The sequence below is a fragment of the Melozone crissalis genome, unplaced genomic scaffold (genome assembly GCF_028551555.1).
Source record: "Melozone crissalis strain CALT ecotype California unplaced genomic scaffold, PUWL_Pcris_2 ptg000066l_1, whole genome shotgun sequence".
Taxonomy (NCBI): Eukaryota; Metazoa; Chordata; class Aves; order Passeriformes; family Passerellidae; genus Melozone; species Melozone crissalis.
The window spans coordinates 7462583-8034747 of record NW_026535844.1 but is presented as its reverse complement, the minus strand read 5'-3'; the positions used below and the strand labels follow the sequence as shown (position 1 = coordinate 8034747).

The 572165-nt window shown below is 52.2% G+C and overlaps 3 protein-coding genes and 6 pseudogenes across 3 annotated transcripts; 4 read left to right on the top strand and 5 right to left on the bottom strand.

Moving 5' to 3' along the window:
* Positions 1 to 11537: 11537 nt before the first annotated feature.
* LOC128945571 (zinc finger protein 883-like) lies at positions 11538 to 83436 on the top strand. Its single transcript, XM_054289306.1, has 5 exons — positions 11538 to 11555; positions 13481 to 14072; positions 71448 to 72115; positions 80431 to 80492; positions 82941 to 83436. The coding sequence occupies exons 1-5, from the start codon at positions 11538 to 11540 to the stop codon at positions 83434 to 83436; spliced, it is 1836 nt and encodes a 611-aa protein (XP_054145281.1).
* Positions 18738 to 21187, bottom strand: LOC128945520 (class II histocompatibility antigen, B-L beta chain-like; annotated as a pseudogene).
* A 3884-nt stretch (positions 83437 to 87320) lies between the features above and the next one.
* Positions 87321 to 110151, top strand: LOC128945570 (SLA class II histocompatibility antigen, DQ haplotype C beta chain-like; annotated as a pseudogene).
* Positions 110152 to 133172: 23021 nt separating this feature from the next.
* LOC128945530 (class II histocompatibility antigen, B-L beta chain-like) lies at positions 133173 to 135488 on the bottom strand (the record flags this gene model as incomplete). Its single annotated transcript, XM_054289289.1, has 4 exons — positions 135344 to 135488; positions 134604 to 134873; positions 133612 to 133896; positions 133173 to 133273 (listed from the first exon to the last, which is right to left on the bottom strand). Coding segments are annotated over exons 1-4 (741 nt in total), but the record flags the coding sequence as incomplete, so codon positions are not given.
* A 132498-nt stretch (positions 135489 to 267986) lies between these two features.
* On the top strand, positions 267987 to 562547 carry LOC128945472 (zinc finger protein 208-like; annotated as a pseudogene).
* Positions 412102 to 414577, bottom strand: LOC128945531 (class II histocompatibility antigen, B-L beta chain-like; the record flags this gene model as incomplete). The annotated part of the gene is made up of 5 exons (XM_054289290.1): positions 414478 to 414577; positions 413732 to 414001; positions 413354 to 413363; positions 412777 to 413051; positions 412102 to 412202 (listed from the first exon to the last, which is right to left on the bottom strand). Coding segments are annotated over exons 1-5 (741 nt in total), but the record flags the coding sequence as incomplete, so codon positions are not given.
* On the top strand, positions 448630 to 505291 carry LOC128945543 (serine/threonine-protein kinase PAK 3-like; annotated as a pseudogene).
* LOC128945544 (zinc finger protein OZF-like) lies at positions 463848 to 470264 on the bottom strand (annotated as a pseudogene).
* A 4684-nt stretch (positions 562548 to 567231) lies between the features above and the next one.
* On the bottom strand, positions 567232 to 569389 carry LOC128945519 (class II histocompatibility antigen, B-L beta chain-like; annotated as a pseudogene).
* Between the last annotated feature and the right edge of the window lie 2776 nt (positions 569390 to 572165).

The window sequence follows — 572165 nt, the reverse complement described above, 5'->3', positions numbered from 1 at the left end:
ATAGCGCATTAGCAAAAAAAACCAAACAGCGAGGGGTACGGAGTGCAGGGCCCTTGGACCCCTGCTACCTCACGTAGGAGCTTGCCAAGGGAAAATTCCCCCTTTTGTGCCATGGGTCAATGCCATCTCCTCCCATTTTAGATTCATCGCACTTCTACCTCCGCCCTCATCACCACCTTTACCGCGCATGCTCCACCACTCGGTTTGGTGGTCATACCCGTCTTTGGGGGTCATCACTGATGAAGGCCTCTCCTCTTCCTCGATGTCCTTTCATTCACCCTTGGGTTACACATGCACACCAAGCCAGTAAAATGTAAGCCAAAACGAACATAATATTATATTTAAGCATCAAAGCAATAAATCTCTTATAACTAGCATTTTCCTGGGACACAACCAGATTTTCCTTTCTTTCTGTTAATTTTTAGTAACAGTTATCTCTTGCTTTTTTCTACCTTGAACATCTGCAGGAAAGTGGGGGGGAATGAAACCCCTCCTCCCCTTTCTTTCTTGGCATTACACCTTTTAACTGTTTTATTATTGCCAAATATTAATTACTGTATAAATATTGATTGCTGTTTCAATTTTGTCAGTATGAATCATACCTATTTAGCACACTTCTCATTATCATGCTCTGAGATTTTGGAGTTTTCTGTCAGAAATCTCTCCCCTCCCCCACTCATCCACAGAGGTTTGGGGCGGTTTTCCCTTTTTGGGGAAAATCAAAGCGATGCCCTGGTGCTCCTAATTAGGGGTGGGAGAAGTGAGGTTCCAGGGCTTCCCGCTGAGCCGGAGCCACCGGAGCCGCAGTGCCGGGAAAGCCGTGGCGGGAGATGCGGAGAAGTTTGTTTGTGTTTTCAGCTCAATCCCCTCGGGCCCGGGCCCGTTCCAGGGCTGTTCCTCAGCTCCGGCTCTGCCCTCACGCAGCCCGGGGGACCCTGAGAGCGCGGGGCGGGGCTGTGCCGTGTGCAGAGCCCGCCCCTGGCTGGGATTGGGCGATGGTGCCGTCAGTCGTGGTTGTGGCGCGCTGATTGGTGGGAGCGGGGCGGAGCAGGGGCCCCGGTGGCGGGCTGAGGGCGGCCGTGGCTCGGCAGCGGCGCCATTGTCGTAGCGTGTGTGCGGTCCCGCGAGCGGCGGCAGCGGCCGGAGCGCGGTGAGGCGGCGGCGGAGCTCGGAGGCGGTCGCAGCGCAGGTGGGAGCCGCGCTGGGTTGTGCGGGGGCTCGGGGCTGGCTGCGGGCCTCGGGGGCGGCCGGGGGCTCGGGCGGGTTCGTTGTGCCGTGTCCGGCCCGTGTTGCCGCTGGCGTGAGGGCGCTGCGGGAGCGGCTGCCCGCGGTCTCCTTGCGGCCGCTGCCTCGGCAGGAGCCGCTGCCGGAGCAGCGCTGGCTCGGCCCGGTTGCTGTGGCTGGGACAGAGGGGGCTGCCCCGTGCCCGGGGCTGTGCGGGGAATTCCCGTGGCCGGAGGTTTCTGTGCGCAGAGGAGACAGAGGAGTCCTGTAAAAGTGACTTTATTGCTGAGCAGAGGGAGAGGCCGTGGGGCATTTGCCGCGCGCTCTCTGCCGTTGTTGTAGTTCGCAGCCTCCTTTTTATCCTCATTTTCCCGGCTTCATTTCCCTCTCCCTTTGCCCACTGGCTGACGTGCTTGAAAGGTTCAGAGCTCCCGGTCCGGTAACTGCATGTCCGTGTTAATGTGCACCCCCAGTTTTGTATAACAGCCGATATTCACGGCTCTGTAAAGGCTTTGTTCTTCAGGAAGTTCCGGAATTCAGCGGGACTTTGAGGAACTTTCTGTGTCAGTTTCTAACATTTTCTAAAACTGGTGTTTTCTCCCATTACTTCCTTATCTGCAAGTCCCTGGCCCTATCTCCAGGCAGACTCACTCATTGACTCTGTTTTTTCTTCCTTGGTCCTCTTTGGATTTGGGATTATTCCTAGTGCCCTCATTCCCTGTCCTTCTGTTGCCGTTTCTGGATCAGGAGGCCTGGCTGCCACCTGCATCCCCTCCCTCAGATGTCGAACGAGCTGCACTCTCAAGGTGTGGAGCATGGCAAAAAGATAAGAGTTGCTGTAGCACATCCGAGGAGAAACAGCATTCGTTTAACCCATGGTCTGCCAGGGAGCCACAAAACCGTGTCCCATTCCCATTCTGTTTGAGCTGGAACATGAGGTGCTTTCTTACTTCCTTTGTTATCTGTTTCACCACTTTTCCTTTGTCATCTCTTTGCCAACAGCAGTTTGAGCCATTTAATTTTCCACAAACTCCCCTTTTTTTCTGCTAAAAGGTAATATGATCCCATCCCATGGTGAAGTGTTGTGTTCCTCATTTCAGTGGATTGGTCGCCAGGAAGGTCAGGAGCTGGAGCTGTCTGGTTGGTTATTATTCCGAGCAGAGCTTGTAATCTAATGATGCCATTGAAATGAGAAATGGGTTCTGTGGCTCCTGATATGAATTGGTTCGGGTTCGCAGGGGCTGGTCCATGGTGTTGTAGGATTTGTTCTGGTGGCCGTTCATCTTTTCCCCAATTTTGGCCACTCTTTCCAGCCAGGGCTGCAGCAATTGACTGCTTTTGTCTAATTAAATCATCAAATACTTGGATACCCAACTGATTTCCCTGAATTTTGTTAGCAAAAAACCCCCAGTGCTCTAAATTGGAGTGGGCAGAGGGATGATTGCCCCCAATTTTTTATAGTGAAGTTTTCCCAACATTCTCCATTTGCTGTTTCCCTTTGCAGCTTCACTCGTTTGTGTTGCAGGGTCAGATATCCTCCCCCTGGGCTCTGCCTTGAGCTGTGCAAATTCCATCAGTGCAAGCAGGCAGAGCTTGGGGTGAGGGGCAGAGGGAATCAGCTCAATTCCTGCCCCAGGCAAGAGACCCAGGTGCATTGTCCACCCTTTGCCCAGCAGTGTTCATTTGCATTTCTAAAGCTGCTCTGCAGGCTGCCTGGAATGAAGCTTCTCTTCCTGCTGCTGGGCAATGTTGATGTTTTGTTGCTGGTCGTTGTCTCTGTGGGTGTCTTTTGGGCTATTCTCAGTCTGTTCAGGTGTTAAACTCATCTCCGTTGAGTGGTGTAACTTCCCCTTAAAAAAAACCTTTAAAATTCCTTTCCCCAAGGCAAAGACAAACCAAGCCTGAGCAGAGAAATAAGATTTAAAAGAACCAAAATCGGTACATTTTGCAGCAGTACAGTGGCAGGCAGGCCAGAGTGTGGGTGTCAGTGAGCCCCAGAGTGGAATTGTGCCGTGGTGTTCCCCAGCAGCTGTGGCAGTGCAGGCCCAGCCAGCGCTGAAGCTGCAGCAGTGGCAGCAAGGCTTGGCCGCAGGGGCTGGAGATGGCAGAGGAGGGTGGCCAGGATTGCAGAGGATTCCAGGCGAGGATCTGTGGGCAGGCGCAGGGGCTTGGCCCGCTGTGGAGCCCTGGCTGCTGCTGCGTTGCCTTCAGGGCAGGCTCAGGGGCGGCCTCCCATCCTCCTGCTGCAGGCGGGAAGTGCAAATCTGCGGGGCTTCAGAGCCCTTGAGGCCAGGCTGAGACCTCCCCCTGTGTTGAGCTGTGCTGGGGGCAGTTTGTGGCCTCAGGGACACTTGGCATGGGCCCCTTGGCCACCAGTGGTGCTGCTTTGCACTCCTTAGGCAGGAGCCGATGTCCTGGCTGGGTGTTGGCAGCAGCAAAGTGCCAGGGCAGGCTCTGTGCCAGCCCAGCTTCCTGTGGGAGAATATCCCTTGATATCTGATCCAGCGGTTGCTGAAGCAGTGAGTATTGCTTTTGCCCCCCTGTTCGGTGCCATGGTGTCAGCAGAAGATGTTGAAGCCTTCCTGCTCAGGGCATTTCAGTACCAGGCTCTCACAAGCAGCCACAGCTGCGCGGGTTGAGCTGAGCATGGGGCGGTGACCTGCGCTGTGTCTGATTCCCCTTCCTTAATAACAGCCTGTCTTGTAGCTCTTTTCCCTTCTGCTGCCCTTGCAGACCCATCCATAAACACATTTTCTCCCTCAGGCCAGGGAATGTCCCCTCATCAATCTGTCCCAGGCTGGGTCTGGAGCTCTGTCCCTTGAGTGCAGTCCTGGGTTCCTTGCCAGCCCCTCTGCAGGCTGTTCAAACAGGAGGCTGGGTTACACCCTTGCCCTGTCCTCAGTTCTAAATCCTCCTGTGCCATTGAACAAGTTTCATACTGTAATAACCGAGCCCTGCTCATCCATTTAGAGGCTCTTTTGGTTGTCAGATCTTTAACTTGATGCCAGACTTGAACTGTAGGAGATCCTATGTAGAGTTAAATATTTTAGCTCAAGAATTCCTTAGGCAAGACCCTCTTTAATATCCACCTCTAATTCAAATTCTTTTTCCCTGTCTGGAAGGCCCAGGCCAGCCGCCTCAGTTAATCTTCATTTTAACACTTGCAAATTCTGTGTTTCCTCCTCCTGTCCATCCATCCAGTTTGTTGGCTGGCAGGATAGGAGCGTTGTAGGGAGGCATCCTTGGATCCAAAAGCCCTGCCTTTAACAGGGACTCAATCCCAGGCTGTGAGCCCTTCCTTCCTTCTCTTGGAACAGGGTATTGCTTGTCCTGGTTGCTTTAAAGTAATTTGTAGAGGCTCCATATCTAATTTTCCCTCTTTCCCTGGGGCTGCCCACACTTCTGGGTTCACTTCAGCATAGGCCTTGCATGACATTTGGCACAGAGGTACAACAGAAATGGCCTCTGTATCACTTTTTATAATATTAATTTGCATTACGAGTTTAGCGATCAAATGCCTTCCCAGTAAATCATGATAACAATTAGGAGCAAATACAACTTCATGCATTTCAGACCCATCTCCCACTTCTGCTAACAGTGGTTGAATAAAACCACACATCCTTCTCACTTATCCCTTGAATAATCAGAGACATTTTTGGCATTTCCCCCCCATTAGGTCTAAGATTCAGAGTGGATTGCGAGGCCCCTGTGTCCATCAGGACATGCCTCCTCTCAATGCAGACCCACCCTGAATGTTCTCAAGGGCTGCAGTGTGGAGGGTCCCTGGTGTGATGGGGGCTGTGACAGCCCTGCCAATCCATGTCCATCAAGGGGTGGACTTGCTGGTCCTGAGGGTGCTGCTGTCTGTGCTTGCAGTGTCGTTGTGCCCTGCAGCTGGAGCCCTGGTTCCTTGCCAGGGGCTGTTTGGGTGGGCTCTCCCCTGGTGAGGAGGGCAATGCCTCTGCCGGGTGCTTGTGGCCGAGCCGTGCCCTGGGTGCTGGGGCCCCCTTGGGCCCTGGGGTTGATCCCTCAGGGGCTGTAGGAACTGTGCCCTGGCCTTTGCCTTCAGCTTGGCCTTTTGCTGCTCCCTTCTTGCATTCACCTGCTGTGCCTTTGTGCCCAAGTGCTGCAGGGCCTCCTTGTGCCCCTCCTGCAGCCCCCCTCAGTGCCTGTGGGTGCTTGTCTTGCTTTACAAGAGAGGTGTCTGCTCGGGAAGGCAGAAAAAGCCTCTCTTGGAATGAAGAATGCAAACCCCCTCCCTCTTAATTTTTAGAATAGTGAAATCAAGGGACTCTCAGGCAAAGATATGGGAATAGGAATACTAGTTCTTTACTAGTGTGTGTAATAAAGCAAACAAACACCAACAGCTGCGGCACTGACAGCAAACAGAGCCCGGACCCAGTCCAGGCCTTTGGGCTGCGGCGCTTTGCCCTTGGGTGCAGTTCCAGGCATGGCCGGCAGGGGCGCTGGTGGCTCCCGCGGGGCGGGGCAGCGCATCCCTCCCATGGGAACCTCTCTGAACAGAAATAGAGCAATCCCTTCATCTAACTCTTTCACTTTTTTACCTTCTCTAGCCTTTCTCCCGTGTTTTGGGAAAGAATTTGGAGAGGGCTGCCTTTTAACTGAGCTCCTAGTGTTTCGATAAGGTGCTTCCTGTGGAGAGAGAGAGTTTCCCTGAACATCCGGAGCTGTGGTTACCAAAGGGATGTAACTCAGAGCAGGACGGGGTCAGGGGAGGATATCCCGCTGAGGCTCGGTTGGAGTGTGAGCAGGGTCTGCAGCCGGAATCGGCAGAGGGGCATCTTCCCGTGGAGCCCGAGGTGGAGCGTGGGTAGCCCCCACATGGCTGATGGCGGCTGATCCGGCAGCTCCCGGCAGAGCAAAGGCAGGTGGGAGAGCCCGGCAGTAGCGGCGGTGCCCAGCGCAGGTTGCACGGGCAGGGCAGCCGGGGATGGGATGGCTGGGACCCCCCCTGGGTGCGGTGGGCGCGGTGACCTCGGAGCAGGCGGCGGGACAGAGCAACCCCGATCTTGCTCAGCATGGGCGGCAGAGCGGCCGCGGGCCAGGCAGTGGGAGCAGGGCACACAAATTGAGCGACAGCGCCGGGGCAGGTGGAGCTGCCCTGGGCAGTGAGGCCGCACCTGGGATGGAAACCGGGGCAGGCGGAGCTGAGGCGGGCAGCGAGCCGGGACCCGGGACAGGCGCCTGGGCCGTGAACGGAGGGGGCAAGACCTGCAGAGGATCCCACTCTCTTTCTGATTTTTCCTCCTGTTCCCTTTCCTTTCATTTCCCTTTTTCTTTTCTTGTTTTTTCTCGGGGCATTCTGATACTTCAAAGATTTTTATTCTCCTAAAATCTCCTGTCTAACATATGGCATATTCTCTTTCTTCTATATTAAATGGGGTTTTTTTACAAATAAACCCACAACCTAACAAATCTAAACTTCTGCTTGGATACTTTGAAATGGCCAACGAGCTGACTCAGGACCTCCTAATGTTGTTTTTCTCTTCAGCTTTTTATTTATCCTTTGGGAAATTAAGGATTCATCCTAAATCCAAAAATCCCAGTGCACGTATAGTTCCTTAAAAAATGATCACACAAAGCTTGAGTACCCCAGTGCGTTTTCTGATGCATGTCTTCTAATATTTTCCTAGAAGTAAAGCAATTTATTAAGTAATTGTCTTCCATCAAGAAGTTTCCATTTCCCTGATTTATCTTGTTCACTTCCTGTGTTGTTTGATTCTTTTTTCTTGATTTTCCTAAAGTTTGGAATTTCCAGTTTTTCCTCGTTTGGAGTTAATATTAACATAACTCTTTCAGCTCCATTTTCTGCTGCATCCTTAGCTTCGTGATCTGCCAAATTATTTCCTCATCTTTCTGGGGTCTTTCCCTTTTGGAGTTCCCTAATATGTACTATAGCTATCACTTTTAGGTGATTGTAATGCCTCTAAAATAAGTTCCTCATGTACTAGTCCTTTTCTTCTTGAATTAAGTAATCTTCTTCCTTTCCAAATTTTTTACAGGTATGTACTACTCTAAAGGCATACCTTGAATCAGTATGTATAGTTCCTTTATTTTGTGTTAAATATTCTAGTGCTCTTTTAAAATTATATAATTCACAAGTTAGAGCTTACTAGTTTAACAGTAATTTCCCTTTTTCCATAGTTTGCAGGTTTTTCCCATCAACTACTACATACCCTGTATTTTCTCCTTTTGCAAGGAGTTGTATCTCTGTTAGCTGACATAACTCCCAAAGGAATTTTTTTTTTCATTTTTTTTTCCCCTGTGCCCAACTTACTGGTTTTCTGTCTCATTTTTCAAGATCTTATCTATTCATCGTCTTCCTCTGTTTTTCACATTCACTAACAAGCTAAATACCACTTTTCTTTCAAATACACTCATGAAAATAAAAAATCTTTTTCCTCACACTACTTTCAGTAGAATACACCTCCCTCCAAGGAAATATATTGAATCTTAAGATACACAACCCACATTACCTATACTTTCATTCATCTACATTCACTCACTTTTATTTCTCATTCACTTCCACACATTCTTTCCCACCCTCAGGACACAGAGTGGATCCCTGTTGACAGAGTATCGCGGGTCCCTGTGGCCCCCCCTCGCCTTGGGGTGGCCTCTGGGTCTCAGTATCTCCGGGCCTCCTGGAGGGCCCTGACTCTGCTGCCTCGGGTGCCGTTCACCTGTGAGGCTGATTTGTGTGTCACTCACACTCTTTAGCCACGGCCCCCTCACACGCCCTGGGGACAATGGCCCTGTTTGCAGGTCACCTGTACCTTATGCCACAGCCCCCACACACCCAGGAGAACAATGGCTTATTTGTGGGTCACACACTCCTCTTTCCACAGCCCCCCCTTCCCACTCGCCCGGGAACCTGAGGCTGATTTTGTGTGTGACTCACTCTCACACACAACAACACAACAATAAGGTACCTTTTACTTTCACATCAGCTATTAAAACTTTAGGTGTTTCTGGCCAGTCCTGGTGCTCTTGGATATCCCTCAACCCAGCTGTGTTGTGCAACCCCAGATGCTCTTGGGTGTCGTAGTGTCGGGGGGTAGGACGGTCGGGACGGACGGAGACGAGACATCTCTGCAGCCAGGTCATGGAACTTGGGGTTTATTGCAAAGGGCCTGGGTGCAGGGCCCTGCTTGGAGCTGCCAGGCACAGCTCGGAGCAGGCCCGAGAGAAGAGAGGGGTAGAGAGGGTGAGAGGGTGAGAGAGTAAAAGCGTAAGAGAGCGAGGTTCCCGTTACAATACAATAAATTTTCTGTGTTGAATATTCTATTGCTCACTAACCAATCTAGTACAAGATAGAAATCCTAGAGCGTTTACATACAGCCTATAAGAATCATTACATTACCATACTGTGTTACATTTTAAACCCTTAAAAGTCCTTTTTGGACCCCTTCTGCTGAGCTAGTAGGGTCTGCTCTGACCCTTGGACCTGTCTGTAAGCAGAGGGAATTGTTTCATCAAAAGGGGATTACCTTCAGTTGGGCCACACCATTGTTTTCCAGTTGTTCAGAAACTAAGATATCTCAAAGCTTGCTTTCATTTCAATCTCGCTTGTAGTTTCTATATTGTCAAAGTCTTTTCCCAGACAATCATATTTATAAGGCTTTCCTGTCTCATCTTCCCCAACACTTTGGCATTTTTTTATCCCTCAGCCCAGCTGTGTGCTCCAATCCCAGATGCTCTTGAGGATATCTTCACTCTGGCAGAATTTTGCTCAACCCTGAATGCTCTTGGAATGTTAGTCCCTCAGCCCAGCCGGTTTTAATTCTGGATGCTCTTGGGCACTCTTATCCCTCAATCCAGCAGGTTTTTAGGGTCCTCGTTTGTCCCATTTCCTAGTGGATTGGGCTCGGAAACTCCTCTGCTCCCTTCCTCCGAGGGGTCCAGCCCCTCTCTGAGACCCAGTCCCAGTTACCCCGGGGGATTCTCTCACTCCTGTTAACATTCACTTCGTCTCTCTCCTGGCCGCTTACCGCGGAAAGTCGGAAACGCAGCGTGGGAGACTCCAGCGCTCACTTGGCAGGTCTGGGACAACCAGCCCTCTTCTCATTCACACACATTCATCCCCCTGTACCTGCTCTCCTGAGAAATACTTACCAATCCCTTTTCCTTCCCGGGTTCTTCGTGCACATTACTACTCTTATGGGGCCAATTACCGCGGTCGTAGGGAGCCCTTTTCCCTTCTCTTTGTTTTATTTTCTCCTTTTGTCCACCATAACCTGCGTCTGTCGGTCACCCCAGGGGAGACAGAGCGAGGCTGCCAACGGGGCAGGGCGCGCCTTCCCCACTCTGACTCTCCTAAAGCACCGGCAGCGAGGTGTTCGTAACCATCCTCTGCTACCAAATTGTGAAAAATGCCAATCACGTGCTTTTAAAATTTGCAAAGTTTAATGGTAATAAAATGGTTATAAAAAATAGTAATAATATTAGAGTAATAACAATTTGGAGAAATCGAATTAGGACAATATGAGATAACAAATACAAAGTTACGGACGTCTGGGTACCTTTTTCTGGGCAGCACAAGCCTGAAAAAGGACACCCGTTAACACAGGATTAACCATTAAAAACAATAGCCTGTTGCATATTCATACACTTCATACATGATGCATAAATTCCATTCAAACACAGGATTCTGTCTGGTCATTGTCAACTTCTTGCTCTGAAACCTAACAGCAGCTTCAAGGCAGGAAGAAGTTATTTCTTCTGACAAGAGACCAATAAATTCTTTTTCCTTGAAAGATTTAGGTGTCCTGTGGCTGCTATCTCGCTGCAAGTCCTTTCTTTAAAATGTCTCATACCAAGCATAGTTTCTATTTTAACATTTTTTAATAACCTAAAACTATATTTAACCCACTACTTAAGAGAATTAATACAGCATTACTTTCTAACACAAGACATATAATATCCATTATTGTTAATAATTGTGAAAACCCAGTCACAAAATATGCACTTTTCAAATGTATATTCCCACTTACTTCCAGTCTCTCCCACTATGGTCCCAGCTGTCTCCAGCATGGTTCCAGTTGCTTCCTCAATCACCTCAGTGTGTCCCAGTATGATGCCATTTGCTCCCAGTTGCTCCCAGTCAGGCCCAGTATGGGGGTTGATGTGCAGGGAGTGCTCACTGTGACACTCAGTTCCTTCCAGTATTAGTCCAGTCACTCCCAGTATGATCCAAATTTGGCCCAAGTGTGCTCCTAGTCTCTGCCAGAATAAACCAGTTTTGCTCCACATGGTTCCAGTTGCTCTCTTTCACCCTCATTTTCCTTCTTGTCACTCCCAGTATCTCCCAGGGTAGCCCAGTTCCCTCCACCATCTTTCCAGTTCCTTCCAGTATGATCCCATTTGCTCCCAAGCACTCCCAGTCAGACTCAGTGTAGTGGCACTCAATGTCAGTATGATCCTAGCCATCCTCAGCACCATCCCAGTTCATCCCAGTATATCCCATTTACCCCTAACATGGTCTCAATTGCCCCCCCCAGGCTCCTGCTCACTCCCAGTGTGATCTCAGCATGATCCCAGTATGATGGCAGCATGAAGTCAGTACAAACTCAGTACAATCCCAATATGATGCCAATAGGATGTCAATAGAAAGCCAGTAAAGTCCCAGTTGCTCCCAGTATGATCCCAGAATGATCCCAGTGTCCATCAGTGCGATCACAGTCTGCCCTGGCATGGCAATATGATCCCAGAATAATGTCAGTACAAACCCAGTACAGTCCCATCATGATCCCAGTACGATCCCAGTATGATGTCAGTACAAACCCAGTATGATCCCAGTATGATATCTGTACAAGCCCAGTACAGTCCCAGTCACTCCCAGTACGATCCCAGTCCAGCCCAGTCCCTGGCAGTGCTGCCACTGCTGGGATCCCCCAGCCCTGTGTGCGTTTCCCCCTGGCGGATGTGCCGAGAGGAGCCCCAAGGGCTGGCAGTGGCCAGGCAGGGTCCCCAGCAAGGCCCAGTTTGGATGTGCAGCCCCCAGTTTGCCCAGTTTGCCTCTCCTTTGGCCCGGGCCGGGTTCCCCCCGCCCGCAGTGGCTGGGAGCAGCCGAGAGCCCCGCGCTGCCCATCCTGACCTGTCCCAGCTCCATCCCTGCTCCTGCTGCGGGCTGCGAGGGCTGCGGGAAAGGGGCACCGAGGGTGTGGCTGCTGCTGGGGCAGGAGGAGGAGGGAGGGAAGGGCAGGGATGGAGGGGGAGGAGGAGGTGGGGTTAGGGAGGAGGAGCAGGGGGAGGGATTGAAGAGGAGGGATGAAGGCGGAGAGAGAGCAGCGATGAAAGAGGCGAAGGAGGTGGGAATAAGACAGAGAGGGCGGACGAGTGCAGGGGATGGAAGGGGAGAGGAGTGGGAGGAAGAGGAGGGACAAAGGCAGATCGAGGCTGAGCTGGGGTAGGGAACCACGCAGTCGATCCCTGCCTGAATTCGCAGCCCCCACCTGTGGGATCATCATCCCCCCATCGCGCCGGTGAGCGGGGAGGGGGAGCTCGGCCCGGATATCCTGGGGGGTCCCTGGGTTGGGGTTTTTGGGGGATGTTTGGAGAATGAAGAAGTCCAAGGCTGAGCAGGAAAGGCCCCTTGGGGGGACATCGGGGGGTGGCGGTGGCGGCTGCCGGCAGAGGCAGCCTGGAGGAGCAGAGCCCTGTGTTCCCCAGGAGCCCAAAGTGGGGAGCCCAGAGAGGGGGGAGCGCCGCCATTGGCGGGAGCCTCAAGAGCCTGGAGAAGGGCAGGGGGGACTCCTTGGAGGCGCTGCAGCCCAGAGTAGAGAATGAGGGGAGAAGGGAGCCCGGGAGCCCAAACAGCCCCTGGATCCCGAAATGGGGAGAGTGAAGCAGGGGGAGCTTTTGGCATTGCTGGGACTGCCAGCAGCCTGCACAGGGCAGGCACCGAGGAGAAGGGGGACCCCCAATCCAAGCGTGACCCCAGCAGCTGGGACAGGGGGAACCCCCGAACACTAAGGGGAGGAGCCAGGGATGGGGAACCCCTGGGAGGCTTTTTCCGGGCTGAATCGTGGTGTTTGGGAGGTTTTTCTGGAGCCCAGAGTGCCAGTGACTTGTAGAGATGGACTTGGGCAGAGGCACTTTCAAACTCACCGTGCTCATCCCTTGTTTTCCCCAAACCAGGATTTCCCATTGCCAGCTCCTGGGAGGCTGCGAGGAAGAGGAAGATGCCCCAGGACAATGAGGCAGGTGAGGAGGAAGTCAGTGTCTCTGGAATGCTTAAAATCAGATGGTTTTGGGAAAGCTGCGAAAGACAAGCCTCAGACACATTAGAACTGATTTGAGCTTTGCAGCAGCCAATAGAAAAATTGTATAAGAAGTAGAAAGTAAGGAGAAATAGAACAATGGTCTGTGCATTAACACTTATCTAGAATAACTCCCTAACCTGCGGAAAAGTATATCTAGCAAGATATTAGGAAGATTCAAGCTTAATAATGGAGCTCTGTGCATTGTTTTTTAAGGCTTAAAAGCAGGTATTGTACTTGAAATAAGCAAGCATTGTTTTAACCCTCAATGTGTTTATAGTGCTTGGATGGGACTACTGTCAATATGCTTTTGCTTTGTGTGATTGGCCAAAAACCTTTTAAAGTAAGTTTTAACATGAAGTCCTTTGTCTGCTACCTGTGATGTGAGCTACTGGCATCTTCCCATGGTCATAACCAAATAATGAGACAGATGGTTGGAAAATCACACAGCTCAGGACGCATTCCCAGCAGTGCAGTCCTCTTTGTGATTTGCGCACAGCCCCGAACTGGTGATGAGTGCCCCTTTCCCCTCTGTGCTGCTCCATCTCCCAGCCCAGCACGGCCCCGGCTGCAGCTCAGCCCTGGGGGGATCTCCTTGCCCTTGCCTGTGGCACGGAGGCAAATCCCATCCTGTCCTTGTCCTTCCTCCCCCAGAGCAGGAGCTGAGCATGGAGAGCAGGGAGGACAAATGCCCGCGGCAGAACCTGGTGGAAGAGGCCGTTTTGAGCGGCTCCACGGCGCAGGAAGCCAACGGGGAGGAAAAGCCCCGGAGATGCCGCACGAGGAGGGGCTGCAAACGCAGCCGGCGGGGATCTGAGGGGGAAAGAGCCAGCCTGGGCCGGGAAGGCGGCCGGAGATGGAGCCAGAGCTCGGAGCTGGTGCTCCATGAGCAGCTCCATGATGGGGAGAAGCCACACACATGCGTGGAGTGTGGGAAGAGCTTCAGGTGGAACTGCCACCTGATTGTGCACCAGAGGATCCACACTGGGGAGAAGCCCTACGAGTGTGGGGAGTGTGGGAGGAGCTTCAGCATGAGCTCCCACCTTATCAGCCACCAGAGTATCCACACTGGAGAAAGGCCGTACAAGTGTTCCGAGTGTGGGATGTGCTTCAGCCGGAGCTCCATCCTGATCACGCACAAGAGGACCCACACTGGGGAGAGGCCCTACGAGTGTTCCAAGTGTGGGAAGGGGTTTCTGACCAGCTCCGATCTCCTCCGGCACTATCTGAGTCACAGAGAGGAGAGGTCCTTCCAATGCCCCGACTGCGGGAAGGGATTCAAGCACAACTCCACCCTCATCAGGCACCGGTGCATCCACACTGGGGAGAGGCCCTACGAGTGTGATAAATGCAGGAAGAGGTTTCAGAACAGCTCCTATCTCCTCCAGCACTATTGGATTCACACAGAGGAGAGGCCCTTCCGCTGCCCCGACTGCGGGAAGGGATTCAAGCAGAACTCCCACCTCATCACTCACCGGCGCCTCCACACTGGGGAGAGGCCCTACGAGTGTCCCCAGTGTGGGAAGACCTTCTCACAGAGCTCTCACTTGACCCAACACCAACGGAGGCACCACTAAGGGAAGCCCTGCGAGTGCCCCGAGTGCGGGCAGAGCTTTGTGCGCTGCTCCAGCTCCATCCGCCACTGGAGGAGGCACCTTGGGCACAGCCCTGGTCACTCACATTCCCTGTGATCCATGTTGGGAACACACCTGGCTGCTTTGCCTTTTGGTTTGGCCTCTGCTTCACCTTCATCCTTTAAGAACACCCAAAACTGGGTTAAATGAAGGAAATTCATTGAATATATCTGACGTTGCATAATTTCTCAGTTGTTTTAGAGGGAATTTAGGATTTGGGGACACCTTTTGTGTGGAGTGCTGCTGTTGCTAAGAGGCAGGAATTTGATCTCACCCTTTTTGTGTTGCTAAGAACTCCTCCCCTGACCCCAACCCCAACTCCACCCTTGGCACGCCCTATAAAAACTCCATGGCCCTTCCTGTGCCCTGTCTTTGGGGGTTAAGAAATGGATTCCCAAAGGATCAGCCCTATTCCTACTGGATTCCAAAGGATCAGCCTCATTCTCCACTGGATTCCTAGAGGACAAAGCTTTTCCCAGTGGATTCTCAGAGGATCAGCCCTTTCCCCACTGGATTCTTAGAGGATTAGCCTTTTTCTGACCAGATTCCAAAAATTTCAGCTTCTCCCACTGGATTCCCTGAGGATAAATATTTGCCCACTGGATTCCCGGAGGATCAGCCTTTTTCACTGGATTCCCAGAGGATTCTGACTGTGTCACTGGGTTTTTTTTGTTTGTACTACTGCATTTGTATTTTTAATTTTTCCTAATAAAGAACTGTATTTCTACTCCCATATCTTTGCCTGAGAACCCCTTAATTTCAAAATTAATTAATGTAATCATCATCATCATCATCATCAAAGAGAGGGGGTTTACATTTTCTATTTCAGTGGAGACTCCTGAAATAGGGAGACACCCCCAAGGCTGGGCCATGTAAAATAGTTCCTGAAAGATGTAGATTAGTTTATGGATATGGATGAGGGTCTATGAATATGCAACAGGCTGATGTAGTTAAACCAGATTAATTAAGGGGTGTCCCTGAAAATAACTGGGGGGTCTTGGTGGCCATAACAACCTTTGCTTTACGGTCCTTTTCTCCCATTACATCAGCCTGTTACATATTAATAGGCTTTTCGCGTATCCATAAACTACTTTACATATTCCAGGAACAAAATTGGCTTCATCCTGTTTGGGGGTCCCATTCCCCTCCCAGCTCAATTTGGGGGTCCCACCCCCCTCTTTTCCCCTCTCTCCCTCCCCTTTCCGATCCTTCCCCCAGTCCCCTCCCCCGTGTTTGGTTTTGGGGGCTCCAGGCCCTTCCTGCTCCGTTTTAGGGTCCCGACCCCATTTTGGATTAATTTGGGGTCCCCAGCCCATCGCCAGGATCCCCTTCCCCCCCCCACCAAATTCCGCTCCTGGCAACTGATGAGTCATCAGCGAGACACGCTCTGATTGGCTGGAAATTGCACCCTTCCCCTTCCCCCGCGATCTCTTAATATTTACCGCAGTGAAAGGCCTTAGTGTGCACCGGGCAACTGATGAGTCAGAGTCGGGCCGGGCGCTGATTGGCTGAAAATCACTGATCGGGGCCAGTGCTCTGAGTTTGTGCCCAGCAAGTGGATCGTCATCAGTGCCGCGCGTTCTGATTGGTCGGGATCTGTTTATGGGTGGGGACCGGAGGAACTGGGGTTTCTTGGGGTTTCTTTGGGTTTATTTAGGGTTTGTTTGGGGTTTATTTGGGGCTATTTATGGACTAATTGGGGTTTCTCTTGGGTTTTGCTTGATTTATTTCTGTTTATTTGGTGTTATTTGGAATTATTTGAGTTTATTTGGAAGTATTTTGGTTTGTTTGGGTTTATTTGGGCTTATTTGCAATTATTTGGGGTTCTTGGGAGTTATGTTGGTGTACATGGGGTTTTTTTAGGTGTACTGGAAATCATTTGGGGGTCTTTGAGTTTAATTTGGTTGTTTTTGGTTTTTTGGGGGTTTTTTGGTTTTTTGGGGGGTTATTTGGGGCATTTTCAGGTATTTGGGTTTTTTTGGGTGTTCTTTGGGGCTTATTTCGAGTGTTTTGGGGTTATTTAGGTTATTTGGGGTCATGTGTGGTCAAAAAACCCGGGAATGTTTCTCCTGTAAAAAAACGGGAATTTTTCGTGAAAAATCTGAGAGTTTTTCCCCAAAAAACCGGGAAAGTCCTTTAAAAAAATCCCAGACTTTTCCCAGCCAATAGCAGCGCGCCCCACCCCAAACTATCCAATCACCACTCTTCATCTCCCAAACGAACGAATCGTGGCGCACCCCACCCCAAACCAACCAATCACCGCGGGTATTCCCTCAGGAACACCGGTCTTACCGTGCGCGGATCCAACCAATCACCGCACGCCTCCCCACCGCCCGCCTCTCGCGCGCCGAATCAACCAATCACCGCAGGTCTCCCCTCAGCTACTCCCGCCTCTCTCGAGCTGAACCAACTAATCACCGCGCGCCTCCCCTCGGCAAAGCCCACCTCCCTCGCCCCTCTCCTGTCAATCACCGCGCCCTCTATCAAACCAACCACTCACCGGGCGTCTCCCCTCAGCAACTCCCGCCCTCCCCGCCCCTCCTCAACCAATCGGAGCCGAGCCCAAAGCAGCGCCCCCTGACCACGGGCCGGGCATGGAGCGGGCGCCCCCTCCCCCCGCTCCCCCGAGACCCCCTCAGGGACCCCCGAGAGCCGCCCCGGGCTCGAGCGGGTCCTGCGGGAGGCGCTGGAGAGAGCGGGGGAGGCGCTGGGAGAGGACGGGGGGCTCCGGGAGCTGCTGAGGAGGCGCAGGGACAGGTGAGGGGTCCTGGAGGGGTCGTGAGGGGAATTTGGGGAGGGGTCTTGAGGATGTTTGGGGGGGAATTTGGGGAGGGTCTGGGGGGAACTTGAGGGGGTTTTAGCAGGGTCTGGGGGTGCTGGGGGGGAATCTGGGGAGGGGTCCTCGGGGGGTGTCAAAATCCGTCCTCACGGGCGGGTTTTGTGATGGTTCATGGATTTGATCTCAGGGTGCAAAAAGAACCGACACGGTACAAGGGGGTTTGCAATGATAATCGAAACAAATGCACCTTTACTGAATGAGCACAGCAAAATGCGATAGAGGGATTAAGGGAGAGAAAAAGATGGGGGAAGAGAGAGGGAATAGGGCTGCCAAATGTAGAGACAAAGTCCTTTGGTCCAGTCCAGTCGAGGACCCGCCTGTTGCGTCGGGGAGATCTCGAAGTCTCTCGCTAACTCAGAGGTTTTTATTATGATAACTCTATTGGAAATTGCGAGGGGGGGGATACAGATACAATAAGGAATAGATGTAACAGGTAGTCCATGCTCTCAGCAGTAAACGAGAGCAATTGTCTTCTTGGTCCAGCGGTCACAACCTGCAGGCAAACATCTCGCTTTGGCCAGCTTGCCTCCCCCACACACCTGCCCCAGGCTGGGGGTTTCAGTCCCGGTTCTTGGAAGGAGCAGAGGGGCCTTTTCACATGGGGGTTCCATGTCTCAGTCCTTGATGGAGAGGCTCCTTCCATCTCAGTCTGTCTGTCACGGTGGTTGTGAAACAGGTGAGGGTCTTCTGTGGGGGGACCACCTAAAACTCAGGAGAAGTCCAGCCAGGCTGAGAGGTGGGACAGCTCCCAAGGCTGTTGTTGCGAAAAGGGCACGGTGTCCTCTTCTTCTTCTCCTTGGGCTCAGTGTAGCATACAGCAAACATCTGTGAGAACAATGGCTTAGCAATGCTCTCAGATCTAGGGCGTTGTTGGCATGTGACTTTCTCCTTTGGAGCCAGAGATTTAAGACAGGGGTGGTCTTTTCTTAGTGGTCCCCCAATGACGATCCTGAGGCAGACGAGGGAAAATTCAGAACCGACTCTTACACCAATATAAAATTATTTTTTAAATTATATAAATTTAAGTTGTATGGTGTTTTCATAAAATAAAATAACATTTTATTAAAATTAAAAACTATTATTTTAAATTAATTAGCTATGCTTAACAAGGGTTGAGCTCTCCCTCCCTGCTCAGTGCAGGATGTGGGGAGGGGGCGATGCTGACGGGGCCGGGGGGGCTGCAGCTCTGGGGGCGTGGAAAAACGGCGAGGTTCTGGTGCTGCTGCTCTTCTTCCTCCTCTTCTTCTTCTTTCCAGTTTCTCCTTCCCTCACCTCCTCCTCATTTCTTATCCTGCCTCCTTCTCCTCCTCTCTCCGGCCTTTCTCCTGATCCTTCCTCTTCCTCTTCCTCTTCCTCCTCCTCCTCCTCCACATCCTCTTCCCGCTCCCCCCGGGCCCAGCCCCCACCCTTTGTCCCCCTCCCTCTTTCCACACCCCTCCCCACCGCCCCCCAATAAACGGCCCCGGGCCCAACTGGGAAGCTTTACTGGGAGCAGGCACTGGACGGGGGCAGAGCGCCAGCGGGGCTGGGGGGGACACGGGACCCCCCCAAAATCAGCGGAGCGGGGACGGAGCGGGGGATCCCGGCCGGGCCCGAGCCCACGGGGAGGGGCTGCGGCCGCAGCCGGCTCAGGAGCTCTGTGGGCACAGAAAAGGGGGTGACACCGGGCTGGGGGCCCCAGCGGGAGCGCACACGCTCCGCCACGGGGGGGACGCCACCCCCGGCACCCGCCCTGACCTTCTTGAGCAGGGAGAAGCCGAGCCCCAGCGCCAGGAAGACCAAGCCCAAGACGAAGCCCCCGATGCCCGTCAGCATCTTGCTGCGGGCGGCGTCCGGCGGCATCTCTGGGGGGTCCGCAGGGCTCAGCACCCCCAAAACCTCTCACCGACACCCCGAGCCCCTCCCAGCGCCCTCCCTGTGGCCCCCGGCCCAGCCAGGAACCACTGAAACCTCCCCCCGATCCCTTTTTGTCCTGGCCAGGAGCCACCAAAGCCCCTCCCGTCCCTCTCAGCATCCCACAGCCTCCTCCCAGTTGCCCCCAGCGCCCCAGGACCCCCAAAGCCTCTCGCAGTCCCTTGGCAGCCCCAGCAGGACTCAGCCAGAGCCCTCCCAGGCTGTGCCCAGCACAACCGAGCTCATGGCGAGCCCCGCTTTGCCATCGCCGATCTCCTTCCAGCCCCTCGGGGCTCACTGCGATCCCTCCCAGTCACACCCAGCACCCCAAACTCCCTCCCAGTGCCCACCAGGACCCCCCCAAGCCCATCCCACCCTCCCCAGCATCCCCCAAACCCCTTCCCAGCCCTTGCCCGGCCCCTCTCCCACTTCCAGCCCGGGTCTCTCCATCTCCCTCCCAGTGGCTCCCAGCACAGCCCAGTGGCTCTGCCAGCGCCCCCAGGGGCTCCCCCGTACCCCAGTGCCGCCTCAGGGGCTGCTCCAGGCTGACGTGCTCCACCTGGCAGCTGTAGCTGAGCCCGCGCCGGGGCGGCGTTTCCAGCAGCACCCGCAGCTGGTGGGTCCAGTCCCCGTTGGGGACCACGTCGGTGGCCACCACGTGCTCCGATAGCTCCTGCTGGCCCTGGAACCACCTCACCTGGATGGCAGCAGGGTAGAAATCCATCACGGAGCAGAGCAGGCGGCCGGGGCCGGGCTGGGAGCTCGAGGGGGGAACCAGCGAGGTGGACACGCTGGGGGACACTGGGAGAGACAGAGAGAGTGGGGACACACTGGGATCAGCTGGGGGGCACTGGGAGAGAGAGGGGAGGGCTGGGCTGGGCTGGAGAGGGACTGGGAACGGACTGAAATGGACTCGGAATGACAGGGAATGGATTGGGGAATGTGGTGGGAGGGACTGGGAATGGGCTCGGATGAATTGGGAATGTGCTGGGAGGGAGTGGGAGAGACTGGGAGGGAGTTGGGTGACACAGAGAGATGGGAAGGAATGAGGGAACTGGGAGAGAGGGTGGAGGTCTGAGAGTGAACTGTGAATGAACTGGGAGGAGACTGGGAATGGACTGGGAGAGACTGGGGAGGAACTGGGCATGGTTTTGGAGGGACTGGAATGGCACTGGGAGGGATCTTGGTGGCACTGGGAGGAACTGGGAATGAAGTGCGCGGCACTGGGAGGTCGAGTCCGGCGCGAGGCACTCGGCGCTGCGGGTCTGCCTGGCAACAGATGAGTCATGAAAACGATGCGATCTCATTGGTTGTCAAGCGTCAACTTTACGGGTCGCTGAAATGGACGCGCGGGCGGGCACTGGGAGGGACTGGGAGGATCTGGAGACCCCGGGGGTCGGCACAAGGAGGGCTGAGGGCTCTGGGCCGATGCCCATGGAGATTTTGAGGGGCTCCAGGGTCACTGGCAGGGCAGGCCCCGAGGGGACGCGCTCTCCCTCGCGCTCACCTCGGCGCTCCGTGTGGAACGGGGTAAAATTCTTGTACCAGCACGGGCAGAACCAGTCCACCGCAGTCCGTCTGTCCTCCATGAATACCGCGTTGCTGTTCCAGCGCTTGGCCAACTTCTCCCCATAGGGGGTGAACCCCACAAAGTGCCCCACGTGTCTGTCGAACATTATGAACTGATCCCGGTTTTAGACGGATCTCTGGACGTACCTCACCTTCTCCGTGCCGTTAATGAAGTAACACTCGGACTTTGTCATCCTTTGGAACACCCCTGTGTGTGCAGAACATAGATCGGGGGGTGCCTCTCCAACACCCTCCCCCAGCACCCGCAGAGCTCCGGGGCCACCCCGGATCCCCACTCCGCACCCCCTGTGGCCCTCGGCCGCCATGGGACCCTCCTGCCCGAGCTGCCGCTTCCTCTTTGCCGCCCTTCCCCCATTTCCCCTTCCACATCCTCTCCCCTCCGACCCCCGGCCGCTCCCCAAATCACTTTGGGGTGCCACTTCTCCATTTTCCCACAAATTCCCCAATCCCCAGGCCCCATTGCGATCAGTTTTGAGGTCCCCCCCTCCGCTTTTGCCCGCTTCCCCACCCTCTCCCACCCCTCCCCTCCCGCTCTCCCTTTGGGGGGTCCCCTCCTCCTCCCCCTCCATTCCGGGCTCCCCCCTTCGCCCCCTTTTCCCCCTTCTCCACCCCGTCCCAGCGCCTCCCGCCCCCCGCTCACCCGAGAGCTCCGCGCCCGCAGCCGGGGGGGCTCCCAGCACCACCAGTGCCACCAGTAGGGCCCCAGCTGCCGCCCCTCGCCCCATGGCCGGGGCCGGGCAGGGAGCAGCAGCCCCAAAGCAGCCGCGCTGCGCTGGGAGCGCCAGTCCGGAGCAGGGCGGGCTCGGCAGCGCCGCGCGCTCTCATTGGCTGCCGCCGCTTCTGGGCAGCGATCGGCCACAGGCTCTGCCCGGCAACCGATGAGGAAATCCAACATACCGACCGCTCACTGGCTGCACTGCCTCCTGCCTGCGCTGCCATTGGCTGAGGACTTTCCGGGACGCTGCAGCCCCGGGCTGGGGGTTTTTTGGGGAGGGGGAACCTTGGGGCGCCGGGCAGGTGGGAGCTCAGGTGAGCCCAGCAATGCGGGCCCAGGTGCGCGGCATCTCAGGGCTGCCCGTGGCGAGCGGTGACGCTGGCCCGATGCCAGGCACCCCCAGAGCCGCTCTGTCCCTGCCCCCCGCAGCCACACAGGGCCAGAAAATGGAACCGAGGGTTCCTGCGTGGGGACAAGGACCGGGAGAGATCCCTCAGCAAATCCCGCACGGGCACAACAGATCCGGCCTGGACACACAGAGGGAATTTATTGCCAACCAAATCATAGCAGCACAAGGAGAAGGGAAAGAAATCTCTCCAACACCTTCCCCCTGCCCAACACGGATCACCCAGAACAGGGGTCACCAGGGCTCTGCCCAACGGGGGTCACTGGGGATCATCCAGCCAGGATCCTCCCATGGGGGATGGAGCTGGAGCAGTGCACGAAGCTCTTCCCACACTTGGGACACTCGCAGGGCCTCTCCCTGGTGTGGAAGTGCTGGTGAGTGACGATCTCTGAATTGCACCTGAAGCTCTTCTGACATTCCGAACACTCCTAGGGCCATTCCCCAGTGTGGATCTTGTGGTGCTTGCTGAGGTCGGACGTCCCACTGAAGCTCTTCCCACATTCCCCACACTCCCAGGGCCTCTCCCCAGTGTGGATGTTCAGGTGTTCCATCAGGGTGGAGCTGGAGCTGAAAGCCTTCCCACATTCCAAGCACTTGTGGGGCTTCTCCCTGCCATGAGGCTTCTCCACCAGCTCTGAGCTCTGGCTGCATCTCCGGCTACCTTCCTGGCTCAGGGCGGCTCTTTCCTCCCCACACCTCCCTGGGCTGGGTTTGCAGCCCCTCCTTGTGAGGGATCTCTGGGGCTTTTCCTCCTCCTCCATCCGGCCACAGCTTGGGAATTACAAACCCTGGTTTGGGGGAAACCAAGGTGGGAGTGCCTTGGAGTAGAGGCTTCTCCTGGCAAGGTCCATCTCTGGAACTCAGCAGGAGTCTTGTGTCCATGAAAATCTCCACACATCAATATTTAGCCTGAAAAAACTCTCCCAGGAGCTCCCTATTGCTGATCTCTCCACTTTTGGGGTTCCACAGGTTTCCTTTCCTTGGGATCACAGGGGTCCAATGGTTCCAGGGGTTCTTCATTCTCCGGCGTCCTGCTTAGGGATGATCCAGGGGCTTTTGGGGGTCCATGGGGTCCCTTCCACCCTGATGTTCTACTTTGAGATCCCAGGGGTCCCTCCTCTCCAGGCTCTCCCCCTTTCCAGTCTGCCGGGGTCCCCCTGCTCTGGGATTGCCCCTCTCTGCTCTCCCCACTCTGGGGGTCCCAGGGGTTCCCCTCCTCTGCTCTCCCGGGGGTCCCCAGGACCAATGTCCTCCCCTGCCCATACTGGGCAATGGCCACGTGGGCCCCCAAAGATCCCCCCAAGGGGCTCAGCTTTGGGCTCCTGCAAGATCCAAGCCTACACACACAGAGAAAAAAACCTCCCAGAGACACCAGATGATATTTGGGGTCAATTTCACAATCTGCGAGCTCCAAACACACCCCAATAAAAAACCCTCTCAGGGACCCCCCAATGGATTTGGGATGAGCTCCCCCTCCTCACTCACCTGCAGGACGAGCTGGGGGCTATGGTCCCGTGGCTGCGGCCACAGGGGGCACTGGAACCTCCTGTTCCTCCTGTTCCTGCTCCTGCTCCTCCTCTTCCTGCTCCTCCTTTTCCTCTCTCTGTCCCTCCTCCTCCTCCTTCCTAATCTCACCTCCTCCCCAGTTCCTGCCTTCTGTGTATTTAGAGTGGGGAACCTTGCTCGTTTTTAGAACTAGAACAAAGATCCCAGATGGGACAAGGCTTGCTGCTTTCAGTCAGAGGTATCAGTGACTAAAGGTCACGTTTCCTTTGGTTTGGTGCCGTCCTTGTTCCTCCTCAGTGTTCAGGCTGGGCTATGGGGTGTCCTTGTTTGCTGCATTTTCCGAGTTCCTCTTACACCCTTTGGGCCATAGGCTGTGCCCTGGGAGGGTTCTTTGTGCTCCTTTGTGACACAGGAGAACCTTCCAGGCGGTTTCTGCGTGAGCTGCTGCTGGGATGTCACAGGAACAGCGCCACGTCCCCGTGGTGTTCCCGTTGCTGTGGGACACGGAGGCCTCAGTGCCCAGAGTGGCTCTGGGCTCGTTGCCGGAGGATCCTCCTGCCCGAGGCATTCTCAGCAGCCAGCCCAGCCCTGACAGGTGTCCTTCTGTGCTTGCAGGTGTTATGTTTGCCCAATTATTCCATCATAAAAAAACCCCAAACAATATTTAAGATAGCAGCAATTTTAATTAAATAGTTTAGCAAATATATAAATAAGGGATAATATGGTTCAAATAATAGCGCATAAGCAAAAACAACCGCGGGGTACGGAGGGCAGGGTTCAATGACCCTTGCCACTTCACATGCAAGTTTGCCAAGTGAAAGTCGCCCCTTATATGCCATGTGTCAATGCCATCTCCTCCTATTTTTGGTTCGTCACTTTTCTGTCTCCGCCCTCCTCACCACCTTTACCACGCATGCGCCACCACTCGGTTTGGTGGTCGCACAGGTCTTTGGGGGTAGTCACTGATGAAGGCCGTATAGTCTTCTTCATTGTCCTTTAATTCACCTTTGGGTTACACATGCGCACCAAGCCAGTATAATGTAAGCCAAAACTAAGATATTACTACATTTTAGCATCAAAGCAATAAATCTCTTATAGCGGGCATTTTCCTGGGACCCAACCAGATGTTCACTTCTCTCAGTTAATTTTTAGTAACTGTTATCTCTTGATTTTTCCTCCTATCCTTGAACATCTGCCAGGAGAGGGGGGTAGAGCCCCTCCTCTCCCTTTCTTCTTTGGCATTACAACTTTTAACTGTTTTATTATTTCCAAGTATTAATTACTGTATCAATATTGATGACTGTTTCAATTTTATCAGCACGAATCACACCTATTTACCACATTGTTCTCTCTCAGTGTGTGCAGGACCTGGATTTTCTCCATTCCAAGCGGGTGATCCACAGGGATCTGAAGAGCTCCAACATCCTCCTGGGCACGGACGGCTCTGTCAGGCTGGGTGGGTGTTCCTGGCCAGGCACGGCGCTCCCGGGCTGCGGGTGTGGGGCTGCTTCCCAGGGAGGGCCAGAGCCCCACAAGGGCTGCTGGGGGCACTGCCCGGCCCCTGCTGCCAGCTGAGAGCGGCTGCCCCTGCAGAGAGCTCAGGAGAGGAGCAGGGTGCCAGCAGTGCCTTTGCTCTGCCTATGGCCCTGCCAGAGGGGCAGCAGTGGGAATCTAAAGCTCCAAGGGAATCAGTAAAAGCCACTGCATGAAAGCTGAGGGTTTCTTGAAGGGTCCAGTTCCATCTTTCCTTGGCTACAGCCCTGAGGGCTTTTCCAGCTGACTTCACTACTGCACTCTCAGACTGAGAGTGGGGAGTCTTGGTGCTTGGTTTCCTCATTCCAGCTGCCTTTGACAGGGTTTGTTTCTGTCCTCAGCTGATTTTGGCCTCTGCGCTCAGCTCAGCCCTGAGCAGGACCAGCGCAGCTCCATGGTGGGCACTGCTCACTGGATGGCCCCAGAAGTTGTGACCAGATCTCCTTATGGCCCCAAGGTGGACATCTGGGCCTTTGGCATTGTGACCATCGAGATGGTGGAAGGAGAACCTCCTTACTTCAGGGAAACGGCGGCCATGGTAAGAGGCAAATTCTGCAGTGGCTGCAGAGGCCTGTGAGCACAGGGGGACCCTGCACTGGGAGCAGCAGCTGGAGGTTTCTGCACATGGGAAGGGAATTCTCAGAGGACTCCAGCCTCAGCACAGATGAATGTTCTTCAGTCTCCAGCAACAATTTGCGTTGGGATTTATGTTGTTGCAGCTCATCTGGCTGTGAGGATGACCTGGAAATGTGAAGCAAGTGCATCAGGTCTAATGTTACCTTGCAAGAAAAACCCACACCAACCCCACATCCCAGCCCCAAACAAAACAAGGTTTCTGCAGGAGCTTCTAAAGGACATTTTGCAAGATGATCTCCCCCCTGATTCTTCTCACTGGGAAACTTGTTGAGAACATGAAGATGATTGTTTAACATCCCCATAGTCTGACATATTTCTTTCCTAGTCCAAGCTACTTTCTCTGTGTCACCAAGCCTGAGCTTTCAGCATCACAAACCTCCTGTTTCTTGCCTGGCAGTTTCTGGGATGGGGCATCAGGAATGCATTTACTTGAGTGTCAGTGGCACTGCAGAGATGACCTTGGTGTAAGAATCCTCTGAAATAACACAGGCAAACAACACTGACTCTGGAAAATGGCCTGTAAAGCTGGTGTCCACATTTGGAGAAGCAAAATGTGCTATTTCTGATGGAGGTTCCTACTGACAGAGTCAGCCAATGAAAGTGGCTCTCAAGGGGAGATCATTTGGATGTTGCAGTGGCTGTGGCAGCCCCAGGGTTTGGGTTTTGTGGCTGGCATAGCAAAATGAGCTCTGAGCAGTATCTGTGGCAGGGAGGAAAGTGCCCCTGGAGCTGGGGCTGAGGCCCCGGGCTGGATGTGAGCCTGTGTGGGTATGAAGGGAGCTGGCAGAGCGCTGAGTTTGCTTTCCCTGCAGGCTCGCGCTCTGATCCGGCAGAACGGGACCCCGCAGCTGCAGGAGCCCCGGCGCCTGTCGGCTCTGCTGCGGGACTGCCTCGAGTGCAGCCTGGAGCCGGACGAGGAGCGGCGCTGGGCTGCCCAGGAGCTGCTGCAGGTGAGGGCCAGGGGCTGCAGGGGAAGCAGCAGCGCCAGGGAGGGATTTTCTTGTGGGGCCCCCTCCGACAGTCTCCAGTCTGGCTGCGTTCCACACGCAGAGCAAGCAGAATCCTCGCCTGCTGTGGCTTGGCAGCTCCTTTGGAGCTCATCTGGGCCTGGTGCCCCACAGCGAGCAGGGACATCTTCAAGCAGCTCAGGGGGCCCAGAGCCCTGCCTGACCTGAACTTGAATGGTTTCAGGGAGGAGGCACCTCCCACATCTCTGGGCACCTTCTGTCAGTGTTTCCCCACTCTCCTGGTTAAAAAATTCTTCCTTAGATCTAATCTGAGCCTGCTTCCCCCTCCTGAATTTCAAACCATTTCCCTTTGTCCTGTTGCAACAGAGCCTGTGAGGAACTTGACTCTGGAAAGTAACAGTTCATTTATTTCCTTTGTATCCTTTGGGCAGCACCCATTTTTATCATCAGCCAAGCCTCTCTCCAGCCTGACCCCTCTGATCACTGCAGCGAAGCAACTGAGGGAGCAGCGGAGGAGATGAAGCCCTTGAGGACAGCTTTCAGTTACAGTAGTCAGGACAACTAGTTAGTTATGGTAGTTAGCACTGGTAGTTAGTTTATGGTAGTTAGCACTGGTAGTTAGTTATGGTTCTTATGACAGCCTGTTTGTTATGGCAGGTTTTTGAATAAAAACTCTCTTAACCCTCAACTGCCTTGCCGTGTCCCTTCCTCCTCCCGCTGTGCCTCAGCTGCCCGGAGCAATGTGAGGGGAGAGCGGGCCCAGCCTGGCCCAGAGCTGAGCCCCAGCAGAGCCCTGTCAGAGCCCAGAGCAGCCTCGGCACCTGCAGAGTCAGCCTGGAAGGAGGCGCTTGGAGCCTTCTCGGCTGCACCCGGCTCTTGGTTACAAACTGCGTGTGCTGGAAAATGCCACCGGCTCTGCACGAGGGCAGAAGGGGCCCGGGGAAGGCCCAAGCGCTTCATGCAAGGGAAAAACCTGCCCTGGGTCTGTTATAAATAACTGGGTAGTGTTGGCTTTTGCTATTATGTATTGACTTCTGCAAATTTTTCTTAATCACACTGATTTTGATAGAGTACAATTTTGTCGTGGTTTCACTGACAGGAAGTAGGCGTTTTTTTTGTGATATGCTGTGGTTACCAATAGATGCTCAGGTTTTGACATTGGCACCTGTTGTAGCCACTGAGGTTCGGAGACACCTCTGAGAACACACAGGGGTTAAAAACCAGAGCTGCTCCTCTGGGAAGCTCTCTTGGGACTTTGAGGGAAAGAGGTCGGATCTCCCTCTCCCGTCCAGTGGGGAGGGGCAGCCATGTGGTAGGCCTGGGCCTGGACAGAGATGGGAGGTGAGGAGGCCCTTGAGGATGGAAGGGTGGAAGAGAGACATCGGGCAGCCACCCCCCACCCCCCCCCCCCCAGGGGAGAGAGAGCGAGAGAGCCGGCATCTGAATTTGATAGCGGGTGCCGGCCCAGGAGGAGAAGGGGGGGATGCAGCGAGAGGGTGCCTGGCAGGGCAGCGTGGGAGTTCTGGAGCTCCAGACAGGCATGAGACTGAAATTTTTAACCCTTTTCTTGCGTGATAGAAACCTTGCAAATGCTGGTCCTCCTGGAGCTGAATGAGAAGAGAGATAAGAGATGAGATAAGAGGGGATGGGCCACGAGGGAAGTGCAGAAGACTCTTGAGTGGGGGGAGAGATGACGGAGTGGCCTTTTGGATGGACTTTTCTTGTGTGGCCATAGATGGAACCATTTTTTTCCTGTGACCCAGAGACTGCATTTAGGGGGAGGCAGTGCCTCAGAACCAGGAGGGTTCAGTGTGGGTACCCCTCAGCCCCAGGGATGCAAAAAATTTGGGGGGGACAGATGTCCCCAAGGAGAGACTCTGCCTTTTTGGAGTGAGACAAGGCATCCTTGAAAGACAACCCTAGAAGCAGCTCTGGTCCATGCACAGTGGTGAGAGCACTGGGCCTGGAAGGGAGATGTCATGATGGCAAAGGACTTTCCGGGCGGTGCTGAGTGACATGGGAGCACACGAGGTTTCAGCGTGTTTCCAGGGGAAGCCTATGGTGCAAGAAGGACTCCTCTCCTCTTGATGAATTGAAGATTGAGTATTCTAAAGGGTGGTGCCAGACTGAGAGTTGGTGATTTGGGGGGAATGTATTGCATTGGGAAATTTGGTGGGTGGGAGGAGGAAAATGCTTTTGTAAAGTTTTCATTTTCCTTGTGTTTTTTTTTTTTCTTTTCTTGTAGCTTACTTAATAACGTTTTCTTTATTTCTAAGCAGGAGCCTGCTTTGCTTATTCCTGGTGACATCTCACAGCAGACACCAGGGAGAGGGTATTCTCATGGGGGCACTGGCATTGTGCCAGGGTCAAACTATGACACATGGGAAGGTTGAATGGGAAACCCACTTCTGTCCTGGCAGCAAAGTTGCATCAACTCAAGGAGGGAAACACTAACCAAGGGAGTTCCACTAAAGTGAAGGTACCTCTAGCATGTATGCCCAGGAAAGGGGGGCCCTGCCTGTAGCCAGGGAGAGGCACGGAAAACCAGATCTTTTGGACAGTGTGGATCCGATGGCCTGGCACATCAGAACCACAAAAATACAATGTCTTAGTTGATATTGGTGCGCAGTGTACGCTGATATCATCGGGGCATGTGGGGGCAGAACCTGTTTCCATTGACGGGGGGATCCCAGCAATTGACCCTGTTGGGAGCTGAGGTGAGCCTGACTGGGAAGGAGTGGCTCCTTCCTAGAAACATCCTGTTGTGACTGGCCCAGAGGCCCCGTGTATTCTGGGCATAAACTTCCTCCAGAATGGCTTTACAAAGACCCAAAGGGACTCAGGTGGGCTTTTGGAATAGCTGCTGTAGAGGCAGAGAACATGAAAGCAGTTGAACACCTTGCCTGGACTATCAGAAAACCCATCTGCAGTAGGACTCCTGAGGGTAGAACAGCAACAGATACCAATTGTCACCTTGACAGTGCACCGCTGGCAGTATTGGATGAATTGGGATGCCGTGATCCCCATGCACAAAATGATCCATGAGCTGGAGTGCCAAGGGGTGGTCAGCCAAACCCACTCACCCTTCAACAGCCCCATCTGCAGCAAAGTGGTTTGCCACCATTGGCATTGCTAATGCATTTTTTTCAATTTCTCTGGCAGCAGAATGCAGGCCTCAGTTTGCTTTCACGTAAAGGGGTGTGCAGTACACCTGGAACCGACTGCCCCAGGGGTGGAAGCACTGTCCCATCATCTGCCATGGACTAATCCTGGCTGCACTGGAAAAGGGTGAAGCTCCAGAACAGCTGCAGTACATTGATGAAATCAGTGTGTGGGGGAACACGGTGATGGAAGTATTTGAGAAAGGAGAGAAAATCATCCAGAATCATCCCCATTCCACACCTGCTGTGCACCGCCCACTTTTGTTTCTGTCCAGGCACCGCCCCTTTTCCACATCCCATTCATTGCCTGCCCCTTCCCACGCTCCTATTCCAGCCCCCCAGGCCTCTCATCTCCCCATCGGCCATCACTCACTGGGCCCCGCCCCATTTCCCACAGTCCCATTTCTAACTCTTTTCAGTCCCTGCCCCCTCCCTGCTCCGTCGCTCCCCACTGGCCGCCCCGAGCAGTCCTCCCCCTCTGTGGGCATGACTACAAGACCGATTGGTATTTATTGAATGGCTCCACGCAGGGTTTTGGAGCCAGCCTGGCCCTGGCAGGGCCCAGTGCAGGCTGGGGATTCGGGGGAGGCCAAGGGGTGTCCTGACACTCTGGGTGGGGCTCATAGATCAGGGCGGTCCCAGCACTTTGGGGGGACAGTGAATGGGGGGGCAGTGAAGGAGGGGTCCCAGTACATGGGGTAGTAATGAGCCTTAATTGGTCTTATCCTGGCAAGCTATGACAGCTCCAGAGCTCAGCCCCCAAGGGGACTGAGTGCCAGAGGCCAGCTCGGTCAGACCAAGGCCGCGGGTCAGCCCCTAGCAAGCAGGGAATATTCAGCTCTTATAGAGATTAGCCAGCTCTTATGATTTCAGCTTTGCTTGCTAGGTAGCTTGCCCTTGGCTTGAGGCTCCAGCAGACGGTAGAGAGAGGAGAAGGAGAAGACGCCGGCTGTTCCACGAGTATGGCTTTATTGGAGGGGTCCGTGAAGGGTCTCAGCACTTCTTCTTCTAAGTTAGTAGGGGTACAGTATGCTACTTTTATAGTCTTGGCCCAGTTCCAATCTTGACCAATGGCAAAGGTTAGAGGGACCATAAGTGACCAATAGTAGGGTTAACAAGATATTGCCTTACATGGTTTTAGGCATAGGTTATAGGGCGGATGTCCCTGGAGTCAGGAAGCTTCTTTGCTGCTGTGTCAGCATTTCTATTATTCAGATTCTCCACGGGGCCCTGGCTAAAGCTGTGGGTTTCACCACAGGGGAGGCCCTGGTAAATTCAGGGGTGTCCCTGGTGATAATGGGGTGTAGCCATGATATTTTCTGAAAAACCCTTTCCTTAGGATTTTTTCTCCTGAGAAGCTGAGAGGCCTCAGAAACAAAATGTAAACAATGGTTACCTGCTGCTGTGGAATGCAACAGGCGCATCTGTGATTGATGTCATGTGGTTGTTTCTAATTAATGGCCAATCACAGCCCAACTGTCTGGACTGTCTTGGTTCTTGGTCAGTCACAAGCCTTTGTTATTCATTCTGTTTCTATTCTTAGCTGGCCTTCTGATGAAATCCTTCCTTCTATTCTTTTAGTATGGTTTTAATATAATATATATAGCATAAAATAATAAATCAAGCCTTCTGAAACACGGAGTCAGCATCCTCTGCTCTTGTCTCATCTGAAGACCCCTGCGAACACCATCACAATGGGGGGTCCCGGTGATAACAGGGCGGGGGCGACAGGAGCGAGCCCCAAGGGACCATTATAATACCATTAAAAAGGCTCTACAGTGGACAAAAAACCTAGATAGATTATATTGTACTAACAAGTAGATACAAGGAATTATCAATAATTGATATCAATATCAAGCACCATAGCAAAATAATTGTGATCAATTTCAATGTGCAAAAGCCAATACAGAAATGCAAAAGCCAATTATTATATTGCCATTTATAACACAGTTCTGCTGCAGCCACAGTGGAAAGCTGCCTCTGCTGCAAGGCACTGAGGGGGTTCATTCACCCCCTGACTTGCCACCATGTCCCTGCGTGTCCCTGAGTGCCCCCAGAGTGTCCCCAGAGTGTCCCCAGTGACATCACCCCAGGAATTCCCACCAAGAATATCAATGAAAATTCGCAGAAAATTCCCCACTTTTGTCCCAAATCCTGTGCGGAGAGGAGGGAGGGCACAGATGACATAAGCGATGTCCCCGGTGATGTCACCACCCCCAATGACATCACAGTGGTGACATCACTGTCCCTGCAGCAGATTTGGGATGTCCTCCATGGCTTTTTGGCATTGCTCGGCCACCGTGCTGCTGCCGGGGCCACCATAGGGACTGAAGAGGAGGTTGTGGATGTCCCCAAGTGTGCCGAGCAGGTGATGCATGAACAGGCGAGTGCTGGCCTTCCACAGCTGCTCAGCCTCAGCCACGGGGGCCTCCAAGGCCTTGGAGACATTGTGGGACGCCTCCTTTGTCCCCTCCAGAGTAGCCTCAATGTCCCCGAGGAGGTGCCGCATCTTCCAGGGGTACCCTGTGGCTTTGTCACATGCGGTCACCAAGCGCTCCAGTGGACCCAGGGCCTCACCCGCCCACTGTCCCCTCCTGGTGGCTGCCCTTGCCTGGCTGGCAGCCAATATGGCCTCTCTCATGGCCTTGGGGGCTGCCACCACCTCATGGTGGCCACTGCCTCATGGGCCTTGTGTGCAGCCACTGCCAAGGCCAAGTCCTTCATGGCCAGAAACACTGGAGGCCGCTGGGCCATGGCCATCAGAGTGTGCATTGACATCCCCTGGCGGGTGGCCTTGTCCCACAGGTCCCCAGCCTGGGCAGTGGTGGTGGCTGCAGCACCGGCCTCAGCAGTATCCATGTCCCTGCAGGTGTCACGGAGATCAGCGGCCTCCCTGGCCAGCTGGACCCAGCTGTCCATGAGCATGGCCACCAAGTCCCGCCAGACACTGGCCCAGAAGATCTGTGGGTTGATGTTGCAGAACTTGAGGACTCTCAGGGACCAGGCCAGAGTGAGGACATTGAATCTGCCCAGGGAATTGACATCGCCATGGTCCAGGGTCTAACAGAGGTGCCAGGTGAAGTTCCTCAGGGCTGCGAGCAGGGACTTTGGGTACACACGCCGCCACACACACTTGTATGGCCTGGTCAGTGTGGCCGCCACCTTGCCCAGGGTAGCCACCACAGCCACCAGTGGCTCTAGCAGCTGGGGAGAGGAAAGAGGAGGTGTCAGGGACCCCGTGGCGCTTGTGGCCACCTGTGGTGGGCCCCTGTGCCCTCCCAGGGTCCCCTTTGTCCCCTCCTTGGAGGGCTCTACTGTCCCTTCTATCCCTTTGTCACCTCCTCGTCCCCTCTGCCAACCCCCCTGCCAGGCCACTCATCCTCTCTGCCACCTCCCTGCCACCCTCGGTCCCTTCTGCCACCTCCCTGCCACCCTCGGTCCCTTCTGCCACCTCCCTGCCACCCTTGGTCCCCTCCACTCCTCTGCCACCTGCCCCCATCCTGCCACACACTCCTGTCCCCTTTGTGACCCTCTATCCCCCTGCCCCCTCCCTCCACCCCCCGTGTCCACTCTGCCACCTCCTTGCTGGGATTGTCGCACCTTGCAGGGGTCCATGGCCGCTGGGGACACGCTGGGGACACTCCAGGCACACTCCAGGGGTCGAACACGGCCAGGGTGGTGCTGGCTGAATCCAGCAACACTGCGGGGACATGGGGACACTGGGCAGGTGGCACCAGGGACACAGCATTTCCACCAGTTCCAGCCCAGCGCTGCTGGTTCTGTCCCTCTGTCACCATAGACTTGACCTCACCAGAAAACCTTTTTCATAGGGGCCATTGATCAGCCGTTCCAAAACCAAATACTGGACATATGTCAACTCCCAAGGTGGACTGAAGACCCTGCATGGGTTGACCAATGGCCCTTATGAAAAGAATGTCTACTAAATTTAAAACAGCTTGTGGAAGAGCAATTGCCCTTAGGCCATATCTGTCCATCTTCTAGCCCCCGGAACACCAATATTCTGTATACCTAAGCAAAATGGCAAGTGGTGAGCTATTATTGGGCAGTAAATGCACTTATTGAAGCTATGGGTGCTCTTCCATCAACTACAATGATGCCATTCAATTGGCCCTTAGTAATGTTAGACCTAAAGATTGTTATTTCACCATATCTTTACACCCTTATCATGTACCTCTGTTTGCCTTTTCTGTGCCTACCTCCAATCATGCAGAACCTCAGCCTTTGAGGCTTTGTGTTAAAGTCACCCTCACTTTAAATGAATTACAGAAACTGCTGGGTTCTTTGAATTGGCTGCATCCTGTTTTGGGTACATCCACAGAACTTATACATCCTTTGTTTGGCTTACTCAGAGGAAACCCCCACCTGCATTCGCTTTGACAGCTTACCCAGAAGCTAGAAGTGCCCTTGCACACTGTGCTCAAGCAATAGAAAACCAACAGAACTGGAGAGGGGATCTTGATAAATCTGTGTACCTTGCCATAATTGCTAAAAAATTTCAACATTTTGCTGTTCTGTTTTGATTGTTTGCTAATGATAAAGACCGTTTGCATGTGTTAGAATGGTTATTCTCACCTCACATAGCAACAAAACCTGTGTGGACTGTTAATGATATGTTCTCTTATTTAGTTAAGAAAGGTAGAAATGGATTGCAAACTCTCAATGGCCAGGATCATCATGCCATCAACGTACTTGCAAGTAAAGAAGACTCTGACAGCAACTAACTTCCAAATTGTGCTTGCAGGTTTTTCTGGACAATTATCTATCCATTATCCCTCACATCGTTTATGGACAGAGATGGGTAACCTCCCCCTGCACTCAAAGCATCACTGCAATATGACCCCTGTCAACAGACCAGGTGTTTTTACAGATGCATCCAGCAAAACCAAAAAAGGTGCAGGGATTTGGCATGAAGGTGACTCTTTCCAGTGGCATAAAAGGGTGTTAATGTTAAAGGATGCCTCGGTACACATTTTAGAATTGGCTGCTATCCGCTATGCCTTTCAGTGATTTTCCCAGGAACCACTTAACACCGTAACTGATTCCTCGTATGCTGCCAATGTTGTATTCCATTGACAATTTTCCTATTTAATGCATGTTAATAACTATCTTTTGTTTACAGAGTTAAGAACATTGTGGACTTTAATTAACAGCCAGCTGCATGATTTTCATGTGTTGCATGTTCGCTCCCACACAGGTTCACCTGGCCCTATTGCAGAAGGTAATAACTATGCAGATGTCATTGTCATGACAGGTGTGGTACCAAATACTGATAAGTTTTCTCCTCGAGCCAGGTCTCATGAGCTCTTAGAGGACTTATCACAGCTGAGATAGCCCAGCTACTTCAAATGGCATAAAATTAGCAGGATGACTTCTGAGGTAGTGTTGGAAACAGGAAAGTTTTAATAAAAGGCAAATAACAAAGCTCTTTGCAGAGAAAACCTGAGCCAGGGGCAAGAAGTTCTTGCTCCTGCTAAAAACACCCCACAAAAACAATGATTTCTTTTGTTCTCTTCTTTTTCTAGTGAATTACTTAGGCGGGACTTTTTGGCTTCTGCCCAATTGGGTAGCCTTAGGTTTGAGATGAAGTCCCAAAGGTCCTGTGAAGTGTCTTTTTACCAAATTGAGGAGAGAAACTTCTGGGTTTTTTCCTTTTTAAGGAGATAAAGGATAATTTGGTCACTGTTTCAATAGGGGGAACATTCCTACAAAATACTTTTGCAGAGGCCAAGCTATGTCACAACTTTTTTACACCAGAATGCTTATTCTCTCCACAAGCAATTTCAAATAAGTTCCTCACAAGCCCATGATATCCTATTGTCTTGTCCCTCCTGTCATGAGGTTGATCCTGCTCCTTTAGCAGAAGGCACTGAGCCCTGAGGTTTAACTCCTAACTCCATTTGCAAATTGATGTCACCCCTATCCCAGAGTTTGGTTGCTTAAAATATGTTCACGTTTCCATTGACACCTATTCTCATTTTCTAAAAGCAACTTCTTACACCAGAGAGAAGGCCTGTGATGCTCACCTGTTTTGCCACTCTGGGCTTTCCTGACACCATTAAAATGGACCATGGACCTGCCTACACCTCAGAGAGAGTTTGTAACTTCTTGCAGCCATGGGGTGTGCCTCACAGTACTGGCATTCCCCGCTCTCTCACAGGGTAAACTGTTGTCAAGTGTGCCCATAGGACCCTAAAACCATGCTTGAAAAACAAAAAGAGGGGGAGTTCGGGTACCCTCACAACAGAGTAGCTAAAGCCCTATATGTCTTCAGTTTTTTAAATCGGGACAAGATGGGACAGACTGCATGTGACAGAGAGCATTCCTTCAGCACAAAGGCTCATCTAAGACCTCCAGTTCTGGTGAAGGACTTACTGGCTGGACAATGGAAAGGAGCCCTGGACTTACTGACATGGGGAATGGGCTGGGCCTGTGTCTCCACAGTGTCTCCATGTGGAGTGGGATCCATCACAGTGTGCAGCCTTTTGTCCCACTGTCCTGATCCCATGTGTATATAGTTGCTATGTTATAGGTATATGTTACTATTTTTAAAAAGTTGTTAAAGTTATTGTTATCACTGTAATTAATGTTTTAGGGGTTGTTTAGGTTTTTCTTAGTATGTTTTCATTGCCTAAAAAAAAGGAAGGGCAGTATGTGGAATATGGGGTGATATTTCCTAAAGTTGTTAAGGCTTATGCCCACAGAAGGCCCTGTGGGGAAGGCACAGCTGCAGGCTGGATGGTTGGAGATTGGCTGGGGAGTGAGAGGCAGTTATGAGGAGGAATGCACGGATGAATGCATGAAAGGGAAACAGATTGGGTGATAGGACCTGTGGACAGCAGACTGCAGCTGAGCCAGCCAATGGGTGCCCTTCTTCTGTTGAGTTCTGGTTTTGTCAGGTTCAGAGTAAAGGTATAAACGGAGGGTGATTTCTACAATAAAGTGATCTCCTTCAGATGCACAAGGGCATCTGTGTCTCTTTATTCCCCATTGCTACACCTTAGTATTGTGTGAAAGAGTGAATGGGAAATGAGGAGAGTGGGAAGTGAATGTTTATGTCCTGTGTCTTGTGTGGCTGATAGGTATAGCTGCTGAGTGAATGAGATGTACTGCAGCACAAAACAAACAAGGAACTTCGAGCCGAGCTTCCTCTTTTCGGGTGACCGAGACAGCCAGAAAAAGCAAAGTGTTTGTTTTGCATATGAATAAAAATTTTTAATAAAGATTTTGTGTTGTCTGTAAGAATGTAATTCTGTGTTTCAGTTGTGGACTGGGATGTGATCCTTGGGTAGGGTGTAAGTGTAAAATCTGTCATGAGAGGTGGCATTGCACAGGCACACTAAAGAGTGCCTGGGGCCGGGAGTGGGAAAAAGTGGAACTCTGAGCCAGGAATTGGGCATTAAATTTTTAAAAATTTCTGTAGGAAATAGTGTGTGGGAAAGCTGCATTTAATTTCCATGAGCCTGAACAGTACCTGAGAAGGACTGGGAAAATATATGCGAAATATGTAGAGTCAGATTTGTTTTGAAGTTAAGAAAGAAGGAAAAAAAAGGTGTGGGGACAGTGCCGGGATAAGCTGAGAAAATGGGACACAAAGCAAGCAAGGAGAAAATCCCCAGGGGAAAGGGGAGCCGGGAAACATTAATGGATACACCTTCAAACAGCCTCCTAGGCATAAAATTGGCACAGCGGGTACATAACCCTGACAAAAAGAATGCAAATAAAATCAAAATGATTGATTACTATATGATGAAATAGACTCATCAGGAGACAAGATCTGATCATTTATCATTGATCTGATCTGGCCAAAATAGAGTTCCTTTGAAGGGTGGATATGCCAAACTTTGAATATTCATGTGAATGCCAAAGAACCAGTCAGTCAAGAAAAAACTGATTCTGCTGCCAGTTGGAAGGGTGAGGCTTCCCTGAGGTAGGTGAACACATTTAAATTAAAAGAAACTGAAAATTGGGACCTTAGAGTATCTGCCCCCTCCATATCTGCCAGCATCCGATGCATCCCCTGCAGCCCTTGATGGACCCAGCCAGAATTCCTGGAGCAGAGCGGTCCAGCGAGAGGAATGGAAAAATGAGAACCAAGCAGTGGCACTAAAGCCCCTCCTAGAAGTGCCACTGGGAGGGGCACACGGGGAATTGGGTTGAATGGGGAAGTCAGGGGCTCTGTCTCCTGGGGTCAAAATATCAACAAGAGCCCTTGATAAATTTCAAATTAGGCCTTCAGGAGGAAGAATTTGAATTTTTAGTAGACACAGGGGCTAAGAGGACATGTTTATAGAATTCCAAGAGGAGGCAAAAAAAAGCCAAAATACAGTTCAAGTAGTAGGGGCAAAGGGAGAAGGATATGAAGCACCTGTTATAAAACATGTAATATTTGAAGGAACAAACAAATTAGGAATGAGGGATGTTTTATTCGTATGGGGGGAAGGATATAATCTGATGGGAAGGGATTTGCAAGTGCAGTTAGGTATCGGGGTACTTCCAGAGGAAGAGAAAATGGCAGTCAAACTCTGGGGGGCCCCAGGGGGATAGAGCCAGCCAGGCCCCAGCAGGGCCCAACGTGGGCCAGGAGCTTGGGAGGACCGAGGGGGAAGTGGCTGGAGGCGTTCTGGGGGATGTTGTGAAGCAGGCAGGCAGCAAAGGGGGGGATCCTGGTGTGTTACTCCAGGAATTACCCCAGGATTTGGGGCAATTTTAATGAAAATTCTCAGAAAACTCCCCAAATGTGTCTAAAATCCCACACAGGGAGGGGAGACAAGACAAGTGACACCAGCGATGTCCCTGATGATGTCACTGCCCTGATGATGTCACAGTGCTGTCATCACTGTTCCCGCAGGAGCTTTTGGATGTCCTCAGTGGCTTTTTGGCACCACTCAGCCACTGCACGGCCACCAAGGCCACTGGGGCCACTGGGGGGACTCAGAAGGAGCCTGCAGATGTCTCCAGGTATTCTCAGCAGGTGACGCGTGGCCAGGCGGCTGCTGGCCTCCCACAGCCACTTGGCCTTGGCCACTGCAGCAATCTAGGCCTCGGGGACATCAGGAGATGTCTGATTTGTCCCCTTCAGGGCCAGCCTTGATGTCCCCAAGCCAGTGCCGCAGCTCCCGGGGAAACACGGTGGCTTCGTCACAGGCAGCCGCCAAGCGCTCCAGCAGCCCCAGGGCCGCCTCCGCCCTCTGTCCCTCCTGGTGGCCACCTTTGCCTGGCTGCTGGCCGCCATGGCCTCTCCCACGGCCTTGGTGGCTGCCTCTTTCTCCATGGAGGAGGCTGCGACCCGGGCCTCAAGCGCAGCCACCACTGAGGTCACCTCCTCCTTGGCCAGGGCCACCGGCGGCTGCTGTGCCACGGCCACCAGGTTGTGGATTGATGTCCCCTAGCAGGTGGCCTTGTCTTGCAGGTCCCCAGCCAGGGCAGTGGCAGTGACCACAGTGGTGGCCTCATTAGTGGCCACGTCCCTGTGAGACATAAACTTTAAGAAATTTAGAGATTTTAAAGGAGCTGAGGTTTCAGTTAGAGATAAGCTTTATTAGAGTTAATCAAAAAATGGGAAGGCCTTGAGGAACTTAAGAGTTAGTAGTTAATTAATAATTGATTGCTTGTCAACACACTGTTTGGTTAGCTGGGTTTTTAATGAAGAATATAGAAACTGATAAATAGCTTTTAGGAACATAAGACAATTGTGGCTTCCTCTGTTCTGAAACCAATTGAAGATGGAGAATGGGAGTTCTACCAAGGGTTCATTTGTCATATTTGCATTGAAAAGTTAGAAAGGTCAGAATGAGGAAGACTTCATTTACTCCCTCAGTTTGGGACCCCTCCCCATGAAAGGGACCACCGACCCATTTCGAGGAACAAACAACGCATGGTTAATAGCTTTTGAACTAATTACCATACGAAGTGGGGAATGGGATGTGCCACAGTTATTAATATGCATTTGTATTTTGGGTATTCACTACTGGTATAGATAAAAGGACTCTGCAATCACCTGAGACAGAGTAAAGGTCCATTCTGAATTAGGTAAAGTGTCTAGGAGAGGTGAAAAGTCTGTGGGGCCAAAGCTGAAGGAAAAGTCGGATGCCGGGACAGCAAGACGGCAGAGAAAGGAAAACAGAAATGATCACAAGGTCAATTTGCCCCCCCCCCCCCCCCCCCGACCTAGGAATTCCTTTGATAAAGGAGAACTGGCGATAAATGTCACACGGAATGAATATGCATGAACCTATTGTGAAACTGTATGCATATGCATTTGGAAGGGGAATAAAAGGAGGCCTGAGGTCTTCAGGGGTACGCTTGCCTTTTGGGGAGGCTTGTGTCCGGTACGTGTCGTAATGAAAGCATACCAGGCTTTACAACTTTTATAAAGTTGTGAGGTTTCTTCTTTTCTCCGCAAAACACACCTGTAAATTGTGGTGTCTATTTGGGAGCTATCCCACATCGCAATAAACATCCACTTTCTAACTTTAAACTGTTAGAGAGTCTTTGTCCATCACAGTTGGAATATCAGTACTAGATCAATATCCATAATTTTAGTAAATCACTTGCAGACATTGCAGAGCTTGGTGGCCTCCCAGTCTAGGTGGGCCCAGCTATCCAAGAGCATGGCCACCAAGTCCCACCAGGCACTGACAGCGCTTGTCACACGGGCCCAGGTGGCCCCCGGGGTGGCCCCAAGGGCAGCCAGGGCCCTGGCCAGGCAGGTGACACTGGGGTGGCTCAGGGTGTCCCAGAGGCGATGAATGAAGGTCCCCAGGGCTGCATGCAAGGATCCTGGGGACACAGCAAACAGCACGTCCCCGTATGGCCCACTCATGGTAGCCAGCAGCTCACCCAGGGTGGCCACCATGGCCACCAGTGCCTCCAGCAGCTGGGATGACGATACAAAGAGAGGGGACAGGGGCGTTGTGAGAAACCTTGTGGCATTTGTGGCCTCCTGTGGCGGATCCTCTGCCCTCCTATGGTCCCCTTTGTCCCCTCCCTGGAGGGCTCTCGTGTCCCCTCTGTCCCTTTCTCACCCCCTCATCCCCTCTGCCACCTCCTGCTACCCCCCACTGTTCCCCCCTGCCGCCCTTGGAGTCACCTCCCCCCTTCCTACCATGCTGTGGCTCCCTTTGCCATGCCCCTGTCCCCTACTGGAGCCCCCTATTTCCCCTCCACCACCCTGTTCCCCTCTGTCACCCCTGTCCCCTCCTGCCACCCCCGTGTATCCCTGTCTCCTGCCCCCTCCCTATGCCAGGATTGTTGCACCGCTTGGGGCTCCATGGCCGCTGGGGACACTGCGGGGACACCTTGGGGACACTGGGAACACTCCAGGAGTGCTGGCAGAGGGAGGTGACACTCCCAGGAGACACTCCGAACACAGGCAGGGTTGGGGGGGGCAGGCAGGGAGAGGTGACGTCACCCCTGGCCCCCCCCACTGCCCCTCCCTTGAGGGGCCATCGTGGGTCCCAAATGTGCTCCCAATGTTCCCAAAAAGATCCCAATGTCCCCTGAGTGTCCCCAACAGTGCCCAAGTGTTCCAAAAATGTCCTCTCGGGGACAATGGGGGACACACTGGGTTCATGTGGGGACACTGTGGGGACATGGGGGTCACCACAGAGGTGGCACCAGGGACAGAGCAGTGGCACCAGTTCCATTCCAGCGCCACCAGCCCAGTGTCCCCACTTCCATCCCAGTGCTCCCAGTGTCATCCCAGTGCTCCCACTGCTGGCCATGTGCCACCATCTCTCATTGTCCCCATACCAATGTCTCCATTCCAGTGTCCCCAGTTCCATCCCAGTGTCCCCTCCACTGTGACAGTTCAATCCCAGTGTCCCTATCCCAGGCCATGGGAAGGTCTCTGCTGGTCTGTAGACCTCCATACTGGTCTGAACTCATCTCTACTGGTCTCTACTGGTCCAAACTGGTTTTCTGCATCCCCTGCTGCCCCTGCTCCTCTTTACTGGTCCATACTGTTTTATATTGGTCTGAACAGGTTCATACTGGTGAGAGCAGGGGAAAGTCTCCGATGGTCGGTAGATATTCATACTGGTTCGTACTGGTCTGAACTTGATTGTTCTGGTCCATACCAATCTGAACTGGTCCCCACTGCTCTGAACTGGTCCATACTGCACTATACTGGTTCATACTGGTCTATACTGGGCAGGGCAGGGGAAGGTCCCACCTGCTCTGAAGAAACTCATACTGGTCTAAACGGGTCTGAACTGGTCCCCACTGCTCTATACTGGCCCATACTGATCCTTACTGCTCTATAGAGTCTCATACTGGTCAATACTGGTCTGAACTGGTCTGTACTGGTCTGTACTGGTCAGCATAGGGAGAAGTCTCTACTGGTCCGTAGATATTCATACTGGTTTATACTGGTCTGTATTGGTTTATACTGGTCTGAACTGGTCTATATTGGTCTAAACTGGTCAGGGCAGTGGTGTCGCAGTGCAACCAGTCTGAAGCTGCCCCCCTGAATCAACCAGCCTAGAGGTAAACAAGTCCCTGAGTGAACAAGGATAGGTTGGATTCAGTTCTACACAGGAACCCTCAGCCAATGTCATTCAGCCCTAAATGCAGACCTACCATTGGCCAGGGAGCTGGATGGTGCTAAGACCCCAACCAATCACATGCGTAAGCGAGGGAAATTTGAAGCTCCTATAAAAGGAGCTGCGAGAATAAACCTGAGGCTGTTTGTCACAAGGACCTTGGAGAGTCGGGCTGTTTGTATGTCGCCGATGAACGGCCCCCACCGTGATACGCAGTGATCCACGAAGTGATGTGACTCAGCCATTTTCTGTGTACAGAGCAGGGGAGACTGAACCGTGTAGGAGCCGGGAAAAGCCGGTAAGGCAAGAAACCCAGACAGTGAAGGAGCTGAGAATTAACAGTAAGGCTAAAAAACTGAATGGTGTAGGAGTCAGAGAAATAAAAAAGCTGAAAAATAGAAGGAAAACCTCACCAAAGAAAGAGGCGGATTAACCTCCATAGAGGAACAATCAGTCATTAAAGTATGAACTTCTATTTTACTTCAACGAGGAGAAAAGTATTATCAACAAGCTCTGAAAGGCACTATGGATGTTATAAAACTTTTGCTGTTTATTTAAAACTCTCATGTTCTCACATTTCTCTGATGATTTCCAATAAAATCACAACATAACCTGGCAAGCCAAAGGCTCGTTGGAGGCAGAAGCTTGTCAATGGTAAGACAATCTGCCCATCACCTTATTCCAAGACTCAAATATTTACAAAACGAATAGTAGAAATGTGTGAGGTTTTAATTGAAATAGTTTTGACTTGAATTGTTTATTGTTTGTAGTGCTAAGTTGGAACTTTGTAACTTCTAAACATTAAGCCTGTGACATGCTAACCTAAAGAATTGTAATGCTTGTGGTTTTGCCTGACAGCTGGTGGATGCGAATGTCACAACCCCAGTGATACATGGGGTACAACACTAGCTGTGGAAGACTAGGCTTGCTGAGTTGGGTAGAAAAAGCCTTATTCAGCTAGGCTCATAATTTAATTTTTTAGTCTAACCAAGAGGGTGAGTTGTCACATTGCAGCTGATCTGAAGCTGCCCCCTAAACTCAACCAGCCCAGAAGAAAACAAGTCCCCGGATAAGGCAGGGATATGTTGGAGTCAAACCCAAGCAAAGACCTCAGCCAACCCTGTTCAGGTTTAGATGCAGATACAGCACTGGCCAGAGAGCAGGGCAGAGAGAGAACCCATCCCATCAGCTGTCTTAAGCCAGGAGATTCAAACCCCCCATATAAAGAGGGTCCGAACAATAAATGAGGCAGTTTGTCACAAGGACCTTTGAGAGTTCGAGTTGTTTCTGTGCCTCCAATGAATGATTCCCATCATAACACGTATGAGTGTAACTTTGTGTTTCTGTTGTGGAGTGGGATGTGATCCTTGGATATGATGCGAGTGTAAAATCTGTCATGAGAGGTGGCACTTCACAGCAACACTGAAGAGTGCCTGGGGCCAGGAGTGGGAAAGAGTGGAATAGAGAGCCAGGAATTGGGCATTAATTTTTTTTAAATTACTGTAGGAAATAGTGTGTGGGAAAGTAGCATTTGCTTCCAGGAGCCTGAACAGTACCTGAGAAGGACTGGGATAATACACATGAAAGGCATAGAGTCAGATTTGCTTGGCAATTAAGAAAGAAGGAAAAAACAAAGGCATGGGGACAGTGCCACCATAAGCTGAGAAAATGGGACACAAAGCAAACAAGGAGAAAACCCCCAGGGGAAAGGGGAGCAGGGAAACATCCATGGATACACCTCCAAACAGCCTCCTAGGGATAAAAATGGCATGGTGGCTACATAACCCTGACACAAAGAATGGAAATAGAATCAAAATGAAACATTATTATATGAGAAAATAGACTAAACAGGAGATAAGATCTGATCATTTATCATTGATCTGATCTGGCCAAAATAGAGTTCCTTTGAGGGGCGGATGTGCCAAACTTTGAATATTCATGCGAATGCCAAAGAACCAGTCAGTCAGGAAAAAACAGATTCTGCTGCCAGTTGGAAGGGCAAGGTTTTCCTGGGGGAGGAAAACACATTTAAATTAAAAGACATTAAAACCTGGGACCCCTTAGAGCATCTGTCCCCCCTATATGTGCCAGCACTTGATGCACCCTCTGATGGACCCAGCGGAGAGGAATGGAAAAAATGAGAACCAAGCAGTGACACTAAACCCCCTCTGGGAAGTGCCATTGGGTGGGGCACACAGGGAATCGGGTTTGTCACTGCCCCACTTAATTCCTCCAAAGTGAGAGCATTTAAAAAGGAATTAAAAGTTCTACGTGAAGATCCAATTGGATCAGCAGAACAAGTAGACCAATTTTGGGACCCAATGTTTATAACTGGGACAGAGTGCAATCTAGAATTAACCTTTTGTTTACACCTGAGGAAAGACAAATGATCCGACTAGTGAGGATGTGGATTTGGGAAAGGCACCCTGCACAACACAGACCCCATGGGGAGCAGAAAATGCCCCTGCAATGCCCTAATTGGGACCACCATAACCCCGGGGAAAGGTGAAACATGGAAGATTATAGAGCATTAATTATCAGGGGAATTAGGGATGCTGCTCCACCAACTCAGAACGACCATAGGGCATTTGCTGAACAACAAAAGAAGGATGAGACTCCAACTGAATGGCTGGAGAAGCTAAAAAGAAATGTGAGACAATACTCAGGTACAGACTGATACAATAGCTGGACAAGCTTTATTGAAGATAACCTTTTTCATGCATGCTTGGCTGGATATAAGGAAAAGCTGCAAGACTGGGGGAATGGCAGGATAAGGGATTGAATGACCTGTTAAAGGAAGCCCAGAAGGTCAATGTACAGAGGGAGGGATGAGGAGAAAGCCAAGGGGAAAGCAAAGATAACGGAGCCACTATTGCTGAGGGGAACCAGCGTGCAAGGAGCCACCCCCAGAGGGAAGTGAGACCCTGTCAGGGCAAGGCAAACGGGAGCAGGGGGAGGAGAATGGGACCAGAGCTCCCTGGGGGAGAGGCCCTAAAAGGGAAAAGGGCAATTGAACAACTGAGGCCCAATCTGTCACCTGCACAGGGAAATTGGGCATTTGAGGTGAAACTGCCCAGGGAGGGAAAGGGACCTGCAGGTTTTTGAGGAGGCTTGATAAACAGTCTGCTGTACCCATGGTGGAAAGCTGCTTCATTCATCCCCACAACCCGCCACTGAGTGGCCCTGAGTGGCCCCAGAGTGTCCCAAGAGCGACCCCAGCGACATGACCCCAGGAATTCCCATCAGGATTTGGGGCAAATGTAATGAAAATTCCCAGAAAATTCCCCAATCTTGTCTCAAATCTCGCATAGGGAGGAGGGAGTGGACAGGTGACACCAGTGATATCCCCAGTGATTTCACCACCCTTGATGACATCACAGTGGTGACATCACTGTTCCCACAGCAGTGTCGGGATGTCCTCGATGGCTTTTTGGCACTGCTTGGCCACCGCAAGGCCACTGAGGCCACCAGGGCCACCAGGGGTACTCGAGAGAAGCCTGCGGATGTCCCTAAGTGTTCCCAGCAGGTGACGTTTGGCCAGGCGGCTGCTCGCCTTCCACAGCTGCTCGGCCTCGGCCACTTTGGCCATCAAGGCCTCGGGGACATCAGGGGATGCCTCATTTGTCCCCTTCAGGGCGGCCTCGATGACCCTGAGCCGGCGCTGCAGCTCCCGGGGAAACGCGGTGGCTTTGTCACACGCAGCCACCAAGCGCCCCAGCAGCCCCAGGGCCACCTCTGCTCGCTGTCCCCTCCTGGTGGCCGCCTCCCCCTCGCTTCTGGCCACCACAGCCTCTTCCATGGCCTTGGTGGTCGCCTCCGTCTCCTTGGCGGCGGCTGCCACCTGGGCCTCGTGCGCAGCCTCCGCCGAGGCCATCTTCTCCTTAGCCAGGGGCAGCAGCAGCTGCCAGGCTTTGGCCACCAGGCTGTCCAGAGCTCTCCCCCAGTGGGTGGCCTTGTCCTGCAGGTCTCCAGCCAGGGTGGTGGCGGTGCCTGCAGTGGTGGCCTCGGCAGTGGCCGCATCCCTGCAGGCGTCATGGAGCTCGGTGGCCTCTCGGACCAGCCGGGCCCAGCTGTCCTTAAGTGTAGCCACCGCGTCCCACCAGGCACTGGCTGCGGCTGTCACATGGGCCCAGGTGGCCCCTGGGGTGGCCCCAAAGGCAGCCAGGGCCTCGGCCAGGGAGGCATCACCAGGGCGCTTCAGGGTGTCCTGGAGGTGACCAATGAAGGTCCCCAGGGCCACCTGCAGGGACCTTGGGGACACATGCAGCAGCACATCCCTGTTTGGCCCGGCCACAGTGGCTGCCAGCTCACCAAGCGTGGCCACCATGTCCACCAACGCCTCCAACAGCTGTGGAGGGGACAGGGGAGGTGTTAGGGACTTTAGGGCACCTCCTGTGGTGCCCCCTGTACCTTCCATGGGTTCCCTTTGTCCCCTCCCTGGAGGGCTCTGCTCTCCCTTCTCTCCTTTTGTCAGCCCCTTGTTGCCTCTGCCACCTCCTGCCACCTCCTGCCACCCTCCATTCTTCCCCCCTGCCACCCTCCATTCTTCCCCCCTGCTTTCCCCTCCACCCCTCTGTCACCTATCCTTGTCCTGCGACACCCCTGTTCCCTTTGCAATCCCCTGTCCCCTCTCCCTCCCACCCCCCACACCACACCTGGATTGCCATACCTCACGGGGCTCCATGGCCTCAGGGGACAGGATCGGGACACGCCCGGGGGGACACTTGGGTGACACACAGGAACGTTGCACGGCGGCAGTAAACAGGAAGAGGTGACGTCACACCCCTGGCCCCGCCCCCCCACCTGCAGGGTGCCCGATGTCCCCTTGATGCACCTCCACGTCCCCTCAGGGTCCCCACATGGCCCTAGTGTCCCCTGAGTGTCTCCAAGAGGCCTTGATGTCCCCCCATGTCCCCAACAGGGGCCAAATGTCGCCCGATGTCCTGCTGGGGACACTAGGGGACATTGTGGTGACCCAAAACAGGACAGGGGACGTCAGGGTGGCCTGGGGGTCCCCAAGGGAAGGACACAGGGGTGTGTCCAAGGGCCCCAATGTCCCTCAGGGTGTCCCCGTGCCCCAGTGGTGACAGTGCCACTCCCATGTCCCCAGCCTGTCCTTACCCCTGCCCTACCAGTGCTCTATACGCCACCTCCAGCCTCTGTGTCACCTCCTCGTGACCCCCCCGCCATCTCGCCGAGCCCTCTATGATCTCCCTGAGTGCCTCGACCACTCTCTGGAAGCCCTGTCCCCGTGTCCCACACAGCATCACCTCCCTGTCCTGGGTGACAGCAGCCACCAATGTCTCCAGCGCCTCCATCACCTCCTCCAGCTGCCCCAGCACATCCGCGGTGACCTCGTTGGTGGCCGCGGCAGCCTCAGCGCTGGCCCTGGCAGCCGCCACCCGCCGGGCGCGGTCATGCAGGCGCTGGGCCATGTCCTGCTGGTGGCCCGCAGCAGTGGCCAGGTGACGCCGTGATGTCCCCAAATCCCACCAGGCCACCTCGCAGGACACGGCCGCCATGGCCAGGGCCAGCAGCAGTTGATCGTCCTCGGTCACCCCCAGGGCAGTGCGGGCTGAGTCCAGGGACACTGCAGGGACATGGGGACACCGGACATGTGGCACCACGGATGCCCAGTGCCACCTGTCTAGTGGCACCAGGACTACCCCGGTGTCACCACCCCAGTGTCACCAGCTCCATCCCAGTGCCACCAGTTCTGTCCCACTGTCACCACCTGAGTGCCACCAGCCCAGCGTCACCAACACAGTTGCAGGACCAGTGTCCTCAGTCCTGTCCCAGTGCCACCATCTCAGTGTCCCCAGTTCCATCCCAGTGCTTCAAGTGTCAGGCCAGTGCCACCACCCCATTGTCACCATCCCAGTGTCACCAGATCCATCTAAATGTCACCATCCCAGTGTCCCCAGTTCCCTCCCAGTGTCCCCAGTCCTGTCCCACTGTCCTCCACCCTGTCCCAGTGTCCCTGCCCCAGTGCTCCCAGTTGTGTCCCAGTGTCACCAGTTCCATCATTGTGCCACCAGCCCAGTGTCTCCAGTCCTGTTCCAGTGTCACAAGTCACCTCCCACTGTCCCCAGTTCCAGCCCAGTGTCCCAGTCCTGGTGTCAGCAGCCCAGTGCCGACACGGCTGTCCCGGTGCGGCCAACCAGTGTCACCAGTCCTCTCCCAGTGCTACCAGCCCAGCACCACCATCCCAGTGCTCCCAGTGCCAGTCCAGTGCTCTCAGTTCCAGTGCAGTGCCACCGCCCCATTGTCCCCATACCAATGTCACCATCCCAGTGTCCCCAGTTGTGTCCCCAGTCCCATCCCAGTATTCCCAGTCCCTTCCTGATGTCCCCATCCCAGTGTCCCTTCCCAGTGTCCCCAGTTCCATCCCAGTGTCCCCAGTTGTGTCCCTGTGTCTCCAGTCCCCTCCCAGTGTCCCCAGTTCCATTCAAGTATCACCAAGCAAGGGAGTCATCCCAGTGTCACCAGTGCCATCTCAGTGTCACCAGTGCCACACATGGCACCAGCCCAGTGTCACCAGTTCAATCCTAGCGTCCCCAGTTTCTTCCCAGTGTCTCCCATTCTGCCCCAGTGTCCCCATCCCAGTGTCACCAGTGCCACCCTAGCTTCCCCAGTCCTGACCCAGTGTCCCCTACCCCGTCTCATGTCCCTGTCCCAGTATCCCCAGCCATGTCCCAGTGTCACCAGTTCCATCCCAGTGCCACTAGTTCTATCCCACTGTCAGCACCCAATTGTCCCCAGGGCTGCCTCAGTGCCACCAGCCCCATGTCATCATTCCAGTGTCACCAACCCAGTGTCCCCTGTTCCCATTCCAGTGCCACCACACCCGTGTCATCATTCCAGTGTCACCAACCCAGCGTCCCCTGTTCCATCCCCATGCTCCCACTGACAGCCCAGTGCCACCGCCCCATTGTCCCCATACCAATGTCACCATCCCAGTGCCACCAGTCCTGTCCCAGTTTCCCCAGTCCTGTCCCAGTGTCCCCATCCCAGTGTAGCCAGTTCCATCCCAGTGTCCCCATCCTGGGGCAGGGGAAGGTCTCTATTGGTCGGTAGGGCTCCAAACTGGTCTGAACTGGTCTGTACTGGTTCCCTGCATCCCCTGCTGCCCCATGATGCTCTACACTGGTCCAAACTGGTCTATATTGGTCTGAACTGGCCTATACTGGTCAGGGCAGGGGAAAGTCTCTCTTGGTCTGTAGATATTCATACGGTCTATACTGGTCTGAACTGGTTTATACTGGTTCATACTGGTCTGAACCGGTCCCCACAGCTCTGTACTGGTCCATACTGGTCTGTACTGGTAAGGACAGGAGAAAGTCCCTCCTGGTCTGTAGAAACTCACACTGGTCTGACCTGATCTGAACTGGTCTGAACTGCCTCCCACTGTTCTATAAAGATATATACTGATCTGAACTGGTTTATACTGGCCTAAACTGGTTCATAATGGTCTCTACTGGCATATGCTCGTCCACACTACCTCCCACTGCTCTAAACTGCTCCACATTGCTCTATACCGATCAATGCTGGCCTATAATGGTTTGTCCTGATCCATACTGGTCCATACTGCTTTTTTTACTCACGCACAGCCCCGCACAGCACCATCAGCCCCATGGTCAGCCCGTGCCCAGCCCGCAGCCGGCACTGCCACTGCCGTGCCCGTCCCTCCTCGCGTTCCAGTGTCGCCGCTGCCGCCCCAGCCTTGGCCCCGTTCTGCCGCAGCCGCTGCTCGTCCTCGTCCCCCAGGGTCCCCAGGGCCACCGCCGGGGCCACCGCGGCCTCCCGGGCCCCCTGCAGCCCCTCCCGGGCCACCCGGGCCTGGCTCAGTGCAGCCTCGGCCTCAGCCAGTGCCGTGGGGATGCTGTCCGGTGTCCCCAAGGCTTTGGCCAGGGCCACCAGGGCCTCCAGGGCCCGGTGCCGTGCAGCCTCTGCCCGGGCCACCTCGGGAGGGAGGGCAGGGGGGGACACCTGGGGACAGGAAAGGGGGGTTAGGGGAGGGGGGGAGGGGTTTGGGGGGTTCGGGGAGTGGAGTTTGGGGGGTCGCTGGTGGGGTTGGGGGGTTCTGGGGGAGCTTTTGGATGGTCCAGAAGGGTATTCAGGGGTGGCCCAGGGGGGTTGGGGTGTCTCAGGTGACATTTTTGGGGCATGGGGGGCCCCAGATGAATTTTGGGGGATCCTGAGGGGGCTTTTGGGGGTCCTGGAAGGGTTTTGGGGGGGCTCCACGTGAGGTTTTGGGGGTCCCAGGTGAGGTTTTCAGGGTCCCAAGTGAACACAGGGCACAGCACAGGGTAGTCAGGGTGGACAGAGGGGTCAAGGGAGTCCCAGGTGAGGTTCGCAAGAGACTGAAGGGGTCCCAGGTGAGGTTTTGGGGGTCCCAGGTGAGGTCTTGGGGCTCTCAGTCAAGGTTTTGGGGCTCCCAGCTGATGTTTCCCTGGGATTTGTGGCTTCCCAGTTGAGAATTCTCAAAGATTTGGGGTTTCCCAGCTGCCCAGGTGAGGATTTGGGGGAGTCCCAGGGGGTCAAGTGAGGATCTCAAGGGACTCCCAGATGAGATCTGGGTGTCCCAGATGAGAATTCACAAGAATTTTGGGTTTCCTAGGTGTCCCAGGTGAGGCTCCAGGGAGGTTTTGGGGTTCCCAGGTACCCAGGTGAGATTCTGGGGGGTTCCACCTGAATCCCCCCAGGAATTTCGGGAGTCCCACCCCCTTTTTCCCCCTCCCCGGCCCCTCTGAACTCCCAAGACTCCAGAACTTTCCAGTTCTTTTTGCCCTCCCAGCAGCAGCCCTGGCCCTGGGGATTCCCAAACTTCACCAAATCCCCCCCCCGCCCCCCCAGATCCTCCCAGATCCCCTCGGGTGCCCACTGGGCGTGACCCAAGGGTTTTGCAGTTCCCACCTTGAGCTCCATCCCCGTCCCCATCCAGAGGCTGCGGCCGAAGTTCTGAGGGCAGAGGGTGTCAAGGCTTGGAGGAGGGAGGGCCCCACGCCCTGATCCTCCCCCGAGGGGCAGAACTGGGCCTGCCAGGACCTCAGGGAACCTTTCGGGGCTGGCTTTAACCCCTCGGGGCCTGGATCCATCCATCAGGGCTCCATTTCCCTGCCAGGACCCCAGTGACCCCTCAGGGCCCCGATTTCCCCGGACAAGACCCTGATTTACCCCCATTCATCCTTTCAGGACCCCACTTACTCCTCAGGGCATTCATTTATCCCTCACAAACCATTTCCCCCTCAGGACCCCATTTATCCTTCCAGGACCCCATTTACCCCCTCAGGGCCCATTTACCCCACACAGGGCTCTGATTTCCCCTGACAGAACCCGGATTTGGAATTGGTTTTGGGGATTGTTTATGAAGATCCAGCAGGATTTGGGGTCTGGGATTTGGGATTATTTGAGGACCCAGGATTGGAGATCTTTTAGGATCAGATTTGGGGTATCTGACAGCATTTGGGATCTGGGATTTTTTGGGATCCAGGGTTTGGGATTTGAGAGCATTTAGAATTGGTTTTGAGTGTCCAGTAGGATTTGAGATTATTGAGTGCTTTGGGGTTATTTGGGATCCAGGATTGGAGATCATTTGGGACTATTCCTATCAATGGAGGGCCCTGGGCGGTTCTGAGGGGGGACATGGTGAGTGTGGGGGGAGTCCCATGGACTGGGGGGTCCTCATCAGTGGGGGTGTCTGGTGAGTGTGAGGGGATCCCACGGATGGGGAAGGGGCAGTGAGTGCGGGATCCTGGTGCACTGGAGGGGGTTCATGGACCAGGGGAGTCCAAGCACTTTTAGGGATTGGTGAAGGGGGGCTCCTGGCGAGGGGGGGGCCCAGTAAATTGGGGGGGGTCCCTGGTGATAACGGGGGGTCCTGGCTGATAACAGGGGGGGGTCACAGGGTCGAGCCCCAAGGGACCCCCCCAGTGTTGGGGACCCCCCTGTGCTCCCCCAGCACTCAGAGCCCCCCCTGGTCTCACTCCTGAGCCTGCCCTGGTCCCGGTGCTGTTCCCAGGGGATTCCGCAGCTCTGGGGGGTCAAAGGGGAAGGGGCAGAACCCCCATCATGGGTGGGGAGGCACAGAGGGGGTTCCAGGCCCGGTGACTAGGGGGGTCGGTACACGGTACACGAGGGGAGCTCAGCCCCAGTCCTGGAGCTCGATGATGGGGGGAGTGCTGTCAATGCACGGAGGTGTCCCAGTGCCTGGGGGCACCTGAGTGTCCACAAGGCTCCCCAGCGACGTCACTACCCCAATGACATCACAGCAGTGACATCACTGTCCCTGCAGCACCGTCAGGATGTCCTCGATGGCATTTTTGGCACTGCTCAGCCGTGTGGGCTACCGGGGCCTCCGTGGCCACCATAGAGACTGAAGAGGAGTTTGTGGATGTCCCCAAGTGTCCTCAGCAGGTGACGCATGGCCAGGTGGCTGCTGGCCTCTCACAGCCACTCAGCTTCTGCCACTTCGGCCACCAAGGCCTCGGGGACATCAGACGACGCCTCATTTGTCCCCTCCAGGGCGGCCTCGATGTCCCTGAGCTGGCGCCGCAGCTCCCAGGGAAACGCGGTGGCTTCGTCACATGCAGCCACCAAGTGCTCCAGTGGTCCCAGGGCCACCTGTGCCTGCTGTCCCCTCCTGGCGGCCACTCTCAACCAGCTGGTGGCCACCATGGTCTCTCTCATGGCCTTGGTGGCCGCCTCCTCCTCACTGGTGACCGCCGCCAGCCAGGCCTCAAGCGCGGCCACTGCCGAGGCCACCTCCTCCTTGTCCAGGGCCACCGACGGCCGCTGGGCCGTGGCCACCAGGTTGTGCAGAGACGTCCCCCAGCGGGCGGCCTTGTCCGGCAGGTTCCAGGCACGGGTGGTGGCGACGGTCGCGACGGTGGCTGCAGCGATGGCAACAGTGGTGGCTGTGTCCCTGCAGGTGTCACAGAGCTCGGTGGCCTCCCTGGTCAGCCAGTCCCAGCTGTTCTCAAGCACCTCGGACGAGTCCCACCAGGCCACCAGGTGCTGGCCGCGGCTCTCACATCGGCCCAGGTGCTCCCAGGGTGGTGCCAGGGCCTGGCCCAGGGAGGGGACACTGGAGTGGCACAGTGAGGTGACAGCACGGTAGTTCAAGACCTTATGGAGGTACCAGGTAAATCTCCTCAGTTTTGTGTGCAGGGACTTTGGGGACATGTGCCCCCTCACGTCCTTGTGGGGCCTGGTCACGGTGGCTGCCACCTTCCCCAGGGTGGCCACCACGGTCACCACAGCCTCCAGCCACTGGGAAGGGAACAGGAGAGGTGTCAGGGACCTGGTGGCACTTGTGGCCTCCTGGGGTGGCCCCTTTGTCCCCTCCCTGTAGGCGTCTGCTGTCCCCTCTGTCCCTTTGTCAGCCCCTAATGCCATCTGCCACCCCCCTGCCACTCCCCGCTTTCTGCCCCTCTGCCACCCTCGGTCCCCTCCACCCTTCTGTCACTTCCCCCCTTCCTGCCACGCCCTCCCGTCCCCTTTGAGACCCCTTGTCCCCTCCCACCACCCTCTGTGTCCCCTCCATTCCTCTGTGTCCCCTCTGTCACCCTCATGTCCTCCCTGTCCCCCCTGTCCCCTCTGTCCCCAGTGTCACCAGTTGTGTCCCGGTGTCACCGGTTCCACCCCACTGCCACCAGCCCAGAGTCTCCAGTTCCTTCCTTGTGTCTCCATCCCAGTGTCCCCTGTCCTGTGCCACCAGTCCCCTCACAGTGCCCATAGTTCCATCCCAGTGCCATCAGCCCAGTGCCACCAGGGTTGCCCTGGTGTCACCAGCCCAGTGTCCCCAATTCCATCGCAGTGCCACCAGTTCTATCCCACTGTCACCACCCCAGTGTCCCCAGGGCTGTCCCAGTGCCACCACCTCTGTGTCATCATTCCAGTGCCACCAACCCGGTGTCCCCAGCTTCATTCCAGTGTCACCAACACAGTGCCATCACTGTCACCAGTGTTTTGGGGGGGGTTGGAGATCCCAGGTGGAGCTTGGGGGCTCCTTTGGGGGGATTCTGGAAGGGTTTTGGGGGATCCCAGGTGGAGTTTGGGGGCTCCCGGGGGAGTTTGGGGGAATCCCAGATAAAGTTTGGAGGGTCCTGGGGGTGTTGGGGGGATCCTGGAAGGTTTGGAGGTCCCAGGAGAGGCTTTGGGGATCCCAGGTGAGGTTTCCAGGGATTTGGGGTTTCCCAGTTGAGAATTCCCAAAGATTTGGGGTTTCCCAGGTGAGAAAATGGGCCTGGGGCACAGGGGCAGCGAGGGGCTCGGGCCTGGGAGTGTTCTGGAGGGGGGTTTCAATCAATGGGAGGGGCGAGGAGTGCCATGGGGGGGGTCTGGTGAGTGTGAGGGGGTCCCATCAATTTGATGCCTCAGGTTTTTGCTTTTCTGTTTTTCAGGTTCTGTGCTGCTTTACTCTGTGGGTCTGGGCTTCATTTTAAGGGATGCTGAGCTCTGTTCACAGAGCAGGGAGACAAAACAATTCCTGCGCTAGCTGGGAACCCAAGGACAAATAATCCAAACGTCAGGCCCAAGAGCATAAACAACGGGCACTGAAGAGAGAAAAACGATAAGGATGGGACTTCATCATCTGAAGCTATAACTGGACAATTAACTCCAACATGCAAATGGAGCAGAACTTATAAAAGTGACAGACCTCGTGACCGGCCGTCCATTTTGTGGCCATTTTGGTCCATCTTGGGTGTAGCCCTGGCTGGGCTCTTGTTCTGCCCAAGGTGTATCCACGGAGGCCTTTTAACAAATGCCTGCTTTATTGTGTAACCGTGTCTGGCCTCTGTTCTAAGTCAGCCTTGGGAAGGCCTCAGTTTGTGGCGAGCACGAAGGGAGCCGAGGCACCTGGGCAGGGCTGGAGCAGAGGCAGAGGAAGGTGCAGCTGCTGCCCCCAGCCCGCGGCACTGGCGGGGCCCAGGTGCGGGGCAGAGGGTGCGGGAGGCCGAGAAGCTCGGGAGGAGCGAGAGAGGCGTGAGCGGCTGCAGGGGCGCTGTGTTTATCGGGTGAGCGCGGTGGGAAGGGGCGTTTTGTGCTCGGGAGCGCAGCGGGTGCGGGGCTCGCTGTGCCCCGGGCCAGGGAGGGCGGGCGCTGTGAGCAGCGGGGTTGGATTGCGGGGCTGGGCTTGGCCTGGGGCCGGCAGTGCTGGCGCAGGGATCGTTTCCGCACCGCCGCTCCGGAGCGCCGCGATCGGAATCTCGCTGTCTCTCTCTCTCGCTGGTTCTTTTAATTTCAACTCAAACCTGTTAAATGCCGTGTGTATATTCTGCTGCGAGTGCTGTAGTGATAGTATCCCGAGAGACAGTGCCCTGGGATTAGCACTGAGAAACTGGGGAGCCCTTACCGGGGGGAGCCTTGTTTTTCAAATGCAAACTTATTGGACTCTCAGAAAAGATCTGGCCGCGGTATGAACTAGAGGACAATCAGACTCCCGAGTTTGGTAGTTGGGATAAGACATTAATATAAAGTTTGATTTCCCGCAGACGCGAGGATAACTACAGGGTGCTCAGGTGAGCTGGAGTATGCGAGGCTCTTTATGGTGCCAGCATGTCAGGGGAGTCCCGCAGCAAAGCAAAAGGAAGAGCATCCCTTAGTCTGAAAGGGAAAAGGGGGGAAAAGGAAAAAAGAGCCAATATTGGCAAACAAAAGTAAAACAAGGGAGGAAGAAGGCTTAGATCGAGTCGCTCCCGCCCTGACGGTGGGGTCGGTCGGGTCCGGGCCAAGGCGCGCCCCCCCCCGCCGCCACCGCCGACACGATCGCGGGGCGGGGGAGGCGCAGCTCAGACGGGGCCCAGCCGGGGAAGGAGGAGAAAGGCGAGCGCGGCCAGGCAGGGATGGCACCGGCCCTGGGCCAGGAGGAGGAGCCGGGGCAGAGCCTTGGGCCGGGAGAGGGGAGGGGATGGATGGCGGGCACCGCCCACAGCACCGCCCCGAGAGGAGGAGGAGGAGCCGGGGGCGGAGCCTTGTGCCGGGAGGGCGGAGAGGGAACCTCCCATGGGGGCGGGGTCTCTCCGCCCCCAGCCCTGTGAGTTTCCATGGCAACCGTGAACGCCGGACAGCGGCTTCAGGGGATGACGTCACCGGTGCGGGCGGACGCGCAGCCCGGGTTAAAAGACGCAGCAAATCCCGCGTGGGGCTCCCTGGGATCGGGGGTCGGCAAAATAGATTATATGGTACAACAGGGTCAGCCGAACCAGAGAGCTCCTGCTCCAGCAGCTCCGAGGAAGGTGAAATTGATGAACTCATTGCAGCCTTGAGCAAGCGAAGGAGGGGGAAGATCGTGAGAAAAGCCATCAAAGAGTGTAGCCCCATAGTGAAACGTACAAGATAAAAAAAGAGAAAAGAACCGGTTTTACAATCCCCACTACGACCAGCAGTTGGCAACCAGGGACCGATACACGTTAAGGTTCCATATTCCCTTGTGAAAAACACGGTTCACTTTCCTGTTAAAATTTAAAACTTCAATAAAGGACAGTAGGAGATAGAGACAGTAAAACAAAAATTACTGCTCAGTGCATCTTGGTACTAAGCCAAGAGCACCCCTGCTAGTTTGGGAAACACCCTTTTTATACCATTTCTATTACATCAGCCTGTTGTGTATTCATAGACTCTTATGCATATCCATCATCTAGTTTACACATTTCAGGAACTGTTTAGCATGGCTCCTCCTCAGCTCTGCCTTTTTAGAGCATGTGTGTTTCTTGGCTGTGGTTTTGGTTCCCTCTCTTGATCACTTCCACTCTGGGCCTTGGTCCACACTTTCTTCAGACGGCAGATGCTGATAGTTGGCATGTCAATAGCAGGGTGCTCATGACGTGTTCACTGGATGTTATCCCGACCAAACAGACAGTTCACTCCTAACTAGATCAGCTACCACTACTACTAGGTCTAAGTTTTTATTAACAGCAGAAATAAAAGCAAAGTTATTTTAACATTGTACATATAAGATTCCTCTTAATATAACAATATAATAAGCACCTATAATAATCTTTCCTCTTCCCTTTTTACAAATAATTTGGCTTGAGCAGTATTTCTTTTTTTCTATCCTCCATTATTTGCTTTTTTTTTTCATAAATAATTTTTGCTTCTTCCAAGTGGTCTTTCTTATTATTTTGTATGCACATAATCTTTTGTGCAGTCCCAGATGTAGTCAGTTTTGGGTCTATAGCATTGCCACTTAATCATTAAAACTGAAAATCAGGGACAAAGACTCTCTAACTAGTTAAAGTTAGAAAGTGGTATGTTTATTACGCTGGTGGGTGGCCTGGAAAGGGGTCATTCTTGAAATGCGTGACTGCACCACACAAGGATTTTTGCCTTCTGTTTATTTCCCAAAATAATATATATGCATAACCCCAGCACCTCCCATCGACGCTTTGTATTAAAATGAGATTATTAGTCCTTCACGTGTGCGCAATTCTTCTCTTGAATTGGGTCAGTGGTCCCAAATTGGGTCAGTGGTCCCAGGGATGAAGTCAGGAAGGTCTTGGTCAGGTCTCTGTGATCCTCTGGCACAATCCAAGGCCCCCTGCTTCGTGATGGATTGACACAGAGTCCAGGTGCTGGGCATTGTTCTGCTGGTTTCAATATGTTCCTATATTGGTTCACTTGCTCCTCTTCCTTCTACTAATGAGCTCATAATGTAACAATTAGCTTTAACTTAAGCATCTAATAATCATTAACCAGTTGTTGGTGTATCTGACTTCAATATGAATTGGTTCTAACCCTCAGCTAAAATCTTAAATTTTTTAAATCATAATTCAATCCCTACTCCTTCTTTAAGGTTGGTAAATTCTTTCACTAACATATAGATTCTTCTTTGTCTAGCCAACTTATGTAGTGTTTCTTAAAACCGTACCATCTGTTCTCGATAGTGAAGTTAAAGCTGCTACTTGCTGCAACAGTCTCTAATTCTAAATAAGTACTGTAATAGACAAAATCAAACTTATACTAACCAAGAGAAGTAAAACAATAATTGGATGAATGAAGGTATTGAGCAAGTCAGCTGCCATTGGAGACTGCTCACAAAGCACATCCCACTAATGATGGGATGGGCCTTTTTCCAACCTTTTAAATACTTTCCGTATAGTCTCTGTGTCATGGTGTATTGTAATCAAAGTTCTTTTCCTTTTATCTTTAACTTTTTTAAGAATTTTCTTTAATTCATAATGTTTTAACAATTTGGTAACCAAAGTTAAGTTCATCCCTATGGGCACAGGCAATATTTCTTGGACAGTGATCAAATTCGCCTTTCTATGTTGGTATGATACGACAGGTGCCTGATAGGAAAAAGCACATCCTTTGATTTTGACAAAGTTACAAATGCACAAGTTAAATTGAGTTTCCTTCACTGTGATCTCATCTACTATTATAGTGGGGCATGCTGCTCTGAGGCAGATACAACCTTGTCTTGTATACACAGGCAAGGTTGTCTGGTTAATAGGATGCATTTCAAAGTGATAAATACTTCGCTCTGTATCTAAGTCTGAACCCAGTGCACTTAATTAAGCATTTGTCATGGTATTTAGGATTCTTGATGAGATTCATGGAATCTGTCTTGGACAAACACAGATTTACATCCCCCAAATATTTCTTCTTTCTTACACAGTTGCATTTGTAATTTTTAGCATTTGACCCAGAGACTTTGGGAGTTAAAATCATAGGCTTTCCCTTGGCACTTACATACTAGTCACATGATATGGAAGTGGTGCTGCATTAGCTGTGGTTACAGCAATAATCATAAATGACACAACTCTCTAAGCTACACCTACTTGATTATCTATTTCAACGACAAGTCGTTCTGTTCTTTGGGGGATTATTACACTGTGCTTATCATTTTACTCACACTCTATTTATTTTCTTGAGAAAGTTTTAATTTCAGTTTGTTGTTACCCATTGTAACTTTCTAAAGTCCCTCAGGAGCCTTCTTCACTCGGGAATGATCGATCTAGGTGCTTTGTTCCTTAATCTTGATTGCAGTAAAGGTGGTGAGCAGCACTTGGGCGGTCACCAGATGTCGCTGTAGGACACGAAAGAACACAAGCACACCACCGTTCTCAAGGTGAAGGAAAAAAGGGCAGTTTATTTTCTGACTCCAATATTTATAGTTTTACAAAAGTGACAGCGGATTGGAGGGTGACAGTGACACCTCTCCAATGACACTGGTTAAACCAACAGTCCATCAACTCTCTCCTCCTCCATCAAGGAATGCAAAACAATGAGTTATTTACAGAAAGTGTGTGAGAAAGTGCACTACAAGAATGTCAACATCAGAAGGCATAGAAAATCCTAAAAAACCAGGGTGACGCAACCCTTGTAGTTGTATGTCTGTTTTGATTAGTATTATTGTATTATGGCTTACCTTCGAGGAAAATCTGTCCATAATTACCTCACTCTTTGCTGCTTTCTTTGCCTCTCCATCCACCCGCTCATTTCTTTCCTCCAATTTTAAGCTCACTCTCTGGTGTGCCTTAATATGCTTTTTCAGGTAGCTGAACTGCTTCCAGCAGCCGGATTGTCTCTTCTTCCCTTGTGAGGGCAGCAGTCCCCTCTCCTTCCAGATGGCTCCATGCGCATGCACGACTCTGAATGCCTTTTGCTGTTTCTAAGGCATGGGTCAATGCATTTATCTCAGCCTTCTGTGCAGAGGTACCTGTTGGTAAGGGTCCAGACTCTATTACCTCTCTGCAGGTAGTCACTGTGTACTTTGCATGTCGCTTTCCGCTGGCAATGTAGCTGCTCCCCTCAGTGAGCCAGGTCTTTGCATCGTCCAAAGGAGTGTCCTTTAAGTCTGGGCAGCAGGAGTAGGTTGCTTCAATGGTCTCTAGGCAATCATGGTGTACTGCTTCTCCTTGATTCCACTAAGAATAGAAGCTGGGTTGACAATATTAGTCACCACTATCTCTACATCATCTTGCTCTACCATGATGGCCTGGTATTTCAGAAACCTCTGTGGTGAAAGCCAGTGGCCACCCTTTACTTCCAGTACTGTGGACACTGTGTGGGACACTAGCACAGTCATTTTTGTCCTAGGGTAGACTTGGGTGCTTCTTGAATATTCAGCACAACTGCTGCTACACCTCTGAGGCAACCTGGCCATCCTTTGGCTGTTGCATCTAGTTGCTTAGAGAAGTAAGCAACTGCCCTTCGGTATGGACCCAAGTCCTAAGCCAGTATTCCCAGGGCAATTCCTTGCATGGGAAAATAGAAAGAATGGTTTACTTACATCTGGAAGTCTCAAGGCTGGAGCTGACATAAGGACACTATCTAGCTGGTGAAAGGCCCGTGTGGCTCCTTTTGTCAACTAGAGATCTCTGTTTCCATTGGCAATAAGAGCATAGAGGGGTCTGACGAGCAGTGCATAACTATAAACCCACAGCCGGCACCACCCTGCCATGCCTAAGAAGGTTGGGAGTTCCTTCGTTGTCTGTGGTTTTGGGGTTTGGCATAGGGCTTCCCTGCCTTAAAGTCTGCTGCTTAGCACTCACTTCTTACCCCAGGTAGATTACCTTCTGTTTCACTACCTGTGCCTTTTTCTTTGAAACTCTGCATCCTTGGAGTCCTAGGAAATTCAAAAGGCTTACTGTCCAGGCTTCTCTCGTCCGAGTGGCTACTGGAAGATCATCCACGTACTGCAACAGCCTCCTTTCCTCTTGTGGAGCTTCTCGGGACTCTGGGTCTTTGCAAGCTGTTCTCCAGTCGGAGTGGGGAATTTTGAAGCCTTCAGGCACATGGACCATATTAGCTGTGTTTGAATGCAAAAGTTTTCTGTCTGGCTTTGTGGATAGGGAGGGAAAAGAAGGCCTCTCTTAGGCCTAAAACAGTGAACCAGATTAGCTCAGGTGTTAAACAAGTTAGTAAAGTATATGGATTTGCTACCACAGGGTATAAATTCTGTGTTGTTTTATTGACAGCCCTCAATCAAGTACTATCAATTATTGGACTGATTCCTTCCCTACCTTCCTTTTGAGGGTACTGCTCAATTCTCACTGGTTGTGTTCTTTCCTTAAGCTTGATTGCTATGTGAGGGCATTTTTCACCCTTCCTGGTACAGCAGAGGCTCATACACTCAAAAACTCTTATTTACTTTTTCTAGTATCTCTTTACTAATGTCTTCCTTAATTTCAATGGCTGTTAATGTTAAGCCTGACATCTTTATGTCATTTGCCTCCAGAGTAACCTTTCTCATTTGAGAATGTTTAGCGAATTGAGCGAATTGTACAAAAGCTTCTAAGTACACATAGTACACATGTTACTTTAAGGGTATGCAGAAGTATGCCTTCTCAGACTGACCAGTTGTTCCCTGCACTACAACCTAAACATTCTCCACAAGTACTAAAGCTTTATTTAAAACTGAATGTATGGCCCTTGTGTTGACTAAAATTCTACCCTTTTCTTTCTTCTGATCTCACTGCCTCTTGCAGAGGGGTCTGTTACATCCTAGTTCTGGATGAAATTGAACTGCCAGGAGGGGGATGGGTTCGAGTGGGTATATTTTGGAGCCTAAGCCTTCTTCCCTTTTAGGGAGGTCATCTTTATCCTTCCCCCCTTATCTTAGGAGGAGCCTTCAACAAATCATATGTACTCATTTTGCGAACTGTAATCGCTTTGCATTTCAGCATGATAATCTTTGTTTGATTTCATACGTTGCTATCTTATGCTGCATGCTGAACAACACATTTGATTTGCTTTCTCTTTGCCTTGTCTTTCCTTTTCAAGGGCCAAGACCAGAGGGCGGTCTGATCTCACAGTCTCTTTGCCATTCTGGGTGATTTCTTAAAACAAAAAGACATATCAGCATACAAAACCCCATCCCCTTTACCTTCCTATTTTAAAACAGTGTTAACTGCAATGAAGTATTATAAATCTTTTTATTTTCTGAGCTGCTCCTACTGGCAGCCTTCTCCCAGTGAGCCCCTCCTAAAAGGGGCTAGTTGAGCAACCTCTTTGCTCTGGTCAGTTCTCATTATCTCTTTCTCCTTGCCCTATCTCGCTTCCACCCAATCTTCTCTTTACAAAGCTTCACAGTAGTTTCTCAGTCTTCCTCCTACACACACACACACAGCTCCAGGTGGCAGATATCAGATGTGATTTCTCACACACGAGCTTTAAGATCTTAGGTTCTGAATCAGCTTGATCAGAAACCTTTAATTTACACTCGGGGCATGTGCCCTGACACTTATTAGAACAGCAATACCAGCGTTTCTCACAAACACTGCACTGCAATAATACCCATGCAGCATGCCAGCCTCTTGATGCACCGAAGGAATTGCTCACAGAGGCAGGTATTCTGTTTTTTACAGAGAACTCTAAATCCCTACAGCAGGCTGTTCCCAGTCCAGACTTACTATAGTACCAGCTGAAGTCTCATAAACTCATTCATCTCTTCTATCTAAACTCCATTTAACAAAATATCAGTCTTTTCTAGTTCTCTTCTTGCACAATCTAATTAAGCACTGTGTCTACTTACACTCATTTTACTGCCTTGCAAAAAGGCTGTGCTTGTCACAGCAGAAACTCTGATACGCCCACAGACACAGACACAGACACATGCACCCCCCCCTTTATCTCAAATTCACTAGAGCCAGGGCTTGAATTGCTGTGAGGGGAGAATTCTTGGAATTCCTTTAATTTGCTTTACTATAGTTAAACATAAATCACCATACCATAGTTCTTCTGTGTAAAATGCTACTCTTGTTGCAAAGAAAATCTTAAAATCTCCACAAACGCCACTATACAATCCGAGAATCAAATTACCACAATACAGTGGAAGAAAATCACCGCACAAAATCACTGGGAAAGGGCATATCTCTCAAAGTGCCCACTTTTCTCAACACAACACAGCATACCATAATTCAGCATTTACTCACATCAGTTTTCCCTGGACACAAATCAAAATAACAGCACACAGTCCAGAGATCAAGTCCAAACATTCAGGGCAAAGGAACTCTCTGAGCTCGTAGTCACGGTTAAAATGTACCAAATCTACACAAATCACTACATTTAAACACAATTAATACCGTCACTGACGTTTCTCCACCCGCTTCTCCGCGGGACACTTCTCTCCCTACCCCCGCAGCCTGCTGCAGCCGGCGCCTCAGGCCTCACTCGGCTGCTTCAAACACGGGTAGTACTCACTCCCCTGCACTGTAGGGCACTGTAGATCTACTTTCTTTTATACAGCATACACTGATACACTTGCACGATTAGAAACACAGTGCACTGACCACACAATGCATTAACCATACAGTGACACAGTGTTTGACACACACACGCATACAGAGATTCATTCGACCCACTCCCAGGGTCGCTAGCGGCTGCTCTATCAGAACAATGAACTCCCATCTCTAATCCAGCTGCTTCACCAGCTACACCCAGATGTCTCTGAGTGATTTACTCCCTAGCTCTCTTTTTACCTGGGGGCCCCTCAGTACATACCGTATTCTCCTCCGCAGGCCAGCAGGTCCTTGTTTGTCCTTGCAGGAAGCAAGTCGAGACGAGCAGAGCCCCACCAGGAAAAAAATCTTAGGGAGCGCCTTGGAGGTCTGTCTATCCCCCCGCCCAGGTAGGGACAGAGAACTCCTGCCTTGGCTCGCCATAATGTTTTGCGGAGAAAAGAAGAAAACTCTACAACTTTGTCAAAGTTGTAAAGTTGGTATGTTTATTACAGCTCTGGATGCATGCGGAGATTGCTCTCTTCAAAAAAGGCATGCGTACCTCTGAGAACTTCAGGTCTCTTTTTTTCTCTCTCTGAAATACATATGCATACAGTTTCACAATAGGTTCATACATATTCATTTTTATGGGTTTCGTGTGACATTTACCACTAGTTCCTTTGTATCAGAAAAAATTCCGAGGTCAGGTTGACTTGCCCTTACAGCAGTCTCTCTCTCCTTCTATCATCTTCTCTCTCCCCCCTTTATCCTTCGCTGAAGTAACTTCACTCAGCTTAGGGCTTCCAGTCTGGCTAAATAACTATGGTTTCTAACTACAGACTCAACTCAAAAACGTACATTTCACTTAAATTAAAATGGATTTCTATCCTGGAAATTTTTCACTTTACTTCACTCACCCTGGGCTCTGCCTTGAGCTGTGCAAATTCCATCAGTGCCAGCAAGCAGAGCTTGGGGTGAGGGGCAGAGGGAATCAGCCCAATTCCTGCCCCAGGCAAGGGACCCAGGTACATTGTCCACACTTTGCCCAGCAGTGTTCATTTGCATTTCTAAAGCTCCTCTGCAGGCTGTCTGGAATGAAGCTTCTCTTCCAGGGCAGCCATCTGGTGAGTCACATGTGGCCCTCCAAGAATATGGTTTTTTAAAAAAAAGTATTAACTATTTATGTTCAAAGTATTACAGTTAAATCTCTTCGATTTTGCAAATGCCCCATAAAGGAGAACGTGGAAAAATCCAGACCAAAACTTGATTCTCACACTTCTGTCCCAAACCTACCTGACAATATAAAGTGGGAATATTATGAAAAGTTTTTCTCATGTTGTAATTTTGTCACTGAAACCGCCGGGAAAACAAAAACTCTCCAAGAATCACTTTAGTGTTAGAGAGTCAAAGCATTCCTTAGTTCTGGCCAGGATGTGCAACAGAAATAATTTCTTTCACAAATAGCCCAGCTGTGCAGAGAAAATCATTCCATGGCATGTGAGTTTTACTAGATTTTTCCTAAACTTTATGTAGTCTGAACCAATCTAAATCCACTGCTTTAATGTTCATTGCTTCCAAGTTGTGTAAGTTTTTAGTATTTGGTTTCCTGTTGGACCCGGATTTCTTCCCCTCTGATGTGAATTAGGTCTCCACACTCCTGGATTTCCTTCTCAGCCTTTTCCAGCCCGGGTGTCTCCAGCTCTGCTGGAGGCAGTGCCTGGGGTAGTTGTTGGTTGTTGTTTGCTGCTGGGTATTCCCAGTCTGTTGGGATGTTAAACTCATCTCCATTGACTGGTATAACACCCTTTAAATAAAAGCTTTAAAATTCATTTCCCAAAGGCAAAGACAAACCAAGCCTAAGCAGAGAAATAAGATTTAAAAGGATCAAAATCGGTACATTTTGCATCAGTGCAATGGCAGGCAGCCCAGAGTGTGGGTGTCAGTGAGCCCCAGAGTGGAATTGTGCCGTGGTGTTCCCCAGCAGCTGTGGCAGTGCAGGCCCAGCCAGCGCTGAAGCTGCAGCAGTGGCAGCAAGGCTTGGCCCCAGTGGCTGGAGAAGGCAGAGGAGGGTGGCCAGGATTGCAGAGGATTCCAGGCGAGGATCTGTGGGCAGGCGCAGGGGCTTGGCCCGCTGTGGAGCCCTGGCTGCTGCTGCGTTGCCTTCAGGGCAGGCTCAGGGGCGGCCTCCCATCCTCCTGCTGCAGGTGGGAAGTGCAAATCTCCGGGGCTTCAGAGCCCTTGAGGCCAGGCTGAGGGGTCCCCCGTGTTGAGCTGTGCTGGTGGCTGTTTGTGGCCTCAGGGACACTTGGCATGGGCCCCTTGGCCACCAGTGGTGCTGCTTTGCACTCCTTAGGCAGGAGCCGATGTCCTGGCTGGGTGTTGGCAGCAGCAAAGTGCCTGGGCAGGCTCAGTGCCAGCCCAGCTTCCTGTGGGAGAATGTGCCTTGATATCTGCTCCAGTGGTTGCTGAAGCAGTGAGAATTGCTTTTGCCCCCCTGTTAGGTGCCATGGTGTCAGCAGAAGATGTTGAAGCCTTCCTGCTCAGGGCATTTCAGTGCCAGGCTCTCACACGCAGCCACAGCTGGGCGGGTTGAGCTGAGCATGGGGCGGTGACCTGCGCTGTGTCTGATTCCCCTTCCTTCCCTCCGCTGGAACAGGGTGTTACTTTTAGACACCACTTGTACTGGTTGCTTCAGAGTACTTTGGAGAGGCTCCATATCTAATTTTCCCTATTTTCCTGGGGCTGCCCACACTTCTGGGTTCACTTCAGATCGGCCTCATCAGACATTTGACACAGAGGTACAAGAGAACCAGCCTCTGTATCTCTTTTTATAATATAAATTTGTGTTACGAGTTTAGTGATCAAATCCCTTCCCAGTAAATTATGATAACAATTAGGAGCAAATAAAAATTCACGCATTTGAAACCCATCTCCCGGATCTACGAAAAGTGATTGAATAAAACCATACATCTTTCCCACTTATACCCTCACTAATGAAACATATTTTTAGCATTTTCCCACCTTAGATCTAAGATTCAGAATGGATTTAGAGGCCCCTGTGTCCATCAGGAAATGCCTCCTCTCAATGCAAACCCACCCTGAATGTTCTCAAGGGCTCCAGTGTGGAGGGTCCCTGGTGTGATGGGAGCTGTGACAGCCCTGCCAATCCATGTCCATCAAGGGGTGGACTTGCTGGTCCTGAGGGTGCTGCTGTCTGTGCTTGCAGTGTCCTTGTACCCTGCAGCTGGAGCCCTGGTTCCTTGCCAGGGGCTGTTTGGGTGGGGTGGGCCCTCCCCTGCCGAGGAGGGCAATGCCTCTGCCAGGTGCTTGTGGCCAAGCCCATGCCCTGGATGCTGGGGCCCCCTTGGGCCCTGGGGTTGATCCCTAAGGGGCTGTAGGAACTGTGCCCTGGCCTTTGCCTTCAGCTTGGCCTTTTGCTGCTCCCTTCTTGCATTCACCTGCTGTGCCTTTGTGCCCAAGTGCTGCAGGGCCTTCTTCTGCCCCTCCTGCAGCCCCCCTCAGTGCCTGTGGGTGCTTGTCTTGCTTTACAAGAGAGGTGTCTGCCCAGGAAGGCAGAAAAAGCCTCTCTTGGAATGAAGAATGCAAACCGCCTCCCTCTTAATTTCTAGATTAGTGAAATCAAGGGACTCTCAGGCAAAGATATGGGAATAGGAATAACAGTTCTTTACTAGTGTGTATAATAAAGCAAACAAACACCAACAGCTGCGGCACTGAGAGCAAACAGAGCCCGGACCCAGTCCCGGCCTTTGGGCTGTGGCGCTTTGCCCTTGGGTGCAGTTCCGGGCATGGTCGGCCGGGGCGCTGGTGGCTCGGGCGGGGCAGCGCATCCCTCCCATGGGAACCTCTCTGAACAGAAATAGAGCAATCCCTTCATCTAACTCTTTCACTTTTTTACCTTCTATAGCCTTTCTCCTGTGTTTTGAGAAAGAATTTGGAGAGGGCTGCCTTTTAACTGAGCTCCTAGTGTTTCAATAAGGTGCTTCCTGTAGAGAGAGAGAGTTTCCCTGAACAGACGGAGATGTGGTTACCAAGGGGACGTAACTCAGAGCAGGACAGGGTCAGGGGAGGATATCCCGCCGAGGCTCGGTCAGAGTGTGAGCAGGGTCTGCTGCCGGAATCGCCAGAGGGGGATCTTCCCGTGGAGTCCGAGGCGGAGCATGGGTAGCCCCCACATGGCTGATGGCGGCTGATCTGGCAGCTCCCGGCAGAGCAAAGGCAGGTGGGAGAGCCCGGCAGCAGCGGCGGTGCCCAGCGCAGGTGGCACGGGCAGGGCAGCCGGGGATGGGATGGCTGGGACTCCCCCTGGGTGCAGTGGGCACGGTGACCTCGGAGCAGGCGGCAGGAGAGAGCAACCCCCATCTTCCCCAGCATGGCCGGCAGAGCGGCTGCGGGCCAGGCAGTTGGAGCAGGGCAAACAAATTGAGCGATAGCGCCGGGGCAGGTGGAGCTGCCCTGGGCAGTGAGGCCGCACCTGGGATGGAAACCGGGGCAGGCGGAGCTGAGGCGGGCAGTGAGCCGGGACCCGGGACAGGCGCCTGGGCCGCGAACGGAGGGGGCAAGACCTGCAGAGGATCCCACTCTCTTTCTGATTTTTCCTTTTGTTCCTCTGCCTTTCATTTCCCTTTGTCTTTTCTTGTTTTTTTCTCAGAGGTTTCTCATCCTTTAAAGATTTTTATTCTTCTAAAATCTCCTGTCTAGCATATGGCATATTCTCTTTCTTTTAGATTAAATGGGTTTTTTTACAAATAAATCCAGAGCCTAGCAAATCTAAACTTCTGCTTGGATACTTTGAAATGGCCGATGAGCTAAGTCATGACCTCCTAATGTTGTTTTTCTCATCACTTTTTCATTTATCCTTTGGCAAATTAAGCATCTTTCAGTTACTTGCTTTGCAAATCCAAAAATCCCAATGCACCCATAGTTCCTTAATAAATGATCGCACAAAGCTTGAGTGCCCCAGTGGGTTTTTTGATGCATGTCTTCTAATATTTTCCTAGAAGCACATTTTATTAAGTAATTGTCTTTCATCATGAAGTTTCCATTTCCCTGATTTATCTTGTTCATTTCCTGTCTTGTTTAATTCTTTTTTCTTGGCTTTCCAAAACTTTGGAATTTGTGGGTTTTCCTCATTTGAAGTTAATATTAACATAACTCTTTCAGCTCCATTTTCTGCTGCATCCTTAGCTTTGTGATCTACCAAATTATTTCCTCTTCTTTCTGGTGTCTTTCCCTTTTGGAGTTCCATAATATGTACTATAGCTATCTCTTTTAGGTAATTGTAATGCCTCTAAAACCTCTAAAATAAGTTCCTCATGTACTAGTCCTTTTCTTCTTGAATTAAGCAATCTTTTTCCTTTCCAAATTTTTTACAGGTGTGTACTACTCTAAAGGCATACCTTGAATCAGTATATATAGTTCCTTTATTTTGTGTTTAATATTCTAGTGCTCTTTTTAAAGTATATCATTCACAAGTTTGAGATTACTAGTTTAAGGTTAATTTCCCTTTTTCCATAGTTTGCACGTTTTTCCCATCAACTACTACATACCCTGTATTTTCTCCTTTTGTAAGGAGGTGTATCTCTGTTAACTAACATAACTCCCAAAGGATTATTTCTTTTTTTTTTTTTTCCCTGTATGCAACTTACTGGTTTTCTGTCTCATTTTCAAGATCTTATCTATTAATCTTCTTCCTCTGTTTTTCACATTCACTAACAACGTAAATACCACTTTTCTTTCAACTACACACAGAAAAATAAAAAACTTTTTTCTCACACTACTTTCAGTACAATACACCTCCCTCCAAGGAGATATAGTGAAGCTTAAAATACAGAATCTACATTACCTATATTTTCATTCATATACATTCACTCACTTTTATTTCTCACTCACTTCCACACATTCTTTCCCACACTCAGGACACAGAGTGGATCCCTGTTGACAGAGAATCGCGGGTCCCTATGGCCCCCCCTCGCCTTGGGGTTGGCCTCTGGGTCTCAGTATCTCCGGGCCTCCTGGAGGGCCCTGACTCTGCTGCCTCGGGTGCCGTTCACCTGTGAGGCTGATTTGTGTGTCACTCACACTCTTTAGCCACGGCCCCCTCACACGCCCTGGGGACAATGGCCCGTTTGCAGGTCACCTGTACCTTATGCCACAGCCCCCACACGCCCAGGAGAACAATGGCTTATTTGTGGGTCACACACTCCTCTTTCCACAGCCACCCTTCCCACCCGCCTGGGAAGCTGAGGCTGATTTTGTGTGTGACTCACTCTCACACACAACAAGACAACAATAAGGTATCTTTTGTTATAAATGATCAAATCGAGAGCCAAACTTATAGGAAAATTTAGCAAAGATTTATTAATTTGTCTGCAAGACAGAAGTTCGGTCATCTACGCTACCACAGCCAAGGGTCAGCATCGAGCCCGGGTTCAGTGCTGGGTGAACACGGATCTGAGCTCCGAATGTCAGAGTCTCCCCCTGTTCACAAATGCTGCCTGACGCAGCGAGTTCTTTTACAGTTTATTCTGCCCGAGGCAGAGATGACAGAATGTTCTAGCAGGTTTTAATTCTGGATGCTCTTGGGCTCTCTTATCCCTCAAACCAGCAGATTTTTTAGGAGCCCCTTTTGTCCCGTTTCCTAGTGGATTGGGCTCAGAAACTCCTCTGCTCCCTTCCTCGGAGGGTCCAGCCCCTCTCTGAGACCCAGTCCCAGTTACCCGGGGGATTCTCTCACTCTTCTTATCACTCGCTGTGTCTCTTTACTGGCTGCTTCCCTCGAGGAAAGTTGGAAACGCAGCGTGGCAGACTCCAGCACTCACTTGGCAGGTCTGGGAGAACCAGTCCTTGTCTCATTCACAGGCGAAAGCAGGGAATGAGGGGAGAAGGGAGCCCAGGAGCCCAAACAGCCCCAGCATCCCGAAATGGGGAGAGTGAAGTGGGGGGAGCTTTTGGCATTGCTGGGACTGCCAGCAGCCTGGGCAGGGTGGGCACCGGGCACAAGGGGGACCCCCAATCCAAGCGTGACCCCGAGCAGCTGGGACAGGGGGGAATCCCTGAACACCAGAGGGGAGGGACCAGGGACGGGGAACTCCTGGGAGGCTTTTTCAGGGCTGAATCTGGGTGTTTGGGAGGTTTTTCTGGAGCCCTGATGGCCAGTGATTGTAGAGATGGACTTGGGCAGAGCAACCTTCAAACTCAGTGTGTGTTGGGGAAGATGAAACAGGAAAGCCTTATAAATGCGATTGTCTGGCAAAAGATTTTGTGAACATAAAAAGTATAAGGAAGATTGAAATGAAAGCAAGCTTTGAGATACCTCAGTTATTGAACAACTGGAAAACAATGGTGTGGCCCAACTGAAGGTAATCCCCTTTTGATGAAACAATTCCCTCTGCTTGCAGACAGATCCAAGGGTCAGAGCAGACCCCACTACCTCAATAGAAAGGGTCCAAAGAGGAGTTTTTAGGGTTTAAAATGTAACACAGTATGGTGATATAATGATTTTTACAGGCTGTATGTAAATGCTGTAGGATTTGCATCTGGTACCAGATTGGTTAGTGAGAAATAGAATATTCAACAAAGAAGAAAATTTATTGTATTGTAACGGGACCCTTCCTCTCTTACACTCTTCTCCTCTTACTCTCTTACCCTCTCACCCTCTCTACCCCTCTCTTCTCTCGGCCCTGCTCCGAGCTGTGCCTGGCGGCTCCATCAGGGCCCTGCACCCAGGCCCTTTGCAATAAACCGCAAGTTCCACGACCTGGCTGCAGAGCTCTCTCGTCTCCGTCCATCCCAACCGTCCTACCCCCCGACACTCCTACAAACGCGCTCATCCCTTGTTTTCCCCAAACCAGGATTTCCCATTGCCAAGGCCTGGGAGGCTGCGAAGAAGAGGAAGATGCCCCGGGACACTGAGGCAGGTGAGGAGGAAGTCAGTGCCCCTTTCCCCTCTGTGCTGCTCCATCTCCCAGCCCAGCACGGCCCCGGCTGCAGCTCAGCCCTGGGGGGATCTCCTTGCCCTTGCCTGTGGCACGGAGGCAAATCCCATCCTGTCCTTGTCCTTCCTCCCCCAGAGCAGGAGCTGAGCATGGAGAGCAGGGAGGACAAATGCCCGCGGCAGAACCTCGTGGCAGTGGCCGTTTTGAGCGGCTCCACGGCGCAGGAAGCCAACGGGGAGGAAAAGCCCCGGAGATGCCGCACGAGGAGGGGCTGCAAACGCAGCCGGCGGGGATCTGAGGGGGAAGCAGCCAGCCTGGGCCAGGAAGGCAGCCGGAGATGGAGCCAGAGCTGGGAGCTGGTGCTCCATGAGCAGCTCCATGATGGGGAGAAACACCACACATGTGGGGAGTGTAGGAAGTGCTTCAGGTGGAAAGGCGACCTGATCAGGCACCAGAGGATCCACACTGGGGAACGGCCCTATGAGTGTGGGGAGTGTGGGAAGAGCTTCAGCCAGAGCTCCAACCTGAACCAGCACCAGAGGATCCACACTGGAGAAAGGCCGTACAAGTGTTCCGAGTGTGGGATGTGCTTCAGCCGGAGCTCCAGCCTGATCACGCACAAGAGGACCCACACTGGGGAGAGGCCCTATGAGTGTTCCAAGTGTGGGAAGGGGTTTCAGGCCAGCTCCCATCTCCTCCAGCACTATCGGATTCACAGAGAGGAGAGGCCCTTCCAATGCCCCGACTGCGGGAAGGGATTCAAGGACAACTCCACCCTTGTCAAGCACCGGTGCATCCACACTGGGGAGAGGCCCTATGAGTGTGATAAATGCAGGAAGAGGTTTCAGACCAGCTCCTGTCTCCTCCGGCACTATCGGATTCACAGAGAGGAGAGGCCCTTCCGCTGCCCCGACTGCGGGAAGGGATTCAAGCACAACTGCAACCTCATCAGACACCGGCGCATCCACACAGGGGAGAGGCCCTACGAGTGTCCCCGGTGTGGGAAGAGCTTCTCCAGCAGCTCTGACTTGACCCAACACCAACGGAGGCACCAGTAAGGGAAGCCCTGTGAGTGCCCCGAGTGCGGGCAGAGCTTCGTGCGCTGCTCCAGCTCCATCCGCCACTTTGGGCACAGCCCTGGTCACTCCCATTCCCTGTGATCCATGTTGAGAACACAGCTGGCTGCTTCTACTTTTAATTTCACCTTAATTTTTTTCTATTCTCCATCTCTTTGCACTGCAGAAGCCAAGAGGAATGGATCTGTCACCTCAAAACCACTGAAATCCCAGTGAAAACAGCTCAATCTTACCCCAAAAAGAGCTCAAACCCACCTCAAAAAACTCAGTCCCACGCCAAACTCACTCGATTCCGCAGCCATCAGGCTGAGATGAGGTTGGGAGGTGATTTAGAGTCGTGGGATCTCAGTTAGAGTGGTGGGATGGAGATTGTGTGGGGCTGGGTGTGTCGGATGTATTTGACAGCAAATAAAATTCTGAGACTTACTGATTTCTCTCCCGTTCATGTTCAGTCTGTTGCAGTTCTGTTTGCAGAGTGCTGCCTTCTCAGCTCATTGTCTTGGTGTCCCCTTTTCTCTCCCGCCACTCTTTGCTGTCTCTGTTTCTCTCTCAGTGTCTCCATGGATCCAGGGACCACCAGAGACCCTCCCTATATTTAATTGCCTCAGGGACCACCCAATACTCTCCCCTGATTTATTGCCCCAGTGACCACCAAAGACCCTCCCCTGATTAAATTGCCCCCTCCCCTAATTTAATTGACCCCTGCCACCAAAGACCCTCCCCAGATTTTGTTGACCTTTCCCTGATTTAATTGACCCCTCCCCTGAATTGACCCCTCCCCTGATTTAATTTACCCTTTCCCTGTTTTAATTCCCCTTCCCCTGATTTAATTGACCCCTGCCCTGATTTAGCTGTCTCATTCCCTGATTTAATTGACCCTGCCCTGATTTAATTGACCCCTGCCCTGATTTAGATGACCCCTCTAGGGTCCCCACAGACCCTCCCCTGATTATTTATTATTTTATTTCCCAATTAGTATTTCAATTCCCAGTCCCAGGAGCTGAAGTCCTGAAGGCTGGTAGGGAAATGTCTCTGTAGGATTTTGCTCCATTTCCCTTCAAGGGCAGGAACATCTTTTCCTGAATGGGAGCTGGAACTGCAGACTTTTGGAATGTGTGCAGGGCAACACGGACTGGGATCAAACATGGACTAGGATCAGATAGGGGTTGGGATCAAATATGGACTGGGATCAAACAGGGACTGGGATCAAAGAGGGACTGGGATCAAATAGGGACTGGGATCAACTATTCACTGGGATCAAATATGCACTGGGGTCAAATATGGACTGGGATCAATTATTGATTGGAATCCTACAATGTAGGATAAACTGGACTGAGGTTATATAGACTGGGATCAAATATGGGCTGGGATCAAATATGTAATTAGGATAAAAAATGGACTGGGATCAAATATGGACTAAAATCAACTATGGACTGGGATAAACTGGACTGGGATCAAATCAGGACAGGGATCGACTTTGGACTGGGATCAAATATGGCCTGGATCAAAAATGACAGATTTTATGGACTGGGATCAAATATGGACTAGGATAAGCTATGTACAGGGATTAAATATGGACTGGCATCAAATTTGGATTTGGATCAAATGGACTGGGTTCCTGCAGACTGGGATAAACTGGACTGAGATTATATAGATGTCGTGGTTTGAGAGGAAGTTAGTTTTCTGGGATATGAAGTGGTCAGGCCAATAGGTGCTCACATTTGAATACTGGCACCTGGTTTGGCCACTGGGGACATTGGATACGCCTCTGAGAACTCAGGGGTTAAAAAGCAGAGCACTCCCGGGGGAAGCTCTCTTGGGTTCCAGCGAGGGAAGCAGGTCGGGCCTCCCCTGCCCAGCTCCTGGCTGGTTTGGGGCTGGGTGAGGTAGGCCTGGCCCGAGGATGGAAGGGTGGAAGAGCCCCGAGAGGCATCGGGCAGCCACACCTCCCCCCCAGGAGAGAGAGAGAGACAGAGCGCCTGTGCCACCGTGAAATTTGATATCCTGTGCTGGCAGCACAGCCCGGCTGGGGGAGAAGGGCGGGGGGGATGCAGCGAGAAGGGGTCCAGCCACTGTGAGAGCTTTGGGTGGGCAGAGCCCGAGCTTTTAACCCTTTTTCGGACAAGGAAAGCTTTGCAGAACATTAACCTTTCCTAGAAGAGAGATAAGAGATGAAATGGAGGAAGGAAATGTGCAAGTGTGAAGGTCTGGGCAAGTGAAAGATGTCAGGAGAGTAGAGAAGAATCTTAGGTGGGAAGAGATGATGGAGTGGCCTTAGCTGGACTTTTCTTGTGTAGCCATGGACAGAACCATGTTTCCTGTGACACAGAGACTGCATCCAGGGGGAGGCAATGGCTCAGAGCCAAGAGGGTTCAGTGTTGGTACCCCTTGGCCCCAGGGGGTGAAATTTGGGGGGCACAGGTGTCCCAAAGGTGAGACTGTGCCCTTTTTGGAAGGACAACCCTAGAAGCAGCTCTGGTCCATGTGCAGTGGTGAGAGCACTGGGCATGGAAGGAAGATGTCACGATGGCAGATGTTCTCCAGGCGGTGCCACGAGTGACGTGGAAACACACGAGGTTTCAGCGGTGTTTCCTGGGGAGGCCTATGGCACAAGAAGGACTCCTCTCCCCTTGATGAACTGAGAATTGATTACCTAAAGGGTGGTGATGGACCGAGAGTTGGTGATTTGGAGGATAGATGTATTGGAAATCTGGTGGGAGGGGGAGGAAATGTTTTTGGAAAGTTTTCATTTTCCCTGTGTGTTTCTTGTTACTTAGAGTTGTAGTTTAGTTAATAAAGGTTTCATTTCTTTATTTCTAAGTGGGGGCCTGCTTTGCTTATTCCTGGTGACATCTCACAGCAGACACCAGGGAGCACATATTTTCATGGGGACACTGGCATTGTGCCAGCATCAAACCATGACACCTACACTGCCAGTTGGCCTTTTTCCACCTCTCCAGCCATCCCCACAGAGCATTGGCTACCATCCATGAATCAGTGTAGAGGTGGAGCTTTGGCCATTTCTCTCCCTTAGCATTGTCCAGGCCCAGCTGAACGGCTTTGAGTTCTGTAAGTTGACTTGATCCACCTTCTCCTTCAGCAGCCTCTGCAACCTGTCATGTGGGGCTCCATACGGCTGCTTTCCACTTCTGGTCCATCCCTGCGATGTGACAGGAACCGTCAGTGAAAAGAGCATAGCGCATTTCCTCTGGGGGCAGTTGGTTATAGGGAGGAGCCTCTTCAGCCCATGTCACTGGTTCTTGTTGCTCTTCATCAGTAAGACCAAAGTTCTCACCTTCCAGCCAGTTTGTAATTATCTCCAAAATCCCAGGGAGATTCAGGTTTCCAATACAGGCGCACTGTGGGATAAGAGCAATCCATTTACTCCATGTAGCGTCAGTGGTGTGGTGGGGGGTGGGAACCTTTCCTTTGAACATCCACCCCAGCACCGGTAGTCGGGGTGCCAGGAGGAGTTGTGCTTCTGTGCCAATCACCTCTGAGGCAGCTTGGACTCCTTCATAGGCAGCCAAGATTTCCTTCTCTGTGGGAGTGTAGTTGGCTTCTCACCCTCTGTAGCTTCGACTCCAAAATCCCAGTGGTCGGCCTCGAGTCTCCCCAGGCACCTTCTGCCAAAGGCTCCAGGACAAGCCATGGTTCCCGGCTGCAGAGTAGAGCACGTTCTTCACCTCTGGTCCTGTCCTGACTGGGCCAAGGGCAACTGCATGAGCAATCTCCTGCTTGATCTGGGCAAAGGCTTGTTGCTGCTCAGGGCCCCAGTGGAACTCGTTCTTCTTGCAGGTGACCAGGTAAAGAGGGCTCACGATCTGACTGTACTCAGGAAGGTGCATTCTCCAAAAGCCTATGGCACCTAGGAAAGCTTGTGTTTCTTTCTTATTGGTGGGTGGAGACATCACTGTGATCTTGTTGATTACGTCTGTAGGAATCTGATGCCGTCCATTAATAAGGCCTCCGATCAGCCTTATCATGAAGCAGAGCCTTGGTGCTCAGGATCTCAGTCCCTGAGGAGGGACCGGGTGCCCGAAGCCAGCTCAGGCCAATGCCGCGGGGCTACCTTTCCAGCAAGCCTGGTGATATTCAGCTCTATAGTGATTAGCAGCTCTTAGGACCTCAGCTCTTTGCTTGCTGGGTAGTGGAGCCCCGGGCTTGAGGCAGCAGCAGACGGAGAGAGGAGAAGGAGAAAGCAGAAGCTGTTCCACAGAGAAGGCTTTATCTGGGGGTCCGCAAAGGGTCTCAGCTCTTCTTCTTCTGAGCTAGTAGGGTACAGCATGCTACTTTTATAGGCTTGGCAAGTATCCAAACTTGACCAATGGCAAGGGATTAGGGGGACCATAAAATGACCGATAGGTAAAGGCTACCATGGCATTGCCTCACATGGTTATAGGGATAGGTTATAGGGCAGATGTCCATGAGTCAGGAAGCTTCCTTGCTGCTGTGCCAGCATTCCTTTTGTTAGATTCTCCATGGTGCTTTTGCTAAATGTAGGGGGTTTACTACAGTCCATCTTGCCACTTCACTGCCAGGAACTGAATCTCACAAGCTGGTCCCTTTACCTTGACTTTCTAATGGCAAAACCAGCTCCCAGGAGGATTTGGATGATTTCCTTCCCTTTCTCAAACACTTCCGCAGCTGTGTTCCCCTCACACAATGATGTCATCAATATACTGCAGATGTTCTGGAGCCTCACCCCTTTCTAGTGCAGTCTGGATCAGTCCATGGCAGATGGTGGGACTGTGCTTCCACCCCTGGGGCAGTCGGTTCCAGGTGTACTGCACTCCCCTCCATGTGAAAGCAAACTGAGGCCTGCATTCTGCTGCCAGAGGAATGGAGAAAAATGCATTGGCAATGTCTATAGTGGCAAAGCACTTTGCTGCCTTGGACTCCAGCTCGAACTGGAGCTCTAATATGTCTGGCATGGCAGCGCTCGGTGGTGGAGTCACTTCATTCAATGCACGGTAGTCCACAGTCAATCTCCATTCTCCTTCAGATTTTCGCTCAGGCCAAATGGGGCTGTTGAACGGTGAGTGGGTCTTGCTGACCACCCCTTGGCTCTCCAGCTCTTGGATCATCTTTTGGATGGGGATCACAGCGTCTCGAGTGGTTCTATACTGTCGTCGATGCACTATGGAAGTGGCAATTGGCACCTCTTGCTCTTCTCCCTTCTGAAGTCCTACTGCACATGGGTTTTCTGACAGTCCAGGCAAGCTGTTCAACTGCTTGACACCCTCTGTCTCTACAGCAGCTATTCCAAATGCCCATCTGAGTCCCTTTGGGTCTTTGAAATACCCACGTCGGAGGAAGTCTATACCTAAAATGCATGGGGCTTCTAGGCCAGTCACAATAGGGTGTTTCTTCCACTCATTTCCAGTCAGGCTCACCTCATTTTCCCCCAAAGTAAAATCCTGTGATCCTGATCCCCCTGTCACACCAGCAATAGAAACAGACCCCGTCCCCACATGGAATCCTTCCGTAAGCCACAAAGGTCCTTCAGGGAAAAGGACTCAATATTTGCATCTGATCTTGCACCTGCTGCTTTGACTCCTGATTTTATGTCAGGAGGCATTGAGGTTCCTTCTCCTTCATCATCATCATCCTCATCATCCACTGGTCGATTGGTCTTGTCCGTGCATTTCCCACTTCTAGTACTGGCAGCAACAGCCATTGGTTGAGGCTTATTTTCTGGTTTAGCTGCTGGCTTAGGCTCACTATCTGGTTTGGCTGCTGGCTTCGAGCCTGGGCTGTTGGCTGCAGCCTGAGTCACCGGGATAGTTGCTGATTTATCTCCCTGCCCCCCTGCCTCTGTCTGCTGCCGGACAGGATCCAGCAGTGAGCGATGAGCACAAGCCAGGGCCCAGCTGACTGCAATGACCTTCCTCTCCTTAGGCTCATCCTGGGACTTCTCTTTCAGATATTTCCCCACCTCAGCTGGGTTCTGAATTTGTTCATGGGGAAAATCCCAGACTATAGGGTCAGAGAATTCCTTCAGGATTTGGCCCATATCCTCCCATTTCCCACACCACTTAGGATTTTCCACACCGGGGTCTACTCCTGAGTCAGGGGTCTCATCAGCCCGTCTAGAAATCTCAGCCCTCATCCTAGAGAAGCAGCAGTCTGTATAGACAAAGGTTACCAGATTGAATACCAGGAAGATGGTTTCTTTAACATTGAGGGGAAACTGAACATCCTTCAATAGTGATGCAACTGATACATAGGAGAAGAAGGAAAGCAGAGGCTGAAAGCCCTCATTCCCTCCTGCTCCTCCTGCAACAAACTGGATGCATAACCATAGCCACGAACCATTCATACCTGGAGCAGACCCCAGCATGTTTATAAACTTTTTACACATCATTACCACCAAGCCCAGCAGGATAGCTACTCTGGTCACTGCCCCTCGGCTATAAAAACTACATATTAGGGACAATACTAAAGCTATTTCTGGGTAAGAAAATAAACCTAGGGACCATAGAGGTATTAAAATCTCAAAAAACCTTAGGGACCAGAAATGCATGCAAGTCTTCACCCCAACAGACATTATGAATTCAAAAAGCATGGCTATTAGCTGATTTAAATGAACACAGAGTAATAGCAACCAAAATGCAGTCAGGATGGGCGCTAAATTTTGTCCTGGTTTATGGCAAATTTGGTAGAGAATCTCCAAAGGGGGCCCCTCTAGAAAGCGAACGCACACGGCCCCTCCCCCCAACCGGTTTGGGAAGAATTCCTCAGAGAGAAGAGGAAAGAACCTGTTTATTTAACAGGCAGAGCACCCCCAGCACACAGAATGAACAATACTGGATGACACCGCTCTGAAAAAGGTGACAAATTCAGAAAGTCTCTCTTGGGGGTGGTTGCTCTGTTCTCAGTCCCTCCGGCACTGGGGCAGCTGCTGCAGCCACAAGGTGCAAACTCTCGGTGTTCCCAGGTCCCTGTCTGGAGCAGGTTTGAGATGGTCGAAAAAGAGGAGAGGACAAACAGTCCAGGAAGGAATTTGGACTGTATAGCTAAATTAGTTAATGAGCAGGAGCAAAAGCAAGCAGAAGCAAGAGCAGAGAGAGAGAGAGCGAAGCAAAAAGCAAAAGCAGCAAAATCAAGACCCGCAGTCTCTCTGTGTCCCGCCAGGCTGATAAGAATACCCAAACAAAACTTTCAGTCTTCAGAGCCAGTCTTAAAGGCACAGAACATGATATCCAGCATTAACAGAACACATGAATGGGGACATAAGCATCATAACGTCACCCTAGGACACCTTCGAAATCTGGTGCAGGAGCAGTTGGACCAGGGTCATCTGGAGACTTCTACCAGTCCCTGGAACACTCCTGTCTTCTGCATCAAGATAAAATACAGGAAATGGACGTTGTTACAAGGCCTTCAAAAGGTCAATGTCATGATGGAAAGCATGGGAACATTGCAGGCGGGCATGCCGTCGCCTACCATGCTTCCCGCAAACTGGCCAGTCCTCATCGTGGATCTGAAGGATTGTTTTTTGCAATTCCTTTGCATCCTGATGACAGACCAAAATTTGCCTTCTCGGTGCCAGCAATTAACAATGCTGAGCCCACACAGCAATATCAATGGAAAGTTTTGCACCAAGGAATGCCAAATTCTCCGGCCATAGGCCAATGGTATGTGGCCTGTGTCTTGTCTGGAGTTCACAAGCAGTTTTCTGATGCACGTCTGTATCATTATATGGACGACATTTTAGTGTCTGCATCCAGGACGAGCTGCTGAGGATTAAGCCTCAGTTGCTCAATGCTTTGTATTCTCATGGGCTGCAGGTGGCTCCAGAAAAGGTTCAACAACAACCTCCTTGGAAGTATTTGGGGGTCAAAATTCTGGAATAGACAATCCGACACCAGGAGGTGCAATTTGTACATTTGGTGAAGACACTGAATGATGCCCAGAAATTGGTAGGTGTCATCACTTGGTTACGTCCGTACTTGGGACTGACCAACACACAACTGTCTCCTCTGTATGATTTATGGAAAGGAGACAATGGTCCTGCTTATGCATCACAGAAGATGTGGCAGTTCCTGCAGTTGTGGGGTGTGTCACACAGGTTTGGTATCCCTCATGCTCTGACTGGTCAGGCTATTGTAGAAGATGCTTGTGGTACTCTGAAGCGGGTTCTTCAGAAACAAAAACGGGGAATGTAGGGTAAAACCCCACACAGTCAGTTGGCAAAAGCTTTGTACACCATCAATCATCTTACTGTGCCACAGAACTCAAAAAATCCTGTCATTCTGAATCATCACCTTTCGTTGCAGGCTCTGGACGAGACACGTCAGCCTCAAGCGAAGGTTCAGATGCGGAATTTAGTCACCAAACAGTGGGAAGGTCTCTATGACCTTATCACTTTGGGGCGTGGGTGTGCTTGTGTATCCACAGATACTGGGGTACCCTGGGTACCTTTGAAGTGTGTTCGTCCTGACCTGCGACTGCAGAGACAGAATCCAGCACACGGGCAAAATGGAAACCGTGACCAAACTGAAAGTCATCAAGTGGATGAATCGTTGAGTGATGACTCAGATACAGATGGTGTGAGTGATCACTCCGATGATTCCTCCATGAGTGTACACTGAATGTTGTTCATTTTTCCTTTTAACATTGTTCGTTTTTCTTTCTTTCTTTTTTTTTTTTAAATGGAAAAAGGGTGAGATGTCGCCCTGTTCTTTGAAGGTTCTTCTAAGCCTTCTGATGTTTACATTTTTGTAATGGAGTTTTTTATACACTTTCCATGTAAATAATGATTGTTTTGCAGTCCTTTCTGGAAGAGGAGAAAATTGGTGGACTGTTGGTTTGACCAGTGTGGTTGGAGAGGGGGCAATTTCATCCTCCAATCCATGGATGCTTTTGGAATTTTTAAATATCGAAGTCCAGAAAAAATTGTGCCTTTTTTGCCTTGGACATCTCAGGGTGTGAGTGTCGTTCATTTTGTGTCGTATTGCGACACCCTACCTCTCTAAGCAGCTGGATGCAGCAGCTAAGGGGTGGCCAGGACGCCCCAGAGCTGTTGTGGCAGTGGCAGTGAACATCCAGGAAGCACACAAGTTCACCCTGGGCCAGAAGATGACTGTGCTGGTGTCCCACACAGTGTCGGCAGTGCTGGAAGTAAAGGAGGGACATTGGCTCTCCCCACAGAGATTCCTGAAATACCAATCCATAATGGGGGAACAGGATGATGTAGAAACTGCAGTAACTAACACTGGGAACCCAGCTTCTTTCCTCAGTGCTTGTATGGGAGAAATGGTGTGTGACAGTGGTCACAAGGGTTGCAGGATGAAGAGAGAGGTGAGAATGTTGACCTCATGTTCAGAAGGCTTGATTTATTATTTTATGATATATATTACATTATGACTATACTAAAAAGAATAGAAAGAGAGTTCTCAGAAGGCTAGCTAAGCTAAGAATAGAAAAGGAATGAATAACAAAGGAGCTGTGTCCCGGCAGAAAGCGAGAACAGCTCTGCCGTGAGTAGCCAGTAAATCCAAACATCCACCAGAGACCAATCATGGATCCACCTGTTGCATTCCACAGCAGCAGATAACCATTGTTTACATTTTTTGCTGAAACTTTTGAGCTTCAGCAGGAAAAATCCTAACGAAAGGATTTTAATGAAAAGAGGTCTGTGACATGTCAGTTTTTTAATTTAGTTAATTAAAAAGTGTTTGTAATTTTCTCTGCTGTGCAGAGAAAATTATTGTGGTTATATGTTGCCAATCAAAACTTCACTCAAGTGCTGGTGTGGAATGAACAGGGAATTTCTTCACCTGTAGAACATACAATTCTATCAAATCACCAAAACAATTTTACAATATAAGAAAATGCAAAACCAATGCAAAGAAAGTTCAAGCCCAAACAGCTGAGTTTCAGGAAAAAGTCCATGGACTGAAGATGTTGCTCTTTGCCATCTCTGAAAGTCCCTTTTGGTCCTGAAACAGGCTTGCTGCAGAAAAGTCCATCAATAGTTATCAAAAGCCATTGACAGTCATCAAACAATTTCAAACAATTTGAGACAACTTCTGGAATGTCCTGCCACAGCCCTTTATTGAATAACTTTGGGCTGAAGCTAATTTTTGGCCCTTCAATGCTTCAGAGCTGCTGCCAGCTATTTCAAGTTTGTTTTGTTTTTTTTTTTTTTTTTTTTGTTTTTTTTTTTTTTGTGTGTGTGTTCAAAAAGAGCAGCAGCAGCAGAGCAGCCAAAGAAAGTCCCTGGGGGACCCTGGCCCATGTGGAGGGATCAGGAACCCCAGATCTGGCCCACAGAAAGGCGGGCCAGGACCGATAGGGAGAAGCAAAACCACCAAACCCATCAGGAGGCCGGGAGGTGGCCCTGGCCCAGGGACCCGAGCCCAACAGCCCAGGCCCAACATGGCAGGCGGGCTCTGCCTTCCCACAGCCTGGCCCCGCACTGCCAATGGAATGGTGACCAAACGCTTCTTTTCCCCAGAATCACCAAGGCATGCCAGCAGCAGGGAAATAGAAGAAGCCCCAAGAACCCTCATCTCGTGTCTAGGAATGTTTTTTCTCCACAGCAAACAAGCCATGATCGCTTCCCGCTGCGCCCTCTGCAATGCAAATGCAACGGGTGTGTCTCCCATCTGCCTCACGGCACCACCCCCTCTGGGCTGGGGACCAAAGGCAGAACTCTCGGCACCCACCTGCCCCTCGCTGCTGGGGCGCGAGAGGGGCGGCAGAGAGATTTGCAACCCCCCCCCAAGGGAAAGCAACTGACCAAACACCCCCAACCCGCCAAGAACGCTGATTTTGAACGCAGGCAGACGGGCTGCACCCACAGCCATCTGTCGGGCCATGCCTCCTCCACGGAAAGGGAGGCCGGCGCCCTCTTCCCCTGTCCCAGCTTCCCCCGCAGGGGCAGGCCCGGGACAGCCCGAAAAACTTGGGGGGGAAACCACGCTGGGTGCAGGAGCAGCTGCGGGCTGCTCCGAGGGTCCTGTGGGTTCGGCGCCGTCTTCAGCATCATCCTGAACAGGCACTGGCTCGGTTTGAGGCGGCGGGGCCGGAGAGGGCGCTGGTGGACGCAGCAGGACAGCCGGGGGGGCGGTGCCGAGTCGCTGTTGTCGCCGAGGGCGTCTCCTACCTACAGCGACGCAGCCGCAGGGAGCGGTGTTTCTGAGCTCTCAGGCGCAGGCGTGGAAGCCGGTGAAGCCACGGGCAGGACACCCGGGGAGGCGGCCGCGGGGCGGATCCAGGAGGAGGCCCTGCAGGCCTGGCAGGCGGGACTCGGAGACCGGTGCTGCCCCCATCTCTGAGCGGGGCAGGGCCCAGGAGGCCGGCCAGGGCGGGGCCTGCAGGGCTGTAAGGGGCGGTGCAGCCCACTCCTATCCCCCCGGAGAGAGAGAAGGGGGGGAAGGGATGGCTGCATGTGAGCATGCTGCGAAGACGCAGCAAAAAAAACTTTGGCTCCTGGCGAAACTTCCCCCCCACTGCCGGGATGCAGGGGGGCTGGGAAGCAACAGATCATCCCCCTCCACAGGATCTTCTCCCGCTGGAGTCAGAGGAAATGGGACGAGCCCGTTGCAGTTGGCAATCCAGGGAAAAACAGCTGCTCTTCGGTTCAAAACTGGAAAGAACATCCTAAATGCTGGATAAATCTGGGGGTATCCAAACCCACGGTCCAAAACGAATTGGAAAATGGAGTCCATGCACTCCCATAAGAAAGCATCAAGGGCACAGAGCACATTCATAAAGAACCCAAAAACTTTGCCCATTGAAAAAACTCACAGAAATCTGTCTCCAACAGGCAAAGTCCATCCTCTTCACCCCATTTTTGACAGAGGGCAATAAGTTTCTCCTCTAAAGGGGAGAACCGAACCTCCTCCTCTATGGGGGAAGCCCTCCACATCAGCAGCCACAAACTACGAAGGGCCACATCTTCAGGAAGGGAAAAGCCAACAGTACCTTTTGAAAGAGTCCAGCGTGCTCTGGCCAGCTCCATTGCGCTACTGTGCTTTCCAAACATCTTCCTGGAGGCTTTTCAGAAGGTTCTCTTTGTGGTCAGCCTTGCTGTGAACTCCAAATCAGGATCTTCAGTTCTTCAGCTCCTGGCTAGAATCCACTTCTGTGGTCACTTGTGAAGCAACCATCAATGCCACACATTCGGGGTTTACCCAGTGCAGCAATTGTTCCTCTGGGGGTCTCTCCAAGTAATTTGCTCTTCAGACGAGGGGTCACCAATTGATGGTTTTGTCCTCTTCACTTACTCAGGGTTCACCAATAGTCACAGTGGTCACATGGGTCTTCAGGGTGTAAAGAGAGACGAGAATGTTGACCTCATGTTCAGAAGGCTTGAATTATTATTTTATGATATATATTACATTATTACTATACTACAAATAATAGAAGGAAAAGTTCTCAGAAGGCTAGCTAAGCTAAGAATAGAAAAGAATGAATAACAAAGGTCTGTGCCCCGGCAGAAAGCGAGAGCAGCTCTGCCAGGAATGGTCAGTAAATCCAAACATCCACAGGAGACCAATCACGGATGCACCTGTTGCATTCCCCAGCAGCAGATAACCATTGTTTACACTTTGTTGCTGAGGCCACAGCTTCTCAGAAGGGAGAAAAATCCTAAAGAAAGGATTTTTATGAAAAGATGTCTGTGACACCCCACCTATCTCTCTAACCCTCAGATGCCTTGCCTACCTTTTTGCCGTGGATCTTGTCCTCTGAGAGTTCTGTCGTTGTCCTGGTGTGAGGGTTGCTGTCCTGTCCCACCGGGAGGGTTCCGCTCTGGTCTCGCTGTCAGGGTTGCTGTGTTGTGCTGCTGTTGGGGGGAAAAGGCTGTGCTGTTGTTAGGAGGGCTGCTTAGGCTGAGGTGAGGGCTGGGCTGAGGGCTGGTGCACCTGTACCCTAACTTGCCTCCTAAGCTGTTCCCTGTAGCCCTGATCTCCAGTGCACTGTGCAGCCCTCAAGCCTTCTCCCTTGACCCCTCAAGCCCTCCCTCAACCCCTCAGGCTCTGTCTGTCACCCTCAAGCCCCCCTATGCCCCTCAAGGCCCCTCTCAGCTGCCCCTCAGCTCCTGTGTGTCACCCTTAATCCCTCTCCTTTGCCTCTCAGCCCCCAGCTTCTCAGTGTCACCCTCCATCTGCCCCTGCCACCCTCAGCATCTCTGGATGTCACCCACTGTCCCCTCTCCCTGCTCCTCCCTCAGCTCCCAGCCTCTGCCACCCTCCAGCCCCCACAGTACCCCTCAAGCTGCCCCTCAGCCTCTGTCATGCCCTGAAAGGACCCTAAAAAACCCTCTCAAATCCCTAAAAAAGGCATAGTTTTCAAAGTGTCCTAAACACCCCACAAAAACAAAAAATATCCTCAGAATACACTAAAAACACCCTACTTTTAAAAAGCCCCTAAAACACCTCTAAAAATCTCCAAAGAACCTTTTGGGACTACTTAGAGATTTTTTAAAGAGCTCTGAGAATACCCCTAAAATCTTGAAAATGCCCTGTAAGACCCTAAAAAAGCCTGTAAAATTCCCCCAAAACCCCTAGAAATACCCTAGTCTTAAAAAAAGTTCTCCATTTACCCTCATACTCTTCACGAAGCCCTAAAACCTTTTAAGTAGTCCTTAAAAAGCCCCCAAAATATCTGCAAACACCCCTAACAATTCCAATTAGTGGTAAGACATCCCTTAAAACACCCTAAAATGTTTTTTTAAAAGCCCTGAAAAAGCCTTAAAGGTTCCTAAACATTCCCAGAGAATTCCTAAAAAACTCCTGCAAAAAAACCCCCTAAAATATCCTTAAAAATCCCTGCAAAAAAACCTAATAAAACCCCTAAACGTCTGTTCAACTCTTACCTGTAACTCTGTGGCCTCCAAACCTCATCTCTACCTTCCAATCGGGGTAACTGCCTGCACCTGCTGGGAGGGCTCTGGGGCTGTCCCACCGTGAAGGTGGCACCTGTGCCCTAACGCTGCCTGGTACCCCGTGTCCTTTGCACCCCAACCCTCAGGGTCAGCTGTCCAGCTGTCAAGCCCCCCCATCTCTGCCCCTCAGCAATGTCTGTGTCTCCCAGAGCCGTGTCCAGGATCCCACGTGCTGCCGCAGGGAGTCACCGGTGGGCAGTGGGGGAAGTGAGGGACGGGGCAGGGGCGACGTGGATTTCAGAACCCCAGCAGACGGCCGGGCACTCAGCACCACAGGCACCCGAACACCAACGCCACCATTGTTCCTTGCCCACAAAACTCATCAGGCCAGGTTCCTGATGGCAGATTGCAGGAGCTACTTGGCACTGTCAAACCAACCCTGCCAGCTTTAATCTGGGAGGCATCCTGCGCAATGTGGGATTTCAGCAGCCAGCTGACCACTCCGGGACACAGGCCCCTGAACAGCAATGCCAGCCCATTTCCCTGGAAACAAAACTCACCTGGCCAGGTCCCTGATGGCAGATTGAAGGAGATACTTGGCACTGCTAAACCACCCTTCCTCCTGCAGGGCCATTCAGCTCCCTTCTCTGTCCAAGGCCCGGCTCCCCTCACCCGGCCGCATGGCTTCCCCTCCCACACCCAGCCCGCAGCCGGGCAGGGCAGCTCTGAACCTTCCACCCACCGGAACCAAGAGAGCTTCCCCTAGGAGTTCTCCGCTTTTAACCCCCTGTGTGCTCAGAGGTGAATCCATGTCCTATGGGGCCACACCAGGGGCCAGTATTCAAATCTGAGCACAGATTGGTTTGACCACAGCATCCTAAAAAACTCACTTCCTTTTCAAACCAGGACAGCGGGACCAAGGGATCCGACCAGTAAATCCTGAACGAGCTCAGTAACCCAAAAAATGGGGGTTAAATGTGAAATGAGCGGCTCTGATTGGCTGGTCCAGCACAGCCCGCGTCTCCCCATCCCGACCCCCACCTGCCCAGCGCCCCAAGGTTCCCCCGGCCAAAAAACCCCCAGCCCGGGGCTGCAGCGTCCCGGAAAGGCCTCAGCCAATGGCAGCGCAGGCAGGAGGCGGTGCAGCCAATGAGCGGTCGGTGCGTTGGATTGCCTCATCGGTTGTAGGGCAGAGCCCGTGGCCGGTCGCTGCCCAGAAGCGGCGGCAGCCAATGAGAGCGCGCGGCGCTGCCGAGCCCGCCCTGCTCCGGACTGGCGCTCCCAGCGCAGCGCGGCTGCTTTGGGGCTGCTGCTCCCTGCCCGGCCCCGGCCATGGGGCGAGGGGCGGCAGCTGGGGCCCTGCTGGTGGCACTGGTGGTGCTGGGAGCCCCCCCGGCTGCGGGCGCGGAGCTCTCGGGTGAGCGGGGGGCGGGAGGCGCTGGAACAGGGGGGGAGAAGGGGGAAAAAGGGGGCGAAGTGGGGAGGCCGGAATGGAGGGCGAGGAGGAGGGGACCCCCAAAGGGAGAGCGGGGTGGGGGGAGGGGTGGGGAGGGGGAGGTGGGAGAGGGTGGGGAAGGGGGGAAAAGGGGACGGGATGACCCCAAACTGACCCCGAGGAGGCCGGAGATTGGGGGATTTGTGGGGAAATGGGGCCATAAAAGTGATTTGGGAGTGGCTGCATGTCGGAGGGGAGCGGCTGTGAAAGGGGAAATGGGGGAAGGGCTGCAAAGAGGAAGCGGCAGGGGGGGCAGGAGCGTCCCGTGGCGGCCGTGGGGCACAGGGGGTGCGGAGTGGGGATCCGGGGTGGCTCCCGGAGCTCTGGGGGTGCTGCTGGGGGGTGCTGAGGGGGGCACATCCCTGAGCTGTGTGCTGCACTCACAGGGATGTTCCAGTAGATGCATAAGGCCGATTGTCTCTTCATTAAGGGCACTGAGAAGGTGAGGTTGGTGCTGAGGTTCATCTACAACCGGGAGCAGTTCCTGACGTTCGACAGCGACGTTGGGCACTTTGTGGGGTTCACCCCCTTAGGGGAGAAGAATGTCAAGAAGTAGAACAGCGACCCGGCTATAATGGAGTTCATGCGGGCTCACGTGGACAGGTGCCGGCACAACTACGAGATTGCTGCCCCGATCACTGTGGAGCGCCGAGGTGAGCGCGGGGCAGAGCGTGTCCCCTCGGGCCCTGCCCTCCCAATGACCCTGGAGCCTCTCAAAACCTCCCCAAGAATCGCCCCAGAGCTCTCAGCCCTCCTTGTGCCCATCCCCGGGGCCTCCTGTTCCCCCATTCCCTCCCAGTGCCTCCCAGTACTCCCTCCCGCGTCCATTTCAGCGACGCATTAAGCTGACGCTTCCCAGCCAATGAGATCGCGCACCGCTGATGACTCATCTGTTCCTTGGTAGATCCCCAGCGCCGAGTGCCCCGCGCTGGACGCGGCCGCTCAGTGCCGCGCCCTTCATTCCCAGTTCCTCCCAGTGCCACCACAGCCCCTCCCAGTCCTTCCCAGTCTCATCCATGCTCCCCAAGTCAATTCCCAGTCTATTCCCAGTTCCTTCCAGTCGCCCCCTGTCCCTCCCAGTCCATTCCGAGTCCCTCCCACTCTATTCCCAGTTCCCTTCCAGCCCATCCCAGCCCTCCCCTCTCTCTCCCAGTGCCCCCCAGCTGATCCCAGTGTGTCCCCGCTCTCTCTCTCTCTCTGTCTTTCCCAGTGCCCCCCAGCGTGTCCATCTCGCTGGTGCCCCCCTCGAGCTCCCAGCCCGGCCCCGGCCGCCTGCTCTGCTCCGTGATGGATTTCTACCCTGCTGCCATCCAGGTGAGGTGGTTCCAGGGCCAGCAGGAGCTATCGGAGCACGTGGTGGCCACCGACGTGGTCCCCAACGGGGACTGGACCCACCAGCTGCTGGTGCTGCTGGAAACGCCGCCCCGGCGCGGGCTGAGCTACAGCTGCCAGGTGGAGCACGTCAGCCTGGAGCAGCCGCTGAGGCGGCACTGGGGTACGGGGGAGCCCCTGGGGGCGCTGGCAGAGCCACTGGGCTGTGCTGGGAGCCACTCGGAGGGAGCTGGAGAGAGCCGGGCTGCAACTGGGAGAGGGGCTGGGGGCTGGGCAAGGGCTGGGAAGGGGTTTGGGGGATGCTGGGGAGGGTGGGATGGGCTTGGGGGGGTGCTGGGTGTGACTGGGAGGGATCGCAGTGAGCCCCGAGGGGCTGGAAGGGGATCGGCGATGGCAAAGCGGGGCTCGCCATGAGCTCGGTTGTGCTGGGCACAGCCTGGGAGGGCTCTGGCTGAGTCCTGCTGGGGCTGCCAAGGGACTGCGAGAGGCTTTGGGGGTCCTGGGGCGCTGGGGGCACCTGGGAGGGGGCTGTGGGATGCTGAGAGGGACGGGAGGGGCTTTGGTGGCTCCTGGCCAGGACAAAAAGGGATCGGGGGGAGGTTTCAGGGGGTCCTGGCTGCGCTGGGGGCCACAGGGAGGGCGCTGGGAGGGGCTCGGGGTGTCGGTGAGAGGTTTTGGGGGTGCTGAGCCCTGCGGACCCCCCAGAGATGCCGCCGGACGCCGCCCGCAGCAAGATGCTGACGGGCATCGGGGGCTTCGTCTTGGGCTTCGTCTTCCTGGCGCTGGGGCTCGGCTTCTCCCTGCTCAAGAAGGTCAGGGCGGGTGCCGGGGGTGGCGTCCCCGCCGTGGCGGAGCGTGTGCGCTCCCGCCGGGGCCCCCAGCCCGGTGTCACCCCCTTTTCTCTGCCCACAGAGCTCCTGAGCTGGCGGCGGCCGCAGCCCCTCCCCGTGGGCTCGGGCCCGGCCGGGACCCCCCGCTCCGTCCCCACTCCGCTGATTTTGGTGGGGTCCCGTGTCCCCCCAGCCCCGCTGGCGCTCTGTCCCCGCCCAGTGCCTGCTCCCAGTGCTCCCAATAAAGCTTCCCAGTTGGGCCCGGGGGGCAATGGGGACGGATCTGGAAAAAGGGAGGGCGACAAAGGGTGGAGGATTGTGAGAGTTTGTCCTAATTTTCCCTCCTCTGCCTCCGGATCGTCATTGCGGACCAGTGAAGAGAAGACCCTCCTTGCCTTCTCTGTAGGAGAAAGTCACATGCCACAAGGCCCCGAGACCAGAACTCAGTGCTAAGCCATTGTTTTCACAGCTGTTGTTTGCTGTATGCTAAGAAGGGGACACTGTGCCCTTTGTGCAACAACAGCCTTGGGAGCTGTCCCACCTCTCGGCCTGGCTGGACTTCTCCTGAGTTTCAGGTGGTCCCCCCACAGAAGACCCTCACCTGTTTCACAACCACCGTGACAGACAGACTGAGATGGAAGGAGCCTCTCCATCAAGGACTGAGACATGGAACCCCCATGTGAAAAGGCCCCTCTGCTCCTTCCAAGGACTGGGACTGAAACCCCCAGCCCGGGGCAGGTGTGTGGGGGAGGCAAGCTGACCAAAGCGAGATGTTTGCCTGCAGGTTGTGACCGCTGGACCAAGAAGACAATGGCTCTCGGTTACTGCTGAGAGCATGGACTACCTGTTACATCTATTACTTACTGCATCTGTTTCCCCTCCCTCACAATTTCCAATAGAGTTATCATAATAAAAACCTCTGAGTTAGCGAGACTTCGAGATCTCCCCAACGTAACAGGCGGATCCTCGACTGGACTGGACCAAAGGACTTTGTCTCTACGTTTGGTAGCTCTATCCCCTCTCTCTTTCTCTCTCTCTCCCTTTTGTCTCTCTCTTCCTCTCTCTTTTTCTCTCCCTTAATTGCTCTATCACATTTTGCTGTGGTCATTCAATAAAGGTGCATTTGTTTCGATTATCATTGCAAACCCCCTTGTACTGGGTCGGTTCTTTTTGCACCCTGAGATCAAATCCACGAACCATCACGAAACCCGTCCATGAGAACGGATCGTGACACCCCCCGAAGACCCCTCCCTAAATTCCCCCCCAAAGCCCCCCAGCACCCCCAGACCCTGCTAAAACCCCATCACGTTCCCCCCACACCCTCCCCAAATCCCCCCCAAACATCCTCAAGACCCCTCCCCAAATTCCCCTCACGACTCCTCCAGGACCCCTCACCTGTCCCTGCGCCTCCTCAGCAGCTCCCGGAGCCCCCCGTCCTCTCCCAGCGTCTCCCCCGCTCTCTCCAGCGTCTCCCGCAGGACCCGCCCGAGCCCGGGGCGGCTCCCGGGGGTCCCTGAGGGGGTCTCGGGGGGCGGGGGGGGGAGGGGGCGCCCGCTCCATGACCGGCCCCAGGGTTAGGGGGCGGTGCTTCGGGCTCGGCTCTGATTGGCTGGTACGCGCAGGGAGGGCGGGAGTTACTGAGGGGAGACGCCCGGTGATTGGTTGGTTTCGTAGAGGGTGTGCTGATTGACAGGATGGGGTGGGGGAGGCGGGCTTTGCCGAGGGGAGGCGCGCGGTGATTGGTTGGATAGAGGCAAGGAAGGCGGGAGTAGCTGAGGGGAGACCTGCGGTGATTGGATGGTTTGGGGTGGGGCACGTCACTATTGACTGGGAAAAGTCACAGATTTTAAAGGGACATTCCCGGTTTTTTGGGGAAAAACGCTCGGATTTTTAAGGAAAAATTCCCGTGTTTTGCAGGAGAAACATTCCCGGATTTTTTGACTACACATGACCTCAAATAACCTATATAACCCCAAAACACTCGAAATAAACCCCAAAGAACCTCCAAAAAACCCTAAACAATACCAGAAAATGCCCCAAATAACCCCAAACAAATCCCAAAAAACCCCAAAAAAACAAACAAAAAAACCCAAATTAAACTCAAAATCCCCCAAATGATTTCAAGTACTCCTAAAAAAACCCCATATACACCAACATTAACCCCAAGTAATTCCAAAAAAACCCAAGTAAACCCAAACAAACCCAAATACTTCCAAATAAACCCAAATATTTCCAAATAACCCCAAATAAACAGAAACCAAGTAAAAGCCAAGATAAATTCCAATTAGTCCATAAATAACCCCAGATAAACCCCAAACCAACCCTAATTAAACCCAAATAAAACCCACTTCTTCCCGTCCCCACCCCAAAACAGATCCCAACCAATCAGAACACGCAGCACTGATGATGATCCAGTTGCTGGGCACAAACTCAGAGCACTGGCCCCGCTCAGCGATTTTCAGCCAATCAGCGCCCGGCCCGACTCTGACTCATCACTTGCCAGGCACAGACCAAGGCCTCTCACTGCGGTAAATACTCAGAGACCGCGCAGGGTAATTTGCAGCCAATCAGAGCGTGTCTCACTGATGACTCATCAGATGCCAGGAGCGGATTTGGGGAGGGGGGGAAGGTGACCCTGGGGATGGGCTGGGGACCCCAAATTAATCCAAAATGGGATCACCCGAAAACAGAGCAGGAGCCCCCAAAACCAAACAACGGGGAGTGGACTAGAGGAACAACCAGAAAGGGGAGGGAGAGTGGGGAAAAGAGGGTCGGACCCCAAAATTGAGCGGGGAAGGAGATGGGAACCCCAAATTGAGGTGGGAGGGGAATGAGGCCGCCAAATTAAGCTGGGAGGGGGTGGGATCCCAAAACTCAGCTGGGAGAGGGATGGGACACCCTAAATTGAGCTGGGATGGGGGTGGGACCCCAAACAGGATGAAGCCAATTTTGTTCCTAGGATATGTAAATGAGTTTAAGGACATGCAAAGAGTCTATGAATATGCAACAGGCTGTTGTCATGGGAGACAAGGACCAAGGAGCAAAGGTTGTTATGGCCACCAAGACTCCCCAGTTATTTTTGGGGACACCCCTCAATTATTCTGGCTTGATTACATCAGCCTGTTGCATATTCATAGACCCTCATGCATAACCATAAACTCATTTACATATTTCATGAACTATTTTATATGGCCCATCCTTTGATTACTACTACTACTACTACTACTACTGATAATAATAATAATAAGAATAAGAATAATAGTAATTTGCAATTAAGGAGCTGTCAGGAAAAGATATGGGAGTAGAAATAACAGTTCTTTATTAGGAAAAACTAAAAATACAAATGCAGTAGTACAAACAAAAAAACAACAGTGACAGAGTCAGAATCCTCTGGGAATCCAGTGAAAAAGGTTGATCCCCTGGGAATTCAGTGGAAAAGAGATGATCCTCTGTGAATCCAGTGGGAAAAGCTTGATCCTCGAGGAATTCAGTGAAAAATGATGCTGATCCTTTGGAAGCCAGTGGGAAAAGGGCTGATCCTTTGGGAATCCATTTCTTACCCCCCAAAGACAGGGCACAGGAAGGCCCGTGGAGGTTTTATCGGGTATCCCAAGAGTGGAGTTGGGGTTTGGGTCAGGGGAAGAGTTCCTAGCAACACAAGAAGGGTGACATCAAATTCCTGCCTCTTAGCAACAGCAGCAGTCCACACAGAACGTGTCCCCAAATCCTAAATTCCCTCTAAAACAACTGAGAAATTATGGAAATTCAGATATATTCAATCAATTTCCTTCATTTAACCCAGTTTTGGGTGTTTTTAAAGGATGAAGGTGAAGTAGAGGAAAATTAAGGTGAAATTAAAAGTAGAAGCAGCCAGGTGTGTTCCCAACATGGATCACAGGGAATGGGAGTGACCAGGACTGTGCCCAAAGTGCCTCCTCCCGTGGGGGATGGAGCTGGAGCAGCGCACGAAGCTCTGCCCGCACTCAGGGCACTCGCAGGGCTTCCCTTAGTGGTGCCTCCGTTGGTGTTGGGTCAAGTCAGAGCTGTCGGAGAAGCTCTTCCCACACTGGGGACACTCGTAGGGCCTCTCCCCTGTGTGGATGCGCCGGTGTCTGATGAGGTGGCAGTTCTGCTTGAATCCCTTCCCACAGTCGGGGCATTGGAAGGGCCTCTCCTCTCTGTGAATCCGATAGTGCTGGAGGAGATCAGAGCTGGTCTTAAACCTCTTCCCACACTTGGAACACTCGTAGGGCCGCTCCCCAGTGTGGGTCCTCTGGTGCCTGATCAGGTTGGGGCTCTGGCTGAAGCACATCCCACACTCGGAGCACTTGTACGGCCTTTCTCCAGTGTGGGTCCTCTGGTGCTTGATCAGGCTGGAGCTCTCTGTGAAGCTCTTCCCACACTCCCCACACTCGTAGGGCTTCTCCCCAGTGTGGATCCTCTGGTGCTTGATCAATTCGGAGTTCCACCTGAAGCTCTTCCCACACTCCTCGCACGTGTGGGGCTTCTCCCCATCATGGAGCTGCTCATGGAGCACCAGCTCCCAGCTCTGGCTCCATCTCCGGCTGCTTTCCCGGCCCAGGCTGGCTCTTTCCCCCTCAGATCCCCGCCGGCTGCGTTTGCAGCCCCTCCTCGTGCGGCATCTCCGGGGCTTTTCCTCCCCGTTGGCTTCCTGCGCCATGGAGCCGCTCAAAACGGCCTCTGCCACCAGGTTCTGCCGCGGGCATTTGTCCTCCCTGCTCTCCATGCTCAGCTCCTGCTCTGGGGGAGGAAGGACAAGGACAGGATGGGATTTGCCTCCGTGCAACAGGCAAGGGCAAGGAGATCCCCCCAGGGCTGAGCTGCAGCCGGGGCCGTGCTGGGCTGGGAGATGGAGCAGCACAGAGGGGAAAGGGGCACTGACTTCCTCCTCACCTGCCTCAGTGTCCCCGGGCATCTTCCTCTTCCTCGCAGCCTCCCTGGGGTTGGCAATGGGAAATCCTGGTTTGGGGAAAACAAGGGATGAGTGCATTTGTAGGAGTGTCAGGGGGTAGGACGGTTGGGACAGATGGAGATGACAGATCTCTGCAGCCAGGTCATGGAACTTGCGGTTTATTGCAAAGGGCCTGGGTGCAGGGCCCTGCTTGGAGCTGCCAGGCACAGCTCGGAGCAGGGCTGAGAGAAGAGAGGGGTACAGAGGATGAGAGGGTAAAAGAGTGAGACAGGCAAGAGCATAAGAGAGTAACGTTCCCATTACAACACAATAAATTTTCTTCTGTGTTGAATATTCTATTTCTCACCAACCAATCTAGTACGAGATACAAATCCTACAGCATTTACATACAGCGATTAAGAATCATTATATCACCATACTGTGTTACATTTTACACCCTAAAAACTCCTCTTTGGACCCCTTCTGCTGAGCTACTAGGGTCTGGATCTGCCTGCAAACAGAGGGAATTGTTTCATCAAAAGGGGATTACCTTCAGTTGGGCCACATCATTGTTTTCCAGTTGTTCACTAACTGAGTATCTCAAAGCTTGCTTTCATTTCAGTCTTCCTTACACTTTCTATATTCTCAAGTCTTTTGCCAGACAATCATATTTATAAAGTTTTCCTGTTTCATCTTCCCCAACGCACATTCAGTTTGAAGGTCACTCTGCCCGAGTCCATTTCTGCAACTCACCAGCCACCTGGGCTCCAGAAAAACCTCCCAAACACCAAGATTCAGCCCTGAAAAAGCCTCCCAGGAGTTCCCCATCCCTGGTCCCTCCCCTCTGGTGTTCAGGGGTTCCCCCCTGTCCCAGCGGCTGAGGGTCACGCTTGGATTGGGGGTCCCCCTTGTGCCAGGTGCCCACCCTGCCCAGGCTGCTGGCAGTCCCAGCAATGCCAAAAGCTCCCACTGCTTGACTCTCCCCATTTCAGGATGCCGGGGCTGTTTGGGCTCCCGGGCTCCCTTCTCCCCTCATTCTCTGCTCTGGGCTGCAGCGGCTCCAAGGAGTCCCCCCTGCCCCTCTCCAGGCTCTTGAGGCTCCCGCCAATGGCGCCGCTCCCCCCTCTCTGGGCTCCCCACTTTGGGCTCCTGGGGGACACAGGGCTCTGCTCCTCCAGGCTGCCTCTGCCGGCAGCCGCCACTGCCACCCCCGATGTCCCCCCAAGGGGCCTTTTCCGCTCAGCCTTGGACTTCTTCATTCTCCAAACATCCCCCCAAAAACCCCAACCCAGGGTCCCTGCGGGATATCTGGGTCGAGCTCCCCCTCCTTGCTCACCAGTGCGATGGGGGGGTGATGATCCCACAGCTGGGGGCTGCGAATTCAGGCAGCGATCGACAGCGTGGTTCCCTCAGCTCAGCCTTGATCCGCCTTTGTCCCTCCTCTTCCTCTTCCTCCCAGTCCTCCCCTTCCATCCCCCATCCTCCTCCCCCTCTGTGTTATCCGCACCTCCTTCCATCACTGCTCTCTCTCCACCTTCATCCCTCCTCTTCCGTTCCTCCTCCCCCTGCTCCTCCTCCCTAACCCCACCTCCTCCTCCCCCTTCATCCCTGCCCTTCCCTCCCTCCTCCTCCTCCTCCCCCAGCAGCAGCCACACCCTCAGTGCCCCATTCCACGGCAGGAGCGGGGATGGAGCCGGGACAGGTCGGGATGGGCAGAGCGGGGCTCTCGGCTGCTCCCAGCCACTGCGGGCGGGGGGAACCCGGCCCGGGCCAAAGGAGAGGCAAACTGGGCAAACTGGGGGCTGCACATCCAAACTGGGCCTTGCTGGGGACCCTGCCTGGCCACTGCCAGCCCTTGGGGCTCCTCTCGGCACATCTGCCTGGGGGGAACGCGCACAGGGCTGGGGGATCCCAGCAGTGGCAGCACTGCCAGGGACTGGGCTGGACTGGGATCATACTGGGAGTGACTGGGACTGTACTGGGCTTGTACAGATACCATACTGGGATCATACTGGGACTGTACTGGCTTTGTACTGACACCGTACTGGGATCATATTGCCACGCCAGGGCAGACTGTGATCGCACTGATGGACACTGGGATCATACTGGGAGTGAGCAGGAGCCTGCAGGAGGCAACCGAGACCATGTTAGGAGCAAATGGGATATAGTGGGAGTGACTGGGAATATGCTGAGGATGACTGGGAGCAGCTGTGAGTAACTGGGATCATGGTGGGAGGAACTGGGAGGAACAGGTGCATGCTGGCGGTGACTGGAAACTGCTGGGCTTGTACTGGGATGAACTGGGATCATACTGGTGGTGACTGGGATCATACTGACATTGAGTGCCACTACTCTGAGGCTGACTGGGAGTGCTTGGGAGCAAATGGGATCATACTGGAAGGAACAGGAAAGATTGTAGAGGGAACTGGGGTACCCTGGGAGGTACTGGGAGTGACTGGAAGGAAAGTGAGGGTGAAAGAGAGGAACTGGAACCATGCAGAGCAAAACTGGTTTATTCTGGCAGAGACTGGGAGCACACTGGGCTCATATTTGGATCATACTGGGAGGGACTGGACTAATACTGGGAGGAACTGAGTGTCACAGTGAGCACTCCCTGCACATCATCCCCCATACTGGGCCTGACTGGGAGCAACTGGGAGCAAATGGCATCATACTGGGACTCACTGAGTTGCTCTAGGAAGCAACTGGAACCATGCTGGCAGCAGCTGGGACCAAACTGGGAGAGACTGGAAGTAAGTGGGAATATACTTGTGAAAAATGCGTGTTTTGTGATTGGGTTTTCGCAAATACTCAAATAAATATTATACGTCCTCTGTTAGAATGTACTGCTGTATTAATTCTCTTAAGTAGTGAGTTAAATATGGTTTTAGGTTATTAAAAAAATGTTAAAATAGAAAATATGCATGGTAAGGGGCTTTTTTTAAAGAAAGGACTTGCAGCGAGACAGCAGCCACAGGACACCTAAATCTTTCAAGGAAAAAGAATTTATTGCCCTCTTATCAGAAGAAATTAACTTCTTCCCACCTCGAAGTCGCTGTTACGATTCAGAGGAAGAAGCTGGCACTGACCAGACAGAATCCTGTGTTTGAACGGAATTTATGCATCATGTATGAAGTGTATGAATATGCAACAGGCTATTGTTTTTAAGGGTTAATCCTGTGATAACGGGTGTCCTTTTTCAGGCTTGTGCTGCCCAGAAAAGGGTACCGGGACATCCGTAACTCTTTGTATTTGTTGTCTCATATTGTCCTAATTTGATTTCTCCAAACTGTGATTACTCTAATTGTATTACTATTTTTCATAACCATTCTATTACTATTAAACTTTTAAAATTTTAAAAGCAAGTGACTGGCGTTTTTCACAATTTGGTAGCAGAGGATGGTTACTAACACCTCGCTGCCGGTGCTTTAGGAGAGTCAGAGTGGGGAAGGCGCGCCCTGCCCCATTGGCAGCCTCGCTCTGTTCCCCCTGGGGTGACCGACAGACGCAGGTTATGGTGGACAAAAGGAGACAATAAAACAAAGAGAAGGGAAAAAGGCTCCCTATAACCGCGGTAATTGGCCCCCTAAGAGTAGTAATGTGCATGAAGAACCCGGGAAGGAAAAGGGATTGGTAAGTATTTCTCAGGTGGGCAGGTACAGGGGGATCAATGTGTGTGAATGAGAGGAGGGCTGGTTGTCCCAGACCTGCCAAGTGAGTGCTGGAGTCTCCCACGCTGCGTTTCCGACTTTCCGCGGTAAGTGGCCAGGAAAGAGACAAAGTGAATGTTAACAGGAGTGAGAGAATCCCCCGGGGTAACTGGGACTGGGTCCCAGAGAGGAGCTGGACCCCTCGGAGGAAGGGAGCAGACGAGTTTCCGAGCCAAATCCACTAGGAAACGGGACAAAAGGGGCTCCTAAAAACCTGCTGGGTTGAGGGATAAGAGTGCCCAAGAGCATCCAGAATTAAAACCCGCTGGGTTGAGGAATTAACATTCCAAGAGCATCCACAGTTGAGCAAAATTCTGCCGGATTGAGGATATGCTCAAGAGCATCTGGGGTTGGACAGCACAGCTGGGTTGAGGGATATCCAAGAGCACGGGGACTGGCCAGAAACACCTAAACTTGTAATAGGTGATGTGAAAGTGTAGTATATGGTAGAGATAATTCATGCTATTAATGTATAAAATATTGTAAAATCCACATTATGTCTTTTGACCATCCTGGCAGGGAGTAGTTTCTTATTCATATATATCTAGTTCCTGGACTTGGTTGAGATAAACATCGGGGTTTTTCATGAAAGAATAGAAGCTTCCAGGGCGATAATCGCTGGCTTCCCCGGGTCACCAGATCCAGCCAAGAGTGATTATCGCCTCGACGATTATACAGCTACCCAGATGATCCAGAGCCCCACCCTGATGCATGTGAATGCTGACTTCCCCGGAGTCTACTGACAACATCAGACACCTGGACTGAGTCTTTGTCCACCTCTGCACATGTAAAGCCAAGTTTATGCATGGGAAGAGACACAAAGAACATTCGGTCATCTCTGCCTGGAGCAGAATAAACTGTAAAAGAACTCACTGCGTCAGGCAGCATTTGTGAACAGGGGGAGACTCTGACATTCGGAGCTCAGATCCGTGTTCACCCAGCACTGAACCCGGGCTCGACGCTGACCCTTGGCTGTGCTGGTTTTGACAACCGAACTTCATTCACACAGACAAATTAATAAATCTTTGCTAAATTTTCTTATAAGTTTGGCTCTCGATTTGATCATTTATAACAAAAGGTACCTTATTGTTGTCTTGTTGTGTGTGAGAGTGAGTCACACACAAAATCCGCCCTCCCCTGGTGGGTGGGAAGGGGGGCTGTGGAAAGAGGTGTGCGTGACCCACAAATAAGCCATTGTTCTCCTGGGCGTGTGAGGGGGCCGTGGCTAAAGAGTGTGAGTGACACACAAATCAGCCTCACAGGTGAACGGCACCGGAGGCAGCAGAGTCAGGGCCCCCCCAGGAGGCCCGGAGATACTGAGACCCAGAGGCCACCCCAAGGTGAGGGGGGGCCATAGGGACCCGCGATTCTCTGTCAACAGGGATCCACTCTGTGTCCTGAGGGTGGGAAAGAATGTGTGGAAGTGAGTGAGAAATAAAAGTGAGTGAATGTAGATGAATGAAAGTATAGGTAATGTAGATTGTGTATTTTAAGCTTCACTACATTTCCTTGAAGGGAAGTGTATTGTACTGAAAGTAGTATGAGAAAAAAGTTTTTTATTTTTGTGGGTGTAGCTGAAAGAAAAGTTGTATTTAGGTTGTTAGTGAAAGTGAAAAACAGAGGCAGAAGATGAATAGATAAGATCTTGAACCATGAGACAGAAAACCAGTAAGTTGGATACAGGGAAAAAAAGAAAAAAAAAAAAGATACAACTCCTTGCAAAAAGAGAAAATATAGGGTATGCAGTAGTCGATGGGAAAAACATGCAAACTATGGAAAAAGGGAAATTCCCCTTAAACTAGTAAGCTCAAACTTGTGAATTATAGACTTTAAAAAGAGCACTAGAATATTTAACACAAATACAGGAACTATATATACTGATACAAGGTATGCCTTTAGAGTAGTACATACCAGTAAAAAATTTGGAAAGGAAAAAGATTACTTAATTCAAGAAGAAAAGGACTAGTACATGAGGAACTTATTTTAGAGGTTTTAGAGGCATTACAATCACCTAAAAGAGATAGCTATAGTACATGTTAAGGAACTCCAAAAGGGAAAGACCCCAGGAAGAAGAGGAAATAATTTGGCAGAACACCAAGCTAAGGATGCAGCAGAAAATGGAGTTGGAAGAGTTATGTTAATATTAACTCCAAACGAGGAAAAACTGGAAATTCCCAAGTTTAGGGATGCCGAGAAAAAAGAATTAAACAAGACTGGAAGTGAGCAAGATAAATCAGGGAAATGGAAACTTCTTGATGGAAGACAATTACTTAATAAAACGTGCTTAGTAGGAAAATATTAGAAGACAGGCATCAGAAAACCCACTGGGGTACTCAAGCTTTGTGTGATCATTTTTTAAGGAACTATGGGTGCACTGGAATTTATGGATTTAGGATATATCCTTAATTTGCCAAAGGATAAATAAAAAGGTGATGAGAAAAACAACATTAGGAGGTCGTGAGTTAGCCCGTTGGCCATTTCAAAGTATCCAAGCAGAAGTCGAGATTTGTTAGGTTCTGGATCTATTTGTAAAAAAAAACCCATGTAGTTTAGAAGAAAGAGAATGCCATACGTTAGACAGGAGATTTTAGGAGAATAAAAATCTTTAAAGTATCAGAAAGCCCCGAGAAAAAAACAAGAAAAGAAAAAGGGGAAATGAAAGGGAAGAGAACAAGAGGAAAAATCAGAGAGAGAGTGGGATCCTCTGCAGGTCTTGCCCCCTCCGTTCGCGGCCCAGGCGCCTGTCCCGGGTCCCGGCTCGCTGCCCGCCTCAGCTCCGCCTGCCCCGGTTTCCATCCCAGGTGCGGCCTCACTGCCCAGGGCAGCTCCACCTGCCCCGGCGCTGTTGCTCAATTTGTGTGCCCTGCTCCCACTGCCTGGCCCGCGGCCGTTCTGCCGGCCATGCTGGGGAGGATGGGGGTTGCTCTGTCCTGCCGCCTGCTCCGAGGTCACCGCGCCCACCGCACCCAGGGGGGGTCCCAGCCATCCCATCCCCACCTGCCCTGCCCGTGCCACCTGCGCTGGGCACCGCCGCTGCTGCCGGGCTCTCCCACCTGCCTTTGCTCTGCCGGCAGCTGCCGGATCAGCCGCCATCAGCCATGTGGGGGCTACCCACGCTCCGCCTCGGGCTCCACGGGAAGATCCCCCTCTGCCGATTCCGGCAGCAGACCCTGCCCACACTCCCACCGAGCCTGGCCGGGATATCCTCCCCTGACCCCGTCCTGCTCTGAGTTACGTCCCCTTGGTAACCACAGCTCCGGCTGTTCAGGGAAACTCTCTCACTCTCGAGGAAGCACCTTATCAAAACACTAGGAGCTCAGTTAAAAGGCAGCCCTCTCCAAATCCTTTCTCAAAACACGGGAGAAAGGCTATAGAAGGTAAAAAAGTGAAAGAGTTAGATGAAGGGATTGCTCTATTTCTGTTCAGAGAGGTTCCCATGGGAGGGATGCGCCACCCCGCCCCGCGGGAGCCGCCAGCGCCCCTGCCGGCCATGCCCGGAACTGCACCCAAGGGGAAAGCGCCGCAGCCCAAAGGCCGGGACTGGGTCCGGGCTCTGTTTGCTGTCAGTGCTGCAGCTGTTGGTGTTTGTTTGCTTTATTATACACACTAGTAAAGAACTGGTATTCCTATTCCCATATCTTTGCCTGAGAGCTCCTTCATTTCACTAGTCTAAAAATTAAGAGGGAGGGGGGTTTGCATTCTCCATTCCAAGAGAGGCCTTTTCTGCCTTCCTGAGCAGACACCTCTCTTGTAAAGCAAGACAAGCACCCACAGGCACTGAGGGGGCTGCAGGAGGGGCACAAGAAGGCCCTGCAGCACTTGAGCACAAAGGCACAGCAGGTGAATGCAAGAAGGGAGCAGCAAAAGGCCAAGCTGAAGGCAAAGGCCAGGGCACAGTTCCTACAGCCCCTGAGGGATCAACCCCAGGGCCCAAGGGGGCCCCAGCACCCAGGGCACGGCTCGGCCACAAGCACCCGGCAGAGGCATTGCCCTCCTCGGCAGGGGAGAGCCCACCCAAACAGCCCCTGGCAAGGAACCAGGGCTCCAGCTGCAGGGCACAAGGACACTGCAAGCACAGACAGCAGCACCCTCAGGACCAGCAAGTCCACCCCTTGATGGACATGGATTGGCAGGGCTGTCACAGCTCCCATCACACCAAGGACCCTCCACACTGCAGCCCTTGAGAACATTCAGGGTGGGTCTGCATTGAGAGGAGGCATTTCCTGATGGACACAGGGGCCTCTCAATCCACTCTGAATCTTAGACGTAAAGGGGAAAATAGTGAAGGAATATTTCGATTTTTAAGGGAATGAGTGGGAAAGATGACCAGGTATGATTTGTTCAACCACTATTAGAAGCTGTGGGTGATAGGTCAGAAATAAATGAATTTTTCTTCCTCCTGTGATTGCAATTAACTAGGAAGGAATTTGAGAGCTGGATTTTAATACTGTAAAAGGGGATACAGAGGCAAGTTCTGTTCTACCTTTGTGCCAAAATCTGACAAGGCCTATGCTGAAGTGAACCCCAAAGTGTGGGCAGCCCCAGGGAAAGAGGGAAAATTAGATATGGAGCCTCTACAAATTTCTTTAAAGCAACCAGGACAAGCAATACCCTGTTCCAAGAGAGGGATGGCAGGGCTCACAGCCTGGTACTGAGTCCCTGTTAAAGGCAGGGCTTTTGGAGCCAAGGATGTCTCCCTACAACACTCCTATCCTGCCAGTCAACAAACTGGATGGATAGACAGGAGGAGGAAACACAGAATTTTCAAGTGTTAAAATGAAGATTAACTGAGGCTGCTGCCCTGGGCCTTCCAGACAGGGAAAAAGAATTTCAATTACAGGTGGATTTTTAACAGGGTCTTCCCTAAGGAATTCTTGTGCTGAAATGTTTAATCTAGTGGCCAGAGAGTGGCCTCATTGTCTGCAGAATTGTGCAGCCAGAGCTTTCATGGGAACTGAGGCCTGGGAACTGAGGCCTCAAAACTGACGACAACAGGAGGATCTCATATAGTTAAAGTCTGGCATCAAGTTAAAGGTTTGACAACCAAAACAGCCTCTAAATGGATGAGCAGGGCTCGGTTATTACAGTATGAAACTTGTTCAATGGCACAGGAGGATTTAGAACTGAGGACAGGGCAAGGCTTTAACCCAGCCTCCTGTTTGAACAGCCTGGAGAGGGGCTGGCAAGGAACCCAGGACTGCACTCAAGGGACAGAGCTCCAGACCCAGGCTGGGACAGATTGATGGGACATTCCCTGGCCTGAGGGAGAAAATGTGTTTGTGGATGGCTCTGCAAGGGCAGCAGAAGGGAAAAGAGCTACAAGACAGGCTGTTATTAAGGAAGGGGAATCAGACACAGAGCAGGTCACCGCCCCATGCTCAGCTCAACCCGGGCAGCTGTGGGTGCTTGTGAGAGCCTGGCACTGAAATGCCCTGAGCAGGAAGGCTTCAATATCTTCTGCTGACACCATGGCACCTAACAGGGGGGCAAAAGCAAATCTCACTGCTTCAGCAACCACTGGAGCAGATATCAAGGCATATTCTCCCACAGCAAGCTGGGCTGTCACTGAGCCCACCCTGGCACTTTGCTGCTGCCAACACCCAGCCAGGACATCGGCTCCTGCCTAAGGAGTGCAAAGCAGCACCACTGGTGGCCAAGGGGCCCATGCCAAGTGTCCCTGAGGCCACAAACAGCCGCCAGCACAGCTCAACACGGGGGGACCCCTCAGCCTGGCCTCAAGGGCTCTGAAGCCCCGGAGATTTGCACTTCCCACCTGCAGCAGGAGGATGGGAGGCCGCCCCTGAGCCTGCCCTGAAGGCAACGCAGCAGCAGCCAGGGCTCCACAGCGGGCCAAGCCCCTGCGCCTGCCCACAGATCCTCGCCTGGAATCCTCTGCAATCCTGGCCACCCTCCTCTGCCATCTCCAGCCACTGGGGCCAAGCCTTGCTGCCACTGCTGCAGCTTCAGCGCTGGCTGGGCCTGCACTGCCACAGCTGCTGGGGAACACCACGGCACAATTCCACTCTGGGCCTCACGGACACCCACACTCTGGGCTGCCTGCCATTGCACTGCTGTAAATGTACCGATTTCGGTTCTTTTAAACGTTATTTCACTACTCAGGCTTGGTTTTCTTTGCCTTGGGGAAATGAATTTTAAAGTTTTTTTTTTTAAGGGGTGTTACACTGCTCAATGGAGATGAGTTTAACACCTGAACAGACTAGGAATAGCCCAAAAGATCCCCACAGAGACAACGACCAGCAACAAAACATCAACATTGTTCAGCAGCAGGAAGAGAAGCTCCATTCCAGGCAGCCCGCAGAGGAGCTTTAGAAATGCAAATGAACACTGCTGGGCAAAGTGTGGACAATGCACCTGGGTCTCTTGCCTGGGGCAGGAATTGGGCTGATTCCCTCTGCCCCTCACCCCAAGCTCTGCCTGCTTGCACTGATGGAATTTGCACAGCTCAAGGCAGAGCCCAGGGGGAGGATATCTGACCCTGCAACAGAAACGGGTGAAGCTGCAAAGGGAAACAGCAAATGGAGAACGTTGGGAAAACTTCACTATAAATAAATGGGAAGGGAATCATCCCTCTGCCCACTCCAACATGTGCTGGCACTGTCTGTGTTATATAGGGTATATTAGAGCACGGGGATTTTTTGTCACCAAAACTTCAGCGAAATCAGTTGGGAATCCAAGTATGTGATGATTTAATTAGAGAAAAGCAGTCAATTGATGCAGCCCTGGCTGGAGAGAGCACCCAAAAATGGGGAAAAGATGAACGGCCACCAGAACAAATCCTACAACACCATGGACCAGCCCCTGGGAACCCGAACCAATTCATATCAGGAGCCACAGAACCCATTTCTCATTTCAATGGCATCATTAGATTACAAGCTGTCCTCGCAATAATAACCAACCAGACAGCTCCAGCTCCTGACCTTGCTGCCGACCAATCCACTGAAATGAGAAACACAACACTTCACCATGGGATGGGATCAGGTCATCTGTTAGTAGAAAAAGGAGGAGTTGGTGGAAAATTAAATGACTCAAACTGCTGTTGGCAAAAAGACAACAAAGGAAAAGTGGTGAAAAACAGATAACAAAGGAAATAAGAAAGCAGCTCATGTATTGGTCCAAATGCGAAAGGGATGGGAATGAGACACGGTTTTGTGGCTCCCTGGCTAACCATGGGTTAAACGAACGCTGTTTCTCCTCTGATGTGCTACAGCAACTCTCATCTTTTTACCATGCTCCACACCTTGAGAGTGCAGCTCATTCAGCAGCTGAGCAAAGGGTTAGGGGCTTGCAGATAAGGAAGTAACGGGCGAAACCACCAGCTCCAATAAATGTTACTAATTAACATGGATTGCTGCTTACAGAAAGTCCCGCTTAATTTTTCAAGTTCCAAAAGAAAAAAGACTTAACACACCCATCAATATCGGCCGTTATGCAAAAGTGGGGATGCACATTACGAGGACATGCAGTTGCCGGATCGGGAGGTCTGAACCTTCCAAGCACTTCAGCCAGTGGGTAAAGGGAGAGGGAGGCGAGGCCGGGAAAATGAGGATAAAAAGGAGGCTGCGAACTACAGCAATGGCAGAGAGCGCACGAGAAATGCCCCATGGCCTCTCCCTCTGCTCAGCAATAAAGTCACTTTTACAGGACTCCTCTGTCTCCTCTGCGCACAGAAACCTCCGGCCACGGCAATTTCCCCGCACAGCCCCGGGCACGGGGCAGCCCCCTCTGTCCCAGCCACAGCAACCGGGCCGAGCCAGCGCGGCTCCGGCAGCGGCTCCTGCCGAGGCAGCGGCCGCAAGGAGACCGCGGGCAGCCGCTCCCGCAGCGCCCTCACGCCAGCGGCAACACGGGCCGGACACGGCACAACGAACCCGCCCGAGCCCCCTGCCGCCCCCGAGGCCCGCAGCCAGCCCCGAGCCCCCGCGCAACCCAGCGCGGCTCCCACCTGCGCTGCGGCCGCCTCCGAGCTCCGCCGCCGCCTCACCGCGCTCCGGCCGCTGCCGCCGCTCACGGAACCGCACACACGCTCCGACAATGGCGCCGCTGCCCAGCCACGGCCGCCCTCAGCCCGCCACCGGGGCCCTGCTCCGCCCCGCTCCCACCAATCAGCGCGCCACAACCACGACTGACGGCACCATCGCCCAATCCCAGACAGGGGTGGGCTCTGCACACGGCACAGCCCCGCCCTGCGCTCTCAGGGCCCCCCGGCCTGCGTGAGGGCAGAGCCGGAGCTCAGGAACAGCCCTGGAACGGGCCCGGGCGGGATTGAGCTGAAAACACAAACAAACTTCTCCGCACCTCCCGCCACGGCTTTCCCGGCACTGCGGCTTCGGTGGCTCCGGCTCAGCGGGAAGCCCTGGAGCCTCGCTTCTCCTACCCCTAATTAGGAGCATCAGTGCATCGCTTTGATTTCCCCCAAAAAGGGAAAACCGCCCCAAACCCCTGTGAATGAGTGGGGGAGGGGAGAGATTTCTGACAGAAAACCCCAAAAACTCAGAGCAGGATAATGAGAAATAAGTCAAGACCCTTAAATGCAGCTTTCCCCCACGCCTCCCTCCTTCCAGCTGCACCTCCTACCCCGGCAGTGCCGCAGACAGGGAATGGGGCCGCGCTCAGTTCATGCCCCGGGGCTTCTCCCTCTGCTCAGGGACAGGAGTCGTTCCCCTGCTGCACCCTGGGCTCTCTCCCACCGGAGACTTCTCCAGGAACTTCTCCAAGCTGAGTCCATCCCATGCGGCACAGCCCCCACCAAGTGCTGCAGCGTGGGTCACTGTGCCCCAGTTTCTCAGTGCTAATCTCAGGGGACTGTCTCTCGGGATATTACCACTAGAGCACTCGCAGCAGAATATACACACGGAATTTTAACAGTTCAGAGTAGAAATTAAAAGAACCAGCGAGAGAGAGAAAGAGCGAGATTCCGATCGCGGCGCTCCGGAGCGGCGGTGCGGGAACAATCCCTGCGCCAGCACTGCCGGCCCCAGGCCAAGCCCAGCCCCGCAATCCAACCCCGCTGCTCACAGCGCCCGCCCTCCCCGGCCCGGGGCACAGCGAGCCCCGCACCCGCTGCGCTCCCGAGCACAAAACGCCCCTTCCCACCGCGCTCACCCGATAAACACAGCGCCCCTGCAGCCGCTCACGCCTCTCTCGCTCCTCCCGAGCTTCTCGGCCTCCCGCGCCCTCTGCCCCGCACCTGGGCCCCGCCAGTGCCGCGGGCTGGGGGCAGCAGCTGCACCTTCCTCTGCCTCTGCTCCAGCCCTGCCCAGATGCCTCGGCTCCCTTCGTGCTCGCCACAAACTGAGGCCTTCACAAGGCTGACCTAGAACAGAGGCCAGACACGGTTACACAATAAAGCAGGCATTTGTTAAAAGGCCTCCATGGATACACCTTGGGCAGAACAAGAGCCCAGCCAGGGCTACGCCCAAGATGAACCAAAATGGCCACAAAATGGACGGCCGGTCACGAGGTCTGTCACTTTTATAAGTTCTGCTCCATTTGCATATTGGAGTTAATTGTCCAATTATGTCTTTAGATGATGAAATCCCATCCTTCTTGTTTCGATCTCTTCAGTGCCCGTTGTTTATGCTCTTGGGCCTGAAGTTTGGATTATTTGTCCTTGGGTACCCAGCTAGGGCAGGAATTGTTTTGTCTCCCTGCTCTGTGAACAGAGCTCAGGATCCCTTAATATGAAGCCCAGACCCAGAGAGTAAAGCAGCACAGAATCTGAAAAACAGAAAAGCCAAAACCTGAGGCATCAAATCCATGAGAGCCCCCCACACACTCACCACGCCTCCCCCTCGGCACCCCCCTCGGCACCCCCCAGGCCCTCCCCATTGATTGAAGCCCCCAAAATGCTCCCAGGCCCGAGCCCCTTGGCCCCCCTGAACCCTGGCCCGTATTCTCACCTGGGAAACCCCAAATCCTTGGGAATTCTCAACTGGGATTACCCAATTCCCTGCAAACCTCACCTGGGACCCCCAAAACCTCTCCTGGGACCTCCAAACCTTCCAGGATCCCCCCAACCCCCCCAGGACCCTCCAAACTTTATCTGGGATTCCCTCAAACTCCCCCGAGAGCCCCCAAACTCCACCTGGGATCCCCCAAAACCCTTCCAGAATCCCCCCAAAGGAGCCCCCAAGCTCCACCTGGGATCTCCCAACCCCCCCAGAACACTGGTGACAGTGATGGCACTGTGTTGGTGACACTGGAATGAAGCTGGGGACACCGGGTTGGTGGCACTGGAATGATGACACAGAGGTGGTGGCACTGGGACAGCCCTGGGGACACTGGGGTGGTGACAGTGGGATAGAACTGGTGGCACTGGGATGGAATTGGGGACACTGGGCTGGTGACACCAGGGCAACACTGGTGGCACTGGGCTGATGGCACTGGGATGGAACTATGGGCACTGTGAGGGGACTGGTGGCACAGGACAGGGGACACTGGGATGGAGACACAAGGAAGGAACTGGAGACTCTGGGCTGGTGGCAGTGGGGTGGAACTGGTGACACCGGGACACAACTGGTGACACTGGGGACAGAGGGGACAGCGGGGACAGGGAGGACATGGGGGATATGGGGGTGACAGAGGGGACACAGAGGAATGGAGGGGACACAGAGGGTGGTGGGAGGGGACAGGGGGTCTCAAAGGGGATGGGAGGGCGTGGCAGGAAGGGGGGAAGTGACAGAAGGGTGGAGGGGACCGAGGGTGGCAGAGGGGCAGAAAGCGGGGGGTGGCAGGGGAGTGGCAGATGGCATTAGGGGCTGACAAAGGGACAGAGGGGACAGCAGACGCCTACAGGGAGGGGACAAAGGGGCCACCCCAGGAGGCCACAAGTGCCACCAGGTCCCTGACACCTCTCCTGTTCCCTTCCCAGTGGCTGGAGGCTGTGGTGACCGTGGTGGCCACCCTGGGGAAGGTGGCAGCCACCGTGACCAGGCCACACAAGGACGTGAGGGGGCACATGTCCCCAAAGTCCCTGCACACAAAACTGAGGAGATTTACCTGGTACCTCCATAAGGTCCTGAACTACTGTGCTGTCACCTCACTGTGCCACTCCAGTGTCCCCTCCCTGGGCCAGGCCCTGGCACCACCCTGGGACCACCTGGGCCGATGTGAGAGCCGCGGGCAGCGCCTGGTGGGCTGGTGGGAGTCGTTGGAGCTGCTCGAGAACAGCTGGGACTGGCTGGCCAGGGAGGCCACCGAGCTCTGTGACACCTGCAGGGATACGGCCACCACTGCTGCCATCACTGCAGCCACCGTTGCTACTGTTGCCACCACCCATGCCTGGAACCTGCCGGACAAGGCCGCCCGCTGGGGGAAGTCTCTGCACAACCTGGTGGCCACGGCCCAGCAGCCGTCGGTGGCCCTGGCCAAGGAGGAGGTGACCTCAGCGGTGGCTGCGCTTGAGTCCTGGGTTGCAGCCTCCTCCGTGGAGAAAGAGGCAGCCACCAAGGCCGTGGGAGAGGCCATGGCGGCCAGCAGCCAGGCAAAGGTGGCCACCAGGAGGGACAGAGGGCGGAGGCGGCCCTGGGGCTGCTGGAGCGCTTGGTGGCTGCCTGTGACGAAGCCACCGTGTTTCCCCGGGAGCTGCGGCACTGGCCTGGGGACATCAAGGCTGGCCCTGAAGGGGACAAATCAGACATCCCCTGATGTCCCCGAGGCCTTGGTTGCTGCAGTGGCCAAGGCCAAGTGGCTGTGGGAGGCCAGCAGCCGCCTGGCCACGCATCACCTGCTGAGAACACCTGGGGACATCTGCAGGCTCCTTCTGAGTCCCCCCAGTGGCCCCGGTGGCCTTGGTGGCCGTGCAGTGGATGAGTGGTGCCAAAAAGCCATTGAGGACATCCAAAAGCTGCTGCGGGAACAGTGATGACAGCACTGTGATGTCATCAGGGAGGTGACATCATCAGGGACATTGCTGGTGTCACTTGTCTCCCCTCCCTGTGTGGGATTTTAGACACATTTGGGGAGTTTTCTGAGAATTTTCATTAAAATTGCCCCAAATCCTGGGGTAATTCCTGGAGTAACACACCAGGATCCCCCCCTTTGCTGCCTGCCTGCTTCACAACAGCCCCCAGAACGCCTCCAGCCACTTCCCCCTCGGTCCTCCCAAGCCCCTGGCCCACGTTGGGCTCTGCTGGGGCCTGGCTGGCTCTATCCCCCTGGGCCCCCACAGAGTTGGACTGCCATTCTCTTCCTCTGGAAGCACTCCGATACCTAACTGCACTTGCAAATCCCTTCCCATCAGATTATATCCTTCCCCCCATACGAATAAAACATCCCTCATTCCTAATTTGTTTGTTCCTTCAAATATTGCATTTTTTGTAACAGGTGCTTCATATCCTTCTCCCTTTGCCCCTACTACTTGAACTGTATTTTGGCTTTTTTTTGCATCCTCTTGGAATTCTATAAACATGTCCTCTTAGCCCCTGTGTCTACTAAAAATTCAAATTCTTCCTCCTGAGGGCCTAATTTGAAATTTATCAAGGGCTCTTGTTGATATTTTGACCCCAGGAGACAGAGCCCCTGACTTCCCTATTCAACCCAATTCTCCGTGTGCCACTCCCAGTGGCACTTCTAGGAGGGGGTTTAGTGCCACTGCTTGGTTCTCATTTTTCCATTCCTCTCGCTGGACTGCTCTGCCCCAGGAATTCTGGCTGGGTCCATCAAGGGCTGCAGGGGATGCATCGGATGCTGGTAGATATGGAGGGGGCAGATACTCTAAGGTCCCAATTTTCAGTTTCTTTTAACTTAAATGTGTTTACCTACCTCAGGGAAGCCTCACCCTTCCAACTGGCAGCAGAATCAGTTTTTTCCTGACTGACTGGTTCTTTGGCATTCACATGAATATTCAAAGTTTGGCATATCCACCCCTCAAAGGAACTCTATTTTGGCCAGATCAGATCAATGACAAATGATCAGATCTTGTCTCCTGATGAGTCTATTTCATCATATAGTAATCAATAATTTTGATTTTATTTGCATTCTTTGTTTCAGGATTATGTACTCACTGTGCCAATTTTATGCCTAGGAGGCTGTTTGAAGGTGTATCCATTAATGTTTCCCGGCTCCCCTTTCCCCTGGGAATTTTCTCCTTGCTTGCTTTGTGTCCCATTTTCTCAGCTTATCCCGGCACTGTCCCCACACCTTTTTTTTCCTTCTTTCTTAACTTCAAAACAAATCTGACTCTACGTCTTTCACGTCTATTTTCCCAGTCTTTCTCAGGTACTGTTCAGGCTCATGGAAATTAAATGCAGCTTTCCCACACACTATTTCCTACAGAAATTTTTAAAAATTTAATGCCCAATTCCTGGCTCAGAGTTCCACTCTTTCCCACTCCCGGCACAAGGCACTCTTCAGTGTGCCTGTGCAATGCCACCTCTCATGACAGATTTTACACTTACACCCTACCCAAAGATCACATCCCAGTCCACAACTGAAACACAGAATTACATTCTTACAGACAACACAAAATCTTTATTAAAATTTTTATTCATATGCAAAACAAACACTTTGCTTTTTCTGGCTGTCTCGGTCACCCGAAAAGAGGAAGCTCGGCTCGAAGCTCCTTGTTTGTTTTGTGCTGCAGTACATCTCATTCACTCAGCAGCTATACCTATCAGCCACACAAGACACAGGACATAAACATTCACTTCCCACTCTCCTCATTTCCCATTCACTCTTTCACACAATACTAAGGTGTAGCAATGGGGAATAAAGAGACACAGATGCCCTTGTGCATCTGAGGGAGATCACTTTATTGTAGAAATCACCCTCCGTTTATACCTTTACTCTGAACCTGACAAAACCAGAACTCAACAGAAGAAGGGCACCCATTGGCTGGCTCAGCTGCAGTCTGCTGTCCACAGGTCCTATCACCCAATCTGTTTCCCTTTCATGTGCTGTCCATGCATTCCTCCTCATAACTGCCTCTCATCGTCCAACCAACTTCCAACCATCCAGCCTGCAGCTGTGCCTTCCCCACAGGGCCTTCTGTGGACACGAGCCTTAACAACTTTAGGAAATATCGCCCCATATTCCACATAACGCCCTTCCTTTTTTTTAGGCAATGAAAACATACTAAGAAAAACCTAAACAACTCCTAAAACATTAATTACAGTGATAACAATAATAACTTTAACAACTTTTTAAAAATAGTAACATATACCTATAACATAGCAACTATATACACATGGGATCAGGACAGTGAGACAAAAGGCTGCACACTGTGATGGATCCCACTCCACATGGAGACACTGTGGAGACACAGGCCCAGCCCCTTCCCCATGTCAGTAAGTCCAGGGCTCCTTTCCATTGTCCAGCCAGTAAGTCCTTCACCAGCGCTGGAGGTCTTAGATGAGCCTTTGTGCTGAAGGAATGCTCTCTGTCACATGCAGTCTGTCCCATCTTCATTTAAAAAACTGAAGACATAGAGGGCTTTAGCTACTCTGTTGTGAGGGTACCCCAACTCCCCCTCTTTTTGTTTTTCAAGCATGGTTTTTAGGGTCCTATGGGCACACTTGACAACAGTTTATCCTGTGAGAGAGCAGGGAATGCCAGTACTGTGAGGCACACCCCATGGCTGCAAGAAGTTACAAACTCTCTCTGTGGAGAATATTGTTAATAAATGGTTAAGTGAGAAAGGCCATCCTGACATAATGCCACTGGTTAAGCTCAAAAGGGAGGACAGCAGTCTCTGATTCAGTGACTGCTGACAGGCAAGAATGCCGGATGACCTTGCTGCAACATGAGGAAAGGGAGGTGAGATTAGTCCTGAATATCTGCAGAATGTAACAAAAGAATAAGCAAAAGAATGTAGAAGTAGGTGTAGTTGCTGATATGTAACTAACCAATCCTGACCTCAACTTTTGCAATATGTATGAAGCTTATTAAGAACTGTATTTAACCCGCTGTATTCGATCAATAAATTGGACTTGGATGAATCAATTGGTGTCTGGGTCTCCTTCCTCCGACAAATGGTGGAGAATGCGGGCAAACCCCTGAACGCTTGCTTTCTTGGATTACAAAGAAACTCGCCACGGTCGGGGAAGTTGGGTGAGAGTCCTTGCAGCCAGGACGGTGCCGGATTTTAAAAGCACCCTTGAGGATCACAACGGTCACTCAAGTCTCTACGTGCTTCCTGGAGCCTGGAGAGCTGCAACAGCGCGCTCTGATATATACGGTATGGATAGGCAAGCGGCATACGATCTCTTCTCCTCATATTTAGAAAGGCGAGGAGTAAAAGGGATAGATCTAAAAAAGGAATTACCAGGGTTATTAGCTTATGGTCATTCTAAAGGAATTTTTGCTAACCCACATACAGTTCATGAGATAGCAGAGTGGAAAAAGTTTGGGGATATCCTGTGGGATACAGTGTTAGATGATGATAAGTCAGCAAAGAAATTTGGTAAGTTATGGCGGGTGGTATATAACACGTTGCTTCAGCAGGTTTCTGAGAGAAAGGCAGCAGAAAGGGCAACAGAAGCTTATAAGAAGAATATAGGGTATGGTTGTGAGGATGATCCCCTGGCACCTTCTGTAACTCAGATACTTATGCCTAAGAGTCCCCAGCAGAGTGGTGTGCAGGATTTTCCTATAGATAGTGTGGAACCGTCTGCACCCTTACTGTTGGGGGAGGAGGGCAGGCTGGATGGTGGAGGAAAGAGCTTGCCTCCGCTGCCAGCTTCAGGCGGGTTGGATGGTGGGGGTGGGAGCAAGCCAGCTTCACCTCCGCCTCCAGCTTTGCCTCCGCCGCTTCCCCCACGTGAGTCGGCTTCGGTGGGGGGCTCGCTTCCCTCGCACGAGCCGGCTCTGGTTTCATCAGCTCCAGTTTCACCAGCCTTGCCTCCGCCACTTCCCCAGAATGAGGCAGCTCCAGCGGGGGGGCCGCTTCCCCCGCAGGAAGCCTCAGTGTCTGTATCAAAGTGCCAGCAGCATAGCACCCTTAAAGGGCCAGATCCTATCCCGAGGGCACACAGTGACCTATGGGGGGAGATGGCTAAACAGAGAAGGGAAGCTTGGGCTGCTGTGGCAAAAGAAGTAATGCAAATGGGGGATGGTGAGGCGATGGAAGTAGCTTCTAGCCTTGCATGTCCGGTTACCTATACACCAGAGTATGATGCTCAGGGGAACCTTATGCACAATTTGGCAGCATATGAGCCTTTAGACTGGAAGTTGTTAGCTCAGTTACGTTCTACAGTTAGTCAGTTTGGAGTAAAAAGTGAACCTGTTAGGCAAATGCTAGATTATCTTTTTAATACTCAGATTTTATGTCCAAATGATTTAAGAGGAATAGTTCGGTTGATATTTACTCAGCATCAGCAGTTATTGTTTAATGCACATTGGCAGCCGTTGGTCAATGAGTCAGTTGCTGTACAGCGAGCTCAAGGAGATCCATTACGTGGAGTGACAATGGATGAGCTTATGGGCTTAGGAGCATATTTGCATACAGAGGCGCAGATGATATCAGGAGCTGATAAGCTTAGAGAGTCTATGCAATTAGTGCGTGCTGCAATTGATATGGTTAAAGAACCAGGAGGGTTACCGGCTTATATGGGCATTAAACAAGGTAGAGAAGAATCATTTGGGAATTTTATAGATAGGGCAGCTGCTGCTATAGATAGGGCTGGCGTTGCAGACTACATGAAGGGGGCGCTATTGAAGCAGTGTACGTTACAAAATAGTAATCCAGCAACACAAAGAGTGTTAGCTACTTTAGGGGCAAATTGGACCATTGAGGAAGCGTTAGAGCGAATGGCATTAATGCCAACAGCTTCACAGGCATTTGTAATAGATGCACTAAAGGAGCTAGGGTTAGGATTACAAAAGCAAGCAGAGTCTACTCAAAGTCAAGTGTTAGCTGCTCTTGCTCCTCTCCGAAGTGGCTCACTGGCAGTTACGCAGGGCTCGAGACCATTCCTCAAGTGCTACAGATGCGGCAGTGAGGGACATACGCGACGAACATGTTGAGCAACTGGGATATGGTGTCACAACTGCCGATCCGGTTCCCATAACTCTGCAGCTTGTAAGCGCCGGTCGGGAAACTATCCCAGGAGCACGCAGCAGGCGAGCCGCGCCCAGACACAAGTAGCCGCCGTGACATCGGAGACACCAGTTGCCGACGCAACATCGCTGCCACCTCCTGTCTGCAACCAGCCACAGCAGGGAGCCTCGGCTTGGACTTATCAGCAGCAGTAGACGTCACATTAATGACGAATCGGCCGGAGAGGATACCAACTGGAGTAAAAGGTCCTCTCATTTTAAATGAACAAAAATGTGGAGCATTGTTATTAGGACGTTTTTCAATAACTATGCTTGGATTATTTGTATTACCTGGTGTTATCGATGCGGATTATACAGGGGAAATACAAATTATGGTTTACACCCTTTATCCTCCTATTAAAATAACAAAAGGGCAACGTATTGCACAATTAATACCATTATCACAAATGACATCTGGTATACCATAATTTACTGGACAAACGCGGGATGAAAAGGGTTTTGGCTCTACTGGTGTTACACTTTTGACTGTGGATTTACAAAATAGACCAAAACAAAAGGTGGAAATTACCCATGGACATCAAAGCATAACCCTTTATGGATTATTGGATACAGGAGCAGATACCAGCATTATTTCTCCAGAAGCATGGCCACAACATTGGCCTCTATTCCCATCATCAAATATGCTCACCGGAGTAGGAGGATTTACATTAGCAAGTAGATCACCACTTTTGTTAGTGTGTATTGATGATCAACAAGTATCTGCTGTGTTTTCAGTTGTTCAATTACCTCCTACAGTTTCTTGTTTAATTGGAAGGGACATTTTAACACAATTGGGAGTGGTGTTAACTAATCATCACCCTTTGGGGTAATTGCCATTGCTTGGACTTTCCCCATTCCACTCACCTGGAAAACAGATACACCAGTGATGGTTAAGCAATGGCCATTAAAAGGGGAGAGTCTTATGCATGCCCATGAATTAGTAAAGGAACAATATTCACAGGGACACTTATGACTTTCTACGAGCCCTTGGAATACACCTATTTTTGTTATCAAGAAGAAATCAGGGAAATATCGTTTTTTACATGATTTACGAGCTGTAAACAAACAAATGGAACCTATGGGAGCTTTACAGCCTGGTCTTCCAAATCCAGCTATGATCCCAGAACATTGGCCGCTTTTAATTATTGATCTAAAGGATTGTTTTTTCACTATTGGGTTACACCCTGATGATATGAAAAGATTTGCTTTTACTTTACCAGCAATAAATCGGGGAGAACCGGATAAAAGATTTGAATGGACGGTACTTCCGCAAGGGATGCGCAACTCGCCCACATTATGTCAGCTTTATGTTGATGCTGCATTACAGCCATTACGTTGCAAATGGCCAGCAACTATAATGTATCATTACATGGATGATATTTTGTTTGCACAGCAACAACCATTTTCCTCTTTGCAGATTAACACCATTAGGGACACTCTTGCAGCATATTCACTTGTTATTGCTACAGAAAAAATTCAAACTACAAAGCCATGGAAATACTTGGGGTGGACTTTAACAGATCAAAAAGTAATACCACAGAAATTGGAATTACAATTGGATATTAAGACTTTGCATGATGCACAGAAATTGTTGGGAGACTTACAGTGGTTAAAACCTATTGTGGGAATACCAAATCATTTGTTAGAAACCCTACGACCTTTGTTAAAGGGTATTGACCCTACTACTCCTGTACATCTGACAAAGGAGCACCATCTTACCTTGCAGCAAATTAGTAACTGTGTACAACAAGGGTATGTCGACAACTCGACTGCCCTATTGACCTTACTATCTGGAATAGTCCTTGCCATTTGCTTGGTGCTCTCTCTCAACAACAGGAGAAAACGGGGGAGATACGAGTTTTAGAATGGTTATCACCACCATTACAACATAAGAAAACAATATTCTCGAAAATTGAACAATTGGCTGTGTTAGTCAAAAAAGGGCGTCTCAGAATTATTGAAGTGGATGGTCGAGAACCTGCTACCATTAGATTACCTATGGAGAAAGAAACTTTGGACTGGTACTTGATTAATTCAAAGAATTTGCAGGAAGCATTATTAGCATCATCTGCTAAAGTAGAAACCAGTAAATTAGTGCCTAAAGTTTTGCAATGGATGACAGAATGGAACTGGATTACTCGACCATTGAGAGAAGAACGCCCTATAGAAGGAGCTATTACAGCCTTTACAGATGCAGGAAAGAAATCAAGGCGTGCTGCTGTCACCTGGCAAGAAAAAGGACAATGGAAGCATCAACTCCTTACAGCAGATCCTGCAGATAGCTTACAAACCTTGGAATTGTTAGCAGTAGTATGGGCAGTGTCTAATTTACAGGAGCCTTTAAATGTGGTCACAGGCTCTATGTATGTTGCAGGAGTAGCCAGACTTGCAGGAGTAGCCAGACGAATAGAGGAAGCAGCAATTAAGGAAGTGAATAATAAACGATTGTATGAGTTATTGATACAATTGAGGAAAGCTTTACGAGAGAGAAATGCAGCGTATTCTGTGATTCATATTAGGAGTCATAAATGGTCTGAAGGTTTAGGAGAAGGAAATGAACGTGCAGACAAATTGGTTACCTTACCCATTGATAACTCTTGTCCTATTGATAAGCATACATTGGCCAGAGAAGCACATAGTAGATATCATCAAAATGCAAAAGGATTAGCAAAACACTTTGAGCTGAGTTTGTCAGAAGCTAAGGCCATTGTTAGAGCATGTCCAACATGTAGTTATCATAATGGGGGAATAGGTTTAGGCATGGGAGTTAATCCTCGAGGTTTAGAAATAAATGAGAAATGGCAAATGGATGTTACACAAGTACCTAGATTTGGTAAAGTTAAGTACGTTCATGTCACTATAGATACATATAGTCACTACATATAGGCTACGGCTCAGGCAGGACAGAAAGCTACACATGTTATTAGGCACCTGTTAAGTTGCTTTGCTGTTATGGGAGTTCCAAAGAGTATCAAAACGGATAATGGTCGAGCTTATGTATGTGCTAGGGTCCAGAAATTCTTAAATCGGTGGTCCATTAAGCATGTGACAGGTATTCCACACTCTTCTACTGGACAGGCAATAGTAGAAAGAGCAAATGGCACCCTTAAGCGGTATATTGAGAAGCATCAAGATTTAACAGACCCACAATCATGCCTGGCTAAGGTTCTGTATGTGATCAACCATTTATGTATTTTTGGGGAAGATGATACCCCTCCTGCGATTAAACATCATCCGAGGTCAGGTCAGAAAAATACTGAGGAGACAGAGGTCTGGGTTAAGTATAAGAACCCGAGTACAGGATTATGGGAAAAACCTGCAAAAGTATTATATTGGGGTCGGGGGTATCTTTGTGTTTCCTCACCTACAGGACCTTTGTGGGTGCCTGCTAAGTGGACTAAACCTGTTTTTGATGCAGCCTCTGGTGGACCGTCTCACGGAGGAGGACAAGGAGCAACTGAGGAAGAAACTGCCTCTAGTTCTACAACCGCTACTGCTACAGTTGAAGGGACACTCAGAAGTGTTGGACAGAGCACTGACACGTCACTATCGGACGGCCCAGGAGTTGATTGGTTTTATTGACTCATTATCAACTTTTCGTTTAACAAATCCAGCAAAAGCACCTTGCCTTGACTGTTATGATCCACATTGTGCTGCCTGGATAGCCCTACGCTGCGGGAGTTGTGATAATACTTTTTGGATAGAACAATCATTATTATGGGATTTATGGTGTCACACTTGTGAACACAAGCACACGTGGGGTAAAAACTGGCAAGATGAATTAAGGAGGCAGACGGGGCAAAATGCATACGTAGCTTTGAATCTTTACGAGTCTCCTGAACAAAAAATTCTTGCTTATTATCGACGGGAAGTACAATGTGTTGTGAGTAGAATTAAGGTTCAAAGTAAATCACGTATAGTTTCTGTAAGGTGTAGAAAATTAGTACCTTTAACACAACATTCTATTGTAGGGCCCTTCAGGGGGAATCCTGAAAGAGCATTAGATCATTGCATTGAAAAATTGCAAAAATTGAGTTTGCAAGTGACAGGACCAGTGAAATTAGGAGCGGCAAAACTGAAAACTGATAAGAAAAAGAAGGCTAGAAAGGGAACGACCTCTTCTAAATAAGGCTAATTAGTTTCTATGAATAGAACACTTTTATATTTATGGAACCCTCAGGAGGGTATAGTTGATGAAGACAACGAACGATACAAACAACGATTACAAAATAAAATACGCCTTGCGCTAAAGAAAGAGCTTGAACTATTAGCCTTATATAGTAAGAAAGGTGAAGAGGCTGTGCAAACACCACCATTAAACTGGTTGCTTTGGGTCGAAGAGACAGACTTTTATACTGGTCCTTACTTACATTCACTTCCTTGTTATGTTTGCAAAAGGGATGCTGGTAAGTGCTATGCATGGATAGCTTTGCATTGTGCGGGTTGTAATAAGGTTTATTGGTACTCACAAAAGACAATAGCAAATTTATGGTGTAGACCTTGTTTTGGGAAGTGGATTAAAGATTTCGTCTGGGTTAGAGCTCTTGAGCAAAGTACTGGCCTGCCAGGAAGGGCAGGATTAGAGCTTTTTGAAAGTGCAGAACAAGTGGCTATAGCATATATTAGATGGAAGTTGCAGCAAGTACTTAGAGAGTCTGAAATTACTAGTGCCTCACGCATCATAGCAGCTCGCTGTAAAGCTGATTTGCCTTTAAATCTACCACACGTTGTACCTGTAAGCAAGGATGCTGATTTGGAATTAGACCAGTGTATTCAAAAACTAACTTAGGTCTACATTAACCGTTCTAACAAGCCAGATAATAGACAGAAAAGAAAGGGAGAAAAATGAAGCTTGTTCTTATTGTACTGCTCAATGCTGTAGCAAGTGAAGCAATAGGGATAACACGTTTCAGTCAGCCAAGAGAAAATCTATGGGTAACATTTGCTAATCAAATTAATCAATCATCGCTTTGTCTTAGTCTTGGAGGAGTTACTAATCCATTTCGAACATGCCTGGTGGGACTTCCAGTGTGGTCTCCTGGAGAATTTTGCGGTTTGATAAATAATCAAACCTTATGTATGTCTAACATGTCAAACATCACATTGCCAGTGCAACAAGGGTATACTGCAGGTCAGAGTGATGGCTATCGCCAATGCTTACTAATCCAATCACTTAACACCTCTTTGCATTCTCCTCCTGAAGAATTGGATCTTTTTGGAAGTGCAAATGCCAGTATGCCTAACACTACAGCTGGAGGATGGTTCAGTTTCAAACCCTTAGATGCTCAAAATTTAAATCAACCTAAAGACACATGGGCCACCTTAGATTCATCCCTGAATTTGAGTGAATTTTCTCCACAGCATTACAGTCAATGTAACGGCACAAACATCACGGCACCAATGAAATTACCCACAGGAATATTTTTGATCTGTGGAGATAGAGCATGGAATGGTGTACCAGCTAAACCACAAGGTGGACCCTGTTATTTGGGAAAATTATCATTGTTTCATCCTAATGTATCCTTGCTAATGCGGTTGAGTCAAAATTCAAACAGAAATAGGCGTAGCATACATGACTTAGACTGCAGCCAGATAGGAGATCCACAGTTCTGGGGTACATTCAGGCAAGTAGTAGTTTCCACTATATTGCCAGGAAGATCTGCCAATAAGGCTATGAATTTAGCAAAGCAATTAGGGTTCTGGGCAAGAAATGAGCTAAATAAGACATCCCAAATTCTGGACATGTTAACTGCAGATGTACAAAGTGTTAACCATGCAGTTTTGCAAAATAGAGCTGCTGTAGATTTTTTGCTCTTAGCACAAGGACATGGATGTGAAGAGTTTGAGGGAATGTGTTGCATGAATTTGTCTGATCATTCGGTGTCTATTCACACTAAGATAAAAGAATTACAACAAGGACTTCACAATCTCAAGGAAGAAGAAGGTTTAGGAATTGATGAGTGGCTTAAAAACTTAGGACTTGGGCCATGGCTGAGAAACCTTGTGATCTATGCTATAGGACTACTGGGTGTAGTTTTACTGTTTTTGCTTATTTTGCCTTGTATTTTTACTTGTATTCAAAACATGGTTGGCCGTATGATAGCAAAAACTTGGCACACTGATCTCCTTGCTCAAGAAGAAAACGGGGGAAATGTGGAGAATATTGTTAATAAATGGTTAAGTTGGAAAGGCCTTCCTGACATAATTCTGCTGGTTAAGCTCGAAAGGGAGGACAGCAGTCTCTGATTCAGTGACTGCTGACAGGCAAGAATGCCGGATGACCTTGCTGCAACATGAGGAAAGGGAGGTGAGATTAGTCCTGAATATCTGCAGAATGTAACAAAAGAATAAGCAAAAGAATGTAGAAGTAGGTGTAGTTGCTGATATGTAACTAACCAATCCTGAGCTCAACTTTTGCAATATGTATGAAGCTTATTAAGAACTGTATTTAACCCGCCGTATTTGATCAATAAATTGGACTTGGATGAACCAATTGGTGTCTGGGTCTCCTTCCTCCGACATCTCTCTGAGTTGTAGGCAGGTCCATGGTCCAGTTTGACAGTGTCAGGAAGGCCCAGAGTGGCAAAACAGGTGAGCATCACAAGCCTTCTCTCTGGTGTAAGAAGTTGCTTTTAGAAAATGAGAATAGGTGTCAATGGAAACGTGAACATATTTTAAGCAACCAAACTCTGGGATAGGGGTGACATCAATTTGCAAATGGAGTTAGGAGTTAAACCTCAGGGCTCAGTGCCTTCTGCTAAAGGAGCAGGATCAACCTCATGACAGGAGGGACAAGACAATAGGATATCATGGGCTTGTGAGGAAGTTATTTGAAATTGCTTGTGAAGAGAATAAGCATTCTAGTGTAAAAAGTTGTGACATAGCTTGGCCTGTGCAAAAGTATTTTGTAGGAATGTTCCCCCTATTGAAAGAGTGACCAAATTTTCCTTTATGTCCTTAAAAAGGAAAAACCCAGAAGTTTCTCTCCTCAATTTGGTAAAAAGACACTTCACAGGACCTTTGGGACTTCATCTCAAACCTAAGGCTACCCAATTGGGCAGAAGCCAAAAAGTCCCGCCTAAGTAATTCACTAGAAAAAGAAGAGAACAAAAGAAATCATTGTTTTTGTGGGGTGTTTTTAGCAGGAGCAAGAACCTCTTGCCCCTGGCTCAGGTTTTATCTGCAAAGAGCTTTGTTATTTGCCTTTGATTAAATCTTTCCTGTTTCCAACACTACCTCAGAAGTCATCCTGCTAATTTTATGCCATTTGAAGTAGCTGGGCTATCTCAGCTGTGATAAGTCCTCTAAGAGCTCATGAGAGCTTATCAATATTTGGTACCACACCTGTCATGACAATGACATCTGCATAGTTATTACCTTCTGCAATAGGGCCAGGTGAACCTGTGTGGGAGCGAACATGCAACACATGAAAATCATGCAGCTGGCTGTTAATTAAAGTCCACAATGTTCTTAACTCTGTAAACAAAAGATAGTTATTAACATGCATTAAATAGGAAAATTGTCAATGGAATACAACATTGGCAGCATACGAAGAATCAGTTACGGTGTTAAGTGGTTCCTGGGAAAATCACTGAAAGGCATAGCGGATAGCAGCCAATTCTAAAATGTGCACCAAGGCATTCTTTAACATTAATACCCTTTTATGCCACTGGAAAGAGTCACCTTCATGCCAAATCCCTGCACCTTTGTTGGTTTTGCTGGATGCATCTGTAAAAACAGTTGGTCTGTTGACAGGGGTCATGCTGCAATGATGCTTTGAGTGCAGGGGGAGGTTACCCATCTCTGTCCATAAACGATGCGAGGGATAATGGATAGATAATTGTCCAGAAAAACCTGCAAGCACAATTTGGAAGTTAGTTGCTGTCAAAGTCTTCTAAAAGCAACCATGCCAAATTGTCTTTACTCGCAAGTACGTTGATGGCATGATGATCCTGGCCATTGAGAGTTTGCAATCTGTTTCTACCTTTCATAACTAAATAAGAGAACATATCATTAACAGTCCACACAGGTTTTGTTGCTATGTGAGGTTAGAATAACCATTCTAACACATGCAAACGATCTTTATCATTAGCAAACAATCAAAACAGAACAGCAAAATGTTGAAATTTTTTAGCAATTATGGCAAGGTACACAGATTTATCAGGATCTCCTCTCCAATTCTGCTGGTTTTCTATTGCTTGAGCACAGTGTGCAAGGGCACTTCTAGCTTCTGGGATAAGCTGTCAAAGCGAATGCAGGTAGGGGTTTCCTCTAAGCCAAACAAAGGATGTGAAAGTTCTGTGGATGTACCCAAAATAGGATGCAAAGAACTCAGCAGTTTCTGTAATTCATTTAAAGTGAGGGTGACTTTAACACAAAGTCTCAAAGGCTGAGGTTCTGCGTGCTTGGAGGTAGGCACAGAAAAGGCAAACAGAGGTGCATCATCAGGGTGTAAAGATATGGTGAAATAACAATCTTTAGGTCTAACATTACTAAGGGCCATTGGATGGCATTGTTGTAGGTGATGGAAGAGCACCCATAGCTTCAATAAGTGCATTTACTGCCCAATAATAGCTCACCACTTGCCATTTCGCTTAGGTATACAGAATATTGGTGGTCCAGGGGCTAGAAGATGGACAGATATGGCCTAAGGCCAATTGCTCTTCCAAGATGTTTTAAATTTAGTAGACATTCTTTTCATAAGGGCCATTGGTCAACCCATGCAGGGTCTTCAGTCCACCTTGGGAGTTGACATATGTCCAGTATTTGGTTTTGGAACGGCTGATCAATGGCCCCTATGAAAAAGGTTTTCTGGTGAGGTCAAGTCTATGGTGACAGAGGGACAGAACCAGGCACTGGGCTGGAACTGGTGGCAATGCTGTGTCCCTGGTGCCACCTGTCCAGTGTCCCCATGTCCCTGCAGTGTTGCTGGACTCAGCCAGCACCACCCTGGCCGTGTTCGACCCCTGGAGTGTCCCCAAAGTGTCCCCAGCGTGTCCCCAGCGGCCATGGACCCCTGCAAGGTGCGACAATCCCGGCAAGGAGGTGGCAGAGTGGACACGGGGGGTGGGGGGAGGGGGCAGGGGGGACAGAGGGTCACAAAGGGCACAGGAGCGTGTGGCAGGATGGGGGCAGGTGGCAGAGGAGTGGAGGGAACCGAGGGTGGCAGGGAGGCAGCAGAAGGGACCGAGGGTGGCAGGGAGGTGGCAGAAGGGACCGAGGGTGGCAGGGAGGTGGCAGAGAGGTTGAGTGGCCTGGCAGGGGGGTTGGCAGAGGGGACGAGGAGGTGACAAAGGGATAGAAGGGACAGTAGAGCCCTCCAAGGAGGGGACAAAGGGGACCCTGGGAGGGCACAGGGGCCCACCACAGGTGGCCACAAGTGCCACGGGGTCCCTGACACCTCCTCTTTCCTCTCCCCAGCTGCTAGAGCCACTGGTGGCTGCGGTGGCTACCCTGGGCAAGGTGGTGGCCACAGTGACCAGGCCATACAAGTGCGTGTGGCGGCGTGTGTACCCAAAGTCCCTGCACGCAGCCCTGAGGAACTTCACCTGGCACCTCTGTTAGACCCTGGACCATGGCGATGTCAACTCCCTGGGCAGATTCAATGTCCTCACTCTGGCCTGGTCCCTGAGAGTCCTCAAGTTCTCCAACATCAACCCACAGATCTTCTGGGCCAGTGTCTGGCGGGACTTGGTGGCCATGCTCATGGACAGCTGGGTCCAGCTGGCCAGGGAGGCCGCTGATCTCCGTGACACCTGCAGGGACATGGATACTGCTGAGGCCGGTGCTGCAGCCACCACCGCTGCCCAGGCTGGGGACCCATGGGACAAGGCCACCCGCCAGGGGATGTCAATGCACACTCTGATGGCCATGGCCCAGCGGCCTCCAGTGTTTCTGGCCATGAAGGACTTGGCCTTGGCAGTGGCTGCACACAAGGCCCATGTGGCAGTGGCCACCATTGAGGTGGTGGCAGCCACCAAGGCCATGAGAGAGGCCATATTGGCCGCCAGCCAGGCAAGGGCAGCCACCAGGAGGGGACAGTGGGCAGGTGTGGCCGTGGGTCCACTGGAGCGCTTGGTGACCGCATGTGACAAAGCCACAGGGTACCCCTGGAAAATGTGGCACCTCCTCGGGGACATTGACGCTGCCCTGGAGGGGACAAAGGAGGCGTCCCACAATGTCCCCGAGGCCATGGAGGCCCCCGTGGCTGAGGCTGAGCAGCTGTGGGAGGCCAGCACTCGCCTGTTCATGCATCACCTGCTCGGCACACTTGGGGACATCCACAACCTCCTCTTCAGTCCCTATGGTGGCCCCAGCAGCAGCACGGTGGCCGAGCAATGCCAAAAAGCCATGGAGGACATCCCAAAACTGCTGCAGGGACAGTGATGTCACCGCTGTGATGTCATTGGGGGTGGTGACATCACTGGGGACATCGCTTATGTCATCTGTGCCCTCCCTCTTCTCCACACAGGATTTGGGACAAAACTGGGGAATTTTCTGTGGATTTTCATTGATATTCTTGGTGGGAATTCCTGGGGTGATGTCACTGGGGACACTCTGGTGGCACTCAGGGACACGCAGGGACATAGTGGCAGGTCAGGGGGTGAATGAACCCCCTCAGTGCCTTGCAGCAGAGCTGTGGCTGCAGCAGAACTGTGTTATAAATGGCAATATAATAATTGGCTTTTGCATTTCTGTATTGGCTTTTGCACATGGTAATTGATCACAATTATTTTGCTATGTTGCTTGATATTGATATCAATTATTGATAATTCCTTGTATCTACTTGTTAGTACAATATAATCTATCTAGGTTTTTTGTCCACTGTAGAGCCTTTTTAATGGTAGCATAATGGTCCCTTGGGGCTCGGTCCTGTCGCCCCCGCCCTGTTATCACTGGGACCCGCCATTGTGATGGTGTTTGCAGGGGTCTTCAGATGAGGGAAGAGATGAGGATGCTGACTCCGTGTTTCAGAAGGCTTGACTTATTATTTTATGCTATATATATTATATTAAAACTATACTAAAAGAATAGAAGGAAGGATTTCATCAGAAGGCCAGCTAAGAATACAAAAAGAATGAATAACAAAGGCTTGTGACTGACCAAGACAGTCCGGACAGCTGGGCTGTGATTGGCCATTAATTAGAAACAACCACATGACACCAATCACAGATGCGCCTGTTGCATTCCACAGCAGCAGGTAACCATTGTTTACATTTTGTTTCTGAGGCCTCTCAGCTTCTCAGGAGAAAAAATCCTAAGGAAAGGGTTTTTCAGAAAATATCATGGCTGCACCCCATTATCACCAGGGACACCCCTGAATTTACCACGGCCTCCCCTGTGGTGAAACACACAGCTTTAGCCAGGGCCCCGTGGAGAATCTGAATAATAGAAATGCTGACACAGCAGCAAAGAAGCTTCTGACTCCAGGGACATCCGCCCTATAACCTATCCCTAAAACCATGTAAGGCAATATCTTGTTAACCCTACTATTGGTCACTTATGGTCCCTCTAACCTTTGCCATTGGTCAAGACTGGAACTGGGCCAAGGCTATAAAAGTAGCATACTGTACCCCTACTAACTTAGAAGAAGAAGTGCTGAGACCCTTCACGGACCCCTCCAATAAAGTCATACTCGTGGAACAGCCGGCGTCTTCTCCTTCTCCTCTCTCTACCGTCTGCTGGAGCCTCAAGCCAAGGGCAAGCTGCCTAGCAAGCAAAGCTGAAATCATAAGAGCTGGCTAATCTCTATAAGAGCTGAATATTCCCTGCTTGCTAGGGGCTGACCCGCGGCCTTGGTCTGACCGAGCTGGCCTCTGGCACTCAGTCCCCTTGGGGGCTGAGCTCTGGAGCTGTCATAGCTTGCCAGGATAAGACCAATTAAGGCTCATTACTCCCCCATGCACTGGGACCCCTCCTTCACTGCCCCCCCATTCACTGTCCCCCCAAAGTGCTGGGACCACCCTGATCCATGAGCCCCACCCAGAGTGTCAGGACACCCCTTGGCCTCCCCCGAATCCCCAGCCTGCACTGGGCCCTGCCAAGGCCAGGCTGGCTCCAAAACCCTGCGTGGAGCCATTCAATAAATGCCAATCGGTCTTGTAGTCATGCCCACAGAGGGGGAGGACTGCTCGGGGCGGCCAGTGGGGAGCGACAGAGCAGGGAGGGGGCAGGGACTGAAAAGAGTTAGAAATGGGACTGTGGGAAATGGGGCGGGGCCCAGTGAGTGATGGCCGATGGGGAGATGAGAGGCCTGGGGGGCTGGAATAGGAGCGTGGGAAGGGGCAGGCAATGAATGGGGTGTGGAAAAGGGGCGATGCCTGGACAGAAACAAAAGTGGGCGGTGCACAGCAGGATTATTCTGGATGATTTTCTCTCCTTTCTCAAATACTTCCATCACCATGTTCCCCCACACACTGATGTCATCAATGTACTGCAGCTGTTCTGGAGCTTCACCCTTTTCCAGTGCAGCCAGGATCAGTCCATGGCAGATGATGGGACAGTGCTTCCACCCCTGGGGCAGTCGGTTCCAGGTGTACTGCACACCCCTTTACGTGAAAGCAAACTGAGGCCTGCATTCTGCTGCCAGAGAAATTGAAAAAAATGCATTAGCAATGCCAATGGTGGCAAACCACTTTGCTGCAGATGGGGCTGTTGAAGGGTGAGTGGGTTTGGCTGACCACCCCTTGGCACTCCAGCTCATGGATCATTTTGTGCATGGGGATCACGGCATCCCAATTCATCCAATACTGCCAGCGGTGCACTGTCAAGGTGACAATTGGTATCTGTTGCTGTTCTACCCTCAGGAGTCCTACTGCAGATGGGTTTTCTGATAGTCCAGGCAAGGTGTTCAAGTGCTTCATGTTCTCTGCCTCTACAGCGGCTATGCCAAAAGCCCACCTGAGTCCCTTTGGGTCTTTGTAAAGCCATTTCGGAGGAAGTTGATGCCCAGAATACACGGGGCCTCTGGGCCAGTCACAACAGGATGTTTCTGGGAAGGAGCCACTCCTTCCCAGTCAGGCTCACCTCAGCTCCCAACAGGGTCAATTGCTGGGATCCCCCCGTCAATGGAAACAGGTTCTGCCCCCACATGCCCTGATGGTATCAGGGTACACTGCGCACCAGTATCAACTAAGACATTGTATTTTTGTGGTTCTGATGTGCCAGGCCATCGGATCCACACCGTACAAAAGATCTGGTTTTCCCGTGCCTCTCCCTGGCTACAGGCAGGGCCCCCCTTTCCTGGGCATACATGCTAGAGGTACCTTCACTTTAGTGGAACTCCCTTGGTTAGTGTTTCCCTCCTTGAGTTGATGCACCTGTGCTGCCAGGACAGAAGTGGGTTTCCCATTCAACCTTCCCATGTGTCATAGTTTGACCCTGGCACAATGCCAGTGCCCCCATGAGAATACCCTCTCCCTGGTGTCTGCTGTGAGATGTCACCAGGAATAAGCAAAGCAGGCTCCTGCTTAGAAATAAAGAAAACTTTATTAACTAAACTACAAGAAAAGAAAAAAAAAAACACAAGGAAAATGAAAACTTTACAAAAGCATTTTCCTCCTCCCACCCACCATATTTCTCAAAGCAATACATTCCCCCCAAATCACCAACTCTCAGTCCGGCACCACCCTTTAGAATACTCAATCTTCAATTCATCAAGAGGAGAGGAGTCCTTCTTGCACCATAGGCTTCCCCTGGAAACACGTTGAAACCTTGTGTGCTTCCAGGTCACTCAGCACCGCCTGGAAAGTCCTTTGCCATTGTGACATCTTCCTTCCATGCCCAGTGCTCTCACCACTGTGCATGGACCAGAGCTGCTTCTAGGGTTGTCTTTCAAGGATGCCTTGTCTCACTCCAAAAAGGCAGAGTCTCTCCTTGGGGACATCTGTCCCCCCCAAATTTTTTGCATCCCTGGGGCTGAGGGGTACCCACACTGAACCCTCCTGGTTCTGAGGCACTGCCTCCCCCTAAATGCAGTCTCTGTGTCACAGGAAAAAAATGGTTCCATCTATGGCCACACAAGAAAAGTCCAGCCAAAAGGCCACTCCGTCATCTCTCCCCCGCACTCAAGAGTCTTCTGCACTTCCCTCGTGGCCCATCCCCTCTTATCTCATCTCTTATCTCTCTTCTCATTCAGCTCCAGGAGGACCAGCATTTGCAAGGTTTCTATCATGCAAGAAAAGAGTTAAAAATTTCAGTCTCATGCCTGTCTGGAGCTCCGGAACTCCCACGCTGCCCTGCCGGGCACCCTCTCGCTGCACCCCCCCCTTCTCCTCCTGGGCTGCCCACTATCAAATTCAGATGCCGGCTCTCTCGCTCTCTCTCCCCTGGGGGGGGGTGGGGGGGGCTGCCCGATGTCTCTTGGCGCTCTTCCACCCTTCCATCCTCCAGGGCCTCCTCACCTCCCATCTCTGTCCAGGCCCAGGCCTACCACATGGCTGCCCCTCCCCCGCCCAGCAGCAGCAGCTGGATGGGGGAGGGAGATTCGACCACTTTCCCTCGAAGTCCCAAGAGAGCTTCCCACAGGAGCAGCTCTGGTTTTTAACCCCTGTGTCTCCGAACCTCAGTGGCTACATCAGGTGTCAATGTCAAAACCTGAGCATCTCTTGGTAACCACAGCATATCCCAAAAAAAACGCCTACTTCCTGTCAGTGAAACCACGACAAAATTGTACTCTATCAAAATCAGTGTGATTAAGAAAAATTTGCAGAAGTCAATACATAATAGCAAAAGCCAATACTACCCAGTTATTTATAACAGACCCAGGGGAGGTTTTTCCCTTGCATGGAGCACTTGGGCCTTCCCCGGGCCCCTTCTGCCCTCGTGCAGAGCCGGTGGCATTTTCCAGCACACCCAGTTTGTAACCAAGAGCCGGGTGCAGCCGAGAAGGCTCCAAGCGCCTCCTTCCAGGCTGACTCTGCAGGTGCCGAGGCTGCTCTGGGCTCTGACAGGGCTCTGCTGGGGCTCAGCTCTGGGCCAGGCTGCGCCCGCTCTCCCCTCACATTGCTCCGGGCAGCTGAGGCACAGCGGGAGAAGGAAGGGACACGGCAAGGCAGTTGAGGGTTAAGAGAGTTTTTATTCAAACAACTGCCATAACAAACAGGCTGTCCTAACTCCCATAACTAACTACCAGTGCTAACTACCATAACTAACTAGTTGTCCTTACTACTGTAACTGAAAGCTGTCCTCAAGGGCTTCATCTCCTCCGCTGCTCCCTCAGTTGCTTTGCTGCAGTGATCAGAGGGGTCAGGCTGGAGAGAGGCTTGGCTGATAAAAATGGGTGCTGTCCAAAGGATACAAAGGAAAGAAATGAACTGTTACTTTCCAGAGTCAAGTTCCTCACAGGCTCTGTTGCAACAGGACAAAGGGAAATGGTTTGAAACTCAGGAGAGGGAAACAGGCTCAGATTAGATCTAAGGAAGAATTTTTTAACCAGGAGAGTGGGGAAAAACTGACAGAAGGTGCCCAGAGATGTGGGAGGTGCCTCCTCCCTGGAAACATCCAAGCTCAGGTCAGGCAGGGCTCTGGGCCCCCTGAGCTGCTTGAAGATGTCCCTGCTCGCTGTGGGGCACCAGGCCCAGATGAGCTCCAAAGGAGCTGCCAAGCCACAGCAGGCGAGGATTCTGCTTGCTCTGCGTGTGGAACGCAGCCAGACTGGAGACTGTCGGAGGGGGCCCCACAAGAAAACCCCTCCCTGGCACTGCTGCTTCCCCTGCAGCCCCTGGCCCTCACCTGCAGCAGCTCCTGGGCAGCCCAGCGCCGCTCCTCGTCCGTCTCCAGGCTGCACTCGAGGCAGTCCCGCAGCAGAGCCGACAGGCGCCGGGGCTCCTGCAGCTGCGGGGTCCCGTTCTGCCGGATCAGAGCGCGAGCCTGCAGGGAAAGCAAACTCTGCGCTCTGCCAGCTCCCTTCACACCCACACGGGCTCACATCCACCCCGGGGCCTCAGCCCCAGCTCCAGGGGCACTTTCCTCCCTGCCACAGATGCTGCTCAGAGCTCATTTTGCTATGCCAACCAAAAAACCCGAACCCTGGGGCTGCCACAGCCACTGCAACATCCAAATGATCTCGCCTTGAGAGCCAGTTTCATTGGCTGACTGTCAGTAGGAACCATCAGAAATAGCCCATTTTGCTTCTCCAAATGTGGACACCAGCTTTACAGGCCATTTTCCAGAGTCAGTGTGGTCTGCCTGTGTTATTTCAGAGGATTCTTACATCAAGGTCATCTCTGCAGTGCCACTGACACTCAAGTAAATGCATTCCTGCTGCCCCATCCCAGAAACTGCCAGGCAAGAAACAGGAGGTTTGTGATGCTGAAAGCTCAGGCTTGGTTACATGGAGAAAGTAGCTTGGACTAGGAAAGAAATATGTTAGACTATGAGAATGTTAAACAATCATGTTTATGTTCTCAACAAATTTCCCTGTGAGAAGAATCGGGGTGGAGATCAACTTGCAAAATATCTTTTAGAAACTCCTGCAGAAAGCTTGTTTTTCAGACTGGGATTTGGGGGTGGTTTGGGGTTTTCTTGCAAGGTAACATTAGACCTGATGCACTTGCTTCACATTTTCAGGTCATCCTCACAGCCAGATGAGCTCCAACAACATAAATCCCAAAGCAAATTGTTGCTGGAGACTGAGGAATATTCTCCTGTGTGGAGGCTGGAGTGCTCTGGGAATTCCCTTCCCATGTACAGAAACCTCCAGCTGCTGCTCCCAGTGCAGGGTCCCCCTGTGCTCACAGGCCTCTGCAGCCACTGCAGAATTTGCCTCTTACCATGGCCGCCGTTGGATTCCCTGAAGTAAGGAGGTTCTCCTTCCACCATCTCGATGGTCACAATGCCAAAGGCCCAGATGTCCACCTTGGGGGCATAAGGAGATCTGGTCACAACTTCTGGGGCCATCCAGTGAGCAGTGCCCACCATGGAGCTGCGCTGGTCCTGCTCAGGGCTGAGCTGAGCGCAGAGGCCAAAATCAGCTGAGGACAGAAACAAACCCTGTCAAAGGCAGCTGGAATGAGGAAACCAAGCACCAAGATTCCCCACTCTCAGTCTGAGAGTGCAGTAGTGAAGTCAGCTGGAAAAGCCCTCAGGGCTGTAGCCAAGGAAAGATGGAACTGGACCCTTCAAGAAACCATTGAGGAAGGGGCGGGGGATGTGAGAGAGAAGAGGGGAAGGAGGCAGGAGGAGGAGCAGGGCGGGGGGAGCGATTGAACCGGGGGAAGAGAAGGGGGAGATGAGGAGAGGAGCAGAAACAGGAAAAGTAGCGGGGATCCCCCGGCCTTCATCGAGGTGTCCACGGGGGGGCCAGGAAGATGTGGAACCCCCAGCCAGGTGTGTTCCCAACACGGGGGGCTCTGACCCTGGGGGTCACCCGGGATTATCCAGCGTCGATCCCCCCACGGGGGATGGAGATGGAGCGGCGCACGGAGCTCGTCCCGCACCGGGCTCTGCGGGATCCGCGGGCAGCGACCCCTGCCCCCGGGCCCAGCCCCCACCCTTTGTCCCCCTCCCTTTGTCCAAATCCGTCCCATCGCCCCCCCCAAATCCCTCCCCATTGCCCCCCAATAAACGGCCCCGGGGCCAACTGGGAAGCTTTACTGGGAGCACTGGGAGCAGGCACTGGGCGGGGGCAGAGCGCCAGCGGGGCTGGGGGGGACACGGGACCCCCCCAGAATCAGCGGAGCGGGGGGTCCCGGCCGGGCCCGAGCCCACGGGGAGGGGCTGCGGCCGCCGCCGGCTCAGGAGCTCTGTGGGCAGAGAAAAGGGGGTGACACCGGGCTGGGGGCCCCGGCGGGAGCGCACACGCTCCGCCACGGCGGGGACGCCACCCCCGGCACCCGCCCTGACCTTCTTGAGCAGGGAGAAGCCGAGCCCCAGCGCCAGGAAGACCAAGCCCAAGACGAAGCCCCCAGTCCCCATCAATGTCTTGATGCGGGCGGCGTCCGGCGGCATCTCTGGGGGGTCCGCAGGGCTCAGCACCCCCAAAACCTCTCACCGACACCCCAAGCCTCTCCCAGCGCCCCCTCCAGGCTCGTTCCAGTCCCTCCCAGTCGCATCCAGCATCCTCCAAACCCCCTGCCCTTTGCACCCAGCGCCCCGAAACTCCCTCCCAGTGCCCACCACGACCCCCCAAGCCCATCCCACCCTCCCCAGCATCCCCCAGACCCCTTCCCAGCCCTTGCCCAGCCCCCAGCCCCTCTCCCAGTTCCAGCCCGGCTTTCTCCAGCTCCCTCCCAGTGCCTCCCAGCACAGCCCAGTGGCTCTGCCAGCGCCCCCAGAGGCTCCCCCGTACCCCAGTGCCGGCTCAGGGGCTGCTCCAGGCTGACGTGCTCCACCTGGCAGCTGTAGCTGAGCCCGCGCCGGGGCGGCGTTTCCAGCAGCACCAGCAGCTGGTAGGTCCAGTCCCCGTTGGGGAGCACGTCGGTGGCCACCACGTGCTCCGAGAGCTCCTGCTGGCCCTGGAACCACCTGACCTGGATGGCAGCAGGGTAGAAATCCATCACGGAGCAGAGCAGGCGGCCGGGGCCGGGCTGGGAGCTCGAGGGGGGAACCAGCGAGGTGGACACGCTGGGGGGCGCTGGCAGAGACAGAGAGAGAGAGAGAGAGAGCGGGGACACACTGGGATCAGCTGGGGGGCACTGGGAGAGAGAAGGGAGGGGTGGGCTGGGCTGGAGAGGGACTGGGAACGGACTGAAATGGACTCGGAGTGACAGGGAATGGATTGGGCAATGTGGTGGGAGGGACTGGGAATGGGCTCGGTTGGATTTGGAATCTGCTGGGAGGGAGTGGGAGAGACTGGGAGGGAGTTGGGTGACACAGAGAGATGGGAAGGAATGGGGGAACTGGGAGAGAGGGTGGAGGTCTATGAGTGAACTGTGAATGAACTGGGAATGGACTGGGAGAGACTGGGGAGGAACTGGGCATGGTCTTGGAGGGACTGGAATGGCACTGGGAGGGATCTTGGTGGCACTGGGAGGAACTGGGAATGAAGTGCGCGGCACTGGGAGGCCGAGTCCGGCGCGAGGCACTCGGCGATGCGGGTCTGCCTGGCAACAGATGAGTCATGAACAGGATGCGATCTCATTGGTTGCCAAGCGTCAACTTTACGGGTCGCTGAAATGGACGCGCGGGGGGGCACTGGGAGGGACTGGGAGGATCTGGAGACCCCGGGGATCGGCACAAGGAGGGCTGAGGGCTCTTGGCCGATGCCCATGGAGATTTTGAGGGGCTCCAGGGTCACTGGCAGGGCAGGCCCCGAGGGGACACGCTCTCCCTCGCGCTCACCTCGGCGCTCCGTGATGAACGGGGTAAAATTCTTGTACCAGCACCGGCAGAAGCAGTCCACCGCAGTCCGTCTGTCCTCCATGAATACCGCGTTGCTGTTCCAGCGCTTGGCCAACTTCTCCCCATAGGGGGTGAACCCCACAAAGTGCCCCACGTCGCTGTCGAACATTATGAACTGATCCCGGTTGTAGATGGATCTCTGGACGTACCTCACCTTCTCCGTGCCGTTAATGAAGTAACACTCGGACTTTGTCATCCTTTGGAACACCCCTGTGTGTGCAGAACATAGATCGGGGGGTGCCTCTTCAACACCCTCCCCCAGAACCCCCAGAGCTCCGGGGCCACCCCGGATCCCCACTCCGCACCCCCTGTGCCCCTCGGCCGCCATGGGACCCGCCTGCCCGCGCTGCCGCTTCCTCTTTGCCGCCCTTCCCCCATTTCCCCTTCCACATCCTCTCCCCTCCCACCTCCGGCCGCTCCCCAATTCACTTTGGGGTGCCATTTCCCCATTTTCCCACCAATTCCCCAATCCCCAGGCCCCATTGCGATCAGTTTTGAGGTCCCCCCCCCTCCCCTTTTCCCCCCTTCCCCACCCCTCCCTCCCCTCCCCCCGCCCCTCAGCCCCTCCCGCTCTCCCTTTGGGGGGTCCCCTCCTCCTCCCCCTCCATTCCGGGCGTTCCTCTTCGCCCCCTTTTCCCCCTTCTCCCCCCCTGTCCCAGCGCCTCACGCCCCCCGCTCACCCGAGAGCTCCGCGCCCGCAGCCAGGGGGGCTCCCAGCACCACCAATGCCACCAGCAGGGCCCCAGCTGCCGCCCCTCGCCCCATGGCCGGGGCCGGGCAGGGAGCAGCAGCCCCAAAGCAGCCGCGCTGCGCTGGGAGCGCCAGTCCGGAGCAGGGCGGGCTCGGCAGCGCCGCGCGCTCTCATTGGCTGCCGCCGCTTCTGGGCAGCGATCGGCCACGGGCTCTGCCCGGCAACCGATGAGGAAATCCAACGCCCCGAGCTCTCATTGGCTAAGCCTCCTCCTGCCTGCGCTGCCATTGGCTGAGGCCTTTCCGGGACGCTGCAGCCCCGGGCTGGGTGATTTTTGGGCAGGGGGAACCTTGGGGCGCCGGGCAGGTGGGAGCTCAGGTGAGCCCAGCAATGCGTGCCCAGGTGCGCGGCATCTCAGGGCTGCCCGTGGCGAGCGGAGACGCTGGCCCGATGCCAGGCACCCCCAGAGCCGCTCTGTCCCTGCCCCCCGCAGCCGCACAGGGCCAGAAAATGGAACCGAGGGTTCCTGCGTGGGGACAAGGACCGGGAGAGATCCCGAAGCAAATCCCACACGGGCACAACAGATCCAGCCTGGACACACAGAGGGAATTTATTACCAACCAAATCACAGCAGCACAAGGAGAAGGGAAAGAAATCTCTCCAACACCTTCCCCCTGCCCAACACGGATCACCCAGAACAGGCGTCACCAGGGCTCTGCCCAACGGGGCTCACTGTGGATCATCCAGCGCGGATCCTCCCATGGGGGATGGAGCTGGAGCAGCACACGAAGCTCTTCCCACACTCGGGACACTCGCAGGGCCTCTCCCTGGTGTGGAAGTGCTGGTGAGTGACGATCTCTGAATCCCACCTGAAGCTCTTCTGACATTCCAAGCACTCCTAGGGCCATTCCCCAGTGTGGATCTTGTGGTGCTTGCTGAGGTTGGAGGTCCCACTGAAGCTCTTCCCACATTCCCCACACTCCCAGGGCCTCTCCCCAGTGTGGGTGTTCAGGTGTTCCATCAGGGTGGAGCTGGAGCTGAAAGCCTTCCCACATTCCAAGCACTTGTGGGGCTTCTCCCTGCCATGAGGCTTCTCCACCAGCTCTGAGCTCTGGCTGCATCTCTGGCCGCCTTCCTGGCTCAGGGGGGCTCTTTCCTCCTCACCCCTCCCTGGGCTGGGTTTGCAGCCCCTCCTCATAAGGGATCTCTGGGGCTTTTCCTCCTCCTCCATCTGGCCACAGCTTGGGAATGACAGACCCGGGTTTGGGGGAAACCAAGGTGGGAGCGCCTTGGAGTAGAGGCTCCTCCTGGCCAGGTCCATCTCCGGAACTCAGCAGGAGTCTTGTGTCCATGAAAATCTCCACACATCAAGATTTAGGCCAAAAAAACTCTCACATGAGCTCCCTATTGCTGATCTCTCCACTTTTGGGGTTCCACAGGTTTCCTTTCCTTGGGATCACAGGGGTCCAATGGTTCCAGGGGTTCTTCATTCTCCGGCGTCCTGCTTAGGGATGATCCAGGGGCTTTTGGGGGTCCATGGGGTCCCTTCTCCCCTGATGCTCTGCTTTGAGGTCCCAGGGATCCCAGGGGTCCCTCCTCCCCAGGCTCCCTCCCTTTCCAGTCTGCCGGGGTCCCCCAGCTCTGGGATTGCCCCTCTCTGCTCTCTCCATTCTGGGGGTCCCAGGGGTTCCCCTCCTCTTCTCTCCTGGGGGTCCCCAGGACCAATGTCCTCCCCTGCCCATAAGGGGCAATGGCCACGTGGGCCCCCAAAGATCCCCCCAAGGGGCTCAGCTTTGGGCTCCTGCAAGATCCAAACCTACACACACAGAGAAAAAAACCTCCCAGAGACACCAGATGATATTTGGGGTCAATTTCACAATCTGCGAGCTCCAAACACACCCCAATAAAAAACCCTCTCAGGGACCCCCCTGATGGATTTGGGACGAGCTCCCCCTCCCCGCTCACCTGCAGGATGAGCTGGGGGCGATGGTCCCGCGGGTGCGGCCACAGGGGGCACTGGAACCTCCTGTTCCTCCTGTTCCTGCTCCTGCTCCTCCTCTTCCTCCTCCTCCTTTTCCTCTCTCCCTCCTCCTCCTCCTCCTTCCTAATCTCACCTCCTCCCCAGTTCCTGCTTTCTGTGTATTTAGAGTGGGGAACCTTGCTCGTTTTTAGAACTAGAACAAAGATCCCAGACGGAACAAGGCTTGCTGCTTTTAGTCAGAAGTATCAGTGACTAAAGGTCACGTTTCCTTTGGTTTGGTGCCGTCCTTGTTCCTCCTCAGTGTTCAGACTGGGCTATAGGGTATCCTTGTTTGCTGCATTTTCCGAGTTCCTCTTGCACTCTTTGGGCCATAGGCTGTGCCCTGGGAGGGTTCTTTGTGCTCCTTTGTGACACAGGAGAACCTTCCAGGCGGTTTCTGCGTGAGCTGCTGCTGGGATGTCACAGGAACAGCGCCACATCCCCGTGGTGTTCCCGTTGCTGTGGGACACGGAGGCCTCAGTGCCCAGAGTGGCTCTGGGCTCGTTGCCGGAGGATCCTCCTGCCTGAGGCATTCTCAGCAGCCAGCCCAGCCCTGACAGGTGTCCTTCTGTGCTCGCAGGAGTTATATTTGCCCAATAATCCCATCATAAAAAAAACCCAAACAATATTTAAGGTAGCAGCAATTTTAATTAAATAGTTTAGCAAATATATAAATAAGGGATAATATGGTTCAAATAATAGCGCATAAGATAAAACAACCGCGGGGTACGGAGGGCAGGGTTCAATGACCCTTGCCACTTCATGTACAATCTTGCCAAGTGAAAGTTGCCCCTTATATGCCATGTGTCAATGACATCTCCTCCTATTTTTGGTTCGTCACTTTTCTGTCTCCGCCCTCCTCACCACCTTTACCACGCATGCGCCACCACTCGGTTTGGTGGTCGCACAGGTCTTTGGGGGTCGTCTCTGATGAAGGCCATATAGTCTTCTTCATTGTCCTTTAATTCACCTTTGGGTTACACATGCGCACCAAGCCAGGATAATGCAAGCCAAAACTAAGATATTACTATATTTTAGCATCAAAGCAATAAATCTCTTATAGCGGGTATTTTCCTGGGACCCAACCAGATTTTCACTTCTCTCTGTTAATTTTTAGTAACTGTTATCTCTTGCTTTTTCCTCCTATCCTTGAACATCTGCCAGGAGAGGGGGGTAGAGCCCCTCCTCTCCCTTTCTTCTTTGGCATTACAACTTTTATCTGTTTTATAATTTCCAAATATTAATTACTGTATCAATATTGATGACTGTTTCAATTTTATCAGCACGAATCACACCTATTTACCACATTGTTCTCTCTCAGTGTGTGCAGGGCCCGGATTTCCTCCATTCCAAGCGGGTGATCCACAGGGATCTGAAGAGCTCCAACATCCTCCTGGGCACGGACGGCTCTGTCAGGTTGGGTGGGTGTTCCTGGCCAGGCACGGCGCTCCCGGGCTGCGGGTGTGGGGCTGCTTCCCAGGGAGGGCCAGAGCCCCACAAGGGCTGCTGGGGGCACTGCCCGGCCCCTGCTGCCAGCTGAGAGTGGCTGCCCCTGCAGAGAGCTCAGGAGAGGAGCAGGGTGCCAGCAGTGCCTTTGCTCTGCCTATGGCCCTGCCAGAGGGGCAGCAGTGGGAATCTAAATCTCCAAGGGAATCAGTAAAAGCCACTGCATGAAAGCTGAGGGTTTCTTGAAGGGTCCAGTTCCATCTTTCCTTGGCTACAGCCCTGAGGGCTTTTCCAGCTGACTTCACTACTGCACTCTCAGACTGAGAGTGGGGAATCTTGGTGCTTGGTTTCCTCATTCCAGCTGCCTTTGACAGGGTTTGTTTCTGTCCTCAGCTGATTTTGGCCTCTGCGCTCAGCTCAGCCCTGAGCAGGACCAGCGCAGCTCCATGGTGGGCACTGCTCACTGGATGGCCCCAGAAGTTGTGACCAGATCTCCTTATGCCCCCAAGGTGGACATCTGGGCCTTTGGCATTGTGACCATCGAGATGGTGGAAGGAGAACCTCCTTACTTCAGGGAATCCAATGGCGGCCATGGTAAGAGGCAAATTCTGCAGTGGCTGCAGAGGCCTGTGAGCACAGGGGGACCCTGCACTGGGAGCAGCAGCTGGAGGTTTCTGTACATGGGAAGGGAATTCCCAGAGCACTCCAGCCTCCACACAGGAGAATATTCCTCAGTCTCCAGCAACAATTTGCTTTGGGATTTATGTTGTTGGAGCTCATCTGGCTGTGAGGATGACCTGAAAATGTGAAGCAAGTGCATCAGGTCTAATGTTACCTTGCAAGAAAACCCCAAACCACCCCCAAATCCCAGTCCGAAAAACAAGCTTTCTGCAGGAGTTTCTAAAAGATATTTTGCAAGTTGATCTCCACCCCGATTCTTCTCACAGGGAAATTTGTTGAGAACATGAAGATGATTGTTTAACATCCTCATAGTCTAACATATTTCTTTCCTAGTCCAAGCTGCTTTCTCCGCATCACCAAGCCTGAGCTTTCAGCATCACAAACCTCCTGTTTCTTGCCTGGCAGTTTCTGGGATGGGGCAGCAGGAATGCATTTACTTGAGTGTCAGTGGCACTGCAGAGATGACCTTGATGTAAGAATCCTCTGAAATAACACAGGCAGACCACACTGACTCTGGAAAATGGCCTGTAAAGCTGGTGTCCACATTTGGAGAAGCAAAATGGGCTATTTCTGATGGAGGTTCCTACTGACAGAGTCAGCCAATGAAACTGGCTCTCAAGGCGAGATCATTTGGATGTTGCAGTGGCTGTGGCAGCCCCAGGGTTTGGGTTTTTTGGTTGGCATAGCAAAATGAGCTCTGAGCAGCATCTGTGGCAGGGAGGAAAGTTTCCCTGGAGCTGGGGCTGAGGCCCCGGGGTGGATGTGAGCCCGTGTGGGTGTGAAGGGAGCTGGCAGAGCGCTGAGTTTGCTTTCCCTGCAGGCTCGCGCTCTGATCCGGCAGAACGGGACCCCGCAGCTGCAGGAGCCCCGGCGCCTGTCGGCTCTGCTGCGGGACTGCCTCGAGTGCAGCCTGGAGCCGGACGAGGAGCGGCGCTGGGCTGCCCAGGAGCTGCTGCAGCTGAGGGCCAGGGGCTGCAGGGGAAGCAGCAGCGCCAGGGAGGGGTTTTCTTGTGGGGCCCCCTCCGACAGTCTCCAGTCTGGCTGCGTTCCACACGCAGAGCAAGCAGAATCCTCGCCTGCTGTGGCTTGGCAGCTCCTTTGGAGCTCATCTGGGCCTGGTGCCCCACAGCGAGCAGGGACATCTTCAAGCAGCTCAGGGGGCCCAGAGCCCTGCCTGACCTGAGCTTGGATGTTTCCAGGGAGGAGGCACCTCCCACATCTCTGGGCACCTTCTGTCAGTGTTTCCCCACTCTCCTGGTTAAAAAAATTCTTCCTTAGATCTAATCTGAGCCTGTTTCCCTCTCCTGAGTTTCAAACCATTTCCCTTTGTCCTGTTGCAACAGAGCCTGTGAGGAACTTGACTCTGGAAAGTAACAGTTCATTTCTTTCCTTTGTATCCTTTGGACCCATTTTTATCATCAGCCAAGCCTCTCTCCAGCCTGACCCCTCTGATCACTGCAGCAAAGCAACTGAGGGAGCAGCGGAGGAGATGAAGCCTTCAGGACAGCTTTCAGTTACAGTAGTAAGGACAACTAGTTAGTTATGGTAGTTAGCACTACTAGTTGGTTAGGGTAGTTAGCACTGGTAGTTAGTTTATGGTAGTTAGGAGAGCCTGTTTGTTATGGCAGTTGTTTGAATAAAAACTCTCTTAACCCTCAACTGCCTTGCCGTGTCCCTTCCTTCTCCCGCTGTGCCTCAGCTGCCCGGAGCAATGTGAGGGGAGAGCGGGCGCAGCCTGGCCCAGAGCTGAGCCCCAGCAGAGCCCTGTCAGAGCCCAGAGCAGCCTCGGCACCTGCAGAGTCAGCCTGGAAGGAGGCGCTTGGAGCCTTCTCGGCTGCACCCGGCTCTTGGTTACAAACTGGGTGTGCTGGAAAATGCCACCGGCTCTGCACGAGGGCAGAAGGGGCCCGGGGAAGGCCCAAGTGCTCCATGCAAGGGAAAAACCTCCCCTGGGTCTGTTATAAATAACTGGGTAGTGTTGGCTTTTGCTATTAGGTATTGACTTCTGCAATCTATTCTTAATCACACTGATTTTGATAGAGTGCAGTTTGTAATCACTTTTAACTGCTTTTGCTGTAGTATAATTTGCCAGCTTTTTGTGGCCAATGCCCTGGCCCCTGTGTAGCTCATATCCTCAGAACATCATTTATGGATGATATTTTAGTTTGTGGAGAGTGTGAAAAACATACATTATAGTTTTGGCTTTTGAAAAATATTACAGTGGATGCCATGTGTTGTACATTAGAATGTTAACTTTTGCAGAAGTAGCTGTAGTTGTGAAATAATAATCAATGCTTTTATTTTTGTAAATAACTGACAATAACACTTCAGAGATATTTGTGAAATAGCTAATGTTCATTTCAAGTACTTGTGGAAATAGCTAAAACCATCTGCATGGTCAGATAACATTTAAGGAAGGGATGTGATGAGGACCCCTGCCACTGACCCTTCCACTGTCAATAACTGTCACCTGGTGAAACCACAGAACAGGGGCCCTTGTGAGGGAGTGACACACAGTCCTTAAAACAGCAATCCACGATTCCTGCACGGGCTCTAAAACGGCGAGTTGGGGGTCAAACCAACCTGAAGAATTCCTGGAACATGTAAACGAGTTCAAAGAAATGTTTGAATATGTATAATCATTATGAATATGAATTTCAAAAATACAATGGGAAAACTAGACAAGAAGAGTTGCTGTGGTTAACCAGTGTGCCTCTGGCCATTGCCAAGCACCCAGCCCTGTTACTGATTTGCCCCTTATTATTCCTTATTAAACTTTCAAAAATTCTAAAGAGTGAGGCTCATTTCTCACAAAACCCAAGGTGCTCACCCCTTGTTCTTCCCTCAAAGCCAGGATTTGTCAATCCTAACCTTTGTCTGGATGGAGGAGAAGGAGGCTGCAAGGAAAAGGAAGATGCACTGGTGTGGAGGCCCATGGGAGTCTCAATCTCCCACCCATGGGGGACTGGTCCCCAATAAGAAGAATAGATTTCAAGGTTATGGTGAGAAGCTTGCTTCTCCCATAGACCTTTGCAGGCACATGCTGATTTATGGAAAGTTATGTTGCGCCATTGGCCTGTTGGCCTAATTACCCTAGTTCACCCCCTATTACCCATCTTTGGTTAGTCCCTAGAATGTTCTCCCTCTCTGTCCCTCCATTGGCCCTAATTTACTGCATTCCTCTGCCCCTGTTTCCCTATTAGCTGACCCGACCCTTAACCCCTCCTTTGCCCCATTTTCCCCCATATCCATTGGACCCTGATCCTCAGCTCCACCCTCACTACCCCATATAAAAACCCCCTGTGCCCTCAGCTTGCACCCTGTCTTTGTCCCTGGGCCCTGTTCAGCTCTGTCCCCTGTTCCTGTACCAATAAACCCAGTTTGCTGCAGATCATACCCAGACCCATCCTGCTGACTTTGTCAGCTTTATAAAGCAGCCGTGAGCTTCGGGCTCCAGAGTGCCGGACGCTCCAAGGGCCTCGGCAGTGCCAGGACGCTCCAGGCTGGGACAGCCAGGCAGGGCAGGAGGAATCACTGCCCCTTTCCCCTCTCTGCCGCTCCATCTCCCAGCCCAGCATCGCTGCAGGACAGCCTCACTGCCAACGCCATCCTGCCAGGGATGGACTGGGGGGATCTCCTTCCCCTGCCCTCTGCCATGGAGGCAAATCCCATCTTCTCCTTGTCCGCCCTCCTTCTTCTCCTCATTCTGTCCTTCATCCATCCATGTTCCTTTCCCATCTCCTTCCTCCCTTGCTCCTTCTTGTTCCTTCCTCTCCTCCTGCCTTTTCCTTTTCCTTTCTCCCTGTCTCTTCCTCTCCTTGTCCTTCCTCCCCCAAGTCCTGAGTTGCGGACAGAGACCAGGGAGAACAAATCCCTGCCACAGAACCTCGTGGAAGAGGCCATTTGGAACGGCTCCACGGCTCAGGAATCCAACGGGGAGGAAAAGCCCCAGAGATCCCCCACGAGGAGGGGCTGCAAACCCAGCCTGGGGAGCTGAGAGGAGGTAAAAGCCTTCCTGTGCTGGGAAGGGTTTGGGGAATGTGAGAAGAGCTTCAGGCAGAGCTCAGCCTATTCCTGGTGCCTCCAAAAACGGCGGTGCCAGATGCAGAGATCCATGGGGACACAGAGATCACCCATCACATCCACGGGGATGCAGAGATCCCCCTGGAGATCCATGGGGCGGCGGAGATCCCCCTGGAGATCCACGGGGATGCAAAGATCCCCCTGCAGATCCATGGGGATGCAGAGATCCCCCTGGAGATCCACGGGGATGCAGAGATCCCCCTGGAGATCCACGGGGATGCAAAGATCTCCCTGCAGATCCATGGGGTTGTAGAGATTCCCCTGCAGATCCATTTGGATGCAGAGATCCCCCTGCAGCCCCCGGAGCAGCCACGCTGGAGCACGGCGATGCCTGAGAGGAGGCTGTGACCCCGCGGCCAGAGGGCCCCGCTGGAGCAGCCTGTCCTGCCAGGACTGACCCCGGGCCACAGTGACCCACGCTGCAGCACTTGGAGGGGGCTGTGCCCCGTGGGATGGACTCAGCTTGGAGAAGTTCCTGGAGAAGTCTGCGGTGGGAGAGAGCCCAGGGTGCAGCAGGGGAACGACTCCTGTCCCTGAGCAGAGGGAGAAGCCCCGGGGCATGAACTGAGCGCGGCCCCATTCCCTGTCTGCGGCACTGCCGGGGTAGGAGGTGCAGCTGGAAGGAGGGAGGCGTGGGGGAAAGCTGCATTTAAGGGTCTTGACTTATTTCTCATTATCCTGCTCTGAGTTTTAGGAGTTTTCTGTCAGAAATCTCTCCCCTCCCCCACTCATCCACAGGGCTTGGGGCGGTTTTCTCTTTTTGGGGGAAATCAAAGCGATGCACTGATGCTCCTAATTAGGGGTAGGAGAAGTGAGGCTCCAGGGCTTCCCGCTGAGCCGGAGCCACCGGAGCCGCAGTGCTGGGAAAGCCGTGGCGGGAGGTGCGGAGAAGTTTGTTTGTGTTTTCAGCTCAATCCCCTCGGGCCCGGGCCCGTTCCAGGGCAGCTCCTCAGCTCCGGCTCTGCCCTCACGCAGCCCGGGGGGCCCTGAGAGCGCAGGGCGGGGCTGTGCCGTGTGCAGAACCCGCCCCTGTCTGGGATTGGGCGATGGTGCCGTCAGTCGTGTTTGTGGCGCGCTGATTGGTGGGAGCGGGGCGGAGCAGGGTCTCGGTGGCGGGCTGAGGGCGGCCGTGGCTCGGCAGCGGCGCCATTGTCGTAGCGTGTGTGCGGTCCCGTGAGCGGCGGCAGCGGCCGGAGCGCGGTGAGGCGGCGGCGGAGCTCGGAGGCGGCCGCAGCGCAGGTGGGAGCCGCGCTGGGTTGTGCGGGGGCTCGGGGCTGGCTGCGGGCCTCGGGGCTGGCTGCGGGCCTCGGGGGCGGCAGGGGGCTCGGGCGGGTTCGTTGTGCCGTGTCCGGCCCGTGTTGCCGCTGGCGTGAGGGCGCTGCGGGAGCGGCTGCCCGCGGTCTCCTTGCGGCCGCTGCCTCGGCAGGAGCCGCTGGCGGAGCAGCGCTGGCTCGGCCCGGTTGCTGTGGCTGGGACAGAGGGGGCTGCCCCGTGCCCCGGGCTGTGCGGGGAATTCCCGTGGCCGGAGGTTTCTGTGCGCAGAGGAGACAGAGGAGTCTTGCAAAAGTGACTTTATTGCTGAGCAGAGAGAGAGGCCATGGGGCATTTGCCGTGCACTCTCTGTCATTGTTGTAGTTCGCAGCCTCCTTTTTATCCTCATTTTCCCGGCCTCGCCTCCCTCTCCCTTTGCCCACTGGCTGAGGTACTTGGAAGGTTCAGACCTCGCCGTCCGCCAACTGCGTGTCCTCGTTAATGTGCACCCCCACTTTTGTCTAACAGCCGATATTCACGGCTCTGTTAAGTCTTTGTTCTTCTGGAAGTTCAGGAATTTAGTGGGACTTCCTGTGAGCAGCAGTCCATGTTAATTAGTAACATTTATTGAAGCTGGTGGTTTCGCCCTTTGCTTCCTTATCTACAAATCCCTTACCCCTCCCTCAGCTGCTGAATGAGCTGCACTCTCAAGGTGTGGAGCACGGTAGAAAGATGAGAGTTGCTGTAGCACATCAGAGGAGAAACAGCATTCGTTTAACCCATGGTCTGCCAGGGAGCCACAAAACCTTGTCCCATTTCCATCCTTTCCACGTTTGGGCTGGAACATGAGGTGCTTTCTTACTTCCTTTGTTATCTGTTTCACCACTTTTTCTTTGTCATCTCTTTGCCAACAGCAGTTTGAGTCATTTAATTTTCCACAAACTCCCCTTTCTTTTGCTAAAACGTAATATTATCCCATCCCATGGTTAAATGGTGTGTTCCTCATTTCATTGGATTGGTCAGCAGGAAGGTCAGGAGCTGGAGCTGGCTGGTTGGTTATTATTGCGAGGGCCGCTTGTAATCTAAAGATGCCATTGAAATGAGAAATGGGTTCTGTGGCTCCTGATATGAATTGGTTCGGGTACCCAGGGGCTGGTCCATGGTGTTGTAAATTTGTTCTACTGGCCGTTCATCTTTTCCCTATTTTTGGGCGCTCTCTCCAGCCAGGGCTGCATCAATTGACTGCTTTTCTCCAATTAAATCAGCAAATCCTTGGATTCCCAGCTTATTTCCCTGAATTTTTGCTAGCAAAAAATCCCCACTGCTCTAATATACCCTATATAACACAGACAATGACAGCACATGTTGGAGTGGGCAGAGGGATGATTCCCCCCATTTATTTATAATGAAGTTTTCCCAACATTCTCCTTTTGCTGTTTCCTTTTGCAGCTTCACCCGTTTGTGTTGCAGGGTCAGATATCCTCCCCCTGGGCTCTGCCTTGAGCTGTGCAAATTCCATCAGTGCAAGCAGGCAGAGCTTGGGGTGAGGGGCAGAGGGAATCAGCCCAATTCCTGCCCCAGGCAAGGGACCCAGGTGCATTGTCCACACTTTGCCCAGCAGTGTTCATTTGCATTTCTAAAGCTCCTCTGGAGGCTGCCTGGAATGGAGCTTCTCTTCCAGGGCAGCCGTCTGGTGAGTCACATGTGGCCCCCAAAGAATCTGCTGTGTTTTAAAAAAAAGTATTTACTATTTACAAGTTCAAAGTATTATGGTTAAAGCTCTTGAGTTCTACAAATGCCCCATAAAGGAGAACTAGGAAAAATCCGGACCAAAAATTGATTCTCACACTTCTGTCCCAAACCCACCTGACAATATAAAGTGGGAATTATTATAAAAAATTATTATCATGTTGTTATCTTATCACTGAAACTGCAGGGAAAACAAAAACTCTCCAAGAATCTCTTTAGTGTTAGAGTCAAGGCATTCCTTGGTTCTGGCCTGGATGTGCAACAGAAATAATTTCTTTCACAAATAGCCCAGCTGTGCAGAGAAAATCATTCCATGCCATGTGAGTTTTACTAGATTTTCCTAAACTTTATGTAGTCTGAACCAATCTAAATCCACTGCTTTAATGTTCATTGCTTCCAAGTTGTGTAAGTTTTTAGTATTTGATTTCCTGTTGGACCCGGATTTCTTCCCCTCTGATGTGAATTTGGTCCACACTCCTGGATTTCCTTCTCAGCCTTTTCCAGCCCAGGTGTCTCCAGCTCTGCCGGGGGCAGTGTCTGGGGTAGCTGTTGGTTGCTGTTTGCTGCTGGGCAATGATGTTTTGTTGCTGGTCGTTATCTCTGTGGGTGTCTTTTGGGCTATTCCCAGTCTGTTCAGATATTAAACTCATCTCCATTGAGTGGTGTAGCAGCCCTTAAATAAAAGCTTTAAAATTCATTTCCCCAAGGCAAAGAAAACCAAGCCTGAGTAGAGAAAAAAGGTTTAAAAGAACCGAAATCGGTACATTTTGCAGCAGTGCTGTGACCTGCGTGGTGTCTGATTGCCCTTCCTTAATAACAGCCTGTCTTGTAGCTCTTTTCCCTTCTGCTGCCGTTGCAGAGCCATCCACAAATACATTTTCTCCCTCAGGCCAGGGAATGTCCCATCATCAATCTGTCCCAGCCTGGGTGTGGAGCTCTGGCCCTTGAGGGCAGTCCTGGGTTCCTTGCCAGCCCCTCTCCAGGCTGTTCCAACAAGAGGCTGGGTTAAACCCTTGCCCCGTCCTCAGTTCTAAATCCTCCTGTGCCATTGAACACGTTTCATACTGTAATAACTGAGCCCTGCTCATCCATTTAGAGGCTCTTTTGGTTGTCAGACCTTTACCTTGATGCCAGACGTGAACTGTAGGAGATCCTATATAGGGTTAAATATTTTAGCGCAAGAATTCCTTTGGCAAGACCCTGTTTGTTATCCACCTATAATTCAAATTCTTTTACCCTGTCTGGAAGGGCCAGGCAAGCAGCCTCAGTTAATCTTCATTTTAGCACTTGAGAATTCTGTGTTTCCTCCTCCTGTCCATCCATCCAGTTTGTTGACTGGCAGGATAGGAGTGTTGTAGGGAGACATCCCTGGCGCCAAAAGCCCTGCCTTTAACAGGGACTCAATCCCAGCCTGTGAGCCCTTCCTTCCCTCTCTTGGAACAGGATATTGCTTGTTCTGGTTGCTTTAAAGTAATTTGTAGAGGCTCCATATCTAATTTTCCCTCTTTCCCTGGGGCAGCCCACACTTTGGGGTTCACTTCAGCATGGGCCTTGTCAGACTTTTGACACAACGGTAGAGCAGAACTGGCCTCTGTATCCCCTTTTACAGTATTAAAATCCAGCTCTCAAATTCCTTCCTAGTTAATTACAATCACAGGAGGAAGAAAAAGCAATTCATTTATTTCAAACCTATCCCCCACAGCTTCTAATAGTGGTTGAACAAATCATACCTGCTCATCTTTCCCACTCATTTCCTTAAAAATTAAAACATTCCTTTACTATTTTCCCCTTTAGGTCTAAGATTCAGAGTGGATTGAGAGGCCCCTGTGTCCATCAGGAAATGCCTCCTCTCAATGCAGACCCACCCTGAATGTTCTCAAGGGCTGCAGTGTGGAGGGTCCCTGGCGTGATGGGAGCTGTGACAGCCCTGGCAATCCATGTCCATCAAGGGGTGGACTTGCTGGTCCTGAGGGTGCTGCTGTCTGTGCTTGCAGTGTCGTTGTGCCCTGCAGCTGGAGCCCTGGTTCCTTTCCAGGGGCTGTTTGGGTGGGCTCTCCCCTGCCGAGGAGGGCAATGCCTGTGCCAGGTGCTTGTGGCCGAGCCGTGCCCTGGATGCTGGGGCCCCCTTGGGCCCTGGGGTTGATCCCTCAGGGGCTGTAGGAACTGTGCCCTGGCCTTTGCCTTCAGCTTGGCCTTTTGCTGCTCCCTTCTTGCACTCACCTGCTGTGCCTTTGTGCCCAAGTGCTGCAGGGCCTTCTTGTGCCCCTCCTGCAGCCCCCTCAGTGCCTGTGGGTGCTTGTCTTGCTTTACAAGAGAGGTGTCTGCTCGGGAAGGCAGAAAAAGCCTCTCTTGGAATGGAGAATGCAAACCCCCTCCCTCTTAATTTTTAGAGTAGTGAAATCAAGGGGCTCTCAGGCAAAGATATGGGAATAGGAATACCAGTTCTTTACTAGTGTGTGTAATAAAGCAAACAAACACCAACAGCTGCGGCACTGACAGCAAACAGAGCCCGGACCCAGTCCCGGCCTTTGGGCTGCGGCGCTTTCCCCTTGGGTGCAGTTCCGGGCACGGCCGGCAGGGGCGCTGGTGGCTCCTGCGGGGCGGGGTGGCGCATCCCTCCCATGGGAACCTCTCTGAACGGAAATAGAGCAATCCCTTCATCTAACTCTTTCACTTTTTTACCTTCTCTCGCTTTTCTCCCATGTTTTGGGAAATAATTTGGAGAGAACTGTCTTTTAACTGAGCTCCTAGTGTTTTGATAAGGTGCTTCCTGTAGAGAGAGAGAGAGAGTTTCCCTGAACAGCCGGAGCTGTGGTTACCAAGGGGACGTAACCCAGAGCAGGACGGGGTCAGGGGAGGATATCCTGCCGAGGGTCGGTGGGAGTGTGGGCAGGGTCTGCGGCCGGAATCGGCAGAGGGGGATCTTCCCGTGGAGCCCGAGGCGGAGCGTGGGTAGCCCCCACATGGCTGATGGCGGCTGATCCGGCAGCTGCCGGCAGAGCAGAGGCAGGTGGGAGAGCCCGGCAGCAGCGGCGGTGCCCAGCGCAGGTGGCACGGGCAGGGCAGCCGGGGATGGGATGGCTGGGACCCCCCCTGGGTGCGGTGGGCGCGGTGACCTCGGAGCAGGCAGTGGGACAGAGTAACCCCCATCTTCCCCAGCATGACCGGCAGAACGGCCGCGGGCCAGGCAGTGGGAGCAGGGCACACAAATTTAGCGACAGCGCTGGGGCAGGTGGAGCTGTCCTGGGCAGTGAGGCCGCACCTGGGATGGAAACCGGGGCAGGCGGAGCTGAGGCGGGCAGCGAGCCGGGACCCGGGACAGGCGCCTGGGCCGCGAACGGAGGGGGCAAGACCTGCAGAGAATCCCACTCTCTTTCTGATTTTTCCTTTTGTTCCTCTGCCTTTCATTTCCCTTTGTCTTTTCTTGTTTTGTCTCGGGCGTTTCTGATGCTTCAAAGATTTTTATTCTCCTAAAATCTCCTGTCTAACATATGGCATATTCTCTTTCTTCTAGATTAAATGGGTTTTTTACAAATAAATCCAGAGCCTAACAAATCTAAACTTCTGCTCAGATACTTTGAAATGGTCAACGAGCTAACTCACAACCTCCTAATGTTTTTTTTCTCATCATGTTTTTATTTATCCTTTGGCAAATTAAGCATCTTTCAGTTACTTGCTTTGCTACTCCAAAAATCCCAATGCACCCATAGTTCCTTAAAAAATGATCACACAAATCTTGAGCATCCCAGTGCGTTTTCTGATGCATGTGTTCTATTTTTTTCCTAGTAAGCACATTTTATTAAGTAGTTGTCTTCCATCAAAAAGTTTCCATTTCCCTGATTTATCTTGTTCACTTCCTGTCTTGTTTAAACCTTTTTTATTGGCTTGCCTAAACTTTGGAATTTCTATTTTTTCCTCGTTTGGAGTTAATGGTAACATAACTCTTTCAGCTCCATTTTTTGCTGCATCCTTAGCTTTGTTATGTGTCCCCAGTTTACCCAGTTTGCCTCTCCTTTGGCCCGGGCCGGGTTCCCCCCGCCCGCAGTGGCTGGAGCAGCCGAGAGCCCCGCGCTGCCCATGCCGACCTGTCCCGGCTCCATCCCTGCTCCTGCCGCGGCTGCAAGGGCTGGGGGAACGGGGCACCGAAGGTGTGGCTGCTGCTGGGGGAGGAGGAGGAGGGAGGGAAGGGCACGGATGAAGGGGGAGGAGGTGGTGGGTTTAGGGATGAGAGGCAGGGGGAGGAGAGATAGAAGAGGAAAAGGAGGTGGAGATGAGACGGAGGAAGAGGAGTAGGGGGAACGGATAAGGAGGAGCGGGAGGAAGAGGAGGCACAAAGGCAGAACGGGGCTCAGCTCAGGGAACCACGCGGTTGATCCCTGCCTGAATTCCCAGCCCCCACCTGTGGGATCATCGCCCCCCCATTGCGCCGGTGAGCGCGGAGGGGGAGCTCGGCCCGGATATCCTGGGGGGTCCCTGAGTTGGGGTTTATGGGGGAGTTTGGAGAATGAAGAAGTCCAAGGCTGAGCGGAAAAGGCCCCTTGGGGGACATCGAGAGGTGGCGGTGGCGGTGCCGGCAGAGGCAGCCTGAGGAGGAGCAGAGCCCTGTGTCCCCCAGGAGCCCAAATTGGGGAGCCCAGAGAGGGGGGAGCACCGCCATTGGTGGGAGCCTCAAGAGCCTGGAGAGGGGCAAGGGGGACTCCTTGGAGCCGCTGCAGCCCAGAGCAGAGAATGAGGGGAGAAGGGAGCCCGGGAGCCCAAACAGCCCCTGGATCCCGAAATGGGGAGAGTGAAGCCGGGGGAGATTTTGGGATTGCTGGGACTGCCAGCAGCCTGGGCAGGGCGGGCAACGAGGAGAATGGGGACCCCCAATCCAAGCGTGACCCCCAGCAGCTGGGACAGAGGGGAACCCTCGAACACCAGAGGGGAGGGACCAGGGATAGGGAACTCCTGGGAGGCCTTTTCAGGGCTGAATCTTGGTGTTTGGGAGGTGTTTCTGGAGCCCAGGTGGCCAGTGATTCCAGAGATGGACTTGGGCACAGGGACCTTCAAACTCAATATGTGTTGGGGGAGATGAAACAGGAAAACCTTATAAATATGATTGTCTGGCAGAAGATTTTGGGAATATAGGAAGAATAAGGAAGATTTAAATGAAAGCAAGCTTTGAGATACCTTTGTTAGTGAACAACTGGAAAACAATGGTGTGGCCCAACTGAAGGTAATCCCCTTTTCATGAAACAGTTCCCTCTGCTTGCAGACAGATCCAAGGGTCAGGGCAGACCCTACTAGCTCAGCAGAAGGGGTCCAAAGAGGAGTTTTTAGGGTTTAAAATGTAACACAGTATAGTAATGTATTGATTCTTATAGGCTGTATGTAAATGCTGTAGGATTTTTATCTTGTACTTGATTGGTTGGTGAGAAATAGAATATTCAACACAGAAGAAGATTGATTGTATTGTAACGGGACCCTTACTCTCTTACGCTCTTCTCCTCTTACTCTCTTACCCTCTCATCCTCTCTACCTCTCTCTTCTCTGGGGCCTGCTCCGAGCTGTGCCTGGCAGCTCCAAGCAGGGCCCTGCACTCAGGCCCTTTTCAATAAACCGCAAGTTCCACGACTTGGCTGCAGAGATTTCTCGTCTCCGTCCGTCCCGACTGTCCTACCCCCCGACACTCCTACAAATGTGCTCATCCCTTGTTTTCCCCAAACCAGGATTTCCCATTGCCAACCCCAGGGAGGCTGCAAGGAAGAGGAAGATGCCCCGGGACACTGAGGCAGGTGAGGAGGAAGTCAGTTCCCCTTTCCCCTCTGTGCTGCTCCATCTCCCAGCCCAGCACGGCCCCGGCTGCAGCTCAGGCCTGGGGGATCTCCTTGCCCTTGCCTGTGGCACGGAGGCAAATCCCATCCTGTCCTTGTCCTTCCTCCCCCAGAGCAGGAGCTGAGCATGGAGAGCAGGGAGGACAAATGCCCGCGGCAGAACCTGGTGGCAGAGGCCGTTTTGAGCGGCTCCATGGCACAGGAAGCCAACAGGGAGGAAAAGCCCCGGAGATGCCGCACGAGGAGGGACTGCAAACGCAGCTGGCGGGGATCTGAGGGGGAAAGAGCCAGCCTGGGCCGGGAAGGCGGCCGGAGATGGAGCCAGAGCTCGGAGCTGGTGCTCCATGAGCAACTCCATGATGGGGAGAAGCCCCACATGTGCGTGGAGTGTGGGAAGAGCTTCAGGTGGAACTCCAACCTGATCAGGCACCAGCGGATCCACACAGGGGAGAAGCCCTACGAGTGTGGGGAGTGTGGGAAGAGCTTCAGCCAGAGTTCCAGCCTGATCATCCACCAGAGGACCCACACTGGAGAAAGGCTGTACAAGTGTTCTGAGTGTGGGATGCATTTCAGCCGGAAGTTCAGCTTGATCCAGCACCAGAGGACCCACACTGGGGAGAGGTCCTATGAGTGTTCCAAGTGTGGGAAGGGCTTTAGGACCAGCTCCCATCTCCTCCAGCACTATCAAAGTCACAGGGAAGAGAGGCCCTTCCAATGCCCCGACTGCGGGAAGGGATTCAAGCAGAACTCCGATCTCACCAACCACCGGCGCGTCCACACGGGGGAGAGACCCTACGAGTGTGATAAATGCAGGAAGAGGTTTCAGAACAGCTCCTATCTCCTCCAGCACTATCGGATTCACAGAGAGGAGAGGCCCTTCCACTGTCCCGACTGTGGGAAGGGATTCAAGCAGAATTCCACCCTCATCACCCACCGGTGCATCCACACCTGGGAGAGGCCCTACGAGTGTCCCCAGTGTGGGAAGAGCTTCTCCAGCAGCTCTAACTTGCACAAACACCAACGCAGGCACCACTAAGGGAAGCCCTGCGAGTGCCCCGGGTGCGGGCAGAACTTCGTGCGCTGCTCCAGCTCCATCCCCCGGTGGAGGAGGCACTTTGGACACAGCCCTGGTCACTCACATTCCGTGTGATCCAAGGTGGGGACACACCTGGCTGCTTCTCCTTTTGGTTTGGCCTTAATTTTCCTCTGCTTCACCTTCATCCTTTAAAAACACGCAAAACTGGGTGAAATGAAGGAAATTGATCAAATAGATAGATCTGAAGTTCCATAATTTCTCAATTGTTTTAGAGGGATTTTAGGATTTGGGGACACATTCTGTGTGGAGTGCTGCTGTTGCTAAGAGGCAGGAATTGGATCTCACCCCTCTTGTGTTGCTAAGAACTCCTCCCCTGACCCAAACCCCAACTCCACCCTTGGGATGGCCTATAAAAACTCTGTGGCCCTGCCTTTGCCTTGTCTTTGCTGGGTAAGAAATGGATTCCCAAAGGATCAGCCCTTTTCCCACTGGATTGCAAAGGATCACCCCCATTCTCCACTGGATTCCTAGAGGATCAAGCTTTTCCCACTGGATTCACAGAGGATCAGCTCTTTTCCACTGGATTCCCAAAGGATCAGCTCTTCTTCTACTGGGTTCCCAGGGGATCAGCCCTTTTCCCACTGGATTCCAAGAGGGTCAGCCTTTTTCACTGGATTCCCAGAGAATTCTGACTCTGTCACTGTTGTTTTTTTGTTTGTACTACTGCATTTGTATTTTTAATTTTTCCTAATAAAGAACTGTTATTTCTACTCCCATATCTTTTCCTGAGAGCCCCTTAATTTCAGATTATTATTATTATTATTATTATTATTATTATTATTATTATTATCATCCTCGTCATCATCATCATCATCATCATCATATTGTTATTACTATTATTATTAATCAAAGGTAGGGGGTATATAGTTTCCATTCCAGTGGAGGCTCCTGAAATGGGGAGACACCCCCAAGGATGAGACACCCCATGTCAAATAGTTCCTCAAATAGGTAAATGAGTTTATGGTTATGCATGAGGGTCTATGAATATGCAACAGGCTAATGTAATCAAACCCGAATAATTAAGAGGTGTCCCCGAAAGTTACTGGGGGGTCTTGGTGGCTATAACAACCTTTACTCGAAGGTCCTCTCTCCCCTTAAATCAGCCTGTTGCACATTCATAGACTTTTTGCATATCCATAGACTACTTTACATATTCCAGGAACAAAATTGGCTTCATCCTGTTTGGCGGTCCCATTCCCCTCCCAGCCTAATTTGGGTGTCCAGTTCCCCTCCCATCTCAATTTTGGGGGTCCCATTCCCCTCCCAGCTCAATTTGGGGGTCCCACCCCCCTCTTTTCCCCTCTCTCCCTCCCCTTTCCGATCCTTCCCCCAGTCCCCTCCCCCGTGTTTGGTTTTGGGGGCTCCAGGCCCTTCCTGGTCCGTTTTGGGGTCCCAACCCCGTTTTGGATTTATCTGGTGTCCCCAGCCCATCTCCAGGATCACCTTCCCCCCCTCCGGAATTCTGCTCCTGGCAACTGATGAGTCATCAGCGAGACATGCTCTGATTGGCTGGAAATTATGCCGCGTGGTCTTTGAGTATTTACCGCAGTGAGAGGCCTTGGTGTGTGGCTGGCAAGTGATGAGTCAGAGTCGGGCCGGGCGCTGATTGGCTGAAAGTTGCTGAGCGGGGCCAGTGCTCTGAGTTTGCGCCCAGCAAGTGGAATGTCGTCAGTGCCACGCGTTGTGATTGGTCAGGATCTGTTTTGGGGTGGGGACCGGAGGAACTGAGTTTTCTTGGGGTTTCTTTGGGTTTATTTAGGGTTTGTTTGGGGTTTATTTGGGGTCATTTATGGGCTATTTGGGGTTTATCTTTGGTTTTACTTGGTTTATTTCTGTTTATTTGGGGTTATTTGGAAGTATTTGGGTTTATTTGGAAGTATTTGGGTTTGTTTGGGTTTATTTGGGCTTATTTGGAATTATTTGGGGTTCTTGGGAGTTATGTTGTTGTATATGGGGTTTTTTTTTGTGTTTACTTGAGATCATTTGGGTGTTTTTGGGTTTAATTTGGTTTTTTTTGTTTGTTTTTTTGGGGTTATTTGGGATTTGTTTGGGGTTATTTGGGGCATTTTCAGGTATTTGGGGTTTTTTCGGGTTCTTTAGGGTTTATTTCGAGTGTTTGGGGGTTATTTAGGTTATTTGGGGTCGTGTGGTGTCAAAAGCTCCGCGAATGTTTCTCCTGCAAAAATCGGGAATTTTTCCTTAAAAATCTGAGGGTTTTCCCCCAAAAAAACGGCAATGTCCCTTAAAAATCTGGGACTTTTCCCAGCCAATAGCAGCACGACCCGCCCCAAACCATCTAATCACCACGGGTCTCCCCTCAGGAATACCGGCCTTCCTGTACACCGATCCAGCCAATCACTGCATGCCTCCCCTCAGCTACTCCCTCCCCTCTTGAGCTGGACCAACCAATAACCGCACGTCTCCCCTCGGCAACTCCCGCCTTCTTTGCCTCTATGCAGCCAATCACCCTGCACCGCCCCGCCCCTTCCCTGTCAATCACCATGCCCTATACGAAACCAACCAATCACCGGGCTTCTCCCCTCAGCAACTTCTGCCCTCCCCTCGCATACCAGCCAATCAGAGCTGAGCCCGAAGCGGTGCCTGCTGACCCCGGGGCCGGGCATGGAGCGGGCGCCCCGTCCCCCCGGGACCCCCTCAGGGACCCCCGGGAGCCACCCTGGGCTCGGGCGGGTCCTGTGGGAGGCGCTGGAGAGAGCGGGGGAGGCGCTGGGAGAGGAGGGGGGGCTCCGGGAGCTGCTGAGGAGGCACAGGGACAGGTGAGGGGTCCTGGAGGGGTCGTGAGGGGAATTTAGGGAGGGGTCTTGAGGATGTTTGGGGGGGATTTGGGGAGGATGTGGGGGGAACTTGAGGGGGTTTTAGCAGGGTCTGGGTGCATTGGAGAGGCTTTGGGGGGGAATTTGAGGAGGGGTCCTCGGGGGGTGTCACGATCCGTAGTCATGGACGGGTTTCGTGATAGTTCGTGGATTTGATCTCAGGGTGCAAAAAGAACCAACACGGTACAAGGGGGTTTGCAATGATAATCGAAACAAATGCACCTTTATTGAGTGAGCACTGCAAAATGCAATAGAGGGATTAAGGGAGATAAAAAGATGGGGGAAGAGAGAGATAAAAGAGAGAAAGAGAGAAAGAGGGGGATAGAGCTGCCAAACGTAGAGACAAAGTCCTTTGGTCCAGTCCAGTCGAGGATCCGCCTGTTACGTCGGGGAGATCTCGAAGTCTGTCATTAACTCAGAGGTTTTTACTATGATAACTCTATTGGAAATTGCGAGGCCGGGAAACAGATACAATAAGGAATAGATGTAACAGGTAGTCCATGCTCTCAGCAGTAAACGAGAGCCATTGTCTTCTTGGTCCAGCGGTCACAACCTGCAGGTAAACATCTCGTCTTGGTCAGCTTGCGTCCCCCACACACCTGCCCCGGGCTGGGGGTTTCAGTGCCAGTCCTTGGAAGGAGCAGAGGGGCCTTTTCACATGGGGGTTCCATGTCTCAGTCCTTGATGGAGAGGCTCCTTACATCTCAGTCTGTCTGTCACGACGGTTGTAAAACAGGTGAGGGTCTTCTGTGGGGTACCACCTGTAACTCAGGAGAAGTCCAGCCAGGCCAAGAGGTGGGACAGCTTCCAAGGCTGTTGTTGCAAAAAGGGCACAGTGCCCCCTTCTTCTCATTGGGCTCAGTGTAGTATACAGCAAACAACACCTGTGAGAACAATGGCTTAGCAACGCACTCAGGTCTCGGGGCCTTTGGCGTGTGTAACTTTCTCCTACAAAGCCAGAGATTTTCAGACAGGGGGGTCTTCTATTCAGTGGTCCGCAAATGATGATCGTGAGGCAGATGAGGGAAAATTCGGACAGACTCTCGCAAGGACCAATTTCAAGTCTTTATTGTTTCTGTTGGCTGTAGTCCATTTGCTTGCCTCATCTGGAGGTTGTACTTGTGAAAAACGCTAATCACTTGGTTTTAGAATTTTAAAAGTTTAATAATAATAAAATTGTTATAAAAATAGTAATATAATTAGAGTAATAAAAATTTGAATAACTGAGATATAGGACAATACAAGGCAATAAGAACAAAGAGTTACCGATGCTCTGGGTACCTTTTTCTGGGCAAAATAAGCCCAAACAAGGACACACATGTAAAGAGATTAACCTTTAAAAGCAATAGCCTATTGCATATTCATACATCTCATGCATGATTCATAAATTCTATTCAAACTATGGATTCTGTCTGGTCAGTGTCAACTTCTTCCTTTGAATGCTAATGGAGTCTTCAGGGCTGAGCAAGGTGGGAAAAACTTAGTTTCTTCTGATAATAGAGCAATAAATTATTTTCCTGAGAGATTTATCTGTCCTGTGGCTGCTTTCTGGTGTGAATACCTCGTTCCTTTCTTTAAAAAATATCCTAGTGTTGAAGATTGGGATTCAAGATGTTTTCAATTACCATCTGTATGGCAGATTATCTTTTGTCAAGTGGGCACTTTGCCTTATCTCTCTCTTTGAGAGACCACATTCACACCTCCCTCTGGAGGGGACATCTGCTGATAACAGACAATTGAATGTCACTGCATGACTGATAAGAACTCTAAATCCCATTGTGAGATGCTTCGCCCAGAGGGAGGAGCCAAGCATTGCTACCCAGGTATAATCCAGAAGTTTTTGAGACACTAGCATGGCTTTCTCCATGGGATTCCCCAGAGAAACAGCAGCTGTCCCTTCTTCCATGGGATCTTCAGGGGAAGAACACATCCTTCTCTACAGGACACCCTTGCTCCAACAGAACCACACCTGACCCTCCAGGAGCACTGCAGCCACATTTCCAATTGGACTGCTACCAACACTCCACAGGGTGTCAGGTTGGCTTCTGACTCTGTCGGTGTTGTTCTAGTGTACTGCATTGTTTATTTTATTCTTTTTTTTTCTATTCCCTAGTAAAGAACTGTTATTTCCTGCTCCCATATTTTTGCCTGAGAGCCTCTTAATTTAAAATTTATAGCAATCAGGAGGGGTGGGGAGGGTTTACATTCTCCATTTCAGGGAAGGCTCCTGCCTTCCTTAGCAGACTCCTGTCTTTCCAAACCAAGACCCTTGGTATCCATCAGAAGGCAGAGGCTGTTGTCCCTTCCTGGAATGATTTTTGCTCGGAAGTGATTATCTGCAGCACAAAACCACCATCCACTATTGACTTTCACAGGACAATGCCATTCTTACAGAGATACTGTCATGTTGCCTTGTGTGCTTCTGCCTGTTTTTCTTGCTCTCTGGATGCAAAGATCAGCCTAGCGTCTGATGGCCAATGCTGCGGGTGCTGCCCGTCTGGCTGTTGCCAGCAGCTCATGTCCAAACACAAGCGGGTGCCTTCTGGGCAAGAGGATGGACTGGCACGAGCAGCCAGTTTCCCTGGTGAACCTGGCAGGAGCCTGGGCAAGTGCAGAAGATTGGGATGACCCTGGCATGAGAGAACATGTGGTGTGTCTCTGAAGATGCTGCCAGTACTGGGAAGGAAGAGCCAAGACAAGCGCTGGAAGCAGACACATCCTGCCACTTTCTGCTCTTCCATGGACACGGAACACACTTGTTCCCCCAGCTCCAGAAGACTTGATGCAGCAACAAAAACATTCCTGCAGGAACCACCAAAGGCCAAGGGGCGTTTGGTCACTTTCCCTTCCACACCGCACGCTTGGGCAAATTGCGCAGACCAAGCAGCCTTTTCCCCTCTTCTCCATTGGCCTGAAGACACTGTGCACCAAGAGAAAGCTCCTGGACACCCGGGTATCCAACACAACAATTTAATGTTCCTCAAGTGGGTGAAGGGAAAGGAAGTGCGGGCAGAGGAGAGGTATTCCCCACAGGCTCAGGTGGCCCCACCAGACGCAGCCTCCCGGATCAGTTCTCCACAGCGCCGCGGCAGGACACTCAGCCACGGGCACACAGGAAAGGCCGCGACTTCCAGAGGCGGCGGAGTTGGTCTGGCATCCTCTGGAGCCGGGAGGAGGGAACGCTCTGTACAACTAAAAGGATGTACAGAGCTTGAAGCACCAGGCATGAGATGGCAGGGCTGCTGTCATCCGTCATGTCCTGAAGGGCTGCAGAGAAACAGAGGCACAGTCAGAGGCTGGATCTGCGGGGAGCTGGGCAGAGCCTCCAGCCTCGTCCATGCCACGCAGCTGCTGGCACGGCCTGGAGGAAGCAGGAGCCAAGAAGGATGAGCTGGCAGCTGCTGGCCAGGAATTTCCTGCAGGGCCCTGCAAGGTGTCTGTGCTGTGGCCCCGCTGCCCTTGGGGCGCGCAGGGAGCGGAGCCGTCGGCGGGCGGGCCAGGGAACGCAGCTGCCAGCGGCAGCCCCCGCCGAGAGCCCGCGGGCCTCACTCACCGCTGCAGATGATGCGGAACTGCGGCTGCTGCCCTGTCAGGTAGCGCCCGGCCATCCCTGGGGAGCACAGAGCGTGTCCTGCCTTCAGAGCCACAGCTGCCGCCCACAGGCGCTGCCAGCCCTGAGGCCACATGCCCTGCTGGCCCGGCAGGGCTCAGCCCGGGCCCCTGGCGCACGCTGCCGCCCCAGAGCACGGCTGCCAGAGGGCGGCAGCAGCAATGCCCAGGCCAGTGGGGGCTGCACGTGCCCGCGCCTGGATCCTGCTCCCGGCACAGCAGGCGGGGCCGGGGCCAAGCTGTGGCAATGGGGTGGGCCAGGAAGGGAGCCGGGCTTGGCACTCACCCATGAACCTGACGGCCTCCTCTCGCAGAGGCTCCTGTGCGCTCCGCAGGTAGGGCAGGGCCAGGCGCAGGTGCTCGGCCGCTCAGCTCCTGTCCTCTGCCAGCTGCAGAGAGCGGCAGGGCACGGTGGGAAAGGGTTGATGCAGGCCCTGCCCCTGGGCCGGGCGCTCCCTGCGGCCGGCGCCGCTCGCCCTGCCCACAGAGCCCCGAGGCCCGGCCAGCAGCCGCAGGCGCCGGGCTCGGCACGGGGCACAGGGCCCGGCGAGCCGCGGTGCCGCCCCGCAGCAGAGCCCGGCTGGCTCGGGGCTCCGTCGGCACCGGCCTTGGGGCCACAGGAGCCTGGAGAAGAGCCCGCACGACCCAGGGAAGGGAGCGGCGTGTGGGGCGCAGGCCGGTGCCCCTGCGTGCGGCACTGGGCAGGGGCCACAGCTGCCAGCCCCACAGACTGGGCGCTGTGGGCAGGCAGCTGCTCTGGGGATTGGGCTGGGCATTCCAGGCTGTCCTTACCAAGCACTCAGCAAATCTCTACATTTGATCTGTCTGCAGCAGCTGCTTGAGATCCTTCCTCTTCAGGAAGCTCACTGCAGAAAGCAGCGTTTCCCAAGAGGCCTGCAGAGCAGCAGAGAGCCAGAGATGGCACTGCAGCCCAGGGCACAGGAGCCACATCTCTGTGCCAGGGCTGGGAGGAGGCTGGAGCCCGTCAGGTACCAGGGGGTGGGGAGACAGCTGAGCCCCCTTCCATTGGGACACCCAGGAGGCCTCACCTGTGCCACACACGGGTTCTCATCGTGGCAGTGGAAGAAGAGTGGGAACAGGCTCTGGCTGCCAGGCTTCTTCAGGGGCTTTTCTCCCTTTGCCACTACAAAGGCAATCACGTCTTGGAAGAGGCAAATGGAGAGCAGCTGCATGTTGCCTTCTGATATAAGGCTAGGCGACCTGGTTTCGAGGAACAGCACGGCGACTCGACTTTCCAGGGTCGCTCGGGCCAGAGAAGCACACAGATACCAATGTGGTGGATGGTCAAAGGCCTTTATTATCTCATCTCGTGGGGTTTTATAGTCTTAGGGGTCTCTCTACGTCAGAGGTGGTCTGCATTTCCATCTATGGTTAGTAAGGAGTGGAAAGTTACCAGGAGTGGAAAGTTACTAGCACTACTATCATTAGGGGGGCTACATTCCTAGTTACATTCCTAGAGTAATCGCTTATCTTAAGGGATTAGGGGAAAAGGAGTCCTGCGACTTTCCGTCACATCGCGTGATCTTCCAATTGCCTGTCCCTATCTACCACATCTCCCCCCCTCTTTTTCACAAATGAATGAGGTAGTCATATACATAGGCACTGAAATGAGGTATAAGGTTGTAGTTTGACAAGGAAAGGGGTTTGGTAAACCTGAGTAAGTTTTTGCCAGGCAAGTTTAGAAAATCTTTCGACTGGCAATGTTCCCTGGTTGAATTCACAGCAATTGTTGCCGGCCTATGAACAGGATGTTGGCCCATTCTAGGCGGGTCTGAACGAATGAGACCAGCTTGTTCAGCAGGCATGGTCTGAAGGTAACAGCTAAAAGTAGCATTGCCAATGGACCTGTTAGGGTAGAAATTAGGGTGTTTAGCCATGGTGATTGATTGAACCAGGACTTGAACCAGCCCTGTTGGGCTTCTCTGTCTTTCTGTCTCTGAGCTAGTCTGTTTCGGAGTTCCGCCATGGAGTCTCTCACGACTCCCGTGTGGTCTGCGTAGAAGCATCACTCCTCTTTCAAGGCGGCACACAGGCCTCCTTGCTGCATGAACAGGAGGTCCAGTCCTCGCCTGTTCTGCAAGACCACTTCTGAGAGTGAGGAGACTGACTTCTCTAGAAAAGAAATGGATTTCTTGATCCTTTGCAGGTCCTCATCGGTGGTCATTTGCAGCTGGGACAGTCCTTGGTGTTGGGCCGCTAGGGCTGAGACACCCGTGGCCGTTCCGGCTTCTCCTAGGCCGAGCAGCATTGCGATAGTTATACCTGTTATTACTTCTCTTTTGTGGAGCCGGCTAGGTTCCTCAAAAAGGTGGTACACTTCTTCGTCTGAGTGGTACAGGACCCTAGGAACAATCAGAACTTGGACACAAAAGTCGTTAGAGTCATTGAATTTGGCAAGGAACACACAGGGACTCACTCCAGATCGCTGGCAAACCCAGATCCCAGGTTCAGATGGGACTACCCACTTACTGTTTTTCCTGTCGGGCTTGACAGCTTTGGTGCAGACGTTGCCTTTCCGCCTAGCTAGGGTTGCATTGCCAAAGCATCTGCCCTGGCCTGTGACTTGACTCAGGGTGATTCCTTTGCGGGGGGTATCGCATCTGCACTGGTGAGGGGCATTGGCTGTGGAGTAACTGAAGGGAGTGTTTAAAGCGACTCCTTCGTAAAAGGGGGCTTTAACATCATAACAAAGCCAGCAGGAGTTGGTTAGGTTAGGGTTGGATTCGTTCAGGGGTAGGAAGGTAGCTTCTAACATACGAAGGATTGAGTCTGAGTCTGACCCAGCTGAGCGGCCTATCTGAATGGCTTCCGCATGGCCGTTTGGGATATTGGTGACCCTTGTGGGCAAGGCTTTGGGGTAGGTCGCGTTTGTCCCTTTCGGTGCACTTTTAATCGCTTTGTTGGGTCCGACTGCTCGGGGTGCCGACGGTTGGAGCCTGATAATTTGCACATTCACCCTCTCTTTCGACCCTTGAAGGCCTACTGTCCACGTTTTCCCTATGGCCCAACTAGGGTGATCTGGCTGCAAAACCATCATGTTGTAGCCAGTGCATTTCCGAATTTTAGGGATTTTATGGCGGTTTCGATAAAAACTTCCCTGGAGGAAGACGGGTGTTTTGCAGCTGGTGGGTGCCCAGGTGAACTGTAAGAATTTGTCGGGCTCTTGTGGCTCCCACCCAGGCCCTGACGGTCTGGCATCTGTAACAATGGTTTCGCAGCCCCAGTGCCCACAATATCCCCACCCTGGGTGGTTGCAGTAGCTTTTTCCTGGGTTTGAAGCTGGGCACCAGTAGGATAGGTATATGTGTGTGGCGTGTTGGGAATTGGGGTCTACCTTTGGTTGTCCTGGAAACAGGTAGGTAATGCGGAGCACGAAGGATGGGGTGTTCGGTGTGGTGATTTCTTTGAGCACCTTGTCTCTACTAAGGTGTCGCATGACCCACCTGAATGGCCGATGGGGGTAGTGATCTGGGCTGGCTTGCCCTCTGGCAACAAGCTCCAACAGCAAAATCACACAGAAACACCGTTGATGCTTGGGTCTCACCCGTGCGGGTCTCTCGGGTGCTGCCTGGCGGCTTGGTGGTCTGTCACTTTCCTCTGGAATGGGGATGTACGCATCACGAGGACATCCCACGAGCATGTCCTGTAAACAGAAACTCGCAACTCTCATCAGTCTCATTCTGCTCATTGTGAAGGTCGGGTTGGATTGACTTAAGTGGACACCACCTGATTTTGCCGTCCTTTTTGACAGCTGTGTACCCTCACCCCATGAGCATCAGCCTCCAACCCCGCTCCCACTCGCCTAGCTCGTTTCTAATTACAACCTGCGGGCCCTCCTCTAGCGTTCGAGTGGCCCAGTGCTTTTGAACGGGACTGTTTGTTTCATCTCCCCTAGGGAATTGATTCAGTGCTAGCAAAGCCGTTGCCAGTATACGCGCCTGATCTCCTGGGGGAATGGAATTGGCAAAGCCCTCTGCTTTCGCCAACACTTCTAGCTTGGTTTTCAGGGCCTGATTTGCTCTCTCAACTATGGCCTGCCTGCTACTGTTATACGGGATACCTTGCACTAGTGTGATGCCCCATTTTGAGGCGAATTCTTGCACTGGTTTGGAGGTGAAATTGGAACCGTTGTCAGTTTTGATCGCTTGGGGATACCAAGCCAAGCCATGGCTGTCAGCCAGTGCTGAATTGTGGCCTTGGAGTTAGTTTTGTGGTGCTGTGTGGCTATGATCGTTCCGCTATAAGTGTCCACTTTCACTACAAGCCATGCTCGGGGCTTCAGCAGTTGACACAAGGTGAAGTCCGACTGCCAGATCTCTGAAGGCTTGAGACCTCTTGGGTTGACCCCACAGGTCCAAAGGGGTGACTTCTGGCAATGAGGGCAGGTGGCTACCACATGTTTTGCGTCCGCTGTTGAGATTTCGCATCTCTTCGCCAGTGCTTTGGCTCCGATGTGGAGCGACTCGTGCAGTTGACAAGCTTCCTGCAACGTCCACACACCTTTTGCTGCGGCGTCCACTTTGTCGTTGCCGATCTGGAAGTAGCCTTTGACTGGGTCATGGCTGTTGATGTGAATGACTGACATGGTGCCCTGTCGCGAGGCGAGTGCTTCTTCCAGCATTAGGGGTGCTGCCGATGTTGACACACCTGGTCCTGCCATGGCTAGGCAGAGCCTTGCCACGAATATAGAGTCCGTTACAATGTTGAGGTGTTCATCTTGGAAGAGTCTGCATGCCAAGACCACTGCTGCTGCCTCCAGTTGTTGCACTGACAGTGTGGGGTCACATGCTTTGATGCAATGCCATTGCTCTCCTGCCTGCCACACTGCTGTTGCAGTTGAAGTCGTGGAGGAAGCGTCTGTGAAGACTGTTGGGCCTGGCTGCAGTCGGTCCTTGACCTTTGGCGGCATGTCCATGTCGACTATGGTCAGCAGCTGAGTCCAGGGTGGTCTTGCAGAATAGGAGATTTCTCCTCCGAAGCCGGTGAGAGCAAGGGCTAGGTACTCTGATATTGTGGTTGACTCCGTGGTCGCTTGCTTGCGGAAAGGAAGGTGGATGATTGTCGGCTCGGTTCCTAGGTGTTTCAAGGCGAGTTTCCTGCCTTTCATGATGAGGTTAGCGATGCATTCGATTCCCGGGGAAAATGCACGAGCGGGTCTTCTGAGGACCACCCATTGGATTGGTCAGGACTTTTTGGAAGGTCCTTAGGCCAGTGCCCCCACTCCCCCTTTCAGTGTAAAGTGGACGTATAGGTCCAGGGGCACGGCTGGGTTCCACCTGGCAAGTGTGCCAGTGGACATCTGGCTTTCAATGAAGTCGAGGGAGCTTGTGGCTTGCGGCATCAGCTCCTTGGGTTCCCAGGGGTGCTTTCCTTTCAGGAGGTCATATAGAGGGTCCATGACCTCGGGAGGAACTAGGATGATATTGCGAAGCCACTGCAGCGATCCCACCAGGCGTTGCACGTTGTGGAGCGTCTTGATGTCTCGACTGACCTTCACCTTGGGGGGGTGTCACATAGGAGCTTGTGGGAGCTTGTAGGAGCCCTACTCCCAGGAAGGTCACACAGGGTCCTCTCTTGATCTTTGTGCTTGCGGTCTCAAAGCCGTTGGCCTGAAGGGTTTCTGTGATTGTGGACACCAGGTGATCTACTTCGCTTGCCTATGGTGCTGCAACTAGGATGTCGTCCATGTATTGAATGATGGTCGTGGTGGGGTAAGAGTGTCGGACTGGTGTCAGTGCTTTGTCCATGGTGATTTGGCATATGACAGGGCTGTCCACAAGGCCCTGTGGCAATACTCGCCATTGGAAGCGGAGGTTGGGCCGCTCACCATTTTGAAACACCAGGGAAAAGGCGAATTGTTCTCTGTCCTCAGGGTGTAGGGGTATTGAAAAGAAACAGCCCTTGATGTCCAGTACTGCGCATGGCTGTCCTGCGGGGATGGCTGAGTTCGTGGGTAGCAGTGTCTGGACTGGACCCATGGGTCAGATCGTCTTGTTCACTTCTCTCAGGTCATGGACGAGGTGATAGCCTTCTCCAGACCTTTTGGGAATCACGAATACAGGGGTGTTCCATAGGCTGATGGAGGGTTCTATGTGACCCTTTTGCAGTTCGCAGTCGACCAGATCCAGCAAGGCTGCCGCTCGAGGCTCTGTCAGGGGCCACTGCTCGACCCATACGGGGTCTGATGATTTCCAAGTCAATTTGATTGGCAGCGGAGGGTGTACAGCAGTGGCCCCCAGGATAAATTTGTAATCCGAAATCCGAGCATGGAAAGAACGTCCCTTCCTAACAGGGGTGGAGAATTTTGCAGGATGTAGGGGTAGATCGCTACTGTCTGTTCTGGTCCCTTTTTTGTGTGAAGTGTTACAGCCACCAGCTGGGTGCTTTTCCATGCCCGGGACTGCCCTCCCACTCCGTTCACTGGAGGGACTTCTTTGAATTGCCAATGTCCGGGCCAATGTGCTTGGGGAAAAATTGTGCAGTCTGATCACGTGTCCGCCCAAAACTGAAAGCCTATGACGTGGGGATCGTGACTGCCGTAAAGGCGGCATGTCCCCCACACCATCAGGGGTTCCTTCCCTATTTTCATGGACAAGGCCACCCAGGGGTCCCACTCTGGGGCGTCCCCTGCTGGTCTTGTGACACTGGCGCGGCTTGTGGCGGTGGGGGGTGCGAAGGTGTTACTGAGGGTGCTGCATAGCTCTGCCATTGCACTGTAGGCGGGGATGCGAAATTGACTGCTCCCTGTGGGGGCATGGGGTATGAGGGTCCCCTGCCCCACTGGGGGTTGCTGTAGCTGGGCCGCTGCATGTTCCAGGTGAGAGGAGGCTGGATATGGCCCGGCTGCCCCCTCCCTTTCTCGTTTCCCTGAGGCCTGGATCTGCATTCCTTAGCTAAATGCCCCTTCCTTCCACATGCCCAGCACAGTCCCCTAAGTCCCCCTTGGTGTGGTGGAGCAGCTGCTGATAGGCGTCTTGGCTGATGGCAGTTTACTGCCAAGTGGCCTGCCTGGCCACACTTAAGGCACGCCATCACACTGGTTATTGCAGTGTGAACTGCTGCTTGGATGGGAACTAGATGTTCCTCCTTTGCAACGTGTCTGATCATGGCTGCTATATTAGACCCCTGCGGCAGTGATCTTAAAATGTCCTTGGTGGCTGAGTTGCATTGCTGGCGTAGGCACTCTGCCAGCAGCGGACCCTTAGCCTCTGAGGGCAACGCAGAGGAATCTAATGTGGCCTGAAGCCTGTCCACAAACTGAGTGAAGCTCTCACTCTCACTCTGTTTTATGGAGGACCATGTGGAGGGTTTGGCTATTACTTTGGAAGCATCATGGATGGCTTCTCGGGCAGCACGGGTTGTTGTCATGACCTCATGGGCCCGCAAGCCCTCAGCCTGCGCCTGGGGGGTGATCATAGTGGGGTCTGTTCCCATTAACCTCTGTATGCTGGAGCCGTGCAGTGGGTGGTCAGCTCCCGTTACTAAGGCTAGCTGCTTCGTGCGATTGTCTTCCCACTCTTATTTAAAAACGATCATCCCTGCCCCATCAAAAATCATTCTACACGTCTGCTTAATATCAAAGGGAAGCATGTTGTCCCCTCCAAAAAGGCCGTCAATGAGTGTGGAAACCATGGCAGAATTAATTCCCTTGTCTGCAATCGCTTTAACAATTGCCTGCACATCTGGATTACGGGGGAATAGGTTCTTTGGTTTCCGCCTGCCCCCCCCACACTGACCGGGAACACCAGTGTCGCAGACGGGGCCCATTCTGCGCAAGCCATTTTTATTTTCCGCCAGTCTGTAAGAGGGATTCGGTCTTTCTCTGATAACCCCTTCAACCACACGGGAGCACTGTGACTAGTGACCTTACATGCCTCTGCTCTCTCTCTGTTAAAGCTAGAATCCGAATCGGAATCCTCCGATTCCCTCTCGAGCTCAGAGCTCGAGTCCGAGTCCAAGCCGGAAGTCGACTGGCCGGACGTTTCCGGGCTGCTCTGCCTTTTTCTCGGGCTCTGACCCCGCCCCTTCCTGCGGGGGTCGGGCCGTTCCCTCTCCCTGGGGTCCCCCCGCCTCCTGCTGGGGGAGGTCCTTGCCCTATAAGGACTTAATTTGGATAGAGCGCTCTGATTGGTCTTACGTTCCACCGCGGGGGCCGCCCCTTCTCCCTGCTCGCCTGCGCATGCGTTGTTGAGCAGGCTGACTGCATTTCCACCCCCCGCCTACTCCTTTCCGCCCTGACCATGCGGCTCGGCACCATTTTCAAACGCATATGGTGGGGGGGTGGTTTTACCGATCCCTACGGGGTCCGACAATCCGGCCGCGTTCTGCGCCTCCTCCGCGAGCCCCTGCCAGAACGCTCGCGCGTGTTCTCCCCCCCCTCCAATGGTGAGTCTGCTCGCTGAGGGGGTTCCGGCGATCATGCCTCCGCGTATTCGCCTGGGTCAAAACCCTCCGCAGTCTGTGTTGCCGCGCCCACCTGAAGCTGCGGCGTGGCTAATAAACAGGTTCGCGCGGCTTTCCAGGTTTCTTGCTCTTGTTGAGCTTTTTGCAGAGCCTGGACAACTCTGCCCCACGATTTTAGGGCTTTCCCTGAGCCCGAGGACATAGTGTCCTCCGCCAGAGCTTTTGTACAATTATCCCACACCCCTGAGTGTAGGATATCCACAGGGCTTTCTATAGCCCCAAGCTTAATCAGTCTCGGCAATGCGAGATTTAAATCCCTAAGTTTACATTCTATACCCCATTGTGCATGCATCTGTGTTATGACCTTTGCGATGGCTTCCATGGTCCACGCCGGTCCGGAGGCGTCCCTCCCGCTGCACTAGGCCAGCTGTGCAGCCCCTGTCCTCTGTCCAGGTGAATTCCCGTTCCCCGAGCTCCTTCCCGGGTGCCGCCACCAGTTGTTGCCTTCTGATATAAGGCAAGGCGACCTGGTTTTGAGGAACAGCACAGCGACCCAAACTCTCTGGGGTCGCTTGGGCCAAAGAGCACGCAGACACCAATGTGGTGGACGGTCAAAGGCATTTATTATCTTTTCTCGTGGGGTTTTATACTCTAAGGGGTCTTTTTATGTCAAAGGGGGTCTGCCTTTACCTTCTATGGTTAGTAAGGAGTGGAAAGTTACCGGGAGTGGAGTGGAAAGTTACTGGCACTACTGTTAGGGGGGCTACATTCCTAGTTACATTCCTAGAGAGATCTCTTATCTTAAGGGATTGGAAGAAAAGGAGTCCTACTACTTTCCGTCACATCGCGTGATCTTCCGATTGCCTGTCCCTATCTACCACACTTCTTCCAAGTGGTCTTTCTTATTATTTTGTATGCACATAATCTTTTGTGCAGTCCCAGATGTAGTCAGTTTTGGGTCTATAGCATTGTCACTTAATCATTAAAACTGAAAATCAGAGACAAAGACTCTCTATCTAGTTAAAGTCAGAAAGTGGTATGTTTATTATGCTGGTGGCTGGCCTGGAAGGGGTCATTCTTGAAATGCGTGACTGCACCACAGAAGGATTTTGGCTTTCTATTTATTTCCCAAAATAATATATATGCATAACCCCAGCACCTCCCATCCCCGCTTTGTATTAAAATGAGGTTATTATTAATTCATGAGTGCGCAATTCTTCTCTTGAATTGGGTCAGTGGTCCCAAATTGGGTCAGTGGTCCCAGGGATGAAGTCAGGAAGGTGTTGGTCAGGTCTCTGGGACCCTCTGGCACAATCCAAGGCCCCCTGCTTCATGATGGATTGACGCAGAGTCCAGGTGCTGGGCATTGTTCTGCTGGATTCAATATGTTCCTATATTGGTTCACTTGCTCCTCTTCCTTCTACTAATGAGCTCATAATGTAACAATTAGCTTTAACTTAAACATCTCATAATCATTAACCAGTTGTTGGTGTATCTGACTTCAATATGAATTGGTTCTAACCCTCAGTTAAAATCTTAAATTTTTTAAATCATAATTCAATCCCTACTCATTCTTCAAGGTTGGTAAATTCTTTTACTATATAGGTTCTTCTTTATTGAGCCAACTTATGTGGTGTTTCATAAAACCGTACCATATGTTCTCAATATTGAAGTTAAAGCTGCTACTTGCTGCAACAGTCTCTAATTCTAAATAAGTACTGTAATAGACAAAATCAAACTTATACTAACCAAGAGAAGTAAAACAATAATTGGATGAACGAAGGTACTGAGCAAGTCAGTTGCCATTGGAGACTGCTCACAAAGCACATCCCACTAATGATGGGATGGGCCTTTTTCCAATCTTTTAAATACTTTCCGTGTAGTCTCTGTGTCATGGTGTATTGTAATCAAAGTTCTTTTCCTTTTATCTTTAACTTTTTTTAGAATTTTCTTTAATTCATAATGTTTTAACAATTTGGTAACCAAATTTAAGTTCATCCCTATGGGCACAGGCAATATTTCTTGGACAGCGATCAAATTCGCCTTTCTATGTTGGTATGATACGACAGGTGCCTGATAGGAAAAAGCGCATCCTTTGATTTTGACAAAGTTACAAATGCACAAGTTAAATTGAGTTTCCTTCACTGTGATCTCATCTACTATTATAGTGGGGCATGCTGTTCTGAGGCAGATACAACCTTGTCTTGTATACACAGGCAAGGTTGTCTGGTTAATGGGATGCATTTCAAAGTGATAAATACTTCGCTTTGTATCTAAGTCTAAACTCAGAGCAGTTAGTTAAGCATTTGTCACAGTATTTAGAATTCTTGATGAGATTCATGGAATCTGTCTTGGACAAACACAGATTTACATCCCCCAAACATTTCTTCTTTCTTACACAGTGGCATTTGTAATTTTTAGCATTTGACCCAGAGACTTAGGGGAGTTAAAATCATAGGCTTTCCCTTGGCACTTATATACTGGTCACATGATATGGAAGCGGTGCTGCATCAGCTGTGGTTACAGCAATAATCATAACTGCCACAACTGTCTAAACTACACCTACTTGATTATCTATTTCAATGACAAGTCATTCTGTTCTTAGGGGGATTATTACACTGTACTTATCATTTTACTGACATTCTATTTATTTTCTTGAGAAAGTTTTAATTTCAGTTTGTTGTTACCCATTGTAACTTTCTAAAGTCCCTCAGGAGCCTTCTTCACTCGGGAATGATGGATCTAGGTGCTTTGTTCCTTAATCTTGATTGCAGTAAAGATGGTGAGGAGCACTTGGGCGGTCACCAGATGTCGCTGTAGGACACGAAAGAACACAAGCACACCACCGTTCTCAAGGTGAAGGAAAAAAGGGCAGTTTATTTTCTGACTCCAATATTTATAGTTTTACAAAAGTGACAGCGGACTGGAGGGTGACAGTGACACCTCTCCAATGACACTGGTTAAACCAACAGTCCATCAACTCTCTCCTCCTCCATCAAGGAATGCAAAACAATGAGTTATTTACAGAAAATGTGTGAGAAAGTTCACTACAAGAATGTCAACATCAGAAAGCATAGAAAATCCTAAAAAGCCAGGGTGACGCAACCCTTGTAGTTGTATGTCTGTTTTGATTAGTATTATTGTATTATGGCTTACCTTTGAGGAAAATCTGTCCATAATTACCTCACCCTTTGCTGCTTTCTTTGCCTCTCCATCCACCAGCTCATTTCTTTCCTCCAATTTTAATCTGACTCTCTGGTGTGCCTTAATATGCTTTTTCAGGTAGCTGAACTGCTTCCAGCAGCCAGATTGTCTCTTCTTCCCTTGTGAGGTCAGCAGTCCCCTCTCCTTCCAGATGGCTCCATGCACATGCACGACTCTGAATGCCTTTTGCTGTTTCTAAGGCATGGGTCAATGCATTTATCTCAGCCTTCTGTGCAGAGGTACCTGTTGGTAAGGGTCCAGACTCTATTACCTCTCGGCAGGTAGTCACTGTGTACTTTGAATGTCGCTTTCCGCTGGCAATGTAGCTGCTCCCGTCAGTGAACCAGGTCTCTGCATCGTCCAAAGGAGTGTCCTTTAAGTCTGGGCAGCAGGAGTAGGTAGCTTCAATGGTCTCTAGGCAATCGTGGTGTACTGCTTCTCCTTGATTCCACTGAGAATAGAAGCTGGGTTGACAATATTAGTCACCACTATCTCTACATCATCTTGCTCTACCATGATGGCCTGGTATTTCAGAAACCTCTGTGGTGAAAGCCAGTGGCCACCCTTTATTTCCAGTACTGCGGACACTAGCACAGTCATTTTTGTCCTAGGGTAGACTTGGGTGCTTCTTGAATATTCAGCACAACTGCTGCTACACCTCTGAGGCAGCCTGGCCATCCTTTGGCTGTTGCATCTAGTTGCTTAGAGAAGTAAGCAACTGCCCTTCGGTATGGACCCAAGTCCTGAGCCAGTATTCCCAGGGCAATTCCTTGCATGGAAAAATAGAAAGAATGGTTTACTTACATCTGGAAGTGTCAAGGCTGGAGCTGTCATAAGGACACTCTCTAGCTGGTGAAAGGCCCGTGTGGGTCCACTGAAGATCTCTGTTTCCATCGGCAATAAGAGCATAGAGGGGTCTGACGAGCAGTGCATAACTATAAACCCACAGCCGGCACCACCCTGCCATGCCTAAGAAAGTTGGGAGTTCCTTCGTTGTCTGTGGTTTTGGGGTTTGGCATATGGCTTCCCTGCCTTAAAGTCTGCTGCTCAGCACTCACTTCTTACCCCAGGTAGATTACCTTCTGTTTCACTACCTGTGCCTTTTTCTTTGAGACTCTGTGTCCTTGGAGTCCTAGGAAATTCAAAAGGCTTACCGTCCAGGCTTCCCTCGTCCGAGTGGCTACTGGAAGATCATCCATGTACTGCAACAGCCTCCTTTCCCCTTGTGGAGCTTCCCGGGACTCTGGGTCTATGCAAGCTGTTCTCCAATCGGAGTGAGGAATTTTGAAGCCTTCAGGCACATGGACCATATGAGCTGTGTTTGAATGCAAAAGTTTTCTGGCTGGCTTCGTGGATAGGGAGGCAAAAGAAAGCATCTCTTAGGCCTAAAACAGTGAACCAGGTTAGCTCAGGTGTTAAACAAGTTAGTAAAGTATATGGATTTGCTACCACAGGGTATAAATTCTGTGTTATCTTATTGACAGCCCTCAATCCAGTACTATCAATTATTGGGCTGATTCCTTCCCTATCTTCCTTTTGAGGGTACTGCTCAGTTCTCACTGGTTGTGTTCTTTGCTTAAGCTTGATTGCTATGTGGGGGCATTATTCACTCTCCCTGGTACAGCAGAGGCCCATACCCTCGGAAACACTTATTTACTTATTCTAGTATCTCTTTACTAATGTATTTCTTAATTTCAATGGCTGTTAATGTTAAGCCTGACATCTTTATGTCATTTGCCTCCAGAGTAACCTTTCTCATTTGAGAATGTTTAGCAAATGGAGCGAATTGTACAAAAGCTTCTAAGTACACATAGTACACATGTTACTGTAAGGGTTTGCAAAAGTATGCCTTCTCAGACTGACCAGTTGTTCCCCGCACTACAACCGAAACATTCTCCACAAGTACTAAAGCTTTATTTAAAACTGAATATATGGCCCTTGTGTTGACTAAAATTCTACCCTTTTCTTTCTTCTGATCTCACTGCCTCTTGCAGAGGGGTCTTTTACATCCTAGTTCTGGATGAAATTGAACTGCCAGGAGGGGGATGGGTTCGAGTGGGTATATTTTGGAGCCTAAATCTTCTTTCCTTTTGGAGAGGTCATCTTTATCCTTCCTCCCTTACCTTAGGAGAAGCCTTTACAAATCATATGTACTCATTTTGCGAACTGTAATCACTTTGCATTTCAGCATGATAATCTTTGTTTGACTTCATATGTTGCTATCTTATGCTGCATGCTGAACAACAGGTTTGATTTACTTTCTCTTTGCCTTGTCTTCCTTTTCAAGGGCCAAGACCAGGGGGCGGTCTGATCTCACAGTCTTTTTGCCATTCTGGGTGATTTCTTAAAACAAAAAGACATATCAGCATACTAAACCCCATCCCATTTACCTTCCTATTTAAAACCGTATTAACTGCAATGAAGTATTATAAATCTTCTAATTTTCTGAGCTGCTCCTAATGGCAGCCTTTTCCCAGTGAGCCCCTCCTAAAAGGGGCTAATTTAGCAATCTCTTTGCTCAGGTCAGTTTTCATTATCTCTTTCTCCTTGCCCTGTCTCGCTTCCACCCAAACTTCTCTTTACAAAGCTTCATAGTAGTTTCTCAGTCTTCCTCCTACACACACACACACACGGCTCCAGGTGGCAGGTATCAGATGTGATTTCCCACACACGAGCTTTAAGATCTTAGGTTCTGAAGCACCTTGATCAGAAACCTTTAATTTACACTCAGGGCATGTGCCCTGACGCTTATTAGAACAGCAATACCAGCGTTTCTCACAGACATCGCACTGCAATAATACTAACGCAGCGTGCCAGCCTCCTGATGCACCGAAGCAATTGCCCGCAGAGGCAAGCTATTCTGTTTATTACAGAGAACTCTAAATCCCTACAGCAGGCTGTTCCCAGTCCAGACTTACTATAGTACCAGCTCAAGTCTCATAAACTCATTCATCTCTTCTATCTAAACTCTGTTTTACAAAAAATATCAGTCCTTTCTAGTTCTCTTCTTGCACAATCTAATTAAACACTGTGTCTACTTACACTCGTTTTACTGCCTTGCAGAAAGGCTGTGCTTGTCACAGCCGAAACTCTGATACGCCCACAGACACAGACACACGCACTCCCCCTTTATCTCAAATTCACTAGAGCCAAGGCTTGAATTGCTGTGAGGGGAGAATTCTTGGAATTCCTTTAATTTGCTTTACTATAGTTAAACATAAATCACCATACCATAGATCTTCTATGTAAAATGCTACTCTTGTTGCAAACAAAATCTGAAAATCTCCACAAACACCACTATACAATCCGAGAATCAAATTACCACAATGCAGTGGAAGAAAATCACCACACAAAATCACTGGGAAAGGGCATATCTCTCAAAGTGCCCACTTTTCTCAACACAACACAGCATACCATAATTCAGCATTTACTCACATCAGTTTTCCCTGGACACAAATCAAAATAACAGCACACAGTCCAGAGATCAAGTCCAAACATTCAGGGCAAAGGAACTCTGTGAGCTCGTACTCACAGTTAAAATGTACCAAATCTACACAAATCACTGCATTGAAACACAATGAATACCGTCACTGACGTTTCTCCACTTGCTTCTCCATGGGGCACTACTCTCCCTGCCCCCGCAGCCTGCTGCAGCCGGCGTCTCAGGCCTCACTCGGCTGCTTCAAACACAGGTAGTACTCACTCCCCTGCACTGTAGGGCACTCTAGATCTACTCTCTTTTATACACCATACACTTATACACTTGCACGATTAGAAACACAGTGCACTGACCACACAATGCATTAACCATACAGTGACACAGTGTTTGACACACACACGCATATAGAGATTCATTCGACCCACTCCCAGGGTCGCTAGTGGCTGCTCTATCAGAACAATGAACCCCCATCTCTTATCCAGCTGCTCCACCAGCTACACCCAGATGTCTGTGAGTGATTTACTCCCTAGCCTCTTTTTCCCGGGGGCCCCTCAGTACATACCATATTGTCCTCCGCAGGCCAGCAGGTCCTTGTCTGTCCTTGCAGGAGGCAAGTCGAGACGAGCAGAGCCCAACCAGGAAAAAAAATCTTAGGGAGCGCCTTGGAGGTCTGTCTATCCCCCCACCCCTGCAGGGACAGAGAACTCCTGCCTTGGCTCGCCATAATGTTTTGCGGAGAAAAGAAGAAAACTCTACAACTTTGTCAAAGTTGTAAAGTTGGTATGTTTATTACAGCACTGGATGCATGCGGAGATTGCTCTCTTCAAAAAAGGCATGCGTATCTCTGAGAACTTCAGGTCTCTTTTTATCTCTCTCTTAAATACATATGCATACAGTTTCACAATAGGTTCATACATATTCATTTTTATGGGTTTCGTGTGACATTTACCACTAGTTCCTTTGTATCAGAAAAAATTCCGAGGTCAGGTTGACTTGCCCTCACAGCAGTCTCTGTCTCCTTCTATCATCTTCTGTCTCCCCCTTTATCTCTATCCTTCGCTGAAGTAACTCCACTGAGCTTAGACCTTGCAGTCTAGCTAAATAACTATGGTTTCTAACTACAGACTCAACTCAAAAATGTACATTGCACTTAAATTAAAATGGATTTCTATCCTGCAAAATTTTCACTTTACTTCACTCACCCTGGGCTCTGCCTCGAGCTGTGCAAATTCCATCAGTGCCAGCAAGCAGAGCTTGGGGTGAGGGGCAGAGGGAATCAGCCCAGTTCCTGCCCCAGGCAAGGGACCCAGGTGCATTGTCCACACTTTGCCCAGCAGTGTTCATTTGCATTTCTAAAGCTCCTCTGCAGGCTGCCTGGAATGAAGCTTCTCTTCCAGGGCAGCCATCTGGTGAGTCACATGTGGCCCCCCCCCAGAATCTGCTTTTTTAAAAAAAAGTATTAACTATTTATGTTCAAAGTATTACAGTTAAATCTCTTCGATTTTGCAAAATGCAACATAAAGGAGAACGTGGGAAAAATCCAGACCAAAACTTGATTGTCACACTTCTGTCCCAAACCTACCTGACAATATAAAGTGAGAATATTATGAAAATTTTTTCTCATGTTGTAATTTTGTCACTGAAACTGCCGGGAAAACAAAAACTCTCCAAGAATCACTTTAGTGTTAGAGAGTCAAAGCATTCCATGGTTCTGGCCAGGATGTGCAACAGAAATAATTTCTTTCACAAATAGCCCACCTGTGCAGAGAAAATCATTCCATGGCATGTGAGTTTTACTAGATTTTTCCTAAACTTTATGTAGTCTGAACCAATCCTAATCCACTGCTTTAATGTTCATTGCTTCCAAGTTGTGTAAGTTGTTAGTATTTGGTTTCCTGTTGGACGCGGATTTCTTCCCCTCTGATGTGAATTCGGTGTCCACACTCCTGGATTTCCTTCTCAGCCTTTTCCAGCCCAGGTGTCTCCAGCTCTGCTGGGGGCAGTGCCTGGGGTAGTTTTTGGTTGCTGTTTGCTGCTGGGTATTCCCAGTCTGTTGGGATGTTAAACTCATCTCCATTGAGTGGTATAACACCCTTTAAATAAAAGCTTTAAAATTCATTTCCCAAAGGCAAAGACAAACCAAGCCTGAGCAGAGAAATAAGATTTAAAAGGATCGAAATCGGTACATTTTGCAGCAGTGCAATGGCAGGCAGCCCAGAGTGTGGGTGTCAGTGAGCCCCAGAGTGGAATTCTGCCGTGGTGTTCCCCAGCAGCTGTGGCAGTGCAGGCCCAGCCAGCGCTGAAGCTGCAGCAGTGGCAGCAAGGCTTGGCCCCAGGGGCTGGAGATGGCAGAGGAGGGTGGCCAGGATTGCAGAGGATTCCAGCCGAGGATCTGTGGGCAGGCGCAGGGGCTTGGCCCGCTGTGGAGCCCTGGCTGCTGCTGCGTTGCCTTCAGGGCAGGCTCAGGGGTGGCCTCCCATCCTCCTGCTGCGGGCGGGAAGTGCAAATCTCCGGGGCTTCAGAGCCCTTGAGGCCAGGCTGAGGGGTCCCCCCCGTGTTGAGCTGTGCTGGCGGCTGTTTGTGGCCTCAGGGACACTTGGCATGGGCCCCTTGGCCACCAGTGGTGCTGCTTGGCACTCCTTAGGCAGGAGCCGATGTCCTGGCTGGGTGTCGGGAGCAGCAAAGTGCCAGGGCAGGCTCTGTGCCAGCCCAGCTTGCTGTGGGAGAATGTGCCTTGATATCTGCTCCAGTGGTTGCTGAAGCAGTGAGAATTGCTTTTGCCCCCCTGTTTGGTGCCATGGTGTCAGCAGAAGATGTTGAAGCCTTCCTGCTCAGGGCATTTCAGTGCCAGGCTCTCACAAGCACCCACAGCTGCGCAGGTTGAGCTGAGCATGGGGCGGTGACCTGCGCTGTGTCTGATTCCCCTTCCTTCCCTCCCCTGGAATAGGGTGTTGCTTTTAGACACCACTTGTCCTGGTTGCTTCAGAGTACTTTGGAGAGGCTCCATATCTAATTTTCCCTCTTTCCCTGGGGTTGCCCACACTTCTGGGTTCACTTCAGATCAGCCTCATCAGACATTTGACACAGAGGTACAACAGAACCGGCCTCTGTATCTCTTTTTATAATATTAATTTTTGTTACAAGTTTAGTGATCAAATCCCTTCCCAGTAAATTATGATAACAATTAGGAGCAATTAAAAATTCACGCATTTGAAACCCATCTCCCAGATCTACTAAAAGTGATTGAATAAAACCATACATCTTTCCCACTTATCCCCTCACTAATGAAACATATTTTTAGCATTTTCCCACCTTAGATCTAAGATTCAGAGTGGATTGAGAGGCCCCTGTGTCCATCAGGAAATGCCACCTCTCAATGCAAACCCACCCTGAATGTTCTCAAGGACTGCAGTGTGGAGGGTCCCTGGTGTGATGGGGGCTGTGACAGCCCTGCCAGTCCGTGTCCATCAAGGGGCGGACTTGCTGGTCCTGAGGGTGCTGCTGTCTGTGCTTGCAGTGTCCTTGTGCCCTGCAGCTGGAGCCCTGGTTCCTTGCCAGGGGCTGTTTGGGTGGGCTCTCCCCTGCCGAGGAGGGCAATGCCTGTGCCATGTGCTTGTGGCCGAGCCGTGCCCTGGGTGCTGGGGCCCCCTTGGGCCCTGGGGTTGATGCCTCAGGGGCTGTAGGAACTGTGCCATGGCCTTTGCCTTCAGCTTGGCCTTTTGCTGCTCCCTTCCTGCATTCACCTGCTGTGCCTTTGTGCCCAAGTGCTGCAGGGCCTTCTTGTGCCCCTCCTGCAGCCCCCGTCAGGGCCTGTGGGTGCTTGTCTTGCTTTACAAGAGAGGTGTCTGCTCGGGAAGGCAGAAAAAGCCTCTCTGGGAATGGAGAATGCAATCCCCCTCTCTCTTAATTTTTAGACTAGTGAAATCAAGGGGCTCTCAGGGAAAGATATGGGAATAGGAATACCAGTTCTTTACTAGTGTGTATAATAAAGCAAACAAACACCAACAGCTGCGGCACTGACAGCAAACAGAGCCCGGACCCAGTCCCGGCCTTTGGGCTGCGGCGCTTTCCCCTTGGGTGCAGTTCCGGGCACGGCCGGCAGGGGCGCTGGTGGCTCCCGCGGGGCGGGGCAGCGCATCCCTCCCATGGGAACCTCTCTGAACGGAAATGGAGCAATCCCTTCATCTAACTCTTTCACTTTTTTACCTTCAATAGCCTTTCTCCCGTGTTTTGAGAAAGAATTTGGAAAGGGCTGCCTTTTAACTGAGCTCCTAGTGTTTTGATAAGGTGCTTCCTGTAGAGAGAGGGAGTTTCCCTGAACAGCCGGAGCTGTGGTTACCAAGGGGACGTAACTCAGAGCAGGACGGGGTCAGGGGAGGATATCCCGCTGAGGCTCAGTGGGAGTGTGGGCAGGGTCTGCTGCTGGAATCGCCAGAGGGGGATCTTCCCGTGGAGCCCGAGGTGGAGCGTGGGTAGCCCCCACATGGCTGATGGCGGCTGATCCGGCAGCTCCCGGGAGAGCAAAGGCAGGTGGGAGAGCCCGGCAGCTGCGGCGGTGCCCAGCGCAGGTGGCACGGGCAGGGCAGCCGGGGATGGGATGGCTGGGACCCCCCCTGGGTGCGGTGGGCGCGGTGACCTCGGAGCAGGCGGCAGGACAGTGCAACCCCCATCTTCCCCAGCATGGCCGGCAGAGCGGCCGCGGGCCAGGCAGTGGGAGCAGGGCACACAAATTGAGCGACAGCGCCGGGGCAGGTAGAGCTGCCCTGGGCAGTGAGGCCGCACCTGGGATGGAAACCGGGGCAGGCGGAGCTGAGGCGGGCAGCGAGCCGGGACCCGGGACAGGCGCCTGGGCCGCGAACGGAGGGGGCAAGACCTGCAGAGGATCCCACTCTCTTTCTGATTTTTCCTCTTGTTCCCTTCCCTTTCATTTCCCCTTTTTCTTTTCTTGTTTTTTCTGGGGACATTCTGATGCTTCAAAGATTTTTATTCTCCTGAAATCTCCTGTCTAACATATGGCATATTCTCTTTTTTCTAGATTAAATGGGTTTTTTACAAATAAATCCAGAACCTAACAAATCTAAAATTCTGCTTGGATACTTTGAAATGGCCGATGAGCTAACTCGTGACCTCCTAATGTTGTTTTTCTCATCACTTTTTCATTTATCTTTTGGCAAATTAAACATCTTTCAGTTACTTGCTTTGCAAATCCAAAAATCCCAATGCATCCATAGTTCCTTAAAAAATGATCGCACAAAGCTTGAGTGCCCCAGTGGGTTTTCTGATGCCTGTCTTCTAATATTGTCCTAGAAGCACATTTTATTAAGTAATTGTCTTCCATCATGAAGTTTCCATTTCCCTGATTTATCTTGTTCATTTCCTGTCTTGTTTAATTCTTTTTTCTCGGCATCCCTAAACTTGGGAATTTGTGGTTTTTCCTCATTTGGAGTTAATATTAACATAACTCTTTCAGCTCCATTTTCTGCTGCATCCTTAGCTTTGTGATCTACCAAATTATTTCCTCTTCTTCCTGGGGTCTTTCCCTTTTGGAGTTCCATAATATGTACTATAGCTATCTCTTTTAGGTGATTGTAATGCCTCTAAAACCTCTAAAATAAGTTCCTCATGTACTAGTCCTTTTCTTCTTGAATTAAGTAATCTTTTTCCTTTCCAAATTTTTTACAGGTATGTACTACTCTAAAGGCATACCTTGAATCAGTATATATAGTTCCTTTCTTTTGTGTTAAATATTCTAGTGCTGTTTTTAAAGTATATAATTAACAAGTTTGAGCTTACAAGTTTAAGGTTCATTTCCCTTTTTCCGTAGTTTGCATGTTTTTCCCATCGACTACTGCATACCCTGTATTTTCTCCTTTTGTAAGGAGTTGTATCACTGTTAGCTAACAGAACTCCCAAAGGACTATTTTTTTTCTTTTTTTTCCCTGTATCCAACTTACTGGTTTTTGATCTCATTTTTCAAGATCTTATCTTTCATCTTCTGTTTCTGTTTTTCACTTTCACTAACAACCTAAATACCACTTTTCTTTCAGCTACACACATAAAAATAAAAAAGTTTTTTCTCACACTACTTTCAGTAGAATACACCTCTCTCCAAGGAGATATAGTGAAGCGTAAAATAGAGATTCTACATTACCTGTACTTTCATTCATTTACATTCACTCACTTTTATTTCTCACTTACTTCCACACATTCTTTCCCACCCTCAGGACACAGAGTGGATCCCTGTTGACAGAGAATCGCCGGTCCCTGTGGCCCCCCCTCACCTTGGGGTTGGCCTCTGGGTCTCAGTATCTCCGGGCCTCCTGGGAGGGCCCTGACTCTGCTGCCTCGGGTGCCGTTCACCTGTGAGGCTGATTTGTGTGTCACTCACACTCTTTAGCCACGGCCCCCTCACACGCCCTGGGGGGACAATGGCCCGTTTGCAGGTCACCTGTACCTTATGCCACAGCCCCCACATGCCCAGGAGAACAATGGCTTATTTGTGGGTCACACACTCCTCTTTCCACAGCCCCCCTTCCCACCCACCAAGGAAGGGCTGATTTTGTGTGTGACTCACTCTCACACACAACAAGACAACAATAAGGTACCTTTTGGTATGAATGATCAAATCGAGAGCCAAACTTATAAGAAAAATCAGCAAAGATTTATTAATTTGTCTGCAAGACTGACATTCGGTCATCTACACTACCACAGCCAAGGGTCAGCGTTGAGCCCGGGTTCGGTGCTGGGTGAACACGAGTCTGACCTCCGAATGTCAGAGTCTCCCCCTGTTCACAAATGCTGCCTGACACAGCGAGTTCTTTTACAGTTTATTCTGCTCAAGGCAGAGATGACCGAATGTTCTTTGTGTCTCTTCCCACGCATAACCATGTCTACCTGTGCAGAGGTGGACAAAGACTCAGTCCAGGTGTCTGATGTTGTCAGTAGACTCTGGGGAAGTCAGCATTCACATGCATCAGGGTGGGGCTGTGGATCATCTTGGTAGCTGTATAATCGTCGAGGCAATAATCACTCTTGGGTGGACCTGGTGACCCGGGGAAGCCAGCGATTATCGCCCTGGAAGCTTCTATTCTTTCATGAAAAACCCCGATGTTTATCTCAACCAAGTCCAGGAACTAGATGTATATGAATAAGACACTGCTCCTGGCCAGGATGGTCAAAAGACATAATGTGGATTTTACAATATTTTATACATTAATAGCATGAATTATCTCTACCATATACTACACTTTCACATCACCTATTACAAGTTTAGGTGTTTCTTGCCAGTCCCCGTGCTCTTGGATATCCCTCAACCCAGCTGTGTTGTCCAACCCCAGATGCTCTTGAGCATATCCTCAATCAGGCAGAATTTTGCTCAACCGTGGATGCTCTTGGAATGTTAATTCCTCAACCCAGCAGGTTCTAATTCTGGATGCTCTTGGGCACTCTTATGCCTCAAACCAACAGAATTTTTAGGAGCCCCTTTTGTCCCATTTCCTAGTGGATTGGGCTCGGAAACTCCTCTGCTCCCTTCCTCCGAGGGGTCCAGCCCCTCTCTGAGACCCAGTCCCAGTTACCCTGGGGGATTCTCTCACTCCTCTTATCACTCGCTGTGTCTCTTTACTGGCTGCTTCCCTCGAGGAAAGTTGGAAACGCAGTGTGGGAGACTCCAGCACTCACTTGGCAGGTCTGGGACAACCAGCCCTTGTCTCATTCACAGCCCAGAGCAGAGAATGAGGGGAGAAGGGAGCCTGGGAGCCCAAAAAGCCCTGGCATCCCAAAATGGGGAGAGCGAATTAGAGGGAGCTTTAGGCATTGCTGGGACTGCCAGCAGCCTAGGCAGGGCGGGCACTGAGGAGAAGGGGGACCCCCAATCCAAGCGTAACCCCCAATAGCTGGGACAGGGGGGAACCCCCGAACACCAGAGGGGAGAGACCAGGGACGGGGAACTCCTGGGAGGCTTTTTCAGGGCTGAATCTGGGTGTTTGGGAGGTTTTTCTGGAGCCCAGATGGCCGGTGACTTGTAGAGATGGACTCGGGCACAGTGACCTTCAAACTCAGTATGTGTTGGGGAAGATGAAACAGGAAAGCCTTATAAATACGATTGTCTGGCAAAAGATTTTGAAAACATAAAAAGTATAAGGAAGATTGAAAGCAAGATCTGAGATACCTCAGTTAGTGAACAACTGGAAAACAATGGTGTGACCCAACTGAAGGTAATCCCCTTTTGATGAACAATTCCCTGTGTTTGCAGACAGATTCAAGGGTCAGAGCAGACCCCACTAGCTCAATAGAAGGCATCCAAAGAGGAGTTTTTAGGGTTGAAAATGTAACAGAGTTCGGCGATGTAATGATTTTTATAGGCTGTTTGTAAAGGCTATAGGATTTGTATCTTGTACTAGATTGGTTAGGGAGAAATAGAATATTCAACACAGAAGAAAATTTATTGTATTGTAACACGAACCTTACTCTCTTATGCTCTTGCCTGTCTTACTCCCTCACCCTCTCATCCTCTCTACCCCTCTCTTCTCTCGGGCCTGCTCCGAGCTGTGCCTGGCAGCTTCCAGCAGGGCCCTGCACGCAGGCCCTTTGCAATAAACCGCAAGTTCCACGCCCGGGCTGCAGAGCTCTCTCGTCTCCGTCCGTCCTGACCGTCCTACCCCCCGACACTCCTACAAACGCTCTCATCCCTTGTTTTCCCCAAACCAGGATTTCCCATTGCCAGCCCCAGGGAGGCTGCGAGGAAGAGGAAGATGCCCCGGGACACTGAGGCAGGTGAGGAGGAAGTCAGTGCCCCTTTCCCCTCTGTGCTGCTCCATCTCCCAGCCCAGCACGGCCCCAGCTGCAGCTCAGCCTTGGGGGATCTCGTTGCCCTTGCCTGTGGCACGGAGGCAAATCCCATCCTGTCCTTGTCCTTCCTCCCCCAGAGCAGGAGCTGAGCATGGAGAGCAGGGAGGACAAATTCCCGCGGCAGAACCTGGTGGAAGAGGCCGTTTTGAGCGGCTCCACGGCGCAGGAAGCCAACGGGGAGGAAAAGCCCCGGAGATGCCGCACGAGGAGGGGCTGCAAACGCAGCCGGTGGGGATCTGAGGGGGAAAGAGCCAGCCTGGGCCGGGAAGGCGGCCGGAGACGGAGCCAGAGCTTGGAGCTGGTGCTCCATGAGCAGCTCCATGGTGGGGAGAAGCCCCACACGTGCGTGGAGTGTGGGAAGAGCTTCAGGTGGAGCTCCAGCCTGATCATGCACCAGAGGACTCACACTGGGGAGAAGCCCTACGAGTGTGGGGAGTGTGGGAAGAGCTTCAGCCAGAGCTCCAGCCTGAACCAGCACCAGAGGATCCACACTGGAGAAAGGCCGTACAAGTGTTCCGAGTGTGGGATGTGCTTCAGAGAGAGCTCCATCCTGATCACGCACAAGAGGACCCACACTGGGGAGAGGCCCTACGAGTGTTCCAAGTGTGGGAAGGGGTTTCAGACCAGCTCCCATCTCCTCCAGCACTATCGGATTCACAGAGAGGAGAGGCCCTTCCAATGCCCCGACTGCGGGAAGGGATTCAGGCACAACTCCCACCTCATCACCCACTGGCACATCCACACTGGGGAGAGGCCCTACGAGTGTGATAAATGCAGGAAGAGGTTTCCGACCAGCTCCTGTCTCCTCCTGCACTATCGGATTCACAGAGAGGAGAGGCCCTTCCGCTGCCCCGACTGCGGGAAGGGATTCAAGTACAACTGCAACCTCATCACTCACCGGCGCATCCACACAGGGGAGAGGCCCTACGAGTGTCCCCAGTGTGGGAAAAGCTTCTCACACAGCTCTGTCTTGACCCGACACCAAGAGAGGCACCGGTAAGGGAAGCCCTGCGAGTGCCCCGAGGGCGGGCAGAGCTTCGTGCGCTGCTCCAGCTCCATCCCCCACTGGAGGAGGCACTTTGGGCACAGCCCTGGTCACTCACATTCCCTGTGATCCATGTTGAGAACACACCTGGCTGCTTCTACTTTTAATTTCACCTCAATTTTTCTCTATTCTCCATCTCTTTGCACTGCAGAAGCCAAGAGGAATAGATCTGTCACCTCAAAACCACTCAAATCCCAGTGAAAACAGCTCAATCTTATCCCAAAAAGAACTCAAACCCACCTCAAAAAACTCAATCCCATGCCAAACTCACTCGATTCCGCAGCCATCAGGCTGAGATGATTTTGGGTAATGATTTAGAGTCATGGGATCTCAATTAGAGTGGTAGGATGGTGATTGTGTGGAGCTGGGTGTGTGGGATGTATTTGACAGCAAATAAAACTCTGAGACTTACTGATTTCTCTCCCGTTCATGTTCAGTCTGTTGCAGTTCTGTTTGCAGAGTGCTGCCTTCTCAGCTCATTGTCTTGGTGTCCCCTTTTCTCTCCTGCCTCTCTTTGCCTGCTCTGTTTCTCTCTCAGTGTCTCCCTGGATCCACGGACCACCAGAGACCCTGCCCTGATTTAACTGACCCAGGCACCACCAGAGACCCTCCCTATATTTAATTGCCTCGGGACCACCCAGTACCCTCCCCTGATTTATTGCCCCAGTGACCACCAAAGACCCTCCCCTGATTTAATTGACCACTCCCCTGATTTAATTGACCCCTGCCCTGATTTAGCTGTGCCCTTGCCTGATTTAATTTACCCCTGCCCTGATTTAATTGACCCCTGCCCTGATTTAGATGACCCCTCTGTCCCCACAGACCCTCCTCTGATTATTTATTATTTTATTTCCAAATTACTATTTCAATTCCCAGTCCCAGGAGCTGAAGTCCTGGAGGCTGGCAGGGAAATGTCTCTGTAGGATTTTGCTCCATTTCCCTTCAAGGGCAGGAACATCTTTTCCTGGATGGGAGCTGGAACTGCAGACTTTTGGAATGTGTGCAGGGCAATACGGACTGGCATCAAACATGGACTGGGATCAAATAGGGGTTGGGATCAAATATGGACTAGGATCAAACAGGGACTGGGATCAAACAGGGACTGGGATCAAATATTGATTGGAATCCTACAGTGTGGGATAAACTGGACTGAGCTTATATAGACTGGGATCAAATACGGGCTGGGATCAAATATGAATTGGGATAAAAAATGGACTGGGATCAAATATGGACTAAAATCAACTATGGACTGGGATAAACTGGACTGGGATCAAATCAGGACAGGGATCAACTTTGGACTGGGATCAAATATGGCCTGGATCAAATATGACAGATTTTATGGACTGGGATCAAATATGGACTAGGATAAGCTATGGACAGGGATTAAATATGGACAGGGATCAAATATGGATTGGGATCAAATGGACTGGGTTCCTACAGACTGGGATAAACTGGACTGAGATTATATAGATGTCGCGGTTTGAGAGGAAGTTAGTTTTCTGGGACATGAAGTGGTCAGGCCAGTAGGTGCTCACATTTGAATACTGGCACCTGGTTTGGCCACTGGGGACATTGGATACGCCTCTGAGAACACAGGGGTTAAAAAGCAGAGCACTCCCGGGGGAAACTCTCTTGGGTTCCAGCGAGGGAAGCAGGTCGGGCCTCCCCTGCCCAGCTCCTGGCTGGTTTGGGGCTGGGTGAGGTAGGCCTGGCCCGAGGATGGAAGGGTGGAAGAGCCCCGAGAGGCATCGGGCAGCCACACCTCCCCGCCAGGAGAGAGAGAGAGACAGAGCGCCTGTGCCACCGTGAAATTTGATATCCTGTGCTGGCAGCACAGCCCGGCTGGGGGAGAAGGGCAGGGGGGATGCAGCGAGAAGGGGTCCAGCCACTGTGAGAGCTTTGGGTGGGCAGAGCCCGAGCTTTTAACCCTTTTTCGGACAAGGAAAACTTTGCAGAACATTAACCTTTCCTAGAAGAGAGATAAGAGACGAAATGGAGGAAGGAAATGTGCAAGTGTGAAGGTCTGGGCAAGTGAAAGATGTCAGGAGAGTAGAGAAGAATCTTAGGTGAGAAGAGATGATGGAGTGGCCTTAGCTGGACTTTTCTTGTGTAGCCATGGACAGAACCATGTTTCCTGTGACACAGAGACTGCATCCAGGGGGAGGCAATGGCTCAGAGCCAAGAGGGTTCAGTGTTGGTACCCCTCGGCCCCAGGGGGTGAAATTTGGGGGGCACAGGTGTCCCAAAGGTGAGACTGTGCCCTTTTTGGAAGGACAACCCTAGAAGCAGCTCTGGTCCATGTGCAGTGGTGAGAGCACTGGACATGGAAGGAAGATGTCACGATGGCAGATGTTCTCCAGGCGGTGCCACGAGTGACGTGGAAACACACGAGGTTTCAATGGTGTTTCCTGGGGAAGCCTATGGCACAAGAAGGACTCCTCTCCCCTTGATGAACTGAGAATTGATTACCTAAAGGGTGGTGATGGACCAAGAGTTGGTGATTTGGGGGATAGATGTATTGGAAATCTGGTGGGAGGGGGAGGAAATGTTTTTGGAAAGTTTTCATTTTCCCTGTGTGTTTCTTGTTACTTAGAGTTGTAGTTTAGTTAATAAAGGTTTCTTTTCTGTATTTCTAAGTGGGGGCCTGCTTTGCTTATTCCTGGTCACATCTCACAGCAGACACCAGGGAGCACATATTTTCATGGGGACACTGGCATTGTGCCAGCATGAATCCGTGACACATACGCTGCCAGTTGGCCTTTTTCCACCTCTCCAGCCATCCCCACAGAGCATTGGCTACCATCCATGAATCAGTGTAGAGGTAGAGCTTTGGCCATTTCTCTCCCTTAGCATTGTCCAGGCCCAGCTGAATGGCTTTGAGTTCTGTAAGTTGACTTGACCCACCTTCTCTGTCAGCGGCCTCTGCCACCTGTTGTGTGGGGCTCCATACAGCTGCTTTCCACTTCTGGTCCATCCCTACGATGCAACAGGAACTGTCAGTGAAAAGAGCGTAGCGCGTTTCCTCTGGGGGCAGTTCGTTATAGGGAGGAGCCTATTCAGCCCATGTCACTGGTTCTTGTTGCTCTTCATCAGTAAGACCAAAGTTCTCACCTTCCAGCCAGTTTGTAATTATCTCCAAAATCCCAGGGAGATTCAGGTTTCCAATACAGGCGCACTGTGGGATAAGAGCAATCCGTTTACTCCATGTAGCGTCAGTGGTGTGGTGGGGGGTGGGAACCTTTCCTTTGAACATCCACCCCAGCACCGGTAGTCGGGGTGCCAGGAGGAGTTGTGCTTCCATGCCAATCACCTCTGAGACAGCCTGGACTCCTTCATAGGCAGCCAAGATTTCCTTCTCTGTTGGAGGGTAGTTGGCTTCTCACCCTCTGTAGCTTCGACTCCAAAATCCCAGTGGTCGGCCTCGAGTCTCCCCAGGCACCTTCTGCCAAAGGCTCCAGGACAAGCCATGGTTCCCGGCTGCAGAGTAGAGCACGTTCTTCACCTCTGCTCCTGTCCTGACTGGGCCAAGGGCAACTGCATGAGCAATCTCCTGCTTGATCTGGGCAAAGGCTTGTTGCTGCTCGGGCCAATGCCGGGGGGCTACCTTTCTAGCAAGCCTGGTGATATTCAGCTCTGTAGTGATTAGCAGCTCTTAGGACCTCAGCTCTTTGCTTGCTGGGTAGTGCAGCCCCGGGCTTGAGGCAGTGAAAAGAGCGTAGCGTGTTTCCTCTGGGGGCAGTTGGTTATAGGGAGGAGCCTCTTCAGCACATGTCACTGGTTCTTGTTCCTCTTCATCTGTGACACCAAAATTCTCACCTTCGGTCCAATTTGTAATGACCTCCAAAATCCCAGGGCGATTCAGTTTACCTATACGGGCGCGCTGAGTGATGAGAGCAATCCACTTGCTCCATGTGGCACTGGTGGCATGGTGAGTGGAAGGAACCTTGCCTTTGAACATCCACCCCAGCACTGGTAGTCGGGGTGCCAGGAGGAGTTGTGCTTCAGTGCCTATTACCTCTGAAGCAGCCTGGATTCCTTTATAGGCAGCCAGGATTTCTTTCTCTGTTGGAGTATAGTTGGCTTCAGACTCCCTGTAGCTTTGACTCCAAAATCCCAGTGGTCGACCCCGAGTCTCCTCAGGCACCTTCTGCCAAAGGCTCCAGGACAAGCCATGGTTCCCGGCTGCAGAGTAGAGCACGTTCTTCACCTCTGGTCCTGTCCTGACCGGGCCAAGGGCTACTGCATGGGCAATCTCCTGCTTGATCTGGACAAAGGCTTGTTGCTGCTCAGGGCCCCACTGGAAATTGTTCTTCTTGCGGGTGACCAGGTAAAGAGGGCTCACGATCTGACTGTACTCAGGAATATGCATCCTCCAAAAACCTATTGCACCCAAGAAAGCTTGTGTCTCTTTCTTATTGGTGGGTGGAGACATTGCTGTGATCTCGTTGATGACATCTGTAGGAATCTGACGCCGTCCATCTTGCCACTTCACTCCCAGGAATTGAATCTCACGAGCTGGTCCCGTTACCTTGACTTTTTAATGGCAAAACCAGCTCCCAGGAGGATCTGGATGATTTCCTTCCCTTTCTCAAACACTTCCGCAGCTGTGTTCCCCCACACAATGATGTCATCAATATACTGCAGATGTTCTGGAGCCTCTCCCCTTTCTAGTGCAGTCTGGATCAGTCCATGGCAGATGGTGGGACTGTGCTTCCACCCCTGGGGCAGTTGGTTCCAGGTGTACTGCACTCCCCTCCATGTGAAAGCAAACTGAGGCCTGCATTCTGCTGCCAGAGGAATGGAGAAAAATGCATTGGCAATGTCTATAGTGGCATACCACTTTGCTGCCTTGGACTCAAGCTCACACTGGAGCTCTAATATGTCTGGCACGGCAGCGCTCGGTGGTGGAGTCACTTCATTCAATGCACGGTAGTCCACAGTCAATCTCCATTCTCCTTCAGATTTTCGCTCAGGCCAAATGGGGCTGTTGAAGGGTGAGTGGGTCTTGCTGACCACCCCTTGGCTCTCCAGCTCTTGGATCATCTTTTGGATGGGGATCACAGCATCTCGAGTGGTTCTATACTGTCGTCAATGCACTATGGAAGCGGCAATTGGCACCTGTTACTCTTCTCCCTTCAGAAGTCCTACAGCACATGGGTTTTCTGACAGTCCAGGCTAGCTGTTCAACTGCTTGACACCCTCTGTCTCTACAGCAGCTATTCCAAATGCCCATCTGAGTCCCTTTAGGTCTTTGAAATAGCCACTTCGGAGGAAGTCTATACCTAAAATGCATGGGGCTTCTAGGCCAGTCACAATAGGGTGTTTCTTCCACTCATTTCCAGTCAGGCTCACCTCATCTTCCCCCAAAGTAAAATCCTGTGATCCTGATCCCCCTGTCACACCAGCAATAGAAACAGACTCTGTCCCCACATGGAATTCTTCCGTAAGCCACAAAGGTCCTTCAGGGAAAAGGACTCAATATTTGCATCTGATCTTGCACCTGCTGCTTTGACTCCTGATTTTATGTCAGGAGACATTGAGGTTCCTTCTCCTTCATCATCATCATCCTCATCATCCACTGGTCGATTGGTCTTGTCCGTGCATTTCCCACTTCTAGTACTGGCAGCAACAGCCATTGGTTGAGGCTTATTTTCTGGTTTAGCTGCTGGCTTAGGCTCACTATCTGGTTTAGCTGCTGGTTTCGAGCCTGGACTGTTGGCTGCAGCCTGAGTCACCGGGATAGTTGCTGATTTATCTCCCTGCCCCCCTGCCTCTGTCTGCTGCCCGACAGGATCCAGCAGTGAGCGATGAGCACAAGCCAGGGCCCAGCTGACTGCAATGACCTTCCTCTCCTTAGGCTCATCCTGGTACTTCTCTTTCAGATATTTCCCCACCTCATCTGGGTTCTGAATTTGTTCATGGGGAAAATCCCAGACTATAGGGTCAGAGAATTCCTTCAGGATTTGGCCCATATCCTCCCATTTCCCACACCACTTAGGATTTTCCACACCTGGGTCAACTCCTGAGTCAGGGGTCTCATCAGCCCATCTAGAAATCTCAGCCCTCATCCTAGAGAAGCAGCAGGCTGTATAGAGGAAGGTTACCAGATTGAATACCAGAAAGATGGTTTCTTTAACGTTCAGGGGAAACTGAACATCCTTCAATAGTGATGCAACAGATTCATAGGAGAAGAAGGAAAGCAAAGCCTGAAATGCCTGATCCCCTGCTGCTCCTCCTCTAACAAACTGGATGCATAACCATAGCCACGAACCATTCATACCTGGAGCAGACCCCAGCATGTTTATAAACTTTTTACACATCATTACCACCAAGCCCAGCAGGATAGCTATTCTGGTCACTGCCCCTCTGCTATAAAAACTACATATTAGGGACAATACTAGAGCTATTTCTGGGTAAGAAAATAAACCTAGGGACCATAGAGACCACCCAGGGGGGAGGAGCTCAGCATCCCCACCTGGATATAATCTGGGCTTTGGGACAGAACAGGCAGCCTTTACCCGCTGGTTCCCAAAGGACATGCGCTACCAGATCGTTTCTACAGGATCACCACTTCAACAAGACCATTTCATCTGAACTGCTACCACTGCCCTAACCAGCAGGGTGTCAGGATATATTCTGACTCTGTCAGTGGTTTTATTTTGTACTATTGCATGTCTTTTGGTGTTTTTTTCCCTTTTTCTAATAAATGGTATTTCTGACTTGGAGTCTCTCACTGGTTTTACTTTCAAACCAGAACAATTGGCCACTGGCGATGGTTATTTGGCTTGATTGACCAATTGGATCCACATGTGTGTTGTGACTGTCTGGCAAGGGTGATGGGTTTTTCTTAGCAGTAAAGTATGGTATAACAAAGCGATTGATCAGCCTGCTGCAATCATGGAGTCAATGCTCATTATTCCCTGCTGGTGACCGCTGCTATGAGGGACTGATGATTTTTCTTTCAGCACTGGACAGTCCTTTTTCCAATGCCCCCATTTCTTACAGGATGCACTCTGAGCCTTCTCCAGAGCGGAAGCTTTCTTGGGTGACTTTTCCCGAGTTGCCTTCTTGCTAGGCTGGGATTAACTCTTTCAGTTGGGCCCCTGTCTCAAAACACCTTCCAGGCAACCTCCAGCAGCTTATCCATGTCTTGAACTCCTTTTGTCTTTTCTTATGTCATTTGAAGCCTGACCCACACAAAACAAAACAGGGTGTGCTTTACCATCAGCTGATTCAGGATCTAGATCAGTATATTTGATGGCAGATCTCTTCACCTGTTCAAAAATCAGTGGGTGATTCATCATAATTTTGCCTCACTTGATGAAGCTTTGACCAATTTACAGCTTTAGAGACCCCATATTTTAACCCACATACCACGATGCTTTGATATCATTTTAGCTTTGCTATCTGCTCGGGTGTATTTCCATCCCACCCAGGGTTTTCAAGGGGAAATATCTCAATGACAGCGCCCTGAAGCAGCTCCCTGGCTTGCTCCCCTCAAGGAACATTGGGATGGCTTTATTGACCACTCATCTCTCAATGGGGTCAATAATGTGTCTGACACAGAGTTCAGATCAGCCCAGGCTGATTTATATAGAGGATATTATGAAATTAAATAATCAATTTATTAATAGGCTGTATGGTGCAGACCTGAACTGACAGATTACGTTGCACCAACCAGCAGCTACAAGGAATCATTGGTAATCAATATCAGTATCAAGTATCATATCAAATTACTGGTGATTAATAACAATGTGCAAAAGGCAATACAAATGTGCAAAAGGCAATACAAAAGTGCAGAAGCCAATAAAGAACTGCAGAAGCCAATTATTAAATTGTCATTTATATCCCAGCTCTGCTGCAGGCACAGTGGAAAGCTGGAAGCTGCTGAGGGGACTCATTCACCCCTGTCCCTGAGTGTCCCCAGTGTGTCCCTGAGTGTCCCCAGTGTCCCTGAGTGTGCCCAGAGTGTCCCCAGTAAGGTCATCCCAGGAATTCCCATCAGGATTTGGGGCAGTATCAATGAAAATTCCCAGAAAATTCCCCAGATTTATCTCAAATACTGCACGGGGAGGGCACAGGTGACAGCAGCAATGCCCCTGATGATGTCACTGCCATGATGATGTCACAGCAGTGACATCACCATCCCTGCAGCAGCTTCGGGATGTCCTCGATGGCTTTTTGGCACTTCACGATCACCACATGGGCACTGGAGCTGTAGGAATCACAACTGAAGATGTTGTTGATGTCATCATGTGTCCCCAGCAGGTGATCCTTTGCTAGGCGGGCGTTGGACTCCCACAGCCGCTCAGCCATGGACACCTTGGCTGGCAAGGCTTTGGGGACATCAGGGGACTCCTCCTTTGTCACCTCTGTGGTATCTACGATGTCCTTGAGCAGGCGCTGCAGCTCCCGGGGGAACGTGGTGGCTTCGTCACACGCGGCCACCAAGCGCTCCAGCAGCCCCAGGGCCGCCTCCTCCTCCTGTCCCTTCCTGGTGGCCATCAATGCCTGGCTCTCAGCCACCACAGTCTCTCCCATGGCCACGGTGGCCACCAGCACCTCATTGGAGGCTGCCACCATCCGGGCCTTGAGCGCAGCCATTGCTGAGGCCCCCTCCTCCCTCTCAAGGGCCTGTGGCAGCTCCACCATCTTTTCCTGAGCCATCCCCAAGGAGGCGGCCGTGTCCTGCCAGTTCCTGACCTTGAGGGTGGTGGTGGCTACAACAGAGGCCTCAGCTGTGGCCACCTCCCTGCAGGTGGCATGGAGCTCGGTGGCCTCTCTGGCCAGCCAGTCTCAGCTGTCCACAACTCCTGCAAGGTGCTGGTCAAAGCTCTCAGAGCAGCACAGGTGGTCTCAGGGGAGGCCCTGAGGGTGGCTAGGGCCCGGCCCAGGGAGGGGACACCGCTGTGGTTCAGGGTCCTACAGAGGCTCCGGGTGAAGTTCTCCAGGTCCTCATGCAGGGAGTCAGGGGACTCGCGCAGGCACTTGGCCATGTATGGCCTGGTCACGGTGGCCACCACCTTGCCCAGGGTGGCCACCACATCCACCAGTGCCTGCAGCTGTGGAGGGGACACGTGGGGAGGGGACAGGGGAGGTGTCAGGGATCTGGTGGCACTTTCCCTGGAGGGCTCTGCTGTCCCCTCTGTTGCTTTGCGATTCCCTGTCCCCTCCTCCTACCCCTTGTGTCCCCTCTGCAGGAACACGGGGACACAGCAGAGGAGGCACCAGAGACATGGCACTACCACCAGCCCAGTGGCATCAGTTCTGTCCCAGGCAGGTGGCACTTGAGGGGCTCTTGGTGACACGAGGAGCTGGTGGCACTTGAGGAGCTGTGGCACTTGATGGCTCTTGGTGACACGAAGAACTGGTGGCACTTGAGGAGCTCTTGGTAGCACTGGAGAAGCTGGTGGCACTCAAGTTTCCACAGGTCTCTCCAGTGATGTCACTGCCCCATAAACATCACAGTGGTGACATCACTGTCCCCACAGCAGCCTTGGGATGTCCTCGATGGCTTTTTGGCACTGTTCAGCCACTATGCAGCTGCCGGGGCCACCGGGGCCACCATGGTCACCGCAGGAACTCAAGAGGAGGTTGTGGATGTCCCCAAGTGTCCTCAGCAGGTGATCCTTGCCCAGGTGGGTGCTGGCCCCCCACAGCCAATCAAACTTGACCACTTTGTCCATCAAGGCCTGGAGGACATCAGGGGACGCCTCGTTTGTCCCCTTCAGAATGGCCTCGATGTCCCTGAGCTGCCACTCAATGTTCCAGTAGAACAAGGTGGCTCTGTCACACGTGGCCACCAAGCGCTGCAGCAGCCCCAGGGCCACCTCTGCCCAATGTCCCCTCCTGGTGTCTGGCACAGCCTCTCCCATGGCCTCATTGGTGGCTGCCACCACCTGGGCACCGTGCGTGGCCATTTCCAAGGTCACCTCCTCCTTATCCAGGGCCACCATCAGCTGCTGGTTCATGACCACCTTCTCACGGAGCTTGGTGGCCTCCCTGGCCAGCCAGTCCCAGCTGTCCACGACCCTGGCCACCAACTCCCGCCAGGCGCTGGCCACGGTCCTCACATTGGCCCAGGTGGTCCCGAGGGTGGCACAGAATGCAACCAGGGCCCGGCCCAGGGAGGGGACACCACAGTGGCCCAGGGAGGTGACACAGCTCTGGTTCACGATTGCACGGAGGCTCTGGGTGAATCTCCTCAGGTCCTCGTGCAGGGAGTTTGGGGACTTGTGTAGGAACTTGCCCCTGTGTGGTCCAGTCAGGGTGGCCACCACCTCACCCAGGGTGGCCACCATGGCCACCAGCACCTGCAGCTGTGGAGGGGACATGACAGGTGACAGGGACCTGGTGGCACTTGCGGCCTCCTGCAGTGGCCCCTGTGCCCCCGAGGGGTCCCCTTTGCCCCTCCATCCCCTTGTCAGCGTCTTGTCCCTACTGCCACCCCCCACCAGCCCCCCTGTCCCCCCACTGTAGTCTCTGTCCCCCACCACTCCCCCATGTTGCACCTCTTGTGGTTCCATGCTCACTGCTGACACCTTGGGGACACCTTGGGGAGGCTCCGGGGGTCGAAGGAGCCTTGGGATGTCCTCGAGGGCTCTTTGGCACCGCTCAGCCACTTCACAGGCACTGAGGCTGACAGGACCATCAGTAAAACAGAAGTCGATGATGTCCTGAAGTGTCCCCCGCAGGTGATCCTTGACCAGGCGGTGGTTGGCCTCCCACAGCCGCTCAGCCACAGCCACCTTGGCCACCAAGTCCTTGGGGACATCAGGGGATGCCTCATTTGTCCCTTCCAGGGCGGCCTTGGTATCTCAGAGCAGGGGCTGCAGCTCCTGGGGTAAAGCGGTGGCTTCGTCACACGTGGCCACCAAGCGCTCCAGCAGCCCCAGGGCCGCCTCCACCTGCTGTCTCACCATGGTGGCTCTTGTTGCCTCGCTGGCAGCAACCCTGGCCTCCCTCCTCACCTCGGCCTCCTCCTCCCCACCCAGTGCCTGACCCACCTCCACCATGTTTTCCTGAGCTGTCCCATAACGGGCAGCCTCGTCCTGCAGCTCCCTGGCCCAGGTGGTGGCAGAGGCCGCCCTGTCGGCTGCCACAGTGACCACCTCCCTGCAGGTGTTGTGGAGCTTGATGGCCGCCCTGGCTAGCTGGGCCCACCTGTCCACAAGCACAGACACCGACCGGTAGGACTCAATGGCTGCCATTGTCACACAGTCCCAGGTGGTCCCTGGGGTGCTCTTGTAGGTGGCCAGGGCTCGGCTCAGGGCGGTGACAGGGTCATCATCATTGGAGGTGACATTGCAGTGCCACCAGGTGCCCTCAATGCAGTACAGGGTAGTCCAGAGATCCCTGGTGAAATCCTCCAGGTCCCAGTACAGGCTCGCTGCAGACCCGAGCAGCAGCATCTCGTCCAGCGAGGGCATGTTGGCCAGCAGCTCACCCAGGATGGCTACCACGGTGACCTGTGGCTGCAGCAGGGCCGGGGACAGCTGGAGAGGGGACAGGGGAGGTGTCAGGGACCTGGTGGTGGCCACTTACGGCTCCTGGGGTGGCCTCCTGCCCCGAGGGGTCATTTTGCCCCTCCCTGGAGGGCTCTGCTGCCCGTCTGTCCCTCCATTGTTCCCGCTGCCACCTCTGCCACTTCCCTCGTAGCCTCTGCCACCCTCCTGCCCCCACTGCTGTCCCCTCTGCCACCCTCTGCTGTCCCCTCTGCCACCCCCTCGCCAGCCCCCGTATCCTCTCCTCTCCCTCACTGCCCCCTTTCACCACCCCACGTTTCCCCTCCTCTCCCCCTCCCGTCGCACCTCTTGGGGCTCCATGCTCACTGCGGACACCTTGGGGACACCTTGGGGACACCTTCAGGGCGCTCCGGTGGCGAAGGAGCCCCGGAACCTGCTCCGGTCCCGGCCCAGAACAGGCCCCGGGGTCGGCGCCGGGAAAAGGCGGAGCCTCCTCAGGAGGGGCCGGAAAAAGGGGGAGGGCGATGTGACGTCACCGGCCCTCACGCCGCCGCAGTACCGCCCCTATCCATGGAAAGCTCCAGGACTTGGGCGCTTTGGTTGAACCCCAGGGGATTTAGGCTCCATCCCCAGGGGATTTAGGCTCCATCCCGGCATTTCCAGGCGGATTCCGCTGTTCCCGGCTCCATTTATGAAGGAACGCGGTTCGCTCTGAGGAGCCCACAGAGTTGCCCTCAACAAACATTGCCGCGCTGCTTCTCTTGCGAGAGAGACCTCTGGCGAGAAGCGCCAAATGCGGCGCAGACCAATCAGAAGCCGCGCCTTGCAGAAGTATTGGCGGAAGTTCCCCTAGTGGCGGCCGCTTCCGGTAGAAACGCGGTGCATTGTGGGCATTGTGGTCCGGATGGGGCCCAGCGGCGGCGGAGCGGGGCTGAGGCCGCGGGGGGGGGGAGGGGGCGGGGCGGGAATCTGGGGGCGCCGAGGGAGCCCCGGGACCCCCCCCGGCAGCGCGGGGTGGGCGACAGCGACCGCGGTCAGCACCGGGAGCGGGGGGGGGGGGAGGGGCGATGAGGAGGGCTCCGGGGAGGTCCCAGGGGGGTTGGGGTGATCCTGAGGGAGAATTGGGGTCCTGAGGGGGACTGGGTTCCTGAGGGGTTGTGAGGGGATCTGGGGAGGTCTTTTGGGAGTCCTGAGGGGGAATGGGAGGAGGGTTGAGAGGGGATGTATGTGGGTTTGGGGTCCTGAGGGGATTTGGGGGGTTTTGGAGGGTTCTGAGGGGAAATGGGGGTTCTTGAGTGGGTGTGAGGGGTCGTGAGGGGATGTGAGGGATCCTGAGGAGTTTTAGGAGGAGCTGGGGGTCCTGAGGGAGATTGTAGGGTCCTGACAGAGAATTGGGGTCATGAGGGGATCTGGGGTGTGGTTCGGGGGGTCCTTGACTGGATTTGTGAGTTCATTACTGAATTTGGGGGGAGGTCTGGGCTGATTTTGGGGGAGTTTGGGGTGTCCTGACTGGATTTGAGGCAATTTGCGTGGTATTTGGGGTCATTTTGGGGTCCCTGACTGCATTTGGGGTAATTTGGGGGTTTGGGATCCTTGACTGGATTTTGAGATATTCTCGGGTAATTTTGGGGTCCTTGACTGGATCAGGGGGGATTTGGGGTAAGTTTGGGGTTCCTGTTGGGATTTTAGGGTATTTTTGTGTAATTTTGGGGTAATGTTAGCTCACTGACCAAATTTTAGGGTCATTTTGGGGTCCCTGCCCTGATTTTCGAGGATTTTGGGACTCCTGACTGGATTTTGGGGTATTTTTGTGTCATTTTGGGATCCCTGAGTGGAATTTGAGCTTTTTGAGGTATTTTTGTGATATTTTTGGGGTAATTTCATGGTCCCTGACTGGAGTTTGGGGGATTTGGGGATAATTTTGGGGTCCCTGACTGGAGTTTTGGGGTATTTGGGGTAATTTCACGGTCCCTGACCGGAGTTTGGGGAATTTGGGGTGATTTTGGGGTCCCTGCTGTTGCAGGGTGTTGCAGCTGGGCTCATCGTGCCCAGGGAGGGCGCAGCTGCCGGCACCGGGCAGGGGAACAAACGAGAAGGGTCCTGGTTCCAGAAAGCTCCAGAATCCATTCCTGACCCCCGGGCAGGAGGGGCAGGATGGGGATGAAGGACCAGGCAAAGGCAGGGCAGGGGGTTTTTATAGGGGATCCTGGGGGGAGTTGGGGTTCGGGGCGAGGGAGGAGTTCTCAGCAACACAAGCAGGGTGAGACCAAATTCCTCTCCCTTAGGAACAAGGGCACTCCACAACTCCCCTGTTTTTAAACTGATCAATGCATGGTGAATAACTTAAAATAAGTGGATTCTGGGGAACATGACTTTGTCATGGTTTGATGCTGGCATAATGCCAGTGCCCCCATGAAAATATATTCTCCCCAGTGTCTGCTGTGAGATGGGACCAGAAATACAGCAAAGAGGCTCCAGCTTAGAAATGAATAAAAAAAAAAACTTTATTAACCTACTACTGTATGTAAAAAGGAACACACACAAAACTCAGAATGAAAATCTTCCAAAGCATTCCTCCTCCTCCTACCAATTTCCACCTCAGCACAATGAGATAAACCATTGGATTCTCAATCCAGTTGCCACCCCTCAGATAATAAACTCTCAGCCCATCACCAACCCTCAGATAATCAACTCTCAGTTCATCAAGGAGAGAGGAGTCCCTCTTGTGCCACAGGCTTCCCCAGGAAACACAGTTGAGACCTCTTGTGTTTCCGTGTCACACGTGGCACCGCCCGGAGATCATTTCTCATGGTGACATCTTCCTTCCATGCCCAGTGCTCTCACCACTGCACATGGACCAGAGCTGCTTCTGGGGTTCCCCTTTTAAGGATGCTTTGCCCAGTTCCAAAAATGAGCACAGTCTCTCACTTTTGGGACACCTGTCCCTCCCAAATTCACCCCCTGGGGCCGAGGGGTCTCAAGAACAAAGATCTTCCTCACTGAAGGCAGAGGGCACCACCACCCTCCTCATCCATCTCTGTTCATGCCACTCCTTCACATCACATCACTGCACTCTCTTGGCTCCGAGCCATTGCCTCCCCCTAAATGCAGTCTCTGTGTCACAGGAAAAATGGTTCTGTCCATGGCTATGCAAGAAAAGTCCAGCCAAAGGCCAATCCATCATTTCCTCCTGCCTAGGATTCTTCTCAACTTCTCTTGTGGCCCATCTCCTCTTATCTCATCTCTATCTCTCTTCTCATTCAGCTCCAGGAGGATCAGCATTTGTAAGGTTTCCATCATCCAAGAAAAGGGTTAAAATCTCGGGCTCTGCCTGCCCAGAACTCCCATGGCTGCCCTACCGGGCACCTTCTCTCTGCACCCCTTCTCCTTCTCAGCTGTGCTGCCAGCACAAGGTAGCAAATTTCAAGGTGGCACAGGCACAGACACCGGCTCTCTCTCTCTCTCTGTGGCCGCTGCCCGATGCCTGTCAGTGCTCCTCCACCCTTCCATCCTGCAGGGGCCTTCACCTCCCTTCTCTGTCCAAGGCCCTGCTCCCCTCACCCGGCCGCATGGCTTCCCCTCCCGCACCCAGCCCGCAGCCGGGCAGGGCAGCTCTGAACCTTTCACCCACCGGAACCAAGAGAGCTTCCCCTGGGAGTTCTCTGCTTTTAACCCCCTGTGTGCTCAGAGGTGAATCCATGTCCTCGGGGGCCACACCAGGTGCCAATATTCAAATCTGAGCCCTGATTGGTTTGACCACAGCATCCCAACAAACTCACTTCCTTTTCAAACCAGGACAGCGGGACCAAGGGATCCGAACAGAAAATCCTGAACGAGCTCAGTAACCCAAAAATTAGGGTTAAATGTGAAATGAGCGGCTCTGATTGGCTGGTCCACCACAGCCCGCGCCTCTCCATCCCCGCCCCCACCGACCCAGCGCCCCAAGGTTCCCCCTGCCCAAAAAACCCCCAGCCCGGGGCTGCAGCGTCTCCGAAAGGCCTCAGCCAATGGCAGCGCAGGCAGGGGGCGGCGCAGCCAATGAGCTCGGAGCGTTGGATTGCCTCATCGGTTGCCGGGCAGAGCCCGTGGCCGATCGCTGCCCAGAAGCGGCGGCAGCCAATGAGAGCGCGCGGCGCTGCCGAGCCCGCCCTGCTCCGGACTGGCGCTCCCAGCGCAGCGCGGCTGCTTTGGGGCTGCTGCTCCCTGCCCGGCCCCGGCCATGGGGCGAGGGGCGGCAGCTGGGGCCCTACTGGTGGCACTGGTGGTGCTGGGAGCCCCCCCGGCTGCGGGCGCGGAGCTCTCGGGTGAGCGGGGGTCGGGAGGCGCTGGGACAGGGGGGGAGAAGGGGGAAAAGGGGGCGAAGGGGGGAGCCCGGAATGGAGGGGACCCCCCAAAGGGAGAGCGGGAGGGGCTGAGGGGTGGGGGGAGGAGAGGGAGGGGTGGGAGAGGGTGGGGAATGGGGGAAAAGGGGAGGGGTGACCCCCCCCCGAGGGGGCTGGGGATTGGGGGATTTGTGGGAAAATGGGGAAATGGGACTCCAAAAGTGATTTGGGAGCGGCCGGAGGTGGGAGGGGAGAGGATGTGGAAGGAGAAATGGGGGAAGGGCGGCAAAGAGGAAGCGGCAGCGCGGGCAGGAGGGTCCCATGGCGGCCGTGGGGCACAGGGCGTGCGGAGTGGGGATTCGGGGTGGGCCCCGGAGCTCTGCGGTTTCTGCTGGGGTGTGCTGGGAGGGCACCCCTCTATCTATGCTCTGCACTCATAGGGGTGTTTCAGGAGCAGATAACATCGGAGTGTCACTTCATTAACGGCACGAAGAAGATGCGGCACGTGGAGAGGTTCATCTACAACCGGATGCAGTTCGCGATGTTCGACAGCGAGGTGGGGCACTACGTAGGGTTCACCCCCTATGGGAAGAAGGTGGCTAAGTCCTGGAACAGCGACTCGGCTAAACTGGAGTACAAAAGGGCTCAGGTGGACAGGTACTGCCGGAACAACTACGAGGTGGCCACCCCATTCCTCCTGGGGCGCCGAGGTGAGCTCGGGGCAGAGCGTGTCCCCTCGGGCCCTGCCCTGCCCATGACCCCGGAACACCACAAAACCTCCCTGGACATCGCCCCAGCGCCCTCAGCGCTCCTTGAACACATCTCCGGAACCTCCTGACCCACCCATTGACCTTTGTGGCTCGCCCAGTCCATCCCAGTTCCTCCCAGTGCCTCCCCGCGCCTCCAGCTCAGCCGAGCGTGGAGCTGACGCTTCTCAGCCAATCAAAGCACGAATCTCTGATGACTCATCTGTTGCCAGGCACACCCGCAGCGCCGAGTGCCCCGGGCTGGGCTCGGCCTCCCAGTGCCGCGCACTTCATTCCCAGTTCCTCCCAGTGCCGCCAGAGTCTTTCAAACTCCCTCCCAGTCCCTCCCAGTCCATTCCCAATCCCTCCCAGTACCCACTCAGTCCGTCCCAGTCCTACTGAGGTCATTCCCAGTTCATTCCAAGTTCATTCCCTCAGCACAATCTCCAATTCCAGGGCCCCTCATCTCCTCCCATTTCTCTCAAAACCACCTCAGTTCCTCTCCGTCCATTTCCAGTTACTCCCAGTCCTTCCCAGTTCGGCCCACCCACTCCAACTCAATTCCCAGTCTATTCCCTGTTCATTCGCAGTTCACTCCATGTCCTGGGGTGATGCTTGTATCCCCATTCATCTGTTCTGTGCCTTTAAGACTGGCTCCGAAGAGTGGAAGTTTTGTTTGGGTTTCTCTTATCAGGGACACAGAGACAGGCAGTACACAGGGCTGTTTTTCACTTCTTTCTTTCAGCTTGCTGCTTTGCTTGCTTGCTCTTCTGCTCTTGCTTCTCCTCCCGCTTTTGCATCTGCTTATTAGCTAGTTCTAGCTAAACAGTCCAAATTCCTTCCCGGACTGTTGCTCCTCTCCTGTTTCTGTCACCATCTGAACCTGCTCCGGACTGGGACTGGGAACACTGAGGATTCACACCGTTTGGCTGCAGCAGCTGGCCCAGCGCCAGAGGAACTGAGAACAGAGCAACCACCCCCGAAAGAGACTTTCTGATTTTGTCATCTTTCTCAGAGCAGTGTCATTGGGTATTGTTCATTTTGTGTGCTGGGGGGTGCTGTGTCTGGTAAATAAACAGGTTCTTTCCACCTCTCTCCAAGGAATTTTTTCCCGAACCGGTTGTGGGGAGGGGCTGTGTGGGTTTTGCTTTCTGGAGGGGCCCTCCTTTGCAGATTCTTTAACAAATTTGCCCTAAACCAGGACAAAATATTGGTGCCCAAACGTGGGGCTCGAGAGAGAGTGGAAAAACCCTGTTTTGACTGCATTTTGGTTGCTATTCCTCTGTGTTCATTTAAATCAGCTAATAACCATGCTTTTTGAATTCATAATGTCTGTTGGGGTGAAGGCTTGCATGCATTTCTAGTCCCTAGGGTTTTTTGAGATTTTAATACCTCTCTGGTCCCTAGGTTTATTTTCTTATCCAGAAATAGCTTTAGTATTGCCCCTAATACGTAGTTTTTACATCAGAGGGGCAGTGATCAGAGTAGCTATCCTGCTGGGCTTGGTGGCAATAATGTGCAAGAAGTTTATAAACATGCTGGGGTTTGCTCCAGGTATGAATGGTTCATGGCTATGGTTATGCATCCAGTTTGTTAGAGGAGGAGCAGGAGGGAATGAGGTTTTTCAGCCTCTGCTTTCCTCCTTCTCCTATGAATCAGTTGCATCACTAGTGAAGGATGTTCAGTTTCCCCTGAACGTTAAAGAAACCATCTTTCTGGTATTCAATCTGGTAACCTTCCTCTATACAGCCTGCTGCTTCTCTAGGATGAGGGCTGAGATTTCTAGATGGGCTGATGAGACCCCTGACTCAGGAGTTGACCCAGGTGTGGAAAATCCTAAGTGGTGTGGGAAATGGGAGGATATGGGCCAAATCCTGAAGGAATTCTCTGACCCTATAGTCTGGGATTTTCCCCACGAACAAATTCAGAACCCAGATGAGGTGGGGAAATATCTGAAAGAGAAGTACCAGGATGAGCCTAAGGAGAGGAAGGTCATTGCAGTGAGCTGGGCCCTGGCTTGTGCTCATCGCTCACTGCTAGGTCCTGTCGGGCAGCAGACAGAGGCAGGGGGGCAGGGAGATAAATCAGCAACTATCCCGGTGACTCAGGCTGCAGCCAACAGCCCACGCTCGAAGCCAGCAGCCAAACCAGATAGTGAGCCTAAGCCAGCAGCTAAACCAGAAAATAAGCCTCAACCAATGGCTGTTGCTGCCAGCACTAGAAGTGGGAAATGCACGGACAAGACCAATCGACCAGTGGATGATGATGATGATGAAGGAGAAGGAACCTCAATGCCTCCTGACATAAAATCAGGAGTCAAAGCAGCAGGTGCAAGATCAGATGAGTCCTTTTCCCTGAAGGACCTTTGTGGCCTACGGAAGGACTACACTCAAAGGTCTGATGAATCCATAATTAGTTGGCTTGTCCGTCTCTGGCATGCTGCAGGCGAGGCTACAATTCTGGACAGCACTGAAGCCAGGCATTTGGGATCCCTGTCACAGGATCCTGTCATAGACCAAGGAATGATGAGGGGGGCTAATCCACACAGCCTCTGGGAACGGATCCTAAGAAGCGTAGCAGAAAGATACCTGTGTGCAGACGATCTCTATATGCAGCAAACTCAGTGGAAGACAATAGAGCAAGGGATCCAACGCCTGAGAGAAATGGCAGTGGCAGAGATTATCTTCTCAGATGATGTAACAACTAGGAACCCAGACTTAGTACCATGCACGTCTGTGATGTGGCGAAAACTCGTACGACTTGTGCCACACGAATATGCTTCTGCCTTAGCCATCATGAAGAGGGATGAGAGGGGTGAGACTGTGCTTCACATGGCAAGGAAGCTCTGAGCATATGCAGATGCTGTACATGGCCCGACACATGCCAGAATCGCAGCGGTAGAAACACGTCTGCAGAACTTAGAGGATAAGATAGAGGAGAATCATAAGAAGCTTAGAGAGGAGATTAAAGAAGACCTTCTCCAAATTTCAGCAGTACAGATCCGAGGTTCTGGTCTCCAAGGCAGACGTTTCCCAGATGGTGAGAGAAGGTACACCCCACGAGCTGAGCTGTGGTTTTACCTGCGTGATTGTGGGGAAAACATGAGAAGGTGGGATAGGAAACCTACTGCTGTTCTGGCACGACGGGTGCGTGAACTGAAGGAAGCCACCAGAAGGAAAGCAGCTCCAGTAGCCCGTAGCCGACCGGCCAGGTATGATGATGATGACATGTCTGATCCCATTGAAGGAACATCCAAAACATATGCCCAGGCAAAGAAGGATAACCAGGCTTAGAGGGGCCCTGCCTCTAGCCAGGTAGAGGCCAGGGAAAATCGTGTTTTCTGGTCTGTGTGGATTCGTTGGCCTGGCACATCGGAACCACAAGAGTACAAGGCTTTGGTCGATACTGCTGCGCAATGCACATTGATCCCATCAAGACATGTGGGGACAGAGTCTGTTTCTATTGCTGGTGTGACAGGGGGATCCCAGGATTTCACTTTGGTGGAAGCTGATGTGAGCCTGTCGCCCTGGTTTTCTAGGACTTTCTAAGCCTTCTAATGTTGGCATTCTTGTAGTGAACTTTCCCACACACTTTCTGTAAACAACTCATTGTTTTTCATTCCTTTATGGAGGAGGAGAGAGTTGATGGACTGTTGGTTTGACCTGTGGCATTGCAGAGGTGTCACTGTCACCTTCCAATCCACTGTCACTCTTGTAAAACTATAAATAGTGGAGTCAGAGAATAAAACTTCCCTTTTTTCCCTTCACCTGAAAGCGGTGGTGTGCTTGTGTTCTTTCGTGTCGGTCGGCGACATCTGGTGACCGCCGAAGTGTATTGCAGTCTAGGCTGAGACACGGACAGCGCGTTGCGGTGAGATTTCCCCCCCCCTGCTTTTGGTGCTTTGCCTGCTGTTCTTGGGGCAATGGAAACCTCTGTGGTTTTCCAGGATGATTCCCTCATTTTGGATCTCTGGAGGGAGGTCCTGCAGTTGAAACAGGTGTCTGTTTCCTGGGATGGTTTTGAGAGATTGATTCTGTGGGCCCGAGAGCGAGGTTTTTTTTCGGACCCTGTGAAGGCGTTCAATAAGCAGGAGTGGTCTCTCCTGGGGATCCATCTCATGGAGGCCCTCTTTGATGACTGCACTGTAGACATGGGACCGCTGCTGGTGCAGTGGAAGAAATGTGAGGAGCTTTGGCGGGGGTCTGGTTCTTGTACCCCTCGGAGTTCCCAGGGAAGCCCTTCTACCTCAGATGTGGATGAGGAGGAGATTGAGCTCCTGTGTGATGTGGAGTTCCCTTCCCCGCCCCACAACGGTGTGCTGGGGAGTGGCCATTATCCGCCCGGGGTGGATTGGGCTCACAGCCAGCTGGTCCCGGGTCCGGAGGGCTCTCTGGATTCGGCGGGCCGTCCTCGCCCCGCCTCGCCCTGTGCGGGTGGCGGGGCGGGGGACGGGTTGCCCTCTCTGTGTGCCTTCCCGGCCTTTGAGGCTCAGCCTCCGCCCCGACTTGAGGCTGCTGCGGTGACTACCTGTTGTCCGAAATGCGGTGTGTCCACCACGTTCCCCCTGAGCGCGGTGGGGGTGGGCTCTCCCGTCCCCGAGTCGGGTTCCTCAGCGGGGGGGAGCGATTTCGCCTTCCTCCGGGTCTGAGCAGCCTGTTGGGCATGCGCAGTCGGTGGAGACAGTCGGGGGCGGGACGTTGCCCGCCTCTGGGTCTGCGCAGCCTGCTGGGCATGCGCAGCCGGTGAAGGCAGCCGGGGGCGGGGCGTCGGTCGGTGCTCCGCCCGGCTCCGCTCCGGTGGGCGGGCAGCCCGTCCCTCTCTGCTCGGTGGGGGCGGTGCCCGCTGCGGGACCTTGTGGCTTGGAGCGGGCTCTCATAGGGGGCTTGCCCGGCTCCTTTGTGCCGCCCCGCAGTGACGCGGCTCCACGGGCTGCGCCTCCCTCGGCATTCCACCCAGCCCCCGTATCGGGGGATGGGGGCCCCGCGCCAGTCTCGTCCGTGGCCGCGCCGGTCTCGTCCGGCGCCGGGCCAGATTTGCGGGCCGTGCCGGCAGCTGCGGCCGCCGAGGCGGCCCCTGCCGGAGCTGCAGCGCAGCAGAGGACTGGGGTGTTTACCTTTATTGCAGCTGCTGACACGGCCGGCGGGAGGCCGGTGGGTGCCCGGGGCCATGGCGCTCTCTCGTCAGGTCTTTGGACGCTTCCTGCGTGCCAGGTGACCGTGCGTCCGAGGTACCCTGAACGTTTCTGGCCAGAGTCAAAAACCAAGACTGACGAGAGGAATGAACTTGTCTCCTCCCGGCATCTGCAGGGTCGGGGGGCGGATTCCTTTGGCTCTGCCGGTGCTGCAGGGGGTGCGGGGGCGAGTGGTGTTGCCCCGGTTCCCAGTCAATCACTCCCTCTTGTCTCTGGGGGGCCCAAGGATCGGGACACAGCAGATGCGGTGGCTTTGCCAGGGGGTCCCCAGGCTTTTCCTGTGCTCAGGGGCGTCACTCATAACACTTATGACCCCCTTGCATATAAGCTGGAGAAGGAACTCCGTGAAGTGGTTGCTCAGCATGGTTTGGGGTCTGCTGAGGTTATGCACATTCTTCGGAGACTTGCTAAGGACACACTGACACCTCACGATGTCCATTGTGTGGCACATTCTCTTTTTGACCCTGTGCAATTTGGTGGTTTTGAGACCAAGTGGGCTCGTCTGGCGGCCCAAGCGGTGAGGCAGAATGCTGCGCTGGCGCTGGAGCACCCCAGGCATGGAGTGGTTGCTGACATGCTAATGGGGACAGAGCGTTATGAGAGTGTTCACGGGCAGGTTGGATACGATCCCCTTGTGCTTCAGCAATGCAAAACGCTGGGCATGGGAGCGATTGTGCAGACCCTGGAAATGGCTGCTCCGAAGCAGCCGTTTTCAACCGTTGTCCAGGGGGATGATGAGCCTTTTATGGTATTTGCGGCGAGGTTGATTGCGTCCGTGGAGAGGCAGGTGCCTGATCCTGTGGCGAGACACGTCACGATTGCAAACCTTGTCAAGTGCAATTGTAATGAAACTTGTAATAAGGTTATAGCGGCTGTGCCTGGTGATCCTGGTATCTGGGAGATGGCAGAAGCCTGTGCGAACATCATCCCCTCACGTTGGAAGTTGGCCGCTGTGGCTGCCGCTGTGCAGCCAGTCTGGGCAGCACCGCAGGGCGGGCAGCTGCAGCAGGGGAATGCGCAGACTAGCAGGAAGCGGGGGAAGAAGGTGCAGAAGGTCAAATTCCCCATGTTCTTGTGCAGTCGGTGTGGTAGGCCGAATCACATGTCTAACGTTTGTAAGGCGACTGTTCATGCTAATGGCCAGGCGTTACCGGGTTCGGGAAACGTGAGGCGGAGCTTGCAGCAGGAGGGGCGCGCTCAGACACAAGCTTCTCTCCAGACCCAGGTGCTGATGGAGGTCTCCTTTGCCGGCTTGCAGCCAGCACCCGCGGATCAGCAGGCGTGGATGTCTGCACTGCAGCATCAGTTGTCTTAGACTCGTCTGAGATAGGCAAGGTTCCCCTGGATGCCTTTGGTCCCTTGGGTGGGGGCATGAGTGCTCTCCTTATGGGGAGGTCCAGTGCCACCCTTCAGGGCATCATTGTGCACCTGGGGCTCATTGATGCAGATTTTACAGGGCAGATTTGTGCCATGGTTTCCACACCCATTCCCCCGTCACAATTCCAAAAGGGACACGGCTTGCTCAACTTGTGCCTTTTAAGTCTTCTGTTTGCAGGACAGCTGACCGGTCACGTGGAGCTGGTGGTTTTGGATCCACTGGGCCGCCTCAGGTTCGCTGGACTGCTGTCCTGACCAAGGACCGTCCCGAGATGCTGTGTACCCTGTCCGTTCCTGGTGCAACACCATCGGAAATCCACCTCCGCGGGCTTCTCGACAGCGGTGCTGACATCACTGTTCTCTCCCTTGCCGCCTGGCCCTTGGAGTGGCCCCTGGATCCAGTGGGGACATCTGTCGCGGGCCTGGGAGGGACGGCGCAATGTTACGTGGCCCAGCAGCCTGTGCTGGTCATGAACCCAGAGGGACAGATGGCTTGGGTTAGGCCTCATGTTACTTCTACTCCTGCCAACCTCTGGAGGAGGGATGTTCTGTCTGCCTGGGGGGTGCGTATTGGGACGGATTTTTGATGGGGGCCACTGCAGTGAAGGGTGCAGAGTGTCCTACGCCTCCTATACGGTGGCTGGTGGACAAACCCGTTTGGGAGAAGCAGTGGCCCCTCCCTGATGATAAATTAGTCGCCCTTCGGAATTTGGTGCAGGAGCAGTTGGACCAGGGTCATCTGGAGCCTTCTAACAGTCCTTGGAAGACTCCTGTCTTCTGTATCAAAAAGAAATCTGGGAAATGGAGGTTGTTGCAAGACCTTCGAAAGGTCAATGCTGTGATGGAAAGCATGGGACCACTGCAGGTAGGCATGCCATCGCCTACCATGCTTCCTGCAGGCTGGCCGGTCCTCATTGTGGATCTGAAGGATTTTTTTTTTCAATTCCTTTGCATCCCGATGACAGACCGAAATTTGCCTTCTCGGTGCCAGCGATTAACGAGGTTGAGCCCGCACAGAGATATCAATGGAGGACATTGCCTCAGGGCATGCGTAATACTCCTGCCATATGCCAATGGTATGTGGCCCGTGCCTTGTCTGGAGTTCGCAAGCAGTTTCCTGATGCGCGTCTGTATCATTATATGGACGACATTTTGGTGGCCGCGTCCACCCAGGATGAGCTGCTGAGGATTCAGCCTCGGTTGCTCGATGCTTTGCATGCTCATGGACTGCAGGTGGCTCCAGAAAAGGTTCAACAAAAACCACCTTGGAAGTACTTGGGGGTCAAAATTCTGGGACGGACAATCTGTCACCAGGAGGTGCAATTTGTGCATTCTGTGAAGACACTGAATGATGCTCAGAAATTGGTAGGTGTCATCACTTGGTTACGTCCGTATTTGGGATTAACTAACACACAGGTGTCTCCTCTGTATGATTTGTTGAAAGGAGACTCTGATCTAAAGTCGCCTCGCACACTGACCCCTGAGGCGCGTAAGGCGTTGGAGGTGGTTCAGCAAGCTGTTTCGGCTTGTCAGGTTTATCGCATTGATCCCTCCGTTGATGTCACTGTGTTCATCACCACTCCAGATTCACATCCCACAGGTATCATTGGTCAATGGAGTGGCAAATGGTCTGATTCCTTGCACGTTCTGGAATGGGTTTTCCTGCCCCATCAGCCGCAGAAAACGGCAACTACATTGTTTGAGCTAATTGCTCGCTTGATAATCAAATGCCAACAACGGTGTTTGGAATTGATGGGTGCGGATCCTGCAAAGATCATACTCCCGGTGCAACGGGAGGATTTTGACTGGAGTTTTGCAAACAGTGTGTCCCTGCAGAGTGCTCTGGAAAATTTTTCAGGGCAGATTGCTTATCATCTGCCCAGCCATAGGCTGTTGCATATGGCGAAATCCACACAAATTTCTTTGCGGCCCAAGAATAGTCAGGAACCCGTGCAAGGACCCACCGTCTTCACTGACGGTTCAGGGAGAACAGGAAAGGCTATTGTTACCTGGAGGGATGGATCTGAGTGGCAGGTTCTGGAAGGCCATGAGAATGGGTCAGCCCAATTGGTTGAACTGCGGGCTGCTGTCATGGCATTTGAGAAATTTTCCCAGGAACCTTTCAACTTGGTCACGGATTCCGCCTATGTGGCTGATATCGCACAGCGGTTGGGTCATTCGGTTTTGAAGGAGGTCAGTAATCCTGCCTTGTTTCATTTACTGAAGACCTTGTGGTGTGCCATTCAGGCCCGAGTTCATCCATTCTATGTTCTGCATGTGAGGAGTCACACTGATTTGCCAGGTTTTATAGTGGAAGGTAACGCGAGGGCTGACAAGTTGGCTAACTCAGCGTGGGTAGCGCCTCAGCCTGATACACTCGCACAGGCCAAGGCATCGCATGGGTTTTTCCACCAAAATGCACATACCCTGCAGAAGCAGTTTCAGCTGACGCCAACTGAGGCTCGTGACATTGTCGAGTCATGTGATGACTGCCATGCACTTGCTCCGCCTCTACCAGCAGGGGTAAACCCCAGAGGCCTTAGGGCCTTGGAGCTTTGGCAGACCGATGTCACCCAGGTTGCCGAGTTTGGCCGGCTCAAGTATGTGCATGTCACGGTGGATCCGTTCTCCTCTGCGATGTGGGCTACGGCTCACACTGGGGAGAAGGCCCGTGATGTCCTTGCCCACTGGAGGCAGGCCTTTGCCATTCTGGGCATACCTTCTGCTGTGAAAACCGACAGTGGTCCTGCTTATGCATTGCAAAAGGTGCGGCAGTTCTTGCAGTTGTGGGGTGTCTCGCACAAGTTTGGTATCCCACATTCTCCGACTGGTCAAGCTATTGTAGAATGCGCTCATGGTACTCTGAAGCAGGTTCTTCAAAAATAAAAACGGGGAATGCAGGGTGAAACCCCGCACAGTCGGTTGGCAAAAGCTTTGTGTACAATCAATCATCTCACTGTGCCACAGAACTAAAATAACCCTGTCATTTTGAATCACCATCTCTCATTGCAGGCGGCAGACGAGGCACATCAGCCTCGAGCCAAGGTTCGGGTGCGGAATTTAGTCACCAAACAGTGGGAAGGCCCCTATGACCTTATCGCTTCGGGGCGTGGGTATGCTTGCGTGTCCACAGATAGTGGGGTACGCTGGGTACCTTCCAAATGTGTTTGCCCTGATCTGCGACCGCAGAGACAGAATCCAGCTGATGAGCAAGATGGAAACCGTGACCAACCTGAAAGGCATCAAGCGGGGGAATCATTGAGTGATGATTTGGATGTAGACGCTGAGAGTGATCACTCTGATGATTCCTCTGCAAGTGGACACTGAACGTTGTTCATATTTTTCCTTTTCACATTGTTCATTTTTTCCTTTTTCTTTTTTAAACAGAAAAGGGTGAGATGTTGCCCTGGTTTTCTAGGATTTTCTAAGCCTTCTGATGTTGACATTCTTGTAGTGAACTTTCCCACACACTTTCTGTAAACAACTCATTGTTTTTCATTCCTTTATGGAGGAGGAGAGAGTTGATGGACTGTTGGTTTGACCTGTGGCATTGCAGAGGTGTCACTGTCACCTTCCAATCCACTGTCACTCTTGTAAAACTATAAATAGTGGAGTCAGAGAATAAAACTTCCCTTTTTTCCCTTCACCTGAAAGCGGTGGTGTGCTTGTGTTCTTTCGTGTCGGTCGGCAACATGAGCCTAACGGGAAATGAGTGGAAGAAGCATCCTATTGTGACTGGCCCAGAGGCCCCATGTATTTTGGGCATAGACTACCTTCGGAGTGGGTACTTCAAAGACCCAAAAGGACTCAGGTGGGCATTTGGAATAGCTGCTGTAGAGACAGAGGGCATCCAGCAATGGAACACCTTGCCTGAGTTGTCTGAGAATCCATCTGCAGTAGGATGCCTGAGAGGAGAAGAGCAACGAGTGCCAATTGCCACTTCCATAGTGCATCGACAGCAGTATAGGACCACTCGAGATGCTGTGATCCCCATCCATAAGATGATCCGAGAGCTGGAGAGCCAAGGGGTGGTCAGCAAGACCCACTCACCCTTCAAGAGCCCCATTTGGCCTGTGCAAAAATCTGAAGGAGAATGGAGATTGACTGTGGACTACCGTGCATTGAATGAAGTGACTCCACCACTGAGTGCTGCCGTGCCAGACATATTAGAGCTCCAGTATGAGCTTGAGTCCAAGGCAGCAAAGTGGTATGCCACTATAGACATTGCCAATGCATTTTTCTCCATTCCCCTGGCAGCAGAATGCAGGCCTCAGTTTGCTTTCACATGGAGGGGAGTGCAGTACACCTGGAACCGACTGCCCCAGGGGTGGAAGCACAGTCCCACCATCTGCCATGGACTGATCCAGACTGCACTAGAAAGGGGAGAGGCTCCAGAACATCTGCAGTATATTGATGACATCATTGTGTGGGGGAACACAGCTGCGGAAGTGTTTGAGAAAGGGAAGGAAATCATCCAGATCCTCCTGGGAGCTGGTTTTGCCATTAAAAAGTCAAGGTAACGGGACCAGCTCGTGAGATTCAATTCCTGGGAGTGAAGTGGCAAGATGGACGGCGTCAGATTCCTACAGATGTCATCAACGAGATCACAGCAATGTCTCCACCCACCAATAAGAAAGAGACACAAGCTTTCTTGGGTGCAATAGGTTTTTGGAGGATGCATATTCCTGAGTACAGTCAGATCGTGAGCCCTCTTTACCTGGTCACCCGCAAGAAGAACAATTTCCAGTGGGGCCCTGAGCAGCAACAAGCCTTTGCCCAGATCAAGCAGGAGATTGCCCATGCAGTAGCCCTTGGCCCGGTCAGGACAGGACCAGAGGTGAAGAACGTGCTCTACTCTGCAGCCGGGAACCATGGCTTGTCCTGGAGCCTTTGGCAGAAGGTGCCTGGGGAGACTCGGGGTCGACCACTGGGATTTTGGAGTCAAAGCTACAGGGAGTCTGAAGCCAACTATACTCCAACAGAGAAAGAAATCCTGGCTGCCTATAAAGGAATCCAGGCTGCTTCAGAGGTAATAGGCACTGAAGCATAACTCCTCCTGGCACCCCGACTACCAGTGCTGGGGTGGATGTTCAAAGGCAAGGTTCCTTCCACTCACCATGCCACCAGTGCCACATGGAGCAAGTGGATTGCTCTCATCACTCAGCGTGCCCGTATAGGTAAACTGAATCGCCCTGGGATTTTGGAGGTCATTACAAATTGGACCGAAGGTGAGAATTTTGGTGTCACAGATGAAGAGGAACAAGAACCAGTGACATGTGCTGAAGAGGCTCCTCCCTATAACCAACTGCCCCCAGAGGAAACACGCTACGCTCTTTTCACTTCCTCAAGCCCGGGGCTGCACTACCCAGCAAGCAAAGAGCTGAGGTCCTAAGAGCTGCTAATCACTACAGAGCTGAATATCACCAGGCTTGCTAGAAAGGTAGCCCCCCGGCATTGGCCTGAGCTGGCTTCGGGCACCCGGTCCCTCCTCAGGGACTGAGATCCTGAGCACCAAGGCTCTGCTTCATGATAAGACTGATCAGAGGCCTCATTAATGGACAGCATCAGATTCCTACAAACGTAATCAACAAGATCACAGCAATGTCTCCACCCACCAATAAGAAAGAAACACAAGCTTTCCTAGGTGCCATAGGCTTTTGGAGAATGCACATTCCTGAGTACAGTCAGATCGTGAGCCCTCTTTACCTGGTCACCTGCAAGAAGAAGGAGTTCCAGTGGGGTCCTGAGCAGCAACAAGCCTTTGCCCAGATCAAGCAGGAGATTGCTCATGCAGTTGCCCTTGGCCCAGTCAGGACAGGAGCAGAGGTGAAGAACGTGCTCTACTCTGCAGCCGGGAACCATGGCTTGTCCTGGAGCCTTTGGCAGAAGGTGCCTGGGGAGACTCGAGGCCGACCACTGGGATTTTGGAGTCGAAGCTACAGAGGGTGAGAAGCCAACTACACTCCAACAGAGAAGGAAATCTTGGCTGCCTATGAAGGAGTCCAGGCTGCCTCAGAGGTGATTGGCACGGAAGCACAACTCCTCCTGGCACCCCGACTACCGGTGCTGGGGTGGATGTTCAAAGGAAAGGTTCCCACCCCCCACCACACCACTGACGCTACATGGAGTGAACGGATTGCTCTTATCCCACAGTGCGCCCGTATTGGAAACCTGAATCGCCCTGGGATTTTGGAGATAATTACAAACTGGCCAGAAGGTGAGAACTGTGGTCTTACTGATGAAGAGCAACAAGAACCAGTGACATGGGCTGAAAAGGCTCCTCCCTATAACGAACTGCCCCCAGAGGAAACGCGCTACGCTCTTTTCACTGACAGTTCCTGTCACATCGTAGGGATGAACCGGAAGTGGAAAGCAGCCGTATGGAGCCCCACACGACAGGTTGCACAAGCTACCGAAGGAGAAGGTGGATCAAGTCAACTTACAGAACTCAAAGCTGTTTAACTGGCCCTGGACATTGCTGAGAGAGAGAAGTGGCCAAAGCTCTACCTCTACACTGATTCATGGATGGTAGCCAATGCTCTGTGGAGATGGCTTTAGAGGTGGAATAAGGCTAACTGGCAATGTAGAGGGAAACCAATTTGGGCTGCTGATGAGTGGAAAGACATTGCTACCAGGGTAGGGAGGCTACCTGTGAAAGTCCGCCATGTAGATGCCCATGTACCCAAGAGTAGGGCCAATGAGGAGCACCAGAACAATGAGCAGGTAGACCAAGCTGCAAAGATAGGGGTGTCCAAAATAGACCTAGATTGGGAACATAAGGGAGAGTTATTCCTAGCTAGATGGGCCCATGATGCCTCAGGCCACCAGGGCAGAGATGCCACCTATAAATGGGCACGAGACTGAGGGGTGGATTTAACCATGGACAGTATTTCTCAGGTTATCCATGACTGTGAGACGTGTGCTGCCATCAAGCAGGCCAAGCGAGTGAAGCCCCTGTGGTATGGTGGGCGGTGGTCCAAGTACAAGTATGGGGAGGCCTGGCACATTGACTCCATCACACTGCCCCAGCCACACCAGGGCAAGCGCTACGTGTTAACCATGGTGGAAGCCACCACTGGATGGCTGGAAACCTACCCTGTGTCTCATGCTATAGCACAGAACACCATCCTGGGCCTTGAAAAGCAAGTTCTGTGGAGACATGGCACCCCTGAGAGGATCGAGTCAGACAACGGGACTCATTTTAAGAACAGCCTTATCAATACCTGGGCTAGGGAACATGGCATTGAGTGGGTCTACCATGCACCAGCTGCAGGAAAAGTGGAGAGGTACAATGGACTACTAAAAACCCAGTTGAAAGCTTTGGGTGGGGGATGTTTCAAGAATTGGGAGCAGCATTTAGCAAAGGCTACCTGGTTAGTTAACACCCGAGGTTCCACCAACCGAGCAGGTCCTGCCCAGTCTGAGTCCCTGAATGTAATAGAAGGAGACAAAGTCCCAGTGGTACATCTCAGAGGTTTGTTAGGGAAGACTGTGTGGATCAATTCTGCCTCGAGTACAGACAAACCCATTCGTGGGGTTGTCTTTGCTCAGGGACCAGGTTGCATGTGGTGGATAATGCAAAGAGATGGAACAACACGATGTGTACCTCAGGGAGATCTGATTGTGGGGAAAGAATGATATGCAATATCACAGTTCATTGGATGTTACTGCCATTGTCTGTACATTAAACCATACAGACATGAGATAGAAGGAAATGTGTAAGCGTTGAAGGTCTGGGCGAGTGGAAGATGGAGAAGTAAATGTGTAAGTGTCGAAGGTCTGAGCAAGTGATAGATGGAGCTTTAAGTGACTAAAGTGAAAAGGGGGAATCCTGCAGCTCTGTAATATAGGGCCTGGATTCAGTGGTCCAGTGTGGGGATGTGATGAAGGCATGATGGGTATTGCTTGTAATTTTGGAGAAACAGATGGAAATTTTGTATGAATAATGCATGATGTGTTGTAGTATGTTGATGATATGGGGATAAGGGGTGGAATGTCCTGGGGTGATGCTTGTATCCCCATTCATCTGTTCTGTGCCTTTAAGACTGGCTCCGAAGAGTGGAAGTTTTGCTTGGGTTTCTCTTATCAGGGACACAGAGACAGGCAGTACATAGGGCTGTTTTTCACTTCTTGCTTTCAGCTTGCTGCTTTGCTTGCTTGTTCTTCTGCTCTTGCTTCTCATCCCGCTTTTGCATCTGCTTATTAGCTAGTTCTAGCTAAACAGTCCAAATTCCTTCCCGGACTGTTTCTCCTCTCCTATTCCTGTGACCATCTCAAACCTGCTCCGGACTGGGACCTGGGAACACCGAAGGTTTGGCTGCAGCAGCTGCCCAGCGCCGGAGGGACTGAGAACAGAGCAACCACCCCCGAAAGAGACTTTCTGATTTTGTCATCTTTCTCAGAGCGGTGTCAGCTGGTTCATTTTGTGTGCTGGGGGGTGCTGTGTCTGGTAAATAAACAGGTTCTTTCCACCTCTCTCCAAGGAATTTTTTCCCGAACCGGTTGGGGGGAGGGGCTGTGTGGGTTTTGCTTTCTGGAGGGGCCCTCCTTTGCAGATTCTTTAACAAATTTGCCCTAAACGAGGACACTCCCAGACCTCCATCCTCTCTTCCAGTACTCTCCATCCCCTCCCACCTCTCCCAGTGCCATTCAACTCCCTCCCAGTCCATCCCACTTCGTCCCAGTACATTCCCAATCCATCCCAGCCCATCCCCAGTCCCTCCCACCACATTCCCCTGGCCATTCCTTATCACTCCCAGTCCATGCCAGTCTCTCACCAGCCCACCCCAGCCCTCCCCTCCCTCTCCCAGTGTCCCCCAGCTGATCCCAGTGTGTCCCCGCTCTCTCTCTCTGTCTCTCCCAATGCCCCCCAGGGTGTCCATCTCCCTGGTGCGCCCCTCGAGCTCCCAGCCCGGCCCCGGCCGCCTGCTCTGCTCCGTGATGGATTTCTACCCTACTGCCATCCAGGTGAGGTGGTTCCAGAGCCAGCAGGAGCTCTCGGAGCACGTGGTGGCCACCGACGTGGTCCCCAACAGGGACTGGACCTACCAGCTGCTGGTGCTGCTGGAAACGCCGCCCCGGCGCGGGCTCAGCTACAGCTGCCAGGTGGAGCACGTCAGCCTGGAGCAGCCCCTGAGCCGGCACTGGGGTACGGGGGAGCCCCTGGGGGCGCTGGCAGAGCCGCTGGGCTGTGCTGGGAGCCACTGGGAGGGAGCTGGAGAGAGCCGGGCTGGAGCTTGGAGAGGGGCTGGGGGCTGGGCAAGGGCTGGGAAGGGGTTTGGGGGATGCTGGGGAGGGTGGGATGGGCTTGGGGGGGTCCTGGTGGGCACTGGGAGGGAGTTTGGGGGTGCTGGGTGTGCCTGGGAGGGAGTTTGGGGGTGCTGGGTGTGACTGGGAGGGAGTTTGGGGGTGCTGGGTGTGACTGGGAGGGATCGCAGTGAGCCCCGAGGGGCTGGAAGGAGATCGGCGATGGCAAAGCGGGGCTCGCCATGAGCTCGGTTGTGCTGGGCACAGCCTGGGAGGGCTCTGGCTGTGTCCTGCTGGGGCTGCCAAGGGACTGCGAGAGGCTTTGGGGGTTCTGGGGCGCTGGGGGGCACCTGGAAGGGGGCTGTGTGATGCTGAGAGGGACAGGAGGGGCTTTGGTGGCTCCTGGGCAGGACAAAAAGGGATCGGGGGGAGGTTTCAGGGGGCCCTGGCTGGGCCGGGGGCCACAGGGAGGGCGCTGGGAGGGGCTCGGGGTGTCGGTGAGAGGTTTTGGGGGTGCTGAGCCCTGCGGACTCCCCAGAGATGCCGCCGGATGCCGCCCACAGCAAGATGCTGACGGGCATCGGGGGCTTCGTCTTGGGCTTGGTCTTCCTGGCGCTGGGGCTCGGCTTCTCCCTGCGCAAGAAGGTCAGGGCGGGTGCCGGGGGTGGCGTCCCCGCCGTGTCAGAGCCCCGTGCGCGCTCCCGCCGGGGCCCCCAGCCCGGTGTCACCCCCTTTTCTCTGCCCACAGAGCTCCTGAGCCGGCAGCGGCCGCAGCCCCTCCCCATGGGCTCCGGCCCGGCCGGGACCCCCTGCTCCGTCCCCACTCCGCTGATTTTGGGGGGGTCCCGTGTCCCCCCCCAGCCCCGCTGGCGCTCTGCCCCCGCCCAGTGCCTGCTCCCAGTGCTCCCAATAAAGCTTCCCAGTTGGCCCCGGGCCCGTTTATTGGGGGGCGATGGGGAGGGGTGTGGAAAAAGGGAGGGGGACAAAGGGTGGTGGCTTGGGAGAGTCTGTCTGAATTTTCCCTCATCTGCCTCACGATTGTCATTTGAGGACCACTGAAGAGAAGACCCCCCCCCCCCCCCCCCCCGTCCCCTTCGTAGGAGAAATTCACATGCCACAAGACACAGAGACCCCAGAGCACAGTGTTCAGTTGCTGTTCTCACAGGTGTTGTTTGCTGTGTGCTACACTGAGCCCAAGGAGAAGAAGAAGGGGGCACCGTGCCCTTTTTGCAACAACAGCCTTGAAAGCTGTCCCACCTCTCAGCCTGGCTGGACTTCTCCAGAGTTTCAGGTGGTCTCCCCACAGAAGACCCTCACCTGTTTTACAACCACCGTGACAGACAGACTGAGATGGAAGGAGCCTCTCCATCAAGGACTGAGACATGGAACCCCCATGTGAAAAGGCCCCTCTGCTCCTTCCAAGGACTGGCACTGAAACCCCCAGCCCGGGGCAGGTGTGTGGGGGAGGCAAGCTGACCAAAGCGCGATGTTTGCCTGCAGGTTGTGACCGCTGGACCAAGAAGACAATGTATCTCGCTTATTGCTGAGAGCATGGACTACCTGTTACATCTATTCCTTATTGTATCTGTATCCCCCCCTCGCAATTTCCAACACAGTTATCATTATAAAATCTTTTGAGTTACCGAGACTTCGAGATCTCCCCGACGTAACAGGTGGATCCTTGACTGGACTGGACCAAAGGACTTCGTCTCTACGTTTGGTAGCTCTATTCCCTCTCTCCTTCTCTCTCTCTCTCTTTTGTCTCTCTCTCTTCCTTTATCTTTTTCTCTCCCTTGATCCCTCTATCGCATTTTGCTGTGCTCATTCAATAAAGATGCATTTGTTTCGATTATCATTGCAAATCCCCTTGTACCGTATTGGTTCTTTTTGCACCCTGAGATCCAATCCACGAACCACCATGAAACCCATCCGTGAGGACGGATCGTGACACCCCCCGAGGACCCCTCCCCAAATTCCCCCCCAAACATCCTCAAGACCCTTCCCCAAATTCCCTTCACGACCCCTCCAGGACCCCTCACCTGTACCCCTGCGCCTCCTCAGCAGCTCCCGGAGCCCCCCGTCCTCTCCCAGCGCCTCCCCCGCTCTCTCCAGCGCCTCCCGCAGGACCCGCCCGAGCCCGGGGCGGCTCCCGGGGGTCTCTGAGGGGGTCCCGGGGCGGGGGGGGGGGAGGGGGCGCCCGCTCTATGCCCGGCCCCGGGATCAGGGGGCGCTGCCTTTGGTTCGGGTGTGATTGACTGGATCGGCGCGAGGAGGGCGGGAGTTGCTGAGGTGACACGCCCGGTGATTGGTTGATTTCGTAGAGGGCACGGCGATTGACAGGAGAGGGGCGGGGTAGGCGGGCTTTGCCGAGGAGAGGCAAGCGGTGATTGGTTAGATTGAGAAAAGAGAGGCGGGTCTTGCTGAGGGGAGATGCCCGGTGATTGGTTGGTTTAGCTCAAGAGAGGCGGGAGTAGGGGAGGGAAGACCTGTGGTGATTGGTTGGTTCAGCGCGTGAGAGGCGGGCGGTGGGGAGGCTCGCGGTGATTGGTTGGATCGGTGCACGGGGAGGCCGGTGTTCCTGAGGGGAGACGTGCGGTGATTGGATGGTTTGTGGTGGAGTGCCCCGCTACTGGCTGGGAAAAGCCGGGGATTTTTAAGGGAACATTCCTGGTGTTTTGGGGAAAAAATTTTTAAGGAAAAATTTTTAAGGAAAAATTCACATTTTTTGCAGGAGAAACATTCCTAGTATTTTGAACCCACATGACCCCAAATATCCCAAATAACCCCAAAATACTCGAAATAAACCTCAAGTAACTCCAAACAATACCTAAAAGTCCCCCCAAATACCTCAAACAAATCCAAATAACCCCAAAAAAACAAAAAACCACCCCAAATTAAGTCAAAAAACCCCAAATGATTTCAAGTACACCTAAAAAAAACCCCATATACAACAACACAAACCCCAAGAACCTTAGATAATTCCAAATAAGCCCAAACAAACCCAAATACTTCCAAACAAACCCAAATAATTTCAAATAAACCAAGTAAAACCCAAGAGAAACCCTAAATAGTCCATAAATAACCCCAAACACACCCCAAATAAACTTCAGTTCCTCACATCCCCACCCCAAACAGATCCCGACCAATCAGAACGCGCAGCACTGATGGCAATCACTTGCTGGGCACAAACTCAGAGCACTGGCCCCGCCCAGAAATTTTCAGCCAATCAGCACCCGGCCCGACTCTGACTCATCATTTGCGAGGCACAGACCAAGGCCTCTCACTGCGGTAAATACTCAGAGACTGCGCGGGGTAATTTCCAGGCAATCAAAGGGACCCCAAAATTGAGCTTGGAGGGGGATGGGACGCCCCAAATTGAGCTGTGAGGGAGGTGGGACCCCCAAACAGGACGAAGCCAATTTTGTTCCTGGAGTACGTAAAGTATTTAATGGATATGCAAAATGTGGATGAATATGCAACAGGCTGATGCAATGGGAGACAAGGACCATCGAGCACAGGTTGGTATCGCCACCAAGACCCCCCAGTTATTTTCAGGGACACCCCTAATTAATCTGGTTTTAATTACATCAGCCTGTTGCATATCCATAAACTAATTTACATATTTCAGGAACTATTTTACATGGCCCATCCTTGGGGGTGTCTCCCCATTTCAGGAGCCTCCACTGAAATAGAAAATGTAAACTCCCTCCCTTTTACTACTACTACTACTACTTCTATTACTATTATTATAATTATTACTATACACTATAAAAATATTAAATACTTTTGAAATCAAGGAGCTCTCAGGCAAAGATATGGGAGTAGAAATAACAGCTTTTTATTAGGAAAAATTAAAACTAGAACTGCAGTAGTACAAACAAAAAAAAACCAGTGACAGAGTCAGAATCCTCTGGGAATCCAGGGAAACAGGTTCATCCTCTTGGAATACAGCGGGAATAGGGCTGATCCTTTGGGAATCCATTTCTTAACCCCCAAAGGCAGGGCACAGGAAGGGCCGTGAAATTTTTACAGGGTATCCCAAGGGTGGAGTTGGGGTTTGGGTCAGGGAAGGAGTTCTTAGCAGCACAAGAAGGGTGAGGTTAAATTCCTTCCTCTTAGCAAAAGCAGTACTCGACAGAGAACACGTCCCCAAATCCTAAATTCCCTCTAAAACAACTGAAAAATTATGGAACTTCAGATGTATTCAATCAACTTCCTTCATTTAACCCAGTTTTGGGTGTTTATAAGGATGAAGGTGAAGCAGAGGAAAATTAAGGCCAAACCAAAAGGCGAAGCAGCCAGGTGTGTTCCCAACATGGATCACAGGGAATGTGGCTCACCTGGGCTGTGCCCAAAGTGCCTCCTCCAGTGGGGGATGGAGCTGGAGCAGCGCACGAAGCTCTGCCCGCCCTCGGGGCACTCGCAGGGCTTCCCTTACCGGTGCCTCTCTTGGTGTCGGGTCAAGACAGAGCTGTGTGAGAAGCTTTTCCCACACTGGGGACACTCGTAGGGCCTCTCCCCAGTGTGGATGCGCCGGTGAGTGATGAGGTTGTAGTTGTACTTGAATCCCTTCCCGCAGTCGGGGCAGTGGTAGGGCCTCTCCTCTGTGTGAATCCGATAGTGCAGGAGGAGAATGAAGCTGGTCGGAAACCTCTTCCTGCATTTATCACACTCGTAGGGCCTCTCCCCAGTGTGGATGCGCCAGTGCTTGACAAGGGTGGAGTTGTCCTTGAATCCCTTCCCACAGTCGGGGCATTGGAAGGGCCTCTCCTCTCTGTGAATTCGATAGTGCTGGAGGAGATCGGAGCTGGTCTGAAAGCCCTTCCCACACTTGGAACACTCGTAGGGCCTCTCCCCAGTGTGGGTCCTCTGGTGCCTGATCAGGTTGGAGCTCAGGCTGAAGCACATCCCACACTCGGAAGACGTAGGCCTTGTACGGCCTTTCTCCAGTGTGGATGCTCTGGTGCTTCATCAGGTGGGAGCTCTCTCTGAAGCTCTTCCCACACTCCCCACACTCGTAGGGCTTCTCCCCAGTGTGGCTCCTCTGGTGCACAATCAGGAGGCTGTTCCACCTGAAGCTCTTCCCACACTCCACACATGTGTGGGGTTTCTCCCCATCATGGAGCTGCTCATGGAGCACCAGCTCCGAGCTCTGGCTCCGTCTCCGGCCGCCTTCCCGGCCCAGGCTGGCTCTTTCCCCCTCAGATCCCCGCCAGCTGCGTTTGCAGCCCCTCCTCGTGCGGCATCTCCGGGGCTTTTCCTCCCCGTTGGCTTCCTGCGCCGTGGAGCCGCTCAAAACGGCCTCTTCCACCAGGTTCTGCCGCGGGCATTTGTCCTCCCTGCTCTCCATGCTCAGCTCCTGCTCTGGGGGAGGAAGGACAAGGACAGGATGGGATTTGCCTCCGTGCCACAGGCAAGGGCAAGGAGATCCCCCCAGGGCTGAGCTGCAGCCGGGGCCGTGCTGGGCTGGGAGATGGAGCAGCACAGAGGGGAAAGGGGCACTGACTTCCTCCTCACCTGCCTCAGTGTCCCAGGGCATCTTCCTCTTCCTCGCAGCCCCCCAGGGGTTGGCAATGAGAAATCCTGGTTTGGGGAAAACAAGGGATGAGCACATTTGTAGGAGCATCAGGGGGTAGGACGGTCGGGACGGACGGAGACGAGAGATCTCTGCAGCCAGGTCGTGGAACTTGCGGTTTATTGCAAAGGGCCTGGGTGAAGGGCCCTGCTTGGAGCTGCCAGGCACAGCTGGGAGCAGGCCCGAGAGAAGAGAGCAATAGAGAGGATGAGAGGGTGAGAGAGTAAGAGGAGAAGAACATAAGAGAGTAAGGGTCCCGTTACAATACAATAAATTTTCTTCTGTGTTGAATATTCTATTTCTCACCAACCAATCTGGTAACAGATGCAAATCCTAGAGCATTTACATACAGCCTGTAAAAATCATTACATCACCATACTGTGTTACATTTTAAACCCTAAAAACTCCTCTTTGGACCCTTTCTATTGAGGTAGTGGGGTCTGCTCTGACCCTTGGATCTGTCTGCAAGCAGAGGGAATTGTTTCATCAAAAGGGGATTACCTTCAGTTGGGCCACACCATTGTTTTCCAGTTGTTCACTAACTAAGGTATCTCAAAGCTTGCTTTCATTTCAATCTTCCTTATACTTTTTATGTTCACAAAATCTTTTGCCAGGCAATCATATTTATAAGGCTTTCCTGTTTCATCTTCCCAAAAATACACTGAGTTTGAAGGTCCCTCTGCCCAAGTCCATCTCTACAAGTCTTCGGCCATCAGGGCTCCAGAAAAACCTCCCAAACACCCAGATTCAGCCCTGAAAAAGCCTCCCAGGAGTTCCCCGTCCCTGGTTCCTCCCCTCTGGTGTTCGGAGGTTCCCCCTGTCCCAGCTGCTGGGAGTCACACTTGGATTGGGGGTCCCCCTTCTCCTCGGTGCCCGCCCTGCCCAGGCTGCTGGCAGTCCCAGCAATGCCTAAAGCTCTCCCTGCTTCCCTCTCCCCATTTCAGGATGCCGGGGCTTTTTGGGCTCCCGGGCTCCCTTCTCCCCTCATTCTCTGCTTTGGGCTGTGAATGAGACGAGGGCTGGTTGTCCCAGACCTGCCAAGTGATGGCTGGAGTCTCCCACACTGCGTTTCCAACTTTCCTCGAGGGAAGCAGCCAGTAAAGAGACACAGCGAGTGATAAGAGGAGTGAGAGAATCCCCCAGGGTAACTGGGACTGGGTCTCAGAGAGGGGCTGGACCCCTCGGAGGAAGGGAGCAGAGGAGTTTCCGAGCCCAATCCACTAGGAAATGGGACAAAAGGGGCTCCTAAAAATTCTGCTGGATTGAGGGATAAGAGAGCTCAAAAGCATCCAGAATTAAAACCGGCTGGGTTGAGCAATTAACATTCCAAGAGCATCCACGGTTGAGCAAAATTCTGCCGGATTGAGGATATGCTCAAGAGCATCTGGGGTTGGACAACACAGCTGGGTTGAGGGATATCCAAGAGCACGGGGACTGGCAAGAAACACCTAAACTTGGAATAGGTGATGTGAAAGTGTAGTATATGGCAGAGATAATTCATGCTACTAATGTTTAAAATATTGTAAAAACCACACTATGTCTCTTGACCATCCTGGCAGGGAGCAGTGTCTTATTCATATACATCTAGTTCCTGGACTTGGTTGAGATAAACATCGGGGTTTTTCATGAAAGAATAGAAGCTTCCAGGGCAATAATTGCTGGCTTCCCCGGGTCATCAGGTCCACCCAAGAATGATTATTGCCTACCACGACGATCCAGAGCGCCACCCTGATGCATGTGAATGCTGACTTCCCTGGAGTCTACTGACAACAGCAGACACCTGGACTGAGTCTTTGTCCACCTCTGCACAGGTAAAGACACGGTTATGCATGGGAAGAGACACAACGAACACTCTGTGATCTCTGCCTTGAGCAGAATAAACTGTAAAAGAACTCGCTGTGTCAGGCAGCATTTGTGAACAGGGGGAGACTCTGACATTCGGAGGTCAGACTCGTGTTCACCCAGCACCGAACCCGGACTCAACACTGACCCTTGGCTGTGGTGCTGTAGATGACCGAACGTCAGTCTTGCAGACAAATTAATAAATCTTTGCTGATTTTTCTTATAAGTTTGGCTCTTGATTTGATCATTCATACCAAAAGGTACCTTATTGTTGTCTTGTTGTGTGTGAGAGTGAGTCACGCACAAAATCAGCCTCAGCTTCCCGGGCGGGTGGGAAGGGGGGCTGTGGAAAGAGGAGTGTGTGACCCACAAATAAGCCATTGTTCTCCTGGGCATGTGGGGGCTGTGGCATAAGGTACAGGTGACCTGCAAACGGGCCATTGTCCCCCCAGGGCGTGTGAGGGGGCCGTGGCTAAAGAGTGTGAGTGACACACAAATCAGCCTCACAGGTGAACGGCACCCAAGGCAGCAGAGTCAGGGCCCTCCCAGGAGGCCCGGAGATACTGAGACCCAGAGGCCAACCCCAAGGTGAGGGGAGGCCACAGGGACCGGCGATTCTCTGTCAACAGGGATCCATTCTGTGTCCTGAGGGTGGGAAAGAATGTGTGGGAGAAAATGGGAAATAAAAGTGAGTGAATGTAGATGAATGAAAGTATAGGCAATGTAGATTCTGTATTTTAAGCTTCACTATATCTCCTTGGAGGGAGGTGTATTGTACTGAAAGTAGTAGGAGAAAAAAGTTTTTTATTTTTCTGTGTGTAGTTGAAAGAAAAGTGGTATTTAGGTTGTCAGTGAACGTGAAAAACAGAGGCAGAAGATGAATAGATAAGATCTTGAAAAATGAGACAGAAAACCAGTAAGTTGGGTACAGGGAAACAAAAAGAAAAAAATAGAGATACAACTGCTTGCAAAAGGAGAAAATACAGGGTATGCAGTAGTCAATGGGAAAAACATGCAAACTATGGAAAAAGGGAAATTAACCTTAAACTAGTAAGCTCAAACTTGTGAATTATATACTTTAAAAAGAGCACTAGAATATTTAACACAAATAAAGGAACTATATATACTGATTCAAGGTATGCCTTTAGAGTAGTACGTACCTGTAAAAAATTTGGAAAGGAAAAAGATTACTTGACTCAAGAAGAAAAAGACTAGTACATGAGGAACTTATTTTAGAGGGTTTAGAGGCATTACAGTTACCTAAAAGTGATAGCTATAGTACATATTAGGGAACTCCAAAAGGGAAAGACCCCAGAAAGAGGAGGAAATAATTTGGCAGATCACGAAGCTAAGGATGCAGCAGAAAATGGAGCTGACTGAGTTGTGTTAGTATTAACTCCACATGAGGAAAAACTGGAAATTCTAAAGTTTAGGGAAGCCGAGAAAAAAGAATTAAACAAGAAAGGGAATGAACAAGATAAATCAGGGAAATGGAAACTTCTTGATGGAAGAGAATTTCATAATAAAATATGCTTACTAGGAAAATATTAGAAGACAGGCATCAGAAAATCCACTGGCGTACTCAAGCTATGTGTGATCATTTTTTAAGGAACTATGGGTGCATTGGGATTTTTGGATTTAGGATGTATCCCTAATTGGCCAAAGGATAAATAAAAAGTGATGAGAAAAACAACATTAGTATGTCGTGAGTTAGTTCGTTGGCCATTTCCAAGTATCCAAGCAGAAGTTTGGAGTTGTTAGGTTCTGGGTTTATTTGTAAAAAAACCCATTTAATCTAGAAGAAAGAGACAATGCCATAGGTTAGACAGGAGATTTTAGGAGAATAAAAATCTTTAACGTATCAGAAAGCCCCGAGAAAAAAAAAAGAAAATAAAAAGGGGAAATGAAAGGGAAGGGAACAAGAGAAAAATCAGAGAGTGGGATGCCCTGCAGGTCTTGCCCTCTCCGTTCGTGGCCAAGGCGCCTGTCCCGGGTCCCGGCTTGCTGCCCGCCTCAGCTCCGCCTGCCCCGGTTTCCATCCCAGGTGCGGCCTCACTGCCCAGGGCAGCTCCACCTGCCCCGGCGCTGTCGCTCAATTTTTGTGCCCTGCTCCCACTGCCTGGCCCGCGGCCGTTCTGCCGGTCATGCTGGGGAAGATGGGGGTTACTCTGTCCCACTGCCTGCTCCGAGGTCACCGCGCCCACCGCACCCAGGGGGGGTCCCAGCCATCCCATCCCCGGCTGCCCTGCCCGTGCCACCTGCGCTGGGCACCGCCGCTGCTGCCGGGCTCTCCCACCTGCCTTTGTTCTGCCGGGAGCTGCCGGATCAGCCATGTGGGGGCTACCCACGCTCTGGCTCGGGCTCCACGGGAAGATCCCCCTCTGCCGATTCCAGCAGCAGACGCTGCCCACACTCCCACCGAGCCTCGGCGGGATATCCTCCCCTGACCCCGTCCTGCTCTGAGTTACGTCCCCTTGGTAACCACAGCTCCGGCTGTTCAGGGAAACTCTCTCTCTCTACAGGAAGCACCTTTTCAAAACACTAGGAGCTCAGTTAAAAGACAGCCCTCTCCAAATTCTTTCTCAAAACATGGGACAAAGGCTATTGAAGGTTAAAAAGTGAAAGAGTTAGATGAAGGGATTGCTCTATTTCCCTTCAGAGAGGTTCCCATGGGAGGGATGCGCTGCCCCGCCCCGCAGGAGCCACCAGCGCCCCTGCCGGCCGTGCCCGGAACTGCACCCAAGGGGAAAGCGCCGCAGCCCAAAGGCCGGGACTGGGTCCGGGCTCTGTTTGCTGTCAGTGCCGCAGCTGTTGGTGTTTGTTTGCTTTATTATACACACTAGTAAAGAACTGGTACACCTATTCCCATATCTTTGCCTGAGAGCCCTTTGATTTCACTAGGCTCGAAATTAAGACAGTGGGGGTTCCCATTCTCCATTCCAAGAGAAGCTTTTTCTGCCTTCCTGGGCAGACACCTCTCTTGTAAAGCAAGACAAGCACCCACAGGCACTGAGGGGGGCTGCAGGAGGGGCACAAGAAGGCCCTGCAGCACTTGGGCACAAAGGCACAGCAGGTGAATGCAAGAAGGGAGCAGCAAAAGGCCAAGCTGAAGGCAAAGGCCAGGGCCCAGTTCCTACAGCCCCTGAGGGATCAACCCCAGGGCCCAAGGGGGCCCCAGCACCCAGGGCACGGGCTCGGCCACAAGCACCTGGCAGAGGCATTGCCCTCCTCGGCAGGGGAGAGCCCACCCAAACAGCCCCTGGCAAGGAACCAGGGCTCCAGCTGCACGGCACAAGGACACTGCAAGCACAGACAGCAGCACCCTCAGGACCAGCAAGTCCACCCCTTGATGGACATGGATTGGCAGGGCTGTCACAGCTCCCATCACACCAGGGACCCTCCACACTGGAGCCCTTGAGAACATTCAGGGTGGGTCTGCATTGAGAGGAGGCATTTCCTGATGGACACATGGGTCTCTAAATCCACTCTATATCTTAGACCTAAGCGGGGGAAAATGCTAAAAATATGTTTCATTAGTGAGGGGATACGTGGGAAAGATGTATGGTTTTATTCAATCACTGTCAGGAGATCCGGGAGATGGGTTTGAAATGTGTGAATTTCTATTTGCTCCTAATTGTTATCATGATTTACTGGGAAGGGATTTGATCACTAAACTCGTAACACTAATATTATAAAAAGGGATGCAGAGGCCGGTTGTGTTGCACCTCTGTGTCAAATGTCTGACGAGGCCTATGCTGAAGTGAATCCAGAAGTGTGGCCATTCCCACGGAAAGATAGAAAATTAGATATGGAGCCTCTCCAAAGCACTCTGAAGCAACCAGGACAAGTGGTGTCTAAAAGCAACACCCTGTTCCAGGGAAGGGAAGGAAGGGGAATCAGACACAGCGCAGGTCACCGCCCCATGCTCAGCTCAACCTGCGCAGCTGTGGCTGCTTGTGAGAGCCTGGTACTGAAATGCCCTGAGCAGGAAGGCTTCAACATCTTCTGCTGACACCATGGCATCGAACAGGGGGGCAAAAGCAATTCTCACTGCTTCAGCAACCACTGGAGCAGATATCAAGGCACATTCTCCCACAGCAAGCTGGACTGGCACAGAGCCTGCCCTGGCACTTTGCTGCTGCCAACACCCAGCCAGGACATCGGCTCCTGCCTAAGGAGTGCAAAGCAGCACCACTGGTGGCCAAGGGGCCCATGCCAAGTGTCCCTGAGGCCACCAACAGCTGCCAGCACAGCTCAACACGGGGGGACCCCTCAGCCTGGCCTCAAGGGCTCTGAAGCCCCGGAGATTTGCACTTCCCGCCCGCAGCAGGAGGATGGGAGGCCACCCCTGAGCCTGCCCTGAAGGCAACGCAGCAGCAGCCAGGGCTCCACAGCGGGCCAAGCCCCTGCGCCTGCCCACAGATCCTCACCTGGAATCCTCTGCAATCCTGGCCACCCTCCTCTGCCTTCTCCAGCCACTGGGGCCAAGCCTTGCTGCCACTGCTGCAGCTTCAGCGCTGGCTGGGCCTGCACTGCCACAGCTGCTGGGGAACATCACGGCACAATTCCACTCTGGGGCTCACTGACACCCACACTCTGGGCTGCCTGCCATTGCACTGATGCAAAATGTACCGTGTTTGCTTCTTTTCAATCTTATTTCTCTGCTCAGGCTTGATTTGTCTTTGCCTTGGGGAAAGGAATTTTAAAGCTTTTATTTAAGGGATGTTATGCCACTGGATCGAGATGAGTTTAACATCCCAACAGACTGGGTATAGCCAGCAGCAAACAGCAACCAACAGCTACCCCAGACACTGCCCCCGGCAGAGCTGGAGACACCTGGGCTGGAAAAGGCTGAGAAGGAAATCCAGGAGTGTAGAGACTGAATTCACACATCAGAGGGGAAGAAATCCGGGTCCAACAGGAAACCAAATACTAAAAACTTACACAAATTGGAAACAATGAACAATAAAGCAGTGGATTTAGATTGGTTCAGACTACATAAAGTTTAGGAAAAATCTAGTAAAACTCACATGGCATGGAATGATTTTCTCTGCACAGCTGGGCTATTTGTGAAAGAAATTATTTCTGTTGTACATCCTGGCCAGAACTAAGGAATGCTTTGACTCTCTAACACTAAAGAGATTCTTGGTGAGTTTTTGTTTTCCCGGCGGTTTCAGTGACAAAATTACAACATGAGAAAAATTTTTCATAATATTCCCACTTTATATTGCCAGGTAGGTTTGGGACAGAAGTGTGAGAATCAAGTTTTGGTCTGAATTTTTCCACGTTCTCCTTTATGTTGCATTTTGCAAAACCAAAGAGATTTAACTGTAATACTTTGAACATAAATAGTTAATACTTTTTTTTAAAAAAGCATATTCTTGGGGAGCCACATGTGACTCACCAGATGGCTGCCCTGGAAGAGAAGCTCCATTCCAGGCAGCCTGCAGAGGAGCTTTAGAAATGCAAATGAACACTGCTGGGCAAAGTGTGGACAATGCACCTGGGTCTCTTGCCTGGGGCAGGAATTGGGCTGATTCCCTCTGGCCCTCACCCCAAGCTGTGCTTGCTGGCACTGATGGAATTTGCACAGCTCGAGGCAGAGCCCAGGGTGAGTGAAGTAAAGTGAAAATTTTGCAGGATAGAAATCCATTTTAATTTAAGTGCAATGTACATTTTTGAGTTGAGTCTGTAGTTAGAAACCATAGTTATTTAGCTAGACTGCAAGGTCTAAGCTCAGTGGAGTTACTTCAGTGAAGGACAGAGATAAAGGGGGGGAGAGAGAAGATGATAGAAGGAGACAGAGACTGCTGTGAGGGCAAGTCAACCTGACCTCGGAATTTTTTCTGATACAAAGGAACTAGTGGTAAATGTCACACGAAACCCATAAAAATGAATATGTATGAACCTATTGTGAAACTGTATGCATATGTATTTCAGAGAGAGATAAAAAGAGACCTGAAGTTCTCAGAGGTACGCATGCCTTTTTTGAAGAGAGCAATCTCCGCATGCATCCAGTGCTGTAATAAACATACCAACTTTACAACTTTGACAAAGTTGAAGAGTTTTCTTCTTTTCTCCGCAAAACATTATGGTGAGCCAAGGCAGGAGTTCTCTGTCCCTGCAGGGGTGGGGGGATAGACAGACCTCCAAGGCGCTCCCTAAGATTTTTTTCCTGGTGGGGCTCTGCTCGTCTCGACTTGCATCCTGCAAGGACAGACAAGGACCTGCTGGCTGCGGAAGAAGATATGGTATGTACTGAGGGGCCCCCGGGGGAAGGGAGAGCTAGGGAGTAAATCACTCAGAGAGGTCTAGGTGTAGCTGGTGGAGCAGCTGGATAAGAGATGGGGGTTCATTTTTCTGACAGAGCAGCCACTGGGGGTGGGTCGAGTGGACCTCTATGTGTGTGTATGTGTGTAGTGTCCAGACACTGTATTGGGGGTTCATTGTCTGATAGAGCAGCCGCTAGCGATCCTGGGGGTGGGTCGAATGAATCTCTATATGCATGTGTGTGTCAAACACTGTGTCACTGTATGGTTAATGCATTGTGTGGTCAGTGCACTGTGTTTCTAATCCTGCAAGTGTATAAGTGTATGGTGTATAAAAGAGAGTAGATCTAGAGTGCCCTACAGTGCAGGGGAGTGAGTACTACCTGTGTTTGAAGCAGCCGAGTGAGGCCTGAGACGCCGGCTGCAGCAGGCTGCGGGGGCAGGGAGAGTAGTGCCCCATGGAGAAGCAAGTGGAGAAACGTCAGTGACGGTATTCATTGTGTTTCAATGCAGTGATTTGTGTAGATTTGGTACATTTTAACTGTGAGTACGAGCTCACAGAGTTCCTTTGCCCTGAATGTTTGGACTTGATCTCTGGACTGTGTGCTGTTATTTTGATTTGTGTCCAGGGAAAACTGATGTGAGTAAATGCTGAATTATGGTATGCTGTGTTGTGTTGAGAAAAGTGGGCACTTTGAGAGATATGCCCTTTCCCAGTGATTTTGTGTGGTGATTTTCTTCCACTGCATTGTGGTAATTTGATTCTCGGATTGTATAGTGGTGTTTGTGGAGATTTTCAGATTTTGTTTGCAACAAGAGTAGCATTTTACACTGAAGAACTATGGTATGGTGATTTCTGTTTAACTATAGTAAAGCAAATTAAAGGAATTCCAAGAATTCTCCCCTCACAGCAATTCAAGCCCTGGCTCTAGTGAATTTGAGATAAAGGGGGGGGTGCATGTGTCTGTGTCTGTGGGCGTATCAGAGTTTCGGCTGTGACAAGCACAGCCTTTCTGCAAGGCAGTAAAACGAGTGTAAGTAGACACAGTGCTTAATTAGATTGTGCAAGAAGAGAACTAGAAAGGACTGATATTTTGTAAAATGGAGTTTAGATACAAGAGATGAATGAGTTTACGAGACTTGAGCTGGTACTATAGTAAGTCTGGACTGGGAACAGCCTGCTGTAGGGATTTAGAGTTCTCTGTAATAAACAGAATAGCCTGCCTCTGCGGGCAATTCCTTCGGTGCATCAAGAGGCTGGCACGCTGCGTTAGTATTATTGCAGTGCGGTGTTTGTGAGAAACGCTGGTATTGCTGTTCTAATAAGTGTCAGGGCACATGCCCCGAGTGTAAATTAAAGGTTTCTGATCAAGGTGCTTCAGAACCTAAGATCTTAAAGCTCGTGTGTGGGAAATCACATCTGATACCCGCCACCTGGAGCTGTGCGTGTGTGTGTGTAGGAGGAAGACTGAGAAACTATTGTGAAGCTTTGTAAAGAGAAGATTGTGTGGAAGCGAGATAGGGCAAGGAGAAAGAGATAATGAGAACTGAGAGCAGAGCAAAGAGGTTGCTCAACTAGCCCCTTTTAGGAGGGGCTCACTGGGAGAAGGCTGCCAGTAGGAGCAGCTCAGAAAATAAAAAGATTTATAATACTTCATTGCAGTTAACACTGTTTTAAAATAGGAAGGTAAATGGGAAGGGGTTTTGTATGCTGATATATCTTTTTGTTTTAAGAAATCACCCAGAATGGCAAAGAGACTGTGAGATCAGACCGCCCTCTGGTCTTGGCCCCTGAAAAGGAAAGACAAGGCAAAGAGAAAGCAAATCAAATGTGTTGTTCAGCATGCAGCATAAGATAGCAACGTATGAAGTCAAACAAAGATTATCATGCTGAAATGCAAGGCGATTACAGTTCGCAAAATGAGTACATATGATTTGTTAAAGGCTCCTCCTAAGGTAAGGAAGGAAGGATAAAGATGACCTCTCCAAAAGGGAAGAAGGCTTAGGCTCCAAAAGTACACCCACTTGAACGCATCCCCCTCCTGACAGTTCAATTTCATTCAGAACTAGGATGTAACAGACCCCTCTGCAAGAGGCAGTGAGATCAGAAGAAAGAAAAGGGTAGAATTTTAGTCAACACAAGGGCCATATATTCAGTTTTAAATAAAGCTTTAGTACTTGTGGAGAATGTTTCAGTTGTAGTGCAGGGAACAACTGGCCATAAGGCATACTTTTGCAAACCCTTAAAGTAACATGTGTACTATGTGTACTTAGAAGCTTTTGTACAATTCGCTCCATTTGCTAAACATTCTCAAATGAGAAAGGTTACTCTGGAGGCAAATGACATAAAGATGTCAGGCTTAACATTAACAGCCATTGAAATTAAGGAAGACATTAGTAAAGAGATACTAGAATAAGTAAATAAGTATGGGCCTCTGCTGTACCAGGGAGAGTGAAAAATGCCCCCACATAGCAATCAAGCTTAAGCAAAGAACACAACCAGTGAGAATTGAGCAGTACCCTCAAAAGGAAGATAGGGAAGGAATCAGTCCAATAATTGATAGTACTGGATTGAGGGCTGTCAATAACACAGAATTGATACCCTGTGGTAGCAAATCCATATAATTTACTAACTTGTTTAACACCTGAGCTAACCTGGTTCACTGTTTTATGCCTAAGAGATGCCTTCTTTTGCCTCCCTATCCACGAAGCCAGCCAGAAAATTCTTGCATTCAAACACAGCTCACATGGTCCATGTGCCTGAAGGCTTCAAAATTCCCCACTCCGACTGGAGAACAGCTTGCATAGACCCAGAGTCCCGAGAAGCTCCACAAGAGGAAAGGAGGCTGTTGCAGTATGTGGATGATCTTCCAGTAGCCACTCGGACGAGGGAAGCCTGGACGGTAAGCCTTTTGAATTTCCTAGGACTCCAAGGACACAGAGTCTCAAAGAAAAAGGCACAGGTAGTGAAACAGAAGGTAATCTCCCTGGGGTAAGAAGTGAGTGCTGAGCAGCAGACTTTAAGGCAGGGAAGCCATATGCCAAACCCCAAAACCACAGACAACGAAGGAACTCCCAACCTTCTTAGGCATGGCAGGGTGGTGCCGGCTGTGGGTTTATAGTTATGCACTGCTCGTCAGACCCCCCTATGCTCTTATTGCCGATGGAAACAGAGATCTTCAGTGGACAAAAGGAGCCACACGGGCCTTTCACCAGCTAGAGAGTGTCCTTATGTCAGCTCCAGCCTTGAGACTTCCAGATGTAAGTAAACCATTCTTTCTATTTTTCCATGCAAGGAATTGCCCTGGGAATACTGGCTCAGGACTTGGGTCCATACCGAAGGGCAGTTGCTTACTTCTCTAAGCAACTTGATGCAACAGCTGAAGGATGGCCAGGTTGCCTCAGAGGTGTAGCAGCAGTTGTGCTGAATATTCAAGAAGCACCCAAGTCTACCCTAGGACAAAAATGATTGTGCCAGTGTCCCACACAGTGTCCGCAGTGCTGGAAATAAAGGGTGGCCAGTGGCTTTCACCACAGAGGTTTCTGAAATACCTGGCCATCATGATAGAGCAAGATGATGTAGAGATAGTGGTGACTAATATTGTCAACCCAGCTTCTATTCTCAGTGGAATCAAGGAGAAGCAGTACACCATGATTGCCTAGAGACCATTGAAGCTACCTACTCCAGCCGCCCAGACTTAAAGGACACTCCTTTGGACGATGCAGAGCCCTGGCTCACTGACTGGAGCAGCTACATTGCCAGCGGAAAGCGACATGCAAAGTACACAGTGACTACCTGCAGAGAGGTAATAGAGTCTGGACCCTTACCAACAGGTACCTCTGCACAGAAGGCTGAGATAAATGCATGGACCCATGCCTTAGAAACAGCAAAAGGCATTCAGAGTCGTGCATGTGCATGGAGCCATCTGGAAGGAGAGGGGACTGCTGACCTCACAAGGGAAGAAGAGACAATCCGGCTGCTGGAAGCAGTTCAGCTACCTGAAAAAGCATATTAAGGCACACCAGAGAGTGAGCTTAAAATTGGAGGAAAGAAATGAGCTGGTGGATGGAGAGGCAAAGAAAGCAGCAAAGAGTGAGGTAATTATGGACAGATTTTCCTCGAAGGTAAGCCATAATACAATAATACTAATCAAAACAGACATACAACTACAAGGGGTGTGTGGTAGACAGGGAAAGGCGCTGCGGAAGATCTCGCGATGTCACGGAAAGCCAGGACCCTCAGATCCCCTTAGATAAGACCATCTGCTTCCCATAGATAAGAAACTAACATAGGAATGTAACCCGCCTAACCAAATTCCAGTAACTTTCCATCCCCTACCCAGTAACAGTCCACCTCTTACTAACCATAGAAGGTAAAGACAGACCCACGCTGACGTAGAGACCCCCTAGACTATAAAAACCCAAGAGACGAGACAATAAACGCCTTTTGACCGTCCATCACATTGATGTCTGCGTGTGTCATTGGCCCGAGTGGCCCTAGTGAGAGGGCTGCCGTGCCGTTTCCTCAGAACCAGGTCGCCTGCCTTGCTTCAGAAGGCAACAGGGGTGCGTCACCCTGGTTTTTTAGGATTTTCTATGCCTTCTGATGTTGACATTCTTGTAGTGCACTTTCTCACACACTTTCTGTAAATAACTCATTGTTTTGCATTCCTTGATGGAGGAGGAGAGAGTTGATGGACTGTTGGTTTAACCAGTGTCATTGGAGAGGTGTCACTGTCACCCTCCAATCCGCTGTCACTTTTGTAAAACTATAAATATTGGAGTCAGAAAATAAACTGCCCTTTTTTCCTTCACCTTGAGAATGGTGGTGTGCTTGTGTTCTTTCGTGTCCTACAGCGACATCTGGTGACCGCCCAAGTGCTGCTCACCACCTTTACTGCAATCAAGATTAAGGAACAAAGCACCTAGATCCATCATTCCCGAGTGAAGAAGGCTCCTGAGGGACTTTAGAAAGTTACAATGGGTAACAACAAACTGAAATTAAAACTTTCTCAAGAAAATAAATAGAGTGTGAGTAAAATGATAAGCACAGTGTAATAATCCCCCAAAGAACAGAACGACTTGTCGTTGAAATTGATAATCAAGTAGGTGTAGCTTAGAGAGTTGTGTCATTTATGATTATTGCTGTAACCACAGCTAATGCAGCACCACTTCCATATCATGTGACCAGTATATAAGTGCCAAGGGAAAGCCTATGATTTTAACTCCCAAAAGTCTCTGGGTCAAATGCTAAAAATTACAAATGCAACTGTGTAAGAAAGAAGAAATGTCTGGGGATGTAAATCTGTGTTTGTCCAAGACAGATTCCATGAATCTCATCAAGAATTCTAAATACTGTGACAAATGCTTAACTAGCTACCCTGAGTTTAGACTTAGATACAGAGCGAAGTATTTCTCACTTTGAAATGCATCCCATTAACCAGATAACCTTGCCTGTGTATACAAAACAAAGTTGTATCTGCCTCAGAGCAGCATGCCCCACTATAATAGTAGATGAGATCACAGTGAAGGAAACTCAATTTAACTTGTGCATTTGTAACTTTGTCAAAATCAAAGGATGCGCTTTTTCCTATCAGGCACCTGTCGTATCATACCAACATAGAAAGGCGAATTTGATCGCTGTCCAAGAAATATTGCCTGTGCCCATAGGGATGAACTTAACTTTGGTTACCAAATTGTTAAAACATTACGAATTAAAGAAAATTCTTAAAAAAGTTAAAGATAAAAGGAAAAGAACTTTGATTACAATACACCATGACACAGAGACTATACAGAAAGTATTTAAAAGGTTGGAAAAAGGCCCATCCCATCATTAGTGGGATGTGCTTTGTGAGCAGTCTCCAATGGCAGCTGACTTGCTCTGTACCTTCGTTCATCCAATTATTGTTTTACTTCTCTTGGTTAGTTTAAGTTTGATTTTGTCCATTACAGTACTTATTTAGAATTAGAGACTGTTGCAGCAAGTAGCAGCTTTAACTTCAATACTGAGAACATATGGTACGGTTTTAAGAAACACTTACCACATAAGTTGGCTCAATAAAGAAGAACCTATATGTTAGTAAAAGAATTTACCAACCTTGAAGAAGGAGTAGGGATTGAATTATGATTTAAAAAATTTAAGATTTTAACTGAGGGTTAGAACCAATTCATATTGAAGTCAGATACACCAACAACTGGTTAATGATTATGAGATGCTTAAGTTAAAGCTAATTGTTACATTATGAGCTCATTAGTAGAAGGAAGAGGAGCAAGTGAACCAATATAGGAACATATTGAAACCAGCAGAACAATGCCCAGCACCTGGACTCTGTGTCAATCCATCACAAAGCAGGGGGCCTTGGATTGTGCCAGAGGGTCCCAGAGACCTGACCAACACCTTCCTGACTTCATCCTTGGGACCACTGACCCAATTTGGGACCACTGACCCAATTCAAGAGAAGAATTGCGCACACGTGAAGGACTAATAACCTCATTTTAATACAAAGCGGGGATGGGAGGTGCTGGGGTTATGCATATGTATTATCTTGGTAAATAAACAGAAGGCAAAAATCCTTGTACAGTCACGCATTTCAAGAATGACCCCTTCCAGGCCACCCACCAGCGTAATAAACATACCACTTTCTAACTTTAACTAGTTAGAGAGTCTCTGTCCCTGATTTTCAGTTTTAATGATTAAGTGACAATGCTATAGACCCAGAACTGACTACATCTGGGACTGCACAAAAGATTATGTGCATACAAAATAATAAGAAAGACCACTTGGAAGAAGCAAAAATTATTTATGAAAAAAAAAGCAAATAATGGAGGATAGAAAAAAAGAAATACTGCTCAAGCCAAATTATTTGTAAAAAGGGAAGAGGAAAGATTATTATAGGTGCTTATTATATTGTTATATTAAGAGGAATCTTATATGTACAATGTTAAAATAACTTTGCTTTTATTTCTGCTGTTAATAAAAACTTAGACCTAGTAGTAGTGGTAGCTGATCTAGTCAGGAGTGAACTGTCTGTTTGGTCGGGATAACATCCAGTGAACACGTCATGAGCACCCTGCTATTGATGTGCCAACTATCAGCATCTGCCATCTGAAGAAAGTGTGGACCAAGGCCCAGAGTGGAAGTGATCAAGAGAGGGAACCAAAACCACAGCCAAGAAACACACATGCTCTAAAAAGGCAGACCTGAGAAGGAGCCATGCTAAACAGTTCCTGAAATATGTAAACTAGATGGTGGATATGCATAAGAGTCTATGAATATGCAACAGGCTGATGTAATAGAAATGGTATAAAAAGGGTGTTTCCCAAACTAGTAGGGGTGTTCTTGGCTTAGTACCAAGATGCACTGAGCCGTAATTTTTGTTTTACTGTCTCTATCTCCTACTGTCCTTTATTAAAGTTTTAAATTTAAACAGGAAAGTGAACCGTGTTTTTCACAAGGGAATATGGAACCTTAACCTGTATTGGTCCCTGGTTGCCAACTGCTGGTCGTAGTGGGGATTGTAAAACCGGCTCTTTTCTCATTTTTTAGCTTGTACGTTTCACTATGGGGCTACACTCTTTGATGGCTTTTCTCACGATCTTTCCCCTCCTTCGCTTGCTCAAGGCTGCAATGAGTTCATCAATTTCACCTTCCCCGGAGCTGCCGGAGCAGGAGCTCTCTGGTTCGGCTGACCCTGTTGTACCATATAATCTATTTTGCCGACCCCCGATCCTAGGGAGCCCCACGCGGAATTTGGTGCGTCTTTTAACCCGGGCTGCGCGTCCGCCCGCACCGGTGACGTCATCCCCTGAAGCTTCTCCTCGGCGTTCAGGGTTGCCATAGAAACTGACGGGGATGGGGGCGGAGAGACCCCGCCCCCATGGGAGGTTCCCTCTCTGCCCTCCCGGCACAAGGCTCCGCCCCCAGTCCCTCCTCCTCCTCTCGGGGTGGTGCTGTGGGCGGGGCCCGCCATCCATCCCCTCCCCTCTCCCGGCACAAGGCTCTGCCCCGGCTCCTCCTCCTGGCCCGGGACCGGCGCCATCCCTGCCTGGCCGCGCTCGCCTTTCTCCTCCTTCCCTGGCTGGGCCCCGCCTGAGCTGCGCCTCCCCCGCCCCCCGATCGTGTTGGCGCTGGCGGCGGGGGGGGGCGCGCCTTGGCCCGGACCCGAACGACCCCACCCTCAGGGCGGCAGCGACTCGATCTGAGCCTTCTTCCTCCCTTGTTTTACTTTTCTTTGCCAATATTGGTTCTTTTTCCCTTTTCTCCCCTTTTCCCTTCCAGACTAAGGGATGCTCTTCCTTTTGCTTTGCTGCTGGGCTCCGCTGACATGCTGGCACCATAAAGAGCCTCGCATACTCCAGCTCACCTGAGCACCCTGAGGATTTATCCTCGCGTCTACGGGAAATCAAACTTGATATTAATCTCTTATCCCAACTACCAAACTCGGGCCTCGTCTAATTGTCCTCTAGTTCATACCGCGGCCAGATCTTTTCTGACAGTCCAATGAGTTTGCATTTGAAAAACAAGGCTCCCCCCAGTAAGGGCTCCCCAGTTTCTTAGTACTAATCTCAGGGCACTGTCTCTCGGGACATTATCACTACAGCACTCGCAGCAGAATATACACGCGGCATTTAACAGTTCTGAGCAGAAATTAGAAGAACCAACGAGAGAGAGAAAGAGCGAGATTCCGATCACGGCGCTCCGGAGCGGAGGTGCGGGAACAATCCCTGCGCCAGCACTGCCGGCCCCAGGCCAAGCCCAGCCCCGCAATCCAACCCCGCTGCTCACAGCGCCCGCCCTCCCCGGCCCGGGGCACAGCGAGCCCCGCACCCGCTGCGCTCCCGAGCACAAAACGCCCCTTCCCACCGCGCTCACCCGATAAACACAGCGTCCCTGCAGCCGCTCACGCCTCTCTCGCTCCTCCCGAGCTTCTCGGCCTCCCGCACCCTCTGCCCCGCACCTGGGCCCCGCCAGTGCCGCGGGCTGGGGGCAGCAGCTGCACCTTCCTCTGCCTCTGCTCCAGCCCTGCCCAGGTGCCTCGGCTCCCTTCGTGCTCGCCACAAACTGAGGCCTTCCCAAGGCTGACCTAGAACAGAGGCCTGACACGGTTACACAATAAAGCAGACATTTGTTAAAAGGCCTCGATGGATACACCTTGGGCAGAACAAGAGGCCAGCCAGGGCTGTTATGAAGAAAAATTCGGTTAATATTGTTTTTGTGAGAAAAAGTTGCAAAAAGGCAGCCAGATAACTGGCCCTGCCCAAGTTCTGCGTGTTTTGTTATTGTAATCACGGGTTGTTGAGGCTAATCGCTCCTTTTGTATTAGCAGAGCCTTGCCCGAGTCTAAGTTGTACCTTTCTCAGAATAGAGAAGACACCTGAGAAGGTGAGGGGGGTTATGCAAAGTGACTCCAAGACCACAATGCAGCATGGGTCTCCCACTGTACGGAGAAACCCCAAAAACAACGAGCCAAATAAGAGTTGAGAGACTGGAGTGATGTCTGGACGTGAGGAGCGGAGTGCTGAGCCTTCAGAGATGCAGAACACTTTCAGAGCCTCTCGCCCTGACCATGGGAGTCGACCCCGGTGGTGAAATCAGGCCGACTGGGTGGGAGGAGTAACTACTGCAAGGGATCAGCAGGCCTTAAAGGCTCCCACGAGGATCTGATCCCCAGCTCTGCCCCTGGTGGACAAAGCTGTGCATATCCTCCTCCTCTGAGTTGCCTTGACAGACGACGGGACGCTGCAGACCCGTCGAGCCGCCCAATCCTGAGCTGATCACTTTTAATAAAGGCATTAAAAAGGAGAAGTGTCCTGGCCCTGTTTATTTCAAGGGCTACGCCCAAGATGAACCAAAATGGCCACAAAATGGACGGCCGGTCACGAGGTCTGTCACTTTTATAAGTTCTGGTCCATTTGCATATTGGAGTTAATTGTCCAATTATGTCTTTAGATGATGAAGTCCCATCCTTCTTGTTTTTCTCTCTTCAGTGCCTGTTGTTTATGCTCTTGGGACTGAAGTTTGGATTATTTGTCCTTGGGTTGACAGATAGAAAGGAATTGTTTTGTCTCCCTGCTCTGTGAACAGAGCTCAGCATCCCTTAATATGAAGCCCAGACCCACAGAGTAAAGCAGCACAGAATCTGAAAAACAGAAAAGCCAAAACCTGAGGCATCAAATTCATGAGAGCCCCCCAAACACTCACCACGCCTCCCCCTCAGCACCCCCCAGGCCCTCCCCATTGATTGAAGCCCACAAAATGCCCCCAGGCCTGGGCCCCTCGGCCCCCCTGAACCCCCGGCCCGTGTTCTCCCCTGGGAAACCCCAAATCTTTGGGAATTCTCAACTGGGATTACCCAGTTCCCTGGAAACCTCACCTGGGACCCCCAAAACCTAACCTGGGACCTCCAAACCTTCCAGGATCCCCCCAACACCCCCAGGACCCTCCAAACTTTATCTGGGATTCCCCCAAACTCCCCCGGGAGCCCCCAAACTCCACCTGGGATCCCCCAAACCCCCCAAAACACTGGTGACAGTGGGACAGAACTGGTAGTACTGGCTTGGTGACACTGGAATGAAGCTGGGGACACTGGGACAGAACTGGTGGCAGTGGCACAGGGACACGGGGATTGAACTGGTGGCACTGGGCTGGTGGCACTGCTGTGTCCCTGGTGCCACCTGTTCCAGTGTCCCCATGTCCCTGCAGTGTCCCTGGGGGTGGCCAAGGATGGTCACCTGTTGCTGGCCCTGGCCATGGTGGCCGTGTCCTGCAAGGTGGCCTGGCGGGATCTGGGGACATTGCAGCATCACCTGGCCACCTGCGGGGCCACCAGCGGGACATGGCCCAGCGCCTGCATGACCGCGCCCGGCGGGTGGCGGCCACCAGGGCCAGCGCTGAGGCTACCACGGCCACCAACGAGGTCACCGCGGATGTGCTGGGGCAACTGGAGGAGGTGACGCGGGCGCTGGGGACGTTGGTGGCCGCTGTCACCCGGGACAGGGAGGTGACGCCATGGGGGACAAGGGGACAGGGCTTCCCCAGCCCTGCCCGGGTGCTCAGGGACATCGTGGTGGCCTTGGGGACACCAGGGGAAGGGCACAAGGAGATGACACGGAGGCTGGAGGTGGCCCAGGGGGCACTGGCGGGGCAGGGATAGGGACAGGGTGGGGACACGTGGGTGGCACTGTCACCGCTGGGGCACGGGGACACCCTGAGGGACATTGGGGGCCTTGGGGACACCCCCGTGTCCTTTCCTTGGAGACACCAGGGCCAACTTGACGTCCCCTGTCCCGTTTTGGGTCACCACAATGTCCCTGATGTCCCCACAGTGTCCCCAACAGGACATGGGGAGACACTTGGGCCTTGTTCTGGACCCTGAAGAGACATCAGGGCCATGTGGGGACACTCAGGGGACATTGGGGTCTCGTTGGGGACATCGGCGAGACATTGGGGACCCCGCCCTGGCCCTGCCGGCGGGGGGGCGGTGCTGGGGGGTGACCTCACCTTTCCCCCGCCCCTCCCCACCCCCCCGGCCGCCCCATTCGGGCAAGTCTCTGACTGTCGCTCGGGTGTGTTCACTCCCCGGAGTGTCACCAAAGTGTCACCAGAGTGTCTCCAAGGCGTCCCCGGCGTGTCCCCCAGCAGCCATGGAGCCCCGCGAGGTGCGACAATCCCGGCGCGGGGGCGGGAGGGGACACAGGGGACACAGGGGACACAGGGGACACAGGGGACACAGGGGGTGGCGGGAGGGGCCGGGGGGGCCAGAGGGGACCAAGGTGGTGGAGGGGCAGGAGGGGAGAGGGGTTTACAAGGGAGACAGGAGGGTGTGGCCGGAAGGGGGGACGTGACAGAGGGATGGAGGGGACTGAGGGTGGTGGGGTTGGGGGGACAGTGGGGGGCAGGGTGTGGCAGAGGGGATGAGGGGGTAACAAAGGGACAGAGGGGACAGCAGAGCCCTCCAGGGAGGCGAAGAATGGGACCCTGGGAGGGCACAAAGGCACCGCAGGAGGCCACAAGAGCCACCAGGTCCCTGACACCTCCCCTGTCCCCTCCTCAGCTGTTCCCATCCCTGCTGGAGTCACTGGTCACCGTGGTGGCCACCCTGAACAAGGTGGCAGACACCACGGCCCCGCTGGAAAAAATCGATGAGGTGCTGGATGTGCCCCCAGAGTGCCTGCACGCAGGCCTGGAGGGCTTCGCCAATCGCCTCCGGAACACCCTGGACCACGGTGGCGTCACCTGGTGGCACTGTGGTGTCGCCTTCGAGCGCAAGTACACTCTCACCTCCCTGGGCCAGGCCCTGGCCGCCTATGAGAGCACCCCATGGACCACCTGGGCCCAGGTGACGAGGGTGGCCAGGGCCTGGCGGAAGTCGGTGGCCACGCTCGTGGACAGCTGGTTCCAGCTGCTGGGGAAGGCCACCGAGCTCCGGGATGCCTGCAGGGACGTGGTCACCGGTGAGGGCACCACTGCGGCCATAGAAGATGCTATGGGAGAGGCCGAGGTGGGGCAGTGAGGAGGAGGAGGAGGCCACCACAATGAGAGAGCAGGCAGAGGCGGCCTTGGAGATGCTGGAGCAATTGGTGGCCGCATGTGACGAAGCCACTGCATTCCCCCGGGAGCTGCGACGCAGGGTTCGGGACATCGAAGCTGCCCTGAAGGGGACAAATGAGCCGTCCCGCGACTTCCGTGTGACCTTGGCGGCCAAGGTGGCCGAGGCCGAGTGGCTGTGGGATGCCGGCGCCCGCCTGGCCAACGATCACCTGCTGCACACACTTTGGGACATGGAGTGCGTCTACTGGGCTTCCTGCTATGACCCTTGGCTTGATAACCATAGCCACCGTGAGGTGGTCGAGAAATGCCAAAGAGCCATCGAGGACATCCCAAGTCTGCTGTGGGAACAGTGATGTTACCACTGTGATGTCACTGGGGACAGTGACATCATCGGGGACATCACTGGTGTCGCTTGTCCCCTCCCTACTCCCCACATGGGATTTGAGACAAATTTAGGGATTTTTCTGGGAATTTTCTTTGAAATTGTCCCAAATCCTGATGGGAATTCCTGGGGTACTGTCACTTTGGATGCTCAGGGACACGCAGGGACATTTTGGGGACACGCAGGGACATGCAGGGACATGGTAGCAGGTCAGGGGGTGAATGAACCCCTTCGGTGCCTTCAGCAGAGGCAGCTTTCCGCCGTGGCTGCAGTGCAGCTGGGTTATAAATGACAATATGATAATTGGCTTTTGCAATTCCTGTATTGGCTTTTGCAATTGTTGTTATTGATCACAAGTATTTTGCTATGGTGCTTGGTATTGATACTGATGACTGATAGTCCCTTGCAGCTGCTTGCTGGTACAATATAATCTATCCGTTGATGTGTGCACTGTGTTACCGATTTATTGTTTGCCTAATGGTGCCTTGAGTCCCTGCCTCTGCCCCCAGCCCCGTTATCATCAAGGACCCCCCCCCCCAATTTACCAGGGCCCCCCATTCACTGCTCCCCCCTTCACCGATTCCTCCAAACCGCTGGGACCCCCCTGATCCATGAGCTCCCCCCAGTGCGCCAGGACACCGACACCACCGTCCATGGGACCCGACCCCCACCCCCCACCCCTCACTGCCCTCCCACTCACCAGGACTCCCAATCCATGGGACCCCCCCCGCACTCACCAGGACCCCCCCGGCACCCCCCCATTGATTGAACCCCCCCGAAACGCCCCCAGCCCCTCCCTGGCCCCCCCGACCCCCGGCCCGTGTTGGGCCCCGGTGGGGCCGCCGCTGAGCGGAGCCTGTCAATCAACGCCGATCGGGCTTGTAGTCACGCCCACAGGGAGGCGGGGCCCCGCAGGACGGCCAATGGAGACTGGCAGAGCGGGGAGGGGGCGGGGATTGGAAAGGCGAGGAATGGGAGCGTAGAAAATGGGCGGAGCCCCATAAGCGGCGGCCAATGGGGAGGGGAGAGGGCGTGGCCTGGAATGCGAAAAAAGGGGAGCGCAGGAAAAAGCGGGCAAGGAATGGGGGTGTGGGAAAGGGGCGGGGCCTGGAGAGAAACAAAAGTGGGCGTAGCTTGACGGAGAAGCAATAGGGCGGGGAAAGAGGCGGGGCCTAAAAGGAAACGGAACTGGGCGGGGCCTGGCGAGCAAGGAATGGGGCGTGGGAAAGGGGCGGGGTTCCAAGCGGAGCCTGGGAAGGGGAGAAAAAGAGACCCCTTGGGGACACTGGGGGGTTGCTGGGGACACCAAGGCTCCCAAGCCATCCCAAATCCTACTGGATCCCAAGGAATAACCCCAAAGGGTCTCAAATCCCAAATCCTGGATCCAAAACTTCCCAGATCCCAAATGCTGCTGGATACCCCAAATCCAATCCTAAAAGGTCACATATCCTGGATCCAAACCAATGCCAAAGCCCAGACCCCTACTGGATCTCCAAAAACAATCCACAAAAATCAATTTCTAATCAAAATCCTGGCAGGAAAAAGGACAGGGATAGTGGGACAGGAAGGGGGACACTGGGGTGAAACGGGTGGCAATGGGATGGAGACATTGGTATGGGGACAATGGGGCGGTGGCACTGGGAGCACAGGGATGGAACTGGGCAGGTGGCACTGGAGCAGGACTGAGGACACTGGGCTGGAGCTGGGGACAATGAGAGGGGACTGGGAAGACTGGGATGGTGACATTGGTATGGGGACAGTGGGGTGGTGGCACTGGGCTGGCACTGAGAGCCCTGGGATAGAACTGGGCTGGTGGCACTGGGATGAACCTGGTGGCACTGGGATTGAACTGGGGACACTGGGGTGTGACACTGGGGCAGCCCTGGGGATACTGGACTGCTGGCACTGGAGTGGTGGCACTGGGATGGAACTGGGGACATGGGGACAGGGCTGGTGGCAGTGGCACAGGGACACTGGGATTGAACTGGTGCCACTGGGATTGAACAGGTGGCACTGGATGGGTGGCACTGCTGTGTCCCGGGTGCCACCTGTGCGGTGTCCCCGTGTCCCCACAGTGTCCCTGGGGTGGCTGAGGACGGTCACCTGCTGCTGGCCCTGCCCGCGGTGGCCGTGTCCTGCCAGGTGGCCCAGCGGGTGAGGGGACATCGCGGTGTCACCTGGCCACCAACGGTGCCGCCAGCGGGCCGTGGCCATGCGGGGGGGCGGGGCCTGATGTTGTGACGTCACCTCACCCCGCCCATTTCCGGCGGGCGCCATTCCTTGGACGTCGGCTCTGGCTCTGCGGGGAGATCGAACCGGCACTGAGAGATCAAAGGAACGATGGGAAGGGTTCCCCTGAGCGATGGATGCAAAACGAGATTTGCTTTCGCAAACAATCGGGGCTTGGGGGGTTAATTAATTAATTAATGCTGGCATCAGCAACCCAGTGCCAGCCCAGTGTCCCCAGTCCTGTCCCAGTGCCACCAGCCCAGTGCACCCAGTGCCAGCCCAGTGCCACCGCCCCATTGTCCCCATACCAATGTGACCATCCCAGTGTCCCCATCCTGTCCCAGTGTCCCTGTCCCAGTGCTCCCATTTCTGTCCCAGTGTCCCCAGTTCCACCCCAGTGGCAAAACAGCAAAAAAGAAGAATTTATGAATTCTTCTCTTGTCACCAGAGAGTGAAAACATGACACGATTTGACTGCAAGGAGAAATAAAATAAATTGGTTTAATGCACAAGATAGCGTGGAGGCAAGTCAAGGGTTAAAACCAAACAAAAGAACATCTGAACTCACAGGAATGTTTGAAAATAATTTATATAGAATATGGAAAAATATATGCATAATTTTATATAAAAAGGAACAAATTTTTAGTTAGTATATTAATAATACATAAGTATAACATAAATTCTGTTAGTATAAAATACATTAATGTAAAATATTTTTATCAAATATATAATATTGCTATTGTACTACTCTCTCTATATAATACTAATATATATTTTGATTAACATTATATTATGAATATCCATGAACCCTAATGAATATGCATGAAAACCTCTTTGATGTAACAGGACGTAAAGAACATGGCTTAATTAATGGTGAGCTCTTGGCAATTAGCACCAGAATTTTAACCTTTAACGAACTTTTATAAATATTTCAATTCTGACCTGTGTTTCTCACAGGGGGTCCCGGCTGATAATGGGGGGGGAGAGGACTGAGCCCCAAGAGACCCCCCCAGTGCTGGGGACCCCCCTGTGCCCCCCGAGCGCTCGGAGCCCCCTGGTCCCACTCCCGGCTCCCTCCAGTCCCGGTGCTGCTCCCGGGGGTCCCGCGGCTCTGGGGGCTCAAAGGGGAGGGGGCAGAACCCCCGTGATGGGGGGGGGGCACAAAGGGGGGTCCCGGCCTGGTGCTCGGGGGGGTCGGTACACGAGGGGGGGTCCGGTCCCTGTCCCAGTGCTCGGTGAGGGGGGATCAGGCCACGAGGAGGGTCCAGTCCCGGTGCTGGTGCACAGGGGGTGCTCAGTGATTCGGGGGAGTCTCCAGCGGCCCCAGTGCACGAGGGGGGGTCTCGGTGCTCGGTGATTTGGGGGGTTTCTGGTGGTCCCAGTGCCTGAGGGGGGGTCCCAATGAACGATGACAGCACTGATTGATGGGGGGGGTCTCCGGTGGTCCTGGTGCACCAGGGGAGGGTCCCGGTTCCTCGGGGGGGGGTCTCCGGTGGTGCCGGTGCACGAGGAGAGGGAGGGAAACTCGAGGGTCCTGATGCCTGAACGGGGGTCCTGAGGGGGGCGTCCCGGTGCACGAGGACGGTGAAATTCGGGGGTCCCGGTGCTCAGGGGGGTCCCAGTGGGTGCTCAAGGGCGGCGTGTGACACAGAGAGAGATCCCGGTGACACCAGGGACCCGCACACAGCGACTGCACCAGTCCTGGTAACACTCGGGGGTCTCTTGGTGGCACTTGAGGAACCGGTGGCACTCCGGAGGCTCTTGGTGACATAAGGAGCTGGTGGCACTTGAGGTGCTCTTGGTGACACGAGAAGCTGGTGGCACTTGAGGAACTGGTGGCACTCGAGGGGCTCTTGGTGACATGCAGCGCTGTGGCACTCAAGGAGCTGGTGGCACTCGACTGTCCACAAGTCTCTCCAGTGACATCACTGCACCAATGACATCACAGTGGTGACATCACTGTCCCCGCAGCAGCCTTGGGATGTCCTTGATGGCTTTTTGGCACTGCTCAGCCACTGCACGGCTGCCGGGGCCACTGGGGCCACCGTGGCCACTACAGGGACTCAAGAGGAGGTCATGGATGTCCCCAAGTGTCCCCAAAAGGTGATGCTTGAACAGGCGGGCGCTGGCCTCCCACAGCTGCTCAAACTTGGCCACTTTCGCCACCAAGTCCTCAGGGACATTGGGGGATGCCTCCTTTGTCCCCTCCAGGGCAGCCTCAATGTCCCTGAGCTGGCACTCCATGTAACTGATAAACTCAGTGGCTCTGTCACACGCATCCACCAAGTGCTGCAGCGGCTCCAGGGCCATTTCTGCCCAATGTCTCCTCCTGATGGCCGCCCTCGCCCGCCTGGAGGCCACCACGGCCTCTCCCATGGCCTCGTTGGTGGCCATTGCCACCTGGGCATCACGTGTGGCCCCCATTGAGGCCTCCTTATCCCTGTCCAGAGCCACCATAAGCTGCTGGGCTGTGGCTGCCAGGTTGTCCCCAGCTGTCCCCCTGCGGGTGGCCTTGTCCTGCTGGTCCCTGGCCCAGGCGAGGGTCGCGTCCTCGCAGGCATCACGGAGCTTGGTGATCTCCTCGACCAGCTGTTTCCATCTCTCCTCACATGCAGACACCAACTCCCGCCAGGCGCTGCCCGCGGCTCTCACATCGGCCCAGGTGGCCCCAGGGGTGGCCGTGAGGGTGGCCAGGGCCTGGCCCAGGGAGGTGACACCGGGGTGTTCCAGGCCCTTACGGAGGCTCCAGGTGAAGATCCTCAGGGCCGCGTGCAGCAACTTTGGGGGCGCACAGCGCCGCACGCCCCGGTGTGGCCCGGTCACGGTGGCTGTCACATCGCCCAGGGTGGCCACCACGGACACCAGAGCCTCCAGCAGCTGGGGAGGGGACAGGGGAAGTGTCAGGGACCTGGTGGCACATGTGGCCTCTTGTGTGGCCCCTGTGCCCTCCTGGGATCCCATTTGTCCCTTTCCTGGAGGGCTCTGCTGTCCCCTCTGTCCCTTTGTCACCCCCTCATCACCTCAGCCACCCCCTGCCACCCTCCCTGCTGTCCCTGCTGCCAGGCCCTGCCACCACACTCGTAGCCTCTGCCACCCTCTGTTGTCCCTTCTGCCAGCCCTCATGTCCCCATCCCCGTGTGTCACCCCCATCCCCCCACACCATTTCCCCTCCCCCTCTCTGTCACCTCTCCCCTTCCTGCCACTGCCTCCTGTCCCCTTTGCAACCCCCTGTCCCCTCCCACCACATCCCCCATCTCCCCCCATCCTCCACTGTCCCTCACCCCCAGTGTCCCCTCTGTCCCCCTCTCCCCCCACCCCATCGCACCTCTTGGGGCTCCACGCTCACTGGGGACACACTGGGGATGCTCTGGGGACACTCTGGGGGTCGAAGGAGCCTTGGGATGTCCTCGATGGCTCTTTGGCACCGCTCGGCCACCTCACAGGGACTGGGGCAGGCAGGACCACCAGTGAAATAGACCTTGATGATGTCATCAACTGCCCCCAGCAGGTGATCCTTGACCAGGTGCATCTTGGTCTCCCACAGCTGCTCGGCCACGGCCACCTTGGCCACCAAGTCCTCAGGGACATCAGGGGACACCTCATTTGTCCCCTTCAGGGTGGCATCGATGTCCCTGAGCAGGCGCTGCAGCTCCCAGGGGAACACAGAGGCTTCGTCACACGCGGCCACCAAGCGCTCCAGCAGCCCCAGGGCCACCTCCAGCCACTGTCTCACCATGGTGGCCCTTGTTGCCTTGCTGGCAGCAACCCTGGCATCTCTCCTCACCTGGGCTTCATGCCCGGCCACCACTTCGGCCCCCTCCTCCCAGCCCAGGACCTGACCCAGCTCCACCATGTTTTCCTGAGCTGTCCCATCACGGGCAGCCTCGTCCTGCAGCTCCCTGGCCCGGGCAGTGGTGGTGGCCGCCCTGTCGGCTGCCTTGGTGGCCAAATCCCTGCAGGCGTTGCGGAGCTTGGTGGCCGTCCTGGCCAGCTGGGCCCAGCTGTTCACAAGCGGAACCACCGACCTGTGCCACTTCCTGGCTGCCATTGTCACACGCTTCTAGGGGGAACATGGGGGTTTCTCTCTGACAAACAGGGCCCGGCTCCGGGAGGTGAAAGGGTCTTCACCATCGTAGCGGACATTGTGGCACCACCAGGGGACTTCAATGCAGTCCCGGATGGCCCTGAGCTGCCAGCTGAATGACCCCAGGTGCGAGTACATGTGCCTTGAGGGCGTGAGCAGCAGATTCATCTCATCACGACTGGGCAGGGTGGCCAGCAGCTCGCCCAGGATGGCCGCCATTGTGACCTGTGGTTGCAGCAGGGCCGGGGACAGCTGGGGAGGGGACAGGGGAGGTGTCAGGGAGCTGGTGCCATTTGTGGCCTCCTGGGGTGGCCCTGTGGCCCCAATGGGTTCCCTTTTGTCCCCTGCATCCCTTTGTCAGCCTCTTCTTCCTTCTGCCACCCCCTGCCCCTCCCTTCGCAGCCCCTCCTGCCCCCTGCCCATCTGCTGTCCCCTCTGCCACCGCACTGCTCCCACTGCTGTCCTCTCTGCCACCCCCTGCCACCACATTCCTAGCCCCTGAAAACCCCTGCTGTACCATCTGTCACTGTCTGCCAGCCCCCATGTCCCCACCACCCCATGTCCCCCCAAATTCATCACTGCCCCCTCCCCATCATGTCTCCTCCCCTGGCACCTCCCCCTCGCCTGCCACTCACTCCTGTCCCCTTTACGAGCCCCTGTCCCCTCCTGCCACCCCCCAGAACCTCCCATCCCCCATTACCCCATCCCCCGCAGTGTCCTCTCTGTCCCCTTCACCCCCCCCCCCCCCCAATCGCGCCTCTTGGGGATCCATGCTTACTGGGGCCACCTTAGGGACGCTCTGGGGACACTCCAGGGGTCGAAGGAGCCTTGGGATGTCCTCGATGGCTCTTTGGCACTGCTTGGCCACCCAGCAACAATGGGGGCTGTCAGGACCACAACCGTAATAGAACTCGATGATGTCATGAAGTGTCCCCCCCAGGTGATCCTTGACCAGGCGGGCGTAGGCCTCCCACAGCGACTCGGCCACAGCCACCTTGGCCCTCAAGTCCTCAGGGACATCAGGTGACGCCTCATTTGTCCCCTTCAGGGAGGCCTCAATGTCCCCAACCCTGTGCTGCAGCTCCCAGAGGAACGCGGTGGCTTCGTCACACGCGGCCACCAAGCGCTCCAGCAGCCCCAGGGCCACCTCCAGCCGCTGTCTCACCATGGTGGCCCTTGTTGCCTGGCTAGCAGCCACCCTGGCATCTCTCCTCACCCAGGATTCACGTCTGGCCACCATTGGCCCTCTCCTCCCCACCCAGGGGCTGACCCAGCTCCACCATGTTTTCCTGAGCTGTCCAATAATGGGCAGCCTCGTCCTGCAGCTCCCTGGCCCGGGCAGTGGCGGTGGCCACCATGTCGGCCGCCTTGGTGGCCAAATCTCTGCAGGCATTGGGGAGCTTGGTGGCCGTCCTGGCCAGCTGGGCCCAGCTGTCCTTGAGTGCAGCCACTGACCGCTGCCACTCCCAGGCCACCATTTGCACATCGAACCTGCTGGTCCAATGGGTGCTCTTGTAGGCGGCCAGGGCCTGGCTCAGGGAGGCGGGAGGGTCATCATCATCAGAGGTGAAAGGGTCATCATCATCGCACGTGACATTGCGGTGCCTCCAGGTCTCATCAGTGCACAGGCTGTTGCGGAGCTCATTGGTGAAGTCCATCAGGTCCCAGTTCAGGTGCAATGGGGACACGAGCAGAGTCATCTCGGCCCTGCGCAGGGTGGCCAACAGCTCGCCCAGGATGGCCACCATGGTGACCTGCGGCTGCAGCAGGGCCAGGGACAGCTGGGGAGGGGACAGAGGAGGTGTCAGGGACCTAGTGGCACTTACGGCCTCCTGCGATGACCCCTGTGCCCTCCCGGGCTCCCCTTAGTCCCCTCCCTGGAGGGCTCTGCTGTCCCCTCTGTCCCTCTGTCAATCCCCCGACCCCTCTGCTACCCCGCACTGTCGCTCGCGTGTGCTCCCCATTGCCCCCTGCCCCCTCCCCCACCGTCGCACCTCTTGGGGCTCCATGCTCACTGGGGACACCTTGGGGACGCTCCGCTGGCGAAGGAGCCCCGACACCAGCTCCGGTCCCGGCCCAGAACAGGCCCCGGGGTCGGCGCCGGGAAAAGGCGGAGCCCCCTCAGGAGGGGCTGGAAAAGGGGTTGGGCGAGGTGACGTCACCGCCCGCCCTTTCCAGTACCGCCCCTATCCATGGAAAGCGCCTGGATTTGGCCGTTGTGGTTGAATCCCAGGGGATTTAGGCTCAGTTGAAGGGGTTTTAGGCTCCATCCCACCATCTCTAGGCGGGTTAATTCCGCCGTTCCCGGCTGGATTTACGAGGGAACGCGGAGCGCTCTGAGGAGCCCGCAGAGTTGCCCTCAACAAACAGGGCCGCGCTGCTTCTCTCGCGAGACCTCTGGCGAGAAGCCCCAAAGGCGGCGCGGACCAATCAGAAGCCGCGCCGGCCAGAAGTACTGGCACAAGTTCCCATTGCTTTGGCGTCGGCAGCTGCTTCCGGCGAATCCGCGGTGCATTGTGGGCATTGTGGTCCCGGTGGGGCCCAGCGGCGGAGGAGCGGGGCTGAGGCCGCAGGGGGGGGAGGGGGCGGGGCGGGAATTTGCGGGCGCCGAGGGAGCCCCGGGACCCCCCCCGGCAGCGCGGGATGGGCGACAGCGACCGCGGTCAGAGCCGGGAGCGGGGAGAGGGGGAGGGGCGATGAGGGGGGGTTTGGAGGGGTTATGAAAGGATTGGGAGGGACTGAGCGAGAACTGGGGGTCCTGAGGGGATGTGGGGTGTTCCGAGGGCGTTTGGGGAGATCGAGAGGGAGAACTGGGGGTCGTGAGGAGATTTGGGGGCTTCTGAGGGGATTGGAGGGGTTGTGAGGGGGTTTGGGACGTGGTGAGGGGATATGGAGGGTCCTGGGGGAGAATTAGGTATCCTGAGGGGGTTTTTGGGGCTCTAAGGAGATCTGGGGGGGTCTTGAGGGGATATGGGGACATCATGAGGAAATCTGGGGGGATTCTGAGGAGCTTTTTAAGGGTCCTGAGGAGGACTGGGGGGCCCTGCTGGAGACCTGGGTGTACTGAGAGTAGTTAGGAGGATTGTGAGGGCATTTGGGGGCATTCTGAGTGGGTTTGGGAGGATTTTGGGAGTTTCCGACTAGATTTGGGGCATCCTGAGGGAATTTTGGAGATCCCCGAGTGGACTTTATGGGTCCCTGACTGGATTTGGGTTGGTTTGGGGTTATTTTGGGGAACCTGACTGGATTTTGTGGCATTTAGGGAATTTTGTGATCCCTGGCTGGATTTTGGGGTATTTTCAGGTAATTTTGGGGTCCCTAAATGGATTCTGGGAAGAGTTGGTGTAATTTAGGAGTCTCTGATGGGATTTTGGGGTATTTTCAGGTGTTTTTGGGGTAAGTTTGGCCTTCTGATCGGATTTTGGGGTCCCTGCCCAGATTTTGGGATATTTTGGGATACCTGACTGGATTTTGCGGTCCCTCACCAGATTTTGGCCATTTTGGGGTAATTTCATGGTCCCTGACCAGAGTTTGGGGATTTTTTTGGGTATTTTGGGGTAATTTTGTGATCTCTGGCTGCAATTTTGGGTTTTTTTGGGGTATTTTTGTAGGACAACAGGGGAAGGATGGTCGGGATGGAGAGAGACAAGAGATCTCTGAAGCCAGGTCATGGAACTTGGGGTTTATTGCAAAGGGCCTGGGTGCAGGGCCCTGCTTGGAGCTGCCAGGCACAGCTGGAGCAGGCCTGAGAGAGGGAGAAGAGTGGTGTTACATTTGCCCAATTATCCCATCATCAAAAAAACCAAACACTATAAAAGGTAGCAGCAATTTTCATTGAATAGCTTAGAATATATAAAATCGGATAGACTTGAAATATTGACAATGTAATTTGGTTAAAATAAGGGATAATTTGGTTCCAATAATAGCGCATTAGCAAAAAAAACCAAACAGCGAGGGGTACGGAGTGCAGGGCCCTTGGACCCCTGCTACCTCACGTAGGAGCTTGCCAAGGGAAAATTCCCCCTTTTGTGCCATGGGTCAATGCCATCTACTCCCATTTTAGATTCATCGCACTTCTACCTCCGCCCTCATCACCACCTTTACCGCGCATGCTCCACCACTCGGTTTGGTGGTCATACCCGTCTTTGGGGGTCATCACTGATGAAGGCCTCTCCTCTTCCTCGATGTCCTTTCATTCACCCTTGGGTTACACATGCACACCAAGCCAGTAAAATGTAAGCCAAAACGAACATAATATTATATTTAAGCATCAAAGCAATAAATCTCTTATAACTAGCATTTTCCTGGGACACAACCAGATTTTCCTTTCTTTCTGTTAATTTTTAGTAACAGTTATCTCTTGCTTTTTTCTACCTTGAACATCTGCAGGAAAGTGGGGGGGAATGAAACCCCTCCTCCCCTTTCTTTCTTGGCATTACACCTTTTAACTGTTTTATTATTGCCAAATATTAATTACTGTATAAATATTGATTGCTGTTTCAATTTTGTCAGTATGAATCATACCTATTTAGCACACTTCTCATTATCATGCTCTGAGATTTTGGAGTTTTCTGTCAGAAATCTCTCCCCTCCCCCACTCATCCACAGAGGTTTGGGGCGGTTTTCCCTTTTTGGGGAAAATCAAAGCGATGCCCTGGTGCTCCTAATTAGGGGTGGGAGAAGTGAGGTTCCAGGGCTTCCCGCTGAGCCGGAGCCACCGGAGCCGCAGTGCCGGGAAAGCCGTGGCGGGAGATGCGGAGAAGTTTGTTTGTGTATTCAGCTCAATCCCCCTCGGGCCCGGGCCCGTTCCAGGGCAGTTCCTCAGCTCCGGCTCTGCCCTCACGCAGCCCGGGGGACCCTGAGAGCGCGGGGCGGGGCTGTGCCGTGTGCAGAGCCCGCCCCTGGCTGGGATTGGGCGATGGTGCCGTCAGTCGTGGTTGTGGCGCGCTGATTGGTGGGAGCGGGGCGGAGCAGGGCCCCGGTGGCGGGCTGAGGGCGGCCGTGGCTGGGCAGCGGCGCCATTGTCGTAGCGTGTGTGCGGTCCCGCGAGCGGCGGCAGCGGCCGGAGCGCGGTGAGGCGGCGGCGGAGCTCGGAGGCGGTCGCAGCGCAGGTGGGAGCCGCGCTGGGTTGTGCGGGGGCTCGGGGCTGGCTGCGGGCCTCGGGGGCGGCCGGGGGCTCGGGCGGGTTCGTTGTGCCGTGTCCGGCCCGTGTTGCCGCTGGCGTGAGGGCGCTGCGGGAGCGGCTGCCCGCGGTCTCCTTGCGGCCGCTGCCTCGGCAGGAGCCGCTGGCGGAGCAGCGCTGGCTCGGCCCGGTTGCTGTGGCTGGGACAGAGGGGGCTGCCCCGTGCCCGGGGCTGTGCGGGGAATTCCCGTGGCCGGAGGTTTCTGTGCGCAGAGGAGACAGAGGAGTCCTGTAAAAGTGACTTTATTGCTGAGCAGAGGGAGAGGCCGTGGGGCATTTGCCGCGCGCTCTCTGCCGTTGTTGTAGTTCGCAGCCTCCTTTTTATCCTCATTTTCCCGGCTTCATTTCCCTCTCCCTTTGCCCACTGGCTGACGTGCTTGAAAGGTTCAGAGCTCCCGGTCCGGTAACTGCATGTCCGTGTTAATGTGCACCCCCAGTTTTGTATAACAGCCGATATTCACGGCTCTGTAAAGGCTTTGTTCTTCAGGAAGTTCCGGAATTCAGCGGGACTTTGAGGAGCTTTCTGTGTCAGTTTCTAACATTTTCTAAAACTGGTGTTTTCTCCCATTACTTCCTTATCTGCAAGTCCCTGGCCCTATCTCCAGGCAGACTCACTCATTGACTCTGTTTTTTCTTCCTTGGTCCTCTTTGGATTTGGGATTATTCCTAGTGCCCTCATTCCCTGTCCTTCTGTTGCCGTTTCTGGATCAGGAGGCCTGGCTGCCACCTGCATCCCCTCCCTCAGATGTCGAACGAGCTGCACTCTCAAGGTGTGGAGCATGGCAAAAAGATAAGAGTTGCTGTAGCACATCCGAGGAGAAACAGCATTCGTTTAACCCATGGTCTGCCAGGGAGCCACAAAACCGTGTCCCATTCCCATTCTGTTTGAGCTGGAACATGAGGTGCTTTCTTACTTCCTTTGTTATCTGTTTCACCACTTTTCCTTTGTCATCTCTTTGCCAACAGCAGTTTGAGCCATTTAATTTTCCACAAACTCCCCTTTTTTTCTGCTAAAAGGTAATATGATCCCATCCCATGGTGAAGTGTTGTGTTCCTCATTTCAGTGGATTGGTCGCCAGGAAGGTCAGGAGCTGGAGCTGTCTGGTTGGTTATTATTCCGAGCAGAGCTTGTAATCTAATGATGCCATTGAAATGAGAAATGGGTTCTGTGGCTCCTGATATGAATTGGTTCGGGTTCGCAGGGGCTGGTCCATGGTGTTGTAGGATTTGTTCTGGTGGCCGTTCATCTTTTCCCCAATTTTGGCCACTCTTTCCAGCCAGGGCTGCAGCAATTGACTGCTTTTGTCTAATTAAATCATCAAATACTTGGATACCCAACTGATTTCCCTGAATTTTGTTAGCAAAAAACCCCCAGTGCTCTAAATTGGAGTGGGCAGAGGGATGATTGCCCCCAATTTTTTATAGTGAAGTTTTCCCAACATTCTCCATTTGCTGTTTCCCTTTGCAGCTTCACTCGTTTGTGTTGCAGGGTCAGATATCCTCCCCCTGGGCTCTGCCTTGAGCTGTGCAAATTCCATCAGTGCAAGCAGGCAGAGCTTGGGGTGAGGGGCAGAGGGAATCAGCTCAATTCCTGCCCCAGGCAAGAGACCCAGGTGCATTGTCCACCCTTTGCCCAGCAGTGTTCATTTGCATTTCTAAAGCTGCTCTGCAGGCTGCCTGGAATGAAGCTTCTCTTCCTGCTGCTGGGCAATGTTGATGTTTTGTTGCTGGTCGTTGTCTCTGTGGGTGTCTTTTGGGCTATTCTCAGTCTGTTCAGGTGTTAAACTCATCTCCGTTGAGTGGTGTAACTTCCCCTTAAAAAAAACCTTTAAAATTCCTTTCCCCAAGGCAAAGACAAACCAAGCCTGAGCAGAGAAATAAGATTTAAAAGAACCAAAATCGGTACATTTTGCAGCAGTACAGTGGCAGGCAGCCCAGAGTGTGGGTGTCAGTGAGCCCCAGAGTGGAATTGTGCCGTGGTGTTCCCCAGCAGCTGTGGCGGTGCAGGCCCAGCCAGCGCTGAAGCTGCAGCAGTGGCAGCAAGGCTTGGCCCCAGGGTCTGGAGATGGCAGAGGAGGGTGGCCAGGATTGCAGAGGATTCCAGGCGAGGATCTGTGGGCAGGCGCAGGGGCTTGGCCCGCTGTGGAGCCCTGGCTGCTGCTGCGTTGCCTTCAGGGCAGGCTCAGGGGCGGCCTCCCATCCTACTGCTGCAGGTGGGAAGTGCAAATCTGCGGGGCTTCAGAGCCCTTGAGGCCAGGCTGAGACCTCCCCCTGTGTTGAGCTGTGCTGGGGGCAGTTTGTGGCCTCAGGGACACTTGGCATGGGCCCCTTGGCCACCAGTGGTGCTGCTTGGCACTCCTTAGGCAGGAGCCGATGTCCTGGCTGAGTGTTGGCAGCAGCAAAGTGCCAGGGCAGGCTCTGTGCCAGCCCAGCTTCCTGTGGGAGAATATCCCTTGGTATCTGATCCAGCGGTTGCTGAAGCAGTGAGTATTGCTTTTGCCCCCCTGTTAGGTGCCATGGTGTCAGCAGAAGATGTTGAAGCCTTCCTGCTCAGGGCATTTCAGTGCCAGGCTCTCACAAGCAGCCACAGCTGGGCGGGTTGAGCTGAGCATGGGGCGGTGACCTGCGCTGTGTCTGATTCCCCTTCCATAATAACAGCCTGTCTTGTAGCTCTTTTCCCTTCTGCTGCCCTTGCAGACCCATCCATAAACACATTTTCTCCCTCAGGCCAGGGAATGTCCCATCAATCTGTCCCAGGCTGGGTCTGGAGCTCTGTCCCTTGAGTGCAGTCCTGGGTTCCTTGCCAGCCCCTCTCCAGGCTGTTCAAACAGGAGGCTGGGTTAAAGCCTTGCCCTGTCCTCAGTTCTAAATCCTCCTGTGCCATTGAACAAGTTTCATACTGTAATAACCGAGCCCTGCTCATCCATTTAGAGGCTCTTTTGGTTGTCAGATCTTTAACTTGATGCCAGACTTGAACTGTAGGAGATCCTATGTAGAGTTAAATATTTTAGCTCAAGAATTCCTTAGGCAAGACCCTCTTTAATATCCACCTCTAATTAAAATTCTTTTTCCCTGTCTGGAAGGCCCAGGCCAGCCGCCTCAGTTAATCTTCATTTTAACACTTGCAAATTCTGTGTTTCCTCCTCCTTGTGTCCATCCATCCAGTTTGTTGGCTGGCAGGATAGGAGCATTGTAGGGAGGCATCCTTGGATCCAAAAGCCCTGCCTTTAACAGGGACTCAATCCCAGGCTGTGAGCCCTTCCTTCCTTCTCTTGGAACAGGGTATTGCTTGTCCTGGTTGCTTTAAAGTAATTTGTAGAGGCTCCATATCTAATTTTCCCTCTTTCCCTGGGGCTGCCCACACTTCTGGGTTCACTTCAGCATAGGCCTTGCATGACATTTGGCACAGAGGTACAACAGAAATGGCCTCTGTATCACTTTTTATAATATTAATTTGCATTACGAGTTTAGCGATCAAATGCCTTCCCAGTAAATCATGATAACAATTAGGAGCAAATACAACTTCATGCATTTCAGACCCATCTCCCACTTCTGCTAACAGTGGTTGAATAAAACCACACATCCTTCTCACTTATCCCTTGAATAATCAGAGACATTTTTGGCATTCCCCCCCATTAGGTCTAAGATTCAGAGTGGATTGAGAGGCCCCTGTGTCCAACAGGACATGCCTCCTCTCAATGCAGACCAACCCTGAATGTTCTCAAGGGCTGCACTGTGGAGGGTCCCTGGTGTGATGGGAGCTGTGACAGCCCTGCCAATCCATGTCCATCAAGGGGTGGACTTGCTGGTCCTGAGGGTGCTGCCGTCTGTGCTTGCAGTGTCCTTGTGCCGTGCAGCTGGAGCCCTGGTTCCTTGCCAGGGGCTGTTTGGGTGGGCTCTCCCCTGGTGAGGAGGGCAATGCCTGTGCCAGGTGCTTGTGGCCGAGCCGTGCCCTGGGTGCTGGGGCCCCCTTGGGCCCTGGGGTTGATGCCTCAGGGGCTGTAGGAACTGTGCCCTGGCCTTTGCCTTCAGCTTGGCCTTTTGCTGCTCCCTTCTTGCATTCACCTGCTGTGCCTTTGTGCCCAAGTGCTGCAGGGCCTTCTTGTGCCCCTCCTGCAGCCCCCCTCAGTGCCTGTGGGTGCTTGTCTTGCTTTACAAGAGAGATGTCTGCTCGGGAAGGCAGAAAAAGCCTCTCTTGGAATGGAGAATGCAAACCCCCTCCCTCTTAATTTTTAGAATAGTGAAATCAAGGGGCTCTCAGGCAAAGATATGGGAATAGGAATAACAGTTCTTTACTAGTGTGTATAATAAAGCAAACAAACACCAACAGCTGCGGCACTGACAGCAAACAGAGCAGGGACCCAGTCCCGGCCTTTGGGCTGCGGCGCTTTGCCCTTGGGTGCAGTTCCGGGCACGGCCGGCAGGGGCGCTGGTGGCTCCCGCGGGGCGGGGCGGCACATCCCTCCCATGGGAACTTCTCTGAACGGAAATAGAGCAATCCCTTCATCTAACTCTTTCACTTTTTTACCTTCTCTAGCCTTTCTCCCATGTTTTGGGAAAGAATTTGGAGAGGGCTGTCTTTTAACTGAGCTCCTAGTGTTTTGATAAGGTGCTTCCTGTGGAGAGAGAGAGTTTCCCTGAACATCCGGAGCTGTGGTTACCAAAGGGATGTAACTCAGAGCAGGACGGGGTCAGGGGAGGATATCCCGCTGAGGCTCGGTTGGAGTGTGAGCAGGGTCTGCAGCTGGAATCGGCAGAGGGAGATCTTCCCGTGGAGCCCGAGGCGGAGCGTGGGTAGCCCCCACATGGCTGATGGCGGCTGATCCGGCAGCTGCCGGCAGAGCAAAGGCAGGTGGGAGAGCCCGGCAGCAGCGGCGGTGCCCAGCGCAGGTGGCACGGGCAGGGCAGCCGGGGATGGGATGGCTGGGACCCCCCCTGGGTGCGGTGGGCGCGGTGACCTCGGAGCTGGCGGCAGGACAGAGCAACCCCGATCTTGCTCAGCATGGGCGGCAGAGCGGCCGCGGGCCAGGCAGTGGGAGCAGGGCACACAAATTGAGCGACAGCGCCGGGGCAGGTGGAGCTGCCCTGGGCAGTGAGGCCGCACCTGGGATGGAAACCGGGGCAGGCGGAGCTGAGGCGGGCAGCGAGCCGGGACCCGGGACAGGCGCCTGGGCCGTGAACGGAGGGGGCAAGACCTGCAGAGGATCCCACTCTCTTTCTGATTTTTCCTCCTGTTCCCTTTCCTTTCATTTCCCTTTTTCTTTTCTTGTTTTTTCTCGGGGCATTCTGATACTTCAATGATTTTTATTCTCCTAAAATCTCCTGTCTAACATATGGCATATTCTCTTTCTTCTATATTAAATGGGGTTTTTTTACAAATAAACCCACAACCTAACAAATCTAAACTTCTGCTTGGATACTTTGAAATGGCCAACGAGCTGACTCAGGACCTCCTAATGTTGTTTTTCTCTTCAGCTTTTTATTTATCCTTTGGGAAATTAAGGATTCATCCTAAATCCAAAAATCCCAGTGCACGTATAGTTCCTTAAAAAATGATCACACAAAGCTTGAGTACCCCAGTGCGTTTTCTGATGCATGTCTTCTAATATTTTCCTAGAAGTAAAGCAATTTATTAAGTAATTGTCTTCCATCAAGAAGTTTCCATTTCCCTGATTTATCTTGTTCACTTCCTGTGTTGTTTGATTCTTTTTTCTTGACTTTCCTAAAGTTTGGAATTTCCAGTTTTTCCTCGTTTGGAGTTAATATTAACATAACTCTTTCAGCTCCATTTTCTGCTGCATCCTTAGCTTCGTGATCTGCCAAATTATTTCCTCATCTTTCTGGGGTCTTTCCCTTTTGGAGTTCCCTAATATGTACTATAGCTATCACTTTTAGGTGATTGTAATGCCTCTAAAATAAGTTCCTCATGTACTAGTCCTTTTCTTCTTGAATTAAGTAATCTTCTTCCTTTCCAAATTTTTTACAGGTATGTACTACTCTAAAGGCATACCTTGAATCAGTATGTATAGTTTCTTTATTTTGTGTTAAATATTCTAGTGCTCTTTTAAAATTATATAATTCACAAGTTAGAGCTTACTAGTTTAACAGTAATTTCCCTTTTTCCATAGTTTGCATGTTTTTCCCATCAACTACTACATACCCTGTATTTTCTCCTTTTGCAAGGAGTTGTATCTCTGTTAGCTGACATAACTCCCAAAGGAATTTTTTTTTTCATTTTTTTTCCCCTGTGCCCAACTTACTGGTTTTCTGTCTCATTTTTCAAGATCTTATCTATTCATTGTCTTCCTCTGTTTTTCACATTCACTAACAAGCTAAATACCACTTTTCTTTCAAATACACTCATGAAAATAAAAAATCTTTTTCCTCACACTGCTTTCAGTAGCATACACCTCCCTCCAAGGAAATATATTGAAGCTTAAGATACACAATCCACATTACCTATACTTTCATTCATCTACATTCACTCACTTTTATTTCTCACTCACTTCCACACATTCTTTCCCACCCTCAGGACACAGAGTGGATCCCTGTTGACAGAGAATCGCCGGTCCCTGTGGCCCCCCCTCACCTTGGGGTGGCCTCTGGGTCTCAGTATCTCCGGGCCTCCTGGAGGGCCCTGACTCTGCTGCCTCGGGTGCCGTTCACCTGTGAGGCTGATTTGTGTGTCACTCACACTCTTTAGCCATGGCCCCCTCACACGCCCTGGGGACAATGGCCCCGTTTGCAGGTCACCTGTACCTTATGCCACAGCCCCCACACACCCAGGAGAACAATGGCTTATTTGTGGGTCACACACTCCTCTTTCCACAGCCCCCCCTTCCCACTCGCCCGGGAACCTGAGGCTGATTTTGTGTGTGACTCACTCTCACACACAACAACACAACAATAAGGTACCTTTTACTTTCACATCAGCTATTAAAACTTTAGGTGTTTCTGGCCAGTCCTGGTGCTCTTGGATATCCCTCAACCCAGCTGTGTTGTGCAACCCCAGATGCTCTTGGGTGTCGTAGTGTCGGGGGGTAGGACGGTCGGGACGGACGGAGACGAGACATCTCTGCAGCCAGGTCATGGAACTTGGGGTTTATTGCAAAGGGCCTGGGTGCAGGGCCCTGCTTGGAGCTGCCAGGCACAGCTCAGAGCAGGCCCGAGAGAAGAGAGGGGTAGAGGGGGTGAGAGAGTAAAAGCGTAAGAGAGCGAGGTTCCCGTTACAATACAATAAATTTTCTGTGTTGAATATTCTATTGCTCACTAACCAATCTAGTACAAGATAGAAATCCTAGAGCGTTTACATACAGCCTATAAGAATCATTACATTACCATACTGTGTTACATTTTAAACCCTTAAAAGTCCTTTTTGGACCCCTTCTGCTGAGCTAGTAGGGTCTGCTCTGACCCTTGGACCTGTCTGCAAGCAGAGGGAATTGTTTCATCAAAAGGGGATTACCTTCAGTTGGGCCACACCATTGTTTTCCAGTTGTTCAGAAACTAAGATATCTCAAAGCTTGCTTTCATTTCAATCTCGCTTGTAGTTTCTATATTGTCAAAGTCTTTTCCCAGACAATCATATTTATAAGGCTTTCCTGTCTCATCTTCCCCAACACTTTGGCATTTTTTTATCCCTCAGCCCAGCTGTGTGCTCCAATCCCAGATGCTCTTGAGGATATCTTCACTCTGGCAGAATTTTGCTCAACCCTGAATGCTCTTGGAATGTTAGTCCCTCAGCCCAGCAGGTTTTAATTCTGGATGCTCTTGGGCACTCTTATCCCTCGATCCAGCAGGTTTTTAGGGTCCTCGTTTGTCCCATTTCCTAGTGGATTGGGCTCGGAAACTCCTCTGCTCCCTTCCTCCGAGGGGTCCAGCCCCTCTCTGGGACCCAGCCCCAGTTACCCTGGGGGATTCTCTCACTCCTGTTAACATTCACTTCATCTCTTTCCTGGCCGCTTACCGCGGAAAGTCGGAAACGCAGCGTGGGAGACTCCAGCACTCACTTGGCAGGTCTGGGACAACCAGCCCTCTTCTCATTCACACACATTCATCCCCCTGTACCTGCTCTCCTGAGAAATACTTACCAATCCCTTTTCCTTCCCGGGTTCTTCGTGCACATTACTACTCTTATGGGGCCAATTACCGCGGTCGTAGGGAGCCCTTTTCCCTTCTCTTTGTTTTATTTTCTCCTTTTGTCCACCATAACCTGAGTCTGTCGGTCACCCCAGGGGAGACAGAGCGAGGCTGCCAACGGGGCAGGGCGCGCCTTCCCCACTCTGACTCTCCTAAAGCACCGGCAGCGAGGTGTTAGTAACCACCATCCTCTGCTACCAAATTGTGAAAAATGCCAATCACGTGCTTTTAAAATTTGCAAAGTTTAATGGTAATAAAATGGTTATAAAAAATAGTAATAATATTAGAGTAATAACAATTTGGAGAAATCGAATTAGGACAATATGAGACAACAAATACAAAGTTACGGACGTGTGGGTACCTTTTTCTGGGCAGCACAAGCCTGAAAAAGGACACCCGTTAACACAGGATTAACCATTAAAAACAATAGCCTGTTGCATATTCATACACTTCATACATGATGCATAAATTCCATTCAAACACAGGATTCTGTCTGGTCATTGTCAACTTCTTGCTCTGAAACCTAACAGCAGCTTCAAGGCAGGAAGAAGTTATTTCTTCTGACAAGAGACCAATAAATTCTTTTTCCTTGAAAGATTTAGGTGTCCTGTGGCTGCTATCTCGCTGCAAGTCCTTTCTTTAAAATGTCTCATACCAAGCATAGTTTCTATTTTAACATTTTTTAATAACCTAAAACTATATTTAACCCACTACTTAAGAGAATTAATACAGCAGTACTTTCTAACACAAGACATATAATAGTCATTTTAATATTTGGGATAACCCAATCACAAAATATGCATTTTTTACAAGTATAATCCCACTTACTTCCAGTCTCTCCCAGTTTGGTCCCAGCTGTCTCCAGCATGGTTCCAGTTGCTTCCTTAATCAACTCAGTGTGTCCCAGTATGATGCCATTTGCTCCCAGTTGCTCCCAGTCAGGCCCAGTATGGGGGATGATGTGCAAGGTGTGCTCACTGTGACACTCAGTTCCTCCCAGTATTAGTCCAGTCCCTCCCAGTATGATCCAAATATGAGCCCAGTGTGCTCCCAGTCTCTGCCAGAATAAACCAGTTTTGCTCTGCATGGTTCCAGTTCCTCTCTTTCACCCTCATTTTCCTTCTAGTCAGTCCCAGTATATCCCAGGGTACCCCAGTTCCCTCTACCATCTTTCCAGTTCCTTCCAGTATGATCCCATTTGCTCCCAAGCACTCCCAGTCAGCCTCAGTGTAGTGGCACTCACTGCCAGTATGATCCTAGCCATCCTCAGCACCATCCCAGTTCATCCCAGTATATCCCATTTACCCCTAACATGGTCTCAATTGCCCCCCCCAGGCTCCTGCTCACTCCCAGTGTGATCTCAGCATGATCCCAGTATGATGGCATCATGGAGTCAGTACAAACTCAGTACAATCCCAGTATGATGCCAATAGGATGTCAATAGAAAGCCAGTAAAGTCCCAGTTGCTCCCAGTATGATCCCAGAATGATCCCAGTGTCCATCAGTGCGATCACAGTCTGCCCTGGCATGGCAATATGATCCCAGAATAATGTCAGTACAAACCCAGTACAGTCCCATCATGATCCCAGTACGATCCCAGTATGATGTCAGTACAAACCCAGTATGATCCCAGTATGATATCTGTACAAGCCCAGTACAGTCCCAGTCACTCCCAGTACGATCCCAGTCCAGCCCAGTCCCTGGCAGTGCTGCCACTGCTGGGATCCCCCAGCCCTGTGTGCGTTCCCCCCTGGCGGATGTGCCGAGAGGAGCCCCAAGGGCTGGCAGTGGCCAGGCAGGGTCCCCAGCAAGGCCCAGTTTGGATGTGCAGCCCCCAGTTTGCCCAGTTTGCCTCTCCTTTGGCCCGGGCCGGGTTCCCCCCGCCCGCAGTGGCTGGGAGCAGCCGAGAGCCCCGCGCTGCCCATCCCGACCTGTCCCAGCTCCATCCCCGCTCCTGCTGCGGGCTGCGGGAAAGGGGCACCGAGGGTGTGGCTGCTGGTGGGGGAGGAGGAGGATGGAGGGAAGGGCAGGGATGGAGGGGGAGGAGGACGTGGGGTTAGGGAGGAGGAGCAGGGGGAGGGATGGAAGAGGAGGGATGAAGGCGGAGAGAGAGCAGCGATGAAAGAGGCAAAGGAGGTGGGAATAAGACAGAGAGGGCGGACGAGTGCAGGGGATGGAAGGGGAGAGGAGTGGGAGGAAGAGGAGGGACAAAGGCAGATCGAGGCTGAGCTGGGGTAGGGAACCACGCAGTCGATCCCTGCCTGAATTCGCAGCCCCCACCTGTGGGATCATCATCCCCCCAATCGCGCCGGTGAGCGGGGAGGGGGAGCTCGGCCCGGATATCCTGGGGGGTCCCTGGGTTGGGGTTTTTGGGGGGATGTTTGGAGAATGAAGAAGTCCAAGGCTGAGCAGGAAAGGCCCCTTGGGGGGACATCGGGGGGTGGCGGTGGCGGCTGCCGGCAGAGGCAGCCTGGAGGAGCAGAGCCCTGTGTCCCCCAGGAGCCCAAAGTGGGGAGCCCAGAGAGGGGGGAGCGCCGCCATTGACGGGAGCCTCAAGAGCCTGGAGAGGGGCAGGGGGGACTCCTTGGAGCCGCTGCAGCCCAGAGCAGAGAATGAGGGGAGAAGGGAGCCCGGGAGCCCAAACAGCCCCTGGATCCCGAAATGGGGAGAGTGAAGCAGGGGGAGCTTTTGGCATTGCTGGGACTGCCAGCAGCCTGCACAGGGCAGGCACCGAGGAGAAGGGGGACCCCCAATCCAAGCGTGACCCCCAGCAGCTGGGACAGGGGGAACCCCCGAACACTAAGGGGAGGGGCCAGGGATGGGGAACCCCTGGGAGGCTTTTTCCGGGCTGAATCGTGGTGTTTGGGAGGTTTTTCGGGAGCCCAGAGTGCCAGTGACTTGTAGAGATGGACTTGGGCAGAGGCACTTTCAAACTCACCGTGCTCATCCCTTGTTTTCCCCAAACCAGGATTTCCCATTGCCAGCTCCTGGGAGGCTGCGAGGAAGAGGAAGATGCCCCAGGACAATGAGGCAGGTGAGGAGGAAGTCAGTGTCTCTTGAATGCTTAAAATCAGATGGTTTTGGGAAAGCTGCGAAAGACAAGCCTCAGACACATTAGAACTGATTTGAGCTTTGCAGCAGCCAATAGAAAAATTGTATAAGAAGTAGAAAGTAAGGAGAAATAGAACAATGGTCTGTGCATTAACACTTATCTAGAATAACTCCCTAACCTGCGGAAAAGTATATCTAGCAAGATATTAGGAAGATTCAAGCTTAATAATGGAGCTCTGTGCATTGTTTTTTAAGGCTTACAAGCAGGTATTGTACTTGAAATAAGCAAGCATTGTTTTAACCCTCAATGTGCTTATAGTGCTTGGATGGGACTACTGTCAATATGCTTTTGCTTTGTGTGATTGGCCAAAAACCTTTTAAAGTAAGTTTTAACATGAAGTCCTTTGTCTGCTACCTGGGAAGTGAGCTACTGGCATCTTCCCATGGTCATAACCAAATAATGAGGCAGATGGTTGGAAAATCACACAGCTCAGGACGCATTCCCAGCAGTGCAGTCCTCTTTGTGATTTGCGCACAGCCCCGAACTGGTGATGAGTGCCCCTTTCCCCTCTGTGCTGCTCCATCTCCCAGCCCAGCACGGCCCCGGCTGCAGCTCAGCCCTGGGGGGATCTCCTTGCCCTTGCCTGTGGCACGGAGGCAAATCCCATCCTGTCCTTGTCCTTCCTCCCCCAGAGCAGGAGCTGAGCATGGAGAGCAGGGAGGACAAATGCCCGCGGCAGAACCTGGTGGAAGAGGCCGTTTTGAGCGGCTCCACGGCGCAGGAAGCCAACGGGGAGGAAAAGCCCCGGAGATGCCGCACGAGGAGGGGCTGCAAACGCAGCCGGCGGGGATCTGAGGGGGAAAGAGCCAGCCTGGGCCGGGAAGGCGGCCGGAGATGGAGCCAGAGCTCGGAGCTGGTGCTCCATGAGCAGCTCCATGATGGGGAGAAGCCACACACATGCGTGGAGTGTGGGAAGAGCTTCAGGTGGAACTGCCACCTGATTGTGCACCAGAGGATCCACACTGGGGAGAAGCCCTACGAGTGTGGGGAGTGTGGGAGAAGCTTCAGCATGAGCTCCCACCTTATCAGCCACCAGAGGATCCACACTGGAGAAAGGCCGTACAAGTGTTCCCAGTGTGGGATGTGCTTCAGCCGGAGCTCCATCCTGATCACGCACAAGAGGACCCACACTGGGGAGAGGCCCTACGAGTGTTCCAAGTGTGGGAAGGGGTTTCTGACCAGCTCCGATCTCCTCCGGCACTATCTGAGTCACAGAGAGGAGAGGTCCTTCCAATGCCCCGACTGCGGGAAGGGATTCAAGCACAACTCCACCCTCATCAGGCACCGGTGCATCCACACTGGGGAGAGGCCCTACGAGTGTGATAAATGCAGGAAGAGGTTTCAGAACAGCTCCATTCTCCTCCTGCACTATCGGATTCACACAGAGGAGAGGCCCTTCCGCTGCCCCGACTGCGGGAAGGGATTCAAGCAGAACTCCCACCTCATCACTCACCGGCGCCTCCACACTGGGGAGAGGCCCTACGAGTGTCCCCAGTGTGGGAAGAGCTTCTCCAGGAGCTCTCACTTGACCCAACACCAACGGAGGCACCACTAAGGGAAGCCCTGTGAGTGCCCCGAGTGCGGGCAGAGCTTCGTGCGCTGCTCCAGCTCCATCCCCCACTGGAGGAGGCACTTTGGGCACAGCCCTGGTCACTCACATTCCCTGTGATCCATGTTGGGAACACACCTGGCTGCTTTGCCTTTTGGTTTGGCCTCTGCTTCACCTTCATCCTTTAAGAACACCCAAAACTGGGTTAAATGAAGGAAATTCATTGAATATATCTGACGTTGCATAATTTCTCAGTTGTTTTAGAGGGAATTTAGGATTTGGGGACACGTTCTGTGTGGAGTGCTGCTGTTGCTAAGAGGCAGGAATTTGATGTCACCCTTTTTGTGTTGCTAAGAACTCCTCCCCTGACCCCAACCCCAACTCCACCCTTGGCACGCCCTATAAAAACTCCATGGCCCTTCCTGTGCCCTGTCTTTGGGGGTTAAGAAATGGATTCCCAAAGGATCAGCCCTATTCCTACTGGATTCCAAAGGATCAGCCTCATTCTCCACTGGATTCCTAGAGGACAAAGCTTTTCCCAGTGGATTCCCAGAGGATAAGCCCTTTCCCCACTGGATTCTTAGAGGATTAGCCTTTTTCTGACTAGATTCCAAAAATTTCAGCTTCTCCCACTGGATTCCCTGAGGATAAATATTTGCCCACTGGATTCCCGGAGGATCAGCCTTTTTCACTGGATTCCCAGAGGATTCTGACTGTGTCACTGGGTTTTTTTTGTTTGTACTACTGCATTTGTATTTTTAATTTTTCCTAATAAAGAACTGTTATTTCTACTCCCATATCTTTGCCTGAGAACCCCTTAATTTCAAAATTAATTAATGTAATCATCATCATCATCATCATCAAAGGGAGGGGGTTTACATTTTCTATTTCAGTGGAGACTCCTGAAATAGGGAGACACCCCCAAGGCTGGGCCATGTAAAATAGTTCCTGAAAGATGTAGATTAGTTTATGGATATGGATGAGGGTCTATGAATATGCAACAGGCTGATGTAGTTAAACCAGATTAATTAAGGGGTGTCCCTGAAAATAACTGGGGGGTCTTGGTGGCCATAACAACCTTTGCTTTACGGTCCTTTTCTCCCATTACATCAGCCTGTTACATATTAATAGGCTTTTCGCGTATCCATAAACTACTTTACATATTCCAGGAACAAAATTGGCTTCATCCTGTTTGGGGGTCCCATCCCCCTCCCAGCTCAATTTTGGGGTCCTGCCCCCCTCTTTTCCCTGCTCTCCCTCCCCTTTCCAATCGTTCCCCCAGTCCCCTTCCCCGTGTTTGGTTTTGGGGGCTCCAGGCCCTTCCTGCTCCGTTTTAGGGTCCCGACCCCATTTTGGATTAATTTGGGGTCCCCAGCCCATCGCCAGGATCCCCTTCCCCCCCCCACCAAATTCCGCTCCTGGCAACTGATGAGTCATCAGCGAGACACGCTCTGATTGGCTGGAAATTGCACCCTTCCCCTTCCCCCGCGATCTCTTAATATTTACCGCAGTGAAAGGCCTTAGTGTGTACCGGGCAACTGATGAGTCAGAGTCGGGCCGGGCGCTGATTGGCTGAAAATCGCTGATCGGGGCCAGTGCTCTGAGTTTGTGCCCAGCAAGTGGATCGTCATCAGTGCCGCGCGTTCTGATTGGTCGGGATCTGTTTATGGGTGGGGACCGGAGGAACTGGGGTTTCTTGGAGTTTCTTTGGGTTAATTTAGGGTTTGTTTGGGGTTTATTTGGGGCTATTTATGGACTAATTGGGGTTTCTCTTGGGTTTTGCTTGATTTATTTCTGTTTATTTGGTGTTATTTGGAATTATTTGAGTTTATTTGGAAGTATTTTGGTTTGTTTGGGTTTATTTGGGCTTCTTTGGGATTATTTGGGGTTCTTGGGAGTTATGTTGGTGTACATGGGGTTTTTTTAGGTGTACTGGAAATCATTTGGGGGTCTTTGAGTTTAATTTGGTTGTTTTTGTTTTTTTGGGGTTTTTTTTGTTTTTTTGGGGGGTTATTTGGGGCATTTTCAGGTATTTGGGTTTTTTTGGGTGTTCTTTGGGGCTTATTTCGAGTGTTTTGGGGTTATTTAGGTTATTTGGGGTCATGTGTGGTCAAAAAACCCGGGAATGTTTCTCCTGTAAAAAAACGGGAATTTTTCGTGAAAAATCTGAGAGTTTTTCCCCAAAAAACCGGGAAAGTCCTTTAAAAAATCCCAGACTTTTCCCAGCCAATAGCAGCGCGCCCCACCCCAAACCATCCAATCACCACGCTTCATCTCCCAAACCAACGAATCATGGCGCACCCCACCCCAAACCAACCAATCACCGCGGGTATTCCCTCAGGAACACCGGTCTTACCGTGCGCGGATCCAACCAATCACCGCACGCCTCCCCACCGCCCGCCTCTCGCGCGCCGAATCAACCAATCACCGCAGGTCTCCCCTCAGCTACTCCCGCCTCTCTCGAGCTTAACCAACCAATCACCGCGCGCCTCCCCTCGGCAAAGCCCACCTCCCTCGCCCCTCTCCTGTCAATCACCGCGCCCTCTATCACACCAAGCACTCACTGGGCGTCTCACCTCAGCAACTCCCGCCCTCCCCGCCCCTCCTCAACCAATCGGAGCCGAGCCCAAAGCAGCGCCCCCTGACCACCGGCTGGGTATGGAGCGGGCGCCCCCTCCCCCCGCTCCCCCGAGACCCCCTCAGGGACCCCCGAGAGCCGCCCCGGGCTCGGGCGGGTCCTGCGGGAGGCGCTGGAGAGAGCGGGGGAGGCGCTGGGAGAGGACGGGGGGCTCCGGGAGCTGCTGAGGAGGCGCAGGGACAGGTGAGGGGTCCTGGAGGGGTCGTGAGGGGAATTTGGGGAGGGGTCTTGAGGATGTTTGGGGGGGGATTTGGGGAGGGTCTGGGGGGAACTTGAGGGGGTTTTAGCAGGGTCTGGGGGTGCTGGGGGGGAATCTGGGGAGGGGTCCTCGGGGGGTGTCAAAATCCGTCCTCACGGACGGGTTTCGTGATGGTTCATGGATTTGATCTCAGGGTGCAAAAAGAACCGACACGGTACAAGGGGGTTTGCAATGATAATCGAAACAAATGCACCTTTACTGAATGAGCACAGCAAAATGCGATAGAGGGATTAAGGGAGAGAAAAAGACAGGGGGAAGAGAGAGGGAATAGGGCTGCCAAATGTAGAGACAAAGTCCTTTGGTCCAGTCCAGTCGAGGACCCGCCTGTTGCGTCGGGGAGATCTCGAAGTCTCGCTAACTCAGAGGTTTTTATTATGATAACTCTATTGGAAATTGCGCGGGGGGGGATACAGATACAATAAGGAATAGAAGTAACAGGTAGTCCATGCTCTCAGCAGTAAACGAGAGCCATTGTCTTCTTGGTCCAGCGGTCACAACCTGCAGGCAAACATCTCGCTTTGGCCAGCTTGCCTCCCCCACACACCTGCCCCGGGCTGGGGGTTTCAGTCCCAGTCCTTGGAAGGAGCAGAGGGGCCTTTTCACATGGGGGTTCCATGTCTCAGTCCTTGATGGAGAGGCTCCTTCCATCTCAGTCTGTCTGTCACGGTGGTTGTAAAACAGGTGAGGGTCTTCTGTGGGGGGACCACCTGAAACTCAGGAGAAGTCCAGCCAGGCCGAGAGGTGGGACAGCTCCCAAGGCTGTTGTTGCAAAAAGGGCACGGTGCCCCGTTCTTCTCCTTGGGCTCAGTGTAGCACACAGCAAACAACACCTGTGAGAACAATGGCTTAGCAATGCTCTCAGATCTAGGGCGTTGTTGGCGTGTGACTTTCTCCTTTGGAGCCAGAGATTTAAGACAGGGGTGGTCTTTTCTTAGTGGTCCCCCAATGACGATCCTGAGGCAGACAAGGGAAAATTCGGAACCGACTCTTACACCAATATAAAATTATTTTTTAAATTATATAAATTTAAGTTGTATGGTGTTTTCATAAAATAAAATAACATTTTATTAAAATTAAAAACTATTATTTTAAATTAATTAGCTATGCTTAACAAGGGTTGAGCTCTCCCTCCCTGCTCAGTGCAGGATGTAGGGAGGGGGCAATGCTGACGGGGCCGGGGGGGCTGCAGCTCTGGGGGCATGGAAAAACGGCGAGGTTCTGGTGCTGCTGCTCTTCTTCCTCCTCTTCTTCTTCTTTCCAGTTCCTCCTTCCCTCACCTCCTCCTCATTTCTTATCCTGCCTCCTTCTCCTCCTCTCTCCGGCCTTTCTCCTGATCCTTCCTCTTCCTCTTCCTCTTCCTCCTCCTCCTCCTCCACATCCTCTTCCCGCTCCCCCCGGGCCCAGCCCCCACCCTTTGTCCCCCTCCCTCTTTCCACACCCCTCCCCACCGCCCCCCAATAAACGGCCCCGGGCCCAACTGGGAAGCTTTACTGGGAGCACTGGGAGCAGGCACTGGACGGGGGCAGAGCGCCAGCGGGGCTGGGGGGGACACGGGACCCCCCCAAAATCAGCGGAGCGGGGACGGAGCGGGGGATCCCGGCCGGGCCCGAGCCCACGGGGAGGGGCTGCGGCCGCAGCCGGCTCAGGAGCTCTGTGGGCACAGAAAAGGGGGTGACACCGGGCTGGGGGCCCCGGCGGGAGCGCACACGCTCCGCCACGGCGGGGACGCCACCCCCGGCACCCGCCCTGACCTTCTTGCGCAGGGAGAAGCCGAGCCCCAGCGCCAGGAAGCCCCCGATGCCCGTCAGCATCTTGCTGCGGGCGGCGTCCGGCGGCATCTCTGGGGAGTCCGCAGGGCTCAGCACCCCCAAAACCTCTCACCGACACCCCGAGCCCCTCCCAGCGCCCTCCCTGTGGCCCCCAGCCCAGCCAGGAACCACTGAAACCTCCCCCCGATCCCTTTTTGTCCTGCCCAGGAGCCACCAAAGCCCCTCCCGTCCCTCTCAGCATCCCACAGCCCCCTCCCAGTTGCCCCCAGGACCCCCAAAGCCTCTCGCAGTCCCTTGGCAGCCCCAGCAGGACTCAGCCAGAGCCCTCCCAGGCTGTGCCCAGCACAACCGAGCTCATGGCGAGCCCCGCTTTGCCATCGCCGATCTCCTTCCAGCCCCTCGGCGCTCCCTGCGATCCCTCCCAGTCACACCCAGCGCCCCCAAACTCCCTCCCAGTGCCCACCAGGACCCCCCCAAGCCCATCCCACCCTCCCCAGCATCCCCCAAACCCCTTCCCAGCCCTTGCCCGGCCCCTCTCCCAGTTCCCGCCCAGCTCTCTCCATCTCCCTCCCAGTGGCTCCCAGCACAGCCCAGCGGCTCTGCCAGCGCCCCCAGGGGCTCCCCCGTACCCCAGTGCCGCCTCAGGGGCTGCTCCAGGCTGACGTGCTCCACCTGGCAGCTGTAGCTGAGCCCGCGCCGGGGCGGCGTTTCCAGCAGCACCAGCAGCTGGTAGGTCCAGTCCCCGTTGGGGACCACGTCGGTGGCCACCACGTGCTCCGAGAGCTCCTGCTGGCCCTGGAACCACCTCACCTGGATGGCAGCAGGGTAGAAATCCATCACGGAGCAGAGTAGGCGGCCGGGGCCGGGCTGGGAGCTCGAGGGGGGAACCAGCGAGGTGGACACGCTGGGGGACACTGGGAGAGGGAGAGCGGGGACACACTGGGATCAGCTGGGGGGCACTGGGAGAGAGAGGGGAGGGCTGGGCTGGGCTGGAGAGGGACTGAGAACGGACTGAAATGGACTCGGAGTGACAGGGAATGGATTGGGGAATGTGGTGGGAGGGACTGGGAATGGGCTCGGATGAATTGGGAATGTGCTGGGAGGGAGTGGGAGAGACTGGGAGGGAGTTGGGTGACACAGAGAGATGGGAAGGAATAGGGGAACTGGGAGAGAGGGTGGAGGTCTGAGAGTGAACTGTGAATGAACTGGGAGGAGACTGGGAATTGACTGGGAGAGACTGGGGAGGAACTGGGCATGGTCTTGGAGGGACTGGAATGGCACTGGGAGGGATCTTGGTGGCACTGGGAGGAACTGGGAATGAAGTGCGCGGCACTGGGAGGCCGAGTCCGGCGCGAGGCACTCGGCGCTGCGGGTCTGCCTGGCAACAGATGAGTCATGAAAACGATGCGATCTCATTGGTTGTCAAGCGTCAACTTTACGGGTCGCTGAAATGGACGCGCGGGGGGGCACTGGGAGGGACTGGGAGGATCTGGAGACCTCGGGGGTCGGCACAAGGAGGGCTGAGGGCTCTGGGCCGATGCCCATGGAGATTTTGAGGGGCTCCAGGGTCACTGGCAGGGCAGGCCCCGAGGGGACGCGCTCTGCCTCGCGCTCACCTCGGCGCTCCGTGTGGAACGGGGTAAAATTCTTGTACCAGCACGGGCAGAACCAGTCCACCGCAGTCCGTCTGTCCTCCATGAATACCGCGTTGCTGTTCCAGCGCTTGGCCAACTTCTCCCCATAGGGGGTGAACCCCACAAAGTGCCCCACGTGTCTGTCGAACATTATGAACTGATCCCGGTTTTAGACGGATCTCTGGACGTACCTCACCTTCTCCGTGCCGTTAATGAAGTAACACTCGGACTTTGTCATCCTTTGGAACACCCCTGTGTGTGCAGAACATAGATCGGGGGGTGCCTCTCCAACACCCTCCCCCAGCACCCGCAGAGCTCCGGGGCCACCCCGGATCCCCACTCCGCACCCCCTGTGGCCCTCGGCCGCCATGGGACCCTCCTGCCCGAGCTGCCGCTTCCTCTTTGCCGCCCTTCCCCCATTTCCCCTTCCACATCCTCTCCCCTCCGACCCCCGGCCGCTCCCCAAATCACTTTGGGGTGCCACTTCTCCATTTTCCCACAAATTCCCCAATCCCCAGGCCCCATTGCGATCAGTTTTGAGGTCCCCCCCTCCGCTTTTGCCCGCTTCCCCACCCTCTCCCACCCCTCCCCTCCCGCTCTCCCTTTGGGGGGTCCCCTCCTCCTCCCCCTCCATTCCGGGCTCCCCCCTTCGCCCCCTTTTCCCCATTCTCCCCCCCTGTCCCAGCGCCTCCCGCCCCCCGCTCACCCGAGAGCTCCGCGCCCGCAGCCGGGGGGGCTCCCAGCACCACCAGTGCTACCAGCAGGGCCCCAGCTGCCGCCCCTCGCCCCATGGCCGGGGCCGGGCAGGGAGCAGCAGCCCCAAAGCAGCCGCGCTGCGCTGGGAGCGCCAGTCCGGAGCAGGGCGGGCTCGGCAGCGCCGCGCGCTCTCATTGGCTGCCGCCGCTTCTGGGCAGCGATCGGCCACAGGCTCTGCCCGGCAACCGATGAGGCAATCCAACGCACCGACCGCTCATTGGCTGCACCGCCTCCTGCCTGCGCTGCCATTGGCTGAGGCCTTTCCGGGACGCTGCAGCCCCGGGCTGGGGGTTTTTTGGGGAGGGGGGAACCTTGGGGCGCCGGGCAGGTGGGAGCTCAGGTGAGCCCAGCAATGCGGGCCCAGGTGCGCGGCATCTCAGGGCTGCCCGTGGCGAGCGGTGACGCTGGCCCGATGCCAGGCACCCCCAGAGCCGCTCTGTCCCTGCCCCCCGCAGCCACACAGGGCCAGAAAATGGAACCGAGGGTTCCTGCGTGGGGACAAGGACCGGGAGAGATCCCTCAGCAAATCCCGCACGGGCACAACAGATCCGGCCTGGACACACAGAGGGAATTTATTGCCAACCAAATCATAGCAGCACAAGGAGAAGGGAAAGAAATCTCTCCAACACCTTCCCCCTGCCCAACACGGATCACCCAGAACAGGGGTCACCAGGGCTCTGCCCAACGGGGGTCACTGGGGATCATCCAGCCAGGATCCTCCCATGGGGGATGGAGCTGGAGCAGTGCACGAAGCTCTTCCACCACTCGGGACACTCGCAGGTCCTCTCCCTGGTGTGGAAGTGCTGGTGAGTGACGATCTCTGAATCCCACCTGAAGCTCTTCTGACATTCCGAACACTCCTAGGGCCATTCCCCAGTGTGGATCTTGTGGTGCTTGCTGAGGTCGGATGTCCCACTGAAGCTCTTCCCACATTCCCCACACTCCCAGGGCCTCTCCCCAGTGTGGATGTTCAGGTGTTCCATCAGGGTGGAGCTGGAGCTGAAACCCTTCCCACATTCCAAGCACTTGTGGGACTTCTCCCTGCCATGAGGCTTCTCCACCAGCTCTGAGCTCTGGCTGCATCTCCGGCCGCCTTCCTGGCTCTGGGCGGCTCTTTCCTCCCCACACCTCCCTGGGCTGGGTTTGCAGCCCCTCCTTGTGAGGGATCTCTGGGGCTTTTCCTCCTCCTCCATCCGGCCACAGCTTGGGAATTACAAACCCTGGTTTGGGGGAAACCAAGGTGGGAGTGCCTTGGAGTAGAGGCTTCTCCTGGCAAGGTCCATCTCTGGAACTCAGCAGGAGTCTTGTGTCCATGAAAATCTCCACACATCAATATTTAGCCTGAAAAAACTCTCCCAGGAGCTCCCTATTGCTGATCTCTCCACTTTTGGGGTTCCACAGGTTTCCTTTCCTTGGGATCACAGGGGTCCAATGGTTCCAGGGGTTCTTCATTCTCCGGCGTCCTGCTTAGGGATGATCCAGGGGCTTTTGGGGGTCCATGGGGTCCCTTCTACCCTGATGTTCTACTTTGAGATCCCAGGGGTCCCTCCTCTCCAGGCTCCCCCCCTTTCCAGTCTGCCGGCCTCCCCCTGCTCTGGGATTGCCCCTCTCTGCTCTCTCCATTCTGGGGGTCCCAGGGGTTCCCCTCCTCTGCTCTCCCGGGGGTCCCCAGGACCAATGTCCTCCCCTGCCCATACTGCGCAATGGCCACGTGGGCCCCCAAAGATCCCCTAAGGGGCTCAGCTTTGGGCTCCTGCAAGATCCAAACCTACACACACAGAGAAAAAAACCTCCCAGAGACACCAGATGATATTTGGGGTCAATTTCACAATCTGCGAGCGCCAAACACACCCCAATAAAAAACCCTCTCAGGGACCTCCCAATGGATTTGGGATGAGCTCCCCCTCCCCGCTCACCTGCAGGACGAGCTGGGGGCTATGGTCCCGTGGCTGCGGTCACAGGGGGCACTGGAACCTCCTGTTCCTCCTGTTCCTGCTCCTGCTCCTCCTCTTCCTGCTCCTCCTTTTCCTCTCTCTGTCCCTCCTCCTCCTCCTTCCTAATCCCACCTCCTCCCCAGTTCCTGCCTTCTGTGTATTTAGAGTGGGGAACCTTGCTCGTTTTTAGAACTAGAACAAAGATCCCAGATGGGACAAGGCTTGCTGCTTTTAGTCAGAAGTATCAGTGACTAAAGGTAACGTTTCCTTTGGTTTGGTGCCGTCCTTATTCCTCCTCAGTGTTCAGGCTGGGCTGTGGGGTGTCCTTGTTTGCTGCATTTTCCGAGTTCCTCTTACACCCTTTGGGCCATAGGCTGTGCCCTGGGAGGGCTCTTTGTGCTCCTTTGTGACACAGGAGAACCTTCCAGGCGGTTTCTGCGTGAGCTGCTGCTGGAATGTCACAGGAACAGCGCCACGTCCCCGTGGTGTTCCCGTTGCTGTGGGACACGGAGGCCTCAGTGCCCAGAGTGGGTCTGGGCCCGTTGCCGGAGGATCCTCCTGCCCGAGGCATTCTCAGCAGCCAGCCCAGCCCTGACGGGTGTCCTTCTGTGCTTGCAGGTGTTATGTTTGCCCAATTATTCCATCATAAAAAAACCCCAAACAATATTTAAGGTAGCAGCAATTTTAATTAAATAGTTTAGCAAATATATAAATAAGGGATAATATGGTTCAAATAATAGCGCATAAGATAAAACAACCGCGGGGTACGGAGGGCAGGGTCCAATGACCCTTGCCACTTCACGTGCAAGTTTGCCAAATGAAAGTCGCCCCTTATATGCCATGTGTCAATGCCATCTCCTCCTATTTTTGGTTCGTCACTTTTCTGTCTCCGCCCTCCTCACCACCTTTACCACACATGCGCCACCACTCGGTTTGGTGGTCGCACAGGTCTTTGGGGGTAGTCACTGATGAAGGCCGTATAGTCTTCTTCATTGTCCTTTAATTCACCTTTGGGTTACACATGCGCACCAAGCCAGTATATTGTAAGCCAAAACTAAGATATTACTACATTTTAGCATCAAAGCAATAAATCTCTTATAGCGGGCATTTTCCTGGGACCCAACCAGATGTTCACTTCTCTCAGTTAATTTTTAGTAACTGTTATCTCTTGCTTTTTCCTCCTATCCTTGAACATCTGCCAGGAGAGGGGGGTAGAGCCCCTCCTCTCCCTTTCTTCTTTGGCATTACAACTTTTAACTGTTTTATTATTTCCAAATATTAATTACTGTATCAATATTGATGACTGTTTCAATTTTATCAGCACGAATCACACCTATTTACCACATTGTTCTCTCTCAGTGTGTGCAGGACCTGGATTTCCTCCATTCCAAGCGGGTGATCCACAGGGATCTGAAGAGCTCCAACATCCTCCTGGGCACGGACGGCTCTGTCAGGTTGGGTGGGTGTTCCTGGCCAGGCACGGCGCTCCCGGGCTGCGGGTGTGGGGCTGCTTCCCAGGGAGGGCCAGAGCCCCACAAGGGCTGCTGGGGGCACTGCCCGGCCCCTGCTGCCAGCTGAGAGCGGCTGCCCCTGCAGAGAGCTCAGCAGAGGAGCAGGGTGCCAGCAGTGCCTTTGCTCTGCCTATGGCCCTGCCAGAGGGGCAGCAGTGGGAATCTAAAGCTCCAAGGGAATCAGTAAAAGCCACTGCATGAAAGCTGAGGGTTTCTTGAAGGGTCCAGTTCCATCTTTCCTTGGCTACAGCCCTGAGGGCTTTTCCAGCTGACTTCACTACTGCACTCTCAGACCGAGAGTGGGGAGTCTTGGTGCTTGGTTTCCTCATTCCAGCTGCCTTTGACAGGATTTGTTTCTGTCCTCAGCTGATTTTGGCCTCTGCGCTCAGCTCAGCCCTGAGCAGGACCAGCGCAGCTCCATGCTGGGCACTGCTCACTGGATGGCCCCAGAAGTTGTGACCAGATCTCCTTATGGCCCCAAGGTGGACATCTGGGCCTTTGGCACTGTGACCATCGAGATGGTGGAAGGAGAACCTCCTTACTTCAGGGAAACGGTGGCCATGGTAAGAGGCAAATTCTGCAGTGGCTGCAGAGGCCTGTGAGCACAGGGGGACCCTGCACTGGGAGCAGCAGCTGGAGGTTTCTGCACATGGGAAGGGAATTCTCAGAGGACTCCAGCCTCAGCACAGATGAATGTTCTTCAGTCTCCAGCAACAATTTGCGTTGGGATTTATGTTGTTGCAGCTCATCTGGCTGTGAGGATGACCTGGAAATGTGAAGCAACTGCATCAGGTCTAATGTTACCTTGCAAGAAAAACCCACACCAACCCCACATCCCAGCCCCAAACAAAACAAGGTTTCTGCAGGAGCTTCTAAAGGACATTTTGCAAGATGATCTCCCCCCTGATTCTTCTCACTGGGAAACTTGTTGAGAACATGAAGATGATTGTTTAACATCCCCATAGTCTGACATATTTCTTTCCTAGTCCAAGCTACTTTCTCTGTGTCACTAAGCCTGAGCTTTCAGCATCACAAACCTCCTGTTTCTTGCCTGGCAGTTTCTGGGATGGGGCATCAGGAATGCATTTACTTGAGTGTCAGTGGCACTGCAGAGATGACCTTGATGTAAGAATCCTCTGAAATAACACAGGCAAACCACACTGACTCTGGAAAATGGCCTGTAAAGCTGGTGTCCACATTTGGAGAAGCAAAATGGGCTATTTCTGATGGAGGTTCCTACTGACAGAGTCAGCCAATGAAACTGGCTCTCAAGGCGAGATCATTTGCATGTTGCAGTGGCTGTGGCAGCCCCAGAGTTTGGGTTTTTTGGTTGGCATAGCAAAATGAGCTCTGAGCAGCATCTGTGGCAGGGAGGAAAGTGCCCCTGGAGCTGGGGCTGAGGCCCCAGCGTGGATGTGAGCCCGTGTGGGTGTGAAGGGAGCTGGCAGAGCGCTGAGTTTGCTTTCCCTGCAGGCTCGCACTCTGATCCGGCAGAACGGGACCCCGCAGCTGCAGGAGCCCCGGCGCCTGTCGGCTCTGCTGCGGGACTGCCTCGAGTGCAGCCTGGAGCCGGACGAGGAGCGGCGCTGGGCTGCCCAGGAGCTGCTGCAGCTGAGGGCCAGGGGCTGCAGGGGAAGCAGCAGCGCCAGGGAGGGGTTTTCTTGTGGGGCCCCCTCCGACAGTCTCCAGTCTGGCTGCGTTCCACACGCAGAGCAAGCAGAATCCTCGCCTGCTGTGGCTTGGCAGCTCCTTTGGAGCTCATCTGGGCCTGGTGCCCCACAGCGAGCAGGGACATCTTCAAGCAGCTCAGGGGGCCCAGAGCCCTGCCTGACCTGAGCTTGGATGTTTCCAGGGAGGAGGCACCTCCCACATCTCTGGGCACCTTCTATCAGTGTTTCCCCACTCTCCTGGTTAAAAAATTCTTCCTTAGATCTAATCTGAGCCTGCTTCCCTCTCCTGAGTTTCAAACCATTTCCCTTTGTCCTGTTGCAACAGAGCCTGTGAGGAACTTGACTCTGGAAAGTAACAGTTCATTTCTTTCCTTTGTATCCTTTGGGCAGCACCCATTTTTATCATCAGCCAAGCCTCCCTCCAGCCTGACCCCTCTGATCACTGCAGTGAAGCAACTGAGGGAGCAGCGGAGGAGATGAACCCCTTGAGGACAGCTTTCAGTTACAGTAGTCAGGACAACTAGTTAGTTATGGTAGTTAGCACTGGTAGTTAGTTTATGGTAGTTAGCACTGGTAGTTAGTTATGGTTCTTATGACAGCCTGTTTATTATGGCAGTTGTTTGAATAAAAACTCTCTTAACCCTCAACTGCCTTGCCGTGTCCCTTCCTCCTCCCGCTGTGCCTCAGCTGCCCGGAGCAATGTGAGGGGAGAGCGGGCCCAGCCTGGCCCAGAGCTGAGCCCCAGCAGAGCCCTGGCAGAGCCCAGAGCAGCCTCGGCACCTGCAGAGTCAGCCTGGAAGGAGGCGCTTGGAGCCTTCTCGGCTGCACCCGGCTCTTGGTTACAAACTGGGTGTGCTGGAAAATGCCACCGGCTCTGCACGAGGGCAGAAGGGGCCCGGGGAAGGCCCAAGCGCTTCATGCAAGGGAAAAACCTCCCCTGGGTCTGTTATAAATAACTGGGTAGTGTTGGCTTTTGCTATTATGTATTGACTTCTGCAAATTTTTCTTAATCACACTGATTTTGATAGAGTACAATTTTGTCGTGGTTTCACTGACAGGAAGTATGGGGTTTTTTTGTGATATGCTGTGGTTACCAATAGATGCTCAGGTTTTGACATTGGCACCTGTTGTAGCCACTGAGGTTCGGAGACACCTCTGAGAACACACAGGGGTTAAAAACCAGAGCTGCTCCTCTGGGAAGCTCTCTTGGGACTTTGAGGGAAAGAGGTCGGATCTCCCTCTCCTGTCCAGCGGGGAGGGGCAGCCATGTGGTAGGCCTGGGCCTGGACAGAGATGGGAGGTGAGGAGGCCCTTGAGGATGGAAGGGTGGAAGAGCGCCAAGAGACATCGGGCAGCCACTCCCCACCCCCCCCCCCAGGGGAGAGAGAGCGAGAGAGCCAGCATCTGAATTTGATAGCGGGTGCCGGCCCAGGAGGAGAAGGGGGGGATGCAGCGAGAAGGTGCCCGGCAGGGCAGCGTGGGAGTTCTAGAGCTCCAGACAGGCATGAGACTGAAATTTTTAACCCTTTTCTTGCGTGATAGAAACCTTGCAAATGCTGGTCCTCCTGGAGCTGAATGAGAAGAGAGATAAGAGATGAGATAAGAGGGGATGGGCCACGAGGGAAGTGCAGAAGACTCTTGAGTGGGGGGAGAGATGACGGAGTGGCCTTTTGGCTGGACTTTTCTTGTGTGGCCATAGATGGAACCATTTTTTTCCTGTGACACAGAGACTGCATTTAGGGGGAGGCAGTGCCTCAGAACCAGGAGGGTTCAGTGTGGGTACCCCTCAGCCCCAGGGATGCAAAAAATTTGGGGGGGACAGATGTCCCCAAGGAGAGACTCTGCCTTTTTGGAGTGAGACAAGGCATCCTTGAAAGACAACCCTAGAAGCAGCTCTGGTCCATGCACAGTGGTGAGAGCACGGGGCATGGAAGGAAGATGTCACAATGGCAAAGGACTTTCCGGGCGGTGCTGAGTGACATGGGAGCACACGAGGTTTCAGCGTGTTTCCAGGGGAAGCCTATGGTGCAAGAAGGACTCCTCTCCTCTTGATGAATTGAAGATTGAGTATTCTAAAGGGTGGTGCCAGACTGAGAGTTGGTGATTTGGGGGGAATGTATTGCATTGGGAAATTTGGTGGGTGGGAGGAGGAAAATGCTTTTGTAAAGTTTTCATTTTCCTTGTGGTTTTTTTTTTTCTTTTCTTGTAGCTTACTTAATAAAGTTTTCTTTATTTCTAAGCAGGAGCCTGCTTTGCTTATTCCTGGTGACATCTCACAGCAGACACCAGGGAGAGGGTATTCTCATGGGGGCACTGGCATTGTGCCAGGGTCAAACTATGACACATGGGAAGGTTGAATGGGAAACCCACTTCTGTCCTGGCAGCACAGGTGCATCAACTCAAGGAGGGAAACACTAACCAAGGGAGTTCCACTAAAGTGAAGGTACCTCTAGCATGTATGCCCAGGAAAGGGGGGCCCTGCCTGTAGCCAGGGAGAGGCACGGAAAACCAGATCTTTTGGACAGTGTGGATCCGATGGCCTGGCACATCAGAACCACAAAAATACAATGCCTTAGTTGATACTGGTGCGCAGTGTACCCTGATACCATCGGGGCATGTGGGGGCAGAACCTGTTTCCATTGACGGAGGGATCCCAGCAATTGACCCTGTTGGGAGCTGAGGTGAGCCTGACTGGGAAGGAGTGGATCCTTCCCAGAAACATCCTGTTGTGACTGGCCCAGAGGCCCCGTGTATTCTGGGCATAAACTTCCTCCAGAATGGCTTTACAAAGACCCAAAGGGACTCAGGTGGGCTTTTGGAATAGCTGCTGTAGAGGCAGAGAACATGAAGCACTTGAACACCTTGCCTGGACTATCAGAAAACCCATCTGCAGTAGGACTCCTGAGGGTAGAACAGCAACAGATACCAATTGTCACCTTGACAGTGCACCGCTGGCAGTATTGGATGAATTGGGATGCCGTGATCCCCATGCACAAAATGATCCATGAGCTGGAGTGCCAAGGGGTGGTCAGCCAAACCCACTCACCCTTCAACAGCCCCATCTGCAGCAAAGTGGTTTGCCACCATTGGCATTGCTAATGCATTTTTTTCAATTTCTCTGGCAGCAGAATGCAGGCCTCAGTTTGCTTTCACGTAAAGGGGTGTGCAGTACACCTGGAACCGACTGCCCCAGGGGTGGAAGCACTGTCCCATCATCTGCCATGGACTAATCCTGGCTGCACTGGAAAAGGGTGAAGCTCCAGAACAGCTGCAGTACATTGATGACATCATTGTGTGGGGGAACACGGTGATGGACGTATTTGAGAAAGGAGAGAAAATCATCCAGAATAATCCTGCTGTGCACCGCCCACTTTTGTTTCTGTCCAGGCACCGCCCCTTTTCCACATCCCATTCATTGCCTGCCCCTTCCCACGCTCCTATTCCAGCCCCCCAGGCCTCTCATCTCCCCATCGGCCATCACTCACTGGGCCCCGCCCCATTTCCCACAGTCCCATTTCTAACTCTTTTCAGTCCCTGCCCCCTCCCTGCTCCGTTGCTCCCCACTGGCCGCCCCGAGCAGTCCTCCCCCTCTGTGGGCATGACTACAAGACCGATTGGTATTTATTGAATGGCTCCACGCAGGGTTTTGGAGCCAGCCTGGCCCTGGCAGGGCCCAGTGCAGGCTGGGGATTCGGGGGAGGCCAAGGGGTGTCCTGACACTCTGGGTGGGGCTCATAGATCAGGGCGGTCCCAGCACTTTGGGGGGACAGTGAATGGGGGGGCAGTGAAGGAGGGGTCCCAGTGCATGGGGTAGTAATGAGCCTTAATTGGTCTTATCCTAGGCAAGCTATGACAGCTCCAGAGCTCAGCCCCCAAGGGGACTGAGTGCCAGAGGCCAGCTCGCTCAGACCAAGGCCGCGGGTCAGCCCCTAGCAAGCAGGGAATATTCAGCTCTTATAGAGATTAGCCAGCTCTTATGATTTCAGCTTTGCTTGCTAGGTAGCTTGCCCTTGGCTTGAGGCTCCAGCAGACGGTAGAGAGAGGAGAAGGAGAAGACGCCGGCTGTTCCACGAGTATGGCTTTATTGGAGGGGTCCGTGAAGGGTCTCAGCACTTCTTCTTCTAAGTTAGTAGGGGTACAGTATGCTACTTTTATAGTCTTGGCCCAGTTCCAATCTTGACCAATGGCAAAGGTTAGAGGGACCATAAGTGACCAATAGTAGGGTTAACAAGATATTGCCTTACATGGTTTTAGGGATAGGTTATAGGGCGGATGTCCCTGGAGTCAGGAAGCTTCTTTGCTGCTGTGTCAGCATTTCTATTATTCAGATTCTCCACGGGGCCCTGGCTAAAGCTGTGCGTTTCACCACAGGGGAGGCCCTGGTAAATTCAGGGGTGTCCCTGGTGATAATGGGGTGTAGCCATGATATTTTCTGAAAAACCCTTTCCTTAGGATTTTTTCTCCTGAGAAGCTGAGAGGCCTCAGAAACAAAATGTAAACAATGGTTACCTGCTGCTGTGGAATGCAACAGGCGCATCTGTGATTGATGTCATGTGGTTGTTTCTAATTAATGGCCAATCACAGCCCAGCTGTGTGGACTGTCTTGGTTCTTGGTCAGTCACAAGCCTTTGTTATTCATTCTGTTTCTACTCTTAGCTGGCCTTCTGATGAAATCCTTCCTTCTATTATTTTAGTATGGTTTTAATATAATATATATAGCATAAAATAATAAATCAAGCCTTCTGAAACACGGAGTCAGCATCCTCTGCTCTTGTCTCATCTGAAGACCCCTGCGAACACCATCACAATGGGGGGTCCCGGTGATAACAGGGCGGGGGCGACAGGAGCGAGCCCCAAGGGACCATTATAATACCATTAAAAAGGCTCTGCAGTGGACAAAAACCTAGATAGATTATATTGTACTAACAAGTAGATACAAGGAATTATCAATAATTGATATCAATATCAAGCACCATAGCAAAATAATTGTGATCAATTTCAATGTGCAAAAGCCAATACAGAAATGCAAAAGCCAATTATTATATTGCCATTTATAACACAGTTCTGCTGCAGCCACAGCGGAAAGTTGCCTCTGCTGCAAGGCACTGAGGGGGTTCATTCACCCCCTGACTTGCCACCATGTCCCTGCGTGTCCGTGAGTGCCCCCAGAGTGTCCCCAGAGTGTCCCCAGTGACATCACCCCAGGAATTCCCACCAAGAATATCAATGAAAATTGGCAGAAAATTCCCCACTTTTGTCCCAAATCCTGTGCAGAGAGGAGGGAGGGCACAGATGGCATAAGCGATGTCCCCGGTGATGTCACCACCCCCAATGACATCACAGTGGTGACATCACTGTCCCTGCAGCAGATTTGGGATGTCCTCCATGGCTTTTTGGTATTGCTCGGCCACCGTGCTGCTGCCGGGGCCACCATAGGGACTGAAGAGGAGGTTGTGGATGTCCCCAAGTGTCCCCAGCAGGTGATGCATGAACAGGCGAGTGCTGGCCTTCCACAGCTGCTCAGCCTCAGCCACGGGGGCCTCCAAGGCCTTGGAGACATTGTGGGACGCCTCCTTTGTCCCCTCCAGAGTAGCCTCAATGTCCCCGAGCAGGTGCCGCATCTTCCAGGGGTACCCTGTGGCTTTGTCACATGCGGTCACCAAGCATTCCAGTGGACCCAGGGCCTCACCCGCCCACTGTCCCCTCCTGGTGGCTGCCCTTGCCTGGCTGGTGGCCAATATGGCCTCTCTCATGGCCTTGGGGGCTGCCACCACCTCAATGGTGGCCACTGCCTCATGGGCCTTGTGTGCAGCCACTGCCAAGGCCAATTCCTTCATGGCCAGAAACACTGGAGGCCGCTGGGCCATGGCCATCAGAGTGTGCATTGACATCCCCTGGCGGGTGGCCTTGTCCCACGGGTCCCCAGCCTGGGCAGTGGTGGTGGCTGCAGCACCGGCCTCAGCAGTATCCATGTCCCTGCAGGTGTCACGGAGATCAGCGGCCTCCCTGGCCAGCTGGACCCAGCTGTCCATGAGCATGCCACCAAGTCCCGCCAGACACTGGCCCAGAAGATCTGTGGGTTGATGTTGCAGAACTTGAGGACTCTCAGGGACCAGGCCAGAGTGAGGACATTGAATCTGCCCGGGGAGTTGACATCGCCATGGTCCAGGGTCTAACAGAGGTGCCAGGTGAAGTTCCTCAGGGCTGCGTGCAGGGACTTTGGGTACACACGCCGCCACACACACTTGTATGGCCTGGTCAGTGTGGCCGCCACCTTGCCCAGGGTAGTCACCACAGCCACCAGTGGCTCTAGCAGCTGGGGAGAGGAAAGAGGAGGTGTCAGGGACCCCGTGGCACTTGTGGCCACCTGTGGTGGGCCCCTGTGCCCTCCCAGGGTCCCCTTTGTCCCCTCCTTGGAGGGCTCTACTGTCCCTTCTATCCCTTTGTCACCTCCTCGTCCCCTCTGCCAACCCCCCTGCCAGGCCGCTCATCCTCTCTGCCACCTCCCTGCCACCCTCGGTCCCCTCCACTCCTCTGCCACCTGCCCCCATCCTGCCACACACTCCTGTCCCCTTTGTGACCCTCTATCCCCCTGCCCCCTCCCTCCACCCCCCGTGTCCACTCTGCCACCTCCTTGCTGGGATTGTCGCACCTTGCAGGGGTCCATGGCCGCTGGGGACACGCTGGGGACACTCCAGGCACACTCCAGGGGTCGAACACGGCCAGGGTGGTGCTGGCTGAATCCAGCAACACTGCGGGGACATGGGGACACTGGGCAGGTGGCACCAGGGACACAGCATTGCCACCAGTTCCAGCCCAGCGCTGCTGGTTCTGTCCCTCTGTCACCATAGACTTGACCTCACCAGAAAACCTTTTTCATAGGGGCCATTGATCAGCCGTTCCAAAACCAAATACTGGATATATGTCAACTCCCAAGGTGGACTGAAGACCCTGCATGGATTGACCAATGGCCCTTATGAAAAGAACGTCTACTAAATTTAAAACAGCTTGTGGAAGAGCAATTGCCCTTAGGCCATATCTGTCCATCTTCTAGCCCCCGGAACACCAATATTCTGTATACCTAAGCGAAATGGCAAGCGGTGAGCTATTATTGGGCAGTAAATGCACTTATTGAAGCTATGGGTGCTCTTCCATCAACTACAATGATGCCATTCAATTGGCCCTTAGTAATGTTAGACCTAAAGATTGTTATTTCACCATATCTTTACACCCTTATCATGTACCTCTGTTTGCCTTTTCTGTGCCTACCTCCAATCATGCAGAACCTCAGCCTTTGAGGCTTTGTGTTAAAGTCACCCTCACTTTAAATGAATTACAGAAACTGCTGGGTTCTTTGAATTGGCTGCATCCTGTTTTGGGTACATCCACAGAACTTATACATCCTTTGTTTGGCTTACTCAGAGGAAACCCCCACCTGCATTCGCTTTGACAGCTTACCCAGAAGCTAGAAGTGCCCTTGCACACTGTGCTCAAGCAATAGAAAACCAACAGAATTGGAGAGGGGATCCTGATAAATCTGTGTACCTTGCCATAATTGCTAAAAAATTTCAACATTTTGCTGTTCTGTTTTGATTGTTTGCTAATGATAAAGACCGTTTGCATGTGTTAGAATGGTTATTCTCACCTCACATAGCAACAAAACCTGTGTGGACTGTTAATGATATGTTCTCTTATTTAGTTAAGAAAGGTAGAAACAGATTGCAAACTCTCAATGGCCAGGATCATCATGCCATCAACGTACTTGCAAGTAAAGAAGACTCTGACAGCAACTAACTTCCAAATTGTGCTTGCAGGTTTTTCTGGACAATTATCTATCCATTATCCCTCACATCGTTTATGGACAGAGATGGGTAACCTCCCCCTGCACTCAAAGCATCACTGCAATATGACCCCTGTCAACAGACCAGGTGTTTTTACAGATGCATCCAGCAAAACCAAAAAAGGTGCAGGGATTTGGCATGAAGGTGACTCTTTCCAGTGGCATAAAAGGGTATTAATGTTAAAGGATGCCTCGGTGCACATTTTAGAATTGGCTGCTATCCGCTATGCCCTTCAGTGATTTTCACAGGAACCACTTAACACCGTAACTGATTCCTTGTATGCTGCCAATGTTGTATTCCATTGACAATTTTCCTATTTAAAGCATGTTAATAACTATCTTTTGTTTACAGAGTTAAGAACATTGTGGACTTTAATTAACAGCCAGCTGCATGATTTTCATGTGTTGCATGTTCGCTCCCACACAGGTTCACCTGGCCCTATTGCAGAAGGTAATAACTATGCAGATGTCATTGTCATGACAGGTGTGGTACCAAATATTGATAAGCTCTCATGAGCTCTTAGAGGACTTATCACAGCTGAGATAGCCCAGCTACTTCAAATGGCATAAAATTAGCAGGATGACTTCTGAGGTAGTGTTGGAAACAGGAAAGTTTTAATAAAAGGCAAATAACAAAGCTCTTTGCAGAGAAAACCTGAGCCAGGGGCAAGAAGTTCTTGCTCCTGCTAAAAACACCCCACAAAAACAATGATTTCTTTTGTTCTCTTCTTTTTCTAGTGAATTACTTAGGCGGGACTTTTTGGCTTCTGCCCAATTGGGTAGCCTTAAGTTTGAGATGAAGTCCCAAAGGTCCTGTGAAGTGTCTTTTTACCAAATTGAGGAGAGAAACTTCTGGGTTTTTTCCTTTTTAAGGAGATAAAGGATAATTTGGTCTCTGTTTCAATAGGGGGAACATTCCTACAAAATACTTTTGCACAGGCCAAGCTATGTCACAACTTTTTTACACCAGAATGCTTATTCTCTTCACAAGCAATTTCAAATAACTTCATCACAAGCCCATGATATCCTGTTGTCTTGTCCCTCCTGTCATGAGGTTGATCCTGCTCCTTTAGCAGAAGGCACTGAGCCCTGAGGTTTAACTCCTAACTCCATTTGCAAATTGATGTCACCCCTATCCCAGAGTTTGGTTGCTTAAAATATGTTCACGTTTCCATTGACACCTATTCTCATTTTCTAAAAGCAACTTCTTACACCAGAGAGAAGGCCTGTGATGCTCACCTGTTTTGCCACTCTGGGCTTTCCTGACACCATTAAAATGGACCATGGACCTGCCTACACCTCAGAGAGAGTTTGTAACTTCTTGCAGCCATGGGGTGTGCCTCACAGTACTGGCATTCCCTGCTCTCTCACAGGGTAAATTGTTGTCAAGTGTGCCCATAGGACCCTAAAACCATGCTTGAAAAACAAAAAGAGGGGGAGTTGGGGTACCCTCACAACAGAGTAGCTAAAGCCCTATATGTCTTCAGTTTTTTAAATCGGGACAAGATGGGACAGACTGCATGTGACAGAGAGCATTCCTTCAGCACAAAGGCTCATCTAAGACCTCCAGTTCTGGTGAAGGACTGACTGGCTGGACAATGGAAAGGAGCCCTGGACTTACTGACATGGGGAAGGGGCTGGGCCTGTGTCTCCACAGTGTCTCCATGTGGAGTGGGATCCATCACAGTGTGCAGCCTTTTGTCCCACTGTCCTGATCCCATGTGTATATAGTTGCTATGTTATAGGTATATGTTACTATTTTTAAAAAGTTGTTAAAGTTATTGTTATCACTGTAATTAATGTTTTAGGGGTTGTTTAGGTTTTTCTTAGTATGTTTTCATTGCCTAAAAAAAAGGAAGGGCAGTATGTGGAATATGGGGTGATATTTCCTAAAGTTGTTAAGGCTTATGCCCACAGAAGGCCCTGTGGGGAAGGCACAGCTGCAGGCTGGATGGTTGGAGATTGGCTGGGGAGTGAGAGGCAGTTATGAGGAGGAATGCACGGATGAATGCATGAAAGGGAAACAGATTGGGTGATAGGACCTGTGGACAGCAGACTGCAGCTGAGCCAGCCAATGGGTGCCCTTCTTCTGTTGAGTTCTGGTTTTGTCAGGTTCAGAGTAAAGGTATAAACGGAGGGTGATTTCTACAATAAAGTGATCTCCTTCAGATGCACAAGGGCATCTGTGTCTCTTTATTCCCCATTGCTACACCTTAGTATTGTGTGAAAGAGTGAATGGGAAATGAGGAGAGTGGGAAGTGAATGTTTATGTCCTGTGTCTTGTGTGGCTGATAGGTATAGCTGCTGAGTGAATGAGATGTACTGCAGCACAAAACAAACAAGGAGCTTCGAGCCGAGCTTCCTCTTTTCGGGTGACCGAGACAGCCAGAAAAAGCAAAGTGTTTGTTTTGCATATGAATAAAAATTTTTAATAAAGATTTTGTGTTGTCTGTAAGAATGTAATTCTGTGTTTCAGTTGTGGACTGGGATGTGATCCTTGGGTAGGGTGTAAGTGTAAAATCTGTCATGAGAGGTGGCATTGCACAGGCACACTAAAGAGTGCCTGGGGCCGGGAGTGGGAAAAAGTGGAACTCTGAGCCAGGAATTGGGCATTAAATTTTTAAAAATTTCTGTAGGAAATAGTGTGTGGGAAAACTGCATTTAGTTCCATGAGCCTGAACAGTACCTGAGAAGGACTGGGAAAATATATGCGAAATATGTAGAGTCAGATTTGTTTTGAAGTTAAGAAAGAAGGAAAAAAAAGGTGTGGGGACAGTGCCGGGATAAGCTGAGAAAATAGGACACAAAGCAAGCAAGGAGAAAATCCCCAGGGGAAAGGGGAGCCGGGAAACATTAATGGATACACCTTCAAACAGCCTCCTAGGCATAAAATTGGCACAGCGGGTACATAACCCTGACAAAAAGAATGCAAATAAAATCAAAATGATTGATTACTATATGATGAAATAGACTCATCAGGAGACAAGATCTGATCATTTATCATTGATCTGATCTGGCCAAAATAGAGTTCCTTTGAAGGGTGGATATGCCAAACTTTGAATATTCATGTGAATGCCAAAGAACCAGTCAGTCAGGAAAAAACTGATTCTTCTGCCAGTTGGAAGGGTGAGGCTTCCCTGAGGTAGGTGAACACATTTAAATTAAAAGAAACTGAAAATTGGGACCTTAGAGTATCTGCCCCCTCCATATCTGCCAGCATCCGATGCATCCCCTGCAGCCCTTGATGGACCCAGCCAGAATTCCTGGAGCAGAGCGGTCCAGCGAGAGGAATGGAAAAATGAGAACCAAGCAGTGGCACTAAAGCCCCTCCTAGAAGTGCCACTGGGAGGGGCACACGGGGAATTGGGTTGAATGGGGAAGTCAGGGGCTCTGTCTCCTGGGGTCAAAATATCAACAAGAGCCCTTGATAAATTTCAAATTAGGCCTTCAGGAGGAAGAATTTGAATTTTTAGTAGACACAGGGGCTAAGAGGACATGTTTATAGAATTCCAAGAGGATGCAAAAAAAAGCCAAAATACAGTTCAAGTAGTAGGGGCAAAGGGAGAAGGATATGAAGCACCTGTTATAAAACATGTAATATTTGAAGGAACAAACAAATTAGGAATGAGGGATGTTTTATTCGTATGGGGGAAGGATATAATCTGATGGGAAGGGATTTGCAAGTGCAGTTAGGTATCGGAGTGCTTCCAGAGGAAGAGAAAATGGCAGTCAAACTCTGGGGGGCCCCAGGGGGTAGAGCCAGCCAGGCCCCAGCAGGGCCCAACGTGGGCCAGGGGCTTGGGAGGACTGAGGGGGAAGTGGCTGGAGGCGTTCTGCGGGATGTTGTGAAGCAGGCAGGCAGCAAAGGGGGGATCCTGGTGTGTTACTCCAGGAATTACCCCAGGATTTGGGGCAATTTTAATGAAAATTCTCAGAAAACTCCCCAAATGTGTCTAAAATCCCACACAGGGAGGGGAGACAAGACAAGTGACACCAGCGATGTCCCTGATGATGTCACTGCCCTGATGATGTCACAGTGCTGTCATCACTGTTCCCGCAGGAGCTTTTGGATGTCCTCAGTGGCTTTTTGGCACCACTCAGCCACTGCACGGCCACCAAGGCCACCGGGGCCACTGGGGGGACTCAGAAGGAGCCTGCAGATGTCTCCAGGTATTCTCAGCAGGTGACGCGTGGCCAGGCGGCTGCTGGCCTCCCACAGCCACTTGGCCTTGGCCACTGCAGCAACCAAGGCCTCGGGGACATCAGGAGATGTCTGATTTGTCCCCTTCAGGGCCAGCCTTGATGTCCCCAAGCCAGTGCCGCAGCTCCCGGGGAAACACGGTGGCTTCGTCACAGGCAGCCGCGAAGCGCTCCAGCAGCCCCAGGGCCGCCTCCGCCCTCTGTCCCTCCTGGTGGCCACCTTTGCCTGGCTGCTGGCCGCCATGGCCTCTCCCACGGCCTTGGTGGCTGCCTCTTTCTCCATGGAGGAGGCTGCGACCCGGGCCTCAAGCGCAGCCACCGCTGAGGTCACCTCCTCCTTGGCCAGGGCCACCAGCGGCTGCTGTGCCACGGCCACCAGGTTGTGGATTGATGTTCCCTAGCAGGTGGCCTTGTCTTGCAGGTCCCCAGCCAGTGCAGTGGCAGTGACCACAGTGGTGGCCTCATTAGTGGCCACGTCCCTGTGAGACATAAACTTTAAGAAATTTAGAGATTTTAAAGGAGCTGAGGTTTCAGTTAGAGATAAGCTTTATTCGAGTTAATCAAAAAATGGGAAGGCCTTGAGGAACTTAAGAGTTAGTAGTTAATTAATAATTGATTGCTTGTCAACACACTGTTTGGTTAGCTGGGTTTTTAATGAAGAATATAGAAACTGATAAATAGCTTTTAGGAACATAAGACAATTGTGGTTTCCTCTGTTCTGAAACCAATTGAAGATGGAGAATGGGAGTTCTACCAAGGGTTCATTTGTCATATTTGCATTGAAAAGTTAGAAAGGTCAGAATGAGGAAGACTTCATTTACTCCCTCAGTTTGGGACCCCTCCCCATGAAAGGGACCACCGACCCATTTCGAGGAACAAACAACGCATGGTTAATAGCTTTTGAACTAATTACCATACGAAGTGGGGAATGGGATGTGCCAAAGTTATTAATATGCATTTGTATTTTGGGTATTCACTACTGGTATAGGTAAAAGGACTCTGCAATCACCTGAGACAGAGTAAAGATCCATTCTGAATTAGGTAAAGTGTCTAGGAGAGGTGAAAAGTCTGTGGGGCCAAAGCTGAAGGAAAAGTCGGATGCCGGGACAGCAAGACGGCAGAGAAAGGAAAACAGAAATGACCACAAGGTCAATTTGCACCCCCCCCCCCCCCCCCCCCCCCCCGACCTAGGAATTCCTTTGATAAAGGAGAACTGGCGATAAATGTCACACGGAATGAATATGCATGAACCTATTGTGAAACTGTATGCATATGCATTTGGAAGGGGAATAAAAGGAGGCCTGAGGTCTTCAGGGGTACGCTTGCCTTTGGGGGAGGCTTGTGTCCGGTACGCGTCGTAATAAAAGCATACCAGGCTTTACAACTTTTATAAAGTTGTGAGGTTTCTTCTTTTCTCCGCAAAACACACCTGTAAATTGTGGTGTCTATTTGGGAGCTATCCCACATCGCAATAAACATCCACTTTCTAACTTTAAACTGTTAGAGAGTCTTTGTCCATCACAGTTGGAATATCAGTACTAGATCAATATCCATAATTTTAGTAAATCACTTGCAGACATTGCAGAGCTTGGTGGCCTCCCGGTCTAGGTGGGCCCAGCTATCCAAGAGCATGGCCACCAAGTCCCACCAGGCACTGACAGCGCTTGTCACACGGGCCCAGGTGGCCCCCGGGGTGGCCCCAAGGGCAGCCAGGGCCCTGGCCAGGCAGGTGACACTGGGGTGGCTCAGGGTGTCCCAGAGGCGATGAATGAAGGTCCCCAGGGCTGCATGCAAGGATCCTGGGGACACAGCAAACAGCACGTCCCCGTATGGCCCGCTCATGGTAGCCACCAGCTCACCCAGGGTGGCCACCATGGTCACCAGCGCCTCCAGCAGCTGGGATGACGATACAAAGAGAGGGGACAGGGGAGGTGTGAGAAACCTTGTGGCATTTGTGGCCTCCTGTGGCGGATCCTCTGCCCTCCTATGGTCCCCTTTGTCCCCTCCCTGGAGGGCTCTCGTGTCCCCTCTGTCCCTTTCTCACCCCCTCATCCCCTCTGCCACCTCCTGCTACCCCCCACTGTTCCCCCTTGCTGCCCTCGGGGTCACCTCCTCCTTCCTACCATGCTGTGGCTCCCTTTGCCAGGCCCCTGTCCCCTACTGGAGCCCCCTATTTCCCCTCCACCACCCTGTTCCCCTCTGTCACCCCTGTCCCCTCCTGCCACCCCCGTGTATCCCCGTCTCCTGCCCCCTCCCTATGCCGGGATTGTTGCACCTCTTGGGGCTCCATGGCCGCTGGGGACACTGCGAGGACACCTTGGGGACACTGGGAACACTCCAGGAGTGCTGGCAGAGGGAGGTGACACTCCCAGGAGACACTCTGAACACAGGCAGGGTTGGGGGGGGCAGGCAGGGAGAGGTGACGTCACCCCTGGCCCCCCCCACTGCCCCTCCCTTGAGGGGCCATCGTGGGTCCCAAATGTGCTCCCAATGTTCCCAAAAGGATCCCAATGTCCCCTGAGTGTCCCCAACAGTGCCCAAGTGTTCCAAAAATGTCCTCTCAGGGACAATGGGGGACACACTGGGTTCATGTGGGGACACTGTGGGGACATGGGGGTCACCACAGAGGTGGCACGAGGGACAGAGCAGTGGCACCAGTTCCATTCCAGTGCCACCAGCCCAGTGTCCCCACTTCCATCCCAGTGCTCCCAGTGTCATCCCAGTGCTCCCACTGCTGGCCATGTGCCACCATCTCTCATTGTCCCCATACCAATGTCTCCATTCCAGTGTCCCCAGTTCCATCCCAGTGTCCCCTCCACTGTGACAGTTCAATCCCAGTGTCCCTATCCCAGGCCATGGGAAGGTCTCTGCTGGTCTGTAGAGCTCCATACTGGTCGGAACTCGTCTCTACTGGTCTCTACTGGTCCAAACTGGTTTTCTGCATCCCCTGCTGCCCCTGCTCCTCTTTACTGGTCCATACTGTTTTATATTGGTCTGAACAGGTTCATACTGGTCAGAGCAGGGGAAAGTCTCTGATGGTTGGTAGATATTCATACTGGTTCGTACTGGTCTGAACTTGATTGTTCTGGTCCATACCAATCTGAACTGGTCCCCACTGCTCTGAACTGGTCCATACTGCACTATACTGGTTCATACTGGTCTATACTGGGCAGGGCAGGGGAAGGTCCCACCTGCTCTGAAGAAACTCATACTGGTCTAAACAGGTCTGAACTGGTCCCCACTGCTCTATACTGGCCCATACTGATCCTTACTGCTCTATAGAGTCTCATACTGGTCAATACTGGTCTGAACTGGTCTGTACTGGTCTGTACTGGTCAGCATAGGGAGAAGTCTCTACTGGTCCGTAGATATTCATACTGGTTTATACTGGTCTGTATTGGTTTATACTGGTCTGAACTGGTCTATATTGGTCTAAACTGGTCAGGGCAGTGGTGTCGCAGTGCAACCAGTCTGAAGCTGCCCCCCTGAATCAACCAGCCTAGAAGTAAACAAGTCCCTGAGTGAACAAGGATAGGTTGGATTCAGTTCTACACAGGAACCCTCAGCCAATGTCATTCAGCTCTAAATGCAGACCTACCATTGGCCAGGGAGCTGGACAGTGCTAAGACCCCAACCAATCACATGCGTAAGCGAGGCAAATTTGAAGCTCCTATAAAAGGAGCTGCGAGAATAAACCTGAGGCTGTTTGTCACAAGGACCTTGGAGAGTTGGGCTGTTCGTATGTCGCCGATGAACGGCCCCCCCCGTGATACGCAGTGATCCACGAAGTGATGTGACTCAGCCATTTTCTGTGTACAGAGCAGGGGAGACTGAACCGTGTAGGAGCCGGGAAAAGCCGGTAAGGCAAGAAACCCAGACAGTGAAGGAGCTGAGAATTAACAGTAAGGCTAAAAAACTGAATGGTGTAGGAGTCAGAGAAATAAAAAAGCTGAAAAATAGAAGGAAAACCTCACCAAAGAAAGAGGCGGATTAACCTCCATAGAGGAACAATCAGTCATTAAAGTATGAACTTCTATTTTACTTCAACGAGGAGAAAAGTATTATCAACAAGCTCTGAAAGCCACTATGGATGTTATAAAACTTTTGCTGTTTATTTAAAACTCTCATGTTCTCAAATTTCTCTGATGATTTCCAATAAAATCACAACATAACCTGGCAAGCCAAAGGCTCGTTGGAGGCAGAAGCTTGTCAATGGTAAGACAATCTGCCCATCACCTTATTCCAAGACTCAAATATTTACAAAACGAATAGTAGAAATGTGTGAGGTTTTAATTGAAATAGTTTTGACTTGAATTGTTTATTGTTTGTAGTGCTAAGTTGGAACTTTGTAACTTCTAAACATTAAGCCTGTGACATGCTAACCTAAAGAATTGTAATGCTTGTGGTTTTGCCTGACAGCTGGTGGATGTGAATGTCACAACCCCAGTGATACATGGAGTACAACACTAGCTGTGGAAGACTAGGCTTGCTGAGTTGGGTAGAAAAAGCCTTATTCAACTAGGCTCATAATTTAATTTTTTAGTCTAACCAAGAGGGTGAGTTGTCACATTGCAGCTGATCTGAAGCTGCCCCCTAAACTCAACCAGCCCAGAAGAAAACAAGTCCCCGGATAAGGCAGGGATATGTTGGAGTCAAACCCAAGCAAAGACCTCAGCCAACCCTGTTCAGGTTTAGATGCAGATACAGCACTGGCCAGAGAGCAGGGCAGAGAGAGAACCCATCCCATCAGCTGTCTTAAGCCAGGAGATTCAAACCCCCCATATAAAGAGGGTCCGAACAATAAATGAGGCAGTTTGTCACAAGGACCTTTGAGAATTCGAGTTGTTTCTGTGCCTCCAATGAATGATTCCCATCATAACACGTATGAGTGTAACTTTGTGTTTCTGTTGTGGAGTGGGATGTGATCCTTGGATCTGATGCGAGTGTAAAATCTGTCATGAGAGGTTGCACTTCACAGCAACACTAAAGAGTGCCTGGGGCCAGGAGTGGGAAAGAGTGGAATAGAGAGCCAGGAATTGGGCATTAATTTTTTTTAAATTACTGTAGGAAATAGTGTGTGGGAAAGTAGCATTTGCTTCCAGGAGCCTGAACAGTACCTGAGAAGGACTGGGATAATACACGTGAAAGGCATAGAGTCAGATTTGCTTGGCAATTAAGAAAGAAGGAAAAAACAAAGGCATGGGGACAGTGCCACCATAAGCTGAGAAAATGGGACACAAAGCAAACAAGGAGAAAACCCCCAGGGGAAAGGGGAGCAGGGAAACATCCATGGATACACCTCCAAACAGCCTCCTAGGGATAAAAATGGCATGGTGGCTACATAACCCTGACACAAAGAATGAAAATAGAATCAAAATGAAACATTATTATATGAGAAAATAGACTAAACAGGAGATAAGATCTGATCATTTATCATTGATCTGATCTGGCCAAAATAGAGTTCCTTTGAGGGGCGGATGTGCCAAACTTTGAATATTCATGTGAATGCCAAAGAACCAGTCAGTCAGGAAAAAACAGATTCTGCTGCCAGTTGGAAGGGCAAGGTTTTCCTGGGGGAGGAAAACACATTTAAATTAAAAGACATTAAAACCTGGGACCCCTTAGAGCATCTGTCCCCCCTATATGTGCCAGCACTTGATGCACCCCCTGATGGACCCAGCGGAGAGGAATGGAAAAAATGAGAACCAAGCAGTGACACTAAACCCCCTCTGGGAAGTGCCACTGGGTGGGGCACACAGGGAATCAGGTTTGTCACTGCCCCACTTAATTCCTCCGAAGTGAGAGCATTTAATAAAGAATTAAAAATTCTACGTGAAGATCCAATTTGATTAGCAGAACAAGTAGACCAATTTTGGGACCCAATGTTTATAACTGGGACAGAGTGCAATCTAGAATTAACCTTTTGGTTACACCTGAGGAAAGACAAGTGATCGAACTAGTGAGGATGTGGATTTGGGAAAGGCACCCTGCACAACACAGACCCCATGGGGAGCAGAAAATGCCCCTGCAATGCCCTAATTGGGACCACCATAACCCCGGGGAAAGGTGAAACATGGAAGATTATAGAGCATTAATTATCAGGGGAATTAGGGATGCTGCTCCACCAACTCAGAACGACCATAGGGCATTTGCTGAACAACAAAAGAAGGATGAGACTCCAACTGAATGGGTGGAGAGGTTAAAAAGAAATACGAGACAATACTCAGGTATAGACTGATACAATAGCTGGACAAGCTTTATTGAAGATAACCTTTGTCACATATGCTTGGTTGGATATAAGGAAAAGCTGGAAAGACTGGGGGAATGGCAGGATAAGGGATTGAATGACCTGTTAAAGGAAGCCCAGACGGTCAATGTACAGAGGGAGGGATGAGGAGAAAGCCAAGGGGAAAGCAAAGATAATGGAGCCACTATTGATGAGGGGAACCAGCGTGCAAGGAGCCACCCCCAGAGGGAAGTGAGACCCTGTCAGGGCAAGGTAAACGGGAGCAGGGGGAGGAGAATGGGACCAGAGCTCCCTGGGGGAGAGGCCCTAAAAGGGAAAAGGGCAATTGAACAACTGAGGCCCAATCTGTCACCTGCACAGGGAAATTGGGCATTTGAGGTGAAACTGCCCAGGGAGGGAAAGGGACCTGCAGGTTTTTGAGGAGGCTTGATAAACAGTCTGCTGTACCCATGGTGGAAAGCTGCTTCATTCATCCCCACAACCCGCCACTGAGTGGCCCTGAGTGGCCCCAGAGTGTCCCAAGAGCGACCCCAGCGACATGACCCCAGGAATTCCCATCAGGATTTGGGGCAAATGTAATGAAAATTCCCAGAAAATTCCCCAATCTTGTCTCAAATCTCACATAGGGAGGAGGGAGTGGACAGGTGACACCAGTGATGTCCCCAGTGATTTCACCACCCTTGATGACATCACAGTGGTGACATCACTGTTCCCACAGCAGCGTCGGGATGTCCTCGATGGCTTTTTGGCACTGCTTGGCCACCGCATGGCCACTGGGGCCACCAGGGCCACCAGGGGTACTCGAGAGAAGCCTGCGGATGTCCCTAAGTGTTCCCAGCAGGTGACGTTTGGCCAGGCGGCTGCTCGCCTTCCACAGCTGCTCGGCCTCGGCCACTTTGGCCATCAAGGCCTCGGGGACATCAGGGGATGCCTCATTTGTCCCCTTCAGGGCGGCCTCGATGACCCTGAGCCGGCGCTGCAGCTCCCGGGGAAACGCGGTGGCTTTGTCACACGCAGCCACCAAGCGCCCCAGCAGCCCCAGGGCCACCTCTGCTCGCTGTCCCCTCCTGGTGGCCGCCTCCCCCTCGCTTCTGGCCACCACAGCCTCTTCCATGGCCTTGGTGGTCGCCTCCGTCTCCTTGGCGGCGGCTGCCACCTGGGCCTCGTGCGCAGCCTCCGCCGAGGCCATCTTCTCCTTAGCCAGGGGCAGCAGCAGCTGCCAGGCTTTGGCCACCAGGCTGTCCAGAGCTCTCCCCCAGTGGGTGGCCTTGTCCTGCAGGTCTCCAGCCAGGGCGGTGGCGGTGCCCGCAGTGGTGGCCTCGGCAGTGGCCGCATCCCTGCAGGCGTCACGGAGCTCGGTGGCCTCTCGGGCCAGCCGGGCCCAGCTGTCCTTAAGTGTAGCCACCGCGTCCCACCAGGCACTGGCTGCGGCTGTCACATGGGCCCAGGTGGCCCCTGGGGTGGCCCCAAAGGCAGCCAGGGCCTCGGCCAGGGAGGCATCACCAGGGCGCTTCAGGGTGTCCTGGAGGTGACCAATGAAGGTCCCCAGGGCCACCTGCAGGGACCTTGGGGACACATGCAGCAGCACATCCCTGTTTGGCCCGGCCACAGTGGCTGCCAGCTCACCAAGCGTGGCCACCATGTCCACCAACGCCTCCAACAGCTGTGGAGGGGACAGGGGAGGTGTTAGGGACTTTAGGGCACCTCCTGTGGTGCCCCCTGTACCTTCCATGGGTTCCCTTTGTCCCCTCCCTGGAGGGCTCTGCTCTCCCTTCTCTCCTTTTGTCAGCCCCTTGTTGCCTCTGCCACCTCCTGCCACCTCCTGCCACCCTCCATTCTTCCCCCCTGCCACCCTCCATTCTTCCCCCCTGCTTTCCCCTCCACCCCTCTGTCACCTATCCTTGTCCTGCGACACCCCTGTTCCCTTTGCAATCCCCTGTCCCCTCTCCCTCCCACCCCCCACACCACACCTGGATTGCCATACCTCACGGGGCTCCATGGCCTCAGGGGACAGGATCGGGACACGCCCGGGGGGACACTTGGGTGACACACAGGAACGTTGCACGGCGGCAGTAAACAGGAAGAGGTGACGTCACACCCCTGGCCCCGCCCCCCCACCTGCAGGGTGCCCGATGTCCCCTTGATGCACCTCCACGTCCCCTCAGGGTCCCCACATGGCCCTAGTGTCCCCTGAGTGTCTCCAAGAGGCCTTGATGTCCCCCCATGTCCCCAACAGGGGCCAAATGTCGCCCGATGTCCTGCTGGGGACACTAGGGGACATTGTGGTGACCCAAAACAGGACAGGGGACGTCAGGGTGGCCTGGGGGTCCCCAAGGGAAGGACACAGGGGTGTGTCCAAGGGCCCCAATGTCCCTCAGGGTGTCCCCGTGCCCCAGTGGTGACAGTGCCACTCCCATGTCCCCAGCCTGTCCTTACCCCTGCCCTACCAGTGCTCTATACGCCACCTCCAGCCTCTGTGTCACCTCCTCGTGACCCCCCCGCCATCTCGCCGAGCCCTCTATGATCTCCCTGAGTGCCTCAACCACTCTCTGGAAGCCCTGTCCCCGTGTCCCACACAGCATCACCTCCCTGTCCTGGGTGACAGCAGCCACCAATGTCTCCAGCGCCTCCATCACCTCCTCCAGCTGCCCCAGCACATCCGCGGTGACCTCGTTGGTGGCCGCGGCAGCCTCAGCGCTGGCCCTGGCAGCCGCCACCCGCCGGGCGCGGTCATGCAGGCGCTGGGCCATGTCCTGCTGGTGGCCCGCAGCAGTGGCCAGGTGACGCCGTGATGTCCCCAAATCCCGCCAGGCCACCTCGCAGGACACAGCCACCATGGCCAGGGCCAGCAGCAGTTGACCATCCTCGGTCACCCCCAGGGCAGTGCGGGCTGAGTCCAGGGACACTGCAGGGACATGGGGACACCGGACATGTGGCACCACGGATGCCCAGTGCCACCTGTCTAGTGGCACCAGGACTACCCCGGTGTCACCACCCCAGTGTCACCAGCTCCATCCCAGTGCCACCAGTTCTGTCCCACTGTCACCACCTGAGTGCCACCAGCCCAGCGTCACCAACACAGTTGCAGGACCAGTGTCCTCAGTCCTGTCCCAGTGCCACCATCTCAGTGTCCCCAGTTCCATCCCAGTGCTTCAAGTGTCAGGCCAGTGCCACCACCCCATTGTCACCATCCCAGTGTCACCAGATCCATCTAAATGTCACCATCCCAGTGTCCCCAGTTCCCTCCCAGTGTCCCCAGTCCTGTCCCACTGTCCTCCACCCTGTCCCAGTGTCCCTGCCCCAGTGCTCCCAGTTGTGTCCCAGTGTCACCAGTTCCATCATTGTGCCACCAGCCCAGTGTCTCCAGTCCTGTTCCAGTGTCACAAGTCACCTCCCACTGTCCCCAGTTCCAGCCCAGTGTCCCAGTCCTGGTGTCAGCAGCCCAGTGCCGACACGGCTGTCCCGGTGCGGCCAACCAGTGTCACCAGTCCTCTCCCAGTGCTACCAGCCCAGCACCACCATCCCAGTGCTCCCAGTGCCAGTCCAGTGCTCTCAGTTCCAGTGCAGTGCCACCGCCCCATTGTCCCCATACCAATGTCACCATCCCAGTGTCCCCAGTTGTGTCCCCAGTCCCATCCCAGTATTCCCAGTCCCTTCCTGATGTCCCCATCCCAGTGTCCCTTCCCAGTGTCCCCAGTTCCATCCCAGTGTCCCCAGTTGTGTCCCTGTGTCTCCAGTCCCCTCCCAGTGTCCCCAGTTCCATTCAAGTATCACCAAGCAAGGGAGTCATCCCAGTGTCACCAGTGCCATCTCAGTGTCACCAGTGCCACACATGGCACCAGCCCAGTGTCACCAGTTCAATCCTAGCGTCCCCAGTTTCTTCCCAGTGTCCCCCATTCTGCCCCAGTGTCCCCATCCCAGTGTCACCAGTGCCACCCTAGCTTCCCCAGTCCTGACCCAGTGTCCCCTACCCCGTCTCATGTCCCTGTCCCAGTATCCCCAGCCATGTCCCAGTGTCACCAGTTCCATCCCAGTGCCGCTAGTTCTATCCCACTGTCAGCACCCAATTGTCCCCAGGGCTGCCTCAGTGCCACCAGCCCCATGTCAACATTCCAGTGTCACCAACCCAGTGTCCCCTGTTCCCATTCCAGTGCCACCACACCCGTGTCATCATTCCAGTGTCACCAACCCAGCGTCCCCTGTTCCATCCCCATGCTCCCACTGACAGCCCAGTGCCACTGCCCCATTGTCCCCATACCAATGTCACCATCCCAGTGCCACCGCTCCATTGTCCCCATACCGATGTCACCATCCCAGTGTCACCAGTCCTGTCCCAGTTTCCCCAGTCCTGTCCCAGTGTCCCCATCCCAGTGTAACCAGTTCCATCCCAGTGTCCCCATCCTGGGGCAGGGGAAGGTCTCTATTGGTCGGTAGGGCTCCAAACTGGTCTGAACTGGTCTGTACTGGTTCCCTGCATCCCCTGCTGCCCCATGATGCTCTACACTGGTCCAAACTGGTCTATATTGGTCTGAACTGGCCTATACTGGTCAGGGCAGGGGAAAGTCTCTCTTGGTCTGTAGATATTCATACGGTCTATACTGGTCTGAACTGGTTTATACTGGTTCATACTGGTCTGAACCGGTCCCCACAGCCCTGTACTGGTCCATACTGGTCTGTACTGGTAAGGACAGGAGAAAGTCCCTCCTGGTCTGTAGAAACTCACACTGGTCTGACCTGATCTGAACTGGTCTGAACTGCCTCCCACTGTTCTATAAAGATATATACTGATCTGAACTGGTTTATACTGGCCTAAACTGGTTCATAATGGTCTCTACTGGTCTATAGCTGTCCACACTACCTCCCACTGCTCTAAACTGCTCCATACTGCTCTATACTGATCAATGCTGGCCTATAATGGTTTATCCTGATCCATACTGGTCCATACTGCTTTTTTTACTCACGCACAGCCCCGCACAGCACCATCAGCCCCATGGTCAGCCCGTGCCCAGCCCGCAGCCGGCACTGCCACTGCCGTGCCCGTCGCTCCTCGCGTTCCAGTGTCGCCGCTGCCGCCTCAGCCTTGGCCCCATTCTGCCGCAGCCGCTGCTCGTCCTCGTCCCCCAGGGTCCCAGGGCCACCGCCGGGGCCACCGCGGCCTCCCGGGCCCCCTGCAGCCCCTCCCGGGCCACCCAGGCCTGGCTCAGTGCAGCCTCGGCCTCAGCCAGTGCCGTGGGGATGCTGTCCGGTGTCCCCAAGGCTTTGGCCAGGGCCACCAGGGCCTCCAGGGCCCGGTGCCATGCGGCCTCTGCCCGGGCCACCTCGGGAGGGAGGGCAGGGGGGGACACCTGGGGACAGGAAAGGGGGGTTAGGGGAGGGGGGAGGGGTTTGGGGGGTTTGGGGAGTGGAGTTTGGGGGGTCGCTGGTGGGGTTGGGGGGTTCTGGGGGAGCTTTTGGATGGTCCAGAGGGGTATTCAGGGGTGGCCCAGGGGGGTTGGGGTGTCTCAGGTGACATTTTTGGGGCATGGGGGGCCCCAGATGAATTTTGGGGGATCCTGAGGGGGCTTTTGGGGGTCCTGGAAGGGTTTTGGGGGGGCTCCACGTGAGGTTTTGGGGGTCCCAGGTGAGGTTTTCAGGGTCCCAAGTGAACACAGGGCACAGCACAGGGTAGTCAGGGTGGACAGAGGGGTCAAGGGAGTCCCAGGTGAGGTTCGCAAGAGACTGAAGGGGTCCCAGGTGAGGTTTTGGGGGTCCCAGGTGAGGTCTTGGGGCTCTCAGTCAAGGTTTTGGGGCTCCCAGCTGATGTTTCCCTGGGATTTGTGGCTTCCCAGTTGAGAATTCTCAAAGATTTGGGGTTTCCCAGCTGCCCAGGTGAGGATTTGGGGGAGTCCCAGGGGGTCAAGTGAGGATCTCAAGGGACTCCCAGATGAGATCTGGGTGTCCCAGATGAGAATTCACAAGAATTTTGGGTTTCCTAGGTGTCCCAGGTGAGGCTCCAGGGAGGTTTTGGGGTTCCCAGGTACCCAGGTGAGATTCTGGGGGGTTCCACCTGAATCCCCCCAGGAATTTCGGGAGTCCCACCCCCTTTTTCCCCCTCCCCGGCCCCTCTGAACTCCCAAGACTCCAGAACTTTCCAGTTCTTTTTGCCCTCCCAGCAGCAGCCCTGGCCCTGGGGATTCCCAAACTTCACCAAATCCCCCCCCCGCCCCCCCAGATCCTCCCAGATCCCCTCGGGTGCCCACTGGGCGTGACCCAAGGGTTTTGCAGTTCCCACCTTGAGCTCCATCCCCGTCCCCATCCAGAGGCTGCGGCCGAAGTTCTGAGGGCAGAGGGTGTCAAGGCTTGGAGGAGGGAGGGCCCCACGCCCTGATCCTCCCCCGAGGGGCAGAACTGGGCCTGCCAGGACCTCAGGGAACCTTTCGGGGCTGGCTTTAACCCCTCGGGGCCTGGATCCATCCATCAGGGCTCCATTTCCCTGCCAGGACCCCAGTGACCACTCAGGGCCCTGATTTCCCCGGACAGGACCCTGATTTACCCCCATTCATCCTTTCAGGACCCCACTTACTCCTCAGGGCATTCATTTATCCCTCACAAACCATTTCCCCCTCAGGACCCCATTTATCCTTCCAGGACCCCATTTACCCCCTCAGGGCCCATTTACCCCACACAGGGCTCTGATTTCCCCTGACAGAACCCGGATTTGGAATTGGTTTTGGGGATTGTTTATGAAGATCCAGCAGGATTTGGGGTCTGGGATTTGGGATTATTTGAGGACCCAGGATTGGAGATCTTTTAGGATCAGATTTGGGGTATCTGACAGCATTTGGGATCTGGGATTTTTTGGGATCCAGGGTTTGGGATTTGAGAGCATTTAGAATTGGTTTTGAGTGTCCAGTAGGATTTGAGATTATTGAGTGCTTTGGGGTCGTTTGGGATCCAGGATTTGAGATAATTTGGGACTATTCCTATCATGGAGGGCCCTGGGGGGTTCTGAGGGGGGACATGGTGAGTGTGGGGGGAGTCCCATGGACTGGGGGGTCCTCATCAGTGGGGGTGTCTGGTGAGTGTGAGGGGATCCCACGGATGGGGAAGGGGCAGTGAGTGGGGGATCCTGGTGCACTGGAGGGGGTTCATGGACCAGGGGAGTCCAAGCACTTTTAGGGATTGGTGAAGGGGGGCTCCTGGCGAGGGGGGGGCCCAGTAAATTGGGGGGGGTCCCTGGTGATAACGGGGGGTCCTGGCTGATAACAGGGGGGGGTCACAGGGTCGAGCCCCAAGGGACCCCCCCAGTGTTGGGGACCCCCCTGTGCTCCCCCAGCACTCAGAGCCCCCCCTGGTCTCACTCCTGAGCCTGCCCTGGTCCCGGTGCTGTTCCCAGGGGATTCCGCAGCTCTGGGGGGTCAAAGGGGAAGGGGCAGAACCCCCATCATGGGTGGGGAGGCACAGAGGGGGTTCCAGGCCCGGTGACTAGGGGGGTCGGTACACGGTACACGAGGGGAGCTCAGCCCCAGTCCTGGAGCTCGATGATGGGGGGAGTGCTGTCAATGCACGGAGGTGTCCCAGTGCCTGGGGGCACCTGAGTGTCCACAAGGCTCCCCAGCGACGTCACTACCCCAATGACATCACAGCAGTGACATCACTGTCCCTGCAGCACCGTCAGGATGTCCTTGATGGCATTTTTGGCACTGCTCAGCCGTGTGGGCTACCGGGGCCACCGTGGCCACCATAGAGACTGAAGAGGAGTTTGTGGATGTCCCCAAGTGTCCTCAGCAGGTGACGCATGGCCAGGTGGCTGCTGGCCTCTCACAGCCACTCGGCTTCTGCCACTTCGGCCACCAAGGCCTCGGGGACATCAGACGACGCCTCATTTGTCCCCTCCAGGGTGGCCTCGATGTCCCTGAGCTGGCGCCGCAGCTCCCGGGGAAACGCGGTGGCTTCGTCACATGCAGCCACCAAGTGCTCCAGTGGTCCCAGGGCCACCTGTGCCTGCTGTCCCCTCCTGGCGGCCACTCTCAACCAGCTGGTGGCCACCATGGTCTCTCTCATGGCCTTGGTGGCCGCCTCCTCCTCACTGGTCACCGCTGCCAGCCAGGCCTCAAGCGCGGCCACTGCCGAGGCCACCTCCTCCTTGTCCAGGGCCACCGACGGCCGCTGGGCCGTGGCCACCAGGTTGTGCAGAGACGTCCCCCAGCGGGCGGCCTTGTCCGGCAGGTTCCAGGCACGGGTGGTGGCGACGGTCGCGACGGTGGCTGCAGCGATGGCAGCAGTGGTGGCCGTGTCCCTGCAGGTGTCACAGAGCTCGGTGGCCTCCCTGGCCAGCCAGTCCCAGCTGTTCTCGAGCACCTCGGACGAGTCCCACCAGGCCACCAGGCGCTGGCCGCGGCTCTCACATCGGCCCAGGTGGTCCCAGGGTGGTGCCAGGGCCTGGCCCAGGGAGGGGACACTGGAGTGGCACAGTGAGGTGACAGCACGGTAGTTCAAGACCTTATGGAGGTACCAGGTAAATCTCCTCAGTTTTGTGTGCAGGGACTTTGGGGACATGTGCCCCCTCACGTCCTTGTGTGGCCTGGTCACGGTAGCTGCCACCTTCCCCAGGGTGGCCACCACGGTCACCACAGCCTCCAGCCACTGGGAAGGGAACAGGAGAGGTGTCAGGGACCTGGTGGCACTTGTGGCCTCCTGGGGTGGCCCCTTTGTCCCCTCCCTGGAGGCGTCTGCTGTCCCCTCTGTCCCTTTGTCAGCCCCTAATGCCATCTGCCACCCCCCTGCCACCCCCCGCTTTCTGCCCCACTGCCACCCTCGGTCCCCTCCACCCTTCTGTCACTTCCCCCCTTCCTGCCACGCCCTCCCATCCCCTTTGAGACCCCTTGTCCCCTCCCACCACCCTCTGTGTCCCCTCCATTCCTCTGTGTCCCCTCTGTCACCCTCATGTCCTCCCTGTCCCCCCTGTCCCCTCTGTCCCCAGTGTCACCAGTTGTGTCCCGGTGTCACCAGTTCCACCCCACTGCCACCAGCCCAGAGTCTCCAGTTCCTTCCTTGTGTCTCCATCCCAGTGTCCCCTGTCCTGTGCCACCAGTCCCCTCACAGTGCCCATAGTTCCATCCCAGTGCCATCAGCCCAGTGCCACCAGGGTTGCCCTGGTGTCACCAGCCCAGTGTCCCCAATTCCATCGCAGTGCCACCAGTTCTATCCCACTGTCACCACCCCAGTGTCCCCAGGGCTGTCCCAGTGCCACCACCCCTGTGTCATCATTCCAGTGCCACCAACCCGGTGTCCCCAGCTTCATTCCAGTGTCACCAACACAGTGCCATCACTGTCACCAGTGTTTTGGGGGGGGTTGGAGATCCCAGGTGGAGCTTGGGGTCTCCTTTGCGGGGATTCTGGAAGGGTTTTGGGGGATCCCAGGTGGAGTTTGGGGGCTCCCGGGGGAGTTTGGGGGAATCCCAGATAAAGTTTGGAGGGTCCTGGGGGTGTTGGGGGGATCCTGGAAGGTTTGGAGGTCCCAGGAGAGGCTTTGGGGATCCCAGGTGAGGTTTCCAGGGATTTGGGGTTTCCCAGTTGAGAATTCCCAAAGATTTGGGGTTTCCCAGGTGAGAAAATGGGCCTGGGGCACAGGGGCACCGAGGGGCTCGGGCCTGGGAGTGTTCTGGAGGGGGGTTTCAATCAATGGGAGGGGCGGGGAGTGCCATGGGGGGGGTCTGGTGAGTGTGAGGGGGTCCCATCGATTTGATGCCTCAGGTTTTGGCTTTTCTGTTTTTCAGGTTCTGTGCTGCTTTACTCTGTGGGTCTGGGCTTCATTTTAAGGGATGCTGAGCTCTGTTCACAGAGCAGGGAGACAAAACAATTCCTGCGCTAGCTGGGAACCCAAGGACAAATAAGCCAAACGTCAGGCCCAAGAGCATAAACAACGGGCACTGAAGAGAGAAAAACGATAAGGATGGGACTTCATCATCTGAAGCTATAACTGGACAATTAACTCCAACATGCAAATGGAGCAGAACTTATAAAAGTGACAGACCTCGTGACCGGCCGTCCATTTTGTGGCCATTTTGGTCCATCTTGGGTGTAGCCCTGGCTGGGCTCTTGTTCTGCCCAAGGTGTATCCATGGAGGCCTTTTAACAAATGCCTGCTTTATTGTGTAACCGTGTCTGGCCTCTGTTCTAGGTCAGCCTTGTGAAACCTCAGTTTGTGGTGAGCACGAAGGGAGCCGAGGCACCTGGGCAGGGCTGGAGCAGAGGCAGAGGAAGGTGCAGCTGCTGCCCCCAGCCCGCGGCACTGGCGGGGCCCAGGTGCGGGGCAGAGGGTGCGGGAGGCCGAGAAGCTCGGGAGGAGCGAGAGAGGCGTGAGCGGCTGCAGGGGTGCTGTGTTTATCGGGTGAGCGCGGTGGGAAGGGGCGTTTTGTGCTCGGGAGCGCAGCGGGTGCGGGGCTCGCTGTGCCCCGGGCCGGGGAGGGCGGGCGCTGTGAGCAGCGGGGTTGGATTGCGGGGCTGGGCTTGGCCTGGGGCCGGCAGTGCTGGCGCAGGGATTGTTCCCGCACCGCCGCTCCGGAGCGCCGCGATCGGAATCTCGCTGTCTCTCTCTCTCGCTGGTTCTTTTAATTTCAACTCAAACCTGTTAAATGCCGTGTGTATATTCTGCTGCGAGTGCTGTAGTGATAGTATCCCGAGAGACAGTGCCCTGGGATTAGCACTGAGAAACTGGGGAGCCCTTACCGGGGGGAGCCTTGTTTTTCAAATGCAAACTTATTGGACTCTCAGAAAAGATCTGGCCGCGGTATGAACTAGAGGACAATCAGACTCCCGAGTTTGGTAGTTGGGATAAGACATTAATATAAAGTTTGATTTCCCGCAGACGCGAGGATAACTACTCAGGGTGCTCAGGTGAGCTGGAGTATGCGAGGCTCTTTATGGTGCCAGCATGTCAGGGGAGTCCCGCAGCAAAGCAAAAGGAAGAGCATCCCTTAGTCTGAAAGGGAAAAGGGGGGAAAAGGAAAAAAGAGCCAATATTGGCAAACAAAAGTAAAACAAGGGAGGAAGAAGGCTTAGATCGAGTCGCTCCCGCCCTGACGGTGGGGTCGGTCGGGTCCGGGCCAAGGCGCGCCCCCCCCCGCCGCCACCGCCGACACGATCGCGGGGCGGGGGAGGCGCAGCTCAGACGGGGCCCAGCCGGGGAAGGAGGAGAAAGGCGAGCGCGGCCAGGCAGGGATGGCACCGGCCCTGGGCCAGGAGGAGGAGCCGGGGCAGAGCCTTGTGCCGGGAGAGGGGAGGGGATGGATGGCGGGCACCGCCCACGGCACCGCCCCGAGAGGAGGAGGAGGAGCCGGGGGCGGAGCCTTGTGCCGGGAGGGCGGAGAGGGAACCTCCCATGGGGGCGGGGTCTCTCCGCCCCCAGCCCTGTCAGTTTCCATGGCAACCGTGAACGCCGGACAGCGGCTTCAGGGGATGACGTCACCGGTGCGGGCGGACGCGCAGCCCGGGTTAAAAGACGCAGCAAATCCCGCGGGGGGCTCCCTGGGATCGGGGGTCGGCAAAATAGATTATATGGTACAACAGGGTCAGCCGAACCAGAGAGCTCCTGCTCCAGCAGCTCCGAGGAAGGTGAAATTGATGAACTCATTGCAGCCTTGAGCAAGCGAAGGAGGGGAAAGATCGTGAGAAAAGCCATCAAAGAGTGTAGCCCCATAGTGAAACGTACAAGATAAAAAAAGAGAAAAGAACCGGTTTTACAATCCCCACTACGACCAGCAGTTGGCAACCAGGGACCGATACACGTTAAGGTTCCATATTCCCTTGTGAAAAACACGGTTCACTTTCCTGTTAAAATTTAAAACTTTAATAAAGGACAGTAGGAGACAGAGACAGTAAAACAAAAATTACTGCTCAGTGCATCTTGGTACTAAGCCAAGAACACCCCTGCTAGTTTGGGAAACACCCTTTTTATACCATTTCTATTACATCAGCCTGTTGCATATTCATAGACTCTTTTGCATATCCATCATCTAGTTTACACATTTCAGGAACTGTTTAGCATGGCTCCTCCTCAGCTCTGCCTTTTTAGAGCATGTGTGTTTCTTGGCTGTGGTTTTGGTTCCCTCTCTTGATCACTTCCACTCTGGGCCTTGGTCCACACTTTCTTCAGACGGCAGATGCTGATAGTTGGCACATCAATAGCAGGGTGCTCATGACGTGTTCACTGGATGTTATCCCGACCAAACAGACAGTTCACTCCTGACTAGATCAGCTACCACTACTACTAGGTCTAAGTTTTTATTAACAGCAGAAATAAAAGCAAAGTTATTTTAACATTGTACATATAAGATTCCTCTTAATATAACAATATAATAAGCACCTATAATAATCTTTCCTCTTCCCTTTTTACAAATAATTTGGCTTGTGCAGTATTTCTTTTTTTCTATCCTCCATTATTTGCTTTTTTTTTTCATAAATAATTTTTGCTTCTTCCAAGTGGTCTTTCTTATTATTTTGTATGCACATAATCTTTTGTGCAGTCCCAGATGTAGTCAGTTTTGGGTCTATAGCATTGCCACTTAATCATTAAAACTGAAAATCAGGGACAAAGACTCTCTAACTAGTTAAAGTTAGAAAGTGGTATGTTTATTACACTGGTGGGTGGCCTGGAAGGGGTCATTCTTGAAATGCGTGACTGCACCACACAAGGATTTTTGCCTTCTGTTTATTTCCCAAAATAATATATATGCATAACCCCAGCACCTCCCATCGACGCTTTGTATTAAAATGAGATTATTAGTCCTTCACGTGTGCGCAATTCTTCTCTTGAATTGGGTCAGTGGTCCCAAATTGGGTCAGTGGTCCCAGGGATGAAGTCAGGAAGGTCTTGGTCAGGTCTCTGTGATCCTCTGGCACAATCCAAGGCCCCCTGCTTCGTGATGGATTGACACAGAGTCCAGGTGCTGGGCATTGTTCTGCTGGTTTCAATATGTTCCTATATTGGTTCACTTGCTCCTCTTCCTTCTACTAATGAGCTCATAATGTAACAATTAGCTTTAACTTAAGCATCTAATAATCATTAACCAGTTGTTGGTGTATCTGACTTCAATATGAATTGGTTCTAACCCTCAGCTAAAATCTTAAATTTTTTAAATCATAATTCAATCCCTACTCCTTCTTTAAGGTTGGTAAATTCTTTCACTAACATATAGGTTCTTCTTTATTGAGCCAACTTATGTGGTAAGTGTTTCTTAAAACCGTACCATCTGTTCTCGATAGTGAAGTTAAAGCTGCTACTTGCTGCAACAGTCTCTAATTCTAAATAAGTACTGTAATAGACAAAATCAAACTTATACTAACCAAGAGAAGTAAAACAATAATTGGATGAATGAAGGTATTGAGCAAGTCAGCTGCCATTGGAGACTGCTCACAAAGCACATCCCACTAATGATGGGATGGGCCTTTTTCCAACCTTTTAAATACTTTCCGTATAGTCTCTGTGTCATGGTGGGTTGTAATCAAAGTTCTTTTCCTTTTATCTTTAACTTTTTTAAGAATTTTCTTTAATTCGTAATGTTTTAACAATTTGGTAACCAAAGTTAAGTTCATCCCTATGGGCACAGGCAATATTTCTTGGACAGTGATCAAATTCTCCTTTCTATGTTGGTATGATACGACAGGTGCCTGATAGGAAAAAGCACATCCTTTGATTTTGACAAAGTTACAAATGCACAAGTTAAATTGAGTTTCCTTCACTGTGATCTCATCTACTATTATAGTGGGGCATGCTGCTCTGAGGCAGATACAACCTTGTCTTGTATACACAGGCAAGGTTGTCTGGTTAATGGGATGCATTTCAAAGTGATAAATACTTCGCTCTGTATCTAAGTCTGAACCCAGTGCACTTAATTAAGCATTTGTCATGGTATTTAGGATTCTTGATGAGATTCATGGAATCTGTCTTGGACAAACACAGATTTACATCCCCCAAATATTTCTTCTTTCTTACACAGTTGCATTTGTAATTTTTAGCATTTGACCCAGAGACTTTGGGAGTTAAAATCATAGGCTTTCCCTTGGCACTTACATACTAGTCACATGATATGGAAGTGGTGCTGCATTAGCTGTGGTTACAGCAATAATCATAAATGACACAACTCTCTAAGCTACACCTACTTGATTATCTATTATAACTACAAGTAGTTCTATTCTTTGGGGGATTATTACACTGTGCTTATCATTTTACTTACACTCTATTTATTTTCTCGAGAAAGTTTTAATTTCAGTTTGTTGTTACCCATTGTAACTTTCTAAAGTCCCTCAGGAGCCTTCTTCACTCGGGAATGATGAATCTAGGTGCTTTGTTCCTTAATCTTGATTGCAGTAAAGGTGGTGAGCAGCACTTGGGCGGTCACCAGATGTCGCTGTAGGACACGAAAGAACACAAGCACACCACCATTCTCAAGGTGAAGGAAAAAAGGGCAGTTTATTTTCTGACTCCAATATTTATAGTTTTACAAAAGTGACAGCGGATTGGAGGGTGACAGTGACACCTCTCCAATGACACTGGTTAAACCAACAGTCCATCAACTCTCTCCTCCTCCATCCAGGAATGCAAAACAATGAGTTATTTACAGAAAGTGTGTGAGAAAGTTCACTACAAGAATGTCAACATCAGAAGGCATAGAAAATCCTAAAAAAACAGGGTGACACACCCCTTGTAGTTGTATGTCTGTTTTGATTAGTATTATTGTATTATGGCTTACCTTCGAGGAAAATCTGTCCATAATTACCTCACTCTTTGCTGCTTTCTTTGCCTCTCCATCCACCAGCTCATTTCTTTCCTCCAATTTTAAGCTCACTCTCTGGTGTGCCTTAATATGCTTTTTCAGGTAGCTGAACTGCTTCCAGCAGCCGGTTTGTCTCTTCTTCCCTTGTGAGGTCAGCAGTCCCCTCTCCTTCCAGATGGCTCCATGCGCATGCACGACTCTGAATGCCTTTTGCTGTTTCTAAGGCATGGGTCAATGCATTTATCTCAGCCTTCTGTGCAGAGGTACCTGTTGGTAAGGGTCCAGACTCTATTACCTCTCTGCAGGTAGTCACTGTGTACTTTGCATGTCGCTTTCCACTGGCAATGTAGCTGCTCCCCTCAGTGAGCCAGGTCTTTGCATCGTCCAAAGGAGTGTCCTTTAAGTCTGGGCAGCAGGAGTAGGTTGCTTCAATAGTCTCTAGGCAATCATGGTGTACTGCTTCTCCTTGATTCCACTGAGAATAGAAGCTGGGTTGACAATATTAGTCACCACTATCTCTACATCATCTTGCTCTACCATGATGGCCTGGTATTTCAGAAACCTCTGTGGTGAAAGCCAGTGGCCACCCTTTACTTCCAGCACTGCGGACACTGTGTGGGACACTGGCACAATCATTTTTGTCCTAGGGTAGACTTGGGTGCTTCTTGAATATTCAGCACAACTGCTGCTACACCTCTGAGGCAGCCTGGCCATCCTTTGGCTGTTGCATCAAGTTGCTTAGAGAAGTAAGCAACTGCCCTTCGGTATGGACCCAAGTCCTAAGCCAGTATTCCCAGGGCAATTCCTTGCATGGGAAAATAGAAAGAATGGTTTACTTACATCTGGAAGTCTCAAGGCTGGAGCTGACATAAGGACACTATCTAGCTGGTGAAAGGCCCGTGTGGCTCCTTTTGTCAACTAGAGATCTCTGTTTCCATTGGCAATAAGAGCATAGAGGGGTCTGACGAGCAGCGCATAACTATAAACCCACAGCCGGCACCACCCTGCCATGCCTAAGAAGGTTCGGAGTTCCTTCGTTGTCTGTGGTTTTGGGGTTTGGCATAGGGCTTCCCTGCCTTAAAGTCTGCTGCTTAGCACTCACTTCTTACCCCAGGTAGATTACCTTCTGTTTCACTACCTGTGCCTTTTTCTTTGAAACTCTGCATCCTTGGAGTCCTAGGAAATTCAAAAGGCTTACTGTCCAGGCTTCTCTCGTCCGAGTGGCTACTGGAAGATCATCCACGTACTGCAACAGCCTCCTTTCCTCTTGTGGAGCTTCTCGGGACTCTGGGTCTTTGCAAGCTGTTCTCCAGTCGGAGTGGGGAATTTTGAAGCCTTCAGGCACATGGACCATATTAGCTGTGTTTGAATGCAAAAGTTTTCTGTCTGGCTTTGTGGATAGGGAGGGAAAAGAAGGCCTCTCTTAGGCCTAAAACAGTGAACCAGATTAGCTCAGGTGTTAAACAAGTTAGTAAAGTATATGGATTTGCTACCACAGGGTATAAATTCTGTGTTATTTTATTGACAGCCCTCAATCAAGTACTATCAATTATTGGACTGATTCCTTCCCTACCTTCCTTTTGAGGGTACTGCTCAATTCTCACTGGTTGTGTTCTTTCCTTAAGCTTGATTGCTATGTGAGGGCATTTTTCACCCTTCCTGGTACAGCAGAGGCTCATACCCTCAAAAACTCTTATTTACTTTTTCTAGTATCTCTTTACTAATGTCTTCCTTAATTTCAATGGCTGTTAATGTTAAGCCTGACATCTTTATATCATTTGCCTCCAGAGTAACCTTTCTCATTTGAGAATGTTTAGCGAATTGAGCGAATTGTACAAAAGCTTCTAAGTACACATAGTACACATGTTACTTTAAGGGTATGCAGAAGTATGCCTTCTCAGACTGACCAGTTGTTCCCTGCACTACAACCTAAACATTCTCCACAAGTACTAAAGCTTTATTTAAAACTGAATGTATGGCCCTTGTGTTGACTAAAATTCTACCCTTTTCTTTCTTCTGATCTCACTGCCTCTTGCAGAGGGGTCTGTTACATCCTAGTTCTGGATGAAATTGAACTGCCAGGAGGGGGATGGGTTCGAGTGGGTATATTTTGGAGCCTAAACCTTCTTCCCTTTTAGGGAGGTCATCTTTATCCTTCCCCCTTTATCTTAGGAGGAGCCTTCAACAAATCATATGTACTCATTTTGCGAACTGTAATCGCTTTGCATTTCAGCATGATAATCTTTGTTTGATTTCATACGTTGCTATCTTATGCTGCATGCTGAACAACACATTTGATTTGCTTTCTCTTTGCCTTGTCTTTCCTTTTCAAGGGCCAAGACCAGAGGGCGGTCTGATCTCACAGTCTCTTTGCCATTCTGGGTGATTTCTTAAAACAAAAAGACATATCAGCATACAAAACCCCATCCCCTTTACCTTCCTATTTTAAAACAGTATTAACTGCAACGAAGTATTATAAATCTTCTTATTTTCTGAGCTGCTCCTACTGGCAGCCTTCTCCCAGTGAGCCCCTCCTAAAAGGGGCTAGTTGAGCAACCTCTTTGCTCTGGTCAGTTCTCATTATCTCTTTCTCCTTGCCCTATCTCGCTTCCACCCAATCTTCTCTTTACAAAGCTTCACAGTAGTTTCTCAGTCTTCCTCCTACACACACACACACAGCTCCAGGTGGCAGATATCAGATGTGATTTCTCACACACGAGCTTTAAGATCTTAGGTTCTGAATCAGCTTGATCAGAAACCTTTAATTTACACTCGGGGCATGTGCCCTGACACTTATTAGAACAGCAATACCAGCGTTTCTCACAAACAGTGCACTGCAATAATACCCATGCAGCATGCCAGCCTCTTGATGCACCGAAGGAATTGCTCACAGAGGCAGGTATTCTGTTTTTAACAGAGAACTCTAAATCCCTACAGCAGGCTGTTCCCAGTCCAGACTTACTATAGTACCAGCTGAAGTCTCATAAACTCATTCATCTCTTCTATCTAAACTCCATTTAACAAAATATCAGTCTTTTCTAGTTCTCTTCTTGCACAATCTAATTAAGCACTGTGTCTACTTACACTCATTTTACTGCCTTGCAAAAAGGCTGTGCTTGTCACAGCAGAAACTCTGATACGCCCACAGACACAGACACAGACACATGCACCCCCCCCTTTATCTCAAATTCACTAGAGCGAGGGCTTGAATTGCTGTGAGGGGACAATTCTTGGAATTCCTTTAATTTGCTTTACTATAGTTAAACATAAATCACCATACCATAGTTCTTCTGTGTAAAATGCTACTCTTGTTGCAAAGAAAATCTTAAAATCTCCACAAACGCCACTATACAATCCGAGAATCAAATTACCACAATACAGTGGAAGAAAATCACCGCACAAAATCACTGGGAAAGGGCATATCTCTCAAAGTGCCCACTTTTCTCAACACAACACAGCATACCATAATTCAGCATTTACTCACATCAGTTTTCCCTGGACACAAATCAAAATAACAGCACACAGTCCAGAGATCAAGTCCAAACATTCAGGGCAAAGGAACTCTCTGAGCTCGTAGTCACGGTTAAAATGTACCAAATCTACACAAATCACTACATTTAAACACAATAAATACCGTCACTGACGTTTCTCCACTGGCTTCTCCGCGGGACACTTCTCTCCCTACCCCCGCAGCCTGCTGCAGCCGGCGCCTCAGGCCTCACTCGGCTGCTTCAAACACGGGTAGTACTCACTCCCCTGCACTGTAGGGCACTGTAGATCTACTTTCTTTTATACACCATACACTGATACACTTGCAGGATTAGAAACACAGTGCACTGACCACACAATGCATTAACCATACAGTGACACAGTGTTTGACACACACACGCATACAGAGATTCATTCGACCCACTCCCAGGGTCGCTAGCGGCTACTCTATCAGAACAATGAACTCCCATCTCTAATCCAGCTGCTTCACCAGCTACACCCAGATGTCTCTGAGTGATTTACTCCCTAGCTCTCTTTTTACCCGGGGGCCCCTCAGTATATACCGTATTCTCCTCCGCAGGCCAGCAGGTCCTTGTTTGTCCTTGCAGGAAGCAAGTCGAGACGAGCAGAGCCCCACCAGGAAAAAAATCTTAGGGAGCGCCTTGGAGGTCTGTCTATCCCCCCACCCCTGCAGGGACAGAGAACTCCTGCCTTGGCTCGCCATAATGTTTTGCGGAGAAAAGAAGAAAACTCTACAACTTTGTCAAAGTTGTAAAGTTGGTATGTTTATTACAGCTCTGGATGCATGCGGAGATTGCTCTCTTCAAAAAAGGCATGCGTACCTCTGAGAACTTCAGGTCTCTTTTTTTCTCTCTCTGAAATACATATGCATACAGTTTCACAATAGGTTCATACATATTCATTTTTATGGGTTTCGTGTGACATTTACCACTAGTTCCTTTGTATCAGAAAAAATTCCGAGGTCAGGTTGACTTGCCCTTACAGCAGTCTCTCTCTCCTTCTATCATCTTCTCTCTCCCCCCTTTATCCTTCGCTGAAGTAACTTCACTCAGCTTAGGGCTTCCAGTCTGGCTAAATAACTATGGTTTCTAACTACAGACTCAACTCAAAAATGTACATTTCACTTAAATTAAAATGGATTTCTATCCTGGAAATTTTTCACTTTACTTCACTCACCCTGGGCTCTGCCTTGAGCTGTGCAAATTCCATCAGTGCCAGCAAGCAGAGCTTGGGGTGAGGGGCAGAGGGAATCAGCCCAATTCCTGCCCCAGGCAAGGGACCCAGGTACATTGTCCACACTTTGCCCAGCAGTGTTCATTTGCATTTCTAAAGCTCCTCTGCAGGCTGTCTGGAATGAAGCTTCTCTTCCAGGGCAGCCATCTGGTGAGTCACATGTGGCCCTCCAAGAATATGGTTTTTTAAAAAAAAGTATTAACTATTTATGTTCAAAGTATTACAGTTAAATCTCTTCGATTTTGCAAATGCCCCATAAAGGAGAACGTGGAAAAATCCAGACCAAAACTTGATTCTCACACTTCTGTCCCAAACCTACCTGACAATATAAAGTGGGAATATTATGAAAAATTTTTCTCATGTTGTAATTTTGTCACTGAAACCGCCGGGAAAACAAAAACTCTCCAAGAATCACTTTAGTGTTAGAGAGTCAAAGCATTCCATGGTTCTGGCCAGGATGTGAAACAGAAATAATTTCTTTCACAAATAGCCCAGCTGTGCAGAGAAAATCATTCCATGGCATGTGAGTTTTACTAGATTTTTCCTAAACTTTATGTAGTCTGAACCAATCTAAATCCACTGCTTTAATGTTCATTGCTTCCAAGTTGTGTAAGTTTTTAGTATTTGGTTTCCTGTTGGACCCGGATTTCTTCCCCTCTGATGTGAATTAGGTCTCCACACTCCTGGATTTCCTTCTCAGCCTTTTCCAGCCCGGGTGTCTCCAGCTCTGCTGGAGGCAGTGCCTGGGGTAGTTGTTGGTTGTTGTTTGCTGCTGGGTATTCCCAGTCTGTTGGGATGTTAAACTCATCTCCATTGACTGGTATAACACCCTTTAAATAAAAGCTTTAAAATTCATTTCCCAAAGGCAAAGACAAACCAAGCCTGAGCAGAGAAATAAGATTTAAAAGGATCAAAATCGGTACATTTTGCATCAGTGCAATGGCAGGCAGCCCAGAGTGTGGGTGTCAGTGAGCCCCAGAGTGGAATTGTGCCGTGGTGTTCCCCAGCAGCTGTGGCAGTGCAGGCCCAGCCAGCGCTGAAGCTGCAGCAGTGGCAGCAAGGCTTGGCCCCAGTGGCTGGAGAAGGCAGAGGAGGGTGGCCAGGATTGCAGAGGATTCCAGGCGAGGATCTGTGGGCAGGCGCAGGGGCTTGGCCCGAGGATCTGTGGGCAGGCTCAGGGGCTTGGCCCGCTGTGGAGCCCTGGCTGCTGCTGCGTTGCCTTCAGGGCAGGCTCAGGGGCGGCCTCCCATCCTCCTGCTGCAGGTGGGAAGTGCAAATCTCCGGGGCTTCAGAGCCCTTGAGGCCAGGCTGAGGGGTCCCCCGTGTTGAGCTGTGCTGGCGGCTGTTTCTGGCCTCAGGGACACTTGGCATGGGCTCCTTGGCCACCAGTGGTGCTGCTTTGCACTCCTTAGGCAGGAGCCGATGTCCTGGCTGGGTGTTGGCAGCAGCAAAGTGCCTGGGCAGGCTCAGTGCCAGCCCAGCTTGCTGTGGGAGAATGTGCCTTGATATCTGCTCCAGTGGTTGCTGAAGCAGTGAGAATTGCTTTTGCCCCCGTTAGGTGCCATGGTGTCAGCAGAAGATGTTGAAGCCTTCCTGCTCAGGGCATTTCAGTGCCAGGCTCTCACACGCAGCCACAGCTGGGCGGGTTGAGCTGAGCATGGGGCGGTGACCTGCGCTGTGTCTGATTCCCCTTCCTTCCCTCCGCTGGAACAGGGTGTTGCTTTTAGACACCACTTGTACTGGTTGCTTCAGAGTACTTTGGAGAGGCTCCATATCTAATTTTCCCTATTTTCCTGGGGCTGCCCACACTTCTGGGTTCACTTCAGATCGGCCTCATCAGACATTTGACACAGAGGTACAAGAGAACCAGCCTCTGTATCTCTTTTTATAATAAAAATTTGTGTTACGAGTTTAGTGATCAAATCCCTTCCCAGTAAATTATGATAACAATTAGGAGCAAATAAAAATTCACGCATTTGAAACCCATCTCCCGGATCTACGAAAAGTGATTGAATAAAACCATACATCTTTCCCACTTATCCCCTCACTAATGAAACATATTTTTAGCATTTTCCCACCTTAGATCTAAGATTCAGAGTGGATTTAGAGGCCCCTGTGTCCATCAGGAAATGCCTCCTCTCAATGCAAACCCACCCTGAATGTTCTCAAGGGCTCCAGTGTGGAGGGTCCCTGGTGTGATGGGAGCTGTGACAGCCCTGCCAATCCATGTCCATCAAGGGGTAGACTTGCTGGTCCTGAGGGTGCTGCTGTCTGTGCTTGCAGTGTCCTTGTGCCCTGCAGCTTGAGCCCTGGTTCCTTGCCAGGGGCTGTTTGGGTGGGCCCTCCCCTGCCGAGGAGGGCAATGCCTCTGCCAGGTGCTTGTGGCCGAGCCCATGCCCTGGATGCTGGGGCCCCCTTGGGCCCTGGGGTTGATCCCTAAGGGGCTGTAGGAACTGGGCCCTGGCCTTTGCCTTCAGCTTGGCCTTTTGCTGCTCCCTTCTTGCATTCACCTGCTGTGCCTTTGTGCCCAAGTGCTGCAGGGCCTTCTTCTGCCCCTCCTGCAACCCCCCCTCAGTGCCTGTGGGTGCTTGTCTTGCTTTACAAGAGAGGTGTCTGCCCAGGAAGGCAGAAAAAGCTTCTCTTGGAATGAAGAATGCAAACCGCCTCCCTCTTAATTTCCAGATTAGTGAAATCAAGGGACTCTCAGGCAAAGATATGGGAATAGGAATACCAGTTCTTTACTAGTGTGTGTAATAAAGCAAACAAACACCAACAGCTGCGGCACTGACAGCAAACAGAGCCCGGACCCAGTCCCGGCCTTTGGGCTGCGGCGCTTTGCCCTTGGGTGCAGTTCCGGGCACGGCCGGCAGGGGCGCTGGTGGCTCCCGCGGGGCGGGGCAGCGCATCCCTCCCATGGGAACCTCTCTGAACGGAAATAGAGCAATCCCTTCATCTAACTCTTTCACTTTTTTACCTTCTATAGCCTTTCTCCTGTGTTTTGAGAAAGAATTTGGAGAGGGCTGTCTTTTAACTGAGCTCCTAGTGTTTTGAAAAGGTGCTTCCTGTAGAGAGAGAGAGTTTCCCTGAACAGCCGGAGCTGTGGTTACCAAGGGGACGTAACTCAGAGCAGGACGGGGTCAGGGGAGGATATCCCGCCGAGGCTCGGTCAGAGTGTGAGCAGGGTCTGCTGCCGGAATCGGCAGAGGGGGATCTTCCCGTGGAGCCCGAGGCGGAGCGTGGGTAGCCCCCACATGGCTGATGGCGGCTGATCTGGCAGCTCCCGGCAGAGCAAAGGCAGGTGGGAGAGCCCGGCAGCAGCGGCGGTGCCCAGCGCAGGTGGCACGGGCAGGGTAGCCGGGGATGGGATGGCTGGGACTCCCCCTGGGTGCAGTGGGCACGGTGACCTCGGAGCAGGCGGCAGGACAGAGCAACCCCCATCTTCCCCAGCATGGCCGGCAGAGCGGCCGCGGGCCAGGCAGTGGGAGCAGGGCACACAAATTGAGCGACAGCTCCGGGGCAGGTGGAGCTGCCCTGGGCAGTGAGGCCGCGCCTGGGATGGAAACCGGGGCAGGCGGAGCTGAGGCGGGCAGCGAGCCAGGACCCGGGACAGGCGCCTGGGCCGCGAACGGAGGGGGCAAGACCTGCAGAGGATCCCACTCTCTTTCTGATTTTTCCTCCTGCTCCTCTCCCTTTCATTTCCCTTTGTCTTTTCTTGTTTTTTTCTCGGAGGTTTCTCATCCTTTAAAGATTTTTATTCTTCTAAAATCTCCTGTCTAACATATGGCATATTCTCTTTCTTTTAGATTAAATGGGTTTTTTTACAAATAAATCCAGAGCCTAGCAAATCTAAACTTCTGCTTGGATACTTTGAAATGGCCGATGAGCTAAGTCATGACCTCCTAATGTTGTTTCTCTCATCACTTTTTCATTTATCCTTTGGCAAATTAAGCATCTTTCAGTCACTTGCTTTGCAAATCCAAAAATCCCAATGCACCCATAGTTCCTTAAAAAATGATCGCACAAAGCTTGAGTGCCCCAGTGGGTTTTTTGATGCATGTCTTCTAATATTTTCCTAGAAGCACATTTTATTAAGTAATTGTCTTTCATCATGAAGTTTCCATTTCCCTGATTTATCTTGTTCATTTCCTGTCTTGTTTAATTCTTTTTTCACAGCTTCTCTAAACTTTGGAATTTGTGGGTTTTCCTCATTTGAAGTTAATATTAACATAACTCTTTCAGCTCCATTTTCTGCTGCATCCTTAGCTTTGTGATCTACCAAATTATTTCCTCTTCTTTCTGGTGTCTTTCCCTTTTGGAGTTCCATAATATGTACTATAGCTATCTCTTTTAGGTAATTGGAATGCCTCTAAAACCTCTAAAATAAGTTCCTCATGTACTAGTCCTTTTCTTCTTGAATTAAGCAATCTTTTTCCTTTCCAAATTTTTTACAGGTGTGTACTTCTCTAAAGGCATACCTTGAATCAGTATATATAGTTCCTTTATTTTGTGTTTAATATTCTAGTGCTCTTTTTAAAGTATATAATTCACAAGTTTGAACTTACAAGTTTAAGGTTAATTTCCCTTTTTCCATAGTTTGCACGTTTTTCCCATCAACTACTACATACCCTGTATTTTCTCCTTTTGTAAGGAGGCGTATCTCTGTTAACTAACATAACTCCCAAAGGATTATTTCTTTTTTTTTTTTTTCCCTGTATGCAACTTACTGGTTTTCTGTCTCATTTTCAAGATCTTATCTATTAATCTTCTTCCTCTGTTTTTCACATTCACTAACAACGTAAATACCACTTTTCTTTCAACTACACACAGAAAAATAAAAAACTTTTTTCTCACACTGCTTTCATACACTTCCCTCCAAGGAGATATAGTGAAGCTTAAAATACAGAATCTACATTACCTATATTTTCATTCATATACATTCACTCACTTTTATTTCTCACTCACTTCCACACATTCTTTCCCACCCTCAGGACACAGAGTGGATCCCTGTTGACAGAGAATCGCGGGTCCCTATGGCCCCCCCTCGCCTTGGGGTTGGCCTCTGGGTCTCAGTATCTCCGGGCCTCCTGGGAGGGCCCTGACTGCTGCCTCTGGTGCCGTTCACCTGTGAGGCTGATTTGTGTGTCACTCACACTCTTTAGCCAGGGCCCCCTCACACGCCCTGGGGACAATGGCCCGTTTGCAGGTCACCTGTACCTTATGCCACAGCCCCCACACCCAGGAGAACAATGGCTTATTTGTGGGTCACACACTCCTCTTTCCACAGCCCCCCTTCCCACCCGCCTGGGAAGCTGAGGCTGATTTTGTGTGTGACTCACTCTCACACACAACAAGACAACAATAAGGTATCTTTTGTTATAAATGATCAAATCGAGAGCCAAACTTATAGGAAAATTTAGCAAAGATTTATTAATTTGTCTGCAAGACAGAAGTTCGGTCATCTACGCTACCACAGCCAAGGGTCAGCATCGAGCCCGGGTTCAGTGCTGGGTGAACACGGATCTGAGCTCCGAATGTCAGAGTCTCCCCCTGTTCACAAATGCTGCCTGACGCAGCGAGTTCTTTTACAGTTTATTCTGCCCGAGGCAGAGATGACAGAATGTTCTAGCAGGTTTTAATTCTGGATGCTCTTGGGCTCTCTTATCCCTCAAACCAGCAGATTTTTTAGGAGCCCCTTTTGTCCCGTTTCCTAGTGGATTGGGCTCGGAAACTCCTCTGCTCCCTTCCTCGGAGGGTCCAGCCCCTCTCTGAGACCCAGTCCCAGTTACCCGGGGGATTCTCTCACTCCTCTTATCACTTGCTGTGTCTCTTTACTGGCTGCTTCCCTCGAGGAAAGTTGGAAACGCAGCATGGCAGACTCCAGCACTCACTTGGCAGGTCTGGGAGAACCAGTCCTTGTCTCATTCACAGCCGAAAGCAGGGAATGAGGGGAGAAGGGAGCCCAGGAGCCCAAACAGCCCCAGCATCCCGAAATGGGGAGAGTGAAGTGGGGGGAGCTTTTGGCATTGCTGGGACTGCCAGCAGCCTGGGCAGGGTGGGCACCGGGCACAAGGGGGACCCCCAATCCAAGCGTGACCCCGAGCAGCTGGGACAGGGGGGAATCCCTGAACACCAGAGGGGAGGGACCAGGGACGGGGAACTCCTGGGAGGCTTTTTCAGGGCTGAATCTGGGTGTTTGGGAGGTTTTTCTGGAGCCCTGATGGCCAGTGATTGCAGAGATGGACTTGGGCAGAGCGACCTTCAAACTCAGTGTGTGTTGGGGAAGATGAAACAGGAAAGCCTTATAAATGCGATTGTCTGGCAAAAGATTTTGTGAACATAAAAAGTATAAGGAAGATTGAAATGAAAGCAAGCTTTGAGATACCTCAGTTATTGAACAACTGGAAAACAATGGTGTGGCCCAACTGAAGGTAATCCCCTTTTGATGAAACAATTCCCTCTGCTTGCAGACAGATCCAAGGGTCAGAGCAGACCCCACTACCTCAATAGAAAGGGTCCAAAGAGGAGTTTTTAGGGTTTAAAATGTAACACAGTATGGTGATATAATGATTTTTACAGGCTGTATGTAAATGCTGTAGGATTTGCATCTGGTACCAGATTGGTTAGTGAGAAATAGAATATTCAACAAAGAAGAAAATTTATTGTATTGTAACGGGACCCTTCCTCTCTTACACTCTTCTCCTCTTACTCTCTTACCCTCTCACCCTCTCTACCCCTCTCTTCTCTCGGCCCTGCTCCGAGCTGTGCCTGGCGGCTCCAAGCAGGGCCCTGCACCCAGGCCCTTTGCAATAAACCCCAAGTTCCACGCCCTGGCTGCAGAGATCTCTCGTCTCCGTCCATCCCAACCGTCCTACCCCCCGACACTCCTACAAACGCGCTCATCCCTTGTTTTCCCCAAACCAGGATTTCCCATTGCCAAGGCCTGGGAGGCTGCGAAGAAGAGGAAGATGCCCCGGGACACTGAGGCAGGTGAGGAGGAAGTCAGCGCCCCTTTCCCCTCTGTGCTGCTCCATCTCCCAGCCCAGCACGGCCCCGGCTGCAGCTCAGCCCTGGAGGGATCTCCTTGCCCTTGCCTGTGGCACGGAGGCAAATCCCATCCTGTCCTTGTCCTTCCTCCCCCAGAGCAGGAGCTGAGCATGGAGAGCAGGGAGGACAAATGCCCGCGGCAGAACCTGGTGGAAGAGGCCGTTTTGAGCGGCTCCACGGCGCAGGAAGCCAACGGGGAGGAAAAGCCCCGGAGATGCCGCACGAGGAGGGGCTGCAAACGCAGCCGGCGGGGATCTGAGGGGGAAGCAGCCAGCCTGGGCCGGGAAGGCAGCCGGAGATGGAGCCAGAGCTCGGAGCTGGTGCTCCATGAGCAGCTCCATGATGGGGAGAAACACCACACATGTGGGGAGTGTAGGAAGTGCTTCAGGTGGAAAGGCGACCTGATCAGGCACCAGAGGATCCACACTGGGGAACGGCCCTATGAGTGTGGGGAGTGTGGGAAGAGCTTCAGCCAGAGCTCCAGCCTGAACCAGCACCAGAGGATCCACACTGGAGAAAGGCCGTACAAGTGTTCCCAGTGTGGGATGTGCTTCAGCCGGAGCTCCAGCCTGATCACGCACAAGAGGACCCACACTGGGGAGAGGCCCTATGAGTGTTCCAAGTGTGGGAAGGGGTTTCAGGCCAGCTCCCATCTCCTCCAGCACTATCGGATTCACAGAGAGGAGAGGCCCTTCCAATGCCCCGACTGCGGGAAGGGATTCAAGGACAACTCCACCCTTGTCAAGCACCGGCGCATCCACACTGGGGAGAGGCCCTATGAGTGTGATAAATGCAGCAAGAGGTTTCAGACCAGCTCCTGTCTCCTCCGGCACTATCGGATTCACAGAGAGGAGAGGCCCTTCCACTGCCCCGACTGCGGGAAGGGATTCAAGCACAACTGCACCCTCATCAGGCACCGGCGCATCCACACAAGGGAGAGGCCCTATGAGTGTCCCCAGTGTGGGAGGAGCTTCTCCAGCAGCTCTGACTTGACCCAACACCAACGGAGGCACCGGTAAGGGAAGCCCTGTGAGTGCCCCGAGTGCGGGCAGAGCTTCGTGCGCTGCTCCAGCTCCATCCCCCACTTTGGGCACAGCCCTGGTCACTCCCATTCCCTGTGATCCATGTTGAGAACACAGCTGGCTGCTTCTACTTTTAATTTCACCTTAATTTTTTTCTATTCTCCATCTCTTTGCACTGCAGAAGCCCAGAGGAATGGATCTGTCACCTCAAAACCACTGAAATCCCAGTGAAAACAGCTCAATCTTACCCCAAAAAGAGCTCAAACCCACCTCAAAAAACTCAGTCCCACGCCAAACTCACTCGATTCCACAGCCATCAGGCTGAGATGAGGTTGGGAGGTGATTTAGAGTCGTGGGGTCTCAGTTAGAGTGGTGGGATGGAGATTGTGTGGGGCTGGGTGTGTGGGATGTATTTGACAGCAAATAAAACTCTGAGACTTACTGATTTCTCTCCCGTTCATGTTCAGTCTGTTGCAGTTCTATTTGCAGAGTGCTGCCTTCTCAGCTCATTGTCTTGGTGTCCCCTTTTCTCTCCCGCCACTCTTTGCTGTCTCTGTTTCTCTCTCAGTGTCTCCATGGATCCAGGGACCACCAGAGACCCTCCCTATATTTAATTGCCTCAGGGACCACCCAATACTCTCCCCTGATTTATTGCCCCAGTGACCACCAAAGACCCTCCCCTGATTAAATTGCCCCCTCCCCTAATTTAATTGACCCCTGCCACCAAAGACCCTCCCCAGATTTTGTTGACCTTTCCCTGATTTAATTGACCCCTCCCCTGAATTGACCCCTCCCCTGATTTAATTTACCCTTTCCCTGTTTTAATTCCCCTTCCCCTGATTTAATTGACCCCTGCCCTGATTTAGATGACCCCTCTAGGGTCCCCACAGACCCTCCCCTGATTATTTATTATTTTATTTCCCAATTAGTATTTCAATTCCCAGTCCCAGGAGCTGAAGTCCTGAAGGCTGGTAGGGAAATGTCTCTGTAGGATTTTGCTCCATTTCCCTTCAAGGGCAGGAACATCTTTTCCTGAATGGGAGCTGGAACTGCAGACTTTTGGAATGTGTGCAGGGCAACACGGACTGGGATCAAACATGGACTAGGATCAGATAGGGGTTGGGATCAAATATGGACTGGGATCAAACAGGGACTGGGATCAAAGAGGGACTGGGATCAAATAGGGACTGGGATCAACTATTCACTGGGATCAAATATGCACTGGGGTCAAATATGGACTGGGATCAATTATTGATTGGAATCCTACAATGTAGGATAAACTGGACTGAGGTTATATAGACTGGGATCAAATATGGGCTGGGATCAAATATGTAATTAGGATAAAAAATGGACTGGGATCAAATATGGACTAAAATCAACTATGGACTGGGATAAACTGGACTGGGATCAAATCAGGACAGGGATCGACTTTGGACTGGGATCAAATATGGCCTGGATCAAAAATGACAGATTTTATGGACTGGGATCAAATATGGACTAGGATAAGCTATGTACAGGGATTAAATATGGACTGGCATCAAATTTGGATTTGGATCAAATGGACTGGGTTCCTGCAGACTGGGATAAACTGGACTGAGATTATATAGATGTCGTGGTTTGAGAGGAAGTTAGTTTTCTGGGATATGAAGTGGTCAGGCCAATAGGTGCTTGTCGGAGAATGACTTAATGTGGAGGATTTTATTGAGTTGGTTAGCTGAGAAAGGCCATACTGACTTAATGCCGCTGGTTAAGCTTGAAAGGGAGGTCAGCAGTCTCTGATTCAGTGACTGCTGACAGGCAAGAATACCGGATGGCCTTGCTGCAACATGAAGAAAGGGAGGTGAGATTAGTCCTGAATATCTGCAGAATGTAACAGAAGAATAAGCACAAGAATGTAGAAGTAGGTGTAGTTGCTGATATGTAACTAACCAATCCTGAGCTCAACTTTTGCAATATGTATGAAGCTTATTAAGAACTATATTTAACCCGCCGTATTCGATCAATAAATCGGACTTGGATGAACCAATTGGTGTCTGGGTCTCCTTCCTCCGACAATGGTGGAGAATGCGGGCAAAGGCAGCATTCTGAACGTTCGCTCTTTTGGATTATAAATTCGCCACGGTCGGGGAAGTTGGGTGAGAGTCCTTGCAGCCGGGACGGTGCCGGATTTTAAAAGCACCCTTGAGGATTACAAAAGGTATCTCAAGTCTCTACGTGTCGCAGGAAGCCTGGAAGGGCTGCAACAGCGCGCGCTGATATATAGGTATGGATAGGCAAGCGACATACGATTCCTTCTCCTCATATTTAGAAAGGCGAGGAGTAAAAGGGATAGATTTAAAAAAGGAATTACCAGGGTTATTAGCTTATGGTTATTCTAAAAGAATTTTTGCTAACCCACATACAGTTCATGAGATAGTAGAGTGGAAAAAGTTTGGGGATATCCTGTGGGATGCAGTGTTAGATGATGATAAGTCAGCAAAGAAATTTGGCAAGTTATGGCGGGTGGTGTATAATACGTTGCTTCAGCAGGTCTCTGAGAGAAAGGCAGCAGAAAGGGCGACAGAAGCTCATAAGAGGAATATAGGGTATGGTCGTGAGGATGATCCCTTAGCACCTTCTGTAACTCAGATACTTATGCCTAAGGGTCCCCAGCAAAATGGTGTGGAAAATTTTCCCTTAGATACAGTGGAACCATCTGCACCCTTCCTGTCAGAGGGGGAGGGCGAGTTGGATGGTGGAGGTAAGAGCAAGCCAGCTTTGCCTCCGCCGCCAGCTTCAGGCGGGTCGGATGGTGGGGGTGGGAGCAAGCCAGCTGCGCCTCCGCCGCCACCTTTGCCTCCGCCGCTTCCCCCGAGCGGGCCGCCTCCGCGGGGGGGCCACTTCCCCCGCGCGAGTCGTCTCCGGTTTCACTGTCAGCTCCAGCAGCGGGGGGGGTCGCTTCCCCCGCGCGAGCCGGCTCCTGCTCCACCGCCTTCCCCGTGCGAGAGCTCGGTCTCGGTACCGAAGTGCCAGCAGCATAGCACCCTTAAAAAGTCAGATCCCATCCCGGGGGCACACAGTGACCTATGGGGGGAGATGGCTAAACAGAGGAGGGAAGCTTGGGCTGCTGTGGCAAAAGAAGTAATGCAGATGGGGGATGGCGAGGCGGTGGAAGTAGCTTCTAATCTTGCATGTCCGGTCACATACACACCACAGTATGATGCACAGGGGAACCTTACACTTAATATAGCGGAATATACTCCCTTAGATTGGAAAATGTTAGCTCAATTACGTTCTATGGTTAGTTTGGAGTAAAAAGTGAACCTGTTAAGCAAATGCAAGAGTGTTAACTACTTTAGGGGCAAATTGGACTATTGAGGAAGCTTTAGAGCGAATGGCATTAATGCCAACAGCTTCACAGGCATTTATAGCAGATACTTTAAAGGAATTAGGATTAGGGTTACAAAGGCAAGCAGAGTCTACTCAGAATCAGGTGTTAGCTGCTCAGGATCAGGTGTTAGCTGCTCTTGCTCCTCTCCGAAGCGGCTCACTGGCGGACACGCAGAGCTCGAGACCATTCATCAAGTGTTACTGATGCGGCAATGAGGGACATACGCGCCCAGACACAAGTTGCCGCCGTGACATCGGAGACATCAACTGCTGCCGTAACATCACTGTCACCTCCTGTCTGCAACAGCAACAGCAGAGAGCCGCGGTTTGGATTTATCAGCAGCAGTAGACGTCACACTAATGACGAACCGGCCTGAGAGGATACAAACTGGAGTAAAGGGTCCTCTTATATTAAATGGATAAAGATGTGGAGCATTGTTATTAGGACGTTCTTCAATAACTATGCTGGGATTATTTGTATTGCCTGGTGTTATCGATGCGGATTATACAGGGGAAATACAAATCATGGTTTACACCCTTTATCCTCCTATTAAAATAACAAAAGGACAACGCATTGCACAATTAATACCACTATCACAAATGACATCTGGTATACCATCATTTACTGGACAAACGCGGGATGAAAAGGGTTTTGGCTCTACTGGTGTTACACTTTTAACTGTGGATTTACAAAATAGACCAAAACAAAAAGTGGAAATTACCCATGGACATCAAAGCATAACCCTTTATGGATTATTGGATACAGGAGCTATTACAGCTTTTACAGATGCAGGAAAGAAATCAAGGCGTGCTGCTGTCACCTGGCAAGAAAAAGGACAATGGAAGCATCAACTTCTTACAGCAGATCCTGCAGATAGTTTACAAACTTTGGAATTGTTAGCAGTAGTATGGGCAATGTCTAACTTACAGGAGCCTTAAATGTGGTCACAGACTCTATGTATGTTGCCGGAGTAGCCAGACGAATAGAGGAAGCAGCAATTAAGGGAGTGAATAATAAACGATTGTATGAGTTATTGATACAATTAAGGAAAGCTTTACGAGAGAGAAATGCAGTGTATTCTGTGATTCATATTGGGAGTCATAAATGGTCTGAAGGTTTAGGAGAAGGGAATGAACGTGCAGACAAATTGGTTACTTTACCCATTGATAACTCTTGTCCTATTGACAAGCATACATTGGCCAGAGAAGCACATAGCAGATATCATCAAAATGCAAGAGGGCTTGCAAAACATTTTGAGCTGAGTTTATCAGAAGCTAAAGCCATTGTTAGAGCATGTCCAATATGTAGTTATCATAATGAGGGAATAGGTTTAGGCATGGGAGTTAATCCTCGAGGTTTGGAAATAAATGAAAAATGGCAAATGGATGTTACACAGGTACCTAGATTTGGTAAAGTTAAGTGTGTGCATGTCACTATAGATACATATAGTCATTACATATGGGCTACGGCTCAGGCAGGAGAAAAAGCTACACATGTTATCAGGCACCTGTTAAGTTGTTTTGCTGTCATGGGAGTCCCAAAGAGTATCAAAACAGATAATGGTCGAGCTTATGTGAGTGCTAGGGTCCAGAAATTCTTGAATCAGTGGTCTGTTAGGCATGTGACAGGTATTCCACACTCTCCTACTGGATAGGCAATAGTGGAAAGAGCAAATGGTACCCTTAAGCAGTATATTGAGAAGCATCAAGATTTAACAGACCCACAATCATGCTTAGCTAAGGTTCTGTATGTGATCAATCATTTATGTATTTTTGGGGAAGACGATATCCCTCCTGCAATTAAACATCATCCGAGGTCAGGTCAGGAAATTAAAACTCGACTACAGGATTATGGGAAAAACCTGCAAAAGTATTATACTGGGGTCGGGGATATCTTTGTGTTTCCTCACCTACAGGACCTTTGTGGGTGCCTGCTAAGTGGACTAAACCTGTTTTTGATGCAGCCTCTGGTGGACTGTCTCACGGAGGAGGACAAGGAGCTACTGGGGAAGAAACTGTTTCTAGTCCTACGACCACTACTGTTACAGTTCAAGGGACACTTGAAAGTGTTGGACAAAGCACTGACACGTCACTATCGGACGGCCCAGGAGCCGATTGGTTTTATTGACTCATTATCAACTTTTCGTTTAACAAATCCAGCAAAGGAACATTGCCTTGACTGTCACGATCCACATTGTGCTGCCTGGATTGCTCTACGTTGTGGGGGTTGTGATAATACTTTTTGGATAGAACAATCATTATTATGGGATTTGTGGTGTCACATTTGTAAGCACGAGCACACGTGGGGTAAAAGCTGGCAAGATGAATTAAGGAGACGAACAGGGCTAAATGCATATGTAGCTTTAAATCTTTATGAGTCTCCTGAACAAAAAATTCTTGCTTATTATCAATGGGAAGTACAATGTGTTGTAAATAGAATTGAGGTTCAAAGTAAAGTCACGTATAGTCTCTGTAAGGTGTAGAAAATTAGTACCTTTAACACAACGTTCGATTGTAGGGTCCTTCAGAGGGAATCCTGAAAGAGCACTAGACTGCTGCATTGAAAAGTTGCAAAAATTAAGTTTGCAAGTAACAGTACCAGTAAAGTTAGGAGCAGCAAAACTGAAAGCAGATAAGAAAAAGAAGGTAAGATGGGGAACAACCTCATCTAAATAAGGCTATTAGTGATTGCTAATTAGCTTTCTATGATTAGGGCAATTTCACATCTATGGGACTCTGCCTTGTGGGATGATGTAGCTCCATGGGACCCTGCTTCGTGGCATGCTATAGGTGTTGAAGAACAAGAACAGCGATTACGAGATAAGATACATTTTGTATTAAAGAAGGAGCTTGAATTGGTAGCTGTATATAATAAGAAAGCTGAAGAGGCTTTGCAATCACCGCCATTGAACTGGTTGGATTGGATCACACAGATAAATTTTAATACTGATCCTTTCCTATATACACTTCCTTGTTATGTTTGCAAAAAGGATAATAATAAGTGCTATGCTTGGGTAGCTTTGCATTGTGCTGATTGCAATAAGGTTTACTGGTATTCACAGAGGACAGTAGGAATTTTATGGTGTCACCCTTGTTTTGGGAAGTGGATTTGATATTCTTTCTGGTTTAGATCTCTTGAACAAAGTACTGGCCTGCCAGGAAGGGCAGGATTGGAGCTTTTTGAGAGTGCAGAACAAGTGGTTATAGCATATATTAGATGGAAATTACAGCAAGTACTTAGAGAGCTTGAAATTACTACATCCTCACACATCATAGCAGCTCGCTGTAAAGCTGATTTGCTTTTAAACCTACCTGATGCTATACCTGTAAGCAAGGATGCTGATTTGGAATTAGATCAGTGTATTCAGAAATTGACTCAGCCTTACAATAGACATTCTAACAAACCAGGGAAAAGACAACGAAGAAAGGAAAAACAGAGAAAGCAGAAAGAAGAATGAAGTTTGTTTTTATACTGCTCAATGCTGTAGTAAGTGAAGCGATAGGGATAACACGTTTCAGTCAGCCAAGAGAAAATCTATGGGTAACACTTGCTAAACAAATTAACCAATCATCGCTTTGTCTTAGTCTTGGAGGAATTACTAATCCATTTCGAACATGCTTGGTAGGACTTCCAGTGTGGTCTCCTGGAGAATTTTGCAGTTTAATAAGTAATCGAACTTTATGCATGCGTAACATGTCTAACATCACATTGCCAGCACAGCAAGGATATACTGCAGGTCAGAGTGATGGCTATCGCCAATGCTTACTAATCCAATCACTTAACACCTCTTTGCATTCTCCTCCTGAGGAATTGGATCTTTTTGGAAGTGCAAATGCCAGTATGCCTAACACTACAGCTGGAGGATAGTTTAGTTTCAAACCCTTGGATGTTCAAAATTTAAATCAACCTAAAGACACATGGGCCACCTTGGATTCATCCCTGAATTTGAGTGAATTCTCTCCACAGCATTACAGTCAATGTAACGGCACAAACATCACGGCACCAATGAAATTACCTACAGGAATATTTCTAATTTGTGGAGACAGGGTGTGGAATGGTGTACCAGCTAAACCACAGGGTGGACCCTGTTATTTGGGAAAATTGTCCTTGTTTCACCCTAATCACCCTAATGTATCCTTGCTAATGCAGCTCAGTCAAACATCAAACAGGAAAAGGCGTAGTATACATGACTTGGACTGCAGCCAGATTGGAGATCCAAAGTTTTAGAGTACATTCAGACAAGTAGTAGTTTCAACTATCTTACCAGGAGGATCTGCCAATAAGGCTATGAATTTAGCAAAACAATTAGGGTGCTGGACAAGAAATGAGCTGAACCAGACATCCCAAATTCTGGACATGATGACTGCAGATGTGCAAAGTGTTAACCATGCTGTTTTACAAAATAGAGCTGCTGTAGATTTTTTGCTCTTAGCACAAGGGCATGGATGTGAAGAATTTGAGGGAATGTGTTGTATGAATTTGTCTGATCATTCGGTGTCCATTCATACTAAGATAAAAGAACTACAACAGGGACTTCACAATCTCAAAGAAGAAGAAGGTTTAGGAATTGACGAATAGCTTAAAGGCTTAGGGCTTGGACCATGGCTAAGGAACATTGTGACATATGCTATCGGCTTACTGGGTGTGATCTTAATGTTTTTGCTTATTTTGCCTTGTATTTTTACTTGTATTCAAAACATGGTCAGTCGTATGATAGCAAAAATGCAAACTAATCTCCTTGCTTAAGAAGAAAACGGGGGAAATGTGGAGGATTTTATTGAGTTGGTTAGCTGAGAAAGGCCATACTGACTTAATGCCGCTGGTTAAGCTTGAAAGGGAGGTCAGCAGTCTCTGATTCAGTGACTGCTGACAGGCAAGAATACCGGATGGCCTTGCTGCAACATGAGGAAAGGGAGGTGAGATTAGTCCTGAATATCTGCAGAATGTAACAGAAGAATAAGCACAAGAATGTAGAAGTAGGTGTAGTTGCTGATATGTAACTAACCAATCCTGAGCTCAACTTTTGCAATATGTATGAAGCTTATTAAGAACTATATTTAACCCGCCGTATTCGATCAATAAATCGGACTTGGATGAACCAATTGGTGTCTGCGTCTCCTTCCTCCGACAACTTAAAGAAAAAGGCCATGAGACATACAATTGAGAGAAAAGTATAGGGGAAAAGTAAAGCAGTTTCTAACAGTTCTCAGCCTTCTGATTTGTATAAACAATTAGACTCTCTCAGGCATCATTCTATAAACAATGGAGTTCTCGAGCTGTCTTCCCATAACAAGCAGAACACCGTCTCTGGGAAGGCCTGCCATCCTGAGAGCAGATGTAAAAGTTTTGGGAACACTGGTTTCTGTTTTAGTTTCTGGTTTCTGTTTTGGTTTCTGTTTTTGATAAACAATTGTAGGTATTCTAAAACAAAGGGAGTGGTTAGAAATTTCTCTGTTAGCCTATCATGACATTGGATTACAGAATATTCATGGCGTTCGTTAGCACTGTTATTTAAGGTGATTGATTGATCAATAAAGTTGGAGTTCGATGCATTACCAGGATGGTCGTCTCCCCTTCATCTCCAACAGGTGCTCACATTTGAATACTGGCACCTGGTTTGGCCACTGGGGACATTGGATACGCCTCTGAGAACTCAGGGGTTAAAAAGCAGAGCACTCCCGGGGGAAGCTCTCTTGGGTTCCAGCGAGGGAAGCAGGTCGGGCCTCCCCTGCCCAGCTCCTGGCTGGTTTGGGGCTGGGTGAGGTAGGCCTGGCCCGAGGATGGAAGGGTGGAAGAGCCCCGAGAGGCATCGGGCAGCCACACCTGCCCCCCAGGAGACAGAGAGAGACAGAGCGCCTGTGCCACCGTGAAATTTGATATCCTGTGCTGGCAGCACAGCCCGGCTGGGGGAGAAGGGCGGGGGGATGCAGCGAGAAGGGGTCCGGCAGCTGTGGGAGCTTTGGGCGGGCAGAGGCCGAGCTTTTAACCCTTTTTTGGACAAGGAAAACTTTGCAGAACATTAACCTTTCCTAGAAGAGAGATAAGAGATGAAATGGAGGAAGGAAATGTGCAAGTGTGAAGGTCTGGGCAAGTGAAAGATGTCGGGAGAGTAGAGAAGAATCTTAGGTGAGAAGAGATGATGGAGTGGCCTTAGCTGGACTTTTCTTGTGTAGCCATGGACAGAACCATGTTTCCTGTGACACAGAGACTGCATCCAGGGGGAGGCAATGGCTCAGAGCCAAGAGGGTTCAGTGTTGGTACCCCTCGGCCCCAGGGGGTGAAATTTGGGGGGCACAGGTGTCCCAAAGGTGAGACTGTGCCCTTTTTGGAAGGACAACCCTAGAAGCAGCTCTGGTCCATGTGCAGTGGTGAGAGCACTGGGCATGGAAGGAAGATGTCACAATGTTCTCCAGGCAGTGCCACGAGTGACGTGGAAACACACAAGGTTTCAGCGGTGTTTCCTGGGGAGGCCTATGGCACAAGAAGGACTCCTCTCCCCTTGATGAACTGAGAATTGATTACCTAAAGGGTGGTGATGGACCGAGAGTTGGTGATTTGGAGGATAGATGTATTGGAAATCTGGTGGGAGGGGGAGGAAATGTTTTTGGAAAGTTTTCATTTTCCCTGTGTGTTTCTTGTTACTTAGAGTTGTAGTTTAGTTAATAAAGGTTTCATTTCTTTATTTCTAAGTGGGGGCCTGCTTTGCTTATTCCTGGTCACATCTCACAGCAGACACCAGGGAGCACATATTTTCATGGGGACACTGGCATTGTGCCAGCATCAAACCATGACACCTACACTGCCAGTTGGCCTTTTTCCACCTCTCCAGCCATCCCCACAGAGCATTGGCTACCATCCATGAATCAGTGTAGAGGTAGAGCTTTGGCCATTTCTCTCCCTTAGCATTGTCCAGGCCCAGCTGAACGGCTTTGAGTTCTGTAAGTTGACTTGATCCACCTTCTCCTTCAGCAGCCTCTGCAACCTGTCATGTGGGGCTCCATACGGCTGCTTTCCACTTCTGGTCCATCCCTGCGATGTGACAGGAACCGTCAGTGAAAAGAGCATAGCGCGTTTCCTCTGGGGGCAGTTGGTTATAGGGAGGAGCCTCTTCAGCCCATGTCACTGGTTCTTGTTGCTCTTCATCAGTAAGACCAAAGTTCTCACCTTCCAGCCAGTTTGTAATTATCTCCAAAATCCCAGGGCGATTCAGGTTTCCAATACGGGCGCACTGTGGGATAAGAGCAATCCGTTCACTCCATGTAGCGTCAGTGGTGTGGTGGGGGGTGGGAACCTTTCCTTTGAACATCCACCCCAGCACCGGTAGTCGGGGTGCCAGGAGGAGTTGTGCTTCTGTGCCAATCACCTCTGAGGCAGCTTGGACTCCTTCATAGGCAGCCAAGATTTCCTTCTCTGTGGGAGTGTAGTTGGCTTCTCACCCTCTGTAGCTTCGACTCCAAAATCCCAGTGGTCGGCCTCGAGTCTCCCCAGGCACCTTCTGCCAAAGGCTCCAGGACAAGCCATGGTTCCCGGCTGCAGAGTAGAGCACGTTCTTCACCTCTGCTCCTGTCCTGACTGGGCCAAGGGCAACTGCATGAGCAATCTCCTGCTTGATCTGGGCAAAGGTTTGTTGCTGCTCAGGGCCCCAGTGGAACTCGTTCTTCTTGCAGGTGATCAGGTAAAGAGGGCTCACAATCTGACTGTACTCAGGAATGTGCATTCTCCAAAAGCCTATGGCACCTAGGAAAGCTTGTGTTTCTTTCTTATTGGTGGGTGGAGACATCACTGTGATCTTGTTGATTACGTCTGTAGGAATCTGATGCCGTCCATTAATAAGGCCTCCGATCAGCCTTATCATGAAGCAGAGCCTTGGTGCTCAGGATCTCAGTCCCTGAGGAGGGACCGGGTGCCCGAAGCCAGCTCAGGCCAATGCCGCGGGGCTACCTTTCTAGCAAGCCTGGTGATATTCAGCTCTATAGTGATTAGCAGCTCTTAGGACCTCAGCTCTTTGCTTGCTGGGTAGTGGAGCCCCAGGCTTGAGGCAGCAGCAGACGGAGAGAGGAGAAGGAGAAAGCAGAAGCTGTTCCACAGAGAAGGCTTTATTTGGGGGTCCGCGAAGGGTCTCAGCTCTTCTTCTTCTGAGCTAGTAGGGTACAGCATGCTACTTTTATAGGCTTGGCAAGTATCCAAACTTGACCAATGGCAAGGGATTAGGGGGACCATAAAATGACCGATAGGTAAAGGCTACCATGGCATTGCCTCACATGGTTATAGGGATAGGTTATAGGGCAGATGTCCATGAGTCAGGAAGCTTCCTTGCTGCTGTGCCAGCATTCCTTTTGTTAGATTCTCCATGGTGCTTTTGCTAAATGTATGGGGTTTACTACAGTCCATCTTGCCACTTCACTGCCAGGAACTGAATCTCACGAGCTGGTCCCTTTACCTTGACTTTCTAATGGCAAAACCAGCTCCCAGGAGGATTTGGATGATTTCCTTCCCTTTCTCAATCACTTCCGCAGCTGTGTTCCCCTCACACAATGATGTCATCAATATACTGCAGATGTTCTGGAGCCTCACCCCTTTCTAGCGCAGTCTGGATCAGTCCATGGCAGATGGTGGGGCTGTGCTTCCACCCCTGGGGCAGTCGGTTCCAGGTGTACTGCACTCCCCTCCATGTGAAAGCAAACTGCGGCCTGCATTCTGCTGCCAGAGGAATGGAGAAAAATGCATTGGCAATGTCTATAGTGGCAAAGCACTTTGCTGCCTTGGACACCAGCTCGAACTGGAGCTCTAATATGTCTGGCATGGCAGCGCTCAGTGGTGGAGTCACTTCATTCAATGCACGGTAGTCCACAGTCAATCTCCATTCTCCTTCAGATTTTCGCTCAGGCCAAATGGGGCTGTTGAAGGGTGAGTGGGTCTTGCTGACCACCCCTTGGCTCTCCAGCTCTTGCATCATCTTTTCGATGGGGATCACAGCGTCTCGAGTGGTTCTATACTGTCATCGATGCACTATGGAAGTGGCAATTGGCAGCTGTTGCTCTTCTCCCTTCAGAAGTCCTACTGCACATGGGCTTTCTGACAGTCCAGGCAAGCTGTTCAACTGCCTGACACCCTCTGTCTCTACAGCAGCTATTCCAAATGCCCATCTGAGTCCCTTTGGGTCTTTGAAATACCCACGTCGGAGGAAGTCTATACCTAAAATGCATGGGGCTTCTAGGCCAGTCACAATAGGGTGTTTCTTCCACTCATTTCCAGTCAGGCTCACCTCATCTTCCCCCAAAGTAAAATCCTGTGATCCTGATCCCCCTGTCACACCAGCAATAGAAACAGACTCTGTCCCCACATGGAATCCTTCCGTAAGCCACAAAGGTCCTTCAGGGAAAAGGACTCAATATTTGCATCTGATCTTGCACCTGCTGCTTTGACTCCTGATTTTATGTCAGGAGGCATTGAGGTTCCTTCTCCTTCATCATCATCATCATCATCATCCACTGGTCGATTGGTCTTGTCTGTGCATTTCCCACTTCTAGTACTGGCAGCAGCAGCCATTGGTTGAGGCTTATTTTCTGGTTTAGCTGCTGGCTTAGGCTCACTATCTGGTTTGGCTGCTGGCTTCGAGCCTGGGCTGTTGGCTGCAGCCTGAGTCACCGGGATAGTTGCTGATTTATCTCCCTGCCCCCCTGCCTCTGTCTGCTGCCGGACAGTATCTAGCAGTGAGCGATGAGCACAAGCCAGGGCCCAGCTGACTGCAATGACCTTCCTCTCCTTAGGCTCATCCTGGGACTTCTCTTTCAGATATTTCCCCACCTCATCTGGGTTCTGAATTTGTTCATGGGGAAAATCCCAGACTATAGGGTCAGAGAATTCCTTCAGGATTTGGCCCATATCCTCCCATTTCCCACACCACTTAGGATTTTCCACACCTGGGTCAACTCCTGAGTCAGGGGTCTCATCAGCCCGTCTAGAAATCTCAGCCCTCATCCTAGAGAAGCAGCAGGCTGTATAGACAAAGGTTACCAGATTGAATACCAGGAAGATGGTTTCTTTAACACTGAGGGGAAACTGAACATCCTTCAATAGTGATGCAACTGATACATAGGAGAAGAAGGAAAGCAGAGGCTGAAAGCCCTCATTCCCTCCTGCTCCTCCTGCAACAAACTGGATGCATAACCATAGCCACGAACCATTCATACCTGGAGCAGACCCCAGCATGTTTATAAACTTTTTACACATCATTACCACCAAGCCCAGCAGGATAGCTATTCTGGTCACTGCCCCTCGGCTATAAAAACTACATATTAGGGACAATACTAAAGCTATTTCTGGGTAAGAAAATAAACCTAGGGACCATAGAGGTATTAAAATCTCAAAAAACCTTAGGGACCAGAAATGCATGCAAGTCTTCACCCCAACAGACATTATGAATTCAAAAAGCATGGCTATTAGCTGATTTAAACGAACACAGAGTAATAGCAACCAAAATGCAGTCAGGATGGGCGCTAAATTTTGTCCTGGTTTATGGCAAATTTGGTAGAGAATCTCCAAAGGGGGCCCCTCTAGAAAGCAAACCCACACGGCCCCTCCCCCCAACCGGTTTGGGAAGAATTCCTCAGAGAGAAGTGGAAAGAACCTGTTTATTTAACAGGCACAGCACCCCCAGCACACAGAATGAACAATACTGGATGACACCGCTCTGAAAAAGGTGACAAATTCAGAAAGTCTCTCTTGGGGGTGGTTGCTCTGTTCTCAGTCCCTCCGGCGCTGGGGCAGCTGCTGCAGCCACAAGGTGCAAACTCTCGGTGTTCCCAGGTCCCAGTCTGGAGCAGGTTTGAGATGGTCGAAAAAGAGGAGAGGACAAACAGTCCAGGAAGGAATTTGGACTGTATAGCTAAATTAGTTAATGAGCAGGAGCAAAAGCAAGCAGAAGCAAGAGCAGAGAGAGAGAGAGCGAAGCAAAAAGCAAAAGCAGCAAAATCAAGATCCGCAGTCTCTCTGTGTCCCGCCAGGCTGATAAGAATACCCAAACAAAACTTTCAGTCTTCAGAGCCAGTCTTAAAGGCACAGAACATGATATCCAGCATTAACAGAACACATGAATGGGGACACAAGCATCATAACGTCACCCTAGGACACCTTCGAAATCTGGTGCAGGAGCAGTTGGACCAGGGTCATCTGGAGACTTCTACCAGTCCCTGGAACACTCCTGTCTTCTGCATCAAGATAAAATACAGGAAATGGACGTTGTTACAAGGCCTTCAAAAGGTCAATGCCATGATGGAAAGCATGGGAACATTGCAGGCGGGCATGCCGTCGCCTACCATGCTTCCCGCAAACTGGCCAGTCCTCATCGTGGATCTGAAGGATTGTTTTTTGCAATTCCTTTGCATCCTGATGACAGACCAAAATTTGCCTTCTCGGTGCCAGCAATTAACAATGCTGAGCCCACACAGCAATATCAATGGAAAGTTTTGCACCAAGGAATGCCAAATTCTCCGGCCATATGCCAATGGTATGTGGCCTGTGTCTTGTCTGGAGTTCACAAGCAGTTTTCTGATGCACGTCTGTATCATTATATGGACGACATTTTAGTGTCTGCATCCAGGACGAGCTGCTGAGGATTAAGCCTCAGTTGCTCAATGCTTTGTATTCTCATGGGCTGCAGGTGGCTCCAGAAAAGGTTCAACAACAACCTCCTTGGAAGTATTTGGGGGTCAAAATTCTGGAATAGACAATCCGACACCAGGAGGTGCAATTTGTACATTTGGTGAAGACACTGAATGATGCCCAGAAATTGGTAGGTGCCATCACTTGGTTACGTCCGTACTTGGGACTGACCAACACACAACTGTCTCCTCTGTATGATTTATGGAAAGGAGACAATGGTCCTGCTTATGCATCACAGAAGATGTGGCAGTTCCTGCAGTTGTGGGGTGTGTCACACAGGTTTGGTATCCCTCATGCTCTGACTGGTCAGGCTACTGTAGAAGATGCTTGTGGTACTCTGAAGCGGGTTCTTCAGAAACAAAAACGGGGAATGTAGGGTAAAACCCCACACAGTCAGTTGGCAAAAGCTTTGTACACCATCAATCATCTTACTGTGCCACAGAACTCAAAAAATCCTGTCATTCTGAATCATCACCTTTCGTTGCAGGCTCTGGACGAGACACGTCAGCCTCAAGCGAAGGTTCAGATGCGGAATTTAGTCACCAAACAGTGGGAAGGTCTCTATGACCTTATCACTTTGGGGCGTGGATGTGCTTGTGTATCCACAGATACTGGGGTACCCTGGGTACCTTTGAAGTGTGTTCGTCCTGACCTGCGACTGCAGAGACAGAATCCAGCACACGGGCAAAATGGAAACCGTGACCAAACTGAAAGTCATCAAGTGGATGAATCGTTGAGTGATGACTCAGATACAGATGGTGTGAGTGATCACTCCGATGATTCCTCCATGAGTGTACACTGAATGTTGTTCATTTTTCCTTTTAACATTGTTCGTTTTTCTTTTTTTTTTTTTTTAAATGGAAAAAGGGTGAGATGTCGCCCTGTTCTTTGAAGGTTCTTCTAAGCCTTCTGATGTTTACATTTTTGTAATGGAGTTTTTTATACACTTTCCATGTAAATAATGATTGTTTTGCAGTCCTTTCTGGAAGAGGAGAAAATTGGTGGACTGTTGGTTTGACCAGTGTGGTTGGAGAGGGGGCAATTTCATCCTCCAATCCATGGATGCTTTTGGAATTTTTAAATATCGAAGTCCAGAAAAAATTGTGCCTTTTTTGCCTTGGACATCTCAGGGTGTGAGTGTCGTTCATTTCGTGTCGTATTGCGACACCCTACCTCTCTAAGCAGCTGGATGCAGCAGCTAAGGGGTGGCCAGGATGCCCCAGAGCTGTTGTGGCAGTGGCAGTGAACATCCAGGAAGCACACAAGTTCACCCTGGGCCAGAAGATGACAGTGCTGGTGTCCCACACAGTGTCGGCAGTGCTGGAAGTAAAGGAGGGACATTGGCTCTCCCCACAGAGATTCCTGAAATACCAATCCATAATGGGGGAACAGGATGATGTAGAAATTGCAGTAACTAACACTGGGAACCCAGCTTCTTTCCTCAGTGCTTGTATGGGAGAAATGGTGTGTGACAGTGGTCACAAGGGTTGCAGGATGAAGAGAGAGGCGAGAATGTTGACCTCATGTTCAGAAGGCTTGATTTATTATTTTATGATATATATTACATTATGACTATACTAAAAAGAATAGAAAGAGAGTTCTCAGAAGGCTAGCTAAGCTAAGAATAGAAAAGGAATGAATAACAAAGGAGCTGTGTCCCGGCAGAAAGCGAGAACAGCTCTGCCGTGAGTAGCCAGTAAATCCAAACATCCACCAGAGACCAATCATGGATCCACCTGTTGCATTCCACAGCAGCAGATAACCATTGTTTACATTTTTTGCTGAAACTTCTGAGCTTCAGCAGGAAAAATCCTAACGAAAGGATTTTAATGAAAAGAGGTCTGTGACATGTCAGTTTTTTAATTTAGTTAATTAAAAAGTGTTTGTAATTTTCTCTGCTGTGCAGAGAAAATTATTGTGGTTATATGTTGCCAATCAAAACTTCACTCAAGTGCTGGTGTGGAATGAACAGGGAATTTCTTCACCTGTAGAACATACAATTCTATCAAATCACCAAAACAATTTTACAATATAAGAAAATGCAAAACCAATGCAAAGAAAGTTCAAGCCCAAACAGCTGAATTTCAGGAAAAAGTCCATGGACTGAAGATGTTGCTCTTTGCCATCTCTGAAAGTCCCTTTTGGTCCTGAAACAGGCTTGCTGCAGAAAAGTCCATCAATAGTTATCAAAAGCCATTGACAGTCATCAAACAATTTCAAACAATTTGAGACAACTTCTGGAATGTCCTGCCACAGCCCTTTATTGAATAACTTTGGGCTGAAGCTAATTTTTGGCCCTTCAATGCTTCAGAGCTGCTGCCAGCTATTTCAAGTTTGTTTTGTTTTGTTTTTTTTTTTTTTGTTTGGTTTTTTTTTTTTGTGTGTGTGTGTGTGTTCAAAAAGAGCAGCAGCAGCAGAGCAGCCAAAGAAAGTCCCTGGGGGGCCCTGGCCCATGTGGAGGGATCAGGAACACCAGATCTGGCCCACAGAAAGGCGGGCCAGGACCGATAGGGAGAAGCAAAACCACCAAACCCATCAGGAGGCCGGGAGGTGGCCCTGGCCCAGGGACCCGAGCCCAACAGCCCAGGCCCAACATGGCAGGCGGGCTCTGCCTTCCCACAGCCTGGCCCCGCACTGCCAATGGAATGGTGACCAAACGCTTCTTTTCCCCAGAATCACCAAGGCATGCCAGCAGCAGGGAAATAGAAGAAGACCCAAGAACCCTCATCTCGTGTCTAGGAATGTTTTTTCTCCACAGCAAACAAGCCATGATCGCTTCCCGCTGTGCCCTCTGCAATGCAAATGCAACAGGTGTGTCTCCCATCTGCCTCACGGCACCACCCCCTCTGGGCTGGGGACCAAAGGCAGAACTCTCGGCACCCACCTGCCCCTCGCCGCTGGGGCGCGAGAGGGGCGGCAGAGAGATTTGCACCCCCCCCCCCAAGGGAAAGCAACTGACCAAACACCCCCCAACCCGCCAAGAACGCTGATTTTGAACGCAGGCAGACGGGCTGCACCCACAGCCAGCTGTCGGGCCATGCCTCCTCCACGGAAAGGGAGGCCGGCGCCCTCTTCCCCTGTCCCAGCTTCCCCCGCAGGGGCAGCCCCGGGACAGCCCGAAAAACTCGGGGGGGAAGCCACGCTGGGTGCAGGAGCCGCTGCGGGCTGCTCCGAGGGTCCCGTGGGTTCGGCGCCGTCTTCAGCATCATCCTGAACAGGCACTGGCTCGGTTTGAGGCGGCGGGGCCGGAGAGGGCGCTGGCGGACGCAGCAGGACAGCCGGGGGGGCGGTGCCGAGTCGCTGTTGTCGCCGAGGGCGTCTCCTACCAACAGCGACGCAGCCGCAGGGAGCGGTGTTTCTGAGCTCTCAGGCGCAGGCGTGGAAGCCGGTGAAGCCACGGCCAGGACACCCGGGGAGGCGGCCGCGGGGCGGGTCCAGGAGGAGGCCCTGCAGGCCTGGCAGGCGGGACCTCGGAGACCGGTGCTGCCCCCATCTCTGAGCGGGGCAGGGCCCAGGAGGCCGGCCAGGGTGGGGCCTGCAGGGCTGTAAGGGGCGGTGCAGCCCACTCCCATGCCCCCGGAGAGAGAGAAGGGGGGGAAGGGATGGCTGCATCTGAGCATGCTCCGAAGACGCAGTAAAAAAATCTTCGGCTCCTGGCGAAACTTCCCCCCCACTGCCGGGATGCAGGGGGGCTGGGAAGCAACAGATCATCCTCCTCCAAAGGATCTTCTCCCGCTGGAGTCAGAGGAAATGGGACGAGCCCGTTGCAGTTGGCAATCCAGGGAAAAACAGCTGCTCTCCGGTTCAAAACTGGAAAGAACATCCTAAATGCTGGATAAATCTGAGGGTATCCAAACCCACGGTCCAAAACGAATTGGAAAATGGAGTCCATGCACTCCCATAAGAAAGCATCAAGGGCACAGAGCACATTCATAAAGAACCCAAAAAGCTTTGCCCATCGAAAAACTCACAGAAATCTGTCTCCAACAGGCAAAGTCTGTCCTCTTCACCCCATTTTTGACAGAGGGCAATAAGGTTCTCCTCTGAAGGGGAGAACCGAACCTCCTCCTCTATGGGGGAAGCCCTCCACATCAGCAGCCACAAACTACAAAGGGCCGCATCTTCAGGAAGGGAAAAGCCAACAGTACCTTTTGAAAGAGTCCAGCACACTCTGGCCAGCTCCATCGCCTACTGTGCTTTCCGAACATCTTCCTGGAGGCTTTTCAGAAGGTTCTCTTTGTGGTCAGCCTTGCTGTGAACTCCAAATCAGGATCTTCAGTTCTTCAGCTCCTGGCTAGATTCCACTTCTGTGGTCACTTGTGAAGCAACCATCAATGCCACACATTCGGGGTTTACCCAGTGCAGCAATTGTTCCTCTGGGGGTCTCTCCAAGTAATTTGCTCTTCAGACGAGGGATCACCAATTGATGGTTTTGTCCTCCTCACTCACTTAGGGTTCACCAATAGTCACAGTGGTCACATGGGTCTTCAGGGTGTAAAGAGAGACGAGAATGTTGACCTCATGTTCAGAAGGCTTGATTTATTATTTTATGATATATATTATGTTATTACTATGCTACAAAGAATAGAAGGAAAAGTTCTCAAAAGGCTAGCTAAGCTAAGAATAGAAAAGAATGAATAACAAAGGTCTGTGCCCCGGCAGAAAGCGAGAGCAGCTCTGCCAGGAATGGTCAGTAAATCCAAACATCCACAGGAGACCAATCACGGATGCACCTGTTGCATTCCACAGCAGCAGATAACCATTGTTTACACTTTGTTGCTGAGGCCACAGCTTCTCAGAAGGGAGAAAAATCCTAAAGAAAGGATTTTTATGAAAAGATGTCTGTGACACCCCACCTATCTCTCTAACCCTCAGATGCCTTGCCTGCCTTTTTGCCATGGATCTTGTCCTCTGAGAGTTCTGTCATTGTCCTGGTGTGAGGGTTGCTGTCCTGTCCCACCGGGTGGGTTCCGCTCTGGTCTCGCTGTCAGGGTTGCTGTGTTGTGCTGCTGTTGGGGGAAAAGGCTGTGCTGTTGTTAGGGGGGCTGCTTAGGCTGAGGTGAGGGCTGGGCTGAGGGCTGGTGCACCTGTACCCTAACTTGCCTCCTAAGCTGTTCCCTGTAGCTCTGATCTTCAGTGCACTGTGCAGCCCTCAAGCCTTCTCCCTTGACCCCTCAAGCCCTCCCTCAACCCCTCAGGCTCTGTCTGTCACCCTCGAGCCCCCCCGTGCCCCTCAAGGCCCCTCTCAGCTGCCCCTCAGCTCCTGTGTGTCACCCTTAATCCTCTCTTTGCCCCTCAGCCCCCAGCTTCTCAGTGTCACCCTCCGGCTGCCCCTGCCACCCTCAGCATCTCTGTGTGTCACCCACTGTCCCCTCTCCCTGCTCCTCCCTCAGCTCCCAGCCTCTGCCACCCTCCAGCCCCCACAGTACCCCTCAAGCTGCCCCTCAGCCTCTGTCATGCCCTGAAAGGACCCTAAAAAATCCCTCTCAATTCCCTAAAAAAGGCATAGTTTTCAAAGTGTCCTAAACACCCCTCAAAAACATAGAAATAGCCTCAGAATACACTAAAAACATCCTGTGTTGCAGACATTTTTTCATAGAAATCCTTTCTTTGGGATTTGTTCATCTTCTGGGAAGCTGAGGCCCCAGAAGAAGAATGTAAACAATTGTTATCGGCTGCTGTGAAATGTAGCAGGTGCCCCTGTGATTGGTTCATGTTCCGTGTTCACAATTAAGGGCCAATCACAGGACCAAGCTCGGGGACAGATTCCCTGGACACAAAACTTTGTTATTCATTCTTTCTATTCTATTCTTAGCTTAGCAGCCTCTGCAACTTCTCTCTTTATTCTTTTTAGTATAGTTATAATGTATTATATATCTTATATCAATAAATCCAGCCTTCTGATCATCAAACAAGATTCTCGTCCTTCTCTCACCTGAAGACCTTATGAGGCCACAGTAATACATCCTGCTTTTAAAAAGCCCTGAAAACACCCCTAACAATCCCCAAAGAACCTTTTGGGACTACTTAGAGATTTTTTAAAGAGCTCTGAGAATACCCCTAAAATCTTGAAAATGCCCTGATAAGACCCTAAAAAAGCCTGAAAAAATTCCCCCAAAAACCCTAGAAATACCCTAGTCATAAAAAAGTTCTCCATTTACCCTCAATACTCCTCAAAAAGCCCTAAAACCTTTTAAGTAGTCCTAAAAAAACCCGCAACTATCCCAAAACACCCCTAACAATTCCAATTAGTAGTAAGACAGCCCTTAAAACGCCCTAAAAAGTTCTTTTAAAAGTCCTGAAAAAGCCCTAAAGGTTCCTAAACATTCCCAGAGAATTCCTAAAAAACTCCTGCAAAAAGCCCACTAAAATATCCTTTAAAAATCCTGGAAAAAAAAACCCTAATAAAACCCCTAAACGTCTGTTCAACTCCTACCTGTAACTCTGTGGCCTCCAAACCTCATCTCTGCCTTCCAATCGGGGTAACTGCCTGCAGCTGCTGGGAGGGCTCTGGGGCTGTCCTACTATGAGGGTGGCACCTGTACCCTAACCCTGTGTGGTACCCCGTGTCCTGTGCATCCCAACCCTCAGGGTCAGCTCTCCACCTGTCCAGCCCCCCCATCTTTGCCCCTCAGCAATGTCTGTGTGTCTCCCAGAGCCGTGTCCAGGATCCCACGTGCTGCTGCAGGGAGTCACCGGTGGGCAGTGGGGGAAGTGAGGGACGGGGCAGGGGCGACCTGGATTTCAGAACCCCGGCAGACGGCCGGGCACTCAGCACCACAGTCACCCAAACACCAACGCCACCATTGTTCCTTGCCCACAAAACTCATCAGGCCAGGTTCCTGATGGAAGATTGTAGGAGCCACTTGGCAGGAGCCGCAGCGCTGCCGAGCCCGCCCTGCTCCGGACTGGCGCTCCCAGCGCAGCGCGGCTGCTTTGGGGCTGCTGCTCCCTGCCCGGCCCCGGCCATGGGGCGAGGGGCGGCAGCTGGGGCCCTGCTGGTGGCACTGGTGGTGCTGGGAGCCCCCCCGGCTGCGGGCGCGGAGCTCTCAGGTGAGCGGGGTCGGGAGGCGCTGGGACAGTGGGGGAGAATGGGGAAAAGGGGGCGAAGGGGGGAGCCTGGAATGGAGGAGGAGGGGACACCCCCAAAGGGAGAGCGGGAGGGGAGGGGTGGGAGAGGGTGGGGAAGAGGGCAAAAGCGGAGGGGGGGACCCCAAAACTGATCGCAATGGGGACTGGGGATTGGGGAATTTGTGGGAAAATGGGGAAATGGGACCCTAAAAGTTATTTGGGGAGCGGCCAGAGGTGGGAGGGGAGAGGATGTGGAAGGGGAAATGGGGGAAGGGCGGCAAAGAGGAAGCGGCAGCGCGGGCAGGAGGGTCCCATGGCGGCCGTGGGGCACAGGGGGTGCGGAGTGGGGATCCGGGGTGGCCCCGGAGCTCTGGGGGTGCTGGGGGAGGGTGTTGGAGAGGCACCCCCCGATCTATGTTCTGCACACACAGGGGTGTTCCAGAGAATGACAAAGTCCGTGTTACTTCATTAACGGCACGGAGAAGGTGAGGTACGTCCAGAGATCCATCTACAACCGGGATCAGTTCATAATGTTCGACAGCGACTTCGGGTACTTTGTGGGGTTCACCCCCTATGGGGAGAAGTTGGCCAAGCGCTGGAACAGCAACGCGGTATTCATGGAGGACAGACGGACTGCGGTGGACTGGTTCTGCCGGTGCTGGTACAAGAATTTTACCCCGTTCATCACGGAGCGCCGAGGTGAGCGCGAGGGAGAGCGTGTCCCCTCGGGGCCTGCCCTGCCAGTGACCCTGGAGCCCCTCAAAATCTCCCTGGGCATCGGCCCAGAGCCCTCAGCCCTCCTTCTGCCGACCCCCGGGGTCTCCAGATCCTCCCAGTCCCTCCCAGTGCCCCCCCGCGCGTCCGTTTCAGCGACCCGTAATTTTGACGCTTGACAACCAACGAGATCGCATCGTTTTCATGACTCATCTGTTGCCAGGCAGACCCGCAGCGCCGAGTACCTCGCGCCGGACTCGGCCTCCCAGTGCCGCGCACTTCATTCCCAGTTCCTCCCAGTGCCACCAAGATCCCTCCCAGTGCCATTCCAGTCCCTCCAAGACCATGCCCAGTTCCTCCCCAGTCTCTCCTAGTCCATTCCCAGTCTCTTCCCAGTTCATTCACAGTTCACTCTCAGACCTCCACCCTCTCTCCCAGTTCCCCCATTCCTTCCCATCTCTCTGTGTCACCCAACTCCCTCCCAGTCTCTCCCAAGTCCCTCCTACCACATTCCCCAATCCATTCTCTGTCACTCCGAGTCCATTTCAGTCCGTTCCCAGTCCCTCTCCAGCCCAGCCCAGCCCTCCCCTCTCTCTCCCAGTGCCCCCCAGCTGATCCCAGTGTGTCCCCACTCTCTCTTTCTCTGTCTCTCCCAGTGTCCCCCAGCGTGTCCACCTCGCTGGTTCCCCCCTCGAGCTCCCAGCCCGGCCCCGGCCGCCTGCTCTGCTCCGTGATGGATTTCTACCCCTCTGCCATCCAGGTGAGGTGGTTCCAGGGCCAGCAGGAGCTCTCGGAGCACGTGGTGGCCACCGACGTGCTCCCCAACGGGGACTGGACCTACCAGCTGCTGGTGCTGCTGGAAACGCCGCCCCGGCGCAGGCTCAGCTACAGCTGCCAGGTGGAGCACGTCAGCCTGGAGCAGCCGCTGAGGCGGCACTGGGGTACGGGGGAGCCCCTGGGGGCGCTGGCAGAGCCACTGGGCTGTGCTGGGAGGCACTGGGAGGGAGCTGGAGAGAGCCGGGCTGGAAGTGGGAGAGGGGCTGGGGGCAGGGCAAGGGCTGGGCAGGGGTTTGGGGGATGCTGGAGAGAGTGGGATGGGCTTGGGGGGGGTCCTGGTGGGCACTGGGAGGGAGTTTGGGGGTGCTGGGTGTGCCTGGGAGGGAGTTTGGGGGTGTCTGGTGTGACTGGGAGGGAGTTTGGGGGTGCTGGGTGTGACTGGGAGGGATCGCAGGGAGCCCCGAGGGGCTGGAAGGAGATCGGCGATGGCAAAGCGGGGCTCGCCATGAGCTCGGTTGTGCTGGGCACAGCCTGGGAGGGCTCTGGCTGAGTTCTGCTGGGGCTGCCAAGGGACTGCGAGAGGCTTTGGGGGTTCTGGGGCGCTAGGGGCAACTGGGAGGGGGCTGTGGGATGCTGAGAGGGACGGGAGGGGTTTTGGTGGCTCCTGGCCAGGACAAAAAGGGATCGGAGGGAGGTTTCAGTGGTTCCTGGCTGGGCTGGGGGCCACAGGGAGGGCGCTGGGAGGGGCTCGGGGTGTCGGTGAGAGGTTTTGGGGGTGCTGAGCCCTGCGGACCCCCCAGAGATGCCGCCGGACGCCGCCCGCAGCAAGATGCTGACGGGCATCGAGGGCTTCGTCTTGGGCTTGGTCTTCCTGGCGCTGGGGCTCGGCTTCTCCCTGCGCAAGAAGGTCAGGGCGGGTGCCGGGGGTGGCGTCCCCGCCGTGGCGGAGCGTGTGCGCTCCCGCCGGGGCCCCCAGCCCGGTGTCACCCCCTTTTCTGTGCCCACAGAGCTCCTGAGCCGGCGGCGGCCGCAGCCCCTCCCCGTGGGCTCCGGCCCGCCGCAACCCCCCGCTCCGTCCCCGCTCCGCTGATTTTAGGGGGATCCCGTGTCCCCCCCAGCCCCGCTGGCGCTCTGCCCCCCCCAGTGCCTGCTCCCATTGCTCCCAATAAAGCTTCCCAGTTGGGCCCGGGGCCGTTTATTGGGGGGCGATGGAGAGGGATCTGGGGGGGCGATTGGACGGATTTGGGCAAAGGGAGGGGGACAAAGAGTGGGGGCCGGGCCCAGGGGGAGCGGGAGGAGGAGGAGGAGGAGGAAGGGGCGGGGGACGTGAGAGAGGAGAGAGGAAGGAGGCGGATGAGGAACGAGGACGAGCGGGAGGAGCGATTGAACCGGGGAAGGAGAGGCGGGAGGAAGAGGAGGGGGGTACATAAGGAGAGGACCAGAAACAAGAAAAGTATCGGGGATGCTCCGGCCTTCATCATGGGGTCTACAGGGGGGGCGAGGAAGATGCGGAGCCCCCAGCCAGTTGTGTTCTCAAGCCGGGGGGCTTTCACCCTGGGGGCTGCCCGGGGTTATCCAGCGTGGATCCTCCCACAGGGGATGGACCTGGAGCGGTGCACGGAGCTCCACCGGACAACCACGTGTCCTTGTTCTGGAAGGAATGGTGGAAGGGGATGATTCTGATTCTGTCCTCACTGACAAGTGACTTGGAAACAAAACTCCACTCCAGGCTTTTCCATGGGGGACTGCACTTTCATCTCCATACCATAGCTTTCCTCTTCCAGCTTCCTTGTTCTGGCTGGTGATGGAATACATGGATGGAGGAACTTCGCAGGACGTTGTCAGACAGACACGCATGGCTGAAGGAGAGATGGCAGCTGTCAGTCGGGAGGTGAGGGATCCTGCTTGTCACTCCATGGCTGGGACACGATGGTCCTTCCAAACAGGGCGTGAGAACAGGAGTGGCTCCATGCTCAGGGCTTTGTTTCTGTGTTGTTTTTGTGAGCTGGAGAAGAAAGAGCCTCTGCAGTGAACGGCCTGCCAGCATCACTGCACTTCTTCTCTGTTCTTGTTCTCTCTCCTGCTGTTGTGGTACTCTCTGTCTGGTCTGGATTTGATTTGCTGTTCTCAGCTTTGCCTTGAACCGTTTGCCTGGAGCTTGTGTGCACTGCACTTCTGGTCTGTCACAGCAAAGCTGCTGCTGGCAGAATTCTGAACTGTCCTTTCTTGTGTGATATATTCCAGCCATTGGTTTTTGCCCTCGTGTTTCTTGTTGTTATGTTTGCCCAATTATCCCATCATAAAAAAACGCAAACAATATTTGAGATAGCAGCAATTTTAATTGAATAGTTCAGAAAATATATATCGACAATATAATTAGATTAAAAACAAGGCATAATTCAGTTCAAATAATAGCACATAAGCAAAAGATAACCGTGGGGTACGGAGTGCAGGGCTCTTGGACCCTTGCCATTTCACGTACGAGCTTGCCAAGTGAAGATTCCCCCCTTATATGCCATGTGTCAATGCCATCTCCTCCCATTTTCAATTCATCACATTTTTACCTCCGCCCTCACCACCACCTTTACTGCTCATGCTCCACCACTCGGTTTGGTGGTCGCACAAATCTTTGGGGGTCATTTTGGATGAAGACCTCTCCTCTTCTTCTTTGTCCTTTAATTCACCTTTGGGTTACACATGCGCACCAGGCCAGTATAATGTAAGCCAAAACTAACATATTACTACATTTTAGCATCAAAGCAATAAATCTCTTATAGCGGGCATTTTCCTGGGACCCAACCAGATTTTCCCTTCTCTCTGTTAACTTCTAGTAACAGTTCTCTCTTGCTTTTTCCTCCTATCCCTGAACATCAGCCAGGAGGGGGGGTGGAGCTCCTCCTCTCCCTTTCTTCTTTGGCATTACAACTTTTAACTGTTTTATTATTTCCAAATATTAATTACTGTATCAATATTGTTTACTGTTTCAGTTTTATAAGCATGAATCATACCTATTTACCACATTGTTCTCTCTCAGTGTGTGCAGGGCCTGGATTTCCTCCATTCCAAGCGGGTGATCCACAGGGATCTGAAGAGCTCCAACATCCTCCTGGGCACGGACGGCTCTGTCAGGCTGGGTGGGTGTTCCTGGCCAGGCACGGCGCTCCCGGGCTGCGGGTGTGGGGCTGCTTCCCAGGGAGGGCCAGAGCCCCACAAGGGCTGCTGGGGGCACTGCCCGGCCCCTGCTGCCAGCTGAGAGCGGCTGCCCCTGCAGAGAGCTCAGCAGAGGAGCAAGGTGCCAGCAGTGCCTTTGCTCTGCCTATGGCCCTGCCAGAGGGGCAGCAGTGGGAATCTAAAGCTCCAAGGGAATCAGTAAAAGCCACTGCATGAAAGCTGAGGGTTTCTTGAAGGGTCCAGTTCCATCTTTCCTTGGCTACAGCCCTGAGGGCTTTTCCAGCTGACTTCACTACTGCACTCTCAGACTGAGAGTGAGGAATCTTGGTGCTTGGTTTCCTCATTCCAGCTGCCTTTGACAGGGTTTGTTTCTGTCCTCAGCTGATTTTGGCCTCTGTGCTCAGCTCAGCCCTGAGCAGGACCAGCGCAGCTCCATGGTGGGCACTGCTCACTGGATGGCCCCAGAAGCTGTGACCAGATCTCCTTATGGCCCCAAGGTGGACATCTGGGCCTTTGGCACTGTGACCATCAAGATGGTGGAAGGAGAACCTCCTTACTTCAGGGAAACGCCGGCCATGGTAAGAGGCAAATTCTGCAGTGTCTGCAGAGGCCTGTGAGCACAGGGGGACCCTGCACTGGGAGCAGCAGCTGGAGGTTTCTGCACATGGGAAGGGAATTCCCAAAGGACTCTTGCCTCAACACAGACGAAGATTCTGAGTGTCGGTGGCACTGCAGAGATGCTCTTGATGAAAGAATCCTCTGAAATAACACACGCAGACCACACTGACTAAGGAAAATGGCCTGTAAAGCTGGTGCCCACGTTTGGAGAAGCAAAATGTGCTATTTCTGATGGAGGTTCCTACTGACAGAGTCAGTCCATGAAACTGGCTCTCAAGGTGAGATCATTTGGATGTTGCAGTGGCTGTGGCAGCCCCAGGGTTTGGGTTTTTTGCTGGCATAGCAAAATGAGCTGTGAGCGGCATCTGTGGCAGGGAGGAAAGTGCCCCTGGAGCTGGGGCTGAGGCCCCGGGGTGGATGTGAGCCCGTGTGGGTGTGAAGGGAGCTGGCAGAGCGCTGAGTTTGCTTTCCCTGCAGGCTCGCGCTCTGATCCGGCAGAACGGGACCCCGCAGCTGCAGGAGCCCCGGCGCCTGTCGGCTCTGCTGCGGGACTGCCTCGAGTGCAGCCTGGAGCCGGACGAGGAGCGGCGCTGGGCTGCCCAGGAGCTGCTGCAGCTGAGGGCCAGGGGCTGCAGGGGAAGCAGCAGCGCCAGGGAGGGGTTTTCTTGTGGGGCCCCCTCCGACAGTCTCCAGTCTGGCTGCGTTCCACACGCAGAGCAAGCAGAATCCTCGCCTGCTGTGGCTTGGCAGCTCCTTTGGAGCTCATCTGGGCCTGGTGCCCCACAGCGAGCAGGGACATCTTCAAGCAGCTCAGGGGGCCCAGAGCCTGCCTGACCTGAGCTTGGATGTTTCCAGGGAGGAGGCACCTCCCACATCTCTGGGCACCTTCTGTCAGTGTTTCCCCACTCTCCTGGTTAAAAAATTCTTCCTTAGATCTAATCTGAGCCTGGTTCCCTCTCCTGAGTTTCAAACCATTTCCCTTTGTCCTGTTGCAACAGATCCTGTGAGGAACTTGACTCTGGAAAGTAACAGTTCATTTCTTTGCTTTTTATCCTTTGGACAGCACCCATTTTTATCATCAGCCAAGCCTCTCTCCAGCCTGACCCCTCTGATCACTGCAGCGAGGCAACTGAGGGAGCAGCGGAGGAGATGAACCCCTTGAGGACAGCTTTCAGTTACAGTAGTCAGGACAACTAGTTAGTTATGGTAGTTAGCACTGGTAGTTAGTTATGGGAGTTAGTACTGGTACTTAGTTATGGTTCTTATGACAGCCTGTTTGTTATGGCAGGTTTTTGAATAAAAACTCTCTTAACCCTCAACTCCCTTGCCGTGTCCCTTCCTTCTCCCGCTGTGCCTCAGCTGCCCGGAGCAATGTGAGGGGAGAGCGGGCCCAGCCTGGCCCAGAGCTGAGCCCCAGCAGAGCCCTGGCAGAGCCCAGAGCAGCCTCGGCACCTGCAGAGTCAGCCTGGAAGGAGGCGCTTGGAGCCTTCTCGGCTGCACCCGGCTCTTGGTTACAAACTGGGTGTGCTGGAAAATGCCACCGGCTCTGCACGAGGGCAGAAGCGGCCCGGGGAAGGCCCAAGTGCTCCATGCAAGGGAAAAACCTGCCCTGGGTTTGTTATAAATAACTGGGTAGTGTTGGCTTTTGCTATTAGGTATTGACTTCTGCAATCTATTCTTAATCACACTGATTTTGATAGAGTGCAGTTTGTAATCACTTTTAACTGCTTTTGCTGTAGTATAATTTGCCAGCTTTTTGTGGCCAATGCCCTGGCCCCTGTGCAGCTCGTATCCTCAGAACATCATTTATGGATGATATTTTAGTTTGTGGAGAGTGTGAAAAACATACATTATAGTTTTGGCTTTTGAAAAATATTACAGTGGATGCCATGTGTTGTACATTAGAATGTTAACGTTTGCAGAAGTAGCTGTAGTTGTGAAATAATAATCAATGCTTTTATTTTTGTAAATAACTGACAATAACACTTCAGAGGTATTTGTGAAATAGCTAATGTTCATTTAAAGTACTTGTGGAAATAGCTAAAACCATCTGCATGGTCAGATAACATTTAAGGAAGGGATGTGATGAGGACCCCTGGCACTGACCCTTCCACTGTCAATAACTGTCACCTGCTGAAACCACAGAACAGGGGCCCTTGTGAGGGAGTGACACAGAATCCTTAAAACAGCAATCCACGATTCCTGCACGGGCTCTAAAACGGCGAGTTGGGGGTCAAACCAACCTAAAGAATTCCTGGAACATGTAAACGAGTTCCGAGAAATGTTTGAATGTGTATAACCATTATGAATATGTATTTGAACAATACAATGGGAAAACGAGACAAGAAGAGTTGCTGTGGTTAACCAGTGTGCCTCTGGCCATCGCCAAGCACCCAGCGCTGTTACTGATTTGCCCCTTATTATTCCTTATTAATCTTTCAAAAATTCTAAAGAGTGAGGCTCATTTCTCACAAAACCCAAGGTGCTCACCCCTTGTTCTTCCCCCAAAGCCAGGATTTGTCAATCCTAACCTTTGTCTGGATGGAGGAGAAGGAGGCTGCGAGGAAAAGAAGATGCACTGGTGTGGAAGCCCATGGGAGTCTCAATCTCCCACCCGTGGAGGACTGGTTCCCAATAAGAAGAATAGATTTCAAGGTTATGGTGAGAAGCTTGCTTCTCCCATAGATCTCTGTAGGCACATACTGATTTATGGAAAGTTATGTTGCCCCATTGGCCTGTTGGCCTAATTACCCCAGTTCACCCCCTATTACCCATCTTTGGTTAGTCCCTAGAATGTTCTCCCTCTCTGTCCCTCCATTGGCCCTAATTTACTGCATTCCTCTGCCCCTGTTTCCCTATTAGCTGACCCGACCCTTAACCCCTCCTTTGCACCATTTCCCCCATATCCATGGGACCCTGACCCTCAGCTCCACCCTCACTACCCCATATAAAAACCCCCTGTGCCCTCAGCTTGCACCCTGTCTTTGTCCCTGGGCCCTGTTCAGCTCTGTCCCCTGTTCCTGTACCAATAAGCCCAGTTTGCTGCAGATCATACCCAGAGCCATCCTGCCGACTTTGTCAGCTTTATAAAGCAGCCGTGAGCTTCGGGCTCCGGAGTGCCGGACGCTCCAAGGGCCTCGGCAGCGCCAGGACGCTCCAGGCTGGGACAGCCAGGCAGGGCAGGAGGAATCACTGCCCCTTTCCCCTCTCTGCTGCTCCATCTCCCAGCCCAGCATCGCTGCAGGACAGCCTCACTGCCAACGCCATCCTGCCAGGGATGGACTGGGGGGATCTCCTTCCCCTTCCCTCTGGCATGGAGGCAAATCCCATCTTCTCCTTGTCCACCATCCTTCCTCTCCTCATCCTGTCCTACATCCATCCATGTTTCTTTCCCATCTCCTTCCTCCCTTGTTCCTTCTTGTTCCTTCCTCTCCTCCTGCCTTTTCCTTTTCCCTTCTCCCTGTCTCTTCCTCTCCTTGTCCTTCCTCCCCCAGGCACTGAGCTGCGGACAGAGACCAGGGAGAACAAATCCCTGCCCAGAACCTCGTGGAAGAGGCCATTTGGTACGGCTCCACGGTGCAGGAATCCAGTGGGGAGGAAAAGGCCCAGACATCCCGCCCGATGAGGGGCTGCAAACGCAGCCCGGGGATCTGTGAGGAGGTAAAAGCCTCCCTGTGCTGGGAAGGGTTTGGGCAATGTGAGAAGAGCTTCAGACAGAGCTCAGCCTATTCCTGGTGCCTCCAAATGCGACAGTGCCAGATGCAGAGATCCATGGGGATGCAGAGATCCCCCTGACGATCCATGGGGATGCAGAGATCCCCCTGCAGATCCATGGGTGTGCAGAGATCCCCCTGCAGCCCCCGGAGCAGCCACGCTGAGCACGGCGATGCCTGAGAGGAGGCTGTGACCCCGCGGCCAGAGGGCCCCGCTGGAGCAGCCTGTCCTGGCAGGACTGACCCCGGGGCACAGTGACCCTCGCTGCAGCACTTGGAAGGGGCTGTGCCCCGTGGGATGGACTCAGCTTGGAGAAGTTCCTGGAGAAGTCTCCGGTGGGAGAGAGCGCAGGGTGCAGCAGGGGAACGACTCCTGTCCCTGAGCAGAGGGAGAAGCCCCGGGGCATGAACTGAGCCCGGCCCCACTCCCTGTCTGCGGCACTGCCGGGGTAGGAGGTGCAGCTGGAAGGAGGGAGGCGTGGGGGAAAGCTGCATTTAAGGCTCTTCACTTACTTCTCATTATCCTGCTCTGAGTTTTGGGAGTTTTTGCCAGAAATCTCTCCCCTCCCCCACTCATCCACAGGGGTTTGGGGCGGTTTTCTCTTTTTGGGGGAAATCAAAGCGATGCCCTGATGCTCCTAATTAGGGGTAGGAGAAGTGAGGCTCCAGGGCTTCCCGCTGAGCCGGAGCCACCGGAGCCGCAGTGCCGGGAAAGCCGTGGCGGGAGGTGCGGAGAAGTTTGTTTGTGTTTTCAGCTCAATCCCCTCGGGCCCGGGCCCGTTCCAGCGCCGTTCCTCAGCTCCGGCTCTGCCCTCACGCAGCCCGGGGGGCCCTGAGAGCGCGGGGCGGGGCTGTGCCATGTGCAGAGCCCGCCCCTGGCTGGGATTGGGCGATGGTGCCGTCAGTCGTGGTTGTGGCGCGCTGATTGGTGGGAGCGGGGCGGAGCAGGGCCCCGGTGGCGGGCTGAGGGCGGCCGTGGCTGGGCAGCGGCGCCATTGTCGGAGGGTGTGTGCGGTCCCGCGAGCGGCGGCAGCGGCCGGAGCGCGGTGAGGCGGCGGCGGAGCTCGGAGGCGGCCGCAGCGCAGGTGGGAGCCGCGCTGGGTTGTGCGGGGGCTCGGGGCTGGCTGCGGGCCTCGGGGGCGGCAGGGGGCTCGGGCGGGTTCGTTGTGCCGTGTCCGGCCCGTGTTGCCGCTGGCGTGAGGGCGCTGCGGGAGCGGCTGCCCGCGGTCTCCTTGCGGCCGCTGCCTCGGCAGGAGCCGCTGGCGGAGCAGCGCTGGCTCGGCCCGGTTGCTGTGGCTGGGACAGAGGGGGCTGCCCCGTGCCCGGGGCTGTGCGGGGAAATTCCCGTGGCCGGCGGTTTCTGTGCGCAGAGGAGACAGAGGAGTCCTGTAAAAGTGACTTTATTGCTGAGCAGAGGGAGAGGCCGTGGGGCATTTGCCGTGCGCTCTCTGCCATTGTTGTAGTTCGCAGCCTCCTTTGTATTCTCATTTTCCCGGCTTCATCTCCCTCTCCCTTTGTCCACTGGCTGAGGTGCTTGGAAGGTTCAGATCTCCCCATCTGCCAACTGCTTGTCCTCGTTAATGTGCACCCCCACTTTTGTAGAACAGCCGATATTCATGGCTCTGTTAAGCTTTTATTCCTGTCGAAGTTCAGGAATTTAGCGGGTCTTTCTTTTTAGCGCAGCAATCCATGTTCATTAGTAACATTTATTGAAGCTGGTGGTTTCGCCCGTTACTTCCTTATCTACGAGTCCCTGGCCCCACGCTCAGCTGCTGAATGAGCTGCACTCTCAAGGTGTGGAGCATGGTAAAAAGATGAGAGTTGCTGTAGCACATCAGAGGAGAAACAGCATTGGTTTAACCCATGGTCTGCCAGGGAGCCACAAAACCGTGTCCCATTCCCATCCTTTCCACGTTTGGAGCAATACATGAGCTGCTTTTTTGTTTCTGGTGGTGTTTTTTTTTCCACCACTTTTCCTTTGTCATCTATTTGCCAAGACCAGTTTGAGTAATTTAATTTTCCACAAACTCCTCCTTTTTCTGCTAACAGATGATCTGATCCCATCCCATGGTTAAGTGTTGTGTTCCTCATTTCAGTGGATTGGTCAGCAGGAAGGTCAGGAGCTGGAGCTGTCTGGTTGGTTATTATTCCCAGGACAGCTTGTAATCTAATGGTGCCATTGAAATGAGAAATGGGTTCTGTGGCTCCTGATATGAATTGGTTCGGGTTCCCAGGGGCTGGTCCATGGTGTTGTAGAATTTGTGCTGGTAGCCTTTCAGCTTTTTCCCACTTTTGGCCGCTCTCTCCACCCAGGGCTGCATCAATTGACTGCATTTGTCTAACTAAATCATCAAATCCTTGGATTCCCAACTGATTTCCTTGAATTTTTGGTAGCAAAAAATCCCCAGTGCTCTTATATACCCTCTATAACACAGACAGTGACAGCATATGTTGGAGTGGGCAGAGGGCTGATTCGCCCCAGTTATTTAAAGTGAAGTTTTCCCAACATTGTCCATTTGCTGTTTCCCTTTGCAGCTTCACCGTTTCTGTTGCAGGGTCAGATATCCTCCCCCTGGGCTCTGCCTTGAGCTGTTCAAATTCCATCAGTGCAAGCAGGCAGAGCTTGGGGTGAGGGGCAGAGGGAATCAGCCCAATTCCTGCCACAGGCAAGTGGCCCAGGTGCATTGTCCACACTTTGCCCAGCAGTGTTCATTTGCATTTCAAAAGCTCCTCTGCAGGCTGCCTGGAATAAAGCCTCTCTTCCTGCTGCTGGGCAATGTTGATGTTTGGTTGCTGGTCGTTGTCTCTGTGGGTATCTTTTGGGCTATTCCCAGTGTGTTCAGATGTTAAACTCATCTCCCTTGAGTGGTGTAAAAGCCCTTAAAAAAACCTTTAAAATTCATTTCCCCAAGGCAAAGAAAACCCAGCCTGAGCAGAAAAATAAGGTTTAAAAGAACCGAAATCGGTACATTTTGCAGCAGTGCAATGGCAGGCAGCCCAGAGGGTGCCAGTGAGGCCCAGAGTGGAATTGTGCCGTGGTGTTCCCCAGCAGCTGTGGCAGTGCAGGCCCAGCCAGCGCTGAAGCTGCAGCAGTGGCAGCAAGGCTTGACCCCAGGGTCTGGAGAAGGCAGAGGAGGGTGGCCAGGATTGCAGAGGATTCCAGGCGAGGATCTGTGGGCAGGCGCAGGGGCTTGGCCCGCTGTGGAGCCCTGGCTGCTGCTGCGTTGCCTTCAGGGCAGGCTCAGGGGCGGCCTCCCATCCTCCTGCTGCAGGCGGGAAGTGCAAATCTCCGGGGCTTCAGAGCCCTTGAGGCCAGGCTGAGGGGTCCCCCCATGTTGAGCTGTGCTGGCAGCGGTTTGTGGCCTCAGGGACACTTGGCATGGGCCCCTTGGCCACCAGTGGTGCTGCTTGGCACTCCTTAGGCAGGAGCCGATGTCCTGGCTGGGTGTTGGCAGCAGCAAAGTGCCAGGGCAGGCTCTGTGCCAGCCCAGCTTGCTGTGGGAGAATGTGCCTTGATATCTGCTCCAGTGGTTGCTGAAGCAGTGAGAATTGCTTTTGCCCCCCTGTTAGGTGCCATGGTGTCAGCAGAAGATGTTGAAGCCTTCCTGCTCAGGGCATTTCAGTGCCAGGCTCTCACAGGCACCCACAGCTGGGCGGGTTGAGCTGAGCATGGGGCGGTGACCTGCGCTGTGTCTGATTCCCCTTCCTTAATAACAGCCTGTCTTGTAGCTCTTTTCCCTTCTGCTTCCCTTGCAGAGCCATCCACAAACACATTTTCTCCCTCAGGCCAGGCAATGTCCCATCAATCTCTCCCAGCCTGGGTCTGGAGCTCTGTCCCTTGAATGCAGTCCTGGGTTCCTTGCCAGCCCCTCTCCAGGCTGTTCAGAGAGGAGGCTGGGTTAAAGCCTTGCCCTGTCCTCAGTTCTAAATCCTCCTGTGCCATTGAACAAGTTTCATACTGTAATAATCGAGCCCTGCTCATCCATTTAGAGGCTCTTTTGGTTGTCAAAGCTTTAACTTGATGCCAAACTTGATCTCTAGGAGGTCCTATATAAGGTTAAACATTTTAGTACAAGAATTCCTTAGGCAAGACCCTGTTTAGCATCCACCTATAATTCAAATTCTTTTTCCCTGTCTGGAAGGCCGAGGCCAGCTGCCTCAGTAAATCTTCATTTTAACACTTGAAAGTTCTGTGTTTCCTCCTGCTGTCCATCCATCCAGTTTGTTGACTGGCAGGATGGGAGTGTTTTAAGGAGGCATCCTTGGCTCCAAAAGCCCTGCCTTTAACAGGGACTCAATACCAGGCTGTGAGCTCTTCCTTCCCTCTCTTGGAACAGGGTATTGCTTGTCCTGGTTGCTTTAAAGTAAATTGTAGAGGCTCCATGTCTAATTTTCCCTATTTCCCTGGGGCAGCCCACACTTTGGGGTTCACTTCAGCATAGGCCTTTCCTGACATTTGGCATGGAGGTACAGAACTGGCCTCTGTATCACTTTTTATAATATTAATTTGCGTTACGAGTTTAGTGATCAAATGCCTTCCCAGTAAATCATGATAACAATTAGGAGCAGATAAAACTTCATGCATTTCAGACCCATTTCCCACTTCTGCTAACAGTGGTTGAATAAAACCACAAATCTTTCCCACTTATCCCCTGAATAATCAGAGACATTTTTGGCATTTCCCCCCATCTTAGGTCTAAGTTTCAGAGTGGATTTAGAGGCCCCTGTGTCCATCAGGAAATGCCTCCTCTCCATGCAGACCCACCCTGAATGTTCTCAAGGGCTCCAGTGTGGAGGGTCCCTGGTGTGATGGGAGCTGTGACAGCCCTGCCAATCCATGTCCATCAAGGGGTGGACTTGCTGGTCCTGAGGGTGCTGCTGTCTGTGCTTGCAGTGTCCTTGTGCCCTGCAGCTGGAGCCCTGGTTCCTTGCCAGGGGCTGTTTGGGTGGGCTCTCCCCTGGTGAGGAGGGCAATGCTTCTGCCAGGTGCTTGTGGCCGAGCCCGTGCCCTGGGTGCTGGGGCCCCCTTGGGCCCTGGGGTTGATCCCTCAGGGGCTGTAGGAACTGTGCCATGGCCTTTGCCTTCAGCTTGGCCTTTTGCTGCTCCCTTCTTGCATTCACCTGCTGTGCCTTTGTGCCCAAGTGCTGCAGGGCCTTCTTGTGCCCCTCCTGCAGCTCCCTCAGTGCCTGTGGGTGCTTGTCTTGCTTTACAAGAGAGGTGTCTGCTCGGGAAGGCAGAAAAAGCCTCTCTTGGAATGGAGAATGCAAACCCCATGCCTCTTAATTTTTAGGCTAGTGAAATCAAGGGGCTCTCAGGCAAAGATATGGGAATAGGAATACCAGTTCTTTACTAGTGTATATAATAAAGCAAACAAACACCAACAGCTGCGGCACTGACAGCAAACAGAGCCCGGACCCAGTCCCGGCCTTTGGGCTGCGGCGCTTTCCCCTTGGGTGCAGTTCCGGGCACGGCCGGCAGGGGCGCTGGTGGCTCCCGCGGGGCGGGGCAGCGCATCCCTCCCATGGGAACCTCTCTGAACGGAAATGGAGCAATCCCTTCATCTAACTCTTTCTCTTTTTTCCCTTCTATAGCCTTTCTCCTGTGTTTTGAGAAAGAATTTGGAGAGGGCTGTCTTTTTAACTGAGCTCCTAGTGTTTCGATAAGGTGCTTCCTGTAGAGAGAGAGAGTTTCCCTGAACAGCCGGAGCTGTGGTTACCAAGGGGCCGTAACTCAGAGCAGGACGGGGTCAGGGGAGGATATCCCACCGAGGCTGGGTCGGAGTGTGGGCAGGGTCTGCTGCCGGAATCGGCAGAGGGGGATCTTCCCATGGAGCCCGAGGCGGAGCGTGGGTAGCCCCCACATGGCTGATGGCAGCTGATCCGGCAGCTGCCGGCAGAGCAAAGGCAGGTGGGAGAGCCCGGCAGCAGTGACGGTGCCCAGCGCAGGTGGCACGGGCAGGGCAGCCGGGGATGGGATGGCTGGGACCCCCCCTGGGTGCGGTGGGCGCGGTGACCTCGGAGCAGGCGGCAGGACAGAGCAACCCCCATCTTGCCCAGCATGGCCGGCAGAGCGGCCGCGGGCCAGGCAGTGGGAGCAGGGCACACAAATTGAGCGACAGCGCCGGGGCAGGTAGAGCTGCCCTGGGCAGTGAGGCCGCACCTGGGATGGAAACCGGGGCAGGCGGAGCTGAGGCGGGCAGCGAGCCGGGACCCGGGACAGGCGCCTGGGCCGCGAACGGAGGGGGCAAGACCTGCAGAGGATCCCACTCTCTTTCTGATTTTTCCTCTTGTTCCCTTCCCTTTCATTTCCCCTTTTTCTTTTCTTGTTTTTTCTGGGGACATTCTGATGCTTCAAAGATTTTTATTCTCCTGAAATCTCCTGTCTAACATATGGCATATTCTCTTTTTTCTAGATTAAATGGGGTTTTTTTACAAATAAACCCACAACCTAACAAATCTAAACTTCTGCTTGGATACTTTGAAATGGCCAACGAGCTAACTCAGGACCTCCTAATGTTGTTTTTCTCATCGCCTTTTTATTTATCCTTTGGCACATTAAGGATATATCCTAAATCCAAAAATCCCAGTGCACGTATAGTTGATCACACAAAGCTTGAGTGCCCCAGTGGGTTTTCTGATGCATGTCTTCTAGTATTTTCCTAGAAGTAAAGTAATTTATTAAGTAATTGTCTTCCATCAAGAAGTTTCCATTTCCCTGATTTATCTTGTTCACTTCCTGTCTTGTTTAATTCTTTTTTCTTGGCTTTCCAAAACTTTGGAATTTCCAGTTTTTCCTTGTTTGGAGTTAATATTAATGTAACTCTTTCAGCTCCATTTTCTGCTGCATCCTTAGCTTTGTGATCTGCCAAATTATTTCCTCATCTTTCTGGGGTCTTTCCCTTTTGGGGTTCCCTAATATGTACTATAGCTATCACTTTTAGTTGGTTGTAATGCCTCTAAAATAAGTTCCTCATGTACTAGTCCTTTTCTTCTTGAATTAAGTAATCTTCTTCCTTTCCAAATTTTTTACAGGTATGTACTACTCTAAAGGCATACCTTGAAACAGTATATATAGTTCCTTTATTTTGTGTTAAATATTCTAGTGCTCTTTTTAAAGTATATAATTCACAAGTTTGAGCTTACTAGTTTAAGGTTAATTTCCCTTTTTCCATAGTTTGCATGTTTTTCCCATCAACTACTACATACCCTGTATTTTCTCTTTTTGCAAGGAGTTGTATCTCTGTTAGCTGACATAACTCCCAAAGGAATTTTTTTTTTCATTTTTTTGCCCCTGTATCCAACTTACTGGTTTTCTGTCTCATTTTTCAAGATCTTATCTATTCATCGTCTGCCTCTGTTTTTCACATTGACTAACAACCTAAATACCACTTTTCTTTCAGCTATACACACGAAAATAAAAAATCTTTTTCTCACACTACTTTTAATACAATGCACCTCCCTCCAAGGAAATATAGTGAAGCTTAAAATACACAACCCACATTATCTATACTTTCATTCATCTACATTCACTCACTTTTATTTCCCATTCTCTTCCACACATTCTTTCCCACCCTCAGGACACAGAGTGGATCCCTGTTGACAGAGAATCGCGGGTCCCTGTGGCCCCTCTCACCTTGGGGTTGCCTCTGGGTCTCAGTATCTCCGGGCCTCCTGGGAGGGCCCTGACTCTGCTGCCTCGTGTGCCGTTCACCTGTGAGGCTGATTTGTGTGTCACTCACACTCTTCAGCCACGGCCCCCTCACACGCCCTGGGGACAATGGCCCCGTTTGCAGGTCACCTGTACCTTATGCCACAGCCCCCACACGCCCAGGAGAACAATGTCTTATTTGTGGGTCACACACTCCTCTTTCCACAGCCCCCCCTTCCCACCCGCCCGGGAACCTGAGGCTGATTTTGTGTGTGACTCACTCTCACACACAACAAGACAACAATAAGGTACCTTTTACTTTCACATCACCTATTACAAGTTTAGGTGTTTCTGGCCAGTCCTGGTGCTCTTGGATATCCCTCAACCCAGCTGTGTTGAGCAACCCCAGATGCTCTTGGGTGTCATAGTGTCGGGGGGCAGGACAGTCGGGACGGACGGAGACGAGACATCTCTGCAGCCAGGTCATGGAACTTGCGGTTTATTGCAAAGGGCCTGGGTGCAGGGCCCTGCTTGGAGCTGCCAGGCACAGCTCGGAGCAGGCCCGAGAGAAGAGAGGGGTAGAGAGTGTGAGAGGGTGAGAGAGTAAAAGCGTAAGAGAGCGAGGTTCCCGTTACAATACAATAAATTTTCTGTGTTGAATATTCTATTTCTCACTAACCAATCTAGTACAAGATAGAAATCCTATAGCATTTACACACAGCCTATAAGAATCATTACATTACCATACTGTGTTACATTTTAAACCCTAAAAACTCCTCTTTGGACCCCTTCTGATGAGCTAGTAGGGTCTGCTCTGACCCTTGGACCTGTCTGCAAGCAGAGGGAATTGTTTCATCAAAAGGGGATTACCTTCAGCCAGCCATACCATTGTTTTCCAGTTGTTCAGAAACTAAGATATCTCAAAGCTTGCTTTCATTTCAGTCTCACTTATAGTTTCTATATTGTAAAAATCTTTTGCCAGACAATCATATTTATAATGTTAGCGTTCAAAACCACATAATCACGGAGCGATTGTATGCGGTGCTTTTTGTTAAGAGCTCTGGAAATCGGGGTATATTCAACCCAAATCTGACTCCGACCATACATCCGAAATGATCATGTTTTATACTCTATCGTTACATAACTTTCATGTTAATTATTAAACTTATATTGTTCTATTGTATACATAAATTTAGCCCCTCTCTGATTTTCCAGCATAGTTTCTCACTATTCTTCTTATGGTTATATAATAATTACATTTAATTACTAAACAATCATCACATCTAACAATTATATAATTTATCATACTGGTTACGCAAGTGCAGTTGATCTGGGAAAGCACAAAGCCTAACATTTTAGATTCTATCTTTAACTTTTTCCAGGGTTCCACTATCATTCTCCCCACTTCGAAAGCATTTTTGCTTCACTATAGGTGTAAATGTTTTCACTTGATACAGTCCTTTATTCCTCAGTTCATACTTGGTTCTTCAAATCCAGGGTTGATGTAAACGTTGTCGTGGATGCTGTTACGAACTGGAGAACCAGAAGATGGTGGGCGTGGATCTCGTGTTAGTGCCTTTATTATCCTCCGGTTCCAGGATGTTTTCTTCTGTATCTTTCCCTTTAAGATGCTGTAAACTAACCAAATTGCTAAGAATACAATTAGTAAGATTATCACACTCTCAATGATAGATTTAATCCATGAACTCACATTCCACCCCAATCCTTTAAAGATTTTTCCTAACCAGCTTGTAGCCAAATCCTTCTGCTCTTCTTGTGCTTCATGATCTATTTGTTTCAACTGATTGATGTCATATTCTATATCTGCAGTTACGTTTGGGATATGAACGCAGCAATTATCAACTTGTCCCTTTAAAAATCCACATACTCCATGCTCTTTCAGGAGTAACATATCTAGGGCCAATCGATTTTGTAAAGTCATTTTTGTGGTGGTTTGTAATTGTATATTTAATTCTTTAAATCCTTCCCGGGTGACTCTTGCCAGTCTACCTACCTGACCTGTAAGTTTGTACAGCATCTCTCTGCTCTTATAGTTTGCTATAGGACCAAGCAATGACTCTAGGGCCCATCCAAATTTCACTCCACTAGAGGGTTCTTGCCAAGTGTCATCTGGATTTTCATTGTCTAGAACTTCTCGTCTTGCTCTTATCTGCAGAAGTTCATGTTTTCCATTAAATGGGGACTTTTTCCAAATTGGACATAAGGTTGGGAGGCCTAAAGTAATCTCCTTTACTTTCCCATCTATAGGCAGATGTGTTGTCCAGGTACCATCACTTGCTGCCCATACAAATTGTCCTGGACCTCGGATTGTAATCCTGGTACACCCTATAATTACTTTATAATTCACTCTGCCTTGTTTATGTTTGATCCCTCTGCAAGCGCAACCAATTTGTAGGGCTATTGCCAGGGGTGGTATCTGTTTTATCTCTTCATCATCTGAAGTGCAGTTGTAAGTTTTATTACATGCCCACCAACTTACTTTGTCTGCCCTCGTTCTGCTTCTAGTGTCAGTGTTCGTTATTGCTGGATCTGTTTCATTCTCGGGGCCTTCCCACTTAATACACCAAGGGGTGTTTGCCATATATTGGAATCTTTGAAGAATACTCACAGACCACGCACTGTCCCAAGGTTCTATCTGATCTTTCTTATCCTTGGCCTCACATTCCCGTACCAGAGTTGTTTCTGTAACTTACCTCGATTCGGGTACCAGTTTACATGTAATTGTTTTGTTCTTTTGTATTTCAGGTAGTTTTGATGTTATGATTCCCCAATTTACTGGGTCTCCTGCTGCCTTTGGTATTGGCAGACAGGCAGTTGTTTGGCTGGTGTTTTGCATTTTGGCAAAATCTTTGACTAATCCGATCATTACATTCTCAGCCCGAACTGCATTAGAAACCTTTATCACCTGTGTTTCCGTTTGTACCTCTCTCTTCATTCTAGAATGAAGAGTGGTTGGTTGATCATTTTGCATTCCACATCCCAAAGATATTAATAACCATAACGTTAGCACAATTACTGATAGCATTCTGAAAGCAATTAAACACATCTTACCTGCAGCCTTTGTTGATTCCAGAGTTTATACAGTCTGTGATCCAGGATGGACTTTCTTCACTCGGGTGTAGTGGATCCAGGGTTCCACGCCGGCTACTTTGACTGCTGTAAAGGTGGTCAGTAGTACCTGATGGGGTCCACTCCACTTTTCTTTCAGCGGTTCCTCGTTCCAGTTCTTGATGTACACCTTGTCTCCTGGATGTATGTTATGGACTGGGTTCTCAAGAGTCAGTGGTCTATTCCACACGAGGATACTCTAGAGCCGAGCTAAAGTTTTCCCAAGAGACAGAACACAATTATACACTTCCTGCTTTCCTGTGACATGTACATTAGGGTTAGGCTCAGGAGATTCATATGGTTTCCCATACAATATCTCATAAGGACTGACTGACATCCCACTCCTAGGCTTTATCCGAATCCTCAACAGTGCTATTGGCAAAGCCTGCGGCCACTGCTATTTGGCTTCTTGGCATATTTTACTGATTTGCCTTTTTAGTGTCTGATTCATCCTCTCTACGTGTCCACTTGACTGGGGTCTCCATGGTGTGTGGAGGTCCTAAGTTATCCCCAGCAATCTACTTACCTCTCTTACTACTGTAGCTACAAAATGGGGTCCCCTATCTGATGATACCCCTAGGGGTACCCCGAATCTGGGAATAATCTCCTGTAGTAACCACTTAACTGTTTCCTTTGCTTGGTTCGTGCGACAGGGAAGGGCTTCTGGCCACCCAGAGAATGTGTCAACCCCCACTAACAGGTATTTGTATCCTTGGGTTCTTGGTAGTTCTACAAAATCTACCTGCCAATAGTCTCCTGGCTCTATTCCTATCTGAATTCTTCCTAGCTGTGCCTGTCGCCTGGCCACTGGGTTGTTTTTCAAGCAGATATCACATTTTGACATTACTGATTTTGCCATTGTTAACATCCGTACTGAAATTAAACTCTGCTTTAGCAATTTTAGCAATGCCTCTGCTCCCCAGTGACATTCGTTATGTTTAATTTGTAGAACCTCTCTCATTATCAAGGGGGGTACCACTATTTGTCCTTGTGCAGTTACATACCATCCCTCTGAATTCTTTTGTGCATTTAGCAAACGTGCCAGTCTCTCATCTTCTACTGAATATTTTACTTTTGGAGGCAAATTGAATTGGGATACATTAAGCTTCAAAGGTATCAATGCCATTGTTGTTTGTACCTTTCAAGCAACTTGTCGGGCTGCCCAGTCTGCCTTTCGATTTCCCTCACAGATTTTGGAGTTTCCTGATTGGTGTGCTTTGCAGTGAATGATTGCTACTTGTTCAGGTTTTTGTACTGCCTTTATCAATTGCAGGACTGCATCCTGATGTTTAATGTGCGTACCCCGAGAAGATAACAGTCCTCTTTCTTTCCACAGTGCTCCGTGTACATGCACCACTCCAAAAGCATATTTTGAGTCAGTCCAGATATTTACCTTTTTCCCTTCACTCAATTCTAGTGCCCTGGTTAAAGCAACCAGTTCTGCCCTCTGGGCAGATGTATTTGGTGGTAATGCCTTTGCCTCCACTACTGTATTGACTGTTGTTACCGCATATCCAGCGTATCTGGTTCCATTTTCCACAAAGCTGCTCCCATCTGTAAACAGCTCCCACTCCGGCTGCTCTAGTGGGACGTCTTTCAGGTCCTCTCTTGCTGAATAGGTGTACTCTATTACTTCTACGCAGTTGTGTTCTAATGGGCCTTCTTCAGTTGTGGTACCTAGGAACAAAGCTGGATTCAAAAGGTTAGTTGTTTTTAATGTGACATCATCCTGCTCAGTCAGGACTACCTGGAATTTCATCATCCTGCTGGGAGATAGCCAATGGCCCCCCTTTTGTTCTAAGACAGTGGTTACCATGTGTGGTACATAGACATCTATGTGCCTTCCCATAGTAAGTTTCCTGGCTTCTTGTATCAGGATCACAGTAGCTGCGACTGCCTGCAGACATGGGGGCCACCCGGCACTTATGTTGTCGAGTTGTTTGGAAAAGTAGCCCACCGGCCTTTTCCAGCTTCCTAGATGTTGGGTCAGGACTCTTAGTGCTAGGCGCAGCCTTTCATGTACAAACAGCTGAAAATCTTTAGACAGATCAGGTAACCCTAGTGCTGGAGCAGTTGTCAGTGCTTCCTTTAATTTTAGGAAGGCTTCTTTCTGTGGTTTGCCCCAGGTGAATGGCTGCATGTTCTGAGCTTCATACAGGGGGTTTGCAATCAGTCCATAGTCCATGATCCACAAGCGACACCATCCTGCCATCCCGAGGAAGACTCGCAGCTCATGTAAATTCTGGGGCTCTGGAATAGCACAAATAGCTTGGATACGGTTAGTACCTAGTTTTCGTTGCCCTTGTGAAATTTCACATCCCAGGTAAATCACAGTCTGTTGTGCGATTTGTGCCTTTCCTCTGGATACTTTATAGCCTCCCATTCCTAGTGAATTTAAAATCTCAATGGTTACCTTTATACAGGTTGCTCTTGCTTCTATAGCTATTAGTATATCATCAACATACTGCAACAATAAGTATTGGTCTCTTGGTACTTGCCCATTTTCAGTCCAAATCTCCAGTTCCTTTGCCAGTTGGTTTCTGAATAGGGTCGGTGAGTTCTTTTCATGTCCAGGTGAGCTGGGTCTTTCTTCCGTTCCCTGGGTTTTCCCACTCAAAGGCAAACAGTTTCCTACTTTCTTTGTCAAGGGGGATGCAGAAAAAGGCATCTTTTAAATCAATTACGGTAAACCATTTATATATCTCCTTTACGGATGTTAGCAATGTATAAGGATTTGTTACCACTGGATAAATGTCCTTTGTTATTTTATTTATTGCTCTCAAATCCTGCACTAATCTATATTCACCATTTGGCTTCTTTACTGAAAATATTGGTGTATTAAATTCTGATTCACATTCTTCTAAAATTCGGTATTTCAAGAATTTCTCAATAATCTTTACTATTCCTTGCCGTGCTTCTGGTTTTATGGGATATTGTTTGACTTGTACAGCCCTTGCCCCTTCTTTTAACTCTACATGCACTGGTTGTGTCAATTTAGATTTCCCTGGTATATCCGTCTCCCATACAGAGGGAATCACTGCATCTTCTACCTCCCTAGGGATAGAGGGGACAGGTTTTTCTTTGATCATTAGTATCTGTCCCGTCTTTGATTCAGGTATTTTCATTATAAGCTCTCCATTTTCAAAGGTTATTACCGCATCAAGTTTTGCTAGCAAATCTCTCCCTAAAAGCGGAATTGGACACTCAGGTACATATAAAAATTTGTGTGTCATGACCTTGTTTCCAAAACACAAATCTAGGGGTTGCAGGAATGGCCATTTTTCCTCTTTCTCTGTAGCGCCGACTATTGTCGTTTCCTTGTCCCCAATTTGTCCTTCCAAATCATTCAATACAGAAAAACTAGCTCCCGTATCTATTAGAAATCTGACCTCTTTATGCCCTAACTGTATATTTATAACAGGTTCCTTAACTTGTTCTACCGGTTCTACGTCTAGTCAGCTGTTATACTCCCCCAGGACCATCTCCTTGGTAGCCTGCTGGAGCTGATTGCCCTGGTCAAACTGGTTATTCAAACTTGGGCAATTTCACTTCCAATGCCCCTCCTGCTTACAATATGCACACTGATTCAGGCTTAACCCCTGGGTAACTGGTCTCCTACCCCGACCATTCCTGTTACGCCCCCTGAAATTTGGGTTCCCTCTCCCCTGTATTACTGCCAAAAGATTCTGCTGCTGCCTTTTACTAGCTTCTTTTTCCCGATTGTTGTATACCTTCCAAGCGACCTCGAGTAACTTATCCAAATTCCTTAATTCTTCCCCTTCTAATTTTTGCAATTTTCTACGAATGCCATCCTGTGATTGGCCCAAGAATATGAGAGCAAGCTGAACCTTTGCTTGCTCTGTGTCCATTTGGAGGTCTGTATATTTCCTTGCTACCTCCTTAAGCCTCTCCAAAAACGCAGTGGGAGATTCCTTCTTTTCCTGTCGAACCTCATATAGTTTGGACCAATTTATAGTTTTGGGCACAGCATTCTGAACTCCTATTTGGATCCACTCTTGGTATTTCCGTAATCTCCTCATATCACACAATAAATTAGGGTCCCAATTTGGATCCTCAATTGGGAAATTCAGATCTAAGTTCCCTGTTACCAGCCCATTTCTAATATCTTCTCTTGCCCTCTCTTTAGCTGCCTTAAGTACCATTTCTTTTTCAGTAGAATCCATCAGAGTATCTAATATCACCTGTATGTCATCCCAATCAGGATTTTGCGTTTTCATAACCATTTTTACTACACGTGCCACTTTATCAGGATTTTCTCTATAAGTTCCGGCTGACTGTTTCCAAATTACTAAGTCTGCTGGGGAAAAAGGCACTTTTACAAATACTGGCCCTTCCACTCCGACACCTTGTCGCAAGGGGGCAGTCACAGTCCGTTTTTGTTTCCTTATGCCACCTCTATGCACAACTGGAGCAAGCTTTGCCCGACCCCGGGTTCTATGGGCTATTGGGGTCACTGATTCATTACCATCGCTATCTTTTTCACTCGCATACCTCTTCCCCCTTTCTATCACAGTTAGGTTATGCTCATCTTCCGAGGAAGAGGGATCGGGTGATGATGGGAGAGGGGGATAAAGAGGGAAAGGTGTACTAGATGAAACAGGTTCAGGGGTAGGTGGGTGAGGAGCAGGTAGTGGGATAGGGACAGATGAAACAGGTGGGATAGGGTTAGGTTCTGTTGTTCCTATTGGAGCTACTTGTAAATCAATATCTGTATAATTTTCTCTACTCAAGCTTTCTCTTAACGCCAAGTGTTCTAAACAACGTTCCTCACAAACCCCACACTTTGCAGATGTTTTAACCATTAATAATTCACATTCATTCTGCCATTCTGGCTTTCCCCGTAAGTAGAAAAACAGATCAACCTATGGGACTTCATCCCATTTTCCTTCTTGTTTACAAAACGACATTAACTGCGAAATAGTGTTATATTGCAGAGTACCGTATTTTGGCCATTTTTCACCATTCTCCAAGGCATATTCTGGCCACCATGAATTACAATAATCAATCAACTTAGTTTTACATAATCCTTCCCCAAAGTTACCTTGTTTCCAATGTGCTAATAAGCACCCCAAAGGAGAATTTTGCGGGATAGGGGTGTTACTGCCCAAAATCCCTTTAAGTTTCTCCATTTCAAAAATACCACAAATGCCCAACCTGCAACGCTTTCGCGATTGTCTTACGGAACGGCGCCTAGGCTTACACCAACAGGAATTCCTTTAGCCCAACCAAGCATAGCTTTCGCTGCGTCTTATTGGCAGGCATCCAAACCAAAGTAAAAAGCACCTTACCTTTCTCCCGGGGATGTTTGTGAGCGGCGGAAGCGGTCACGGCCGATGGGCTCCCCGAGAATCCCTCGGTGCCGGCTGGAGCGTGATCGAGTCGTGAACTCGCTCAGCAGCACTCACAAGGTTCCAACTGGGTCGCCGAAATGTTAGCGTTCAAAAACGCTAATCACGGAGTGATTATATACGGTGCTTTTTATTAAGAGCTCTGGGAATCGGGGTATATTCAACCCAAGTCTGACTCTGACCATACATCCGAAATGATCATGTTTTATACTCTATCGTTACATAATTTTCATGTTAATTATTAAACTTATATTGTTCTATTGTATACATAAATTAGGCCCTCTCTGAATTTCCAACATAGTTTCTCACTATTCTTCTTATGGTTATATAATAATTGCATTTAATTACTAAACAATCATCACATCTAACAATTATATAATTTATCATACTGCTTACGCAGGTCCAGTTGATCTGGGAAAGCACAAAGCCTAACATTTTAGATTCTATCTTTAACTTTTTCCAGGGTTCCACTATCAATAAGGCTTTCCTGTTTCATCTTCCCCAACACTTTGGTATTTTTTTATCCCTCATCGCAGCTGTGTGCTGCAATCCCAGATGCTCTTGAACATATCTTCAGTCTGGCAGGATTTTGCTCAACCCTGAATGCTCTTGGAATGTTAGTCCCTCAACCCAGCAGGTTTTAATTCTGGATGCTCTTGGGCACTCTTATCCCTCAATCCAGCAGGTTTTTAGGGACCCCTTTTGTCCCGTGTCCCAGTGGACTGGGCTCGGAAACTCCTCTGCTCCCTTCCTCCGAGGGGTCCAGCCCCTCTCTGAGACCCAGTCCCAGTTACCCCGGGGGATTCTCTCACTCCTGTTAACATTCACTTCATCTCTTTCCTGGCCGCTTACCGCGGAAAGTCGGAAACGCAGCGTGGGAGACTCCAGCACTCACTTGGCAGGTCTGGGACAACCAGCCCTCCTCTCATTCACACACATTCATCCCCCTGTACCTGCTCTCCTGAGAAATACTTGCCAATCCCTTTTCCTTCCCAGGTTCTCCCTGCATATTACTACTCTTAGGGGGCCAATTACAGCGGTTCTAGGGAGCCTTTTCCCTTCTCTTTGTTTTATTTTCTCCTTTTGTCCACCATAACCTGCGTCTGTCGGTCACCCCAGGGGAAACAGAGCGAGGCTGCCAACGGGGCAGGGCGCGCCTTCCCCACTCTGACTCTCCTAAAGCACCGGCAGCGGGGTGTTAGTAACCATCCTTTGCTACCAAATTGTGAAAAATGCCAATCACTTGCTTTTAAAATTTTCAAAGTTTAATGGTAATAAAATGCTTATAAAAAATAGTAATAATATTAGAGTCATAACAATTTGGAGAAATCGAATTAGGACAATATGAGACAACAAATACAAAGAGTTACGGACGTCTGGGTACCTTTTTCTGGGCAGTACGAGCCCAAAAAAGGACACCCGTTAACACAGGATTAACCATTAAAAACAATAGCCTGTTGCATATTCATACACTTCATACATGATGCATAAATTCCATTCAAACACAGGATTCTGTCTGGTCATTGTCAACTCCTTCCTCTGAAACCTAACAGCAGCTTCGAGGCAGGAAGAAGTTCATTTCTTCTGACAAGAGACCAATAAATTCTTTTTCCCTGAAAGATTTAGGTGTCCTGTGGCTGCTATCTCGCTGCAAGTCCTTTCTTTAAAAAAGTCTCATACCAAGCATAATTTCTATTTTAACATTTTTTTAATAACCTAAAACTGTATTTAACCCACTACTTAAGAGAATTAATACAGCATTACTTTCTAACACAAGACATATAATATTCATGTTAATAATTGTGAAAACCCAATCACAAAAAATGCACTTTTCAAAAGTATAATCCCACTTACTTCCAGTCTCTCCCAGTATGGTCCCAGCTGCCGCCAGCATGGTTCCAGTTGCTTCCTCAATCAACTCAGTGAGTCCCAGTATGATGCCATTTGCTCCCAGTTGCTCCCAGTCAGGCCCAGTATGGGGGATGATGTGCAAGGTGTGCTCACTGTGACACTCAGTTCCTCCCAGTATTAGTCCAGTCCCTCCCAGTATGATCCAAATTTGGCCCCAGTGTGCTCCCACTCTCTGCCAGAATACACCAGTTGTGCTCTATGTGGTTCCAGCTGCTCTCTTTCACCCTCATTTTCCTTCTAGTCAGTCCCAATATATCCCAGGGTACCCCAGTTCCCTCCACCATCTTTCCAGTTCCTTCCAGTATGATCCCATTTGCTCCCAAGCACTCCAAGTCAGCCTCAGTGTAGTGGCACTCACTGCCAGTATGATCCTAGCCATCCTCAGCACCATCCCAGTTCACCCCAGTATATCCCATTTACCCCTAACATGGTCTCAATTGCCCCCCCCAGGCTCCTACTCACTCGCAGTGTGATCTCAGCATGATCCCAGTATGATGGCAGTATGGAGTCAGTACAAACTCAGTACAATCCCAGTATGATGCCAATAGGATGTCAATAGAAAGCCAGTAAAGTCCCAGTCACTCCCAGTATGATCCCAGTATGATCCCAGTGTCCATCAGTGCGATCACAGTCTGCCCTGGCATGGCAATATGATCCCGGAATAATGTCAATACAAACCCAGTACAGTCCCATCATGATCCCAGTACGATCCCAGTATGATGTCAATACAAACCCAGTACAATCCCAGTATGATATCTGTACAAGCCCAGTACAGTCCCAGTCACTCCCAGTACAATCCCAGTATGATATCTGTACAAGCCCAGTACAGTCCCAGTCACTCCCAGTACGATCCCAGTCCAGCCCAGTCCCTGGCAGTGCTGCCACTGCTGGGATCCCCCAGCCCTGTGTGCGTTCCCCCCTGGCGGATGTGCCGAGAGGAGCCCCAAGGGCTGGCAGTGGCCAGGCAGGGTCCCCAGCAAGGCCCAGTTTGGATGTGCAGCCCCCAGTTTGCCCAGTTTGCCTCTCCTTTGGCCCGGGCCGGATTTCCCCCGCCCGCAGTGGCTGGAGCAGCCGAGAGCCCCGTGCTGCCCATCCCAACCTGTCCCGGCTCCATCCCTGCTCCTGCCGCGGCTTCGAGGGCTGCGGGAATGGGGCACCGAGGGTGTGGCTGCTGCTGGGGGAGGACGAGGAGGCAGGGAAGGTCAGGGATGGAGGGGGAGGAGGAGGTGGGGTTAGGGAGGAGGAGCAGGGGGAGGGATGGAAGAGGAGGGATGAAGGCAGAGAGAGAGCAGCGATGGAAGAGGAGAAAGAGGTGGGAATAAGACAGAGGGGGAGGAGGAGTGCAGGGGATGGAAGGGGAGGAGTGGGAGGAAGAGGAAGAGGAGGGACAAAGGCAGATCGAGGCTGAGCTGAGGGAACCACGTGGTCGATCCCTGCCTGAATTCGCAGCCCCCACCTGTGGGATCATCACCCCGCAATTGCGCCAGTGCGCGGGGAGGGGGAGCTTGGCCCGGATATCCCGGGGGGTCTCTGGGTTGGGGTTTTGGGGGATGTTTGGAGAATGAAGAAGTCCAAGGCTGAGCGGAAAAGGCCTCTTGGGGGGACATCAGGGGGTGTCAGTGGCGGCTGCCGGCAGAGGCAGCCTGGAGGAGCAGAGCCCTGTGTCCCCCAGGAGCCCAAAGTGGGGAGCCCAGAGAGGGGGGAGCGCCGCCATTGGCGGGAGCCTCAAGAGCCTGGAGAGGGGCAGGGGGGACTCCTTGGAGCTGCTGCAGCCCAGAGCACAGAATGAGGGGGGAAGGGAGCCCGGGAGCCCAAAAAGCCCCTGGATCCCGAAATGGGGAGAGCGAAGCGGGGGGAGCTTTTGGCATTGCTGGGACTGCCAGCAGCCTGGGCAGGGCAGGCACCGAGCACAAGGGGGACCCCCAATCCAAGTGTGACCCCCAGCAGCTGGGACAGGGGGAACCCCCGAACACTAAGGGGAGGGACCCGGGATGGAGAACCCCTGGGTGGCTTTTTCCGGGCTGAATCGTGGTGTTTGGGAGGTTTTTCTGGAGCCCAGAGTGCCAGTGACTTGTAGAGATGGACTTGGGCAGAGGGAACTTCAAACTCAACGTGCTCATCCCTTGTTTTCCCCAAACCAGGATTTCCCATTGCCAACTCCTGGGAGGCTGCAAGGAAGAGGAAGATGCCCCAGGACAATGAGGCAGGTGAGGAGGAAGTCAGTGTCTCTGGAATGATTAAAATCAGATGGTTTTCGGAAAGCTGCAAAAGACAAGCCTCAGAGACATTAGAACTGATTTGAGCTTTGCAGCAGCCAAGAGATTGATCAGCAGAAAAATTGTATAAGAAGTAGAAAGTAAGGAGAAATAGAACAATGGTCTGTGCATTAACACTTATCTAGAATAACTCCCTAACCTGCGGAACAGTGTATCTAGCAAGATATTAGGAAGTTTCAAGCTTAATAATGGAGCTCTGTGCATTGTGTTCTAAGGCTTACAAGCAGGTACTGTACTTGAAATAAGCAAGCGTTGTTTTAACCATCAATGTGCTTATAGTGCTTGGATGGAACTACAGTCAATATGCTTTTGCATTGTGTGATTGGCCAAAAACCTTTTAAAGTAAGTTTTAACGTGAAGTCCTTTGTCTGCTACCTGGGAAGTGAGCTACTGGCATCTTCCCATTGTCATGACCAAGTAATGAGACAGATGGTTGGACAATCACACAGCTCAGGACGCATTCCCAGCAGTCCAGTCCTGTTTGTGATTTGTGCACAGCCCCGAGCTGGCGATGAGTGCCCCTTTCCCCTCTGTGCTGCTCCATCTCCCAGCCCAGCACGGCCCCGGCTGCAGCTCAGCCCTGGGGGGATCTCCTTGCCCTTGCCTGTGGCACGGAGGCAAATCCCATCCTGTCCTTGTCCTTCCTCCCCCAGAGCAGGAGCTGAGCATGGAGAGCAGGGAGGACAAATGCCCGCGGCAGAACCTGGTGGCAGAGGCCGTTTTGAGCGGCTCCACGGCGCAGGAAGCCAACGGGGAGGAAAAGCCCCGGAGATGCCGCACGAGGAGGGGCTGCAAACGCAGCCGGCGGGGATCTGAGGGGGAAAGAGCCAGCCTGGGCCGGGAAGGCGGCCGGAGATGGAGCCAGAGCTCGGAGCTGGTGTTCCATGAGCAGCTCCATGATGGAGAGAAGTCCCACACGTGCAAGGAGTGTGGGAAGAGCTTCAGGTGGAACTGCAACCTGATTGTGCACCAGAGGATCCACACTGGGGAACAGCCCTACGAGTGTGGGGAGTGTGGGAAGAGCTTCAACCTGAGCTCCCACCTGATCAGGCACCAGAGGATCCACACTGGAGAAAGGCCGTACAAGTGCTCCGAGTGTGGGATGTGCTTCAGCCAGAGCTCCAGCCTGATCAGGCACCAAAGGACCCACACTGGGGAGAGGCCCTACGAGTGTTCCAAGTGTGGGAAGAGGTTTCTGACCAGCTCCGATCTCCTCCAGCACTATCGGATTCACAGAGAGGAGAGGCCCTTCCAATGCCCCGACTGCGGGAAGGGATTCAAGCACAACTCCACCCTTCTCAAGCACTGGCGCATCCACACTGGGGAGAAGCCCTACGAGTGTGATAAATGCAGGAAGAGGTTTCAGAACAGCTCCCATCTCCTCCTGCACTCTCGGATTCACAGAGAGGAGAGGCCCTTCCGCTGCCCCAACTGCGGGAAGGGATTCAAGCAGAACTCCGCCCTCATCAGACACCGGCGCATCCACACAGGGGAGAGGCCCTACAAGTGTCCCCAGTGTGGGAACAGCTTCTCCAGCAGCTCTAACTTGACCCAACACCAACAGAGGCACCACTAAGGGAAGCCCTGCGAGTGCTCCGAGTGTGGGCAGAGCTTCGTGCGCTGCTCCAGCTCCATCCCCCACTGGAGGAGGCACTTTGGGCACAGCCCTGGTCACTCACATTCCCTGTGATCCATGTTGGGAACAAACCTGGCTGCTTCGCCTTTTGGTTTGGCCTCTGCTTCACCTTCATCCTTTAAGAACACCCAAAACTGGGTTAAATGAAGGAAATTGATCGAATATATCTGACGTTGCATAATTTCTCAGTTGTTTTAGAGGGAATTTAGGATTTGGGGACACGTTCTGTGTGGAGTGCTGCTGTTGCGAAGAGGCAGGAATTTGATCTCACCCTTCTTGTATTGCTAAGAACTCCTCCCCTGACCCCAACCCCAATTCCAGCCTTGGCATATCCTATAAAAACTCCATGGCCCTTCCTGTGCCCTGTCTTTGGGGGTTAAGAAATGGATTCCCAAAGGATCAGCCCTATTCCTACTGGATTCCAAAGGATCAGCCTCATTCTCCACTGGATTCCTAGAGGACAAAGCTTTTCCCAGTGGATTCCCAGAGGATAAGCCCTTTCCCCACTGGATTCTTAGAGGATTAGCCTTTTTCTGACCAGATTCCAAAAATTCAGCTTTTCCCACTGGATTTCCAAAGGATCACCGTTTTTTACACTGTATTCCCAGACTGTCCACCTTTTCCCACTGGATTCCCTGAGGATAAATATTTGCCCACTGGATTCCCAGAGGATCAGCCTTTTTCACTGGATTCCCAGAGGATTCTGACTGTGTCACTGGTTTTTTTTGTTTGTACTACTGCATTTGTATTTTTAATTTTTCCTAATAAAGAACTGTTATTTCTACTCCCATATCGTTGCCTGAGAACCCCTTAATTTCAAAATTAATTGATGTAATCATCATCATCATCATCATCATCATCATCATCATCAAAGGGAGGGGGTTTTCATTTTCCATTTCAGTGCAGGCTCCTGAAATGGGGAGACACCCCGAAGGACGGGCCATGTAAAATAGTTCCTGAAATATGTCGATTAGTTTATGGATATGCATGAGGGTCTATGAATATGCAACAGGCTGATGTAGTTAAACCAGATTAATTAAAGGGGTGTCCCTGAAAATAACTGGGGGGTCTTGGTGGCCATAACAACCTTTGCTTTACGGTCCTTTTCTCCCATTACATCAGCCTGTTGCATATTAATAGGCTTTTCGCATATCCATAAACTACTTTACATATTCCAGGAACAAAATTGGCTTCATCCTGTTTGGGGGTCCCATCCCCCTGCCAGCTCAATTTTAGGGTCCCACACCCCTCTTTTCCCCGCTCTCCCTCCCCTTTCCGATCGTTCCCCCAATCCCCTCCCCCGTGTTTGGTTTTGGGGGCTCCAGGCCCTTCCTGCTCCGTTTTAGGGTCCCGACCCCATTTTGGATTAATTTGGGGTCCCCAGCCCATCCCCAGGGTCACCTTCCCCCCCTCCCCAAATTCCGCTCCTGGCAACTGATAAGTCATCAGCGAGACACGCTCTGATTGGCTGGAAATTACATCCCCTCCCCCCATCTCTGAGTATTTACCGCAGTGAGAGGCCTTGGTCTGTGCCTGGCAAGTGATGAGTCAGAGTCGGGCCAGGCGCTGATTGGCTGAAAATGGCTGAGCGGGGCCAGTGCTCTGAGTTTGTGCCCAGCAAGTGGATCGTCATCAGTGCCACGCGTTGTGATTGGTCGGGATCTGTTTTGGGGTGGGGACCGGAGGAACTGGGGTTTCTTGGGGTTTCTTTGGGTTAATTTGGGGTTTATTTGGGGCTATTTATGGACTAATTGGGGTTTCTCTTGGGTTTTACTTGATTTATTTCGGTTTATTTGGTGTTATTTGGGTTTATTTGGAAGTATTTTGGTTTGTTTGGGTTTATTTGGGCTTATTTGCAATTATTTGGGGTTCTTGGGAGTTATGTTGGTGTACATGGGGTTTTTTTAGGTGTACTGGAAATCATTTGGGGGACTTTGAGTTTAATTTGGTTAGTTTTGTTTGTTTTTTTGGGGGTTATTTGGATTTTTTGGGGGTTATTTTGGGCATTTTCAGGTATTTGGGGTTTTTTGGGTGTTCTTTGGGGTTTATTTTGAGTGTTTTGGGGTTATTTAGGTTATTTGGGGTCATGTGTGGTCAAAAAACCCGGGAATGTTTCTCCTGTAAAAAAACGGGAATTTTTCGTGAAAAATCTGAGAGTTTTTCCCCAAAAAACCGGGAAAGTCCTTTAAAAAATCCCAGACTTTTCCCAGCCAATAGCAGCGCGCCCCACCCCAAACCATCCAATCACCACGCTTCATCTCCCAAACTAACGAATCATGGCGCACCCCACCCCAAACCAACCAATCACCGCGGGTATTCCCTCAGGAACACCGGCCTTCCCGTGCGCGGATCCAACCAATCACCGCACGCCTCCCCACCGCCCGCCTCTCGCGCGCCGAATTAACCAATCACCGCAGGTCTCCCCTCAGCTACTCCCGCCTCCCTCGAGCTGAACCAACCAATCACCGCGCACCTCCTCTCGGCAAAGCCCGCCTCCCTCGCCCCTCTCCTGTCAATCACCGTGCCCTCTATCAAACCAACCAATCACTGGGCGTCTCACCTCAGCAACTCCCGCTCTCCCTGCGCCTCCTCAACCAATCGGAGCTAAGCCCAAGGCAGCGCCCCCTGACCACCGGCCGGGCATGGAGCGGGCGCCCCCTATTCCCCTCCCCCCGGGACCCCATCAGGGACCCCCGGGAGCCGCCCCGGGCTCGGGCGGGTCCTGCGGGAGGCGCTGGAGAGAGCGGGGGAGGCGCTGGGAGAGGACGGGGGGGCTCCGGGAGCTGCTGAGGAGGCACAGGGACAGGTGAGGGGTCCTGGAGGGGTCGTGAGGGGAATTTGGGGAGGGGTCTTGAGGAGGTTTGGGGGGGGATTTGGGGAGGGTCTGGGGGGAACTTGAGGGGGTTTTAGCAGGGTCTGGGGGTGCTGGGGGGCTTTGGGGGGGAATCTGGGGAGGGGTCCTCGGGGGGTGTCACGATCCGTCCTCACGGACGGGTTTCGTGATGGTTCGTGGATTTGATCTCAGGGTGCAAAAAGAACTGACACGGCACAAAGGGGTTTGCAATGATAATCAAAACAAATGCACCTTTATTGAATGACCACAGCAAAATGCGATAGAGGGATTAAGGGAGAGAAAAGATAAAGGAAGAGAGAGGGAATAGGGCTGCCAAACGTAGAGACAAAGTGCTTTGGTCCAGTCCAGTCGAGGACCCGCCTGTTGCGTCAGGGAGATCTCGAAGTCTCTCGCTAACTCAGAGGTTTTTATTATGATAACTCTATCGGAAATTACGAGGGGGGGGATACAGATACAATAAGGAATAGAAGTAACAGGTAGTCCATGCTCTCAGCAGTAAACGAGAGCAATTGTCTTCTTGGTCCAGCGGTCACAACCTGCAGGCAAACATCTCGCTTTGGTCAGCTTGCCTCCCCCACACACCTGCCCCGGGCTGGGGGTTTCAGTCCCAGTCCTTGGAAGGAGCAGAGGGGCCTTTTCACATGGGGGTTCCATGTCTCAGTCCTTGATGGAGAGGCTCCTTCCATCTCAGTCTGTCTGTCACAGTGGTTGTAAAACAGGTGAGGGTCTTCTGTGGGGGGACCACCTGAAACTCAGGAGAAGTCTAGCCAGGCCGAGAGGTGGGGCAGCTCCCAAGGCTGTTGTTGCAAAAAGGGCACGGTGCTCCCTTCTTCTTCTCCTTGGGCTCAGTGTAGCACACAGCAAACATCTGTGAGAACAATGGCTTAGCAATGCTCTCAGATCTAGGGCGTTGTTGGCATGTGACTTTCTCCTTTGGAGCCAGAGATTTAAGACAGGGGCGGTCTTTTCTTAGTGGTCCCCAAATGACGATCCTGAGGCAGACGAGGGAAAATTCGGGACCGACTCTTACACCAATATAAAATTATTTTTTAAATTATATAAATTTAAGTTGTATGGTGTTTTCATTTATTAAAATAACATTTTATTAAAATTAAAAAGTATTAGTTATTTTAAATTCATTAGATATTCTTAACAAGGGTTGAGCTCTCCCTCCCTGCTCAGTGCAGGATGTGGGGAGGGGGCGATGCTGACGGGGCCGGGGGGGCTGCAGCTCTGGGGGCATGGAAAAACGGCGAGGTTCTGGTGCTGCTGCTCTTCTTCCTCCTCTTCTTCTTCTTTCCAGTTCCTCCTTCCCCCGCCTCCTCCTCATTTCTTATCCTGCCTCCTTCTCCTCCTCTCTCTGGCCTTTCTCCTGATCCTTCCTCTTCCTCTTCCTCCTCCTCCTCCTCCTCTTCCCGCTCCCCCCGGGCCCAGCCCCCACCCTTTGTCCCCCTCCCTCTTTCCAGATCCCTCCCCATCGCCCCCCCCCCAAACCCCTCCCCCTCACCCCCGATAAACGGCCCCAGGCCCAACTGGGAAGCTTTATTGGGAGCACTGGGAGCAGGCACTGGGCGGGGGCAGAGCGCCAACGGGGCTGGGGGGACACGGGACCCCCCCAAAATCAGCGGAGCGGGGACGGAGCAGGGGGTCCCGGCCGGGCCCGAGCCCACGGGGAGGGGCTGCGGCCGCCGCCAGCTCAGGAGCTCTGTGGGCACAGAAAAGGGGGTGACACCGGGCTGGGGGCCCCGGCGGGAGCGCACACGGGGGGGGACGCCACCCCCGGCACCCGCCCTGACCTTCTTGCGCAGGGAGAAGCCGAGCCCCAGCGCCAGGAAGACCAAGCCCAAGACGAAGCCCCCGTCAGCATCTTGCTGCGGGTGGCGTCCGGCGGCATCTCTGGGGGGTCCGCAGGGCTCAGCACCCCCAAAACCTCTCACCGACACCCCGAGCCCCTCCCAGCGCCCCCCCTGTGGCCCCCGGCCCAGCCAGGACCCCCTGAAACCTCCCCCCAGTCCCTTCCCAGCGCCTCCAGGACGCACCAAGACCCCTCCCAGTCTCTTCCCCGCACAACCAACCTCAAGCCAACCCCTGCTTTGCCATTCGCGATCTCCTTCCAGCCCATCCAGGCTCACTCAAACTCCCTCCATTTACACCCAGCACCCCCAAACTCCCTCCCAGTGCCCACCAGGACCCGCCCAACCCCATCCCACCCTCCCCAGCATCCCCCAAACCCCTTCCCAGCCCTTGCCCAGCCCCCAGCGCCTCTCCCACTTCCAGCCCGGCTCTCTCCAGCTCCCTCCCAGTGGCTCCCAGCACAGCCCAGTGGCTCTGCCAGCGCCCCCAGGGGCTCCCCCGTACCCCAGTGCCGCCTCAGGGGCTGCTCCAGGCTGACGTGCTCCACCTGGCAGCTGTAGCTGAGCCCGCGCCGGGGGGGGGTTTCCAGCAGCACCAGCAGCTGGTAGGTCCAGTCCCCGTTGGGGACCACGTCGGTGGCCACCACGTGCTCCGAGAGCTCCTGCTGGCCCTGGAACCACCTCACCTGGATGGCAGCCGGGTAGAAATCCATCACGGAGCAGAGCAGGCGGCCGGGGCCGGGCTGGGAGCTCGAGGAGGGCACCAGCGAGATGGACACGCTGGGGGGCACTGGGAGAGACAGAGAAAGAGAGAGCGGGGACACACTGGGATCAGCTGGGGGGCACTGGGAGAGAGAAGGCAAGGCTGGGATGGGCTGGAGAGGGACGGGGAATAGAGTGGGAGGGACCCGGAATGGACTGGGAGGGACTGGGGGCAACTGGGAATAGACTGGGAATTGACTTGGGGAGCATGGATTCTCATCCATGCTCTGGGAAGGACTGGGAGGGGCTGTGGTGGCACTGGGAGGAACTGGGAATGAAGGGCGCGGCACTGAGCGGCCGCGTCCAGCGCGGGGCACTCGGCGCTGGGGATCCACCAAGGAACAGATGAGTCATCAGCGCTGCGCCATCTCATTGGCTGGGAAGCGTCAGTTTAATGCGTCACTGAAATGGACGCGGGAGGGAGCACTGGGAGGCACTGGGAGGGAATGGGGGGAACAGGAGGCCCCGGGGATGGGCACAAGGAGGGCTGAGAGCTCTGGGGCGATTCTTGGGAAGGTTTCGAGGGGCTCCAGGGTCATTGGGAGGGCAGGGACCGAGGGGACACGCTCTGCTCCACGCTCACCTCGGCGCTCCACGTTGATTGGGGCAGCAATCTCGTAGTTGTGCCGGCACCTGTCCACGTGAGCCCGCATGAACTCCATTATAGCCGGGTCGCTGTTCTACTTCTTGGTATTCTTCTCCCCTAAGGGGGTGAACCCCACAAAGTGCCCAACGTCGCTGTCGAACGTCAGGAACTGCTCCCGGTTGTAGATGAACCTCACCACCAACCTCACCTTCTCAGTGCCGTTAATGAAGAGACAATCGGCCTTATGCATCCACTGGAACACCCCTGTGAGTGCAGCACACAGCTCAGGGATGTGCCCCCCTCAGCACCCCCCAGCAGCACCCCCAGAGCTCCGGGGCCCAGCCCGGATCCCTACTCCGTACCCCCTGTGCCCCACGGCCGCCACGGGACGCTCCTGCCCGCGCTGCCGCTTCCTCTTTGCCGCCCTTCCCCCATTTCCCCTTCCACATCCTCTCCCCTCCCACATCCAGCCACTCCCAAATCACTTTTGGGGTCCCATTTCCCCATTTTCCGAAAAATCCCCCAGTCCTCAGCCCCCTCGGGGTCAGTTTGGGGTCCCCCTCCCCCTTTTCCCCTTCCCCACTCTCTCCCCCACCCGTCCTCCCCCCACCCCTCAGCCCCTCCCGCTCTCCCTTTGGGGAGTCCCTTCTCCTCCCCCTCCATTCTGGGCTCCCCCCTTCGCCCCCTTTTCCCCCTTCTCCCCCCCTGTCCTAGCACCTCCCGCCCCCCGCTCACCCGAGAGCTCCGCGCCCGCAGCCGGGGGGGCTCCCAGCACCACCAGTGCCACCAGCAGGGCCCCAGCTGCCGCCCCTCGCCCCATGGCCGGGGCCGGGCAGGGAGCAGCAGCACCAAAGCAGCCGCGCTGCGCTGGGAGCGCCAGTCCGGAGCAGGGCGGGCTCGGCAGCGCCGCGCGCTCTCATTGGCTGCCGCCCCTTCTGGGCAGCGATGGGCCACAGGCTCTGCCCGGCAACCGATGAGGCAATCCAACGCACCGACCGCTCATTGGCTGCACCGCCTCCTGCCTGCGCTGCCATTGGCTGAGGCCTTTCCGGGACGCTGCAGCCCCGGGCCGGGGGTTTTTTGGCGAGGGGGAACCTTGGGGCGCCGGGCAGGTGGAAGCGGGGATGGAGAGGCGCGGGCTGTGCTGGACCAGCCAATCAGAGCCGCTCATTTCACATTTAACCCCTATTTTTGGGTTACTGAGCTCGTTCAGGATTTTCTGTTCGGATCCCTTGGTCCCGCTGTCCTGGTTTGAAAAGGAAGTGAGTTTGTTGGGATGCTGTGGTCAAACCAATCAGGGCTCAGATTTGAATATTGGCACCTGGTGTGGCCCCCGAGGACATGGATTCACCTCTGAGAACACAGGGGGTTAAAAGCAGAGAACTCCCAGGGGAAGCTCTCTTGGTTCCCGTGGGTGGAAGGTTCAGAGCTGCCCTGCCCGGCTGCGGGCTGGGTGCGGGAGGGGAAGCCATGAGGCCGGGTGAAGGGAGCCGGGCCTTGGACAGAGAAGGGAGGTGAAGGCCCCTGCAGGATGGAAGGGTGGAGGAGCACTGAGAGGCATCGGGCAGCGGCCACAGAGAGAGGGAGAGCCGGTGTCTGTGCCTGTGCCACCTTGAAATTTGCCATCTTGTGCTGGCAGCACAGCCGAGAAGGAGAAGGGGTGCAGAGAGAAGGTGCCCGGCAGGGCCAGCGTGGGAGTTCTGGGCAGGCAGAGCCCGAGATTTTAACCCTTTTCTTGGATGATGGAAACCTTACAAATGCTGATCCTCCTGGAGCTGAATGAGAAGATAGGGATGAAATAGGAGAAAATGGGCAAGTGTGATCAAAGTCCATGCAAATGAAAGATGTCAGAAGAAGTTGAGAAGAATCCTAGGAGGGAGGAGATGATGGAGTGGCCTTTGGCTGGACTTTTCTTGCATAGCCATGGACAGAACCATTTTTCCTGTGACACAGAGACTGCATTTAGGGGGAGGCAATGGCTCGGAGCCAAGAGAGTGCAGTGATGTGATGTGAAAGAGTGGCATGAACAGAGATGGATGAGGAGGGTGGTGGTGCCTTCTGCCTTCAGTGAGGAAGAAGATCTTTGTTCTTGAGACCCCTCGGCCCCAGGGGGTGAATTTGGGAGGGAGAGGTGTCCCAAAAGTGAGAGACTGTGCTCATTTTTGGAACTGGGCAAAGCATCCTTAAAAGGGGAACCCCAGAAGCAGCTCTGGTCCATGTGCAGTGGTGAGAGCACTGGGCATGGAAGGAAGATGTCACCATGAGAAATGATCTCCGGGCGGTGCCACGTGTGACACGGAAACACAAGAGGTCTCAACTGTGTTTCCTGGGGAAGCCTGTGGCACAAGATGGACTCCTCTCTCCTTGATGAACTGAGAGTTTATTATCTGAGGGGTGGTGATGGACTGAGAGTTGATTATATGAGGGGTGGCAACTGGATTGAGAATCCAATGTTTGATTTCATTGTGCTGTGGTGGAAATTTGTAGGAGGAGGAGGAATGTTTTGGAAGATTTTCATTCTGAGTTTTGTGTGTGTTCCTTTTTACATACAGTTGTAGGTTAATACAGTTTTTTTTTATTCATTTCTAGGCTGGAGCCTCTTTGCTGTATTTCTGGTCCCATCTCACAGCAGACACTGGGGAGAATATATTTTCATGGGGGCACTGGCATTATGCCAGCATCAAACCATGACAAAGTCATGTTCCCCAGAATCCACTTATTATAAGTTATTCACCATGCATTGATCAGTTTAAAAACAGGGGAGTTGTGGAGTGCCCCTGTTCCTAAGGGACAGGAATTTGGTCTCACCCTGCTTGTGTTGCTGAGAACTCCTCCCTCGCCCCGAACCCCAACTCCCCCCAGGATCCCCTATAAAAACCCCCTGCCCTGCCTTTGCCTGGTCCTTCATCCCCATCCTGCCCCTCCTGCCCGGGGGTCAGGAATGGATTCTGGAGCTTTCTGGAACCAGGACCCTTCTCGTTTGTTCCCCTGCCCGGTGCCGGCAGCTGCGCCCTCCCTGGGCATGATGAGCCCAGCTGCAACACCCCGCAACAGCAGGGACCCCAAAATCACCCCAAATTCCCCAAACTCCGGTCAGGGACCATGAAATTACCCCAAATATCCCAAAACTCCAGTCAGGGACCATGAAATTACCCCAAAATATCACAAAAATACCTCAAAAAGCTCAAATTCCACTCAGGGATCCCAAAATGACACAAAAATACCCCAAAATCCAGTCAGGAGTCCCAAAATCCTCGAAAATCAGGGCAGGGACCCCAAAATGACCCTAAAATTTGGTCAGTGAGCTAAAATTACCCCATAATTACACTAAAATATCCTAAAATCCCAACAGGAACCCCAAAATTACCCCAAATCCCCCCTGAATCCAGTCAAGGACCCCAAAATTACCCGAGAATATCTCAAAATCTAGTCAAGGATCCCCAAACCCCCAAATTACCCCAAATGCAGTCAGGGACCCCAAAATGACCCCAAATACCCCGCAAATTGCCTCAAATCCAGTCAGGACACCCCAAACTCCCCCAAAATCAGCCCAGACCCCCCCCCCACCCAAATTCAGTAATGAACTCACAAATCCAGTCAAGGACCCCCCAAACCCCACCCCAGATCCCCTCATGACCCCAATTCTCTGTCAGGACCCTACAATCTCCCTCAGGACCCCCAGTTCCCCCTAAAACTCCTCAGGATCCCTCACATCCCCTCACGACCCCTCACACCCACTCAAGAACCCCCATTTCCCCTCAGAACCCTCCAAAACCCCCAAATCCCCTCAGGACCCCAAACCCACCTACATCCCCTCTCAACCCTCCTCCCTCAGGACTCCCAAAAATCCCCCCCAGATCCCCTCACAACCCCTCAGGAACCCAGTCCCCCTCAGGACCCCAATTCTCCCTCAGGATCACCCCAACCGCCCTGGGACCTCCCCGGAGCCCTCCTCATCGCCCCCCCCCCGCTCCCGCGGTCGCTGTCGCCCACCCCGCGCTGCCGGGGGGGGTCCCGGGGCTCCCTCGGCGCCCCCAGATTCCCGCCCAACCCCCCCCCGCGGCCTCAGCCCCGCTTCGCCGCCGCTGGGCCCCATCGGGACCACAATGCCCACAATGCACCGCGATTCTACCGGAAGCGGCCGCCACTAGGGGAACTTCCGCCAATACTTCTGCAAGGCGCGGCTTCTGATTGGTCTGCGCCGCATTTGTCGCTTCTCGCCAGAGGTCTCTCTCGCAAGAGAAGCAGCGCGGCAATGTTTGTTGAGGGCAACTCTGTGGGCTCGTCGGAGCGCTTCGCGTTCCTTCATAAATGGAGCCGGGAACAGCGGAATCCGCCTGGAAATGCCGGGATGGAGCCTAAATCCCCTGGGGATGGAGCCTAAATCCCCTGGGGTTCAACCAAAGCGCCCAAGTCCTGGAGCTTTCCATGGACAGGGGCGGTACTGCGGCGGCGCGAGGGCCGGTGACGTCACATCGCCGCGCCCCTTTACGGCCCCTCCTGAGGAGGCTCCGCCTTTTCCCGGCGCCGACCCCGGGGCCTGTTCTGGGCCGGGACCGGAGCGGGTTCCGGGGCTCCTTCGCCACCGGAGCGCCCTGAAAGTGTCCCCAAGGTGTCCGCAGTGAGCATGGAGCCCCAAGAGGTGCGACGGGAGGGGGAGAGGAGGGGAAACGTGGGGTGGTGAAAGGGGGCAGTGAGGGAGGGGAGAGGATACGGGGGCTGGCGGGGGGTGGCAGAGGGGACAGCAGAGGGTGGCAGAGGGGACAGCAGTGGGGGCAGGAGGGTGGCAGAGGCTACGAGGGAAGTGGCAGGGGTGGCAGCGGGAACAATGGAGGGACAGACGGGCAGCAGAGCCCTCCAGGGAGGGGCAAAATGACCCCTCGGGGCAGGAGGCCACCCCAGGAGCCGTAAGTGGCCACCACCAAGTCCCTGACACCTCCCCTGTCCCCTCCCCAGCTGTCCCCAGCCCTGCTGCAGCCACAGGTCACCGTGGTGGCCATCCTGGGTGAGCTGCTGGCCAACATGCCCTCGCTGGACGAGATGCTGCTGCTCGGGTCTGCAGCGAGCCTGTACTGGGACCTGGAGGATTTCACCAGGGATCTCTGGACCACCCTGTACTGCATTGAGGGCACCTGGTGGCACTGCAATGTCACCTCCAATGATGGTGACCCTGTCACCGCCCTGAGCCGAGCCCTGGCCACCTACAAGAGTACCCCAGGGACCACCTGGGACTGTGTGACAATGGCAGCCATTGAGTCCTACCGGTCGGTGTCTGTGCTTGTGGACAGGTGGGCCCAGCTAGCCAGGGCGGCCATCAAGTTCCACAACACCTGCAGGGAGGTGGTCACTGTGGCGGCCGACAGGGCGGCCTCTGCCACCACCTGGGCCAGGGAGCTGCAGGACGAGGCTGCCTGTTATGGGACAGCTCAGGAAAACATGGTGGAGGTGGGTCAAGCACTGGGTGGGGAGGAGGGGGCCGAGGTGAGGAGGGAGGCCAGGGTGGCTGCCAGCGAGGCAACAAGGGCCACCATGGTGAGACAGTGGGTGGAGGTGGCTCTGGGGCTGCTAGGGCGTTTGGTGGCCGTGTGTGACGAAGCCACTGCGTTCCCCCGGGAGCTGCAGCCCCTGCTCTGGGATACTAAGGCTGCCCTGGAAGGGACAAATGAGGCATCCCCTGATGTCCCCAAGGACTTGGTGGCCAAGGTGGCCGTGGCTGAGTGGCTGTGGGAGGCCAACGCCCGCCTGGTCAAGGATCACCTGCGGGGGACACTTCAGGACATCATCGACTTCTGTTTTACTGATGGTCCTGTCAGCCTCAGTGCCTGTGAAGTGGCTGAGCGGTGCCAAAGAGCCCTCGAGGACATCCCAAGGCTCCTTCGACCCCCGGAGCCTCCCCAAGGTGTCCCCAAGGTGTCAGCAGTGAGCATGGAACCACAAGAGGTGCAACATGGGGGAGCGGTGGGGGACAGAGACTACAGTGGGGGGACAGGGGGGCTGGTGGGGGGTGGCAGTAGGGACAAGACGCTGACAAGGGGATGGAGGGGCAAAGGGGACCCCTCGGGGGCACAGGGGCCACTGCAGGAGGCCGCAAGTGCCACCAGGTCCCTGTCACCTTTCCTGTCCCCTCCACAGCTGCAGGTGCTGGTGGCCGTGGTGGCCACCCTGGGTGAGGTGGTGGCCACCCTGACTGGGCCACACAGGGGCAAGTTCCTACACAAGTCCCCAAACTCCCTGCATGAGGACCTGAGGAGATTCACCCAGAGCCTCCGTGCAATCGTGAACCAGAGCTGTGTCACCTCCCTGGGCCACTGTGGTGTCCCCTCCCTGGGCCGGGCCCTGGTTGCATTCTGTGCCACCCTCGGGACCACCTGGGCCAATGTGAGGACCGCGGCCAGCGCCTGGTGGGAGTTGGTGGCCAGGGTCGTGGACAGCTGGGACTGGCTGGCCAGGGAGGCCACCAAGCTCCGTGAGAAGGTGGTCATGAACCAGCAGCTGATGGTGGCCCTGGATAAGGAGGAGGTGACCTTGGAAATGGCCACGCACGGTGCCCAGGTGGTGGCAGCCACCAATGAGGCCATGGGAGAGGCTGTGCCCAACACCAGGAGGGGACATTGGGCAGAGGTGGCCCTGGGGCTGCTGCAGCGCTTGGTGGCCACGTGTGACAGAGCCACCTTGTTCTACTGGAACATCAAGCGGCAGCTCAGGGACATTGAGGCCATCCTGAAGGGGACAAACTAGGCGTCCCCTGATGTCATCCAGGCCTTGATGGACAAAGTGGTCAAGTTTGATTTGCTGTGGGGGGCCAGCACTTGCCTTGCCAAGGATCACCTGCTGAGGACACTTGGGGACATCCACAACCTCCTCTTGAGTTCCTGCGGTGACCATGGTGGCCCCAGTGGCCCCGGCAGCCGCGCAGTGGCTGAACAGTGCCAAAAAGCCATCGAGGACATCCCAAGGCTGCTGTGGGGACAGTGATGTCACCACTGTGATGTTAATTGGGCAGTGACATCACTGGAGAGACCTGTGGAAACTTGAGTGCCACCAGCTTCTCGAGTGCCACCAAGAGCTCCTCAAGTGCCACCAGTTCTTCGTGTCACCAAGAGCCCTCAAGTGCCATCAGATCCTTGAGTGCCACCAAGAGCTCCTCAAGCGCCACCAGCTCCCCAAATGCCACCAGCTCCTTGTGTCACCAAGAGCCCCTCAAGTGCCACCTGCCTGGGACAGAACTGATGCCACTGGGCTAGTGGTAGTGCCATGTCTCTGGTGCCTCCTCTGCTGTGTCCCCGTGTCACTGCAGAGGGGACACAAGGGGTAGGAGGAGGGGACAGGGGGTCGCAAAGCAACAGAGGGGACAGCAGGGCCCTCCAGGGAAAGTGCCACCAGATCCCTGACACCTCCCCTGTCCTCTGCCCACGTGTCCCCTCCACAGCTGCAGGCACTGGGGGATGTGGTGGCCACCCTGGGCAAGGTGGTGGCCAGCGTGACCAGGCCATACATGGCCAAGTGCCTGCGCGAGTCCCCTGACTCCCTGCAGGAGGACCTGGAGAACTTCACCCAGAACCTCTGTAGGACCCTGGACCACAGCAGTGTCCCCTCCCTGGGCCGGGCCCTGGCCACCCTCAGGGCCTCCCCTGAGACCACCTGTGCTGCTCTAAGAGCTGTGACCAGCGCCTGGCAGGAGTTGTGGACAGCTGAGACTGGCTGGCCAGAGAGGCCACCGAGCTCCATGCCACCTGCAGGGAGGTGGCCACAGCTGAGGCCGCTGTTGTAGCCACCACCACCCTCAAGGCCAGGAACTGGCAGGACACGGCCGCCTCCTTGGGGATGGCTCAGGAAAAGATGGTGGAGCTGCCACAGGCCCTTGAGAGGGAGGAGGGGGCCTCGGCAATGGCTGCACTCAAGGCCCGGATGGTGGCAGCCTTCAACGAGGTGCTGGTGGCCACCGTGGCCATGGGAGAGACTGTGGTGGCTGAGAGCCAGGCATTGATGGCCACCAGGAAGGGACAGGAGGAGGAGGCGGCCCTGGGGCTGCTGGAGCGCTTGGTGGCCGTGTGTGACGAAGCCACCGCGTTCTCCCGGGAGCTGCAGCGCCTGCTCAAGGACATCGTAGACACCACAGAGGTGACAAAGGAGGAGTCCCCTGATGTCCCCAAAGCCTTGCCAGCCAAGGTGTCCATGGCCGAGCGGCTGTGGGAGTCCAACGCCCGCCTAGCAAAGGATCACCTGCTGGGGACACATGATGACATCAACAACATCTTCAGTTGTGATTCCTACAGCTCCAGTGCCCATGTGGTGACTGAGAAGTGCCAAAAAGCCATCGAGGACATCCCGAAGCTGCTGCAGGGATGGTGATGTCACTGCTGTGACATCATCATGGCAGTGACATCATCAGGGGCATTGCTGCTGTCACCTGTGCCCTCCCTGTGCAGTATTTGAGATAAATCTGGGGAATTTTCTGGGAATTTTCATTGATACTGCCCCAAATCCTGATGGGAATTCCTGGGATGACCTTACTGGGGACACTCTGGGCACACTCAGGGACACTGGGGACACTCAGGGACACTCTGGGACAGGGGTGAATGAGTTCCCTCAGCAGCTTCCAGCTTTCCAGTGTCCTGCAGCAGAGCCGGGATATAAATGACAATTAATTAATTGGCTTCTGCAGTTCTTTATTGGCTTCTGCACTTTTGTATTGCCTTTTGCACATTTGTATTGACTTTTGCACATTGTTATTAATCACCAGTAATTTGGTACGGTATTTGATACTGATATTGATTATCAATGATTCCTTGTAGCTGCTGGTTGGTGTAACACAATCTGTCAGTTCAGGTCTGCACCATACAGCCTATTAATAAATTAATTATTTAATTTCATAATATCCTTTATATAAATCAGCCTGGGCTTATCTGAACTCTGTGTCAGACACATTATTGACCCCATTGAGAGGTGAGTGGTCAATAAAGCCATCCCAATGTTCCTTGAGGGGAGCACAGCCAGGGAGCTGCTTCAGGGCGCTGTCACTGAGATATTTCCCCTTGAAAACCCTGGGTGGAATGCAAATACACCCGAGCAGATAGCAAAGCTAAAATGATATCAAAGCCTCGTGGAATGTGGGTTAAAATATGGGGTCTCTAAAGCTGTAAATTGGTCAAAGCTTCATCAAGTGAGGCAAAATTATGATGAATCACCCACTGATTTTTGAACAGCTGAAGAGATCTGCCATCAAATATACTGATCTAGATCCTGAATCAGTTGATGGTAAAGCACACCTGGTTTTGTTTTGTGTGGGTCAGGCTTCAAAAGATGTAAGGAAGGATAAAGGGAGTTCAAGTCATAGATTAACTGCTGGAGGTTGCCTGGAAGGTGTTTTGAGACAGGGGCCCAACTGAAAGAGTTAACCCCAACCTAGCAAGAAGGCAACTCGGGAAAAGTCACCCAAGAAAGCTTCCCCTGTGGAGAAGGCTCAGAGTGCATCCTGTAAGAAATGGGGGCATTGGAAAAAGGACTGTCCAGTGCTGAAAGAAAAATCATCAGTCCCTCTCATGGCAGCGGAGCCCAGTGGGGAATAATGAGCATTGACTCCATGATTGCAGCAGGCTGATCAATCCCTTTGTTATACCATACTTTACTACTAAGAAAAACCCATGGCCCTTGCCTGACAGTCACAACACACACGAGGATCCAATTGGTCAATCAAGCCAAACAACCATCGCCAGTGGCCAGTTGTTCTGGTTTGAAAGCAAAACCAGTGAGAGACTCCAAGTCAGAAATACCATTTATTAGAAAAACGGAAAAAAACCCCAAAAGGCATGCAATAGTACAAAATAAAACCACTGACAGAGTCAGAATATATCCTGACAACCTGCTGGTTAGGGCAGTGGTAGCAGTTCAGATGAAATGGTCTTGTTGAAGTGGTGATCCTGTAGAAACAATCTGGTAGCACTTGTCCTCTGGAAACCAGTGGGTAAGGGCTGCCTGTTCTGTCCCAAAGCCCAGATTATATCCAGGTGAGGATGCTGAGCTCCTCCCCCCTGGGTGGTCTCTATGGTCCCTAGGTTTATTTTCTTACCCAGAAATAGCTCTAGTATTGTCCCTAATACGTAGTTTTTATAGCAGAGGGGCAGTGACCAGAATAGCTATCCTGCTGGGCTTGGTGGTAATGATGTGTAAAAAGTTTATAAACATGCTGGGGTCTGCTCCAGGTATGAATGGTTCATGGCTATGGTTATGCATCCAGTTTGTTAGAGGAGGAGCAGCAGGGGATGAGGCTTTTCAGCCTTTGCTTTCCTTCTCCTATGAATCTGTTGCATCACTATTGAAGAATGTTCAGTTTCCCCTGAACGTTAAAGAAACCATCTTTCTGGTATTCAATCTGGTAACCTTCCTCTACACAGCCTGCTGCTTCTCTAGGATGAGGGCTGAGATTTCTAGACGGGCTGATGAGACCCCTGACTCAGGAGTTGACCCAGGTGTGGAAAATCCTAAGTGGTGTGGGAAATGGGAGGATATGGGCCAAATCCTGAAGGAATTCTCTGACCCTATAGTCTGGGATTTTCCCCATGAACAAATTCAGAACCCAGATGAGGTGGGGAAATATCTGAAAAAGAAGTCCCAGGATGAGCCTAAGGAGAGGAAGGTCATTGCAGTGAGCTGGGCCCTGGCTTGTGCTCATCGCTCACTGCTGGATCTTGTCGGGCAGCAGACAGAGGCAGGGGGGCAGGGAGATAAATCAGCAACTATCCCGGTGACTCAGGCTGCAGCCAACAGCCCAGGCTCGAAGCCAGCAGCCAAACCAGATAGTGAGCCTAAGCCAGCAGCTAAACCAGAAAATAAGCCTCAACCAATGGCTGTTGCTGCCAGTACTAGAAGTGGGAAATGCATGGACAAAACCAATCGAACAGTGGATGATGATGATGATGATGAAGGAGAAGGAACCTCAATGCCTCCTGACATAAAATCAGGAGTCAAAGCAGCAGGTGCAAGATCAGATGCAAATATTGAGTCCTTTTCCCTGAAGGACCTTCGTGGCTTACGGAAGGATTCCATGTGGGGACGGGGTCTGTTTCTATTGCTGGTGTGACAGGGGGATCACAGGATTTTATTTTAGTGGAAGCTGAGGTGGGCCTGACTGGAAATGAGTGGAAGAAACACCCTATTGTGACTGGCCTAGAAGCCCCATGCATTTTAGGTATAGACTTCCTCTGATGTGGCTATTTCAAAGACCCAAAGGGACTCAGATGGGCATTTGGAATAGCTGCTGTAGAGACAGAGGGTGTCAAGCAGTTGAACAGCTTGCCTGGACTGTCAGAAAGCCCATCTGCAGTAGGACTTCTGAAGGGAGAAGAGCAACAGCTGCCAATTGCAACATCCATAGTGCATCCACGACAGTATAGAACCACTGGAGATGCTGTGATCCCCATCCAAAAGATGCTGGAGAGCCAAGGTGTGGTCAGCAAGACGCACGCACTCACCCTTCAACAGCCCCATCTGGCCTGAGCGAAAATCTGAAGGAGAATGGAGTTTGACTGTGGACTCCCGTGCATTGAATGAAGTGACTCCACCACTGAGCGCTGCCGTGCCAGACAAATTAGAGCTCCAGTACAAGCTGGAGTCCAAGGCAGCAAAGTGCTTTGCCACTATAGACATTGCCAATGCATTTTTCTCCATTCCTCTGGCAGCAGAATGCAGGCCTCAGTTTGCTTTCACATGGAGGGGAGTGCAGTACACCTGAAACCGACTGCCCCAGGGGTGGAAACACAGTCCCACCATCTGCCATGGACTGATCCAGACTGCGCTAGAAAGGGGAGAGGCTCCAGAACATCTGCAGTATATTGATGACATCATTGTGTGGGGGAACAAAGCTGTGGAAGTATTTGAGAAAGGGAAGGAAATCATCCAAATCCTCCTGGGAGCTGGTTTTGCCACTAAAAAGTCAAGGTAAAGGGACCAGCTCGTGAGATTCAATTCCTGGGAGGGAAGTGGCAAGACAGACTGTAGTAAATCCCATACATTTAGCAAAAGCACCATGAAGAATCTAACAAAAGGAATGCTGACACAGCAGCAAGGAAGCTTCCTGACTCATGGACATCTGCCCTATAAACTGTCTCTATAACCATGTGAGGCAATGCCATGGTAGCCTTTACCTATCGGTCATTTTATGGTCCCCCTAATCCCTTGCCATTGGTCAAGTTTAGATACTTGCCAAGCCTATAAAAGTAGCATGCTGTACCCTACTAGCTCAGAAGAAGAAGAGCTGAGACCCCTCGCGGACCCCAAATAAAGCCTTCTCTGTGGAACAGCTTCTGCCTTCTCCTTCTCCTCTCTCTGTCTGCTGCTGCCTCAAGCCTGGGGCTCCACTACCCAGCAAGCAAAGAGCTGAGGTCCTAAGAGCTGCTAATCACTATAGAGCTGAATATCACCAGGCTTGCTAGAAAGGTAGCCCCGCGGCATTGGCCTGAGCTGGCTTCGGGCACCCGGTCCCTCCTCAGGGACTGAGATCCTGAGCACCAAGGCTCTGCTTTCATGATAAGGCTGATCGGAGGCCTTATTAATGGACGGCATCAGATTCCTACAGACGTAATCAACAAGATCACAGCCATGTCTCCACCCACCAATAAGAAAGAAACACAAGCTTTCCTAGGTGCCATAGGCTTTTGGAGGATGCACATTCCTGAGTACAGTCAGATCGTGAGCCCTCTTTACCTGGTCACCTGCAAGAAGAACGAGATCCACTGGGGCCCTGAGCAGCAACAAGCCTTTGCCCAGATCAAGCAGGAGATTGCTCATGCAGTTGCCCTTGGCCCAGTCAGGACAGGAGCAGAGGTGAAGAACGTGCTCTACTCTGCAGCCAGGATCCATGGCTTGTCCTGGAGCCTTTGGCAGAAGGTGCCTGGGGAGACTCGGGGCCGACCACTGGGATTTTGGAGTCAAAGCTACAGAGGGTGAGAAGCCAACTACACTCCCACGGAGAAGGAAACCTAGGCTGCCTATGAAGGAGTCCAGGCTGCCTCAGAGGTGATTGGCATGGAAGCACAACTCCTCCTGGCACCCCGACTACCGGTTCTGGGGTGGATGTTCAAAGGAAGGTTCCCACCCCCCACCACACCACTGACGCTACATGGAGTAAACGGATTGCTCTTATCCCACAGCACGCCCGTATTGGAAACCTGAATTGCCCTGGGATTTTGGAGATAATTACAAACTGGCCAGAAGGTGAGAACTTTGGTCTTACTCATGAAGAGCAACAAGAACCAGTGACACGGGCTGAAGAGGCCCCTCTCTATAACCAACTGCCCCCAGAGGAAACGCGCTACACTCTTTTCACTGACGGTTCCTGTCGCATCGCAGGGATGAACCAGAAGTGGAAAGCAGCCGTATGGAGCCCCAAATGACAGGGTGCAGAGGCTGCTGAAGTCAACATACAGAACTCAAAGCTGTTCAGCTGGCCCTGGACATTGCTAAGGGAGAGAAATGGCCAAAGCTCCACCTCTACACTGATTCATGGATGGTAGCCAATGCTCTGTGGGGATGGCTGGAGAGGTGGAAAAAGGCCAACTGGCAGTGTAGGTGTCATGGTTTGATGCTGGCACAATGCCAGTGTCCCCATGAAAATATATGCTCCCTGGTGTCTGCTGTGAGATGTGACCAGGAATAAGCAAAGCAGGCCCCCACTTAGAACTAAAGAAAATGAACCTTCATTAACTAAACTACAACTCTAAGTAACAAGAAACACACAGAGAAAATGAAAACTTTCCAAAAATATTTCCTCCCCCCCCCACCAAATTTCCAATACATCTATCCCCCAAATCACCAACTCTCAGTCCATCACCACCCTTTGGGTAATGAATTCTCAGTTCATCAAGGAGAGAGGAGTTGTTCTTGTGCCATAGGCTTCCCCAGGAAACACCATTGAAACCTCGTGTGTTTCCACGTCACTCGTGGCACCACCCAGAGAACATCTGCCATCGTGACATCTTCCTTCCATGTCCAGTGCTCTCACCACTGCACATGGACCAGAGCTGCTTCTAGGGGTGTCCTTTTAAGGATGCTTTGTCCCGTTCCAAAAAGGGCACAGTCTCACCTTTGGAACACCTGTGCCCCCCAAATTTCACCCCCTGGGGCCCAGGGGTACCAACACTGAACCCTCTTGGCTCTGAGCCATTGCCTCCCCCTGGATGCAGTCTCTGTGTCACAGGAAACATGGTTCTGTCCATGGCTACACAAGAAAAGTCCAGCTAAGGCCACTCCATCATCTCTTCCCACCTAAGATTCTTCTCTACTCTCCCGACATCTTTCACGTGCCCAGACCTTCACACTTGCACATTTCCTTCCTCCATTTCATCTCTTATCTCTCTTCTAGGAAAGGTTAATGTTCTGCAAAGTTTTCCTTGTCCAAAAAAGGATTAAAAGCTCGGGCTCTGCCCACCCAAAGCTCCCACAGCTGCGGGACCCCTTCTTGCTGCATCCCCCCCGCCCTTCTCTGCCAGCCGGGCTGTGCTGCCAGCACAGGATATCAAATTTCACGGTGGCACAGCGCTCTCTGTCTCTCTGTCTCCTGGGGGGGAGCTGTGGCTGCCCGATGCCTCTCGGGGCTCTTCCACCCTTCCATCCTCGGGCCAGGCCTACCTCACCCAGCCCCAAACCAGCCAGGAGCTGGGCAGGGGAGGCCCGACCTGCTTCCCTCGCTGGAACCCAAGAGAGCTTCCCCCGGAGTGCTCTGCTTTTAACCCCTGTGTCCTCAGAGGCGTATCCAATGTCCCCAGTGGCCAAACCAGGTGCCAGTATTCAAATGTGAGCACCTATTGGCCTGGCCACTTCATATCCAAGAAAATTAACTTCCTCTCAAACCACGACATCTATATAATCTCAGTCCAGTTTATCCCAGTCTGTAGGAACCCAGTCCACTTGATCCCAATCCATATTTGATCCCAGTCCATATTTGATCCCTGTCCATAGCTTATCCTAGTCCATATTTGATCCCAGTCCATAAAATCTGTCATATTTGATCCAGGCCATATTTGATCCCAGTCCAAAGTTGATCCCAGTCCTGATTTGATCCCAGTCCAGTTTATCCCAGTCCATAGTTGATTTTAGTCCATATTTGATCCCAGTCCATTTTTTATCCCAATTAATATTTGATCCCAGCCCGTATTTAATCTCAGTCTATATAAGCTCAGTCCAGTTTATCCCACACTGTAGGATTCCAATCAATAGTTGATTCCAGTCCCTATTTGATCCCAGTCCCTATTTGATCCCAGTCCATATTTGATCCCAACCCCTATCTGATCCTAGTCCATGTTTGATGCCAGTCCATACTGCCCTGCACACATTCCAAAAGTCTGCAATTCCAGCTCCCAGCCAGGAAAAGATGTTCCTGCCCTTGAAGGGAAATGGAGTAAAATCCTACAGAGACATTTCCCTGCAGGCCTTCAGGACTTCAGCTCCTGGGACTGGGAATTAAAATAATAATTGGGAAATGAAATAATAAATAATCAGGGGAGGGTCTGTGGGGACATCTAAATGAGGGCAGGGGTCAATTAAATCAGGCAAGGGGACAGCTAAATCAGGGCAGGGGTCAATTAAATCAGGGGAAGGGGAATTAAAACAGGGAAAGGCTAAATTAAATCAGGGGAGGCGTCAATTAAATCAGGGAAAGGTCAGTTAAATCAGGGGAGGGTCTTTGGTGGCAGGGGTCAATTAAATCAGGGGAGGGGTCAGTTTAATCAGGGGAGGGTATTTGGTGGTCACTGGGGCAATTACATATAGGGAGGGTCTCTGGTGGTGCCTGGGTCAATTAAATCAGGGCAGGGTCTCTGGTGGTCCCTGGGTCCAGGGAGACACAGAGAGAAACAGAGCAGGCAAAGAGAGGTAGGAGAGAAAAGGGGACACCAAGACAATGAGCTGAGAAGGCGGCACTCTGCAAACAGATCTGCAACAGACTGAACATGAACAGGAGAGAAATCAGTAAGTCTCAGAGTTTTCTTTGCTGTCAAATACATCCCACACACCCAGCGCCACACAATCTCCATCCCACCACTCTAAATCACTTCCCAACTTCCTCTCAGCCTGATGGCTGCAGAATCGAGTGAGTTTGGCATGGGATTGAGTTTTTTGAGGTGGGTTTGAGCTCTTTTTGGGGTAAGATTGAGCTGTAAGATTGAGCTTTTTGGGGTAAGATTTTCACTGGGATTTGAGTGGTTTGGAGGTGACAGATCTATTCCTCTTGGCTTCTGCAGTGCAAAGAGATGGAGAATAGAAAAAAATTAAGGTGAAATTAAAAGTAGAAGCAGCCAGCTGTGTTCTCAACATGGATCACAGGGAATGGGAGTGACCAGGGCAGTGCCCAAAGTGCCTCCTCCCGTGGGGGATGGAGCTGGAGCAGCGCACGAAGCTCTGCCCGCACTCGGGGCACTCGCAGGGCTTCCCTTAGTGGTGCCTCTGTTGGTGTTGGGTCAAGTGAGAGCTCTGTAAGAAGCTCCTCCCACACTGGGGACACTCGTAGGGCCTCTCCCCAGTGTGGATGCGCCGGTGCCTGATGAGGTGGGAGTTGCGCTTGAATCCCTTCCCGCAGTCGGAACAGCGGAAGGGCCTCTCCTCTCTGTGAATCCGATAGTGCCGGAGGAGAATGGAGATGCTCTGAAACCTCTTCCTGCACTTGGAACACTCATAGGGCCTCTCCCCAGTGTGGATGAGCCGGTGCTTGACAAGGGTGGAGATCTGCCTGAATCCCTTCCCACAGTCGGGGCATTGGAAGGGCCTCTCCTCCCTGTGAATCCGATAGTGCCGGAGGAGATTGGAGCTGGTCGTAAACCTCTTCCCACACTTGGAACACTCGTAGGGCCTCTCCCCAGTGTGGGTCCTCTGGTGGCTGATCAGTCTGGACCTCTGGCTGAAGCACATCTTACACTGGGAACACTTGTACGGCCTTTCTCCAGTGTGGGTTCTCTGGTGCCTGATCAGGCTGGAGCTCCCGTTGAAGCTCTTCCCACACTCCCCACACTCGTAGGGCTTCTCCCCAGTGTGGATCCTCTGGTGCACAATCAGGTGGGAGCTCACACTGAAACTCTTCCCACACTCCCCACACTCATAGGGCTTCTCCCCAGTGTGGATCCTCTGGTGCACAATCAGGAGGCTGTTCCACTTGAAGCTCTTCCCACACTCCACGCACGTGTGGGGCTTCTCCCCATCATGGAGCTGCTCATGGAGCACCAGCTCCGAGCTCTGGCTCCGTCTCCGGCCGCCTTCCCGGCCCAGGCTGGCTCTTTCCCCCTCAGATCCCCGCCGGCTGCGTTTGCAGCCCCTCCTCGTGCGGCATCTCCGGGGCTTTTCCTCCCCGTTGGCTTCCTGCGCCGTGGAGCCGCTCAAAACGGCCTCTGCCACCAGGTTCTGCCGCGGGCATTTGTCCTCCCTGCTCTCCATGCTCAGCTCCTGCTCTGGGGGAGGAAGGACAAGGACAGGATGGGATTTGCCGCCGTGCCACAGGCAAGGGCAAGGAGATCCCCCCAGGGCTGAGCTGCAGCCGGGGCCGTGCTGGGCTGGGAGATGGAGAAGCACAGAGGGGAAAGGGGCACTGACTTCCTCCTCACCTGCCTCAGTGTCCCGGGGCATCTTCCTCTTCCTCGCAGCCTCCCAGGCCTTGGCAATGGGAAATCCTGGTTTGGGGAAAACAAGGGATGAGCACATTTGTAGGAGCGTCGGGGGGTAGGACGGTCGGGACAGATGGAGACGAGAGAGCTCTGCAGCCAGGTCGTGGAACTTGCGGTTTATTGCAAAGGGCCTGGGTGCAGGGCCCTGCTTGGAGCTGCCAGGCACAGCTCGGAGCAGGCCCCAGAGAAGAGAGGGATAGAGAGGATGAGAGGGTAAGACAGTAAGAGAGCAAAAGCGTAAGAGAGTAAGGGTCCCGTTACAATACAATCAATCTTCTTCTGTGTTGAATATTCTATTTCTCACTAACCAATCTGGTACCAGATGCAAATCCTACAGCATTTACATACAGGCTGTAAGAATCATTACATCACCATACTGTGTTACATTTTACACCCTAAAAACTCCTCTTTGGACCCCTTCTGCTGAGCTAGTAGGGTCTGCTCTGACCCTTGGATCTGTCTGTAAGCAGAGGGAATTGTTTCATCAAAAGGGGATTACCTTCAGCTGGCCACACCATTGTTTTCCAGTTATTCACTAACTGAGGTATCTCAAAGCTTGCTTTCATTTCAATCTTCCTTATTCTTTCTATATTCCCAAAATCTTCTACCAGACAATTATATTTATAAGCTTTTCCTGTTTCATCTTCCCCAACACACACTGTGTTTGAAGGTCCCTCTGCCCAAGTCCATCTCTACAATCACTGGCCACCTGGGCTCCAGAAAAACCTCCCAAACATCCAAGATTCAGCCCTGAAAAAGCCTCCCAGGAGTTCCCCATCCCTGGTCCCTCCCCTCTGGTGTTCAGCAGCTCCCCCCTGTCCCAGCTGCAGGGGTCACACTTGGATTGGGGGTCCCCCTTCTCCTCGGTGCCCGCCCTCCCCAGGCTGCTGGCAGTCCCAGCAATCCCAAAAGCTCCCCCCGCTTCGCTCTCCCCATTTCGGGATCCAGGGGCTGTTTAGGCTCCCGGGCTCCCTTCTCCCCTCATTCTCTGCTCTGGGCTGCAGCGGCTCCAAGGAGTCCCCCCTGCCCCTCTCCAGGCTCTTGAGGCTCCCGCCAATGGCGGCGCTCCCCCCTCTCTGGGCTCCCCACTTTGGGCTCCTGGGGGACACAGGGCTCTGCTCCTCCAGGCTGCCTCTGCCGGCAGCCGCCACCGCCACCCCCGATGTCCCCCCAAGAGGCCTTTTCCGCTCAGCCTTGGACTTCTTCATTCTCCAAACATCCCCCAAAACCCCAACCCAGACACACCCCGGGATATCCGGGCCCAGCTCCCCCTCCCCGCTCACCAGTGCGTTGGGTGGGGCGATGAACCCACAGGTGGGGGCTGCGAATTCAGGCAGGGATCGAAGCTGTGGTTCCCTCAGCTGAGCCCCGATCCACCTTTGTCCCTCCTCTTCCTCCTGCTCCTCTTCTTCCATTCCCCCTCCCCCTGCTCCTCCCCTCTAACCCCACCTCCTCCTCCCCTTTCATCCCTGCCCTTCCCTGCCTCCTCCTCCTCCCCCAGCAGCAGCCACACCCTCGGTGTCCCGTTCCCCAGCCCTCGCAGCCCGCGGCAGGAGCGGGGATGGAGCCGGGACAGGTCGGGATGGGCAGCGCGGGGCTCTCGGCTGCTCCCAGCCGCTGCGGATGGGGGGAACCCGGCCCGGGCCAAAGGAGAGGCAAACTGGGCAAACTGGGGGCAGAGCACAAAGCTAAGGATGCAGCAGAAAATGGAGCTGAAAGACGTAAGTTAATACTAACTCCAAACGAGGAAAAACTGGAAATTACAAAGTTTAGGGAAGCCAAGAAAAAAGAATTAAACAAGATAGGAAGTGAACAAGATAAATCAGGGAAATGGAAACTTCCTGATGGGAGACAATTAGCTAACAAAATGTGCTTCTAGGAAAATATTAGAAGACATGCATCAGAAAACCCACTGGGGTACTCAAGTGTTGCGTGATCATTTTTTAAGGAACTATGCATGCACTGGAATTTTTGGAGTAGCAAAGCAAAACACTGAAAGAGGCTTAATTTGCCAAAGGATAAATAAAAAGGTGAAGAGAAAAACAACATTAGGACGTCGTGAGTTAGCCAATCGACAATTTAAAGCATCTAAGCAGAAGTTTAGTTTTGTTAGGTTCCGGATTTATTTGTAAAAAAAAACCAATTTAATCTACAAGAAAGAGAATGCCATATGTAAAACAGGAGATTTTAGGAGAATAAAAATCTTTAAAGTATGAGAAACCTCCAAGAAAAAAACAAGAAAAGAAAAAGGGGAAATGAAAGGGAAGGGAACAAGAGGAAAAATCAGAAAGACAGTGGGATCCTCTGCAGGTCTTGCCCCCTCCGTTCGCGGCCCAGGCGCCTGTCCCGGGTCCCGGCTCACTGCCCGCCTCAGCTCCGCCTGCCCCGGTTTCCATCCCAGGTGCGGCCTCACTGCCCAGGGCAGCTCCACCTGCCCCGGCGCTGTCGCTCAATTTGTGTGCCCTGCTCCCACTGCCTGGCCCGCGGCCGCTCTGCCGCCCATGCTGGGGAAGATGGGGGTTGCTCTGTCCTGCCGCCTGCTCCGAGGTCACCGCGTCCACCGCACCCAGGGGGGTCCCAGCCATCCCATCCCCGGCTGCCCTGCCCGTGCCACCTGCGCTGGGCACCGCCGCTGCTGCCGGGCTCTCCCACCTGCCTTTCCTCTGCCGGCAGCTGCCGGATCAGCCGCCATCAGCCATGTGGGGGCTACCCACGCTCCGCCTCGGGCTCCACGGGAAGATCCCCCTCTGGCGATTCCGGCAGCAGACCCTGCCCACACTCCCACCCAGCCTCAGCGGGATATCCTCCCCTGACCCCGTCCTGCTCTAAGTTACGTCCCCTTGGTAACCACAGCTCTGGCTGTTCAGGGAAACTCTCTCTCTCTACAGGAAGCACCTTATCGAAACACTAGGAGCTCAGTTAAAATGCAGCCCTCTCCAAATTCTTTCTCAAAACATGGGAGAAAGGCTAGAGAAAGTAAAAAGTGAAAGAGTTAGATGAAGGGATTGCTCTATTTCCGTTCAGAGAGGTTCCCATGGGAGGGATGCGCTGCCCCGCCCCGCGGGAGCCACCAGCGCCCCTGCCGGCCGTGCCCGGAACTGCACCCAAGGGCAAAGCGCCGCAGCCCAAAGGCCGGGACTGGGTCCGGGCTCTGTTTGCTGTCAGTGCCGCAGCTGTTGGTGTTTGTTTGCTTTATTATACACACTAGTAAAGAACTGTTATTCCTACTCCCATATCTTTGCCTGAGAGCCCCTTGATTTCACTAGTCTAAAAATTAAGAGGGAGGGGGTTTGCATTCTCCATTCCAAGAGAGGCTTTTTCTGCCTTCCCGAGCAGACACCTCTCTTGTAAAGCAAGACAAGCACCCACAGGCACCGAGGGGGGCTGCAGGAGGGGCACAAGAAGGCCCTGCAGCACTTGGGCACAAAGGCACAGCAGGTGAGTGCAAGAAGGGAGCAGCAAAAGGCCAAGCTGAAGGCAAAGGCCAGGGCACAGTTCCTACAGCCCCTGAGGGATCAACCCCAGGGCCCAAGGGGGCCCCGGGCATGGGCTCGGCCACAAGCACCTGGCAGAGGCATTGCCCTCCTCGGCAGGGGAGAGCCCACCCAAACAGCCCCTGGCAAGGAACCAGGGCTCCAGCTGCAGGGCACAAGGAAACTGCAAGCACAGACAGCAGCACCCTCAGGACCAGCAAGTCTACCCCTTGATGGACATGGATTGGCAGGGCAGTCACAGCTCCCATCACACCAGGGACCCTCCACACTGCAGCCCTTGAGAACATTCAGGGTGGGTCTGCATTGAGAGCAGGCATTTCCTGATGGACACAGGGGCCTCTCAATCCACTCTGAATCTTAGATCTAGGGGGAAAATAGTAAAGGAATGTTTTAATTTTTAAGGGAATGAGTGGGAAAGCTGACCAGGTATGATTTGTTCAACCACTATTAGAAACTGTGGGGGATAGGTCAGAAATAAATGAATTGCTTTTTCTTCCTCCTGTGATTGTAATTAACTAGGAAGGAATTTGTGAGGTGGGTTTTAATACTGCAAAAGGGATACAGAGACCAGTTCTGTTCTACCTTTGTGCCAAAATGTGACAAGGCCCATGCTGAAGTGAACCCAGAAGTGTGGGCAGCCCCAGGAAAAGAGGGAAAATTAGATATGGAGCCTCTACAAATTACTTTAAAGCAACCAGAACAAGCAATATCCTGTTCCAAGAGATGGAAGGAAGGGCTCACAGCCTGGGATTGAGTCCCTGTTAAAGGCTGGGCTTTTGAAGCCAAGGATGTCTCCCTACAACACTCCTATCCTGCCAGTCAACAAACTGGATGGATGGACAGCAGGAGGAAACACAGAATTTTCAAGTGTTAAAATGAAGATTAACTGAGGTGGGTGGCCTGGGCCTTCCAGACAGGGAAAAAGAATGTGAATTATAGGTGGATAATAAACAGGGTCTTGCCAAAGGAATTCTTGTGCTAAAATATTTAACCCTATATAGGATCTCCTATAGTTCAAGTCTGGCATCAAGTTAAAGCTCTGACAACCAGAAGAGCCTCTAAATGGATGAGCAGGGCTCGGTTATTACAGTATGAAACTTGTTCAATGGCACAGGAGGATTTAGAACTGAGGACAGGGCAAGGCTTTAACCCAGCCTCCTGTTTGAACAGCCTGGAGAGGGGCTGGCAAGGAACCCAGGACTGCATTCAAGGGACAGAGCTCCAGACCCAGGCTGGGACAGATTGATGGGACATTGCCTGGCCTGAGGGAGAAAATGTGTTTGTGGATGGCTCTGCAAGGGCAGCAGAAGGGAAAAGAGCTACAAGACAGGCTGTTATTAAGGAAGGGGAATCAGACACAGCGCAGGTCACTGCCTCATGCTCAGCTCAACCCGCCCAGCTGTGGGTGCCTGTGAGAGCCTGGCACTGAAATGCCCTGAGCAGGAAGGCTTCAACATCTTCTGCTGACACCATGGCACCTAACAGGGGGGCAAAAGCAATTCTCACTGCTTCAGCAACCACTGGAGCAGATATCAAGGCACATTCTCCCACAGGAAGCTGGGCTGGCACAGAGCCTGCCCTGGCACTTTGCTGCTGCCAACACCCAGCCAGGACATCGGCTCCTGCCTAAGGAGTGCAAAGCAGTACCACTGGTGGCCAAGGGGCCCATGCCAAGTGTCCCTGAGGCCACAAACAGCCGCCAGCACAGCTCAACACGGGGGGACCCCTCAGCCTGGCCTCAAGGGCTCTGAAGCCCCGGAGATTTGCACTTCCCACCTGCAGCAGGAGGATGGGAGGCCGCCCCTGAGCCTGCCCTGAAGGCAACGCAGCAGCAGCCAGGGCTCCACAGCGGGCCAAGCCCCTGCGTCTGCCCACAGATCCTTGGCTGGAATCCTCTGCAATCCTGGCCACCCTCCTCTGCCATCTCCAGCCACTGGGGCCAAGCCTTGCTGCCACTGCTGCAGCTTCAGCGCTGGCTGGGCCTGCACTGCCACAGCTGCTGGGGAACACCACGGCACAATTCCACTCTGGGGCTCACTGACACCCACACTCTGGGCTGCCTGCCACTGCACTGCTGCAAAATGTACCGATTTCGGTTATTTTAAAACTTATTTCTCTGCTCAGAAAGGTTTCTCTAAACAAAGGTTTGCCTTTGGGAAAGGAATTTTAAAGGTTTTATATAAGGGGTGTTACATCACTCAATGGAGATGAGTTTAACATCCCAACAGACTGGGAACAGCCCAAAAGACCCACAGAGATAATGACAAGCAACAAAACATCAACATTGCCCAGCAGCAAACAGCAACCAACAGCTACCCCAGACACTGCCCGGGCAGAGCTGGAGACACCTGGGCTGGAAAAGGCTGAGAAGGAAATCCAGGAGTGTGGAGACCGAATTCACATCAGAGTCAAAGAAATCCGGGTTCAACAGGAAGCCAAATACTAAAAACTTACACAACTTGGAAGCAATGAACATTAAAGCAGTGGATTTAGATTAGTTCTGACGACATAAAGTTTAGGAAAAATCCAGTAAAACTCACATGGCATGGAATGATTTTCTCTGCACAGCTGGGCTATTTGTGAAAAAAATTATTTCTTTTGCACATCCTGGCAGGAACAAAGGAATGCCTTGACTCTCTAAAACTAAAGAGGTTCTTGCAGAGTCTTTGTTTTCCCTGCAGTTTCAGTGACAAAATTACAATATGAGAAAAAATTTTCATAATATTCCCACTTTATATGGTCAGGTGGGTTAGGGACAGAAGTGTGAAAAGCAAGTTTTGTTCTGCATTTTTCCATGTTTGCCTTTATGTTGCATTTTGCAAAACTGAACAGATTTAACCATAATACTTTGAACTCATAAAGAGTTAATACTTTTTAAAAAAAAAGCAGATATGGGGGGGGGGGGGGGGGGGGGCCACATGTGACTCACCAGATGGCTGCCCTGGAAGAGAAGCTCCATTCCAGGCAGCCTCCAGAGGAGCTTTAGAAATGCAAATGAACACTGCTGGGCAAAGTGTGCACAATGCACCTGGGTCTCTTGCCCGGGGCAGGAATTGGGCTGATTCCCTCTGCCCCTCACCCCAAGCTCTGCCTGCTGGCACTGATGGAATTTGAACAGCTCAAGGCAGAGCCCAGGGGGAGGATATCTGACCCTGCAACACAAACGGGGGAAGCTGCAAAGGGAAACAGCAAAAGCAGAATGTTGGGAAAACTTCACTATAAAAAAATGGGAAGGGAATCATCCCTCTGCCCACTCCAACATGTGCTGGCACTGTCTGTGTTATATAGGGTATATTAGAGCACTGGGGATTTTTTGCTACCTAAAATTCAGGGAAATCAGTTGGGTATCCAAGTATTTGATGAGTTAATTAGAGAAAAGCAGTCAATTGATGCAGCCCTGGCTGGAGAGAGCAGCCAAAAATGGGGAAAAGATGAACGGCCAGCAGAACAAATTCAACAACACCATGGACCAGCCCCTGGGAACCCGAACCAATTCATATCAGGAGCCACAGAACCCATTTCTCATTTCAATGCCATCATTAGATTACAAGCTGTCCTCGCAACAATAACCAACCAGACAGCTCCAGCTCCTGACCTTCCTGCCGACTAATCCACTGAAATGAGGAACATAACATTTCACCTTGGGATGGGATCATATTGCCTTTTAGCAGAAAAAAGGGGAGTTTGTGGAAAATTAAATTACTCAAACTGCTGTTGGCAAAGAGATGACAAAGGAAAAGTGGTGAAACAGATAACAAAGGAAGTAAGAAAGCACCTCATGTTCCAGCCCAAACGTGGAAAGATGGGAATGGGACACGGTTTTGTGGCTCCCTGGCAGACCATGGGTTAAACGAATGCTGTTTCCCCTCTGATGTGCTATAGCAACTTTCATCTTTTTACCATGCTCCACACCTTGAGAGTGCAGCTCATTCAGCAGCTGAATGAGGGGTCAGGGATTTGTAGATAAGGAAGCAACGGGCGAAACCACCAGCTTCAATAAATGTTCCTAATTAACATGGACTGCTGCTCACAGAAAGTCCCGCTAAATTCCTGAACTTCCAGAAGAACAAACCCTTTACAGAGCCGTGAATATCGGCTGTTAGACAAAAGTGGGGAATCACATTAACGAGGACATGCAGTTGTCTGAACCTTCCAAGTACCTCAGCCAGGGGGCAAAAGGAGAGGGAGATGAGGCCGTGAAAATGAGGATAAAAAGGAGGCTGCGAACTACAACAATGGCAGAGAGCGCACGGCAAATGCCCCACGGCCTCTCCCTCTGCTCAGCAATAAAGTCACTTTTACATGACTCCTCTGTCTCCTCTGCGCACAGAAACCTCCGGCCACGGGAATTTCCCCGCACAGCCCCGGGCACAGGGCAGCCCCCTCTGTCCCAGCCACAGCAACCGGGCCGAGCCAGCGCTGCTCCGGCAGCGGCTCCTGCCGAGGCAGCGGCCGCAAGGAGACCGCGGGCAGCCGCTCCCGCAGCGCCCTCACGCCAGCGACAACACGGGCCGGACACGGCACAACGAACCCGCCCGAGCCCCCTGCCGCCCCCGAGGCCCGCAGCCAGCCCCGAGCTCCCGCACAACCCAGCGCGGCTCCCACCTGCGCTGCGGCCGCCTCCGAGCTCCGCCGCCGCCTCACCGCGCTCCGGCCGCTGCCGCCCCTCACGGGACCGCACACACGCTCCGACAATGGCGCCGCTGCCCAGCCACGGCCGCCCTCAGCCCGCCACCGGGGCCCTGCTCCGCCCCGCTCCCACCAATCAGCGCGCCACAACCACGACTGACGGCACCATCGCCCAATCGCCGCCAGGGGCGGGCTCTGCACACGGCACAGCCCCGCCCCGCGACCCCCGGGCTGCGTGAGGGCAATGCTGGATAGCAGGATGGGGGATGGAGCAGGAGGAGCATGTGTTCCTGCCCGCGGATTCCGCAGTGCCCGGTGCGGGACGAGCTCCGTGCCTCGCTCCAGTTCCACCTCCCGTTGGAAGATCCGCGCTGGATAATCCCGGGTGACCCCCAGGGTCAGAGCCCCCCGTGTTGGGAACACTCCTGGCTGCGGGTTCCACATCTTCCTGGCCCCCCCGTGGACACCTCGATGAACGCCGGGGGATCCCCCCTACTTTTCCTGTTTCTGCTCCTCTCCTCATCTCCCCCTCCTCTTCCTCCCGCCTCTCCTCTCCTGGTTCAATCGCTCCTCCCGCTCCTCCTCCCGCCTCCTTCTCCTCGTCTCTCTCTGACGTCCCCCCCTCCTTCCTCCTTCTTCCCCCTTCTCCTTCCTCCTCCTCCCGCTCCTCCCGGGCCCAGCCCCCACCGTTTGTCCCCCTCCCTTTGCCAAAATCCGTCCCATCGCCCCCCAATAAACGGGCCCGGGGCCAACTGGGAAGCTTTACTGGGAGCACTGGGAGCAGGCACTGGGAGGGGGCAGAGCGCCAGCGGGGCTGGGGGGGGCACGGGACCCCCCAAAATCAGCGGAGCGGGGACGGAGCGGGGGGTCCCGGCCGGGCCCGAGCCCATGGGGAGGGGCTGCGGCCGCCGCCGGCTCAGGAGCTCTGTGGGCACAGAAAAGGGGGTGACACCGGGCTGGGGGCCCCGGCGGGAGCGCACACGCTCCGCCACGGCGGGGACGCCACCCCCGGCACCCGCCCTGACCTTCTTGCGCAGGGAGAAGCCGAGCCCCAGCGCCAGGAAGACGAAGCCCAAGACGAAGCCCCCGATGCCCGTCAGCATCTTGCTGCGGGCGGCGTCCGGCGGCATCTCTGGGGGGTCCGCAGGGCTCAGCACCCCCAAAACCTCTCACCGACACCCCGAGCCCCTCCCAGCGCCCTCCCTGTGGTCCCCAGCCCAGCCAGGAACCACTGAAAGCTCCCTCCGATCCCTTTTTGTCCTGGCCAGGAGCCACCAAAGCCCCTCCCGTCCCTCTCAGCATCCCACAGCCCCCTCCCAGTTGCCCCCCAGCGCCCCAGAACCCCCAAAGCCTCTCGCAGTCCCTTGGCAGCCCCAGCAGGACTCAGCCAGAGCCCTCCCAGGCTGTGCCCAGCACAACCGAGCTCATGGCGAGCCCCGCTTTGCCATTGCCGATCTCCTTCCAGCCCCTCGGGGCTCACTGCAATCCCTCCCAGTCACACAAAGCGCCCCCAAACTCCCTCCCAGTGCCCACCAGGACCCCCCCAAGCCCATCCCACCCTCCCCAGCATCCCCCAAACCCCTTCCCAGCCCTTGCCCAGCCTCCAGCCCCTCTCCCAGTTCCCGCCCAGCTCTCTCCAGCTCCCTCCCAGTGGCTCCCAGCACAGCCCAGTGGCTCTGCCAGCGCCCCCAGGGGCTCCCCCGTACCCCAGTGCCGCCTCAGGGGCTGCTCCAGGCTGACGTGCTCCACCTGGCAGCTGTAGCTGAGCTCGTGCCGGGGCGGCGTTTCCAGCAGCACCAGCAGCTGGTAGGTCCAGTCCCCGTTGGCGACCACGTCGGTGGCCACCACGTGCTCCGAGAGCTCCTGCTGGCCCTGGAACCACCTCACCTGGATGGCAGCAGGGTAGAAATCCATCACGGAGCAGAGCAGGCGGCCGGGGCCGGGCTGGGAGCTCGAGGGGGGCATCAGCGAGATGGACACGCTGGGGGACACCGGGAGAGACAGAGAAAGAGAGAGCGCGAACACACTGGGATCAGCCGCGGGGCACTGGGACAGAGAGGGGAGGGCTGGGCTGGGCTGGAGAGGGACTGGGAACGGACTGAAATGGACTCGGAGTGATAGGGAATGGATTGGGGAATGTGGTGGGAGGGAGTGGGAGAGACTGGGAGGGAGTTGGGTGACACAGAGAGATGGGAAGGAATGGGGGAACTGGGAGAGAGGGTGGAGGTCTAAGAGTGAACTGTGAATGAACTGGGAAGAGACTGGGAATGGACTGGGAGAGACTGGGGAGGAACTGGGCATGGTCTTGGAGGGACTGGAATGGCACTGGGAGGGATCTTGGTGGCACTGGGAGGAACTGGGAATGAAGTGCGCGGCACTGGGAGGCCGAGTCCGGCGCGAGGCACTCGGCGCTGCGGGTCTGCCTGGCAACAGATGAGTCATGAAAACGATGCGATCTCATTGGTTGTCAAGCGTCAACTTTACGGGTCGCTGAAATGGACGCGCGGGGGGGCACTGGGAGGGACTGGGAGGATCTGGAGACCTCGGGGGTCGGCACAAGGAGGGCTGAGGGCTCTGGGCCGATGCCCATGGAGATTTTGAGGGGCTCCAGGGTCACTGGCAGGGCAGGCCCCGAGGGGACGCGCTCTGCCTCGCGCTCACCTCGGCGCTCCGTGTGGAACGGGGTAAAATTCTTGTACCAGCACGGGCAGAACCAGTCCACCGCAGTCCGTCTGTCCTCCATGAATACCGCGTTGCTGTTCCAGCGCTTGGCCAACTTCTCCCCATAGGGGGTGAACCCCACAAAGTGCCCGACGTCGCTGTCGAACATTATGAACTGATCCCGGTTGTAGATGGATCTCTGGACGTACCTCACCTTCTCCGTGCCGTTAGTGAAGTAACAGTCGGACTTTGTCATCCTCTGGAACACCCCTGAGTGTGCAGGACACAGGTCAGGGAGTGCCAACTCACCACCCTCTCCCAGCACCCCCAGAGCTCCAGGGGCCACCCCGGATCCCCGCTCCGCACCTCTTGTGCCCCACGGCTTCCGTGGAACCCTCCTGCCCGCGCTGCCGCTTCCTCTTTGCCGCCCTTGCCCCATTTCCCCTTCCACATCCTCTCCCCTCACACATCCAGCCTCTCCCAAATATATTTTGGGGTCCCATTTCCGCATTCTACTACAAAGGCTCCATTCCCAGCCCCCTCTCACAACGATTTGAGGTGCTCCCTCCCCTTTTCCCCCCTTCCCCACCCTCTCCCACCCCTCCCTCTCCTTCCCTCACCCCTCAGCCACTCCCACTCTCCCTATGGGAGGTCCCCTCCTCCTCCCCCTCCATTCTGGGCTCCCCCCTTCGCCCCCTTTTCCCCATTCTCCCCCACTGTCCCAGCGCCTCCCGCCCCCCGCTCACCCGAGAGCTCCGCGCCCGCAGCCGGGGGGGCTCCCAGCACCACCAGTGCTACCAGCAGGGCCCCAGCTGCCGCCCCTCGCCCCATGGCCGGGGCCGGGCAGGGAGCAGCAGCCCCAAAGCAGCCGCGCTGCGCTGGGAGCGCCAGTCCGGAGCAGGGCGGGCTCGGCAGCGCCGCGCGCTCTCATTGGCTGCCGCCGCTTCTGGGCAGCGATCGGCCACGGGCTCTGCCCGGCAACCGATGAGGCAATCCAACGCCCCGAGCTCTCATTGGCTAAGCCGCCTCCTACCTGCGCTGCCATTGGCTGAGGCCTTACCGGGACGCTGCAGCCCCGGGCTGGGTGATTTTTGGGGAGGGGGAACCTTGGGGCGCCGGGCAGGTGGGAGCTCAGGTGAGCCCAGCAATGCGTGCCCAGGTGCGCGGCATCTCAGGGCTGCCCGTGGCGAGCGGTGACGCTGGCCCGATGCCAGGCACCCCCAGAGCCGCTCTGTCCCTGCCCCCGCAGCCGCACAGGGACAGAAAATGGAACCGAGGGTTCCTGCGTGGGGACAAGGGCCGGGAGAGATCCCTCAGCAAATCCTGCCCGGGCACAACAGACCCGGCCTGGGCACACGGAGGGAATTCATTACCAACCAAATCACAGCAGCACAAGGAGAAGGGAAAGAAATCTGTCCAGGACCTTCCCCCATCCCAACACGGATCAGCCAGAACAGGGGTCACCACGGCTCTGCCCAACGAGGGTCACTGGGGATCATCCAGCGCGGATCCTCCCATGGGGGATGGAGCTGGAGCAGCGCACGAAGCTCTTCCCCCACTCGGGACGCTTGCAGGGCCTCTCCCTGGTGTGGAAGTGCTGGTGAGTGACGATCTCTGAATCCCACCTGAAGCTCTTCTGACATTCCGAACACTCCTAGGGCCATTCCCCAGTGTGGATCTTGTGGTGCTTGCTGAGGTCGGAGGTCCCACTGAAGCTCTTCCCACATTCCCCACACTCCCAGGGCCTCTCCCCAGTGTGGACGTTCAGGTGTTCCATCAGGGTGGAGCTGGAGCTGAAAACCTTCGCACATTCCAAGCACTTGTGGGGCTTCTCCCTGCCATGAGGCTCCACCAGGTCTGAGCTCTGGCTGCATCTCCGGCTGCCTTCCTGGCTCTGGGCGGCTCTTTCCTCCCCACACCTCCCTGGTCTGGGTTTGCAGCCCCTCCTTGTGAGGGATCTCTGGGGCTTTTCCTCCTCCTCCATCTGGCCACAGCTTGGGAATGACAAACCCTGGTTTGGGGGAAACCAAGGTGGGAGCGCCTTGGAGTAGAGGCTCCTCCTGGCCAGGTCCATCTCTGGAACTCAGCAGGAGTCTTGTGTCCATGAAAATCTCCACACATCAATATTTAGCCCGAAAAAACTCTCCCAGGAGCTCCCTATTGCTGATCTCTCCACTTTTGGGGTTCCACAGGTTTCCTTTCCTTGGGATCACAGGGGTCCAATGGCTCCAGGGGTTCTTCATTCTCCGGCGTCCTGCTTAGGGATGATCCAGGGGCTTTTGGGGGTCCATGGGGTCCCTTCTACCCTGATGTTCTTCTTTGAGATCCCAGGGGTCCCTCCTCTCCAGGCTCCCCCTCTTTCCAGTCTGCCGGGGTCCCCCTGCTCTGGGATTGCCCCTCTCTGCTCTCCCCACTCTGGGGGTCCCAGGGGTTCCCCTCCTCTGCTCTCCCGGGGGTCCCCAGGACCAATGTCCTCCCCTGCCCATACTGGGCAATGGCCTTGTGGGCCCCCAAAGATCCCCCAAGGGGCTCAGCTTTGGGGTCCTGCAAGATCCAAACCTACACACACAGAGAAAAAAACCTCCCAGAGACACCAGATGATATCTGGGGTCAATTCCACAATCTGCGAGCTCCAAACACACCCCAATAAAAAACCCTCTCAGGGACCCCCCTGATGGATTTGGGATGAGCTCCCCCTCCCCGCTCACCTGCAGGACGAGCTGGGGACGATGGTCCCGCGACTGCGGCCACAGGGGGCACTGGAACCTCCTGTTCCTCCTGTTCCTGCTCCTGCTCCTCCTCTTCCCGCTCCTCCTTTCCCTCTCTCCCTCCTCCTCCTCCTTCCTACCCCACCTCCTCCCCAGTTCCTGCCTTCTGTGTATTTAGAGTGGGGAACCTTGCTTGTTTTTAGAACTAGAACAAAGATCCCAGATGGAACAAGGCTTGCTGCTTTTAGTCAGAAGTATCAGTGACTAAAGGTCACGTTTCCTTTGGTTCAGTGCCGTCCTTGTTCCTCCTCAGTGTTCAGGCTGGGCTGTGGGGTGTCCTTGTTTGTTGCATTTTCCAAGTTCCTCTTGCACAGTTTGGGCCATAGGCTGTACCCTGGGAGGGTTCTTTGTGCTCCTTTGTGACACAGGAGAACCTTCCAGGTGGTTTCTGCGTGAGCTGCTGCTGGGATGTCACAGGAACAGCGCCACATCCCCGTGGTGTTCCCGTTGCTGTGGGACACGGAGGCCTCAGTGCCCAGAGTGGCTCTGGGCTCGTTGCCGGAGGATCCTCCTGCCCGAGGCATTCTCAGCAGCCAGCCCAGCCCTGACAGGTGTCCTTCTGTGCTTGCAGGTGTTATGCTTGCCCAATTATCCCATCATAAAAAAAACCCAAACAATATTTAAGGTAGCAGCAATTTTAATAAAATAGTTTAGCAAATATATAAATTAGGTATAAATGGTTCAAATAATAGCGCATAAGATAAAACAACCGCGGGGTACGGAGGGCAGGGTTCAATGACCCTTGCCACTTCACGTACAAGCTTGCCAAGTGAAAGTCGCCCCTTATATGCCATGTGTCAATGCCATCTCCTCCTATTTTTGGTTCGTCACTTTTCTGTCTCCGCCCTCCTCACCACCTTTACCATGCATGCGCCACCACTCGGTTTGGTGGTCGCACAGGTCTTTGGGGGTAGTCACTGATGAAGGCCGTATAGTCTTCTTCATTGTCCTTTAATTCACCTTTGGGTTACACATGCACACCAAGCCAGGATAATGTAAGCCAAAACTAAGATATTACTATATTTTAGCATCAAAGCAATAAATCTCTTATAGCGGGCATTTTCCTGGGACCCAACCAGATTTTCACTTCTCTCAGTTAACTTTTAGTAACTGTTATCTCTTGCTTTTTCCTCCTATCCTTGAACATCTGCCAGGAGAGGGGGGTAGAGCCCCTCCTCTCCCTTTCTTCTTTGGCATGACAACTTTTATCTGTTTTATTATTTCCAAATATTAATTACTGTATCAATATTGATGACTGTTTCAATTTTATCAGCACAAATCACACCTATTTACCACATTGTTCTCTCTCAGTGTGTGCAGGGCCTGGATTTCCTCCATTCCAAGCGGGTGATCCACAGGGATCTGAAGAGCTCCAACATCCTCCTGGGCACGGACGGCTCTGTCAGGCTGGGTGGGTGTTCCTGGCCAGGCACGGCGCTCCCGGGCTGCGGGTGTGGGGCTGCTTCCCAGGGAGGGCCAGAGCCCCACAAGGGCTGCTGGGGGCACTGCCCGGCCCCTGCTGCCAGCTGAGAGCGGCTGCCCCTGCAGAGAGCTCAGCAGAGGAGCAGGGTGCCAGCAGTGCCTTTGCTCTGCCTATGGCCCTGCCAGAGGGGCAGCAGTGGGAATCTAAAGCTCCAAGGGAATCAGTAAAAGCCACTGCATGAAAGCTGAGGGTTTCTTGAAGGGTCCAGTTCCATCTTTCCTTGGCTACAGCCCTGAGGGCTTTTCCAGCTGACTTCACTACTGCACTCTCAGACCGAGAGTGGGGAATCTTGGTGCTTGGTTTCCTCATTCCAGCTGCCTTTGACAGGGTTTGTTTCTGTCCTCAGTGATTTTGGCCTCTGCACTCAGCTCAGCCCTGAGCAGGACCAGCGCAGCTCCATGGTGGGCACTGCTCACTGGATGGCCCCAGAAGTTGTGACCAGATCTCCTTATGGCCCCAAGGTGGACATCTGGGCCTTTGACATTGTGACCATCGAGATGGTGGAAGGAGAACCTCCTTACTTCAGGGAAACGGTGGCCATGGTAAGAGGCAAATTCTGCAGAGGCTGCAGAGGCCTGTGAGCACAGGGGGACCCTGCACTGGGAGCAGCAGCTGGAGGTTTCTTTACATGGGAAGGGAATTCTCAGAGGACTCCAGCCTCAACACAGGAGAATATTCTTCAGTGTCCAGCAACAATTTGCTTTGGGATTTATGTTGTTGCAGCTCATCTGGCTGTGAGGATGACCTGGAAATATGAAGCAAGTGCATCAGGTCTAATGTTACCTTGCAAGAAAACCCCAAACCAACCCCAAATCCCAGCCCCAAACACAACAAGGTTTCTGCAGGAGCTTCTAAAAGACCTTTTACAAGATGATCTCCCCCCTGATTCTTCTCACTGCGAAACTTGTTGAGAACATGAAGATGATTGTTTAACATCCCCATAGTCTAACATATTTCTTTCCTAGTCCAAGCTACTTTCTCTGTGTCACCAAGCTTGAGCTTTCAGCATCACAAACCTCCTGTTTCTTGCCTGGCAGTTTCTGGGATGGGGCATCAGGAATGCATTTACTTGAGTGTCAGTGGCACTGCAGAGATGACCTTGATGTAAGAATCCTCTGAAATAACACAGGCAGACCACACTGACTCTGGAAAATGGCCTGTAAAGCTGGTGTCCACATTTGGAGAAGCAAAATATGCTATTTCTGATGGAGGTTCCTACTGACAGAGTCAGCCAATGAAACTGGCTCTCAAGGCGAGATCATTTGGATGTTGCAGTGGCTGTGGCAGCCCCAGGGTTTGGGTTTTTGGCTGGCATAGCAAAATGAGCTCTGAGCAGCATCTGTGGCAGGGAGGAAAGTGCCCCTGGAGCTGGGGCTGAGGCCCCAGCGTGGATGTGAGCCCGTGTGGGTGTGAAGGGAGCTGGCAGAGCGCTGAGTTTGCTTTCCCTGCAGGCTCGCGCTCTGATGCGGCAGAACGGGACCCCGCAGCTGCAGGAGCCCCGGCGCCTGTCGGCTCTGCTGCGGGACTGCCTCGAGTGCAGCCTGGAGCCGGACGAGGAGCGGCGCTGGGCTGCCCAGGAGCTGCTGCAGCTGAGGGCCAGGGGCTGCAGGGGAAGCAGCAGCGCCAGGGAGGGGTTTTCTTGTGGGGCCCCCTCCGACAGTCTCCAGTCTGGCTGCGTTCCACACGCAGAGCAAGCAGAATCCTCGCCTGCTGTGGCTTGGCAGCTCCTTTGGAGCTCATCTGGGCCTGGTGCCCCACAGCGAGCAGGGACATCTTCAAGCAGCTCAGGGGGCCCAGAGCCCTGCCTGACCCGAGCTTGGATGTTTCCAGGGAGGAGGCACCTCCCACATCTCTGGACACCTTCTGTCAGTGTTTCCCCACTCTGCTGGTTAAAAAATTCTCCTTAGATCTAATCTGAGCCTGTTTCCCTCTCCTGAGTTTCAAACCATTTCCCTTTGTCCTGTTGCAACAGAGCCTGTGAGGAACTTGACTCTGGAAAGTAACAGTTCATTTCTTTCCTTTGTATCCTTTGGGCAGCACCCATTTTTATCATCAGCCAAGCCTCTCTCCAGCCTGACCCCTCTGATCACTGCAGCAAAGCAACTGAGGGAGCAGCGGAGGAGATGAAGCCCTTGAGGACAGCTTTCAGTTACAGTAGTCAGGACAACTAGTTAGTTATGGTAGTTAGCACTGGTAGTTAGTTATGGTAGTTAGCACTGGTAGTTAGTTTATGGTAGTTAGGACAGCCTGTTTGTTATGGCAGTTGTTTGAATAAAAACTCTCTTAACCCTCAACTGCCTTGCCGTGTCCCTTCCTTCTCCCGCTGTGCCTCAGCTGCCCGGAGCAATGTGAGGGGAGAGCGGGCCCAGCCTGGCCCAGAGCTGAGCCCCAGCAGAGCCCTGGCAGAGCCCAGAGCAGCCTCGGCACCTGCAGAGTCAGCCTGGAAGGAGGCGCTTGGAGCCTTCTCGGCTGCACCCGGCTCTTGGGTACAAACTGGGTGTGCTGGAAAATGTCACCGGCTCTGCACGAGGGCAGAAGGGGCCCGGGGAAGGCCCAAGTGCTCCATGCAAGGGAAAAACCTGACCTGGGATTGGTATAAATAACTGGATAGTGTTGGCTTTTGCTATTATGTATTGACTTCTGCAAATTTTTCTTAATCACACTGATTTTGATAGAGTACAATTTTGTCGTGGTTTCACTGACAGGAAGTAGGGGTTTTTTTTTGGGATATGCTGTGGTTACCAATAGATTCTCAGGTTTTGACATTGGCACCTGATGTAGCCACTGAGGTTTGGAGACACCTCTGAGAACACACAGGGGTTAAAAACCAGAGCTGCTCCTGTGGGAAGCTCTCTTGGGACTTTGAGGGAAAGAGCTCGGATCTCCCCCCCCCATCCAGCTGCTGCTGCTGGGCAGGGGAGGGGCAGCCATGTGGTAGGCCTGGGCCTGGACAGAGATGGGAGGTGAGGAGGCCCTTGAGGATGGAATGGTGGAAGAGCGCCAAGAGACATCGGGCAGCCACCCCCCACCCCTCCCCAGGGGAGAGAGAGCGAGAGAGCCGGCATCTGAATTTGATAGCGGTGCCAGCCCAGGAGGAGAAGGGGGGGGTGCAGCGAGAAGGTGCCCGGCAGGGCAGCGTGGGAGTTCCGGAGCTCCAGACAGGCATGAGACTGAAATTTTTAACCCTTTTCTTGCATGATAGAAACCTTGCAAATGCTGGTCCTCCTGGAGCTGAATGAGAAGAGAGATAAGAGATGAGATAAGAGGGGATGGGCCACGAGGGAAGTGCAGAAGACTCTTGAGTGGGGGGAGAGATGACAGAGTGGCCTTTTGGCTGGACTTTTCTTGTGTGGCCATAGAGTGAACCATTTTTTTCCTGTGACACAGAGACTGCATTTAGGGGGAGGCAGTGCCTCAGAACCAGGAGGGTTCAGTGTGGGTACCCCTTGGCCCCAGGGGGTGAAAAATTGGGGGGGACAGATGTCCCCAAGGAGAGACTGTGTCTTTTTTGGAGTGAGACAAGGCACCCTTGAAAGACAACCCTAGAAGCAGCTCTGGTCCATGCACAGTGGTGAGAGCACGGGGCATGGAAGGAAGGTGTCACGATGGCAAAGGATTTTCCGGGCGGTGCTGAGTGACATGGGAGCACACGAGGTTTCAGCGTGTTTCCAGGGGAAGCCTATGGTGCAAGAAGGACTCCTTTCCTCTTGATGAACTGAAGATTGAGTATTCTAAAGGGTGGTGCCAGACTGAGAGTTGGTGATTTGGGGGGAATGTATTGCATTGGGAAATTTGGTGGGTGGGAGGAGGAAAATGCTTTTGTAAAGTTTTCATTTTCCTTGTGTTTTTTTTTTCTTTTCTTGTAGTTTAGTTAATAAAATTTTCTTTATTTCTAAGCAGGAGCCTGCTTTGCTTATTCCTGGTGACATCTCACAGCAGACACCAGGGAGAGGGTATTCTCATGGGGGCGCTGGCATTGTGCCAGGGTCAAACCATGACACATGGGAAGGTTGAATGGGAAACCCACTTCTGTCCTGGCAGCACGGGTGCATCAGCTCAAGGAGGGAAACACTAACCAAGGGAGTTCCACTAAAGTGAAGGTACCTCTAGCATGTATGCCCAGGAAAGGGGGGCCCTGCCTGTAGCCAGGGAGAGGCACGGGAAAACCAGATCTTTTGGACGGTGTGGATCCGATGGCCTGGCACATCAGAACCACAAAAATACAATGTCTTAGTTGATATTGGTGCGCAGTGTACCCTGATACCATCGGGGCATGTGGGGGCAGAACCTATTTCCATTGACGGAGGGATCCCAGCAATTGACCCTGTTGGGAGCTGAGGTGAGCCTGACTGGGAAGGAGTGGATCCTTCCCAGAAACATCCTGTTGTGACTGGCCCAGAGGCCCCGTGTATTCTGGGCATAAACTTCCTCCGGAATGGCTTTACAAAGACCCAAAGGGACTCAGGTGGGCTTTTGGAATAGCTGCTGTAGAGGCAGAGAACATGAAGCAGTTGAACACCTTGCCTGGACTATCAGAAAACCCATCTGCAGTAGGACTCCTGAGGGTAGAACAGCAACAGATACCAATTGTCACCCTGACAGTGCACCGCCGGCAGTATTGGATGAATTGGGATGCCGTGATCCCCATCCACAAAATGATCCATGAGCTGGAGTGCCAAGGGGTGGTCAGCCAAACCCACTCACCCTTCAACAGCCCCATCTGCAGCAAAGTGGTTTGCCACCATCGGCATTGCTAATGCATTTTTTTCAATTTCTCTGGCAGCAGAATGCAGGCCTCAGTTTGCTTTCACCTGGAGGGGTGTGCAGTACACCTGGGACCAACTGCCCCAGGGGTGGAAGCACTGTCCCATCATCTGCCATGGACTAATCCTGGCTGCACTGGAAAAGGGTGAAGCTCCAGAACAGCTGCAGTACATTGATGACACCATTGTGTGGGGGAACACGGTGATGGAAGTATTTGAGAAAGGAGAGAAAATCATCCAGAATCATCCCCATTCCACACCTGCTGTGCACCGCCCACTTTTGTTTCTGTCCAGGCACCGCCCCTTTTCCACACCCCTTTCATTGCCTGCCCCTTCCCACGCTCCTATTCCAGCCCCCCAGGCCTCTCATCTCCCCATCGGCCATCACTCACTGGGCTCTGCCCCATTTCCCACAGTCCCATTTCTAACTCTTTTCAGTCCCTGCCCCCTCCCTGCTCTGTCGCTCCCCACTGGCCGCCCCGAGCAGTCCTCCCCCTCTGTGGGCATGACTACAAGACCGATTGGCATTTATTGAATGGCTCCACGCAGGGTTTTGGAGCCAGCCTGGCCCTGGCAGGGCCCAGTGCAGGCTGGGGATTCGGGGGAGGCCAAGGGGTGTCCTGACACTCTGGGTGGGGCTCATGGATCAGGGTGGTCCCAGCACTTTGGGGGGACAGTGAATGGGGGGGCAGTGAAGGAGGGGTCCCAGTGCATGGGGGAGTAATGAGCCTTAATTGGTCTTATCCTGGCAAGCTATGACAGCTCCAGAGCTCAGCCCCCAAGGGGACTGAGTGCCAGAGGCCAGCTCGCTCAGACCAAGGCCGCGGGTCAGCCCCTAGCAAGCAGGGAATATTCAGCTCTTATAGAGATTAGCCAGCTCTTATGATTTCAGCTTTGCTTGCTAGGTAGCTTGCCCTTGGCTTGAGGCTCCAGCAGACGGTAGAGAGAGGAGAAGGAGAAGACGCCAGCTGTTCCACGAGTATGGCTTTATTGGAGGGGTTCGTGAAGGGTCTCAGCACTTCTTCTAAGTTAGTAGGGGTACAGTATGCTACTTTTATAGCCTTGGCCCAGTTCCAATCTTGACCAATGGCAAAGGTTAGAGGGACCATAAGTGACCAATAGTAGGGTTAACAAGATATTGCCTTACATGGTTTTAGGCATAGGTTATAGGGCGGATGTCCCTGGAGTCAGGAAGCTTCTTTGCTGCTGTGTCAGCATTTCTATTATTCAGATTCTCCACGGGGCCCTGGCTAAAGCTGTGGGTTTCACCACAGGGGAGGCCCTGGTAAATTCAGGGGTGTCCCTGGTGATAATGGGGTGTAGCCATGATATTTTCTGAAAAACCCTTTCCTTAGGATTTTTTCTCCTGAGAAGCTGAGAGGCCTCAGAAACAAAATGTAAACAATGGTTACCTGCTGCTGTGGAATGCAACAGGCGCATCTGTGATTGATGTCATGTGGTTGTTTCTAATTAATGGCCAATCACAGCCCAGCTGTCCGGACTGTCTTGGTTCTTGGTCAGTCACAAGCCTTTGTTATTCATTCTTTTTGTATTCTTAGCTGGCCTTCTGATGAAATCCTTCCTTCTATTCTTTTAGTATAGTTTTAATATAATATATATAGCATAAAATAATACGTCAAGCCTTCTGAAACACGGAGTCAGCATCCTCTGCTCTTCCCTCATCTGAAGACCCCTGCAAACACCATCACAATGGGGGGTCCCGGTGATAACAGGGCGGGGGCGACAGGACCGAGCCCCAAGGGACCATTATAATACCATTAAAAAGGCTCTGCAGTGGACAAAAAACCTAGATAGATTATATTGTACTAACAAGTAGATACAAGGAATTATCAATAATTGATATCAATATCAAGCACCATAGCAAAATAATTGTGATCAATTACCATGTGCAAAAGCCAATACAGAAATGCAAAAGCCAATTATTATATTGCCATTTATAACACAGTTCTGCTGCAGCCACAGCGGAAAGCTGCCTCTGCTGCAAGGCACTGAGGGGGTTCATTCACCCCCTGACTTGCCACTATGTCCCTGCGTGTCCCTGAGTGCCGCCAGAGTGTCCCCAGAGTGTCCCCAGTGACATCACCCCAGGAATTCCCACCAAGAATATCAATGAAAATTGGCAGAAAATTCCCCACTTTTGTCCCAAATCCTGTGCGGAGAGGAGGGAGGGCACAGATGACATAAGCGATGTCCCCAGTGATGTCACCACCCCCAATGACATCACAGCGGTGACATCACTGTCCCTGCAGCAGTTTTGGGATGTCCTCCATGGCTTTTTGGCATTGCTCGGCCACCGTGCTGCTGCCGGGGCCACCACAGGGACTGAAGAGGAGGTCGTGGATGTTCCCAAGTGTCCCCAGCAGGTGATGCATGAACAGGCGAGTGCTGGCCTCCCACAGCTGCTCAGCCTCAGCCACGGGGGCCTCCAAGGCCTTTGAGACATTGTGGGACGCCTCCTTTGTCCCCTCCAGGGCAGCGTCAATGTCCCCGAGCAGGTGCCGCATTTTCCAGGGGTACCCTGTGGCTTTGTCATACGTGGTCACCAAGCATTCCAGTGGACCCAGGGCCACACCCACCCACTGTCCCCTCCTGGTGGCTGCCCTTGCCTGGCTGGCGGCCAATATGGCCTCTCTCATGGCCTTGGGGGCTGCCACCACCTCATGGTGGCCACTGCCACATGGGCCTTGTGTGCAGCCACTGCCAAGGCCAAGTCCTTCATGGCCAGAAACACTGGCGGCCGCTGGGCCATGGCCATCAGAGTGTGCATTGACATCCCCGGGCGGGTGGCCTTGTCCCACAGGTCCCCAGCCTGGGCAGCGGTGGTGGCTGCAGCACCGGCCTCAGCAGTATCCATGTCCCTGCAGGTGTCACAGAGATCAGCGGCCTCCCTGGCCAGCTGGACCCAGCTCTCCATGAGCGTGGCCACCAAGTCCCTCCAGACACTGGCCCAGAAGATCTGTGGGTTGATGTTGCAGAACTTGAGGACTCTCAGGGACCAGGCCAGAGTGAGGACATTGAATCTGCCCGGGGAGTTGACATCGCCATGGTCGAGGGTCTAACAGAGGTGCCAGGTGAAGTTCCTCAGGGCTGCGAGCAGGGACTTTGGGTACACACGCTGCCACACACACTTGTATGGCCTGGTCAGTGTGGCCGCCACCTTGCCCAGGGTAGTCACCACAGCCACCAGTGGCTCTAGCAGCTGGGGAGAGGAAAGAGGAGGTGTCAGGGACCCCGTGGCACTTGTGGCCACCTGTGGTGGGTCCCTGTGCCCTCCCAGGGTCCCCTTTGTCCCCTCCTTGGAGGGCTCTACTGTCCCTTCTATCCCTTTGTCACCTCCTCGTCCCCTCTGCCAACCCCCCTGACAGGCCACTCATCCTCTCTGCCACCTCCCTGCCACCCTCGGTCCCTTCTGCCACCTCCCTGCCACCCTCAGTCCCTTCTGCTGCCTCCCTGCCACCCTTGGTCCCCTCCACTCCTCTGCCACCTGCCCCCATCCTGCCACACACTCCTGTCCCCTTTGTGACCCTCTATCCCCCTGCCCCCTCCCTCCACCCCCCGTGTCCACTCTGCCACCTCCTTGCCAGGATTGTCGCACCTTGCAGGGGTCCATGGCCGCTGGGGACACGCTGGGGACACTCCAGGCACACTCCAGGGACACTCCAGGGGTCGAACACGGCCAGGGTGGTGCTGGCTGAATCCAGCAACACTGCGGGGACATGGGGACACTGAGCAGGTGGCACCAGGGACACAGCATTGCCACCAGTTCCAGCCCAGCGCTGCTGGTTCTGTCCCTCTGTCACCATAGACTTGACATCACCAGAAAACCTTTTTCATAGGGGCCATTGATCAGCCGTTCTAAACCAAATACTGGACATATGTCAACTCCCAAGGTGGACTGAAGACCCTGCATGGGTCGACCAATGGCCCTTATGAAAAGAATATCTACTAAATTTAAAACAGCTTGTGGAACAGCAATTGCCCTTAGGCCATATCTGTTGATCTTCTAGCCCCCGGAACACCAATATTCTGTATACCTAAGCAAAATGGCAAGTGGTGAGCTATTAATGGGCAGTAAATGCACTTATTGAAGCTATGGGTGCTCTTCCATCAGCTATAATGATGCCATTCAATTGGCTCTTAGTAATGTTAGACCTAAAGATTGTTATTTCACCATACCTTTACACCCTGATGATGTACCTCTGTTTGCCTTTTCTGTGCCTACCTCCAATCATGCAGAACCTCAGCCTTTGAGGCTTTGTGTTAGTCACCCTCACTTTAAATGAATTACAGAAACTGCTGGGTTCTTTGAATTGGCTGCATCCTGTTTTGGGTACATCCACAGAACTTTCACATCCTTTGTTTGGCTTACTCAGAGGAAACCCCCACCTGCATTCGCTTTGACAGCTTATCCCAGAAGCTAGAAGTGCCCTTGCACACTGTGCTCAAGCAATAGAAAACCAACAGAATTGGAGAGGGGATCCTGATAAATCTGTGTACCTTGCCATAATTGGTAAAAAATTTCAACATTTTGCTGTTCTGTTTTGATTGTTTGCTAATGATACAGACCGTTTGCCTGTGTTAGAATGGTTATTCTTACCTCACATAGCAACAAAACCTGTGTGGACTGTTAATGATATGTTCTCTTATTTAGTTAAGAAAAGTAGAAACAGATTGCAAACTCTCAATGGCCAGGATCATCATGCCATCAACGTACTTGCAAGTAAAGAAGACTCTGACAGCAACTAACTTCCAAATTGTGCTTGCAGGTTTTTCTGGACAATTATCTATCCATTATCCCTCACATCGTTTATGGACAGAGATGGGTAACCTCCCCCTGCACTCAAAGCATCACTGCAGCACGACCCCTGTCAACAGACCAGGTGTTTTTACAGATGCATCCAGCAAAACCAACAAAGGTGCAGGGATTTGGCATGAAGGTGACTCTTTCCAGTGGCATAAAAGGGTGTTAATGTTAAAGGATGCCTCGGTGCATATTTTAGAATTGGCTGCTATCCGCTATGCCCTTCAGTGATTTTCACAGGAACCACTTAACACCGTAACTGATTCCTTGTATGCTGCCAATGTTGTATTCCATTGACAATTTTCCTATTTAAAGCATGTTAATAACTATCTTTTGTTTACAGAGTTAAGAACATTGTGGACTTTAATTAACAGCCAGCTGCATGATTTTTATGTGTTGCATGTTCGCTCCCACACAGGTTCACCTGGCCCTATTGCAGAAGGTAATAACTATGCAGATGTCATTGTCATGACAGGTGTGGTACCAAATACTGATAAGTTTTCTCCTCGAGCCAGGTCTCATGAGCTCTTAGAGGACTTATCACACCCAAGATAGCTCAGCTACTTCAAATGGCATAAAATTAGCAGGATGACTTCTGAGGTAGTGTTGGAAACAGGAAAGATTTAATAAAAGGCAAATAACAAAGCTCTTGGCAGAGAAAACCTGAGCCAGGAGCAAGAGGTTCTTGCTCCTGCTAAAAACACCCCACAAAAACAATGATTTCTTTTGTTCTCTTCTTTTTCTAGTGAATTACTTAGGTGGGACTTTTTGGCTTCTATCCAATTGGGTAGTCTTAAGTTTGAGATGAAGTCCCAAAGGTTCTCTGAGGTGTCTTTTTACCAAATTGAGGAGAGAAACTTCTGGGTTTTTTCCTTTTTAAGGAGATAAAGGATAATTTGGTCACTCTTTCAATAGGGGGAACATTCCTACAAAATACTTTTGCACAGGCCAAGCTATGTCACAACTTTTTTATACCAGAATGCTTATTCTCTTCACAAGCAATTTCAAATAACTTCCTCACAAGCCCATGATATCCTGTTGTCTTGTCCCTCCTGTCATGAGGTTGATCCTGCTCCTTTAGCAGAAGGCACTAAGCCCTGAGGTTTAACTCCTAACTCCATTTGCAAATTGATGTCACCCCTATCCCAGAGTTTGGTTGCTGTTGCCTTCTGATGCAAGGCAAGGCGACCTGGTTCTGAGGAAACGGCACGGCGACCCAAACTCTCCAGGGTCACTCGGGCCAAGAACACACGCAGACACCAGTATGGTGGACGGTTCAAGACCTTTATTGTCCCATCTCGTAGGGTTTTATACTGGGAAAGTTTTTTCTCTACCTCAGGGGGTCTTACCTTACTGTAATTGGTTAGTAAGGAGTCGAAAGTTACTAATGTTAGGGGGGACTACATTCTTGGGTGATCCCTTATCACTAGGCGTTAGGGGGAGAGGAATCCTGCTGCTTTCCGTGACATTGCGAGATTTTCCGAGCGCCTAACCCTATCTACTACATCTCCCCCCGCCTTTTTTACAAATGAATGAAGTAGTCATATACATAGGTACTGAGATGAGGCATGGGGTTGTTGACAGATAAAGGGGTTTGGTAAACTTGGGTAGAAAATCTTGTGACTGGCAGTGTTCCTTGGTCGAACTCACAGCAGTTGCTGCCGGCCTATGAACAGGATGTTGGCCCGTTCTAGGCGGGTCTGAATGAATGAGACCAGCTTGTTCAGCAGGCATGGTCTGAAGGTGACAGCTAAAAGTAGCATTGCCAATGGACCTATTAGGGTGAGATTAGGGTGGTTAGCCATGGTGATTGATTGAACTAGGACTCAAACCAACTCTGTTGGGCTTCTCTGTCTTTCTGTCTCTGAGCCAGTCTGTTTCGGAGTTCTGCCCTGGAGTCTCTCACGACTCTCATGTGGTCTGCATAGAAGCAGCATTCTTCCTTCAAGGCGGCACATTGACTCCCTTGCTGCATGAACAGGAGGTCTAGACTTCTCCTGTTCTGCAAGACCACTTCTGAGAGTGAGGAGACTGACTTCTCTAGAAAGGAGATGGATTTCTCGATCTTCTGCAGGTCTTTGTCAATTGTTGCCTGCAGTTGTGACAGTCTTTGGTGCTGGGTTGCTAAGGCTGAGACTCCTGTGGCTGTTCTGGCTGCTCTTAGGCCCAGCAGCATTGCGATAGTTATACCTGTTACTGTTTCTCTTTTGTGGAGCCGGCTGGGTTCCTCAAAAAGGTTGTACACTTCTTCATCTGAGTGGTACAGGACCCTAGGAACAATCAGAACTTGGACACAAAAGTCGTTAGAGTCATCGAATTTGGCAAGGAACACACAGGGACTCACTCTAGATCGCTGGCAAACTCACATCTCAGACGCGGATGGGACTACTTACTTATTGATTTTCCCGTTGGGTTTGACAACTTCGGTGCAGACGTTGCCTTTCTGCTTAGCTAGGGTTGCATTGCCAAAGCATCTGCCCTGGCCTGTGACTTGACTCAGGGTGATTCTTTTGCGGGGGGTGTCTCATCTACATTGGTTGGGTGCATCTGCTGTGGAGTAACTGAAGGGAGTGTTTAAAGCGACTCTTTCGTAAAAGGGAGGTTCGACGTTGTAACAAAGCTAACAGGATTCGGTTAGGTTAGGGTTAGTTTCATTTGGGGATAGGAAGGTAGCTTCTAATATACGAAGGATTGGATCTAAATCTGACTCGGCTAAATGGTCTACCCGAAAGGCTTCTACATGGCCGGTCGGGATATCAGCGACTCTTGTGGGCAAGGCTTTGGGGTGGGTCGCGTTTCTCCCTTTCGGCGCGCTTTTAATCACTTTGTTGGGTCTGACCGCTCGGGGTGCCGACGGTTGGAGACTGATAATTCACACATTCACTCTCTCTTTTGACTTTTGAAGGACTACTGTCTACGTTCTGCCTGTTGCCCAGCTAGGGTGATGTGGCTGCAAGACTGTCATGTTGTAGCCTGTACATTTTCGAAATTTGGGGATTTTATGGTGGTTTCAATAAAAGTTACCGTGGAGGAAGAGGGGTGTTTTGCAACCGGTGGGTGCCCAGGTGAACTGTAAGAATTTGTCGGGCTCTTGTGGATCCCACCCAGGCTCTGACGGTCTGGCATCTGTGACAATGGTTTCGCAGCCCCAGTGCCCACAATGTCTCCACCCTGGGTGATTGCAGTAGCTTTTCTCAGGGTTTGAAGCTGGGCACCAGTAGGATAGGTACATGTGCGTGGAGTGTGGGGAATGGGGGTCTACCTTTGGTTGTCCTGGAAACAGGTCGGTGATGCGGAGCACGAAGGATGGGGCGTTCGGTGTGGTGATTTCTTTGAGCACCTTGTCACTACTAAGGTGTCGCATGACCCACCTGAATGGCTGATTGGGGTAGTGATCTGGGCTGGCTTGCCCTCTGGCGACAAGCCTCAACAGCAAAATCACACAGAAACACCGTTGATGCTTGGGTTCCACCCGTGCGGGTCTCTCGGGCGCTGCCTGGCAACTTGGTGGTCTGTCGCTTACCTCTGGAATGGGGATGTACGCATCACGAGGATGCCCGACAAGCATGTCTTGTAAACAGAAACTCACAACTCTCATCAGTCTCATTCTGCTCGCTATGGAGGTCCGGTTTAATTGACTTAAGTGGACACCACCTGATTTTGCCGTCCTTTTTGACAGCTGCGTACCCTCGCCCCCGTGAGCATCAACCTCCAGCCCCGTTCCCATTCGCCTAGCTCGTTTCTAATTACCACCTGTGGGCCCCCTGCTCCTGTTTCTGCTCCCGGGCCTTCTGATCCTCCCTTTTCATCTGCTCCAGTCGCTCCAGCTGCCTCTGGCCCTGCTGGTACAGCTCCTCAGCCCTCAATGCCCACTCCTCTGCATTCTGCTCCACCTGTTTCACAATGCCCTGCCAGGCTCTCATCAGCTCCTGCTTCCTCTGGCGCTCCAGCTCCTCCTGGACCTCCATGCCCTTCTCCCGCTCCATTTCCATCATCTTGTCCAAGCGCTTCTCTTCCTCCGCCAGTTCCTCGAGGATCATCTGCTTCTCCAGGACTTGCCACTGACCGCCACGGGAGCTTCGCTGCTCCATTTCTGACACCTCGGCCGGCTGCCTCGTATTGTCCCAGATCATGTTGCACTTGGCACTGAGGAACAACGCGTTCAGTTCCCGCACATCTTCCTCCTCCTCCAGCTTCATCCTTGTCGCTCGCTGCAGCAGCTTCTGCTTCCCCTGCTGCAGCTCCTCATCCTTGTCTCTCCCGCGGTCCCTCTCGTCCTCCAGCTCTGCCTTTCTCTGCTCCTCGATCTGAGCCTTTTTCCGGGCTTCCTGCAACGTCCAGATGCCTTTCGCTGCGGCGTCCGCTTTGTCGTTGCCGATCTGGAAGTAGCCTTTGACTGGGTCGTGGCTGTTGATGTGAATGACTGACACAGTGCCCTGTCATGAGGAAAGTGCTTCTTGCAGCATAAGGGCTGCTGCAGATGTTGACACTCCTGGTCCCTTTTTTGTGTGAAGTGTTAAAGCCACCAGCTGGGTGCTTTTCGACGCCCAGGACTGCCCTCCGTTCACTGGAGGGACTTCTTTCAATTGCCAACGCCCGGGCCAATGTGCTTGGGGAATAATCGTGCAGTCTGATCCCGTGTCCACCCAAAACTGGAGCCCTACGACGTGGGGATCCTGACTGCCGTAAAGGCGGCATGTTCCCCACACCATCAGGGGTTCCTTCCCTATTCTCATGGCCGGGGCCACCCAGGGGTCCCACTCTGGGGCGCCTCCTGCTGGCCCTGTGACACTGGTGCGGCTTGTGGCGGTGGGGGCTGCGAGGGTACCGAGGGTGCTGCATAGCTCTGCAATTGCACTGCTGGCGGGGATGCGAAATTGACTGCTCCCTGTGGGGGCATGGGGTATGAGGGTCCCCTGCCCCACTGGGGGTTGGCATAGATGGGCCGTCTCGCATTTGCAGCGGGAGGAGGCTGAGACTGGCCCGCGCACCCCCTCCCTCTCCCGTTTCCCCGGGGCCGGGATCTACAGTCCCTAGCGAGGCGTCTTCCCACAGCTCCTACAGATCCCTCTCAGGCGTGCTTGGAGTGCAGGTACTGCCAGGGAAAGCTGTGCCGGCTGGGGACAGCTCGCTGAGTTGCTGCCCTTCCCCAGAAGCTTGGGCTAACGCGGTCGTCTTGCTACTCCTGCTTAAATACAATCCGCCCCGCCCCATGAAAAAGCATGCGGCCTATTTGCGTAATATCAAACGTGAGCAGATCGTTATTGCTAGAAAGGTCGTCTACAAGAGTGGGTACTACAGCTGAGTTGACCCTTTTTTCTGAAATCGCTTTGGCTTCTTTTGGGTTAACTAGGGTATATGCCCTTTGTTGGTTCTCCCACGCTCCGGCAACCCCCACCGGGAAAGCGTGCATGGAGGCTGCCGGTGCCCGGTCCCCACAGGCTGCTTTTATTTTTCCCCCATTGGTGAGTTTGTGTTGCGATTGTTTCCCGATATTGTTTAAAGCTTTATTCAGTTTCGCTTGAAACCGCATTAATTCTGCTCTCTCGGTTTGCGAGTCCCAGCCGGACTTGGTCAGCTCTTCCGAGCTGTCTGAGCAGCTGTTACTTGACTCTGAGCCGGAAGCTGAATGCCGGTACCCTTCCGGCGCTCCGTGCCGTTTTGTGCGGCTCCGACCCTGCTCCTCCCTTCGGGGGTTGTGCCGTTCCCTCCCCCTGGGGTCTCCCCGCCTCCTGCCGGGGGAGGTCCTTGCCCCATAAGGACCTAATTTGAATAGAGCGCTCTGGTTGGTTTTGCACTCTACCGCGGGGACTGTCCCCCCTCCCCGCTCGCCCGCGCATGCGTTGTTAAGCAGGCTGACTGCATTTCCGCCCTTCTCCTCCTCCCTTCCGCCCTCGCCATGCGGTTCGGCGCCATTTTTAAACGCGCATGGCGGGGGCGAGTTTTTACCGATCCCGGCAGGGTCCGACCATCCGGCTGCGTTCTGCGCCTTCTCCGCGGGTCCCTGCCTGAAGCATCGCGCGCGCTGCTCTGCCTCTTCTGCTGGATCGGCGACCGGCGGGGAAGGGACGGATAGAGAAACCGCAGTTTTCTCGGATGGTTTCGCGGGGGGGCTAGGACCCGGCGGGCTCCGTGGGAAGGTCGGGGGGTCCCCTGGGGGTTCCGGGGGGTCTCCTGGGGGCTCCGGGGGGTCTGGGCTCGGGCTCGGGAAGGGGTGGAACGCGCCCGGCCCCCGCATGTTCCCGCCTTCAATCCGATCGCTCTCTGAGGCGGTTTGTGTCGCGGCCCCCACCCCCAGCTTTGGTGTAGCTAATAGACGTGTATGCGCGGCTTTCCGCGTCTCCTGTTCTTCTAACGTCTCGCGTAGGGTCTCTTCTACTTTCCCCCACGCTCTGAGGTTTTTACCTCTGCCTGCGGACTTAGAGTCCTCTGCTGAGGCGGCAGTGCACTTCTCCCGCGCTTCCGAATATAATATATTGACCGGACGTCCGATCGTCCCCAGCTCTAGGAGCCTTGCAATAGCAAGATTAGAGTTCCTGAGCTCACCTTTAATTCCCCATTGCTCACGAGCCTGACTTACGACCTTCGCTGTGGATTCCATGGTCCACGCTGGTCCGGAGGCGTCCCTCCCGCTGTAGTCCGACCCGCCGCTACAGCCGCTGCCCTCTGTCCAGGAGAATCCCCGAACCCCGGGGGCTGCAGCAGTCCCGGGTTCGGCACCAGTTTGTTGCCTTCTGAAGCAAGGCAGGCGACCTGGTTCAGACGAACAGCACGGCAGCCCTCTCACTAGGGCCACTCGGGCCAATGACACACGCAGACATCAATGTGATGGACGGTCAAAAGGCGTTTATTATCTCATCTCTTGGGTTTTTATAGTCTAAGGGGTCTCTACGTCAGCATGGGTCTGTCTTTACCTTCTATGGTTAGTAAGGGGTGGACAGTTACTGGGTAGGGGATGGAAAGTTACTGGAATTCGGTTAGGGGGGCTACTTTCCTATGTTAGTTTCTTATCTACGGGAAGCAGATGGTCTTATCTAAGGGGAACTGAGGGTCCTGCCTTTCCGTTACATCGCGAGATCTTCCGCAGCGCCTGTCCCTTTCTACCACAGTCCCCCTGTGCTCACAGGCCTCTGCAGCCACAGGAGAATTTGCCTCTTACCATGGCCGCCGATTCCCTGAAGTAAGGAGGTTTTCCTTCCACCATCTCGATGGTCACAATGCCAAAGGCCCAGATGTCCACCTTGGGGCCATAAGGAGATCTGGTCACAACTTCTGGGGCCATCCAGTGAGCAGTGCCCACCATGGAGCTGCGCTGGTCCTGCTCAGGGCTGAGCTGAGCGCAGAGGCCAAAATCAGCTGAGGACAGAAACAAACCCTGTCAAAGGCAGCTGGAATGAGGAAACCAAGCACCAAGATTCCCCACTCTCAGTCTGAGAGTGCAGTAGTGAAGTCAGCTGGAAAAGCCCTCAGGGCTGTAGCCAAGGAAAGATGGAACTGGACCCTTCAAGAAACCATGGAGGAAGGGGCGGGGGATGTGAGAGAGAAGAGGGGAAGGAGGCAGGAGGAGGAGCAGGGCGGGGGGAGAGATTGAACCGGGGCAAGAGAAGGGGGAGATGAGGAGAGGAGCAGAAACAGGAAAAGTAGCAGGGATCCCCCGGCCTTCATCGAGGTGTCCACGGGGGGCCAGGAAGATGTGGAACCCCCAGCCAGGTGTGTTCCCAACACGGGGGGCTCTGACCCTGGGGGTCACCCAGGATTATCCAGCGTGGATCCTCCCACAGGGGATGGAGATGGAGCAGCGCACGGAGCTCGTCCCGCACCGGGCACTGGGGGATCCGCGGGCAGCGACCCCTCCTCCCGGGCCCAGCCCCCACCCTTTGTCCCCCTCCCTTTGCCCAAATCTGTCCCATCGCCCCCCCCAAACCACTCCCCATCGCCCCCCAATAAACGGGCCCGGGGCCAACTGGGAAGCTTTATTGGGAGCACTGGGAGCAGGCACTGGGCGGGGGCAGAGCGCCAGCAGGGCTGGGGGGGACACGGGACCCCCCAAAATCAGCGGAGCGGGGACGGAGCGGGGGGTCCCGGCCGGGCCCGAGCCCACGGGGAGGGGCTGCGGCCGCCGCCAGCTCAGGAGCTCTGTGGGCACAGAAAAGGGGGTGACACCGGGCTGGGGGCCCCGGCGGGAGCGCACACGCTCCGCCACGGCGGGGACGCCACCCCCAGCACCCGCCCTGACCTTCTTGAGCAGGGAGAAGCCGAGCCCCAGCGCCAGGAAGACCAAGCCCAAGACGAAGCCCCCGATGCCCGTCAGCATCTTGCTGCGGGCGGCGTCCGGCGGCATCTCTGGGGGGTCCGCAGGGCTCAGCACCCCCAAAACCTCTCACCGACACCCCGAGCCTCTCCCAGCGCCCCCTCCAGGCTCGTTCCAGTCCCTCCCAGTCGCATCCAGCATCCTCCAAACCCCCTGCCCTTTGCACCCAGCGCCCCCAAACTCCCTCCCAGTGCCGACCATGACCCCCCAAGCCCATCCCACCCTCCCCAGCATCCCCCAAACTCCTTCCCAGCCCTTGCCCAGCCCCCAGCCCCTCTCCCAGTTCCAGCCCGGCTCTCTCCAGCTCCCTCCCAGTGGCTCCCAGCACAGCCCAGTGGCTCTGCCAGCGCCCCCAGGGGCTCCCCCGTACCCCAGTGCCGCCTCAGGGGCTGCTCCAGGCTGACGTGCTCCACCTGGCAGCTGTAGCTGAGCCCGCGCCGGGGCGGCGTTTCCAGCAGCACCAGCAGCTGGTAGGTCCAGTCCCCGTTGGGGACCACATCGGTGGCCACCACGTGCTCCGAGAGCTCCTGCTGGCCCTGGAACCACCTCACCTGGATGGCAGCAGGGTAGAAATCCATCACGGAGCAGAGTAGGCGGCCGGTGCCGGGCTGGGAGCTCGAGGGGGGAACCAGCGAGGTGGACACGCTGGGGGGCACTGGGAGAGACAGAGAAAGAGAGAGCGGGGACACACTGGGATCAGCTGGGGGGCACTGGGAGAGAGAAGGGAGGGGTGGGCTGGGCTGAAGAGGGACTGGGAATGGACTGAAATGGACTCGGAGTGACAGGGAATAGATTGGGCAACGTGGTGGGAGGGACTGGGAATGAGCTCGGTTGGATTTGGAATCTGCTGGGAGGGAGTGGGAGAGACTGGGAGGGAGTTGGGTGACACAGAGAGATGGGAAGGAATGGGGGAACTGGGAGAGAGGGTGGAGGTCTATGAGTGAACTGTGAATGAACTGGGAAGAGACTGGGAGAGACTGGGGAGGAACTGGGCATGGTCTTGGAGGGACTGGAATGGCACTGGGAGGGATCTTGGTGGCACTGGGAGGAACTGGGAATGAAGTGCGCGGCACTGGGAGGCCGAGTCCGGCGCGAGGCACTCCGTGCTGCGAGTCTGCCTGGCAACAGATGAGTCATGAACAGGATGCGATCTCATTGGTTGGGGAGCGTCAACTTTACGGGTCGCTGAAATGGACGCGCGGGGGGGCACTGGGAGGGACTGGAGACCCCGGGGGTCGGCACAAGGAGGGCTGAGGGCTCTGGGCCGATGCCCATGGAGATTTTGAGGGGCTCCAGGGTCACTGGCAGGGCAGGCCCCGAGGGGACATGCTCTCCCTCGCGCTCACCTCGGCGCTCCGTGATGAACGGGGTAAAATTCTTGTACCAGCACCGGCAGAACCAGTCCACCGCAGTCCGTCTGTCCTCCATGAATACCGCGTTGCTGTTCCAGCGCTTGGCCAACTTCTCCCCATAGCGGGTGAACCCCACAAAGTGCCCCACGTCTCTGTCGAACATTATGAACTGATCCCGGTTGTAGATGGATCTCTGGACGTACCTCACCTTCTCCGTGCCGTTAATGAAGTAACACTCGGACTTTGTCATCCTTTGGAACACCCCTGTGTGTGCAGAACATAGATCGGGGAGTGCCTCTCCAACACCCTCCCCCAGCACCCCCAGAGCTCCGGGGCCACCCCGGATCCCCACTCCGCACCCCCTGTGCCCCTCGGCCGCCATGGGACCCTCCTGCCCGCGCTGCCGCTTCCTCTTTGCCGCCCTTCCCCCATTTCCCCTTCCACATCCTCTCCCCTCCCACCTCCGGCCGCTCCCCAATTCACTTTGGGGTGCCATTTCCCCATTTTCCCACAAATTCCCCAATCCCCAGTCCCCATTGCGATCAGTTTTGAGGCCCCCCCCTCCGCTTTTGCCCGCTTCCCCACCCTCTCCCACCCCTCCCCTCCCGCTCTCCCTTTGGGGGGTCCCCTCCTCCTCCCCCTCCATTCCGGGCTTCCCCCTTCGCCCCCTTTTCCCCCTTCTCCACCCCGTCCCAGCGCCTCCCGCCCCCCGCTCACCCGAGAGCTCCGCGCCCGCAGCCGGGGGGGCTCCCAGCACCACCAGTGCCACCAGCAGGGCCCCAGCTGCCGCCCCTCGCCCCATGGCCGGGGCCGGGCAGGGAGCAGCAGCCCCAAAGCAGCCGCGCTGCGCTGGGAGCGCCAGTCCGGAGCAGGGCGGGCTCGGCAGCGCCGCGCGCTCTCATTGGCTGCCGCCGCTTCTGGGCAGCGACCGGCCACGGGCTCTGCCCGGCAACCGATGAGGCAATCCAACGTCCCGAGCTCTCATTGGCTAAGCCTCCTCCTGCCTGCGCTGCCATTGGCTGAGGACTTTCCGGGACGCTGCAGCCCCGGGCCGGGGGTTTTTTGGGCAGGGGGAACCTTGGGGCGCCGGGCAGGTGGGAGCTCAGGTGAGCCCAGCAATGCGTGCCCAGGTGCGCGGCATCTCAGGGCTGCCCGTGGCGAGCGGTGACGCTGGCCCGATGCCAGGCACCCCCAGAGCCGCTCTGTCCCTGCCCCCGCAGCCGCACAGGGACAGAAAATGGAACCGAGGGTTCCTGCGTGGGGACAAGGACCGGGAGAGATTCCGAAGCAAATCCCACACGGGCACAGCAGACCCGGCCTGGGAACATGGAGGGAATTTATTACCAACCAAATCATAGCAGCACAAGGAGAACGGAAAGAAATCTCTCCAACACCTTCCCCCTGCCCAACACGGATCACCCAGAACAGGGGTCACCAGGGCTCTGCCCAACGGGGCTCACTGTGGATCATCCAGCGCGGATCCTCCCATGGGGGATGGAGCTGGAGCAGCGCACGAAGCTCTTCCCACACTCGGTACACTCGCAGGGCCTCTACCTGGTGTGGAAGTGCTGGTGAGTGACGATCTCTGAATCCCACCTGAAGCTCTTCTGACATCCCAAGCACTCCTAGGGCCATTCCCCAGTGTGGATCTTGTGGTGCTTGCTGAGGTCGGAGGTCCCGCTGAAGCTCTTCCCACATTCCCCACACTCCCAGGGCCTCTCCCCAGTGTGGGTGTTCAGGTGTTCCATCAGGGTGGAGCTGGAGCTGAAAGCCTTCCCACATTCCAAGCACTTGTGGGGCTTCTCCCTGCCATGAAGCTTCTCCACCAGCTCTGAGCTCTGGCTGCATCTCCAGCCGCCTTCCTGGCTCAGGGCAGCTCTTTCCTCCCCACACCTCCCTGGTCTGGGTTTGCAGCCCCTCCTTGTGAGGGATCTCTGGGGCTTTTCCTCCTCCTCCATCTGGCCACAGCTTGGGAATGACAAACCCTGGTTTGGGGGAAACCAAGGTGGGAGCGCCTTGGAGTAGAGGCTCCTCCTGGCCCGGTCCATCTCTGGAACTCAGCAGGAGTCTTGTGTCCATGAAAATCTCCACACATCAATATTTAGCCCGAAAAAACTCTCCCAGGAGCTCCCTATTGCTGATCTCTCCACTTTTGGGGTTCAGGATCACAGGGGTCCAATGGTTCCAGGGGTTCTCCATTCTCCGGTGTCCTGCTTAGGGATGATTCAGGGGCTTTTGGGGGTCCATGGGGTCCCTTCTACCCTGATGTTCTTCTTTGAGATCCCAGAGATCCCAGGGATCCCTCCTCTCCAGGCTCCCCCCCTTTCCAGTCTGCCGGGGTCCCCCTGCTCTGGGATTGCCCCTCTCTGCTATCCCCACTCTGGGGGTTCCAGGGGTTCCCCTCCTCTGCTCTCCCTGGGGTACCCAGGACCAATGTCCTCTCCCGCCCATACGGGGCAATGGAACGTGGGCCCCCAAAGATCCCTCAAGGGGCTCAGCTCTGGGGTCCTGCAAGATCCAAACCTACACACACAGAGAAAAAAACCTCCCAGAGACACCAGATGATATCTGGGGTCAATTCCACAATCTGCGAGCTCCAAACACACCCCAATAAAAAACCCTCTCAGGGACTGTGGGATCTCAGTCTCTCAGAACTGGGGGGCTCGGGAGTCCTGGAATGCTGCCAGAAATGTCTGGTGGCTGGACTTTGATCCCACATGGGAGATGACATCAGTATGAGGACGGGAGGATTTCACTGGGGTGAATGGTGAAGGGACAAGTTAATTGGAGTGTGAGATACAGGGTTTAAGATCCCTGTACAGGGGGGTCTAGAGAGGCAAGATGGAGGTACTGGGGCGTGCCCTTCTCCTTCTTCTTCTTCCTCTAGGCCTCCATCTTCTGTGGTGGAGTTGGCACTCCAGGATTGGACCTTACTAGGGGAACACTGGTTAATAAGGGTAGAGGGTATTGGAGAAAAATGATAAATATTGTATACGTAACTCCGGGTATAAAGATAGGTGACCGCCCCAGGGGCTTTCAGTGTGTGCCCATGGCTGACTGCTGAGCAGAACTCTGTCAGGCCAAGAGAAAATCTTTTAGATAAGTAATTAATAAACACCAAGACCAAGAACAAATCTGAAGCTTCCTCTCGTCCTTTCGAACCCAGGGGCCCAAGGCCATCTTTGGGCTTTTTCCCAGACCATCTAAACAGCCCAGAAATCCAACAACTGGCGTCCACTGTGCGGGCTATCTCCCACCAAACCTTTCGGGGGGGGGAAAAGCCCTGAAGAGCTGAAGAGCCAAGAGAACAGCACTGATAACTCCAGAGGAGGGAAGCCTGAAGAAAGAAAGAAGAAAAAGAAAAAACCGGCCGGGAGAAGCTGCAAAAATCAGCAGTCACTGAGAAATCCCATCTCTCAGCTTCTGCTGAAGACAGCTCGTAGCAGAGCGGCCTGGACTGGGACCAGAAAGGCGCCTCTGATCCATCCCTCGTGATCTGCTGGACGGAGAACAAGGGCTTCCAGACCACGCTGACGACAGATTCGGTAAGAAGGCCAAAATAAAATCATGGGGGCAACACTCTCCCAAGAACAACGGGAAATCTTATCCACCTTACAAAGTGTAGCAGAACTATATACAGAAGGGATCCCAAAGAAAGAATTAAAACAGCTGTTACTATGGGCAAGGCTCAATTATCCACTTGCAGAGACATATCTGCTGTTCGAAGTGGGGTTTTGGCAAGAAATTAATAGGCATTTATATATTTTAGCAACAAAAAAAGATGAGACAGCGTTAAAGCTACTCTCGCCGGCAAGAATCATGTTACAAGGTATTTCAGTGCAGTCTAAAAGACTGGAAAAGCAGCGAGAAGCTGCGGTACCCTCAGAGAAGGGGGCGGAGTGGCAGAGCTCCGGGAAAAAAATTACTCTGGCTTTGAAAGGCCAGGGGGAAAGGGCTCTCGAAAAAAGAGAGCGGGAAAAAATATTAAAACCCCCGATCAAAAAATGCAACAAACCCCAAGGGCGTCCTGAAACTCCAGAGAGTGTGGAGGAGTCAGGAGCAGAAGGGGGGGAGCAGGAAGATAAGGGATCGGGGGGGGGGCCTGTTCGCGGTGAAAGCGGCGACGCGGCGGCGGCGGCGGACGCGAGCAGCGCGGGTGAGGATGAGGAGATGCGCGCGGACCCGAGCCCGGTCCCCCGTGACGTCGCGGGTGAGGAGGGGCCGTGTTAGGGATTCTACGTCCCGGGGCTCCACACCATCTCCAGATCTGGCGCCTTTGGTCCAGAGCCTCGGAGTCCCAGTCCCTTCCCTTCATGGGAGACGCTGAGCAGGAAGAGGAAGTGGGGCAGTCGAGATTGCACCGTCATCCGAGCCAGGGAGGCTGGTGACAGCGCCACCTAGTGGCAGGAGGGCAGAAGTGCACGACATGCCGGGTCGGCTCGGCGGAGCCACAGCGCCATCTCGTGGCGAGACTGCAACAATGCAGCAATTCTTTCCAACAATATATAAAAAGAAAAGCACCTCGAAGAAAACAATGTTAACACGACAAAGGGATTATCCATCCACTTCGGGATTTCATGAAGATGATGAAAGCTCAGATGAAGAACAGCTACAAGGGGAAGATGTCATAAGGATCACAGCATCGGAAGGTGTCCCAACATGGATGCTATCAGCAGCAGAAGCAGCAAAAAGCTTCTTGCATTCATTCGATGCAGTAAAGAAGAAATATCAACAGGATCCTCGAGTTTCCTTTTCGGATTTAGGAGCAAGGCCAAAAACCTCAAGGCGAAAAATGAGACACTATGAATCACCGATGACATCTACAACACCATTATTCATGCAAATCCCAATGGAATCTGATGAAGAGGGGTTTCAAGAGCCGGTGAAGACAATGGATTGGAGGCAAATCAGAGAAGCATTGGAAAAGGAAAAGCATTTATTCCCGGGATCAGGGGATTTGACAATGCCAGTGACATATGATGCCCAGGGACAGAATCCAAGGTGGGAAAGGATGGGTCATGAGACACTCAAAGACTTAGGGAAGGCAGCTCAGACTTTTGGGCTGAACTCACAATACTTCAAACAGCTATTAAGAGGGACATTCTCTATGTATGATCTCACACCATATGACATTCGAAGTATTGTGGCAATGATCCTCACTGACACACAGAGTCTTGTCTGGGAAAAAAGGTGGAGAAAATATCTTGCTGAGTTGCGGAACAGATACCAAGGTGGGCCGAATGCGAACCTCACAGAAGGGCAATTAGCAGGGGATCCTCCAGATGACAATCCAGGGGAACAAGCAGCGCGGCTTCCACGAAGAGTGTTAAGCGACATCAAAGAAGCAGCGCGATTGGCAATCATGCAAATTACGCCGACAGGAGCTCCGGATGTCCCGTTCTCTTGCATCAGGCAAGGTCCCACAGAGCCATTCATGTCATTCATCGACCGACTCACGCAAGCCGTGGATCGACAGGTGACAACAGAAGAAGTGAAGAGGCCTCTCTTGGAGAATTTAGCTTTCGGCAATGCCAACCCGGATTGTCAACGGGTGATTAGCACCATGCCAGGACGGCCATCCTTGGCAGAGATGGTGGAGGCATGCAGCAAGGTGGGGACGCCTCAGCACGTCGCAGCGATTGTAAAGGATGAATTAAAAGAGGAATGGGAGAAACAGCTAAAGGGACGCTCAGAAGGGCAATCAGAGGACAAGACATTGGAGAAGATGTTCGAGAAATTACTTCATCAACAGGACGAAAATATCAACAAAGTTCTTGCGGCAATGCAGAAAAGGGACAGACCCCAAGGAGGACAGTGCTACGGATGTGGGGAATCTGGGCACATGAAAAGGAATTGCCCACGGACACATATACCAACGCCAGCCCAGAGAGCGGAAAGACCAATTTGCGCACGGTGCGGAAGAGGAAGACACTCTGTGAAAGAATGTTATTCCCGGACAGATGTGGAAGGAAATCCGTTGCCGCATCCGGGAAACGGGAAATTGAGCGCGGGAAATCCCCGGCGCGCTCCGACACAAATACTGGCGGTGTCACAAGAACAGACAGGGCAGTCATCAGTGAGCGACAAGCAGATACCCTCAGCAAAACCCTCAGTCGATTCCACAGTGACCCAGACCTCCTCCCACCAGGGGCACAGTGTGCATTGGCAGCTTCAAAACTAGTATGCTTTCTAGATGAAAGTCATGCGGAGATACCAACAGGTATCCGCGGGGACTCATACAAGAAACAAGATTTTTTGATAGTTGGACAAGATAAGTGCAGTATTCTTGGGCTCATTGTCTATCCGACAGTTGTCTCAGCAGATAAAAATACAGAGTTAACAGTTTTGGCAAGAGCGCTTCGTCCACCATTGACTGTACCGGAAAATACTGTGGTTGCGAGAGCCTTCGCATTGCCACCACACGCAGTTGGAGAGGTCATGTCAATCTTTGACGAAGAAGGTCTCCCTATGAAAGAGCATGTTGAAGTACATACAACATGGGTGAAGCACATAGGTCGAGACCGACCCACGCTCACGTGCCAATTGACGTGTGGGGACAGGACAATATCGATCAGAGGTATGCTCGACACAGGGGCGGATGTAACAGTAATATCGTACATCTTTTGGCCACGCAATTGGAGCTTGGTCGCGCCATTGGGCTCTCTCTCAGGCATCGGGGGAGCATCTCTGTGTCTGCAAAGTGAGAATTCCGTCGTTGTCACGGGACCAGGAGATAAGACGGAGATCATTCGTCCTTTTGTCGTTCAAAAGCCGATCACAGTCTGGGGTCGGGACCTTTTGGCACAATGGGGCGCGAAGATCGAAATGGATTTTTAATAGGGGTCACTGCAGCACTCGCCACACTGAAGCTGACATGGAAAACAGATGATCCAGTTTGGGTGGATCAGTGGCCCCTTGAGCGGAAAAAATTGAGTGCTTTGAAAGACCTGGTCCAAGAACAATTGCAGAAGGGACACATCAAGCCAACAGACAGCCCTTGGAATTCTCCGGTGTTTGTCATCAAGAAAAAGCTGTCGGGCAAGTGGAGGTTGTTACACGACCTCAGGAAGATCAACGAAGTCATAGAAGACATGGGGCCACTTCAGTTGGGACTTCCATCTGTCTCGATGATTCCCAGAGATTGGCAGCTTGTGGTCATTGACCTCAAGGATTGCTTTTTCAGTATCCCACTCCATCCAGATGATGCTCCGAGATTTGCCTTTTCAGTCCCGAGTATCAACAGGGAAACGCCTCTGCAGCGGTACCATTGGGTCTGCCTTCCACAAGGCCTGAAAAATTCTCCGACGATCTGTCAATGGTACGTGGTGCGAGCTTTGGCACCAGCACGAAAGAAATTTCCGAAGGCGAAGATCATTCATTACATGGATGATTTGCTCATCGCAGCATCAACACGACAGGAGCTGCAAGAAGCTCGTGACTGTGTGATCGCAGAGGTGCAAAAGGCAGGTCTGGAAATCAGCATTTCAAAGATTCAAGAGGTTGCACCTTGGAAATATCTAGGGTGGAAAATCTCAGAGAAAACAATAAAGCCTCAAAAGGTGGAGATCAGCACAAAGGTCAACAATTTGCATGATTTGCAACAGCTTTTGGGAGAAATCAACTGGATGAGACCAGTTTTGGGAATCACAAATAGTGACATTCCAGCACTGCTTGATCTCTTGAGAGGAGACACGGACATTCGTTCTCCCAGGACACTCACACCAGAAGCAAGAAAAGAGTTGGAGAAAATCTCGGACGCGATACAGAAAAGGCAGGCACATCGATTTGTTCCATCGTTGCCTTTTCAGTTGGCAGTGCTGGGGAAGAAAACGCAGTTCCATGGTTTGATCTTCCAATGGGATGAATCGCAAAAGGACTCTTTGATAATCATAGAGTGGATTTTCCTACCGCACAGGCCCGCGAAAACGATTCTCACAGATCTGGAGATGGCAGCACAAATCATCATAAAGGCGAGAACAAGGCTGCTGACAATGGCAGGAAGAGAATTCTCAGTCATCAGGTTACCTCTGAAACGAGACTACTTCGATTGGGCAATGCAACAATCGAAAGACCTATTAATCGCATTGTTAGCGTTCCCAGGAGCTTGCACAATCCACTTTCCCCAACACAGAATACTGCAATCGCAAATATGCTATAGAGCAAAACCACAGATAAGTGAAGAACCTTTGGACGGGATCACCGTGTTCACGGATGGCTCGGGGAAGACACACAAGTCAGTAATCACGTGGAGAGACTCAACGACAGGGGATTGGGAATCAGACGTGAGGATGGTTCAGGGCTCTCCACAAATTGTGGAGTTGGCAGCCGTTGTCCGGGCATTTCAGTTGTTCAAACAGCCTCTCAATCTGGTGACAGATTCCGCATATGTTGCGGGTGTGGTCAAGAGATTGGAGGGTTCGCTCTTGAAAGAAGTCAGTAATGAGGTTTTATACTCATACCTGACAAGCTTGAAAACACTGCTAGAGAGCAGGGAAAGGGAGTATTTTATCACACACATTAGAGCGCACACAACACTTCCAGGGTTTTTAGCGGAAGGGAATGCTCGGGCGGACAGGTTGACAATGCCCATTTTGCAAACGCTGCCGGACATTTTTGAGCAGGCAAGGTTAAGTCATGCGTTCTTTCATCAGAATGCGCAAGCACTGATGGAGTCCTTTCGTCTCACAAAGAGTCAGGCGAGGGAGATCATTAGTGCTTGTCCAGACTGTCAGCTTGTGCAGCCACCTTCTTCTACCGGGGCCATCAATCCGCGGGGGCTGCAAAGTCTTCAGTTGTGGCAAGCTGATGTCACAAAATACCCATCTTTTGGGAAGCTCAAAAATGTTCATGTTTCTGTAGATACATTCTCAGGTGCAGTCTTTGCTTCAGCACATGCTGGGGAAACAGCAGACCATGCTTGCCGACACTTTCTGCAGGCATTTGCAGCATTAGGTGTGCCTCAGGAGATAAAAACAGATAGTGGTCCAACATACACAGGCAGGGTGCTTGACAGATTCCTGAAAAGATGGGGTGTCAGACACACGTTTGGTATTCCGCATTCACCCACAGGTCAGGCAATCATTGAGAGAACACATCACACCCTAAAATCCCTTCTGGACAGACAGAGAAGGGGTGAGCCAGAGGCAACACCTCACATGAAATTAAATAAGGCGCTGTATGTGCTGAATTTCCTAAATAGCTCATCCTCGGAACCTGATCCACCGATCGTGAGACATTTTCTAAACAACACACAGGCAAAGCTAAGGGAAAATCCTTTAGTTTTGATCAGGAACCCAGAGACCGGACAAATAGAGGGTCCTTTCAGACTAATCACTTGGGGAAAGGGTTTCGCTTGTATCTCCACAGATCGAGGTCTGAAGTGGGTGTCGGCACGGCACGTGAAGCCATTCCGAACGCGAGAACACGAGAATGCTGATCCGAGAAACAAAGAGACGAGTACTCAGACAGAAGTCGAGACTCAGGCTGCAAAAAACGACCCAGAAGAGAAATGAAAAGAAACTAAGGACTTTGGGGGGTTTTCACATAAAAGCGAGAAAGGTCTTTTGGTGCAAACAGAAGGGGGAGATGTGGGATCTCAGTCTTTCAGAACTGGGGGGCTCGGGAGTCCTGGAATGCTGCCAGAAATGTCTGGTGGCTGGACTTTGATCCCACATGGGAGATGACATCAGTATGAGGACGGGAGGATTTCACTGGGGTGAATGGTGAAGGGACAAGTTAATTGGAGTGTGAGATACAGGGTTTAAGATCCCTGTACAGGGGGGTCTAGAGAGGCAAGATGGAGGTACTGGGGCGTGCCCTTCTCCTTCTTCTTCTTCCTCTAGGCCTCCATCTTCTGTGGTGGAGTTGGCACTCCAGGATTGGACCTTACTAGGGGAACACTGGTTAATAAGGGTAGAGGGTATTGGAGAAAAATGATAAATATTGTATACGTAACTCCGGGTATAAAGATAGGTGACCGCCCCAGGGGCTTTCAGTGTGTGCCCATGGCTGACTGCTGAGCAGAACTCTGTCAGGCCAAGAGAAAATCTTTTAGATAAGCAATTAATAAACACCAAGACCAAGAACAAATCTGAAGCTTCCTCTCGTCCTTTCGAACCCAGGGGCCCAAGGCCATCTTTGGGCTTTTTCCCAGACCATCTAAACAGCCCAGAAATCCAACAAGGGACCCCCCTGATGGATTTGGGACGAGTTCCCCCTCCCCGCTCACCTGCAGGACGAGCTGGGGACGATGGTCCCGCGACTGCGGCCACAGGGGGCACTGGAACCTCCTGTTCCTCCTGTTCCTGCTCCTGCTCCTCCTCTTCCCGCTCCTCCTTTCCCTCTCTCCCTCCTCCTCCTCCTTCCTACCCCACCTCCTCCCCAGTTCCTGCCTTCTGTGTATTTAGAGTGGGGAACCTTGCTCGTTTTTAGAACTAGAACAAAGATCCCAGATGGAACAAGGCTCGCTGCTTTTAGTCAGAAGCATCAGTGACTAAAGGTCACGTTTCCTTTGGTTTGGCGCCGTCCTTGTTCCTCCTCAGTGTTCAGGCTGGGCTGTGGGGTGTCCTTGTTTGCTGCATTTTCCGAGTTCCTCTTGCACCCTTTGGGCCATGGGCTGTGCCCTGGGAGGGTTCTTTGTGCTCCTTTATGACACAGGAGAACCTTCCAGGTGGTTTCTGAGTGAGCTGCTGCTGGGATGTCACAGGAACAGCACCACGTCCCCGTGGTGTTCCCGTTGCTGTGGGACACGGAGGCCTCAGTGCCCAGAGTGGCTCTGGGCTCGTTGCCGGAGGATCCTCCTGCCTGAGGCATTCTCAGCAGCAGCCCAGCCCTGATGGGTGTCCTTCTGTGCTTGCAGGGCTACAGGCTGCAGACGTGTGCAGCGCAGCCAAAATGCTCCAGCAGGTGGCTGCTGCAGTTTGCACTCTGTACTCTGTATTCGGGGTATTTTTTGACCCACTTGGCACGTAAATCGAGGTTTTCCCTCGGTGCTGCATCTGTGGCTTTGGGATTGCTGTGTGCTTTCTGTTCTTCCTCTGGAGCTGAGCTGACTTTGGAACCAAATTGCCATGAAGACACCATTGCTTTGGGAGAGCTCCTGCCAGCAGCTGCAGCTGAAAAAGGGGGTGTCTGCAGCCAGCGGGGCATGCACAGCATCTGCAATGGGCCCTGGGGGGTTCTGTTCCCTCAAGCAGGGAGTCTGTGCCAGCAGAGCCTGGAACTTCCTCCCTTTGCTGCTCCAGCCAAGAACTGACCCAGCCCAGTATTTTGTGCTGTTCTCTTGCTTGCTGTGGGAAGGGACTGTGGCTCCTGGAGGGATGCTGTGAAAGCAAAATGCTCTCTCAGGGTTGCCTTGCTCTGTGGCATTTCCCACCACAGGCAGTTTTTCTCCTAACAGCATGTGGTTCATGTTCCCTCTCCCATTGCAGGGCACCTCATGTCTGGATTCCGAGCAGCTCCTCCTTCGGTGAGTGGGAAAGGAACCTTTGGTGTTTGGAATTGTGCAGCAAGTTGTGAGCTCGGCATGTGGCAGCCCAGTGCCAGCCTGGGAGGCTGAAGGAAAGTTCCTGTCAGTGCCTACAGCAGCAGCAGCAGCAAAGGGATCCCCGGCAGTTTTCTCCTTTTCTGCTGAAGAGCTTTAGAAGAGCTGCAGGTCTGGCTTTGGAGGCAGAGGATTGCTTGCTGGCTTTAGCCATGGTGGAATATCGAATTCCCAACAGTAAGTGGCAATCTTGACTTTAGCCCATTGTTAGTTGGAACAGCTCCAAACCCAATTTCTGCTTAGTGCAGCTGGATGTGCAGCTGAGGATAAATAAGGTGATAACTGAGATGGTGGGACCAGAATGGCCAAGCTCCCACGGAGTGGGATGAGGATGGAGGACATCTCCTGGAGTGGGGTGAGGATGGAGGACATCCTGTGTCTTGGGAAGAGGAGAGTGAACATCTCCCAGCATGGGAAGTGGTCGGTGAACATCCCCTGGCTTGGAAAGATGATCGCAAACCTGCAGCATTTTGGGAGGAGGATGGAGAAGCTGCAGCATTTTGGGAAGAGGATGGAGAACCTCCCTCTGCTTGGGAAGAGGACAATGAAGCTCCCTCCGCTGTGGCATCCTGGGCTGAACATTCTGACAGCAGCACAGCCCTGCAGCCAGAGGGGAGAGGGGAGTGGTGCCTGATGCAGCTGAGTACGTCTGCTCTGTTCCTGGGTGCCCGAGCAGGTGCTGTGTGTGTGTCTGGGCATCAGCTGCACCCAGGGTTGCTCTGCAGCTGAATGTCACAGAGCCATTTATTGTCCTTCCCCAGCTGACACCAAGGGGCTCATGGCCCCAGGGAGTGGGGCTGGCTCTGGCTCTGCTGCAAGGCGGGCTCTCACTCTGGGAGGGAGCATCTTCCACGTTTTTTCTTTCAGGGAACACCGTGAGCGAGGCGGAGCCTGCCCAGAAATACCTGGAAGTGGAGCAGATTGGCCAAGGGTAAGTGCAGGGCAGCTGCTTCTGCACAAGCAGGGCTGGGGGTTGCGCTGGTGCAGGATCAAGTGAGAGGTCAGGAGAGCCCAAAGCACCTTCAGGCACTGGCTACCATCCTGCTGTCTCTCAGTCCTGATCAGAATTGATAACTGTGGTCAGAAGGCGCCGTCAAAGGCCCCTGAGGCTGGCAGTGTCCTGCCTGCAGCAAGGAGCAGGACCTGGAAGATCTTCTGTCCCTGGAACTGGATTGACTAAAAGAGCAACTCACCATCTGGTGACTGTCAGAAAACAGTTCTCAAGAAGATTTCTTTCAAATATTTTCCTTGAAATAATATGCACCAGTTAGGATTATCAACCTAATGGTTTAGAAACAGAAACCAGAGATGAACCAATAAGTGCTGTACTCTAGCACAGGTAGCAGACCCCATACACTTAGTAACAGACACAGAGCTGATGCACTCTGGGGGGAAATGCATCACCTGTCTGATGGCAGGGCCCTTGTGGAACCTGCAGGTCTTAGGCAGGAAATGGAAAAGGATGAAATGCATTCTTTTCCAGTTCTTTAGACACCATTTTCTCACCTCAGGTTTTGAACTAAAGCAATTCAGCGTGGACATTTGGGATTTGCTCCAGCCCAGTTCCTTCGTGTTGGGTCTCAGTTTTCTCTTGCACACCTCACATAGCAGAGGACTGGTGGCTGCTGTGCTGTTGTTGGAAGGGTCGATGCACCGAGGTGTTTGTGAACGCTGCAGGCAGCAGAGATCTCCTGTCTGGGCTGGCTTTCACTGCCAGGGCCTAAAGCTCTGCTTCTTTCTTCTCTGCTCTTCTGTCTCCAGGGCTTTCGGAGCCGTTTCTAAAGGACTCGACAGGGCCACTGGAGGAGAGGTCAGTGCCAACACGCCCAGCACGGCTGGCAGCTCTGCAGGGCTTTCCCCTCTGCTGGGAGCTGTGGCTGCAGCTCTGGGGGCCAGCAGAGCTTTCCTGCCCAGGCTGCTCCTCTGAAGGCAGAGCAGTGTCAGCCTGCAGAGCACAGCTGGGACACACTTGGTCCTTCTCAAGTGCCCAAGGAATGCAAGGAGGGCAGCGGTGTCTGTCAGAGCAGGACACCCTGGCTTGGTCTTTATATCTAAAAGTGTGAATGCATCAGCTGCTGGAGACTGAGGCCCCATTAATCTTCATCCCAGCCTCAGACAGGAACATTATTTAGCAGTTTTTCCATCCTGCCTTTCATCTTCAAAGGGAACCTCAAGGCCTATTTAGGGAGAGATCCTGCTTGGGCTCAGTTTGGGGTTTTAGTCCTACTTCAGCTGTTCACGGAGGGAGAGGGAGAGAAATGAGAAGATGGGTGTCCAGAGCAAAGCTCTCTCCTAAATCCTGCAGTTGTGTTTGGGTCTGGTGTCAGTGACAGCCTGTGACAGGGATCACCTGAGCAATGGGTGTGTGTTTGCTTTGTTGTGCAATCCCAAACAGAGCAGTTGGATCTGAAATCATGACCAAATCCCATAGAATTGCTAAAGAGTTCCTGGCTGTTTTGCTCTGTTTTCACAGAACCAGAATTACCTCCTGCTTGCAAAATGTGTTTGAATAATAATAATCATAATGAGAGTGTTGAGGCCATTAGAGAAGACTGTAGGTGCAGAGAATGTAGTTAGAGCTTTGAGGCTGACAGCTGAGGGACCATTTCTGCAGAGCTTGCAAGGCCAAATGTCTCTGGCCATGTGTCCTGTAAGCAGCCCCCAGCTGGCAGAGCACTGGGCTGTGGGAATGGCCCTTGCTGAGCTCTGGTGTCCCATCCCAAGGCAGTTGGGTCCAGCCCAGCTCCGTCGCTCCAAAAAGACTCGCTCCGTGTTTGCTGTGGCCTCCTGCCACAGACTCCTGCAGTTAAAGGCTGCAATGTCCCTTCAGGTGGCCATCAAGAAAATGAGTCTCAGAGGGCAGAACAGGGAACGAGCTGTGAATGAGATCCTGCTCCTGAGGGACAAGAAGAACCCCAACATTGTCAGCTTTCTGGACAGGTGAGTGCTTCAGCTCTTATCCCGTGCCCGGGCCCTGCGTTAACCTTTCCTGGCATCCGGAGTCTGTAGCCTGTTTGGAAAATGCCTGACCCAGCCACATCTTCCCAAACAGCCTGGCAGTTCACTCTCTCCATGTGCTTTCGTTGCTTTGCTTTGGTTTTTCCTTCAAGTTCCTCCCCGTTTGCTGTGTCTCCCAAGAAGTGCTGATAAACCACAGCAGAAATTATTTCCCTTGGCTTCTTCTTCCCAGCCCTTTTCCATTGCTACAAATGCCAGGAAGATCAGGTTATTGTTTCCAGAAATGCCTCATTTGCCCATTTTTCACTGGCCTTGCCTGTTTCTGAAGGGACTTTCTGAAAGATTTTCTGACTGCTTTTGTCCCAAGTGCTGCACAGCCTCCTCCCCTGGATTACCCTGGCAGTTGTGTTGCCTTGTTCTGCAGGGAATGGTGGAACTGACAAGTTCAGAAGCTGAACCAGCTGGGGCCAAGGGTTGTGGTTCCACACTGATCTGGGCTGTTGCTAAACTGCATTTTTCACCTGCTTGCCATCTCAGGCCTCTCCTTTCTCACAGGCGTCACCTTCTCCTTTAGACTGTGCAGATTCCAAGGGCTGTGCAGCTTGGCAGGAATGTCTCTCCATCTGATTCTGTCCTCACTGACAAATGACCTGGAAACAAAGCTCCACTCCAGGCTTTTCCATGGGGGAATTGAGCTCTGCACTTTCATCTCCATACCATTGCTTTCCTCTTCCAGCTTCCTTGTTGATGGAGATCTCTGGCTGGTGATGGAATACATGGATGCAGGAACTTTGCAGGACGTTGTCAGACAGACACGCATGGCTGAAGGAGAGATGGCAGCTGTCAGTCGGGAGGTGAGGGATCCTGCTTGTCACTCCATGGCTGGGACACGATGGCCCTTCCAAACAGGGCGTGAGAACAGGAGTGGCTCCATGCCTGGAGCTTGTGTGCACTGCACTCCTGGCCTGTCACAGCAAAGCTGCTGTTGGCAAAATTCTAAACTGTCCTTTCTTGTCTGATATATTCCGGCCATTGGTTTTGCCCTTGTGTTTCTTGTTGTTATGTTTGCCCAATTATCCCATCATAAAAAAACCCAAACAATATTTGAGATAGCAGCAATTTTAATTGAATAGTTTAGAAAATATATATTGACAATATAATTTGATTAAAAATAATGGATAATTCATTTCAAATAATAGTGCAAAAGCAAAAAATAACCACGGGGTATAGAGTGCAGGGCTCTTGGACCCTTGCCACCTCACGTACAAGCTTGCTAAGTGAAGATTCCCCCCTTATATGTCATGTGTCAATGCCATCTCCTCCCATTTTCGATTCATTACATTTTTACCTCTGCCCTCTATTGGAATATGAATCCCAATATCACCAGGTAGATTGTGCCTGGGCCCGTCTGACCCCTGCTGCTGGGCCAAAGGCGGCAACTGCGGTGTTTCACCCCAGAGACACCTTTAGCTGGCTGGATGCTGCAGCGGGCAGTGAACAAGTCCAGGCTTGTAGAAACCCACTTTATCTCACGTGGGAAGGCTTCAGGCGATGGTGAGGAGGAAAGGAGATGGATTCTGCCAGAGGGTTAATATCCAGAGTTTTATTCCATGGTCACAGAGGTCTGAATCACAGGTAACAGCTCCAACAGAATCCCGACCGCATGGCCTGATTGACCTTTTAGGCTCCGGGGGGAGGGGGAGGGAAGGGACAGGTGAGCCACCAACCAGGTGGGAGGGGCAGGGTCTCGGGGGGAGGATGACACCCAGACAGGCCAATGACCTGTGCGCATAGGGGCATCTTTTGAAGCTGACCAACCACACGATGGCTCTGCTGGAATGCCAAGACTGACTGACAGCCCAGCAGGGGAAAAGGGGGGCGGGGGAAGATGGCACACCTGAAGGACTAGGATAGGTAAAACAGGAAATTGTAACACAGTGCCACATCTCCCCCTAGTGTTGTTTAAAAAGAAAGGGACTGGGTTTGTGATGAAATTGGTTCCTCCTCTACAGGAGGGGGAGATGGGCTTGAAACTAACTTGAAAACCATGCGTTTGATTAGTCCAAAAACAATGCTAACAACTACAATAACAATAACTAAAATAAACAGCACTAAAACACAGTTTTCAGCATAGATCCCAACCAGCCCAAGAGTCCCCAGCCTTTGAACAGTCCATTCAGCCCGTCGTCAGTTTCTCTGTTGATGTCTGAGAGCTTTTGCCAAGGTAGTCCATACGTGCTTTGGGCTGAGGGACTATGCAGGAGATCGCAGGTGGGATGATCACGAGTAGGACGAGAAGCAGGCTTGGTCTATTGATGCCGAATTTTGCCCCAAAGGGCGAGAATAACTGCCTAAGAGACTCAATTTAAGTCAGCATAGACAGGAGGTATTTTATTACGACGCGTCGGAGAAATCACAAAAGGGATTTCTCCCTATCTTGTAACAAAAGCAAGCCTTTTATACAGTTTTGAATATAAAGTTACATCATATCACATGCATAATCATGTTTTTGCATGCATATTCATAAGAGGCGTGGTGTAGGCGGAGCGTGGGCGGAGGCATCTCTTTGAGGATCATTTTGGTGGTCGTTCCGGTTGCCTTCATCGTGGGCAGGGGTCACCTGATGAGTCTTCCTCCTTAAACTTTTGAACTCCTATCCTAATATGGCCAATTCCCGGTGTACTTGGCTTGGTCCCATGGCTTGGCAAGGCTCTTAGGGTCAGTTTGACATCGTTGGCTCTGAACATGCTTAGCCCATCAATTCCCCTATCCCTATCTCTCTTTCCTGTCATTGTGTCCCATGCCTTAGCCGATTTATTGCTCTATGTTTCCTAAGTGCTATGCTTTCTTCGAATGTTTCACATTCCATGTTTTAACTCATTATTTCTTGAAGGCTATCCGTTTTGCGGCTTTACTATGGTGTCTTGAGACTGAATACACATGAACAGTGGGATCGAAACTGGTACAAGGAACTTGAGAGAAACATATATTACAAACTATTCCAGATAGGAGGCTTAAATGGAATTTCATCCAGAGAACGTGTGCGGCGTTTTCTTCTCCAGGCAGCATGAGCAACCTGGGGTACTTCCGTAGATTTCTCTGAGACCTTGGGAACATAAGGCTTTACCCATTTGGAAGGAACCCACCTTAAACCAGAGGGGGTGGACACACAAGCGTATCCACGTCCCCAAGTAACCAATTTGTGAGGTCCCACCATTTTCCAAGTCTCGGGGTCTTTTACTAAAACTGGAGGCTTTTCTTTCATCAACCTATGACTGCTCCCCCCAAAGTGGTGTAGGATGGGCGGGTTCAGGCTGTCAAAGGAACAATTCAGAAAATGGATTGTGAACAGTGCCCTGGATAACTGGATGTGGGGAGGTTCTACCTTCAGAAACTGTTGTTGCTGGTCCAGGACTCTTTTAGTATCACAGTGAGTTCTTTCTACAATGGCTTGACCTGTAGGGGAGTAGGGGATGCCAGTTTTGTGCTCTACTCCCCATTGCTGCAGGAAGCTCCCCAATTCCTTGGATTTATAAACAGGCCCATTATCAGTTTTCAACTCCTTGGGGATGCCCATGACAGAAAAAGCCTGTAAGAGGTGCTTAATGGCATCGATAAATGATTCTCCTGTGTGGGCAGAAGCATAGACCGCTCCAGAAAAGGTATCTACACTAATGTGAACATATTTCTGCCATCCAAAAGACTGTATGTGTGTAACATCTGTTTGCCACAGTTCACAACTGTTCAGTACCCTTGGGTTTGCTCTCGTACTCACTGTAGGGACTGCATGTTGTTGGCAATTTGGGCATGTGGCCACAATTGCTTTGGCCTGTTCTCGAGTGATGTTAAACTGACAAACCAGGCCAGGTGCATTTTGGTGGAAAAGCTGGTGGCTGATTTTTGCCTGTTCAAAAACATTTGGGAGAGTGGCCATCACTGCAGGTGCAGCAAGAGCATCTGCCCTTCTGTTGCCTTCAGCGATAAACCCTGGCAAGTCAGTGTGTGACCTGACATGCATCACATAAAATGGTTGCTCTCGGTGAGTGACTAACTTTACCAGTTTTGAGAGCAATTCGAAAAGTGTGATGTTAGACACCTCTTGCAGTATTGCTTGATCTGCCCTGGATACTACTCCTGCCACATATGCAGAATCTGTAATCAGATTGAATGGTTCTGAGAACCTTTCAAAAGCCCTAACAATCGCAGCCAATTCAGCAACCTGAGGGGAACCTTCCACCTCAGCAATGTCCGTCTCCCACTGCTGGGTTTGAGGATCCTTCCAAGTCATAACGGACTTGTGGGACCTCCCAGACGCATCTGTAAAGACAGTTACAGCCTTTTTTAAAGGTCTCCTACTTAGAGCACTTCTCAATTTCAGAGTGAATTGAACATCTTGTTCAAACAATTTGTGAGTGGGCCACGCTACAGAAATTTGTCCTGAGTAGGAATCTAGAGCAAACTGCAACACTACATTTTCTTGAAACAATTGTTCCAGTATTTTCATAGTATTTTGACCCGATTTTAACTCAACTGGAATGTGAGTGCACTTAAAATCACATCCTGCTAACTCCCTGATCTGGGTCCTTGCTTTCTGGATCAGTTCTGCTACCAGCTCCTGAGGCTTTGTCAGTCTCTTAGATCATTTGTGACTGAGGAAAACCCATTCTATGATCAAGAGAGGGTCCCTCTGGTCCTGGCCCTTTTTAGGTGTTTCCTTTGCCTTAGGTGTTTGTTTTTCCTCCCACTGGAAAATAATTCCATCCAGGTGTGGCAACTTACCTAGGATGATAAATTTAAATGGCAGGTCAGGCCGACATCGGTTTGCCTGTCTTGTGGACATTGCAATCTGAACCTTTTCTAGAGCACCCCCTTTCCGTGCCTCTGGGGTAATAGACCTAGGAGCACCTGGGTCCTCTCCCCCTTTCAAAAAATCAAAAAGAGGGGCAAGGTCTTTGTTAGTCAGACTGAGCCATAGCCTTACCCAATTCAAAGACCCACACAACTTGTGGACATCCGCAAGGGTCTTGATCCTTGGATTGATTTCTAGTTTTTGAGGAACAATGGTCCTATTTCCAATTTCTAAGCCCAAATACTTCCAAGGTGACATCTTTTGAATTTTCTTTTCTTGGAGCTCAAACCCTGCAACAATCAATGCATTGATCGTTAGGTCAAGCGCATGTGTGAGTAAAGCATCGTTGGGGGCACACACGAGGATATCATCCATATAATGATAGATGATGGCCTTCTCTGTGGCTGCACGCACTGGGGACAGCAGGGAAGAGACATACCACTGGCAGATAGCTGGAGAGACCTTCAAGTCCTGAGGAAGAACTGTCCAACGGTACCTTTACATAGGGGCTTCCATGTTGATGGAAGGGACCGAGAATGCAAAACGCAGTGCATTGTCAGGGTGCAAGGGGATTTGGAAAAAACAATCTTTAATATCAATAACAGCTGATTTCCAATCTTGGGGAAGCATTGTTGGGGATGGCATACCAGGTTAGGGAGAACTCATATCTTCAATTACATTATTAATTTGTCAAAGGTCATGGAGGAGCCGCCATCTCTTTTTGTCAGCTTTTTGGATGACAAACACTGGGGAGTTCCATGGGGACATGGCCTCCACAATGTGACCCTTTTTTAGTTGCTCTTCCACTAGTTCCTCAAGCGCCTTTATTTTTTGTTTACTGAGCGGCCACTGTTTCACCTGAACTGGTTTGTCTGTTTTCCACTTCAGTTTTTGGGTGGGGCACTGTTGTTCAATGACTGCTGTACAAAAATGCTGTGGAGAGTCTGGAATATCAATTGTGACACCCCACTGGGCCATTACATCTCTCCCTAACAAAGGTTCTGAATAATCTAATGGACGAATGGACAGAAATGGATGAATATTTGCCAATTGTCCATTTGGTCCCTCAATTTGAATGATGCTTTTGGATTGTCTTGCCAATTGCAGGCCTCCTACACCTTGAATGTGACCGGCATCATTTTGCAAAGGTCAGTGTGCTGGCCAGTCTTGTACTGGAATCACTGTGCAGTCTGCACCAGTGTCTACAAGCATCTCAATGCATTTTGACTCCCCACCCCCACTGACATTACACCATAATTTGGGTTTGTCTTTCCCAATAACTTGGACCCGGGCAACTGTGGGCCCTTGTTTTTCAGTACTTTCAGGTAAAGACAGCACAGGGATGGCTTGTGCAACAATTTGTCCCTTGGGAAGAAACAGGGGTGGGTGGAAACAGGGCAGCCCGAGAACGAATTGCTCAGGATCTGATGTTGTCATTCCTGGAGCAATTTCGATCTCTTGTGGTGTGTGTTTGGTGTCCCCAATGACGATGTACTTACAACGAATTCTTCAACAAATTCCAAGTACCCTTCTGTTCTGGACTGACAGAGACAAAATGCCAGTCAGTGTCTTTCAGGTGGAGTGATTCTGTCAGCTGCAACCTGTAAGGCTCATTGACAGAAGACGTGATTAACATAGGATCACCCAAATCATAACAAAGGTTATTTTGTTTTACTTTTAACAGTGGACCAGCAGACGTAGTCTTTCAAGCACCTGCTTCACTTACAGAAATATTACCGCGTGCTTGATTTGTTTTGCGACCCTTATTCCCTTGGCCTGCTCTTTTTGTGTCTGCATGCCTGGCAGGCCGGCGCTCCCTCTTCAGTTTTTTTGTTGTTGTTCACCCTCAGGGAGTGCTTGTAGTTCTTCTCCCCTGCCATGTCTGAATTCATCGAATTGCCTTTTCAGGGGGCACTGGTTACTCCAGTGCCCAAGGTTATTGCAAAGCAGGCATGGCTTTGTGGGCTCAACCATTGCTGGTCTCCGCTGCTGCCCAGGGTACTGCTGTGCTGAGGGAATGGCCACAGGGCTGGCAATGGCAACACACTGAAGTAGTCTTGGCAGCAGTCTTGATCTGGTGTCTTCAGCTACACTCATCAGAGGCACTTTCCTGTTACAGGAAGAGAAGCATATCTTTTAGTGTAGGGGGGGTTCTATAGGAAGGCTCAGGATTGCTGCTCAACACTGTTCATTTGCATTCGTAAATGCCATTTCCTCTAAAACCTCTTCCCTAGCATTCTCTTTTTTAACTTGTATTTCAATAGCTCTAGTAAACCTTTCTACAAATTTCAAAAAGGGCTCTGATGGTAGCTGTTTAATTTTGCTATAGGGCTCGAAAGGCCCCTCAGGTTGGAGGGAAAAGAATGCTTTTTCAGCTGCTTCTTTTACTTTCTTGAGTGTTTCTACAGGAATTGCCATAGCGTGGATTGAGGGTAAAGACCATTGGCCCTCGCCAGAGAGGTGGTCCGTTGTAATAGGCACACCATTATTGTCCTTCATTGTGTTTGGATCAGCATGCAAGCCTGGAAGAGTGTCTTTTAGCAGTTGTTTCCATGCTAATTCTCATAATTTGAATTCTGTGGAGGTCATGAGACACGAAAAAAGCTGTTTTAAATCATGTGGGACTACTACAGTCCTACTCAGTTCAGAATTTAAAAGGCCACGGAAATATGGACTGTGTGGACCATATTCTTTATGAGATTTACAGATCTCTTTAATCAATTGTTGTCCAAAAGAGTTCCAATTAGCAGTTGGGGCTGCCCCCCCTTGTGCTGCAGGCTGAAACGTAACAGGAGCCAATGACAAGGTGGGACCCTGTGTTGGGTCGGAAGTTCCCTGCTCTGTATCCCTTGAATTGGAAGCATTGGGATAACAGATACAGGTTTGGGGACAGGCAGTGGGTGTGTCCCCACCGTGGGAACCCGGGGAGGAGGCAGGGATGCAATGGGCACAGGGGGTGGAGACAGGGGGCTGGCAAGGGGCGGGGACACTGTGGGAACAGGGGGCGGGGGCAGGGGCAGGCAGGGGGCGGGGACACCGTCAGCAAACGCCCCCTGGGAGGAGTAGAGGGGTGGAGCTGAGGGTACTGCAGGAAAGGGAGGGGGATGGGGGAAGGTATCATGAGGAACAGGAGGCAAGGGGGATGGGGATGGAATTTTAGGATGCTTAAGAGGATCTTGGGAAGAAGAAGACCAGGTTTGGGATGATGTGGCATCCTCCATCTTGTGGACCCCCTAGGGACTGGGGGCCATTTTGGGCATCACTGCTCTCTGAAAAGCTGACACGTGCTGTGGGTTTCAGAGGAGGGGGCACGGGATTGGGAAAGGTTCCATGCAGCCTGGCCAGGGCCTTGTGGACACGGCTTCTCAGGCATTTTAACAAACTCAGGGAGTCAACTTCCCAATGAGAGTGCTCTCTTTAAAATACCAAGTTTTGGGGTAAAAGGTTTAGGGGTTTTAGAGCTAGGAGAGAGAGAGACAGGGAGAGCAGAGGTAGATGGCTTTACATTTGGCTTTTTCTCCAATTCCTTTTGTTTGAGCAAGGCTGTTCGAATTTGTAAACTCCAGAACACAAATTTAGCTGAGGATGTGTTCCCAGACTGTCCTAAGGTTATCAATTCATTTCCTACTTTATTTCATTTCCAAAATTGAATATTGTGGATTTCTTTAGGGGAGACTTGTGGGAAGTGTACAAAAAGCCATCTTATAAACTGTTTCAATTTACCTTTAGAGGACTTCACATTACCACTGACTAAAATACTAACAATATGATAATACACTCCTTTTTGTACTGTGCTGAGATTCGAGCCCATGTTAGGTGTAAAAGGCAAAGTGCAAAATCCCGCCTGACAAAAGACTAAGCCAAACTCTGCTACTGATTTCTAATAAAAAAAAAAAACCACACAGATAGGAAAGCGTTAACGAGCAGACCAGACAAAAGCTTTCAAGTGCAGCTGTATTTACTTCTTTTAAAATTCCCGGGCAGCAGCAGCAGGACACGCCCTGCCGAGCCGAGGAGGAGACAAAGCCTCTCCCGCCCGAGAATGCAGCCCCCCCGCAGAGCTGAGAGAGCAGCCTCTGCCCACACCACGTGGCAAGCCGAAACCAGGGCCGGCCCGCGCTGCATGTACAGAGCACCCCCCGCCTCACGCCGAGAGAGACCCCCCGGCCACGTGTAAAGGGCCCCCCTCCCCTGCACAGAGAGATGTCAGAGTCCCCCGCACTGAGAGAGCTCCCCCCCGCAGAGAGAGCTGAGCACGCTGCGCTACTGAGCCGGGGGGAAGGGCAGGGAGAGTGCCCCCCCCCCCGCTCCTCTGCCGGCGCGAATTCCAAAAGACAGCGAAACACGCCGCAAAAGCTAAAGCCTAAAACGCAATGGTATCACGTCTATGGGGCTGCGCAGCCTGAAAGCAAAGGCAAAAAAGGAACAGAACTCACGGCAGAGTCTGTTTTTGAGCTTCTGCTCCACCAAGGAGCAGAGAATACTTAATGAAATGGAAGCTGTTGCTGGCCAGTCAGGCAGGGTGTTCTTCACCGGAACAGGACCCCTCTATAGGCAGGAGAGGCTACCCTGTTCTTCTTCTGGAAAATCCGCTCACCAGAAAGGAGCTCACTTTCCAGAGGCACCGAGCAGTCCACGAAACTTTTTCTGGGCTTAATCCCAAAGTCTCTGCTGAGAGCGTTGCAACCAAGGCTCTGCAGCTGGGTGCACGGCTGCCGAAGTCTTTCCAAGGTACTGAGATTCCTTCTTGGGGCTGCAGAGTCGCTTTGCCCCACCATGGGTGCCAAAATATTGGAATATGAATCCCAGTATTGCCAGGTAGATTGTGCCTGGGCTTGTCTGACCCTTGCTGCTAGGCCAAAGGCAGCAACTGTGGTACTTCATCTCAGAGACACCTTTGGCTGGCTGGAGGTTGCAGCTGGGAGTTGAAACAAGTCCAGGCTTGTAGAAACTCAGTTTACCTCAGGTGGGAAGGCTTCAGGCGATGGTGAAGAGAAAGGAGACGGATTCTGTTGGAGGGTTAATATCCAGAGTTTATTCCATGGTCACAGAGGTCTGAATCTCAGGTAACAGCTCCAACAGAATCGCGAGCACATGGTCCTTGGTCAATTTAAGCCCAGGGACAGGGGGAGCGGAAGGGACAGGTAAAGCACCAACCTAGTAGGAAGAGGAGGGTCTCAAGGGACGAGGGACACCTAGACAGGCCAATGACCCCAGGCCTGGCTTGCATCCTTTGAACCTGACCAACCACACGATGGCCTTGCTGGAATGTTAAGCCTGATTGACAGCCCAGCAGGGGGCGAGGGGGGAAGGGGAAGAGAGGTATTGCCACACCTGGGGAAGGGACTGGGAAGTTTAAAACAGGAAATTGCAACACACTGCAACAGTTCTCCAAACAGAGTAGGGGAATTTTGAAGCCTTGAAGGCCTTGAGGCAACACAATCTATGTGAGCTGGGTTTTGTGCCTGCTTTTAGGATTTTCTCATTTGAATGCAAAAATTTTCTGCTTGGCTTCATGGATAGGGAGGCAAAAGAAGGCCTCTTTCAGATCTAAAACAGTAAACTAGGGTAGCTCATCTGCCAAACATGTTAGTAGGGTGTATGGGTTTGCCACAAGGTGTACTGCCTGACCCTAGCCCGTTGTTTTCCCTAACTTGCACAGAACACGCATTCTCTGCCCTCCCTACTATGTTAGAGGCCCATACCCCAGGAAACACTGGATCTATTATTGTTAATTTCATCCTTATTTTCAATTTCAGTTTCACTAATTGTTTAAATTAAGCTCAATATATCTCCATATTCTTGATCCTTTACCTCTAAAATATATCCCCGTCTTTAAATGTGATCTTTGCTTCCATCCGCTCCAACAAGTCCCTACTCAACAGGGCCTTTGGAGAGTTGGGCATATACAAAAAACCATGACTATTTTGATGGTTTGCAAAATATGATTTTTCAGATTGGCCAGTTGCCCCCTTACCATAACATCTGTTACAGGCATCGAGGCTTTATTTAACACTGAGTTTGCTGCCCCTGTGTCTACTAAAAATTCCATTTTCTTAGCTCCCATCTTTCTACCCCATCCCAGCCTTTTGCCTTAATTCAAAGTCTTGGGGTATAAAATAAGCTGAACGCACTCAGCTTTAATTATTTCTGCTGGGTTTCTTAAATTACATGAAACTCTCTTTTCTAATAATTCAAACATCCTGTTACTTCTTTGCTTCTCGTGACCAGTTGCTACTAAATTCCTTAGAGCTCTCTGAGTAGCCTTGGTTTCCTTAGAATAACATAAATTATAAAGTGCCTGTCTTGGTCTCTTCCACCTAAACTCTGCTTTACAAAATCTCATTCTTTCCCAGTTCTCTTCCTGCACAATCTAATTCAAGCATTGTTTCTACTGACATTCACTTTGCTGCCTTGCAAAAAGCTGTGCCTGTTACAGCAAAAACTCTGATATGCCCACACAGACACACACACGCCCTGCATCTCAAATTCATGAGAGTCAGGGCTTAGGTTGCTGTGGGAAGGGAATTCCTGGAATTCCTTTAATTTGTTTTACCACAGTTAAACATATATGACCATACGGCAGTTTTTCTGTGTAAAATGCTACACTTGTTGCAAACAAAATACTAAAATCTCCACAAACACAAGCCTACAATACCGAGAATCAAATTACCATAATGTGGGGGAAGAACCACTCAAACTCACTGGGAAAGGGGTATCTCTTAAGAGTGCCCACTATTCTCAACACAACCCAACATACAACACTTCAGCATCTACCCACATCAGCTTATCAGCGTCTTCTGATCCTCACACACTCTGGACACAATCAAAATAACAGCACACAGTAAAATTCCAGGGACCAAGTCCAAACTGCGGGGGCAGAAGAATCCCCTGAGTTCATCTAGCCACGGGTAAAATGCGCACAATCTACACAAATCACACACCACCACCTTTAAACACAATAAATGACTAAATGTCCTCACCCACGTTTCTCCACTTGTTCCACTACTCCATGGGGTGTTCCTGCCCTCACAGCCTGCCCCAGCCAGCGCTCCGGGCCTCACCTGGCTGCTTCAGACATGGGTAGAACTGCCCCCGCATGCCGTGGGTACACTCACTCACTCACTCGATCGCTCGGTCTGTTTTATACACCACACACTCACACAATTACAAACACACCAACATTAACCACACAACGCATTAGCCATACAATGTCTGGACACCACAAGCGCACAAAGTTCGGGTTCACTCGGCTCACCCCAGAGTCGCTAGCGGCCGCTCCATTGAACAATGAACCCGTTCCCAGTTGCGCTATCAACCAGGAACCTCTGCCACTGACCGTGCTCCTGGTCGATGGCTGCCTGCAAGCACAGGGCCGAGGCTGTGCACTCAGACGTCTCTGAGTGACTTATCAGCAGCCCTATCTCCCCCGGGCCCTTTGACAGACATACCGTGTATCTGCACAGTGCAGGTCATTGTCTGTGTCTGCAGGAGGCAAGCCGAGATGGAGCAGAGCTCCTCCAGGAAAATCCCAGGGAGCGCCCAGGAGTCCGTCCTCCCTTCCGCCCCTGTGAGGACAGACAATTGCCTAGCTGGCTCGCCAAAATGATTAGTGGAAAAAAGAGAAACTCCACAACTTTGTAAAAAGTCGTAAAGCCGGTATGTTTAGCGCTGGACACATGTGGGAATTGTTGTTCTCCCTAAAGGAGACGCGCACCCTTGAGAATTCCCCCTTGCTTATACATATGCATATAGTCTCATTCATATTCATTTCACTGATTTCACGTTACAGGTTGCAATTAGTTTTTATCAGTCCTTGCCCTTTGCGCAGGGAGCTCTCTGGTCAGCCTCATCCTTTGCCCCCAACAAAGGGGCCTCCACTTATCTTGGGGGTTTGAATTCCTTCTCTTGGTCGAGGCCATTCTGTGAGCACAAGATTTTTTCTTTGTTTTTTTTCCTCTCTTGTGAGAACAGGGAGTCTTAAGCACAGATAAACAAGTTACAGGCTCAGAACAGCACTTTTCACCTAAATCCAAAAATGTATTTCTATTTTGTTAAAGTTCTACATTGTCTCACCCATCCAGGGAATTACGTGCTCTGACTCCATGATTTTAAAGACTGAACAGATGCTTTATTCTGTACTATATTATACTACATTACACTATTGCTATACTAAATCTATACTAAATTACATACTAAAGAAAAACCTCTGACCCTTTCCAGACAGTCACGACCCAGCTTTGACCTAATTGGTCAATCAGTCCAAACAACCATCACTAGTGTCCAATTAACAAATCACTCTTGGTAAACAATCTCCATAACACATTCCACATGTGCCAAACAACAGGTGCAGCAAGTGAGATAAGAATTGTTTTCTTCCTCTCTGAGCTTTCTCAGCCTTTCCACAGCTTCCCAGGAAAAATCCTCTGAGAGAGAATTATGTCTCTGTTCAAAGAAATGTGCATACCACAGGGATTTGTCCTCCCTGGTCTCCATCTGCAGCTCAGTGCCTGGGGTAAGGAAAGAAAAGGAGAGGAAGGAATGAGGAAGGAAGAAGGACAGAAAGAGAAGAGGAAGGAGTTGTGGACAAGGAGAGGATGGTTTTTGCCTCCATGCTAGAGGGAAGGGGAAGGGATCCCACCAATTCATCCCTGGCAGGATGGTGTCAGCAGTGGGGCTGTCCTGCGGCCAGGGGCAATGCTGGGCTGAGACACAGAGCAGAGGAGAGGGGGAAAGGGGCAGTGACTTCCTCCTCACCTGCCTCAGTGTCCCAGGCCATCTTCCTTTTCCTTGCAGCCTCCTCCAGCTCCATCCAGACAAAGTTTGGGATTGACAAATCCTGGCTTGGGGGAAAAACAGTGGGTGAGCCCTTGGTCCTGCTGCCCAAGTCCAGCTCCAGAAGTAACAGCCCTGTCCACAGCCAGGCAGGCCCAGACCCTGCTCATCTCCAGCTTCCCCCACCCCTCCAGGCTGCCAGAATTGGCCTTTGCTGCTCTCCCCACTCTGATGCCAATATCTCCCCCCACAACTGGTACCACCTCCCCAGCCAGTTTGCCACAGGAACCCTCCACATGTCTCCAAAGGGGCATCTGCGTCTCACCCTTGGGGACCTGCAAGATCCAAACATCCCCTCCCCTGAAAACAAACCCTTCCAGAGATTCCCCGATGGATTTGGGGTCAGTTCCCCCTCCCTGCTCACCTGTGGGATCTGGGGGATCGATGCTGCCAGGGCCAGGGGAGCTGCAGACTCAGCGGGCAGGTGGGAAAAGCGTGGTTCTGCTGTGACTCCTCCTCTTCCTCCTCCTGTTCCTGCTCCTCCTTTTCTTCATCCTCCTCCTCCTCCTCTCCTTCCTCTTCCTATTGCTCTTCCTTCCCTGCCCATTCCAGATCCCACCTCTCCCCCATGGCTGCAGCATCACAAGCATTTGGCTGGAGAGAACCCCCCATGAGCCCCCCAGGGATGGGCAGGGGGCTTGGGGACCCACCCAGTGCAGATCCATTCCCCCCCCTGAGCCCCAGGGAATCACTCCAGGAATCGAATGATGGGGACACAATGGGATCCCCATGGAACTGCTCTTTTTCTGTTCCATCCCCACCGTTCCCTTCCCTCACCCATCATTCCTCCAACCCAAAGACCCCTCCCAAGTCAGTTTGGGGGTCCCATCCCTCTTGCACTCTGAATCCTCTTTTCCTCTGCTCTTCCACCCCTTCCCCATTGTGCCTCCAGCCCCAGCCCTCACCCCTGGGCTTGGTTTTGGGGGATGCAGGCCCCTCCTGCTCAGTCTGGAGGGTCACATCTCCCCTTTCCCTCAATTCTGGCAGCTCCTGGCTGCTTTTTCCTGGGAGGAATCCCTCAGTTTTGGGACTTTTGGGGTTTAGCTTAGAAGTGTGACAGCTCTCTCTGGCTTTCCCCTTCCTGTTGTGGCCCCTCAGCTGACCCTGACACCCTGGGGGTGCTGGGATTTCCCTCCTGGGGACAAGGACATTCATCCCCTTCCAGGAGCCCAATGCCTGGCTGGGGCTCCAGGTCAGGGGGTCCTTGAGCAGCTGCCCCAGAACCTCCCCCAGGGTCTCCCAGCACAGCTGGAGCCACTCAGCCTGGGCTCCCCAAAGGCCTCAGCAAGCCCCAAGTCCCTCCCAGGAACCCTCAACCCCCTCAAACCCAGCATCCCCCACATCCCCTGCAAGTTCCCCAAGGCACCGGCCATGGCCACACCCCCACATGTCACTGCCCATGTCCCATGTCCTCACCCATGGCTGTCTCCCCACCATGTTTCCATCCCTGTCATTGTCCCCCACATCTCCATCCATGCCCGTGTCCCCCCATGTCCCCACAAATGGCCCCATCCCTGTTAATATCCATGTGTCCCCAAGTCTCTCTCCATGTGTCCATGCGTCCTACCCTGACCACACCCAAGTCCTAGTTCAATGTCTATTTTTACCTCAATATGGGATATTTTAAAGGGATAAAGAGAAATTAAAACAAAATCATGGCCAAAAGAAAAGGATTTCCTTGTCCATACCAGCTGAGAATCCATGTGCTTGGGCAGAAGGCAAGAACCTTTTCTGGTGGAGTTTCTATCCCACTGTCTCCAAAATCTTGGTCTTTTCCCCAGTTTTTCACCATTTGGCTACAGAAGACACCCTTGGGCAATAGGAAATCAAAATTGTGGAATCTCTGAAGTTGGAAAAGACCTTGTCCTGGTTCAGGGCAAATTTGGGAGAGAACCCCCAAAGGGGTTCCTTTAATACAGCAGATTCAATCGGCCCTTCCCCCAACTGGTTCAGGAAAAATAAAATACCTCCTTGGAGAAAAGTGGAAAAAACTGTTTATTAAACAATAAAACCTAAATAATATGAAACAATAAAACCTCTTGTTGCTCTAAAAGAGAGACAAACTCACAAAGTCCCTCCATGGTCTGTAGGCTCAGCTCACTCAGTCTCTTATCAATCTCTCCGATGCTGGAAATGTCACAGGCCAGGCCCAGCCCGGTGGGCCACAGGCGTGAGCTGCCTGTGCTCTTCTGGTGTTCAGACCAGAGCAGGTTTAAACAGGTCCAAAGAAAAGGGAAAAGAACTTGTTTGGTTCAGCTAGCTAAAACTAACTAAAAGGAAAGGAGAGCTCTGTCCCGCTGTCTGTCCATCTGCAGACAACACAGTGCAGGAGCACGAGTAAGTGCGGTTTCTGAAAACAAACTCCGTGCTTCTTCTCTCCCCCTTTCACTCTCAGGACAAGTCTTGAAGGTGCAAAACTTCTTATTCAGCATTAACCGAACAGACTGGGGATACAAGCACCAAATATTCAACCCAGAATATACCTCCAAGACCATTTAATACTCCTTGATGTCACAGGAAGATAGAATTGAATGCAAAAGATTTTATGGGGTTGAAAGTCGACAAATCTGCTCTCCCCATGGAATTCCCATTATAGGTCTGCATCCCAATGGATGTTCCTGCCGCTGGGTTTATCTAGGTACCCTCAGGGAACCAGGAAGATGTGGAGCCCCCCAGCCAGATGCCTTCCAACTTGGATTGCCAGGACCACAGATCACCAGGGCTCTGCCCAACAGGGGTCATTGGGGATCATCCAACACGGATCCTCTCATGGGGGATGGAGCTGGAGCAGCACACAAAGCTCTTCCCACACTCGGGGCACTCACAGGGCTTCCCTTAGTGGCGCCTCTGTTGGTGTTGGGTCAAAGTTGAGCTCGATGAGAATCTCATCCCACACTCCCCACACTCGTAGGGCCTCTCCCCCGTGTGGATGCGCCGGTGGATGGTGAGTTTGGAGTTTTGCTTGAAGCCCTTCCCACAGTCGGGGCAGCGGAAGGGCCCCTCCTCCCTGTGACTCCGCTCATGTTTGAGGAGATCGAAGCTCCTGTGAAACCTCTTCCCACACTGGGGACACTTGTAGGGCTTCTCCCCACTGTGGATGCGCTGGTGTTTTCTCAGGTCAGTGTGCCACCCATAGCTCTTCCCACATTCCAAGCAGGTGTAGGGCCGTTCCCCCGTGTGGATCACCTGGTGCCGAATCAGGGCCCAGCTTTCTCTGAAGCTCCTCCCACATTCCCCATACTCATAGGGCTTTTCCCCAGTGTGGATGCTCTCATGTTTCCTCAGGCCAGAGCTGTATCTAAAGCTCTTCCCACATTCCACACACTCATAGGGCTTTCCTCCTGTGTGGATCCTGTGGTGTTGCATCCCCTTCTGGCTGAAGCTCATCCCACATTCCCCACACTCGTAAGGCCGGTCCCCGCTGTGGATCATCTGGTGTTGCATCAGGCTCCCCCTCTGCCTGAAGTTCTTCCCACATTCCCCACACTCAAAGGGCTTTTCCCCAGTGTGGATCCTCTGGTGTTGGATCAGGACAGAGTTGTGGCTGAAGCTCTTCCCACACTCCTCACACTCAAAGCGCCTCTCCCCAGAGTGAATCACCTGGTGCTGCGTCAGGCTGAAGCTCCAGCTGAAACGCTTCCCACATTCCTCACACTCATAGGGCCGTTCCCCAGTGTGGATCACCTGGTGCTGGATCAGGTGCAAGCTCCGACTAAAACCCTTCCCACATTCCAAGCACTTGTGGGGCTTCTCTCTGCCATGGGGCTTCTCCACCAGCTCTGAGCTCTGGCTGCATCTCCAGCCGCCTTCCTGGCTCAGGGGGGCTCTTTCCTCCCCACAGCTTGCCTGGACTGTCAGAGAGCCCATCTGCAGTAGATCCCCTGAAGGTGGAAGAGCAACGAGTGCCAATTGCCACCTCAACAGTGCACTGCCGACAATACCGAACGAATCGAGATGCTGTGATCCCCATCCATAAGATGATCCGAGAGCTGGAGAGCCAAGGGGTGGTCAGCAAGACCCACTCACCCTTCAACAGCCCCATTTGGCCTGTGCGTAAATCTGAAGGAGAATGGAGATTGACTGTGGACTATCGTGCATTGAATAAAGTGACTCCACCACCGAGTGCTGCCGTGCCAGACATATTAGAGCTCTAGTATGAGCTTGAGTCCAAGGCAGCAAAGTGCTTTGCCACTATAGACATTGCCAATGCATTTTTCTCCATTCCTCTGGCAGCAGAAAGCAGGCCTCAGTTTGCTTTCACATGGAGGGGAGTGCAGTACACCTGGAACCGACTGCCCCAGGGGTGGAAGCACAGCCCCACCATCAGCCATGGACTGATCCAGGCTGCACTAGAAAGGGGTGAGGCTCCAGAACAACTGCAATATATTGATGACATCATTGTGTGGGGGAAGACAGCAGCAGAGGTGTTCGAGAAAGGGGAGAAAATCATCCAGATTCTCCTGAAAGCCAGCTTGGCCAACAAGAAGAGCAAAGTCAAGGGACCTGCTCAAGAGATCCAGTTTCTGGGAGTGAAGTGGCAAGACGGACGGTGTCAGATTCCCACCAATGTCATTAACAAGATCACAGCAATGTCTCCACCCACCAATAAGAAGGAGACACAAGCTTTCCTAGGCACCATAGGTTTTTGGAGGATGCATATTCCCAAATATAGTCAGATCGTGAGCCCTCTCTACCTGGTCACCCGTAAGAAGAACACTTTCCACTGGGGCCCTGAGCAGCAACAAGCCTTTGCCCAGATCAAGCAGGAGATTGCTCATGCAGTTGCCCTTGGCCCAGTCAGGACAGGAGCAGAGGTGAAGAACGTGCTTTACTCTGTAGCCAGGAACCATGGCTTGTCCTGGAGCCTTTGCCAGAAGGTGCCTGGGGAGACTCGAGGCCGACCACTGGGATTTTGGAGTCGAAGCTACAGAGGGTGAGAAGCCAACTACACTCCCACAGAGAAGGAAATCTTGGCTGCCTATGAAGGAGTCCAAGCTGCCTCAGAGGTGATTGGCACGGAAGCACAACTCCTCCTGGCACCCCGACTACCGGTGCTGGGGTGGATGTTCAAAGGAAAGGTTCCCACCCCCCACCACACCACTGACGCTACATGGAGTGAACGGATTGCTCTTATCCCACAGTGCGCCCGTATTGGAAACCTGAATCGCCCTGGGATTTTGGAGATAATTACAAACTGGCCAGAAGGTGAGAACTTTGGTCTTACTGATGAAGAGGAACAAGAACCAGTGACACGGGCTGAAGAGGCTCCTCCCTATAACCAACTGCCCCCAGAGGAAACGCGCTACGCTCTTTTCACTGACGGTTCCTGTCACATCGCAGGGATGAACCAGAAGTGGAAAGCAGCCGTATGGAGCCCCACATGACAGGTGGCAGAGGCTGCTGAAGGAGAAGGTGGATCAAGTCAACTTACAGAACTCAAAGCTGTTCAGCTGGCCCTGGACATTGCTAAGGGAGAGAAATGGCCAAAGCTCCAGCTCTACACTGATTCATGGATAGTAGCCAATGCTCTGTGGGGATGGCTGGAGAGGTTGAAAAAGGCCAGCTGGCAGCGTAGGTGCCATGGTTTGACACTGACACAATGCCAGTGTCCCCATGAAAATATATGCTCCCTGGTGTCTGCTGTGAGATGTGACCAGGAATAAGCAAAGCAGGCCCCCACTTAGAAATAAAGAAAATAAACCTTTATTAACTAAACTACAACTCTAAGTAACAAGAAACACACAGGGAAAATGAAAACTTTCCAAAAACATTTCCTCCCCCCCCACCAAAATTCCAACACATCTACCCCCAAATCACCAACTCTCGGTCCATCACCACCCTTTAGGTAATCAATTCTCAGTTCATCAAGGGGAGAGGAATCCTTCTTGTGCCATAGGCTTCCCCAGGAAACACCGCTGAAACCTCGTGTGTTTCCACGTCACTCGTGGCACCGCCTGGAGAACATCTGCCATTGTGACCTCTTCCTTCCATGTCCAGTGCTCTCACCACTGCACATGGACAAGAGCTGCTTCTAGGGTTGTCTTTTTAAGGATGCTTTGTCCCGTTCCAAAAAGGGCACAGTCTCACCTTTGGGACACCTGTGCCCCCCAAATTTCACCCCCTGGGGCCGAGGGGTACCAACACTGAACCCTCTTGGCTCTGAGCCATTCCCTCCCCCTGGATGCAGTCTCTGTGTCACAGGAAACATGGTTCTGTCCATGGCTACACAAGAAAAGTCCAGCTAAGGCCACTCCATCATCTCTTCCCACCTAAGATTCTTCTCTACTCTCCCGACATCTTTCACTTGCCCAGACCTTCACACTTGCACATTTCCTTCCTCCATTTCATCTCTTATCTCTCTTCTAGGAAAGGTTAATGTTCTGCAAAGTTTTCCTTGTCCAAAAAAGGGTTAAAAGCTCAGGCTCTGCCCACCCAAAGCTCCCACAGGGGCAGCCGGGCTGTGCTGCCAGCACAGGATATCAAATTTCACGGTGGCACAGGCGCTCTGTCTCTCTCTGTCTCCTGGGGGGGAGGTGTGGCTGCCCGATGCCTCTCGGGGCTCTTCCACCCTTCCATCCTCGGGCCAGGCCTACCTCACCCAGCCCCAAACCAGCCAGGAGCTGGGCAGGGGAGGCCCGACCTGCTTCCCTCGCTGGAACCCGAGAGAGCTTCCCCCGGGAGTGCTCTGCTTTTTAACCCCTGAGTTCTCAGAGGCGTATCCAATGTCCCCAGTGGCCAAACCAGGTGCCAATATTCAAATGTGAGCACCTACTGGCCTGACCGTATCGCAGAAAACTAACTTCCTCTCAAACCACGACATCTATATAATCTCAGTCCAGTTTATCCCAGTCTGTAGGAACCCAGTCCATTTGATCCCAACCCATATTTGATCCCAGTCCATATTTAATCCCTGTCCATAGCTTATCCTAGTCCATATTTGATCCCAGTCCATAAAATCTGTCATATTTGATCCACGCCATATTTGATCCCAGTCCAAAGTTGATCCCTGTCCTGATTTGATCCCAGTCCAGTTTATCCCAGTCCATAGTTGATTTTAGTCTATATTTGATCCCAGTCCATTTTTTATCCCAATTCATATTTGATCCCAGCCCATATTTGATCCCAGTCTATATAACCTCAGTCCAGTTTATCTCACACTGTAGGATTCCAATCAATAATTGATCCCAGTCCATATTTGACCCCAGTCCATATTTCATCCCAGTCCCTGTTTGATCCTAGTCCATATTTGATCCCAACCCCTATCTGATCCTAGTCCATATTTGATCCCAGTCCGTGTTGCCCGGCACACATTCCAAAAGTCTGCAATTCCAGCTCCCAGCCAGGAAAAGATGTTCCCGCCCTTGAAGGGAAATGGAGCAAAATCCTACAGAGACATTTCCCTGCCAGCCTTCAGGACTTCAGCTCCTGGGACTGGGAATTGAAATACTAATTGGGAAATAAAACAATAAATAATCAGGGGAGGGTCTGTGGGGACAGAGGGGTCATCTAAATCAGGGCAGGGGTCAATTAAATCAGGGCAGGGGTCAATTAAATCAGGGAATGGGACAGCTAAATCAGGGCAGGGGTCAATTAAATCAGGGGAAGGGGAATTAAAACAGGGAAAGGGTAAATTAAATCAGGGGAGGGGTCAATTCAGGGGAGGGGTTAATTAAATCAGGGAATGGTCAACTAAATCAGGGGAGGGTCTTTGGTGGCAGGGGTCAATTAAATCAGGGGAGGGGTTAATTAAATCAGGGAATGGTCAACTAAATCACGGGAGGGTCTTTGGTGGCAGGGGTCAATTAAATCAGGGGAGGGGTCAATTTAATCAGGGGAGGGTCTTTGGTGGTCACTGGGGCAATAAATCAGGGGAGGGTATTGGGTGGTCCCTGAGGCAATTAAATATAGGGAGGGTCTCCGGTGGTGCCTGGGTCAATTAAATCAGGGGAGGGTCTCTGGTGGTCCGTGGGTCCAGGGAGACACTGAGAGAGAAACAGAGCAGGCAAGGAGAGGCAGGAGAGAAAAGGGGACACCAAGACAATGAGCTGAGAAGGCGGCACTCTGCAAACAGAACTGCAACAGATTGAACATGAACGGGAGAGAAATCAGTAAGTCTCAGAGTTTTATTTGCTGTCAAATACATCCCACACACCCAGCCCCACACAATCTCCATCCCACCACTCTGAGTCCCCACGACTCTAAATCACCTCCCAACCTCATCTCAGCCTGATGGCTGCGGAATCGAGTGAGTTTGGCATGGGAATTGAGTTTTTTGAGGTGGGTTTGAGCTCTTTTTGGGGTAAGATTGAGCTGTTTTCACTGGGATTTCAGTGGTTTTCAGGTGACAGATCCATTCCTCTTGGCTTTTGCACTGCAAAGAGATGGAGAATAGAAAAAAATTAAGGTGAAATTAAAAGGTGAAGCAGCCAGGTGTGTTCTTAACATGGATCACAGGGAATGGGAGTGACCAGGGCAGTGCCCAAAGTGCCTCCTCCCGTGGGGGATGGAGCTGGAGCAGCGCACGAGGCTCTGCCCGCACTCGGGGCACTCGCAGGGCTTCCCTTACCGGTGCCTCCGTTGGTGTCGGGTCAAGTGAGAGCTCTGTGAGAAGCTCTTCCCACACTGGGGACACTCGTAGGGCCTCTCCCCAGTGTGGATGCGCCGGTAGGTGATGAGGTTGCAGTTGCGCTTGAATCCCTTCCCACAGTCGGGGCATTGGAAGGGCCTCTCCTCTGTGTGAATCCAATAGTGCTGGAGGAGATCAGAGCTGGTCAGAAACCGCTTCCCACACTTGGAACACTCATAGGGCCTCTCCCCAGTGTGGGTCCTCTGGTGCGTGACCAGGCTGGACCTCTGGCTGAAGCACATCTCACACTGGGAACACTTGTACGGCCTTTCTCCAGTGTGGATCCTCTGGTGCCTGATCAGGCTGGAGCTCCGCCTGAAGCTCTTCCCACACTCCCCACACTCATAGGGCCATTCCCCAGTGTGGATCCTCTGGTGTTCAATCAGGTTGCAGTTCCGCCTGAAGCTCTTCCTACACTCCACGCACGTGTGGGGCTTCTCCCCATCATGGAGCTGCTCATGGAGCACCAGCTTCGAGCTCTGGCTCCGTCTCCGGCCACCTTCCCGGCCCAGGCTGGCTCTTTCCCCCTCAGATCCCCGCCGGCTGCGTTTGCAGCCCCTCCTCGTGCGGCATCTCCGGGGCTTTTCCTCCCCGTTGGCTTCCTGCGCCGTGGAGCCGCTCAAAACGGCCTCTGCCACCAGGTTCTGCCGCAGGCATTTGTCCTCCCTGCTCTCCATGCTCAGCTCCTGCTCTGGGGGAGGAAGGACAAGGACAGGATGGGATTTGCCTCCGTGCCACAGGCAAGGGCAAGGAGATCCCCCCAGGGCTGAGCTGCAGCCAGGGCCATGCTGGGCTGGGAGATGGAGCAGCACAGAGGGGAAAGGGGCACTGACTTCCTCCTCACCTGCCTCAGTGTCCCGGGGCATCTTCCTCTTTCTCGCAGCCTCCCTGGGGTTGGCAATGGGAAATCCTGGTTTGGGGAAAACAAGGGATGAGCGCGTTTGTAGGAGCGTCGGGGGGTAGGACAGTCGGGACAGACGGAGACGAGAGAGCTCTGCAGCCAGGGCGTGGAACTTGCAGTTTATTGCAAAGGGCCTGGGTGCAGGGCCCTGCTTGGAGCTGCCAGGCACAGCTCGGAGCAGGCCCGAGAGAAGAGAGGGGTAGAGAGGGTGAGAGGGTAAGAGAGTAAGACAGGCAAGAGCATAACACAGTAACGTTCCCATTACAACACAATAAATTTTCTTCTCTTTTGAATATTCTATTTCTCACCAACCAATCAAGTACAAGATAAAAATCCTACCGAATTTATATACAGCCTGTAAGAATCATCACATCACCATACTGTGTTACATTTTACACCCTAAAAACTCCTCATTGGACCCCTTCTGCTGAGCTAGTAGGGTCTGCTCTGACCCTTGGACCTGTCTGAAAGCAGAGGGAATTGTTTCATCAAAAGGGGATTACCTTCAGTTGGGCCACACCATTGTTTTCCAGTTGTTCACTAACTGAGGTATCTCAGATCTTGCTTTCATTTCAGTCTTCCTTACACTTTCTATATTCTCAAAATCTTTTGCAAGAAAATCATATTTATAAGGCTTTCCTGTTTCACCTTCCTCAACACACACTGAGTTTGAAGGTCCCTTTTGCCCAAGTCCATCTCTACAAGTCACCAGCCACCTCGTCTCCAGGAAAATCTCCCAAACACCCAGATTCAGCCCTGAAAAAGCCTCCCAGGAGTTCCCCATCCCTGTTCCCTCCCCTCTGGAGTTCAGGGCTTCCCCCCTGTCCCAGCTGCTGGGGGTCACGCTTGGATTGGGGGTCCCCCTTCTCCTCAGTGCCCGCCCTGCCCAGGCTGCTGGCAGTCCCAGCAATGCCAAAAGCTCCCCCCGCTTTGCTGTCCCCATTTCGGGATCCAGGGGCTGTTTGGGCTCCCGGGCTCCCTTCTCCCCTCATTCTCTGCTCTGGGCTGCAGCGGCTCCAAGGAGTCCCCCCTGCCCCTCTCCAGGCTCTTGAGGCTCCCGCCAATGGCGGCGCTCCCCCCTCTCTGGGCTCCCCACTTTGGGCTCCTGGGGGACACAGGGCTCTGCTCCTCCAGGCTGCCTCTGCCGGCACCCGCCACCGCCACCCCCTGATGTCCCCCCAAGGGGCCTTTTCCACTCAGCCTTGGACTTCTTCATTCTCCAAACATCCCCCCAAAACCCCAACCCAGGGACCCCCCAGGATATCCGGGCCCAGCTCCCCCTCCCCGCTCACCGGCGCGATTGGGGGGCGATGATCCCACAGGTGGGGGCTGCGAATTCAGGCAGGGATCGACAGCGTGGTTCCCTCAGCTCAGCCTTGATCTGCCTTTGTCCCTCCTCTTCCTCCCACTCCTCCCCTTCCATCCCCCATCCTCCTCCCCCTCTGTCTTATCCCCACCTCCTTTTCCTCTTCCATCCCTCCCCTTCCATCCCATCTCCTCCTCCTCCCTAACCCCACCTCCTTCTCCTCCTTCCATTGCTGCTCTCTGCCTTCATCCCTCCTCTTACATCCCTCCCCCTGCTCCTCCTCCCTAACCCCACCTCCTCCTCCCCCTTTGTAATGAGTTAATGTCTTAGTTTGTTCAGCAAGTTGCTAAAGACTATGAAAAGGGGAAAAGCCAATAATAGAAAAACCGCAATGAAAGACGTAACAAGCTAGTATGTTGCAAGATGAATATAACGGGCTAATATACTGCAAAATAAATGTCATAAGGCTTAAACTGCAAAATGTTAGAAGCTAATATGTTGAAAGGCTAAATAAGCAAGGTGTAACTATACATAGCTATGTGCCTATTGTTAGCCAAGGAGTAAGGGGTGAGGCCGTTGACACGGGTAGCGGGCCTGCTATGATTGATAGCACAATATTTGCTTATCTGCTCAGTAAGCTTAAAGTTCCAGGAACCAGACCAACCATTCCAGCTAAGGAAAGGTTGATCGTGGGGCAAGAAGAAGAAGACTACCGGCCTTCATCCTCGGACCACCGGGAGGCAGAATACGACTGCCTAGCAACAGGAGGAGAATGCACAGAGTACTACCCTGACAGACACGCCAACCCGGAAGCAGGACTGTATATAAACCCCACGAAATACCAGAAGCGGGCGGCAGTTGGCGGAGCGGAGACTCCCGTGTCGCCCAGCACTGATTTGCTTTTTGCCTTGCTTGCTGTAATCAATAAAAATTCTTAATCTGATTATACTCACTCGGCAGATTGTCCACTCCAATTTATAACACCCTTCATCCCTGCCCTTCCCTCCCTCCTCCTCCTCCCCCACCAGCAGCCACACCCTCGGTGCCCCGTTCCCGCAGCCCTCGAAGCCTGCAGCAGGAGTGGGGATGGAGCCGGGACAGGTCGGGATTGGCAGCGCGGGGCTATCGGCTGCTCCCAGCCGCTGCGGGCGGGGGGAACGCGGCCCGGGCCAAAGGAGACACAAACTGGGCAAACTGGGGGCTGCACATCCAAACTGGGCCTTGCTGGGGACCCTGCCTGGCCACTGCCAGCCCTTGGGGCTCCTCTCGGCACATCCGCCAGGGGGGAACGCACACAGGGCTGAGGCATCCCAGCAGTGGCAGCACTGCCAGGGACTGGGCTGGACTGGGATCGTACTGGGAGTGACTGGGAGTGCACTGGGCTTCTACTGACATCATACTGGGATCATACTGGGAGTGACTGGGACTGTACAGGGCTTGTACAGATATCATACTGGGATCATACTGGGAGTGACTGGGACTGTACTGGGCTTGTACAGATATCATACTGGGATCATACTGGGACTGTACTGGCTTTGTACTGACACCATACTGGGATCGTGATGGGACTGTACTGGGTTTGTATTGACATTATTCTGGGATCATATTGCCATGCCAGTGCAGACTGTGATCGCACTGATGGACACTGGGATCATACGGGGAGTGAGCAGGAGCCTGCAGGAGGCAACCGAGACCATGTTAGGGGCAAATGGGATATAGTGGGAGTGACTGGGATGATGCTGAGGATGACTGGGAGCAGCTGTGAGTAACTGGGATCATGGTAGGAGCAACTGGGAAGAACAGGGAGTGACTGGGTGCATGCTGGCAGCGACTGGAAACTGCTGGGCTTGTACTGGGATGAACTGCGATCATACTGGTGGTGACTGGGATCATACTGGCAGTGAGTGCCACAACTCTGAGGCTGACTGGGAGTGCTTGGGAGCAAATGGGATCATACTGGAAGGAACTGGAAAGATGGTAGAGGGAACTGGGCTACCCTGGGAGATACTGGGAGTGACTGGAAGGAAAGTGAGGGTGAAAGAGAGGAACTGGAACCATGCAGAGCAAAACTGGTTTATTCTGGCAGAGACTGGGAGCACACTGGGCTCATATTTGGATCATACTGGGAGGGACTGGACTAATACTGGGAGGAACTGAGTGTCACAGTGAGCACTCCCTGCACATCATCCCCCATACTGGGCCTGACTGGGAGCAACTGGGAGCAAATGGCATCATACTGGGACTCACTGAGTTGATTGAGGAAGCAACTGGAACCATGCTGACGGCAGCTGGGACCAAACTGGGAGAGACTGGAAGTTGGATTATACTTGTAAAAAATGCATATTTTGTGATTGGGTTATCCCAAATATGAAAATGAATATGATATGTCTTGTGTTAGAAAGTACTGCTGTATTAATTCTCTTAATTAGTGAGTTGAATATGGTTTTAGGTTATTAAAAAATGTTAAAATAGAAACTATGCTTGGTAAGAGGCTTTTTTTAAAGAAAGGACTTGCAGCGAGATAGCAGCCACAGGATACCTAAATCTTTCAGAGAAAAAGAATTTATTGCCCTCTTATCAGAAGAAATGAACTTCTTCCTGCCTCGAAGGCGCTGTTAGGATTCAGAGGCAGAAGCTGGCACTGACCAGACAGAATCCTGTGTTTGAATGGAATTTATGCATCATGTATGAAGTGTATGAATATGCAACAGGCTATTGTTTTTAATGGTTAATCCTGTGTTAACAGGTGTCCTTTTTCAGGCTTGTGCTGCCCAGAAAAAGGTACCCGGACATCCGTAACTCTTGGTATTTATTGTCTCATATTGTCCTAATTCGATTTCTCCAAACTGTGATTACTCTAACTGTATTACTATTTTTCATACCCATTTTATTACTATTATGGTTTTAAAATTTTAAAAGCAAGTGACTGGCGTTTTTCACAATTTGGTAGCAGAGGATGGTTACAAACACCTCGCTGCCGGTGCTTAGGAGAGTCAGAGTGGGGAAGGCGCGCCCTGCCCCGTTGGCAGCCTCGCTCTGTCTCCCCTGGGGTGACCGACAGACGCAGGTTATGGTGGACAAAAGGAGACAATAAAACAAAGAGAAGGGAAAAGGCTCCCTACAACCGCGGTAATTGGCCCCCTAAGAGTAGTAATGTGCATTAAGAATCCGGGAAGGAAAAGGGATTGGTAAGTATTTCTCAGGGGGGCAGGTACAGGGGGATGAATGTGTGTGAATGAGACGAGGGCTGGTTGTCCCAGACCCGCCAAGTGAGTGCTGGAGTCTCCCACGCTGCGTTTCCGACTTTCCGCGGTAAGCGGCCAGGAAAGAGAGGAAGTGAATGTTAACAGGAGTGAGAGAATCCCCTGGGGTAACTGGGACTGGGTTCCAGAGAGGGGCTGGACCCCTCGGAGGAAGGCAGCAGAGGAGTTTCCGAGCCCAATCCACTAGGAAACGGGACAAAAGGGAACTCTAAAAATTCTGTTGGTTTGAGGGATAAGAGTGCCCAAGAGCATCCAGAATTAAAACCTGCTGGGTTGAGGAATTAACATTCCAAGAGCATTCAGGGTTCTGCAAAATTCTGCCGGATAGAGGATATGCTCAAGAGCATCTGGGGTTGGACAGCACAGCTGGGCTGAGTGATATCCAAGAGCACGGGGACTGCCAAGAAACACCTAAACTTGTAATAGGTGATGTGAAAGTGTATGGTAGAGATAATTAAAGCAATTAATGTATAAAATATTGTAAACTCCACACTAAGTCTCTTGACCATCCTGGCAGGGAGCAGTGTCTTATTCATATACATCTAGTTCCTGGACTTGGTTGAGATAAACATCGGGGTTTTTAATGAAAGAATAGAAGCTTCCAGGGCGATAATCGCTGGCTTCCCCAGGTCACCAGGTCCACCCAAGAGTGATTAATGCCTCATCGATTACAGCTACCAAGATGATCCACAGCCCCACCCTGATGCATGTGAATGCTGACTTCCCCGGAGTCTACTGACAACATCAGACACAGGGACTGAGTCTTTGTCCACCTCTGCACAGGTAAAGACACGGTTATGCATGGGAAGAGACACAAAGAACATTCGGTCATCTCTGCCTCGAGCAGAATAAACTGTAAAAGAACTCGCTGCGTCAGGCAGCATTTGTGAACAGGGGGAGACTCTGACATTCGCAGCTCAGATCCGTGTTCACCCAGCACCGAACCCGGGCTCGACGCTGACCCTTGGCTGTGGTAGTGTAGATGACCGAACTTCTGTCTTGCAGGAAAATTAACAAATCTTTGCTAAATTTTCCTATAAGTTTGGCTCTCGATTTGATCATTTATAACAAAAGATACCTTATTGTTGTCTTGTTGTGTGTGAGAGTGAGTCACACACAAAATCAGCCTCAGCCTCCCGGGCGGGTGGGAAGGGGGGCTGTGGAAAGAGGAGTGTGTGACCCACAATAAGCCATTGTTCTCCTGGGTGTGGGGGCTGTGGCATAAGGTACAGGTGACCTGCAAACGAGCCATTGTCCCCAGGGCGTGTGAGGGGGCCGTGGCTAAAGAGTGTGAGTGACACACAAATCAGCCTCACAGGTGAACGGCACCCGAGGCAGCAGAGTCAGGGCCCTCCCAGGAGGCCCGGAGATACTGAGACCCAGAGGCCACCCCAAGGTGAGGGGGGGCCACAGGGACCCGCGATTCTCTGTCAACAGGGATCCACCCTGTGTCCTGAGGGTGGGAAAGAATGTGTGGAAGTGAGTGAGAAATAAAAGTGAGTGAATGTAGATGAATGAAAGTATAGGTAATGTAGATTCTGTATTTTAAGCTTTACTATATCTCCTTGGAGGGAGGTGTATTGTACTGAAAGTAGTGTAAGAAAAAAGTTTTTTATTTTTGTGGGTGTAGTTGAAAGAAAATTGGTATTTAGGTTGTTAGTGAATGTGAAAAACAGAGGAAGAAGATTAATAGATAAGATCTTGAAAATAAGAAAATAAAATAAGAAAACCAGTAAGGTGGATACAGGGAAAAAAAAAAAAAAGAAATAGTCCTTTGGGAGTTATGTTTGCTAACAGAGATACAACTCCTTGCAAAAGGAGAAAATACAGGGTATGCAGTAGTCGATTGGAAAAACATGCAAACTATGGAAAAAGGGACATTAACCTTAAACTAGTAAGCTCAAACTTGTGAATTATATACTTTAAAAAGAGCACTAGAATATTTAACACAAATAAAGGAACTATATATACTGATTCAAGGTATGCCTTTAGAGTAGTACATACCTGAAAAATATTTGGAAAGGAAAAAGATTACTTAATTCAACAAGAAAAGGATTAATACATGAGGAACTTATTTTAGATGTTTTAGAGGCATTCCAATTACCTAAAAGAGATAGCTATAGTACATATTATGGAACTCCAAAAGGGAAAGACTCCAGAAAGAGGAGGAAATAATTTGGCAGATCACAAAGCTAAGGATGCAGCAGAAAATGGAGCTGAAAGAGTTATGTTAATATTAACTCCAAACGAGGAAAAACTGGAAATTCCAAAGTTTAGGGAAGCTGAGAAAAAAGAATTAAACAAGACAGGAAGTGAATAAGAGAAATCAGGGAAATGGAAACTTCTTGATAGAAGACAATTTCTAAATAAAATGTGCTTCTAGGAAAATATTAGAAGACTTGCATCAGAAAATCCGCTGGGGTACCTAAGCTTTGTGTGATCATTTTTTAAGGAACTATACGTGCACTGGGATTCTCGGAGTAGCCAAGCAAGTAACTGAAAGATGCTTAATTTGCCAAAGGATAAATAAAAAGGTGATGAGAAAAACAACACTAGGAGGTCCTGAGTTAGCTCGTTGGCAATTTCAAAGTATCCAAGCAGAACTCTGGATTTGTTAGGTTCTGGGTTTATTTGTAAATAAAACCCATTTAATCTACAAGAAAGAGAATATGTCATATGTAAGACAGGAGATTTTAGGAGAATAAAAATCTTTAAAGTATCAGAAAGCCCCGAGAAAAAAACAAGAAAAGAAAAAGGGGAAATGAAAGGGAGGGGAGCAGGAGGAAAAATCAGAAAGACAGTGGGATCCTCTGCAGGTCTTGCCCCCTCCGTTCGCGGCCCAGGCGCCTGTCCCGGGTCCCGGCTCGCTGCCCGCCTCAGCTCCGCCTGCCCCGGTTTCCATCCCAGGTGCGGCCTCACTGCCCAGGGCAGCTCCACCTGCCCCGGCGCTGTCGCTCAATTTGTGTGCCCTGCTCCCACTGCCTGGCCCGCGGCCGCTCTGCCGCCCATGCTGGGCAAGATGGGGGTTGCTCTGTCCTGCCGCCTGCTCCGAGGTCACCGCGCCCACCGCACCCAGGGGGGGTCCCAGCCATCCCATCCCCGGCTGCCCTGCCCGTGCCACCTGCGCTGGGCACCGCCGCTGCTGCCGGGCTCTTCCACCTGCCTTTGCTCTGCCGGCAGCTGCCGGATCAGCTGCCATCAGCCATGTGGGGGTGTCCTGGGGTGACGTTATGATTCTTGTATCCCCATTCATCTGTTCTGTGCCTTTAAGACTGGATCTGAAAAGTGGAAGTTTTGTTTGGGTTTCCCTTATCAGGACACAGAGACAAGGCAGTACTTAGGGCTGTTTTCACTTCTAGCTAGCAGCTCGCTGCTTTTGCTTGCTTGCTTTTCTGCTCTTGCTTCTGCTCTCGCTTTTGCTTCTGCTTATTAGCTAGTTTAGCTAAACAGTCCAAATTCCTTCCTGGACTGTTTGTCCTCTCCTGTTCCTGTGACCATCTCGAACCTGCTCCGGACTGGGGCCCAGGAACACCGAAGGTTTGGCTGCAGCAGCTGCCCCAGCGCCGGAGGGACTGAGAACAGAGCAACCACCCCTGAAAGAGACTTTCTGATTTTGTCATCTTTCTCAGAGCGGTGTCAGCTGGTATTGTTCATTTTGTGTGCGGGGGGTGCTGTGCCAGTCAAATAAACAGGTTCTTTCCACCTCTCTCCGAGGAATTTTTTCCCGAACCGGTTGGGGGGAGGGGCCGTGTGGGTTTTGCTTTCTGGAGGGGCCCTCCTTTGCAGATTCTCTAACAATTTGCCCTAAACCAGGACAAAATATTGGCGCCCAACGTGGGGCTCGAGAGAGAGTGGAAAAACCCTGTTTTGACTGCATTTTGGTTGCTATTACTCTGTGTTCGTTTAAATCAGCTAATAGCCATGGTTTTTGAATTGATAATGTCTATTGGGGTGAAGTTTTGCATGCATTTCTGGTCCCTAGGGTTTTTTGAGATTTTAATACCTCTCTGGTCCCTAGGTTTATTTTCTTATCCAGAAATAGCTTTAGTATTGCCCCTAATACGTAGTTTTTACATCAGAGGGGCAGTGACCAGAGTAGGTATCCTGCTGGGCTTGGTGGCAATAATGTGCAAGAAGTTTATAAACATGCTAGTGTCTGCTCCAGGTATGAATGGTTCATGGCTATGGTTATGCATCCAGTTTGTTGCAGGAGGAGCAGGAGGGAATGAGGTTTTTCAGCCTCTGCTTTCCTCCTTCTCCTATGAATCAGTTGCATCACTAGTGAAGGATGTTCAGTTTCCCCTCAATGTTAAAGAGACCATCTTCCTGGTATCCAATCTGATAACCTTCCTCTATACAGCCTGCTGCTTCTCTAGAATGAGGGCTGAGATTTCTAGGCGGGCTGATGAGACCCCTGACTCAGGAGTAGACCCCGGTGTGGAAAATCCTAAGTGGTGTGGGAAATGGGAGGATATGGGCCAAATCCTGAAGGAATTCTCTGACCCTATAGTCTGGGATTTTCCCCATGAACAAATTCAGAATCCAGCTGAGGTGGGGAAATATCTGAAAGAGAAGTACCAGGATGAGCCTAAGGAGAGGAAGGTCATTGCAGTGAGCTGGGCCCTGGCATATGCTTATCGCACGCTGCTAGATACTGTCGGGCAGCAGACAGAGGCAGGGGGGCAGGGAGATAAATCAGCAACTGTCCCGATGACTCAGGCTGCAGCTAACACTCCAGGCTCGAAGCCAGCATCTAAACCCATGGCTGTTGCTACCAGCACTAGAAGTGGGAAATGCACGGACAAGACCAATCGACCAGGGGATGATGATGATGATGAAGGAGAAGGAACCTCAATGCCTCCTGACATAAAATCAGGAGTCAAAGCAGCAGGTGCAAGATCAGATGAGTCCTTTTCCCTGAAGGACCTTCGTGGCCTACGGAAGGATTACACTCGAAGGTCTGATGAATCCATAATTAGTTGGCTTGTCCGTCTCTGGGATGCTGCAGGCGAGGCTACAATTCTGGATGGCACTGAAGCCAGGCATTTGGGATCCCTGTCACAGGATACTGTCATAGACCAAGGAATGATGAGGGGGGCTAACCCTCACAGCCTCTGGGAACGGGTCCTAAGAAGCGTAGCAGAAAGATACCTGTGTGCAGAAGATCTCTATATGCAGCAAACTCAGTGGAAGACAATAGAGCAAGGGATCCAACGCTTGAGAGAAATGGCTGTGGCAGAAATTATCTTCTCAGATGATGTAACAACCAGGAACCCAGACTTAGTACCATGCACGTCTGTGATGTGGCGAAAACTCGTACGACTTGGGCCACACGAATATGCTTCTGCCTTAGCCATCATGAAGAGGGATGAGAGGGATGAGACGGTGCTTGACATGGCAAGGAAGCTCCGAGCATATGCAGATGCTGTACATGGCCCGACACATGCCAGAATCGCAGCGGTAGAAACACGTCTGCAGAACTTAGAGGATAAGATAGAGGAGAACCATAAGAAGCTTAGAGAGGAGATTAAAGAAGACCTTCTCCAAATTTCAGCAGTACAGATCCGAGGTTCTGGTCTCCAAGGCAGACGTTTCCCAGATGGCGAGAGAAGGTACACCCCACGAGCTGAGCTGTGGTTCTACCTGTGTGATTGTGGGGAGGACATGAGAAGGTGGCATAGGAAACCTACTGCTGTTCTGGCACGACGGGTGCGTGAACTGAAGGAAGCCACCAGGAGGAAAGCAGCTCCAGTTGCCCGTAGCCGACCGACCAGGTATGATGATGATGACATGTCTGATCCTCTCGAAGGAACATCCAAAACATACGCCCAGGGAAAGAAGGATAACCAGGCTTAGAGGGGCCCTGCCTCTAGCCAGGTAGAGGCCAGGGAAAATCGTGTTTTCTGGTCTGTGTGGATTCGTTGGCCTGGCACTTCGGAGCCACAAGAGTACAAAGCTTTGGTCGATACTGGTGCGCAATGCACATTAATCCCATCAAGACATGTGGGGACAGAGTCTGTTTCTATTGCTGGTGTGACAGGAGGATCCCAGGATTTCACTTTGGTGGAAGCTGATGTGAGCCTAACGGGAAATGAGTGGAAGAAGCATCCTATTGTGACTGGCCCAGAGGCCCCATGTATTTTGGGCATAGACTACCTTCGGAGTGGGTACTTCAAAGACCCAAAAGGACTCAGATGGGCATTTGGAATAGCTGCTGTAGAGACAGAGGGCATCCAGCAATTGAACACCTTGCCTGGGTTGTCTGAGAATCCATCTGCAGTAGGATGCCTGACGGGAGAAGAGCAACAAGTGCCAATTGCTACTTCCATAGTGCATCGACGGCAGTATAGGACCACTCGAGATGCCGTGATCCCCATCCATAAGATGATCCGAGAGCTGGAGAGCCAAGGGGTGGTCAGCAAGACCCACTCACCGTTCAACAGCCCCATTTGGCCTGTGCGAAAATCTGAAGGAGAATGGAGATTGACTGTGGACTACCGTGCATTGAATGAAGTGACTCCACCACCGAGCGCTGCCGTGCCAGACATATTAGAGCTCCAGTGTGAGCTTGAGTCCAAGGCAGCAAAATGGTATGCCACTATAGACATTGCCAATGCATTTTTCTCCATTCCTCTGGCAGCAGAATGCAGGCCTCAGTTTGCCTTCACATGGAGGGGAGTGCAGTACACCTGGAACCGACTGCCCCAGGGGTGGAAGCACAGCCCCACCATCTGCCATGGACTGATCCAGACTGCACTAGAAAGGGGAGAGGCTCCGGAACATCTGCAGTATATTGATGACATCATTGTGTGGGGGAACACAGCTGCGGAAGTGTTCGAGAAAGGGAAGGAAATCATCCAGATCCTCCTGGGAGCTGGTTTCGCCATTAAAAAGAGCAAAGTAAAGGGACCAGCTCGTGAGATTCAATTCCTGGGAGTGAAGTGGCAAGATGGACGGCGTCAGATTCCTACAGATGTCATCAACAAGATCACAGCAATGTCTCCACCCACCAAAAAGAAAGAGACACAAGCTTTCTTGGGTGCAATAGGTTTTTGGAGGATGCATATTCCTGAGTACAGTCAGATCGTGAGCCCTCTTTACCTGGTCACCCGCAAGAAGAACAAGTTCCAGTGGGGCCCTGAGCAGCAACAAGCCTTTGTCCAGATCAAGCAGGAGATTGCCCATGCAGTAGCCCTTGGCCCGGTCAGAACAGGACCAGAGGTAAAGAACATGCTCTACTCTGCAGCCGGGAACCATGGCTTGTCCTGGAGCCTTTGGCAGAAGGTGCCTGAGGAGACTCGGGGTCGACCACTGGGATTTTGGAGTCGAAGCTACAGAGGGTCTGAAGCCAACTATACTCCAACAGAGAAAGAAATCCTGGCTGCCTATGAAGGAGTCCAGGCTGCCTCGGAGGTAATAGGCACTGAAGCACAACTCCTCCTGGCACCCCGACTACCGGTGCTGGGGTGGATGTTCAAAGGCAAGGTTCCTTCCACTCACCATGCCACCAGTGCTACATGGAGCAAGTGGATTGCTCTCATCACTCAGCGCGCCCGTATAGGTAAACTGAATCGCCCTGGGATTTTGGAGGTCATTACAAATTGGCCCGAAGGTGAGAATTTTGCTGTCACAGATGAAGAGGAACAAGAACCAGTGACACGTGCTGAAGAGGCCCCTCCCTATAACCAACTGCCACCAGAGGAAACACGCTACGCTCTTTTCACTGACGGTTCCTGTCGCATCGTAGGCATGAACCGGAAGTGGAAAGCAGCCGTATGGAGCCCCACACGACAGGTTGCACAAGCTACCGAAGGAGAAGGTGGATCAAGCCAACTTGCAGAACTCAAAGCTGTTCAACTGGCCCTGGACATTGCTGAGAGAGAGAAGTGGCCAAAGCTCTACCTCTACACTGATTCATGGATGGTAGCCAATGCTCTGTGGGGATGGCTGGAGAGGTGGAAAAAGGCTAACTGGCAACGTAGAGGGAAACCAATTTGGGCTGCTGACGAGTGGAAAGACATTGCTACCAGGGTAGGGAGGCTACCTGTGAAAGTCCGCCATGTGGATGCCCATGTACCCAAGAGTAGGGCCAATGAGGAGCACCAGAACAATGAGCAGGTAGACCAAGCTGCAAAGATAGGGGTGTCCAAAATAGACCTAGATTGGGAACATAAGGGAGAGTTATTCCTAGCTAGATGGGCCCATGATGCCTCAGGCCACCAGGGCAGAGATGCCACCTATAAATGGGCACGAGACCGAGGGGTGGATCTAACCATGGACAGTATTTCTCAGGTTATCCATGACTGTGAGACGTGTGCTGCCATCAAGCAGGCCAAGCGAGTGAAGCCCCTCTGGTACGGTGGGCGGTGCTCCAAGTACAAGTATGGGGAGGCCTGGCAGATTGACTACATCACACTGCCCCAGACACGCCAGGGCAAGCGCTACGTGCTGACCATGGTGGAAGCCACCACTGGATGGTTGGAAACCTACCCTGTGTCTCATGCCACAGCCCGGAACACCATCCTGGGCCTTGAAAAGCAAGTCCTGTGGAGACATGGCACCCCTGAGAGGATCGAGTCAGACAACGGGACTCATTTCAAGAACAGCCTTATCAACACCTGGGCTAGGGAACATGGCATTGAGTGGGTGTACCATATCCCCTACCATGCACCAGCTGCAGGAAAAGTTGAGAGGTACAATGGACTACTAAAAACCCAGTTGAAAGCTTTGGGTGGGGGATCTTTCAAGAATTGGGAGCAGCATTTAGCAAAGGCCACCTGGTTAGTCAACACCCGAGGTTCCACCAACCGAGCAGGTCCTGCCCAGTCTGAGTCCCTGAATGTAATAGAAGGAGACAAAGTCCCAGTGGTACATATCAGAGGTTTGTTAGGGAAGACTGTGTGGATCAATTCTGCCTCGAGTACAGACAAACCCATTCGTGGGGTTGTCTTTGCTCAGGGACCAGGTTGCACGTGGTGGATAATGCAAAGAGATGGAACAACACGATGTGTACCTCAGGGAGATCTGATTGTGGGATAGAATGATATGCAATATCACTGTTCATTGGATGTTACTGCCATTGTCTGTACATTAAACCATACAGACATGAGATAGAAGGAAATGTGTAAGAGTTGAAGGTCTGGGCAAGTGGAAGATGGAGAAGGAAATGTGAAAGTGTCGAAGGTCTGGGCAAGTGATAGATGGAGCTTTAAGTTACTAAAGTGAAAAGGGGGGATCCTGCGGCTCTGTAATATAGGGCCTGGATTCAGTGGTCCAGTGTGGGGATATGATGAAGGCATGATGGGTATTGCTTGTAATTTTGGGGAAACAGATGGAAACTTCGTGTGAATAATGCATGATGTGTTGTAATATGTTGATGATATGGGGATAAGGGGTGGAATGTCCTGGGGTGACGTTATGATGCTTGTATCCCCATTCATCTGTTCTGTGCCTTTAAGACTGGATCTGAAAAGTGGAAGTTTTGTTTGGGTTTCCCTTATCAGGACACAGAGACAAGGCAGTACTTAGGGCTGTTTTCACTTCTAGCTAGCAGCTCGCTGCTTTTGCTTGCTTGCTTTTCTGCTCTTGCTTCTGCTCTCGCTTTTGCTTCTGCTTATTAGCTAGTTTAGCTAAACAGTCCAAATTCCTTCCCGGACTGTTTCTCCTCTCCTGTTCCTGTGACCATCTCGAACCTGCTCCGGACTGGGGCCCAGGAACACCGAAGGTTTGGCTGCAGCAGCTGCCCCAGCGCCGGAGGGACTGAGAACAGAGCAACCACCCCTGAAAGAGACTTTCTGATTTTGTCATCTTTCTCAGAGCGGTGTCAGCTGGTATTGTTCATTTTGTGTGCGGGGGGTGCTGTGCCAGTCAAATAAACAGGTTCTTTCCACCTCTCTCCGAGGAATTTTTTCCCGAACCGGTTGGGGGGAGGGGCCGTGTGGGTTTTGCTTTCTGGAGGGGCCCTCCTTTGCAGATTCTCTAACAATTTGCCCTAAACCAGGACAGGGGGCTACCCACGCTCCGCCACGGGCTCCACGGGAACATCCCCCTCTGCCGATTCCGGCAGCAGACCCTGCCCACACTCCCAACGAGCCTCGGCGGGATATCCTCCCCTGACCCCGTCCTGCTCTGAGGTACGGCCCCTTGGTAACCACAGCTCCGGCTGTTCAGGGAAACTCTCTCTCTCTACAGGAAGCACTTTATCGAAACACGAGGAGCTCAGTTAAAAGGCAGCCCTCTCCAAATTCTTTCCCAAAACATGAAAGGAAGGTTGTAGAAGGTAAAAAAGTGAAAGAGTTAGATGAAGGGATTGCTCTATTTCCGTTCAGAGAGGTTCCCATGGGAGGGATGCGCTGCCCCGCCCCACGGGAGCCACCAGCGCCCCTGCCGGCTGTGCCCGGAACTGCACCCAAAGGCAAAGCGCCGCAGCCCAAAGGCCGGGACTGGGTCCGGGCTCTGTTTGCTGTCAGTGCCGCAGCTGTTGGTGTTTGTTTGCTTTATTATACACACTAGTAAAGAACTGGTATTCCTACTCCCATATCTTTGCCTGAGAGCCCCTTGATTTCACTAGTCTAAAAATTAAGAGGGATGGGGTTTGCATTATCCATTCCAAGAGAGGCTTTTTCTGCCTTCCAGAGGAGACGCCTCTCTTGAAAAGCAAGACAAGCACCCACAGGCACCGAGGGGGGCTGCAGGAGGGGCACAAGAAGGCCCTGCAGCACTTGGGCACAAAGGCACAGCAGGTGAGTGCAAGAAGGGAGCAGCAAAAGGCCAAGCTGAAGGCAAAGGCCAGGGCACAGTTCCTACAGCCCCTGAGGGATCAACCCCAGGGCCCAAGGGGGCCCCAGCACCCAGGGCACGGCTCGGCCACAAGCACCTGGCAGAGGCATTGTCCTCCTCACCAGGGGAGAGCCCACCCAAACAGCCCCTGGCAAGGAACCAGGGCTCCAGCTGCAGGGCACAAGGACACTGCAAGCACAGACAGCAGCACCCTCAGGACCAGCAAGTCCACCCCTTGATGGACATGGATTGCCAGGGCTGTCACAGCTCCCATCACACCAGGGACCCTCCACACTGCAGCCCTTGAGAACATTCAGGGTGGGTCTGCATTGAGAGCAGGCATTTCCTGATGGACACAGGGGCCTCTCAATCCACTCTGAATCTTAGACCTAAAGGGGATAATAGTAAAGGAATACTTTAATTTTTAAGGGAATGAGTGGGAAAGATGACCAGGTATGATTTGTTCAACCACTATTAGAAGTTGTGGGGCATAGCTTTGAATAAAATTAATTTCTTTTTCTTCCTCCTGTGATTGTAATTAACTGGGAAGGAATTTGAGAGCTGGATTTTAATACTGTAAAAGGGGATACAGAGGCCAGTTCTGTTCTACCTTTGTGTGAAAAGATTGACAAGGCCTATGCTGAAGTGAACCCCAAAGTGTGGGCAGCCCCAGGGAAAGAGGGAAAATTAGATATGGAGCCTCTACAATTTACTTTAAAGCAACCAGGACAAGCAATACCCTGTTCCATGAGAGGGAAGGAAGGGCTCACAGCCTGGTATTGAGTCCCTGTTAAAGGCAGGGCTTTTGGAGCCAGGGATGTTTCCCTACAACACTCCTATCCTGCCAGTCAACAAACTGGATGGATGGACAGCAGGAGGAAACACAGAATTTTCAAGTGTTAAAATGAAGATTAACTAAGGCAGCTGGACTGGGCCTTCCAGACATGGAAAAAGAATGTGAATTATAGGTGGATAATAAACAGGGTCTTGCCAAAGGAATTCTTGTGCTAAAATATTTAACCCTATATAGGACCTCCTATACTTCAAGTCTGGCATCAAGTTAAAGCTCTGACAACCAGAAGAGCCTCTAAATGGATGAGCAGGGCTCGGTTATTACAGTATGAAACTTGTTCAATGGCACAGGAGGATTTAGAACTGAGGACAGGGCAAGGCTTTAACCCAGCCTCCTGTTTGAACAGCCTGGAGAGGGGCTGGCAAGGAACCCAGGACTGCACTCAAGGGACAGAGCTTCACACCCAGGCTGGGACAGATTGATGGGACATTCCCTGGCCTGAGGGAGAAAATGTGTTTGTGGATGGCTCTGCAAGGGCAGCAGAAGGGAAAAGAGCTACAAGACAGGCTGTTATTAAGGAAGGGGAATCAGACACAGCGCAGGTCACCGCCCCATGCTCAGCTCAACCCGCGCAGCTGTGGGTGCTTGTGAGAGCCTGGCACTGAAATGCCCTGAGCAGGAAGGCTTCAACATCTTCTGCTGACACCATGGCACCTAACAGGGGGGCAAAAGCAATTCTCACTGCTTCAGCAACCACTGGAGCAGATATCAATGCATATTCTCCCACAGCAAGCTGGGGTGGCACACAGCCTGCTCTGGCACTTTGCTGCTGCCAACACCCAGCCAGGACATCGGCTCCTGCCTAAGGAGTGCAAAGCAGCACCACTGGTGGCCAAGGGGCCCATGCCAAGTGTCCCTGAGGCCACAAACAGCCGCCAGCACAGCTCAATACGGGGGGACCCCTCAGCCTGGCCTCAAGGGCTCTGAAGCCCCGCAGATTTGCACTTCCCGCCTGCAGCAGGAGGATGGGAGGCCGCCCCTGAGCCTGCCCTGAAGGCAACGCAGCAGCAGCCAGGGCTCCACAGCGGGCCAAGCCCCTGTGCCTGCCCACAGATCCTCGCCTGGAATCCTCTGCAATCCTGGCCACCCTCCTCTGCCATCTCCAGCCCCTGGGGCCAAGCCTTGCTGCCACTGCTGCAGCTTCAGCGCTGGCTGGGCCTGCACTGCCACAGCTGCTGGGGAACACCACGGCACAATTCCACTCTGGGCTGCCTGCCACTGCACTGCTGCAAAATGTACCGATTTTGGTTCTTTTAAATCTTATTTCTCTGCTCAGAAAGGTTTCTCTAAACAAAGGTTTGCCTTTGGGAAAGGAATTTTAAAGGTTTTATATAAGGGGTGTTACATCACTCAATGGAGATGAGTTTAACATCCCAACAGACTGGGAACAGCCCAAAAGACACCCACAGAGATAACGACCAGCAACAAAACATCAACATTGCCCAGCAGTAAACACAACCAACAGCTACCCCAGACACTGCCCCCGGCAGAGCTGGAGACACCTGGGCTGGAAAAGGCTGAGAAGGAAATCCAGGAGTGTGGAGACCGAATTCACATCAGAGTCAAAGAAATCCGGGTTCAACAGGAAGCCAAATACTAAAAACTTACACAACGTGGAAGCAATGAACATTAAACCAGTGGATTTAGATTAGTTCTGACGACATAAAGTTTAGGAAAAATCCAGTAAAACTCACATGGCATGGAATGATTTTCTCTGCACAGCTGGGCTATTTGTGAAAAAAATTATTTCTTTTGCACACCCTGGCAGGAACAAAGGAATGCCTTGACTCTCTAAAACTAAAGAGATTCTTGCAGAGTTTTTCTTTTCCCTGCAGTTTCAGTGACAAAATTACAATATGAGAAAAAATTTTCATAATATTCCCACTTTATATTGTCAGGTGGGTTAGGGACAGAAGTGTGAAAATCAAGTTTTGTTCTGCATTTTTCCATGTTTGCTTTTATGTTGCATTTTGCAAAACTGAACAGCTTTAACCATAATACTTTGAACTCATAAAGAGTTAATACTTTTTAAAAAAAGAGCAGATATCGGGGGGCCACATGTGACTCACCAGATGGCTGCCCTGGAAGAGAAGCTTCATTCCAGGCAGCCTGCAGAGGAGCTTTAGAAATGCAAATGAACACTGCTGGGCAAAGTGTGCACAATGCACCTGGGTCTCTTGCCTGGGGCAGGAATTGGGCTGATTCCCTCTGCCCCTCACCCCAAGCTCTGCCTGCTGGCACTGATGGAATTTGCACAGCTCGATGCAGAGCCCAGGGGGAGGATATCTGACCCTGCAACACAAACGGGGGAAGCTGCAAAGGGAAACAGCAAAAGCAGAATGTTGGGAAAACTTCACTATAAAAAAATGGGAAGGGAATCATCCCTCTGCCCACTCCAACATGTGCTGGCACTGTCTGTGTTATATAGGGTATATTAGAGCACTGGGGACTTTTTGCTACCTAAAATTCAGGGAAATCAGTTGGGTATCCAAGTATTTGATGATTTAATTAGAGAAAAGCAGTCAATTGATGCAGCCCTGGCTGGAGAGAGCAGCCAAAAATGGGGAAAAGATGAACGGCCAGCAGAACAAATTCTACAACACCAGGGACCAGCCTCTGGGAAGCCGAACCAATTCATATCAGGAGCCACAGAACCCATTTCTCATTTCAATGGCATCAGTAGATTACAAGCTGTCCTCGCAACAATAACCAACCAGACAGCTCCAGCTCCTGACCTTCCTGCCGAGCAATCCACTGAAATGAGGAACACAACATTTCACCATGGGATGGGATCATATTGCCTTTTAGCAGAAAAAAGGGGAGTTTGTGGAAAATTAAATTACTCAAACTGCTGTTGGCAAAGAGATGACAAAGGAAAAGTGGTGAAACAGATAACAAAGGAAGTACGAAAGCACCTCATGTTCCAGCCCAAACGTGGAAAGATGGGAATGGGACACGGTTTTGTGGCTCCCTGGCAGACCATGGGTTAAACGAATGCTGTTTCTCCTCTGATGTGCTACAGCAACTCTCATCTTTTTACCATGCTCCACACGTTGAGAGTGCAGCTCATTCAGCAGCTGAGTGAGGGGTCAGGGATTTGTAGATAAGGAAGCAACGGGCGAAACCATCAGTTTCAATAAATGTTCCTAATGAACACGGACTGCTGCTCACAGAAAGTCCCACTAAATTCCTGAACTTCCAGAAGAACAAACCCTTTACAGAGCCGTGAATATCGGCTGTTTTACAAAAGTGGGGGTGCACATTAACACGGACATGCAGTTCCCGGATCGGGAGGTCTGAACCTTCCAAGTACCTCAGCCAGGGGGCAAAAGGAGAGGGAGATGAGGCCGTGAAAATGAGGATAAAAAGAAGGCTGCGAACTACAACAATGGCAGAGAGCGCACGGCAAATGCCCCACGGCCTCTCCCTCTGCTCAGCAATAAAGTCACTTTTACAGGACTCCTCTGTCTCCTCTGGGCACAGAAACCGCCGGCCACGGGAATTTCCCCGCACAGCCCCGGGCACGGGGCAGCCCCCTCTGTCCCAGCCACAGCAGCCGGGCCGAGCCAGCGCTGCTCCGCCAGCGGCTCCTGCCGAGGCAGCGGCCGCAAGGAGACCGCGGGCAGCCGCTCCCGCAGCGCCCTCACGCCAGCGGCAACACGGGCCGGACACGGCACAACGAACCCGCCCGAACCCCCTGCCGCCCCCGAGGCCCGCAGCCAGCCCCGAGACCCCGCACAACCCAGCGCGGCTCCCACCTGCGCTGCGGCCGCCTCCGAGCTCCGCCGCCGCCTCACCGCGCTCCGGCCGCTGCCGCCGCTCACAGGCCCACACACACGCTCCGAAAATGGCGCCGCTGCCCAGCCACGGCCGCCCTCAGCCCGCCACCGGGGCCCTGCTCCGCCCCGCTCCCACCAATCAGCGCGCCACATCCACGACTGACGGCACCATCGCCCAATCCCAGCCAGGGGCGGGCTCTGCACACGGCACAGCCCCGCCCCGCGACCCCCGGGCTGCGTGAGGGCAGAGCCGCATAGCAGGAGGGGGGATGAAGCAGGAGGAGCATGTGTTGCTGCCCGCGGATCCCGCAGTGCCCGGTGCGGGACGAGCTCCGTGCCTCGCTCCAGCTCCACCTCCCGTTGGAAGATCCGCGCTGGATAATCCCGGGTGACCCCCAGGGTCAGAGCTCCCCGTGTTGGGAACACTCCTGGCTGCGGGTTCCACATCTTCCTGGCCCCCCCATGGACACCTCGATGAACGCCGGGGGATCCCCCCTACTTTTCCTGTTTCTGCTCCTCTCCTCATCTCCCCCTCCTCTTCCTCCCGCCTCTCCTCTCCCGGTTCAATCGCTCCTCCCGCTCCTCCTCCCGCCTCCTTCCCCTCATCTCTCTCTGACGTCCCCCCCTCCTTCCTCCTTCCTCCTTCCTCCTTCCTCCTTCTTCCCTCTTCCCTCTTCTCCTTCCTCCTCCTCCTCGTCCCGCTCCTCCCGGGCCCAGCCCCCACCCTTTGTCCCCCACCCTTTGCCAAAATCCGTCCCATCGCCCCCCAATAAACGGCCCGGGGCCAACTGGGAAGCTTTTTTGGGAGCACTGGGAGCAGGCACTGGGCGGGGGCAGAGCGCCAGCGGGGCTGGGGGGGACACGGGACCCCCCCAGAATCAGCGGAGCGGGGACGGAGCGGGGGGTCCCGGCCGGGCCCGAGCCCACGGGGAGGGGCTGCGGCCGCCGCCGGCTCAGGAGCTCTGTGGGCAGAGAAAAGGGGGTGACACCGGGCTGGGGCCCGGCGGGAGCGCACACGCTCCGCCACGGGGGGGACGCCACCCCCGGCACCCGCCCTGACCTTCTTGAGCAGGGAGAAGCCGAGCCCCAGCGCCAGGAAGACGAAGCCCAAGACGAAGCCCCCGATGCCCGTCAACATCTTGCTGCGGGCGGCGTCCGGCGGCATCTCTGGGGAGTCCGCAGGGCTCAGCAGCCCCAAAACCTCTCACCGACACCCCGAGCCCCTCCCAGCGCCCTCCCTGTGGCCCCCAGCCCAGCCAGGAACCACTGAAAGCTCCCTCCGATCCCTTTTTGTCCTGGCCAGGAGCCACCAAAGCCCCTCTCGTCCCTCTCAGCATCCCACAGCCCCCTCCCAGTTGCCCCCCAGCGCCCCAGGACCCCCAAAGCCTCTCGCAGTCCCTTGGCAGCCCCAGCAGGACTCAGCCAGAGCCCTCCCAGGCTGTGCCCAGCACAACCGAGCTCATGGCGAGCCCCGCTTTGCCATTGCCGATCTCCTTCCAGCCCCTCGGGGCTCCCTGCGATCCCTCCCAGTCACACAAAGCGCCCCCAAACTCCCTCCCAGTGCCCACCACGACCCCCCAAGCCCATCCCACCCTCCCCACCATCCCCCAAACCCCTTCCCAGCCCTTGCCCAGCCCCCAGCCCCTCTCCCACTTCCAGCCCGGCTTTCTCCAGCTCCCTCCCAGTGGCTCCCAGGACAGCCCAGCGGCTCTGCCAGCGCCCCCAGGGGCTCCCCCGTACCCCAGTGCCGCCTCAGGGGCTGCTCCAGGCTGACGTGCTCCACCAGGCAGCTGTAGCTCAGCCCGCGCCGGGGAGGGGGCTCCCAGCACCACCAGTGCCACCAGCAGGGCCCCAGCTGCCGCCCCTCGCCCCATGGCCGGGGCCGGGCAGGGAGCAGCAGCCCCAAAGCAGCCGCGCTGCGCTGGGAGCGCCAGTCCGGAGCAGGGCGGGCTCGGCAGCGCCGCGCGCTCTCATTGGCTGCCGCCGCTTCTGGGCAGCGATCGGCCACGGGCTCTGCCAAGCAACCGATGAGGCAATCCAACGCCCCGAGCTCTCATTGGCTAAGCCTCCTCCTGCCTGCGCTGCCATTGGCTGAGGCCTTTCCGGGACGCTGCAGCCCCGGGCTGGGGGTTTTTTGGGCAGGGGGAACTTTGGGGCGCTGTGCAGGTGGGAGCTCAGGTGAGCCCAGCAATGCGTGCCCAGGTGCGCGGCATCTCAGGGCTGCCCGTGGCGAGCGGTGACGCTGGCCCGATGCCAGGCACCCCCAGAGCCGCTCTGTCCCTGCCCCCCGCAGCCACACAGGGACAGAAAATGGAACCGAGGGTTCCTGCGTGGGGACAAGGACCGGGAGAGATCCCGAAGCAAATCCCACACGGGCACAACAGATCCAGCCTGGACACACAGAGGGAATTTATTACCAACCAAATCATAGCAGCACAAAGAAATCTCTCCAACACCTTCCCCCTGCCCAACACTGATCAGCCAGAACAGGGGTCACCAGGGCTCTGCCCAACGGGGCTCACTGTGGATCATCCAGCGCGGATCCTCCCATGGGGGATGGAGGTGGAGCAGCACACGAAGCTCTTCCCACACTCGGGACACTCGCAGGGCCTCTCCCTGGTGTGGAAGTGGTGGTGAGTGACGATCTCTGAATCCCACCTGAAGCTCTTCTGACATTCCAAGCACTCCTAGGGCCATTCCCCAGTGTGGATCTTGTGGTGCTTGCTGAGGTCGGAGGTCCCACTGAAGCTCTTCCCACATTCCCCACACTCCCAGGGCCTCTCCCCAGTGTGGGTGTTCAGGTGTTCCATCAGGGTGGAGCTGGAGCTGAAAGCCTTCCCACATTCCAAGCACTTGTGGGCCTTCTCCCTGCCATGAGGCTTCTCCACCAGCTCTGAGCTCTGGCTGCATCTCTGGCCGCCTTCCTGGCTCAGGGCGGCTCTTTCCTCCTCACCCCTCCCTGGGCTGGGTTTGCAGCCCCTCCTTGTGAGGGATCTCTGGGGCTTTTCCTCCTCCTCCATCTGGCCACAGCTTGGGAATGACAGACCCTGGTTTGGGGGAAACCAAGGTGGGAGCGCCTTGGAGTAGAGGCTCCTCCTGGCCAGGTCCATCTCTGGAACTCAGCAGGAGTCTTGTGTCCATGAAAATCTCCACACATCAAGATTTAGCCCAAAAAAACTCTCCCAGGAGCTCCCTATTGCTGATCTCTCCACTTTTGGGGTTCCACAGGTTTCCTTTCCTTGGGATCACAGGGGTCCAATGGTTCCAGGGGTTCTTCATTCTCCGGCGTCCTGCTTAGGGATGATCCAGGGGCTTTTGGGGGTCCATGGGGTCCCTTCAACCCTGATGCTCTGCTTTGAGGTCCCAGGGATCCCAGGGGTCCCTCCTCCCCAGGCTCCCTCCCTTTCCAGTCTGCCGGGGTCCCCCAGCTCTGGGATCACCCCTCTCTGCTCTCTCCATTCTGGGGGTCCCAGGGGTTCCCCTCCTCTTCTCTCCCGGGGGTCCCCAGGACCAATGTCCTCCCCTGCCCATACGGGGCAATGGCCACGTGGGCCCCCAAAGATCCCCCCAAGGGGCTCAGCTTTGGGCTCCTGCAAGAACCAAACCTACACACACAGAGAAAAAAACCTCCCAGAGACACCAGATGATATTTGGGATCAATTTCACAATCTGCGAGCTCCAAACACACCCCAATAAAAAACCCTCTCAGGGACCCCCCTGATGGATTTGGGACGAGCTCCCCCTCCCTGCTCACCTGCAGGATGAGCTGGGGGCGATGGTCCCGCGGCTGCGGTCACAGGGGGCACTGGAACCTCCTGTTCCTCCTGTTCCTGCTCCTGCTCCTCCTCTTCCTCCTCCTCCTTTTCCTCTCTCCCTCCTCCTCCTCCTCCTTCCTAATCTCACCTCCTCCCCAGTTCCTGCTTTCTGGGTATTTAGAGTGGGGAACCTTGCTTGTTTTTAGAACTAGAACAAAGATCCCAGACGGAACAAGGCTTGCTGCTTTTAGTCAGAAGTATCAGTGACTAAAGGTCACGTTTCCTTTGGTTTGGTGCCGTCCTTGTTCCTCCTCAGTGTTCAGGCTGGGCTATGGGGTGTCCTTGTTTGTTGCATTTTCCAAGTTCCTCTTGCACCCTTTGGGCCATGGTCTGTGCCCTGGGAGGGTTCTTTGTGCTCCTTTGTGACACAGGAGAACCTTCCAGGTGGTTTCTGCGTGAGCTGCTGCTGGGATGTCACAGGAACAGCGCCACGTCCCCGTGGTGTTCCCGTTGCTGTGGGACACAGAGGCCTCAGTGCCCAGAGTGGCTCTGGGCTCGTTGCCGGAGGATCCTCCTGCCCAAGGCATTCTCAGCAGCCAGCCCAGCCCTGACCAGTGTCCTTCTCTGCTCGCAGGTGTTATATTTGCCCAATAATCCCATCCTAAAAAAAACCCAAACAATATTTAAGGTAGCAGCAATTTTAATTAAATAGTTTAGCAAATATATAAATAAGGGATAATATGGTTCAAATAATAGCGCATAAGATAAAACAACCGCGGGGTACGGAGGGCAGGGTTCAATGACCCTTGCCACTTCATGTACAATCTTGCCAAGTGAAAGTCGCCCCTTATATGCCATGTGTCAATGCCATCTCCTCCTATTTTTGGTTCGTCACTTTTCTGTCTCCGCCCTCCTCACCACCTTTACCACGCATGCGCCACCACTCGGTTTGGTGGTTGCACAAGTCTTTGGGGGTCGTCTCTGATGAAGGCCATATAGTCTTCTTCATTGTCCTTTAATTCACCTTTGGGTTACACATGCGCACCAAGCCAGGATAATGCAAGCCAAAACTAACATATTACTACATTTTAGCATCAAAGCAATAAATCTCTTATAGCGGGCATTTTCCTGGGACCCAACCAGATTTTCACTTCTCTCTGTTAATTTTTAGTAACTGTTCTCTCTTGTTTTTCCTCCTCTCCTTGAACATCTGCCAGGAGAGGGGGTGGAGCCCCTCCTCTCCCTTTCTTCTTTGGCATTACAACTTTTATCTGTTTTCTTATTTCCAAATATTAATTACTGTATCAATATTGATTACTGTTTCAATTTTATCAGCATGAATCACACCTATTTACCACATTGTTCTCTCTCAGTGTGTGCAGGGCCTGGATTTCCTCCATTCCAAGCGGGTGATCCACAGGGATCTGAAGAGCTCCAACATCCTCCTGGGCACGGACGGCTCTGTCAGGCTGGGTGGGTGTTCCTGGCCAGGCACGGCGCTCCCGGGCTGCGGGTGTGGGGCTGCTTCCCAGGGAGGGCCAGAGCCCCACAAGGGCTGCTGGGGGCACTGCCCGGCCCCTGCTGCCAGCTGAGAGCGGCTGCCCCTGCAGAGAGCTCAGCAGAGGAGCAGGCTGCCAGCAGTGCCTTTGCTCTGCCTATGGCCCTGCCAGAGGGGCAGCAGTGGGAATCTAAATCTCCAAGGGAATCAGTAAAAGCCACTGCATGAAAGCTGAGGGTTTCTTGAAGGGTCCAGTTCCATCTTTCCTTGGCTACAGCCCTGAGGGCTTTTCCAGCTGACTTCACTACTGCACTCTCAGACTGAGAGTGGGGAATCTTGGTGCTTGGTTTCCTCATTGCAGCTGCCTTTGACAGGGTTTGTTTCTGTCCTCAGCTGATTTTGGCCTCTGTGCTCAGCTCAGCCCTGAGCAGGACCAGCGCAGCTCCATGGTGGGCACTGCTCACTGGATGGCCCCAGAAGTTGTGACCAGATCTCCTTATGGCCCCAAGGTGGACATCTGGGCCTTTGGCATTGTGACCATCGAGATGGTGGAAGGAGAACCTCCTTACTTCAGGGAAACGGCGGCCATGGTAAGAGGCAAATTCTGCAGAGGCTGCAGAGGCCTGTGAGCACAGGGGGACCCCGCACTGGGAGCAGCAGCTGGAGGTTTCTGTACATGGGAAGGGAATTCCCAGAGCACTCCAGCCTCCACACAGGAGAATATTCCTCAGTCTCCAGCAACAATTTGCTTTGGGATTTATGTTTTTGCAGCTCATCTGGCTGTGAGGATGACCTGAAAATGTGAAGCAAGTGCATCAGGTCTAATGTTACCTTGCAAGAAAACCCCAAACCACCCCCAAATCCCAGTCCCAAAAACAAGCTTTCTGCAGGAGTTTCTAAAAGACATTTTGCAAGTTGATCTCCACCCCAATTCTTCTCACAGGGAAATTTGTTGAGAACATGAAGATGATTGTTTAACATCCTCATAGTCTAACATATTTCTTTCATAGTCCAAGCTGCTTTCTCCGCGTCACCAAGCCTGATCTTTCAGCATCACAAACCTCCTGTTTCTTGCCTGGCAGTTTCTGGGATGGGGCATCAGGAATGCATTTACTTGAGTGTCAGTGGCACTGCAGAGATGACCTTGATGTAAGAATCCTCTGAAATAACACACGCAGACCACACTGACTCTGGAAAATGGCCTGTAAAGCTGGTGTCCATGTTTGGAGAAGCAAAATGGGCTATTTCTGATGGAGGTTCCTACTGACAGAGTCAGCCAATGAAACTGGCTCTCAAGGCGAGATCATTTGGATGTTGCAGTGGCTGTGGCAGCCCCAGGGTTTGGGTTTTTTGGCTGGCATAGCAAAATGAGCTCTGAGCAGCATCTGTGGCAGGGAGGAAAGTGCCCCTGGAGCTGGGGCTGAGGCCCCGGGGTGGATGTGAGCCCGTGTGGGTGTGAAGGGAGCTGGCAGAGCGCTGAGTTTGCTTTCCCTGCAGGCTCGCGCTCTGATCCGGCAGAACGGGACCCCGCAGCTGCAGGAGCCCCGGCGCCTGTCGGCTCTGCTGCGGGACTGCCTCGAGTGCAGCCTGGAGCCGGACGAGGAGCGGCGCTGGGCTGCCCAGGAGCTGCTGCAGCTGAGGGCCAGGGGCTGCAGGGGAAGCAGCAGCGCCAGGGAGGGGTTTTCTTGTGGGGCCCCCTCCGACAGTCTCCAGTCTGGCTGCGTTCCACACGCAGAGCGAGCAGAACCCTCGCCTGCTGTGGCTTGGCAGCTCCTTTGGAGCTCATCTGGGCCTGGTGCCCCACAGCAAGCAGGGACATCTTCAAGCAGCTCAGGGGGCCCAGAGCCCTGCCTGACCTGAGCTTGGATGTTGCCAGGGAGGAGGCACCTCCCACATCTCTGGGCACCTTCTGTCAGTGTTTCCCCATTCTGCTGGTTAAAAAATTCTTCCTTAGATCTAATCTGAGCCTGCTTCCCTCTCCTGAGTTTCAAACCATTTCCCTTTGTCCTGTTGCAACAGAGCCTGTGAGGAACTTGACTCTGGAAAGTAACAGTTCATTTCTTTCCTTTGTATCCTTTGGACAGCACCCATTTTTATCATCAGCCAAGCCTCTCTCCAGCCTGACCCCTCTGATCACTGCAGCAAAGCAACTGAGGGAGCAGCGGAGGAGATGAAGCACTTGAGGACAGCTTTGAGTTACAGTAGTCAGGACAACTAGTTAGTTATGGTAGTTAGCACTACTAGTTGGTTAGGGTAGTTAGCACTGGTAGTTAGTTTATGGTAGTTAGGACAGCCTGTTTGTTATGGCAGTTGTTTGAATAAAAACTCTCTTAACCCTCAACTGCCTTGCCGTGTCCCTTCCTTCTCCCGCTGTGCCTCAGCTGCCCGGAGCAATGTGAGGGGAGAGCGGGCCCAGCCTGGCCCAGAGCTGAGCCCCAGCAGAGCCCTGGCAGAGCCCAGAGCAGCCTCGGCACCTGCAGAGTCAGCCTGGAAGGAGGCGCTTGGAGCCTTCTCGGCTGCACCCGGCTCTTGGTTACAAACTGGGTGTGCTGGAAAATGCCACCGGCTCTGCACGAGGGCAGAAGGGGCCCGGGGAAGGCCCAAGTGCTCCATGCAAGGGAAAAACCTGCTCTGGGTTTGTTATAAATAACTGGGTAGTGTTGGCTTTTGCTATTAGGTATTGACTTCTGCAATCTATTCTTAATCACACTGATTTTGATAGAGTGCAGTTTGTAATCACTTTTAACTGCTTTTGCTGTAGTATAATTTGCCAGCTTTTTGTGGCCAATGCCCTGGCCCCTGTGTAGCTCATATCCTCAGAACACCATTTATGGATGATATTTTAATTTGTGGAGAGTGTGAAAAACATACATTATAGTTTTGGCTTTTGAAAAATATTACAGTGGATGCCATGTGTTGTACATTAGAATGTTAACTTTTGCAGAAGTAGCTGTAGTTGTGAAATAATAATCAATGCTTTTATTTTTGTAAATAACTGACAATAACACTTCAGAGATATTTGTGAAATAGCTAATGTTCATTTCAAGTACTTGTGGAAATAGCTAAAACCATCTGCATGGTCAGATAACATTTAAGGAAGGGATGTGATGAGGACCCCTGCCACTGACCCTTCCACTGTCAATAACTGTCACCTGGTGAAACCACAGAACAGGGGCCCTTGTGAGGGAGTGACACACAATCCTTAAAACAGCAATCCACGATTCCTGCACGTGCTCTAAAACGGCGAGTTGGGGGTCAAACCAACCTGAAGAATTCCTGGAACATGTAAACGACTTCAAAGAAATGTTTGAATATGTATAATCATTATGAATATGAATTTGAAAAATACAATGGGAAAACTAGACAAGAAGAGTTGCTGTGGTTAACCAGTGTGCCTCTGGCCATTGCCAAGCACCCAGCCCTGTTACTGATTTGCCCCTTATTATTCCTTATTAAACTTTCAAAAATTCTAAAGAGTGAGGCTCCTTTCTCACAAAACCCAAGGTGCTCACCCCTTGTTCTTCCCTCAAAGCCAGGATTTATCAATCCTAACCTTTGTCTGGATGGAGGAGAAGGAGGCTGCAAGGAAAAGGAAGATGCACTGGTGTGGAGGCCCATGGCAGTCTCAATCTCCCACCCATGGGGGACTGGTCCCCAATAAGAAGAATAGATTTCAGGGTTATGGTGAGAAGCTTGCTTCTCCCATAGACCTTTGCAGGCACATGCTGATTTATGGAAAGTTATGTTGCCCCATTGGCCTGTTGGCCTAATTACCCTAGTTCACCCCCTATTACCCATCTTTGGTTAGTCCCTAGAATGTTCTCCCTCTCTGTCCCTCCATTGGCCCTAATTTACTGCATTCCTCTGCCCCTGTTTCCCTATTAGCTGACCTGACCCTTAACCCCTCCTTTGCACCATTTCCCCCATATCCATGGGACCCTGACCCTCAGCTCCACCCTCACTACCCCATATAAAAACCCCCTGTGCCCTCAGCTTGCACCCTGTCTTTGTCCCTGGGCCCTGTTCAGCTCTGTGCCCTGTTCCTGTACCAATAAACCCAGTTTGCTGCCGATCATACCCAGACCCATCCTGCTGACTTTGTCAGCTTTATAAAGTAGCCGTGAGCTTCGGGCTCCGGAGTGCCGGATGCTCCAAGGGCCTCGGCAGCGCCAGGACGCTCCAGGCTGGGACAGCCAGGCAGGGCAGGAGGAATCACTGCCCCTTTCCCCTCTCTGCTGCTCCATCTCCCAGCCCAGCATCGCTGCAGGACAGCCTCACTGCCAACGCCATCCTGCCAGGGATGGGCTGGGGGGATCTCCTTCCCTTTCCCTCTGCCATGGAGGCAAATCCCATCTTCTCCTTGTCCGCCCTCCTTCTTGTCCTCATTCTGTCCTTCATCCATCCATGTTCCTTTCCCATCTCCTTCCTCCCTTGCTCCTTCTTGTTCCTTCCTCTTCTCCTGCCTTTTCCTTTTCCCTTCTCCCTGTCTCTTCCTCTCCTTGTCCTTCCTCCCCCAAGTCCTGAGTTGCGGACAGAGACCAGGGAGAACAAATCCCTGCCACAGAACCTCGTGGAAGAGGCCATTTGGAACGGCTCCACGGCTCAGGAATCCACCGGGGAGGAAAAGCCCCAGAGATCCCCCACGAGGAGGGGCTGCAAACGCAGCCTGGGGAGCTGAGAGGAGGTAAAAGCCTTCCTGTGCTGGGAAGGGTTTGGGGAATGTGAGAAGAGCTTCAGGCAGAGCTCAGCCTATTCCTGGTGCCTCCAAAAACGGCGGTGCCAGATGCAGAGATCCATGGGGACACAGAGATCACCCATCAGATCCACGGGGATGCAGAGATCCCCCTGGAGATCCATGGGGCAGCGGAGATCCCCCTGGAGATCCACGGGGATGCAAAGATCCCCCTGCAGATCCATGGGGATGCAAAGATCTCCCTGCAGATCCATGGGGTTGTAGAGATCCCCCTGCAGATCCATTTGGATGCAGAGATCCCCCTGCAGCTCCCGGAGCAGCCACGCTGGAGCACGGCGATGCCTGAGAGGAGGCTGTGACCCCGTGGCCAGAGGGCCCCGCTGGAGCAGCCTGTCCTGGCAGGACTGACCCCGGGCCACAGTGACCCACGCTGCAGCACTTGGAGGGGGCTGTGCCCCGTGGGATGGACTCAGCTCGGAGAAGTTCCTGGAGAAGTCTCCGGTGGGAGAGAGCGCAGGGTGCAGCAGGGGAACGACTCCTGTCCCTGAGCAGAGGGAGAAGCCCCGGGGCATGATCTGAGCCCGGCCCCATTCCCTGTCTGCGGCACTGCCGGCGTAGGAGGTGCAGCTGGAAGGAGGGAGGCGTGCGGGAAAGCTGCATTTAAGGCTCTTCACTTACTTCTCATTATCCTGCTCTGAGTTTTAGGAGTTTTCTGTCAGAAATCTCTCCCCTCCCCCACTCATCCACAGGGCTTGGGGCGGTTTTCTCTTTTTGAGGGAAATCAAAGCGATGCACTGATGCTCCTAATTAGGGGTAGGAGAAGTGAGGCTCCAGGGCTTCCCGCTGAGCCGGAGCCACCGGAGCCGCAGTGCCGGGAAAGCCGCGGCGGGAGCTGCGGAGAAGTTTGTTTGTGTTTTCAGCTCAATCCCCTCGGGCCCGGGTCCGTTCCAGGGCTGCTCCTCAGCTCCGGCTCTGCCCTCACGCAGCCCGGGGCGCCCTGAGAGCGCGGGGCGGGGCTGTGCCGTGTGCAGAGCCCGCCCCTGGCTGGGATTGGGCGATGGTGCCGTCAGTCGTGTTTGTGGCGCGCTGATTGGTGGGAGCGGGGCGGAGCAGGGCCCCGGTGGCGGGCTGAGGGCGGTCGTGGCTGCGCAGCGGCGGCGTTGTCGGAGCGTGTGTGCGGTCCCGTGAGCGGCGGCAGCGGCCGGAGCGCGGTGAGGCGGCGGCGGAGCTCGGAGGCGGCCGCAGCGCAGGTGGGAGCCGCGCTGGGTTGTGCGGGGGCTCGGGGCTGGCTGCGGGCCTCGGGGGCGGCAGGGGGCTCGGGCGGGTTCGTTGTGCCGTGTCCGGCCCGTGTTGCCGCTGGCGTGAGGGCGCTGCGGGAGCGGCTGCCCGCGGTCTCCTTGCGGCCGCTGCCTCGGCAGGAGCCGCTGCCGGAGCAGCGCTGGCTCGGCCCGGTTGCTGTGGCTGGGAAAGAGGGGGCTGCCCCGTGCCCGGGCTGTGCGGGGAATTCCCGTGGCCGGAGGTTTCTGTGCGCAGAGGAGACAGAGGAGTCCTGTAAAAGTGACTTTATTGCTGAGAAGGGGGAGAGGCCGTGGGGCATTTGCCGTGCGCTCTCTGCCATTGTTGTAGTTCGCAGCCTCCTTTTTATCCTAATTTTCCCGGCCTCATCTCCCTCTCCCTTTGCCCACTGGCTGAGGTACTTGGAAGGTTCAGACCTCGCGGTCCGCCAACTGCGTGTCCTCGTTAATGTGCACCCCCACTTTTGTCTAACAGCCGATATTCACGGCTCTGTAAAGGGTTTGTTCTTCTGGAAGTTCAGGAATTTAGTGGGACTTCCTGTGAGCAGCAGTCCATGTTCATTAGTAACATTTATTGAAGCTGGTGGTTTCGCCCTTTGCTTCCTTATCTACAAATCCCTTACCCCTCCCTCAGCTGCTGAATGAGCTGCACTCTCAACGTGTGGAGCACGGTAGAAAGATGAGAGTTGCTGTAGCACATCAGAGGAGAAACAGCATTCGTTTAACCCATGGTCTGCCAGGGAGCCACAAAACCTTGTCTCATTTCCATCCTTTCCACGTTTGGGCTGGAACATGAAGTGCTTTCTTACTTCCTTTGTTATCTGTTTCACCACTTTTTCTTTGTCATCTCTTTGCCAACAGCAGTTTGAGTCATTTAATTTTCCACAAACTCCCCTTTCTTTTGCTAAAACGTAATATTATCCCATCCCATGGTTAAATGGTGTGTTCCTCATTTCATTGGATTGGTCAGCAGGAAGGTCAGGAGCTGGAGCTGGCTGGTTGGTTATTATTGCGAGGACAGCTTGTAATCTAATGATGCTATTGAAATGAGAAATGGGTTCTGTGGCTCCTGATATGAATTGGTTCGGGTTCCCAGGGGCTGGTCCATGGTGTTGTAAATTTGTTCTACTGGCCGTTCATATTTTCCCTATTTTTGGCCGCTCTCTCCAGCCAGGTCTGCATCAATTGACTGCTTTTCTCCAATTAAATCATCAAATCCTTGGATTCCCAGCTTATTTCCCTGAATTTTTGCTAGCAAAAAATCCCCACTGCTCTAATATACCCTATATAACACAGACAATGACAGCACATGTTGGAGTGGGCAGAGGGATGATTCCCCCCATTTATTTATAATGAAGTTTTCCCAACATTCTCCTTTTGCTGTTTCCTTTTGCAGCTTCACCCGTTTCTGTTGCAGGGTCAGATATCCTCCCCCTGGGCTGCCTTGAGCTGTGCAAATTCCATCAGTGCAAGCAGGCAGAGCTTGGGGTGAGGGGCAGAGGGAATCAGCCCAATTCCTGCCCCAGGCAAGGGACCCAGGTGCATTGTCCACACTTTGCCCCGCAGTGTTCATTTGCATTTCTAAAGCTCCTCTGGAGGCTGCCTGGAATGGAGCTTCTCTTCCAGGGCAGCCATCTGGTGAGTCACATGTGGCCCCCCAAGAATCTGCTGTGTTTTAAAAAAACGTATTTACTATTTACAAGTTCAAAGTATTCAGTTCTACAAATGCCCCATAAAGGAGAACTTGGAAAAACCCGGACCAAAAATTGATTCTCACACTTCTGTCCCAAACCCCCTGACAATATAAAGTGGGAATTATTATAAAAAATTATTATCATGTTGTTATCTTATCACTGAAACTGCAGGGAAAACAAAAACTCTCCAAGAATCTCTTTAGTGATAGAGAGTCAAGGCATTCCTTGGTTCTGGCCTGGATGTGCAACAGAAATAATTTCTTTCACAAATAGCCCGGCTGTGCAGAGAAAATCATTCCATGCCATGTGAGTTTTACTAGATTTTCCTAAACTTTATGTAGTCTGAACCAATCTAAATCCACTGCTTTAATGTTCATTGCTTCCACGTTGTGTAAGTTTTCAGTATTTGGTTTCCTGTTGGACCCAGATTTCTTCCCCTCTGATGTGAATTTGGTCCACACTCCTGGATTTCCTTCTCAGCCTTTTCCAGCCCAGGTGTCTCCAGCTCTGCCGGGGGCAGTGTCTGGGGTAGCTGTTGGTAGCTGTTTGCTGCTGGGCAATGTTGATGTTTTGTTGCTGGTCGTTATCTATGTGGGTGTCTTTTGGGCTATTCCCAGTCTGTTGGGATGTTAAACTCATCTCCATTGAGTGGTGTAACACCCCTTAAATAAAAGCTTTAAAATTCATTTCCCCAAGGCAAAGAAAACCAAGCCTGAGTAGAGAAAAAAGGTTTAAAAGAACCGAAATCGGTACATTTTGCAGCAGTGCTGTGACCTGCGTGGTGTCGGATTCCCCTTCCTTAATAACAGCCTGTCTTGTAGCTCTTTTCCCTTCTGCTGCCCCTGCAGAGCCATCCACAAACACATTTTCTCCCTCAGGCCAGGGAATGTCCCATCATCAATCTGTCCCAGCCTGGGTCTGGAGCTCTGTCCCTTGAGGGCAGTCCTGGGTTCCTTGCCAGCCCCTCTCCAGGCTGTTCCAACAGGAGGCTGGGTTAAACCCTTGCCCTGTCCTCAGTTCTAAATCCTCCTGTGCCATTGAACACGTTTCATACTGTAATAACTGAGCCCTGCTCATCCATTTAGAGGCTCTTTTGGTTGTCAGACCTTTACCTTGATGCCAGACGTGAACTGTTGGAGATCCTATATAGGGTTAAATATTTTAGCGCAAGAATTCCTTTGGCAAGACCCTGTTTGTTGTCCACCTATAATTCAAATTCTTTTACCCTGTCTGGAAGGGCCAGGCAAGCAGCCTCAGTTAATCTTCATTTTAACACTTGAGAATTCTGTGTTTCCTCCTGCTGTCCATCCATCCAGTTTGTTGACTGGCAGGATAGGAGTGTTGTAGGGAGACATCCCTGGCTCCAAAAGCCCTGCCTTTAACAGGGACTCAATACCAGCCTGTGAGCCCTTCCTTCCCTCTCTTGGAACAGGATATTGCTCGTTCTGGTTGCTTTAAAGTAATTTGTAGAGGCTCCATATCTAATTTTCCCTCTTTCCCTGGGGCAGCCCACACATTGGGGTTCACTTCAGCATGGGCCTTGTCAGACGTTTGACACAACGGTAGAGCAGAACTGGCCTCTGTATCCCCTTTTACAGTATTAAAATCCAGCTCTCAAATTCCTTCCTAGTTAATTACAATCACAGGAGGAAGAAAAAGGAATTCATTTATTTCAAACCTATGCCCCACAGCGTCTAATAGTGGTTGAACAAATCATACCTGCTCATCTTTCCCACTCATTTCCTTAAAAATTAAAACATTCCTTTACTATTTTCCCCTTTAGGTCTAAGATTCAGATTGGATTGAGAGGCCCCTGTGTCCATCAGGAAATGCCTCCTCTCAATGCAGACCCACCCTGAATGTTCTCAAGGGCTGCAGTGTGGAGGGTCCCTGGTGTGATGGGAGCTGTGACAGCCCTGCCAATCCATGTCCATCAAGGGGTGGACTTGCTGGTCCTGAGGGTGCTGCTGTCTGTGCTTGCAGTGTCCTTGTGCCCTGCAGCTGGAGCCCTGGTTCCTTGCCAGGGGCTGTTTGGGTGGGTTCTCCCCTGCCGAGGAGGGCAATGCCTCTGCCAGGTGCTTGTGGCCGAGCCCGTGCCCTGGGTGCTGGGGCCCCCTTGGGCCCTGGGGTTGATCCCTCAGGGGCTGTAGGAACTGTGCCCTGGCCTTTGCCTTCAGCTTGGCCTTTTGCTGCTCCCTTCTTGCACTCACCTGCTGTGCCTTTGTGCCCAAGTGCTGCAGGGCCTTCTTGTGCCCCTCCTGCAGCCCCCTCAGTGCCTGTGGGTGCTTGTCTTGCTTTACAAGAGAGGTGTCTGCTCAGGAAGGCAGAAAAAGCCTCTCTTGGAATGGAGAATGCAAACCGCCTCCCTCTTAATTTTTAGACTAGTGAAATGAAGGGGCTCTCAGGCAAAGATATGGGAGTAGGAATACCAGTTATTTACTAGTGTGTGTAATAAAGCAAACAAACACCAACAGCTGCGGCACTGACAGCAAACAGAGCCCGGACCCAGTCCCGGCCTTTGGGCTGCGGCGCTTTGCCCTTGGGTGCAGTTCCGGGCACGGCCGGCAGGGGCGCTGGTGGCTCCCGCGGGGCGGGGCAGCGCATCCCTCCCATGGGAACCTCTCTGAACGGAAATAGAGCAATCCCTTCATCTAACTCTTTCACTTTTTTACCTTCTCTCGCTTTTCTCCCATGTTTTGGGAAATAATTTGGAGAGAACTGTCTTTTAACTGAGCTCCTAGTGTTTTGATAAGGTGCTTCCTGTAGAGAGAGAGAGAGAGTTTCCCTGAACAGCCGGAGCTGTGGTTACCAAGGGGACGTAACTTAGAGCAGGACGGGGTCAGGGGAGTCTATCCTGCCGAGGCTCGGTGGGAGTGTGGGCAGGGTCTGCTGCCGGAATCGGCAGAGGGGGATCTTCCCATGGAGCCCGAGGCGGAGCGTGGGTAGCCCCCACATGGCTGATGGCGGCTGATCCGGCAGCTGCCGGCAGAGCAAAGGCAGGTGGGCGAGCCCGGCAGCAGCGGCGGTGCCCAGCGCAGGTGGCACGGGCAGGGCAGCCGGGGATGGGATGGCTGGGACCCCCCCTGGGTGCGGTGGGCGCGGTGACCTCGGAGCAGGTGGCGGGACAGAGCAACCCCCATCTTGCCCAGCATGGGCGGCAGAGCGGCCGCGGGCCAGGCAGTGGGAGCAGGGCACACAAATTGAGCGACAGCGCCGGGGCAGGTGGAGCTGCCCTGGGCAGTGAGGCCACACCTGGGATGGAAAGCGGGGCAGGCGGAGCTGAGGCGGGCAGCGAGCCGGGACCCAGGACAGGCACCTCGGCCGCGAACGGAGGGGGCAAGATTTGCAGAGGATCCCACTCTTTTTCTGATTTTTCCTTTTGTTCCTCTGCCTTTCATTTCACTTTCTCTTTTCTTGTTTTGTCTCGGGCGTTTTGGATGCTTCAAAGATGTTTATTCTCCTAAAATCTCCTGTCTAACATATGGCATATTCTCTTTCTTCTAGATTAAATGGTTTTTTACAAATAAATCCAGAGCCTAACAAATCTAAACTTCTGCTCAGATACTTTGAAATGGTCAACGAGCTAACTCACAACCTCCTAATGTTTTTTTTCTCATCATGATTTTATTTATCCTTTGGCAAATTAAGCATCTTTCAGTTACTTGCTTTGCTACTCCAAAAATCCCAATGCACCCATAGTTCCTTAAAAAATGATCACACAAATCTTGAGCATCCCAGTGCGTTTTCTGATGCATGTCTTCTATTTTTTTCCTAGTAAGCACATTTTATTAAGTAATTGTCTTCCATCAAAAAGTTTCCATTTCCCTGATTTATCTTGTTCACTTCCTGTCTTGTTTAAATCTTTTTTCTTGGCTAGCCTAAACTTTGGAATTTCTATTTTTTCCTCGTTTGGAGTTAATGGTAACATAACTCTTTCAGCTCCATTTTCTGCTGCATCCTTAGCTTTGTTATATGTCCCCAGTTTGCCCAGTTTGCCTCTCCTTTGGCCCGGGCCGGGTTCCCCCCGCCCGCAGTGGCTGGAGCAGCCGAGAGCCCCGCGCTGCCCATCCCAACCTGTCCCGGCTCCATCCCCGCTCCTGCCGCGGCTGCAAGGGCTGGGGGAACGGGGCACCGAAGGTGTGGCTGCTGGTGGGGGAGGAGGAGGAGGGAGGGAAGGGCACGGATGAAGGGGGAGGAGGTGGCGGGTTTAGGGATGAGAGGCAGGGGGAGGAGAGATAGAAGAGGAAAAGGAGGTGGAGATGAGACGGAGGAAGAGGAGTAGGGGGAATGGATAAGGAGGAGCGGGAGGAAGAGGAGGCACAAAGGCGGAACGGGGCTCAGCTCAGGGAACCACGCGGTTGATCCCTGCCTGAATTCCCAGCCCCCACCTGTGGGATCATCGCCCCCCCATTGCGCTGGTGAGCGGGGAGGGGGAGCTCGGCCCGGATATCCTGGGGGGTCCCTGGGTTGGGGTTTATGGGGGGATGTTTGGAGAATGAAGAAGTCCAAGGCTGAGCGGAAAAGGCCCCTTGGGGGACATCGGGAGGTGGCGGTGGCGGGTGCCGGCAGAGGCAGCCTGGAGGAGCAGAGCCCTGTGTCCCCCAGGAGCCCAAATTGGGGAGCCCAGAGAGGGGGGAGCGCCGCCATTGGTGGGAGCCTCAAGAGCCTGGAGAGGGGCAAGGGGGACTCCTTGGAGCCGCTGCAGCCCCGAGCAGAGAATGAGGGGAGAAGGGAGCCCAAACAGCCCCGGCATCCCGAAATGGGGAGAGTGAAGCCGGGGGAGATTTTGGCATTGCTGGGACTGCCAGCAGCCTGGGCAGGGCGGGCAACGAGGAGAATGGGGACCCCCAATCCAAGCGTGACCCCCAGCAGCTGGGACAGGGGGGAACCCTCGAACACCAGAGGGGAGGGACCAGGGATGGGGAACTCCTGGGAGGCCTTTTCAGGGCTGAATCTTGGTGTTTGGGAGGTGTTTCTGGAGCCCAGGTGGCCAGTGATTCCAGAGATGGACTTGGGCACAGGGACCTTCAAACTCAATATGTGTTGGGGGAGATGAAACAGGAAAACCTTATAAATATGATTGTCTGGCAGAAGATTTTGGGAATATAGGAAGAATAAGGAAGATTTAAATGAAAGCAAGCTTTGAGATACCTTCGTTAGTGAACAACTGGAAAACAATGGTGTTGCCCAACTGAAGGTAATCCCCTTTTCATGAAACAGTTCCCTCTGCTTGCAGACAGATCCAAGGGTCAGGGCAGACCCTACTAGCTCAGCAGAAGGGGTCCAAAGAGGAGTTTTTAGGGTTTAAAATGTAACACAGTACGGTAATGTATTGATTCTTATAGGCTGTATGTAAATGCTGTAGGATTTGTATCTTGTACTTGATTGGTTGGTGAGAAATAGAATATTCAACACAGAAGAAGATTGATTGTATTGTAACGGGACCCTTACTCTCTTACGCTCTTCCCCTCTTACTCTCTTACCCTCTCATCCTCTCTACCTCTCTCTTCTCTTGGGCCTGCTCCGAGCTGTGCCTGGCAGCTCCAAGCAGGGCCCTGCACCCAGGCCCTTTGCAATAAACCGCAAGTTCCACGACCTGGCTGCAGAGATTTCTTGTCTCTGTCCGTCCCGACTGTCCTACCCCCCGACACTCCTACAATGTGCTCATCCCTTGTTTTCCCCAAACCAGGATTTCCCATTGCCAAGGCCTGGGAGGCTGCAAGGAAGAGGAAGATGCCCCGGGACACTGAGGCAGGTGAGGAGGAAGTCAGTTCCCCTTTCCCCTCTGTGCTGCTCCATCTCCCAGCCCAGCACGGCCCCGGCTGCAGCTCAGGCCTGGGGGATCTCCTTGCCCTTGCCTGTGGTACGGAGGCAAATCCCATCCTGTCCTTGTCCTTCCTCCCCCAGAGCAGGAGCTGAGCTTGGAGAGCAGGGAGGACAAATGCCCGCGGCAGAACCTGGTGGCAGAGGCTGTTTTGAGCGGCTCCACGGCACAGGAAGCCAACGGGGAGGAAAAGCCCCGGAGATGCCGCACGAGGAGGGGCTGCAAACGCAGCTGGCGGGGATCTGAGGGGGAAAGAGCCAGCCTGGGCCAGGAAGGCGGCTGGAGATGGAGCCAGAGCTCGGAGCTGGTGGTCCATGAGCAACTCCATGATGGGGAGAAGCCCCACATGTGCGTGGAGTGTGGGAAGAGCTTCAGGTGGAACTCCAACCTGATCAGGCACCAGCGGATCCACACAGGGGAGAAGCCCTACGAGTGTGGGGAGTGTGGGAAGAGCTTCAGCCAGAGTTCTAGCCTGATCATCCACCAGAGGACCCACACTGGAGAAAGGCTGTACAAGTGTTCTAAGTGTGGGATGCATTTCAGCCGGAAGTTCAGCTTGATCCAGCACCAGAGGACCCACACTGGGGAGAGGTCCTATGAGTGTTCCAAGCGTGGGAAGGGCTGTAGGTCCAGCTCCCATCTCCTCCGGCACTATCAAAGTCACAGGGAGGAGAGGCCCTTCCAATGCCCTGACTGTGGGAAGGGATTCAAGCAGAACTCCGATCTCACCAACCACCGGCGCGTCCACACGGGGGAGAGACCCTACGAGTGTGATAAATGCAGGAAGAGGTTTCAGAACAGCTCCTATCTCCTCCAGCACTATCGGATTCACAGAGAGGAGAGGCCCTTCCGCTGTCCTGACTGTGGGAAGGGATTCAAGCAGAATTCCACCCTCATCACCCACCGGCGCATCCACACCGGGGAGAGGCCCTACGAGTGTCCCCAGTGTGGGAAGAGCTTCTCCAGCAGCTCTAACTTGACCAAACACCAACGCAGGCACCAATAAGGGAAGCCCTGCGAGTGCCCCGGGTGCGGGCAGAGCTTCGTGCGCTGCTCCAGCTCCATCCCCCACTGGAGGAGGCACTTTGGGCACAGCCCTGGTCACTCACATTCCCTGTGATCCAAGGTGGGGACACACCTGGCTGCTTCTCCTTTTGGTTTGGCCTTAATTTTCCTCTGCTTCACCTTCATCCTTTAAAAACACGCAAAACTGGGTGAAATGAAGGAAATTGATCAAATAGATAGATCTGAAGTTCCATAATTTCTCAGTTGTTTTAGAGGGATTTTAGGATTTGGGGACACATTCTGTGTGGAGTGCTGCTGTTGCTAAGAGGCAGGAATTGGATCTCACCCCTCTTGTGTTGCTAAGAACTCCTCCCCTGACCCAAACCCCAACTCCACCCTTGGGATGGCCTATAAAAACTCTGTGGCCCTGCCTTTGCCTTGTCTTTGCTGGGTAAGAAATGGATTCCCAAAGGATCAGCCCTTTTCCCACTGGATTGCAAAGGATCACCCCCATTCTCCACTGGATTCCTAGAGGATCAAGCTTTTCCCACTGGATTCACAGAGGATCAGCCCTTTTCCACTGGATTCCCAAAGGATCAGCTCTTCTTGTACTGGGTTCCCAGGGGATCAGCCCTTTTCCCACTGGATTCCAAGAGGGTCAGCCTTTTTCACTGGATTCCCAGAGAATTCTGACTCTGTCACTGTTGTTTTTTTGTTTGTACTACTGCATTTGTATTTTTAATTTTTCCTAATAAAGAACTGTTATTTCTACTCCCATATCTTTTCCTGAGAGCCCCTTAATTTCAAATTATTATTATTATTATTATTATTATTATTATTATCATCATCATCATCATCATCATCATCATCATATTGTTATTACTATTATTATTAATCAAAGGTAGGGGGTATATAGTTTCCATTCCAGTGGAGGCTCCTGAAATGGGGAGACACCCCCAAGGCTGGGCCATGTCAAATAGTTCCTCAAATAGGTAAATGAGTTTATGGTTATGCATGAGGGTCTATGAATATGCAACAGGCTAATGTAATCAAACCCGAATAATTAAGGGGTGTCCCCGAAAGTTACTGGGGGGTCTTGGTGGCTATAACACCCTTTACTCGAAGGTCCTCTCTCCCCTTAAATCAGCCTGTTGCACATTCATAGACTTTTTGCATATCCATAGACTACTTTACATATTCCAGGAACAAAATTGGCTTCATCCTGTTTGGCGGTCCCATTCCCCTCCCAGCCTAATTTGGGTGTCCAATTCCCCTCCCATCTCAATTTTGGGGGTCCCATTCCCCTCCCAGCTCAATTTGGGGGTCCCACCCCCCTCTTTTCCCCTCTCTCCCTCCCCTTTCCGATCCTTCCCCCAGTCCCCTCCCCCGTGTTTGGTTTTGGGGGCTCCAGGCCCTTCCTGGTCCGTTTTGGGGTCCCAACCCTGTTTTGGATTTATCTGGTGTCCCCAGCCCATCTCCAGGATCACCTTCCCCCCCTCCAAAATTCTGCTCCTGGCAACTGATGAGTCATCAGCGAGACATGCTCTGATTGGCTGGAAATTATGCCGCGCGGTCTTTGAGTATTTACCGCAGTGAGAGGCCTTGGTCTGTGGCTGGCAAGTGATGAGTCAGAGTCGGGCCGGGCGCTGATTGGCTGAAAGTCGCTGAGCGGGGCCAGTGCTCTGAGTTTGCGCCCAGCAAGTGGAATGTCGTCAGTGCCGTGTGTTGTGATTGGTCAGGATCTGTTTTGGGGTGGGGACCGGAGGAACTGAGTTTTCTTGGGGTTTCTTTGGGTTTATTTAGGGTTTGTTTGGGGTTTATTTGGGGTCATTTATGGGCTATTTGGGGTTTATCTTTGGTTTTACTTGGTTTATTTCTGTTTATTTGGGGTTATTTGGAAGTATTTGGGTTTATTTGGAAGTATTTGGGTTTGTTTGGGTTTATTTGGGCTTATTTGGAATTATTTGGGGTTCTTGGGAGTTATGTTGTTGTATATGGGGGTTTTTTTGTGTTTACTTGAGATCATTTGGGTGTTTTTGGGTTTAATTTGGTTTTTTTTGTTTGTTTTTTTGGGGTTATTTGGGATTTGTTTGGGGTTATTTGGGGCATTTTCAGGTATTTGGGGTTTTTTTGGGTTCTTTAGGGTTTATTTTGAGTGTTTGGGGGTTATTTAGGTTATTTGGGGTCGTGTGGTGTCAAAAGCTCCGCGAATGTTTCTCCTGCAAAAATCGGGAATTTTTCCTTAAAAATCTGAGGGTTTTCCCCCAAAAAACCGGCAATGTCCCTTAAAAATCTGGGACTTTTCCCAGCCAATAGCAGCACGACCCGCCCCAAACCATCTAATCACCACGGGTCTCCCCTCAGGAATACCGGCCTTCCTGTACACCGATCCAGCCAATCACTGCATGCCTCCCCTCAGCTACTCCCGCCCCTCTTGAGCTGAACCAACCAATAACCGCACGTCTCCCCTCGGCAACTCCCGCCTTCTTTGCCTCTATGCAGCCAATCACCCTGCACCGCCCCGCCCCTTCCCTGTCAATCACCATGCCCTATACGAAACCAACCAATCACTGGGCTTCTCCCCTCAGCAACTTCTGCCCTCCCCTCGCGTACCAGCCAATCAGAGCTGAGCCCGAAGCGGTGCCTGCTGACCCCGGGGCCGGGCATGGAGCGGGCGCCCCGTCCCCCCGGGACCCCCTCAGGGACCCCCGGGAGCCACCCCGGGCTCGGGCGGGTCCTGTGGGAGGCGCTGGAGAGAGCGGGGGAGGCGCTGGGAGAGGACGGGGGGGCTCCGGGAGCTGCTGAGGATGCGCAGGGACAGGTGAGGGGTCCTGGAGGGGTCGTGAGGGGAATTTAGGGAGGCGTCTTGAGGATGTTTGGGGGGGATTTGGGGAGGGTGTGGGGGGAACTTGAGGGGGTTTTAGCAGGGTCTGGGTGCATTGGAGAGGCTTTGGGGGGGAATTTGAGGAGGGGTCCTCGGGGGGTGTCACGATCCGTAGTCATGGACGGGTTTCGTGATAGTTCATGGATTTGATCTCAGGGTGCAAAAAGAACCGACACGGTACAAGGGGGTTTGCAATGATAATCGAAACAAATGCACCTTTATTGAGTGAGCACCGCAAAATGCAATAGAGGGATTAAGGGAGAGAAAAAGATGGGGGAAGAGAGAGACAAAAGAGAGAAAGAGAGAAAGAGGGGGATAGAGCTGCCAAACGTAGAGACAAAGTCCTTTGGTCCAGTCCAGTCGAGGATCCGCCTGTTACGTCGGGGAGATCTCGAAGTCTGTCATTAACTCAGAGGTTTTTACTATGATAACTCTATTGGAAATTGCGAGGCCGGGAAACAGATACAATAAGGAATAGATGGAACAGGTAGTCCAGGCTCTCAGCAGTAAGCGAGAGCCATTGTCTTCTTGGTCCAGTGGTCACAACCTGCAGGTAAACATCTTGTCTTGGTCAGCTTGCCTCCCCCACACACCTGCCCCGGGCTGGGGGTTTCAGTCCCAGTCCTTGGAAGGAGCAGAGGGGCCTTTTCACATGGGGGTTCCATGTCTCAGTCCTTGATGGAGAGGCTCCTTACATCTCAGTCTGTCTGTCACGGTGGTTGTGAAACAGGTGAGGGTCTTCTGTGGGGGGACCACCTGAAACTCAGGAGAAGTCCAGCCAGGCCAAGAGGTGGGACAGCTTCCAAGGCTGTTGTTGCAAAAAGGGCACAGTGCCCCCTTCTTCTCCTTGGGCTCAGTGTAGTATACAGCAAACAACACCTGTGAGAACAATGGCTTAGCAACGCACTCAGGTCTCGGGGCCTTTGGCGTGTGTAACTTTCTCCTACAAAGCCAGAGATTTTCAGACAGGGGGGTCTTCTATTCAGTGGTCCGCAAATGATGATCGTGAGGCAGATGAGGGAAAATTCGGACAGACTCTCGCAAGGACCAATTTCAAGTCTTTATTGTTTCTGTTGGCTGTAGTCCATTTGCTTGCCTCATCTGGAGGTTGTACTTGTGAAAAACGCTAATCACTTGGTTTTAGAATTTTAAAAGTTTAATAATAATAAAATTGTTTTAAAAATAGTAATATAATTAGAGTAATAAAAATTTGAATAACTGAGATATAGGACAATACAAGGCAATAAGAACAAAGAGTTACCGATGCTCTGGGTACCTTTTTCTGGGCAAAATAAGCCCAAACAAGGACACACATGTAAAGAGATTAACCTTTAAAAGCAATAGCCTATTGCATATTCATACATCTCATGCATGATTCATAAATTCTATTCAAACTATGGATTCTGTCTGGTCAGTGTCAACTTCTTCCTTTGAATGCTAATGGAGTCTTCAGGGCTGAGCAAGGTGGGAAAAACTTAGTTTCTTCTGATAATAGAGCAATAAATTATTTTCCTGAGAGATTTATCTGTCCTGTGGCTGCTTTCTGGTGTGAATACCTCGTTCCTTTCTTTAAAAAATATCCTAGTGTTGAAGATTGGGATTCAAGATGTTTTCAATTACCATCTGTATGGCAGATTATCTTTTGTCAAGTGGGCACTTTGCCTTATCTCTCTCTTTGAGAGACCACATTCACACCTCCCTCTGGAGGGGACATCTGCTGATAACAGACAATTGAATGTCACTGCATGACTGATAAGAACTCTAAATCCCATTGTGAGATGCTTCGCCCAGAGGGAGGAGCCAAGCATTGCTACCCAGGTATAATCCAGAAGTTTTTGAGACACTAGCATGGCTTTCTCCATGGGATTCCCCAGAGAAACAGCAGCTGTCTCTTCTTCCACGGGATCTTCAGGGGAAGAACACATCCTTCTCTACAGGACACCCTTGCTCCAACAGAACCACACCTGACCCTCCAGGAGCACTGCAGCCACATTTCCAATTGGACTGCTACCAACACTCCACAGGGTGTCAGGTTGGCTTCTGACTCTGTCGGTGTTGTTCTAGTGTACTGCATTGTTTATTTTATTCTTTTTTTTTCTTTTCCCTAGTAAAGAACTGTTATTTCCTGCTCCCATATTTTTGCCTGAGAGCCTCTTAATTTAAAATTTATAGCATTCAGGAGGGGTGGGGAGGGTTTACATTCTCCATTTCAGGGAAGGCTCCTGCCTTCCTTAGCAGACTCCTGTCTTTCCAAACCAAGACCCTTGGTATCCATCAGAAGGCAGAGGCTGTTGTCCCTTCCTGGAATGATTTTTGCTCGGAAGTGATTATCTGCAGCACAAAACCACCATCCACTATTGACTTTCACAGGACAATGCCATTCTTACAGAGATACTGTCATGTTGCCTTGTGTGCTTCTGCCTGTTTTTCTTGCTCTCTGGATGCAAACATCAGCCCAGCGTCTGATGGCCAATGCTGCGGGTGCTGCCCGTCTGGCTGTAGCCAGCAGCTCATGTCCAAACACAAGCGGGTGCCTTCTGGGCAAGAGGATGGACTGGCACGAGCAGCCAGTTTCCCTGGTGAACCTGGCAGGAGCCTGGGCAAGTGCAGAAGATTGGGATGACCCTGGCATGAGAGAACGTGTGGTGTGTCTCTGAAGATGCTGCCAGTACTGGGAAGGAAGAGCCAAGACAAGCGCTGGAAGCAGACACATCCTGCCACTTTCTGCTCTTCCATGGACACGGAACACACTTGTTCCCCCAGCTCCAGAAGACTCGATGCAGCAACAAAAACATTCCTGCAGGAACCACCAAAGGCCAAGGGGCGTTTGGTCACTTTCCCTTCCACACCGCACGCTCGGGCAAATTGCGCAGACCAAGCAGCCTTTTCCCCTCTTCTCCATTGGCCTGAAGACACTGTGCACCAAGAGAAAACTCCTGGACACCCGGCTATCCAACACAACAATTTAATGTTCCTCGAGTGGGTGAAGGGAAAGGAAGTGCGGGCAGAGGAGAGGTATTCCCTGCAGGCTCAGGTGGCCCCAGCAGACGCAGCCTCCCGGATCAGTTCTCCACAGCACCGCGGCAGGACACTCAGCCACGGGCACACAGGAAAGGCCGCGACTTCCAGAGGCGGCGGAGTTGGTCTGGCATCCTCTGGAGCCGGGAGGAGGGAACGCTCTGTACAGCTAAAAGGATGTGCAGAGCTTGAAGCGCCAGGCATGAGATGGCAGGGCTGCTGTCATCCGTCATGTCCTGAAGGGCTGCAGAGAAACAGAGGCACAGTCAGAGGCTGGATCTGCGGGGAGCTGGGCAGAGCCTCCAGCCTCGTCCATGCCACGCAGCTGCTGGCACGGCCTGGAGGAAGCAGGAGCCAAGAAGGATGAGCTGGCAGCTGCTGGCCAGGAATTTCCTGCAGGGCCCTGCAAGGTGTCTGTGCTGTGGCCCCGCTGCCCTTGGGGCGCGCAGGGAGCGGAGCCATCGGCGGGCGGGCCAGGGAACGCAGCTGCCAGCGGCAGCCCCCGCCGAGAGCCCGCGGGCCTCACTCACCGCTGCAGATGATGCGGAACTGCGGCTGCTGCCCTGTCAGGTAGCGCCCGGCCATCCCTGGGGAGCACAGAGCGTGTCCTGCCTTCAGAGCCACAGCTGCCGCCCACGGGCGCTGCCAGCCCTGAGGCCGCACGCCCTGCTGGCCCGGCAGGGCTCAGCCCGGGCCCCTGTTGCACGCTGCCGCCCCAGGGCACGGCTGCCAGAGGGTGGCAGCAGCAATGCCCAGGCCAGCAGGGGCTGCACGTGCCCGCGCCTGGATCCTGCTCCCGGCACAGCAGGCGGGGCCGGGGCCAAGCTGTGGCAATGGGGTGGGCCAGGAAGGGAGCCGGGCTTGGCACTCACCCATGAACCTGACGGTCTCCTCTCGCAGAGGCTCCTGTGCACTCCGCAGGTAGGGCAGGGCCAGGCGCAGGTGCTCGGCCGCTCGGCTCCTGTCCTCTGCCAGCTGCAGAGAGCGACAGGGCACGGTGGGAAAGGGTTGATGCAGGCCCTGCCCCTGGGCCGGGCGCTCCCTGCGGCCGGCGCCGCTCGCCCTGCCCACAGAGCCCCGAGGCCCGGCCAGCAGCCGCAGGTGCCGGGCTCAGCACGGGGCACAGAGCCCGGCGAGCCACGGTGCCGCCTCGCGGCAGAGCTCAGCTGGCTCAGGGCTCCATCGGCACCGGCCTTGGTGCCACAGGAGCCTGGAGAAGAGCCCGCACGACCCAGGGAAGGGAGCGGCGTGTGGGGCGCAGGTCGGTGCCCCTGCGTGCGGCACTGGGCAGGGGCCACAGCTGCCAGCCCCACAGACTGGGCGCCGTGGGCAGGCGGCTGCTCCGGGGATTGGGCTGGGCATTCCAGGCTGTCCTTACCAAGCACTCAGCAAATCTCTACATTTGATCTGTCTGCAGCAGCTGCTTGAGATCCTTCCTCTTCAGGAAGCTCACTGCAGAAAGCAGCGTTTCCCAAGAGGCCTGCAGAGCAGCAGAGAGCCAGAGATGGCACCGCAGCCCAGGGCACAGGAGCCACATCTCTGTGCCAGGGCTGGGAGGAGGCTGGAGCCCGTCAGGTACCAGGGGGTGGGGAGACAGCTGAGCCCCCTTCCATGGGGACACCCAGGAGGCCTCACCTGTGCTACACACTGGTTCTCGTCGTGGCAGTGGAAGAAGAGTGGGAACAGGCTCTGGCTGCCAGGCTTCTTCAGGGGCTTTTCTCCCTTTGCCACTACAAAGGCAATCACGTCTTGGAAGAGGCGAATGGAGAGCAGCTGCATGTTGCCTTCTGATATAAGGCTAGGCGACCTGGTTTCGAGGAACAGCACGGCGACTCGACTTTCCAGGGTCGCTCGGGCCAGAGAAGCACACAGACACCAATGTGGTGGATGGTCAAAGGCCTTTATTATCTCATCTCGTGGGGTTTTATAGTCTTAGGGGTCTCTCTACGTCAGAGGTGGTCTGCATTTCCATCTATGGTTAGTAAGGAGTGGAAAGTTACCAGGAGTGGAAAGTTACTAGCACTACTATCGTTAGGGGGGCTACATTCCTAGTTACATTCCTAGAGTAATCGCTTATCTTAAGGGATTAGGGGAAAAGGAGTCCTGCGACTTTCCGTCACATCGCGTGATCTTCCAATTGCCTGTCCCTATCTACCACATCTCCCCCCCTCTTTTTCACAAATGAATGAGGTAGTCATATACATAGGCACTGAAATGAGGTATAAGGTTGTAGTTTGACAAGGAAAGGGGTTTGGTAAACCTGAGTAAGTTTTTGCCAGGTAAGTTTAGAAAATCTTTCGACTGGCAATGTTCCCTGGTTGAATTCACAGCAATTGTTGCCGGCCTATGAACAGGATGTTGGCCCATTCTAGGCGGGTCTGAACGAATGAGACCAGCTTGTTCAGCAGGCATGGTCTGAAGGTAACAGCTAAAAGTAGCATTGCCAATGGACCTGTTAGGGTAGAAATTAGGGTGGTTAGCCATGGTGATTGATTGAACCAGGACTTGAACCAGCCCTGTTGGGCTTCTCTGTCTTTCTGTCTCTGAGCTAGTCTGTTTCGGAGTTCCGCCATGGAGTCTCTCACAACTCCCGTGTGGTCTGCATAGAAGCATCACTCCTCTTTCAAGGCGGCACACAGGCCTCCTTGCTGCATGAACAGGAGGTCCAGTCCTCACCTGTTCTGCAAGACCACTTCTGAGAGTGAGGAGACTGACTTCTCTAGAAAAGAAATGGATTTCTTGATCCTTTGCAGGTCCTCATCGGTGGTCATTTGCAGCTGGGACAGTCCTTGGTGTTGGGTCGCTAGGGCTGAGACACCCGTGGCCGTTCCGGCTTCTCCTAGGCCGAGCAGCATTGCGATAGTTATACCTGTTATTACTTCTCTTTTGTGGAGCCGGCTAGGTTCCTCAAAAAGGCGGTACACTTCTTCGTCTGAGTGGTACAGGACCCTAGGAACAATCAGAACTTGGACACAGAAGTCGTTAGAGTCATTGAATTTGGCAAGGAACACACAGGGACTCACTCCAGATCGCTGGCAAACCCAGATCCTAGGTTCAGATGGGACTACCCACTTACTTTTTTTCCTGTCGGGCTTGACAACTTTGGTGCAGACGTTGCCTTTCCGCCTAGCTAGGGTTGCATTGCCAAAGCATCTGCCCTGGGCTGTGACTTGACTCAGGGTGATTCCTTTGCGGGGGGTATCCCATCTGCACTGGTGAGGGGCATTGGCTGTGGAGCAACTGAAGGGAGTGTTTAAAGCGACTCCTTCGTAAAAGGGGGCTTTAACATCATAACAAAGCCAGCAGGAGTTCGTTAGGTTAGGGTTGGATTCATTCAGGGGTAGGAAGGTAGCTTCTAACATACGAAGGATTGAGTCTGAGTCTGACCCAGCTGAGCGGCCTATCTGAATGGCTTCCGCATGGCCGTTTGGGATATTGGTGAACTTGTGGGCAAGGCTTTGGGGTAGGTCGCGTTTGTCCCTTTCGGTGCACTTTTAATCACTTTGTTGGGTCCGACTGCTTGGGGTGCCGACGGTTGGAGCCTGATAATTTGCACATTCACCCTCTCTTTCGACCCTTGAAGGCCTACTGTCCACGTTTTCCCTATGGCTCAACTAGGGTGATCTGGCTGCAAAACCATCATGTTGTAGCCAGTGCATTTCCGAATTTTAGGGATTTTATGGCAGTTTCGATAAAAACTTCCCTGGAGGAGGACGGGTGTTTTGCAGCCGGTGGGTGCCCAGGTGAACTGTAAGAATTTGTCGGGCTCTTGTGGCTCCCACCCAGGCCCTGACGGTCTGGCATCTGTAACAATGGTTTCGCAGCCCCAGTGCCCACAATATCCCCACCCTGGTTGGTTGCAGTAGCTTTTTCCTGGGTTTGAAGCTGGGCACCAGTAGGATAGGTATATGTGTGTGGCGTGTTGGGAATTGGGGTCTACCTTTGGTTGTCCTGGAAACAGGTAGGTAATGCGGAGCACGAAGGATGGGGTGTTCGGTGTGGTGATTTCTTTGAGCACCTTGTCTCTACTAAGGTGTCGCATGACCCACCTGAATGGCCGATGGGGGTAGTGATCTGGGCTGGCTTGCCCTCTGGCAACAAGCTCCAACAGCAAAATCACACAGAAACACCGTTGATGCTTGGGTCTCACCCGTGCGGGTCTCTCGGGCGCTGCCTGGCGGCTTGGTGGTCTGTCACTTTCCTCTGGAATGGGGATGTACGCATCACGAGGACATCCCACGAGCATGTCCTGTAAACAGAACCTCACAACTCTCATCAGTCTCATTCTGCTCATTGTGAAGGTCGGGTTGGATTGACTTAAGTGGACACCACCTGATTTTGCCGTCCTTTTTGACAGCTGTGTACCCTCGCCCTGTGAGCATCAGCCTCCAACCCCGCTCCCACTCGCCTAGCTCGTTTCTAATTACAACCTGCGGGCCCTCCTCTAGCGTTCGAGTGGCCCAGTGCTTTTGAACGGGACTGTTTGTTTCATCTCCCCTAGGGAATTGATTCAGTGCTAGCAAAGCCATTGCCAGTATACGCGCCTGATCTCCTGGGGGAATGGAATTGGCAAAGCCCTCTGCTTTCGCCAACACTTCTAGCTTGGTTTTCAGGGCCTGATTTACTCTCTCAACTATGGCCTGCCTGCTACTGTTATACGGGATACCTTGCACTAGTGTGATGCCCCATTTTGAGGCGAATTCTTGCACTGGTTTGGAGGTGAAATTGGAACCGTTGTCAGTTTTGATCGCTTGGGGATACCAAGCCAAGCCATGGCTGTCAGCCAGTGCTGTATTGTGGCCTTGGAGTTAGTTTTGTGGTGCTGTGTGGCTATGATCATTCCGCTATAAGTGTCCACTTTCACTACAAGCCATGCTCGGGGCTTCAGCAGTTGACACAAGGTGAAGTCCGACTGCCAGATCTCTGAAGGCTTGAGACCTCTTGGGTTGACCCCACAGGTCCATAGGGGTGACTTCTGGCAATGAGGGCAGGTGGCTACCACATGTTTTGCGTCCGCTGTTGAGATTTCGCATCTCTTCGCCAGTGCTTTGGCTCCGATGTGGAGCGACTCGTGCAGTTGACAAGCTTCCTGCAACGTCCACACACCTTTTGCTGCGGCGTCCACTTTGTCGTTGCCGATCTGGAAGTAGCCTTTGACTGGGTCATGGCTGTTGATGTGGATGACTGACACGGTGCCCTGTCGCGAGGAGAGTGCTTCTTCCAGCATTAGGGGTGCTGCCGATGTTGACACACCTGGTCCTGCCATGGCTAGGCAGAGCCTTGCCACGAATATAGAGTCCGTTACAATGTTGAGGTGTTCATCTTGGAAGAGTCTGCATGCCAAGACCACTGCTGCTGCCTCCAGTTGTTGCACTGACAGTGTGGGGTCACATGCTTTGATGCAATGCCATTGCTCTCCTGCCTGCCACACTGCTGTTGCAGTTGAAGTCGTGGAGGAAGCGTCTGTGAAGACTGTTGGGCCTGGCTGCGGTCGGTCCTTGACCTTTGGCGGCATGTCCATGTCGACTACGGTCAGCAGCTGAGTCCAGGGTGGTCTTGCAGAATAGGAGATTTCTCCTCCGAAGCCGGTGAGAACAAGGGCTAGGTACTCCGATATTGTGGTTGACTCCGTGGTCGCTTGCTTGCGGAAAGGAAGGTGGATGATTGTCGGCTCGGTTCCTAGGTGTTTCAAGGCGAGTTTCCTGCCTTTCATGATGAGGTTAGCGATGCATTCGATTCCCGGGGAAAATGCACGAGCGGGTCTTCTGAGGACCACCCATTGGATTGGTCAGGACTTTTTGGAAGGTCCTTGGGCCAGTGCCCCCACTCCCCCTTTCAGTGTAAAGTGGACGTATAGGTCCAGGGGCACGGCTGGGTTCCACCTGGCAAGTGTGCCAGTGGACATCTGGCTTTCGATGAAGTTGAGGGAGCTCGTGGCTTGCGGCATCAGCTCCTTGGGTTCCCAGGGGTGCTTTCCTTTCAGGAGGTCATATAGAGGGTCCATGACCTCGGGAGGAACTAGGATGATGTTGCGAAGCCACTGCAGCGATCCCACCAGGCGTTGCACATTGTGGAGCGTCTTGATGTCTCGACTGACCTTCACCTTGGGGGGGTGTCACATAGGAGCTTGTGGGAGCTTGTAGGAGCCCTACTCCCAGGAAGGTCACACAGGGTCCTCTCTTGATCTTTGCGCTCGCGGTCTCAAAGCCGTTGGCCTGAAGGGTTTCCGTGATTGTGGACACCAGGTGATCTACTTCGCTTGCCTATGGTGCTGCGACTAGGATGTCGTCCATGTATTGAATGATGGTCGTGGTGGGGTAAGAGTGTCGGACTGGTGTCAGTGCTTTGTCCATGGTGATTTGGCATATGACAGGGCTGTCCACAAGGCCCTGTGGCAATACTCGCCATTGGAAGCAGAGGTTGGGCCGCTCACCGTTTTGAAACACCAGGGAAAAGGCGAATCGTTCTCTGTCCTCAGGGTGCAGGGGTATTGAAAAGAAACAGCCCTTGATGTCCAGTACTGCGCATGGCTGTCCTGCGGGGATGGCTGAGTTCGTGGGTAGCAGTGTCTGGACTGGACCCATGGGTCGGATCGTCTTGTTCACTTCTCTCAGGTCATGGACGAGGGGATAGCCTTCTCCAGACCTTTTGGGGATCACGAATACAGGGGTGTTCCATAGGCTGATGGAGGGTTCTATGTGACCCTTTTGCAGTTCGCAGTCGACCAGATCCAGCAAGGCTGCCGCTCGAGGCTCTGTCAGGGGCCACTGCTCGACCCATACGGGGTCTGATGATTTCCAAGTCAATTTGATTGGCAGCGGAGGGTGTATGGCAGTGGCTCCCAGGATAAATTTGTAATCCAAAATCCGAGCATGGAAAGAACGTCCCTTCCTAACAGGTGTGTAGAATTTTGCAGGATGTAGGGGTAGATCGCTACTGTCTGTTCTGGTCCCTTTTTTGTGTGAAGTGTTATAGCCACCAGCTGGGTGCTTTTCCATGCCCGGGACTGCCCTCCCACTCCGTTCACTGGAGGGACTTCTTTGAATTGCCAATGTCCGGGCCAATGTGCTTGGGGAAAAATCGTGCAGTCTGATCACGTGTCCGCCCAAAACTGAAAGCCTATGACGTGGGGATCGTGACTGCCGTAAAGGCGGCATGTCCCCCACACCATCAGGGGTTCCTTCCCTATTTTCATGGACAAGGCCACCCAGGGGTCCCGCTCTGGGGCGTCCCCTGCTGGTCTTGTGACACTGGCGCGGCTTGCGGCGGTGGGGGGTGCGAAGGTGTTACTGAGGGTGCTGCATAGCTCTGCCATTGCACTGTAGGCGGGGACGCGAAATTGACTGCTCCCTGTGGGGGCATGGGGTATGAGGGTCCCCTGCCCTACTGGGGGTTGCTGTAGCTGGGCCGCTGCATGTTCCAGGTGAGAGGAGGCTGGATATGGCCCGGCTGCCCCCTCCCTCTCCCGTTTCCCTGAAGCCTGGATCTGCATTCCTTAGCTAAATGCCCCTTCCTTCCACATGCCCAGCACGGTCCCCTAAGTCCCCCTTGGTGTGGTGGAGCAGCTGCTGATAGGAGTCTTGGCTGATGGCAGTTTACTGCCAAGTGGCCTGCCTGGCCACACTTAAGGCACGCCATCACACTGGTTATTGCAGTGTGAACTGCTGCTTGGATGGGAACTAGATGTTCCTCCTTTGCAACGTGTCTGATCATGGCTGCTATATTAGACCCCTGCGGCAGTGATCTTAAAATGTCCTTGGTGGCTGAGTTGCATTGCTGGTGTAGGCATTCTGCCAGCAGCGGACCCTTAGCCTCTGAGGGCAACGCAGAGGAATCTAATGCGGCCTGAAGCCTGTCCACAAACTGAGTGAAGCTCTCACTCTCACTCTGTTTTATGGAGGACCATGTGGAGGGTTTGGCTATTACTTTGGAAGCATCATGGATGGCTTCTCAGGCAGCACGGGTTGTTGTCATGACCTCATGGGCCCGCAAGCCCTCAGCCTGCGCCTGGGGGGTGATCATAGTGGGGTCTGTTCCCATTAACCTCTGTATGCTGGAGCCGTGCAGTGGGTGGTCTGCTCCCGTTACCAAGGCTAGCTGCTTCGTGCGATTGTCTTCCCACTCTTATTTAAAAACGATCATCCCTGCCCCATCAAAAATCATTCTACACGTCTGCTTAATATCAAAGGGAAGCATGTTGTCCCCTCCAAAAAGGCCGTCAATGAGTGTGGAAACCATGGCAGAATTAATTCCCTTGTCTGCAATCGCTTTAACAATTGCCTGCACATCTGGATTACGGGGGAATAGGTTCTTTGGTTTCCGCCTGCCCCCCCCACACTGACCGGGAACACCAGTGTCGCAGACGGGGCCCATTCTGCGCAAGCCATTTTTATTTTCCGCCTGTCTGTAAGAGGGATTCGGTCTTTCTCTGATAACCCCTTCAACCACGCGGGAGCACTGTGACTAGTGACCTTACATGCCTCTGCTCTCTCTCTGTTAAAGCTAGAATCCGAATCGGAACCCTCCGATTCCCTCTCGAGCTCAGAGCTCGAGTCCGAGTCCAAGCCAGAAGTCGACTGGCCGGATGTTTCCGGGCTGCTCTGCCTTTTTCTCGGGCTCTGACCCCGCCCCTTCCTGCGGGGGTCGGGCCGTTCCCTCTCCCTGGGGTCCCCCCGCCTCCTGCTGGGGGAGGTCCTTGCCCTATAAGGACTTAATTTGAATAGAGTGCTCTGATTGGTCTTACGTTCCACCGCGGGGGCCGCCCCTTCTCCCTGCTCGCCTGCGCACGCGTTGTTGAGCAGGCTGACTGCATTTCCACCCCCTGCCTACTCCTTTCCGCCCTGACCATGCGGCTCGGCATCATTTTCAAACGCGTATGGTGGGGGGGTGGTTTTACCGATCCCTACGGGGTCCGACAATCCGGCCGCATTCTGCGCCTCCTCCGCGAGCCCCTGCCAGAACGCTCGCGCGTGTTCTCCCCCCCCTCCAATGGTGAGTCTGCTTGCTGAGGGGGTTCCGGCGATCATGCCTCCGCGTACTCGCCTGGGTCAAAACCCTCCGCAGTCTGTGTTGCCGCGCCCACCTGAAGCTGCGGCGTGGCTAATAAACAGGTTCGCGCGGCTTTCCAGGTTTCTTGCTCTTGTTGAGCTTTTTGCAGAGCCTGGACAACTCTGCCCCACGATTTTAGGGCTTTCCCTGAGCCCGAGGACATAGTGTCCTCCGCCAGAGCTTTTGTACAATTATCCCACACCCCCGAGTGTAGGATATCCACAGGGCTTTCTATAGCCCCAAGCTTAATCAGTCTCGGCAATGCGAGATTTAAATCCCTAAGTTTACATTCTATACCCCATTGTGCATGCATCTGTGTTATGACCTTTGCGATGGCTTCCATGGTCCACGCCGGTCCGGAGGCGTCCCTCCCGCTGCACTAGGCCAGCTGTTCAGTCCCTGTCCTCTGTCCAGGTGAATTCCCGTTCCCCGAGCTCCTTCCCGGGTGCTGCCACCAGTTGTTGCCTTCTGATATAAGGCAAGGCGACCTGGTTTTGAGGAACAGCACAGCGACCCAAACTCTCCGGGGTCGCTTGGGCCAAAGAGCACGCAGACACCAATGTGGTGGACGGTCAAAGGCATTTATTATCTTTTCTCGTGGGGTTTTATACTCTAAGGGGTCTTTCTATGTCAAAGGGGGTCTGCCTTTACCTTCTATGGTTAGTAAGGAGTGGAAAGTTACCGGGAGTGGAGTGGAAAGTTACTGGCACTACTGTTAGGGGGGCTACATTCCTAGTTACATTCCTAGAGAGATCTCTTATCTTAAGGGATTGGAAGAAAAGGAGTCCTACTACTTTCCGTCACATCGCGTGATCTTCCGATTGCCTGTCCCTATCTACCGCACTTCTTCCAAGTGGTCTTTCTTATTATTTTGTATGCACATAATCTTTTGTGCAGTCCCAGATGTAGTCAGTTTTGGGTCTATAGCATTGTCACTTAATCATTAAAACTGAAAATCAGAGACAAAGACTCTCTATCTAGTTAAAGTCAGAAAGTGGTATGTTCATTACGCTGGTGGCTGGCCTGGAAGGGGTCATTCTTGAAATGCGTGACTGCACCACAGAAGGATTTTGGCTTTCTATTTATTTCCCAAAATAATATATATGCATAACCCCAGCACCTCCCATCCCCGCTTTGTATTAAAATGAGGTTATTATTAATTCATGTGTGCGCAATTCTTCTCTTGAATTGGGTCAGTGGTCCCAAATTGGGTCAGTGGTCCCAGGGATGAAGTCAGGAAGGTGTTGGTCAGGTCTCTGGGACCCTCTGGCACAATCCAAGGCCCCCTGCTTCATGATGGATTGACGCAGAGTCCAGGTGCTGGGCATTGTTCTGCTGGTTTCAATATGTTCCTATATTGGTTCACTTGCTCCTCTTCCTTCTACTAATGAGCTCATAATGTAACAATTAGCTTTAACTTAAACATCTCATAATCATTAACCAGTTGTTGGTGTATCTGACTTCAATATGAATTGGTTCTAACCCTCAGTTAAAATCTTAAATTTTTTAAATCATAATTCAATCCCTACTCATTCTTCAAGGTTGGTAAATTCTTTTACTATATAGGTTCTTCTTTATTGAGCCAACTTATGTGGTGTTTCATAAAACCGTACCATATGTTCTCAATATTGAAGTTAAAGCTGCTACTTGCTGCAACAGTCTCTAATTCTAAATAAGTACTGTAATAGACAAAATCAAACTTATACTAACCAAGAGAAGTAAAACAATAATTGGATGAACGAAGGTACTGAGCAAGTCAGTTGCCATTGGAGACTGCTCACAAAGCACATCCCACTAATGATGGGATGGGCCTTTTTCCAACCTTTTAAATACTTTCCGTGTAGTCTCTGTGTCATGGTGTATTGTAATCAAAGTTCTTTTCCTTTTATCTTTAACTTTTTTTAGAATTTTCTTTAATTCATAATGTTTTAACAATTGGGTAACCAAATTTAAGTTCATCCCTATGGGCACAGGCAATATTTCTTGGACAGCGATCAAATTCGCCTTTCTATGTTGGTATGATACGACAGGTGCCTGATAGGAAAAAGCGCATCCTTTGATTTTGACAAAGTTACAAATGCACAAGTAAAATTGAGTTTCCTTCACTGTGATCTCATCTACTATTATAGTGGGGCATGCTGTTCTGAGGCAGATACAACCTTGTCTTGTATACACAGGAAAGGTTGTCTGGTTAATGGGATGCATTTCAAAGTGAGAAATACTTCGCTTTGTATCTAAGTCTAAACTCAGAGCAGTTAGTTAAGCATTTGTCACAGTATTTAGAATTCTTGATGAGATTCATGGAATCTGTCTTGGACAAACACAGATTTACATCCCCCAAACATTTCTTCTTTCTTACACAGTGGCATTTGTAATTTTTAGCATTTGACCCAGAGACTTAGGGGAGTTAAAATCATAGGCTTTCCCTTGGCACTTATATACTGGTCACATGATATGGAAGCGGTGCTGCATCAGCTGTGGTTACAGCAATAATCATAACTGCCACAACTGTCTAAACTACACCTACTTGATTATCTATTTCAATGACAAGTCATTCTGTTCTTAGGGGGATTATTACACTGTACTTATCATTTTACTGACATTCTATTTATTTTCTTGAGAAAGTTTTAATTTCAGTTTGTTGTTACCCATTGTAACTTTCTAAAGTCCCTCAGGAGCCTTCTTCACTCGGGAATGATGGATCTAAGTGCTTTGTTCCTTAATCTTGATTGCAGTAAAGATGGTGAGGAGCACTTGGGCGGTCACCAGATGTCGCTGTAGGACATGAAAGAACACAAGCGCACCACCGTTCTCCAGGTGAAGGAAAAAAGGGGAGTTTATTTTCTGACTCCAATATTTATAGTTTTACAAAAGTGACAGCGGACTGGAGGGTGACAGTGACACCTCTCCAATGACACTGGTTAAACCAACAGTCCATCAACTCTCTCCTCCTCCATCAAGGAATGCAAAACAATGAGTTATTTACAGAAAATGTGTGAGAAAGTTCACTACAAGAATGTCAACATCAGAAAGCATAGAAAATCCTAAAAACTACAAGGGTGACGCAACCCTTGTAGTTGTATGTCTGTTTTGATTAGTATTATTGTATTATGGCTTACCTTTGAGGAAAATCTGTCCATAATTACCTCACCCTTTGCTGCTTTCTTTGCCTCTCCATCCACCAGCTCATTTCTTTCCTCCAATTTTAAGCTGACTCTCTGGTGTGCCTTAATATGCTTTTTCAGGTAGCTGAACTGCTTCCAGCAGCCGGATTGTCTCTTCTTCCCTTGTGAGGTCAGCAGTCCCCTCTCCTTCCAGATGGCTCCATGCGCATGCCTCTGAATGCCTTTTGCTGTTTCTAAGGCACGGGTCAATGCATTTATCTCAGCCTTCTGTGCAGAGGTACCTGTTGGTAAGGGTCCAGACTCTATTACCTCTCGGCAGGTAGTCACTGTGTACTTTGCATGTCGCTTTCCGCTGGCAATGTAGCTGCTCCCGTCAGTGAACCAGGTCTCTGCATCGTCCAAAGGAGTGTCCTTTAAGTCTGGGCAGCAGGAGTAGGTAGCTTCAATGGTCTCTAGGCAATCGTGGTGTACTGCTTCTCCTTGATTCCACTGAGAATAGAAGCTGGGTTGACAATATTAGTCACCACTATCTCTACATCATCTTGCTCTACCATGATGGCCTGGTATTTCAGAAACCTCTGTGGTGAAAGCCAGTGGCCACCCTTTATTTCCAGTACTGCGGACACTGTGTGGGACACTAGCACAGTCATTTTTGTCCTAGGGTAGAGGTAGACTTGGGTGCTTCTTGAATATTCAGCACAACTGCTGCTACACCTCTGAGGCAACCTGGCCATCCTTTGGCTGTTGCATCTAGTTGCTTAGAGAAGTAAGCAACTGCCCTTCGGTATGGACCCAAGTCCTGAGCCAGTATTCCCAGGGCAATTCCTTGCATGGACAAATAGAAAGAATGGTTTACTTACATCTGGAAGTCTCAAGGCTGGAACTGACATAAGGACACTCTCTAGCTGGTGAAAGGCCCGTGTGGCTCCTTTTGTCCACTAGAGATCTCTGTTTCCATCGGCAATAAGAGCATAGAGGGGTCTGACGAGCAGTGCATAATTATAAACCCACAGCCAGCACCACCCTGCCATGCCTAAGAAGGTTGGGAGTTCCTTCGTTGTTTGTGGTTTTGGGGTTTGGCATACGGCTTCCCTGCCTTAAAGTCTGCTGCTCAGCACTCCTTACCCCAGGTAGATTACCTTCTGTTTCACTACCTGTGCCTTTTTCTTTGAGACTCTGTGTCCTTGGAGTCCTAGGAAATTCAAAAGGCTTACCGTCCAGGCTTCCCTCGTCCGAGTGGCTACTGGAAGATCATCCACGTACTGCAACAGCCTCCTTTCCCCTTGTGGAGCTTCCCGGGACTCTGGGTCTTTGCAAGCTGTTTTCCAATCGGAGTGGGGAATTTTGAAGCCTTCAGGCACATGGACCATATGAGCTGTGTTTGAATGCAAAAGTTTTCTGGCTGGCTTCGTGGATAGGGAGGCAAAAGAAAGCATCTCTTAGGCCTAAAACAGTGAACCAGGTTAGCTCAGGTGTTAAACAAGTTAGTAAAGTATATGGATTTGCTACCACAGGGTATAAATTCTGTGTTATCTTATTGACAGCCCTCAATCAAGTACTATCAATTATTGGGCTGATTCCTTCCCTATCTTCCTTTTGAGGGTACTGCTCAGTTCTCACTGGTTGTGTTCTTTCCTTAAGCTTGATTGCTATGTGGGGGCATTTTTCACTCTCCCTGGTACAGCAGAGGCCCATACCCTCGAAAACACTTATTTACTTATTCTAGTATCTCTTTACTAATGTATTTCTTAATTTCAATGGCTGTTAATGTTAAGCCTAACATCTTTATATCATTTGCCTCCAGAGTAACCTTTCTCATTTGAGAATGTTTAGCAAATGGAGCGAATTGTACAAAAGCTTCTAAGTACACATAGTACACATGTTACTGTAAGGGTTTGCAAAAGTATGCCTTCTCAGACTGACCAGCTGTTCCCCGCACTACAACCGAAACATTCTCCACAAGTACTAAAGCTTTATTTAAAACTGAATATATGGCCCTTGTGTTGACTAAAATTCTACCCTTTTCTTTCTTCTGATCTCACTGCCTCTTGCAGAGGGGTCTGTTACATCCTAGTTCTGGATGAAATTGAACTGCCAGGAGGGGGATGGGTTCGAGTGGGTATACTTTTGGAGCCTAAGTCTTCTTTCCTTTTGGAGAGGTCATCTTTATCCTTCCTCCCTTACCTTAGGAGAAGCCTTTACAAATCATATGTACTCATTTTGCGAACTGTAATCACTTTGCATTTCAGCATGATAATCTTTGTTTGACTTCATATGTTGCTATCTTATGCTGCATGCTGAACAACAGGTTTGATTTACTTTCTCTTTGCCTTGTCTTCCTTTTCAAGGGCCAAGACCAGGGGGCGGTCTGATCTCACAGTCTCTTTGCCATTCTGGGTGATTTCTTAAAACAAAAAGACATATCAGCATACAAAACCCCATCCCATTTACCTTCCTATTTAAAACCGTATTAACTGCAATGAAGTATTATAAATCTTCTTATTTTCTGAGCTGCTCCTAATGGCAGCCTTTTCCCAGTGAGCCCCTCCTAAAAGGGGCTAATTTAGCAATCTCTTTGCTCAGGTCAGTTTTCATTATCTCTTTCTCCTTGCCCTATCTCGCTTCCACCCAAACTTCTCTTTACAAAGCTTCATAGTAGTTTCTCAGTCTTCCTCCTACACACACACACACACAGCTCCAGGTGGCAGGTATCAGATGTGATTTCCCACACACGAGCTTTAAGATCTTAGGTTCTGAATCAGCTTGATCAGAAACCTTTAATTTACACTCAGGGCATGTGCCCTGACGCTTATTAGAACAGCAATACCAGCGTTTCTCACAGACACCACACTGCAATAATACTAACGCAGCGTGCCAGCCTCCTGATGCACCGAAGCAATTGCCCACAGAGGCAGGCTATTCTGTTTGTTACAAAGAACTCTAAATCCCTACAGCAGGCTGTTCCCAGTCCAGACTTACTATAGTACCAGCTCAAGTCTCATAAACTCATTCATCTCTTCTATCTAAACTCTGTTTTACAAAAAATATCAGTCCTTTCTAGTTCTCTTCTTGCACAATCTAATTAAGCACTGTGTCTACTTACACTCGTTTTACTGCCTTGCAGAAAGGCTGTGCTTGTCACAGCCGAAACTCTGATACGCCCACAGACACAGACACACGCACTCCCCCTTTATCTCAAATTCACTAGAGCCAAGGCTTGAATTGCTGTGAGGGGAGAATTCTTGGAATTCCTTTAATTTGCTTTACTATAGTTAAACAGAAATCACCATACCATAGTTCTTCTGTGTAAAATGCTACTCTTGTTGCAAAGAAAATCTGAAAATCTCCACAAACACCACTATACAATCCGAGAATCAAATTACCACAATGCAGTGGAAGAAAATCACCACACAAAATCACTGGGAAAGGGCATATCTCTCAAAGTGCCCCTTTTCTCAACACAACACAGCATACCATAATTCAGCATTTACTCACATCAGTTTTCCCTGGACACAAATCAAAATAACAGCACACAGTCCAGAGATCAAGTCCAAACATTCAGGGCAAAGGAACTCTCTGAGCTCGTACTCACGGTTAAAATGTACCAAATCTACACAAATCACTACATTTAAACACAATTAATGCCGTCACTGACGTTTCTCCACCCGCTTCTCCGCGGGACACTTCTCTCCCTACCCCCGCAGCCTGCTGCAGCCGGCGCCTCAGGCCTCACTCGGCTGCTTCAAACACGGGTAGTATTCACTCCCCTGCACTGTAGGACACTGTAGATCTACTTTCTTTTATACAGCATACACTGATACACTTGCACGATTAGAAACACAGTGCACTGACCACACAATGCATTAACCATACAGTGACACAGTGTTTGACACACACACGCATATAGAGATTCATTCGACCCACTCCCAGGGTCGCTAGCAGCTGCTCTATCAGACAATGAACCCCCAATACAGTGTCTGGACACTACACACATACACACACATAGAGGTCCACTCGACCCACCCCCAGGGTCGCTAGCAGCTGCTCTATCAGAACAATGAACCCCCATCTCTAATCCAGCTGCTTCACCAGCTACACCCAGATGTCTCTGAGTGATTTACTCCCTAGCTCTCTTTTTACCCGGGGGCCCCTCAGTACATACCGTATTCTCCTCCGCAGGCCAGCAGGTCCTTGTCTGTCCTTGCAGGAAGCAAGTCGAGACGAGCAGAGCCCCACCAGGAAAAAAATCTTAGGGAGCGCCTTGGAGGTCTGTCTATCCCCCCGCCCAGGCAGGGACAGAGAACTCCTGCCTTGGCTCACCATAATGTTTTGCGGAGAAAAGAAGAAAACTCTACAACTTTGTCAAAGTTGTAAAGTTGGTATGTTTATTACAGCTCTGGATGCATGCGGAGATTGCTCTCTTCAAAAAAGGCATGTGTACCTCTGAGAACTTCAGGTCTCTTTTTATCTCTCTCTGAAATACATATCCATACAGTTTCACAATAGGTTCATACATATTCATTTTTATGGGTTTCGTGTGACATTTACCACTAGTTCCTTTGTATCAGAAAAAATTCCGAGGTCAGGTTGACTTGCCCTTACAGCAGCCTCTGTCTCCTTCTATCATCTTCTGTCTCCCCCCTTTATCCTTCGCTGAAGTAACTTCACTCAGCTTAGGGCTTCCAGTCTGGCTAAATAACTATGGTTTCTAACTACAGACTCAACTCAAAAATGTACATTGCACTTAAATTAAAATGGATTTCTATCCTGGAAATTTTTCACTTTACTTCACTCACCCTGGGCTCTGCCTTGAGCTGTGCAAATTCCATCAGTGCCCGCAAGCAGAGCTTGGGGTGAGGGGCAGAGGGAATCAGCCCAATTCCTGCCCCAGGCAAGGGACCCAGGTGCATTGTCCACACTTTGCCCAGCAGTGTTCATTTGCATTTCTAAAGCTCCTCTGCAGGCTGCCTGGAATGAAGCTTCTCTTCCAGGGCAGCCATCTGGTGAGTCACATGTGGCCCTCCAAGAATATGTTTTTTTAAAAAAAAGTATTAACTATTTATGTTCAAAGTATTACAGTTAAATCTCTTCGATTTTGCAAATGCCCCATAAAGGAGAACGTGGAAAAATCCAGACCAAAACTTGATTCTCACACTTCTGTCCCAAACCTACCTGACAATATAAAGTGGGAATATTATGAAAAATTTTTCTCATGTTGTAATTTTGTCACTGAAACCGCCGGGAAAACAAAAACTCTCCAAGAATCACTTTAGTGTTAGAGAGTCAAAGCATTCCATGGTTCTGGCCAGGATGTGCAACAGAAATAATTTCTTTTACAAATAGCCCAGCTGTGCAGAGAAAATCATTCCATGGCATGTGAGTTTTACTAGATTTTTCCTAAACTTTATGTAGTCTGAACCAATCTAAATCCACTGCTTTAATGTTCATTGCTTCCAAGTTGTGTAAGTTGTCAGTATTTGGTTTCCTGTTGGACCCGGATTCCTTCCCCTCTGATGTGAATTAGGTCTCCACACTCCTGGATTTCCTTCTCAGCCTTTTCCAGCCCGGGTGTCTCCAGCTCTGCTGGGGGCAGTGCCTGGGGTAGTTGTTGGTTGTTGTTTGCTGCTGGGTATTCCCAGTTTGTTGGGATGTTAAACTCATCTCCATTGAGTGGTATAACACCCTTTAAATAAAAGCTTTAAAATTCATTTCCCAAAGGCAAAGACAAACCAAGCTTGAGCAGAGAAATAAGATTTAAAAGGATCAAAATCGGTACATTTTGCAGCAGTGCAATGGCAGGCAGCCCAGAGTGTGGGTGTCAGTGAGCCCCAGAGTGGAATTGTGCCGTGGTGCTCCCCAGCAGCTGTGGCAGTGCAGGCCCAGCCAGCGCTGAAGCTGCAGCAGTGGCAGCAAGGCTTGGCCCCAGTGGCTGGAGAAGGCAGAGGAGGGTGGCCAGGATTGCAGAGGATTCCAGGCGAGGATCTGTGGGCAGGCGCAGGGGCTTGGCCCGCTGTGGAGCCCTGGCTGCTGCTGCGTTGCCTTCAGGGCAGGCTCAGGGGCGGCCTCCCATCCTCCTGCTGCAGGCGGGAAGTGCAAATCTGCCGGGCTTCAGAGCCCTTGAGGCCAGGCTGAGGGGTCCCCCCATGTTGAGCTGTGCTGGCGGCTGTTTCTGGCCTCAGGGACATTTGGCATGGGCCCCTTGGCCACCAGTGGTGCTGCTTTGCACTCCTTAGGCAGGAGCCGATGTCCTGGCTGGGTGTCGGGAGCAGCAAAGTGCCAGGGCAGGCTCAGTGCCAGCCCAGCTTCCTGTGGGAGAATGTGCCTTGATATCTGCTCCAGTGGTTGCTGAAGCAGTGAGAATTGCTTTTGCCCCCCTGTTAGGTGCCATGGTGTCAGCAGAAGATGTTGAAGCCTTCCTGCTCAGGGCATTTCAGTGCCAGGCTCTCACACGCAGCCACAGCTGGGCGGGTTGAGCTGAGCATGGGGCGGTGACCTGCGCTGTGTCTGATTCCCCTTCCTTCCCTCCGCTGGAACAGGGTGTTGCTTTTAGACACCACTTGTACTGGTTGCTTCAGAGTACTTTGGAGAGGCTCCATATCTAATTTTCCCTATTTTCCTGGGGCTGCCCACACTTCTGGGTTCACTTCAGATCGGCCTCATCAGACATTTGACACAGAGGTAGAACAGAACCAGCCTCTGTATCTCTTTTTATAATATTAATTTGTGTTACGAGTTTAGTGATCAAATCCCTTCCCAGTAAATTATGATAACAATTAGGAGCAAATAAAAATTCACGCATTTGAAACCCATCTCCCGGATCTACGAAAAGTGATTGAATAAAACCATATATCTTTCCCACTTATCCCCTCACTAATGAAACATATTTTTAGCATTTTCCCACCTTAGATCTAAGATTCAGAGTGGATTTAGAGGCCCCTGTGTCCATCAGGAAATGCCTCCTCTCAATGCAGACCCACCCTGAGTGTTCTCAAGGGCTGCACTGTGGAGGGTCCCTGGTGTGATGGGAGCTGTGACAGCCCTGGCAATCCATGTCCATCAAGGGGTGGACTTGCTGGTCCTGAGGGTGCTGCTGTCTGTGCTTGCAGTGTCCTTGTGCCCTGCAGCTGGAGCCCTGGTTCCTTGCCAGGGGCTGTTTGGGTGGGCCCTCCCCTGCCGAGGAGGGCAATGCCTCTGCCAGGTGCTTGTGGCTGAGCCCATGCCCTGGATGCTGGGGCCCCCTTGGGCCCTGGGGTTGATCCCTCAGGGGCTGTAGGAACTGTGCCCTGGCCTTTGCCTTCAGCTTGGCCTTTTGCTGCTCCCTTCTTGCATTCACCTGCTGTGCCTTTGTGCCCAAGTGCTGCAGGGCCTTCTTGTGCCCCTCCTGCAGCCCCCTCAGTGCCTGTGGGTGCTTGTCTTGCTTTACAAGAGAGGTGTCTGCCCAGGAAGGCAGAAAAAGCCTCTCTTGGAATGAAGAATGCAAACCGCCTCCCTCTTAATTTCTAGATTAGTGAAATCAAGGGACTCTCAGGCAAAGATATGGGAATAGGAATACCAGTTCTTTACTAGTGTGTATAATAAAGCAAACAAACACCAACAGCTGCGGCACTGACAGCAAACAGAGCCCGGACCCAGTCCCGGCCTTTGGGCTGCGGCGCTTTGCCCTTGGGTGCAGTTCCGGGCACGGCCGGCAGGGGCGCTGGTGGCTCCCGCGGGGCGGGGCAGCGCATCCCTCCCATGGGAACCTCTCTGAACGGAAATAGAGCAATCCCTTCATCTAACTCTTTCTCTTTTTTACCTTCTATAGCCTTTCTCCTGTGTTTTGAGAAAGAATTTGGAGAGGGCTGCCTTTTAACTGAGCTCCTAGTGTTTCAATAAGGTGCTTCCTCTAGAGAGAGAGAGTTTCCCTGAACAGACAGAGCTGTGGTTACCAAGGGGACGTAACTCAGAGCAGGACGGGGTCAGGGGAGGATATCCCGCCGAGGCTCGGTCGGAGTGTGAGCAGGGTCTGCTGCCGGAATCACCAGAGGGGGATCATCCCGTGGAGCCCGAGGCGGAGCGTGGGTAGCCCCCACATGGCTGATGGCGGCTCATCCGGCAGCTTCCGGCAGAGCAAAGGCAGGTGGGAGAGCCCAGCAGCAGCGGCGGTGCCCAGCGCAGGTGGCACGGGCAGGGCAGCCAGGGATGGGATGGCTGGGACCCCCCCTGGGTGCGGTGGGCACGGTGACCTCGGAGCAGGCGGCAGGACAGAGCAACCCCCATCTTGCCCAGCATGGGCGGCAGAGCGGCCGCGGGCCAGGCAGTGGGGCAGGGCACACAAATTGAGCAACAGCGCCGGGGCAGGTGGAGCTGCCCTGGGGAGTGAGGCCGCACCTGGGATGGAAACAGGGGCAGGCGGAGCTGAGGCAGGCAGCGAGCCGGGACCCGGGACAGGCGCCTGGGCCGCGAACGGAGGGGGCAAGAATTGCAGAGGGTCCCACTCTCTTTCTGATTTTTCCTCTTGTTCCCTTCCCTTTCATTTCCCCTTTTTCTTTTCTTGTTTTTTCTGGGGACATTCTGATACTTCAAAGATTTTTTTCTTCTAAAATCTCCTGTCTAACATATGGCATATTCTCTTCTAGATTAAATGGGTTTTTTAACAAATAAATCCAGAGCCTAGCAAATCTAAACTTCTGCTTGGATACTTTGAAATAGTCAATGAGCTAACTCATGACCTCCTAATGTTGTTTTTCTCATCACTTTTGCATTTATCCTTTGGCAAATTAAGCATCTTTCAGTCACTTGCTTTGCAAATCCAAAAATCCCAATGCACCCATAGTTCCTTAAAAAATGATCATACAAAGCTTGAGTGCCCCAGTGGGTTTTCTGATGCATGTCTTCTAATATTTTCCTAGAAGCACATTTTATTAAGTAATTGTCTTTCATCATGAAGTTTCCATTTCCCTGATTTATCTTGTTCATTTCCTGTCTTGTTTAATTCTTTTTTCACGGCTTCCCTAAACTTTGGAATTTGTGGTTTTTCCTCATTTGAAGTTAATATTAACATAACTCTTTCAGCTCCATTTTCTGCTGCATCCTTAGCTTTGTGATCTGCCAAATTATTTCCTCCTCTTTCTGGGGTCTTTCCCTTTTGGAGCTCCATAATATGTACTATAGCTATCTCTTTTCGTTGATTGTAATGCCTCTAAAACCTCTAAAATAAGTTCCTCATGTACTAGTCCTTTTCTTCTTGAATTAAGTAATCTTTTTCCTTTCCAAATTTTTTACAGGTGTGTACTACTCTAAAGGCATACCTTGAATCAGTATATATAGTTCCTTTATTTTGTGTTAAATATTCTAGTGCTCTTTTTAAAGTATATAATTCACAAGTTTGAGCTTACTAGTTTAAGGTTCATTTCCCTTTTTCCATAGTTTGCACGTTTTTCCCATCAACTACTACATACCCTGTATTTTCTCCTTTTGCAAGGAGTTGTATCTCTGTTAACTAACATAACTCCCAAAGGATTATTTTTTTTTTTTTTTCCCTGTATGCAACTTACTGGTTTTCTGTCTCATTTTCAAGATCTTATCTATTAATCTTCTTCCTCTGTTTTTCACATTCACTAACAACCTAAATACCACTTTTCTTTCAACTACACACAGAAAAATAAAAAACTTTTTTCTCACACTACTTTCAGTACAATACACCTCCCTCCAAGGAGATATAGTGTAGCTTAAAATACAGAATCTACATTACCTATATTTTCATTCATCTACATTCACTCACTTTTATTTCTCACTCACTTCCACACATTCTTTCCCACCCTCAGGACACAGAGTGGATCCCTGTTGACAGAGAATCGCGGGTCCCTGTGTCCCCCCCTCACCTTGGGGTGGCCTCTGGGTCTCAGTATCTCCGGGCCTCCTGGGAGGGCCCTGACTCTGCTGCCTCGGGTGCCTTTCACCTGTGAGGCTGATTTGTGTGTCACTCACACTCTTTAGCCACGGCCCCCTCACACGCCCTGGGGACAATGGCCCGTTTGCAGGTCACCTGTACCTTATGCCACAGCCCCCACACGCCCAGGAGAACAATGGCTTATTTGTGGGTCACACACTCCTCTTTCCACAGCCACCCTTCCCACCCGCCCGGGAAGCGGAGGCTGATTTTGTGTGTGACTCACTCTCACACACAACAAGACAACAATAAGGTATCTTTTGTTATAAATGATCAAATCGAGAGCCAAACTTATAGGAAAATTTAGCAAAGATTTATTAATTTGTCTGCAAGACAGAAGTTCGGTCATCTACGCTACCACAGCCAAGGGTCAGCATCGAGCCCTGGTTCGGTGCTGGGTGAACACGGATCTGAGCTCCGAATGTCAGAGTCTCCCCCTGTTCACAAATGCTGCCTGACGCAGCTAGTTCTTTTACAGTTTATTCTGCTCGAGGCAGAGATGACCGAATGTTCTAGCAGGTTTTAATTCTGGATGCTCATGGGCTCTCTTATCCCTCAAACCAGCAGATTTTTTAGGAGCCCCTTTTGTCCCGTTTCCTAGTGGATTGGGCTCGGAAACTCCTCTGCTCCCTTCCTCGGAGGGTCCAGCCCCTCTCTGAGACCCAGTCCCAGTTACCCCGGGGGATTCTCTCACTCCTCTTATCACTTGCTGTGTCTCTTTACTGGCTGCTTCCCTCGAGGAAAGTTGGAAACGCAGCGTGGCAGACTCCAGCACTCACTTGGCAGGTCTGGGAGAAGCAGCCCTCTTCTCATTCACAGCCCAAAGCAATGAATGAGGGGAGAAGGGAGCCCAGGAGCCCAAACAGCCCCGGCATCCCGAAATGGGGAGAGTGAAGTGGGGGGAGCTTTTGGCATTGCTGGGACTGCCAGCAGCCTGAGCAGGGCGGGCACCGGGCACAAGGGGGACCCCCAATCCAAGCGTGACCCCGAGCAGCTGGGACAGGGGGGAACCTCCGAACACCAGAGGGGAGGGACCAGGGATGGGGAACTCCTGGGAGGCTTTTTCAGGGCTGAATCTTGGATGTTTGGGAGGTTTTTCTGGAGCCCTGATGGCCGGTGACTTGTAGAGATGGACTTGGGCAGAGGCACCTTCAAACTCAGTGTGTGTTGGGGAAGATGAAACAGGAAAGCCTTATAAATGCGATTGTCTGGCAAAAGATTTTGGGAACATAAAAAGTATAAGGAAGATTGAAATGAAAGCAAGCTTTGAGATACCTCAGTTAGTGAACAACTGGAAAACAATGGTGTGGCCCAACTGAAGGTAATCCCCTTTTGATGAAACAATTCCCTCTGCTTGCAGACAGATCCAAGGGTCAGAGCAGACCCCACTACCTCAATAGAAGGGGTCCAAAGAGGAGTTTTTAGGGTTTAAAATGTAACACAGTATGGTGATATAATGATTTTTACAGGCTGTATGTAAATGCTGTAGGATTTGCATCTGGTACCAGATTGGTTAGTGAGAAATAGAATATTCAACAAAGAAGAAAATTTATTGTATTGTAACGGGACACTTCCTCTCTTACACTCTTCTCCTCTTACTCTCTTACCCTCTCACCCCCTCTACCCCTCTCTTCTCTCGGGCCTGCTCCGAGCTGTGCCTGGCAGCTCCAAGCAGGGCCCTGCACCCAGGCCCTTTGCAATAAACCGCAAGTTCCACGCCCTGGCTGCAGAGATCTCTCGTCTCCGTCCGTCCCGACCGTCCTACCCCCCGACGCCCCTACAAACGCTCTCATCCCTTGTTTTCCCCAAACCAGGATTTCCCATTGCCAACCCCAGGGTGGCTGCGAGGAAGAGGAAGATGCCCTGGGACACTGAGGCAGGTGAGGAGGAAGTCAGTGCCCCTTTCCCCTCTGTGCTGCTCCATCTCCCAGCCCAGCACGGCCCCAGCTGCAGCTCAGCCCTGGGGGGATCTCCTTGCCCTTGCCTGTGGCACGGAGGCAAATCCCATCCTGTCCTTGTCCTTCCTCCCCCAGAGCAGGAGCTGAGCAGGGAGAGCAGGGAGGACAAATGCCCGTGGCAGAACCTGGTGGCAGAGGCCGTTTTGAGTGGCTCCACGGCGCAGGAAGCCAACGGGGAGGAAAAGCCCCGGAGATGCCGCACGAGGAGGGGCTGCAAACGCAGCTGGCGGGGATCTGAGGGGGAAAGAGCCAGCCTGGGCCGGGAAGGCGGCCGGAGACGGAGCCAGAGCTCGGAGCTGGTGCTCCATGAGCAGCTCCATGATGGGGAGAAGCCCCACACGTGCGTGGAGTGTGGGAAGAGCTTCAGGTGGAACTCTGACCTGATCAGACACCAGAGGATCCACACTGGGGAGAAGCCCTACGAGTGTGGGGAGTGTGAGAAGAGCTTCAGGTTCAGCTCCAACCTGATTGTGCACCAGAGGATCCACACTGGGGAGAAGCCCTACGAGTGTTCCAAGTGTGGGAAGAGCTTCAGCCTGAGCTCCATCTTGATTGTGCACCAGAGGATCCACACTGGAGAAAGGCCGTACAAGTGTTCCGAGTGTGGGATGTGCTTCAGCCAGAGCTCCGGCCTGATCCAGCACCAGAGGACCCACACTGGGGAAAGGTCCTATGAGTGTTCCAAGTGTGGGAAGAGGTTTAAGACCAGCTCCATTCTCCTCCAGCACTATCGGATTCACAGGGAGGAGAGGCCCTTCCGCTGTCCCGACTGTGGGAAGGGATTCAAGCGCAACTCCACCCTCATCACCCACCGGCACATCCACACAGGGGAGAGGCCCTACAAGTGTCCCCAGTGTGGGAACAGCTTCTCACAGAGCTCTCACTTTACCCAACACCAACGGAGGCACCACTAAGGGAAGCCCTGCGAGTGCCCCGAGTGCGGGCAGAGCTTTGTGCGCTGCTCCAGCTCCATCCCCCACTGGAGGAGGCACTTTGGGCACAGCCCTGGTCACTCACATTCCCTGTGATCCATGTTGGGAACACATCTGGCTGCTTAGACTTTTGGTTTGGCCCTAATTTTCCTCTGCTTCACCTTCATCCTTTAAGAACACCCAAAACTGGGTTAAATGAAGGAAATTGATCTAATATATCTGACGTTGCATAATTTCTCAGTTGTTTTAGAGGGAATTTAGGATTTGGGGACACGTTCTGTGTGGAGTGCTGCTGTTGCTAAGAGGCAGGAATTTGATCTCACCCTCCTTATGATGCTAAGAACTCCTCCCCTGACCCAAACCCCAACTCCACCCTTGGGATACCCTGTAAAAATTCCATGGCCCTGCCTTTCACCTGCCTTTGGGAGTTAAGAAATGGATTCCCAAAGGATCAGCCCTATTCCCACTGTATTCCAAGAGGATGAACCTGTTTCACTGGATTCCTGGAGGATACTGACTCTATCACTGTTTTTTTTTGTTTGTACTACTGCATTTGTATTTTTAATTCTTCCTAATAAAGAACTCTTATTTCTACTCCCATATCTTTGCCTGAGAGTTTCTTACTTTCCAAAGTATTTAATATTTTTAGACTATATTATTATTAGTAGTAGTAGTAGCAGTAGTAGTAGTAGTAGTAGTGGTGCTAATACTACTACTACTAATAATAGTAGTAGTAGTAAAAGCAAGGGAGTTTACATTTTCTATTTCAGTGGAGGCTCCTGAAATGGGGAGACACCCCCAAAGATGGGCCGTGTAATATAGTTCCTGAAATATGTAAATTAGCGACGTTGCCCGGCGCAGGTGGCACGGGCAGGGCAGCCGGGGATGGGATGGCTGGGACCCCCCCCTGGGTGCGGTGGGCGCGGTGACCTCGGAGCAGGCAGCAGGACAGAGCAACCCCCATCTTCCCCAGCATGGCCGGCAGAGTGGCCGCGGGCCAGGCAGTGGGAGCAGGGCACACAAATTGAGCGACAGCGCCGGGGCAGGTGGAGCTGCCCTGGGCAGTGAGGCCACACCTGGGATGGAAACCGGGGCGGGCGGAGCTGAGGCGGGCAGCGAGCCGGGACCCGGGACAGGCGCCTCGGCCGCGAACGGAGGGGGCAAGACCTGCAGAGGATCCCACTCTCTTTCTGATTTTTCCTCTTGTTCCCTTCCCTTTCATTTCCCCTTTTTCTTTTCTTGTTTTTTCTGGGGACATTCTGATACTTCAAAGATTTTTTTCTTCTAAAATCTCCTGTCTAACATATGGCATATTCTCTTTTTTCTAGATTAAATGGGTTTTTTAACAAATAAATCCAGAGCCTAACAAATCTAAACTTCTGCTTGGATACTTTGAAATGGCCAACGAGCTAACTCAGGACCTCCTAATGTTGTTTTTCTCATCACCTTTTTATTTATCCTTTGGCAAATTAAGGATACATCCTAAATCCAAAAATCCCAGTGCACGTATAGTTCCATAAAAAATGATCACACAAAGCTTGAGTGCCCCAGTGGGTTTTCTGATGCATGTCTTCTAGTATTTTCCTAGAAGTAAAGTAATTTATTAAGTAATTGTCTTCCATCAAGAAGTTTCCATTTCCCTGATTTATCTTGTTCACTTCCTGTCTTGTTTGATTCTTTTTTCTTGGCTTTCCTAAACTTTGGAATTTCCAGTTTTTCCTCGTTTGGAGTTAATATTAACGTAACTCTTTCAGCTCCATTTTCTGCTGCATCCTTAGCTTTGTGATCTGCCAAATTATTTCCTCCTCTTTCTGGGGTCTTTCCCTTTTGGAGCTCCATAATATGTACTATAGCTATCTCTTTTCGTTGATTGTAATGCCTCTAAAATAAGTTCCTCATGTACTAGTCCTTTTCTTCTTGAATTAAGTAATCTTCTTCCTTTCCAAATTTTTTAAAGGTATGTACTACTCTAAAGGCATACCTTGAATCAGTATATATAGTTCCTTTATTTTGTGTTAAATATTCTAGTGCTCTTTTTAAAGTATATAATTCACAAGTTTGAGCTTACTAGTTTAAGGTTAATTTCCCTTTTTCCATAGTTTGCACGTTTTTCCCATCAACTACTACATACCCTGTATTTTCTCTTTTTGCAAGGAGTTGTATCTCTGTTAGCTAACATAACTCCCAAAGGAATTTTTTTTTTTCATTTTTTTTCCCCTGTATCCAACTTACTGGTTTTCTGTCTCATTTTTCAAGATCTTATCTATTCATCGTCTGCCTCTGTTTTTCACATTGACTAACAACCTAAATACCACTTTTCTTTCAACTACACACACGAAAATAAAAAATCTTTTTCTCACACTACTTTTAATACAATGCACCTCCCTCCAAGGAAATATAGTGAAGCTTAAAATACACAACCCACATTACCTATACTTTCATTCATCTACATTCACTCACTTTTGTTTCCCATTCTCTTCCACACGTTCTTTCCCACCCTCAGGACACAAAGTGGATCCCTGTTGACAGAGAATCGCGGGTCCCTGTGGCCCCCCCTCACCTTGGGGTGGCCTCTGGGTCTCAGTATCTCCGAGCCTCCTGGGAGGGCCCTGACTCTGCTGCCTCCGGTGCCGTTCACCTGTGAGGCTGATTTGTGTGTCACTCACACTCTTCAGCCACGGCCCCCTCACACGCCCTGGGGACAATGGCCCCGTTTGCAGGTCACCTGTACCTTATGCCACAGCCCCCACACGCCCAGAAGACCAATGTCTTATTTGTGGGTCACACACTCCTCTTTCCACAGCCCCCCCTTCCCACCCGCCCGGGAAGCGGAGGCTGATTTTGTGTGTGACTCACTCTCACACACAACAAGACAACAATAAGGTACCTTTTACTTTCACATCACCTATTACAAATTTAGGTGTTTCTGGCCAGTCCTGGTGCTCTTGGATATCCCTCAACCCAGCTGTGTTGTGCAACCCCAGATGCTCTTGGGTGTCGTAGTGTCGGGGGGTAGGACAGTCGGGACGGACGGAGACATGACATCTCTGCAGCCAGGTCATGGAACTTGGGGTTTATTGCAAAGGGCCTGGGTGCAGGGCCCTGCTTGAAGCTGCCAGGCACAGCTCGGAGCAGGCCCGAGAGAAGAGAGGGGTAGAGAGGGTGAGAGAGTGAGAGAGTAAAAGCGTAAGAGAGCGAGGTTCCCGTTACAATACAATTAATTTTCTGTGTTGAATATTCTATTTCTCACTAACCAATCTAGTACAAGATAGAAATCCTATAGCATTTACACACAGCCTATAAGAATCACGACATTACCATACTGTGTTACATTTTAAACCCTTAAAACACCTTTTTGGACCCCTCCTGCTGAGCTAGTGGGGTCTGCTCTGACCCTTGGACCTGTCTGCAAGCAGAGGGAATTGTTTCATCAAAAGGGGATTACCTTCAGCCAGCCATACCATTGTTTTCCAGTTGTTCAGAAACTAAGATATCTCAAAGCTTGCTTTCATTTCAGTCTCGCTTATAGTTTCTATATTGTAAAAATCTTTTGCCAGACAATCATATTTATAATGTTAGCGTTCAAAACCACATAATCACGGAGCGATTGTATGCGGTGCTTTTTATTAAGAGCTCTGGAAATCGGGGTATATTCAACCCAAATCTGACTCCGACCATACATCCGAAATGATCATGTTTTATACTCTATCGTTACATAACTTTCATGTTAATTATTAAACTTATATTGTTCTATTGTATACATAAATTTAGCCCCTCTCTGATTTTCCAGCATAGTTTCTCACTATTCTTCTTATGGTTATATAATAATTACATTTAATTACTAAACAATCATCACATCTAACAATTATATAATTTATCATACTGGTTACGCAAGTGCAGTTGATCTGGGAAAGCACAAAGCCTAACATTTTAGATTCTATCTTTAACTTTTTCCAGGGTTCCACTATCATTCTCCCCACTTTGAAAGCATTTTCACTTCACTATAGGTGTAAATGTTTTCACTTGATACAGTCCTTTATTCCTCAGTTCATACTTGGTTCTTCAAATCCAGGGTTGATGTAAACGTTGTCGTGGATGCTGTTACGAACTGGAGAACCAGAAGATGGTGGGCGTGGATCTCGTGTTAGTGCCTTTATTATCCTCCGGTTCCAGGATGTTTTCTTCTGTATCTTTCCCTTTAAGATGCTGTAAACTAACCAAATTGCTAAGAATACAATTAGTAAGATTATCACACTCTCAATGATAGATTTAATCCATGAACTCACATTCCACCCCAATCCTTTAAAGATTTTTCCTAACCAGCTTGTAGCCAAATCCTTCTGCTCTTCTTGTGCTTCATGATCTATTTGTTTCAACTGATTGATGTCATATTCTATATCTGCAGTTACGTTTGGGATATGAACGCAGCAATTATCAACTTGTCCCTTTAAAAATCCACATACTCCATGCTCTTTCAGGAGTAACATATCTAGGGCCAATCGATTTTGTAAAGTCATTTTTGTGGTGGTTTGTAATTGTATATTTAATTCTTTAAATCCTTCCCGGGTGACTCTTGCCAGTCTACCTACCTGACCTGTAAGTTTGTACAGCATCTCTCTGCTCTTATAGTTTGCTATAGGACCAAGCAATGACTCTAGGGCCCATCCAAATTTCACTCCACTAGAGGGTTCTTGCCAAGTGTCATCTGGATTTTCATTGTCTAGAACTTCTCGTCTTGCTCTTATCTGCAGAAGTTCATGTTTTCCATTAAATGGGGACTTTTTCCAAATTGGACATAAGGTTGGGAGGCCTAAAGTAATCTCCTTTACTTTCCCATCTATAGGCAGATGTGTTGTCCAGGTACCATCACTTGCTGCCCATACAAATTGTCCTGGACCTCGGATTGTAATCCTGGTACACCCTATAATTACTTTATAATTCACTCTGCCTTGTTTATGTTTGATCCCTCCGCAAGCGCAACCAATTTGTAGGGCTATTGCCAGGGGTGGTATCTGTTTTATCTCTTCATCATCTGAAGTGCAGTTGTAAGTTTTATTACATGCCCACCAACTTACTTTGTCTGCCCTCGTTCTGCTTCTAGTGTCAGTGTTCGTTATTGCTGGATCTGTTTCATTCTCGGGGCCTTCCCACTTAATACACCAAGGGGTGTTTGCCATATATTGGAATCTTTGAAGAATACTCACAGACCACGCACTGTCCCAAGGTTCTATCTGATCTTTCTTATCCTTGGCCTCACATTCCCGTACCAGAGTTGTTTCTGTAACTTGCCTCGATTCGGGTACCAGTTTACATGTAATTGTTTTGTTCTTTTGTATTTCAGGTAGTTTTGATGTTATGATTCCCCAATTTACTGGGTCTCCTGCTGCCTTTGGTATTGGCAGACAGGCAGTTGTTTGGCTGGTGTTTTGCATTTTGGCAAAATCTTTGACTAATCCGATCATTACATTCTCAGCCCAAACTGCATTAGAAACCTTTATCACCTGTGTTTCCGTTTGTACCTCTCTCTTCATTCTAGAATGAAGAGTGGTTGGTTGATCATTTTGCATTCCACATCTCAAAGATATTAATAACCATAACGTTAGCACAATTACTGATAGCATTCTGAAAGCAATTAAACACATCTTACCTGCAGCCTTTGTTGATTCCAGAGTTTATACAGTCTGTGATCCAGGATGGACTTTCTTCACTCGGGTATAGTGGATCCAGGGTTCCACGCCGGCTACTTTGACTGCTGTAAAGGTGGTCAGTAGTACCTGATGGGGTCCACTCCACTTTTCTTTCAGCGGTTCCTCGTTCCAGTTCTTGATGTACACCTCGTCTCCTGGATGTATGTTATGGACTGGGTTCTCAAGAGTCAGTGGTCTATTCCACACGAGGATACTCTGGAGCCGAGCTAAAGTTTTCCCAAGAGACAGAACACAATTATACACTTCCTGCTTTCCTGTGACATGTACATTAGGGTTAGGCTCAGGAGATTCATGTGGTTTCCCATACAATATCTCATAAGGACTGACTGACATCCCACTCCTAGGCTTTATCCGAATCCTCAACAGTGCTATTGGCAAAGCCTGCGGCCACTGCAATTTGGCTTCTTGGCATATTTTACTGATTTGCCTTTTTAGTGTCTGATTCATCCTCTCTACGTGTCCACTTGACTGGGGTCTCCATGGTGTGTGGAGGTCCTAAGTTATCCCCAGCAATCTACTTACCTCTCTTACTACTGTAGCTACAAAATGGGGTCCCCTATCTGATGATACCCCTAGGGGTACCTCGAATCTGGGAATAATCTCCTGTAGTAACCACTTAACTGTTTCCTTTGCTTGGTTCGTGCGACAGGGAAGGGCTTCTGGCCACCCAGAGAATGTGTCAACCCCCACTAACAGGTATTTGTATCCTTGGGTTCTTGGTAGTTCTACAAAATCTACCTGCCAATAGTCTCCTGGCTCTATTCCTATCCGAATTCTTCCTAGCTGTGCCTGTCGCCTGGCCACTGGGTTGTTTTTCAAGCAGATATCACATTTTGACATTACTGATTTTGCCATTGTTAACATCCGTACTGAAATTAAACTCTGCTTTAGCAATTTTAGCAATGCCTCTGCTCCCCAGTGACATTCGTTATGTTTAATTTGTAGAACCTCTCATTATCAAGGGGGGTACCACTATTTGTCCTTGTGCAGTTACATACCATCCCTCTGAATTCTTTTGTGCATTTAGCAAACGTGCCAGTCTCTCATCTTCTACTGAATATTTTACTTTTGGAGGCAAATTGAATTGGGATACATTAAGCTTCAAAGGCATCAATGCCATTGTTATTTGTACCTTTCAAGCAACTTGTCGGGCTGCCCAGTCTGCCTTTCGATTTCCCTCACAGATTTTGGAGTTTCCTGATTGGTGTGCTTTGCAGTGAATGATTGCTACTTGTTCAGGTTTTTGTACTGCCTTTATCAATTGCAGGACTGCATCCTGATGTTTAATGTGCGTACCCCGAGAAGATAACAGTCCTCTTTCTTTCCACAGTGCTCCGTGTACATGCACCACTCCAAAAGCATATTTTGAGTCAGTCCAGATATTTACCTTTTTCCCTTCACTCAATTCTAGTGCCCTGGTTAAAGCAACCAGTTCTGCCCTCTGGGCAGATGTATTTGGTGGTAATGCCTTTGCCTCCACTACTGTATTGACTGTTGTTACCGCATATCCAGCGTATCTGGTTCCATTTTCCACAAAGCTGCTCCCATCTGTAAACAGCTCCCACTCCGGCTGCTCTAGTGGGACGTCTTTCAGGTCCTCTCTTGCTGAATAGGTGTACTCTATTACTTCTACGCAGTTGTGTTCTAATGGGCCTTCTTCAGTTGTGGTACCTAGGAACAAAGCTGGATTCAAAAGGTTAGTTGTTTTTAATGTGACATCATCCTGCTCAGTCAGGACTACCTGGAATTTCATCATCCTGCTGGGAGATAGCCAATGGCCCCCCTTTTGTTCTAAGACAGTGGTTACCATGTGTGGTACATAGACATCTATGTGCCTTCCCATAGTAAGTTTCCTGGCTTCTTGTATCAGGATCACAGTAGCTGCGACTGCCCGCAGACATGGGGGCCACCCGGCACTTATGTTGTCGAGTTGTTTGGAAAAGTAGCCCACCGGCCTTTTCCAGCTTCCTAGATGTTGGGTCAGGACTCTTAGTGCTAGGCGCAGCCTTTCATGTACAAACAGCTGAAAATCTTTAGACAGATCAGGTAACCCTAGTGCTGGAGCAGTTGTCAGTGCTTCCTTTAATTTTAGGAAGGCTTCTTTCTGTGGTTTGCCCCAGGTGAATGGCTGCATGTTCTGAGCTTCATACAGGGGGTTTGCAATCAGTCCATAGTCCATGATCCACAAGCGACACCATCCTGCCATCCCGAGGAAGACTCGCAGCTCATGTAAATTCTGGGGCTCTGGAATAGCACAAATAGCTTGGATACGGTTAGTACCTAGTTTTCGTTGCCCTTGTGAAATTTCACATCCCAGGTAAATCACAGTCTGTTGTGCGATTTGTGCCTTTCCTCTGGATACTTTATAGCCTCCCATTCCTAGTGAATTTAAAATCTCAATGGTTACCTTTATACAGGTTGCTCTTGCTTCTATAGCTATTAGTATATCATCAACATACTGCAACAATAAGTATTGGTCTCTTGGTACTTGCCCATTTTCAGTCCAAATCTCCAGTTCCTTTGCCAGTTGGTTTCTGAATAGGGTCGGTGAGTTCTTTTCATGTCCAGGTGAGCTGGGTCTTTCTTCCGTTCCCTGGGTTTTCCCACTCAAAGGCAAACAGTTTCCTACTTTCTTTGTCAAGGGGGATGCAGAAAAAGGCATCTTTTAAATCAATTACGGTAAACCATTTATATATCTCCTTTACGGATGTTAGCAATGTATAAGGATTTGTTACCACTGGATAAATGTCCTTTGTTATTTTATTTATTGCTCTCAAATCCTGCACTAATCTATATTCACCATTTGGCTTCTTTACTGGAAATATTGGTGTATTAAATTCTGATTCACATTCTTCTAAAATTCGGTATTTCAAGAATTTCTCAATAATCTTTACTATTCCTTGCCGTGCTTCTGGTTTTATGGGATATTGTTTGACTTGTACAGCCCTTGCCCCTTCTTTTAACTCTACATGCACTGGTTGTGTCAATTTAGATTTCCCTGGTATATCCGTCTCCCATACAGAGGGAATCACTGCATCTTCTACCTCCCTAGGGATAGAGGGGACAGGTTTTTCTTTGATCATTAGTATCTGTCCCGTCTTTGATTCAGGTATTTTCATTATAAGCTCTCCATTTTCAAAGGTTATTACCGCATCAAGTTTTGCTAGCAAATCTCTCCCTAAAAGCGGAATTGGACACTCAGGTACATATAAAAATTTGTGTGTCATGACCTTGTTTCCAAAACACAAATCTAGGGGTTGCAGGAATGGCCGTTTTTCCTCTTTCTCTGTAGCGCTGACTATTGTCGTTTCCTTGTCCCCAATTTGTCCTTCCAAATCATTCAATACAGAAAAACTAGCTCCCGTATCTATTAGAAATCTGACCTCTTTATGCCCTAACTGTATATTTATAACAGGTTCCTTAACTTGTTCTACCGGTTCTACGTCTAGTCAGCTGTTATACTCCCCCAGGACCATCTCCTTGGTAGCCTGCTGGAGCTGATTGCCCTGGTCAAACTGGTTATTCAAACTTGGGCAATTTCACTTCCAATGCCCCTCCTGCTTACAATATGCACACTGATTCAGGCTTAACCCCTGGGTAACTGGTCTCCTACCCCGACCATTCCTGTTACGCCCCCTGAAATTTGGGTTCCCTCTCCCCTGTATTACTGCCAAAAGATTCTGCTGCTGCCTTTTACTAGCTTCTTTTTCCCGATTGTTGTATACCTTCCAAGCGACCTCAAGTAACTTATCCAAATTCCTTAATTCTTCCCCTTCTAATTTTTGCAATTTTCTACGAATGCCATCCTGTGATTGGCCCAAGAATATGAGAGCAAGCTGAACCTTTGCTTGCTCTGTGTCCATTTGGAGGTCTGTATATTTCCTTGCTACCTCCTTAAGCCTCTCCAAAAACGCAGTGGGAGATTCCTTCTTTTCCTGTCGAACCTCATATAGTTTGGACCAATTTATAGTTTTGGGCACAGCATTCTGAACTCCTATTTGGATCCACTCTTGGTATTTCCGTAATCTCCTCATATCACACAATAAATTAGGGTCCCAATTTGGATCCTCAATTGGGAAATTCAGATCTAAGTTCCCTGTTACCAGCCCATTTCTAATATCTTCTCTTGCCCTCTCTTTAGCTGCCTTAAGTACCATTTCTTTTTCAGTAGAATCCATCAGAGTATCTAATATCACCTGTATGTCATCCCAATCAGGATTTTGCGTTTTCATAACCATTTTTACTACACGTGCCACTTTATCAGGATTTTCTCTATAAGTTCCGGCTGACTGTTTCCAAATTACTAAGTCTGCTGGGGAAAAAGGCACTTTTACAAATACTGGCCCTTCCACTCCAACACCTTGTCGCAAGGGGGCAATCACAGTCCGTTTTTGTTTCCTTATGCCACCTCTATGCACAACTGGAGCAAGCTTTGCCCAACCCCGGGTTCTATGGGCTATTGGGGTCACTGATTCATTACCATCGCTATCTTTTTCGCTCACATACCTCTTCCCCCTTTCTATCACAGTTAGGTTTTGCTCATCTTCCGAGGAAGAGGGATCAGGTGATGATGGGAGAGGGGGATAAAGAGGGAAAGGTGTACTAGATGAAACAGGTTCAGGGGTAGGTGGGTGAGGAGCAGGTAGTGGGATAGGGACAGATGAAACAGGTGGGATAGGGTTAGGTTCTGTTGTTCCTATTGGAGCTACTTGTAAATCAATATCTGTATAATTTTCTTTACTCAAGCTTTCTCTTAACGCCAGGTGTTCTAAACAACGTTCCTCACAAACCCCACACTTTGCAGATGTTTTAACCATTAATAATTCACATTCATTCTGCCATTCTGGCTTTCCCCGTAAGTAGAAAAACAGATCAACCTATGGGACTTCATCCCATTTTCCTTCTTGTTTACAAAACGACATTAACTGCAAAATAGTGTTATATTGCAGAGTACTGTATTTTGGCCATTTTTCACCATTCTCCAAGGCATATTCTGGCCACCATGAATTACAATAATCAATCAACTTAGTTTTACGTAATCCTTCCCCAAAGTTACCTTGTTTCCAATGTGCTAATAAGCACCCCAAAGGAGAATTTTGCGGGATAGGGGTGTTACTGCCCAAAATCCCTTTAAGTTTCTCCATTTCAAAAATACCACAAATGCCCAACCTGCAACACTTTCGCGATTGTCTTACAGAACGGCGCCTAGGCTTACACCAACAGGAATTCCATTAGCCCAACCAAGCATAGCTTTCGCTGCGTCTTATTGGCAGGCATCCAAACCAAAGTAAAAAGCACCTTACCTTTCTCCCGGGGATGTTTGTGAGTGGCGGAAGCGGTCGCGGCCGATGGGCTCCCCGAGAATCCCTCGGTGCTGGCTGGAACGTGATCGAGTCGCGAACTCGCTCAGCAGCACTCACAAGGTTCCAACTGGGTCGCCGAAATGTTAGCGTTCAAAAACACATAATCACGGAGCGATTATATACGGTGCTTTTTATTAAGAGCTCTGGGAATCGGGGTATATTCAACCCAAGTCTGACTCTGACCATACATCCGAAATGATCATGTTTTATACTCTATCGTTACATAACTTTCATGTTAATTATTAAACTTATATTGTTCTATTGTATACATAAATTAGGCCCTCTCTGAATTTCCAACATAGTTTCTCACTATTCTTCTTATGGTTATATAATAATTGCATTTAATTACTAAACAATCATCACATCTAACAATTATATAATTTATCATACTGCTTACGCAAGTGCAGTTGATCTGGGAAAGCACAAAGCCTAACATTTTAGATTCTATCTTTAACTTTTTCCAGGGTTCCACTATCAATAAGGCTTTCCTGTTTCATCTTCCCCAACACTTTGGTATTTTTTTATCCCTCATCCCAGCTGTGTGCTCCAATCCCAGATGCTCTTGAACATATCTTCAATCTGGCAGAATTTTGCTCAACCCTGAATGCTCTTGGAATGTTAGTCCCTCAACCCAGCAGGTTTTAATTCTGGATGCTCTTGGGCACTCTTATCCCTCAATCCAGCAGGTTTTTAGGGACCCCTTTTGTCCCGTGTCCCAGTGGACTGGGCTCGGAAACTCCTCTGCTCCCTTCCTCCGAGGGGTCCAGCCCCTCTCTGAGACCCAGTCCCAGTTACCCTGGGGGATTCTCTCACTCCTGTTAACATTCACTTCATCTCTTTCCTGGCCGCTTACCGCGGAAAGTCGGAAACGCAGCATGGGAGACTCCAGCACTCACTTGGCAGGTCTGGGACAACCAGCCCTCTTCTCATTCACACACATTCATCCCCCTGTACCTGCTCTCCTGAGAAATACTTGCCAATCCCTTTTCCTTCCCAGGTTCTCCCTGCATATTACTACTCTTAGGGGGCCAATTACAGCGGTTCTAGGGAGCCTTTTCCCTTCTCTTTGTTTTATTTTCTCCTTTTGTCCACCATAACCTGCGTCTGTCGGTCACCCCAGGGGAAACAGAGCGAGGCTGCCAACAGGGCAGGGCGCGCCTTCCCCACTCTGACTCTCCTAAAGCACCGGCAGCGAGGTGTTAGTAACCATCCTCTGCTACCAAATTGTGAAAAATGCCAATCACTTGCTTTTAAAATTTTCAAAGTTTAATGGTAATAAAATGGTTATAAAAAATAATAATAATATTAGAGTCATAACAATTTGAAGAAATCGAATTAGGACAATATGAGACAACAAATACAAAGAGTTACGGACGTCTGGGTACCTTTTTCTGGGCAGTACGAGCCCAAAAAAGGACACCCGTTAACACAGGATTAACCATTAAAAACAATAGCCTGTTGCATATTCATACACTTCATACATGATGCATAAATTCCATTCAAACACAGGATTCTGTCTGGTCATTGTCAACTCCTTCCTGTGAAACCTAACAACAGCTTCGAGGAAGGAAGAAGTTCATTTCTTCTGACAAGACACCAATAAATTCTTTTTCCCTGAAAGATTTAGGTGTCCTGTGGCTGCTATCTCGCTGCAAGTCCTTTCTTTAAAAAAGTCTCATACCAAGCATGGTTTCTATTTTAACATTTTTTTAATAACCTAAAACTATATTTAACCCACTACTTAAGATAATTAATACAGCGTTACTTTCTAACACAAGACATATAATATTCATGTTAATAATTGTGAAAACCCAATCACAAAAAATGCACTTTTCAAAAGTATAATCCCACTTACTTCCAGTCTCTCCCAGTATGGTCCCAGCTGCCGCCAGCATGGTTCCAGTTGCTTCCTCAATCAACTCAGTGAGTCCCAGTATGATGCCATTTGCTCCCAGTTGCTCCCAGTCAGGCCCAGTATGGGGGATGATGTGCAAGGTGTGCTCACTGTGACACTCAGTTCCTCCCAGTATTAGTCCAGTCCCTCCCAGTATGATCCAAATTTGGCCCCAGTGTGCTCCCACTCTCTGCCAGAATACACCAGTTGTGCTCTATGTGGTTCCAGCTGCTCTCTTTCACCCTCATTTTCCTTCTAGTCAGTCCCAATATATCCCAGGGTACCCCAGTTCCCTCTACCATCTTTCCAGTTCCTTCCAGTATGATCCCATTTGCTCCCAAGCACTCCAAGTCAGCCTCAGTGTAGTGGCACTCACTGCCAGTATGATCCTAGCCATCCTCAGCACCATCCCAGTTCACCCCAGTATATCCCATTTACCCCTAACATGGTCTCAATTGCCCCCCCCAGGCTCCTACTCACTCGCAGTGTGATCTCAGCATGATCCCAGTATGATGGCAGTATGGAGTCAGTACAAACTCAGTACAATCCCAGTATGATGCCAATAGGATGTCAATAGAAAGCCAGTAAAGTCCCAGTCACTCCCAGTATGATCCCAGTATGATCCCAGTGTCCATCAGTGCGATCACAGTCTGCCCTGGCATGGCAATATGATCCCGGAATAATGTCAATACAAACCCAGTACAGTCCCATCATGATCCCAGTACGATCCCAGTATGATGTCAGTACAAACCCAGTACAATCCCAGTATGATATCAGTACAATCCCAGTACAGTCCCAGTATGATCCCAGTATGATATCTGTACAAGCCCAGTACAGTCCCAGTCACTCCCAGTATGATCCCAGTATGATATCTGTACAAGCCCAGTACAGTCCCAGTCACTCCCAGTACAATCCCAGTATGATATCTGTACAAGCCCAGTACAGTCCCAGTCACTCCCAGTACGATCCCAGTCCAGCCCAGTCCCTGGCAGTGCTGTCACTGCTGGGATCCCCCAGCCCTGTGTGCGTTCCCCCCTGGCGGATGTGGCGAGAGGAGGCCCAGGGGCTGGCAGTGGCCAGGCAGGGTCCCCAGCAAGGCCCAGTTTGGATGTGCAGCCCCCAGTTTGCCCAGTTTGCCTCTCCTTTGGCCCGGGCCGGGCTCCCCCCGCCCGCAGTGGCTGGAGCAGCCGAGAGCCCCGCGCTGCCCATCCCAACCTGTCCCGGCTCCATCCCCGCTCCTGCCGCGGCTTCGAGGGCTGCGGGAACAGGGCACTGAAGGTGTGGCTGCTGCTGGGGGAGGACGAGGAGGCAGGGAAGGTCAGAGATGGAGGGGGAGGAGGAGGTGGGGTTAGGGAGGAGGAGCAGGGGGAGGGATGGAAGAGGAGGGATGAAGGCAGAGAGAGAGCAGCGATGGAAGAGGAGAAGGAGGTGGGAATAAGACAAAGGGGGAGGAGGAGTGCAGGGGATGGAAGGGGAGGAGTGGGAGGAAGAGGAAGAGGAGGGACAAAGGCAGATCGAGGCTGAGCTGAGGGAACCACGTGGTCGATCCCTGCCTGAATTCGCAGCCCCCACCTGTGGGATCATCACCCCGCAATCGGGCCAGTGCGCGGGGAGGGGGAGCTTGGCCCGGATATCCCGGGGGGTCTCTAGGTTGGGGTTTTGGGGGATGTTTGGAGAATGAAGAAGTCCAAGGCTGATCGGAAAAGGCCTCTTGGGGGGACATCAGGGGGTGTCAGTGGCGGGTGCCGGCAGAGGCAGCCTGGAGGAGCAGAGCCCTGTGTCCCCCAGGAGCCCAAAGTGGGGAGCCCAGAGATGGGGGAGCGGCGCCATTGGCGGGAGCCTCAAGAGCCTGGAGAGGGGCAGGGGGGACTCCTTGGAGCTGCTGCAGCCCAGAGCACAGAATGAGGGGAGAAGGGACCCCGGGAGCCCAAACAGCCCCTGGATCCCGAAATGGGGAGAGTGAAGCCGGGGGAGATTTTGGCATTGCTGGGACTGCCAGCAGCCTGGGCAGGGCAGGCACCGAGCACAAGGGGGACCCCCAATCCAAGTGTGACCCCCAGCAGCTGGGACAGGGGGAACCCCCGAACACTAAGGGGAGGGACCCGGGATGGAGAACCCCTGGGTGGCTTTTTCCGGGCTGAATCGTGATGTTTGGGAGGTTTTTCTGGAGCCCAGAGTGCCAGTGACTTGTAGAGATGGACTTGGGCAGAGGGAACTTCAAACTCAACGTGCTTATCCCTTGTTTTCCCCAAACCAGGATTTCCCATTGCCAACTCCTGGGAGGCTGCAAGGAAGAGGAAGATGCCCCAGGACAATGAGGCAGGTGAGGAGGAAGTCAGTGTCTCTGGAATGATTAAAATCAGATGGTTTTCGGAAAGCTGCAAAAGACAAGCCTCAGAGACATTAGAACTGATTTGAGCTTTGCAGCAGCCAATAGATTGATCAGCAGAAAAATTGTATAAGAAGTAGAAAGTAAGGAGAAATAGAACAATGGTCTGTGCATTAACACTTATCTAGAATAACTCCCTAACCTGCGGAACAGTGTGTCTAGCTAGATATTAGGAAGTTTCAAGCTTAATAATGGAGCTCTGTGCATTGTGTTCTAAGGCTTACAAGCAGGTACTGTACTTGAAATAAGCAAGCGTTGTTTTAACCATCAATGTGCTTATAGTGCTTGGATGGAACTACAGTCAATATGCTTTTGCATTGTGTGATTGGCCAAAAACCTTTTAAAGTAAGTTTTAACATGAAGTCCTTTGTCTGCTACCTGGGAAGTGAGCTACTGGCATCTTCCCATTGTCATGACCAAGTAATGAGACAGATGGTTGGACAATCACACAGCTCAGGACGCATTCCCAGCAGTCCAGTCCTGTTTGTGATTTGTGCACAGCCCCGAGCTGGCGATGAGTGCCCCTTTCCCCTCTGTGCTGCTCCATCTCCCAGCCCAGCACGGCCCCAGCTGCAGCTCAGCCCTGGGGGGATCTCCTTGCCCTTGCCTGTGGCACGGCGGCAAATCCCATCCTGTCCTTGTCCTTCCTCCCCCAGAGCAGGAGCTGAGCATGGAGAGCAGGGAGGACAAATGCCCGCGGCAGAACCTGGTGGCAGAGGCTGTTTTGAGCGGCTCCACGGCGCAGGAAGCCAACGGGGAGGAAAAGCCCCGGAGATGCCGCACGAGGAGGGGCTGCAAACGCAGCCGGCGGGGATCTGAGGGGGAAAGAGCCAGCCTGGGCCGGGAAGGCAGCCGGAGATGGAGCCAGAGCTCGGAGCTGGTGCTCCATGAGCAGCTCCATGATGGAGAGAAGTCCCACACGTGCGAGGAGTGTGGGAAGAGCTTCAGGTGGAACTGCAACCTGATTGTGCACCAGAGGATCCACACTGGGGAACAGCCCTACGAGTGTGGGGAGTGTGGGAAGAGCTTCAACCTGAGCTCCCACCTGATCAGGCACCAGAGGATCCACACTGGAGAAAGGCCGTACAAGTGCTCCGAGTGTGGGATGTGCTTCAGCCAGAGCTCCAGCCTGATCAGGCACCAAAGGACCCACACTGGGGAGAGGGCCTACGAGTGTTCCAAGTGTGGGAAGAGGTTTCTGACCAGCTCCGATCTCCTCCAGCACTATCGGATTCACAGAGAGGAGAGGCCCTTCCAATGCCCCGACTGCGGGAAGGGATTCAAGCACAACTCCACCCTTCTCAAGCACTGGCGCATCCACACTGGAGAGAAGCCCTACGAGTGTGATAAATGCAGGAAGAGGTTTCAGAACAGCTCCCATCTCCTCCTGCACTCTCAGATTCACAGAGAGGAGAGGCCCTTCCGCTGCCCCGACTGCGGGAAGGGATTCAAGCAGAACTCCGCCCTCATCAGACACCGGCGCATCCACACAGGGGAGAGGCCCTACAAGTGTCCCCAGTGTGGGAACAGCTTCTCCAGGAGCTCTAACTTGACCCAACACCAATGGAGGCACCAGTAAGGGAAGCCCTGCGAGTGCCCCGAGTGCGGGCAGAGCTTCGTGCGCTGCTCCAGCTCCATCCCCCACTGGAGGAGGCACTTTGGGCACAGCCCTGGTCACTCACATTCCCTGTGATCCATGTTGGGAACAAACCTGGCTGCTTCGCCTTTTGGTTTGGCCTCTGCTTCACCTTCATCCTTTAAGAACACCCAAAACTGGGTTAAATGAAGGAAATTGATCGAATATATCTGACGTTGCATAATTTCTCAGTTGTTTTAGAGGGAATTTAGGATTTGGGGACACGTTCTGTGTGGAGTGCTGCTGTTGCGAAGAGGCAGGAATTTGATCTCACCCTTCTTGTATTGCTAAGAACTCCTCCCCTGACCCCAACCCCAATTCCACCCTTGGCATATCCTATAAAAACTCCATGGCCCTTCCTGTGCCCTGTCTTTGGGGGTTAAGAAATGGATTCCCAAAGGATCAGCCCTATTCCTACTGGATTCCAAAGGATCAGCCTCATTCTCCACTGGATTCCTAGAGGAGAAAGCTTTTCCCAGGGGATTCCCAGAGGATAAGCCCTTTCACCACTGGATTCTTAGAGGATTAGCCTTTTTCTGACCAGATTCCAAAAATTTCAGCTTTTCCCACTGGATTTCCAAAGGATCACCCTTTTTTACACTGTATTCCCAGACTGTCCACCTTTTCCCACTGGATTCCCTGAGGATAAATATTTGCCCACTGGATTCCCAGAGGATCAGCCTTTTTCACTGGATTCCCAGAGGATTCTGACTGTGCCACTGGTTTTTTTTGTTTGTACTACTGCATTTGTATTTTTAATTTTTCCTAATAAAGAACTGTTATTTCTACTCCCATATCGTTGCCTGAGAACCCCTTAATTTCAAAATTAATTGATGTAATCATCATCATCATCATCATCATCAAAGGGAGGGGGTTTTCATTTTCCATTTCAGTGCAGGCTCCTGAAATGGGGAGACACCCCGAAGGACGGGCCATGTAAAATAGTTCCTGAAATATGTAGATTAGTTTATGGATATGCATGAGGGTCTATGAATATGCAACAGGCTGATGTAGTTAAACCAGATTAATTAAAGGGGTGTCCCTGAAAATAACTGGGGGGTCTTGGTGGCCATAACAACCTTTGCTTTACGGTCCTTTTCTCCCATTACAACAGCCTGTTGCATATTAATAGGCTTTTCGCATATCCATAAACTACTTTACATATTCCAGGAACAAAATTGGCTTCATCCTGTTTGGGGGTCCCATCCCCCTGCCAGCTCAATTTTAGGGTCCCACACCCCTCTTTTCCCCGCTCTCCCTCCCCTTTCCGATCGTTCCCCCAATCCCCTCCCCCGTGTTTGGTTTTGGGGGCTCCAGGCCCCTCCTGCTCGGTTTTAGGGTCCCGACCCCATTTTGGATTAATTTGGGGTCCCCAGCCCATCCCCAGGGTCACTTTCCCCCCCTCCCCAAATTCCGCTCCTGGCAACTGATGAGTCATCAGCGAGACACGCTCTGATTGGCTGGAAATTACACCCCCTCCCCCCATCTCTGAGTATTTACCGCAGTGAGAGGCCTTGGTCTGTGCCTGGCAAGTGATGAGTCAGAGTCGGGCCAGGCGCTGATTGGCTGAAAATGGCTGAGCGGGGCCAGTGCTCTGAGTTTGTGCCCAGCAAGTGGATCGTCATCAGTGCCACGCGTTGTGATTGGTCGGGATCTGTTTTGGGGTGGGGACCGGAGGAACTGGGGTTTCTTGGGGTTTCTTTGGGTTAATTTGGGGTTTATTTGGGGCTATTTATGGACTAATTGGGGTTTCTCTTGGGTTTTACTTGATTTATTTTGGTTTATTTGGTGTTATTTGGAATTATTTGGGTTTATTTGGAAGTATTTTGGTTTGTTTGGGTTTATTTGGGCTTATTTGGAATTATTTGGGGTTCTTGGGAGTTATGTTGGTGTACATGGGGTTTTTTTAGGTGTACTGGAAATCATTTGGGGGACTTTGAGTTTAATTTGGTTAGTTTTGTTTGTTTTTTTGGGGGTTATTTGGATTTTTTGGGGGTTATTTGGGGCATTTTCAGGTATTTGGGGTTTTTTGGGCGTTCTTTGGGGTTTATTTTGAGTGTTTTGGGATTATTTAGGTTATTTGGGGTCATGTGTGGTCAAAAAACCTAGGAATGTTTCTCCTGTAAAAAAACGGGAATTTTTCCTTAAAAATCTGAGAGTTTTTCCCCAAAAAACCGGGAAAGTCCTTTAAAAAATCCCAGACTTTTCCCAGCCAATAGCAGCGCGCCCCACCCCAAACCATCCAATCACCACGCTTCATCTCCCAAACTAACGAATCATGGTGCACCCCACCCCAAACCAACCAATCACCGCGGGTATTCCCTCAGGAACACAGGCTTTCCCGTGCGCGGATCCAACCAATCACCGCACGCCTCCCCACCGCCCGCCTCTCGCGCGCCGAATTAACCAATCATCGCAGGTCTCCCCTCAGCTACTCCCGCCTCTCTCGAGCTGAACCAACCAATCACCGCGCACCTCCCCTCGGCAAAGCCCGCCTCCCTCGCCCCTCTCCTGTCAATCACCGCTCCCTCTATCAAACCAACCAATCACTGGGCGTCTCACCTCAGCAACTCCCGCTCTCCCCGCGCCTCCTCAACCAATCGGAGCCGAGCCCAAAGTAGCGCCCCCTGACCACCGGCCGGGCATGGAGCGGGCGCCCCCTATTCCCCCCCCCGCCCCCGGGGACCCCATCAGGGACCCCCGGGAGCCGCCCCGGGCTCGGGCGGGTCCTGTGGGAGGCGCTGGAGAGAGCGGGGGAGGCGCTGGGAGAGGACGGGGGGGCTCCGGGAGCTGCTGAGGAGGCGCAGGGACAGGTGAGGGGTCCTGGAGGGGTCGTGAGGGGAATTTGGGGAGGGGTCTTGAGGAGGTTTGGGGGGGGATTTGGGGAGGGTCTGGGGGGAACTTGAGGGGATTTTAGCGGGGTCTGGGGGTTCTGGGGGGCTTTGGGGGGGAATCTGGGGAGGGGTCCTCGGGGGGTGTCACGATCCGTCCTCACGGACAGGTTTCGTGATGGTTCGTGGATTTGATCTCAGGGTGCAAAAAGAACTGACACGGCATAAAGGGGTTTGCAATGATAATCAAAACAAATGCACCTTTATTGAATGACCACAGCAAAATGCGATAGAGGGATTAAGGGAGAGAAAAGATAAAGGAAGAGAGAGGGAATAGGGCTGCCAAACGTAGAGACAAAGTCCTTTGGTCCAGTCCAGTCGAGGACCCGCCTGTTGCGTCGGGGAGATCTCGAAGTCTCTCGCTAACTCAGGTTTTTATTATGATAACTCTATTGGAAATTACGAGGGGGGGGATACAGATACAATAAGGAATAGAAGTAACAGGTAGTCCATGCTCTCAGCAGTAAACGAGAGCCATTGTCTTCTTGGTCCAGCGGTCACAACCTGCAGGCAAACATCTCGCTTTGGTCAGCTTGCCTCCCCCACACACCTGCCCCGGGCTGGGGGTTTCAGTCCCAGTCCTTGGAAGGAGCAGAGGGGCCTTTTCACATGGGGGTTCCATGTCTCAGTCCTTGATGGAGAGGCTCCTTCCATCTCAGTCTGTCTGTCCCGGTGGTTGTAAAACAGGTGAGGGTCTTCTGTGGGGGAACCACCTGAAACTCAGGAGAAGTCCAGCCAGGCCGAGAGGTGGGGCAGCTCCCAAGGCTGTTGTTGCAAAAAGGGCACGGTGCCCCGTTCTTCTCCTTGGGCTCAGTGTAGCACACAGCAAACAACACCTGTGAGAACAATGGCTTAACAATGCTCTCAGATCTAGGGCGTTGTTGGCATGTGACTTTCTCCTTTGGAGCCAGAGATTTAAGACAGGGGCGGTCTTTTCTTAGTGGTCCCCAAATGACGATCCTGAGGCAGACGAGGGAAAATTCGGGACCGACTCCTACACCAATACAAAATTATTTTTTAAATTATATAAATTTAAGTTGTATGGTGTTTTCATTTATTAAAATAACATTTTATTAAAATTAAAAAGTATTAGTTATTTTAAATTCATTAGATATTCTTAACAAGGGTTGAGCTCTCCCTCCCTGCTCAGTGCAGGATGTGGGGAGGGGGCGATGCTGACGGGGCCGGGGGGGCTGCAGCTCTGGGGGCATGGAAAAACGGCGAGGTTGTGGTGCTGCTGCTCTTCTTCCTCCTCTTCTTCTTTCCAGTTCCTCCTTCCCCCGCCTCCTCCTCATTTCTTATCCTGCCTCCTTCTTCTCCTCCTCTCTCTGGCCTTTCTCCTGATCCTTCCTCTTCCTCTTCCTCCTCCTCCTCCTCCTCTTCCCGCTCCTCCCGGGCCCAGCCCCCACCCTTTGTCCCCCTCCCTCTTTCCAGATCCCTCCCCATCGCCCCCCCCCAAACCCCTCCCCCTCACCCCCGATAAACGGCCCCAGGCCCAACTGGGAAGCTTTATTGGGAGCACTGGGAGCAGGCACTGGGCGGGGGCAGAGCGCCAACGGGGCTGGGGGGACACGGGAACCCCCAAAATCAGCGGAGCGGGGATGGAGCGGGGGGTCCCGGCCGGGCCCGAGCCCACGGGGAGGGGCTGCGGCCGCCGCCGGCTCAGGAGCTCTGTGGGCACAGAAAAGGGGGTGACACCGGGCTGGGGGCCCCGGCGGGAGCGCACACGTGGGGGGGACGCCACCCCCGGCACCCGCCCTCACCTTCTTGCGCAGGGAGAAGCCGAGCCCCAGCGCCAGGAAGACCAAGCCCAAGACGAAGTCCCCGTCAGCATCTTGCTGCGGGTGGCGTCCAGCGGCATCTCTGGGGGGTCCGCAGGGCTCAGCACCCCCAAAACCTCTCACCGACACCCCGAGCCCCTCCCAGCGCCCTCCCTGTGGCCCCCGGCCCAGCCAGGACCCCCTGAAACCTCCCCCCAGTCCCTTCCCAGCGCCTCCAGGACGCACCAAGACCCCTCCCAGTCTCTTCCCCGCACAACCAACCTCAAGCCAACCCCTGCTTTGCCATTCGCGATCTCCTTCCAGCCCATCCAGGCTCACTCAAACTCCCTCCATTTACACCCAGCACCCCCAAACTCCCTCCCAGTGCCCACCAGGACCCGCCCAACCCCATCCCACCCTCCCCAGCATCCCCCAAACCCCTTCCCAGCCCTTGCCCAGCCCCCAGCGCCTCTCCCACTTCCAGCCCGGCTCTCTCCAGCTCCCTCCCAGTGGCTCCCAGCACAGCCCAGTGGCTCTGCCAGCGCCCCCAGGGGCTCCCCCGTACCCCAGTGCCGCCTCAGGGGCTGCTCCAGGCTGACGTGCTCCACCTGGCAGCTGTAGCTCAGCCCGCGCCGGGGGTGGCGGTTTCCAGCAGCACCAGCAGCTGGTAGGTCCAGTCCCCGTTGGGGACCACGTCGGTGGCCACCACGTGCTCCGAGAGCTCCTGCTGGCCCTGGAACCACCTCACCTGGATGGCAGCAGGGTAGAAATCCATCACGGAGCAGAGCAGGCGGCCGGGGCCGGGCTGGGAGCTCGAGGAGGGCACCAGCGAGATGGACACGCTGGGGGGCACTGGGAGAGAGAAGGCAAGGCTGGGATGGGCTGGAGAGGGACGGGGAATAGAGTGGGAGGGACCCGGAATGGACTGGGAGGGACTGGGGGCAACTGGGAATAGACTGGGAATTGACTTGGGGAGCATGGATGAGACTGGGAAGGACTGGGAGGGGCTGTGGTGGCACTGGGAGGAACTGGGAATGAAGGGCGCGGCACTGGGCGGCCGCGTCCAGCGCGGGGCACTCGGCGCTGGGGATCTACCAAGGAACAGATGAGTCATCAGCGGTGCGCGATCTCATTGGCTGGGAAGCCTCAGCTTAATGCGTCACTGAAATGGACGCGGGAGGGAGCACTGGGGGGCACTGGGAGGGAATGGGGGGAACAGGAGGCCCCGGGGATGGGCACAAGGAGGGCTGAGGGCTCTGGGGCGATTCTTGGGAAGGTTTCGAGGGGCTCCAGGGTCATTGGGAGGGCAGGGCCCGAGGGGACACGCTCTGCTCCACGCTCACCTCGGCGCTCCACGTTGATTGGCGCAGCAATCTCGTAGTTGTGCCGGCACCTGTCCACGTGAGCCCGCATGAACTCCATTATAGCCGGGTCGCTGTTCTACTTCTTGGTATTCTTCTCCCCTAAGGGGGTGAACCCCACAAAGTGCCCAACGTCGCTGTCGAACGTCAGGAACTGCTCCCGGTTGTAGATGAACCTCACCACCAACCTCACCTTCTCAGTGCCGTTAATGAAGAGACAATCGGCCTTATGCATCCACTGGAACACCCCTGTGAGTGCAGCACACAGCTCAGGGATGTGCCCCCCTCAGCACCCCCCAGCAGCACTCCCAGAGCTCCGGGGCCCAGCCCGGATCCCTACTCCGTACCCCCTGTGCCCCACGGCCGCCACGGGACGCTCCTGCCCGCGCTGCCGCTTCCTCTTTGCCGCCCTTCCCCCATTTCCCCTTCCACATCCTCTCCCCTCCCACATCCAGCCACTCCCAAATCACTTTTGGGGTCCCATTTCCCCATTTTCCGAAAAATCCCCCAGTCCTCAGCCCCCTCGGGGTCAGTTTGGGGTCCCCCTCCCCCTTTTCCCCTTCCCCACTCTCTCCCCCCCCCGTCCTCCCCCCACCCCTCAGCCCCTCCCGCTCTCCCTTTGGGGAGTCCCTCCTCCTCCCCCTCCATTCCGGGCTCCCCCCTTCGCCCCCTTTTCCCCCTTCTCCCCCCCCTGTCCTAGCACCTCCCGCCCCCCGCTCACCCGAGAGCTCCGCGCCCGCAGCCGGGGGGACTCCCAGCACCACCAGTGCCACCAGTAGGGCCCCAGCTGCCGCCCCTCGCCCCATGGCCGGGGCCGGGCAGGGAGCAGCAGCCCCAAAGCAGCCGCGCTGCGCTGGGAGCGCCAGTCCGCAGCAGGGCGGACGCGGCAGCGCCGCGCGCTCTCATTGGCTGCCGCCGCTTCTGGGCAGCGACCGGCCAGGGGCTCTGCCCGGCAACCGATGAGGCAATCCAACGCCCCGACCTCTCATTGGCTAAGCCGCCTCCTGCCTGAGCTGCCATTGGCTAAGGCCTTTCCGGGACGCTGCAGCCCCGGGCCGGGGGTTTTTTGGCGAGGGGGAACCTTGGGGCGCTGGGCAGGTGGGGCGGGGATGGAGAGGCGCGGGCTGTGCTGGACCAGCCAATGAGAGCCGCTCATTTCACATTTAACCCCTATTTTTGGGTTACTGAGCTCGTTCAGGATTTTCTGTTCGGATCCCTTGGTCCCGCTGTCCTGGTTTGAAAAGGAAGTGAGTTTGTTGGGATGCTGTGGTCAAACCAATCAGGGCTCAGATTTGAATATTGGCACCTGGTGTGGCCCCCGAGGACATGGATTCACCTCTGAGAACACAGGGGGTTAAAAGCGGAGAACTCCCAGGGGAAGCTCTCTTGGTTCCGGTGGGTGAAAGGTTCAGAGCTGCCCTGCCCGGCTGCGGGCTGGGTGCGGGAGGGGAAGCCATGCGGCCGGGTGAGGGGAGCAGGGCCTTGGACAGAGAAGGGAGGTGAAGGCCCCTGCACGATGGAAGGGTGGAGGAGCACTGAGAGGCATCGGGCAGCGGCCACAGAGAGAGAGAGAGCCGGTGTCTGTGCCTGTGCCACCTTGAAATTTGCCATCTTGTGCTGGCAACACAGCCGAGAAGGAGAAGGGGTGCAGAGAGAAGGTGCCCGGCAGGGCCAGCGTGGGAGTTCTGGGCAGGCAGAGCCCGAGATTTTAACCCTTTTCTTGGATGATGGAAACCTTACAAATGCTGATCCTCCTGGAGCTGAATGAGAAGATAGGGATGAAATAGGAGAAAATGGGCAAGTGTGATCAAAGTCCATGCAAATGAAAGATGTCAGAAGAAGTTGAGAAGAATCCTAGGAGGGAGGAGATGATGGAGTGGCCTTTGACTGGACTTTTCTTGCATAGCCATGGACAGAACCATTTTTCCTGTGACACAGAGACTGCATTTAGGGGGAGGCAATGGCTCGGAGCCAAGAGAGTGCAGGGATGTGATGTGAAAGAGTGGCATGAACAGAGATGGATGAGGAGGGTGGTGGTGCCCTCTGCCTTCAGTGAGGAAGATCTTTGTTCTTGAGACCCCTCGGCCCCAGGGGGTGAATTTGGGAGGGAGAGGTGTCCCAAAAGTGAGAGACTGTGCTCATTTTTGGAACTGGGCAAAGCATCCTTAAAAGGGGAACCCCAGAAGCAGCTCTGGTCCATGTGCAGTGCTGAGAGCACTGGGCATGGAAGGAAGATGTCACCATGAGAAATGATCTCCGGGCGGTGCCACGTGTGACACGGAAACACAAGAGGTCTCAACTGTGTTTCCTGGGGAAGCCTGTGGCACAAGAGGGACTCCTCTCTCCTTGATGAACTGAGAGTTTATTATCTGAGGGGTGGTGATGGACTGAGAGTTGATTATATGAGGGGTGGCAACTGGATTGAGAATCCAATGTTTGATTTCATTGTGCTGTGGTGGAAATTTGTAGGAGGAGGAGGAATGTTTTGGAAGATTTTCATTCTGAGTTTTGTGTGTGTTCCTTTTTACATACAGTTGTAGGTTAATACAGTTTTTTTTTATTCATTTCTAGGCTGGAGCCTCTTTGCTGTATTTCTGGTCCCATCTCACAGCAGACACTGGGGAGAATATATTTTCATGGGGGCACTGGCATTATGCCAGCATCAAACCATGACAAAGTCATGTTCCCCAGAATCCACTTATTTTAAGTTATTCACCATGCATTGATCAGTTTAAAAACTGGGGAGTTGTGGAGTGCCCCTGTTCCTAAGGGACAGGAATTTGGTCTCACCCTCCTTGTGTTGCTGAGAACTCCTCCCTCGCCCCGAACCCCAACTCCCCCCAGGATCCCCAATAAAAACCCCCTGCCCTGCCTTTGCCTGGTCCTTCATCCCCATCCTGCCCCTCCTGCCCGGGGGTCAGGAATGGATTCTGGAGCTTTCTGGAACCAGGACCCTTCTCGTTTGTTCCCCTGCCCGGTGCCAGCAGCTGCGCCCTCCCTGGGCACGATGAGCCCAGCTAAAACACCCCGCAACAGCAGGGACCCCAAAATCACCCTAAATTCCTCAAACTCCGGTCAGGGACCATGAAATTACCCCAAATATCCCAAAACTCCAGTCAGGGACCATGAAATTACCCCAAAATATCACAAAAATACCTCAAAAAGCTCAAATTCCACTCAGGGATCCCAAAATGACACAAAAATACCCCAAAATCCAGTCAGGAGTCCCAAAATCCTCGAAAATCAGGGCAGGGACCCCAAAATGACCCTAAAATTTGGGCAGTGAGCTAAAATTACCCCATAATTACACTAAAATATCCTAAAATCCCAACAGGAACCCCAAAATTACCCCAAATCCCCCCTGAATCCAGTCAAGGACCCCAAAATTACCCGAGAATATCTCAAAATCTAGTCAAGGATCCCCAAACCCCCAAATTACCCCAAATGCAGTCAGGGACCCCAAAATGACCCCAAATACCCCGCAAATTGCCTCAAATCCAGTCAGGACACCCCAAACTCCCCCAAAATCAGCCCAGACCCCCCCCCCACCCAAATTCAGTAATGAACTCACAAATCCAGTCA

What these genes read in the sequence shown, in the direction of transcription:
- LOC128945571 (XM_054289306.1), top strand. An exon ending in CTTGACCCAACACCAACGGA is followed by an intron (nt 14,073 to 71,447) that starts GGCACCACTAAG and finishes TCCATGAGCAGC; the next exon opens with TCCATGATGGGGAGAAACAC. An exon ending in CGGAATTTAGTCACCAAACA is followed by an intron (nt 80,493 to 82,940) that starts GTGGGAAGGTCT and finishes TTTTGAACGCAG; the next exon opens with GCAGACGGGCTGCACCCACA.